Source organism: Lonchura striata, chromosome 4 (assembly GCF_050655825.1).
Source record: "Lonchura striata isolate lonStrDom1 chromosome 4, ASM5065582v1, whole genome shotgun sequence".
Classification (NCBI taxonomy): domain Eukaryota; kingdom Metazoa; phylum Chordata; class Aves; order Passeriformes; family Estrildidae; genus Lonchura; species Lonchura striata.
In genome coordinates this window covers 64,318,078-64,835,870 of record NC_140706.1, presented here as the reverse complement: position 1 = coordinate 64,835,870, position 517,793 = coordinate 64,318,078, and the positions used below count along the sequence as shown (strand labels likewise).

At 43.2% G+C, this 517,793-nt stretch overlaps 14 protein-coding genes and 1 long non-coding RNA gene across 38 annotated transcripts; 7 read left to right on the top strand and 8 right to left on the bottom strand.

Moving 5' to 3' along the window:
• The first annotated feature begins 3,045 nt into the window (after window positions 1–3,045).
• Window positions 3,046–23,351, top strand: ABCG2 (ATP binding cassette subfamily G member 2 (JR blood group)). Of its 5 annotated transcripts, none has more exons than XM_077783035.2 (16): window positions 3,046–4,442; window positions 10,342–10,554; window positions 11,894–11,953; window positions 12,443–12,557; window positions 13,294–13,446; window positions 13,891–14,048; window positions 14,413–14,564; window positions 14,993–15,097; window positions 16,087–16,334; window positions 17,952–18,034; window positions 18,883–18,972; window positions 19,589–19,713; window positions 20,619–20,773; window positions 21,655–21,744; window positions 22,454–22,551; window positions 23,028–23,351. In XM_077783035.2, the coding sequence occupies exons 1-16, from the start codon at window positions 3,892–3,894 to the stop codon at window positions 23,176–23,178; spliced, it is 2,547 nt and encodes an 848-aa protein (XP_077639161.2). In that variant the 5' UTR covers window positions 3,046–3,891; the 3' UTR covers window positions 23,179–23,351. The 5 variants fall into 5 exon arrangements, with proteins under 5 accessions (XP_077639161.2, XP_085434395.1, XP_085434397.1 ...); XM_085578269.1 differs by having other exon boundaries at window positions 3,047–4,442; window positions 16,084–16,334; XM_085578271.1 differs by having other exon boundaries at window positions 3,940–4,450.
• Window positions 23,352–30,451: 7,100 nt separating this feature from the next.
• On the bottom strand, window positions 30,452–56,916 carry PKD2 (polycystin 2, transient receptor potential cation channel). 2 transcript variants are annotated; one of them, XM_021526513.4, is made up of 15 exons: window positions 56,511–56,916; window positions 51,467–51,580; window positions 48,811–48,944; window positions 48,199–48,449; window positions 47,711–47,935; window positions 46,936–47,164; window positions 45,278–45,448; window positions 44,684–44,865; window positions 43,622–43,742; window positions 41,732–41,830; window positions 41,289–41,410; window positions 40,593–40,710; window positions 40,171–40,334; window positions 34,543–34,690; window positions 30,452–33,171 (listed from the first exon to the last, which is right to left on the bottom strand). In XM_021526513.4, exons 1-15 carry the CDS (start codon window positions 56,899–56,901, stop codon window positions 32,938–32,940), a joined length of 2,703 nt encoding a protein of 900 aa, XP_021382188.4. In that variant the 5' UTR covers window positions 56,902–56,916; the 3' UTR covers window positions 30,452–32,937. The 2 variants fall into 2 exon arrangements, with proteins under 2 accessions (XP_021382188.4, XP_085434394.1); XM_085578268.1 differs by lacking the exon at window positions 56,511–56,916 and adding an exon at window positions 54,015–56,482.
• Window positions 56,917–57,258: 342 nt separating this feature from the next.
• On the bottom strand, window positions 57,259–61,831 carry SPP1 (secreted phosphoprotein 1). The gene is made up of 7 exons (XM_085578261.1): window positions 61,661–61,831; window positions 60,330–60,396; window positions 60,180–60,230; window positions 59,194–59,298; window positions 58,998–59,042; window positions 58,482–58,739; window positions 57,259–58,020 (listed from the first exon to the last, which is right to left on the bottom strand). Exons 2-7 carry the CDS (start codon window positions 60,381–60,383, stop codon window positions 57,511–57,513), a joined length of 1,023 nt encoding a protein of 340 aa, XP_085434387.1. The 5' UTR covers window positions 60,384–60,396; window positions 61,661–61,831; the 3' UTR covers window positions 57,259–57,510.
• Window positions 61,832–92,944: 31,113 nt separating this feature from the next.
• On the bottom strand, window positions 92,945–98,017 carry MEPE (matrix extracellular phosphoglycoprotein). Of its 2 annotated transcripts, XM_085578258.1 has the most exons (6): window positions 97,956–97,977; window positions 97,668–97,755; window positions 97,179–97,250; window positions 95,561–95,614; window positions 95,328–95,420; window positions 92,945–95,227 (listed from the first exon to the last, which is right to left on the bottom strand). In XM_085578258.1, exons 2-6 carry the CDS (start codon window positions 97,671–97,673, stop codon window positions 93,293–93,295), a joined length of 2,160 nt encoding a protein of 719 aa, XP_085434384.1. In that variant the 5' UTR covers window positions 97,674–97,755; window positions 97,956–97,977; the 3' UTR covers window positions 92,945–93,292. The 2 variants fall into 2 exon arrangements, with proteins under 2 accessions (XP_085434384.1, XP_077638716.1); XM_077782590.2 differs by lacking the exon at window positions 97,668–97,755 and having other exon boundaries at window positions 97,956–98,017.
• Window positions 98,018–100,074: 2,057 nt separating this feature from the next.
• On the bottom strand, window positions 100,075–106,678 carry IBSP (integrin binding sialoprotein). 6 transcript variants are annotated; one of them, XM_021526524.4, is made up of 8 exons: window positions 106,487–106,674; window positions 105,905–105,975; window positions 103,764–103,828; window positions 103,636–103,686; window positions 103,440–103,511; window positions 103,199–103,252; window positions 101,166–101,267; window positions 100,075–100,871 (listed from the first exon to the last, which is right to left on the bottom strand). In XM_021526524.4, exons 3-8 carry the CDS (start codon window positions 103,815–103,817, stop codon window positions 100,293–100,295), a joined length of 912 nt encoding a protein of 303 aa, XP_021382199.1. In that variant the 5' UTR covers window positions 103,818–103,828; window positions 105,905–105,975; window positions 106,487–106,674; the 3' UTR covers window positions 100,075–100,292. The 6 variants fall into 6 exon arrangements, with proteins under 6 accessions (XP_021382199.1, XP_085434390.1, XP_021382200.1 ...); XM_085578264.1 differs by lacking the exon at window positions 103,636–103,686 and having other exon boundaries at window positions 106,487–106,678; XM_021526525.4 differs by lacking the exons at window positions 105,905–105,975; window positions 106,487–106,674 and adding an exon at window positions 104,897–105,070.
• A 7,206-nt stretch (window positions 106,679–113,884) lies between these two features.
• DMP1 (dentin matrix acidic phosphoprotein 1) lies at window positions 113,885–117,743 on the bottom strand. Its single transcript, XM_077782589.2, has 5 exons — window positions 117,600–117,743; window positions 116,727–116,796; window positions 116,586–116,627; window positions 115,864–116,103; window positions 113,885–115,745 (listed from the first exon to the last, which is right to left on the bottom strand). The coding sequence occupies exons 2-5, from the start codon at window positions 116,778–116,780 to the stop codon at window positions 114,519–114,521; spliced, it is 1,563 nt and encodes a 520-aa protein (XP_077638715.1). The 5' UTR covers window positions 116,781–116,796; window positions 117,600–117,743; the 3' UTR covers window positions 113,885–114,518.
• Window positions 117,744–131,244: 13,501 nt separating this feature from the next.
• On the top strand, window positions 131,245–145,675 carry SPARCL1 (SPARC like 1). Of its 3 annotated transcripts, XM_021526526.3 has the most exons (10): window positions 131,537–133,057; window positions 136,083–136,200; window positions 138,818–139,960; window positions 140,667–140,736; window positions 141,356–141,483; window positions 142,049–142,169; window positions 142,923–143,059; window positions 143,527–143,675; window positions 144,575–144,723; window positions 145,250–145,675. In XM_021526526.3, the coding sequence occupies exons 2-10, from the start codon at window positions 136,147–136,149 to the stop codon at window positions 145,276–145,278; spliced, it is 1,980 nt and encodes a 659-aa protein (XP_021382201.1). In that variant the 5' UTR covers window positions 131,537–133,057; window positions 136,083–136,146; the 3' UTR covers window positions 145,279–145,675. The 3 variants fall into 3 exon arrangements, with proteins under 3 accessions (XP_085434386.1, XP_085434385.1, XP_021382201.1); XM_085578260.1 differs by lacking the exon at window positions 145,250–145,675 and having other exon boundaries at window positions 131,245–133,057; window positions 139,049–139,960; window positions 144,575–145,179; XM_085578259.1 differs by lacking the exon at window positions 145,250–145,675 and having other exon boundaries at window positions 131,531–133,057; window positions 144,575–145,177.
• Window positions 145,676–148,070: 2,395 nt separating this feature from the next.
• Window positions 148,071–154,587, bottom strand: NUDT9 (nudix hydrolase 9). Of its 2 annotated transcripts, none has more exons than XM_021526481.4 (8): window positions 154,442–154,587; window positions 152,923–153,159; window positions 151,794–151,889; window positions 151,201–151,287; window positions 150,205–150,316; window positions 149,890–150,036; window positions 149,557–149,641; window positions 148,071–148,658 (listed from the first exon to the last, which is right to left on the bottom strand). In XM_021526481.4, the coding sequence occupies exons 1-8, from the start codon at window positions 154,528–154,530 to the stop codon at window positions 148,483–148,485; spliced, it is 1,029 nt and encodes a 342-aa protein (XP_021382156.1). In that variant the 5' UTR covers window positions 154,531–154,587; the 3' UTR covers window positions 148,071–148,482. The 2 variants fall into 2 exon arrangements, with proteins under 2 accessions (XP_021382156.1, XP_021382155.1); XM_021526480.4 differs by lacking the exon at window positions 154,442–154,587 and adding an exon at window positions 153,755–154,284.
• Window positions 154,588–154,591: 4 nt separating this feature from the next.
• Window positions 154,592–164,272, top strand: LOC110468500 (estradiol 17-beta-dehydrogenase 11). Its single transcript, XM_077783034.2, has 7 exons — window positions 154,592–154,862; window positions 156,639–156,746; window positions 157,354–157,485; window positions 158,114–158,220; window positions 162,037–162,174; window positions 162,460–162,576; window positions 163,523–164,272. The coding sequence occupies exons 1-7, from the start codon at window positions 154,653–154,655 to the stop codon at window positions 163,608–163,610; spliced, it is 900 nt and encodes a 299-aa protein (XP_077639160.1). The 5' UTR covers window positions 154,592–154,652; the 3' UTR covers window positions 163,611–164,272.
• Window positions 164,273–164,410: 138 nt separating this feature from the next.
• On the top strand, window positions 164,411–179,653 carry LOC110471073 (estradiol 17-beta-dehydrogenase 11-like). The gene is made up of 7 exons (XM_077783033.2): window positions 164,411–167,906; window positions 175,544–175,651; window positions 176,262–176,393; window positions 177,022–177,128; window positions 177,822–177,959; window positions 178,242–178,358; window positions 179,051–179,653. The coding sequence occupies exons 1-7, from the start codon at window positions 167,697–167,699 to the stop codon at window positions 179,136–179,138; spliced, it is 900 nt and encodes a 299-aa protein (XP_077639159.1). The 5' UTR covers window positions 164,411–167,696; the 3' UTR covers window positions 179,139–179,653.
• Window positions 173,188–175,537, top strand: LOC146767691 (uncharacterized). The gene is made up of 3 exons (XR_014954928.1): window positions 173,188–173,209; window positions 173,592–173,631; window positions 174,335–175,537. It is a non-coding gene; the product is annotated as an uncharacterized LOC146767691 (long non-coding RNA).
• A 5,337-nt stretch (window positions 179,654–184,990) lies between the features above and the next one.
• On the top strand, window positions 184,991–205,017 carry KLHL8 (kelch like family member 8). The gene is made up of 10 exons (XM_021526484.3): window positions 184,991–185,019; window positions 191,155–191,463; window positions 194,352–194,900; window positions 197,024–197,210; window positions 197,895–198,038; window positions 199,294–199,405; window positions 201,036–201,204; window positions 201,701–201,860; window positions 202,830–203,031; window positions 203,434–205,017. The coding sequence occupies exons 2-10, from the start codon at window positions 191,257–191,259 to the stop codon at window positions 203,555–203,557; spliced, it is 1,854 nt and encodes a 617-aa protein (XP_021382159.1). The 5' UTR covers window positions 184,991–185,019; window positions 191,155–191,256; the 3' UTR covers window positions 203,558–205,017.
• A 4,842-nt stretch (window positions 205,018–209,859) lies between these two features.
• Window positions 209,860–226,376, bottom strand: LOC146767690 (uncharacterized). 3 transcript variants are annotated; one of them, XM_085578267.1, is made up of 4 exons: window positions 225,626–226,376; window positions 217,448–217,497; window positions 213,339–213,383; window positions 209,860–211,537 (listed from the first exon to the last, which is right to left on the bottom strand). In XM_085578267.1, exons 1-4 carry the CDS (start codon window positions 225,714–225,716, stop codon window positions 211,442–211,444), a joined length of 282 nt encoding a protein of 93 aa, XP_085434393.1. In that variant the 5' UTR covers window positions 225,717–226,376; the 3' UTR covers window positions 209,860–211,441. The 3 variants fall into 3 exon arrangements, 2 of the variants coding, with proteins under 2 accessions (XP_085434393.1, XP_085434392.1); XM_085578266.1 differs by having other exon boundaries at window positions 209,860–210,985; window positions 225,626–226,245; XR_014954926.1 differs by lacking the exon at window positions 217,448–217,497 and having other exon boundaries at window positions 209,860–210,985; window positions 225,626–226,248.
• A 6,880-nt stretch (window positions 226,377–233,256) lies between these two features.
• Window positions 233,257–244,505, top strand: MGST2 (microsomal glutathione S-transferase 2). Its single transcript, XM_085579544.1, is given in 5 exon segments — window positions 233,257–239,639; window positions 240,994–241,063; window positions 242,278–242,437; window positions 244,363–244,462; window positions 244,464–244,505. Coding segments are annotated over 5 exon segments (495 nt in total). The 5' UTR covers window positions 233,257–239,516.
• Window positions 244,506–247,485: 2,980 nt separating this feature from the next.
• MAML3 (mastermind like transcriptional coactivator 3) lies at window positions 247,486–491,114 on the bottom strand. 8 transcript variants are annotated; one of them, XM_085578254.1, is made up of 6 exons: window positions 443,913–488,231; window positions 443,727–443,804; window positions 332,710–334,197; window positions 256,377–256,625; window positions 254,180–254,267; window positions 247,486–251,508 (listed from the first exon to the last, which is right to left on the bottom strand). In XM_085578254.1, the coding sequence occupies exons 3-6, from the start codon at window positions 334,000–334,002 to the stop codon at window positions 250,517–250,519; spliced, it is 2,622 nt and encodes an 873-aa protein (XP_085434380.1). In that variant the 5' UTR covers window positions 334,003–334,197; window positions 443,727–443,804; window positions 443,913–488,231; the 3' UTR covers window positions 247,486–250,516. The 8 variants fall into 8 exon arrangements, with proteins under 8 accessions (XP_085434380.1, XP_021382162.1, XP_077639156.1 ...); XM_021526487.3 differs by lacking the exons at window positions 443,727–443,804; window positions 443,913–488,231 and adding an exon at window positions 489,580–491,114; XM_077783030.2 differs by lacking the exons at window positions 443,727–443,804; window positions 443,913–488,231 and adding an exon at window positions 489,580–491,114 and having other exon boundaries at window positions 254,180–254,264.
• Between the last annotated feature and the right edge of the window lie 26,679 nt (window positions 491,115–517,793).

The window sequence follows — 517,793 nt, the reverse complement described above, 5'->3', positions numbered from 1 at the left end:
TATGCTATAGTGGAAGAGCTGGGACTTGGGGGTGCAAAGGTTTATACATTGTCTACCATGGTGACAACCAAGGAAGAGGTAAATTGGGACTGGGGTTGCTCTGGCTCAGACTGGTTTAAAGTTTATTGCTTTGAACAGAGAAAGGTGGGGTTTTGCCCAGAGAGGGTTGCAGAGGGCCTGGAGGCTTTGTCATATCTGTGCTTCTGAGCTGCTGCCTGCAGGACAGGATGAGAATTTATTCAAAAACACCTTTTCTACTTGCCTGTTTTCACCATCACAACTCCTGCTGCACTTGCCCCTGGTGTGAAGGGGTGAGGCTGTGCCATGCTGATGGTGTGTACGTGTGTGTGCACACAAATTTGGGCACAGAGAAGAAGGAGAAAGCGCCTCTGCTTTCAAAGCAAGGCTGTGAAGGATTATAGCTCTAAACCTAAATTCAGGAGGTTGGAACACATCAGTAAAATGCAGCTTGCTCTGAGCAGCAGGGAACTTTTTAGGAAATCTCCCACTCAAGTAAAATATGTGATGTTAACATCACAGTGATTTAACTGGTACTTTTCTGGGGCATAGTTTAAGTTATTCGTTATGGGAATGTTAAACTTTACAAGGGAAAGGCCCATCATGTTATTTCCAGGGTTAATGAGACAGACCAAATGACTCCTGAGAGGTTTGACCCCAAGCTGGAAATACTGCACAGTATCATGCCAGCCTGATCTGCAGCTCCAGAGCATTCCTGGTGAGCATCATGTTGATCAACATTAGATTCAATGTCTACATCCCTTCTTTGAGATTCATCACCTTGAGTCTTTCAACAGATGTGTATTCTTCTCCTTGTAATAAAATTTTATCTGGTTTTTAAACATTGCCTCTCAGTGCTGAAGCGAAAGCTCAGAGCTTCATTCAACTCCAAACTAAAAAGGGTCACAGCTCGGGACACACCTTGGCTGGGGTTGCTGCTGTGCAGATTTCACCTTTTATTTCAGTTAATGGACAGCTGGTGGTGACGTTCTGCCAGATTTAATATTTAAACAGAATATTGGAAGGACTGCTTGGAAGGACTGAATGATAAGGTGTGTTTAACATCTCAGGGTTTATGTGTTGTGAGCTGACCAAAGATCAGCTGCATGTTATGGGTGTGTTTCACATGTGCCCAAGCACAAAACAGAAGTGTGAAAAGTTGAACTCCATATTTAATCAGTTGCTAACATTAAGTAATCCTATGATACACCACAGGTTTGCCCAAAGCTAGATGAGGAAAAATTTATGAGCACCTTTTGTGCATTATAAATAAGCATGTGGGGCAGGCATGGCCTTGGAAACAGTAAGACTGAAAAGTATTTATTAGGGTAGAATTCATTACTGAGTTTTGCACTCTTGAGGGCGCATGTTTCAAGCCCTGCAGCATGACATGAACCTTGCTCCCTGTGGGAACCCTGCAGCAGCAAAGCTGATGACATGCCAAGGTGTGCATTGTCTCTCCCTAATGAAATATGTAATCTTATCTCTGAGGAATCATGTTCCTACCATGCATTTCATTCATTGCTTATTTGAATGTGAATGACTCTGTACTATCTTTATACAGGACCACTAAACATCTTAGCAGCTAACAGAGCTGATAACACAGTCCCTTTAGACTGTCTATACATGTGTCCTATACATGTGTTTCCCAGCCAGCTCCTGAAACTGAAGAAGTTGAATTCCTTTCACTCAGTGTTTCAGACTGTAATGCAAGCATCAATTGGGACTTTCCTTCAGACAGTCTGCTCCAAGCCTGAAGACAGGAACAACTATGAATCGACAACCTTAAGGATACCTGTGCCCACAATAAAAACAAACAAACAAAACAAAAACAAAAACAAAAACACCAAAAAACCCAAACCAAAACAAAACAAAACAAAAAAAAACCCCAAAAAACCAAATCATATTGGCTCTTAAAAGTAGAGCAAATATCTGTGCAAACAAAACAACCGCGGTTTTTCATCTCCTTTTGTTGTTGTTGTTGGTTGGTTGGTTTAAGCTGGAGCACCAGTCATGCTGAGAGCACCAGTCACCTCTCTGCATCCTGCGCAAATGCTCTGGTTTTTCCTAACTCATGGAAGAATATCCTGAGTTGGAAGGGACACAAGAAAGATCATAAAGTCCAACTCCTGGCCCAGCATAGAACAGTCACAAGAACCATACCATGTACCCAAGGGTATTGTCCAAGACCTTCATGAACCCTGTCAGGCTTGGAGCTGTGACCACTACCCTGGGGAGCCTGTTCCACTGCCCTACCACCCTCTGGGCGAAGAAATTTTTTTCTAATATCCAACCTAAACCTCCCCCAACACAACTCCAGGCCATTCCCAGAGGTCCTGTCACTGTCACCACAGAGAAGCGCTCAGTGTCTGCCCCTCCTCTTCCCCTCACAATGAAACTGTCACTACAATGAGGTCTCTCCTCAGTTTCCTCTTCTCTGGGCTGAGTAGACCAAGTGACCTCAGCCACTCCTCATACAGCTTCCCCTCGAGGCCCTTCACCATGCTCGTGGCCCTCCTTTGGGCACTCTCTAATGGCTCCATGTCTTTTTTATATTGTGGCACCCCAAACTGCCCCCAGCACTGGAGGTGAGGCCGCCCCAGAGCAGAGCAGAGCAGGACAATCCCCTCCCTTGCCCAGCTGGTGATGCTGTGCCTGATGCCCCCAGGACACAGTTGCCCTCCTGGCCCCCAGGGCACTGACTCAGATCCAACTTTCCATCGACCAGGACCTCCAGGGCCCTTTGTACAGTGCTGCTCTCCAGCCTCTCATTCCCCAGACTGTCTGTACACCCAGGGTTGCCCCATCCCTGGTGAAAAACACAGCACTTGTCTTTGTTTAAAGTTCATGTGGTTGGTGATCTCCCAGCCCTCCAACTTGGTTTTTCTGCAGGACCTTCAAGGGAGTCAACAGCTCATCCCAATGTAGCAACTTATTACACCTTTGAGTCCTTATTACATCAAGCTGCCTGGGGATAGGCCAGACCTGATACAACAAATTGTCTGCTGAGGTTTCTGGCCCAGGCTGCAGATACTCTCTCCCTGAACAAGCTAAGAGTATTTCTGCACCTCTTCGGTCACGTGTGCACCTTCTCAAATGCCACTGGGACTATGCAATGATTTTCACTAGCTGGTGACTTGCCTCTAAGTCTCATATAAATACAGTAGAGAGTTAATTATTATAAAATCATTGATAAAGGAAAGAACAAAGTCTCAGGAGCATGGTTCATGAACAATGATATACTTATCTCTCCCAGGTTACAGCTACATTAAAACATCCAGCCCTAGTGGTGTTTGGTCTAGGAGAGCTTTTACAGGCAGCCTTGTTGTTTAATAATTACTGATGTGTCTCGCTAGGAAAAAGAGATTATTTTAAAAATCATGAATTTAAATGGAAACCATCCATAACGTGTACTCTTCTGCGTCATCTCCCAAGGAGAAAGATTGTGACTCCATGGGCTCATGCATTTGTCAAAGCTCTGGCAGAGCCCTCACATGGGATGGTGCCAACAGAACTGAAGGAGTTCCTTCAGCATCCCCCAGAGTTTGCCCAACCTGATCTTTGGGGTTATTGGAAGCTACATCTGTCCTGGAAAGCAAAACTGCATCAGGGAGCACATAGGAGAAGTGGTCATTGATCCTGCTCCCAGTTAGCACAGCTCCTGGAAAGTTGTGGCTGATGCTGCCCAGTAACCTCAGCCGGGGATCAGCGCTCCTACTTTGTATAACAAAGGCTGCCTTGCCTTTGGTTCTTTCCACAGCATCAGTGTCGTACCCACATACTATCCTGTGAAAACCCCGCTCTGATGGGCTCGGAAAAGCTCCTGGGAACACCAGGAGAGAAGATATCACAGCCAACTGGGCTTTATCTGGCATGCCGTGCTGGGATTCATCCCACCCTGCCAGCGTTCTCTGTTCACGGCTGCAAGCCTCGGGCAGGTGGAGATGCTCTCCTTTACTCAGAGCAGCACCGCCGGCGTGGTTGGGCTGTGGCAGCTCACAAGTTGTTCAGCTAAAGCAGAAAAGGCGACAGCAGCGGCTCGTCCCGGCCCTGCCCTGCCCAGAAAAGGGAGAGGGTGGAGACTCCCCGGGACGACGGAGCGCGGGGCACCGAGCAGGGCTGAGACCCGGGGGCAGCGCTCGGTCCTGCCAGCCCGGCGAGCCGCCGGGGCCGCGCTCCTCCCGCATCCCGCATCCCGCATCCCGCACCCCGCATCCCGCACCCCGCACCCCGCACCCCGCATCCCGCATCCCGCACCCCGCACCCCGCACCCCGCATCCCGCACCCCGCACCCCGCATCCCGCACCCCGCATCCCGCATCCCGCATCCCGCATCCCGCACCCCGCATCCCGCATCCCGCATCCCGCATCCCGCACCCCGCATCCCGCATCCCGCATCCCGCAACCCGGTCCGGACCCGCTGCGGTGAGTGGGTGAGTGGGTGGGTGGGTGGGTGAGTGAGTGGGTGGGTGGGGGGCAGCGACTCAGCCCTTTCGCCCAGGCGGGTTTAGCTCGGTGTAGCCGCTTGCTCCTTGCTCCCTCCTCCGTGAGCTGCTCGCTCTGCCATCGCTGCGGTGTGATGGTCAGCGGCTGTTTTTCTCCAGCAGCCAAGGAAACCGCAGCGAAACGCTCACCTGCCTTCTCCCAGCTTTTCAAGGGATGTTATTGGGAAGGCAAGAAATCAGCGAAAATATGTTTTATAAAAGGTGGGGGCGGGGAAGCTTCAGGGCATAAATGAAAACCAGTAAAAAGGGGAACAGTGAGACCATTTTGCGGGAGATTGCTGTTCTCAGTGCTCCCTCGCGTATGTTAACAGGCGTGCAAATGCCTGCACGGACCTGGGCGCTGCCTGCTCAGCCCCCGAAACGCACAGGGCTCTTTTCATGGGAGGTAGACCACAAACCCACGGTAAATAGGCTGGCAACTAACTTACAGATTGCCTGAGTCGCATTATCCTCATTTACTCAAACGGTTTTAATTTCCTGCTCGTCTTCCTGAGAAAGAGGAATGTGTAGTGCTGGCCCCTTTGCATCCCCACAGCCATTCTCTGGTCAGTTCACATTCCTTAAATGGCTAAAGAAGAGGGGAGAAAAGGTTCTATGAATTTATATATATATATATAAATATAAATAAATAAATATAATATATTATAGATAATTTATATAATATTAATTATATAGAAATATATTATAATATCAAAATATACAATAATAATTTATATAAATATAAATATAAATATAAATATAAATATAAATATAAATATAAATGTCAATATATAATGTATAATATATAATATATAATATATAATATATAATATATTATATATTATTATATATTATATATTATAATATATAATATATTATATATTATTATATATTATATATTATATATTATATATTATATATTATATATTATATATTATATATTATATATTATATATTATATATTATATATTATATATTATATAGTATATAGTATATAGTATATAGTATATAGTATATAGTATATAGTATATAGTATATAGTATATATTATATATATTAATATAATATAATACATATAAAATATATATATTATATGCATATAATATATATACGTGTATATATATATATATATATATGTAACCTTAACAATGAAGGTTACAGTTTCTGTGAACTTATATATATATTGAAAATCCAAAATGCACATACAGTATTGTTTCAGCTTGCAGGCTTCAAAACCCACTAAAACAGGCTTTGTACCTACTAAAAATAAGAGAAATAATAGCATACTTAACTGTGGTTTCTCTGGCACTTTCAAGTATTCACAAAAAAAAGAAAAACACTGTTTTTAAAAAGGGGTTAGGGCAGCTTCCTTTAAAAAAGTTATGCTGAAAGCTGCTTCTCTCTCTAAAACTCTTCCTCCTTAAGTAACCCCAAAACCAGTCAATGCTTATTCTCTATAGAGATAAAATCTATTGAGTAACTGCCTAGATTTTCAAAAATGCACATCTGAATTTTGCTATTTGTAATTTACTACCCCTCCTATAGTATTGTTCTTTATTGTTTGTTTTTTGTTTGTTTGGTTTTTTTCCTATTTGAACTGCAAATCCTTCTGGTGCCAAAAGCTTTGCAGGAAGACTGACAGGAATAAATATTCCTTAGCTTTGTATATAGACAATGTATCTTAAATGACACAAATATGTTTACTGAAACTGTTTGAAAGACTTCACTTTGTTGTGGTTCAAGCATGTTTAATCAACTGAACTTTGTAGCACATTTTGTTGTTGTTTGATGGTTTTGTTTAGTTCCCCTGTGTGTGTGTGTGTGTGTGTAGGAAAAATGACACTTTGTACTTTACAAGTCTCAGAAGAATACTCAGGAAAATGACTGTACTGAGACCTTCATTTTGTCTGCATTGAAACATTGAGCAGAGATTTCTTAGTTGTTTTAAAGAAAGTAGTTTCATTTTGCCACTAATAAAAGGTTAAATCTCTAGACCTTTGTCTCCTGGCAAAATTTTCTGTGACTACATATCTCTGAAGAAAATGATTTTCTATTAGACCTGAGCTGAAATTATGGTGAAATCAGTGGCAATAGAAATATTTCAAAACTATTTGCCCAAACAAACAAAATATGCAAAATTTCCAGAGAATTTATAAATTTTTTATTCTGCTGATGCAAAGTGTACTATACTCAGGGCTGCTATGATGTGAATATGAAACACTTTATTGAGATTAACAAATACTGAATACAGCTGGCAGTACATATTGTTATAGAATCTTCTGCTCATTTCTGATCTAAAGTAAATATTTGTAAGCCATTGGCAATGAAACCGGAGAAACTTAATTTAAAATTTTTGTAGAAATTGATTTGATTAACATTCATCTTGGTTGTTTCTTTGTGCTGCACAAGCTCTGACTTAAAATGTTTCATGGCTGTATGTCACATTAAACTTAAATAATTATTTTTAAACAGGTAGAATCTGTAATATTTTTAAAAAATCAATTTCTGAGGAGCAATTGCAAACAGCTGACAATTAGGTTAGCTGTGAAGCAGCAGGAACCTCTGTTCCTCTGGCAAAGTTTATTGCTGGATCAGAAACGGGAAGGCTGTTTTATAAAACACCAAACTGATTATCGCACTGCAACTTCTTACACCACAGCAAAAAAGAGGCATCCAAAAAAGCGAAGCAAAGCAAATGCCTAATTTTAGCACGTGTGCATCTTTTCTGGTGTTTGCACTTCATCTTCTCCCAGCACACTGTTAGCTGAGATCCCAATGGCCACTCTCAGAGGCTTCCACGGATCACCTAGGCAGAGCCACGGCTGACCCAGCCTTGTGTTGGTGCCGGACCTGCTCTGAGGGAGAAGCAGGAATTTGGGACTTCCCCAAGCCCCTTCCCCCCAGCATGTCCAGAGCCACGTCATTCTGCAGCTCAAGAAGCTGCTGTGGTGGAGAGCTTGCAGTGCTTATGACCCTTTCAAGAAGAGAGGACCCAACTCAGATTTTACACAGCAGAAATAACCACACCAGCTCTAAGCGAATGAGCATTCTGCAATTTCTTCCTGCAATAAATTCTAGTAGCTCCGAAAGTGTGAAACGCTATTTTCAGTATTAATGTAACATTGGAAATAGATGGGATTTTTTTACTTTGATAAATGGCATGTGCCCACCAATACACTTTTTTTTTCTTTTTTCCTGAAGGGAGGAACAGAACACAGGTAAATCCACCTGCTGCATCCCACCCTCTCCCTGCAAGTGGCACAAGCACCCTGCAGCCAGGGAGGGCTGTGCCAACTTAAACCAGAGGTCCAGTGAGACCTGAATCCAGCCTCTGCTCACAGCTCCCAGTAGTTAATGCTTTCCCAAGGGACAATAGCAAAGAGTGTTGTTTTTCTCTGGAAATCTGGGTTATCAAGCCTTCCTGAACTGGAAGTTTCCTGCTGACAGCTGTATTAAATAACCATTGAGAGACTATTTGCTATGGATATATGTAATTCTTCCCATACCTGATTTAATTATATAACTTCTGCACACATTTTTGCAAGGAAGTGTACAATCTCATCCTATCTTGATTGATAGATTAAATTTGGCTATGACAGACTGTCTGTTTTTAGGAATGACACTGTGAAGACAATATGATCCTTTACTTGTGCAAACAGTTTCTGATTCTCTGGTTTTTTTTCTACCTGTCTAGTTCAGTCTGGAAAAAATAATTTCTTTAATTCCTAAAAAAAAGAGAGCATTTCAGAGATTTCAGTGCAAGTGCAGAGCTAGGTTTTTATGCTGGTCTTTGGAAAAAAAGACCAAAACCCCAACAAAATCAAACTTAAACAAAGAAAAATGTAACCATTCTATTGATCATGTCTGAGGTCAAACTCTACCTTATTTTTTTCTCATTTGCTCATAATGTTACATCTGTAATACTGAAATATTAAGGTGAGAAAAAAATGAGATCAAGCAAAATACTGATCCAAATATCTTATATGTGTAGTGATATATCAATGTCATAGTCACACTGTCTCCTGACATCTGCACTCACTTTGTGCTGCTTGTTTATCCAAGGGATTTTTTAATGCCTACATGTGGTGTTGCCCCTGTGGCTGAGTATTTGGTACCTAGCTCAGCAAATATATGCTCAGCACTTGGTGAGACTTTAAGTGACAAGTTCCTACTGCAGTTCTGAATGCACATCTACCAAAGCATCCTTTCAAAAGGAAGTGATTGACAGATTAACCCAGCAACTGCAGGAAAAATAGCCATATAAAATTGCCTGTCCTCTTCCAGGCAGGTAGATCTCCTCTGGCACCAGTGAGAGTGTATGCAGTTTATCAGTAAAAGGCCTCTATATTTTAAATGTTGCACATTTGATTGATGTTCAACTTATTCAAAATGCATTTTAGCTAAAATTAAAGATAGATCCATTGTAATTACATTTCAAACATGGTTCCTTTGCACTGGGTCAAGATTACTGGCTACTAAAACAGTAAGACCTTACATTTTTGTCAGCACAGAAGACTGCAGCTTTCTCAGAAGAGGCAATCTTGGGCTAGATTTGAGATAGCATCCCTGGGAGACAGAGGAACCAGCCTTTATGTGGAGAAAGGCCAGTTGCTGAACATTGAGCTTCCAGAGGTTTCACTGTGCTGATAAGCCACCAAGGAGCACCCAGCTGTCTGTCAAGCACCCTTAGCAAACTTAACCTAAGTTAAGGACTTGGGTTTGGGTTTTTATGTGACCATATGAGCCTGTTAGATTAAATGGCTTTTTTTTTTTTCCAAGGCTCTTTCTACTAAAGGCTTTCAAATTCATTCAGTATGTCTGAAAGCGTGTCATAATTTGCCTCCTTTCTTGCTGTAAGCAGTCTAACTATGCTGAGGTAGGGAACTGGTCACCCCAGAGCTCCCAGCTGATCATCTATGCTCTTCATTCCCATGAATTATCGCATTGCTAATATTTCCCATAGTGACATTTGAAGTAACTACACTCTGATAAGTCAACATGTTATATAGAGAGGCCAGAGCCTACCTCTCCCCCAGATGACCCTTAAGGAAGAAAAAGGGGACAAAGGTCTGTGTGCACGGGGACAGCCAGGGATGTTCCACTGTGCAGGTGGATGGCTCACAGGAAGAAGCCTGGCTCATGAAGGAGGTGAGATAACTTTAATTATTCTACAATTACCTTCTAGATTTCACATGGAAATCAAACTCAGGGAAGAGAATTACTTGGCAGCAGTGTCAGTTTCCATGTTGCTATATCCTTTGCAAAATTATTTAGGTTAATAGAACAGTTGCTGCCTGTGTCCAGGTGCTGCTGGTGAGGGGTAGTTTGTGGGGGAGAATTCTGTAGGAAAGGATTCTGGAGTTGTGCTGTGGCAGACACAGCCACTTCCAGCTGCTGAGGCAAAGCTGAGTGTGTCAGTGATGCTGATAAAACTTCTCTGGAATGTGTAAGAAAGGGCAAAAGATGGTGTTCAGCAACTGTGAGAGAGGAGTGAGAAAATGTGAGAGAAAGAACATAGAGAAGGAAGTCCAGGTGCCAGAGTAGATATTCACTTCAGAGTGCAGCTGGGTCTGTGTGGTCTCCCAAGGTCAGCCCACCCCAGCAGACCATCAGGGTGGAGGGAAATTCTTCTATTTCCCTGCATCTGGCAGACCCTTGTTAGCTTCATGTCATCTCCAGGTCTGAGCCCACAGGACCCAACCTTCCTATCCAAAAGAAACACTCCTCGATGGGCCTCTTCCAGGCCCACCATGGGCCCCGTGCCAAACACTGAGCCCCAAAAGACACAGCTTTCCTCTTCATACCTCATTGAATATTCTCTTTCTTGTGTTTCACGTCCAGGAGAAAGATGGTGGAAGACCAGCCGCACCTATGCATTCAGATGTCAGAACCCAGTACAAATGGCATTCCCAGTAGAATGCAGCCCTTGCCAGACTTGTCTGGCAGGGTAGGAAGCGTGCTCACCTTCCACAACATCTACTACCGTGTGAAGATAAAGACTGGGTTCCTGTGTTTCCAAAAAACCACCGAAAAAGAAGTTTTGAGAGATGTCAAGTACGTATTTAAACATCTCTTTAGAGTACATGTAAGTTTTGTTTCTGTCCAGAGAGTTGACTTCACTCATGTCACTGAGCCATCCAGCACAATTTGCAGACCAAGATTTAGAAAAATTATTTGTATGTGTGGTTGCTTTGTGTTTACTGACAGCTGTGCTTAATTAAGCCCAGGTCCTCAGTCCCTGGGCTGAGCCTGTACATCAGAGAGCAGACTTCCCTGGGCCCTGGGGTACAGTTCTTTTGGCTGATATCAGCGCCGGGCACAGCAGCCAGCTCTGCTTGCTCTACACTCCCTGGCAGTCCTCCCACTATGCCAGGGTGTTTAGCTGGGATACCAGCAGCCTGTCCTTCATGGTTGTCTCCTTCCCTTAGGTGGCCTTGGGAAAGGTTAATTTTTTGGGGGGTTTAACTTCAAATGTTTAACACATTAATATAAGTGAGGGTCAGGTTAACTTTGGGGAGTTGTAAAGGTTTCTGGATTTTGGCATTTTTTTTGTTGAGTTGTTTTGTGTTTTTTTTCCCCAATAGCGAGCACTACGGCAGTAAAGCAGTCATGTCACTATGGCCTTTGTTCAATAATCAGTGAATAAAACTTGCCCATTCATACTTCAGTAGTTAAACTCAGTGGCAAGGCATTGGCATGCAATATGCCATTCCAAGTCAACATGACTTTCAGCTCCCTAACTCCAATTTCTATCATATTCACCCTTTTTTTTTTTTTTCACCCTTTTGTGTAGCTCTGTCTATCATACTCTTTGCCCAGGAAATTCCCACACCTGCTAAACATGAGCTCTTAAATTTAGGCTTTATTGCTTTTCTCAAAAGCCATGTGTTGTGGTACCTCAGTTAACTTACATGGGTCATTTGTGACATTTTCTGTCTGACTTTTGAGTTTCATGGGGCTTTAATGTCAAATACAGAGAAATTATCAATTGCATTTTAAGTGCAGGCAAATCCCTAGTTTATTCTGCCCACAGGGACTATTATTTTCTCTGTTGAGAGAATACTACCTTTAGAACAGAGTATGGTTAAAGCGAGTGCTTCTCTTGCAGAGATCCATGTGGTAAAAATACATGTACAGATTTTGCTACATTTTAGTCACGTTTCTGTTCTGTCTTCATTATATGATTATTAGTTTTTCTTGAATTAGGAATAAAAAGTTAAGGTGAAGTCTGATCTTAAATATTGCTTGTGATTAGGCAGCTTAATTAATTCCAAAATTAATGGCATGCAGAAAATAGTTGTACAGATAAGTTACACTGGCCTACCAGTTGGAACAGGCAAAGAAATAACCCCACCCTAACTACATGGTAAAACTTATCCATTTTGTCTTACAGTGGCATTATGAAACCAGGACTGAATGCAATTTTGGGACCCACTGGCAGTGGTAAATCTTCGTAAGTGCCCTCTTCACCCTCCACAGAAATTATACCAAGGGGAAAATGAAATTGTACACATTTAGCAGTAATGGACTTCTCTTTCAGAGAAAAATTGAGTTTTATTTAGGACTGTGCAAGTCTCTCTGTATTCTGAGAAATAATTGAATTCCAGAAGACAACCAGATTATATGAGAAAGGTGAAATACAGTTTTAGTCCATACTTTACTGAAAGTCACTCCTTACACACCATTCTGCTAATGTGTTACCAATTTGAGGGTAAACTCAAATTATTGAAGAAATGGACATGGACCTGCATGGATCTCATTTCCTTAGAAAACCAGGACAAAAGCAACTCAGTCCGTGAAAGTTGCTGGGGGTTTTCTAGATTGCAGACATTTAAATGTGATCTGTTTTTATGCAGCTGTTCGTTCCATGAGCTGGGTTTGAGGTTCAGAGAGCTTTGCCTCCTGCATGTTCATCTGACAAAGTAACCAACTTTTCCTTTAGGCTACTGGACATTTTGGCTGCAAGGAAGGATCCCCGCGGGCTCTCTGGTGACATTTTGATCAATGGAGCTCCTCAGCCTGCCAACTTTAAATGTACCTCTGGGTACGTAGTACAGGTAAGCAATTTTTATGACAGTGGATTCTATTGTAAGAAATTACTGCTGTGTTACAAACACCTTGCCTTGATCCAAGAATCGAGGAAAACTCCCTAAAATTACTTTCAGCCTGTTACAGAAAGGTGGTCTCTCAAACCTCGTGTAAAATAAATCTCCACTTCCCACAACTGACAGATTCCCTTTGCAACAGACAAGCAGATGGTATCTAAAAAACCTCCCCTCCTTCCTCCTTTGACAAAACAAGTTGGGAACACCATCACCCTAACCCACATGGGCCCAACCTCTCTTTACCTTCCCTCTTTTCTCCCTGTTCTTACCTGCGGTGGGCTGAGGCTGCACAGGCAAACACACTGATAATGACCTGAGCTGTAGCTGCTCCTTAGGTCCCTCCAGCCCTTGAGTCTCTTCCTCAACACCTCCAAAAGCTGAATAAGGTAAGAATACATAAGGGACTGTTTTTGATACTTTGCTGTTTATGTATTTTGATATCATGCATGATGGAGGCTGTTCCTGTGTGGCTTTGCTTTATGAATTAAGGCAAATATAATTACATGAATGAAATCCAAACTCTTCTATGACATGGCCATTGAAGATGCACCTTACTGCATGTTCTGGCTGCTGCTGCTGTCCCTCTGCATGCAAGGACAGAACAAAACATAGGTTGATATAGTTCTCAGAGGAATAAATAGAAATTGCTGAGCAACCACAAAGTATCTACCCTTTTTTTTTAATGAAGGACGATGTGGTCATGGGAACCCTGACTGTAAGAGAAAATCTGCAGTTCTCGGCAGCACTCCGCTTGCCAAAGTCAGTGAAGGAACAGGAAAAAAATGAACGAGTGAATCAGATAATCAAGGAGCTGGGTTTGAGCAAAGTGGCAGATTCCAAGGTAAGGCCTGTAAACATGTTACTTAAAATGTAATAAGTGGTTTATTAATTAACCAAATTGCTCATCATGGCAGATTAAAAAAAAAAGTAAATTTCAACCAGGTGTCTCAGTAATACGATAATTAGTGACATTTCTCTATGGAGACCTGTACAGACTGTGCAGATGCTGCCATATGGTACTACATTTCAGGGAAAAGGAAAGGGAAAGACAGAGGTGAAAGGGAAAGTTAGTGGTTGGAGAAAAGGACAAGACCTCAAATAATATTAACACTAAGAACAAGGTTGTGTGTGAGATAACATCTGCTACAAAAATTTACATCTGCTTCTGAGTGTAGGGCCAAAACTCCTTACAACTCTCCCCAAATACTGCCAGGTGGGTATGATACTGTTTGTTCAACAATTTGTCTTTGGGCCAAACAAGACAAGTTTCATGTTTTTTTATTAGGTTGGTACCCAGTTCTCTCGTGGGGTGTCTGGAGGAGAGCGGAAAAGGACCAATATTGGGATGGAGCTCATCACGGATCCTGCCATCTTGTTTTTGGATGAACCAACCACGGGACTTGATGCTAGCACTGCTAATGCTGTCCTACTGCTACTGAAAAGGTGATGGCCTTCCTGTTCTCAGCACTCCACTCTGCTAGACTTCACTTGTGTTTGACTCGAACTACAGTTCAAATGACCAAACAGGAAATTCAGACATGTAATTATTTACCAGTGAGCCAAGGATGCAAATGGGGTGGGAAAAAAACTGAATTAATTCTCTCTCTCCAAAATTAGAATTCTTTTCTCACACAGACACTGTAAATGTTACCTAAATATTTTCTTTTTTTTTTTTTCCTTTCTTCTCCTTTCTCTGGCATACCAAGTTAATCAAACTTCATCAAGACTTAACTGAACTTTCAAATGCTCTTACCTAAATACTGAATCAACTTGCAAAGCTGATATCTCTGTTGCTCTTCACATTCAGGATGTCAAATCAAGGAAGGACAATCATCTTCTCCATCCATCAGCCTCGTTACTCCATATTCCGACTATTTGACAGCCTGACACTTCTGGCTGCAGGGAGACTGCTGTACCACGGCCCAGCCCAGCATGCCATTGAATACTTTCAATCCATTGGTGAGCACAACTTCCAGCAGGGACAACCTTTGGTTTGCACCAACTCAAGTGAAATGCCGATAGCTCTGGGCCAGAATTGGACATGGCATGTCCAAGCAAGTCCAGCATTTTAACAGGCTGAGCATTTCTCTGGGTGTGGTTTTGGGTGAGCTGTTCCTGGTACATCTTGATTAGAGAAAGCCTGGGCTAGGGCTGGGAAGAGCACGCTGCCAGCTGTCACCTCTCTTTGGGTGACAGTGCTGCCCGGCAGTGCCACTCATCCCTCAAGGAGGCATGGACTTTCCAAAGGCTGCCATGCCTTTGGTGCAGGCTGCTCCATGGGCAGGATATGTGGCTGTGCTTCTGACAGCCAAACACAGCCCTTGGCCAGTCACACAACCCCACCCAGGGCTCACAACACTGTCACCACAGTGTCACTGTCACCACAGGCTACCAGTGCGAGCCCTACAACAACCCTGCTGATTTTTTCCTGGATGTCATCAATGGAGACTCCACCGCCGTGGCAATGAACAAGGCTGATGAAAGTAACACAGGTATGAAACCCAGAGCTGAGTCCTTATCCTAACATGTGGGAATGGGATCTTAAGAAACTATTTTGGTAACTCTCAGCACACAGAAAGAGCTTCTTTCATCTTCAAGACAAACCAGCTGAAATCCTGCAGAAGCAGAGACGACAAACCAAGATAACTGATCCTGTTAAGGACATAATTTGATGCAGTTATGACTTGACTATTTTACTTAATGTAACAATTTCTCTGTTAGGAAATTACTGTTTGCCTTCCTCTGAGCAGGGTGAGAAGGGATAGACATAGGGTACCACTGCTCATCTGATGTTTCCCTGAAGTTGTGCTAAGGCAGAAATTGTCCCCAAACAAACAAATCAGTTCTCACCTAGTTTTTGGAGAACACTTTCTCATACTTTTCTGCTGCCACTCAGTAACAGCTTACTCTCTTTTCACAGGAGTGAAAAGACAAATGAAGTAATGAATACGCTGAGTGCCCAAACACAGTTTCACTATACATTTACCAAAGGACCAGCTATCATTTCACAAAAATGCGCTGATCAGGGTCTAGCAAATATTATAGCTGGCAGATATGACAAACATATCTGTCATTGCAAAAGCTTACACTGTACCATAGTTAAGAAAAAAAAGAGATCCAGCTGAAATTTATATATGACCAAGGTAGACACATGCAGGGTTACCTGGATCTGAAAGTCTGGGAAGTCCAGGATTATGTCATTATCTGTGAAACAGATTACTTACAGAAATCTTTGGGGCAAAGGGGATGTAAAAATCACTTTTTGATTAAAAGCCATGTTGCTGCTAAGTTGCAACTCCCTGGGCCTGGTCAGAGAGCTGAGAGGCTGCTGCCTGTGGGAGAAGTTGCACAGACAAACACAGATTTTTTTGGTCTTATTTATACCAACTCTTTTGAGCTGTCTGCTATGGGACTGAGTGCAGTAAATCACTGGAACTACATGTGCATCTTAATTCTTCTGTTTTTTTAATCTTTCCAGCAGACAGCACTGAAGAATGCTCTGAATATGATAAGACATTGGCTGAGCAATTAGCAGAAAAATACTGCAACTCTGCCTACTACCGAGAAACAAAAGTACATTTAGAGAGCATTTCTTCAGGAAATAAAAAGAAAACCAAAGGACTTTTCCGGCAAATCACATATGCCAATTCCTTCCTCCACCAGCTGAAATGGGTGTCCAGGCGCACATTTAAAAACCTGATAGGAAACCCTCAGGCTTCCATAGCTCAGGTAAGGCTATTTGTATCCATGGTTTTGTGGTATACATTGAATTTATTTGGCTCCTGGATAATTAGATAAGTCACTGGGAGGGATGGTTTTGCCTCTTGATATTTTGACTGCAGTAAGCATCTGAAGAAAGAGTGCTCAAGGTCTAGGAATCTGGGGATAGAAGGTGTCCTGAATGGTCCCAAATGTGGGACTGTTCAGTAACTAATTTTGGACTACTGAAAGACTTTGAGAGGCAAGACCTGTCCCAGCAGGGTATTCTGCTGCTCCCACCCAGGAGCACATTATGTCCCAAGTAGTTTCACTCTTGTTTGCTCAAGAACATTCTTCAGATTTGACTCTAATTGTCCATGCTTGGCCCTGTGGGGTTTGGCCTCAAATCCTCAGGAAAAAATAACAGACTGCATTTGTATACTTCGTTAAACTTCAGCACAAAATGAAGTTCTGGCAGCTGGCCTAAGTGCAAAAATATTTTTGCAGTCTCATAAAGTGTGTGCTGTTTGGTTATTTGACTGTTCATATTGGTGATGATGTCTTCTGGATAAGGTGTCATGAAGTCCACAATGGGGATCAGCACCCACCATGAAAGATAATCACTGGCTCTGTTAGTGCTGCTTTTTCTGAAGGATCAGAACCAAAAGTGTTGACTCCTTCAAAGCTGCACTAATCCTTGGGAATCCCCTAATGCATGGGCCAAACTCTGCAGCCACAGCACCACCAAAACTCCCACTGCAATTCTCACCAGTTCTGGAGAGGCCAATAGAAAAGTCAGCCTGTAGCCTGGGGTATAAATTATCTTCATCATGTTTTATATAATGAGTGAATAAATGGCTAGTGTGGAGGTAAAACAAGTCCAGAATCCCTGAGGTTAAAAGTCTTTGAGCTAGTGTGTGTGCCTGTATGTTGATACTATGGAGATCCTTAATAATTGCTTTGTAAAAGCTTGACCTTGTGACAAGAATTAGGCCCTCAAGAACCTCCTTCATAGCCCAAGGTTAATGGTCCTGACTTGTTTCTCACAATCCTTTTTATCTCCCCACCCTCATTAGAGGTGGATTTGTCCAACATTCTTTTAGAGGTCTGTGGCTCATTAAGCCTTCTTTTCATTAATCTGCTCCAAATTGGTCTTGAAATGATCCCTGCTTTCCACTGCAACTGGCTCAGGAGCTGAATTATCCCTGACTTTTGCTCCTTTCGGCAGGATCTTAGTGAGAAGGTACCAAGGATCAAGTAGTTTATGGTGTTAAGACTCATGCATTGCTCGGGCTTAAAAATGACAGAACTGCCTGATACCATTGTTTTCCTGAGATTTTTTTTTGTCACTTGCATTTAGTACTTAAAAAGTATGATGCACACACTTCAGTCTTTTAAGTGACATCATTGCGGCAGCTGTTATCTCTGTTATTTAAATAATTTTTGTAATAAAGTTACAGACTGCAAATATCAGTATCCTTGTTGTAGCATCTCATTAAAAACAATCCCACGAGTAAGATGTATGGCAGAGCCCAGTAATTACACACTGCATGAGAATAAACTAGCATCCTCATCCTGGCAGTCAGGAAAACCTTTGAAGCAATGACAATGATACTTTCCCTCCTCTTTTCTCTTTTTCCCATTTAGCTTTGTATTACATCTTTTCTGGGACTGATTGTAGGTGCCATCTACTTCGGACTTGAAGAGAACTCTGCTGGACTACAGAACAGGTCAGTCAGTCTAGGTAATGGATATTCAAAAATTTGATAAAGCTCCCTTTAAAGGAGGTTCATACCTCTTTAAAGCAAACGCTTCCCTTCACATCAATAAGGCCAAACCTGTGTGACTTGGAAGTGAGGATGTGATTTTGTTCCTCGAGCAAGGTCCCTGCAGAACTGAGACCATTAAAGTATACAGACTTGTAGGTACGTAAACCTAGGTAACTAAAGTTGTAATCTTGCAACTGTTTCTATTCACACACTTGATTTTACCAGCAGTAGGAGATTTTCAAACTATGCTGCTCTATATATCATTTTGACAGCTGTATGTACCTGACCTGACACATGAGTTTGCCACTATGAAACCTCTGGGCTCTTAATCCCATAAGACTTCACAGCATTTGTTTATAAACAGCCCAGTTTTAAACTGAATAGGAAGTGCTTTGAATTTTTGTGGAAAATGTGAAAACTACTTCTCACACTGTTTACTTGGTTCCTCTTAGTTTGCAGCAGAAAAATGCCTCACTATCTGAGAATGTTTATGGTATCAGGAAATTACATCAAGAAAAAAAACCAAACCACAGTCCCTCAAAAGAAACCTCAGTTGATTTTCTATATTTTGACTGCATCAGAGAATGTGCTATCATTGCATGCCAAAACCAAATAATGACTGTACCACATCTATGTCAGGCTTGTTACAGCCTCAGACTCGTAGCCAAGACTTCTCCCATGGATTTTGGGATGGGAAGTCAAACACTGCCAAACTTCAGTCACTGCAAGTGGATTTTTGTACTCTATTGTGGAAATGCTACATTTACATCTCATTTTAAATAACAGCTCACTGTTTTGCTATTTTGCAGAGTGGGTGCAATGTTCTTTCTGACCACCAACCAGTGTTTCAGCAGTGTCTCAGCTCTTGAACTCTTTGTTGTGGAAAAGAAGATATTTATGTAAGTAAAACATACAAAAAAATTACCAGACTGCTGTTAGACTGTGAGTTTGTCTGACATGCTGTAAATGTCATTTAAGTACAGTTAGTGCAGAATTTTCAAATTATTTCAATGATAGTGCTCATTGCAAATGTGCTCTGTTAGTCTGCCAGTGAGTTGTCTGCAAACCTCCCAAAAGGTACCTATGATTACAACTGGCTCAGAGTGTAATCTTATTGACACAGTAGGTAAAAAAACCCTTGAATAATCAGTTTTGGCATTGATTAATAAGTTTGTGACTCACTAGAGAGGGCAATAAATATCATCTAACTGGATTCTTTAAAGCTATGCGTATCATGCTGTATAAAATATGAAAATTATTCAAACTTTACACTCTATGTCTCAATGGCATGACAAATAAATTTACTAAAAATTATGTGCACAAATACCCACGTTCACTGGCGTATGAAAATGTCACCAGTTCTGTAGTGCATAGGCTTACTGGACAGCTGCATTGTAGCCTAAGTATGAAAGATTTTCTTCCAGTTTGAGCTAGAATTCATTTGTCAAGAGGTGGAAATCAAACTGGCTAAAGTGGCTAAATTTGTAATGTGCTGTACCTATCTCTGTGTTCCAGACATGAATATATCAGTGGGTACTACAGAACATCTGTATACTTCATAGCAAAGCTAATGGCTGATTTAATACCCATAAGGACTATGCCCAGCATCATCTTCACCTGCATAGTTTACTTCATGCTAGGCAAGTATGGTCTCCTGCAGTCTCATTCTGACCCCCCCAGTAAATCATGGCACGTGCATCTTATAGATGTCTATGCATACATGGATATTTATATAAGCTAAATCTTTACACTGGTATGGCATTGGCTACTGAGCTTACTTTTAGCACACCATGTTGTTTTCTACAGAAAAGACACAAAGATTAAAGCATTCATCAGAGAATCTGTGACATGTCTCATATCCACTGTCCCTAGAGGAAGTCATAACCTTTACTACATAATTTTGATTTATTCCTTTTCATCTATGGCCTTCTTGGCTTTTGATGACTTTTACAAGATGCTTTTCTGATCCTTGCAAGAACACCTAAAAGCAAAGATTTTGTTTTAAGATCTTAATACTGTGAGAATTAATACCAGTTTATTTGCTTTGGTGTGAGTTTTTACCCTAAGGAATAGGAAACAAGGCCACATCAGCAAGAGGCTCTCAAATTGTGAAACTGGAGTGAAACAGACCTTGCTACTGAATCCATAACCACCTCAAGGCTGCTAGGCTCTTTAGGAGAGCCTGGAAACTGTGAAATGCTGTACAGCTGCTGCTCATGGAAGTGCACTAGAAATTTCTCCTTTGATGGACAACTTGCAGCCACTTTGGATGTGTGAAGTACAGTACTTCTACACATTCCACTATCTTCAGTCTTACTGCAGTTTTGGGCACACTACTTATTCATCCTCTCTTCCATTGTCAAGACAGACACATAAGGGCTGTCATAAGCACCACGTCAGTCTTGGGTCTCAGTGACACAGCCTGTGCTGGCAGACAAGGTGTAATTTTTAAGCAGGACACATTAGGAAACTCAGAATAGTGTTCAGATTATGGTAGAGCTTTCAGCAGCATAATTCTGAAACCCTTCTTGTTCTGATTTTTAAGGTTTGAAACCAACAGTACAAGCCTTCTTTACCATGATGTTCACTCTTATGATGGTGTCCTACACAGCCACTTCCATGGCACTTGCCATTGCAGCAGGACAGAGCGTGGTTGCTATAGCAAACCTATTCATGACTGTTGCATTTGTTTTTATGATTGTGAGTAGCACTTTTCAATTGTCTAGTCTGGATCATGAAACCCCAGAAATGCTGAAATCCAGAAATCCTACTAGCATGGAGTTCAGCTGAATTGTGCAAAAAGTCTATTGGGGTCAACATATCCTGATTTGTCTGATTTGAGTATCCTGATGCTGTGGGGTGGAGTATTCTGATTTGTCCTTTGAAAGAACAAGAAGTGAGGGGCTGGAGGGGTGGGTGTGAGGAGGAGAATGGTTCCTCTGACTTCTTCTCTGTGGCTCTAGCAGACAGAAAACTGCCTGGAAAGTAGGAAAGCCACTTAGGGCTACATATCATTCTCTCTCCCTTAACTTTGTGGAAGGCAAATGTTAAATGGATGAGAACATGACCTGCAGCCCTCTGTTTTCTGAGACCACTAGCCCAGCTGTCCTCCTCAGCTGCAGAGCCTACCTTGGGCATATTAAACTGGGCAACACACAGCCACAGTCAGGAGACAGGCACTTTAGATGAGGCAGAGCTGAACCTACAGCCAAAATCCACACTGCCTTGGACTCGGGGCACACAGGCAAAACCTAGAGCAGTCTCACACTGAGGAGCAGCAGAGAGTTCATGTGAACCCATGTGGGACCCCTAGACAGGAAGCACGTAGGTCTACTGCACAGGGGAAAGCATTCCTTGTTACTTGTTTTGGGGGAAGGGCCTGAGGTTACGGACCAGAGCTCAATAACATATAAATCCTTCCTTTTGTTCTTCTGCTGGAAGAGTTTCTTCCTCCAGAAATGCTCTCCCATTCCTTTTTGTCTGAAAAAGCAAAGAGCTAGAGAAGGACACATGATAAAAGCATGTGAATTGTAATCTGTTTTTGTTTGTTATGGCTTTTTTTTGGTAAACATTGCCTCTAGATTTTCTCTGGGTTGCTGGTCAATCTTACAAGCATCATGTCCTGGCTCTCCTGGCTCAAATACTTCAGCATCCCTCGATATGGAATGACAGTAAGTGATCTGATTTCCTGTGTACAAACCTGGAAATGGTTTGCTAGAAAGGAATGTCTTTAATCATGATAAAGAAATCTTCACACTTGATGGCCTAATGAGCAAAAGGAAAGCTAATTAAGTAAAACAACCTCTGAGTGTTGTGCAGTATCTTGAAACAAGAATGGCTTCTCATCACCTAGCACCAGCTGCTGTTTAGAAGAGCTCATTTCTGTAATTTGGAAACACCTCATATGAGAGACACTACTACATTCACTGGACCTCAGCTGGACAGAAATGTTTCAAAGTAAAGAACAATGTTACTCCCACCCAAAAAAGTAAAAATCTTCTATTTGGCTTTTCCATCAATCAAACAAAAACTTGTCAGGCTAAAGCTTTTCTCCTTGTTTGTGAAAATTTAAGCCAGTGTGATGTTTTGCAGAGAAATTTGGGGTTTACTGTGCCTGTGCAGAAATGGTCTGGCCTGGGGGAAGTGGTAAAGCCTGTAGTGGTGCATGCTTTACCAGGTGTGTACAGACTATATACATTCCTCTCTTAAAAGAAAAAAAAAGAACTCTGCTACTCTGCTAAAAAATGGGGATTTGGCAAATAAAATAGGGATACCAGGACATTTTTAGAATGAATTTTAATTGCATTGTATCTCATCTTGTTAATGTATTACTCATTTACCTACTAATTTCTGTTGTCATTGTTTCTTTTGCTTTAAAAGGCTTTACAGATCAATGAGTTGACTGATCTGAACTTCTGTGGCAGCAGTAATAACACAGTTTTAAGCAGTGGCAGTAGCTATCGACAGACAGGCCAGATGTAAGTATTTTGGTACACTGAACTGAATCCCACCATCAGCAGCTTTAGAAGTCCTAGAACATCAGTCTGAGTATCAGAGATACTCACTAATGACCAGAGAATCTGTGAGTTTTTACATGGAAAAGCAGCCTTTGACTGGGTTTTTTCCATTCTGACTGCATGGAACATTCTGCTTGCTGTCATATTTAGTATTTATAACACTAGAAATATCTGCATTATGCTTCTTACTTTTCTTCAAACTGTATTTAGTGAGAGATGTGCACACACACACGATCGTACAGCCTCACAAAATCCATTTCAGCTTCCTACGTGAAACCGGAGCTACAAGAAAAGCAAATTTACAAATGGAAAATTAACCACTGACACATAGCTGGTGTTTGCCCGGCCTACTACACAACTTCTAGAGATCTTCCTAGGTCCTGCTGAGTGGCTTGTTAGGTGACTAAGCTTCCCGACGTGTGTGTGTTTATCTGCAGGCCGTGTACAGGAGAGGAGTATCTGAAGAGTCAAGGCATCGATGCCAGCACCTGGGGTCTGTGGCAGAACCACCTGGCTCTGGCCTGCATGACCCTGATCTTCCTCACCATTGCCTACCTCAAACTGCACTTCATGAAGAAGTTCTCCTAGAACCAGAGGGAAAGATGCAATTCCCACTGTTCAGTAGTTCACTGAACCGATTGTGGAACTGACTTGATTACTTTGAAGGGGGCATTTCTTTGTACTTTTATTACTACCCAAGTCAACAATGTGAATGCCATCCTTGTATAATAAATACTTGCTGTTAATTTACTGTGCCAAAATGTCTAGCATGGATCACTCTTCTTTGCCACAAAAACGTGTACAACTGTTCATTTCAATAGACTATTCAGTCTTTCCACATGTTCTAGCTATGATCTTGTCAAACATTATATCTAATATTTAGTTGTTTGACCTGAAATAAATAGTGGTTTCATACTTTAATTAGCACCTATCTTCACCAGAAAGCAAGTCAGTCTAAAGTCATGCTTATCAGGACACCAACAGAATTTTAGCTATTTATGTGGTCACAGGATATGTGAGACACGGACAAAATCCTTTCCTTCCCAGTGCCCTTTTCTATTTGGGAATCATTACTGCTCTAGAATGTACTTATTGATGCCATCAAGCCTTTCTTGCCTCACTCAAGTGGTAGAAGCACCGTGTTTTTAAATAAAGGTGTTCTTCCTGCAGTGCCAGTTCCCATAATCCTTATCCTGAAACTTGTATTTCCATAACTGCAATTCATCTTCACTGCCTAATCAGTGCTGCTATCATGAGTAGCTCTCAGTAATTTTTATGGTGACCAATTTCAAGTGCATGACTAAACAGGATGGTAGCGCCTTTGTAAAAGTCCATAGATTGGAGCAATCCCTTCCTGGCAGGCCAACTTTTCCCTGGCCACGTGCAGCAAAGCTAGCTCACCTCGTTTTTATCTGCAGAGTTATGCATAGTAAATGCATACAAATGCATAGAAGACAACTTGACAGCTCTTTCTGGGGTTCTTACTGCTGCTCCTGCAGTGTTTGCCCTGGCTTGCATAGGTCACAAAAAATCTTACAGGACCTTACTTCTGTAAGATTTAGAAACATGGAATATCCTGAACTGGAAAGGACCCACAAGGATCATCGAGTCCAACTCCTGGTCCTGCACAGGACATCCCCAAGAGTCACACTTGAACTCTGTTGGGCTTGGTGCTGTGACCACTTCCCTGGGGAGCTGTTCCAATGCACAAACACCCTGTGGGGTGAAGAACCTTTTCCTATTATCCAGTCTAAAACTTCCCTGACAGAGCTTCAGGCCACTCAGAGCACAAAAAATGGGCAGAGAGTGTTCTGTACCTCTAACTTAGCCCTTGTTAAGCAGAAGCAAACAGTGAGGAGATAACAGTTATGTAGTTATTCCAAAAACATTGACAGGAACTCCAAAGAAATGAAAGTAGAATTTTTGCCTTTGAAAAAAAGAAAATCGTCCCAGATTTTAAAATGTAGAAATCTACAGCCAATCAAATTGCTGGTCCTTGTAATTTCAACAAGTTATAAACATGATCAGACAGACTGTGTTCCAGTTATAAAAGTAAATAATTTCAGTATATAGCAGTGGTTTCTGAGAAAGGAAATAATCAAAGTTGAGTTACTCACAGGCTTTTGAACAGGCTTTGACCCCATGTTGCACAGATAATACTTACCACAAAACTCCTAAACTTTTCTTGCTTTCTATTACTTATTTCAGCAGCTGGTCATCTAGAAAAACATATTTAAGTAAAATAAATGTTTCTTCCAGTTCTGTCCAACACTTTACTCTGTAAACTTGTAAAATTCTATACCTCAGTTGCATGGGCAGAAATTACAGTAGTAGTAATGCCACACTTCCCTGTCACACTATAGGCTTTAAATTAAGATTTTATTTTTCTCTTTTTGTCCAGCACTGCACATTACATGTTCTAGTGAAAGGTGCCCCTGCCCATGGCAGGGTGTTGGCAATAGGCAAACTCTGAAGTCCCTTCTAACCCCAGAATTCTATTATTCTGTTATATATCTCGTTCTCCCCTTTAATTTGGGGCAGATTAGTACAACTACAACTACAATTTCTTGCACAAGCCAGGAGACACATCATTCCTACAACAACCTGAACATGTATTTTACAAGCAGTGCAAGCAGGGGGGAAAAGACAATTAAGAGAAGGGAAATGAGTCCAGAGTCCTCAAGGTTAAAAGGCTGTGAGTATGTGTGTGTGCCTGTATCTTGATACTATGGAGATCCTTAATAATTGCTTTGTAAAAGCTTGACCTTGTGACAAGAATTAGGCTCTCAAGAACCTCCTTCATAGCCCAAGGTTAATGGTCCTGACTTGTTTCTCACAATCCTTTTTATCTCCCCACCCTCATTAGAGGTGGATTTGTCCAACATTCTTTTAGGGGTCCGTGGCTCATTAAGCCTTCTTTTCATTAATCTGCTCCAAATTGGTCTTGAAATGATCCCTGCTTTCCACTGCAACTGGCTCAGGAGCTGAATTATCCCTGACTTTTGCTCCTTTCGGCAGGATCTTAGTGAGAAGGTACCAAGGATCAAGTAGTTTATGGTGTTAAGACTCATGCATTGCTCAGGCTTAAAAATGACAGAACTGCCTGATACCATTGTTTTCCTGAGATTTTTGTAATTTTCATTTAGCATTTAACAAGTGTGATGTACAGAACTTAATGATTCTGATTATATCAGTAACTCAACTGAAAATGTGTTTTCATGGATGAAAATTCCTTTTTAGTTTGCTTACACTTTGACACTAAGTGATTTAATCTGGACTCTTGGAAACTATAAAAGACTTACTTTTATTTAGGTTTTAGAGTATTCAATCTAGTTGATGTATTTCTTTACATCCTCCATCTGAACAACTTCAATTAAAATAAATCACAAGCTGAGGTTGATGCTTTCTAAAGAGTTATTAAACTCATTTAATTCAATTAGTTTGAACGGAACTTTATGATAATATTCTTAAATGATACCACTTTTAAATTTTATTGCTTTCAGTACAGAAACTAAAGTTTTGGTTTTTTTCTGTGTCAGTAACTGAAAGTAATTGCTTTTTCCTTGTAGTGAATATTCACAAAGGCAAGAACAGATAGCAAATGGGCTAGAGACATCTAATTCATTACCCAGTGGAAGTGGTCATGTCCTAGGAAGAATATTTAAAACTTACACAGGTTTGGAATGTCATAATTCAGAGGAGCCTGAAAAAGCCCTGTATTTATTTATTAAGAAGAAGAAAAAAGTAAACTGGAACCTAGTGCTAAGAGCAGCCTAAGGAGTAAACCTCTATTAATTGAGAGCTTTTAATATCCAGAAGGGCATTGACAAAACTGAAATCACTGGTATTCAGTCCTACTATTTTCTTCTTTGCACTAAAAATATTTAATAATTAATAATATCAGTTGTTGGAGCAAGTCTTCTGGAATAAAGAATTATTTCAGTGGATTGTGAAGCAGGTTAGTAAGCCTGGTGCCAGAGCAGTATGAATGGCTTTTGCTGAGGAGGCAGAAGGCTAGACAGTATGGAAAACACACATACACACAGCTGCATGATACAGGCTGCTGACTTTTCAAATGACACATGTAAAAGGCCCATGATACTGTCCTGGGGATTGTGACTTATTTTTCACAGTGTACCAAGGGTTTATAAATTGTATTTGTTCAAAAGCAAAGATTTAACAAGCGTCTGAGTGCTTGCTGACCCTCTAGCTCTCACCATGGGTCTACATGTTTTACTGATAAAGCCACTACCACTGGCTGGATGCTTTGGGCTGCATAAAAGCATCATCTTTCTTGACTTTTGTGCTGGTGGATAAAATAAGAACCTTGTAGGCTGCATACTAACCACCTGTGAGGAAAAAACCATTTGTTTCATTTGGGTTTTCCAGGAGGCATTGAGAAATGTGCTTGTAGAGTAGCACCCCACTAAAACAGAATAAATCAATACAAAGGTTCACAGTTCTGTGTTTTTCCAGTACAGAGCAAGAATTGAAAAAAAAAAACCATAAAAGACAGAAAGAATTTATGTTAGGTGGACACCGGAAGCTGTCAAACAATATTGATAATGAAAATATCCACTGAGAAGAAAGAAAGAAAACAATTAGGATAGCAACATCACAAAAAAAATTAAATTATATATGTCTATCTGTTCAGAGACTAAATAGTTATCAATTAAGAGCCAAAAAACCCAGTTTCTGTACATGTGAAAACAGATGCACAGACTCAATGGTAGGTTGGGCAGCCCAACCTACTAAAACAAGTAAACGCTGCTTCTCCAGTTTAATGTATTTTCTTCATATTTCAAGAGAAATAATCTTTGCCTCCATAAGGTTTTGGGTCATGTCTGATTCATTCTCAAGAAAGCTGCATTGCCAAAATCTTAAGTCACCCTGTGTCATGGTTTGGAATAGGAGGAAAATTTAGGGAAGTGATGCAGAAGCTTTTTGTGCAGAAGTCTGTTGAATTTCTCCAAGAGCACAGCACTGCAATTACTCCCTCACTCCCCAGTGTTATGAAATAGCCACCTGCCTTCTGATTACTTTTCCACTGTCCCAGTGGGCACAGAGGCAACTTCTGAGGATGTAATACGCTGCTCTGTAGGGCTGAGACAGGCACTGCAGGAAACATGCTGGACATTTTTTGTGGACACACACCAGCATCAGTGGAAGGTGAGTCAAATGTACCCAAATGACCCCTGTTATGGATTTGTAGTTACTTATTTTCAGTTTGCAAACTTTCTCTGAGATGCTGATAAATGCTACAAGTATTCAAACTTTTCTTTCCTGGATGAAAAATTTCAGTATTCTTTACTACAGTGCCAGGTTTTCTGAACACTGTATACAAATGATCTTCTAAAAGAGAACATCATAATTTAGAAAATTTAAGAAAAGGCGACTTCCTTTCTGATATTAATTGGTAAATACCATTTTTATAAGCATCAACTTGCTGCCTCTTGAACATTCAAGGAAGCAAGTGCTCACTTTGTGTTCAGCCATGTCTTTTTACACAAAAAGTACAAAGCAGGAGGAGAGAGTATCATCTAATAATGTAAGTAACAGCAATGCCAACAAAGACTCCTGCAGTTGCTCCCCTGGGTCTTCCACGTGACACACTTCTATTTGCTAAATAATCTGTGATTATGGTTCTTACAGACATGAACAAATTCTTTCAACCTAAGTATTTCCCTTCTTTTTTTTTAAAAAAAAAATCAGTTCTCCTGTCAGATAGACCTTTTTCGTCTTCCTGTGCCATAAAAAAAGGGAGAAGTCTCCGGAATATAAATGCTTTTCCTCTCCCAGTCCACTGCTTGCTGGGCATGAAACTACAACCAGTTAAGACAGTTAAAGCCCTTGTCAAACCTGTTTCTTCACTTAACTGTTTCAAATAACTAGCCAGGAAACACAGGTGTCCTTTATTACACAGCTGTGGCAACACATGAACACTGGGAGAAATGGAAATTTCTTTCCAGTGCTCGCCAGGTCAGCCTTTCTGCAGCACAAGGTTTCTCATGGCTGCATCTTCTGCACACAGACATCTAAAACTGAGGAGCTGGGGAACTCAGTCTGACAGCACCACCTTGGCTCCAGGAAAAGGTGATGGCAGTACGGACCTGTGCTTACCTCAGACTTTGGAATGAACTGCTAATTTCAGGTTTAGCCTGAAAGGAGCATCCTTTTCCTTTGAGTGTTTCTCAGAGTCCACAGCACATCATTCTCCATGCAACAGTGAAAAGCAGCAGCCTGAGCAGCACATACAGGCATTTTTGACAGTGCTAAGTTTTTATTTCGAAAACACCTCTACTGTGACTTCCCAGAAAACAAAGCCTTACTCTTCTCACTGCAAATTATTTTTTTCAAAACTAGAAGTCTTAAAACCTGAACAGGAGTTAAAACAAATTCTAACTCTGCAAGAGTTGAATATTGTTGATTTGTTTTTTGTGATTATGTTTTTTATGTCACCAGCAAAACTGTGGCTGATGCAAACTGTCATGATTGGTCCTTTGGCAATCTTACTGCATTTATTACTAATGACTTTTTGAGAGCCACACAAACCCAGTACACTCCCCACATCTCAAAACCCTTCTTGCTCCCTTCCTGGTAGCCCACTGCTGGTAGGCCTGCTCCAAAACACCTGAAAACCTAGCTGTAGGAAATCTGCTCTCACACTTCATCCAAATTCAGGCCTGTTGCAGAAGGCACAAGTTTGCTGCTCTTTGCTTCCTGAGATGCAGTTTCAGTCTCCCTTACAAAGCTGCCAGAATCTCCAATCCAAGGAAAACTTGTGTTTTAGCATTACTGGTGATTAGGCAGCATGTTTGTAGCAGCCCTTTGATCCAGCTGAGTGTGTGTTTAAGGCAGCAGTGTGAGGTGACACAAATAAAACACAACTCTTTTGAATTTCAGTCTGTCACCTGAACCATTAAGCTGTCACTCCACCTTTCTGTACCTATTTCGCATGATCAGTGATTAAAACCTGGAAGTCCTTGTGATAGAAGTGACAATTTCTTGCAGACCTTTAATCATAACCTTTTAATCCCTTTTCCTCAGTTATTTGACCAAGTTTTTTTCTTGTTTAGATTTACTGGAGAAGAATCTTGGACTATACAAGACACCCAAGTAATGTCTGTGGACATGGAAGAATTACTCCAAAAAGCTCTTATTCCAAATACGCATCTCAAGCTGCACTTCCTGAAGAAAACTTCCAAAATCAGCAATGTTACAGCATTCACACAGTATTAAATAAATAAATAAATAAATAAATAAATAAAGTTCCCACTTCCCATACACTTTGACTTTTATAGTGCACTGACTAAAGGCTTAATATACTTAACAAATTCATTATGTATGTATTTAATTAAAGATTGAGATGTAGTTACATTAATCATTCAATTTTCTTTAATACAGTTTCATTAATACAGCTGTCCAGAGAGAACCATGGGTTTTACATGGGAGCCTGGGCTTTCCAAGCTCTATTCAAACCCTCCAGGTGCTGCAGTATTCCCTCCTGAAACAAGAGGGGAAAAAAGGGGAATAGAGAAAAAAAATAATTATATTACCCAGCAAGTAATGAAGAGACAGTAACTGGCAGTGGGAGCTGCTACCTGAAATAGCAGAAAGCAGACTTGTGCATTTGCAGGAATACAAATCTGAAATGAAGTGTTAAGAAAGGACTGTTTGGGCAATGAAGCAGTAGGATCAGCCCAGTCCACTGGGTTCATTTACACCCTTCACTCTCTTTATTAGGTAATCTGAGAATAAAGTATGAGCTATTCATACCTTATTCATACTGTATTTTTATTAATAAAATAAAATGTAGGATTCTTCATGTTCCATTACAAACAAACCAAGTGTAGGCAGAATATTTGCTTTGTAGATTATATAAATGTTTATTAGGAAGTAAAGTGCTCAGTTTTACAGATCAATACATTCTTGATCATTGTAGAGGACTAGCATAATTAACAGCTTCCTAATAAGACCAAACACTGTACATTACTATGCAAAAAACTGTACCTTTGTAATAAGTGACAAATGATATTATAATCTAAAACTGAAAAATGCATCAATAAAATATTTGTAACATTTATCAAGTGGCAATGCACTTACTGCAAGGCCCACTGTCAATGCACATGGATACCCCATGGAAACTTACTGCACTTCAAGATGAAGTTTGTTATCAAATAACAACATGTTACAGAAATACACCCCAACAAATACAGCTATTAATGCAAACATTTTCATAATAAACATATAGTACAAATGAAAGGTGAACTGAGTGACTGAATTTACATTTTGAAAGACACATTTTAGATATGAATATAAAGACTAGGCTCTGTATATTTAAATTGCTTTGGTATAGTATTTTCTATTCTTCTTGCACAGCAGATGGTCATGAGTACAGCTGGTGTTTCTTTTTGGTCTGTTTGTTTACAGTCATAAATGCAGTTCAACACTGAAAAGCTTTCTTCAGAAAGGTTTCTGAGGTGTAAAACCTCAGAATCAAGGCAAGAGAGAGCTTAATCTGAATGCCCTCATCCTACACAAATGCCCTATCCACTGTGCTGTGCACTGTTTTCACAAGTTCCTGAGGACTCTTGTGAAAGGGTATGAATTTCTTCCCAATACAGGACCAAACAACCCACACAAGAACCAGAACCTGCTCTCCTACATAATTCTGTTCCCGAGACACAGCCACTGTGAAATTCCAGTACTGAATCTCCTCCTCTTCCAGCTTACATTAATTAGGTTTCTGTGCGTATGGTTACTCATAAAATTAAAAATGGAAAGGTGTGAATTCTATTTAGTTTCAGCAAGTTCTCTGGTTAGAGAAAAGTCATTCTGAACCACTGTACATCCAGGCAATGCCATTGCAAGAATATATGGAACATGGAAGTTTTGCCTAAGCAGCACAGAATGAAGAGATACTGTTGAAACAGAAGGCACCAACATAACACATGACACTTACACTTTGTTAAACTGGCCTTTTCCTCCTCAATATACCCTACTAATAGTAGAAATGTCATTGATTATGTAGCTTTCCATTATCATTTTCACCAGCTCTCAGTCTTTAAACACCAGACAACTGCCATCTTCAGGGAAAAAGCACAACTGACAGCCTCCCTCCTAAACCAGCATTCCACACATGGAGACATTCCTAGGCAAAACTGCAAACACTGCCTCGGTGCTCTCTATAGGAAATCAACAGAATTTCAATGTTGCATGTCCTTTCAAAAATAACGCTTCTATGACACAAAGCAGAGGGAATTAAATACTAAAAATCAGTGATTATAATACAAATACCTCCCCAAAGGAATCTTGTGTTGCACCTCAGCAGAAAAGTCTATGTAGAAATGTAGCTAATCATTATAGTTAAATGTAAATACAGACCACATAGTTGAGATGTGATTAGAACTTCACATGGCACAAGATCAGATTTTCCCAACTGTCAGAAACTTCTCTGCCCCTCTCCCTGTCACACCCAAGGAAAATTCAGTGGTTTTCAATTTTGTGTGCTTTTAAATAAAGTATTTTCTGCAAGGTATCTGTATTTATCTAAGAACCTCTGGAATGTTTATCCCAGAAACACTTAAATCATTAAAAGATAGCATTAAAAAATGGGCACTTTGCAACATAGCTGAAAATTATTGTTAGTTGGGTGTGAAGAGGCAGTTCTCAAATATTTCTTGCTAAATGCTAATTATAATGCATTCAGTTTCTACCACAGAATGATGTAATTTACAGTTGTACAAACTAAGTGCACTTTCTTTGGCTTAAAGAAATGTACCTCTCAAAAAAGGAAAAAAAAAATTAAATTAAGTAAAATACTAGTATACCAAGAATAACTAAGAAAGACAAGTAGAAACTCATATTTAACAAAAAAAAAAATCCTGTTTTATCTGTCAGCTGTTATAGTGAATAAGACAAACTGATGCCATATTGTTTTAAAATTTGCTTTTAAAAGCCTTTAAAAAATGTACTTTCCAAGAGAAAGAAGAAAATTAATAACCTCTTAGTATGCCTGCCATTAGACATTATTTTGTCTGAAGCTTGCTGCCCTCATGCAAATATTCCCAATAATATTTTTATGGAATCAGATTTCTGTCCTGGTAGATTTTGTCCTATTTGATATCCATTCAGTTTCCTGCATTTTTGTTTCCAAGGGTGACACTCTCACTGGTGGCATTACACATGGCTTACATAGGCCTCAAAATGATTTACGGAGTGAATATTTAATTTTTCCCACCAATGGAAGATGTCCTCAGGGGTCTGATCAGAACGATCCCCTCACACTGGGGAATTTGCTAGCTTAATACTGACCTGAAACATGTGGAACCACCTACAAAGCTCAAGCTACACGTGGATGTTGTTGGCCCCGCTTGGCGCTCCTGCATCAAGGCCATCAGACTGGGAAGAAGAGGGGCGGGAGTTCCTGGAGCGGGGCTGGCCGTTCAGCCCCAGGGGTGTTCCCAGCCGATGGCTCGCTTGCGAGGCCACGTCGTCCGACTCCCAGCGCTCCAGCTCCTCTCGCACCAGCCGCTCCATCTGCTCCCTGTGCGTTTCACTGCCCCGGCCCAGCCTCTCATCCTAAACACATTAAAAGACACAAGCTCAATGCCCAGCTTCCAAACCCTATACAACTGTGGGAATCCAGGGCTTCCCTCTGGCTGCCCTGGAATGCCTGGGACCCTGGCAGGGGGTCAGGAACCCCCCTGGACAGAGCCCCCAGAGACACTGTCTGTGATCTCTGGCCATGGAAAAGAGATTTCAATCCTACAGGATGAATTACAAGCTCTGAGTGTTTGATATAAGCAATAATTAAGTGTGGCACGGGCACAAAAGTAAAATTTTAGGATTCTAGATTAGGATCCAAAGGGCACAAGATGGAGGAAATTGGGTGTGTCTTGTCCTTTTTCTCCTTCTTCATGCCCTCCATGTTTCACAGTGGTGTTGGTATTTTTCTGTTGGTTTAGGCTGGGGACACACTGTCCAACGTAGGTGACAGATATTGGCACATTATTGTAAATCCAGCCCAGGGAGTTTCTGGTATTTAATGTTTGTAACATCCCACTGAGGGCAGAGCCCCACACGCTGCCCTGCAGGACAGAGCTGTGGCAGGGCAGCAGAACATGTTAGAGATAAACAGAATAAACAACCTTGAAACCAGCACAGACCAATTATGGGCTTCTTCTTTGGCAATGGGGCTGAAAGACAAAGACTTTCTACAATCTCGGAATCATCAATACCACAGATTCTGACATACAACCACAAGAAATTCATATACCACTTGAATACTTCCATAAGTCAATGAGGAAACAGCTCCCACAGCAAACTGTTTTATTTCCAGGGATGAAATGAAATGCCCAGGTTGCCACCTAGGAAAGCACAACTTGTATTCCACCTGACAGATTTTATCATCTACAGAAACAACACATTTCTCCCACTGGCCACCTCCAAAGGGCCCTCAAGGAAAGAGAGAGTGAAAGGGGAAGAAGTAGAAGTCGGGTAACCCTGGTGACAGAAGTGACCTCTCTCATCTGCTACACAGTCCCAGAAGGAACATAGGAGAATGAGACCAGATTGGGCAGGAATCAATAGACTCCAATAGACTAGTCCACAAAAAATATTGTATTACTCCAAACAGACACCAAAGAATGGAGGAGTTGCTTCAGCAACTACTGAACACCACTGCCGTCCAGATCACAGGTTTTAATGGTGACAGAGGGTTGCTGTAAGATGTGTTGTCATATCTGAATCTTGAACCATGTTCCCAAAATTTAAAGTTTCAAATTTCATGTTTTCCTAACACCTAACTGAAATCACTCACCTACTGCCAAAGCACCCACCTCCTCTTTACCACCACTCCTTCAATCCTGCCAAGCCAGTCAGTAGGAAGAAGTGCCAACAGAAAGGAAGACATGCAGGTTGTGACCAGACCACAGAGACTGAGTTTCTTACCTCTGTCACTCCATCTAACAGCTTTCCCAACACATCTCTCCTTTTTAGCTTGGCCCTCTCCATGGCTTCTAGCTTCACGATAACAGCATCGATCTTGGAGACGATACTGCCAATGGAATGCTCCATGCGATCCACCCGCCTCATGAGTCTGAGGACAAGAAGTGGGAGCTTCAGTGACCCAATCAGCACTGTTCTAGCATGACAACACACAAAGCAGACAAGGATGCGACATCACTCTTATCCAAACACGCCTCTGATTTCCCACAAACCAGTCCTACCATTCAGGAGGGACAAGGTACACCAGAGCAAGAAAGTAAAACAGGGTCAAAGCACATGGGGGAAAAAAGCACATCTTGCACTCTGCTTTCACTGCTCTTAGGGCATCATCATGAAAATTTGTTGGTTCCAGTGTCTTCGTTTCAAAAGTCAGGTGTCTGCTAAGGAAGGCAGAAGCCTCCCCTGAAATGGAAAATGTACACCCCCTCCATCCAAATTGTTATGATTTTGAAATTAAGGGGGCTCTCGGACAAAGAAATAACAAAATTCTTTATTAGGGAAGATAATAAAAATAACAATGCAGTAAGGCAAAACAACACTGATGGAGTCAGAATACGACCTGACACCCTGTGGGTCAGGGTGTTGGTAGCAGTCCAATTGAAATGGTGGCTGCAGTGCTCCTGCAGAGACAGGTGTGGTTCTGCTGGAGCAGGGATCCTGTAGAAGGGTGTAGTCTTCCTCTGAAGATCCAGTGGTGGTGTAGATGGGCCTGGTCTTCCTCTGGGAATCCAGTGGGAAAAAGGCTGTCCTGATGTCCCAAAATCTCTGATTATATCCAGTTGGGAATGCTTGGCTCCTCCCCCTGGGCGGAGCATCTCCCAGTGGGATGATGTAATTTTATCAGCCATGCAGGGACACTCCATGGCCCATTAACAGCAGATGTCTCCCCAGAGGGAGGATTGGTTTGTGGAAGAGAAAAAGAAAACTGCCCAATTAACAGAAGATAAGTGCCACACCTCAAACAGATGGGAACAGAATGCACACACTGCCTTGCAATCTAGGACATTATCCATCCTTTATTCTATTTCCATCTGCATCACAATAAAACCTTACACACAGCTCTCACTTAAGACCAGGTTTCCCTGCGGTACACAACTGGCTTCTCCATCTTTCTGCATTACCCACCAAGTGTAACCAGGTCCTTGAGCAAAAACAATCCCATGGATGGGTTTGTCTTTGTCTGAAGTGGGATTAATCCAAACAGTTTTTCCTAAAATACCTTTCATATGTACCACAGGGACTTCATCTCCATTGACTGTGTGCAAGAGTTCAGACTGGGCAGGACCAGCTTGATTGATGGACCACGCAGGCAGCTTTTGCTAAGCTCATTTCCCAATTTCTAAGTGGGAAAGCCAAGTGCTTTCAGGGTAGTCTTAAGTAGCCTGTGGCACTGTTCAACTTTCCTGGCAGCTGGTGCATGATAGGGAATATGATATATCCATTCGAGACCATGTTCTCTGGCCCAGGTGTTGATAAGGCTGTTCTTGAAATGGGTACCGTTGTCAGACTCAATTCTCTCAGGGGTGCCGTGTCTCCACAGGACTTGCTTTTCCAAGCCTAAGATGGTGTTCCGGGCAGTGGCATGAGGTACAGGGAAAGTCTCCAGCCATCCAGTGGTGGCTTCCACCATGGTCAGCACGTAGCGCTTGCCTTGGTGTGTCTGGGGCAGTGTGATGCAGTCAATCTGCCAGGCCTCCCCATACTTGTACTTGGACCACCGCCCACTATACCAGAGGGGCTTCACCTGCTTGGCCTGTTTGATGGCAGCACACGTCTCACAGTCATGGATAACCTGGGAAACACTGTCCATGGTTAGATCCACCCCTCGGTCTCGTGCCCACTTGTAGGTGGCATCTCTGCCCTGATGACCTGAGGCATCATGGACCACTGAGCCAGGAACAACTTCCCCTTATGCTGCTAAGTCTATCTTCAACACCTCTGCCTGACCTACATGCTCATTGTTTCAGTGTTCCTCATTAGCCCGACTCTTAGGGACATGGGCATCTACATGGTGGACTTTCACAGGTAGCTTCTCCACCCAAGTGGCAATGTCTTTCCACTCATCAGCAGCCCAGACTGGCTTTCCTCTACACTGCCAGCTGGCCTTTTTCCACCTTTCCAACCAACCCCACAGAGCATTGGCTACCATCCATGAATGGGTATAAAGGTAGAGCTTTGGCCACTTCTCCCTTTCAGCAATGTCCAGGGCCAGCTGAACGGCCTTGAGTTCAGCGAGTTGGCTTGATCCACCTTCTCCTTCAGTAGCTTGTGCAACCTGACTTGTGAGGCTCCATACAGCAGCTTTCCACTCCTGATTCATCCCTGCGATGCGACAGGAACCGTCAGTGAAGAGAGCACAACAGGTCTCCTCTGCTGGCAGTTGGTTGTATGGCGGAGCTTCCTCAGCCCATGTCACTTACTCTTGTTCCTCTTCATCGATGAGGCCAAATTCTTCACCTTCTGGCCAGTCTGTAATTATCTCCAAAATCCCAGGGCGATTCCGGTTTCTAGGCGCGCTGTGTGATGAGATCAATCCATTTGCTCCATGTGGTGTCAGTGGCATGGTGGGTAGTAGGAACCTTTCCTTTAAACATCCACCCCAGCACCGGTAGTCGGGGTGCCAGAAGTTGTGCTTCTGTGCCAATCACATTCAAGGTGGCTTGAACTCCTTCACAGGCAACCAAAATTTCCTTCTCTGTGGGAGTGTAGTTGGCTTCACACCCTCTGTAACTTCGGCTCCAGAATCCCAGTGGTCGGCCTCGAGTCTCCCCAGGGACTTTCTGCCAAAGGCTCCAGGACAACCCATGGTTCCCGGCTGCAGAGTAGAGCACATTCTTGACCTCTGGTCCCGTCCTGACTGGGCCAAGGGCTACAGCATAAGCGATCTCCTGCTTGATCTGGGTGAAGGCTTGTTGCTGCTCAGGGCCCCAGTGGAAATCGTTCTTTTTGTGGGTGACCAGGTAGAGAGGGCTCACAATCTGGCTGTACTTGGGAATGTGCATTCTCCAAAAATCTATGGCACCTAGGAAAGCTTGAGTTTCCTTTCTGCTGGTTGGTGGAGACATCGCCATGATTTTGTTGATCACCTCAGTGGGAATCTGACACCATCCATCTTCCCACTTTACTCCCAGGAACTGGATATCTCAGGCAGGTCCCTTGACTTTGTTCTTCTTCATGGCGAAGCCAGCTTCTAGCAGTATCTGGATGATCTTCTCTCCTTTCTCAAATACTTCCACTGCTGTGTTCCCCCACACAATGATATCATCGATGTACTGCAGGTGCTCTGGAGCCTCACCCTTTTCCAGTGCAGTCTGGATCAGTCCATGGCAGATGGTGGGGCTGTGCTTCCACCCCTGGGGCAGTTGGTTCCAGGTGTACTGCACTCCCCTCCACGTAAAGGCAAACTGAGGCCTGCATTCTGCTGCCAGGGGAATGGAGAAATATGCATTGGCAGTATCAATAGTGGTGTACCACTTCGCTGCCTTGGACTCCAGCTCGTACTGGAGTTCCAGCATATCCGGTACAACAGCACTCAGCAGTGGAGTCACTTCATTTAAGCCACGCTAGTCCACAGTCAATCTCCATTCTTTGTCAGATTTGCACACAGACCAGATGGGGCTGTTGAAGGGTGAGTGGGTTTTGCTGACCACCCCTCGGCTCTCCAGTTCAGGGATCATTCTGTGGATGCGGATCACGGCATCTTGATTCGTTCAATACTGCTGGCAGTGCACCATCATGGTGGCAATCAGCATTTGTTGCTCTTCCACCTTCAGGAGTCCAACTGCAGATGGGTTCTCTGATAGTCCAGGCAAGGTGTTCAATTGCTTAATGTTCTCTGCCTCTACAGCAGCTATGCCAAATGCCCATCTGAGTCCCTTTGTGTCCTAGTAATAGCCATTCTGGAGGAAGTCTATGCCTAGAATATACAGAGGCTCTGGGCCAGTCACAAGAGGATATTTCTTCCACTCCTTCCTAGCCAGGCTCACCTCGGCTTCCACCAGGGTCAGTTGCTGTGATCCCCCCGTCACCCTGGGAATAGAAACAGATCCCGCCCCCACATGTCCCAATGGTATCAGGGTACACTGTGCACCAGTATCAACTAAGGCGTTGTATTTTTGTGGCTCTGATGTGCCAGGCCATCGGATCCACACCGTCCAGAAATCTGGTTTTCCCATGCCTTTTTCTGGCTAGAGGCAGGGCCCCTCTAACCCCTGTTACTATTTCTTTCCTGGATATACATGGTAGAGGTACCTTCGAGGGGATCTGACAGGTCATACCCAGCAGCTCGGTCATGGGAGGTTGAGGCTACCTTCACCCTACTGGAACTCCCTCAGCTAGTGTTTCCCTCCTTGAGTCATCACACCTGTGCTGCCATGACAGAAGAAGGTGTCCCATACCCACCTTCCCATGTCTTCCCCATGGTCATGCAGGAAAAACTATAGGTCAGCCCGTGGGGTGTACCCTCTTTCTCTAGCTGGGGGACATTGGGCTCTGACTGTGGGACCTGTGACTTGCACTGGTGTGATATGGGAACTGTTTCTCCTCACCTCCTCCCTCATCTCCTCTCTTGAGTTCCTTGACCACGGCAGAGACGTGAGCCTGCATCGGGCCATTGATCATATTCTCATGTTTTCTAAGCTTGTTGGCAAACGGCCCATTGTCTCTCGGTTGGTGTCGGCACTAATCGTTGCAATGAAGGTGGTGCATTGGGATGGCCCTAGATTTGCCAGACTCCACAACATTTGCCCTGTGCACCTGTGGTGTAGATGGGCCTGGTCTTCCTCTGGGAATCCAGTGGAAAAGGCTGCCCTGGTGTCCCAAAATCTCTGATTATATCCAGTTAGGAATACTTGGTTCCTCCCCCTGGGCAAAGCATCTCCCAGTGGGATGATGTAATTTTATCAGCCATGCAGGGACACTCCATGGCCCATTAACAGCAGATGTCTCTCCAGAGGGAGGATTGGTTTGTGGAAGAGAAAAAGAAAACTGCCCAATGAACAGAAGATAACTGCCACACCTCCAACAGGTGGCAACGAGAATTGCCTTGCAATCTAGGACACCAGTTACATAATTCTTTATTCAGCTTAGTGTTGCTGTAATTAATTAATAAGGAGATCTATCACTTAGGACAAAATACAGACTTGTGAGTAACCTAATCTTAAAAACAACCGTTAAAGCTCTCACTGAACCTAAAATAAACTCAAGGATTTACTACTTAAAAAAACCAGAAAAGTATTTTCTGACATTGTTGTAACATGACCCTTTTCTCTGATTTCAATGACAAGGTTTTAAGGACAGGGGTTTTGTTGCTGTGTTCTTTTTGTTTCTTCTGATTTTCTATATTCTAACCAGCTCCCATGAGGATCTCTAAGGCACTTCCAGTTCAGATATTATTTGAAAGCTACTAAAAGGATGACTTATGCACAATAAAATCCTAACTTGCTTTTATGAATAATTTGATTAATATCAAGGAGAGAATACTATATAACCCAAAGAAGAAAACTCAAAATGAAATAAAAAACAACCAAAACCCAACATGCAGATTTGTCCCCCTCAGAAGGACAAACTTACACTTGGAACTCTTCATAGGAAACCCCACTAGAGCTGCTGCCCCTCCTCCTGGAGCTGTGTCCACTGTCTTCATCCTCATCCTCCTCAGAGTCATCCAAGCTCCGGGGGAAGCTGCGGCTGCTCAGAGGACGTGGTAGAGAGCTCCTATCCAGGTCCAGATCCTCCTTTGGGAAAACACAAGCCAGACAGAGAGAGAAGATATAAAAAACTTTTAGGTGTACATGGGGGATGGTGGTGTCAAGATCAAAGAGCTCCTTTCCTCTATCAGTTCCCCTTGTGCCTTTTTACAGCTCTGCTCAGACAGCCAGGAACCACTGCAAAAGTGAAGGGAGACAAGAGGATTTTTCTGAGGCAGGAAACCAGCACAGGGAGCAGACTGGCAGACAGTGCTGGTGGCATCCCACTCCTATTGCTGAGCTCACCCTCTCTTTCTCCAGGTCATCTCTCATCTGCTGATGTTCATGTTCTGTCAATTCCTGGTCCCCATCCTGATCATATTTGGTAAATATTGCTTCAATCTCTGCATCTGTGTGCCCCTTCCTGAAAAGGCAGTAAAAGCAGTCACTTCACTTTTCATTTTTCAGATGCTGAAACAACTCTGTGTATTAGAAAACACTTCACTTCAAACAGACTTTCATCCTCAAGACAAAGACATCCCAGCATTGTCTATAGGTTCGCAAGACTGATAAAAACCCCTCAGTCCTTACCCTTCATTAGTTAAAGCACAATCTTCTCTACATTGAACATTTCTCCTTCACAACTCCTTTCTTTATCTCCTTGATTTGTATCCTTGCCTTGGACTCCTGACTAAGCACAAACTCCTACAGTGGTCTGACAGAAACATTACCATTTCCTCAAAGGCCTTAGGTCTCTGCTTCCTCAGAGATTTCTGTGTTTTTCTCCTCAAAACACAGAAATTCATGAAGGCTGGGCCCCAGAGCTCCAAAAACCTTTCTCTGGTATGCAATGCCAACACCAACCACAATGCAGCGAAAAACACTATGGTGTGTGTCTTTATCCACATTAGTGTGCTTCTGCTAGAGGAAAATCACATAAAAAAGTTAACATCCCAAGTCCCTGGGCATACTATCCTAGGTAAGAAGTAACATCTCCCTTACCCTTTGAGATCCTGCCGGAGTTCATCAAAATTGAGTTTTCCTCCACCTTGTCTCAGACTTTCTGAAATGTCATCAACAGTAGTTTTCTTCAATTTAAGTTTGATCATGGCTTTGTTGTAGCCCTAAAAGAGAAAGTAAAACTTGTTGTTTCTCATTAAATGAGATTTCTAACAACTTTACTGATTACAGAAATCAGCTGCTGCACAATCTCATTCAGTGTGTTTAGTGTGATCATTCAAGGCAAAGTCTCAGATAACTGAAATACATTGTGATGGAAAGTTTTCACTCATTTAATTTACACTCAGCTCAGATTAATTTATTTTAACTGAGATGTGTACTCTTACTAGCTGCTGCCAGATTTACTTTGTACAGCTTATAGTATTTTACTAAATAAGTTCAGATGTGACAAATAAGATGTCAAGCAAGCAAAGCAATACATTTACCTTCCTGATAAGGTCAGACAATTCCATTTCTGCCTTCTGTTGTGCCATATCTGATTTGACTTCTGAGAAGGTATCATTGATAATTGCCAAAAACATGTTCTGTTCATAAGAGAAAACAAAAATATTGAAATTTCAAATTTCAACAAGACTGAGCCCTGCTACTCCTATGACCTTCTTGTGCAGACCTTAACATGGATATTGTTTCAAAAGGCCAGAAGAAAATGGTGATCTGTTTAAAAAGAAACTACCATCCAGAGCTTAATATTGAAATATGTATGATGCACTGCAGTATAACAAATTCTAATCAACATCACTGGTTATTAACATAACTGGAAAATTACTTTCCAGAGAGGGTTCACAGCTACACACAGCAGTGGCAATAAACCCTGCAAGGCAAAACTTACACAGGTAACAGCTGTGAATTAATCCAGGCAAAACAGCTGGCAACAAAAATTCCTGAGGAATCAAGTTAACTACACATCCTGTAATAACAAGCACAAACCAAAGGTTCTTATCTAGTTACATCTCTGCTTGCATTTCAAATTAAAGATAAAATAAAAAAGCTTAAAATTAGTCATTGGCATTTATGGCACCAAATCTGGAAAGAGCTTTCTTGTTCAGAGAAAGGAGAAAATATTTGCCTCACTAACCCTGTGTCAAGCATGTAACTTAATCAAACCATGCTGTCATCACTGAAAGGCTCCTGCTAGCCATGGAGTAAATATGACTGAATTACAAACTGCATATTCACATTCAAGAAGAGTTACTCAATTTACTGGCATGTTCAATGTAGAAAGGCAGTGCTATCCTCTGTTTCCTCATGGACTTAAAAAACATGCTTTGGACCAATCTTTCAGTGCTGTATCTTTATGCATTCATGCCCAACACCAGAAAATTAAGAGGCAACTTGACAATCCACTATTGTGTTATTTTCCTCTGCTATTTTGCCCAGCTTTAAGAGTTGGTGCTTTCTACCCATCTTCCCTAACTTAATTTCCTGGTCTCAGACCGGTCTCAAGGGACTTGCATCAACATTTTGTTCAGGCAAAATGATATTAAAAAACCCACAAATTACAGTGAGTATTTTGGATAACCTGCTCTGACTTCACCTTCTAGTGCTTTTCTGTTGTCCCTTAGAAAAAAGATATTTCTTTCCCTTGCTGGACACTAGACTGTTCCTCTGGACAAAGCAAATAAGAAACTTGCTTTATGTGACACATATGTTATTTTCCCACTGAATCCGGGTCCATCTCACCAAACACTTAAAGTCCTCACAAAACACTTTCAGCTCTCTACATCCTCACCAGTGAACATCCAAGATGAAGTATTTTCCCACAAATAAAATCTGAATGCCATTCCTCCTCATCTCAAATAGTAACAAAAAGCTGCACTAAGTACGAGGGTCACTAAATAGCACAAAAAATTATGATGATACTGCTGAAGAACCATGCTCTTGCAGCAGGCAAAGCTATGTGTGGCATGCAAGAATAAGGCTATTGTAAACACAGCCAGCCACACATTAGAGCACTTTATGAACCAAGAGACTGCATGGAACAGTACAGCTACTTTGCACCAAAAGAGACAGCCTTGCTGTGTCTGTCAACCAGGCACTATTTAGATTTTAGAACTCTAATAATAATAATAATAATAATAATAATAAACAACATCACAATGTGGAGCACTACATGAGAATAACAAAAAACATACTATGCAAATCAATTTTAAATGAGGAAAAACAGGAAAGAGTGTAGTGATCAGCCATGTAGCAGTCAGGCCCCTTCATGGACCATATACTCATCATTATCAGAAAAAGTCCCAAAAGCAGGAATCAAAGGACAAATGATGCAAAAACAGCCACTGATCCACCCCACTTAAACAAAATGTACATACCAAAAGAATGAAGAACATAAAGAACACAAATGTAGTGAAATAAATGGGTCCCAAAATTCGATTAGCTTCTTCAACCTCTGTGAAGTTGAAGTCTCCCAAAATGATGCGGAACTGAGTAAATCTTAAAAAACAAAATACATCCAGGAGTTGAAGAAAACATTACTGGAGCTGTGCAATATTTTATTCTAGCAGTGTGACTGATAGGCGGCAGAGAGATCTGCACTAACACTTTATCAGGGACTGCAAAAACAATTCATCAAGCACATCTATAGGCACAACCCAACTTGCAGTCAGGTGCCACACACATAAAACCATGAGGGTAACTTCTCCCTTTTGGTCACAGCAGGAAGCAGAGCAAACTAACAATTACTACTGTGAAGCTCTGAGACCCACTCCCATCTTCCTCACGCACATATAACCCCAACCTGAACCTTCTCCCTCTAAGCCAGAAAAACCTTGGCAATTTATGGCACCATCAGCATATTTCCAGTTCCTTCACTTCTCTGCAAGAAACTCCTTGCAACACTGCCCCAGCGTAAGGAAGCAGGGGAAATCAGTGACTGAACAACCTCTTAACTGCCTCAGTTACAATCAGGTTACATTGCACCAAATCCACCAAGGAAAAATTGATTAGCAATCTTATATTAAGTCCTCTCTCTCTCTCTCCCTCTCCTGGATTCCAGATACTTATGAATTTTGTGTTTGGCTAAAATAGACTCTGAGTCAAGCAACTCTGAACATTGTCAGGAACACAGCCTTATTATGCATCCAACATTTCAGTCAGCATTTAACTACTGAACATGGAGTCATTGTTTTGTCTAGGAATGCAAGCAACAGCTGTAAAAATCATATCACAGCCCTGCCATTTTTAGCTTACTGCTCTGATAGCAATAACAGAGAGATAAAAATGTTATAAAAATGTGTTTACTACCAGATTATATCAACAGAGGTGTGCCTGCAGCTTATCTGCTTAGATGGATGTCAGAGGATTTGCCTCTGATAAAGTAACTGATTCACCAACGCACCAAAATATTCTTTGCATTTTTTAATACCTGTACTTACATGCAATCCTGGAAAGTGCTGAAGTCATCAATTTGAGTGCCAAAGACAAGATAGGCCAACTGAGCATATGCTAAGAAAATAATAAAAAACATAATGGCAAAGCCAATTACATCCTTGACACAGCGAGACATCGTGGTGGATAACTGACTCATCGTTCTGTTGAAGTTAACAAATTTGAAAAGCTGTTAAAAGAAAAAAGAAAAGAAAAAAGCTGAAAATAGGAGGAAGACAATTTCTTAACAAAATTCCTCTCCGCTCTTTTACATGAGATGACCTACTGAACATGGCTGGAGACAAAGCAGTACCCAGTAAGAATTACTGACTTATCAATTGAGGAATAATAAAAACATTTCTTAACATGTCTGCTAACAAAACACAAGCACCAACTACATCTTCTAGACCTAAACAAGAGCTGACTACACCTATGGCAAATTACAACTTAGCTTTTCATCTGCAAGAAGTTATCACTGTTCTGACTTTCTCACATGACTGACTTTGAGAGAAACGTGAGTAAATCTCAAATAATGTGTCTAATGAAACTCAGAATACTGCTTACACTCTAATGTTAGAATAAGGATGTGTGTCTTGAATTACCTTAATCCAGACAAAAAACACAGTGACTGCAGCAATGTTGTTAAACTGCATTTGCCAATACGCCAAGGGTTCGAAATTGGGGAATGAGTTCTGATCTTCCAGCAGCTTCTTCAGGAGCATATCAACAGTTGATGTCCTATAGATGCTAATTCCTATAGCTACTACAGACAGCTGAGGATAAAAGAAACACACAAATTTACAAAAGGTAACTAGGGTTTTAAAACAACTTCTTTGAGACATTTACGTCAGATAAAGTTAAGATATGAGGAACTTCATGCATTTCGCAGTAAAACCATTATAGTCCTGGACTACAGACATATAGTCTGGGAGTAAGAAGATTTAGAAGTCATTTACTTGCCACTGTTTGTGAAGAAGAATATGACAGTGGCACCTAGCAGGATTATAGAAGTGATATTGTCACAGAGAAGAAAATGTAAGGAAGAGAATATGACAACTCTAACAGACAAAGGTGAAAAAGAACAACAGAGCAGAAAGACAGCAGTAGCCAAAAAGGTACTGAAGTTTCTCCAGAGCACAGACTAAGCAGTATTGCCCAGAACAAGTAACAGCAGAGAAGCTGCAGTTCTACCACAGAGGTTTCTTACTTTGACTTCTACAAATGTGCTGTTCATTACTGTAAGTGAACACTTCGCCACATATTGAGAGTCATAAGTACATAATCCTACATTTAAACAATGACCCTCAGGCAAGGCATAAACACAGAATTCTGACCTCTTGTGTGAACTGAATTTTACACTCACACTTGAATACTCTTCACTGACTTAACAGCAAAGCATTTTATCCCTGCCCAACCATTAAGTGTAAAAAACAGCATACAGTTCATGTAAACATCCTCCTAAGCAACCCTTCATTTACAAAGCACTGTGATACAAATATGATTTCCCTGGATTACAAATATTGGCTTCAAGACTTGAAACCTTTGATTCATCCAAGACTGAAGATACAAAACAAGTATGGGACTGGAACTGTTTCAGCATTTCTGGCTTTGTATACTTCTGGTAAGCACAGCTTGATCTGCGTCCAGAGAGAATTATATTATGCAGCTTTACATCCAAAGCTCATATTTTCTGGTGCACTAAGATTACTGATGTGCAACACTGTCCACTTAACCTAAACAGTTTCTAGCATTCTACAATTCTGAGGCACTTCTTCAACTTGGTATTAGCTGGTGAGCATTTAATACCAAGATAAATCTCCTTGGGGTTCTTTGCAAACATATTCAAATCCCAGTCCCATTCCTTGCAATGCAAACCACTCCTATAAAGCAGATGATTTTCTTACTTGAAAACCAGTGCAATAGTCTGTACCAGATATGTAGAAGGGAGGGCAAGTTTGTCACCTCCAATAAAAGCTAAGTCTATACAAACAAAAGATGAAAATGCATGATGGACAAATACTCTAATTTTGCACCAGGCTGAAAGCGCTGAAGACAGAACAACCAATTTTGTGAAACATACCAATATGGCAACACAGACTAAAATTGTCAATGTTCAGACTGAATAGCCTAATAGTCTGTAAGTATCCTTCTTAATGATGGTCCTGTACCTTAAAACCACAACAGGAACACTGAGTAATTCACGTGTCCCACAAAGTGCACTTTAGAAAGCAACTTTAGCCTGATTACAAAGGTTACTTACCACAATGATAAGGATATCAAGGCAATTCCAAACACTTCTGAAGTAGCGCAGTCTATGAATGTGAATTTCTAAGATCTCTTCCACCATATAATATAGAACAAAAAGACAGAAGGACATTTCACAGGCTGCCAGAAAAAAATCAAAAGTGGAGATGTAATGAATCAGCCGCACAGGCTGAAAGTGCCAAGATGTAACCAGGCCTCCAGTAGCTGGAAACTCTACTAGCAACCTGTATTTTAAAAGAGGCAAAGAGAAAAAGAATTTAATTTAACCAGAACTGATGAAAAGTACTACTAAAAGACACTTGGGTTTATTTGTATAATTATCTAAATAATAGAAACAAACCTACATATGATTCCAATTTTTCCCACCACACAGAAGTTGTAAACATGACCACGTTCAATTTTGACTAAAACTCAAAGCCTTTCAGGAACAGTGAGGAAACAGAGCCAGAAAGATTTGTTTTCATCTTTGCCTGTCTCATGCTGTCTAAACCAAAAGCTGATGCTTTATATCCATGTATTTATTTGGATATGCCAACTGCCCAGATAGATCTCCTGCAAACTGTACCCAAGGCATTATGGCACCAGGAAAGCCAGGACAGACTCCATGAGGAGCCTCGCTTCTTTGAAAGGGAGGCATGGCATTTCAGTTGTCTGTCCCCTTTACACAAAACATACCCTCACCTATGTCCCCAAAACAAAGTAATCACAAGAACGCCCCAAGTCTACTACCCACCCTGTGCAACTGAAAGCTGTTGTGCTTCTGTTCATACCTGATCACGCAGAACAGGTTGATGTTTGCATTGTACACAGAGAAATCAATGAAGGTTGCTCTGGTCCCTCTGTCTAGCCACAGGTTCTTCTTCAGGCTAGCAATCTGCAGAGCTGTCACTTCTCTGGTCCTTGAGAGGTCTTGGTAATAACCAGCCCCGCTGTACGTGGCAATCAAGCCCCAGTGGCTGCTGCCATTCAAATCCTTCTCATTGGTGTACGTCCAGCTAGTTCAGAAGTGAAAGAGAGCACACTGGTCTTCCCACCTTCAACTTACAATTAATAAAACAGATACCAACAAAACCTGACCAAGAAACATTTATTAGCTATTAAATATGCTTTAATTCAGGAGGTCCTTGCTACAAAGTTTTGATGTAACCTCTGAGAAAGAAGTTACAAAGGTCCTTCGACTAACACTATAAAATTAAGATAGAAAAATGAGTCACAAGTATATAAAAAATGAGCATGTGTCTACAGGAATGCTACATACGCAGTTCCATTCCGGAGTCCAAAAGGAGCAGTATCTTCATTAGCTACAGAATAGACATCATAGCAGTCTTTGATTTCCTCCCTTAAATCTTCAGGTATGGAGCAGGAACCATTTCTGACTTTCAGCTGCCGAATGCGAGGCACTCCTAGGAGCAAGTTCTCATAATAAATGAAGCTTTTGTTTTCTGCCATGGTTTTGTTGTTGTACCACATCTCCCAGTAAAGACCATCCAGCAAAGGGCCTTCTGTGAACTGGGGAGGATGGCAAAATTTCAGTTTGCATGTTGCCAGCACTGCTTTTTGTTCCACAGAAGTGCTAGAATTGCAGTTAATAATTTCTCTGACATAAGACTTTAGTATTACCTCTCCTCCAAAGACATCCCACAAACTTGCCCTACCCTGCCCCACCAACACTATTTGAGCTCTAAATGTTCAAATATTAATGGCCTACTTTGTTCCATAGCTTTGACATTGTGCACATAGATTTTCATGCACAAGCCTGACCACGTTAGGAAATTCTGAAGGTTAGGAGATTCTGAAGGTTAAATTTACAGCTCATGACAGTACCAGTGAACCACAGCAACAGAGATACAAAAACTTGGGTTTAGATTACCTTCCAGAAGTCATCCATTGTGGACAAAGTTTTGAAATCAGTTTTCTCCGTTTTTGACACAGGTGTTTCCAGGAAGAGCTGTGACATAACCCTTGTATAATAGTACATACTGGAACTCACTGTACCATAAGTCACTGCAGAAGGTTTGGCAAGGAGTGAGAGATAAAGAAATAAAGGAAAGAGAAAAAAAACACCAAACAAACCAAACAAACCAACAAACAAACCCCACCAAACCTTTATTTATTTTAAATACATCAAGTTGTATTTGTACAGATTTTGTAGCGGAACTATTAAGCTCCAAAACAAAATCCACACCAAGCAGCATTTATCTGTCAACTGTGACTAAAATAGAAAATGCAGTGAAGGTAGATTGATCAATCAATTTATAATATTCTCTTCTCCCTTCCACACCTCATTCTATTATTAATGCTTCTTCCAAAGTAAACCTCAAGGAAAATAAAGGCACAATTCAGCAGCCTGAAGAGAGGCAGACAGTGCCTTTTTAGGTGGCTTGTGCTATCCAAGGCATGCATGGAGAACTGGCAGAGATGGCACAAAGACCTCAAGACAACTATGCTCTGCTTGAGCAGATAAGGACAGTCAACCAGGATACTGGGGCACTGGGAATGACATGGATTAGGCAATGAACATCCGGTACAGATGTGCAGTGCCTTTAAGAGAAACTCCCTACAGAAAATAAATTATTGTATTACTCCTTTTCCTCACACAGGGCCAAAGATATGGCTGAGGGCTACAGAGCATTAATTATAAAATGACGTACAAAACTAAGATGGGTTGAGGAAATAGTCTCTGGCATGGGTATTTATGGGGAATAAAACAGAGAGTACAATGGAACTGATAAAAGAGCCTGAGACATGTTGTGAAACTTTTGTGATAAGATAATGTTATCAAGTGACATGATGTCATGAAGAATATGTAACCAAGGGGAAATTGTTACCAAAAATAGAACCTTATATAAGTGCCATACCAGTAAAACCATATATAAAAGCCTTATATTCTCAATAAAATTGGCTTCTGATCCAAGCTCACATATTCCCATCTTTCCATTGCTGATAGGTATTGTTACTACCTGTAAATACTTGAACCACTCTATGGCTAAAACTCAGAGAGGAGTCTGAAAGATTAGGCCTACACTGAACAATCAGTGTCAGTTTTGGTAATTGTATAAAATTTATATTTTTTTTGTTTCCCTTAACAGCCAGAGAGTAAGAATTTTTTAATTAATTAAGAAATTTTTAAGAATTAATTAAGAATTTTTAATAGAGTTCTGCTGCGCACATGGAATGTATCATGTGACTGTGCAATACCTGCATTCTCTCTAAACATATAATCTCCAAACAATAAGAGAACAAGAAATGCCCACAGCACTTAGCCTGCACTGGGAAGCATTCTCCTAGGGCATGTGAAGCCACCGACCAGACTGACCTCCAGTTATTGTTCATGTGAAAAATAAAAAGGATACTTAAAAATACTAGTAAGTTAGCAATATCTCCAGATATTTAACACACTATCTTTTTCCTTTATTCAGTTAGCAAACATATTTTTCTGTAACAAAACAAATAGTTAACAGCCTGTTAAGAGTCAAATTTCTCCTACTGAAACAAATTTCACATTAAGGCAGGCCTCTCACTGCAACACTTCTCCTGGTGCTACAGTGTGCCAGCCACAAGCACCCTTGCACTGTTTTGTTCATAAACCTGTTCTAAGCATTCTTAAATTTCTCAGGAAGGAAAAAAACCATGACATTTAATATATAAACATGTCTGCAGTACAACAGTCATGTCAATAGTATAAAATTTGGGCTTTTTAGCAATTCTGTTACGTTCCAGCAGTGCAGACTTGCTCGCAGAGACAGTTTACCAGTGTAGTTTTGCCTTTGCTTCTCCACTCTGAGATTCCCTCTCACAAAAATTTAAAACATCACTTTGTTGTATTACAACTGATCATAAATGGCAACTAAAGAGTCACCAACATTTCAGCCCTTTAGGGTAGAACTGCTCACACTAAAAATTGGAGACTTGAAAAATACTGGCTTTCTAAAGATACACTAACTTAATATATACAATTTGTTGGTTTTCTCCCTAGCAAACAAATAAAACAGATATTTTGTAACTCCACAATAAATTCTTTCTTGCATTGGAAATTGAATGCTACTATGTTCTGTGTTCTTTATGTTATGATACCTCATATGCTATCAAGACAACAAACGGCACAAACCACAGAAGTCTCCAGCTGTGATCTGTACATAACCTTGCTGATAAACTTCAAATGTTCAATTATTTGTGCTGAATGACTAACTCCTCCTCTTCATTTACCATTTCTGCTCAGTGATTTCAAAAAGTGTAGCAGAAGTATTACATTGCAATGTGGTACTACAATAAAAAAATCTCTCTAAAAACAAAGAACAAGTCTATTATCATCCTGCCTGAAGATTCTAAACTTGTTAAGGTGCAGAAAGTTGTAGTATTTTCAGTCTCAATCAACAGCCCATGCACAGAAAAAAAGATAAATATTTGATTCTAAGTATTTGCCTACCTATCTATTAATTCTTCTCCTACATTAAACAACCTTCTTTCTGGAATCACAAAAAGCAGGCAGTACACAACTGGATGTACTGGTGCTGAATAGTACTTACAGACACACAGGACCACAAGGAAAACCATGTATGTGATCAGCTCCCGTAAAATACTTTTCAAGTACTGCTCTCTGCTGGTGTTGCTCTCTTCCATGAGTCTTGTCCCCCACAGACCTTAAAAGGAAAAAGAGATACATAATGATGTGCACAGATGTCTGGTACAGATGTACAAGTGACATAGTAAGTGGTGTTGAAAGCTTAAGCTTGTTTTTCTGCAGGTTCTTCCATGGATTTTAAGTTTAGGCGAGGAGCTTCATTTGTAGACAGAATGGGGCCTGAGGCAGTATCAACTATCAATGTGATACCATAATAATTTAGGAACAGTTCAGCAGAACTCTAACAGAATCTGTGGAAGATTTGTAGAAGTGCTGTTGCTTAGAACCACAAGGTATAAAAACAGATACAAGGAGAGAGAGACATGCACAGACAGCCATCCTTCAAGAAATGGAAATGCAGTGCATTGGTATATTTTCTTTTAAACATGCAAATCATTGTTCAATGAATGAAAATGCACATTCATTATTGAGCCTTTAGGAATAGTCTTAATTTTCTACATGAAAGGAGGATACTTGAGTCAAACTTATTTTTAAAACACCTTATCATAACCTTCCCCTCTCAGATAAACAAGAGACATAGCAGAGATGTTGGTGAGCATTTCTGCATGGTTTCTTTCCCTGCACAACAAAGAGTTATCAATTAAACATCAGTAGCAGCCTAAATGAGCAACTGCTGTCCAGTCTAGCTGTCAGCTTGAACAACTACACCAGCTGAACTGCTTCTGCCTGTTCTTCATTTCATGTAATGCTTGACATTCCCAAAAGGACAGGGAGAGAAGCTATTGAACTTTGGTGATCTCTTCCAAGTGGTTAACAGAAAAACAAAAGGATCTTTTAAATGGAATCTCTAAAAGGAAAAACCACCTTGAAACAAAACACAGTTAGCAATCACCATCCTCATTTCCTATGCCTACTACAGAGCAGAAAAAAAAGATGGGAACAGCCCCTGTTGCTCGGACTGTTCCCTTCATGGAGCTTCTCTTCATTTAAACCTAAAGCAAGGCAATTTGACCTCAGTTTACGATCAGTGAAAAAGGATTTAAAACTAAAAATTCACTCCTATGGAACTGCAGTAAATTTCCATCTTTTTCAGGTGTTTTAAAAAGCCAACCTTTCAAAACATCATTTACATTCTCAGTAGATGGAAATGTAGTAACCTCAAACTCCCTAGGAAAAATCTTGGATCCATCAAACATACCACAGTAATTTGAAATGGAACAGTAACAAGGGATAGCCAAAACCCATTATAAACCTGACAATGAAGCATGAGTTCAGCCAATCTGCAACCACTGCTGTAAGGCTAAAACAATTGGCTAAGCTGCTGCAGACCTTTGTTTGCTAACAGAGATGGGAATAAAGAAGCTCTTCCTTCTACCTGCATAAATGAAAAAAAAACAAGCATAAAACATGTTAGATGTTTCTTGAAGCCTTTCAGCTATCACATTTTTAAGTTATGACATAAACCTGGAAACTGCTCTTGCAAGAACTAATAGTTTCAGCATTAACCTCTGTTCACATGGCTTAATTGGTTAAGTTAGGGCCTTCCCTAGTGTCAGCCCCCAAATAAGAGAGCTTTTTCAAAGCTGCTCTTTAAGGCCAAGTTTGAAAATGCGCAGATAAAGACTGCAACTTTACTACACTGAACGCCAAATCCTCCCCATTAGGTCATTCTTGGAGACATAAACATAAATCCAAGAACATTTACTGAGTCACTAATAATAATAACTCAATAAATTCAGCCTCTAGCACAGCACTACGTTGCACTAGCAACCTTCATAATAAAGGCAGGAAGATATTACGGAAGAGAGGAAGAAAAGGCTGGAAAAGCCAGTGAGCTAAGCTGGAGAGAAAGCCAAGTCTCAGCTGTCAGCACATTACTCACCAATAAGAAATGTGGTGAGCAGAAGCAGAAAGTTTCCAAACTCAAACTCTGTCATATTAGACTATCGTTAAGAGTCAAGTCAGCAAAGAACAGAAAGTTTCAGCAAAAGAAAAAATCCAACGAAACAGCACCAGGGATCACACAATGATTTTTGTGCTAAATGAACAATGAATTTGCCCATAAGTTAGCTTGGAGCTTTCATTAGCTGTTACATTTTTGCACTGCAAATATATTATTCCCCTTCCCCCTTATCAGAACATTGATTTAGATGTATCAAACATAGTAGAAGTAAGCAGTGCTGTATTTGACATCTGCTGCAAGCAACAAAACTGGTTTGTTTTCTTATATACATGTGCTATTCATCAACACTTTGACAGAATCTGTGTATTTTTATCAAATAAATCTGCAACTAACAGTTGCTTATACTCATTCTGTATGTAGCAGTCTGGAAGGGTATTTTGTACCTTGACGTAACAATAACTAAGAAAACCTTTCAAGAAATGCCCAACACACATCAGTGATGACACACATGAGGACATGGCAGCACTGGGTGACCAAGTACAGCTCTACAATGCAGGATTATCTTTCCAGGCTGGCTCTGGAAACACACCTTGTTTTTACCCATCAAAAGTTCTGGTAACTTCCTCCTTAACAGAGTAGAATAATCAGCCCCTCTTCTCCTCTCAGCATCTGGGATATTTTCTGAAGAGATCTGCAAAACTAGAGGAACTAAAGGCACTTCACAAACACTCATGTTAGAATCTGAACAGAATCCATATAAAGAAGAACCTCAACTACTGATAGTCTGTTCTATTCACTTAGTAACACCTGTTACCGTTTCCCCAACAGTTGCAATTACCAAAATCCCAATACTTTAAATCCTCTCTGCATTTTTCTTTCATAACTCACAGCAAGTAAAGTGCCATCTGTCATTGAACATCCTTCAATACTAAGTTGCACCTTTTTTTGCCATGGTGACACTATCACTTGCAATATCCAAAGGATTGCTCCCTCTTTTTGAATTCTGTCTAGCGAGATGGAATTCCATTAAATAAATTTATGCCAACTTTCCTGTAGTCCTTGAAATAAAACTGAATGCACCATTTCCAGTCTTCAAAGATACTCAGAGGATATCCATGAAATGTCAAAAGAACTGTGAAGTATTCTTTCTAATAGTAAACCTGCAATTATCTTTCAAGCGCCCTATAATAATGTCAGGCTTGCAATCAGCCTCTTTATACTGTGCAGCACAGGGATCACATTCTTCAGATAAGGTGTTACTTATCTGAATCTAACAGTCACAGCTTCCTGCAGCACCTCCACAGCACCGAAGTCTCACCCAGACATTTACTGTGCCCAGGAATTTATGGCAACATTCTCATCAAAGAGCCAGAAAAGGATCTGTCAACTACAGTAACTTTAGCTACAATTGCCTATAGAAGGGGGTCAGGAATCAACAGAAACTGTTTTGAGTACTAGTGCACAAATCACAAGAGAGATGGAACAGGAGCAACACCTGCCAGGTCAACACCAGGTCACTCACGTTCACCTCATGTACAAACACTGCTGTTTTTCACCACAGTTGAAAACATACACAGGAGGTTCCTTCTTGGCAACAACTAAGATGAAGGGAGCATCTGAACTATAAAAACTTAGCAAAAGTTTTTCTAAAAGGACTTAACTTTCTCCATGTGAAGCAGCTCTTTTCCTAGGCAATTACGTATCTCAGCAATGGACTAAAACAAACACACCACTGGAGACTCCAAACAGAAAAGTGCCAGTTCATGCACAACACAATCATTACTGGTAGTTTTTTCCTTGTTATTCTGGTTTCTTGTTATGAAGTGACTTGGGTCATTGAACATGGTCCCAATAAAATCTGCTAAAAAGAAAACATAGTCTATTCCATAATCTCTACAAGTCTGACTTGCATACCACTAAGATATTGCAATGTTCAAGAGGGATTTCTTCTGGTGCAATACAGCCAAGGCTAGAGAAATCATTACAGAAAACAATCTTTGAATACACATGAAAATAAGAGACGGTACAAATCTTTGCTTAAAGTCAAGTTTGTTTTGAGAGTTCCACTGATGCCATGGCAGCCAGTAACAGTACTATCTACCACTTCAGAAATCCACATTTCAGAAGAAGAATCTTTATTTTCTAAATGTGGTTTGCTTTCTCTGTAGCTTTGTAACTATAAAGATTTTGCCCAATACTTAACCCAATGCTCTGTTTAAAATCCTTGTAGTTTGAAGCTGACATCTTAAGCTTCTCTGAAAATAAAGGAGGGTTTTTCAATGTGCTCCCACAACCTTAAATCCAAAGGACTCCCCATCCTGCATTCTCTATGCTGTTGTCAAATCAAACCTGTACAAATACGGCTCAGCAGGGAGTTACTGCAGTAAGCTTTTAATGACACCTCAAATGTTCACTTGATGTGTGCCCAATTTTGCTTCCGACTCTGTCCCTGGTCACCAGCTGTGTGACAAGAGGCAGCACTTGATTGTTGTAAAGGGCAGCACCAAGGCACTGCACAATACTGCAGAAAAGAAAAAGCGATTCAAACACCCTCCCAAGCAGCCCACTCTAAGTATCCCATGCCATCCTAACCACGTCTTCTATAGAATGGGGTATTGCTGAGAAAGAAGCACAAGCACTCTGCTGTAAAGACCTCGTGCTGGTGCAGAAAGCTAAGGCTGGAAAAGACCTCTGGAGATCATCACGTCCAACCTATGAGCCAACATCACCATGTCAACTTGACCACGGCACCGAGTACCACATCTAGTCCTTCCTTAAACACCTCCAGAGACAGTGGCTCCACCACCTCCCTGGGCAGTCCATTCCAATGCCACCTTTTCTGTGAAGAAATTCCTCTTAATGCCCGACCTAAACTTCCCCTATGCGGGAGTGTCATACACGGAAAGCAGCCAGGAGTAAGACCTGGGAGGCGGAGAGGTGGGGAGAGGAAGGAGCATCATCTGCGTGTGCGGGCGGACATAACCGGGACGGGGATCGTAAGACAGCTGCGCACGCAGAGATGGGGACACAGAGACGCAGGATGGATGGGAAAGGAGCCGCGTCAGGGTGCGGGCTGCCCTCTCACCTCGCAGTCTCCGCGCCAGGCGCTTGGCCCAGGCGGCCCGGCGGGGCGCGGCTCCGTCGGGCGGCCCCGGGAGGCGGCCCGGCCCCTCGGCCCCGCCGCGCCCCGCGGGGCCGCGCCGCGCCCGCCGCCCGCCGCCCGCCGCGGGCCCCGCGCCGCTGCCCAGCGACGACGCGGCTCGGCTGCCCCACTCCACGTCCATCTCCAGCACCGGCCCCGCCGCCGCCGCCGCGTCCTCCTCGGGCTCGAAGCCCGGGTTGTCCCGGCTCCAGGCCTGCCGCGAGCAGGCGGAGAGCGGCGGCGACGGCGGGCGGGAGCCGGGCCGCGCCGCCTGCCCCAGCCGCTCCAGCTCCAGCTGCTCCCGGCCGCGCCGGCAGCCGCCGCCGCCCGCCATCGGCCCCGCCGCCGCCGCCCCTTCCCCGCCCCCGGCGGAAAGCCCGGGGTACGGAGGGAGATGTAGTCGCCTGGCTCCCGGCGGCAGCGCCGGCCGGGACCTCCTTCCCGCCCTCCTCCTCCTCCTCCCACGCCTCCCTCCCGTCTGCCGGGCAGTCCCGGACCGCCTCTGCGGGAGCGGTGCCGGGGCCGGCGCTGGGTGTTGGGAGTCCCGCTCATCCTCGGCGAAAGTGCGAGGAGGCCTCGCGAAGAGGTTGTGCTGGTTAAATTTGTGAGGAACAGCCATTTCACATCATTTTAAGAAGAAATGTTAAAGCTCCCCCCGCCCGGTCCAAGCCCCAGTGAACTGTAACGCAGGTACAGGGCTTTGAGGTTTTATTCACGTCCCGTTACACAAAACAGCGCCCGGCAGCGCGGACAGCAGTGTGCCCGAGGGGCCACGCTCGCCCGCCGTGCCCCACAGCCCCGCTAGCACAGCCCTAGGGGACCGCCTCGAACCCCAAAAGTCACCACGCAAGTACATTAACAAACAGCTCCCCAGAATTAAGCCGCTCCCCGCTTCTCTTAGGTAGGGATTGGAAAAGAAGGGAAATATTATTTTTATCTCCCTTTAAAGGGTGACTTCGTTACTTTCGATGCTGTGACGATCTTGAGAATCCTCGGCACTTTCCAGCGTTTGGCTGCTGATATCGTCAGCGAGCTCAGCTGACACGCGGTCCGGGCTCTCCCTGCTTTCCACACTCGGGTGGCTGTCCCCCCTCTCCCTGCTTTCCACACTCGGGTGGCTGTCCCCCCTCTCCCTGCTTTCCACACTCGGGTGGCTGTCCCCCCTCTCCCTGCTTTCCACACTCGGGTGGCTGTCCCTTCTGACACCAGGCTTGCTGCTGTCGCTCTGTGCCTCGCGGCTGTCGGATTTGGGCCAGCTGTCGTTGTCCAAGCTCCGGTGATGCGGCTCGCTGTCCTGCTCGCTGCCGTCCCGCCCGTGGCTCCGGTCAGACCATACCACGCTGCTGGCGGGCTTCGTCAGGGACCTACGGAAAGCAGGATTCTCCCGGGAGAGAGGGCGCTGGCTGTCTGCATCCATGTCGCTCTCGTCTTCTTCAGTGGCATCGTAGAGGAGCTGTATAAGAGAGCAGAATAAGAGCCATTGTCACTCCTGAGGAGCTACTGTGTGAAGTACTGCACTAAAGCAGGCTGCTCGGACTGCAGGGACGCTCAAAGCCTGTGTGATGAACCTCTACCTGGAGATATTCTGGTGTTTTATGGAGTTACATGAACCTTTCACATTATGAGAAACTCTCATTTGCTCCTGGCCTCAGATTTAATGTGTGAAAGTATATCGTGACAGTGCAAACTGCAGTTTTGCACAGCTTGCATAGCAGGCTGCACTGCTGCCCCGATGCATTGGCAGCCATCGAGACCCCTGATCTGTGGTATCCAGAGAAAGGAAATGCATTCCTTCACTTATGCCTACTTTCCCCATAACAGTTTTCGAAACCAACTCCCATAAAATGCCATGTCCATTTTCAAGTTCACTCCCCATTTCCAAGAACGTGTGCACCACTGGTCAGTGTTATTCACCTTTTTGGCATCTTTGTGGAATTTTATATACTTCAACAGTGCAGCTTTTGCCCTCATCCTGTAGGCCACACTGTCACCTCTGCCAGCATTGTCTCCCCGGGTGAAAGGGAAAGTGGGGAATGGTTCAGTCACTGGAATGTCTGTGGGAAAACTCGTGACAACCTCTTCAGATTCATCTGTGTCATTGGAATCATCGTCATCATCATCATCATCATCATCCACATCTTCGTGGCTCTTGCTTGACACATCAGGAAAGTGCTGGAAAACATTCATTACACATCAGGCAAATTAACACAGATGGGAGAGGTACAGACTGATACCTGTCCCATTGACCCAGGGCATAGGCACTGTTGAAGAGCTACACTGCACTGAGTTCACCTCCCCCTGTCTGGAGCTTTGTTTTATTTTGGAAGAGTTGTTACTGCAAGAACCACACTTTAGTGAGGAAAATGAGAGCTGTTCCACACTGGCTGCCTTACAGCACTCAACTGACATGCTGTCCTTCAAAATACGTACCAGCTGTTCTGGGACATCCATGCTTTCTTCTGAAGAGTAAAGGGTCTGAAATCAACACAAAGCTCAATGTTAGTACACAAAGGCACATACAGTGGAGCTGATTAGCATATTGACTATTCTTTAAGCACTTAATCATAACTTGCAAATCTTGGCATGGAAAGATGCTCTGCTTCCTCTTCCAGTTAGGTGCCTGTACCTGCTGAGATGATGCCAGGTCACTCTGTGGGTGCTGCTGACTCTCCTGAGACTGAGAATTCACGTGGTCATTGTGATATCTGTGCAAGTGTTGGCCCCTGGAGTCCTTCAAGAGAAAATAAAAGGGAGGGGTTAATCCTCAAAGGAGCAGGCAAAACTGCTGCATCCCAACCTGTGTTTTCAGGCAGATGTGGCATCTGCATACATAGTCCTCCTGTATGGGATGTGTGCTCAGCTGTCCTTTGCAGCAGGAAGAGGACTCAGTAGAAGCCATCATCCCAGATGAACATTGTACCCAAAAGATAGATAGATGTGTCTCTCTCACTGGCAGAGCCTGAGCAAGCTGGATCAGTTTCTCCAGCTTGTTTTTACTGAGTGGAATGTGGAGTTATATCTAACAATCATTGCTTCTGCTAATTTTTAGGCCCCTTCTGGAGGGTGATTTATCTCCCACCTCATGAAGACTCTAAAGTTAATGCAGTAGTTGGTTCTCAGAGCCAAGAATTGATTTTGCAAGGGTAACAGCAATAGGAAATGAATTCAAGAGCTATATAACAAAACTAAATGCAGTTTGCTTACATCACTCGAAAAAAAAAAATAGGATATTTGATTAAGATGATCCTCCAACACCAAATATTATCTGATTCACACTAATGAATATGGGTTATAGCAATTTTGCCATACTGCAGTCCCTTTTTCTTTTTAATTAACAGCTAACATATTTTTCATTAAGAAAAAAGATTTCCAGTGCTGGTCTGGAGACAGAACTAATGAAAGTCCACAGCCAAGACACATGACACAGGAAAATGTCTGTGGACCTCAGTGGCTCTCTGCTTCGAAACTGGCTCATAACAGCCAGGTGAGGGCATGTTCTGCAAGCATCCACAATCATAGAACAAGTACCAGAAAGTGTGTTTTGGAGGACAATAAACAAAAATCAAAACATATTTATCAAATAAAATTAACAGAAAGAGAAAATGAGCTTACATATTTTTCTTCTGAGCTGGCAGAAATGGCATGCTGCTTGGATGGAACCACCTTGAAGGAAGAAAAGAGAAAAAACATTTATCAGTGTTTCTCGCTGATGTGCAAAGGAAATAATGCAAGTGCAGGGGATAGTGTTTGTGATTTACTCACAGGCCATGCAGCTGTGATGCTGATAAGACATAAACACAGAACTGCCACCTTCATTGTGATATTTTACCTAGAAAATATTTTGGAACAGTAAGTCAATAAAGTAAAATACCACAAAAACGCTATGGGCTTTTCCTTTATCCTGGTATACTTCACTATGCCAAGACCAGGTCCCTGCTATGGATTCAACTTGCCCATGCTAATTTTATTTCTTCTATCCTCCATCACCACCTCCCACCCACCTTGTAATATTTTGACTTAGCAGCTCAAAAAGCTACAAGAATTTTGAAACTGAATGCTGAGAAGAGCTGAGCAGTGGTGAGAAAAACCACACTGAAAAGGTGGAATGACTCCTGTTGCCTACTGACTTGCACAGGCAAAGGAAAAGATCTGTGAAAAACTGTTACAAAAACCAGCTTTTTGTCTTCATTCACTTAACACAATTGTTTTGAAAAAGAGGCAGGTTAAGACAAACAATTTGTGTTGTCTTGTCAGCTATTTTGAAACTAGTATTTAGGGTTATTAATTTGAATTGCTGAGTAAAGTCAGTTTATATGAACATAAAGTGCTCTTACTGATAGACCTGCATTTCCCTCTCCAGAAGTTAGAACAAAATAACCTGTGTTTCCAAACAAGAGTTTAGGTGAAATGGCCACTCCCATAGCTGCTCACATTTCAGCTTTAGCAATTTAATAAATAATTTATTCCTGCTGAAATTAGGAGAGCTACAGTAAATTTCAGTGCTTACTGACAAGTTCCCAGAATAAGGAACATCCCTGCGAATTTAAACCGATTTACTGATGAACAAGAATAATTCAAAACTTTGGTAAGTCACAGCAGGAAAGAAAGCTGCTTGGGACATTTAAAATGTGTCAGTAAGGCTGGCCCTGAGACATGACACTCTAATAGGGGTATTGCAATTTCAAGTTTTACAGAGAAGTGTGTCCCATTCACTGTCCCATTCACTCAGGATTGTACAGCATGAACCATGAGCCTGCCAGGAGAAACAAGGACACTGCTAGGCAGTGATTACATGAGGAAGAAAGTTTTCTGTGTTCAAGCACAAGCTCTGAGTTTCTAGTGCATGATTCAGTGTCTGCGTTTTCAGTAACCTTCTCCCAACATCTATCAGTACACAAATTTAAAATTGTGATTATGTGTAATACCTGGCATTGCTAAAGCAACCTTGCTCCTATAAAAACACACCTTTTTCTACAGAGAAATATCAGACATCCCTGCCCAATGAAGCAGTTTTCAAAGACCTGATCAGTGTTTCCTAGGCTAAAGCTGCAGATGAATTGGCACATGTCAGGTAAAAAAGCAAAAAAATTTACCTTTTCTGGTGCTGAAGGAGCCAGCCACGACAAAAGCACTCTTAGTGATGGCAGCAGCAGCTCCAGCCAGTTGGCTCCCAGCAGCTCTGGCTTTCTCACCTTGTCCCTTGCTGCCTGACATCTCCGAGCTCTGGGAATTTAAGCTGTGTCCCAAGCACAGCCACCAATCCCCATGTGGCGGAAAAAGATGAGGTCATGAGGCTCCTGGCCACTGTCCTGCCCACATTCTCCTACACTTCCTCTTTGGCTTTGTGGCTTTTGAAATAAACAAAAACCATGCTAAGGTTAAAACATTACTTATGAGCAAGATCATTAACCAGCAAGTCTGTTGAATGCAGTGTTTGGTATCATGTAGGAGGGCTTCAGGGCATGTCTGTTCTACTTTTGTGAAAAGCCAGAGCCTTGCTTCCCAGAAATCTTTTGTACCCTGTTCTGTAGGGGGTAGGAATAGCTAATGTGTGCTGGAAGAAATAAATCTGAACATAAAATTCACTAAAGAGGTGTTAATGTGTCCACAGAACTGTAGACTTGCTCTCCAGGGCATGCATGGTATAACAGGAATTGCAAAGATGTTGCAGAATATGGCCCTTTGCATTTTTTGGTCTACCAGGGTAAAAGAAAAATAAATTATTAGTACTAGTTGTCTTGGCAGGCATTCTGCATCCAGCAACTTGTTTGTAAAGATGTACAAGAGCCAGTGGTCTAATTAAAGAAGACTGGTGCATCTTTATGAGGAATCATGAGGAATTCTTACTCCTTTTCTCTTAATTTGTATTCCTTCTGGTTCTTTTCTCTGGTGGTTTGGTCAATCTGGTCAAGCTGTCTCATGCGCCAAATCCATTTCAGAACTCTTTTCAGGGACTATGCCAGATATTTTTCAATTAAAAATAAAAATAAAAAAATAAAATAAAATAAAAGGGAAAAAAAGCACACAGCTATAGCTCCAGCATGAGGAGTACCATGAGTGGCGTTTTGGGAAACAAAGGATATAATGGAATGAAAGTTCATGTCTACTATGGAGCAGTGCATCAGTCCTGCTGATGGGTGACAGATCTGTTGTGGCCTCCCTTGGATGTCCATAGCTTTGGACTGATTCTGCATCAGCTGGGATGTGCTGGAGGACTCTCAGACACTTTTCTGTGTGGTGCTTCTTTAAAAGGACAATGAGGAGTCATTCAAACACAGGAAAACATTCCAAACAGCCCTCTTAGAAGGCAGAATGTTTATAACTGTTTCAAGGTCGTTATCCTGCTTCTCATTTGTGACACCCCACTGGTGTATCCTTAGCCAAGCAGACAAGAGAGAGCTGTCTGTAGCAGCTCCTGTTACCAGTTATCCTGTGCTTACTGACACTTCTGGGGCATGTTTAGAGACATCAGGAGTAACATTCCCACGCTTTGTCACACAGACTTAGCTGATTATATTTTTTAGCTGAGATCAGCAACAGCTGGAAGTTCAACTTAGTGTATTTAAGAGAGTGCTCTAATATCCCAGTGGGAGAAGTGGATAAAAACAGTAATAGTATATCATTACTAGTTCTGACTGTAAGGATCCACCTGAGCGAGGACCATGCTAGCTTCTATTTTTGAAGCTATATGACCATTGTCATATCCTAACTCAGGAAAGACTTTTCAACCAAAAAAGCCTCCAGCAACTAGGATTTCAGTATCAAGATCTTATGCAGATTTAGACAGATTTACCATCTCCCATTGTATCTATAGCTCAGTGCTGCTGAAAACCAGTTTGCTGAAGGCCTTGAGTGCAGATTCAGGACTCCAGCTGGAAGCGGGTGCTCTTCGGAAGTGTTGGTTTGAGCATCAGGTGGTAGCTGACACTTACTTAGTTACTAGGGTGGCTTCAAAAGGCCACTGCTGTTGACTCCAGGGAACCCCAAGCCAGGCCCTAAGGTAGCCAAACACCAGTCCTGACCATCAGCAAAAAACTACTTCCATCTGACAGAGCAAAAGCAGAGACAGAGTGAAGCCAGCGGCTCACACCACTGGATGTGGGACTGGGTGTGCTGCTCTCCTGTCCACACCCTGGATTAAATTTTAAGCCTGAAAAACCTACTTTCCCTACAAGCCATTCATCAAGAGACACAGAACTGAAAAACAACATTATGCTCAAAGATCCTCTAGAGCTGCTGTCTGGCCAAAACCAATACTTGCAATCTGCATAATGACATATTACTGTGTATCAGACCATCAGGAAAATGCACATTATGTAAACACCTGTTTCACCAAATTCAGCAGCAGTTATCAGTCGTGCTGATGGAGCCATGAGAAACACAGTCTTCCTGCAGTTTGTTACAGACATTCCTGTACAGGTCAATTATTACTGTGCCACCTCAAGGCAAATGTTTTGCAAGAACCTGGAACTCTTGTCTCCCAGCAGAGTCTCTGTGTGACCCTCAGGGAGCTATTTCTGGCAAACAACTGGTTTCCAGTGCACTGGGAAATGACAATGTTTTTGAGTATGTTGCCAAACATACTGTACAATCCACTATATGGTAGATTTAGTAAGAACTAAGGAACAACAGGGATGTTTTGCAGCAATCCAGAAGCAGGATGAGAAGAAATGGCTATTACTGTCTTCATTTAATTCAAGATTAGCTCCTACAGAGCTGTAGCAAATTTAGCACGTCTCATGCCTATCACTATGTGGTTATTCCTCCTGTAAATTATTTCATCTAGCTGAGAAATCCTTTTCCTTGGTAGGATTTATGTTTCTTTTTGTCTCAAAGACAAGGAACAAGCAGGGCAGAAAGTGGGGAACTTTCATCATCTTCACTTCCCACATTAAAATCCTTAGTTGTGGAGAGAACACTTGTCTGCTAGTGGCACAGCAGAAGCAGCCTGCTTGAATTTGTACAGGTGGGAGGGTATATGATTCTGCCTTTCAAGAGCTGTCAGGGTCTGTGCAGAGCATGATTCTGACTGTAATCTGTTGCATGTAGTTGACTATTTTCTACTTGTCTGTCCTGTCGAACAAAGCTTTTGACCACAATTCCTTCCATCCTGGGCTATGTTGGTAACGTGGTTAGGCTGTCATTTTGTGTTGTCAAGAAGCTGTATCAGTGCCTCCCTGTGCAACCTCCAACACCTACTTAAGATCCTGAGCTAGGACACCAGTGTGATGCCCAGAAATACCTCTGGCAGGCTTGGAAAATCCCAGCCTCCCTGCAGTGACCTGTAGTGATCAGGCAGCTTTCAGGGCAGCTGGCTTTTGTTGAATTTTGTTCACCAAAAAACAAATCTGGAGGAGAATATAAACAAAGACTAGATGGCAAAGACTAAGGCTCGAAGAGAGAGGCTATTTTCTTTGGCAGCATTAAGAATGCTATTAAATATTGTTTTGCAACTAGAATATCTCCATGAAAAGCAGACTTAGTAAAGAAAAGTTTCTGTAAAGACAGATGAAAAGCAAAACTTTCTTATATTGCTATCATAAAATTCCCTTTGGAAACTCGGTGTATCAACCAATATACCTCCCAAAGCCATTACATTTTCCTAATTAAACCTTCAAAAGTGAGGAAAAGCTTACATACAGCAGTGGGTAGAATTAAAACAAAGCCTTCTGCCTCTTAAATAGACAACACAGACAACAACAGTGTTTGTGTCTGGCCTCAGGAGAATATTTGGTATGCAGAAGAGATATGGGTGTCAGATCTGTTAAAGAAATTACAACAGAGGTTTGCTCCTTACGTGTGTGAACAGGGCACCATGATAACACATGCTTTGCAGTACAGCTGTATATCTTTTCCTTTGTACCACTTGGAGCAATTAAAGAAGTCACTTTCCCAGAATCAGCCCTACCAGTTCCTTGAGGAGTTGCAGAATGAGGCTCAACACTGACCTAGAGCTAGAGGAGGTGATAAATTGGGACAGACTTTCTGGGAAACAGCCCTACCATAGGCTGACAGCATCCTAGAAAGTGCCAGTGTCTGACACATCTGTCCTTATCTCCCTCTACTCAAAGAGAGCCCACTCATTTGTCTCTGGCTTCTGGGACTAGTCACTATCTGTTCCCATTTTCAAATGGCTTTTTAGGAACAGCTTTGGAAAGTGAAGAAAACAATTAATATTTGAGAAACTGCCATGCAGCTGTGTTTCACAAATCCTGGAGGTTGGCCAGCCTCAGTCAGATCCCAGCTTTCAGAGAGGCAAGTGGATGTTCCTGCAACAGCACAAATAAAGTCCAGCTGTCTAGAACTTGCTAGAATGGAGCCCCACTGATGTCCCCTCCCTCAACTTTTACAACCAATTAGAAAAATATTCCAGATTTTTTTCCCCCCATTGAAATTCATCTGTTTTAATACTAAAGATCATGTAGCAGCAGGAACTAAACCAGCCCAGAAACATTTCATTATTATCAGGTCATCAGAGTTATCAGTGTGAAGAGCTAAACACCAGCTTTTCAGTGCTGGGTTTGTGGCTGTGTTTCAGCTCTGAATTGACAAGAGAAGAAATGCATTTGTTTCAACTGGAAAGTAACAAACACAATAGTAGTCTGAAGTACTCGTAGTAACAAGAATGACCAGTGAAATAATTTATGGTGTACACTATGTTTTCTGGTGTAACTGTACAATTTCTTAATGTATGTAACCCTCAAAAAGCAATTTTTTGGGAACAGGAGGATGAGACTTTCTCATCTCAGTGGGAGCTGAGCTCAATCTGAAGCCTGAACACTGCTGCAGATATAACACTCCAGGATGAAGGAAAGCATATGAGCTGTGATATGTGTGTGCTTAAATCCCACACATGCTCATAAAACAGCAGTCATCAGATTGCCAGCTCAGGGCTCACAGTTTGAGTGCTGAGGGGAATTTGATAGTAGGAAACAGCTTTACAGAAGATTGCTTCTCAGACAAGTATTGGAAAAACTTAGTGACAAGTTGTTTCCCTCTCTCCCCCCAGCTCAGTTGCCTGTTTCTGATCCTATTGAGAAATTTTGGAAAAAATTTGTGACAAGTTTTTTCCCTTTCTCCCCTCTGCTCAGATCTGATCCTACTGCAGAATTTTCTCCTCCTACTGAGACAGGACCCTAATGGGAAAATATAAATATGCAGAATGGATATGGAAAGAACAGCATCCTCTCACTCTGCATTGTGAAACTTGGAAAGTCACAAGATGCCTGCTCTCCCAAGTGCGGGGAGTTCTGGCAGGGCACAAGAGGAAGGATTCTGCACACCGCACCGCTCCGACTGATCTGCATGAAGCTCTGCTGCTCAAACACAGAGAACCCCTTGCTGCAAGAAACAGAGTGGATCTCAGCACAGCTGGACAGAGAGAGGTAGGCAGAGAGATGATGGGCCAGCTCTTCCATATGCTGCCTCAGTTATGCACTGAGATGAGCGTGACAGAGTCCCGACTGCATCCCGGGAATTTTTATCACATAGCAGCCTTGATTTTGCATTCCACATTTACCACCTTGAGCTCATGCCATGTTTCCATACACAGCCGCACAAGGATCACAGCACGAGGAGCTGAGTCCAAAAAGGTTTGCTAGCAATCCCAGGGACCAACCTTTCACAAGACACACTTTCTGAGTGCCTCCTGCAAGAGGCCAGTGCAAAACAGATAATTTGGAGAGGTGCCAGCCATTGCACAACCCAGGATTCCACTCTGCATATCTGTGGTTATCTGTACACAAGGCATCTTTTCTGCAGAAGGTCTGGAGCAGGGGAAGCATGTGCTGTTTGCACGTTGTGAGCCTGCCAACAAACCTGACCTCAGACATAGGCTTTGCTACGTATCAGAAACCCGTCAGAAACCTGGCGTCAGCTTCTGCTGGGAGCAGTTTTCTTAACTCTCAGCCCAGGGCCACTGTGGTCTGAGGTGGGACGGGTGCAGAACTGAGTCAGTGTGAAAGCAAACATGTCCCAGGCACTGTGCCCCAGGGTGTGGGGACCCTGTGGTGGAGTGGGAGGAAAAACCCATCTGTGGGCCTGGTGAAGGGAAATTAAAGAGTTGGGGACTGGGCTCGGGGAGGAAGTTGTTTGGCCAAAAAGCTGATTTGATTTTGTGGGGGAACCAAAAATCAGCAGGCTGGGGTCAGGGCCTCTCCCATCTTGACTGAATCATGGAGATTCCCCGCAGCTTGTTCAAGCCTGGAGGTGATAAGGCTGTTTTCCCACAAAGCCTATGCAGGCAGGAGTTCTGCAGGAACCATCTTCTCCACTGCAGCAATGAGTCAGTTTGGCTCTGTCCTGGAAAGCCAGAACATCTCCTGCATGTCAGTATGTTGCTATAGGACATGAGAAAGCACAACACGAGCCACTGCTATGGTAAGGTAAAAAAGAAGAAGGTTTATTTTCTGACTCCAACTTTTATACTTTTCTAAAGGTGACAGTGGATTGGAGAGTGAATGGGCCACCTCTCCAAAGACATTGGACAAACTACTAGTACATTAACTTCCTCTACCCCTACGAAGGAATGCAAAACAATATGTTGTTTATAGAAAATGTGTGGGAAAGTTTTCTAACAGAATGTAAACTCAGAAGGCTTTAGAAAATCTTAAGAATCAGTGTAGCATCAGTACACTTCTTTTAATTAGTATTGGTGCCTCCACCTCTTGTACAACAAGCAACAAAAGTGCCAACAGAGAATATCACTCAGACCCAGCAATTTCTCCTCATGTTCTGCATACTAAATTTTTTTAAACTTGAAAGGGTTTTTAATGAAATGTGAAGTAATAACTCATACCTGACAGGTATTACTATCAGCAAATCAAAGGGGATGTTTTCTTAAACGTATAGTTTTTCAAGAAAATAGGATAAATTGATAGACTGAATAGTTCAGATACAAGTGTCTGAGACTGAATAGTTCAGATACAAGTGTCTGGGGAAAAGGTTTCTTTTTATTAAGCACAGAAGCACAAACACATTTGGCAAATCCCTGCTCTCCCTCCTTGCTTACCAGCTGTCTTTGGAAGGGAGTCTGCTATTTTGGAAATACGCAGTTGAGAGGTAATCACATCCAGATTTAGGAAATAACATTTTGCACATAACTCATACTGGCTACCTAGACAGATTGTTGGTTGAGTGTGTAGCTATAAATTTGGCAGAATAAATGGCAAACTGTGCTTGGCATATGGATGCAAAGCAGGATGCAAACTGCAGCTATACATTAACTAGAGGAAAGAGAAGCCTAAGAAACTGAGTTAAGCAGCAGGATCTGAATCAAACAATAAGAGGGGGCAGCTGACAGGGCAACTTACTCTTGAGGAGGATATGCAGCATCAGAGCTCTTTGCATTAGGAAGAACATTACCAGTCAACAAATAAAAAGCCAGCACTGCTATTTTCCTCACTGAATCTTGTTTATCACTAAGAAGTCAAATGACTTCTTCTCACCCATGGAAAATGTGAACACAGTGGATGACAGGCAATTTTGGGAAGCAACATCCGTTCTGTATGGAGAAACTTGATCTGCTGCACCCAAAATAACTGCTGTTGAAACACAGACTAGATCTCATCTCAGCAATTGATTAGGCAAAAGAGGAAGCTTGACTGCTGCCTGCAGCTGTGTTGGTCTCACCTCAGACAGCAGGGCAGCAACAGGGCAGTGACACGTGGGCTGGGCCAGGCTGGAGAACACAGATCTCAGGGTCCAGGTGGTCAGCAGATAAATCTGTGCCCTCTGCAGAGCTGAAAAGCATTTTTAATGCAGCCAATCCCTGAAGGGAGCACTATGGGAACTCTGGTACCTGTAACTTCACTGGCACCAATGCAGTCACATCCCACAGGAGTTTGCCACATCCCTGACACATCCTAGCTCTGCTCTACCCTAAGAGTGCAGGCAAGGGCATATTACACAGCTACATTATCCAGGCTCTCTAAACCCCCCCGCTGAAAAATCAACAGCAAAGGATAGTGATGGATCACAGAAACTTCCAGTGAGATTATTCCTAGTCTTCTGATTCAGGCTTAAGTAAAGACAGAAAGAGGAAGGCTTAATTTCAACAAATGTTCATGGTCATGGAGGTCTCTTTTCATCTCTTCCAGACAAAGAAGCCAGGCTGATACACTGGGAATTTGTATGTACACCTCCCAGTCTTTCAGGTCAGCAGATTCATTCATCCCACCTATTTTTTAAGTAGCTGCTCTCCTGAGAGAGAGAGCAGTGTGACAGTCCCATTGGACGTAGATTTTTACAAAAGGAAAGGCAGGACCAAGACTCAGAGCGAGGACAATAGAAGATGGGTTGTCCAGGGAATATTATCCATTACTCTCTTTTGGACAGTGCCAGCAGTGTCATTGCTGGGGTGTAACACTGCTCTTCACAGGTACGTTGCAAGGCACCCTCAGTGGCTTGCTTGGGGTCTTAAGACAGTAGGAATAATGTAGATTTTCCAACAATAATTAAAAAACATAGCATCTAAATAATAATAAATGAGAATTACCATAGCAAGATTTTTTTTTTTAAGTAGCCTTTCATTTAGCTTCATGTTTGCCATACCTGCCCTTCCCATACTGATGTTATAGCACATGACTTTGATAATTTTCAGCAAAAATAACATTAATCACTGCTCTGTGTTGCAAAGCTGCTGTATGGGCACAAGTTTTCTGTTAGAGATCAAATAGTTATCAGGTCCTGTTATTTGGTAGACTGTTAAATATATATTTTTTAAATGTAGGCCACTCTAAATCTTGATGTAAAAATAATTTTCTCATTTTCTTTATCATCTCCATGAGGTGAGGCATAGATGCCTAAGGGATACTAAAAGCTCACTCTGAACTCCAATTGTACTAGAATTTCTCTTAACACATTGATTTCCCACCTTTATCACCATGGATATCAAGGAAAAACACTGAGGCAAAATAGAAAACGAACAAGAAAATAAACCCAGCCAAGTAATTTTGTTCATTGGGTGTAGCTATTAAATATCTTTCTCCAGAAGGAAGTCTTCTCTATAGATTCCAGTGAAGAGCAGCTCTGTTTGCATATTCATAAACTACACACTGGAGGCAGGGAAAGAGAGAGGCTCTTTCTAATTGAAAATACATGGGCTAAACAGATGCTTCAAACTGAAGCCTTAGACAGCAGGGCTGCTCCCCTTTCACAAAGATAAGGCCTACTGAAAAATTAGCCTGTCTGCTTCTTCCCTGCTTAGCAATTAAAAGGGGCAAAGGCAAGCCTATGGTCTCCCTTGTTCCATGTTTGAGCAGCTGCAGGAGCTATCCAGGTGTCCAGGTCAGTACCCAGGAGATCTTTCCTGGAAAGCCAACAACTCTCCCAAGCCTGAACTGGTAACACAGACAGACTAGAAAAGTCAATTACCACAGTGTACAGATGATACAAACCAGATGATGAAGTTCTGTGGATTTTAAAATCTTAAATAGGCCATCTTTTACTCTGATCCCCTGCACACATCACACTGAAGGACAAACTTCACATACTACTGAGCTAATCAGCTTGCATTTGCCCAAATGTAGTTATTCCTCCTGCACTGGGGTTGTTCTGTTGTTAAAGCTACTCTCCATACAGTCACATTGATAAGAGTACAGCTATACCACCCAGCTGTAACTCTAAGAATTAAATTATGCACAGGCCTTTGGATTTCCCCCTTTTTTTTTGTGGCCAGAGAGGAGATTAGATTATTCAGGTCATTTACACAATTCAGCCACATATAAACACAGCAGCCTGGCTCACAATTACCAGTTCTATTCCAGCTCCTGGTATTCACAAGTTATATTCTGATTTTAACAGAGATAAGCCTGATGGCAATGCTGGTGAGGTTTAGCCAGCACCTTTATGCTCACAGCTGGGAAAGCCTCCCCAGAGCACTGGCCTCTCACCTTGCTCCAGTTTCAGATTTTACTGCCCGAGAAGTCTGTTTCATTGTATGGCAAAACTATCTGTGACTTCTAGGGAAAAAGATGCCAAAGTACCTGAACCACTGATGCAAAATGGATTAGAAACACATGGGTATTAAAAAAATACTTAGAAATTACATCATTTCTCCACACCTTTCTCAATGCAATACAATGTACTCTCATTGCTCTTTCTTCTGCAAAAGCTTTTCCCAACTTCCTGAGAACACCTTGTCATCATGCAGGGCCTGTACCCAGCAGGAGCAATTCTTGTGCAGATTTTTCAGCTCTTACTCTCCAGAAAAATCTCATCAATGGCATAGGCCCTACTCTAATAAGCAGCAAGGTGGAAACTGTGCTCTCCAATGAAAACAGCTGTTGGTTTATTTGTTTGGGTTTTTATTTCAACATAGTAATCTCCCTACAGGCGCTCTAGGAAAGCACAAGAGGAATGTTCCTTCTGCAAAATGTAATTAACATAGTTTTCTTCCTGTCGCAAAGTATAATTGCAAATATAATCCGACACATGAGAATGGGGTTATTTTGGGTTATGGTTTTGTGCAGCAAAATACTGCAACAAGTTTGGTTTGTCAAACTGAAGACGGGGCAGATGTCTCTCTCCCTTCCTGTTTAAGCCAGTGGTCTGGGAACGGCTGCCATAACCTATAATGATGGTCAGCTCACCCAAAGAAATTTGTTTCCTCCAATCTATAAATGCAGTTTTCTGAAGACTGAGCATATGCCAGAATATGCACATGCTGTTTGATCCTGTGTGACATGGCAAACCCTGGTCTGATTTCAAGTTGTGTTAAATCTTACATAAAAATGCCTCAGTTCTGACAAACCTGCTGCCTTTCAGTACCTGAAGGGAGCACACAAGAAATCTGGAGACTAACTCTACAAGGGTATAGGACAAGGGGGAATGGCTTTAAACTGACAGAGGGCAGATTTAAATTGGCTATTAGGAAGAAATTCTTTACTGTAAGGGTGGTGAAGCACTGGCATAGGTTGACCAGAGAAACTGTGGAAGCCCCATTCCTTGCAAGTGTTTAAGGCCAGGTTGGATGGGGCTCTGAGCATCCTGATCTAGTGGAATGTGTCCCTGCCCATGGCAGGAGGATTGAAAATAGATGGCCTTCAAGGTGCCTTCTAATCCAAACTGTTCTATGATGCTATATACTTTCTCGCACAGCGCTCAAACAAGGGCATGGAATTTCCTTTTAAAGTCAAAGAAATGAGCCAGACTTCCCTCTGCAAAAGCATTTGCTAAGAACCTGACTAAACACGGCATGGTCTTCACATTTCACAGGGTGTTTGCACTTGCCCTTCAGGAGGCAGAGCACCTAAACCTGTACACGGCTGAGCCCCAGGAGCTGCTGAGAGCAGTGCAGTGTGGCACAGTGGGGCTGGATGGCTGCAGCCTAGGGAAGCAGTGGTGAGCCACCTCCTGCCTGGAGGTCACTAGAACCAGATGGGCAATTCCCTGCAACGTGTCCCACACGCACAACGTATAATCCAAGACGGAAACAGAGGACTGAAATAACAAATGGTTTACTATTCCCTGCTCTCCATGCCAGGTGAATCATTAAACATAAGTGAAAAATTACATTCCATCAGCACAGAAACTCACTAGTAGAAGTAGTCATTTGCTTACTGAATTTGTTTGGATGTGGGCTTTACACAGTCATTGCTATAAATCTTTTTTGAGCCAGCGTAGCTAAAAAAAAAAAAACCATCAGCTGCTTTCTCTCTTATCTTCTTCATTCACTGCTGGAATATACAAGTGAATACTCTGTCCTTCATCCATAAGAAAAGACACTGCAGCACAAGTGGCCTGGCTAAATAAATCACTGGGGAAAAGCAGGCAACAAATTTGCTCCCTGAGGAACTGCAGACCAGTCAGTCCCACCTCAGTGCCTGGAAAGATCCTGGAGCACATCCTCCTGGAAACTATGCTAAAGCACATGGAAAATAAGGAGGGTGATTAGTGACAGCAAATATGGCTTCACTAAGGGGAAATCATGCCTGACAGATTTGGTGATGTTCCACAAGAGGATTACAGTGTTGATGGATAAAGGAAGAGTGACTGAAATCATCTACCTGGATTTGTTCAAAGCATTTGACGTTGTCCTGCACAACATCCTTGTTTCTAAACTGGAGGGGTGTGGTTTTGATGATTAGACCACTCAGTGGATAAAGAAGTGACTGGATGGCAGCATGCAAAGTTACAATCAACAGCTCATTGTCCACCCGGATACCAGTCACGAGTGGTGTCCCTCAGGGGTCATTTTGGACAGGCACTGTTTAACACTTTTGTGGCACACACAGACAATAACATTGAGTGCAGAGTCAGCAAGATTGAAGTGTTCCATCCAGCCCTGGGATCCCCAACATGAGATGGACATGGAACTTTTGGAGGGATCCAGAGGAGGTCACAAAAATAATCAGAGTACTGGAGCATCTCTGCTGTGAAGACAGGCTGAGAGAGATGGGGTTGCTCAGGATGGAGAAGACTGGACTCCAAAGAAACCTTATAGCACCTTTGAGTACCGAAAGGGGGCTGCAAGAGAGCTGGAGAAGGAGGTTTTACAAGAGGACATAAAGAACAAGAGGGAAATGGGTTTAAACTGACAGAGGGCAGGTTTAGATTAGATAGTAGGAAAAAATTGTCTACAGTAAGGGTAGTGAGACACCAGAGCGTGTCTCACTTGATCAGAGAAACTTTGAAATCCTCATCTAATTGTTCTAGACCAGACTGTGAAAGGTATCCCTGCTCCTGGCAGGGGGTTGGAACAAGATGGTCTTTAAAGTCCCTTTCCCCCCAAACCATTCTGTGATTCTGTTAGGCTTTAGGAACACATGTGACTAAGCACAAGTGGTATATACACACAGCATATACTTCTAAAATTCATTTTCTAGATATCAGAATATAGCTGATTATCTATCAGAAGGTACTCCCATCCTGCAGGGAAGGTGTTAGGAAGGAGAGTTGGAAAGATGACTAAATATTTTGATTCCCATGTAATTGCACAAAGGCCACTTCACAAACCCCGAAGACCTTCTTGAATCAAATTCCTGCTAAAATCCAGGACTCCAAAAACTGTCCTCAGTATTTCATGATGTTTTGGCCCATTCAGTCTGATGACTTGCTCTGTCACATACACAGAACATAATGAACATAATGTTCTGAATATAACATTCACAGCTATAGCTCAGCAAGGATTTCCCAGACTCCTGACCCTTCCAGTGAGCTTTTACAACCAGACTAGTCTTCTGGCTCTGTTTGTGAAACCTGTGAGAGGATTCAGCCATTAAAACCCAGGACCTTGATGGTCTGGGTGGTCCTTGTCCGGTGAAGAGGATAATGCAGGCAAGCAGGTGCAAAAGAGGGTGAGGGTACCAGGCACAGCTTGATTTTAGCATTCATCTGACACTGACAGTGGTCACTGGGACTGCCACAGGCTCACAATCACACAAAGTTCTTGTCAGGGGGTAGAGAAAGACTTCTTAAGGAAAAACAAGCAGGAAAAGGCACAGAAAATTTGTCAAGCCAATCGCTGAGAGGAGATGGTTTAAACAAAGCATTGTGTGCACTGTGTGCAAGGGTTCTGCCTCATGCACCTCCATCCACAGACTCTGTTGGCTTGTAGCTGCTTGCAGGTGCCCATCTCTCAGAACAAACATCTGCAGGCTTTGGAGAATCTGCCTGACTCTCAGAAGGAGCTGAGGTCTGAATTTCCACTTCTTGTTTCAAGCACAAGGAAATGCACATGAATTCTGAGCAATTTGAGAGTTGTGACAGACTGCTTTGTTTCAGTACCATGTAAAACTTTTAAATTAGAATTTTCCAGCAGCATTCCAGTGCTAGACTGATGATTTATGAATCATGTTTCGTCTGTCATATCAGCAAGGTGTGTCAGTCCCTGCAGCAAAGCGTATTAAAGCTCTCTGTTGCTCACTGGAATGAGAGCAGGATCCAGCCTGAGCAGTGCTCTACTTGTAAAAAAGAGGGGGTGAAACTCCACACTAGTCACTGGACAACATCTCTCCAGTGTAAGTTTTGCCTTTAGTGACAGCCTTCCCTTGCAAGACAGGACAAGCCCAAGTAAAAGTACTTCTCAGGCACACAAACATGGAATATCCAACAGTGTCGGAAGAACATAAGTGGTTAACAGTAAATGTTCTATACAAACTGAATGGAATTATATCAGCATTTTACTAGAAACTCGAAACTAATTCCTGTATGGTTTCTGCAAGAAGGGGAGGCAAACAGAGCAAGTCATGCCACATAGCTTGACAAAACCTCCTCTTTGTGCCTGGCACGCTGACACATCAGTGGCTCTTGCATCAGGCTCTGGAAATGCAAATCCTAGAGTACAGAAAGAGCAAGAAGCAACATCACCATTGCCCTTCTGATACAAGTCACACCAAGGGATTGCTTAGCAGAAGTGGAGGATCAAAGAGAAAGCAAACAAGCTAAATACCTCTTTTTTTGCCAGTTGATTTTCATCTCCTGGAGAGCACATCACAGTAGCTGTTCCAGACTGTCACCTGTACACAGTCAGCTCTCCCACACTGACTTGTTTACAGCCTTAGGGCTTTATCTGCTCTTGAAAATATTAGCTTTTTACCTGTGTCCTTACATTTCTTATATCTCTGAGCCCTGAAAAACCTTTCTGTGTTCCTCATGGCCATTGGAATTCTTCTGCAAACCCTGAGAAGCAGAACAGCTGTTTTGAAAACAATCTGACACAGCAAGTCCATGCCAAAGCCCTGCACAGCTCTTCCTCCTGAGCCCAGCAGCCTTAGGAAGGGGTCCCCTTCCTGTCCCCTCTGCAGTGCCCTGAAGCCTGATCCAGGCTGTGTACTGGTTACTTTGTCCCTGACAGCACATAGAGGGAAACCATAGGGAGAAACCAAGGCTGACACCCACTGCTACTGAGGCTTTTGTACCACAGGGCCAAAGTATTTTATTGCTGTCATTAAAAGTCAAGTGATTTAATCTCACTGGTGTCCTAATGCATACCTTATTAACTAAATCTCATTTTCTAGTTAACTATGAACTATCAGACTATTCATGCCTTTATAAACAAGCAGGACTTTCAGGGATTAAGTGTGGTGCAGAGCTTGCTGTGTCAAACCCACTAGCACCTTCCCTTCCTATCAGGTGTGCCACAGCAGCCTGCCCAGACAGCATGGCCCAGGATAGTGCCTGGCCACAGACCTCAGTCCCTGGGGCATCAGCCCTTTGATTTGCCCTCTGTGGAAGTGGATGGTGCAGCCAATGCTGGAAGAATTAAATTTTCTCCCCCACCACAAAACCCCTCTGGATGACACAGATGCCCTGCAATTTCCCTTCACATGCCTGTGTGGAGAAACACAAGTCCACAGCCCAACAAACACCTCCAGCTCCCACCTTGGGGGAGGTTTCTCTGGCTCTGAAAACCAAACTGGGTTTGAACTGCATGGAGAAGGGACACAGATTCGTTTTTCCAGTGATGATAGCAATGCTTTGCTCTTTTCTGGGATCTGGCTTTCCGTTTTAAGTGGCCCACAGCCAGGCAGCACTAAGTAAGCACTAGCAAAGGTATAGCATAATTTCTGTTAAAAACCTACTCCTGGCTCTGCAAACAGGAAGCTAAAACTTCCCTACCTTCCTCCAGCACACCTCCACAAAGCCCCTTTTGTAGGGAACACTGGTTAGGGCAGGCAGGACAGCACAGAGGCAGGGTAAAGCATACAGGGCTTACAGGGAGGGTGTGCAGGGTGGAAACAGGGCATGGAGACATCCTCCTCTGCTGGATGTTAGACCATGTGTATCACAGCATCTTACCTTAAACATTCTTTGACTTTTAAAGTGCCCCCAACAGCCCCAGCTGGTGACTAAGGGAGAAGGCACACAGGGAGGTCAGAGAAGGGCAGAGTTTCCTGACACCTCTTCATTTCCAGGAGCACTTACTCATTGCTGGGAAGTGCTGAGAGCAGCAATTGTTCCCCAGCTCTTGCACAGAAAATCCCGTCTTGCCCCCAGGCATGTGTCAGAGACTTTTTCCAGTGACCCATGAGAGCTGGGAGGCCACAGCAGATGCTGGCTCTAAATGAGATGACAAAATCATCATCATCTGATTGTGACTTACTTCAAGCAACTTAGTTTTGGGAAATTCGCTTGGAGACCAACATCCTTCCCTGCCTGTTAATGATTTACATCCAGAATAAAATCCAGAATTTCCATCCAGAAACTTTGGGTACAGGAGCTGTCTGCAAAACCTAGGGAGTTTTTCCAGGGAAACTCATCCTGAAGGGTCCCTCCTTAGCTGCAGCATGGGTGTTTCTCTGCTAAGTGGAGTCAGGACCTGTATAAAGTAACCTACAGGTCTTCAACATCAACTTTCTCACCACAGTGTGGCAGTTATTCACTTTTTTACAGGGAGTCCCCCTTTTCTTACTGTTACAGGGAGCTCTTGCACAGCAAAAACCACTCCTTTGCATTAAGTATTATTATTCAGATGCATTAATGACAAACAGGAATAAAGGCAAAAAATTTCCAGACAGCAAATGAGACTCCCAGATATGCCAAGCTACAGCAGCACTGGGTCTCTTGATGTTCCCCCACAGCCTTCCCTACAGCATCTTCATTTCACTTCTGTTCTGGCTCATTTCAAAAAGCATAAAATTAAGCTTGGAAGCATAAAAGAACCAGATACAATGAGTAGCAGACTATTACACAAAAACTGATATTCAAGGAATTTCATTAAGGGGTCCCTCGACCTAATTTGGCTGAGAATTTTGGGCAGTCAGAGCAAGGAGCTAGCATGAGTTTACTCAGGTTGGAACAGAGAAGGTGAACACTGACAGAGAGCAGAGCAGGAGAAAATGAAACACCAGGGTGGAAATACATAGTGGAAAAGGCAAGGTTGGAGAAACAACAGTGGGAAAAAAGGGTTGAGGGGGGCAATGCCAATTGGGCAGAAAAGCTAGAAGGCTGGGAGGGAGAAAGATTGGAGCACAGGTAACTAAGGAAACTGAACTGCAAAAGTGGGGAAGAAAGCAAAATAATGAAGTGAAATACACTTCATAAGGCTGAGCTGGTCTGTCAGGGGCAGAGCTTAAGCAGAGGGAAAAAGCATGGCCCCAGTTCTCCTTGTTCCCCAGCACCACACAGCCTACTGCACAAGCCTGTGGCAGTGGTCCCTGCTGGGCAGGTCTGGCAGTGTCTGTACTCCTGCATCAACTCTGCTCTCATGAGCTTGATTGCTTAATTAATAGATTATCCCCAAGAAATCAAATTTGCAAGCCCTGCCTTGAAGCTGCATAAAAATTTTTAGTGCTAACTTAAATGTTTGTGGCACAAATCCTGGTGCTCATGCAGTGCTCTGAATTTCCATAGCTTGCCTAAGGGTGCCCCTGCTATTGCTGGCATGTGCAGCCTACACTGCCATCAGGACTCCACTTAAATACATGCCAACTGCAGTATTTTATCCAATTCCTCCCAAGCTGGAGAGCAGCAGTACAGGCAAAGACAGAGGTAAAGAAATGTTGAGAAACTCTGCCTCATCACCAACCTTTTTAGTTTCTCGTTATTAACTCACCTCTTCTTTTTAACAGAGGGCCAATATTTCCTTTAGGTTTCTGCCTGTTGTTTATGTATCTAAATAACCTTCTCTGGCAGTTTTCAATATCTCTAGCCAAATTAAATTAAAGCTGAGCTTTGGCTTTTCTAGCAGCATCTCTGCAGTTTTAGTAGTAGGAAGAGATGCTCCTCATCAAACATATGGGATTATGACCTGACTAAGACAAAATGTGTTTAACATGTGATAGCTGATCCACATCACCACTTCCTGCAGCAGCATCCCCTGGTCCCTGCCAGACAGTCATTACATTTTTATTTTCTTTCTTTTCTTTTCTTTTCTTTTCTTTTCTTTTCTTTTCTTTTCTTTTCTTTTCTTTTCTTTTCTTTTCTTTTCTTTTCTTTTCTTTTCTTTTCTTTTCTTTTCTTTTCTTTTCTTTTCTTTTCTTTTCTTTTCTTTTCTTTTTTTCCTTCCCTTCCAGTAAATTACAGCTTTTTTTTTGCTTTCAGACCCGTCTGCTGCTCATGTTTTCATGCAGCCCAAGCTGCTTGTGTTTGGCTTTTCCAAGACGCTGACTGAGAAGAAGGTTAAGCAGTTTAGTGGTTGAGTGGCTGGTACAAAAACAAACCTACAGATTTCTGATCCAGAACACCAAAACAACACAGCATAAAGAAACAGCCCAGCTGGGGCCAAGTATACGTGCTATTACATTACACACCCTGCTGTTTATTTACAAAGCAAGCCACGTCGGGCTGCCATCCCTCCTTAAACATGTACTTCTCATGCCCAGAAATTGTCCTTGGATCAAGTTTCTGGTAGGAGGAGTGTGTAAAGTAGCCATGCCTGCAGGATCTGTGGCCAGCAGATCTCCAGCATATCTTGCCAGAGGTGAAATACAGGTATGAAGGATTTGTTCACAGCTGCTGTGAGATACCTGAGACAACAGGGGGGGTTTGGCACCTGTGCTGCAGGCAGAGTGGTGTTGGATTGCTCTGGGGAAGGGTTTTTCCCTCCCCAGAGACCCCTGTAGCTGTGACCATGTCAGTTTAACCCTTCCTTCCTTTCTTGACCTAATTGGCTGAGAACCAATTATCTTTTCCTGGGCAGGAGTATAGATAAGGCTCTGATCTTCCATGTTCATTCTCTTTCCCTCTTCCTCCCCTGCAATAAACATCTTGGACCACATCAGGGGTTGGAGCCTCTTTTGGAATCTTTTGCCAATGCCACTGAAATATTTCCCCCAAAGTCCTCTCGGGTCTGGGCTAGTGTAGTAACTATGGGGGGCTGTGGGGGTTGGATATTTCAGAGTGGGAACTTCACACAAAGTTTATTAAGAGAAGCCCTCTCATTAAGTCAAAAGGTGTGGAAAAACAACCCTTGCTTTTTGAAATCCTTGAAGAAGAACTTAGTCTGGGATCCAGTCTTGGACACCAGACTTTGTCAATGGTTTATGTCCAAAAGGTTATACAGGGATAATTTAGCCTTTATACAACTTTGTCCAGCAGCACAAAGGATGGCAAACCAAATATATTTATAAAAATAGAATGCATTATTAATTTAAATTGGTTGCAATAATAATAATAATAATAATTATTTTTTTCAAAAAGAGGTTAATCAGAATTATTTACAGATAGATAGCTATAACTACTAGTATAGTGCACTGGTTTTGAAGCAGTATTGAAGCAGCTATAATAAAGCAAATATACTGAAGCAATAATGTCCTTAAGCTTACAGACTTTTTAGAAGTGGCAGAGCTTCATAGAAGCTGGCAGTGCTCCTATCATCAGCTGACAATCATCAATGGGACACTGTAACCAGGGACAAAACAAGGAGCAGCTTGGGCCACAAACAACAAATACGAATGAATTCTTCTCAAAGAAAATAGTTGTCTTTGGATGTGTGCACAACCTGCTGCTCTTCCAGCCTTCAAAGCGCTGAAGTAATGACATTTTTAGCAAGATAGGATGGCTGGGTCTGTCCTAAGAAACAAAAGACTTCTCACCGCAAGCAGTGCCTGGTTCCCTTCCCCTATCAAACACATGCCATCACAAGAACTACACTTTCAAAACCTTACACCTTCAGTATTTTCCCCCAAAAATCAATTACTATAGTATGATGAAAAGAACAAGCACTTCTGACTGATCAAACCCAGGGTTTTATTTCCACCTGTTAAAAGAAATGTCTGCCTACCAGCAGAATCCAACATAGATGAACAGACTTGATTATATTTAAATACATTTAAAATTTATTTATAATTAAATTCAGAGAAAATTGACCTTTATACAACAAAAACTATATATACATAGGAAAAAAACCTCATTATACCACCTATCCCCCCAAATCTATCTAAGACTGTCTTGAAAAATGGAAGTACTTATATATAAATGGGATGGTATTGTCCTGGAGTGAGATCTGTCCTGCAGGTTGTGCAAAAGCTGGCAGTCTGAAGGGCAAAAGGGAGGCACTGACTGCAGAAGACATGGCCACACAGTGTTGACAAAATCAGTCATCCACTTTGCACGATCTGGGAGAAAGGAAATCACAACAGGAAAGAATTTGAGTTAGCTGCTTTACTGGAAGCAGGCAAATAGGACTTGGAGTATCTGCAATATGTCAGTCACTGCTGAATAATGAGGAACACGTAGGTCTGGCAGTGCCTTCTTGGCAAGGGCTTCTCCCTCTACGTACACCAACAAGAAATAACTTTTAGAGCTCCAAAGCAAGGTCTGTGCTTCAAATCAGCTGCCCACAGCATCCCACATCAGTCAGCTCGGTTGTGGAGCTCCCCTTGTTCCCCATTCCCCTCCCACAAAGCTGGAAAGATGACAGCAGGTGAATCTTTACCTGTGGGTAAAAATCCATGCAGATTGGGCACCTAATAGTACCTAGTGGCCAAGCACTAGAGAGAAAAGAACCAGAAAGAACATGCAGCTGTTTATGTCACTACACTGAGGGTCACTGGCACATAAAATGTCACATAAACTCCAGCTGCACTGAGCAGCCATGACACATTTCCTTTGGAGAACCCTGCACATCCTTAAGTCTCTCAGTTTGCTGTATGTAAATGAGTGTGGGTCTCCCAAAAGAAAGAGCATCTTGGTTTTCATTGGAAGAAGGATGCAGTCAGGCACCCTGCTCTAGGATCTGAAGTATCAGCAGCCTCCAGCATTGGGCAGTCTATGCACGTCAGCATTTATGTCCAACAGGTTATCAAAATAAGCTTTTTAACTAAAGCATTGAGCTGTCCTCTGGGAAGTATTAGTTCTAGAATGGAACAAGGCCTGACACTACAGAGTAACACTGCAGACAGCTCTGGAAAGAAGGACTTGACTCAATGTTAAGTGCTGCTTTTCAGCCTCACCTAAACAGAACAGGAAGGTGCATGCTGTAACAGAGGAGCTTGAGATCAAAGGGGAAAATTATGCCTCTTTTGTATTAAGCTCTCTCCTATCTTGCCTTCCAGTAATCCAAAGCGCACCAGTTATTAAAACCTGCACAGAATTTGTCTGGCTGCTGTCAAGCCATCAATACCAATGAAAGTATTTCCTTATCTAATGGCACTACTAGAGCCTGGCATGAAAAGAAAATGTAAAGTATTGCAAGCAGTGGCCTGTGCCTAATCACCCTCTCTTGCTATACTCCCAAACTCATCTTTAAGGCTGTGTGCAAAGCTTTCCATCCGCTTTGGGCTGCCTTCCTCTCCAAAAGTAAAAATCTTAAAATTTGATCATCATGCAGCATGGGATGTGGTCATCATTGGAAATGGGAAATAAGTAGAGCAAGTTACAAAGGTTACAAAGGTACAGGTTACAAAGATAAGCCAGGCCACAGAGGTAAGCAGTAAAAAGGTACTGCTTACAAAGGTAAGCAGTAAAACATAGTCTTGTCTGTATGAAAGACAAAAAGCAAAATTAAATGTCTGGTACATCACAAGTCATACAAACTCTGAACTTCCAGTTTCATCTTCTGATGAATCCCTTTCTTCAGATGCTGAATCAGTCACAGATACATCATTATCTATTGCTTCATCTTCCTCATCATCATTCAGTACAGAGTTGTCCAACAGCAGCTGGCTTCTTTGTTGATCCCATCCTGCAATTTAATTTCAGTAAGTTAGATCTATTATTTAATTTCTCTTCTTGGAACTATCCTTTAAATGAGTAATTATAAATGGTCTGTAATGGTTCCTATTTGAAACGGACCCTATTCAGCTGGGTTAAAATCAATCTTAAAGAAACGAGCTTCCCTAAATATTGAGGCTGAACCCTTCCACACATTGTGACTATTCTGCTACAGACCAGCACAAAACATTTGCTCTATTCACCCTATGAACAGCTAAAAATGTTACCTAAGAGAGTCTCAGTGTCATATGTTCCACAATTATACTATTTGTGAACAAATCTGCCTTATAAAGGGAAGACCTTTCACACAATTCTTGCTAACAGGGTCTGCTGTGGTCCTATGGTGTTAAGGTAACTTGAAAATTATAACACATATAGTTCAAAGGAGATATATTTTTAATGGCCTGGTAACACCCAAAGGGTAAGAACAGCTGTTTGCTTTTTAATTCTCAGAATACACATGCAACAATGATCTCTGCAACTCCTGTGTCCATGTAACAATAATCAAGCACTAATCAATTAAAATTACAGAAAATGTCACCAAATTAAAGTTCCTTCCTACATAATGTCACCAAATTAAAGTTCCTTCCTACATAAGTATTGAGCAACAACTTGTGTTGTGGGGATTTTCCACCATGTTTGATAGCAGCTATCAAACAAAGATGGGATCCATTCTTTAAGACACTGGCCAGAGGCTTTACCACTTTTCTTTGCCTTTTGCTGAATGCAGTTTCAATCCCTGCTGTTTGAGATGGTTGGAAAGGACAGAGAAAAACTAATGATTATAACAATTCCATTGTCAACTTTAAAATGTAAACTCACCTTCAATAAGCTTGCACCAGTGCATATGGGAAGAGAGAAAAAAGAAAATACAATTAGACTTTGGTGTGCAGCCCTGGCGTTACACATCACCACCAGCTCAGCCAAGCAATTATAGCAGATCAGATGAAGAATGCTAGGCTATCACTCTCTAATTTTGGTTAAGAACATTAAAAGTAGTAGCTAAATAGCTGCTGCCTTAGGAACAAATAAAGAAGTTGCTGGTACGTCTCTTCCCTCTGCTGGAACAGGATAGAAATAGAGGCATCTTTAGAACCACCTGCAAACCCTCTTCCCTCCTCTCATTTCAGTTGCCAGACTGGATGTTGGCTGGAGGTGTTTCTTCCCTCAATTTTCCCCAAGCAGGAAAATTCATATTAGATGAACTAAAGAAGAGAAGGAAAAAAACAAACAACAACAACAACAACAAAAAAACAAACAAAACAAAAAAATAAAACCAAAAAAACAATAGGGATTGAGAAGAAAGAATTCCAGTTGACTTCTCTATGGGCACCAGGAAAATAGGACTTGTATATCTGCAATCTGTCAGTAGCTGCTTGAAGAATGAGGAACCCACAGATGTGCCAGTGCCACCTTGGCAGGAGTTTCTCCTCTCAGGTTACACCATCAAGAAGTGACTTGGAGGGACAAGCTACTTGGAGCTCCAATGCAAGGGCTGTGCTTTGAACCAGCTGCCCACAGAACCTCACACTGGCCAGATGAGCTGTACAGTTCCCTCTCTGCCCCATTGCCCTCCCACAAAACAGAAATTATGGCAACACATGGATCCTTACCTCTAAGTACTCATCCATCCAGTCTGGAGAACTAAGGGTACCTGATGACCATGCACAAGAGAGAACACAGCCAGAAAGAACATGCAGCCATTAATTTCACCACACAAAAAGTGTTACTGGTATATAGTATATATATATATATATATATATACTCTGACTTAGCAACACCCCAGCCCAGCAACACAATTATTCCAAAAACTCCTATGTACTGCAAGCCTTTCAGCACATCTCAAGCAATTATGTAAGACACATTCATTAATGACCTCATGAACAGAGAAGAATTGTTTCTGCTAGATTTTGCTATGATTTTTTTACTTAGTTATAGAATATAATCTCTTCCTGTCTGGAAGAGATTATATTCTATTCTATATCTATATATTTTGTGTGTGTGTGTATATATATATATATATATATGTTATATATGTCTATATATTATATTCTATGTCTGAAGTTTTCACACAGAATTAAGCAGAACCCAGAAACTCATTCTACCCTATGTCAGAAATTAGACTTTGGAGAGACACTTTATCACTTTATCTCTCACATACCCATCACTATCTCGTGGTTCCATGTCATCATCACTTGCCAATAGCACAGCTGAACTATCTGCTGCTCTGGAAAGTGGCTGCTGCTGATTCTGTTCTATTACCCATGATTGCTAAAGCATTCTCTCCAAGTTTTGGAGCAAGAAGGTCTTTTAAATTATTCTCCCACTCTCTGCAAGTGATACTCAGAGACGCTGATGCATTCACAGGTGCATTTGTGGTTGATTGGGAGCTATAGCTAAAGTAAGTAAGTCAGATCTGTGTTTCAGCCCTGAACATTTGGATGTCAGAAGGCAGGCCCGGCAGCACAAGAGAAAACTAATTTGGCTGTGAGATGGAGAGAAGCGTGTCATTCACTACTTACCACAATACTGCCAGATCATTGATGTCTTCAGAGTCAGGAGAGTCAGCTGTGATACCTATAAATTCCTTACCAGCTGCAAAGCAGAATGTTAGAATCAATATGAGAAATCACAGAGGAATGAAATGGGCAGCCCCAGAGGAGCAGGCTGAGGTAGGATTCCTCTGTGCCCTGGGTCTCTTGTTTCCAGGAATGTGTCCAACATTTCACTTCAGCTTTGCCCTCAACAGTCCACAGAAGAGCATTCCCAGCCCTGTCCTCTACAAGAAAGAGTGGCTGAGCTCCTCACACAGTTCTGTTGGATGACAGAAGCTTGCAGGAGGCACACACCAACATAAGATTTATCTAACACAGGGGAATGTGTATCACACAGGAAAAAAAACAAACTAAAGCTGGAATCATAGCAGGTATCCTGACTTTACAGTACCATCCTGTAGAGGCTGCCTTGAGGGAGAAGGCACAGCTAATGACAAATTTTCCTTATCTGCTTCCCAGCTGGAAGATCCCAAACAGTTTGCTACCGTGTGTAGTGGCAGCTGGGGCAACTGCCAGCTGCTCAGAGCAGACATTCAGGTACTGAGCAGAACTTAGACCTTTGCTGCACAGTTCATCTCCCGCTAGTGCAAATGTATCACAGCTCAGTAACAAGCCCATGTGCTTATTGGGAGCCTTGCTGTTTACAGATGCCATAGGAGGTGCTTCCTAATATCCCACATTTCCCTTCTTCCCCACTAAAGGGCCTAGAGACTGGCAAATGCACACATTTGAGTGAACCCCAGCCCTCCAGAAGCAGATTCTGTCCTTACCAAGCTCAAAAGAAAGTGTACCACTTTCTTCCAAGTCTACTGGCTCTGGCTCTGAAGATCCACCTGTGCTAGGAGCTGTGGGAACCCCAGCCTTGCTCTGGGGGTCCCATGTGGTGGTGAAATTTCTCCTCCAACCCGTGCTTCCAAAGAAAAACTCTGCAGCCTCTTGCTGTTCAGTCTCAAGGCAGTTTATCGTTAGTTATCTAACAGATTGTCTTCTTGGGCTGCGGCTGTTTGGTCAGCGGCCTGGGCAGAGGCACACACACACCCTGACATCCTCCCTGTCTGCTGTCTTCTTCTTCTCTGCCCCCACCCAGGGCTGCTGCTATCTTTTATATGATATATTATGTATTACATGTTTATAGTTTTCCCCTAATACCTACTACCTATGTTACAAAGTGCTTTTCTACTCTAAACCAATCTGTGAGTGCCAACATCACCAAGAACATGGAGGCAAAGAAGAAGAAGGAGGAAGAACAGGATCAGCCCACTTTCCTCCATCTTAGAACTTCTGACCCCCATGTACAAAGTAAAAACCCCCCTGTACAGGTGCTAAAACCCCCCTGTACAATACTAAAAAAATTTCCCCTCTGTTTTGTAACTTTTACTATACTATCTAACCCTTTGTGCTTGTTCCACCTTCAAAGTTGGTAACTCATTCTATGGCTCAAACCCAAAATCACAGCTGTTTCCAGCTGCCTGTCAGGGTCTAAAATGCTTCTGACCAAGGCCTGGAACCTCTAAAAATGTCTGAGAGACATTTTGAGTTCCAACAAGGAGCCAGCAGCCTGCTCCATTTCTGAGCTTGATTAGAATCATCTGCTTCTCCACACTGCTTTCACTGATTCTACGAGGGAGCAAAGCCTTAGCATTTTCTGTGGGAGTAAGGGTAACATGACCCCCATTTTTGCAACATCAATGAAAGCATGAGGGCACAGATAACATTCATGCAAAGGCTGGAATATGCATCACATGATGCTATGGGTCATTCTTCCCTGAGTGCATGTCACCAAGGAAAAGGAGTCCCCCCTGATCTCTTACCAGGCTTGAAAATGAGGAGACTATTTCACAATTTTATCAGGTCATTGTTCACACTGTAAGCATTTCTAAACTACTGCTAGCACCCAGAGAGATTTAAAATCTTCTGTCTCTCAAAACACAAAGTTACAGGAAGTTTTAATAGGCTTCTGTTACCATGCATTTGCTGCAAACTCTTTAAATCCTTTCTGGAAGTGCCCCAGACATGCTTTGGCATGGAAGGGACCTTAAAAATCAGCAGGTTCCAATCTTCTGCCATGGGCAGGGACACAATCCACTGCATCGGGGTGTGCAGGACCCTGGCCAGACTGGCCTTCCTGGGAGAGACATTCCACAGCTCCTCCATATTTTTTAGTCTGTGGCTGAAAACTCTCATGAGACTGTTTTAACTTTAATTCCAAGTAAATAGAAATTAAAATTAAATTGAGAGATTTTTGAAGTTGGGTTGGATTTTTTTCTAAATTAGTGGAAGCCTAACAATTTAGATTCTTATTTAAAGTCTCTGAAGTCTTTAATTGTTCAGATGTTCAACTATTCCTCTGCTGAGCATTTCACAAGATGATTGGGAGGAGATTTGATCTGCTCCTGGAGGCAGCACCTTCCTCTTGAATCCCTGCTCTGCTATGAAAGGCAACACAGCAAGGAAAGTGAAATTAAAATTCAGTTTTTCTTCTAGTCAGCATTCAAAGGGTTTGACTGGCACTCCTAAGAGCAGCACCAAACCCATCCCAGCCCTGCTGGGATGCTCCTCAGCCTCTGGTCCCATGGCTGTTCTTGGGTGTGGGGAGGATGGTAGAAATTCATCCAGTGCTGTGGGTAGTATATGGATATTTTCAGCTCATAATCTATATGAGGAGGATCTTTTCTTAGCATAATTTCTCTGTTGATACAACAGTTGTTATCAGGTAATGGGCAAAGTGTTGAGTGTTTAAAGATAGATGGGGACAACTTTCCCATTTTTCTCAGTCCTGTGTCTGGAAATTGAAACAAAGGCTGGTTTTGGTCATCATACACTCACCCTTCATTTCTCACATTCAATGCCTGGCACAAAATACTTACTTATTCATATATTAAATATGTATTTGGAATTGATCTAGCACCTTAGCATTTTTATTTCAAGCATTAGAAAACTGCCCTTTGGACCCAGCAGTTTTGGAAAGCAGAAGTGTTTAAAATGAGATGAAGCACAAGTGGATTTACTGGCATATGAAACATCCCATGTGTTAAGGCAGGGAGTCCGTTCACTTACTCTACAGGTACAGCTGATATTGGCTGAGTGGGCTCAGCTCCACTTGTATTTTGGGGTGGAATTGGATGGCTTTTTGCAGGAATGTGTCAACAGGGATAAGGGAGGAGGGAGCACTGAGGAAAAGAAGGGTCAGCTTTCAGTAAGTCAAACATTGAAGGCTGTCAGGCTTGATCTTCCTCATCGCTGCTGGATGGCAGCAGGGGGCTGGGAGACTTCATTGTAAGGCCCAGCACTTTTTAAATTAAAGCCACTATTGAAAATATTCATCACCTGATGGGAGGGAGACAAAGCTCCTGCCCCTTCTCTGCACATTGCAGGGAAACTGAAAGGATGACATACCTATTTTATCTCCTCCCATGCAGGCCAGCTTTGAAGCAAGGTGTAAGATCTCTGAAACACCCCTGCCATTCCATTTCACGACAGAAGAAATTTGTATCTACCAACTTCCCAAACTTAAAAGATTAGTTATAGCCAACAGCCTAAGCTGAACCCAGACTGACTGGCTTGGTATATTAATCACCTGGAGGAATAGCATTGGGATTTTCACACAATGGCTAGAGTTTGCCAGGATTTTTTGGCAGGAGAGGTTTTTTCCCAGAGAACCTCAGGAAGTGAGAAACCCACAGTTCACTGGCCAGAGATTGTCAGCTCTGTACTCTCCAAAATCAGGGGTACCCTGATGATCAGAGCGAGGCCCAAAAAGCAATTTAAGAAGGGTGAATGTAGTATAGGATGTTGTTTAATGAAGTATCCAGTTGCAAGGCGATTGCACTCCAAAGAAACCTTGCAGACCAGTCCCTCTAAAGCCACCATGAGGATGCAGGGAAATAGGCAAGGATTACCAAAAGAGGCCCTAAACGGATTATAATATTGGCTAATAATATTTTTTACTTATGTCACTGAGATTTGCGTTTTACTCCATGTGTCAAAATGTGCCTTTACTTGACTATAGCAACAGTTCTGACTTCAGAGTATGTTTTCCAAAATGTTTACAGGGAAGTGCTGGTGGATGGTCTGTTAGAGACTGTTCAGAGTAAGTAAAAACATATTTGAACCCCCATGATAATAGGCAGTTCTGTGTGGCTTCTTCTGCAGAAATAAACCTCAGGTTTTTTATTGCTGGGGCTGCTTTGCACCCTCCTCAATGGCAATGAGGCAAAGGATGGAGGCTTTGGGGCATCTTCCATCATCCAAAAACCTGGATGTACCCAGGCCCCCTGCAGTTGCCCAGCCTTGGCTGCCAGCTTAGGAGCAGGAAGGCTGAGCACTGGGAAGAAGGGCTTGCTGGGGGTGTGCACAGTATTTCAGTCCCTCTCAGTCCCTGGTCTTTGTCATGGGATGAAGATGGGTCTCACTGAGTAACCACAGCAGGTGAGGTGGAAAATCATTATTGTCCTGTAGCCATGCTCTGTCCCTTTTGAGAGGTGCTTTCAACTGCTCCCTCTGGCTGTCTGCTTTTGCCCTCCTCTGAAAAACCATGGTGTTACAACTGGGAAGGCACCATTGTCTCTCTGGGCAATTCCCACTACCACCCCACAGTCAAGAAAACATCTGAGAAGGGCTATTTGTGATGGGCACCACTTGCCCCCTCCATACAGCCAGCACTGATCTCTGTAGCTGAAAACATACATTTCAAAATTCCATTTGAATGGTTCCTCAAAGTGCATCATTGGCTTTTAGATTTCTTTTTAAAAGCCTTTTAGCAGTTCTTTGCAACCTTTCTGGCCTGAAGCAGCAGTGTGTACCCATACTTGCCTGGCCACATGAACACAATTAGCATTCATAAGAGTAGGTGGGATTTTTAGGGACAATTTATTTTTTGTTCTGTACCCTCAGACAGTACATACCACTCTTCACTTGGGTTCATGCACTTACAGGGTGGGATGAATGACCTTAAATCACTTCAGCAACAGCCTCTGCTGTCCCAGAGTGAAGAAACACCTGCAGATAAATCACTGATGCCCTTGATTAAAAAAAACACAAGGAACATAATGTAAATGTGTATTTATTAAAAGGCTAAATCGAATCTTTTCTCAAAAACACACAGCTCCGCAGAGTCAAAGAGCAAAGGGCCACAGAAGAACCTCTCTCAGACCTGGTGACTACCTCTAGCTCAGCTTGCTGAGAGTGTTTGAGCATGAGGGATGGGCAGTGTCACACTGCCAACCCCCATCCTGCCAGCCCTCATCTGCTCACCCTTCACTGCAAGGAAAAACCAACTCCCTGCTTTGCTCCAATACTCTGGGAAAACCTTTTCCTAGGAAAACGTGCACATTTTATGTTCAGTGGCCTCTTGTGCTATTTGGCAGGTGAGTTTTGAAAGAGCAGGACCAGGCAGCATTGTGGTGCTGAGCAGGGGCCTCAGGGTGAGTGTACCAAAATGCTGTACTCTCCCAGATGTAGAGCCAGAGTCACAGCACAAAAATTCCAGGTGCTTTTGCAGCAACTGTGCAAGGAGGTAATGCTGGTATGCCATTTATACCTGAACTAGCCAGTTTGACACCTGACCTCGCCATTCAGGCAGAGCTCCCCAGGCCTCGGGGAAGAAGTGGGACAAGAAACCAGCATAAGGCAGAACTAGGCATCCAACAGACACAAAACCATTCCAGCAACAGGCTTTTTATTCCACTAGATGGTGCTCAGCCCTTGCTTAAGGATGTTGCTTAAACCTTTGGACAAGGGTACGGTCAGGACTGAGGATTGGAGGGGCCTGGGCGCTATGCTGCAAACTCCTTAGTTCCAACCCTGTCAGCGGTGAGACCCCAAAACCACCCTCTTCATTCTCCAGGCAATCATGCTGAGCCCTAGACCCCCAGAGCATTGCTATAGTCCATAAATCCAGGGCTGTGATGTGCTGTGCCTATTCTAGGGGTGAGTCACCCAGCCCAGACTGGCAGCAGCCCTGCAGCACCTTTTAGTCTGAGCCGGATGGGCCAGCATGGGAGGTCCATGAGCCCTTGGGGGTCTTCTGCATGCTGCCTCAAGCCTAGGAAACTGCAGGCAAATCCTTGCCACAGACTGCCTAAATCTCCATGGCCCTGCAGCAGGGACCAAGCTACACAGAGCAGCTTCCCCAGAGACACCAGGACCTAATATTCTGGTGGGGGCCACAGTGGCCACATGGAATTTTTGACTTTTTCTCCTGAAGACCATGCGCAGTAACAGATTCCCAAGAGCTGATGGTAACTGATAAACTAAATTAAATCTTTTCTCACACAGTGTCCTGGTGTTCCAGCATGAATCAACCATGTATGACCCCTAAGTACCAAGTTGCTGCACAAAACTACGGATGTTTCATCCCTGGAAGCATTCAAGGCTAGGCTGGATGGGACTTTGAGCAACCTGGTGTAAAGAGTGGCATCCCTGCCTGTGTCAGGGGAGTTGGAACTAGATGATCTTTATGATCCCTTCCAACCCAAACCATCCTGTGATTTTGTGTCCAATAACAGGATCTGCCACTTCCCTTCATGCAGGTGTGCAGAGGGCAGGGAAGCAGGCACTCTGTGGGTACTTCACTGACATTGTGGCTGCTCCTGGCTGCTCCCACATGCTCCCTGCATGGACACAGCATGTGTGGTGAGTCCCCTCAGCATGTGCTGAGGCAATACCTCTCTCCCTGAGGCTCAACACCTCTTCCGCTGTGCCATTCGCTCTGGTGCGCTGCTGAACACACCTGTTTTAGCAGTTTCTCAGACAGAAAAAACAACTTGCAATTGCATAAACAGTGATTAACTCTAAGCACCACTGAGGGCATGGCTCCAGGACGTCAAAGCCCAGCCTGGCCTGTGTGCGGGGCCCAGTGGCAGGAGTGGCGGTGGCACAGCCAGGGTGCTCCTGGAAGGACAGTGTGGCCAGGAAATGTACCATCAGGAGGGCATGATGAGGACTTCTTGCTGGGGGACGTGGAGGAAAGGATGCTCTGTGGGCTTCCCTAGCAAGCCCAGGGATGCCGGTGGCCCTGGGCAGGATCTGGCAGCATTTGGTACCCCAGGGGAGGGATGTGTGGGGCTTGTTGGCCAAATTGCAGTCCCACAAGAAATGGCAGGGCCAGGGATGTGCTAGGGCCAGAAACCCCCTTATGCCTAGGGACCAGCCCACTCCCAGCACGGTGCTTGTGGCAGTGACTGCCTGAAGTCCCATTGCAAACACCAGAGTCAGCAGATCCTCAGGTACAGAAACGCCTTTATTTCTCCAGTAGGCTGGAAGTGAAACAGCGAGGACAGAGGCTTTTTCTCAATGCTTCCTTAGTTGCTTTGCATCAGTGCACAAACACCGCTACCCTATGCCCTGTAGCATAGCTGCTGTTCCCTAGCACACCCACAGTACATTCCTGCTGCTGTGCCATGTGCAGCCTCCCCCAGATTAACAGCAGATTGCGTGAACCAGTGATTTTTTGGCTCCTGGGCTGCGAAGCACCGTGTGCCCCCAGCAACCTGCCCCTCACCCAGGCAAGAGCAGAGCCCGCAGTGGGGATGCCAAGGCAGAAAATGCGGCGTGCGGGGTGGTGCCGGCCGTGCCTCAGAGCGGCCCCTGGATCCAGCGGCCCTGCGGGTACCCCGAGGGCTGCAGCCCCGCCTGCCCGCTCTCGCTGTGGCTGCCCCGCTCCCCCTCGGAGGACTGGCTGCTGTCGGAGCTCCCGAGGCCGGGGTAGGGGCCCTGGGGGCCGCCGAGGCTGTAGAAGGCCCGCTCGCGGACGTGGAGCTCGTCGGCGCGCTTCAGCTGGTCCAGCTGCCGGCTGCGGCCCAGCACGGCCACGGTGCCCGGCGCCGCGGCGCCCAGCCTCCCGCCCGGCTGCCCGCGCCGCCGGCCGCCCCCGGCCCGCGGCGCTGCCGTCGCGCTCGCTCCGCCTCGGCCCCGCTCCCGGCCCGCTGCCGTGCTGCCCGTGTCTCGCCCTGCCTGTGGGGCAGGGCTGCCTCCTGCTTTGGCGGCATGAGACCTGCCCCCAGCATCGCCATCAGAGCCGCCAGCGCTCGTCTGGGCCCCGCTCGCTGCCCAGCCGCTGGGTTTCCCACTTGGTGCGGTGTCCACCCTGGGTGTCTTGGCGAGCCCTGCTCCCCCTGGACGGACCCTCACCCCTGCCCCTTCCGCACGGGAGGGTCTGGAGGTGGCTGTGCCTGCTTCCCCACTGCCTCCTCTGCCCAGCACAGTGCCCGTGCCTGCCCTGTGGCTGCTGGCTGTCACCGACGGCGTGGTGCGGTCCCCCTCGGTCGCGGCCGGGCGGATGCCGGCCCCCTTGGCTGGGACAGCAACAGTGGCCTCCGTGTCATCCCAGTGGTGGGGGGTCGTGGTAGCCACACGGTCTGGCTTCCCCTTGGACTTCTGTCCCTCTCCTCTCTCCTCATCGTCATCTTTCCCGTGGATTCTGGTCACTGTGGAGCTGCTAGTGTCACCACTAGTGACTGTCCAGGCGACAGGGGTTACCAGTCCTCTATCAACGCCAATGGTGGTGGCACCTTCCTCATCCTCTCCAGTGAGATGGCCGTCCCTGAGGCTGCTGGCAAGGCTGTCCCCGCGGGTTGGGGTGGCTCTGGTGGCCATTCTTTCGGGCTGCCTGTGGGCAGGGATGCTGTCATCTTCACCACTGGGTGCCGCAGTGACGTCCAGCCTGCGGAGGGGCCTGCCGCTTCCCACAGAGGGGATGCTGTCATTCTCCCTACCCACGGTGACACCAGCCTGCGTGGTTTCCTGCTCCCCCACATGGATGTTCGCCCTCCCAATGAAGATGTTAACCTCGTCATCCTTGCCTGGAGAGAACTGGGTGAAGCCATTGGCCCTGTCTGTGCTGCCCAGGCTCCCACGGGTGACGGTGACACTGCCTGAATCGGGGATGTAATCATATTCATCCACACCTGCGGCATCCACTAGGACATCCTCCATCTTCTCAGTGACAGAGGACAAAGCAATGCCTCCTGTCCCTGTACCCTGCTTAACACCCTCCTGCCCTTGGCCAGAGACAGTGGCCTCCCCGCTGCCCTCATCCCCTGCCCCTCTGGTAGTAGGGGCCCTCTCCCTCCCAGCAAACACGGCTCCCCCCCCCGGAGTCACCCTGGGGGCACCATCATCCTTATCCTCACTCCTGACACTGGACCTGTTCCCCACCACAACCTCACTGGGGCGTTCACCCTGAGAGAGAACGGGAGCACCGCCATCAACTTCCACCACGAAATCCAGATCGCCGCTGCCCTCTGAGCTGGATGGGATGGGACCCATGCCACCACCACTGCCCCGCGCTCGTGTGCCGGTGCCAGGGTGAGGACTGGGGCCATCCTTGCTGATGCCTGGGGTGCTGTGGGGTTTAGGTTTGAAGACAATCCCATACTCGACTACTTCAGTGCTGCTGTTGTCACTGTGCTTTGGGGCCGTCCCAGCCGACCCAGCCGGTGGCTCTCGTCTGGCATTATCCTCATCCAGCCGGTGGCTGGGGATGATGCTCTGGTGGCCAGCCTCTTCTTTCTGTGGAGTACACACAAGGGAGAGGTCAGGGTGATGGATTGTTGCTGGGGGCACCGCAGCCAAGCCGGGATCCAGCAGTGTCCCCTGGCCACCGCCTTACCTTTATCTGTGTCTGGTTCCTCCGCGTCGAGTATGAGTATACATATTTGAAAATGTAGAAGCCATGCTTGGCGTTGCAGCTTTTCAGAAGTATCTGGTGGGGAAGAAAATAACCAAAACCCACCATTTTCTTATTAATTACATTGGCAGAAGTTTCCCTTTCTGTATCTGGCACTGCAGTAGAATCCCATGACTACCCACTGAGGCCCCAGGAGGTGGCAGAAGGATACATACCCGGTGTTGTCCCACACAGTTCCCAGCAGCTCTCCTAGGCAGCGGCGGTGGCACCTGTGGGCAGCAAAACACAGGCAAGAGCTGAGGCATCGAATATTGCCTCAGCATACAGGCAGCTGCCACTGCCCACTGCTGACCATCCACCTTTTCCCACCTTCAGGGAAGGGTGGGAAAAGTGCATTGATAAGCCAATAAATTCCCAGGCACTACCTGGGGTGCTGACTTAAAGACAGCAGTAGTAGGAAAGGTCAAAATCCCATTTCCAGGATCCGAAAAGTATTGTGAATTTTGCTACAGCATGATTGTATTGCATGATAGCTTTCATAGGGTATTATTGATAAATAACAAATAATATTTTCCTGGAGACTGCTGCAGAGGATTTTACCACAGAGCATTTTTAATACATAGTACCACTGCTCAAAAAAGAATGCTCCAGCTTACTGCTTGGATCTGCCTGTGATGAGAGTCCGGAGCTGGTTAACTGGTGGAGTTTACAGCCAGTGTTTGCTGAGCTACTGAGCAGCGACCTCTGTGTCCTCACGGCTGGGTTTCTGTATATGCTTGCAGGCTTCCAGCTCTCCCTGATTATCCTGGCATCTTTTGGTGGGCATTGGCTAGTGCATCTCTCAGGGTTGGGGGACCTACTGCTGGTAGCTGAGCACCACAAAGCCATTTCAGGCATTCCCTACATGCCAGAGTGAGAGACAGCCCCATGGAGGGGAGTCCTCTTTGATTTCAGAAAAATTAGTCACTGAAACATCCCAAGCCCATCTGAAGGGGCAGAAACACACCCCAAAGTATTGAATATTCCCAGGTTGTTTCATTGTTTGTGAACAGTGTCAAAGCTCTGGTCACACAGCATAGCATTAATTCCCATCTGTGCCCCTATCTGAAAAGCAAATCTGTGCTGATTTATTGCCTTCCCCTGGGCTGCTCTGCTGCAGACTGGGTTGTGAGAGTTTGCTCTGTGGGGTAAAGACTCAAGAGAAGGGGGTAAAATACACATGGGAGGAGGAGCCTTCTCAGAGAAGATGGGATTTCCCTCCTCCCTATCCTGACAAAAAGCAAACCTTTTCTAGGAGCAGACTTTCACCCTAGCTATGTATTTAGTAAGCTGAGCAACAGTTATGCAGGACAAAAATGGCTCATCTTCGTTTGCCCTGGTTTTAGTTAAATTTCTCAAAATTTCACATTAGAAGAGCTGGAAAATATTGTGGGCACCCCGCTGACCACTGTTCCCCACACAGGTAAGATGAGCACCCTTCCCATACCTCCCTTCCTGTGGCTTGGCTCAGGCTGTTCACAGGCCAAAAGCACCGGGCAGATCCCAGATCCACAGAAATCCAGGAGAAGAGGTACCAGCCACCCAGACAGACACTTGTGCAATGCTCTGATTGCTAAACTGAAGGGACATGCTCAGCCCCCTCAGTGTTAATATATATATTTTTCTTCTGGGCTCGCTTCTGCTGTCCACCTTACTCCCTTCCCCAGGCACTAGAGGTGGTGTACACAACTACAGCCCATGTGTTCCCGCTGCTGAAAGCATGCCAAGATGCACAGGATAGCACATCTCATGCTTCCAGCAGTATGCTGAGAACCCAGGAAAAGCCATACTCACGGGTGTGGCGAGGGTTGTGCTGAGCAGGCACAGGCACAGACAGGCAAGGGATGCTTGCATCTTGGGCTGCTCCTGGAGGTACAAAGTGAAGCGTTGCTGCAGTTTGTCTTCCTGGGACTTGTGGTCCTCAATAATCCTGGTTAGCAGCGACCTAAAAGCCCCTGCTATCCCAAAGCTCCCACGGCAGGAGGGTTTTCCAGTGACCTCAGCTTTTCCCAGGCTTTGTGGTGGCCCTTGGCATTGTCCTGCCTCTTTGCATCCCTCACAACAAGGGCAATGCTCTCACCACATGCTTAGGGCACAGCCAGCAGCTCTGAGTGGGAGCTCTGACACTGCCTATTAAACTGCCTAACTTCCTCTGTCAAAGCAGCTTGGGTGGATATTTGCCATAAATGATCCCTCAAAGTTGCTGCAAGCAAAGCTGTTTGTAAATCTGAATTAAGAAAGCAGCAGGCTTTCACAGCACTAATAAATGGCAGCAGGCAATACCTCCATTGGCCAATAATTCTCATTTCACCCAACCACTCTTGCTTGAGCTTGCAGGTCCATCCCAGTGACTGAAGACATACCAGTGTTACTACAGGAAACACCAGAAGGAAATTCATGCACAAGGATCAGCAGTACAAAAGCAATGTAAGCTCAAGAGATGTGCACAGCCAAGGATTGGGATGTCCCCATCCCCATTGTGGCTTGCCCAGAGTGAAAGCAGGAGAAGCCCTGGCAGCAGAGTTGAAGGGCTAGGGAGAGACTGGGCAGGAAGCTAGATAAGCAGATTACCTTTTCCTGTTGGAGGCAGGTCCCAGTGGAGACTGTGGAGCCTGTGCCCACTTTGCTGAAATTTAAAGTTGGCCCCAGGTGCACAGAGCCAATCAGCTCCTGCCCAGGGACATTTGTCAGCTCTGGCAGCACTCACAGATAACCAGGGGGAGTAATTTCCAGCTAAAAATGTGTTTGTGGTAAAAGACAGCTATCAAATGTTCCACCTGGCTGGATAAACAGAAAGCATAGTTTATAAATATCTCTTCTGAAGGCAAAATTGCTCAATGATTAGTGCAGATCTTAGTGTGGCACCCATCCAGCTTGGTTATCGATAAGAGGGTGTGCAGTGGGTCTTGGCTTGCTCACTGTGACTAACATGGGAAAGCCAGCAGGGCTGCAGAAATGGAAGGGCAAGATCCAGAGCCAGGCCTGGTCCTGGCCCTTTGGCACAGAAGGGCAGTGTTGGCAAAGCTGAGAGCCACCACCATGCTGTGTCTTCTGACACTTGCTTTTTGGGTTTCAACCTCAACTCCTCTGAACTAAACCTGTGCAAGTGCAAAATAGAAGAGTGGCAAAAAAGAAAAAAAAAAATTATATTTTCTCATGCGCTGCTTGCACAGGTCTCTTTGGGCCCAGCTTCATTACGAAGAAGTGCTAAAAGGGTGTGCACGATGTACAAGCCCTCCTTCTCCCTACCTCTACTTTTGGTGGCATTGCTGGTCACCTACACCCTTGCCACGAAGGGTTTCCAGTGCTGAAGCCAGCCTGGCTCAGGCAGTCACTGTGGTGCTGATGGTGACAGCAGCTCCCATCCCACTCTCCACTCTGCCCTAACCCAAACCCTGGGAGCTGGCATGACTCCTGCATTATCACCAGAAATGCTTAAACCATCAGCATCCAGCCTCAAGCAGGAGCTTGAGGGAGTGGCAGTCGGATGCCACCCCCCAGGGAGGCCAGCCCATGTGCCTTGGTTCCTGGAGGAGAGCCTTTGACAGATGCCCGGGGGATTGACGCACATGGGACTGGGCTACGCGCCCTGTAGGAACAGGGCCCAGCCCCTGGCAGTGCCAGGGCCCTTTGTCCATGCCAGTTCCCTGACGTATCTGGGCACCCCCTGGGGATGTGGTTGATGGAACTCTTGTGTTCCATCACACCAGCCATGAGTGCATGCAGGGCTCCTCAGTGCCCCCATAGGAATTTGTCCCCAGGGGTGCCAACGTTGCAGGCAGCACCTCCTGCCTCCCCAGAAGCTGCAGCCTGGCTTTGGCATACGTAAGAAGTTTTGTACAGTGGCCAGCAACTTGCTGCTGCAGAAATAGACTAGTTCTGCAGTTGGACCTACATCAGAAGCTGAACTCAGGCTCCCTTCCTAGGAGTGCAAGAGCAGCATGGTACCTGCCATAAATTGTTCATAAGGGCCATCACTATTCCCAGATGGTGGCATCTGCCTGGAACCCAGTGGGATTTGTTCTAACCCTGACCATAATGCAGATCACCAGTTGGCCAGGGATCCTGAGGACTCTCAGCTAGGCATCCCCATCGCTGATGGAGGAGGGGAGTGGATACACCACTGTCACTGTGACAGCCCTACCTTGCTCTGGGAATGAGGACGTATGACAGGGACATTTTGGGCTGCAGTACTGGTGTTCAAGACACACATCCAAGTTGCCCAGCCTTGTACCTACATGCCTGATGGAGGGACAAAGCAAAGCCCTCATTACAAGGGTGTGCATCTACAGCTAGTGATGCACAGAAAGAGAAATTAATGGTTTTACCCTTATTAACATTACCTGGTGTGTGGTCAGGCCATGGGAGGCACATTACCAAGGAATAGAAGACATGATAAAGTTATCACTGCTCACTTATTGGAAATTCACATCAACTTTACATAAAATGTGGCTGTAACCCCACAGCAGTGTCCCTAAGAGCACCCTTTCATTTTTCAGAGGGCACTCTACAGAAGCTTTCCGTGTTAGCCTTGCTGTTCCTCCCTCCTTTCATGTGCATCTGAGCTGGAATAACAAGATTCTGCCCTAAGCATCATGGGCAACTGTAGCCCCTCAGCCCCTCAGCAAGCACTGTGCTGCTGCACTGACCCCAGAAAATTTGGCAGCAAACCTTTTGTCATCAACAAGCTCAGTTCAGTTGCTTTATTATTTCATTTCATTTCATTTTATTTCATTTCATTTCATTTCATTTCACTTTGCAAGATACCAAAAAAAAAAAAAAAAAGCCTAGGATGGAGCCAGCGTGCATGGCAAGATGCCTGGCATCCCCTCTGGCATGTGGTGGCTCCAGGGATCCTTCAAATGCACCTTCCTGAGTGGCTGGGGCTGGCAGGGCTGTCCCCCCTGCTCACTGGCTGTAGTAGTAATCCTGGCCATACACATCGTACCCGTGCCCTTTGTAGTAGCCGTACTCATCCTCATAGGCCCGGTAGCTGTCCCCACGTGCGTACTCATCCTGATCCTCGTACCCCCCCTCAGTGGTGCCCTCCTCACCCCGGCTGTGGTCCCTGGCTGTCACATCATACTCCCACAGCTCCCCAACTGTGGTGGCATCTGTGGTGGCATCTGTGGGTCCCCCATCATCTATAGTGGTCGCCTGTGTCAGACCCTCTTCGTTGGTGGTGCTTGCAATGGTGGTGGCTTCAGCTTCCTCTTCCTCCTCCTCTTCCTCTTCTTCTTCTTCTTCTTCCTCCTCTTCCCCTTCTTCCTCTTCCTCAGCTTCACCAGTGGCCTCCTCAGCCGCCACAGTGCCATTGCCATGAGGTCCAATACCCTCTGTGGTATTGGTGCTTGTGCCATTGACACCATTCTCATTCTCATCTACTTCTTCGTCCTCCTCTTCCTCTTCATTCTCATCACTGTCTTCATTTTCAGAGTCTTCCTCCTTGTTGGCAGTCCTCTGCCTGATCCTTTGGCAGCCCTCGCTCTGGCAGAGGGAAGACAGCACAGCATTACTCAGATGTCAGGAGGCTGCAGCTCCATGTGGGAAGGGGAAGGTATGGGCACAACTGAGCATCCCCCCACACATTGCACGGCAGGACTGTCTTTCTGGGGTATCCCTTCCAGCCCCAGGTTAATGCCCAGAGCTTGGTCCAGCTATCGGTATTTCCACAGCAACCCCTCAAGCAGAAACAGGGTGCAGGCCATCCCATGGGTACAAGCCAGCATGCAGTGAACAGTCCCCTCCCCATGGGTCTCCCTCTAGCTCCCCAAACCACACCTGCTGGGGGGATGTGACATCTCCTGTCAGTGCACCTTGGCAGTCCTCAGGGGCTACTCCAGCGGGGTGTCCAGCTGCCTTGGTGCCAGCATAAAATGGTTCCTACAAGAACAGGTACAGGACAGGGCAGGGGGTCAGCAGCTGGAGTGCAGCACAGGCCTCCCAGCAGCGAGAGGGGTACAGAGCATCCACACAGAGCATTTGGGCATTGCTCTGAGTTCCTTGCTTTCCCACAGGTCTTGTTCCAGGCTGAAATGTAGAAGCTGCAGCAGGGCAACTGGAGCTGTGCAATTATGTGGTGGTGGCTGGAGTTGGGTGTTTCCATTCTGGCTCCACATTTTGCTTTGCAAAGCATCTAAAGGTTTTCTTCTGAAGTTTCCTCCCCCAGTTTCCAGTAAACAAAGAAAGCCACAGGCACACTACATGTGGACACACTGCATGTCATGTGTGGACGGTCAGTGAGAGTGTGACGGCTCAAAGTCAGGCCTGAGCCCAAACCCCACCAGCAATCAGCTATTGGCAACACTTGGCTCCAGAGATCAGCAGCAGAGCCGGGGGTGCACGGCTAAAGAAAGGGTAAGAAATAACCCAAATGCAAACAGAGCCTGGAGCAGACACTGAGGAACTGGTGGGGAATTCACCCAGGGCCCAGCCTGGGAGGTGGAGCCCAGCCATGGCAGGAACACCTGAGGTCAATGTCATCGCTGCCCTGGGCAACCCCTGCTGCTCACATGCCCAGACCAAGGATGGCTACCCTGGCATTTTGGGGCACCTCAGACCTTGACATACAGGTGCACCTGCTGGCAGAGAAAATCCAGGCTGCTCTCCTCTCCAACAGGAGAGCCATCAAATTGCACAGTGCAGCCAGCTGTGCCAGTGGAAGCAATGCTTCCTATACAGCAGACTATATAATTCTTTTCCCATACCTATATACTTGATAATGCTTTTTACATACCTATAACTGACCTTGGGGCCTTTTAGCACAATTCATCTTGCTGACCACCCTGACAGTGAAGGTGCATCCCTGCATGGGAACAACCCTCCAAATGAAAAGGGCAGACCTAAAGAGCAGCTACATTACTGCATACCAGTTAATTTCTTCCTGAGAAATGAAATTCCACCTGTTGCTGCCCATCCCACTGCTCAAATTTATCCCTAGAGATTGCAGTGGTAGGGGAGAGAAACAGGTAAAAAGGGGGCAAACTGCAGGGAGGTGCCAGGGCTGGCACAGGGGCCAACCCCATGCTATATCCCAAACCCTGACAGGCCCCCAAAGCAGAGTTCCCTGGCTTTCATTAAATAACTGTTAAAAAAGAAAAAAATAAAAGACTTGATTAGGTGTGACACACAGGATTCTAAGCATACCAGATCCTTATTTCAAAGCACCTGTGTGCCTGAGACCAAATGGACTATTTTTGAGCACTTGCAGCCCAATAAGGCACAAAAGATCCTTGTTACCCCTTACATTTAATTTTGGACCTGAGTTGCTCTCACAGCTACAGAGGTGCCCAAGCTCCCAGTGATCCAGCAGACAGGACCAGCTTTACCACCTGACTGGTACAAATTTGACTTTCCCAATATAGCATCAGCTTGTGTCACTCCACAGACACACATGCAGAGCATAACTGGATTTTCCATAGGGATGTTCTCAGTGCCATAGGGGTAACAGACTCTGAAAGAGAAAGGTAACAGGAGTTCTTAACAGCACTTTTTTCCTTGTGTGAAACTCCCTGGTTCTGTTCTTTGGCCTGTCCTGCTCCTTTCTGAGCTGCTGGAAATGGAAACACAGAGAATTTGTTTCAGAGTTGTATGGTGCAACCCCTGCCCAGGAAGAAAACAGAAAGCAAAAGGAAAATATTGACCAAAAAAAAAAAAACCAAAATAAGGTCCAGAGTAGAAAATCCAGTTATATCCAGAGTGCAAGCCTGTGGGAAGTCAGTGACCACAAATGCTGATGAGCAGAGACTAGAAAACCAAAGACAGTTCCCAAATTCCCGTATTTGTTTTGCAGGCTGCTGGTTTGCCATACTCACCCCCTCTTCCTCCTCCTCCGAGCCATCCCCCTCTTCCTCAGATGAGTCACTGCCCTAAGGAGAGGAAAAACCAAGTTGGAGGCAGGTGGGTGGGTTCCCAGTGGTGTCACGAATACAGTGTTCTGTGCCCATGCCCACAGGCCATGCCAACAGGGCACAGACCATACCTCTATCTCATTTGGGCCAAAGTCTCTGCATTTGGAGGGTGCCAAAGCAGCAGCAACCCCTCGGAAGCACCCACCTGGTACCGTCGCTGCGGGGAATACACGTAGATGTATTTGTACAGGTAGTGCCGGTGCTGCCTCTTGAAAACCTGCCAGGAAAAGGAGGGGGAAATCCCATCAGTCTGGGTCTTGGGTACAGGAGTCACCAAAATGTGCTCTTCCTCCACATCAGCCCCGTGTGGGACTAGGCATGCAGGGTCGGGGAGACCCTACCGCGTTCTCTTCCGAGTCATCCAGCTTGGGTCGCAGCAGCCAGCTCTTGACCTGGGGGAAAGGGTGGGTTGGTACACGCCCCACACCAGCCCCGGCAAGGCCGGGGTCCCCCCTCGCCTGGCACTCACCGAGAAGGTGCTCGCCATCCCCACCAGGCAGACAAACACCAGGACACTCCTCATAGCTGCTGTCTCTAGGAACACCAAAACACATAGAGGGCTTGCTTTTCAGCTAGAAAGCACCAGCACCACTCCAAACCGTCCACATGGCTGTGTCCACATGTGTGAGTGGGGAGAAGAAAAGCTGACCTCCAGCCTTTCCTGCTGAGGTCACCCAACCCCTCTGTAGACCAAATTATTTCTTTCTCTTCTTTCTTTTAAAGATCTGCCTCAACTTCCATGAATATGTTTTGTTTTTTCTAGAAGCCACAAAAAGCCAGAAAAGCAAGTTTCACCATGTAGTGAACTCAAAGCTTACCTGGAGAAGTATGACTTATTCCTGTTTCCCCATTGCCCTTAAGGGAGGGGAGAAAGCCAAGCCCCACTGGAGATGCAACAGGAGCAGCTGGAGTGCTGGGAGCACTGCCCACTGCGGACACCCTTCCATAGTTCCAAGACCTGCTTGGGCTTTGCCCAGGAAGCAGTGCTCCTGGGAATTACACCACAGACAGTGTAACCTCACTGAGGAAAAACAAACAAAATGGAAATAATTGGCTTCACAGCCTGCCATTGGCAAAAATAGCAGTGGCAAGGCACCAATGCAAAGAGCTCCACACAAGCTTAGCTGGAGGGGATTTAGCTCTGGGCAGGTCTGAGCTGACACCCAAAGCACCACAGCACAGCCTGCCCTCCTGCATCAAGGAGAAAGGAGCACACCCAATCCTTCCAGCAGCACCCCAGCCTTCCCCCAGGGAACAATGCTCCCAGCATCCCCCTGAGCTCAACAGGCCCACTAACCTTCCTTTCTCCTCTGCCTGTGTACCAGCAGTGCTTGTAGGGAATTGTTATTACACTTATCTGTGCTTGAAATTTGCTTATATTTGCTTAATTCAGGCTGTAAAACAAGTGGCTACAAGTTTCTCTGATCTCACAGCAAGGCTCTGGATGCTCATCCCCTCCATCCAAGTGCTTCGTGAAGCCACAGATCCAGGAAAGGACTAAAAGCAGCACCCCAATCCTGCCAGCAAGCTGACCCTCCCATCTCCCTGCAAAAAGCAGACATCAATGCATAAGTGAGCAGGGAAAAGCAGCAGCAAGCTTACCCTGCCCCAGCACTGAGAGCTATCCACGGAGTCAGCCGGCACAGATTTCTTCCCGCTGCTGCCCTGCTGGGATATAAGGCCTGGCTTTGCTCCCCCCAGGCCAGTCACCGCCCTGTCCGGAGTGACGCCAGCTCTCCAGCATGCACCAAAAACCCTCCAAAACTTCAACGCTGGCAGATTTGGTGCACAAACATAGCGCCCCATGCCTCTGCCAAACCCAGCGAGGTTTGCGCTGCGCCGCTTAATTGAGGGTCTGGCCTCAGATGTGCGGCTGGGAGGCCAAGATGTAATAACACTTTGGGTTTTAATTAAAAAAAATATTGGGAAATCTGTTCCTGGGGAGTGTCTACCTCCCTTTTTGGGAAATTCTGTCACTGTGTTTTCAAGTAGACAAAAAGACCGACCTTGAAGGCCCAGCCCCACAGCCACTTGTGCAGAGCCGTTAGACCGAAAAAACCCAAAAAACTAACTAAATAAAAAAATTCCCTCTCCAGAATGCCTGCAAAGGCCGTGGTAAGAGAAGGTAAAGAAAAGGGGACTAGATACAGGTGTCACCAGTGCCCCTTTGAGAGCTATTTCCTCCATAGTGTTGCTACAAAATGCATGTCTGCTTTGTTTCTAATGCTCTGCCAACTACGCAGACCCACACAGGGGCCAGCCCAGTCCCCTGCTCTCAAAAATCAGGCATTGCTCAGCTGAAATCTGTGTATGTCCCCAGCAAAGCAGAATAAGGGGGGGAAATGAAAAAAGCCCATCCACATGTGCACTCAAATCACACTGGGGACCTTGGTGACAGGATACAGCAAGCGGATGCTGCCCCCTGCACCCACCTCTGCAGAGATGTCTTTTCTCCTTTACCTATATTTATAATTTCCTGCTTGGATTTCATCCACCCAGCTCTCCAGTGCACCTCTCTCCTTCTTTCCCAGATTTTTCTTGCACTCCTCAGCAAAGATCCCTAAGCTCCTGCACATCTGGGCTGTAGCAGTTCAGGGAATGACTCCTCACCGAATGCAACTTTGCTTCCTGTAGTGGCAAGGAGAGCTGCAAATCCCACTTGATGCTTTCAGAGCTCCAGCCTGAGAAGGAAGAGAAGGAAGAGAAGGGCTGAAAAATAAATCTGTAATGGTCAGCTTAGCTAGTGGTAAAACTGTGGTTATTTAAAACAGGCAAATCCACTTTGTCACAAAATACCTGAATGTTTCTTCTCAAAACTAGGGGCAAAACCAGCCTCAACTACATGCAGGGGAGCCCAGCAGGTACAGGACTACACAGGTACATGATGGGGATTTGTTAGTTGCTGAGGGAACACTATGAACATAACTTGTTTCTGGGGACAGAGAGGTCCCCCATAGCCCATCGAGGGTCCAGAACCCCTGGCAGCAGACCATGCCATATGCCCACCATGCAACCCCTGGGGGCTGCAGAGCACAGCTACCCCACAGGCTTCAAAGCCCCTTGTGTCACTGCAAAGAATCCTAATTATAAGGGAGGCCTGGAGCTGGCCATGGCTTTCAGCTGACACCTTGTGCCAGGAAAACCCACACAAAAAAAAACACCCCCCAAGAAAGAAAAAAAAAAAAAGCCAACCTCATCCTCAGTTCTGTGCCAACGCAGCAGCCTCTGATAAAGAGAGAGATCAGCATTTGTGAGGATTCCTATGTCCTTCCCAACTCCCATGGGGCTGGAGCAGCTGGAGGGGGTGCCTTGCTGGGCATTCAGGGCAGAGATAGCCCTGGCTTCCCATTCTCCCCTGCTGTCCTAAGCTGCCTGGCCTAGGAAAGCAGTGAGCATGTGCTGGCTTTGAGCTTAAAATTTCATCAGGGCTTGGGAACAGACAGTCCTGGTGGGAGGCAATTTTTAATGTAATTAAAGGGCTTCTGCTCCAGGCTGCTTAAAAAAAATATGGAAAACTGGCTATAAAAACACATATTTCACCCAAGACTCCTAAAAAGCACCAGGATAATTAACATGTGCCAAAGTGCTTTGTGCAGGCAGCACCTATGTTTAGCTCCTGGAGTGGGTGCTGCCCAGGCAGGCTGCCAGCAGCAGCAACCTCACTGGCACCATGGTGAGAGACCAGCAGGGAACTCAGCCAGCACATCCAAAACATTGTCAGTTGAAATTTACTTTTTAAAATTCCTTTAAAAATAATCACATGGCAGGCGTGGAGCATTGGTCCCTTAATGCTTTTGGAAAAACTCCGTCTCTCCAAGGTGGCAGGGCTTGGAGGAATCACCCTTTTGTCTGAAAGGAATCTGTTATTAAAAGCAATTGAAATTTCATAATTATGAAATATAATTTTATAATTATGAAATTATATCACCTTGCTGGAAACAAAACACAGAACAGCTTATCTGCCTCCAAAGGATGGAGTTTTAACCAATGTGGTCTAGTGGGGGGGTTTGCACCAGCCACTGGCCTGAGCTTTGTGCTGCAGCTTGCATCCAGCAAGGGCACCCTGTACATTTTGGGTGTACTTGCACGAGCCCCTGAGGACCTCAGGGTCAGAGTGTCCCTGTCTGGCTTAGGCTGACATGGCTCCTGAGTCCAGATTTAGTTATTATTTTTGCAGAGTGGTAAATGAGCAGAGCAGAGTGCTCCTGCCCTACCCGGGCACACTGCAGGGCTGAAGCCACACCATCCTATTTCCATGCCCTGCAGCTATTCTGAAAGGAAACCTCAGGACCAAAAATAAGTAAAGAAAACAAAACCAGAAGGGCACTTTGAGCATGATGGGAAGAGACAAAGGTGCTGCTGCAGCCAGGGAAAGGAGCACCCTGCCATGCAGCTCAGCAGCCAGGGCACCCCAAAACCCATATAGGGGTCACCTGAGGCAGAGACTGCCCTGGCTTCCAGCTCTCCCTACATACTATCAGGGACAGGAGTCTGTGTGCCACTGTCACCAGCTGGGGAGAGAAGTGATGAGCAAAAAGAGGGAGAAACAGCATAAGAATAAGGAATGGTTCTCTTTCCCCTTACCTCTCAGAGCACAAACACAAAGGCAAACCAGTATCAGCTGCACACACAGCTCATTATTCTTTTGCCAATGTCCAATTTTAGAATAAAAGTGTGAGGGGAGAATATCTAAAATGCACCTTGTATCAGTCTCCATTATCAGCACATAACCTTTATATATTTGCCCTCTGCAACTGAATGTTTTGCATTATTTTCCTTTTTGTCTGAACAGAAACCAGAAAAAGGAAATTAATTCTATTTCCTGGCAAAATGCAGGCCAGGAGTAGCTCTGTAATGTGAGCATTTTGAAACACCCTGAACTCTGGGAACCAAACCCAGCAAATCACCCAGGCCCTCACGTGTTTGAGCAATATCTGTATATTAGATCTCCTCTGTTTGGTTTTTTTTTGTTTGTTTGTTTGTTTTACTTTTTTTCAGGAACAAGAAACTCCTTATCAGCTAGAGCAAGTTACCAGGTTTGGTCCCCCCAGATGTCTCTGCCTTCATCCACATGTGAGAGCCCTCAAACACATCCTCAGGAGAAAAAGGCAAATAAACCCCCCAAAAGACCTGATTTTCAGGAGGCAAGCAGGAAGATAGCTTGTGTTCATTGCAGAAGTAGCAACCAACTGCCTGCACACCCAGCTCAGGAACTGAGCTCTCCAACAAAATTAAATCAGTGTCCTTGGACTGTGGGTCTCATATTCAGTCAAAGAAAGAAACTGAGAGTTTCTAGCCAGGCAAAAAGCCTGGAAAAGTGCTGGGAAAGAATGTAAATAATTCTTTATCTCTCTTGTTTTTCACATTGTTTATAGTTAAGTTCTATCACTGTGCGTCAAGCACTCTAAACCAATAGTATAAATTGTTTTCACTTCAGAACCAATACATTTAGTCCTTGTGAAGCTCTATATAAAAGAGCAGTATATTTTAAATAAAGCAGAGTTTTACTCTCAACAGCCTTCTAAGTCAATCTCTTCATTCCCGTCCTGCCTCGACAGCAACATTGGACCCTCAGGCATCTGGATGGTGTGGAAGCACACTTCTGAGCTGCACTGCTGATGGCTGCCTACCTACCTGCCACAGCACATATTGCTCTAGCTTGCTAAAACCCCTGAGTCTGGCATTAAAAAGTCCCCACTTGCAGCAGAGGCAGAGTGTGCTGCGGGTGTCAGCAGGAACTGCTGCTCTTGCACTGGTTATTTGCTATTGTGCACACACATCAGTTGCAGAAGAGTGATGTATGTATCCACATATCACAGAATCACAGAAGGCTTTGAATTGGAAGGGACCTTAAATCTCATCTAGTCCCAATCCCCTACCATGGGCAGGGACACCTCCCATAGACCAGGTTGTTCAAAGCTCCATCCAAACTGGCCAGAATACATAGAGAAGTAAGTGTCTTCTGCAAAAAGTACCTTAATACTCAGGAACTCATTTCTGTTTTTTAAAAGGTGGCTTTGCAAAGTTTTCACACTGTCATTAAACCCCTTTTTGCTCTGCAGGTGAAACAATATCAGGTCTAGGACAGAAAGGGCAGGTGTTGCCTCGGCCCCCCAGGTGCAGTTTCTGTCCCTGTGTTCAGTAACCTGATGCCTTCTGCTAAAATACAACAGCTCTTTGAAGCTTTGCATTTCAGGAAACAGGAAAAAACTGAACTGCAAAGCATTTGCTCACTCTGAAGCTTTAAGGTTTCCATCATGAGTTGGGGGGGATGCAGTACAGGTGGATGCTAACACACTTTACTTGTACCATCCTATGGTGCCCATCTCCTTGGGCAGTGCTGGGAGGACCAGAAAATTCCCAAGACATGGCTGAGCCAGGGATGGGGAAGTTACTTGCCATCAAAGTGCATGGCAGTAAAAGGGAGCTGGAAAAAAAATTTCCTTCAAGCATTCAAAAGGTTTGCAACATTTTGGGGTTTCACTGAGGTCAAAGGCTGTTTTCCCACGTCTGGGATATTTCTTTTGTTCAGATTGATGGCCTCAGTGATTTCGTCAGAGGTTTTTTACTCTCCATTGAAAAGGGCAGAGAAACGTAATCAAACTCTCCTGAGCCCAGTGTGTGCTTGGAGAGGACTGGTTCCCACAGCAGAATTCCATCACAGGGAGCACAGAAGAGACAATCCCATCAGACCTTGTAGGGAGCCTACAAGAAAGAGGAAGATAAGTTTCTTACAAGGGCGTGTAGTGACAAGACAAGGGGGGGATGACTTCAAACTGAGAGAGAGAAGGTTTAGATTCAATACTAGGAAGAAATTCTCTGCTGTGAGAGTGGTGGGGCACTGGAACAGGTTGCTCAGAGAAGTAGGAGGTGCTCCATCCCTGGAAGTGTTCAAGACTAGGTTGGATGGGGCTCTGAGAAACCTGGTCTAGTGTCCCTGCCCATGGAAGGGGGGTTGGCTTGAGATGGCGTTTAAGGTTCCTTCCAACCAAGACCATTCTGTGACTTTAGCATTGTTTCTTCCACAGATATTCCCATTTCACTAAAGACAAACACAGGCCAAGGAAAAGCCCTGCAGCCAGCTGTGGAACTCAGATCACCATGAGAAGCTCAGGAAATTTGTTTGCACTGTCAATAAAACCACTGCTGGATGGAGATGTAGTCTGCAAGTGCAGGGGTCTCTGTGTTTCTCCCACCAAGTCCAGGAAAATAATAGGGTTGAATAAGTACAGCTTGTATGTTGTGGCTGCCCCAAGTTCAGCTGGCACAGCCAGGCTCAGCACTGCCACCTCCCACCACTTCAGCCACACCAGCTACTTATTAAAAATAGAATTTTTTCTTCTTAGAAAGGACAAAAAAAAAAAAAAAAAAAAAGAAAAGCAACACAAGAAACCTTTATTTTAAGATTATGCAAGCTCATGCTTTCAAAAACCCAAATGGGTCCAAAAATACTTGCTTTAAAACCCAGTGCTGATTTCTGAGTAAATTGCTGCATTCAGCTCTGGAGGCCACCCCCAATGCACAAAGAATGTCACGTGGGTGGATAATAAAAGCATACATTGACGTGGGCATTTTTTATCCCTGCCTAACCCATTGGGAAAAATGAATCTGACAATTTCATCACATAATCATTCTGAAACTGAAGGCAGGAACATCTCCAGAGATGTCAGAGCCTGTGGCTGACCTTCCCAGCTGCTTGTCCTGCCAGCCCAACAGCAGAGAGCAGGAGTTTTCCCCTCCAATGTTCACAGTGCACAGACACGTGGCACAAAAATCAACTACATAAACTCCTAAAAATGCCTTTAAATCCCCCCAGAGAGCATATTTTGGTCCCACTCCCTCTGTCCATCCAAAACCTCACCCTGTGAAGTCCTACCCATCATGAAGCCCTTCCAGATATCAAGCAGGGTGGCCCTGCTCATAGAGAGTGTGGGAATCCAGGGCTTCCCTCTGGCTGCCCTGGCAGGTCTGGGACCCTGGCAGGGGTCAGGAACCCCCCTGGACAGAGACCCCAGAGACACTGTCTGTGATCTCTGGCCATGGAAAAGACTTTTCAATCTTACAGGATGAATTACAAGCTCTGAGTGTTTGATATAAGTAATAATTAAGTGTGGCACGGGTGCAAAAGTAAAATTTTAGGATTCTAGATTAGGGGTCCAAAGGGCACAAGATGGAGGAAATTGGGTGTGTCTTGTCCTTTTCCTCCTTCTTCATGCTCTCCATGTTTCACTGTGGTGTTGGCATTTTTCTGTTGGTTCAGGCTGGGGACACACTGTTCAACGTAGGTGACAGATATTGGCACATTATTGTAAATCCAGCACAGGGAGTTTCTGGTATTTAATGTTTGTAACATCCCACTGAGGGCAGAGCCCCACACGCTGCCCTGCAGGACAGAGCTGCGGCAGGGCAGCAGAACATGTTAGAGATAAACAGAATAAACAACCCTGAAACCAGCACAGACCAATTATGGCTTCTTCTTTGGCAACGGGGCAGAAAGACAGAGACTTTCTACAATCTTGGAATCATCAATACCACAGATTCCAACACAGAGAAGAACAGCATTTGATAGGGATAGTCCGATACCACCAGTGTCCCCCAAAACCTCGCAGATGTCCTTGATAGGTTCTGGGCCAATCCCAACACAAGTGGCTCCCTCCCTGCGGCCAGGCAGGAGGCTGTCCCAGAGAAAGCCATCACCCAGGAGGGATGGTCCCGTGGGAAGCTGTCCTGGCAGGACTGGCAGGCAGCAGTCAGCTCTGGCAGCGGCTCCCTGGCTTTTGGGGAGCAGCCAGCCAGCGGGAGGTAAGTTTTGGGCGTTGCTGTCCAGGACACAAGTGCAGTGGCACACGTCCCCAGGAGCACGCAGCCGGATACCCTCGGCCCTGCTTGCAAGGCACTCTTGCCTCCTGCTCACGCTAAACCCAAATCAATCCAGTTTTTCTCTCTATGCATGAAATGAGGAGGATGGGGACACATCCCCTGCCCAGCTGTGCCAGCTTGCTGTGCACCCTGGCATTCCCACAAGGATGATGATGGACACAAGGTCATGGACAAATTTGCAAGAAGTAGCTTCGCCCCACTCCTGAAAGGTCCCGATCATCCTTCTCACAGGCTGGGCTCACTGCAGAGTTGCACTCCTCTTCCTGGAGGAATTTGGAAAAAAACTGCTCCATGCCCACCCCCACCAGCTGTCCTACGGAACATCCCCTCCGATGGCCCGGAGTGTGAGCCAGCCCTGTGACACAGGCAGCACCAGAGTGTCCCTCTGTCTGAGCAGCAGCAGTGCTCCCAGTCCTGCCTGCCCTGCTACAACAAACACACCATTGCCACAGCTCCCAACCACAGCCACAGGGGTGTGACCCAGCCCTTTTGGCTGCAGCCAAACCCAAGACAGCCACTCTTGCTGGCTTTCACCCCAGTGCAGGGGCTGCACCCCAGAATTTTGGTGCCCATGAGCCTGATAGGCATCACTTCCATCACAGTATCCCCAGCTATTCACACAACTGATGTGAGGTGTCCGAAAAATAAGAGCCACGCCATAGCTGAGGTATTCACAGTGAAGTGGGAACTAGGGGGATGAAGTGTCAGGAAAGAGGCTCATTCCCAAGGCAGCAGCATAGGGAAGCCACAAGTTTCAGAGCTGATCTCATACAGAAGCAGAAAAAGGTTTACAAAGGGTGAAAATTAAAAAACATAATTTCCATTAGAACAAGGAGCTGTTGGGCTCCCAGCCTTCACAGTGGTAGAAACAGGCTACAAATTAAGTGTGGTTCTGCTATAAGTAGCAGAAAAATATTTAATTTTTTTACTGGTTCTTGAATTTGGTAATGCAGTGCTCAGCAGTGACACCTCTGAGACTTGGCACTTGGATGGAGTGTACCCACTCACCCTGGCCCCTTGGGGACTGTGCCCTGCAGAGCCAAAACTCCATGCTGGGAAACTGCACAGTGACACAACAGCCCAAGGCTTCACCTGTCAGCATCAAAACCCACATTGCACTGCTTGTCTTGCACACATGAACAAGGAAGAAGGGCCTGGGTGGCATTTAAAATAATGTGACTTTAAATAACATGTTTTTTACTTGCTAATAGGAGGGAAAAAACCAACCAAGTGTCACACAGAGTAAAACAGGCTTTACACATAGTAACACCTTTACCTTGCTCACTTGCTTCTCTACTGCAGGGAACCTGGTACCAGGGGCCACCATGGGCACACAGAGCCAATGGATCAGAAGAGTCCTCGTGCCCTGGGACACCTTTCCAACACTTCAGGAAGAGCAGCACAACCCTTGGTCACATTGCAGGAGGTGATGGCCCCAATACAGCAAAGCCTCAGGCCCAGCTCACTGGGGTAATCAGCCAGACTTTCCACCCCACTGTGGATTCACCAGGGGGCAGGTATCACCTTCGGGGCACCTGGAAATAGAGGGAGTGCGAGCACCCTCAGCTTTTGCTTTCCCCCTCCTCCCAGCATGTTGTGGCTCCCCACACAAGTATCCTGCCCTTTACTTCCCACTCCTTCTGGTCCGACCCCAAACTGCAGATCCTGGCACACCCAGGAGGAAAAAACCAGCAACACCTCAAACCACACTACAGTGGAGTTTGGTGGTTTTAATGGTGATTAAGGAAATCAACAGGGTATATTTCAGCTTTGAAATACAAGTGCAAAAAGGATACAGTATAATGTTTTCTGTACATTTCTTACAAAATAATAAAAATATTACATACATCCCATCCTGAAGTGGTACTTCACACCCTGCTGTGCCCATGCACCAGGTGTGCACACCAGCTGTAGCTTTTTCTCTTTATGTGCTGGACATGGAGTTAATGGAAAGCTCCAATTGTAGTCTGGGCAGATGTGTTTAAGGGCAGTGGTAGGTAAACACAAGAGGTGAACACAGGGACCTGCCCAGCATGCCCAGGAGTGCCAAGCCACCACTGTGCCACTGGGGCAAGTGGGCAGCATCACCCTGCTGGCATTCACAGCCCTCAGCTGCTCTCCAGCTTGATACAGAAAATACCTTTTCTTGCTGTGGTTCAGTGTTTTCCATGTGCCTGGCAACCCTTTCTCTCCCTTTGTAGCATGCCCAGGCCTAGCCCCGGCAAACCCGACTCTGTTTTAACCACAGCACCTTCTCGAGAAGAAGTCACTCAGGCTATATGGCAAATAAATTAACCCCTCCTCCCCCCACACCCTCCGTGCCGCCGAGGCCGTGGGGCACAGGTCAGTACCCATCCTGGCAGTCATTGTCATCATAGTCAGCAGCAGGTCTGTGGCGGAGGGCGCCCAGCCGCTGCTTGCGGCCCCCACTCTCCAGGCTCTGCACGGAGCTGTCATCCCCGTGGCTGCTGGACTCACGGGTGGTATCCTCCTGGGAGTGGCTCTCCATGTCATCCTCATCTTCCTGGGACTCGCTGTTGTCGCTCTCTGTGGACCTGCTGTCCTCACCTGTGTTGTCCTCTGGGCTGCTGTCATCCTCTGGGGACTCTGGGCTCTCAGCTGATGTGCTTGGCACAGAGTCATTCTCATTCTCCTCTGACTCCTCCACAGTGTCATCATCATCTTCACTGGACTTGTTCAGTTCACCCTCTTCTTCCCTGGATTCACTGTCAGGTGTGGATGGCACACTCCTGTCCTCAGCAGAATCCCAGTCCTCCTGTTGTTCCCATGTTCGACTGTTGCTGTGTTCATTCAAGGTTCTCACCACCTCCGGGGTCTCCCCTAGCTCTTCATCTGACTGCTCAGCAGTGCTCTCCCTGGACTCACTGTCCTCATCCTCCCTGGAGGGGCTATCCTCCCCATCCCCATCCCCATCCTCCCTGGAGTGGCTGGAGCTTTTTTCCTCTGACTGGCTGTCAACAGGCTCTTCTGACTGACTGTTCTCCACAGATGGGCTGTCTTCTCCAGAGTCACCATCCTCCACCTCAGGGGACCTGCTGTCACCCTCCTCCCAGTGGTGGGAGCCAGCCCCCTGGGCACTGTCCCCGCTGTTCCCCAGAGCACGGGGGCCAGCGTGGCGCATCCTGTAGCTGCTGCCTGGGCCATCGAAGACAGAGGGATCATCCCCCTGCATAGCTTCATCGTGGAAGTCGTAGCTCTCCTCCTCCTGGCTGCTGCTGCTGGCCCCTCTGTGCCTGTAAGCACGGCCAAAGCCGTAGCTCCTGTAGCGCTGGTGGTCTGCCCCGACGCTCTCGCTGCTGCTGCTGCTGCTGTCGCCATGCCCCATGCCGGCCCCACGGCCAGCATCATGCTCGTGTTCCCCTGCCCCATCAGCACCAGCCACGTAGGTGGGGCCTTCACCCCTCTCCTCTTCCCCATTGGCATCGAAGGTGTCGTCCCCGCTGTCATCCTCCTCGTCCAGGAACCCGCCGCCGTGGGAGGGAAACCTGCTGGCGCTGGTGCCGTAGTGGTCTCCATTGTCAGCATCGTCAGCGTCACGCGCATCCACCTCCTACGGAGGTGACAAACAGATGAATGCACAGCCAAGCACAGCCTTGACCAATGCCAGCTTTGGGGCCAAGAGAGCTTTCCCGGCAGAACAAAACATTCCTCTCCACTCACTCACTCACCAGGAAACCAAGGTCATTCCCATTGCGGACGCTCACGTCTTTGTGGTCCTGATTCACATGCTGAGCCTGCCCAGCTCGGCCTCCCACATCTTGGCCACTGAGCTCATCCACGGCATTCCCACCCGTCAGGTCCCTGGCAAGTGCATTTTCCCCTGCCTCTGGACTGGCAGGAGGATGTCTGCCATCTCCACCATCTAGGTGGTTGCCCAGCTTGCCAATGTAATCTTCATTTGCAGTATCCTGGAGGCAAAACATGACATGGTGCTTTTGGTTTATTAAACACCAACCACAGCACGTTTACTGCTGCTGCTGCTGCAGGACCTCATTCCCAAGCCATGCAAAAGCTCAAGTCTTTTCTATTTCTTGCACCTCAGCCCTTTAGTTATATCTGCAGATACAAAATAAAATGGTTGCCATCAACAAAAGGGCAGCCCAGAAAAGCCCAAGCTGGGCTAGTTCAGAGCACAGAAACTGCTTTTTCAGGGCCAGCATAGCAAAGGTGTCAGGTGAACTGGGAACTTTTTCAGGAAGGCAAGTCAAAACAGGGTGAAACCAGCCCAGCTTGAAAAGACTGAGCAGACAGACAAAGCTCAAAGACCCACAGAAGCAGCAGATCCCTCCCAGGTTCCTGGTCCAAGGATGCCTGCCCAGGGCTGGCTCCCCATCCCAGACTTGCTCCCTGAGGGACTGCTCCCTGTGGGACAGGGGCACCTGTGGCTTACCTCCTGCAGGGCACTGGGGTGGGTGGGTTCATGGCCAGGCACCTAAACACATCCAGGAGAAATTTGATCAGTGATCAGTGTGCCTTGGCTGAGCAAAACCAAGGGGTTTGGGGTGGGAGTGTCAGTCCAGGGGGTACTTACAGGGTAAGCATAGGCCACATCCCAGAGGAGCAGCACCAGGAATACAGCCCTCATGTCGTGGTACCTGTGCCTGCAACAAGGAATGAAATATTTGCAGGCTAGAGCAAAGCCTTTGCATGTGCCTCTGGCTAGAACTTGGCCCCACAAAGCCCTCCCAGATCCCAGTGCTCAGCTTGGCGTGTCATCAAACAAGCCAGGGATTTGTCCTTGTGCCACCTCCTGGCACCTCCTGCGCAGAAACTTCCCTTTAGTTTGGGATTTGAAATACTGAACCGTGTACTGGTGGATTTTTTTGTCTGAGTATCATGAAGGAGCAGGAAAGCTCTCCTGAGTTTCCTGCTCCCTGGACATAGTAATGTCACCACCCAGCTGAGCTCAGTGGTTGTGACAGGAGCCTGCACCTCGGATGGGCAGCACTGTGCGGCCAAGGGCAGCAGAGCTGCACCTCCCACCTGGAGTGGTCCCCACAGCCTCATAAAACCTCCCAATGTTTCAAAGTGGAGCATCCCAATGAGATAACGCCACTGAGAGCTGCATCTCCAGAGCCCTCTGGGTGGGCACCCAAACAGCACTGCTGCCTGGCAGGCAGATAAAGCAGTGGGGGCTTTCCTCCAGCTCTGCTCTGATTTTCCAAGCACTTTCTTTAAGCAGCCCAGCACCTCATCCCTATTGGAACACTTGAACATCACCCTGAATCCAAAAGATGCTGGAATGAGCACACTTCTGATTTCTTCCCTGACAAAGCAACACCTACATCCCAGATGATAAGCCTCCTGCTTTCAACCAAAACTTGTGAGAAAATCTTTCCCCCTTTTCCCAAACGTTGCCATTTTCCCTCCAGGCAACGCCAGATCAACCCAAAGAAACCTTTACCTCAAGGTGTGGTGCGAGCCTGCGTCTCCTGTGGTGCTGGGGAAGGGATGAATGGCTGCCTGTGCTGGAATGCTGCAGGCTGTGTGTCCCAGGGTTGGCAGGCAGGAATTTAACTGCTGGCCAGTGCCAGCCCCGGCCGGGGGCAGCCAATGGCACCTCCGGGCAGCGCTGCTGCGCCTGGAGCTGTCACCGGGAACCGGCCTCCCACGCTTCCCCCAGCCCCAAAAAAGCTCCTTGTGGTTGCAGGATGATGAGGCAGGAGGGCAGTTAATGACGGACTGTGCTGACCCTGTGTTTTGGCTGCTAAATTTATCCCGTTCACACACTTCCCGCCATGACACACACAAACAACTACAGCGTCACCCACGCCAAGCGTTGGACCCCATCCCAGGGATGGCATCCTCCAACCTAACCTTGCCCTGTGCCATGGGCCAGGGTGCTGAAATCCACAGGGACCATTTCCCTGCCAGGCCTCAGCCTTGTCCTGTACCTTGGGGCAGGAGGACAAAACCATCCTAGAAAGAGAGTGCTTGTCTTCTTTTCATGCCCACACAGGCGCTTGTGCCAGGAAGAAGGGAAATACTAAATGAAGGTGTATAGGGAGCATTCCACTCTCTGCACTAAGTGTAGCATTCCAGTGCTCCTTCCAGCTGCTGGACAGGGAGGGGATGCAGCCTCTGCTCTGGAAAACTCAGGCCACAATATGTGCCACTGGGACATGGACAAGGCTGTAGCTTTGCCCGCATTCACAGGAGATGCTGGCACTGTGAAATAAATGACTGAAGGAAACTTGGACAGGGTCAGGATTGAGCCAGGGCTCTGCAGGTTATCTAAATTCGCTCAGGCTGTAGAAAACAGCATCCAGATGACATGCCTCATGCTGGACAGAGCATCTTGTGAAACCAGACATGTCAGTTTGCTGCTGGGTGTAATTTCATCCTCACAATCTCCTCCTATTCCCCCCTCATTACCAGCCCACAGTCCATGTGTGTTTGTCCTGTGAGGACTGCAAGGTGCTGAATGTGATGAGTATAATTTTTCTCCTTCCTCCTGCGTCCCATGCAGGGAGGCTCCAGTGCCAATGTGGCCCCACTGCTTTCCCCACAGCTCCTTGGTCTCAACATGGTCACCTTCAAGCCACTCATTCTTGTGCCCATACCTTCAGCAGATGTTTTCCTTCTTCTTCCCATGGCACAGGTCCCCACCTGACCCCTACTGATACTGTGGGATGTATTTTCCTTTTCCTTTTGACCTGTGTCAAAATCAAAATTATACCCCTGTCCCTAGCCAGATATGAGTTCATGTTGCCAACCTTTTTTAAGCACCTCCAACAATTATCATGTTTTGTCTTTTTTTTTTTTCATAATGTCAAACCTGCATTTAACTTAGCCCCCAGTGATCTGGCGCTGCCTCATGTCTAGGTGCTGTGGTGCAAGAAAGAGATAAACACCAAGCTCTGCATGCCTGGCTCTTTTATAACACAGGTCACCCATTGCCCCACCAGCCACTACCCCAAGGTCACTTACCTCCTTTGCAATGGCCTTGAAACACCTGCAGCAGCAGCACACCCAACAGCTCTCACTGGCAGCATGACCTGACCCACAACCCTGTCATCTCCAATAGCCCTGAGTCCATCAGTGAGGCCTGTGCCCCAAATCCCTTCCAGAGATCATCCTACAGCATTAGCCAGATTGTCCAAGGAGATGTGCCTGTGTTTTTCAAGGAAAGGAAACCCCAGCTCACGTATTGCAACCTTACAATTAACCTTATAAAGAAAAATAATATTAAGGATTATTGTTGTTACATCAGAGGTGAGAAATGGATTGAGGGCGGGAGCAGCAGCTGTCTGTTGGGTGTTTTAAATGCCACTGGCCATTTCCCCAAGTCCTACCTTGTCAAGATGCTCAGTCCCTGGAAGGAAGATGAGGGAAGCCTGGCCAGGCTAAAGCTGGCACCCTCAGACTACCAGGGAGTATGTGGCCAAGTCAGCAACTAGAAGACTGGCAGGGCTGGTAAGAAGATGCAGGAATATCACTCCTGTGTTTGATAGTCTGGACTGCGTAGTGTTCATGAGGAGGAAAGAAATGAATGCAGACAGCAGGAGGGATAAGAGACTCCAAAGCCAAAAAAACTGGTACTACAGCCAGCCAGCTGGTGGAAGAACATAACAGCTGCTCTCCTCCGCTGATCTAGACAGCTCAGCATCAAAAACTAAAGAACTAGTGTTCAAAAAACTGCCGTTCCCTCTTTTTTTTTTTTCCAGTCCAGGGTATTTTAATAATATTAATGTTGCTGGTGCAGTTCTCTTCTGAGTAGACGTAAGGGTTTTGACAGCAGTATCAAAAGGAAAAGGATCAATGAATGACAGGAGCAGGAAAAACTAGAATGAGAGCAGGATCCAAGGCACATATCCTCAGCACTCAACCAAACACTCAGTACCAGCTCCTACCTTATGGTCAGATCCAAATCCAAATCCTTTTCCCCCACACTTTCTGGTGACAGTGTTATAACACAGTTTCATCTTGTTACCCAAGTAAACATGGTCTGCGATTCACAGCACTAATGTGACACATGGCCCAGGAGCTAATGATGACATTTTAAGTGTTTGAAGAGCTATACTGATATTCCAACTCCTTCTGGGAGCAAGCCTCACAGCTACAAATGCTGTGATGTTGAACTACCAGCATGTTTGTCACAGCACAGATGCATGCACAGGCTTGATTTCTTCTAATCCTCTAAAATTTGCTACTCCTTCCTGCTGGAAAAGAGCATGTCACAGGAGCCTGAGTCCAGGGGCCCTGAAATACAGACACAAACAAGGCACCTGCTAATGCTAGACCTCTGCACAAGAGCAACAGCCCTTTCCCCTGGCCTCCTGTCAACACAGAGGTAGGACCATTAACCCTATTCCATGTCCACCATGGAGTTTCCTCTACAGCCAGAGAAAAAAGGCACTTTAAATTTGTTCTGTTTCAGGCATCAAAGACTGTTTGAAGTCTCTGTGAAACTGTCGAAGGGAGGTGCTGACATTATCCTACTCTCAAGATGCACCATACCCTTCCCCAAAATCTGTGAAGGCAAGCTCACAAAATCTCTCACTTCCCATCTCCTGTGCCAGCCCCACACTCTATACATGTCTATTTATACCATTTTTCTACCATCCTACTCTGAGCAATGACCTCCAGCAAAAGCAGCACATCTCCCCGATGGTCTGTTGGGACAGAGGCTCGCAGGTGTTGTACCTGCCCTGGGCCACTTCTGCCAAAGCAAAGTGCATGGAGCAATAACTGCTACCCACATCATGCCCACTGCAGCTGGAGCTCATGGCTGGACAGGTGCTTTGTGCCATCTCTGCCAGATGTCTGTGACTGGATTGTCAGCTCCTCTAAATCTATATTCATCCATCAGCTTGGCTGAATTCACTAATTCGAGGCTGTGACTTCATCAGATGTGGATGTCTCATTTCTGCCTGGCCACTGTCGGATCCAACACACCTTCCCACACACAGGCACTGCTGCATCTGGCCACCCTCAGCCAAAATAAGGGCAGGGACAGATGCTCAGCTCTGCCTCACAGCAGGGACCCGTTTTGACGATGCTGGCACAGCTACCAGGTAGCTCCAGTGACACTGGGCTGTCAATAGCTCAGCACTGGCAGCAGTAATCACAGAGACACTAGAGGGTAATTACAGCTCCTAAGATCTCATTCAGAGAAGTATATCTTTTACAACCATTTCCTGCTCACAATTCAGCCCCCTGGGAGGTGGGAGCAGTAAGTATTTGTCAGCTGCAAGCTGGAAGTGGAACAATAGCACAGCCTTAGTATGAAAAGCTTTCTGCAGCTTTCACCCTGTGCCTGCTCCCATCCAGGTGGAATTGCAAAGATCTGGAAAGCTGCATAGTGTCAGTGGTCTCAGGAAGGAAAAGACAGCAGTGATCAGGGGCCAGCCTTGCCCCTGATCACATCAGTGAACTGCTCAGGGTGACATAGGGGCAGTCGTGCTGTGTTTGTGCAGGTCAGGTGTGTGTCTGTCTCCTGAGTCACAGCATCCTGATTTCTTGTTGGAGGGGGAAAAAACATCAGAAGGAAATGACTGGTGGAAATGATTACATGAAACAGGCACTGCAGGACTGCAAATGGGTAATGAGGAGGCCCAGGCTGCCCAGAGGGGGCAAAGAAGTCAGGACAGGCCTGGCAGCTCGAGGGATGAAGATGTCTGTATGGAGTGCCAGACCCTCTTGGGGAGTGGTCAGGAGTCCTCTGATTCCTGTACTGTCATTATGGCTCACTTGGGCTAAATTTATTGCTGCAGGAAGCACTACCACAGTCCCCTGGGAGCCTGGAAAAATTGACACCATCAGTGCAGCTCTGAGCAAGAGATCATCAGCAATTTGGCTCATACCTGCAAAGGACATTTGAATCCTTAAAATCCTAATAACTTAAAAAAAAAATAACATAAAGAAAAAAAAAGGCAAAACCCACCAAACACAAAAAAAAAAACCACCCCACCAACAAAAAGTAAAACTAACCTGAAACCCCTCACTACCAAAACCCAAGCAATGCCAAACAACCCACAAAGCCAGAGAAGTCTCAACCAATACAACTACAGAAAATAAAAGCACACCACATCACACATCTGGTGACTTTCATTTGGTTCACGATCTAACTTTTTATTAACTATTAGTATGTGAGTGCTGTACCCACATCTTTCACAACATTCCATATTATGCAAAGGTCAATACAACAAAAATCCCATAGAAGGTACTTTTACAGGAATCTACATGCTTATGATAAATTGCTTTTCAGCAAGAAAGTATTAAATCCAAGGAGATGTTTCTTGGTTTTCTGTGGTTCCTAAAATGGTCTTTAAAAACTGGGGGAGGGTTAGGCCAAACTTAAGCACTATAAGAGTGTTCTGAATATCAGACAACAAAGAAAAAACTTAAATTGCTTACTGGAAGTTGTTTTCCTGAAAACAGTATGTGAGATTGTTGGTGACAAATCTGTATAAGCACTCAGCCAGCAGCCAAAATGCTGGTGTGCACTTCCCAGGGAAGCTTTGCACAGCTGACTGCCAGCACCCGAAAATACAGCTCAAGAACATCACCATGGCACCTGACAGCAGCCACCCCAGATCCTGAGGCAGGGATCTGCATTTCTGCTCCACTTGCACAGGGACTGCAGTAGGAATTGAAGCTGATTGCTTTTAAGACCTCCATTTATGAAACCTTCCACTTCTTCCCTCAGTAATCAATTCACCCAATTCAGATACCAGTCATAAAGGCTGGATCCAGCCTTCACTCTTCCATGATGACTTTAACACTCTTCCTTGTTTGATTTATTGATAAATAAAACTTCCTAACCACTCCCCCTGGCCTCCCCAGTTGTTCTTTGTAATTTATACCAATTACCTTAAATGAGCAATTGTAAATGACAGATGAATTCTTACACAAGTCATTCACACTCTATTAAACTTCCAGTAGAATTCAATGGTACACCTCAAAGCTGCTGCATATGTGTGATTGCACATGCCAATCAATACCTTTTGACGCAGTCTAGTTCCTCTTCACTATTCCTGCTGGAATACTCTCTCATTACTGGTGTATTTTTCCTGAATGCTGAATGCACAAAAAATTATTGCACAGGAGATAAGAATCAGGAATCTTTAAAAAAAAAAAGCTTATAAGAAATGAATACTGGATAAGCATTGACCCTCATGCACAGAATTTGATTTTGCATAACCAGTCACAAGCAAAAAGATGTGAAAATATGTTTGATATGCAAGCAGGGAAGACTGATGCAAACAAATGAGAGCAAGGTGCTGTCTGGGGAAGCAGGGTCAAGAACATGTGCTGCTTGTTCCCCTACCTGCACAATCCCACAAAGCTCCCCTCCAACTTTTTTTAGTAACTTCAGGGCTTCAGTTACTGACAAAACCGTTCCTGAGGGTTTCTAGTATTCCTGACTCCTGACATGTCTGCAGATTCCGGCACTGCCTGCTCCAGTCACATACGTAACTGTGCTGTGGGAGCAGCCTGCTCTGCCCAGATGTAATTACATGGTACACTTTGTGGCTTTCTATGAGGAAGTGGCATCACCCCCTCTGTCTTCCACCAAGCTCCTCTCCAGAACCAACCCAAATGGGAATGCAGAGCCATGAAAGGACTTCCTTTGTCTGCCCAACTACACGGGATCGCAGGAGGATCCCTGGAAGCGTCACCCCAGCTTATGTGCCAGGGCATCCTTTTACCTTCAGCAGGGTCTTGGCACTCCTTATTGAAGAAATCAGGCCAGAATCACAAAAGCTGATCCCTCTCACCCATAATCCTCTCAGCACTGTGGGCTTAAGCACTTCACTACCCAGCCCATGTTCAAATCTTGCCCATGCCCACAGCCATCATCTCTTCATATGACTAATGTGCTCCAATAGGTAAGCTCAAATCTTTCCGTCTCCACCAGCTGAAAAATAACTGGAATAAAGGTTTCAGTTTGATTCACTTCCCCATTTTTTTTCCTTTCAATGAAACCAAAACCCAAAACAAAGCCAGTATGAGCTGGCTGAGCATTAATGCAAAGAGTGCACTCAAAGAGGCGTCATCAAACCCCACTCGGCTTGTAATCATTCCCAGAAAAGCCATTTCCCATTACAAACCCAGCCCTTGCTGTGTGGTACCGGGACAGCCCAACAGCCAACAGGAGGCTAATGGCCATGATTCCATCCCAGTGGTGCAGCACAGGGAAATGTCCATGATGGAGGTGTGGGATGCAGCACAGAGGGGCTGACATGTGGGAGAAAGAGTTGGGCACTGCACACCCCAGAGTGATGCACAGCTCACCAGAACTTGGGCTGAAACTTCTGCCTTTAGGGGATAACAAAGAAACTATAAAATATATAGCATTATTGATAATTTTGCATGTAGAAATATTCCAAATTATTATCCTTTCTTTTCTTTTCTGTAACAAATAGATCCTGAAATGGTGGCTGTGGAAATCTTGCTCTACACAATGTGGGGTGCTGCTGCCAGGCTGTTCTGTAATGGCTGTGGACCTCAGGAGATTAATTTCTGGGGCAAAGCAAGCAACAGCCAGGGATCTCTGCAAGGTGGTACTTCCACACAAGTGCTTTGCTTGCTCCCAGTTTGGTTCCTGCTTCCTTCTGAGCACAGGGAGACAGGCATCCATGCCCACACAGGGAGAAGGTACAGCATGCTTTTCCTTCCCACTACCTCATCCCATGGCAAAACCATAATTTGATTCCTCTCTCCTCAGCTATTTTTGGATTTTTCAGCACTGAAATTAGCATAACTCATATAGACAGGAAGTTGTTGCTACAGCACTAGAGAATGGTGCTTGGAAATGAAAACCAGTCTTTGATTAAAAGAACAAAGTCAAAAACCCTTTTAAAGGAAAATACCCCCCCCCCCAAAAAAAAAGGCCTATCAAAAGAATGCTCTATGCCTTTACTATCACTTAATTTAGGCAAAAGACAATGGGAACACTTTTGTAACTGCATTGCTTAATTTACCAGAAGTTTCAGCAATGGCAAAGAAATAAAATAAGTTCTTTAAATAAAAATAAATAACAAGAAAATTCAATAAATAGAAATTGAAGTTTTACTACGTGATGCACATCTTGAATACCAGAGTATAACGAGACATGATTATCTGGAATAATCCAGGAAGTCTTCAACCAAAAAGTTATTTGGCACTCCCACAAAAGAGGTGAGATGGATCTCTATAAAAATCCAAGGAGTTCACTGAGGATCAGACACAAACTTTAAACCAGCTTAACTGTGGGAATCCAGGGCTTCCCTCTGGCTGCCCTGGAAGGCCTGGGACCCTGGCAGGGGTCAGGAACCCCCCTGGACAGAGCCCCCAGAGACACTGTCTGTGATCTCTGGCCATGGAAAAGACTTTTCAATCTTACAGGATGAATTACAAGCTCTGAGTGTTTGATATAAGTAATAATTAAATGTGGCACGGGTGCAAAAGTAAAATTTTAGGATGCTAGATTAGTGGTCCAAAGGGCACAAGATGGAGTAAATTTGGTGTGCCTTGTCCTTTTTCTCCTTCTTCATGCCCTCCATGTTTCACTGTGGTGTTGGCATTTTTCTGTTGGTTCAGGCTGGGGACACACTGTTCAACGTAGGTGACAGATATTGGCACGTTATTGTAAATCCAGCCCAGGGAGTTTCTGGTATTTAATGTTTGTCACATCCCACTGAGGGCAGAGCCCCACACGCTGCCCTGCAGGACAGAGCTGCGGCAGGGCAGCAGAACATGTTAGAGATAAACAGAATAAACAACCTTGGAACCAGCACAGACCAATTATGGTTTCTTCTTTGGCAACAGGGCTGAAAGACAGAGAGAGACTTTCTACAATCTCAGAATCATCAATACCACAGATTCCAACATTTAACTACATCGAGCCTTCTCTAAACCCAGACCTTTGCCTAAAGAGGAAATGAGTCCATGTTAAATGCCTTCTGTGTCCCTAGTGCTGGGGAGCAGGAGATGAGGGGCACCTTATGGCAAGAGTGTTTCTCTCTCCTCTCTCCTCACTCCTCTCTTCCTGACAGAAGGTCCCAGGGTATCTTATTGCCCTCCCAGTTCACCCATCCCATTGCCCCTTTGCTCCCCTCTCCCCAGTACCAATCCAGTGTCCTGAGTGACCCCAAACAGGCATTTAGGACTGCAGTGAAAGCCACCAGCCACTCCACCACGGATATTTATCTCCCCTCAGTGCCCTGTTCCCTTCTTGTTTAGTAAATTTTGTTTTGATATAAACACCTCTTCAAATATCTTTCCCATCAGAAAACTGAAACGTGCTGGGCGTGGATTGCCTTCTAAAACTACTCTCATCAGGTCATTCACAAGTGGTATTTTTAAACCCCTGGCTGGCTGAACAACAGACATTACAGACACTACACCCACCCACCCACAGCCCCATTTTTGTCTTTCGAGAGGCTGGGAGACATCACACACACAGTGGCAGGTTTGATAGTAGCCTGAACCTTTGTGCTGGCACAAATAACACACTCTCCTCAGTATTTATTTCTATTTGAGTATTTCTATTTCTATTCTATTTGAGGAAGTTGCACAGAGGCAGTATTTCTATTTCTATTCTATTTGAGGGAGGTGCAAAGTTGAGGATGCACGAAGCAAGGGGAAGTCACCCAGAAACTGGGGACACAAGGAAGGTACAGAAACTCTTCTGTGCCCTGAAAATCCTAAAAAGCAGATTGCTGATTCATGCCCAGTTGCTGTCAGCCAAGCCAAAGTGCCCTGAGAGCTGCTGTTCCCAAGCTCCCAGGGATGAAGGAAGCTCTCTGAAATGCTGACTTGGAAGCAGGGTAAGAGAGGCCCGGGAGCAGGACAGGCACATTCAGCTGTACAAAATCACACTTGGATTTTTCTGATTCCTGAGGAAAACAGACCCAGCATTAGAGCTGAAAAAAGTCACACACTATATCGAACAGCAGCAGAACCAGGACCATGACAGGAGAGGGCTCAGACCACACCGTTCCTGAAATAACAAGGAACAGATTAATTACAGCATTTCACAGTCCTTGTCTCCTTATGGACCAACGCTTAGTGCTTGTCACAGATTCACTTAGGTTGGAAAAGACCTCAGCAATCATCAAGTCCAACCCACCACCAAACACCACCATGCCAACCAGACCATGGCACTGAGTGCCACACCCATTCTTTCCATAAACATCTCAGGTAATGGTGACTGCACCATGTCCCTGGACAGTCCAGTCCAATGTCCAATCACCCTTTCTTGTGAAGAAATTCTTCCTAATTTCCAACCTAAACCTCCCCTGGCACAGCTGGAGTCAATGTCTTCTTGTCCTGTCGCTGGTTGCTGGGGAGAAGAGGCTGACCCCCACCTGGCTATACTCTCCTTTCGGGCAGTTGTAGAGACTGATAAGGTTTTCCTTTAGCCTCCTTTTTCTCCAGGCTAAACACCCCCAGCTCCCTAAGCCACTCCTCAACAGACTGGTGGTCCAGACCCTTCATTGCCCTTCATTGCCCAGCTTCACTGCCCTTCTGTCATCACCAAAGATCACAGCACTTACTAAATAATCAGCCTTGGCAAACTCCTTTGTGTGTATTGACGTGCCTTTTACATCAGCTTCCCCATCACAAGTGGACTTGGCTTTTCCCCCTATTTATATTTGCTTCATGACTCCCAAACAGCTGCAGAGCTGCTTCATAGGGCAGTCAGGTTGGACATCCAGTGAAATGACACCCATGCATAATATAAAACTTGTTTTTCCCCTACCCTAGGATTTAAACCCATCTACACGGGCAGTTTTAAGGCAAGTGCTTAGCAGAACATCAGGAACAAGGAAGATGAGCCACAATGAGCAGTCCCTGCTGCGTTACACTTCCCCGAAAGCCTCTAGCCATACTGTGCAGCTGAAAGGATTAAGTGAAATAACAACCTGCTCTTGAGAGGCACGTGGAGGTTGTACAACTTCCACAACGTGTTTTCAGCAGAATTGCTCTTAAAATCCTCACACTGAACTTCATCCCTTTGGCTCATTATGAAAGCAAATGCACACTACACCCATAAAAATAAAGCACACCTCTGCAGCCCCAAAGAACAGAAGGCTATAGATAAGATCTTTTCAGGTGTGAGCCCTGTCTACCTCTTGCTAGCTTAAGGACTCTTCCTGCTCACTTTCATTCCTCTTTATAAGAATTTGGTCAAGAAAATAGTTTGAACAATATAGACCATTAGCTGAGTCTGTCTGGCTGAAGGGCAAAAATAGCCATCTTTCAGTCTGAGCTTTAAAATAGCTCCTCCCCAACAGGACTCAAATGTTCCCTAGCTGAGCAAGATGTTTATTTCTCTCCCTCCTTTTTAAACATATAATTTCAACCTATGCAGGCACTGTGGTCAAGCATGACACAGTCCAGAGCAGCAGCTCTCAGGAGAGAGGGATGAGAGTCTAACATCCTGAGTGCATCACAGACAAAGCTTGATACAGCAGCAGCAGCACAGGGGCAGCTGTGCTGGAGCCTCAGCCCTCTTTGGAGCTGCTTTCTGCACACCAGGAAGTAGGACTCGTTCCATACATCCAGGGAATAGGAGCTCTGCCTGGCACTTCTTGTCATCATGAAAATCACAGACAGAATTGCATCCACAACAGCATTTAATGCAGATAGAATAAGAAATAAAAAGCCACAACAGGGTTTGGGCTAACTGAGATTGCTGAAAGGTTGGAAAACTCAGTGTAATAAAGTAAAGGAATTGCAATGTGGAAGCAGGCAGAACAACTGCTGTATGGAATAAAACACTGGTAGTGGAGGGCTCCTGGATTAGAGAAAAAGATGAATTGCAACCACATAGTCTGTATTCAAGAGAACCTGATTTTAGATGCAGAACTGACCAAGTCACAGGCACAAAAAGAACGCATAGGTAGACCTTTAACTTTGTGTCTCTGTGATTTTTAAAAGATTTTAATGGTAAACCACACTTTGTGAGATTTTTTACTAAAAAGCCCTTGGGAGATAACTCGGTTTCAATATACTCCCCGGCAGTTCATATGAATTTATTATTATGCTCCAGAGATGCTTGCTAATATCAAAAGGACTCCAGGCATTGCCTTTGGAGTCAAAAAATATAGTAGAGAAGAGCAGCCTTTAGAGTCAAAAAAGCTGTACCAAAAATCTATTTTCCAGAGTATACAAAACTTCATTCCAAAGTCACCACCAGAAGCCTCCAGAAGGAAGTCAAGCTTTCTTTCTTCTGAGGAAAGAAAAAAGGAGTAATGTATTAATATTACTTACCCCAGAGATTATAACTTATATATGTCTATGTACATATCTATATATTATATTTACTATAATTACCAGTGAGTTATTTTTGGTAGATAAGTTAATTTAGAAAGAACTGCATGCAAAAATACTTGGGCAAACTTCCTGGGAAGAATTTCTACTATAAGATACCTCAAGAGCCACAACTGATATTCTCCTGCCTCCCCAAAAATAAGGCACAGAAGGCCCCCCACCTCCAGTATTCCTTTGGTGTGGCACAAATGGCACAAATGAACAGAACTGGTCAGAGGAATCAGCTCCCTCCTATCCCCAGCACTGTCTCCAAACAGTTTTTCTACCTTTCTCAAGAAAACTAAACTCCCCATGAAATGCCTCTATGGTCCACATGGACCCTATAAATTATTTCCAGTAGGAAAGGACAAGCAGCACTTGCCAACATTAGCAACAGGAGTTGCTACGGGCTGTAATCTTTTGAGAATCTAAAGAATTCATACAATTCTCTCAATGAAGACCACTTCATCAGTTCATGAAAGGCTTCAGATGCACCTTTTGTTAAGGAAGTTACAGAGATTTCCCTAAATTTCTTTGAATATTTAATTAATGGCTAAGAGGCAACCAGGGATGTGCTGAGAGCCCTCTCAACACCACCTGGGAGACTGTGACCTTGCCACCTGGAACTCCGCAGCACACACACTTCAGCACTGACTGCAAGCAGACTCAAACAGTTTCATGTCTATCTCTTGTCTGGTGGTTCATTTTGCTGGCTTTTTCCTCTGTAGTAAAAAGAGAAAACACATAGACACAGATATGTGTTTTCTATATATAGAAAACACATAGATACAGCTAGGTATTATATCATTGATAAAATAACCAGTATACCTGCACAGTTTCTTTATCTACTCTAAAATGCTTCAGTTACACCTTGCTTACACTTTTTCATTTTGGGGTAAAGAATATTTGATAGAACAGCCAAGCTTTATTTGTAAATCAGAATGAGCACTGATGTTAGAATTTGCTTTTCATTTTAAAAACCTGGAAGTTGATCCCTAGCATGTGGTCTGGAAGCCAATGGCTCAACACCACTCTCTTGTGGGCAGAGATACGAACCCTCTGGCAGGACTGAGCATGCAGAAGTGCAGATAACTTCAATAAAAACAAATGTCTTTTGAGCCTAGTTTCATCTCCCCCACAGTCAGTTAGACCCACAGATCTTTGCTGCATTTCTTTACAGGCACATTAATAAATATAAGGCAAAATCCTCTGAGCTTTTGCTCTTCCTCCTTTGTTTAAAGTGTCTGTTTATCAGTGCCACAGTGAGACAGATAAAATTTTTTACCTCCCTTACTCATCTGTCTTCTTTCTCATATGTTTAATCTTTATTGCTTGCTGCATATCCTCCTTTTCACTTAGCTCAGCAACTGCTTGCTTCCCCTCTTCCCCCTGTATTTCACCTCGATGGCACAGCACCTCTTCCTGCTGAGAGAATTCCCAATCTACCACTGAAAAGGTTTCCAAAAAGCACATTGCATGGCACGGTGGGACTGGCTGAGGACTAGAGCACGAGGACTGATGGCTCCAAGAAAAGCCCAGGCCTCCCAGTGGCATTGGAAAACAACCAGAGATCTTCTCAACTGAAGCATTTTGTCATCAAAAGCCAAGCTAGAAAATTTTGCTTAATGAAGTATTTTGTAAATATGTAAATATAATTAAGCGTTTGTAAATATGTAACTCTGATAAACAATGTATAATCCCTCAATATCCTCAAAACCAAAATGTTTCCTTGTTTCCTCCCCACTGTCCTGTAAGTCCCAAGAAAGCTGTTCAAACACAGAATCAGGCAAAGCCTACAAATCACATACAGTCTTTCAATAATAACCTTCAAACTCCTACAAATGTTTGATTCAAGTTTCTGCACAGTTCTTCAGTCTGGCACTTTTTTCTGTGAATTAAGAACTTCAAGGTGAGGTTAATAGCCATTATCAGAAAATCTTATGACAAAAGAGTTACTATTTAGCTACCATAAAATTAACATTGCTGTACTTGTCCTAATTTCTGGGTTGCCACCTGAACAGTTTTCATTTATCATATCTTGAACATTGAAAAAAATCACAGCAAGCCACTTATCTTCGATAACCCAGTAAAGCTAATCTGATGGTACAGCACAGCACAAAGAGTTTTGAATAGATTAAACCAATCATCTTTTCAGCATGCACAACAAAAGAAAAAACAAATGGGAAGTTGTGAAATATGCCCATTCCTTTCAGACACCAACTGGCTGACAGACAAGCAGAATTTCAACTCCAATAGGCATCAATTTGTTTCCAGGCAAAGAAGCAGAGATAAAAGGGAAAAGGATTTAAATAATTTCTCATGGGCTTTTGACAAAGGGTTTTTTTTTTCTGCTTGGTCTACAGAGTGAGGGCTCAGCTCTGATTTCAGGTTCTTTCATTTTTTAATTTTTTTTTATAAACTATAAACTTCACATTTTGCCACATAAATCATGGTCAATTTTTGAACATTTCTCACTATATTTTGTCTAATCAACACCCAATGTCTATTGCCTTTTTGGGTGAACAGAAGAGTAGCCAATAAAACTGTAACTTCAAAAAGAACCAATTAAAATATTATCTAAAGTGACTGAATTCCAGCATTTGCATTACAGTTCTTACCATTCACATAGTTCATTTCTTTTTGTTTCAACCTCTCTTCCGGTCATGTCAACACAATATGCAAAGTGTCCTCTTTAGGAAGAGAGGATATTGTCAGAATTGGGGAATTTGGGACTGGATCTGCTGGGATAACTGGGAGTGCTTTTGCTCTTACATTGGTGCATCCCCTCCACTATTTCTGGATAAACTCCCAGAAAGTATTCCAGTTCAGGTGGAGCATTTTATGGAATAATGAGATGACCAAAACAAAAAAAAAATTATTAACGCTTGCAGAACCAGAAGGCACAAAGCCTCTGCTGCAGAGGCTCGTGGAGGTTTCTGCTCTCCTCTCAGCTCGCTCTGTGTTGTCGCTGTGGCAGACAGGCAGCACAGCCATGGCAACAGCTTCCAAACAGCAAACTCCTCAGAGTTATGCAAGAGCCTCCAACCAATACTGGGTTTTACGTACCTAATTGAGAGTTTCTACCTTTTTGCAGGCTTACACGCACCATGTGCAGCGTACTGAAACAGCACCGGGCAGCTCAGCAGGGACTGGCATCCCCTATGTTCCATTTTCCCCCAGCCAGCAGTGTGGCTGCCCCAGCAGATCCCTTGGTTCAGCTCTTCTGGGAGCAGCTGATGCAGCAGAAACTCTTGCACCTGCTCCCTTTGGCTCCCCTCCCTGCAAAGCACTAAATATGTCTTTCCCACACAGCCACTGAGCTCCACTGGCCCAGAGCCCGTGAGCACTAAATTGTCTTTCTGATTCAATTAATCCACCAGAATTCCACCAGCCCATTGCCCCCCACCTCGTCCCATGGAAGCCTAGGATTCCGTGCTCCACCAGGACTCACAGAGTAGCATCCTCCTGCACTGACACTTGCAGCACAAGACACTTGCTGAGAGGCTCTGTTCCAGACAGCAAAACATATCTCAGGAAAAACAGCAACATCCTGCAAGGGTCAAGGATCTCCGGTACATCAGTGGCAGGCCAGGAAGGAGCACTTCTTCTACTGCTATGGTACTGTTTCTTCTTTATTCTTAATTAAAACTTTAGAATGCTTTATATCTAACCCTCTGCAACCTTTTTCTACTCACTGCGAAAGCTTTCATAGAGTGTCATCTGTTTGAAGGATAATGCATTTCAGATGTTTATGTCTAGAACAGAAAATGTCCTTTGTAAGAGAAGACAGTGTGTGGTTACTGTGTTTAGGAAGAAAACCCTTATCTTACCACTGGAATAATTATTTTGCCAGTGATCCTGCAAAACAATAAAGCATTATGGCCAACAAGAGCCAAGAAAAGCACACACCTCCTTTGGAGCTGTGCAGTGGTCCAGCTGAAACCCAACACTTCAACAGTCTCTTGAAATACCAGTTTAGGAATCAGTCCAATAGACAAGGGCAAAAAAACCAGATTCACCTTCTTTTCTCATATTGGAAAAGAAAGAGAGAGAAACACTGGCTGGTCTTGGAGGAACCTTTCAAAAATGTGTTGGTAGACCTAGTGAAAACATGTACCAAACAGGAGCTCATGAAAGAAATGTAGGATCTGGGAGAGGACAAAACCCACCAACTAATCTCAAAATAATTCTGCCTAATAAGTAAGAATCTTTCTGATCCTTGTCAAATTAAATCAAAGCAGCTCATTGTGATTTGATCTGGTCTTAAATTACAGATAGCTCTGGTAAAAAAAAAAAAAAAAAAACAAAACCAAAAAAACTCAAGATCTAACAAGATCTAAACAAGTAGAAAATAAAATGAAATGGCAGAAAGGAAACATAAGAGATTAAACAATTACAGTAAGTTAACATGAATAGTTTATTAAAAATTGTTTTAACTTGTCCTGAAATACTTTTGGTTTGGTTTTGATCTTTTTGCACTTATGCCTGGAAGGCTTTATGCAAGTCTTTATTCCAGGACTTATGCCTGATGGCTTTTGCAGCTGTAAAACTGGCAGTATCAAAGGAATCAATTCTCATTATCAGCCATTTACTGGTACAGAATGAATGAAATAGTTTTAATGCTTTATTTTTTTTTCTTATTGTGATCTCTTCTTTTACTCAGATTAGAAATCTGCCTAAAAATCTGCCTTTCAGTTTTATGTGTGTGCACACATGACCCAGCTTCTATATGTATAATGTGCTCATGCTCTCACAAGGGCTTTTGAAACATCTGGAAACAGGAATGTGCTATACCAGTTGTAATTTAAAAGTATCACACTTATACTTCCATTAAAAATTCATGTCATTGATTAGCATTTCAAGTGGCTGCTGACACTATTAGTATGGCAGCCCTGTAGCCTCCTTGCCGTGCAAACCCAGTGCCCCTAGCTAGCATTGCTTCTCATTTCTTGGTCAAAAAACTCTATTTACTCCAAGAAATGTTCCTATTCACCTTCTGGCTAAGTCTTCCTACAGATTCTCCTGTAGAGTATAATGATCTCATTTTCCCAGGGGGATGTCTCCCTGCTCATATTTTTTAAAAAAAGCTTATTGTGTAATCATTCCTTTCTGACAGCTCTATTAAACTTATGTGTTACAAAAGCTTGCTTTTAAAAATTCTCTTTTTAGGACATATTTGGAAATTAAAGCAAGAATGAAATGCCTTCTCACTTAGTGTAGAAAATATCATCTCACAATCCATCATAGAACACTCCAATCAATGTGGTCAGGCTTCCCTAATAATTGAATACTTATTCAATACCAAATATTTAATACAAGACTTATACTTCCTATGGGTTGCTGCAGGCTTGCAGTTAAAAATAAAAGAAAATACAAAAGCCCTGTCCTGCCACCTTAACTCGGATTTATTCCAACTACTTTTGATTATTTGAGCAAAGGTGGTAGAGGCAACTTTTACAGAGACAAGCCAAATTAGAAAATTGCAATTATAAAAAATACACAACACAGAGAACTTTTCATTTATAACTCTCAAACTAGTTTACCAAAACAAATATGACAAATGAGAGTTTTAAAAAAGGAAACTCAGTTAAATTATATGCCCAGGTCTGTGTTGCTCACCAGTAACAGAAAGAAATAGAAATCAAGCCTACCTAACATTCAAATCCTTCTTGTCTCAGACACTTACCAAGTCTTCAAATAGCACAATATGCAGTTTTTAGGGCTTTACATGAATTGGATTATTGCCCTGTATTTCTGACAAGTTGTGTGCATTATTCTCAGTCTGACCACACTTGCCTTGATCTGAAGTGACTGCCCATATCCAGCCCACTGAGGCATTTTGCATATGCTCATTATTGGCTTTTGTTGTATTCTGCCTTTCCCTCTGAAAACATCTTAGACAACTAACTGTGAATGCCAGAGAGAGAATGGATAATTAGTCAAGAGGTAATTTGGAGACTAACTGCAAGGGAAAATGGATTACATACTAGATATGCCCCACTAATGAGTATTTTGATCTTCATTAACGGAAAGATAATGACATTAAACGGTGTTCAACAGGGGGATCTTCCAAAAGCAGACACTTTGGGTGACAATTTCCAAGAAAACAGAGAAGCAGGACTGCATCCAAAGCAGGACTGCACCCAGTCTTCAAGCAGCCTGGGCAGTGCTTCTGAGCTTGGAGACCTGCTGAACAGAATTTCACCACTTAATTCTTCCTACCAGACACAGAGGGGAGAAGCCAAGGGACACCTCAGCTGTAGAGGTGCCACAAGCAGGCACTGCCTCAGAGCTCAATAAAAGAGGAATTTTTCACTAAGTGGTATCTCATAGTGGTGGATAAATACTTACAACTATTTGTAAGTGTTTAAATACTTAACCTATGTCCACTCACAGCTCTGCCTCTCAGTAACACCCACTGGAGTTTGTGAACACAGCCTATAGCTTAATCACTGTCCAAGAACTGAGACTAAAGTGTCCTCTAGTTGAGCTGGTCTCAAATCTGAGTTTACAGGACACTGCATAACAATTTTGTGGGTCTTCAGACTTAACAAGTTACAGCAGCCACTACATTGCTTCCATCAGTCATTTCTAGGTCATTATAACCAAATCCTAACTTGTTTTGTTTTCATGTTTGTTGCAGAAAGGAAACCTCTAAGCCCTACTACTGTACCATTAACTATTGTCCTCTACAAGATCTGGAAAACATGAAGACTGTAGCCCTCTTCATTTGTCTTGTAGGATTGGTTTTTGCTATTCCAGTAAGTCCTCGCCATGCTATTATTATCAGGCACTTAATTTCCCATTCAGAGAATATTCTATGCTTATGGATGTGCAGATAGTCATAGATTTGTCTTTTTTAGACCCATCCTGTAAACCACAAGCTCAGAACTCTCAGACAGAAAATTCCAGAAAAGGTATTCTTACTGTTCTTTAAACAAAAGGAAGTAACTTATATTATTCATCTTAAATATAAAAACACATACCTACTGGTTGGCAAATTGATTTATGTTAGAAAACTTTAGGCCCTCTCTCCTCAATAATTAGTGCCAAGTAGCTCATGCCTTGCATATTAACAATTGCAAACAGGACAAAATCTAAACCTCAAAATGGAAGTTTCACTTATTGACAAAAATACCTTAAATGAATCCCTGCATATCATAATTACCCATATTTGTACAAGAAATAAGCTCCAGTGCCAGTCAAAATTGTTTTTATCACAGCTTCAGTATAGGAGGAGGATGAAATCTTCAATTTATCACACCAGAGTCTCAAATATGCAGTCTCAGATATGTAAGGACTTTAGCCACCATATGTTTCATTTTTCATGGTGCAGAGCATTAGACACAGCTTATCCTGGCAGAGTATCCTGTGGTTGCTAGGCCACATGCCCTGATGGCAATGAGACAGAGATTTCACCAGCCCTCTTATGCCACATATGTGTACTAATGACAGAGCCCACAGTTTTGCATTCATGACTGAACCAAATAAAAATTCCTTTTTATTGCACTGTTCTGGCGAGCCTTTGTGACTCAGACACAATGGATCTTGTCTCCAAGCCACTGGGTGTTTCAGAATTACTAAACTGAGATCATGCTCTGTAGTAAGAGATTCAAAATCCCTACTCTTATGCTAAACATTTTTTTAATTTTTAATTATAAACAATATCCCACTCTGTACAGCTTTCCAGATACATTTCACATCAATCTGGATCATGCTCTGCACTACGAAAACAAAAATTAACTTTTCCTAATGAAGTATCCAGCAGAGGAAATGGTATAAAGATTAGCTTGCAGCCTACAGCTGTCTACCAGAAATAACACACGTAAGACATTTGCACCAAAACAAAACCTTGCAACAACCAATGAATCATCACTTCCAAGCGTGTGCATCATCCATCAAGGGCCAGTTCTCCCCCACAGTATCTAATCACAGATAGTGACTGAAATTTGCCCAAGTTCCTTCATGAGCACCTGAGTTCTAAAAGCTGATTTGACCCAGGGGACAAAGGTATAACAGGAAGCAGCATCTGAAAGAAGCTGTATCCAGGCACATCTCTGCAGAACGTGCACGGGACAAGGCTTCCTGTCGACACATGAGCCAAATCTTTCTCAAACTGCTGCTTCAAACACAGGTGCCCACAACAGAAAACCTTAAAGACTGTTTAGCCTTGTGTTTTCTGAATCTGTAGAACTTTGAAAAAGCTCCACAGTGAATTTCTGTTAGATTGGAGCAAACATACAATCTTCCCCTGAAAAAGTTAGAGTTGGAATTAATACAGTGAATATAGTTCCTGGTACTATTTCCATATCAGCAAGGACACTGTGCAAAAGACAAAATTGTAAAACATTGATACCACTTTGACATTAGAAAATAGGATATAGCTGATCTACAATAATCAAATTCATATTTCCAATCCTACCTTTAAAAAAGAATAAATATAAGCATTTGTGAGTAAAATGCATGTTTCCAAGCAGTTAAACTAAAGCAAAAAGCTATTCCAGCAGCTTGGATGGACCAAGTGAGAAGGACTATTCTTCCCAAATTAAATCTCCCAAAAGCTTTAAGAAATATCAGCATCAGGTGCTATACTGTTGTAAGCAATAAGCAACACTGAACATCCATACCTGTTGTTCAGAAACAAACAGCAGCAGAAAGGTAATTGCTTCAACAAGACCTGACAGTAATTTTAGTATCTGCTTTCTCCTCAAGCATTTGAGCCATTTCCACTGAAGGTACTACGTTTGCTGTTGGCTTGACAGATTAAGAAAATAAAAAGGCACTCAAATATCTATTGTTGATCTTATAATTGTCACCACACACAATAGTTCCTGATGACTTCAGCCAGGAAATAATGATATATCGGACTCAAAGTAGATTTATATATGGATTATAAAATCAATGCAGGTCACTTCTTGGGAATTACTGCCATGCCACCTATTCTCTCTTTGCCTGCTCCCCTTTTCCCAGGTCCCTTATTTTTCCCTTATCTGAGCAGAAAGTTATGTTTTGCATCCCCCTTCTCTGAGGTAAGTGATAATTACTGCAGCCTACAAATGCCTGTGGTTATGACTAAAATACTAATTAAGCATTTTGAGATTTCACAAGACACCCATATGCATCTGTCTATGAAACAGAGTTGCATAGACCTCTCCAGAAACTCCAGCAATAAAAGAAGGGACAGATAAACAGATTTTCTGAGAAAGAGAAGGCAGATAAGCTGTGAATGTCATGCTCTGGGCTAGTTTAAGAGGAGCACATACAAAGAAAACAAATTAAGCCAGTGCCATGCTTTGCAAAACAAGGCAAAAACACCACCACATCAGCTTCAATAAATCCTGAGATTTATTAATCTGTTATTTTGATTTTTTTTTTAAGAGTGAATATATTCATTCTGAAGCCTCAAAGGAAGAGAACACAGGGTATGTAGACAAGGGTGATTTGCTGCCCAGTCCCAGAAACTTAAAACCAGGCTCTGAAGACAGGGATGAGCCCCAGACCATTAGGAAACAAGGAAGAACTGGGAGTGAGCATCAAGTGAAAAACAGCCTGAAAAGCTTTGATTTCCTTGCACTGCATAATAAACTAGGTTTGGCTTCTTATAACCAGGACAGTGACTCTGGGAGCAGCAGCAGAGAACAGTCCAGCTCTGAGCACAGCCAGCTCAGGAAGCATGAGAAACATGGGAACATGGCAAACAGACACCTTCCAGGCCATGCAGAGCATCCATTGGGTGCTTTCAGCCTTCATCCTGAGCACAACATGTGGAAATATAACAAAAATGCTGTTGGCCTGCCTGAAAAAAACAGTGAAAGCGATGAAGAGGAAAGCATGGAAGAGGATGAGAAATGGGATGAAGAAACTGATTACAGAGACACAAAGCACAAAGGCCATCAGACACGTCAAGGTGACCAATACAAAAGACAGCAACATGAGAACAGCATGCAATTAGATGAACTCCTGGGAGATTCCAGACAACCAACCTGGAAAACCAAGAGACACAGCAAGAAATTTGACCTAGAGAAAGAAGAGAGGGAGAACAGAAAGAAGTCCCCAAAAGAAGAAATCCCCCCCTCTCAAAAAACCCATATTGAATATCAGGATGCCAAACAGCAAAGTCAAGAGAGAAAATACAATAATCAAGTGAACTATCAGAGTGATCGTGACACAGCGGTGAAAATACAAGACAGGGAAGACGGTAATGATGATGATGGTCACAACAGTGGTGGCATTGATGGTGAGGAATATCTCAGCAATACCTGGAAAGAAACAGCCTATGAGGAAGAGGAGAGAATCCAGAGTAACGACCAGGAGAGCACCAGTACTGAGTCTGAAGGGGAAGGAACCATGGAAGATGACACTGCAGATCACAAAGAGACTGAGGATTTCCAAATTGTCAAGATTAAAGACCTTGCTCACTCTGAACAAGATGATCATGAGCCACCTGATTCTGACAACAAGCAACAACTGAAAATGAGTAGCTCCATTCAGAACATGAATTCAATGGACAGTGAAGATAAGGTAAATGATCTTTAAAATAAAACTTGAATACTACAAAAAGGGGGAGAAGGACTAGTTCCAAATTTAAATTCCTGATGATTGAAATGACCTGTTGGAGAAAAACAGGTGACTTCTTAATATGCAGAAGTCTCACCTCCCCCTATATTCACTATTTCTCTGGTTCATGCTGTGTCATTGCACCAGAGCATTTAGGTGAATTGGACCAGAAAGGAAGTGAACACCATTCACAGAAGAGCTCCAGACCCAGCGGGGTGTGTAATGAAACACACAAATAAATAGAGATACACAGATGCAAAGCCTGAAACCCAGTCTCTGGCTTACTAGGCCAGCCTGTTCACTCATCTCTCACAAAGGCTTTAAATGCTACTACACAAAAGTGAACAGGAAAGGCAGGCACCTAGAGTCCATAGAATAATTATAAGAAATTCAGAGTCCATAGAATAATTATAAGAAATTCAGGCCTTACTGAGCTCCCATTTCTATCTCTCTCTCCACCTCCCACTCATGTTATTTTCCCAAATGACAAGAGCATGGTAATACTATCAGAGGCTTTATTCTCTTCTCTCAGATTTTGCTCTCTGCTTAAAACAGAGCAAACTGTGCCTCAGTCAGCTCTGTATTTGGACCTGAAAAAAATTAGTCCAAGTATTTTTTTTCTTCCCAAAATTTACCACAACTTTCTGCTTATGCCTCTGTGACTGTGCAGGTTAAGACTACAAACAGTTCCCATGGTGAGATGGAAAGTGTCAGCAAGAGGAATGAGGACGCTCTCCTTGGTAAGCCCCAAGCAAAGCTGTCATGTAACTCCCAACTCTCTGCAGCTGGGGAATCTGCTGGTCTGCATTTCTTTTCTGCCTTTTGCAGTACAGGATTTCACATGACTGAACTGTGCTTGTGCCTAATCCTCTGTTCCCAGAGAATCCCTTCCATACTCCCTTGGATTTAGTAATTCGTTAGTGAAAAACATTTGTAGGCAGTGCACAAATTTTTGTGTCAGTTATCCAGAAATGGGGATTACCTTGCACTGAGAGCTGGAATTCAAGTAGGAGTGGGACAAAGGCCAGTGCTTGATTCAGCAAAGACAGATGGGATATGTTTCACCAAAAGAAGCTGGAAGTGAAATCAGTCCCTACAGAACAAACAGCTTTTTCTAGGAAAAAAAAAATATTTTCCCCTCTAATTCAAGCCTGGTACTGCCAGAAGTTCCATAAAAATCCTCATTTAAAGTTTGGCTTGTTTTATTCAATACAAGCTCCAGCTTCATAACAAACTTAAAAATGCAAACTTAAAAACACATTTTAACTTCTTGATGAACACTGGGCTGTGTTTTGCTTTGGCCCTCAGTAGTATCTGACAAACACTTGGCTTTATCCCATCACCCCTCTTTCCTGCTAGGACTGCCAGACACATGTCAGAACTTCCACTGCAAAAGAGGCAAAGTCTGTCATGCAGACAAACAAGGGGAACCCCACTGCATTTGCCAAGATCCTGCTGCTTGCCCTCCCACCGAAGACTATGAGCATGTGAGTATTTCACCCAGTGTACAGGACTGGGAAAAGCCACCTAAAGTGTTCACAAGATAACATATTCCCCTGCTATTATTTAGCATGGTTCTATACCCTAAAAAGCATGCAAGTGAGTTTGAGTGATTCCAGTAATTGAATAATTAAGTATAAAGCACTCAAACTTACTAAGTGTGGTTTGAGAGCAGTATAAACCCATGTAACTACAGTAACTGACTTGCTTCACTCAGTCTCAGGGATTGTAGCTTTCCCCTACCACTAAAATTTCTGTGTATCCATTTGGTATTTTAGAGCACATGCTGTGTATACATCCAGTGAAATAATCCCACAGCATCTCAGAGGCTATAGTACAACCATAAAATCAAACTGAAGTGTTGCATAACTGGGTGTACAAGTACAGACAACTAGTCCTCATGCAGGCATACAACAGCTACTAATTCCAATACTTTTGATCACACGTACTCCCTGTGGTATTCACCACACGATGCTTTGATTACTGTAATGACTCTGAGTCACAAGGATTTTTCTCAACACAGTGGTGGGGTGATGGTTTTCCTTCCTCTAGGTTTGTGGTACAGATAACAAGACTTATGATGGCACATGTCAGCTCTTTGGCACCAAATGTCAACTGGAAGGGACAAAAACAGGACGCCAGCTGCACCTAGACTATATGGGCTCCTGCAAATGTAAGCTTGTTTTCCTTTGAAGAATTAAAGAAAGAGCCAGTAGCCTTAACCCATCTGCCAGCCCTAAATTACCCTTCTTCCTGTAACCTGCCACTTGTGCATCAATTATCTGCTAATTAAGGCCTTCAAAACCCTAAACATGTTTAAAAAGTATCTTAAACCTAGACATCTCTCCTATGCTTTCACGAATTTGTTGGTGACCGTATCTTCCCCTTGCACTGTCTTATCTGCTCCTACTGCTATAGTCTCTGAAGATTTTTGTAAATCCTTGACCAGAAAACAGCGTTTACAGAGAGTTGTTAAATGAAAATGTCCATCTCAAACCCCCATGGAAAATCAGAACCAAAAAACATCAACTGAACTTAGATGCCAAATGCAGAAGTCAGGCTCTAAAAGCCAGAACTGATTTCCAACCTCTTCAATTGCTGCATATAGTAGAAGGAAAGTGCATTCCCAGCCAGAATATTCCTTTGCTGTCAAAAACTCTACTTTCATGCAGCTGACTGATTAGACCTTCACTGCACAACTATGCTCAAAAGCTGCATAGATATAAAAAGGATGTGGCTTGCACAGCTGGTTAAGCACTAAAAAATTGTAGATTTATAATTTAACACATTCGGTGCATTCAAAATTTTATGTATTAACAGCTCCATCAATTCTAATTTTTACTGGAAGTAGATCTCAAATCTCAGAAATGCTCAAATGGGGACTTGACAGATGACTTGTTAACAAAAGCTTTTCTCTTTGGCACAGACATCCCCCCCTGTACTGATTATGAAGTGGATCAGTTTCCCCTCCGGATGCGAGACTGGCTTAAGAACATCCTTATTCAATACTATGAACGTGACCTGAACACTTCTGGGATTCTAACTGAAAAGCAAAGGAATAAGGTCAGCAATCCTTTTCAAATAAGATTATGCAGTTACATGGACTAGTCCAGAACAGCTCATACAAAATGGCATGAATTAGATGACTTCTGAGATGGCTTATTTCCCACCAAAACATGTGTTGCTTGCCTCAGGACAGAAGATGTGAAAAACTGGTTTAATCTCCTGACAAGCTGAGGCTACTGCCCCCTTTAGCTGAGTCTGACAATTAAGCCACAGGAATTCCACTTTCTTTCTAGTTACTGCCAAAGGTGACATGGACAGCAGCGAAATTGTCCTGGACTACCTAAGGCAAGCTTTTCAGCTGCATATGGTCACCAACACTAAAACACCCTAGGAGTATTTAAAATACCCTAGGGGTATTTTATTATCAAGTTTCATTTCTCCAAAACATCTTCTTGCCAGATAGTTCTCTTCAGGACAGATCTTCAACCCAAAACAAAAAATAACAATTTCTGTGTTGAGTTCAGGTAAAAACAATCTACCAGAATGACAAACGCCTTGTGGCTGGTGACCACCCGGTTGAGCTGCTCCTGCACGACTTTGAGAAAAATTACCACATGTATGTGTATCCTGTGCACTGGCAGTTTCACCAGCTTGATCATCACCCTGTTGACAGGTAAAAAAATATCTGTGTTTCAGTTCTGATTTGCTGATTAAACTCAGGCTGTTTTACATTTCTAAACACCTCAATGGATTCTCTACATACGGAACCAGTCCCTTAGCTGTTAGAAGCCAGTATCACTCCCTCTCTAACACAGAACTTTTTCCTTCATTGTTTTCCTGATCCTATATCATAGGTCAGGATCTGCTATCCTCTTGCCTTGCATGATCACTGTAAGCTCTACAGTGTCCTAATACTTACTAATGCTCCCAGCCAGGAAGAAGTCCTGTTATTCCTGAAGCTAAGAGAAACAGGCTAAAAGTACAAAGGACAGAGCCCTGGCAGCAAAAATCCATTAGTGAGGTATCCACAGTTTTCAACTAACACCACAGAGGTCTCTCAGTTTAAGGAGCAGATATAGTCACAGTTCAGAGGAAGCTTCCAGCTTCTGAGAACATAACTCAGATTTCAAGCTTTTGGTCATATCACTCAGTGATGGGATCTGTATTTCCAAGTTCAGACCTTCAATATCTCAGGACAATCACACCTACTGTTTTAGAACACAGTTAAGCACTTTGCAAGCTTGATATCCTGAGAATAACAGCAAAACTCCACAAGTGATGAGTTGTGAGCAAGTTGTTCCTTTCAATACCTGTAATTACTACAAAAGTAATATTTGTTCTAGGAAAAAAGATGTTGGCAAACAAACATGCAGCAAAAGCATTTTAGCTCATCAGATATTAGACATCTTTATCATGACCTAAGATATATTCACTACAGAAGCACCATTAAAAAATCCATTAGGGCATCTCTGATAAGCCATCATTGTTGTCTTCTAGCATTTTAGATCAGCTTTGATAATCCTGCTGATTTATTAAGGAAATGCAGCTCTCCATACCTGCCCTTTCTTTCAGATTATTGACACACTCGGAGCTCGCACCCTTGAGAGCCTCCCTTGTTCCCATGGAACACTGCATAACCCGTTTCTTCCAAGAGTGCGATGGAGACCAGGACAAACTCATTGCTCTGAAAGAATGGTGCCACTGCTTTGGGATTAAGGAAGGTAAACCTAAAAGAATAGGCAGATGGACCTGACAGAATGTTCCCACCAAGAACATTACTGAGACCTCAACAAAGGTCTGAGGCAAAGAAATTGTAAGCAGAAGCCCATGGCCACTGTGCCGAGAGGAAAACAGAACACAAATAACAAGACTGCAAAAGGTCAACAGCGTTACCAACGTAGCACAGGTTAATTCCAGAAGAGTTATGGGACAGAAGGCATTTGACCAAACAAGACTGAAGAATTGTGTTCAAAATCCTACTAACAAGTCCCTAATTTTAAGTGGAGGCTGATTCTAGTCAGAAGTCAGACACATGGAACCTTTGCTCTTCCCAAAATTTTTCAAGTTCTTCTGATGACATTTTACCAGTCATGAAGGACTAAAGCTGCAAGGAGTTATCTAAGTACATGTATACTTCTGCCAGTGACTGATCATTCATAGCATCAGTCACTTTATTGATAGTGATACAGCACAAAAATGTCTATTTCACATATAATGTTAATAATGTTTTCTTCTTCTTTGTTGCAGAGGACATAAATGAAAATCTCCTATTCTGAGCCCAGCTGAACAGACTCCCACTACTGCACTAAAACTGATGAATCCTGCTTACTTCTGTAATTAACAGCTGAACAGCTTTCAAGAAAATGGTGGAATAATGTTCACTGAATTCTTATCAAACAACCCAAGTGAAGAAAATTTCTACTTTCATTAACAGCAGAAAAATGTAACTACTTCAGAGCTAAAAAATCAGTGTTTCCCCCAACATGTATCCATGATCTTCCCTAACCAATAAATACTACTAACATAATGACTAAGCTGCTCACAAAACTCTTCAGTAGAATTATAGAATGTAGATTTTATCACTCACTGAAATGGGACCTGTTTCCTTTATTTACTGTATTGTCAATTTAACACGCTGCATAGAAGTCTCAAATAAAATAGAAGTCTATTGGATATACGGGTTTTCTCACAATTTTGTTGAAGAAAATTGCTTCTTTCATCTTTGCCCATCTTTTTCTCTCCTCAAGAGAGGCACAATTTAAGCACAAAAAAACCTCAGAACAGGATGAAATTATTCCTGAATCTCCATAAATTTGTGATTTTAAGGTAAGCACTTTACTGAAAACATTCCAGGCATATTCTGCTTTAAGGAAAAAGCCCAAAATTCTATTCCTACAAAGGATGATCAGCAAACACCTTTCACTTGAACCTCATCCCCTCTCCAAAGAAAAGAAGATGGAAGGCAGAAATGCTATTTTGGTAGCTTAAATAGTGGAAGTCCCATCTCCCTCTGCTAATTTGCTCTGAAAGCAGCACAGGCTGATAATTGTAGTCCAACACCAGGCTGATGCCCTGGGATACAAAAAAAGAGCTTATTTTCAACAAAAGAACTTACACAAACCAGAGATTACTTCCTAGCACTGCCAGTTTTTTTCCATAATTCTGACTTGTTGCTCACTTCACATTCTGCAACATTACAAAGCAGTGTGTAAGTAACTCAACCTGGATGGCATGTACAAAAGCACGTTCTCTATGCTAGTTCAATTTGGAAAAGATCCTTTCTCTGGGACTTCAAATGTCTTGGGGAAGAAAGTAATTTTGACAGCACTTTTCCAGCCTGACTGCAGCCTATTGCTTATTTGCTCTTTCTGCTTTTTGTTTAACCCACACAGAGCTGGGTGGCAGAAAGCACAGCTCTCAAACTGCAAGTACACTGCCAGCACACAGCTGGCCTCAAAAGGTAATGACTTTAACCCACAAATTCCCATTTCTTCAGGAAAAAGAATTTATGCTGTCTCTCAGTTTGCAACTTCAGTACTCTCAGTGTTATCACCTGAGCACTCCTCCAGCATTGCTGCAGTCAGAATATCTACAGTGAAAATATAAACAACAAATACTCTTTCCAAAACACATTTCCACTGCCGAGCCTGCCAATCCTCTAAGAATTAGTAGGGGTTGTTACAAAAAAACCCAGTCGTTTTTATCAGCTGAGAAGCAAAAATAACCCCAAACATCTGAAGAAGGCACGATTACTGATATTTTGTGGTTTTCTGATGCAAGACAGAATAGTAAAAACTGTATATAGAGATTGTAGATCCACATCCCCTGACTGTCATGTAGATCATGCTTTCAAAACCAACTACACTGCTGAGAGTCTACTCTGCATAGTGCATCATGTCACAGAAGAAATCTGATAGGCAGAAGAGGTGAGCAAGGATTGAAAGAAAAAATAATACCTTTTGACATTACCTTTTCCTTTGAAAGGAACATATTAATAACTCTGCAAGATTCCCACTCTGCAAGTTTTCTGCATTAAACACCCATAAAATCCTCCAGGTTTCACTAGCTAATTGTGAGGCGGGGGTAGAGGTGAAAAGGAGAAAGTCCTAAACCCATTAATTAGTTAAGGAGGATGTGGATAAAGTCTCAACAGTGCATGAGTGTGTCACAGTACCGTTACACAAGGTAATTCCACACCATGACACTTATCACCAACTTACTTCAACACATGGATCACAATTCCTGATGTCCTCAGGTCTTAACATCAACTTTCAGCTGTCACTGTCACCAACTCCTAACACCAGTACAAAATTAACAGTAATTGATTAAAAACACAGAGAGAAATACCTGCAACTGCTGTGCAGCCCCTGTTAGCAGCATAAATGCCACAGAAGGCTGCCATCAGCCTCTTTACTGCAAGTTACTCACATCACCTTCAGGGTAAGAAACCAGCACAATTTACAAGATTATACTTCAAGGCTGCTCTTTCCACTGATTCTGTTTATGATGCAGCCTCCACAACAGCTGAACTGTACCCCACAGGCCGTGGGAAGAGAAGGAATCACAAAATTCATCTCCTCAAATCAGTCATGAAGTTTCATCTTCCAATAGTTTTCTTTTGACACAGAGGCACAGTCACACATTCAGATGTGAATCCCAGCCACACTGTTGTTGCTGTTGAGGCAGGATGGGAATAGAAAAGACTCCAAGATCAAAAGGCAAAGAAAAGAAAATTATTAACAAGTAGTGTTCCTCTTTTATTACCAGGATCACTAAGGTGAAATATGATTGGTCTCAAAGTGAAAACCTTTCACACCATTGGTACACTTGGACTTAGGTCAGTGTAGCAGAACATACCTATAAACAATGTGAACAGAGAGAGAGAGAGATAATAATTGTTTACATTCCTTTCGTACTCTTTCTCAGGCTTAGCCTGGTAGAAATATCTCACCTTTTCTCTCTGACTGAACTGAGAATATCCATACACTGTAAACTAAGAAGTAATTGAATATGAAAACTAATCTCTCAAAGTAGAAAATCCCTGCAGAGTTATGTTAAATGAAATGACTCAGAAAAGAAATTTCACTTTATTATGCAGCACTTAATTTAAGCCATTATTCAGGTTATCCTACAAGTCTCTCATTCCTTAGGGATTCATATTCCTGAAAAAAAATCAATGCAAAAACAAAGAGCCTGTGAACTACCACCAGTCAGAATGCCAGTGCTGCCATGCAGATCTGCAGACATTATGAAACAGCTGCAAATAATGAAGCCAAGAAAGCAAAGCAAGAGCTCCACATTCTTCTCATTTCACACTAGCTAAGAAATCAAAAGAAGCAATCTGAAGTCTCTCAAAAAGCCTATGTTTATCACTGTCCAGCATTTCTCCCAGCTGAATTTCACACAATTTTCACTGAGGATGACAAGACATCTGTTTCAAGGCTGGAAAACATATTCTCCTCTCAGTCTGTCAGTCTCCATCACTTGTGGCACTCAGAGGCAGGATCCTCACTCCAGTGGGCTCCCCATTTCTCGGTCACCAACTTGATGAAGTAGCTGTGACTCGCATACAGCTTAAGCTTCTCACTGATGTCAACCCACTTCACCACTCCAGCATCATCACCTGCTTCCAGAGGCACGTTATCCATCGTCTCACCTGTTCACAAAATGAGAGTTAGAACATGCTATTGCATCTTTTCTTCCTGCCTTTTCCCCCTCTCACATTCTATTAGTTCTTCCACAATGCTCCTTCACAGGCAGCAACCTTCAATGGCTTCTTAGAGAAAAAACAACTAAATCTCTCACTGCTTCTGTGCTGGAAACCTTTTTCAGACTTGCACTATTTTAAGGCAAATCTGAATGGCAGAAATTGTGTTAACACCCTGTCATCATTTCTAGGATATCACCAGCAGCATGGAAAGTTACTTTAAACCATCATGACAACATGTACTTATTACCCCACATTTAGCCAATACATCTGCCTGCATTTTTGCTTGTTTCTTTAATATTTGACTGCTCCTTTTCTCACATACTATTCTACAGGACCAACTGAATTCTGAAACTTATAAAAATACTAGTTTTTAAAAGGGGATGCATAAAGGCTTCTGAATTGTTTTTTTTTCCCCCAAGTTTTCACTCTGTTTTTAAAAAGAATCTCAGGACTTCATAAACAACAAAGGAAATGCTCTTCTATTCTGTACTGGAGACAGAGGCCAAAGATACACCATCTCCACTGCTTCTGGGGTCTGATAAATCTAGGACCAGTGACATGTGAAACTTCACAACTGGCATCTACTATCCAAAATTCAGTGGAAATGTCATTGCATGAAGTCTCTGGCTTGAATACATCAGAAGCATCTAAGTAGCTTGATTTATCTGATAGGTGAAAAATGAGAGTCCAAGACAACAGATTAATGTAAGAATCTAGTCCTATATTTTACACCTGACTTTCATGCTCCCCTGATTCAATTGCCATTCTCAGCTCAACAACAGCCCCAATTTCAAATCAACATATGGAGTAAAAGGCAACTAAGAGCATGACTGGAGATATTTACCTGTTTCATCATGATAGTTCACAGCCTCTGTCTCCATCCAGGCATTATCAGTGTTACGAGGGTCATCCACATATCCTCTGTACACCTATAAGGCCCCAAACAAACCAGAACAAGCTCAGTGTCAAAACAAACAAGGTGGAATCAGTCATACTTTTTTCTTTCCCTCTGAGACATTTGCCCTTACAGAGTTTTCAAAAGTCCCTTCAATTTCCTATACCTCAAGAAGATGAACATCACAACTTATTTTCATTTCAGCTGCACTTCTTCAGGTTCCATACAACTGTGAGTTACATGCAGAGCTCAAAAGGCTACCACAAGAGACATGGAGCTCACCACGAAGTGTTCCTGGCTGAACAGCTTCTGGAGCTGCTTCTCCAATTTTGCTTTCTCCTCAGGGGATTTCTCCAGAGAGTTCAAGGCCTCCTCTTCAAATTCTCGCTTCAGGGTAGCAGTGATCTTCTCCCCTGGGTCCACCATCCCCTTAGAGGGGGGAAAACAAACAAACAAAAAATACTGTCCCTCAGATTCTACACATTTTAAATCCTAGCTCTAAGTACATTACATCCATCTGCATCACATGTGTGCCATATCTGCCTCATGGCTTCACCAGCAGGTAAATGCCAGCTGCCCCTGAAGCTTTGCCCTTACCCCTGGGATGGCCCATTCCCCACAGTCTCTCCTCTTGATGGCTACAAACTGCAAGACGTTCTTGCCAGAAACTGGATGGGCAACTTTATTGCCACTTCCATCCCTTTTCCACCTGCAGAAAATGACAAACAAGAACATGTTTTGCTGCTTCTTGACACCTGGGCCTGAGAGAGGAACAGCAAGTCACTGGAACCTGTGTGGTGACAAACAAAGCAGAGAATGAACAGTCAGGGGCGACCAACAAATGCCATCCAGCATGATCGCAACCACGGGCAGAACACTGAGGGTGTTCCTCAGCCAAAAGGGCAGAAAATGCCCATGAGGCATGTTTCTGCAGCCAGGCAGGTAGCAGCAGTTCCTCTGAAAGCTCTCCGAGCTGCACTTGTGCTAATTCATACTAAGAGGATGAGAATGTTTCTGCTGGAACAGAATGGTCACACAAGCTGCAGCAGCACCAGGACACAGCCACAAGTAGCCACCATCGCCTTCAGTGAAGAACTAAGAACTACCAATAGGCAGAGCAAAAAGCTGTCTAAACAAAAAATAAGATAAACCCAATTCCAGCATTTACTCCCAAGGAAGCAACTCAGTAGCACTGGCATCCTTCTGGAAAGGGGAAGAAGTAAAATGCATCATGATGATTTTCCACCATGGTTCTGTCTTCAGCATGGCACTTCTAACTCATGCTTCTGTTAACCACACAATCTTTTCTGAATACTTTGTGTAAAATGGTTAGCACGTACACACACATCCTGCTGGGAAAAGCACATCCAAACAAAGCATACAGTGACAAAAAGAGCATCCTAATCCCACCTCCTCCTATCATAGACTAAGTTAGTGTTTCTTACATAACAAAAGCAGAATGAGCTTACACATAGAAAATACACAGAAAAAAGGGCCATGAAATGTAACATCCTCCCCAGAGAAGCAGAAAAGAAGCAAAAGGCATGGGTTTTTTCCTTACTGCAGGGTACCTTGCAGTTACCTGTGCCTTACCTGGTTACAATAGGATCAGCAGCATGGTTTGGTCCCCAGCGCCCCAACAATCCCCTGCCGGTGAGGCCAGTCCTTCCTGCTGGATTGCTGAAATAAATGCCACAGTACATGACCCATGTAGTCCTGAACAGGTTGCAATTGGAAATTAAGCCCAGCCACACCCTCTGATCTTTGAGGACCAGCTGAAACAGAAGGGAGTTTATTTTCCGCTAAATCTCCAAACCCTTAACACATTAAATGTATTTATTTCCCCACATTCAAAACATTCCACAAAAAAAACCCCCAAAAAATCCAAACCAAAACAAAAAAAACCCCAACCAAAACAAACTCAAAAAAACCCGACAAATCAAGATTAAATAACAAAAAAAGGGAAGGACAGCAACACATATTTTGTGTTAAAGCACATAGATGCTTTAAAAGGGAGGAGACACAACACGTTTTTCTCATTCATCAACTTAAGATTCATCAAACTTGATTCCATTTTTCTCTCTTGGCTTTGTCCTAGCAGGTCCCATGTATTGGAACTGACAGACCTGTAAGAGCACTGAAACTACACCACTGAAATGAATATACAAATAAAAGCCCACACTCACCGGGGTCTCCCATTTTCGACCGCATACAAACCATTCAGACTCTTCCTCTCCACTTCTCCATCTCTCTCATTGAATTTGGGAGAAAAACCTTCATCGCTGTGTGGCAAATAAGAATTTGATAGAGACAAATTACAAAACACAAAAGCTTATATGCCAGCCATCAGACCAGCAACACTCCTTTGAGTGTGCTGATGAGCAGTTTTTACCAGAATTGGAGTTGCAGGCCCTCCCTTTTCTAAAGGAGGCCATGAAGTCCTAACCTCTTCTGATTACAGTCCCTCTGTATTTAGTTCTGCAGGCAAAAGTGCAGAACCAAAGTATTTAATATTGCATCTCTCTCAATCTTCACTTAGACAAAGTGTTTCAAAAGTATTTTGTTAAGATTAGAGGTGTAGAATCACATAATCATTTTGGTTGGAAAAGACTCTTAAAATCACCGAGTTCGCTGCAGCACTACCAAGCCCACTATTAAATCATGCCCCCACGTGCCACATCCAGGTATCTTTTAAGTACCTCCAGGGATGGTGATTCCACCAGTTCCCTAGGCAGCCTGTTCCTGACAAACTTTTTGGTGAAGAAATTTTTCCTAATATCCAATTTAAACCTCCTCTGGCACAACATGAGGCACAACATTTCCTCTTGTCCTATCCCTTATTACTCGAGACAAAAGTACTGACACCCACATTGTTACACAGTCACAAAAAAAAAAAAAATCTGTAATTAGTTCAACCTTTCATATTTCCTGAGTCAGAGCACTCCATTCAAAAACCACAATTACACTTTCTTTTTTCACATTGCATTCCAACCATGAATGAACAAACAAGTGTATCACTAAAATGTTCTTCCAAATTCTTAAGAATTAGATTTTTATTTAGCTCACAACACAGAGAAACACGTGCACAGCATCAACAGCTGTCCATTATTCCAATCTCAATCATCAGCTCAGTAAAACCAAGTATCAAAGACCTCCACAACAATCCAAACTACTCAGTTCTCTAACCACTTTCCTTAATCTTGACTTTCACACATCACTGTAGAATCACAGATCACTTTTGATCTTGGTAACTCAATTCATGATTATTTCCTACTTTCATGCTCACAGGGAAAAAGAGCCACCATATCCACTCACTTGATTTGGGGATCTGCCCAATTGGGTCCAGCCAAAACAGACTTTGCAGTGTACTCCACAGGATTATAATCTTCCCACTCAGTCAGCCAGCCCACTTTATCTTCAGGAACTTGGTAACGCTCAATGTGTGATCCTGGATACGGGGAGGTGAGAGCTTTTCTGTGGTGGAACTTCAAATTATAACTGTTGAACATGTTTACAGGATGGAGGCGGGACCAACAGCTTGCAGATAAATTACTAAAAGAAAAAAAAAATAACATCTCATTCATTATGTTTTAACATGCTCTTTAATTCCCAATCTTAAAAGTACATTACAGCAAGTGGAATAGACTCAGCTCTTTCACAGAATCAATTAGGTTGGAAAAGGCCTTTGAGATCATCACAGCCGAACTAGGAACAAGTATCGTCGTGTCACCTCGATCATGGTACCGAGCACCACGTCCCGTCTTTCCCTGAACACACGCCTGGGAATGGTGATTTCACCACCTCCCTGCCCAGTCCATTCCCACGTCTAATGAAATTAGAAGAAATTTCTCCTAATATTCAACTCATGAAACGCCTGAAGTTCACAACAAAAACCTTTAACAGAAACGTGGGGAAGGGCAAAACCGCTCCTGTACTTTGCAGCAGTTTACATCGCTTTAAGGCACAGCCCCGCTTGCCTTTCCCCCAGAGGGGCGCCCCGAGGGACGCCGCACACTCCGGCCGAGCTCCTCCTCGGCGGGCAGGGGGTGCCCGGCATTCCCGGGACCTCGGCCGAGCCATGAGCCGGCTGCTCCCGGCGGAACAGCGGTGGCAGCGACACCGGGGCCGACCCCAGCTCCCGCCGTACCTGCGGGCGGAGCGGCGCGGGGCGGCGCCCCGGGCGCTCAGCAGGACGGAGAAGGAGAGCACGACCACCGCCCGAGGCACGGCCCCGGCCGGCAGCGGCATCGGCCGCGCCGCGCCGCCAGCGATGCCGCCTTGATCCCGCTGCGGGATGCCGCGATCCCGCTGCGGGATGCCGCCTTGATCCCGCTGCGGGATGCCGCCTTGATCCCGCTGCAGGATGCCGCTATCCCGCTCCTTGCCGCCGTACAAGCCGGCCCCGCATGGGCGACGGGAGCGACGTCAAAGGCAGCGCCGGGTGCCGGCTGGGCTGGGGCGGAGCTCCGCCGCCAAGGCACCCCCGCGGTGCTGGCTCTCGGCGAAGGGTCGCTAACACGTCCGTGTTTTGGCTGCCGCTCCCACATCAGCGCTGTGTCCCCAGCATTCCCAGCCCTAGGTATCAGTGGGCAAGATCCTGGGAGAGAACACAACCAGGCCACCTGGCCCAAACCGACTACAGGATGATTCCGTGCTACATGACGTCAGCTCGGACACAAAACATAAGGAAAGGAAGGGGAGGGAGAGTATTCGTTATTTACAGTGTTTGCCTTCCGGAGCGACTGATGTGCGTGCGGAAGTCCTACTTCCCGCCGGGGAGTAGAGAATAACTTTCTCTTTTATATCTTTCACTTTAACTACTTTAATCAACTACCTTAGCCCAATGTAGGAGTCTCCATTTCCCGTGTTACCGTCCCTCCCTGTGGAGCCCGGTAAACGAACGGGCAGCGCAGCTCGGAGCATCCCCGGCCCCACCGAGCCCCGCAGCGCCCGCGGCCCCGCCCCGTGCGGGGCTGGGCGGGCTGAGGGGCGGGGGCGCTGCCGGCTCCAGAGCGCTTCGAGCGCCCGAGGAGCTCCGGGAAAACATGAACCTGTTCCTGGAGCTTCTCCTGTTCCTGGCCACGCTCCTCTACTCCTACCTGGAGGCTTTCGTGAAGCTGTTCGTGCCTGTGAGGAGAAAGTCTCTCAGCGGGGAGCTGGTGCTCATCACGGGCGCTGGCCATGGCGTCGGGAGAGCGACCGCCCTGGAGTTCGCCAAGCGCCAGAGCAGACTGGTTCTGTGGGACATCAATAAGGTAAAGGGCACGCTCACGTCCTCCCTCCGTGACCTCCGAGTCCACGGGGGATTTAGGGAGCACGGCGCACCCCCATCGCCCAGCCCCTTCCAGCCCGCTCCCATCGGCTCCCGCTTGGCTCCTCCGGCTGGGATGCTGAGCGCCAGGAGAGGGTTTGGCCCCACTTGCAGCGGAGGATGCGGGGTTCTGGTCCCACAGTCACTCGATGCTGCTCGGGAGGGAGCAGGCAGCACCCGGCAGAGCACCTGCGAGAGGGAAAGAAGTGCTCGGGAAGCTGCTGGAGGAGCTGCTGCCTGGGCTGGCAGAGGAAGCCCGCTGAGAGCAGCAGGCTGCTTGCAGAGAGGAGCAGGTCTGCCTTCACTTGTTCTCTCTGTAGCCTCAGGTGTTTTGTGTGCATTGCTGCATTCTCTGCACTCCCATCAGCAGCATCACTGTGCCGGGCTGTGTGTGAGCCTGGCTGGGCAGCTGCATGTGTAGATGGCACCTCTCTAAATGTTTACACTGGCCCAAGTGCTTTATTTCAGATGATTTGACTGGAATGCAAAAATGCCATGGCAAATGGAGGATGGGCACGTACAAACATGCAACATGACATGCTGGGTGTTGGCGCAACAGGGTTGTTGAGACGTTGTGCTTTCTGTTTCTGACACTCCTTTCAGCAAAGGAGTTCATCCGTGAAGCTGCAAAATAGAACCCAGCCCTCCACAAACAAAAATATACCAAACCTGAGACAAGTTGAATGACAGGATGGATAAAAGGGGAAGATAGTGTTGAACATTTTCAGTGTCTGATCGTGGTACCCATTATGCCTAAGACCAGACATTGGAGGGATGGGAGGAGGCATAGCACCACTCTCCCAAAGTGTACAGGGCTGCAGTGTAACAGAGGATTATTTATGTTCACTGGTTGGAATGGGGGAGTTCAGGTATAAATTTAGTAGTGAGCGAACCCTGGCTTTAGTGCTTAGATGTAGATTTCAAGAGTGGGTGTCAGCAGGAACTGAAATACAGCATCAAAGGAGGTTGTGCATTTTAGAGGATTCAGGAGTATGCTCCTCCAACCCAAGTGCCTTGACGAGGCCTCCTTCTTGGAGGCTCTCAGCATTAAACAGCAGCTGGTGTTGGGAACAGCTGCCCAGTCACCCACCCCAGAGACTGCTGAGTTGTCCCAGGCTGTTTGTGACCTAGAGCTTTTCACTGCACAGGTTCTACTAGCATGGCCTTCTGGAACCTGGGAACAGGGATACAACAAAGTGACTTCTGCTCTCAATTACGATTGATGTAATGACTTCAGGGAACTTCTGACCTGTGTGTATCAAAGGTCATTCTGAAATTAAAATCTTTCTACATTGTGAACTGTGGAGGGCACCTCTCGTCTCACACCCAGCATGCAAATACCGAAACACATAGAGCCAGTTTTCATATCTTAGAGTGTCAGCCAGGCCTGTATTTTATGAGCTGTTTACACTCTCAGTGCTGCCTGCTGTGCTGTGATAGGCACCGTGTGCCCCTTTTCTGCAGCCTTGCTCAGTCTGCCTTACCAAGTTAAACTCATTCTTGTTGCCACCTTTCTGGCTGTCACTACATGCAGATCCTAAATTTAAGTCTGAAATGCCTGCCTTCTCAGCAACCCCACCTACAGCTCTTTCCCTGGGTAGCTATGAACTGTTCTGGGGATGGGCAGTGGTTGCTCAATCCAGGGACATCTTCAGCCTCTGCTGCTTAGCTGTGGTGAGGGGACAGCTGTGCACGGTGGCTTTCTCTTTCTCTCTTCCAGCACGGCATTGAGGAGACGGCAGCAGAATGCCAGAAGCTGGGAGCCACTGTTCAAACCTTTGTGGTGGACTGCAGCAAACGGGAGGAGATCTACAGCGCTGCAGACAAGGTGGGACAGCAGGGGCAGGGCCAAAGGCTTTCCCAACCACGCTTGATTTCCAAAGAAGGCAGGAAAACTAGAGAAGGCGTGTTGCACACAAATCCTGCAAGCCCGTGGAAGCTCTCCACTCCTCGCAGCTCCCTAGACACAGAGTGCTGTAGCATTTCCAAGATCACAGCCAGTCTCATCCTATTTGGGAGGCTCCAGCATATCACATCCTCTTGTCAAGTTTGCTCTCTAGGGTTCCAGCCTCTGAAGGAACATAACACTGAGAACATATGAAATATTTTATTGTAATGGCTGTGGTCCAGCTGCCTCAAAGCAGTCTGTACCTCCATGCTCCCAGTTGTGACTACACAGTCCAAACTGTGCAATCAGTTTGTGGAACACAATAAACAACACTGGCATTAATGAATGGGGAAGAATCAGATCTAAACCAGATTCCATGGCTCTGCTGCAAAGTCCCTGCCACATCTGGAAATGTGGCATGATCTAACTCTCTCTTGAAGATGCAATGTTAAGAATTTAATTATGGTTCATCTTCCCTGCCCTTACTTCATTTTTCCCTCTCCTGAGTGACAGACACAATTTTGGGCTTTTGTTTTCTCTCCAAAAGGTGAAGAAGGATATTGGGGATGTGACTATCCTGGTGAACAATGTTGGGGTGATTACAGCTGCCGACTTTCTCTCAACTCAGGACCACCAAATAGAAAGGATGTTTGAAGTCAACATTCTGGGTCACATGTGGGTAAGGGCCACCACCATCTATAGCTACAGTTCTTTTGGGAGTGTCAGTGAGGATGCTTATTTAGAGCAACCATCATTAGCAGTGAATTAGCAAATGAACTGTTATAGCACAGGAGCACCCAAGCAGACTGTGTGCTGGGAAACTGGAATGGCCTCTTGCTGATGTGAGCTGGCTGGTGCCAGCCTCACCTGCAGCACACACAGAAGGCCTCTGTCAGAGGTGTCGTGGGGCTGACAGGGTGGGAGGGTTTCAGTACTTGTTTGTGGCAGAAGAAAAGAGAAGCCATAGACTGACAAGTGGTTTATGGTACGTACTGGGGTGAGCCCCTGCCAGCACTTCTGCTGACACCTGAAACCTTAAAAGCGGCAAAGGAAAGATGTGAAAGCCACCTCCTGTTTCTAGCCAACTGCTGAAGCCTTTGGAGAGCAGGTTGCCAGCTGCACCACTGCTCAGAGAGCAGGTGTGGCTCTGGAAATCTGAGGTGCTGTGCAGCTCATAGCTTTAGGGATAGCTTTGGCCACCTAGTGAATAACACTGAGGGTCAGTGCTGTGTGTGCCTAAGAAAATAATGTTCTTTTCCTCCTTCCTGTCCCCTGCATTTTGCCTCTTGGTTTAAATGACTTCCAAGACCACGAGAGCTTTCCTGCCAGTCATGATGAACAATAACTACGGGCACATTGTCACGGTGGCTTCAGCAGCAGGTCATTTTGTTACTCCCTTCATGGCGGTATATTGGTAAGTGATTTTGAAATCAGCTTGCTTAATTTTAAAAAAAATTAATTGCCTCTTTTCCATCAGGAAGTATTAAGTAATTAGCTCTGATGGAATTGTGAGCAATGTTTGTATGAACAAATAATCATGTAACATATCTACTAATGAAAGACTCTCCTGTTTTCTCTCCTCACCCATGCAGACTTTTGCTTAGTAAAAAGGTATCCTCTTCCCTTCTTCTTAGAATGTATTTTTTTTTATTTGTTTTAGTGTAGTCAAGTAAACCTGTACTGAGTAACTTTTGATCTTTTTACTACTGTGGCATTGACTGTAGAGTACAAAAATAGAATCATAGAATCATCAGGCTTGGAAGAGACATTGTGGCATTGACTGTAGAGTACAAAAATAGAATCATAGAATCATCAGGGTTGGAAGAGACCTTTAAAATCATCCAGTCCAACCATCCATCCAGCACTGCCAATGTAACCCCTAAACCACATCATCCAGTGTCAGATCCAAATGCCTGTTAAACACCTGCAGGATGGTAACTGCCCCACCTGCCTGAGGAACTTACTCCAGTGCCTGATCACCCTAACAGTGAAAAGATTTTTTTCTAATATCTCATCTGAATTTCCCCTGTCTCAGCTTAAGGCCATTTCCTTTATTCCTCTTACTGCAGGCATGGCCGAAGAGACTGACCCCACCTCCATCCAACCTTCTTTCAGGGAGCTGTAGACTGCCATGAGGTCCCCACTGAGCCTACTCTTCTCCTGACTAAACAAACCCAGCTCCCTCAGTCGTTCCTCATAAGAATACATGAGCCTTGTTTCCCTTCTCTGGACACACTGCAGCTCCTCAATGTCCTTTTTAAATTGAGGGGCCCAGAACTGGACACAGCACTCGAGCTGTGGCCTCACCAGTGCCCAGTCCAGGGGAACAACCACTTCTCTGTCCTGCTGGCTGATCCAGGCCAGGGTGCCATCAGACCTCTTGGCCACATAGGCACACTGGCTCAGGTTCAGCTGCTGTCAGCCAGCACTCAGGTATCCCTTTCTGTCCCAAGCCATTCCTCACCCAGCCTGTATCACTGCATAGCTTCACCTCCTTGAGCCTTCTGCAGCTGTGTCCTCAGCCCACTGATGGAGTCTGTCCAGGTGTCCAGCAGAGCCTTCCATCCCTTGAGCACATCAACTCAGTGTCTTCTGCACAATTACTGAGGTGCCCTTGATTCCTGTGTCCAGATCATCCATAAAGACATTAAACAGGACCAGCCCAAGGTGGAGCCCTGGGAACACCACTAGTGACCAGCTGCCAAATGGATTTATCTCCATTCACCACAGCACTCTGGGCCCAGCCATCCAGCTAGATTTTTACCCATTGAAGTGTCCACCTACCCAAGCTGGAAGCAGTTGGTTTTTCTAGGAGGATGCTGTGGCAGATGGTGTCAAACACTTTACTGAAGTCTAGCTAGACCCTGGATAGGCGCATGCACAGCCTTCCCCTTATCTACTAGTTGAGCTACTTTGTCATACAAGGAGATCAGGTTGGTCAAGCAGGGCCTTCCTTTCATAAATCCATGTTGGCTGGGCTGTAAGTGCGTTGTAATGGTACTCAGGATGATCTCTTCCGTAACTGTGCCCCACAGCCAAGGTTAAGATTACAGGCTGTAATTCTCTGGGTAATCCTTCCAACCCTTCTTGTAGATGGGTGTTACATTTGCTAATTGCCAGCCAGATGAAACTTGTCCAGTTAACCAGGACTACTGGTAGGTGTTTGAAAATGGTTTGACAAGTTCTTTCAACAGTTCCCTCATTACTCTGGCATGGATCCCATCAGAGGTCATAGATTTTTGAATGTCTAATTGGCACAGAAGATCACTATCCATCTCCTCCTGGATTATGGGCCCTTCCCTCAGATTTCTGTCACTAACTTCCAGTTCTGGGAGCTGAGAATCCCAAGGGACAACTGGACAATATTAAATACTGAGACAAAGAAGGTATTAAGTTCCTCTGCCTTTTCCTCATCCTCTACCACTACACTACCTTCTGCATTCAACAAATGACAGAGACATATCTCAACCCTTCTTTTGCTGTATTTATAGAAAACTTTTTTATTGTGTCTAAGGCCAAGTTCTAGTTGGGCTTTGGTCCTTCTAATCTTCTCCCTACATGACCTTGCAACATCTTTATAGTCCTCCCAAGTTATCTGACCCTTCATCTGGAGAAAATACATTGGTTTTTCCCTCAAAGTTCCAGCCTAAGTTCTCTGTTTAGCCAGCCTGGTGTTTTTCCCTGGCCACATGTCTTTCAGCCACATGGGGACAGGCTGCTCTTGTCTATTTCACAATTCCTTTTTAAAGCATATCCGGCCTTCCTGGACCCCTTTACCCTTCAGGACTGATTCTGTCAATCAGTGTCCTAAAGAAGGCCAAGGTTTGCCCACCAGAGTCCAAGGTGGAAGTTCTGGTGCTCCTCTTTACTTCACCTACTATTGAAAACGCTTGACATTTATTTCATGGTCCCTTTGCCCAAGACTGCCACCAACCACCACATCACCCACCAGTCCTCTGTATGCAAACAACAGGTCTACCAGGGCACCTCTTCCAGTAGGTTATTTTACCAGCTATGTTAGGAGGTTGTCTTCCAAACACTCCAGGAACCTCCTAGGCTAATTTCCTCTCTGCTATTTTGTATTTCCAGCAGACATTTGGCAAGTTGAAGGGCTGAAAACCATGACGCTTCTGCCAGCTGCTTGTAGAACACCTCATCTGCCTGTTTGTCCTGGCTGGGTGTCCTATAACAGCCTCCCACCATGAGGTCCTCCCTGTTGACCTCCCCCCAAACTTCTGCTGTCATGACATCGAATTACTTTTCTACTTGAAACATATCAGGAAAATCACGTTGCAGGCACCAAAAACCTGTTAGACTGTTGCCATCCTGCATCACATCCAGCCTTTTATAAAGGCAGCTACAGCTGTAGCAATCTTCTCTGGGAACACTCCTTCTTAGAACAGTCTTTTCCCAGGAAAACTCATTCTTAAGAGACTCACTCACTGTCAGCAGTATGGGAACTCTTCAGCCAGGGATTTTACTGGGATTACCCTGCCAAATCAATAAACTGATTCTGTGGTTTTCCTTTTTTGGAGTTGATTTAAACCTCAGGCCCACACCTATTTCCATGGCAGGTTATTCCTCATTTCTACTTGCGTAATGCTTCTCTATTTCAAAAGTCACACAAAACTGTTACAATATGCTTCTGTGTGGTACAATATACAGTAGTGGGTTCATTTCCTTTTATACCCTGCCAATCCTTCCTAATTTTAGAAATTCAGGCTGCATTCCTTCTAGGAATCTTCTCTCATTTGAAAGAATAGGATGTCCATTGATTGATGGGCTTCAGTTGCAATTTTCTAAGAATTTCTGATCTTTGTCTGTCTGTTTGCAACTAAAGTGCCCTTTTTTTAGATACCTGAAATGCATTGCACAATTCATCCACAAGTTTCAATATCCACCACTACACTCTGGCACAGGCAAAGTTAGAACAGTCCCTGCCCTATCTCTCAGATGGATTATATTATATGGAGGGTTTTCCCTCCACATAGCAAGGAGCAGAAAGAGGAGTAAAGGGATAGAGGGCTAGAGAGCACATAGTGAAAATAAGGGGTACAGGTTAGGAGGTAAGGTAGCACAGAGGTGCACCAGCCCTCAACCCTCCCCTAGCCCTTACCTTAAACAGCACCTGAGCAACGAAGAGGCAGATGATGGTTTAGGACATTTGCAGTGGTGGAGAGGTGGAAATAGGGTTTCTGCCTTCTCATTTGTACTTTCTCCCTTCCTGCAGCTCAAGCAAGTTTGCTGCAGTTGGATTTCATAAAGCTCTGACAGAGGAACTGTCTGCCCTGGGAAAGGATGGAATAAAAACAACGTGCCTTTGTCCGGTTTTTATAAACACTGGCTTTGTCAAAAACCCCCGTACAAGGTAACTCTCAACACTCTGCATTCCTGCATTTCCTTCTTTGCATCAAGGTACTGCATATTATCCCTAGCTTTACACCTCTGTTCCAACTGGCTGTATAACAACTGTTTGTATCATTGGCTAAAGAATATCTGCAATGTCCTTTAATTATTGCTTTAATTGTTGTTTAATTGTCCATGTAATTGTTGCATTTGACTTACCTGAGTTTGTGCATCTGTGAAGCCTCCTAGATCAGCTGGTACCACGCCCTTTTATCACTGCAGCTCTTGTGTTTGCTTTCCTGTGTAGACTTGGAAAGATTTTGGAGATTGAAGAAGTCGTAGAGGCTTTGATGGAAGGAATAGTGACCAACCAGAAAATGGTTTTTGTTCCACCACAGCTAAACATTGCTTTGCTTTCTGAAATGTAAGTACAAAGGAAAATTAAACAATGGATGTGGAAACAACAATACTACCTGAGTATACAAGGTTCAAACTTGTAACTTCTGAGTCAGCAAAAGCTCCAGAAAGAGCTGAGGACCTGCTGCTCATTAGTATTTGTTACTTTATGTCAGCAATGAGGCCACAGAGGCTGAGAACATTGCTTCAAAAGGACTGTACTGCTCTCTCTATGTAAAGCAAGATTTATCCTCTCACACAACTTAATTATCCAGTGCAGCTGCTCTGTTGAGGAGGTGTTTTTACCAGTGCTCCTGTTCCTAATCTGGAATTCACATCTGAACAACTAAGTTAGATTCTCAGTTAAATCTATAGTAACTCATGAAACACTTGGTAGATTCTTGTTTACCAAACCAAACACCAGACAGTGGGAAAAATATTTCAAATCCTTTTGCAACTCCAAGAGCTGCCTGTTGAGAGTGCAAGTCTGCAAAAGCATAGGCAAGTCAAAACTGATGCTGTCAAACCACTTAGAATAAATTTTCTTTTTTAGTCATAATTTAGGGAGATAAAGAGACAAAGCTCTTTAAAAGGAGGACTCTTAGGAGTGAAAACTGCACCTCAGTTTTAAAATCTCATCCTTTCACAGGCCTACTGTATTTCAGAGCATGAAATGTAATGCACACCTACATCTGTACAATATTGAAACTTCCTGGATCCTGCAACAATATTGCAGTTCACATACTGCCCATAGATAGCTGGCATTGGAACTGTCCTAAAAGGCCAGGAATGGACTTTAATTACTCAGAGATTGATGAGACCTATGGAAATAATGCCCAATTTAATACAGAGTCTCAGTTCATGTGTGCATGCATTCTGCTGCCAGACCAGCTCTTCCCTCACCTGCAGTGATTCTTTTTCCCATAATTTGAGTTTCTATCCCACTTTTAATTTCATGTTACTCTCTCTTTCAGGGTTTTTCCAGAACGTGCCCTGAACCTTCTGAAGAAGATGACCATTCCAAAGTTTGATGCAGTCATTGGGCAGAGAAGCACCCAGTGAAAAGCAAGAATTTATTCTCATTTCCCAGAGGCACCAGTGAAAACAGAACATGTGCTGAGCATAGTTCAGCTGGCTTGATTCAGAAAAGAGCTCAGGCAGGTGCTTCCAGACCACCATTCCCAGGCACACCTAAGGGCTTATTCCACACCTGCAGCTGGAGCACACCTGCATAACAGGGAGTGTTAGCAAAGCAGTGATGCAGCTCTAGAAGGGCTGCTTTTAATGTACATCCCATCACCTTTGTCTCATTGTGCTGAGGCAGGCAGCATGCCCACAAAGCCCGTGTTTGCCCACAGCTCCCTAGTTGACTGCAAAGGGATTACCTGACAACACGTTCATCTGGACTCATCCCTGAGCAAAAGCATCTTGCAAGAAGCAATTTATAGAGGTGGGTGGCCTATTTCATCTCACTTAATAATTTTAAGTTAAAAAAAATTTGCTCTAATGAACACTTACAGTTTTGTGTGCATTTGTAATGAGCATTATTGAACTAATTATTTGTATTATTAATTATATGTAATTATTGAAATTATTGATTATATGTGATTATTGAGATAATACAGCCTTTTTTGTAATGTAATGCCTAATTACAACATTTATCAATTATGCATTTGCACCACCAACACTCCATATTACAAATAAATACATTTTTCTAACCCAAAGGTGTCTCTCAGCAATGAAAGTGGCAACCAGGTCCAGTACCAATGGAGCTTGTGCTACAATGCTGAAAGGATCAGCCACAGTCTGCCAAACACCAGTCCAGGCTGCAGGGATGAGGCAGTCCCCAGGCACATGGGGAAGCCACGTCAGGATCAGTGAGGTACAGGGCCAGGTAGTCCAACCCACGCAGGGGCCAGGGCTTAAAGGCAGTGCCAAGGCTAGGGGTGGAGGAGAAGGCTCCAGATGAGCTTTCACACAGCTTCTCACAAGCCAGGGGCCTCCTCTGATGGCATAGGAGGTGAAATCCCTGAAGGTCTTTGGCCTGGGGTCCAAGAGAGCAGCAGCTGCTGACACACGGGTCAAAGACCCCTCCACAGCACAGAGAATCTGTGCACCCATTGTGCAACTCCCACCCGCTGCAGGCACTGCTGGCCCACAGCCATCCCAGGCAGGCCTGAACACACTGCCACCTTCAACACAGTTGGAACCTGTCCTGTTCACCTGAGCCTTACAAGTTGTTCTGTGAACCAAGATTCTTTTTCTTCAGAAAAGGGAGAGCCCTCACCACCCAGCCCCTCCTGCTCTTAGCTGGCAACAGGTAGAAGCACTATTGACAGCTTAAATAACATAGAACTGGTTTCTATTTTGCCCATGGAATATTCATGTAACAGGACACTTCCCAGCTTCAGCTCTTGTGCTTCACAGTGCGAGATTCCTGCAGCTGAGACAGGAAAGGAAAAAGGGGGTTCACAAATTCAGGACATTAAAAAAAAGGTTATAAGCCAATCAAAGAATACTTAGGCATGGTTTCCATTTAAAAACAAAGCCAAAATGTGGAGGGCTTGCATCCCTTCTTTTTGAGCTGCATATTGCTCTCTTGCTACCATGACAGTCCTGTAACATGTGAGACACTTGAAGTCACATCTCTGTGGCTTTTTGATTATGTTCATTTTCACCTATTCTTACCTCGTGAGGAGTCAAAAAGTCTAAAAATACAGATGCTTCAGAAGTTCAAAAGACCTGTCAGAGCAAGCAGCATACCAGCCAAATGTTTCTGCTTAGCACTTACTGGAACATAAGGGCTAAATCAGTACTTTACAGATTTGTAGGAACTTAACAGTTGTCTCTTTTATGACTGGCAAGTATTCTTAACTTCCCACCCAGCTTAGTCTCTCTTAGTACCCACCTTCCACATTTCTTCTGTTTCATGACTTGAGTCCTTGCTCAAAGGAGTCACAGTTCAGTGACTCCACAGAAGAAAGCTTAAAAAGACCCTGGAGAAAAGTCAACATTGAATGACTTGGCTCCTTTGGACTAGGGAAGGACTGGCTTCAGTAGGACACATCAGACAAGATGCTTGGCTTCTACTGGCACACCATTCCCACTAGCCCTGTATATCATTTTGATTCTGATGGCAGCATTAGATTGGAACAAAAATCCATCCAAGGGATGACAGTGCTCTTCTGAAGAGTCTGTTTCTTAGCACATTTGCTCCTAAGGAAGGGGAGCCTCTAGTGATTCCTGCTTTGCCGGATCTAGTCCAGAGTTTGGAATTACTGGGTAAGGCAATTTCGCAGTATTCCGTGTGAGGCTGTGGTTCTGTTCTATGTCTTCTATGGCTGCAAATCTTTGGCTTGGCATAAAGAAACATATGCAAAAGCAAGGATTTCAGCCTTCATCTCCTGAACACCAGAGACAGAATTGAGGCACCAAGCCTCCCAGGCTCCTCAGTTCTCTTTCTGGACACAACACTCAGCTGAAGCTTAGCCTAAACTCTGGTCACGCGTGGGTGCCCAGCAGGAGTCCATGTGAGTAGGTTTCATGCAGCCACCTACAGCTAAGTCCCAAATATGAAGAGTGGTACCTCACGCCCTGGCCTAAGGACTCCTTATGAGTCAGGTTAGTGACTGGCCCTATGCTTTGCCTCCTGCTGAGATGTCTCTTGGAGTTAGTGCTTCCATGTCCTCCCTGCCTCCTTTTCCTTGGCCCCAGCACTGACTGGAGCCCTGTGCCAAGAAAATTACAGCAACACTGAGCCAACTGGGGTCTGGCCCAAATGCTGATGTGTTAATTAAGCAGGGAACCAGGTTCCAAGAGAAAAGTAGTAAGCGCCTAGCTCGAAATCTTTGTGCTGGAACTGACCCAGTCTCCCACACACAAGGTGAGCTGCTAGACCACCAGGACAAAAATAATACTTGTCAAAAACTGTAATCTAAACTGGATGCAATTTTGGTCAGTTGTTAGATGTTTGGGAACCCTTCACACATCGACAAGCAGCTCAAAAATATCCTTAAATAAAATTATGAACATGATTGCGATACATCAGATTTTCTAACTGAAAAGTAAAGGAGTAAGGTCAGCAGTCCTTTCCAGGAAAGGCCATGAGTTACATTGAAAGAGCTGAAAGAAACACCTTAAAGTACTTTTCTCCTGTTTCCTATAAGCATTCCTATTCTGTTTAAGGTTCTGGATACGCCATTACATACAAGTGAGTCTGAGTTGTGTGATTTAGACTACATTAGATAATATACCAATTCATGCAATTTAATGTCATTTTTCAATGGACTTATGGGAACTAAGCAGCTGCAGCATACGATGGAGTCTGAGTATGGATAACTAAATAAAAGACATAGTTAGACAAACAGCTAGGCAAGAGTTCACCAGTGGAGTTCTGGAAGTTGAAAGGACTTGTCTCATTCAGCTTTCCTTAAGGGACCTGGAAGAGAATGGTGGGGGACAAAGCCTGCTGACCATGCATAGAGATGCAATGGAAAGAAGGACCATGAATAAAATTGCTCAAGGACCTCATGGCACTGAGCAACTCAACAGGCACAAAGCACAAAAATTTAAAAGAATTACAATACAGAGTTGAATGGACCTTCAAGATGCTCCTGTCAGTAAACTGGATGAGGAAATTTATTGTCACTTCTGTCCCTTTTCCACCTGCAGCAAATGACAAACAAGAACATGTTTTGCTGCTTCCTTGACACAAGGGCCTGAGAGAGGAACAGGAAGGCACTGCCATCTGTGTCGGGACAAACAAAGCAGAGAATGAACAGCTGGGACGACTGACAGATCAAAACCAAGGGCAGAACACAGAAGGGTTCGAACACCTCCATCGTCCGTGTTTCAAGAGGGCAGAAAACGCCCTAAACAGCCACATTTCTTTACCCACGTCCGGTACGTCCTGTTAGCTGCGGGGCGAACAGGGTTCCGCAAGGGCAGGTTGGAGCGCAGGCTGCAGCTCCTCCGCACCGTGCGCTCCCCCGGCGCCACCGCCGGGACACCGGGACACCGGGTGGGACAGCTGGGCGGAGCGGGGGCGGAGAGCGCGCACGGAGACGGCAGCGGGTCAACCAGCGACCCGCGGGTCTCCTCCGAAGGGATTGAAGTTCAGCTCGGGCCTCGAAAGAGCTCCGGGAAAACATGAATCTGTTCCTGGAGCTTCTCCTGTTCCTGGCCACGCTCCTCTACTCCTACCTGGAGGCTTTCGTGAAGCTGTTCGTGCCTGTGAGGAGAAAGTCTCTCAGCGGGGAGCTGGTGCTCATCACGGGCGCTGGCCATGGCGTCGGGAGAGCGACCGCCCTGGAGTTCGCCAAGCGCCAGAGCAGACTGGTTCTGTGGGACATCAATAAGGTAAAGGGCACGCTCACGTCCTCCCTCCGTGACCTCCGAGTCCACGGGGGATTTAGGGAGCACGGCGCACCCCCATCGCCCAGCCCCTTCCAGCCCGCTCCCATCGGCTCCCGCTTGGCTCCTCCGGCTGGGATGCTGAGCGCCAGGAGAGGCTTTGGCCCCACTTGCAGCGGAGGATGCGGGGTTCTGGTCCCACAGTCACTCGATGCTGCTCGGGAGGGAGCAGACAGCACCCGGCAGAGCACCTGCGAGAGGGAAAGAAGTGCTCGGGAAGCTGCTGGAGGAGCTGCTGCCTGGGCTGGCAGAGGAAGCCCGCTGAGAGCAGCAGGCTGCTTGCAGAGAGGAGCAGGTCTGCCTTCACTTGTTCTCTCTGTAGCCTCAGGTGTTTTGTGTGCATTGCTGCATTCTCTGCACTCCCATCAGCAGCATCACTGTGCCGGGCTGTGTGTGAGCCTGGCTGCCTGCTTGGCAGCTGCACGTGTAAAGGACCTTGGCAAGTGGAGGATGGGCATATACAAATATGCAGCATGGCATTCAGAAGGGATCAAGATAAAATGCTGAGTGTAGGTGCAACAGAGTGGGTGAAAAGCTGGGCTTTCTCCTTCTGACATGCTGGGTCAGCAAAGAAGCTAATTGTGTTATCCTGAGGCTGCAAAACAGACCCCAGCACTGGGCCCCACTGGCACGGCCTTCTGGCACCTGGGAATAAGACAACAGCAAAATAATTTCTGCCCTGCCTTAGTGAGCTGATAGAATAAGAGAGGGAAGATTCTGTTCTTTGTGTGTCAAATGCAATCCTGTAAGGAAAGTCTCTTTGCACTGTGCACAGTTGTCATGGATTGACCTTGACTGCATGCCAGGTGCCCACCAAGCTTCTCTATCATCCCCTCTTCTCAGCCAGACTGGGTAGAGGAAATAACATGGGAAATGATGACTTGTAGGATGAAATAAAGCAGTTTGCTAAAGCAAAGCTGAAAGACTGTGCACATAAAAGCAGAGAAAAAAAAAATATATTCTCTATTTCCCATCAGCAAGAGATGACTGCCCACATCCTGGGGAGTGCTTGCTCCGGAAGGCAAACATTGTAAATACCAGATGCCCCTCCTCTCCTTCCTCCTTTTCTTGGCTTTTATTTCTGATCCCTTTGGTCAGTTTTGCTTAGCTTTCCTCCTTGTGTCTCCTCCCACACTCTATTGATGGGGCAGGGAATGTTGGGAACACAGCAATGATGCTGCACCAGCACTGCTCAGCAGCAACCAAAAAACAGGTGTTATCAACCCCTTCCTAGAAAACAGTGCAAAGTACAGCCCTGTGAGGATACTATGGGGAAATGAATTCCATCTCAGCCAGACCAAATACAGTTGTGGCTCTTCTCACACCCAGCATGTGAATACAGAAATGCATAGAGCTCCCTCCACACCTCGGGATGTCAGCCAGGCCTGTGTTGTGTGAGCTCTGTTTACACTCACAGTGCTGCCTGCTGTGCTGTGATAGGCACTGCCTGCCCTCTTTCTGCTGTTACATGTGCCTTGCCAGTGTGCCTTACCAAGCCAAAATCACTCCTGTTGCCACATTCCTAAGGCTAAGAGAGTTGGGGTTGTTCAACCTGGAAAACAGATGGCTTTGGAGTGACTTAATTGCAACCTTACAGTATATGAAGGAGGCTTACAAAAATATGGAGAGAGAGTATATCCAAGAGCATGTAGTGACAGGACAGAGGGGAATGGCTTCAAACTGAAAGAGAGGATATATTGGATATTAGGATGGTGAAGTACTGAAACAGGTTGCCCAGAGAAGTTACAGATGTCTCATCCCTTGAAATGTTCAAGGCCTCTTGGAGCTTTGTCATTCTCTTGGACCTTTGGTGACTGGGAAAACCCACTCTATGATCAAGAGAAGGTCCTTCTGTTTCTGGCCCTTTTTAGGTGTTTCTTTTGCCTTAGGTGTTTGTTTCTGCTTCCACTGAAAAATGATTCCATGGAGGTGTGGCAATTTAGCTGAGATGATAAACTTTAATGGCAGGTCAGGCTGACATCGGTTGGCCTGTGTTGTGGACATTGCTGTGTGAACTTTTTCTAGAGCTTTCTGTGCCTCTGGGGTAATAGCCCTAGGAGAACTCAGGTCCTCTCCCCCTTTCAATAAATCAATAAGAGGAGCAAGGTCATTGTTGGTTGGACCCAGCCAGGGCCTTACCCAATTTAAAGACCCACACAAACTTGTGGACATCTGCAAGGGTCTTGATCCTTAGTTTGATTTCTAATTTTTGAGGAACAATGGTCCTCTTTCCAATCTCTAAGCCCAAATACTGCCAAGGTGGCATCTTTTGAATTTTCTTTTCCTGGAGCTTGAGCCCTGCAACAATCAACACATTGATCGTTAGGTCAGGTGCGTGGGTGAGTAAATCATCACTGGGGCACTCACAGGGGTATATCATCCATATAATGATACATGATGGTCTTTTCTGCGGCTGCATGCACTGTGGACAGTAAAGAAGAGACATATCACTGGCAGATGGATGGCGAGGCTTTCAGTCCTTGAGGAAGAACTTTGTAATGGTGCCTCTTCCTCGGGGCTCCCCTGTTGATAGTGGGAACCGAGAATGTGAAACGCAGTGTATTGTGAGGGTGTAGGGGAATTTGGAAAAAAACCAATCTTTTATATCAATGACAGCCAAATTCCAATTTTGGGAGAGCATCGCTGGGGATGGCATACCAGGTTGGAGAGAGCCTGCATCTTCAATGACATTACTAATTTGTCAGAGATTATGGAGGAGCTGTCATCTCTTTTTGTCAACCTTCTGGATGACAAACACTGGAGAGTTCCACAGAGACATGGTCTCCACAATGTGACCTTTTTTCAGCTGTTCTTCCACTAGCTCCTCGAGTGCCTTCAGTTTTTGTTTACTGAGCAGCCACCGTTCTACCCAGATGGTGCATCTGTCTTCCAATTCAGTTTTTGGGTAGGGCGCTTCTCAGTGACCGCTGCCCAAAAATCCTGTGGAGAGTCTGGAATGTCAATTGTGACTCCCCATTGGTACATTAGGTCTCTCCCCAACAAGGGCTCTGGATAATCTAACACAAACACGTAGATTTGCTAATTGTCTATTTGGACAACGCTTCTAGATTGTATTGCCAATTGCATGCCCCCTATACCTTGAACATGACCAGCCACATTTTGGAAGGATCAATGTGCTAGCCAGTCCTGTGCTGGGATTACTGTGCAGTCCATGCCTGTGTCTACGAGCATCTCAATGTGTTTTGACTCCCCACCCTCTCTGACATCACACCAGATTTTGGGTTTGTCCTTCCCAATAGCTTGGACCCGGGTGACTGTGGACCCTTGTTTTTTGGTACTTTCAGGTAGATTTAGCACCAGGACAGCCTGTGCTACAATTTGTCCTTTGGGAAGAAATGGGGGTGGGTGGGAACAGTGCAGCCAGAGAACAAATTGCTCAGGATCTGATGTTATAATTCCTGGAGCAATTTCGATCTCTTGTGGTGTGTGTTTGGTGTCCCCAGTGATGATATACTTACAGCAAATTTGGTGCCAAGTACCCTGCTGTTGTGGGTTCACAGAGACAAAATGCCAGTCAGTGTCTTTCAGGTGGAGTGGTTCTGTCAGCTGCAACCTGAAATTGCACATTGATAGAAGTTGCAGTTAGAATCGGTTTGCTTAAGTCACAGCAAATGTTATTTGGTGTCACGTATGGTGGTGAACCAGCAGAAGTGGTCTTTGAAGCATCTGCTTCACTTAGAGAAATTGGGATGTTACCGCATGCTTGGTCCTTTTCGCTTCCCCCATTCCCTTGGCTTGCTCTTTTTGAGCTCTTTTTGGCAGGCCAGCACTCCCCATTCAGTTTTTTTGTTGCTGTTGACTCCCTGGGAGCACTTGTAGTTCTCCATCCCTGCTATTTTTAAATTCATCATGCTTTTTCAGGGAACACTGGTTAACCCAGTGCCCAGGGTTCTTACAAAGCAGGCATGGCTTTTTGGGGTCAATCATTGCTGGTCTTCACTGCTGCCCAGTGTGCCACTGTGCTGATGGAATGGGCGCTGGGCTGGCAACGGTGACTCTCTGTGGTGGTCTTGGCAGCAGCCTTGGTCTGGTGTCCTGAGCCACACTCATCAGAGGCACTTTCCTGTTACAAACTAGAAGTATATTTTTTAGTGTAGGGGGGCGTTTCTAAAGGTAAGCTTAAAATTGCAGCTCAACACTGGTCATTCACATTTGCAAATGCCATTTCCTCTAAAACATCTTCCCTTGCATTCTCTTTGTTAACTTGGATTTCAATAGCTCAGTTAACCTTTCCACAAATTTCAAAAAAGACTCTGATGGTATCTGTTTGATCTTACTATATGGCTTGAGAGGGCTATCAGGTTGAGGGGTAAAGAAGGCTTTTTCACCTGCCTCTTTGACTCTCTCAAGGACTACCATAGGGATTACTGCAGCTTCGATTGGGGCCAGAGACCATTGGCCCTCACCGGAGAGATGCTCAATGGTAATTGGCATGCCATTGGCATCCTTTGCTGTGTTTGGATCAGCATGCAAGTCTGGGAGAGCCTCTTTCAGAGGTTGTTTCCATGCCAATTCCCATAGTTTGAATTCTGTAGAGGTTATGAGGCACGAAAAAAGCCGTTTTAAATCATGTGTGACTACTACAGTCCTGCCCAGTTCGGCATGTAAAAGGCCACGGAAGTATGGGCTCTGTGGTCCATACTGTTTGTGTGTTTTGCAGACCTCTTTCATTATTCGTGGTGCAAAAGCTTTCTGATTTGTTGTTGTGGCTGCTCCCCCTTACCCTGCATGCTGATACGTAACAGGGGCAAGTGAGAAATTGGGACCTGTATTGGGTCTGCGTTCCCTGCTCCTTATCCCTTGGATGGGAAGCATTGGGATCACTGGTGTGGCTATAGGGACAAGCAGTGGGTGTGCCCCCACGGGGGAACCCGGGGAGGGGACGGGGGCACCGTGGGAACAGGGTGCGGGGACAGGGGGCTGGCAGGGGAGGGGACACCGTGGGAACAGGGTGCGGGGACAGGGGGCTGGCAGGGGAGGGGACACCGTGGGAACAGGGTGCGGGACAGGGGGCTGGCAGGGGAGGGGACACCGTGGGAACAGAGTGCGGGACAGGGGGCTGGCAGGGGAGGGAACACCATGGGAACAGGGTGCGGGACAGGGGGCTGGCAGGGGAGGGGACAGGGGGCTGGCAGGGGAGGGAACACCATGGGAACCGGGTGCGGGACAGGGGGCTGTCAGGGGAGGGGACAGGGAGCTGGCAGGGGAGGGGACACCGTGGGAACAGGGTGCGGGACAGGGGGCTGGCAGAGGAGGGGACAGGGGGCTGGCAGGGGAGGGAACACCATGGGAACAGGGTGCGGGGACAGGGGGCTGGCAGGGGAGTGGACACCATGGGAACAGGGTGCGGGGACAGGGGGCTGGCAGGGGAGGGGACACCATGGGAACAGGGTGCGGGGACAGGGGGCTGGCAGGGGAGGGGACACCATGGGAACAGGGTGCGGGGACAGGGGGCTGGCAGGGGAGGGGACACCATGGGAACAGGGTGCGGGGACAGGGGGCTGGCAGGGGAGTGGACACCATGGGAACAGGGTGCGGGACAGGGGGCTGGCAGAGGAGGGGACAGGGGGCTGGCAGGGGAGGGGACACCTGGTGACATCACGTTGGCAGACGCCCCTGGAGGCGTAGGAGGCGGAGCTGAGAGTGGCAGGTAAGTGGGGGGAGGGAAGGTATCACGAGAATCGGGGAGGTGAGGGGAAAGGAAGGATTTTTGACATGCTGAGGGAGAAGAAGGAGACCAGGTAGGGCACGGTGCCACGTACCATCCTCCATTTTCTTGGCTCTCTGGGGACTGGGAGCCATTTTGGTGGTCACTGCTCTCCGAAAAACTAACACGTGCTCAGGGTTTCTGAGCTGGGGAGACAGGGTGGGGAGAATTCCACGCGGTCTGGCCAGGATTTTGTGGACAGTGGGACTCGGGGACTTTAAGATGCTCAGGGAACCGGTTTCCCTAGGCGTGAGCAGAGTCTGGTCTCTTTAAAATACCGAGTTTTGGGGTAGAGAGTTCAGGACTGGGGTGGGGAGAATTAGGAAGAGCAGAGGTACATTCCTTGTTATTCGGCTTTTCCTTCACTTCCCTTTGCTTGAGTAAAAAGTTCCCTTTGCTGATCACACTTGCAAACTCCAAAACACAAACGTGGCTGAAGGCTGTCACGCCCCCTCCGCCTCCTCGGGGCTGCGCAGCCTTCCCGTGCTCTAAATAGGAGCGAAAAAGAACAAGTCCCTCGCCTGTTTTTGGCTGTTTTTGAGCTTCCCACCGCCCTATGGAGCGGGGAAGCTCATCCAGCTCGGTGCGGTCGGTGTCCTGGTCCGGCAGGGTCTTCTCTTTACCTTCTCTTCACGCCTCGGGGCAGGAGGAGCTACCCTGTTCTCCCTCTCGGAAGAACTGGCTCACCAAGAAGAAGCTGCGCTTCCCAGAGGCACAGGACGTCCACGAGTCTTCTGTGGGATAAACCCCAAAGTCTCTGCTGGACAGCTATGTCCTCACAACAATGCCAGTGGACGCCAAGCTGCCTTAAAGTCTCTCCATGGTCTTGTGAGGTTCCGAGAGCTCCGGAGTGTCCCGTCGGGGCGGCAGGCTCGAACCAGCCTCCACGTCTGGGCGCCAAAATGTTGGTGTTAGCAATATTGAGAACGGGACGTGCCTTGGCTTGTCCGGGCCCTGCTGCTGGACCGAATAGCGGCAGATGTGGTGTTTCAGCCCATTGACACCTTTGGCTAGCTGGATGTCGCAGCTGGGTGCATGGGGACACGTTGAGGCGTGCCGGAGCTCGGGTGGATGGAGCTTCCTCTCGCAGAGGGTCCGATCCTCAGATTTCCCTCTGCCGGAGGAGCCTTTAGGGCGATGGTGGAGGAAAGGAGTCGGTTCTGATGGAGGGTTTTAATACAGAGTTTTTATTCTGGCCCGCAGGCCTCTGAATCCAGCCACAGCTCCACCAGAACTCTCGGACCGCATGGTTCCCCTCTCTTTTACCTGGGGAAGGGGAGGGGGGAAGGGATAGGGAGCCACCAACCAGGTCTGGGAGAGGAGGTCTCAGGGGACAAAGGACATCTGGATAGCCCAATTCCCTCCGGGGATGGAGGGCATATTTTTTTTAATCTGCCCAATTACTCTGGGATACAATACACTTCTGGAATGCCAGGAGTGATAGACAGTGCTGGCAGGGTGGGGAAAGGAGGACTGACACACCTGGGAGGACATCTTCAGGGGAGGAACCAGGGTTCCAGGGTAAACCATGAAGGCACACCATAACAAAGGCCAGATTGAATGGAGAACTGGATCTTGTGTCCTGCCCATTGCAAGGGGAGGTTGGAACTATATAGTCTTTAAGATCCATTCCAACACAAACCATTTCATGATTCTGTGACTTCCTTTCTGGTAGCCAGTCTACAAAGATCCAAAATTTTTTCAACAACCCCACCTACAGCTCTTTCCCTGGGTAGCTATGAAGTGTTCTGGGGATGGGCAGTGGTTGCTCAATCCAGGGACATCTTCAGCCTCTGCTGCTTAGCTGTGGTGAGGGGACAGCTGTGCACGGTGGCTTTCTCTTTCTCTCTTCCAGCACGGCATTGAGGAGACGGCAGCAGAATGCCAGAAGCTGGGAGCCACTGTTCAAACCTTTGTGGTGGACTGCAGCAAACGGGAGGAGATCTACAGCGCTGCAGACAAGGTGGGACAGCAGGGGCAGGGCCAAAGGCTTTCCCAACCACGCTTGATTTCCAAAGAAGGCAGGAAAACTAGAGAAGGCGTGTTGCACACAAATCCTGCAAGCCTGTGGAAGCTCTCCACTCCTCGCAGCTCCCTAGACACAGAGTGCTGTAGCATTTCCAAGATCACAGCCAGTCTCATCCTATTTGGGAGGCTCCAGCATATCACATCCTCTTGTCAAGTTTTCTCTCTAGGGTTCCAGCCTCTAAAGGAACATAACACTGAGAACATATGAAATATTTTATTGTAATGGCTGTGGTCCAGCTGCCTCAAAGCAGTCTGTACCTCCGTGCTCCCAGTTGTGACTACACAGTCCAAACTGTGCAATCAGTTTGTGGAACACAATAAACAACACTGGCATTAATGAATGGGGAAGAATCAGATCTAAACCAGATTCCATGGCTCTGCTGCAAAGTCCCTGCCACATCTGGAAATGTGGCATGATCTAACTCTCTCTTGAAGATGCAATGTTAAGAATTTAATTATGGTTCATCTTCCCTGCCCTTACTTTTTTTTTTTTCCCTCTCCTGAGTGACAGACACAATTTTGGGCTTTTGTTTTCTCTCCAAAAGGTGAAGAAGGATATTGGGGATGTGACTATCCTGGTGAACAATGCTGGTGTGATTACACCTGCTGACTTTCTCTCGACTCAGGACCACCAAATAGAAAGGATGTTTGAAGTCAACATTCTGGGTCACATGTGGGTAAGGGCCACCACCATCTATAGCTACAGTTCTTTTGGGAGTGTCAATGAGGATGCTTATTTAGAGCAACCATCGTTAGCAGTGAATTAGCAAATGAACTGTTACAGCACAGGAGCACCCAAGCAGACTGTGTGCTGGGAAACTGGAATGGCCTCTTGCTGATGTGAGCTGGCTGGTGACAGCCTCACCTGCAGCACACACAGAAGGCCTCTGTCAGAGGTGTCGTGGGGCTGACAGGGTGGGAGGGTTTCAGTACTTGTTTGTGGCAGAAGAAAAGAGAAGCCATAGATTGACAAGTGGTTTATGGTACGTACTGGGGTGAGCCCCTGCCAGCACTTCTGCTGACACCTGAAACCTTAAAAGCGGCAAAGGAAAGATGTGAAAGCCATCTCCTATTTCTAGCCAACTGCTGAAGCCTTTGGAGAGCAGGTTGCCAGCTGCACCACTGCTCAGAGAGCAGGTGTGGCTCTGGAAATCTGAGGTGCTGTGCAGCTCATAGCTTTAGGGATAACTTTGGCCACCTAGTGAATAACACTGAGGGTCAGTGCTGTGTGTGCCTAAGAAAATAATGTTCTTTTCCTCCTTCCTGTCCCCTACATTTTGCCTCTTGGTTTAAATGACTTCCAAGACCACAAGAGCTTTCCTGCCAGTCATGATGAACAATAACTACGGGCACATTGTCACGGTGGCTTCAGCAGCAGGTCATTTTGTGGTTCCCTTCATGGTAGCATATTGGTAAGTGATTTTGAAATCAGGTTGCTTAATTTAAAAAAAAAAAAAAAGCCTCTTTTCCATCAGGAAGTATCAAGTAATTAGCTCTGATGGAATTGTGAGCAATGTTTATATGAAAGAATTGCCATGTGATATGTATTTTCTTTGGAATTCATTGAAATTTAAGGCCCACACCTATTTCCGTGGCAGGTCTTTTCTTCTCTACATTTTGCTTGCATAATATCCTACTATTTCAAAGCAGACGCAGTTGATTTGAGATGCTGCTGTCTGGTACAATGAATATTCAAATGTTAATCTTCATTTCTACCCTGCAAATCCTTCCTAATTTCTGACTTTCATGATGCATTCCTTCCAGGAATCTTCTCTCATGGGAAAAATGGGATGTGCGTCGATTGACACACACTAGTTAATGTTTTCTAAGATTTCCTGATACTTTCCTCTTTTTTTTGTCTGCCTGTTCATGCCCTGCTTTCCACAATTACTCCACAAGTTTCCATATCTTATCCAGCACTACAGTCTGGCAGAGGGGAAGTTAATATAGTCCTTGTTCTGCTTCTCAGCTGGATTATAATATTTGGAGGTTTTTGCATCCTACTCTGTACTGTACGTATATGTTTTTTTTTAAGCCATTTGCAGGGGTAGAAAGGTGGAAATAGGGTTTCTGCCTTCTCATTTGTACTTTCTCCCTTCCTGCAGCTCAAGCAAGTTTGCTGCAGTTGGATTTCATAAAGCTCTGACAGAGGAGCTGTCTGCCCTGGGAAAGGATGGAATAAAAACAACGTGCCTTTGTCCGGTTTTTATAAACACTGGCTTTGTCAAAAACCCCCGCACAAGGTAACTCTCAACACTCTGCATTCCTGCATTTCCTTCTTTGCATCAAGGTACTGCATATTATCCCTAGCTTTACACCTCTGATCCAACTGGCTGTATAACAACTGTTTGTATCATTGGCTAAAGAACATCTGCAGTGTCCTTTAATTGTTGCTTTAATTGTTTAATTGTCCATGTAATTGTTGCATTTGACTTACCTGAGTTTGTGCATCTGTGAAGCCTCCTAGATCAGCTGGTACCACCCCCTTTTATCACTGCAGCTCTTGTGTTTGCTTTCCTGTGTAGACTTGGAAAGATTTTGGAGATTGAAGAAGTCGTAGAGGCTTTGATGGAAGGAATAGTGACCAACCGGAAAATGGTTTTTGTTCCAAAAAATCAGAGCATTGCTTTATTGTTTGAAAGGTGAGTAGGGCAAAAAAATGTATCAACCATAACCTGCTGACTGTACCACCCTCAAACTTGTAAAAACTGATTCAAGATTACGTTGTATTTTAGAACATATCACAAGGTAGTTAATAATGCAGTGGTTTTTTACAGTGACAACAGCAGACATCATCTTGAGATTTTGTTGAGCCCTCACACAGGCCTTTTATTGAACCACTTGCTGCAGCTGACTGGTGTCAGTGCAGAGCTTCACTGCTCTACAGGCCACCACGTTCTCTGAAACAGCAGCCGCAGCATATCCCCAGAATGAGATGAGGACCTGAGTGTTTGTTTCTCCATGTCAACACCAAAAATTCAGAGCATTGATGCTGGAAAATTGCTTTTAAAGAACTCTTGCAAAGAGTTCTTGTGTCTATGTTCAGTATGAAAACTTTCTGGATTCTGCAGCAATATTGCAGCCTAAATCATGGTTGGTACATAACTGTCCTGGAATTGTCATAAAAAGTGATGGGTGGGACTTAAAACATGTCAGAGATTGATGAAGGCTACATGTCCTTAGGAAATATTGCCCAGTTTAATACATAGTCTCAGTTCATATGTGTGCATGCATTCTGCTGCCAGACCAGCCCTTCCCTCACCTGCAGTGACTCTTTTTTCCCATAATTTAAGTTTCTATCCCACTTTTAATTTCATGTTACTCTCTCTTTCAGGGTTTTTCCAGAACGTGCCCTGAACTTTCTGAAGAAGATATCTGAGGTCAAGTTTGATGCAGTCATTGGGCAGAGAAGCACCCAGTGAAAAGCAGGAATTTATTCTCATTTCCCAGAGGCACCAGTGAAAACAGAACATGTGCTGAGCATAGTTCAGCTGGCTTGATTCAGAACAGAGCTCAGGCAGGTGCTTCCAGGCCACCATTCCCAGGCCTAGGAATGCACCTACTTCTTAATCTTTGTCCCAGGCACACCTAAGGGCTTATCCCACTCCTGCAGCTGGAACACACCTGCATAACAGGGAGTGTTAGCAAAGCAGTGATGCAGCTCTAGAAGGGCTGCTTTTAATGTACATCCCATCACCTTCGTCTCATTTTGCTGAGGCAGGAATTCCCACAAAGGTGGGTAGCCTGTTTTCACCTCAGTTTGTATTTTTGAATTATAAAATGCTCTAATGAATACCTAATTTGCCATATTTTTGTAGGAAATACCTGAAATAATATAGGTGTATATGTAATACACCTAATTACATCGATTATCAATCATGCATTTGCACCATCAATATGCCTTTATATGAATAAATGCTGTTCTTTAATGCAAGGACCACAGTGTCTCTTGGCATTGAAAGCCATAATCAGATCCTAGAGATGCATTTAAGGTCAAGGAATACACCTTTTCCTGTATCATTGCTCACACTGCTCCTCTGCACTTTCCAGACATCTTGAAAACACCTTCTCATGAAAACAGTGCAGTATTTCTCTACAAATGACTGGGTGCCTCAAGTGAAGCCCACACAGGCACCAGGGCCAAGGCTAGGGCAGGAGGTGCAAGAGAAGGCTCCAGATGAGCTTTCACAGCTCCTCATCAGAAGCCAGGGGCCTCCTCTGATGGCATAGGAGGTGAAATCCCTGAAGGTCTTTGGCCTGGGGTCCAAGAGAGCAGCAGCTGCTGACACACGGGTCAAAGACCCCTCCACAGCACAGAGAATCTGTGCACCCATTGTGCAACTCCCACCCGCTGCAGGCACTGCTGGCCCACAGCCATCCCAGGCAGGCCTGAACACACTGCCACCTTCAACACAGTTGGAACCTGTCCTGTTCACCTGAGCCTTAGAAGTTGTTCTGTGAACCAAGATTCTTTTTCTTCAGAAAAGGGAGAGCCCTCACCACCCAGCCCCTCCTGCTCTTAGCTGGCACCAGGTAAATGTTTTGCTGGCATCGGCATGAATAGTTGCTAGATGAGCTATATGGCACAAAAATAGTTTCCTTTTTGCTCACGGAACATTCTTGTAACAGGACACTCGGGGTGAGTGAAGCTCAAGTTCCCAGCTTTGGATTTTTTGCTTCATAGGGAGAGCAAAAAGAAAAGAAAGCAAAGGTTAGCAAATTTTGAAGGATTAAAAAAATCCAAAAAGTTAAAAGTCAATTAAGGAGTGTTTAGATGTGGTTAGTATTTAAAACCACGACCCTCCAACCCTCAAAGCATTTGAGAGAAGTATGCTTAGACTTGTGAAGGATAAAGGAGTACAATTTGCATACATTTTCAATAAGCTATTTTGTAAGTCTCTTTTCCCTGCCTCAGTGGCATCCCCCAAATCCGAGAAGAGTGACTTAGTGACTTTTGTCTACTCATGCTCAGCTCTTTCTGAGAGGACAGATCTGTCACAACTGAGAGCTACTTTCTCTCCTCCGTGTTGCTTGAGTTTCCAAGTCTTCTGCTTGGCATAAAAGCCAGACAAAACCCAAGGATTTCAGCCTTCATCTCCTGAACACCAGAGACAGAATTGAGGCACCAAGCTTCCCAGGCTCTTCAGTTCTCTTTCTGGACACAACACTCAGCTGAAGCTTAGCCTAAACTCTGGTCACGCGTGGGTGCCCAGCAGGAGTCCATGTGAGTAGGTTTCATGCAGCCACCTACAGCTAAGTAACAGATTTAAAAAGTGGTACCTCACGCCCTGGCCTAAGGACTCCTTATGAGTCAGGTTAGTGACTCTGGCCCTGTGCTTCGCCTCCTGCTGAGATGTCTCTAGGAGTTGGTGCTTCCATGTCCTCCCTGCCTCCTTTTCCTTGGCCCCAGCACTAACTGGAGCCCTGTGCCAGGAAACCTACAGCAACACTTAGCCATGCAATTTGGGGTCTTGCCCAAATGCTGATGCTGTTAATTAAGCAGGGAACCAGGTTCCAAGAGAAAAGTAGGAAGCGCCTACTTCTTAATCTTTGTACTGGAGTCAGCGTAGTCTCCTGCAGACATGATAAGTAACAGCTCAGTTAAAAGCACCATGATGTTGCCTGGAGGTCTGTGAACCTCCTTCCTCAGCTCCTCCAGCTGTTCTGCTTTTAAAAAGCCCTGAGGAAAACACTGAAAGAAGTGCACCCTGAACACTACTGCTCCACAGGAAGCATCTACATTGTTATCCTTATATCCTGAAAGTTTGTTAATGTTTGTTATAGTATAAGTTTGTTTGGTTTTGCTAAGGATTGACAATCAAAATAACATCTCAGTTTCTGGTACTGTTCCATAGTGCACTCTCCTTGCAACCCTAATTGTGACCAAATTGAGGGAAGGGATTCGGTACGATGGCAGAATGTCTCCAGAAGAAGGGAAAATCAGAGGTGGGAGGCAAGACTGAATTGGGAGCTACCTCCAGGAAAAACTCTTGGGGCACCAAGAAAACCCCTGTGGTTCGAGAGGTGAGGATGTCAGCTCATAGCAATGCTACTACTCATTCACTTTGGAGGAAGTGGAGGAAAAACTTGTGAGAAGCGTTACTATCCCTTGTATAGAGAAGATACAATAAGTGTATTAATCAGAGTACACACAAACATGAATCCCAAGTGTATCAATCACTCCCAGTTAACAACCTGTAAAGAAGAAAACCAAATATATTGGATAGCTAAAAATATTGCAAACCCAAGCCAGAGGATGTCAGGAGAGTGCCCTGTGACAGATGGGTATGTTTTGAACAAGGAAGTGAAACCAACTTAGAGGGAAGAGAGAGAAGTGCAATTTTTCAACAAGAAAAGAAGTGCAATGGAAAAGACAGAGAGAGAGGGACAAATACATGGTAAGAATCTTTTTATCGATAATGGTGGAAAAGCTTACAAAAGAATTTAATTTGACTGATTGTTGAATGTGCAGGGGGACACACTTACGTGAAATTTGGCCATGAGATGGTATCAGTTTAGGTCCTCTAGACATTCTAAAATGGATTGCATCAAGAAAAAGCATGGTAGTACCCCAAAGAAGGGGAGTGGAAGATAAAATCAACAATAATAGGGGAAGAGTGTTTATAAAGAAAAGGGAAAATGTATACTATAGAAGTAGGAGAATCCCCATGTAAAAGATAACTAGCAGCAAATGACACACACACCAGGTGGATCTCAGAAACCCCCATTCATATTGGTCAATAGAATAAACTGAAAGTAGATGTGTATACAGTGAAAAAGAAAAAAAATGTTTGAATGCTTAGGAGATTATATTAACCCATTCTGAGCAATCTGAATGTATGTGTGAGCAGGAGCAGCACTACGCCAAGCACCACAATGGCAGTAAAACCAAACAATGGCATCTTTGTGGGTTGAAGGCCTGATCAAACTATGATTGAAGTCAATCGGAGCCTTTTTGGTGGTTTTCAGGAGCATTGGATGAGAGACACAATACATTACAAGCATATCACTAACTCTCAAAGCCAGAAATAAGAGCACAAAGTTCCTCATTTAGACCAGCAGTCTACCCACTGATGACTTCTACCTTTTCACAGAGCTTGCTTCAATCCCCAACACTTGTCTGAGCAAGCTGGAAGGTAATATTTCCTCCCTTGGCACTTCTTAGGTGTCAGGCTTTCATTTTGAAGAGAACCAGTCTGGGGAAGTAAAGCAGCTGCCTGGCTGGACACTGTGGATATATGATGTAGAAACTCTGAGGCCAATAGGGAATATAAGTGTACACTGTGATAGAAGGGGAGGGAAAATCCACAAAACACAAGCCTGTACAGGTCACTTGGTACAATTCTAGCCTTCTGGAAACTCCACATGGAAAGTAGCATCTCTGCCACATACATTCAGGTTAGTACCTTCCAAAAGTACAGATGTACTTGAGGAAGCTTGCCTGAGATTTTTATGTTCAGAAAAAAATCCCAACAAACAAACCAGGAAAAATACATTGCCAAACAGGAATTTTCTGAGATGTATTTATGCAAAACCTAAACTGTGCTGGGTTGATCACTAGTGCCATTTTTTGATAAGCACGTCATATAATCAATTCAGCTGTTTGCCACTGAATTTTCACTGCCTCTGGCCTCTGGAATAAAAGGCACAGAGGTGTGGAATAACAACCCAAACCTGTCAGATATATTTGTGATAATAACAATGATCCCCATATTTTCATGGACAGTCTTTGTCAAACAGGCCATCTCAAATAGAAGTGTTATTTAGTTGGACATTTTTGCCTTTCAAGATTCCTAAATAGATGTGCATGTCCTCCTAAAAACAGTATATTTATACTCTGTGTGAAACTGCAAAGCTTCAGCCACTCATTCTCAGATAAATATGGATTTCTAAAACACCTTCTTGCTTTTCAGCAGAACTGTGTTGGATTCAGGAAAAAACGAAATCCTAGAATTTTTATGCACATTTGTAGAAGTGAATTTGGCATCCCGAGGGAGTCCAGATTTCAGCTCTGCAGTATGGAATTGGGAAATCTACTGGCCTCTTAAATCTGTGGGGCTGGAGGTGACTGGCATTTTTACTTGGGAAGCTGTGCTTGCTTTTGTGTAAGGAAGACTCCATACTCCCCGGAGCATCTATTTCTTTCATAAGGTCTTTCTCTGGTTCTAGCAGCCTGTGAAACTTTCTTGGCCAATTCTTTTCAAGTTCTGAAGTCAAGCTTTGACCAAACGGGACCAAGACTTACACTTATTATTCCACAGGCAGAGAAGGATACTACTAACAAAGGGACTAAATCAAATGAGGGGAAACGTGTACTGGGGAAATGTATTCCTGCACTGGAGGGGCTGTATGTATGTCTCTGTATGAGATACATACATACATACATACATACATACATATATATATATATATATATGTGTGTGTGTGTGTGTGTGTGTGTGTATATGTGTGTGTGTATATACACATATATACATATATACACATATACATATATACATATATATATATAATGATATATATACACATATATATATACAATACACACTTTGTGAAAAATGCATATTTTATGATTGGCTTTTTGCAAATATTACAATGATTATTACATGTGTAACGTTAGAAACTTATGCTGTATTAATTCTCTTAAGTAGTGTGCTAAATATAGTTTTAGGTACCAACATAATGTTAAAATAGAGACCATGTATGTGGAGCGAGGGTTTTTTTTAGGAATGAGATACTTGCTTCGAGGAACACCTAAATCTTCCAAGAGAAGAGGAATTTATGGATTTCTTATCAGAAGAAGCTAATTTCTTCAGGCCTTGCTCCACTCGAAGACGCCAGGGGATTAAAGGAAACAGTTGACATACAACAGACAGAGTTCTTGTTTTAACTAGAATTATGTGTAACCATGAAGGATGTATGAATATGCAACAAGTGTATTGGTTTAAGGGTGATTCCTTTTTTCACAAGTCGTGCTTTTCGTGGCTTAGTGTCCGAGAGCATCCGGGCGTCCGTAATTCTTTGCTCTTTATTGTCTCGTAATTGTCCTAACTCTAAACTTTATTACTCTAATTGTATTATCATTTTTACAACCATTTTATTATCATTAAACTTTTAAAAACCAAGCGAGTGCCGTTTTTTCCAGCCCGTTTCCCGCAGACCCCACGGAAGGACAGCCCCGCGCTCCCTGAGGGGCGGCAGCGCGGGAAGCGCCGCCCGCCGCGCCCCCCGGCGCATGCGCGCCGCGCGCCCCCTGGCGGGCGGCGGGGGCTCCGCCGGACCGCGGCGGCGGCGGGGGCAGCGCAGGTGAGCGGGGCGGGCACCGGGCGGGCGCGGCGCGGTTCACCCCGGCTCTCCCTCCGCACCTCCCGTTCCCCGGCCGCCGGAGGGCTCCGGCACACCCCGCGCTCTTCCCCCGCCCTCGCACCGCCATGGCGGCCCCCCGCCCTTACGTAACGCGCCTGTGCCCTCAGGTCCGGCTCGCTGTTCCCGGGAGCTCGGCCGTGGTCTCGCCCTCCTCGCAGCGCCGCCGAGGGCTCCGAGCCCCGGCACCCCGCCGAGGGCGGGACGGGCCGGAGCCGTGCCCGGCAGGGCCGCGGGGCCGGCCCGGCTCCGTGCTCGCCCGCGGTGGGAGCCGCGCAGCCCGATGGAGTGCCGGTGCGGGGGAATTGGGGCGGAATCGCTGCAAATGCTTCCCGGGGCTGGGCTGCGCTTGGGGGGCGCAGCGGCGGCGCCGTGCCCGCGCTCGGCACCGCGGGGCTGGTGCTGCCCTGGTGCGGCAGCCGTACCGTCCGAGACGGAGATACATGGGAATGAAAAATTAACTGAGCCGGGACTCCGCGCGTTTCAAGCTGCTCCGTGCGGGGACCACAGCCAAAGGTGGTGCCTTAGTCAGCTCACTACGGGCAGCTCGTAAAGGATAACGAGTAGTCACTTAGCTTAACCCAGAACAAATATTTGTGTTTAAAAAAAAACAAAACAAAACAACAAAAAAACAGCAAGAAATCGCCCATTGCTTGCTGCTGGGGAGAGCCTCAGGAGTTCTAGCTTCTTCTCCTCCCTTCTCAAATAAATAAGAATTTAGATGTCACAGCTCCCCCAGCTCTTGGAACTGCCTGCTCGGCTTTTCTTCCTCCTTTGGTAGGTTCCCTCTTCCCACCTCCACTCAAGACAATTGCTTACTGGCTACTGGGAAGTGTATCTGTGTTTCCTCCTTTGCTTTAGTCATTCCTGTATATCATACACTTGTCAACATTACAAAACTCGGAGAAACCTGGCTTTCTGTGATGTTTGCAAAGGCTTCCTCAAGGATAATCAAGAAACAAATCACACTGTGGAGAAGTACCACAACAAGTAAAATAGTTCATCAAGTGTTGTGAAAACCACAACAAACGTGTCTCATATGTCTTTGCTGGAAATAGAGGTTAAGCTGCAAAAGGTTCAGCCACCTTCAAGCAATGTGGTCTGAGGTTTTTGAGTTAGTTTGGGCTGAGTCCCCTGTAATCTGTGCAAACTCTTGTGCTGTGAAAGAAGTGTGACTGCGTTGTTGCCTGGCAAGGTTGTGCATGGGGGTGCAGTGTGCTCATAATTTCATTTATTTTTTTAATTGTTAGTGGGATGTCAGGAGCCTGGCATTCAGTTTTCTAGTTGGCTGTTTATTTGTAAAGACAAATGTAATCAGTGTGGTCACACGAAGACAGGGTCATTGAGTAATGACTGCCAGTAATTTGGTGCAAGGCAGCATAGCACCACATTAGCCAGTGCTTTAGTTCTTCCCCAGCACATTTCAACAAACAGATTTTTGTAATAATAATTTCCTACAGTGGTTGTAGCATCTTGGTTATGAAGCCTTTTGTCTTGTATTACATCTGCCGTCTCTTGATTTCAGATTTTGAAGGAGCCTTGCAGCTCTGGGACAAAAGGAAGGTGATACTGCTTTATGGTTTGAGCTGTTTGTCTTGTGAATCTCAGCTCTAAATGAGAGAATATGATGATAGTTGGCAGCTGAGGCAGAGAGTCCTGGGAGGAAGGGACTGATGTCTGCATGTGAAGCATTGTTTGACTACATTTCTGGAATGCTCTAGTGGATACCAGGCATTGATTTACATATCCAGGATAAAGGAAGCTGCCAAATGACTTAGAAATAATTTTACTCTCTGTTAATACTTCCTGGGAATGGCTGAACTAAATGCTACTGTAAAGACTATTAAACTATTGTTATTTTTAATATAGTCTATCAGAGAAGACCATAGTGCCTCTCCTTGGCAAGGGACTGTTCTGTCCTCTTGTGAATGTAGTAGGCTAGTTAAATTTTCTGCCTATGCATCAGCACTTCACTACTCTTCTATTGTACTGATTTTCAGTGGTTTTTATTTTGTGTTCCATTTCTTGGGCCTTCCCAAGTTTATGTTGTATGAATAATCCACACCTTAGTTACCCCTGTATCTGCAGAGCAAGAGTCCTGCTTTGCTGTTTTTTGACTTCTGAGTGATTTTGTTGGTTGTTCTGAAGTAAAAGTGAAGCATAAATAAATCATGGCATATGAGGGTTTTGGGGTTTTCTTATGATGCAAAATTGAACAAAATTGTCAACTTGTCATTCTATAAATCCCAGGAGACAGGTGGCCTTTCTGGTGTTTCATGGAAACTGGGTTTAAACCTCAGGAGAACTTCACTGAGCACTGAATCAAAGTGAGCTGGGAAGAAGCTGTCTCAAAACAGCATAAAGGAACAGCCAGGGAGAATTATTTCCAAAACGAAATTTCATCTATGTTTTTTATGTTCTACAAAACACCTTTTCTGTTGCATTTTTCCAAGGAAGAGCAGTGCTCATTCATGGCTTGTGTGTCTGCAGCACCTGATGGAATTTTCGTTATACAAATTTAGGAGAGATGGTGCTAGCTACACCCATTTCACTGTTGCTGAGTTATCTGTGTGACAAGTAAAACAAAACAATAATGTCACTTATTTTGCTGCAAAGAACCTTTGAAATGTTGAAAGGATTTAGCAACTGTAAGTTACTGTTGCCTAAGAAACTTTCCTATGTGTTTCTACAAAAGCGATCCTGGTGGTTTTAAACAAGCTGAACCAGTTAGTTGGGTGGTTTCTTGGCGCCGTGCTAACCTGAAGCCCCCAGCTTCCCCTGCCCAGCAGAGGCACGGTCACAGTCGGCTGCGGGGTCACTCCCCTGGATCTCGAGAGTTGGGGAGCTTGCATGGAGGAGGCAATAGAGTGTTGACTCAAGGCTGGGGAAACAATCTCAGGTTTAATCCAGGCTCCGGGGAGCTCCGAATTACAAAGTGTCGAACAGCCAAAAGTACCATCGAGGCTTTTGCAACATCTTAAATACCAGGGTGGTTACAAGGGGAAGGGAATGCCCATTGACCAATGCGGGGATTTGGGGGAGCATAAGGTGAAAGGATAGACAGATACAAAAAACCAATGGGGGAAACTTGAGGGAGGGACCCCAGGCCCTCATCTGATCCCTCGATGCCCACAGTAGAAGATTCTGGAAGAATGGGATGGGGAGCCGAGTGATGGACAAGGTACCAGGGAGGGGAGAAGGGAGTGACTAAGCATTGTCACTGGGAGAAAATGGGGTGTGGAAGGGCAAACCATTACAGAACTGTTACAGAAATATAAAAACACAATACAACAACTCCCCCCTTTTTGTTTTAAAAAGGAAGGAGGAGAAACTTAATTAACAAACAAACCAAAAGTCCATTTTTTTAAAAATTGACCTGACCTAGCCCGAGAGTCCTCATCCTTTAAAGAATCTGTAGTTTCTTCTTTGACCAGCTGCTGCAACTGGTCTATTCTTTTATGGATGTCCTCAGCTTTTGATGTTAAGTTGAGGCAGTAGAGCTCTGAAAATTCTTTGCATCTGTTTGCTTGGGGCTGAGGAACAATCCATTCGGCGCTGAGATGGAATGTGCCGAGCAGGAGCAGCAGCTGCAGGATGGGGCTGAACTTGATGTTCTTGCTGGCTGGGTCCAGGTTAACAAAATCTCAAAGGAATCTTATAAATAAAAGACATTAGGATAGGGGGAGGAGTTGGGGGATTTAAAAGGTCCAGTGCCTCTTCCTCCTCCAGCAAGCTCTGGCCACCTGTGCTGTGGTCCTGGACTTGGATATTTTGGGAACGTAAGGTTTCACCTACTTGGAGGGGACCCACTTCAAACCTGAGGGTGTGGACACACAGGTGTATCCCCTTCCCCAGGTTATAATTTCATAGGGTCCCTCCCTCTCCCAGGTTTCTGGGTTTTTTACCAAGACTGGTGGACAAGCCTTCAGGTTGGTCTGACTACTTTCTAAGAAATCCCTGGTAATAGGTGGATTCAAGTTCTCATGTGTGCAGTTTAAGAAATTGATAGTAAAAAGTGCTTTAGACAACCATACTTGAGGGGATTCTACCTTTATAGCCTGTTGCTGTTGATGAAGAACTTTTTTTAGGCTCTGGTGGGTCTTCTCCACTACAGCTTGGCCTGTCAGGGAATAGGGATGTCAGTCTTGTGCTCTATTCCCCATTGTTGCAGGAAGCTCCAGAACTCCTTGGACTTGTATGCTGGGCCGTTCTCTGTTTTGATGACTTTGGGGATGGCCTGTCACTGTTGAGGCAGGATGGGAACGAAACAACTCCAGTTCAGATGGCTAGATGATGTGAACTCCAGCTACTACTTTATTTCAAATACATCACTCTTTTACAGAGAGCATTGTGCAGACTGATTTCATTAGTCTTAAAGTAGAGACATCTCACGCCATTGGTGCGCTGTGAATGGTGCATGGTGGCAGAACATATCTGTAAACAATGTGAACAGCAAGAGAGATAGAAAATTATTTCCATTCATTTTCAACTCTCTCCCAAGCTCTAGCCTGGCAGAAACTCTCATTTCTCTCTGAATTGAGAATACCCATAATGTTCAGCATGGAGAAGGCCCGCACCAGGTGATTTTGGTGTCAGAAACCTTCTCCCCCATGTGGGCTGAAGCATAGACTGCACTGGAGAAAGTATCTACAGATACATGGACATATTTGAATTTGCCAAATGACTGGATGTGCGTCACATCCATTTGCCACACTTCACAGCTTTTCAAACCCCTTGGGTTTGCGCCTGAGCTCAGGGAAGGGAGAGCATTCTGTTGGCAGCTGGGACAGGTGGCCATGATGGCCCTGGCCTGTTCACAGTTCAGATGGAACTGGCAAACCAGGCAGGATGCATTTTGATGGAAGAGCTGGTGGCTGATCTTAGCCTGACCAAACACATCTGGGAGTGGGGCCATCTGGATGGGTGTGGCAAGGGCATCAACTCTTCAATTGCCCCCGGCGATGAACCCCAGCAGGTCGGTGTGTGACCTGACGTGCATCACATAAAATGGCTGCTCTCAGTGGGAGACTGATTTTACCAATTTTGAGAGCAGCTTGTACAGTGCAATGTTGGAGACTTCCTGCGAAATTGCATTTTCTGCTCTGGACACTACATCTGCTACATAGGCTGAATCAGTGACCAAATTAAATGGTTCAGAGAACCTCTCAAAAGCTCTGATGACTGCGGCCAACTCAGCTACTTGAGGTGATCCTTCCACCTCAGTAACATCTGCTGCCAACCGCTGAGTCTGAGGATTTCTCCAAGTCACGACTGACTTGTGGGATGTAAACACTGTCAGTGCCTTTAGAGGTGTTTTGCAGATTTTAATGACAATGTAAATTTGACATACAAATTGAAAATTTTGTGGGCCAGTCGATGAATTGAAATATGATTGGTGTAGCTGTCCAATGCAAATTGCAGAGCTTCGTTTCCCTGAAGCAGATGTTCCAACATTGCTTTCGATAAATGTGAAACCAAAGGTAGTCAGTGTAAGAGCCATCCTTTTCAGTATACTCTGGAGTACCTTCCAGCACTTAAAGGTGGCTTATGAAAGACAGGGAGAGTTACTTTTTACACAGGCAGGTGGTCATGGGACAAATGGGATCACAGTTCCATCTAAAAGAGAAGAGATTTAGATTAGATGTTAGGAAGAAGTTCTTTGCTCTGAGGGGGGTGAGACACACTGGAAAATGTTTTCCAGAGAAGCTGCAGATACCCCATCCCTGTAAGTATTCAAGGCCAGGGGGATGGGGCTTTGAGGAACCTGGTCTAATGGAAGGTTGGAACTGTATAGTCTTCTAAGTTCCTTTCCAACCCAAACAATTCTATGATTCTGTGGTACATATTTGCCTTTTCTTTTTCATGTCTTTATCAATAAGTATGGACAACAAGTTCATAAATAATGGCTTTTTTTAAAGGTACCTACATAGGATTCCCCACTGTGGGTCTCTTTTTTGGTCCCTTCACCTCTAACCTTCCCCAAGTAAGATCATAGGTAGTATTATAATGCAGTCAAAGTGTTACGTACTAGCATTACCTAATGTCTTGTTTTCTTTTTGTGTGTCTATTTTTAAACAGGAAGATGAACAGAACTGAATTTTAGGACCTAACTCCTGATGGGCTGGATTTTATCTTGGCAGGAGTTTTTGAAGATTGATGCAGTGAGATAAGCAACAGCCAATGGCTTCAGAATCCATGGTCCCTGAGCAGGCAAAACAACATCTGATAAAGGGAAAAAGGCGGCAGCAGCAGCAGCAAACTCAGCCTTCCAGCAGTGATGGGGATGAGGATGCCTTTGTGTTTGAGGCAAATGAGGCTTGGAAGGATTTTCACAGCTCTCTTCTTCACTTCTTTGAAGCTGGAGAGCTCTGTGATGTTACACTGAAGGTGATACTTGTCACATATCCCTTGCATGTATCAGTCTTAAGATTAAGCTGCAGATAAGTGTGTTGGGAGGTGGCTGTGAATATTGGCGGGGGTGTGGAAACCACAGAATACCTCTTGGATCTGAGACATCTCTAGAGGTGATAATTTTTTTTTCCTTATTTAGGAAGTTTACAGCTTAAATTTAAACACCTAAAATATTGACAGTCTGAGAGAGGAAGTACATGACTTTGAGGTCATCCAACTTGCCTTCTCAGCAAGTTCCCACAGTTGGTCATTAATTACTGTGTGATTCCAGCTACTTGTAGCCTCTTTTTTTTCAATATACTTTCATCCCAAATTTTACCTCCATGTCTATATTTTGTGTTGTTTTGCTAGATTCTTCTCATCAAACAGGATTTCTGGAACAAATCTAACTTTCAGCATTCTTCAAAGAAAGAAAGAAAAAAAACCCAGACAGTTGTGTTCTACAGCTGATCAAAGAGTAAAGAAAGAGAGAGAGGAAGCAAATTTTATTATTTTTGCATAGCATTGCTTTAAGGCATTATTTGTAACTCAGCTGTATATTACTTACATCTTGATTACAATAAATTTGTATTTAGCATGCACAGATGTTTGTGCCAGTACCTTTGAATATTAAGTATTGCTTAGCTAAACAACTTACTAGTTCAAGATTATTATTTAAGGAATGGTGATGAAGCACAGTTCCTAAACTGAGGATGAATGACAGATGCCTTTAGGAGAAGTTGTTAGCCTGCTACTTTGACTGTTAGATATGAACAGGGAAAATCCTTGATGGATTTATGTCCCTGGTGTTACCAACCCTCCTCATCCCTTTTCTTGTTGACCTCATTCTTACCTTCCTTCCTTTCTACCTACCCTTGGAAGGGGAAAAAAAAGGCAGAAAGTCGTATTTTATAAACATAGTTCAATGCATATTCCTGCTACAGAAACTTGCCTTGGAAAAAAAGCACTTTACTAGGGCTGTAGTTTAACTTTCCCTAAGTTAGGCTTGTATTAATGCTCATTTGTATTATCTGTGTGGAGCTATTTTGGTAACTTAGGAATGTTAGATGACATGACTTGGCTTCCAGTGAAGGCTAGAGCAACCTGTGGATATATATCTTATTGTATGGCTTCCTAAATGAGGGATTTTCAAGTAACTGCTATGTACTTGAATTAGAATTTTCAGGAGGGCTTGATTTTTCTTCCTGTAGTGCTCAGGCCTCACTCATTTTGTAAGAATAATCAGATCTCTACTGGACTTTCTGCTTTTGTGTAACCTTAGTTAATGAGCAATCTAGCATTGCTTTTGTCAGACCAATTATTGTTTAAACTGCTCACTCTTAAACTATGATAGTAACTGGAGGGGAACTCTAATTTCAAAATAGCAAGAACATGCTATATAACTGGTGGAAGGTCTCCCTGCCCAAGACAGGGGGTGGAATGAGATAACCTGTAAGGTCCCTTCCAACCCAAACCATTCTGTAATTTAAAATTAAGCAGATTTGGGTAACATAGTAAAGCCACTTAATTCAAAAGAAAGGTTTAATTAGGTAGTGGGATGATGGGCAGAATTAAAGTGTCTGAAGGTAAGAATGGCCTAGGAGCTTTCCCTGGTACAGCAGACCACTGGTAGCATCTTTCTCTGTCAGTACTGTAGTTAGCTGGAGTGCTGATGGTGTAACAGTGATAAGCACTGTTTGGAGCACACAGGAAGACTCCCTCTGCTCCAAAAGTTAAATTCTGGAATTTCATCTGTTCCCCTGCTGCTGTCATATGAACAGTCTTAGAAGGCTGTTAGGAGGTGGAGAGTGGCAGATGAATACCATCTGCTTTTCTCCTGGTGGTTTGCTTTTTGTTCATTTGGTAGATCTGAATTGTTCCTTCTGGGATTATCTGAAGTAATCACACTGAACAATCCATCTTTTCCTCTTTTTAAATCTGCATACTCTTTCTTGTGTGTTTGCTTTCTGTAGTCAGCTCACTACTCACCAGGTAGGTTACACTTGTGTTGATCATACTCTTTGAAAAGGTAAGAGCATTGAATCAGAGTATTGAATCAGAGCTAAAAAAACCCCAAAATATCCTTTATAATTTACTATCTTTTTATTTTCTTAAATGCACAACAGCTCTCTGTAGTGCAGAGTGACATAAAGGCTGTAAGAAAGCACTCCTGGAATACAAATAAGATGTGGATTGTTCATTTACTACTTTTAATACTTGGATTCTTTTTTAATGTAGTGGAATTCTAGAATTTTGTACCTAAAAAGCTTATTTTACATTTTCTGACCAGAATTTTGAGAAATACCTTTTCTTTATGGGGACTACACTGTCTTTTGTGGGTAAACATTCTAAAAATAGTGAAGTGATTGGTAGCTTTTAATAACCACTGAAATAGCTGTTATTCCTATGTTTTTACACGAATTTACTTCTATAAACATCAATTCTTCAACAGTAGTAAAAGTCCAGAAATCTAAATTAAGTAGCCTAAAAATGTCCCTTTCTAATTTGCCCCGCTTAAAGTCTCTGAATACATATAAAACAAGTGTCTAATAGATGTGTCTAAGATGCATCTAGAATATTTCTAAGGACATTTCATAAGGCTTTTAAAGAAAGGCAAGTTCAGTGCATCACTGCAATTGCTTACCTGTATTACAGCTTTGCTCTACTCTCATGGCCAAGCTATTGCTCAGAATTCCTTGGGATACTTGGATATAATATCAGAAGTACAGGACGAATAGGGTTAATTTGTGTGGACAAAATACATGGAGTCCAGAATTCTTATTTCAGCTTCACTGTTCCTGCTTTCACAGCCAAAACTGACGTTCTAGCAAAACATTGTTGTTTTTTTTTTTTTGTTTTTTGTTTTTTGTTCTTTTCTCTTTCAGGTTGGTTCAAAGCTAATCTCCTGCCACAAACTGGTGCTGGCTTGTGTTATCCCTTACTTCCGAGCCATGTTTCTTTCGGAAATGGCTGAAGCCAAGCAGAAGCTGATCGAGATCAGGGACTTTGATGGCGATGCCATCGAGGACCTGGTGAAGTTCGCGTACTCCTCGCGGCTCACGCTGACCGTGGATAACGTGCAGCCCCTCCTGTACGCCGCCTGCATCCTGCAGGTAGAACTGGTGGCAAAGGCCTGCTGTGAATACATGAAGCTGCACTTCCACCCCTCCAACTGCCTGGCAGTCAGGGCGTTTGCCGAGAGCCACAACCGCATCGACCTTATGGACATGGCCGATCAGTTTGCTTGTGAACATTTCACAGAAGTGATGGAGTGCGAGGACTTTGTGAGTGTGTCACCACAGCATCTCCATAAACTCCTGTCCTCCAGTGACCTGAATATTGAAAATGAAAAGCAAGTTTACAATGCTGCTATCAAGTGGCTGCTGGCCAACCCACAGCATCACACTATGTGGCTGGATGAGATCCTTGCACAGGTAGGGCAGACTGAGGCACCAAGTCCCTGTCTCATCACTGGTTTAGTTGTGTAATCAGCTCTTTGTACTTGGGTAGGTCTTGTACTTGGGTGAAAATGTTCTTAGGTTTTGGTGCCTTATCTGGTATTCAGGGTTGGGAGTTGGCAGTGGAAGCAAGTTAGAGTGCTTGAATATTGGGATGAAGTGATATTCTTCTGTTTCTGTAGAGAGAGGAGTACTCACTTTATGCATATGCCTGGGAGGTGGGAACCAGCAAAAAGCTGTATCTGTGGTTGAGCAGAAGTATTTTATACTGACACAAAACAGAATATAAATCCATTACTTCACTTGGCTTGCCACTCCTACAGCCTGATATGCTCACTGTCCTTGCTGTTATGTATTTGTACTTAAGAAAGGAGGCAAAGCTGTTGAGTTTTCTTACATGGCTAGGAAAGGAAACTAAGAGAGATGTGTTACATCAAGCTATGTCATAGTATTTGAGACAGCTGTGGGGAACATGTACTGGGAAGAATTTATGTACCATGTGCTGCAAGACATTCCTTGTGTCTTAGCAGGTAGGATTGACTGGGCAGTTTTAGTTGTCACTGAACTCCAACTTGATTATTTTGCATTTGGCTGAATTGATAATATTGGCATTATGAGAGTAAGGAGAGGTCCACTGTGGTACTGCTGTCACTGTCTTTGTGAATAATTTTTCACATTTCCTAGGAAAAGATCACAATGGTCTATTAGCTGTCTTCCAAAAACCTTCAGTTCTGTCTAGACTAGCATGAGGTTTTTGGTACAAAAACCCCTTCTTTATTATGATATACTTAAATTTACAGGAAATACAATTAAAGATTTTTTAAAAGAAATTTATATTTATTGCCCAGTTATGCTAGCAGATGGGATTAACAGTTGTATTCTGTTGATGGAAACCAGAGACTAGATTCAAGCAAAGAAAAAGTAAGCCCCTTCGTGTAAATATGGGCCAGAGCATATGGAGACATCAGTTGACTTGGACATTACTGCTAGCGGAAGACATGCCTGGGCTTCTAGACAGTGATTATCTGTGTCATATTCAGCCTTATGGGTTTCACTCTTCTGAATTTGAATTTGCATGACGTTCTAAATTTAACAGCCTGGAGTTCTTACCATGTCACTAACCTTAGGAGCCTGTCAGCAGGGCTACAGTGGTGCTTTAAAGTATCCTCAGGTAAGCTGGGCCAAAATAAAGGAAGAAGTGGGACTGAAAGCATAGAGGTGAGGAAGAGCATGTAGAGACACATGCTTGCTTCAAGACAAAGATGCTTGTCAGTGCTATAACAGCCCCATCCTGCTGCTTTGAGAGGCACTGGAGGTTCTGGACTTCTGCAGCATTGCTCTTGAACCAACTGAGAGCTGCTTGACAGTGTTGACTCCAAACCTTAAGAAGTCAGGTGGAAATTTGCTTCAGTTCCCTTCACTAACATCTGTCCCACCTTTGTCTCTGACTGTACTTTGTATTCTGCACTGTTTGTCTTAAAAAGAAGGATGAAAGCTTTGCTAAAATAAATGGCGTGAAGGATTTAGAGAAGGAAACAATTAGCTGTCAATATTTATTACTTATTTTTAAGCTTGAAGTCTGACAAGTCTGCCTTAAAGAAAGGTGTTACTGTACTAGCAATACCTTCTTTATAGACAATTCATGGTGACTAAGTGTTTCCTTTTTGACTTGCTAACCAAAGAAAATAAACCATTTTAGCACAAGCCCTCTTATACTGGCATAGCAGTGAGCTGAAGATTCATAGCCAACAGCAGACTAACCGGATAAAGCCCTGGTAAAGCCGCAGGTGCTGCCTGCATCACACTGGGCAGGTGCAGGTGCAGCATGGGCAGCAGCTTGCCTCTTTCCTCAGCACAGCCTGGGCCAAGGGACACTTCTCCACTGTGGCTGAAAATGCAAATGGTTGTAGGAAACATTATCACCAAAAAGAACTGTTCATATCGCTGTTGTCTGGAACAACTCTGAGAGCTGCTCTCCTTATTGAGGAGCATGGAGCTGCCAGCTGGCTGCAGAGCTGCTGGCTGCTGCATGTGCAGCGCTGCATGGTGGCACTCAGCAGTTCAGCCACTTTCTCCAACTGTGTTCATTTCTGTGTCAGGTACGGCTGCCTCTCTTGCCCATTTGTTTCCTTATGGGTGTTGTGGCAAAGGAAGAGATTGTCAAGCAGAATCTAAAATGTAGGGATTTGCTGGATGAAGCAAGGAACTACCACCTTCACCTGAGCAGCAGGGCAGTGCCTGACTTTGAGTACTCCATTCGCACAACACCAAGGAAGCAGACTGCTGGTAATTAAATGTGTGTCTGGTTACCCAATAGGGAGTGGTGTGGAGAAAAAGCAGCACATTGTACAGGTGTCTTGATATCAAGCAGGTATAGCTTGATATTGAAGGTTGTTCATGACTTAATACAAAATTGGGAAAGCCATTATGTACTTCTGGTATTTGGGTAATGTGCTGCAGTTTCCTAGCAGAACTTTAGCAGTCATTTTCTTTCTTTAAAGCATTAATAATTTATCCGTATTAGCTCTATCTGTATTAAAGCCAGAGCTGTTATGTATGTTATGACCAGGCAATCTGTTCAAAGCTGTACTGAAAACAGTGGACACTTATCTTTTGGTATTGAAGGTTGAGCTAACTTTTAAAGTCTTTGACTAACATACACCAAAAGTGAGTGATGAATGTTGATTGCACATCATAATTTCTCCATCATTATATTTAACAAACAATGAATTTATCTCCTTAAGCCAAATCACAAAAAGCATATTTAAAATAGGCATTGTTTTTACAAGAGTATAGATAGCTTATTGCTGTAGCAGTATGTCAAGCAAAGGCCAAAATCCAGTACTCAGTTATGAAGTGAAGTGAAATACAACTTCCCCCAAATTATGTAATTTTCAGTTTGCTCTGCTATAAAACTCTTCTTGCCCATCCTCCTGCTAGTTCTCTGGAAACCTGTTTTGTGTTCTCCAGGTGTGCTGTTCTGTGTCGGTGGCAGAGGTGGATCAGGTGACCCCTTCCGCAGCATCGAGTGTTACTCCATCAGTAAGAACAGCTGGTTCTTTGGCCCTGAAATGAACAGCCGGAGGAGGCACGTGGGTGTGATCTCTGTGGGAGGTCAGTAGCCCTATTCAAGCAACCCCAGGCAAAGGTCACTTGTTTGCTCCTTTTGCTGAGTTGGTACTTTTAGTAGCTGTTCAAGAAGTAAACTAATTGCTTAATTGTTGGCTAGTCTTCAGTTTGAAGGAGTGTTGGGTCCTAAGCCAATCTGAGACTGTGCTTATGGAATAAAACATTACTGCAAACTGACAGAGTTGTGTTGTTCAGATTTGGGAAGAGACTTTATTGAGTCCTTTCTGTACTTTAAATGGAGCTTACCAGAAAGATGAAGACATGCTTTTTAGTGGAGCCTGTTGTAATAGGACAAGAGGTAAATAAGAGAGGGTAGATTTAAACGAGGTATCAGGTAGAAGTTTTTTACAGTGAGGTTGGTGAAAACCTGGAACATGTTGCTCAGAGAGGTGGTAAATGTCCCATCTCTGGAAGTGTTCAAGGTCAGACTGGATGGTGCTATAAGCAGCCTGAAAATGAAAATGTCCCTGTTCATTGCAGAGGGTCTGGAGTAGATGACCTCTAAAGGTTCCTCCCAGCCCAACTGAACTGTGTATAGCTTCTGGCCATAAACAGGTGATTTACTTTTTTAAAATCCATTTATAAAGAAATGGCCTTACACAGCAATCACCCAGAATTTGCTAGTACTCGTACTGGCTCCCTTCCTACTTAAGTCCATCCTGGAAAGTTATTAAGACCATAACTCTTCCAAGAGCAGACCTAGCTTTATTTTTGGGTCTCCATCTTCTGGAAACAGATCTGTGCAGTCCAGAGCAGCTTAGCACAAATAATGTAGCTTTCTCTTGTACTTAGCAGCCTCTCATTGCTGCAGCAGAACAGAGATAATTTTTCTTCATAATAAACCTAGAGGGACTGGTACATGTGTCTGAACTGATTTGACCTACAGTACTTAAGTTATGGGAAGGTATTTAGTTTACATAATCTCAAACTTTGTATAAAAGTACACATTAGAATAGATTCCTGGTTGAGTACAGCATATAAAACTCTGATACTGAAAACATTTTAAAACTTTAACCTTTATTTGACCTCTTTGTTTACATAATCTCAAGCTTTGTATAAAAGTTCACATTAGAACAGATTCCTGGTTGACCACAGCATATAAAACTCTGTTACTGAAAACATTTTAAAACTTTAACCTTTACTTGACCTCTTTGTCTCCACATAGGCAAGGATATTCTATAAATGAAAACTGAAATGTTGCCAAGCAATCTCTGTTTTTAAAAGATGTCTGTGTGTTCAGGTAAAGTCTACGCAGTAGGTGGACATGATGGAAATGAACACTTAGGAAGCATGGAAGTGTTTGATCCTCTCACAAACAAGTGGATGATGAAGGCATCAATGAACACAAAGAGGTATATGTGTGCCACACTCCACATCCTAGTTTGTGGTGTACCATTTCTTGCTGATGCTGAACAACATCCTGTCTGTCCTGCTTTTTGGGGGGCTTTACAAACTATTCTGTTTCTAGGAATTTCTTTCCCCTATTTTGGAGCTTTATGCTATGAATGTATCACCCTTCGGTTCTTTTTTTTGGAGGAGCTGGCTTCTGGACCAGGGACATCTTCTACTCCAGCTATGCTTGCAGTCTGGTATCCAGGGCCTTTCTGGTGTGCCCAGTAAACAACTTGGAACTGATGAACTGGTTCTGTGGGGGTTTTGCTCTTTTTAGGAATGAGTGAGATAACTGCCAGCATAACATGAGAAGTGAAATACTTAATAGTGAAAATAAAAAAAGTGAAATACTACACCAGGAAACAAATGGCTGTCTATGTTTTTCACACAAAAGGCCAGAAGCACACAATCTGAAAGTCAGATTGCCTTTTTTTTTTGGCTTGACATTTAAGATTCTTTTAAGTTACTGGACTCACAGATCTGTAATACTTTTTTCTGCTGTTATTTAAATCAATGTCCCTAATTCTCCATTCTGTTGTGTTGTTTGTTGTTTTTCAAAGCATCACATATGAGTAGGAGTGAAATAATAAGTATAGTTTAAGTACAAAAGCTATTTGTAGCTGTGACCTAGTTAATATAGAAGACCCAGACTCCTAGAAGTGGCTTGCTCTACTTCCTTCATCCTGCTGCCACCCCAGGGCATAATCTCAGCAACAATCAGCCCTAGATTGCTGTGACATTTATTACTGAGTACCCAGGTAAATGAAAGGGCTGCTGTGCCTTGCCTGCCTCCTAGCTCCACTCCTCCCATTCATGGAGGTCTTGGAATATCTAGTGGAGAAAAATAGTGAAGTGGTGTCTGTGTTACCTGCTGAGGCAATTTAAGATAAGGCCAGGATATTGCCACAGTATTTGTTCTGTAGAAAGATTGTGCCTCCTTTGCTCCTGCCTTGGTATCTCTGAACCTTCCCTCTTTAATGAGACAAAAATGTTGTCAGTAATATGGTAATACACCTTGCTTGGTGATTAAAGCAGAAACTTAATGCTCACATTCTAGACCATACTTTCAATTTTATAATACTGATTGTAATCTAATATTGGTAAATTTATTAGAAACAAATCTGACAACCATTTTAACACTCAATTAAAAAACACCAGAATGGAAGAAACTGCAGTTAAATCTTGCTAGATTTCAGCTATTTAATATCTAGCACATGTTTGTCTTTTAATATGTATTGGTATCACCCCAAATCATTCTCAATTGGTAGCAGCCAGCTATACCAACAAAGTTAAAACCAGTAGGTTTTGGTTCATCTTTAGATTTAATAAAATAGAGAAATCATATCTAGGACGTTGTCATGTATCCAAGTATGTGAGCTGAGGACTTGGCCTTAGAGTTGACATTCAGTCAAAAGGACACAGGTGTGCAGAGAGCCAGTGACATGATTTACTCTAAATGTCACTTTTAAAATTTCCATTACTCTTTTCCCCCTAGTTTGAAACAGGTGCCATTCATGTACCATGGCACTTGCAGTGTGGCTTCCTGTGGTTAAGGACTTGCACTGAGGTGTTGCTGCTGTGGTTCCCTAGGAGAGGCATCGCCCTGGCGTCCTTGGGCGGCCCCATTTACGCCATCGGGGGCTTGGATGACAACACGTGCTTCAGCGACGTGGAGCGCTACGACATTGACTCCGATCGCTGGAGCACCGTGGCTTCCATGAACACTCCCCGCGGAGGCGTCGGCTCCGTAGCCCTGGTGGTGAGTCACTCCTGGGGAGCCCACCTGCTTTTCAAAGCCACAACACAAGGTCTGAAACAAAATGCAGCTGGTGGGTCTGAGCACTTCTAGTCATCAAATTCCTGTGCAAAGAGTGAAGATACTTACGATAATACTCATAGCAAGTTGAACTGTTTCAACATTATTTGACGTACTGGGAGGAGTATTGTTCTAATGACATGGATAGTGCTTCCTGTCTCACTCAGCTGACTGCTTTGTCATGGTTACTATGTTTAAAGGTACCAAATGCATGCTCTAATTCAATCCCCCTGTGCTCTGAAAAATAGCTGCAACACTACAAAACTGTTGCACTTCTTTCACCGGAAGAGATAGCATTTATGTTAGATAATTAAGTCAGTTGTTGGAATTCTTACGTGAAAGTGGATATACCACATTTTTATATAATTTTAACACTGCTTATGAAAAGCTGAATAAAGGCAACTACATCACAAATAATCTTTGTACAACTGTTTTCCAGAGCCATGTTTACGCCGTGGGTGGCAATGATGGTGTAGCATCTCTTTCCAGTGTGGAGAAATACGATCCCCACTTGGATAAGTGGATAGAAGTAAAAGAGATGGGTCAGCGAAGGGCTGGGAATGGTGTCAGTGAGCTCCATGGCTGCTTGTATGTTGTGGGTGAGTAGGGATGTAGCATTTTGTAGTGCTGCTGCTGCTGCTGCTGCCAAGTGCTTGCCTTTGGAAGAGGCTGTTGTTGCTAGAGGAACCGGGAACAGATAGAGCTGACCTGTACTTGGTGTTCTTGGGCAGGAGAAGAATGCAAGCACACCCAGGGCATGCTTAAATTAAGGTACGTTAGCAAGGAAATGAAAAGCAGCTCCTAAGCCACATTTTAGGAGAAAATTAATTGTTCAGGACAGTATGTCTTTATTAAAAAATCCTCTCAAGACTCATTATTCTTTTAGGAAAAGATTCTTAAGTTCACATGCTTTCAAACACAACTCCAGTTGTGTTCTGAGTGTAGACAACAGTAGCTTTTTTTGCATTTATTCCACAGCTTCTTGTCTTGTATGCTGGCTTGTATTTACCTGCTTTCCTGAGAGAGGAAGATGATGGTGTGCCACAGTGATAGTTTAAAAAGCTCTGACTTGTGTACTATTGTAAGTGCTTAAATAGGTTTTGAACAAAATGCTTCTCTGACAGTTTCCCCAGCAAGAGGAGTGGATCACTGAGTCTTATATGAAATTTTTCCCCCACTCAAATATTTGCCAATGCTGTAATTTGAGAACACTGCTAGAGTGTGTTTTGCATAAATTAAAATAAGTTTGAGACCATCCTTTTGCTGGTGTTAGGTTTCTTTCTCTTCCGGTTGGGAAGCTGTTTAATTATAAATACAATTAATTCAGAGAGAAAAATAATAAAATTAGACTCCTTGCAACTTGAGTAGAAGAAAATTTTTGCTCTGGGTGATGCTTGAGCAGTGAGAAGAGGGTAAGCTGTAAGATTAATTTTTAGGAGCTTGTAAAGTTGTGGTAAAGAGAGTGCTGGACAGGACCCCCTGAATGCTGAGAATGGTCTGATAATGCCAGTCTTGGATATCCCTGCAGCAGCAGTGCCAAAAGCTGACCCTGTGATGGTTGTTTGCAGGTGGCTTTGATGACAACTCGCCCCTGAGCTCGGTGGAGCGGTTTGACCCACGCTGTAACAAATGGGAATATGTGGCAGAGCTCACAACTCCAAGGGGTGGTGTTGGCATAGCGACACTGATGGGAAAAATTTTTGCAGTTGGAGGCCATAATGGCAATGTGTACCTGAATACAGTGGAAGCATTTGATCCCATAGTGAACAGGTAATTTCAAATGTTTTGTTTGTCCTAAGAAGACGAGGAAATCTGCCTGTATGAAAACACAGCGGCATAGAAACAGAGTGCAGGAGGAGCGTAGTTGTTGTTTCCTGGTAATAACTGAGTAATATCCATGGCTGTCAATGCAGGACTGCTGCTTATATCACAAGGGCAGTCTTGTAAATATTTAAGCACCTCCTTCTCCTCTGCTCCTCTCTATTCTTTGTTGTTGCCATTTCATGCAGTAACAATCTATATTCTTCTGCTTGTTTCAGTTTGATTTTGCACTAAATGGGGTGCATTTTTGTGCAGAGCGAAGAGCTAGGCAGTGTAATAGAATTTCAGGCACAGAAAATACTTTCAGTTTGCTCAGACAGGATGGGAACTTATTTTTCTTTTCTCCTGTAGGTGGGAACTCGTGGGCTCAGTGTCACACTGCAGGGCAGGGGCGGGTGTGGCCGTGTGCTCCTGTCTCAGCAGCCAGATCCGGGATGTGGGCCAAGGATCCAGCAACGTTGTGGATTGCATGTGAGCTCTGCCAGCTCCTCCAAATTCCAAAGGAATGCTACGAGGGAGGCACTACAGAGCTTCTAAACACTGTGTTTTGTATGGTAGGTTAAGGAATGAATCCAGTACATTTTCTTTGTGAAAATGGTATTTTCTGCAGCTGTAAAGCTTTTGGTGGCTTTCTATCAATAGTGATACAGAAAAGCCTGTGAAAACATGGAATAAAAGTGTGACTCACAGGAACAAACTTGCCCAGAACTGCAATCATCCCATTTTTGAGAAGCTGTAATTTCAAAATCATTTGAGGCAGCTGTTGCAAGGACTCAATATTGAACTGTAAATCAGGCATGTGGTAAGGAGAGCAGCAGCAGCTACTGCTGCTGAGCTTCCCCCAGCAGCCCTGCTCCATGTTCTCTGGAGGACTGGAGTGCCATTTCATTTAACTTATTTTCTGGAATGGAGTCTTAAATGTTTCCCAGTTGTACAAGAGCTTCGTAACAGAAGGTGTCTCTAGTTTTAGAAGTAACAACATCTCTGATTTACACTGAGATAACTGAGGCAGAGAAGTTCACTGCTTACCTCTCAAGGGAATGCTGGCAGCAGTGGAAATTGCAGGGATTCTGTATGAAAACTGTCTTTAAAGTACTTTCTTAAGCTTATAAACCTGTTATAAAGCTGGAAAGATTCTTGACCTGAATTTAGCCACTGGAATACTGCCATTCTCTAGTCTTCCATAAAATTTGTAGTTACTACCCCCTTTCCAAAGGAGAGTTTCTGTTGAGAGGCCCTTCCTGAAGTAACTAGTATAATTTGTCCTATTTTGAGATTATAGTGTGTGAAAATGTAGGCTTCAGCCATTTTTATAGAAAAATGAAATGGATAATAAAATTTGTGGTATTCTGTAAAACTTTTTATGTGCAACTCTAGAAGACTTGACCAAATTCAGTATCCAGAAGCAGCTCTGGTAACATTCTCAAGTTACTTGCTCTTTTAAGGGAGCAGATAAATAACCTCAAAACCTTAAATGAACCAAAGAGAGTCAGCAAGAAAGATAATTGGGAATAAATCAGTACTTCCATCAAAAATTGAGATAGCAATGTAAAAACCCTGCATACAAAGATGTCTTGTTATGCCATTACAAACCCTGAATCCCGAGTAAAGTCCTGCAGGAAAGACTGCAGATTCCTGTTCCTGCATCACCTTGAACAGACCAACAACTGACAATCCTTTGTGACCAAAGTTTCACAATTACCAGGTTGTTCCAAATGCCCAGGGAGAGCAGTAAACTTCTCTGTATTCAAGACCTGGAAGTGGCAGGACAGCAGGAGTGAGGAGGCACAGTCGTGTTTTTCTGTTAAGTTGCCATCATTTGGCTTTCCTGACTAAAATGGCTTTACACTTTGGTGCACTATTTGCACCCAGGGACAAATGGAATGGTACTGTAAATAATGAAATAGTGCAATAAAGCATTTGTACTTCAAACCATCTCATTTGTTGTATGTCTGGAACATACTGATGCTGGGAAACATTACAGCACCGAGTTTTTCTTGGTTTTTGCAGTGAATATTTCTCAGCAGGAAGCTTCTGTTAGCAGAGAATCCTGCATTGCCGCCACGGGCTTCACCACCCTGCTGAGGGGTGGAAAGGAGGGATAAAGGTTCCCTCTGGGACCAAATGGGTGTCCTGGCTAACATAAACCCTGAGTTTACTAAATGGCCCTGACTGTGTGTAGTGGTTTTGCGTGGGAGGCACTCACAGAAGTGATGTAAAGAGAAAGCTGATAGGCCTCTGTGAACACTCACGTGAAAAAATGAAACATCACAGAAAATCTCTCTTTTCTGGTCAGCAAAGAGGTAATGGGGCTGGGTTGGGTGGCCCCTGCCGCAGGCCAGACACCCTTCCAAACCAAAACCACTACACTGTGAAACCAGGTAGCCTGGCAGTGCAGGTTGCCAGCTGATGCATTTCTCCTCTTGGTGGGAAGGTGTGGCACCTGTGGGTGCAGCCTGTGGGTGACTCCTGCATGTTGACCACACTGACCACATCACCTGCCAGGCACCAAAGGGAGACATGTTCAGCAGGGAAATCAGGTTACAGCAAAAGATGTGGGATTCTCTGCCGTGTGGGAAGAGCTGGAAGTCAAATGGTACTAGCTCTGCACAGGATCCTAAAACAGGCATCTCATTTTTATTTCAGTGCATACCCCCACCCCAACACTCCTGGAGGTGTATCCATCCCTAAGGACTGGCAAAAAAACTGCAAAGCAGGTTTACAAGGAACAACTCTGTTCCCAGAACAGTGGCATCCCACATGGTTGATCTTGGATGGTATCACAGCTAAATACATTCTGTACAGAACTGGTTTTAGAATCTCTTTTGCTGGAAATGTGCTAATGAGGACAAAGTATAACAAATAAAAATACAGAATTACTGTGATGACAAACTGCAGTGACCTACCTGCACATAAAACTGTTGTGGTTTAACACCTGTCCTGGCAAGTTGACAGTGATGACAAAAGAATATCCCCCCCCACTCCATGCTGAGGGACAGAGCAGCCACACATTGGTAGGAGGCCCTACCCCCCACACCTTATTTATTTATGTTCAAAGAAGATTGTGGTCCGTTTGGTTATTCTTTCCCAGCTTCAAATACTATTTAATACTCCTCTTTCCCAACGGAATCTCATTTCTAGTAGAGTCTTTCTGGCAGCAAAACTCTTTGGATTTGACATCCTGCTAAAATACTTAGCTAAGAACAGAAAATTTTAGAAGACAAAGCACATGATATTTGCATTTTTAAAAATATAAACCAAATACATGCATGCACTTCTATCAGAAAGATTGCAATCTTCCCTCCTGTTTGAACACCAGCTGGGAAAATTATTTCAACTAGAAATGCCTGCCTGCAGAGGGGGATGCAGCCCTGTGGAATACCAGGCCTACCCTGGCAGAAACCTCCATGCATGGGAGAAGCAGCAGGAGGGAACAATGACCCCAGCTAGGAGGGATACCCTGCCTTTCTCCAGGATCTTTCAGATACAGTGGGATTTGGAGGCAGTTACTGCAGTGTCAGTGTTGGTAAACCTCATAGGGTTAACATGCTGTGCCCATACAGCAAACTAATCATGTCAGAAACAATTCATTCACCAAAACCAAGGAAACCTCACCTGTGATCTTACACAAACCACAGGCAAGAGTCTTACAGAGCAGTGGAAAGGTAATAACAGCCGGGCTGGGAGCAGATTTGGAAACCAGCACTTGGGTGAGCAGCCTCTTTCTCACTGCATTCAAGGCTGAGCAGTAGTGATGCAGACAGTCCAGCAGTTCTAAGGCTATTGAGGCACCAGATTCTATGAGAGCATTTTGCTGCCATGAACTTTTTGTGTGCAGTTACTTAAAATCAGGGTGGCTTCCTATGTTATGTGTGGGTAGCTGAATTAAACATCTGTGAATATTGTGCAAACATCTTTCTTGCTTCCTTACTCAGGACATTACTAGCAACTGTTCCAGCTGCAACAGTCATGGTTGTAGGACCTCAATTCTGTGCCCTTACCTCCACTTGGGACAACATTTTCATTGTGGAGTGTTTCCGTCTCTTCTAGGAGTTGGAAACAAGCTGCATGAAACACACATCAAGAAGCAAAAAAAAAAAAAAAAAAAAAATATCTACAAACAGCAATCACTGGGGAATGGGTTCAGGCCCCACCAACACAGGAAACTCCTGAGTAAATAGAGGTTTGTCAAAGAAAAAATGAAGGTCCTTGGAATGCAACACTGACTACTACATGGTTTCCCAACTTCAGCCCAACCTAATTGCCCCGAACCAGGATGGGAACCAGAAGCAGCACCTTGTTTGCTGTGTCTGCTGTGACAGCTCCAGGATGCTCAGCAGGATCACATTTGATGGGACTGTGGCTCCCACATCAAATGATACTGAGACTTATTTCACAAATGAGTTGTCAACAGGTGATAAAAATTCAGCCAATTAGCCCATTCAAGCTTAATTAGAACAAATGACTGGGAAAATCTTAACTCTAAATTGTTCCCACAATCAAATGGGACTTTCTATTCCTTATTTAGGTTGAAACTGTTCTTGGAACTATTTTCAGCATCACTGTAGTGCAGAGTCTTGCAAACCCAAGCACTCTGTTCCAGTTACTTCACTTAAATTTTTTTGCTGGCTGCTTTTACCACATCTGTATTTGTTTTCTAAAGTTTTGCACATTTTCTCTACTGGAACTGGTAGCAAATAATGCACAGCCAGCCAGTAGATGAAACTTGTATTTGTATGTCCTCCTTGGCTCAGTCTACAAGGCTGATGTGGCTGCCACTTTGTGGCATTTTAATGCAACTGTAAGCAGGCAACTGTGCAGCTCTGGCTGTTCCTGGGAGTGGCAGCAGGGCCAATTGTTGGAGTCCAGGACATCCCTCTGGCTGCCCTGGCTGTCTCGAGACCCTAGCAGGGGTCTTGGAAACCCTGGCATGAAGTCAAAAACACCTGTAGCTTCAATTTTAGCATGTGGAAAACTGCCAACTCTGGATGAGGAATTGCAAGTTTTAGTAGTGTGATATTTGAACTAACACAGGGTGGAAAAATAGAATTTTGGGTTTTTTAAGATAAGGGGTTCAGGGGACAAGATGGAGGTATTTGGGTGTGTCCTAGCCTTCTTGTTCTTCTTGTCCTCTGTATCTTGCTGTGATAGTGACACTTTTCTATTGGTTTAAGATAGGGATACATTGTCCAACATAGATTTTAGGTATTGGTAAACATAGTACACATCATTTTGAATATATATATATAATATATAATATATAATATATAATATATAATATATAATATATAATATATAATATATAATATATAATATAATATATAATATAATATATAATATATAATATATAATATATAATATATAATATATAATATATAATATAAAGCTGCCTAGGGCTCGAGGCCAGACTGCGATGGCTTCTGTACTAGGCAGACCACAGCAGGACAAAGAAAATATTATAGATAAGAAGAAATAAACCTTGAAAGCACAACTGGAAGCATTCCCAGACTCCTTCATTAACTGTATTTGGGCTAGGGAAGCAAAGACTCTTTTCGGATCTCTCTTGGGGTAACCCTGACCCTCAGGAACCCTGAGAGAGAGAAATCCACAGCCAATGAGAAACATTTGTCTGACAGGCAAGATGTAACATGGGCCAAGAATTGCTCAGACATTGCCTTCCCCTGCATGCATTTTCCAAGAAAGAAAGAAAATAGGACAGTGCAAATGCCAAACTGGGAGAAATTGCAAAGCCACGCACAGCTCTGTAAAAGCCATGGCCACAGGAACAGCCAGCACAGCCCTGCTGAAGTCACACAGGGCACTGCTTGGCATCAGGGTAAAAGTCACCCTCCTGCATGTCTGTGGTGCTGATTCACACACACTAGTCACTGGTTTTGAGCAGAAGGTCAGTTACTGTCCTTAATTAAAGTTTTCACCACTGACAGAAGGTCAAAGCTGGCAGACAAAATGAACAGGTAAAACAGTCATCTTGTTCATGTCCTAGAATAGCCCAAGTGAAAACAATGAGCATCTTTCCTAACTAATTGCAGGCCCCTGACCTGGCTCAAGGTTGAAATACAATGGATTTTTAAAAATTTTCTGTTCTTTCATAGAATCATAGAATGGCTTGGTTTGAAAGGGACATTAAAGATGGTTTAATTCCAATCCTCCTGCTATGGGCAGAGACAACTCCGGGGATGAGGAGTAAATAAGGTTTGATAGGTAAAATGGGGAGAGGGAACATAAACCTTCCTTCCACTCATTAGGGTAGCTTATCCCTGAAATGTACTAAGGCTTTTAATAGAGTGAACATAAAAGGCCAGTCCCTTGAAGATGCAGAAACAGTCATGATCCTGGTGGTCCTGCAGGGCCAGGAGGCAGAATGACTCCAGGCAGGAGCCCTTTCTACAGAAACTCCTTTTGGAAATGTAGGCATTTTGCTAGTATTTATTTCCTGTTCATTTTCTTGAGCTTCAAACCCACAAGCAGGTATATTACAAAGGGGGTACTAGTTCCTACATCATGAAATGATGTGGAAAAGGGAGATAATTCTTTCTTGTAACCACAATTATTTTGGGATGCCATCTTTCTCTCCAGACACGCACAGGTCTTCAGAGATGGGGAAGGTATGTGACAGCATCAGGGCTAAGGCAGACACACCATTGGATGTGAGGATGGCAGGATGCTGCTGTCACACACCAGGAAATCTTTGTGTAGACAAGGGTGTCAACACACTGGACTAGCATGTTGATAAATCAAGATTCCAGAATCTCTCACTGATATCAAGCATCCATGTTTTATTCACTGTCTTATGACCATTATCAATAATTTGCTTTCATATTGCAATACAGTGACTTGAATGGGAAGATGGAGGAATATGACTGTAAAAAGGAACCTGCTCAGCTGTGTTTGAGGCACAATGAAACTACTTGTGTAAATAAAACTTTTTGTTTAACAGTTGTTGAACTTGCTTCTAAATATCTTATATAAATAACATTGATCTAAAGCCCATCAAAGTCAACTGAAATGTGGCTGAAAAACTTGAAGAGTTTTGGGTTTTTCTTTTTTTTTCACAGAAGTGTGATTTCTCTGAAAAAATAACCCCTTGAGCTATACTGCAATAATAATTTCCAGGAAATCTTTGGGTAGAGAAGGGTGTCAACTGAACACACCAGTGCTGTGGATGCTGCCTCCACTGTTAGTATGGCAAGGGAGAAGTGGTTGAAACAGCTCATTTTTCCCTTTTGGGTTCCCCTTGACAGGTTTCTAAGTCACTGGGCCCATCCTAGGGTGTGGCTGAGAGGGAGCCTGAGTCCCCTCCCATAGGAAGGATGCCCTACTTTGGTACCAGATTCTGCTTTTGCACACTCACTGAGACCCTGCCCTCTCCCCCCCGCCCAAACATCCTTGACCCCATACCTCAAGCTGTCAGTAAAGAGCCAAATTTTTATAAACACCCAGTAAAATCTAATTTTTTTAACCCATAAACGCAACAATTTTGTCAGCATGCTATAAAACCTGAGGCCCAGGTTGCAGCCACACCCACAGGTTACGTATAAATAAATCACAATTTCTTTTTATAAACACACTCCTTTTTATAAAAACACTCCTTTTTATAAACACACTCCTTTTATTTGCAGTTGCCTACAGCCAGAAATGGTCACTTGTCTGAGAGGATGTTTCTGAAGTGAATCACACAGCACGGGTGGGTTGCAGGAATCCTCCCACCAGCTCTCCTGGGAACCAACGTTGATGTCCTGGGATCTCTCCTTTTGGTCTCCCTCCACTTTCCTGTGCTTGGCAAACAAAAGATCCTTGTTCCTGGCAGAGTTATCTGTGGCAGGCAGGTCCAGGTCCTCACGAGGTTGTCAAGGTGCCGCTTTTTAAAAGCTGATGGCTCAGGCTGCCAAGAAAAGAGAAAAGAAGGATTCAAGACTGATGCCTTTTTTGACTCTTTCTGTCCTAGCACAGCTCACCAGAGCTCAGGGACTCTTGCCTTTGGCCTTTAGCCTGTGAAGAACTGACTCTAAACTAACAGGCCACTGGCACCAACTTGTTCCTTGAGCACCATGGGTGGATATGTGCCGAATAAAAAACCATAAACCAGTCAGTGGCAAATACCTAAACCTTCATTGGAGCGAGAGGAGTTTTACAGATCAGTATTTCCAGGACAAAGCAGGCAGAATTTGGTAACAGATAAGAAGTAAAACATTGCTTCCTTCCTAAGACAGCAGCTCTGCAGTGGGCAAGGGTCTGTGGCAGCAGGCTCTCCATGGTCTCTCTGCTCAGCTCATGTGCTGGCAGGTCCAGCACCCTTGGAAGGTTGTCCTCCTCACTGTCACTGGAGCTGATCTCCCTGTCACAGGCTGAGGAGCTGTGGCAGTCCCTGGTGCTCCCTGACTCCGAGCTGCTGGCCTGTGCTGGTGCCACCCTCTTGTGCTGGCACTGGAGAGTTCTGCAAGGCCACCAGAAGACAAAATTAGGAAGCAGCAGGGAGGAAGGTCACTTACTTATTCCACTGACATGGCAGCATTCAAAACTAACATGGAACCTTGTGTTTGAGAGCAGAGGGGAGAAGGCCAGAGGAATACATTGCCATACTCAAAATACAAAGCACCAGAACAAAAAAAAAAACCTTGGAAATTATCAAACTTCCAACTCACACCCATTCAGACAAACAAACAATTCCAATAGGCTATAGAAATTTCACCTTCAGCTCAGTCTACAGCTTCCCACCTTATTAGCATATAAAGTGAGGTTTTTAGAATGTCCATGTAAAATACTATATTTCTTTGTGTATCTTTTTAAATAAAAATAAAATCATTACAGCAATTCTCAGAAAAGTTTTCCTTGGGCACAGGAGAGTACTTTCAAATGTCACCATCAGATTTACAGATTTTAGGTAGCTGTAGCTTTACTTGTCCTGCCTGGCATCAAAACCGTATCCAGGAATGATCAGATTCAGCTGGTATCCCTTAGCATTTATTTCAGTCAAAGGCATTATTAGTAGGTTGATGAGTTCAAAGTGTGACAAGATATTAAGCACCACAGATTAAAAGAAGACAAACACTTCAATCTGGTACAGGAAGACTGGGGGTTTTTCTCTTCACTTTTATTTTGTTTTGGTTTTAACACAGTCATTGTAATCATGACATGGTTTAGTGCACTTGGCATTGCTGCGTTAACGACAGCACTTGATGATCTTCAAGGCCTTTTCAAACCTAAACAATTTAGTGAGTCCATGATAAAACAATAATTTTCCTATTGGTGAAAATTCCTTGCAATTAAGTTTTCTGAGAGGAATCTGACTGATAACCCATATTTTGTGCATTCCAGATTCTTTTAAGTAACTGCCCAGCAGAGATGGGAACAGAGTCTGGTTACTTATGACATCCTTGGCTGAGAATTTGGCAGCATTTCTGAAGCTGTGCCAGCCTGCTCTGGAAAGCAAAAATGAAAAAGTTGCATTTATAAACCTCCCTTGTAACATATTTTACCCTGTGGTCTGTCAGCATCAGATTAGAGAGTCACTTTTTTCTAGGGAGGGGTTTGCCACCAAGATTGTTCATCAGTCCAGATGGGAGTTTCCTAACTAAATACTGCTTGTATTGTGTTCTGCTGAACAGCTACCCTGAGGTCTAGGTTATGATTGGTTACAGTTTCTTAAACCATTCCTAAATTCATCCCTGTTCAGCAAAGCAGAGGAAATCATGCTGCTTCATCAGTGTGAACACTTGATGGTCTCTACCACAAGTAACACACACAATTACCTGCCAGCACACAAAGAACTGCGGTTTCTTTGCATTTCTACTTACTCTGCTTCTCTGCTGAAGATCCATCAGGTTGGGATTCTTAGAATAAAAGGACAAAGTAGCTTAGCATGTAGCTAAACAGCACATCTACTGATACCAAAACTGTATTAATGGCACGTTACGGGCATGTGCATTTTTAATAAATATTTTTAAAACATTCTAAGAGCTGACAAACAGCTGAGCTGGATTTCTGCTAAACAGAAAGATCTCTTGTATTTAATCAGAAGCCCTGGCATAAAAGGACTGGGTCACCTTTGTTGCCAATGGAAGTTTGGAAGTCTCTGCTCTTGTAGGCGTCTGGAGATGTGACATGAGAGGCGTTAGTGAGCTGTTCATTTCAAGAGGGAGAGAAGCAACTCTTAAAATGTATTTTGCCCCCACTCATTTCGTTAATGTATGCAAAACACAAGCAAACACAGAGATCTTCTATTTAAGAGCACTTACCCTCAAAATTTCTTCAATCAATGGCACATCAGAGGGTTTCTTTGCCTGAAACAAGAACAAGGGAAACAGAAGGAGTTTGTTTGGGTTTTTTACTAATTGGCAGGAACTCAACAAACCTTTGCTTACCAACAGCTCTATAAATGTATTGCAGATGTATTAATAATAAAAAGAGAGTAAGGATGAAAAAAGCTCTTCTAAAGGGGAGTTAATAACAGACACTAGGCATGGAAAGAGCTGAACTCAACAATGTCAACTCCTCCTCCTTGTCATCCTCTTCCTCCTTCTCCTCCTCCTCATTCTCATTCTCTTTCTCCTCCTCCATCCTCCTCCATGATGTCTGTGTTCCCTTTAGAACCTGACAGTCAGGGAGCACTGTTTCCATTTCTGAAATACTGCTACTACTCCTACTTCGCTTTATTATTGTTATTACTATTTTTATCATCATCATCATTATCTTTATTATCAGTATTTTAGAATAAATATGTTTCTGCAGTCTGCTCCCTTTATGGAACTGCACTTTTCCAGTTGCTGTTGAAGCAGCTGAGCCTTGCCTACAGAGGCACAGGCTGCCTCTGCATGTAAGAGCTGTTCATAAAGCCTCAGTAGTGTAAAAAACAGTTAGAAATAATAGTTCCCAATACTTCTAAGCCATTTCTCAAGAGACAGGAGTATTTGTCATTCACACAAATAAAATCAGACTATTTCTTGTCCTGAAGTAAAAAAACAAACAAACAAAAAAAACCCACAAAACCACCTGGGTATAATGGAACCACAAGATGCAGTTTGATGTTTGGCATCTAACTCACAATACTGTTTATGGTCAAGGAACTCAGGCTGGCCTCCAGGCAGGCTCCTTCAGCCAAGACTGAACTTCTGCTCAGCAGAAAGATCTCTTGTAATTTGTCAGAAGCCCTGGCAAAAATAGGCAGGGTTACTCTGCCTGCAATGGAAATTTGGAAGTCTCTGTTCTAGCAGGTGACTGAAGAGGTGGCAGGAGAGGCGACAGGGGGCTGCTCATTTCCTAGAAAGAGGAGAGAAGCAGCTCTCAGGAGTTTTGCTGATGGACACAGAGGGAGTTTCACCCTTCCTAGAGTCAGAGGGATCCACCTCCCCGTGGATTTGTACTGGTTTTCCTGTGGAGATCTGGTATTGAAGAGCACCCATCTTCAATATTCTTTCAATGGACTGCACATAAATGTGCACGATGGGCTGAAACAAGAAAGAGGGAAGCACTGTGAGTCTGTTTGGGTATTTTACTCATTGATACCAAACAAGTAGGCACTCAGCAAACATTTCCTGACCAGCAGCTCTAAAAATGTCTTTCAAGTCCATTCATAATGAAATGCTAGTAAGGAATAACAGTTTAATATGAAGGGCAGTAATGGAACAGAGACCAGAGCAGAGCAAGAGTGGAAGCCACCAGTCACCTCCTGCAATGGCAGAGGCCTTCAGGCACAGGAGCTTTTCTGAAGGACTAAAGTAAAGACCACAAACTTCACACTAAACCCAGCTAATGGACGAGCTCTGCAAGTTTGCTTTGATTCTGGTGAGAATTTCTGGCACAAGGAAAGCACCTACACATGGAGCTCATGCAAGATGGAGCAGACTCTTCATGTGTTTTCAGCCAACTTCAAGGGAGACTTCTTCTTTCTGCCTAAGAACAGAAGTGCTCTTGAGTTGTCCTGAAATTCTGCTTCTTGGCTCCAGAGTTTTCAAACTGCACAGGAACACAGCTTGACTCATCCTTTTTTTGTTTGGTTGGGATTTTTTTGACAATCCTTTTTAAACACACTCCGAGGAAGATGCCACATTCCTGTTCCTTTCTGCACACTGACACTCCCTAATTGGGCCCTGCCATGAAGCCTCTCACACATCCCAGACTGTCAGTGCAGGCAATGCAAGGCTCTCTGGAAGGGTTGAGGGGTTCTTAAAGACTTGAACAAGGAGGTTGGCTTTACAAACAGCTGTGTTCAGGTGCTGGGAGGGGTGGTGAAACCTGCCACAGGACAACAAGGGATACATCTAAGCTTCATGTATGCTGTATTTTTATGACATCTCACAGTTAATTTGGAAAGATGCCTTAAAGAGACTAAGGTTCTGCTTTGGAGAAAAGAGGAAAGAGCTGTTCAGTGTCTCTGTGAAGGCAAAGTGAGTCCCTGCATGGTTATCCCCTGTGGATTAATTCGCTCTGCACTGGATCTGCTTAGCTATTCAGGCTGGAATAAGTTTCCAGTGCTGCCAGGAAAAGAAGCCATCAATAAGGAATTCCCAGCTGCAGGTGACACGTGCCTCAGACATTGACATTCCTGGCCTGGAAGAAATGGCTTTCCTAAGGGATGTCCAGGGAGGTCCCAGGAAAAATCCTGTTTGGTATGTGGCTGTTCAGTATAACTGAGGCCAAACTCTTTAATTCAAATGGAATTCAAAGCAGGAGGAAGGAACAGCAGAGTTTCTTCTGCTCTAGACATCTTCATTGTCAGGTTCCCTGCAGGGCAGGAGTGTCCTCACAGCTCTTCTTTCATCCAAAACAGGAGGGAGGGATGAGCTTTCAGCCAAAGGCCCCCTTGATCAGCCTTCCCAAGGTGCTTTCTCTGGCTAAATCTCTCTCCTCCGTGCAGTACAGCTCACTGGATGTTTCCCAAGAGCCAAGCAGCTCAGCCCTTTGCCCAATCACCTCTCCTGTGCTGAACATCCAGCACACACACCATAGATCCAGGGCTGCAGCCTCACTGCTTCTTCCTCCTCCTCCCTCTCCAGGCTTCAGAACTGGAGGACTGTATTAGCAAAGAAACTGAGACTGCGAAGAAATAAGAAAATAGGACATTGACGGGACTGAAACAAGCAGAAAATGAAAGAAGGAATTTTTTCACTTAGAGAGCCACTGTCCAAAATACCCATGAAGAGAAACCAGTCATTCAGGGGCCACAGTCCAGAGATCCCTACTGCAGAAGAGGACCATTCAGCATATTCACTCAAAGTTTCATCTCAGCTTCAAAATGGATTAATCCTGGAATGAAAACTCCAGAACGCTGAGACGATGCCAAAGGACAAGTGGGAATACTGCCAGGAATGGCACCAGAAGTCCAAGAAGGATTATTTATTGACAAAGTATAGAAAGGAAGCAGAGGGCAAGAAATGTCTGATTCTGCTGGAGAGGTCTCAAGGGGACACATGCACAGTGACAATATTTAAGGTCTCCTGTCCTGACTGCCCTTAGACAGCAGAGAGTGTGAGGCAAGGGACAGCCTCTGCTTTTGATTTGCATCCACCTCAGGTGCTGGTGCTCTTGGAAGTGCAGAGACTGAGGAGCCCCTGGTGCTCCCTGACTCTGAGCTGCTGTGCTGTGCTGGTGCCACCCTCTTGTGCTGGGACTGGAGCGTTCTGCAAGGCCACCAGGAGAAAAATTAGGAAGAAGCAGGGGGGAAGGTCACTTACTTATTCCACTGACATGGCAGCATTCAAACCTAAAACTGCACCCTGTGTTTGGGCACTGAGAGCAGAGGAGAGAAAGCCAAAGGAATATATTTCCACACTCACAAACAGCAAAGCACCAGAAAAAACCCTTTTGGGAATAATCAAATTTTCAACTCACACCCAGCCAGGCAAGAATGTAAACTGAATCTCACTGCTACAGTGTAGGATGCATTCAACTAACTAAGTTAAACCTCAAAACAACCCAACTAGCCAGTGCCTTTGTGAAAGCCCCAACCCTCAAAAAAAAAATTTCTAATAGAGGATAAGAAATTTTATAATGGCTATTTGGTTTTTTTTTTTTCATTCTTTCCCCTAATTATTGCTTCTTCATCTGTGTTCCTTGGTCCAGCAAAACACATAGGCTCTAAAGACTAAAGGTGGAGGGGAGGAGGAGAAAAGAAGGGAACAGGCGTGAAAGTACAAGTCTGGTTCGTAGGTAAACTCCAGCATGCCTGGAATATTAATTTCTAATAGGAGCTTTTCTGAAAACCCCACAAAAATGAAAACAATTTTCAACAGCAACCCGAGTAGCACCAAACCAAAGCATGTAGCTACAAGGGAAATCTTTCTCGTCTTGCCCTTATATGAAAAGCAGTTTGTTTAGTCTAGATGGTGGTTTGGGAACACAAGTGTACCTTGGAGGAGCAAGTGAAGATGATGGCTTTTCCACAACCCGTTTTGTTCACTAAAACAAAGAGGAGAGGGGGAGGCAAGGTTAGCTCAGGGAACTCAGCACAGTGCAACAAGTGAGGATGATTTAAAGGCATGTCTGCGTGCCTGGCATAGGTACCATCTAAAACTGACTTGGTTGTCAGCACCCTCAGCACTCCCACTTCTGTCTAACACTCTTAGATAATGATTTTGTTGACAATCAAGATAAAATGGGGTTTGTGCTTCCACACAGTGATGTGCTTCAAGTGTTCATGAAAAACATCATATTGGAGATCATAACTAACAAAAATGCGTGTCCCTGAAGCATTTTCCACTCATCTGCCTCCTCTGGCTCAAACATGTTACAGCTCTACAAATACAGAGCCTACTGAAAAGAATGGAAAAGAGAGGAGAGGAGTTTACTGCCACATGGACCCACTCAGAAACACTCCGAGGCACAATGGAACTGGGGAAGGGACTAGAAGTGATGTCCCAACAGTTATTAGCATCAAGAGCACAGAACCATGGGAAAAAAACCCTAGTTGTCACTCCAACCTAGACTCTGGTAGCCTCCCAAGGCATTCCTGCCCCTCCTTCCTCCAAATGAGATACTACATCTAGCCACTGAAATGAGACCTCCGTGCTTCTTGTTCCTTAGGGCAGAAATCACAACAAATGTCTTCTTATTTGGTTCTTTTATGGCCATGCAGATATCTTTGCTTATGTTCATGCTTTTTAATCCAAACAGCAGCTGACATGACATTTGCACACACATCAACAGCACACTTTCCCTGCTGTTACTAGCCTTAACAATTTTGTAGCCTGTGAATCAGTGACCTTTGCAACTAAATTCAGACCTTCAACATTTCTCATCAAAAGAGGAAAATGTCCGCAGAAGAAGAGAAAACTTTGCTGCATACTCTGTAAGACTACAGAATAGATGACCATGAGTTAGCATCACAATCATTGAAGAACAGACGCTATACTTCAGCAGAGAAAAAATTCAAAGAAGAGCTCTTTTATGCAGCAACATATCTGAGAAACAAAACAACTAGGCTCTTCCAAACTGTTTCCTGCAGTTTAGAGGTGTCCCTACCGAGTGAGAAAGCAGCACGGACTCCAAGAAGGCTGCTTTGCACCACCACAACTTCAATGCGAAAAACTCTTCTCCTTATAGACTGTTCCCACACATTCTATCTGATTGGCTAATTAGCAAAACCACTTTTCTCACAAACAATCCTTGAGAAGAAGAGAAAAACAAAGAGTAGAGAAACACCATCTGCATGTTGCTTACAATGACAAGCTATCATAGTTTCTCTACAACTCCCTAAAAGTCTCACAAGTCCCCTGTGAGAAAACTTACTCCTTTTCTCTCTCTCTGACCAGGCTATCACATCCACATAAATGTACTTGTAGGAATAGAGAAGATAACAGATGAGGTTTTGAAAGGCTATATTCTTGTTAGGCTAATTTGGATCTCATCCTGTCGATGAAAGATCAAGGAGCTCACAGTGGAGATAAGGAGACATGTCCAGATAACAAGATACAACAAAGCATTTTTAAAGATAATGAAGGATCCTGGTGGACTGGGCAGATAGGTTAAATCTGCTGCTCATTCACTTTCAGGGACTAAATTGTGGAGTGCTAAACCATATCTGCTGCTGTATAAAGTAAAAGAGATCCATCCAAATTGTATGGTTAGTGTGAACACTCTCATTCTCTCTTGTAAAACACTTCTGATATTACATAGTCGTAGTAACAAAATGAAATAAAGCCATTGTACCATCTTGGAATGGGAAAATATGTTCAATTTTTTTTTTTTTCCCCTCAGTTTTCTTCTTCTTCTTCTTTTTTTTTTTTTTTTTTTTTTTTTTTTTTTTTTTTCTCTCACAACACGTGAATAGTCATTTTGACCATTCTGGAATGCTTTCAACAGATGAACCCAGCATAGTCTTTTTATTACAGGCTTCATTACAGTTTTGTAATATACTCCACAGTCATTACAGGTTTTTTATCTCTTTCCCAGAGACAATTTTAAAGGACTACTTAACCCCTAAAAATAATAATTACTCTGGTTTCTCAAAGCTTTTTGAGAAAGTTGTTGTGGTTTGTTTGCATTTTTCTTTTTTTAATATTGCAGTATTCCTAATGGCTTCAGACCCATTACAAGTAGAAGTTCCAAATCAATCTCATTGTAAGGAGACTGTTCAAGCTAATGAACTGCCAGTCTTCATATTTGTGTTTCTAAGTCCTTTTAATTTCAAAGTTGCCTTTCCTGAATCCTCAGTTGAATTCGAAAACATTGTGTTTATAAAACAGACCCAGTTCATTTGCTTCTGCAAATTCACTTTTCAGTTTTCTGGAGACATTTGACCTGTACCTTCTTGAGGGCTTGCAGATGTGAATGACTCTGTCCTTTGATCTTTTATTTCTTTTGAATGGGCATGACCTGGTCTGCTATTGTGTACTGTACCATATCCTTTTCTAAACAGACATGTTTCAACCCTTTGAAAGCAGTAGTTGGAAGTTAGGTTGCAATCATGAGTTGGCTGTCAAAAGAATTAATTTTCTGGTTGAACCAAAATAGCAATAGACAAATTCCATCCACTCCTATGATACAGATTCTTTTGGAATGGACAGGGTCATTTGCATTAGTGGTTGTACTGCATGTGCAAGAAATATGACTTGCTTGGTTTCTAATTATGATAATAGTCCTCTTTGTATTACTACAAGAATTGAATCTATCGTCATTATTTTCCTATTATTATTGTGCTGTTTTGCATGAACCAATGAGTAAAATGCATGTATTTAGCATCCTTCTTGCAGGTAGTCCTCAATTCTGAAAATACCTCTCAGAAGCTGCATCAAACAGGAAAGCTAGACAGATGGCAGAATGCAGAAACTGCCATTTAGGATCGAGTACAAAATAAACCCCAAGAAATCCTTCATGGATGCTTCCTAAGTACAAAGGTGCCATGAATTCAAGTTGAAAAATAGTCAATGTGAAACTTGTTTGATGAATCAAAAAATGATGCTAATCAAGAGACTACAGTGCCAAGTGTGCTACAAGGCATTTTTGTAGTTAACATCATTTCCAGCTTGAAAAAATGCTATTTTTCTTGTCAATTGTTTAAGACTGCACAACAGTTTGAAAAAAACTGCTTTTCTTTCTCTATTGGTAAGAACTGTGTATCATTAGAAGAGATACTGTCAACAGGTTTTTGAAAACAATGTTATTTTCAAGGTTAATTCTATTCATAAATACTTCACATGAAAGAATTGGATCTGCTGTCATTCCTGAAGACTCTTCAAGGACAATGTCTTTGTTGCATTCTCTTTTCACTAGCATAGGAGCTCAGTCTTACCTGCATTCAAAAGCTTTTTGATGTTCCTGATGCATGGCCTAGACATCCTTGTCTCCATGACCATCATGATTTCCATATCAAGTGATGAGAATTTCTCTTCATGATTAGTGAAATTAAGTATCATAACATAGATGTAAAGTCAATTGGAACTTTTATCTCCAAACAAATCTCTTCCTTCCTAATGAAAACCAATAGCAATAGCAAACCTATGCAGTTTTTCAGGAAGGGAAATAATACACCTGCACTGTACAATTTCCGACATGGGTTTTTTCACCAGAAGAAGAAAACTACTGTATTCTTCTTCTTCTATCACCTTAGACTTACTTGATTCCAAATAGTTGTTAACCTCTGAATTTCTATTTCTAGCTAATTACTTTCACAGTGTGCTATAGCATTTGTATTTAAAAAGGCCATTTGTACATATTCAAATGGCTTACTTCTATGATATTAAGAAATGGTTGCACTTCTATTAAGAAAACATAAAGGTGCAGTAATATTTTATCTTATACCAAGTGCAAAAAAACCCCAACAATTAAAAATTATACCAGCAAATGATGGCTGTAAGAGTGTTGCAGCAGGTTTTTTCCAGAACAATGTGCAGTTCTTCCCAATTCTGTTTTTCCCTCTGATTATTTCATACAGGAATATTTTTACACAGTCTTCTAATAGTGGCATGTTACTACTGGGGTAGAGTATTGCCCTGCCAGCATTGGAATTGACTCTATTGTAGTTGTGTTCAAATTTGCTGATGGGACAAGGTTTTTTTGATGAAGACACTTTAGCAAGCAAGAGAGCCTCTTAGTCTTTAGATGCTGTGAGTCCCAGAAAAAAGATGAATGAGGTGATGACGTGCCTTGTGTTCTGAACAGAGATCAAAAACTACCTTCTGGGGTCACCCCCGTCTTTGTACAGGAAGTGCACAGAAGGGTTGGAAGCAGCACTTTTACCTTCTTTGCATTCTTTAGTAAATGTGAGACAGAACTTGCCCCAAAGTTGAAGACTCTTTTTCTGCAACTGTTAACCAGACAATAGCTCTGGGAAAACTGGCAGTGGCAGAAAGCAAGCCCTTCCTGGGAAATTGACTGAAATTGTTCAGAAGTTATTCCCATTCACTGTTGCTAAGATCCGCTGTCTAGCTGTCAGATATGGTTGGGACCATGTTGAAATAATTAGAAACAATGGACTGATGCTGCAATATTGAGTCAACATAGGTATTTTCCATAGGTGTCATGGAAAAATATTTCTATTGGTAAAAAAGAGTTGAATATAAAAAAAGAACAGCATGGTAGAAAAAATAATGACATCAATAGAATGAAAATGCCTAGAGTTCTTCTTTAGAAGTTCCATAGAGTGAATATTTTTTAAAGAAGGTTTTGAAACTTATGAAGAAGTAGGAGTACATGCCACAAGACTGGTGCACAAGTTCATCTTTCCAACTTACAAAAAACACATGATTAAAAGACAAATTTTCTTCCTTGTGGAAAAGTAACCCATTAGTAATTTTATCAAAGGTAGGATTCTATCAAGTATTCCTACAAGATAGTAGAAGTACTATGGAAAGCCTTTTGGCATGTATTTAACTCCAGGAAACTTGAGAAAGCAGAAGAGTGTCTTTCCCTGCTGCAAGCTGTACTTCCTATTTGCTACTGCTGCTTGAACATTGTCTGAAGAAAACTTGCACAAAGAAGACTATTGTACAGCAGCAACTGCAAATCTCCATTCTGGTCCAGCCAGTTTTAACTAGAAAGTATGAGACACACACTCTAGTTAAATAGTCTAGTGCATAGATGGAGTATATCATCACTAATAAAGGGGGAGTCTGGATAATGGAGCAAATGCAGATGAATTTCAGGGAAGGAAATGATTGGAGAACTAAGTGCAGTCCCTCGACTTGACAAGAAATGGCATCCAATAATCCCAACCAGAAACATATAGAACTCCATTTTGAAAAGGGTTACATTTATGGTCCTCTCTGTTCTTCCTGTATGAAGGAACAGTGTTTTGAATCAATATTCAAAATGGTATGGCTAAAAAACTTGGAGTCTTTTTTTTTTTCCCAGAAACAACTGTCTCAAAACCTCTTTAAAAGTGACCTTTTCCCTTTAGATGCCGTATTTTAAAATAGCATCTCGTCATTTGACAGGGTATTCCAAACATCATTTAGAAATTTAGACTAAAAGTAACATTCTTCCTAGTCATCTTTTTTTACAGCTCAGTGCTAACATAGGCAGCAAATAAGAGAACAGAGCACAGCTCTTTCTGGAACATCTTGAACAAATGCCATTGCTGATGTTCTAATCATTCGCTTCACCAGAATACCCAACGGTGAAGAAAAGAATGTGAAGGCATGACTAGTAGCATCATATGGCAATGTGTGATTTATCGAGTAGAATTTGTATTGCATAGATGCTACTTGGCAAACAGCAAATGAAGGGTTTTTTTCAGATCTCAGACTGATGTTACATGTCAGTAATTGAATAAAAAGATAACGAGAATGATATTTTTTGACTTGGTGAAGATGAAGCTTAATCTCAGTGAAGATGAAACTTGATTACACCCCTACCATGGACATCTGAATCTTATGAATAGACAGTGTCTGATTTAGAAAAAAAGAAACAATTATCACCGTTGAAAGAAACGTATGTCCATAAAGACTTTGCTGATGGAACATAGCCTATTCATTGGCTGAAATGAAGCAGGTAAACAGGACAGATGAAATTTTTTTTTTTGTGGATCAAACCTTTGTTTTCTAAAGTGATGCTGACAGATGGTGAACTCACCAACTTGGGTATTGCACTGTAGATAAGGGTACATAACTTGCTACACTTCCCTGAGGAATCATCATCCAAGGGGATTTTCCCCTGCATCTGGGAAAATGTGCCTCCCTTTTTCACAATCCTTTTGCAGCAGCTTTCTTAGGCCTGATCAGCTGGTATGGAGGGTGGATGATCAGCAGCAAGGTGACTGGCTGGGGTCATTTGCTTCAATGAATTTTGGCCTACCAGATCTTTTGAACATCTGTTTCAGCCCTCTTTGCCAAAGACAGTCTTTACATGGTGCTAAACAATTTCTCAGGCTGTGGATCACATGAAAAATTACTTTCTGGTGTCTCTACTGGGCCATATGCTCTTTATTCTCTCTCTCAACTTCTTCATCACCTCCCATCTGTTTCACAGGAGCTATGTTCAAGGTCCACAGGATACTTTTCACCCAATCTTGAGGCCTGCTGCAATAAGAATGATTAATAGAACACATCTGGGATGACTTTCCCAGTTTGGATCCAATGTATTGTGCAGACAAATCCAAGGAGAAGGTGTTCCCTCTATGGCCCGAAAAACCTTCACTAGTACTAGTGTTCTACATAAACCATACTTTAGTCTGAAAGAAAAGTATTTTCTGAGTCTAATTTGTATGAAGCACAGATATTTGACATGTGCAATTTTCAATAACAGATGAAGCAGGAAATGGAAAGAAGTTTTTCATTTTACCGGTTTGAATTTTAAATTCCATGCACTTCTTCAAAAAGTGTCAAGCTCAAATGCCCATCAACTTTAGGAATTTGTAAGTTATTATTAATAAAAAATGTGTTTCAAATCAAAAACATTTCAAACCTTTCCCCCAATTGTATATGCCCCGATGTATGATTTCTGACATCTATGAGATAAGACATTTTTGTATTGTGGGGGTGGTGGAACACTGAACAATTGCCCAGAGAAATTGTGGATGTCCAATCGCTGAAAGTATTCAAGGTTGGGTTGGATGGGGCTTTGAGCAGCAACAAATGAGACTCTTGATGGTAGAGAAAGAAAGTCTGAATCAAGAAGAAACTCTGATTTAAGTATAGGAGCAAGTTTTCTCTCAGCTCTTGGTGTAAATTCAAAGTTGTACAAAATTGCATTTCTCTGTGATTTGCACTACTGTAACAGAAAGGTTAATGAAAACTATGCAGAAAAGATCCCATTTTAAAAGAGATAAGAATTCCAACATCAAATACATTGGATGGGTTTCAATATGGGACACTATCTAAGAGAAAATCTCTGTATTTCAACACAGTCAAAAATAAAAAAAGCATAGATTTAACAAAGAAATATGTTTATTTGAATCCCTGGGGTTTTAGCAGTGATGTTAATACTTTTGCTTTTGTGCTTTTAGCAGTAAAACTATTTTAAAAAAATCCCAATTTTAGATTTATTTTTTAAATATTTTTTTTCATTTTAAAGTACATTAAAATATTTTTCTCCATGTAGAATTATTGGTTTAATTTCAAAACAGACAAGTGTTTGCAATATTAACCTGTTTTGCCCATTTAAGAATTGGGCCCTCCCTGCTCTCCTTCAGGGAAATGTGGCATTTAAAGTGAGAGGTAAAATCTGAGCTAAAATCTTCAAATTATGCTAAGCTAGCTGTCCTGGTTTTAAGAGACAGGTGTCTGCCAAGGAAAGCAGGAACCTTCCTGTATTGGAAAAGATGACCCCTTCCCTCCAAATTATTATAACCTTGAAATCACAGGGCTTTCAGGCAAAGATATGGGGAAAGAAATAACAGTTCTTTACTAGCATATATATGCACACACATATATGTATACATATGAAGACAGACAAACAACAACAGCAGCAACAACAAAAAGCATCCAGAACCCCGGTGGAATCTTTTCCCTCCTGTCACTCACTTTCCCCTCGGCGCCCCTGGGACCAGCAGGGGCACTGCTGGCTCCCGGTGGGGCAGAGGGGCTGCAGGCACTCTCCCTGATTGCAGAGAGAAGTTCTGGGCCAGGTCTTTTCCCCTGGAATTACCCACGCAGATGGTTGGGATCTCTCCCGGCAAGGGTGGGTGATGCAGAAGGAGTCCCGATCCAGGACAGCTCGCTGTAAGCGGTGGCCTTGCCCATAGGCGCTCAGGGGAGACTTCACAGCAGTGCTGAACCCTGGGCAGGACAAGTCCAGCACCAAAAACCACAGCCATCACTTCTCCAAGCCAGGCGAAGACTGGACCACCTCCAGCTAAGAAACTGCCAAAACCACACTGCTTCCCTGCCCCACTTCCCCAAGACAATCTGAAGGGTATTGTCTCTTAAATGACATCCATTTGCTGTTTCCATGACAACAAATGGGAAGAAAATTCCTTGAAGAAACCTAACCACCAACGCTAGCAAATGGCAAAAAAATTAAATTTTAATCAAGAAGAAACATCACAATAATGACCATAAGAAATTAAAATGGACAGATTTCCAGAATGATCTAAAATGCTTCAGTTTCCTTTTGAACATGCCTAAATCATCAATAATGCTGAAACTGTACAACTTGAAGTACATTCTGATATTCTCTGTCCACAGTCACACTGTGGTTATTTTCAGGTTATGAGTGTTTTATAACACTGCTTATTCAGTCATGCCCATGGATTGTAATGCACCCATAGCTCTATCCACCAGGGCAACTGGGCACAATTTATATGTTGATGCACTAATGTGGCCTGGGTTTCCCGGGGTCTGTCCGACCCGGGGCAGCCATAAGTGTCCTGGATAGTGCTGGGCTGATGAGCACCGTGAGAACCCCAGGCTTGGTCTGGGGTCTCGTGTGGTGGTAAAGTCTCTCCTCCAACCTGTGCTTCCAAAGAAAAACTCTGCAGCCTCTTGCTGTTCAGTCTCAAGGCAGTTTATCGTTAGTTATCTAACAGATTGTCTTCTTGGGCTGTGGCTGTTTGGTCAGCGGCCTGGGCAGAGGCACACACACACCCTGACATCCTCCCTGTCTGCTGTCTTCTTCTTCTCTGCCCCCACCCAGGGCTGCTGCTATCTTTTATATGACATATTACGTATTACATGTTTATAGTTTTCCCCCAATACCTACTACCTATATTACAAAAGTGCTTTTCTACCCTAAACCAATCTGTGAGTGGCAACATCACCAAGAACATGGAGGCAAAGAAGAAGAAGGAGGAAGAACAGGATCAGCCCACTTTCCTCCATCTTAGAACTTCTGACCCCCATGTACAAAATAAAAACCCCCCTGTACAATACTAAAAAAATTTCCCCTCTGTTTTGTAGCTACATTTACTATATTATCTAACCCTTTGTGACTCCTTGCTCCACCTTCAAAGCTGGTAACTCATTCCATGGCTCAAACTCAAAATCACAGCTGTTTCCAGCTGCCTGTCAGGGTCTAAAATGCTTCTGACCAAGGCCTGGAACCTCTAAAAATGTCTGAGGGGCATTTTGAGTTCCAACAGAGCACCACCTGTCCAGGTCCCTCAGGCAAGCTCCCAGCCATGGGCAATCTTAGCAAGCAGCTCAACTCGTGAGATGAGCTCTTTGGTGAATTCAGCTCTTTGGTGCTTTGCTTGCTAAGTGCCCCAGGCAGACACAGAGCAGGAGAGAGAAGAAGGCTGTATTTGGTTCCACAGCGGTATCTTTATTGGCAGCTCCTGTGAAGGGTCTCAGTGACAAGTCTCCTGCCAAACTGGACGGAAATGGGGTTTTATATAGGGTAGGGTCTGAATGTGGAAGAGGGGCTACTTTGGTCCAGTCATGACTTGGCATTTCTTATGTTAGACAAGTGCCCACCAGGGAGGCCTTGCAGGGCCTCTGGAAGTTAAGATAGTTAATAGGAAATGCTACTTCCCTGTCTGCATCTCCAGATTTTGTCAGGTAGGCATTCTCTCATCAATTTATTTATTTATTGCTCTATTTATTTTCTCCAGTCATTTTTCTTTTAGATTACCTGAGCAAGGTGTCCTAAAGGAACAGTACCTATCAGAGAAAATTGATCAAAAGGTGAGCCTTGGTCCTTCTCTAGGGGAACAAGGGTTGCAAATCTTTATGTGGTCTGTCACATATTTTGAAAGCAGCCAGTAAATTTGCCATTGACAGACTTTTGATCCTTTCTTGCTTGATCCTTTCTATAAGACACATTGACAAATAAAGTGTTGTCATGTCTGAAGTGTCATGGGCAAGGACTCCAATATGAAAGCACCAATAAGCAGAGGAGAGCAAGGACAGGACCACTTTACACATGTTATGGATAGCATGAAGAAGAAGCAGGCCACTGAGATCCAGACCTGTGAAATGTGTAAGACTGGTTAGGCATATGCAGAAATGGGACATTATATTTCATATTGATACAACATATAATATGCATTTTTACCATACACATCCTCTTATTCCTCAGGAAAATAGCTAATGGTTTTTACAAGAGGAGTGGCTTTTTTTTCTGTTAGAGGAGTGAGAGAGTGGAATGGAAGGAAATATGATTGCTATGTACAGGGAGAAGTGCTACACCTTCGTCTCAGAGGCCCTGGACCTCAGTGGAAAATACTTATAACTCTGTCTCTGAAGAAGATGAAAGTAGTTCTTATGCTAAGAAAGGGAACAAAAAGCAAGTCAATGCCACCTATTTCTATATTCCCTGTTTCAGAGCTGGCTAAATTAACTATATCAAGAAACATTTGCCTTGTTCAAAGAGTAATAAGGCCTTTCTGCAAATGGAATGGCTTTTACTCTAAAATCTGGTAATTTATCAGCAGTTTTCTGTACTCTGCAATATCATCTCTCTGAGTTGAGAAAGGCAAGTCAGTCAGCACAATATGTTAGCTGATTCAGACAGAGACCGAGGTGAGGACAGGGAAATTGTGCTCCCTTGTTACCTGGTTTAATTCTTGTGAGCATCCACATGAGACTTACCAGGTTATGTGTTGAACTGATACTGCTCCAATTCTGCTTCCACCAGAAAACACAGAGGGATTTGCAAAATGAATAAGACTGAAAACTACACCTGGCCAGGCTATGCTCATTCAAGGATTTCAAAACACTCTTCAAATCTCTTTTCAGAGTTTCACATAACTCCTGATTTGCAAGCTATGGAATTCAACCAGCATCCAGCATGTCCACAGCCACTGCTGTGTAGGTGGAACTGGGAAACTCTCTCAGATCTATGTCTGGCTCTGGAGCAGTCTGTGCTTAGAAAAGGGTGCAGGGTAAAAGAAACAAAAACCCATAAAGAATTTACTTTTCTCCTGTCAGGGTAGATTCAGGAAAGAAATGGCTGACAGTGGATCATTACTGCAGATCACTGGTTTGATTTCAGAGAACTCCCTCCTAAACAACCAACCTGCCTAAGCTAAGTGTGCCTGATTTGGAGCTTGTTTTCTTTCTCTGAGGAACAGCAGGTCCACAGTCTCATCTTCCTTCTCTACGGGTGCAATCTCAGAGAAATGCAAGATGCTCCTTCCTTGCAGGTATATAGTGCCTCAGAACTGAGCCTTCATTTCAGTAAAGGACTTAATTTCAAGGCCTTTCAAAGGACTTAATTCCAAAAAGCCATTTCAATAAGGCTGGTTGTGAGAGGACTAGATCTTTAAATGGATTCAGGATCACCACCTAACTGCTTTTAGGCTGAGATTTGCAGTTGTCTCTACTCAGTATGAAGATAAGTGGGTGGATGCATGCAGGCAATATGCTGATGCTGCAGAGCTGTGGTCAGAAAGCATCTTTGCATCCAATTCCTACTGTTCATAACTATACCAAGAATAACTAAATACACTGTCTAAGTAGCACAGTAACCAAATGACTCTGTGTGACAGTCACTTGCTGAACAAAATCTCAAATCTCGCTTGCCAGACAGGCATCCTGAGCTCCCAAAGCAGTAATTTCATAGAAAAAAGGAGAGGCTTCTCCTCAGGAAATTCCGAGTTCCCATGGCACACCAGTAGTTCTGGCATACCCCAGCAGAGGGCAATGGCAGATAGACATCTGAGTTTGGCACTGCAAAGCACCCCTACACTAGAAAACTAAGTTTTCCCTACCAGATCTTGTCACAAGCTCAGGAGTCACTTGGCGCTAACAAATGGAATAAATCCTATCTAGAGCTGAATCAAGGTCCAGTAGAAGACCTGGCAACATGTCATTAACCAGCAGCATGCAGGAAGCTCTCCAGATCTGCCCTGAGTGACTACAGTTTGTTAAGTAAAGAAAGGTCTTAGCAGCATTTTCACTGTAAGATCACAAAATACAGGTGGTCTGGCTTTCTTACTGTGCTGGTTTGGAGAAAATGGGTAACTGAAGCTGTGTGTCTTCTTTGATTTCTTTGATGCACCTGCAAATGCAAACCAGAAAGACTAAGCTGGAAGTGGTGAGTGTGGAGGAAGAAATGGCAAAACAGGAAAAAGCCTGGCAGCTTTATTTGTGTTCATGGAAACATTTTTATTCTGAAATCTCAGTGTTAGACCTAAAGTCCTCCTGAAGGTGACAGAAAGTTATTCAGAGTAGATTTTTTCAGGTATATGTGCATCTAAACACACGAACCACAATTTGAAGTAGTTAAGGCAGACTCGCTTACACTGGATTTTTTCACTTCTGAATGTAAAACCTTGTATGTCTCAATTTGGGGCTGAAAAATAGAAGCATTCAGAACTAGGAATCACTTTTAAAAAAGTATCAATAAAATTGTATGTCACACACACTGAAATGCAGTGACCATTAATTATGTAGGCATGTTGCAAAAGCATAAAATGATATCTGTTTTGACCCAGGAAGGCAGTGAAGAAATGTTTACAAATCCTTTCATGACAATAACCATAAATAACAAGTAAACAGCGACAGGAACAACTGCTTCAGTAATATTGCTGTCATTTGTTGTGCCTGCATCAGCAGACACTGCAAGGGAAAATCAGTGTTGGAGGAGAGAGAAATAGGTTGCCAAGCAACACGAGACCCCATCCAGGGCACCCCCTCCCCTGCTTAGGAGCAGACAAAGCTTCCTGGTACAACTGCTCTGGAAGCTGAGCTGGCATCCGTCAGGAGAAAGTGGACATGTTGTGGGGTGAGGGAGCAGGAAAGGGGAAGGGGGCAGAGCTTCCAGCTGGCAAGGTGGGGCTGCAGAGACCAAGGGAAGCAATGGTAGTTGTGCCAAGGGGGGGTTAAAGAAGCCAATCCAGAATGTGGCAGCTTCAGCAGCACTTGGATCAAACCCTGCTCTAGTGTGGAAGGGTTGAATGTGAGTGGGGCTTTCCTGGCTGGACATAGAGATGGAGGAGCGTGGTAGAAGGACTCTGGAGAGGTTTTATTATTTTTAAAGCATGTTCATGTAAATATGGCACTCACAACTTCAGCTACTTGGGTTATTTTTTTCAAGGGAGCTAACATCTAGGCCCTGTATGCTCTGCAACCTGCCTGATAGAAGCATGAGAGTACTGGACTGAACATCATGAACAAATTCTTTCCTGACTTATATACAATATTGATGGAGGTAACATAAGGCTGCAGAAGGTGCAGTTCAGGAGAGAATCCAAACCTTTGTCTACTACTGTATTTAATCCTTCTGAATCTGCTCTGCTGCTGCCATCATGCATGAGCTCATCCCCAGAGGATGGGGATGACAAATGAGGATCAGTTGTGGTAACACTGCCACAAAGCAGGGACTCTGGACAGCCAGACCTTAAACTGAACTGGATAAAATGGACTATTTATTCTTCCTCTGAAACTCCACACAAAGTACATATGAAAAGACACCAGACATGGATTACAAATGGTATTTAAGAGGCAGAAAGAAGGAACAATTGAAGGAATAAACATATTTTCTTCCTCTTTCACTTGTCTTATAGTTCTGATAAATTTAAAGCTGAGTATGATCCAGTGACACACAGGCCCGTGTTCTTTGCAATATATTGTTGAAAAGCAAAGTAAATTAATAAACTGCAGGGCCCACTACTGTTACTGCTGTAGCTAAACTGATTTTGATACACAAGCCAGTCTCATACATTGCAATGCATTGATTTACCCTATAAACATTTCCAGTGAAATATATGAGAGTTCAGGTATGTTTTCCCTTCCACCCAGAGAAGCCTCTCTGTTCTTCAGAGCCTGTCTTCTAGGAGATGTTCAAGAATAAAAGATGCTGCACTGCCACTTGTTGTGAAGACTTCCTGTTCTGAGGAGGCTGTGATCTGATTTTAAATTCCTCCCATGGGATGCCTGATAAAACCCCACGGCCCTGGGTCTGCTCTCCTCTCTCTGCTCTCAGCTCTGGGCTTTGCTCAGGCTCCCGGGCTTCTGCCCCTCTGCTCCCCCCAGCACGGGGGGAATAAAATGAACTCCCCTGCTAAACAACAGAGACTTGTCTCCTCTGTTTTTCCTGGTAGTGACCTCCCTGGATCACAATCGTCACTGTAGGCACACGCTGCTACAACTTGTGACTGATCTTCAAGAAGTTGCACCCCAGCACAGGCTGAGCATTACCCTTCACAAAGCTCTTTTCAGCTCTTCAGAGTCAAAAACTGAGCAGCTCTGGCAGTGTAATTCCATTAAAAGTGATTATTTGATCAGACTGGTTTCATGCTTAAAAGGCTTTTGGTCTTACTACCCCAGCCATCTGCTTTTTCATAACAGCAGTTCTGGTGGACAGCAGCTTCCCCTGAGGGAGGAGCCAGCCTCTTTGGCACCAAGAGGCAATAAAATACCACTCTTTTCCAAACAGGACAGACTTATGTCTGGTCAGACACCACCAGTGTCTCTGAATTACACTACATTTCACTGCTCAGAACCTCTGTTCCTGCCTCCTTTTATGTCAATCTTTGTTGGATTTTGCATGTCCATCACCATCTTGAAATTTGCATCTTCTGAATAAAGTCAGAAAAAATACAACTTTAATGTCATCTGGCCTTTAAATGTTTAGCTGTTGTGGTTTTAACTTTTCAAATGACCAGCTCTGTGAGAGTTTTACTTCACATTTATCTGTCAGTAAGGTGACAATACTTTGAACACTTCTGTGCCAGCTCCTAAAAACCACAGAGACTGTGTGGTCAGAAGTCAATCCATACTACACCAAGAACTGCAATTAAAAGGTTTAAATCATCAATTAAAAAGTTACTAAGCACAAACATCAAACTTCTGTTATTACAGTATATCTACTCTTCCAGTCTTTAGAAAGAACAATATTAACACCAAAGAAAGCAATATTTGGCAAGGTAAAATAACCTCTTTAAAGCCTTTTTTACATTAGCCCTTAAAGTTAGCAAGTTTGATAAAAGGCAATGAAATATCTCACTTTAACATCAGCTGTAGGAAGTCAAAATGAACATTATACTGGTTTTGTTCCATCAGTCTTATGGGATCATAAAGGCTAATGAACTTAAGCTTTCTGTTTATTAGGTGATGAAAAAATGTCCTTTGAGAGAACATTACGGCTAGTCTTAAAACCAGGCTACAAGGTATAGGAAGTGTGTTCCAGGCAGTAGGATGAGGGGAGGTATTCCTTTCTCTCTTTGTCAGTTGTTTTATCCTTTGAACCAGCCTCAGCTGTTCCTTTCTGTGGGCTGACTGCTTGTGTCTGTCGTGCTGCCCATCAGAGCCTATGTCATGCACGTCCAGCAAAACCTGTAAATCAAGAGTAGGGACAGCACAAAGCTCTGCTCCTCCCTCGCGTGTCCCACACCAGCTCTTCTGAGGGGCACTGCTGGTGATGGACACAGACCCTTTACAAAACCACAACAAAAAGGCTTCGCTCCCAAAGAGGCTGCAACTGAAATCTAAAGATAAAGGAACAGCTGAATCCACAGAGGCAAGAAAGGCTGGTTTTGTTCTTTCCACGCTTTCAAACAGGCAAGAAGTAGGCAGGGCTGAACAAAACCTGGCCATAATTTTGCACTCTTATTTTGACAAGCTAGTCTGTTTTATTTCCGGGGCAGGCCTGTGTTGCAATGCTGAAAAGCACTCCAAGTCTCCCACCTGTTTTACCTTACTGCTCAGTGAAGGTCTCTCCCATACACACATCCCGCTGGCATACAGAAACTGCTGGGAACATGGCTGGTGATCCAATTTTGCTCGCAGCTGGCAGCCTTCTCTCTTCTTTCTGCCTTCCAGCAGTGTAAGAAAGAGCCCTGGGCTGCATGGCTGGGGTTTAGGGAGGTTTCCACTGGTTCTGAAGGATGGGAATTATTTTATGATAAATTGGTTGCTCTGCAACTTTAATTTCTGAGAAGTCCTAAAATTTTTCTCACCAGAGCATAGTTTACTCTCTCTGCAGTCTGAGAGGGGGTTGCCTCAGTGGGACAGATTACTTTTCCCTCTCAGATAATTTAATTTGTTTTAAATTCTCTTTTGTTTGTTGACTTCTTGGAACAATACTATTATCAGAGCTTCTGACTAGCTGTAAAGGTACCCCAAAGCCATGTTGTGTCTTGATTTTAATCTTATTTAGGCACCTACACAACTGAAAACCTAAAAAATGACAGTAAATCTGTGAAATCAAATACACCAGTACTGGACTGAAAGTGGTGTAAAAAAATGTTTCCAGTAACAAAGTCAAGTACTCAGTATCTGAAATGAATTAAGAAAGCAAATCATTACATCAGGCAACAAAACTATTGGATATTACATCCTATGTTCTCATCATTACATTTCTTTAAGAGGTAGATTAATTTATTTTATGCTCTGCTGATATGCCTCTGTGAATCAAGGAATAGGCTGCCCAGGGAAGTGGTGGGATCACCATCCCAGGAAGTGTTCAAAAGGCATGTGGATGTGGCTCTTGGGAATATGGCTTAGTGGTGATCATGGCAGTGCTGGGTTAAGGGCTGTGCTCAAGGATCTTGGAGGTCTTTTCCTAACTTAATGGTTCTATTCTATTATTAGAAGGGGGAAGTCTGAGAAGCTCTTTTTCTGCGCATCAGTCTAAAACTACAGGATCATTTTTAATGCTTGACATTATTTTCTTTGAAACATGTTGACTCATATAGTTGTTTTTACACCAGGGAACAAGACATACTTTGAAGGCATTTGTACTGTACTAGCATGAGATTTAGAGCAAGTTAAAAATAATTACTTTGCCTTTTTTCTGGAATACCACTGCCACCTTATCTAGCAACCCATTGATGTGGCTTGATTATTTGTTTATTTGTTCTCAAAGCCTCAGCTACTGAAACAACATTTGCACCCAGCAGAAAGAAAAAGTTTGAGAATGTGATCCTTCCAGTTAAAAAAAGCCCAAAACAACACAACAGAAGACTAATAAAAAGCACTGAAAATTTACATCCTCTTTTTCTGTCATCAGATAATCTCCAATATACCCCGTGATCTTGATGTTTCTATCTGGTGGTAATGCTTATCATCAGTTTCTGAGAAAGTTCAGCTTGTCTGCCTTGATTTTTAACCTGAAAGAGTGAAGGGTTAAAAACAACCAACCAAAAATGCAGACATTATTTGGAAAAGTATCTTGAAAACTCAAGGGGTTCTACAGATACTGACACTGTAAGGAGAGGTGATTAATATGTTCTTCCTTACGATGGATAATTTGTATTAGTTAATCTTAGTTAAAAATCACAGAAAGGATTATATAACCTGGAGTTGCATTTACACTGGCAATCTGACTTCAAGCCCAAAGAGAAACTTCTGGAAGAATCTGACCAGCTGACCTGATTTAAACTACCACAACTTTCCATCATGGTAACCCAACACAGATCAGTTCATAGATTAGATAGGAGTTTGGATGAATGTTGTGAAACCAGAACTGCAAGCAGGTGTTATAACCACTTCATGTAAAGGGAGCAGCCCAACCTGTGACCTTTTCCTGGGAACTAAACACAACAGGCAGAGCACTCAGTGCTCTCTTTGCTCTTCTGTTTATTCTTCTGAGCCTCCAGTCCTAGCTTAGAAAGGTACTAATGGGCAATACCACCTCCCTGGAGCAGTGATGGAAGTCAAGCTTTACTTAGCAGCCATTGGAAATACAAGATGAAGTGTCTCAGAACCAGGAATTATTCAAAGAATCAGGTCAGGTGAAGATTAAGTTGTGCAAGAAATTCTCCAGGGTAGAAAGAAGGAACTGAAACAATGCAGGAACTGTTTTCCAGTCATGAATCTAGTTTTAAACAGTTGAGATTTGCTTGAGAGGTTAGTGTTTTATAGACTGATGGGAAAAAAAAGAGAACACCATGAAAGAGCAGAATTAATCCCAATCATTGATACAGGAAAGAGAGGGACACAGGAGTCCCACTACTCATCTAATCTGAAGGATGTCTTTGACCTAGCCACCTTAAAATGATTTTTTAGTAATTCCAGGACCTAGGAAGACATTATTAAAAAGTAATTGCTTTGGTTGAATTGATTGGTTTTTTACAGGTTGTTAGGCCAGGCCATGCAAATTAATATGCAGTATCATACACTGTGATACAGGCAACAGCTTTTCTACAGGCTTTTTAAACATATAAAATTTGTGAGAGTAATGTTCTTTGAAAGCCTCCTTTGTCCCATGTTTTCAGAGTAAAGGTATTGGCTCAGTAACCAAAAATGCCACCTGAAGATGAAAGCAAGAAAAAGCATACAAAGGCAAGTCAAGCATGCTTTGTAACTACCTCAGTCATATTTAACTTAGCCTGTTAGAATTGAACATCTTGATACAAGGGGAAGAAAAGCTATGTAAACCTTTATTTACTCCTGCTGCACTGCTTTCTTGTTAAACCATCAGGACAAAATGTAAATTTGGAGTTACACTGCTACTTCCCATTCACCGGGGGGAACTAAAAGGCAAGTCCTATGCAGGTAAAAAAACCCTGGTGATTATTCCTCTCCTGAGCAGTTTTCATTGAACCTGGTTGGTGTCTGTCTTGTTCTGCTCACCAGGCTCACCTGTGGATGACCATGTGGAAAACCAGAGTCTCCCATGTCCCTCAAACCAGAGCCTTGCTGCTGGAGCAGTAGCCAGGGCAAATGGCATTACAGCTGAGGCCTTGGTGATTTGCTTTGATTAATTGTATGGAACAAACAAAGATGATTTGGCCCTGCAGTGTCTTAATCTTCTTATTTCCCTCAATTAGTTTATTTTGTCCAGTATCTATACAATGCTTTTTTAAAAATAAAACTGCTTTGGATGAAGTAAGCTGCCTTGGCTTGCCTTAGTTCCTCAGTAGAAAAACCTGGTCCCAGACTGTATGTATGACTTGAATGGCTCTGTGCTGTCAGAAAATGAGGATCACATTGCTGGCTAAAGGTGCCATTGCACAAAACATTACAGCTCACCTACCACTTTGACCGATCACAAACCTGTGGGAAAGCAGGAGGACTTTCTGGATATAACTACAAAGGGTCCTGTATATGGGTCTTACAGAGAGATAGCTGAGCTGCCCTGAGGTTAGGAGGTCACTTGAACATTGCTCATGGTTATTTATATAGGGAGAAGACAGATGGGAAAATGCTTTGTGGAGTGTGTTGATTTGGCACAACCTGTTTTTTGTTAGCAGGGGAAGGCCACAGAAGTGGCTTCTGTGAGAAGCTGCTGGAAGCTTCCATCATGGCCAACAGAGCCAATGGCTCAGAAGATGGACATGCTGCTGGCCCAGCCAGAGAAGTTGGTAACACCTTTGTGAGGACATATTTGGGAAGAAAATCAAAACATCACAAGTGCAGTTTTTTTCCAGGGGTGGCAAAGCGCCGTTGCTGGGCCCATCCAAGCCTCTCCTGCCCGGCCGCCCCTGCCTGCGCCACGGCGGCAGCGGAAACGAGATCAGCAACTCCCCGACGTGGAACCTGGCTGAGATCAACCTCTCACTGCTTTGGGATCCTGCAGGAATCTTGGAATTGGTGCAACTTGTTGGCAGTGGTACCTACAAGCAGCAGTTTTTCTTCTAGTCAGAGTAGAGGAGGAAGTAAGGACATGAGAGGGAAAACAACATTGTGGCACCAAGGTCAATGGAAAAGAGAGGGAGGAGATGCTCCAAGAGTTGGGGTCAAGATTCCTCTGTGAGTAGTGAGGACTATGGTGGAACAAACTGTCCCTCTGTAATGCATGAAGTCCATGGGGGATGCAGAGATCCACTCACAGCCTGTGGGAAAAGTGCTCACACCAGCGCAGGTGGATGCCAGAGAAAGCTGTGATCCAGTGGAGACCCAATGGAGAGAGGGCCCCTGCTTCCAGAGACGGAGAGAGAGAGAGCCCTTGCTTCCAAACTAGAGCAGCCTATCCTTAAAGGACTGCTTCGTGTAGACAGTTTTGGGAAGACTGTTTGCCTGTGGAGGGGGACCCCTCAGTACAGGAGAGAAAAAACTCCTCTCCCTGAGCAAATCGAAGATTTTGAGTGACAAACTGACCAAAGCCCCCATGCCTATCTCCCTGTGCTGTTGGTAAGAAGGAATGAGGGGCCATGAGGAAAAAGCTTGTTTAAGGTTTATTTTACTTCTCATTATCTTTCTCTGACTCTGTTAGCAATAAATTTACTTTATACCTTTAAATTTGAAGCTGTTTTGCCCTTAGAGTGTTTTTCTCCCAGTCCTTATCTCAACTCATGAACCCTTTATTAATTTATTTTTTCCCCCTCTCCTTCACCCAAGTATATCAGAAGAGGGTGAGCAAATGACTCTCGTGGGTGCCTGGCATTTGGCCAGTGTCAAACCACAACACTGGGGTAAAGGCAAACAAGGTCACAAGCCACAAGGCTACGATATCAGAGATGCACAGGGCAGCACCACTATTATTTCTGGCTTTATTTTAGTGCCACTGATGTCTCAAGAGAAGACAAAAGGTATTTCCCAGGTTCCCCTGTTATACAAGTGCTTTTAGTGGGCTCAGGTGGGTGCCTGGTTTCTGGATCCAGGTAGATTAGTATAAGGTAGGCAGTGACCTTCTCATACAGGGTGGCTATGACATAGCCAGGAAAATAATAATATTAACTCCAGGTAATAATAATATTAACTCCAGGTATCCAGGGAACTTAAAAGGCAAACAGGGTGTTTCCCAATAGCTCTGCTGCATACAGCAAATTGCTATGTATTTCCTTTTGTCCCTGTGATAGCCTCTGTTCAGCTTTCAGAGGAAGACTTCTGCAATGAGGGCATCAGTAAAATGAGGTATTCACATACATGTGACATGTGTTCTTATAATGCTGGTCAGAAGTGTAGAGAGAATGTGCGATTGGTTTAGGAGTTTTGGTAGGTGGTTTGATATTTAGTCACTGTACAGTAAATAATCACTTCTTTTCATGGCACTACCTCTGTTCTAAAAAGTGCTTTTTACAAGACAGGAAAGTACTATCAGCTCCAGACAGCAGAGGAAAAATAGCATAGGCCTTCTGCTTGATAGCTCTCAGAGGTCTCCAGCAGATCAGGTGGAGAGCAAGGAACATACTACAGCCTCCTCAATTGCAACTCTCTCTGCTCTTCCCAAAAGACTGAATTTTGAGAGTCCAAGACAGATGGAAAAATGAAGCACTACAAGTTATAGTTAAACAACTTAGAAAAGGCAGCTGTCAGATTTTTGTTTCCAATGCTCCCCAATACTTCCAAGCCTCATAGCTCTTAATGCCACTAAACAGAAATGACCATATACCAGTCAAAGCAGTAGGGCAGTGACCCAGATGAGCACAAGGATATATAAGCCATAGATAGTGCAGCAAATGCAAATGCAAATGCAAATGCAAATGCAAATGCAAAAAAAAAAAAAAAAAAAAAAGTAGAATATATTTCTGAACAATTTTTCCCCTTCCCCATGAATCACAGAAAATGCTGAGTTGAAGGGATCCACAAGGATCAATCATCATGTCCAACTCAAATGTCACTCTTGAAGATAAAATCTAAATTTCTGTAAAGAAAAACTAGTTTGTCTAATAGTGGTCTTTCTCTGGAAAAAGCTGAAGAACAATGACCTCCATTTAAAAAATTAAGTTAAAAAATTATGTGTAAGAGATACAACTGAACCAAAGGAAATGTGTAATGTGTGAGCCCTTATTTTGGCTTGCAGGTCATTTTGCTTGGCTGGTGGGAAAATTAAGAATGAAGCACAAGGTCATGCCCCTGGCTGTCACTGGAGTTCTAGAATTTGACAGAACATTTCATGCACACTAAATCTAGAGATCATTAAGATGGTGGCAGAGAACAACAATTCAATCCAGAAGAGAAGCAAAACCTTTCTCTTAAAAAGTCAACATTTCTTTTCATCTTTTACTAAAAAAACAACCAAGGAAGCAACCGACCAAAACAACCAGATGGCTTTTCAAACGGATCAGCTATTATTTTAATAATAATGGGGTAAGTTCAGCTAATTTCAAAGTTGTTGCTCGAATTCTGATTAACCAGGCACTCAGGTTACCCAAACTTAAGTGGGGTCTGAGATCCAATGGATTGTAACCTAAGGAATTCAGGTATTCTGGATCTAGCAAGCTGTGCTGTCAGTTCTTAGGCTGTGGATAACACCACAGATGAAGATGAGCAAAGAAAACCTGTGTCTGCAGTGGATAATGGTGGAATATCCTATATAAGAAGACAATTTTCCTAAAGAGCTTCAGTTTTTAGAGGGCTTCTCTTTCAGCCTGGGGCTCGTCGTCCGGCCAATCCCAGTTGCTGGCTGGGCTGAATGCAGAAGAGGGGCTACTGTGGTCCAGTCATCATGGTTAAACATTTCTTATTTTAGGCAAAGTGACCACCAGAGAGGCGTTGCAGGGCCTCTGGCTGCTACAGGCTTCAGTGATTAACTAATGACCCTGTGCAAAATTAGTTATATTTATTTCAAACAATCTCATCTGCTGTAACTGTAGTTGTAGTGGATAATAATAATGAGACATACTATGCATTAGACAACTTGTTAGATAACGTGATTCATTAGACACAGAAGTTTGCCTAATTCCTTATAAAGAAATTAATTCAGAACCACTGAGGAAAGATACACGAACAATATATTGGTGTGAAAACTGATGTCCACAAATGAAGGTGTTATGGTCCTTGCCATAGGAAAATCTACAATTTGATGTCTGTGGCTTCATAAAGGCAGCTGGCCTCAGAAGATTAATCCAAATTCCTCTGCCAGTCCCAGAAATGCTGACACACAAAACTTGCATACCAACAAGTGTGGAGATAAGTGATTAACATCACATCAATGAACTGGAATTCCTGCCTATCTCTGCTGCACAGCCACTTGATTGAGGATTGTTTGTCCTATTTCTTTCCATGTAGTTAGGATCCAGATCTTTGCCTAAGTTTAAATGCCAGGAAAATATTTTAAACAACTTGTATCAGAGATTTCAAAAATGAGAAATTTTAAGTCTACCTAATGCTGGCATGACTGTACTCCCACTGGATATGACAGCATTATCTTTAGTGGCAACAAAACAAGGCCAAAGATGACTCTTTTTGAAAATCCCACCTATAGTTCTTTTCCTTTCCAGACTAACATTCTTTCAAATTTATTCTGCAGGCAGAATTGTGTGGAGTTTTACCCAATATTCCTTGCTGGCCTCTGGACTGCAGGATGTTTTTCAATCAAGGTAAATACTTTCTGCTTTTATCTTGGACTGACAAGTTTACAGAACTTTTTAAAATGTTGGGATTACCAGGAAGTAATTGACTGTAGACATCTTTTCCCCTGCTTGTAATTAACACAGCCTTCCTAGAAGAATGCTCAGTGACACTAAAATCCCCATGGCACTTCATAGGGATGAAGAGCTCTTCTTTCTCTCTCCAAACCAAGGAGTTCTCATGGAGCAGAACTTGTGACAGTTATTACCAACCCTTTCCCAGCTAATGTTTTGGAAGCATGAAGTCTGTGGGCTGCGGAAAGGATAACCAGCCCATGTCCATCATTCCTCTCCTTCCTAAACAACTTCTTCATTTTTTCTCTGCTCCAAACCAGTAATTTTTTTGTTTGCAGCTTTCTTCCAGTCCCATCTCCACTGTAAATCCACTGTAAATCCAAAGAAGCACCACTTAAGTCAACAAATTTGATATGAAATAATATGTGCTCATAGACAGACACTTGAATCAGGGAGGATCACAGTTGCTAGCCAGCAACACAGGTGCTGTCACATGTAAGAAATGAAGGATTATGATAAATTTCCCTTGAAGTAATGTTTCAGCTATGTCCCACAGGTATGTTTACAGGAGTTAATCCAGCACACAGTGAAAGCTGTCCTCTGTAATACACACACAGAGTTTAAAACCACAAAACCAACAAGCAGTGCTTAGTCCTGGATAATACAACTGACCTCCATACTCTGCTATCAATCAAGTGGAGGTGACTTTATACTCTTCCCTCAGGAAGGTCAGAAAGCTAACTTCACTACAGCTTCCTCCCATGTCCTTGGATAAAAGCTGCTATATAAATGCAAAGCAGGTTATTAACAACATAAATAGGATTCTCTTCCCAAAACAAACACTCCTCCTTAGCACAAACTGCCATAATAATACAAAATGACAGAGCTGGATCAAGCCACAGTGATTCAACCCACTATCCTGTTTCTGGGATAATCACCAAACTGGGGAGGAATAGGATTCCTGTCAGTTCCTGAGATGTCCATTTGAAGGAACAGCAGCTTTTGGATATTTTTGGGCAGTCCTACATCCACCCCTATCTGTAAAACCATATGAAGAGCCTCTTGCAGTGACTCTGTAAGAATACATGTAACTCTTTTGAATGATTCTTTCCCAAGATAACTTCCCAAGTTATGGGTAGCTGTAAAAATTCCCAAAGCAGTATAACTAGAAAACATAACTAGAGAGGTTAACTGTCTGCAATCCTCATTTTTTAGTTTTCTGGCTTTCCCCCCCACCATATTAATCTTTTCTTTCTTAGAGAAAGGTATGTTGTACATGTTTGCCTGCTACAAGTACTTCCATGGTTATGTCCAGCCCGTGGGAGGAAGGTAAGAAGTTACCAAATGGATGCAGGTTAACAGCTCCAGGCTGTGATCTGAAGCTGGGCTGAGAGCCAAGGACTGGCAGTCAAAACTGATTATAATTTAATGCAACATGTGTAAAGTGTCAGCAATGGGTCAGGAAAGCCTCAGGGAAGAGGGCTGGGTGTTACAGAAGGCCAGGAGAGAGAAGAGTTTTGATGCTTGTTCTGGGTGTAATTTACAATGACATTCATAGAGATCTGGAAACAGAAGCACAGCTTTGCATATCAGGATTGCTTTAGGGTGGGAAGCTGCTCATGCAAGGTTTGCACCATGCCTGCCTGTCTGCTAGCTGCATTTTCACTCTGTTTGTCACGTTAAGACCTTTTCTCTAGCCACACAAGTTGCACTAAAGGAAGCAAACAAATGTGGCTTTGTAGGCTGATGAAGCTTCACCAAGCAGGTAAGAAAAGTGGGCTCCAGGTAAACATACATTAATGAATGTTGAGTGCACAGCATCTCCTGATATGAATTCTGCTTTGACAAACATTGGCAGTATGCCCTCCACTATAAACATTGAAATACATGGTTTGTTCCATTTCACTGAAGGCACTGCACTGTCTTCTGTGTCCTGATCTAAGGCGCTCTTCTACCATCTATCATCAGTCATAAGAAGAAAACAGTGCAATACATGCTTATCATAAAATTAAAAGACTTGCAATGTCTTCTAGAGGAAGATACAAAACTATCAGACTATTTTGTAGTGACTAATGCTGCTGCAGCAGCAGCAGAAAGACTGTCCCTACAGGGCTGTTTTCCATGGCTTGTGTACTGATGCTCCCATTTTCCTTCATTACAGCTCCACCAATCCTTTATGTTCTTTGGAAGAGCTGCTGCTGGGGAGGAGGGGGAAGCTTTTTTCCAGAGCAAATATGTGGAGATAGTTTCATATCTCCAAGTAAGAGATGCAATAATTCAAACAGTGCAATGAATACCAGCTAGAAGACTTGCAACTCCTAAGGAAGTTGGAGAACAGAAACATGTAAACAAACAAACAAGCAGAGAATAATGGACTATTCTTTAATCAACAAGTTAAAAAGTCCTTTGTTCAAGAAATCTTTGCCATGCTTTACTTCAGTACTCTTAAAACAGTTTCAGCCTCTCAAGGAAATTATACAATATAATAATTATTCATTATTAGACAGAGTCACACTTTGGTGAAATTTATTTTAAATCAAACAGAGGTTGTTAAAAGCCAACCTGGCAGTGCTGGGAAATGATCTTGCTCCAAGGCCTGCTAATTATAAACATGGTATGCATCCTTAAAGAAGAGCTAAGTTAAAGACTCATGCTCTCCTGAAACTGAGAAAATACTTCACCATTTTCATCTAGACATGGCATGCCTAGAAGGGCTACTTATATCAAGTCTTTAGGCACCTAAATCTTAGGTGAGATTCTCAGGCTCTTCCTTTCTGGTCCAGAAATTCTTCTCCAAGCCACAGTGATCACCAGTAGCAGATCTCCCAGCTCAGCAGAGGGTACCTGCCCAATGGATGCGGATGTAAGAGATATGCATATCTCTCCCTCAGTTCCTTAAGGCTTCTTTCTCACACTCAAACACCTGGAGTTGCAATTAGGTGCTCAAGATTTTCTATGGTTTTACCAACAAGTCTTTATGTCACAGGATGGGGTAGCCTCATCCTGGAGCCAGTTCTTAACTTCCACATGAAAATTCAGAAACACTGGGGAAAGTTTTCCCTTAGAGAGAGTGTTAGGAATCTCTTGTCTCTTGAAAAAGTCATGCACAGGAATGGTTTATTACTAAAACCCCCCAAGGCAGTGTTCCAGCCAGGGTCCTTTCTGATTCCACAGACTTCAACTGTTTTGGACTATAACATAACATACCATGGACAGCTTGTAACAGCTCATAATGTTCTGCATTTTTCTTTGAGGTTAACAGGGTTTTATTTGAGTGTGATAATTCTGATTTGCTTGATAATCCTGGGTGCAGCTGGTGCAGCTGGGATTGTCAACAGCTTTCTGGATGAATACCTTGGACTCCAACATAATGGAGAAAGTCCATAAATTGATTTGAAGGTGTTTTTTAAAAAATAAATAAATAACATGACTGAACCCCCAAAAGATGATAAGCTACATGTGAATTTAAACATCAGAGCTCTTTTCTAACAGCCCATTGAAATGTAAAATGCATGTTTTTTCCTGAGTTGTTTACACTTGCTCCTTTCCCTACAATCTTGGGAAAGTTAGTAAGACAGAATGTCATGTCACATCTACATTTTTAATTAAACGTTCTCTTTCCCCGTATACTATTGCAACCCCACAAATACCATAAAACTAAACCCATTAATTTACTACGCAATTCAGTTGCAACTGGCACTGCAAGCATCAGCCCATCTTACCCATTGTCCTTCAGTCTTGCCAATGCTTCTGTATCTTCCTGCACTGCTCTTAATTTCCCCCAGCTCTGCCTTCTGCTTTGTGCAAATGTAAAGACACTTCCATGCAATATGCTGCTGCAAGACCCCCATTTTCCAAGTATACCCAATCCCACTGTTGTATAAGAATATATGGAAACCCTGCTTCAGAAAAATGTTTAAAGCTTCACTTGGTCCTAAGTGTCTACAAAGGACTTTAGGATTTTATATTTTGGAATATGCTTACAGCTCAACAGATGCTCAAACATTCTTGTGGAAGTGGGGCCCTCCATGGGCCTGTCCCAGTCTTCACAGGAAACCTCCTGAAGACAAGCTGTGCCCAAAACACGACACTTGCAAAGGCGAGAGCCAGCACAGACAAAAAGGAGACACAGATGCTGGTGTTACAATTGGATGCACTGCATTGTTTCCCACCGAGGCACAGATGGCTGGGGTGTGAGAAAGACTAGACAAACATTGCTGGATTCCCAGGGAATGACCACAGTGAAAAGTAGACTGACTTTAAAAGCAGTTTTCTGCCAGAAGAAGGGAAAACACGTGGCTTACCACTGTGAGCTCAAAGTATGCCAGTGACCAATTTAAACTATCTAGAAGAACAGAGATTGAAGGCCATGCCTGTTTTGACAGCTCCTGATAATTCAAATTATTTAGGCAATGCTGAATATACTAATGAGAGAGCCAGCAGGAAGAAATTTACCTTGTCATGCCTCTGTAGACATGATTTGGCCAAAAATTATGCACATTTATAGTGGTGTTCAGTCAAATCTATATAATGAACATGTTTATTGTCTCTCCATAGTGTAGGGAGGTTGATAACCAGACCACAAGATAATTGTGACATGGATTAGATTCATAATAACCCTTCATATTAAAAAGGTGGACACATATTGACACATGGCAGTGGGGCTGGAATGAGATAAACTTTAAGGTTCCTTCCAACCAAAGTCATCCTGTGATTTTATTAAGTTAGCTCATGATAAAAAGCCATAATCTAGTGCCTGCAGGTAGCAAAGGCTGAAATGGTATTGAAAACCGTAAGATGAAACACGTACAAAGATGCAAGACCTGAGTCCAACAATGCTTGTTGAGGGGAAAAGGACAGATCATGTTGGTGAACAGGCTGGAGCTGACACAGCTGCAAAAGGCTGGCTCTCCATCACCTACCTTCATGGAGAAAGTACATCAGGGCCACATTTAACAACCACAGAAATAATCAGAAATGCATCCACTAATTTTCCTTCCATGGGCTGAAATATGGAAAATCTACCTACCTACCTGCCAGTGATGTCTTCAGCCAGTCACAGTGTTGGAGGTTAGGATTTATCCTTTTATTTTTTCTTTGTCTCAGGGAATTTTCTCACATTTGTTACCTATAATTTGTAATGACACTTAAGAGACAAAAGATGTGGCTAGGAGGAGGAGGGAGAAAGGTGCAGTTTGCTAGTGTGGTTGTGGTGCCAGGCTAATGCTGCAGGAAGGATTCGCTGCCAGTGAATGTGTATGTGTGTGTGTGTACACATACATATGTATATTCTATAAATAAGTGTTATTCCTTTTCCCATATCTTTCCCTGAAAGTCCCATAATTTCAAAGCTATAATAATTTGGAGGGTAGGAGATCATATTTTCCATTCCAAGGGAGGTTTCTGCCTTTCTTGCAGACACCTTTCTTTCAAACCTAGACCCAGAGGCAGCAAGAAACACTGCTGCCAGAACCAAAATCAAGACAAAGGTCAGACTATGCAACAGACTTGAAATACAGACAATCGGAGGGCCAAAGGCCATCTACTGATTCAAATAGGTCTTTCTTTGCCTCTGAAATGATTCCAAGCTTACCCGTTGTAGTGCTTTGATGTGTTACCTTCTCTTCACATCACTTCTCTTCACCTCCTCTCCCCTCCTCTCTCCTCCCACATGCATAGACAGGCCATACATGTTCAACATATCTATGTGCAAGATCCTAAAGGCTTCTGACAACACAATTCTCACACTGTTGTAGCAGTGTGTCTTTATCCTTCTCCAGTTTTCCTGTTTTCTCCAACTTCTATGTCCAGCTACGCATTTCCCTTCTTACCCCCCTACCTTGTCTCCATCTTATCTCCTCCCCTGGAAGCATCTCCCCACTCCTTATTTTTGCTCCCAGCCCAGAATAAACACAAAAGGTTGGATCTGCCACCTCTAACAGACCCAATTAAGGACCAGCTTCCCTGTAGCATCTGCCTGAGCACAGGCCTCTCCTCAGAGCGCAGGGAGCTTTGGTAGCCCGCCTTGCTGGAGAAAGGGGCACCATGGCAGAAGGTGGTGGAGCATGTCCCATCGAGCAGCTCATTACAGCAGCCTGGGCTCTGCTGCACAGAGACAGCTGCTGGGGCTGCCTGGGATGCTGGGATTCACTGGCTGCCAAACCTGCTGGAGCAAGTGGGGCATCCTGGGATGGGCCATGCCCCGTCTGTTACTGCTGAGGTCTAACACTTTTAACTCCACCAGGTGCTTCGTTGCTGCCATACGGAAAATCCAGGGCTGATTCAGGCCTGCTTTCATGCAGCTTCCCTCCCCTCCATGGAAGATTGCTCACTGAGGCGCAAAAGTGGGGCAAGACATGATCCATATACACCAGGTATATGACTCATATAACCATCTTTTATTTGTTTGGTTGGTTTTTTGTTTTGTTTTGTTTGTTCTTGTTTTGTTTCTTTTTCTTTAAAAGCAACATCAGGTATTCTTCTATGTTTTCAGACTCTGTACAGGTCTTAAAAGGAAATAAGCAATGCTTAATGTACAAAGTAAAACCAGAAAACTAGAAAAATTGGAATAAAATGGAGCAAGTTGCTGTCAGGGATACAGTACAAATTAGTAATTAGATGTCATCTGAAGTGCAATATCACTGCAGTAAGGATGAGTCAAGGAAAGAAATAAAAATACTCTATTTTAAACAAACAGTATATATATATATATATATATATATATATTTATATGTATATATTTTACAGGCAGTAGACCCAGTGATATCTGTAGAATTGTAAAAACATATTTACAAATGACTTTTTTAAAAACATTACATATACATCAGCACCATAGTAAGAAAGAAAACAAAAACCCCAATCAACCCAAATCTAATAAAATCTGTTCTCTAGTACTTGATCCCAGTATGGAGTATTTGGAGGAAGCTTTACAAAGATAACAGAGACTCGTCTTGACCACCATTTATCATCAAGGCCCGTGTTTCCCTGATGCACACCGGTTTGCATTGGCTGCTGTGTGGTGGATGTGTGTTTCTAAATTCCCCTTTCCCACCTCTGTGTTGAGAGGTGAGCCCTGATCGCTCTCACCCGAGGCATGGGTGCTGTGCTGTCCCCAGCACCGTCCCCTGCCCAGCAGGGTGGCTGCCCCCACCCTGTCACAGCTCTGTCACACATGTGTGTGCCCCATGCTCACACTGACACACATGGAGGCACAGCACCCCGGTCCCTTCCGGGTACTTCTCCCAGTGTTTGCCTATCCCTTCCATTCTGACCAAGAGATGCTGACCCACAGGATGAACCAAAAACTTTGGGTGGTCCTCCCTTTCACTGAATTAGGGTCCAACTTGGCTCCTACTCATTCTCATCATCCTCAGCAGGAGCTGGAATTGGCCCTTGTGCTGTATTTTAAAAAGGGGTCAGCTAAAAGAGATGCAATTAAAGCCATTTTTAAAAAATGTAGCAGTCAGGGCAGGTTGGATTGATGGCTCACCTTTAGCACATTAAAAATGCAGCTTGTCCAGCTGCACTGCAGCATTTAGAACAGGTAATCCCCCCCACTAAGCAAGCCCAGCAAGGGAAATTGCCCAAAAGGGAGCCTCAATGGTGCACTGAGATGGTTACAAACTCATTTGCTCTTCCTCTTTAGTGTGATGCATGTCTGTGCTCCACGGGGAAAGACAGGACATGAAACTGCCAAGTGCCAAGGCTCTCAGCCTCCATGGAATCCAGGGGCATGTCTGGGCCCAGGGAGAACTGCACAAAAGGAGGTGATCAGGAGTTAGGGAATTGGGACTGGCACTAGAACACTGCTGCAGAGCACGACTTGTGGCTCTCAGAGGCCAGTGCTAGGTCAGAGGGTGCTAAAGCTCTGGACTGTGGGTCATGTTAATATTTTTTATACGCACAACTATATAACCTGATAAGCAGCTCTCAGCTGAAAACACTGATAAGAGGTAATAGGTTCCAGAAAACAGCCTCCAACTACAATTTGGGAACCCTGCTGTATACACTCAGAATGCCTGGTGCCTTCAGTGTTGTGTGAGATCTATCACAGCTTCATCACACGGCTGCTCAGCGCTGGTCCAAAAAGTGGAGATAGTGATACATCCCTATTATCTAAAACCTTATTTGGGCAGATTCCATGTTTGTAATATCAATTATTTTATCCACTTAGGCATGTTCTTTATGGTAGTCCTTCACTGACTCCTGTTCTTCAAATACTGCAGTGAATTTTATTCCAGCAATCCAGAGAGATTAGACCAAACATCTGTTTAAAACTGAACATATCACATCGAGATCCCAGACATCCTGGGGTAATACCACATAGCAAACCTGGGCTTTTCAAGAGGGGAGGAGAAAGTCTTCCTGTGTGCCAAACCCTCACTGTATGTTTTCTCATGCCTGTTTTCTCCTCCTTTGCCTGGCAGCTTTGTGGCTTGCCTGAAAAAAAAGTTCAGCCAGCTCAGCTTGCTTTGCACTGAAGGAACAGGAGGGGAAGGGAATGAACTGAGAACACCCTGGGGAGGAAGGAAAGGGAGGGACCAGCTGAGGAGCTCTGCTAATGTCTCTTGGTACCTCTCAGCCCTTCAACACCCCATGCAGCTGGGCCGTGCCAAGTGCTCTGACTTGCGAAGCACTATTTCAAGTCTCAAGGGAACTAAGCAGTTTATTAAGTTAACCCACCACTAGGCTGCCTCCAGCAGCAGTCACATAATCAATCTGCCTTCACAACACTGCTAAATTTATGTTCTTCTGCACTTGTAGTTGGGGTTTATCACTCTGCAGTGAAAACAGTGACCTCTCTGTGATTGTTTAAGTTTGTCATGTGAGTGTTGTGCATTCCCTTAGGACAGCCCCATTGGCCTGGCTATGGCTCTCCGAGACCTGCTTGCCCCTGGATGTCGGGTTAAGCCCATTTCTGACCAGGACCTGTGCAATCGCTCCTGAATATCTGTAGGCTTTGCTCCCAGCTCTTCCATCTGCTTCCCTGAAAGCTGCAATGTGCACAGTCATATGAGGTGGGAGATAGAGAAACCACCCCTCACCACTGTGCAATGAAGCCTTGCTTTAAGTGGGGGGAGAATGAATCTTCCCAGCCAGATGCATCAGCTGGCTTTTCCAGTTTCTCCATTCTGCCTCACACATGCACACACTGAGTGGGTGCTGCCACGCAACAGAGATTGCTTGGTGACAGTTTTGGGATGCTGATGTTTTCATCGTCCCCTGAATCTTCCGAAGTTGGCTACAGATCAGCTCGGTTTGCACAACTGAAAATAAAAGAAAACAAAATAACCCCAAACCAACACAAACAAAAACCAACAATCCAGGGATGAGGAAAACATCTGACTCCCTCTTTGCTTGTTCAAATGTAACAAAACATAACCAAAGCTCCAGACTATACGATCCCATTCACTGGGGGTTTCCAAACAACTCATCGAGTTCTTGAATCCACTCATCCCCTGGTCCGCTCTTAATAATGGAGTCCACAAGGTCTGTGCCCTCTGCTAAACTGGAGAATGACCCCCCTGCTCCTCCATTACTGTAGTTGTAAGATATGTCCTGAGTGGGATTCCTCTCATAGGCCTGACCTTGGCTGCTCTGAGCAAAGGTACCACCTGGCATTTGCTGCGTTGGGGGCTGATTGAAGCCTGACATGGCAGGGACCCCTTGGCTTATTCCTGGCATCACCATCGGTCTGGCCTGGCCGGCTGCCTGTTGCCCAGGGAGTGGTTGCAGCAGCTGTCTCCCCAGTGCTGGGTTCACGGCTCTCACTGTCCCGCTTGTGTCCACAACTGTCTGATTGAGCCCCTGTGGGAAGTGCTGCTTGGACAGCCGTGGCTGCCCAGATGGCATCGCGTATGTGGTGCCGTTGTTGAAGGGCCCCATTTCACCACTAGTCCTTCCAGGTATGCCTTGCAAGCCTCGCTGCTGCCAGTTTTGTGTTCCTTGAGGGACAGTCCCCATCAGGTTTTGAAGTCGTGGCGCTTGTGGCCTTGGCAACACCTGGCCCACAGGTCCTTTCATTTGCTGCTGATGCTGGGGAAGAGCAGAGTTTACCAGCATGTTCTGACCAAAATTGCCAACCATTCCCACTGCTTGTCCAGAGGCAGGCTGCCTTGTTCCCTGGCCCGTGCTTTGTGCCATGTTCATGCCACTTTGGTTTGGGTGCTGCAACATTTGGCTGATCCCTGTGCTCATGCTGTACATTCCTGGCTGGCTGGATGAGGCGTTGCTGTAAGGAGTCATTCCCATATCAGCCTGGCCCGCAGCGGTGAGCAGCGTGCTCGAGGTCTGGGAGGGACCCATGGCCATCATGCTCGCATTCTGGGCCATCATTCGGGATGTTCTCATGCTCTGGAGCACTACCTGGTTTCTCAGAGCTACTATATCCTGGGGTGAACCTGCACCAAAAAGGGAGGAAAGTAAGAAAAAGCCCACGACCCTGTAAATCTTAATTAACACACTTTTCCCTAAGAGAGAATCTGTAAGAGCATCCTCAGCAGCACTTATCTTCTTCAGCTACACCTAATTCAGCTTCTAGCAAGCAAATAGAAAAACTTCCACTGGTCTTCATTAGCAGCAAAGCAGCTGAACTTCAGTTTATCATTTGAAGCTCTCCTTTAAATATCTCCATTGTCTTTCAAAAGTAAGCCTTGAAAATGGAAATGTCAGTCTCAGAAGGCCAATCAATTCTTTTAATAGCTCAGGAGGCATTAATGAATGGATTTTCTATAGCATTGCTACTGAATAATTCTATAGAAAGAAAAAAAATCAAGTTTTTGTGGACATTTAAAGCAGGGAGAGTGTATTAGTGAATCAATACTATAAGCACATTTTACTTCACCTTAGGCCAGTGATAGGAACCTAGAAAATCCTAGCCTTGTTAAATTGCACACTGTGACAGGTAACTTAACCGTGCTTGTGTCTTACTTTCAGGGGTGGGGGGAGCTATTGATTTCTGGGAAGCCATTATGTTTCTATATTTGCTATCTTTAAATAAAGACATTTACCTGGGGCTCAGATTATGCCATGGGTTCATTGTGGATTTGAGTCACTACCAAATGCAACAGTCAGATTTGAGTCACTAACTAAATAGTCAAACTATTCAGATTTGAGTCACTGACTAAATACAACATGGCAGGTGAAGCCCAGAGTGTACGAGGCACACAGTTGCTCCAGGCTCAAATGCTATTAAATGTCAGGTGTAAATATAAAATCATTGCTTAAGAGTTCAGAGCTGTACAACAGAATCTGAATGTTCTTAAGTCAGCCCCTACTTGTTGTCCCTCAGCGGCAGACAACATCCCTGAACACCCATGGGGAGTGGAGACACTGGTCCCTGTTATTGACGTTGGCTTGGTTTCCATGAGAAACAGGTGGATAAAGGAAGCAACATTTCTGTCCATGTAATTCTATTACAGAGGATGGCTACAACTTCATTTTCTGCAGCACACAAGCTTCTGGTGGGTGCTCTTAGCTCCAGCACACTGCTAAATTAAACATTTTGTAGCATGAAGTGAGACCACTGGAACAGGCCACATATAGTGGTAGCTTTTACTTTATTCATGCTATCAGACTGCTTTCTTAATGATTGGCACTGGGGTTCCCTTGATTTTTCTTAAGATCAGCTCTTTTCATGATTAGAAAGTCTTTTTATGATGACTCCGGTAAGTGCTTAAGATACAGATAATTTTAAAATCTTAATGCATCTTCAGCTATTTTTTAATTGAAAATGGCAGTTGAAAAGCTCCAAAGGAGTCGCTAACAGCAAGTGGTTCACTTTTGTTAAAGTGGTTAAGTGGTACTACTTTTGTTAACTCCTGTACATGGCGTAAGTGACAGGAGATCAGACAAGGAGTAGTTAAAAGAGAGATGCAGCAGATTTCAAGGTTTTAGGCCACCTTCTGGTCTCATTTACACATAACCTACTGCACTGGATTACATGACTGAAAAGGAAAAAATGGTGAACTACTTAAATTAGTTCATTTATGCAAATGAATTCCTTGCTCTGTTAGATTAGCCTAAACTCTTCTCCCATTATTTTAAATAATACATACAAAAGTAGTGTTTCAAAGAAGCATGAATGCAGAGAATGTGTGTGCATCTCAGTGGATGGCTGTGCACACACACTTCTTGATTTTGGAAATGAATTATTGGGGGAAAAATTAATTTCATACAGAACTTGCGGTGCCAAAGAAAAAAATGAGGAGGTGATTAGAAAAAGCCACCCTGATATATGCCAGCAGATGTGCCTGCCTGTTCACATCCTGGGAACCAGAATGGCAATGTGAAATGTCCAGAACTGACTCCCTTGTTTTCTGTTGCATCTACATGATATTATAATGAATATACAGCATAAGTGTGTCTATATAGAAATCATGGTTAATGAAGACATTCAGCTGATGCTTTTCACTTAAAAAGCTCAGAATTAACTTCTTTTCCTAAGTGAAAATGAGTGCACTTACAGTCTTCAGTTACCTGAGAGCATATCAAAATAATACTTGTACTTTATTTGAGGTAATTGAAAAAAATCTCTATTTACATCTCAGATAGTTTACTGTGTTTCCCACACTTGACATTTAGCAGTCCCTTTTCCAGGTAAAGGTGACTCCTGTTTTTAATTCTCTGCTTTATCGAATGAGATAAAAGTGGGATATGAAAGAGGGGCAAAACCAAGATACAGTCAGAAATGCTAGCAGGAAAAAAAACTCATAAGAGTATAGGTAACAGGATAAATCCATGAATGAGTCCATGACATCTGGATGTCAAAGAGGCAAAATAAATGTTAAAAAAAAAAAAAAAAAGAAAAAGGGGAAAAAAAAAGGGGATAAAAGAAAAAAAAAAGAAAAAGCAAGCAGTGTTCACTGAAGAGAGCAGTAAGGAAAATATAAACTTAACTGAATATGAAACTTGGACATTACTCTTTGGTAAAATATGTGGTGTGTGCAACAGGCTGTATTCCTCTTCTGCTGCACTGCTTAAAACCTAGTAATCACAAACTGCACAAGCTTTCATACATTTGCTACCTTTAGGGCATTGACTCCAAAACAGGAAAAACAATTTGACTTTTACCTTGGAATTGATTGACCTGTTGCATGGGATATGGGCTCCGCTGTTGATGCAGATGCTGCCGAGGCAAATGTGACTGCTGCTGCATCTGCTGAAAATGAAGGACAGAAAGAAAGCAGAAGAGAAAGAGATTATTAATTAATTAATGGGCTGGTGGCAAAACTGCAGAACTTGCAGTGGTTTTTATCTGGTGAGGTGTTCTGAAGAGACAGGCAGAGTCATCTGGAGAGTCCTCCTCAGAGCACTTGAGCTACTCAGCACTCAGACTCTTTTTGGCTCAAAAAGGAACATGCGTTGAGGCCAACATCATTGCTCCTTACTTACATCCATTTCATCCTGACCTCTACATCATGAGCTTAACTGTCTTCAGGCAGAAAGGAGAGGGAGGGATGTGAACTAACTTTGCTCACCTAGGTCTAAGGGCAACTGTAGCCACACACACACACTTTTGCTCCCTCAGTCCTTCCAAGGTCCAGAGGTTTGTGTTCATGGTGCCTGCATTTATAACACTCAGCTGCAAGGATTACTGCATCCTGACCCAAGCACTGCAGCCTTGGAACATTCCTGAGCCAAACCAGAAATGGATTACTAAGGCACATTTCCTCTTGTGCTTCAGTGAACGATATTTGAGGAGTGGTGACTGCAAAATGCTCCCTTGATCCAGACCATGTTGATCCTCTGTGGTTGTTTTCTACCAATACTTGTGAATATTTTAAAACAGAATCAAAGGCTGATTATAAAAATAGAGTTTTCAGATGCTATGGTTTACTCAACTAGGGGCTGAAAGGGCATGTCTGGGAGCATCACCTGCAGCTGTACAAACACCGTGTCCAAAATCTATGATGTGTAACAAAGGTATGAGAATGGCAGAGATAGGAAAGAGGAAGTACTAATCCCTGCATTCATAAGGATGTGTTACTATCAAAAAGAAAGAGGGACTCTTATTAGGCACAAACTACCCCAAAGCTAAGAGCCTGAGGACTGTGACTTTACCGTTTTTCATCTCTGGAAAGTGTGTCAGCACACTTGACAGCCTCAGCTTGGTGGCCTTTTAACACTTTTAGGATTGCCTTCAGCATCCAAGTCACTTACTGGCTCTTGGCTTTATGCATGTGAATTGGCCCAATCCATGGGATGCATTATTGCATCCTCATTCTCACACACCTGTTCACGCTTGAATCAGTTCAGGCATCTTTAGCCTAAATATTCCTGTGAGCATCCTTCCTGTTCACTGAGAGTAAATTTTTCTGTTTCTCAGGAGCAATAAGAGAAAGGGGGGATGCAATTTGTATTTTTGTGGTTACATAGCATGCATGTGTTCTAACACAAATTAAAGTGGATGGTTTTAAGCTGTCTTTCCTTAGCAAGAGAGGAGAAGCCAAGCTTAAATCAACTGCTGACCTACCAGAGCGTTATCTAAGTAACATTAGGGGGCTGCAACTTTAAACTTGGGTATGATCTTGTAGAAACTCAACAGTGTGACTTTCCACTGGCTTTTTCTTAGGCTGTTTTAAAACTACACCTGAATTAAGCACACACCACTGTTCAGACTGCATAATTTAACATCCATATTGCAAAGCCCAGGAGTTCAGGAACCCAGGTTATAGCTCCAATGCAGCTCTTCCACATTGCCACTGCCAGAGGTTATTTTACTGTTTTCCCACTTCAGTCTCTGGCTCTCCCCTTGCTGCTGTCTCTCCCTTGTATAACCTAATTGCTCCTACTGGCACTCAATAAACTGGACTAAGGAATTGGTCTGGGTAAATAGTAACATTTTTCTTTGCTAAGTCTTCTTTTAACTCACGTCCATTCTTTGTCCCAGATCACTGTGCAGCTCTGCACAGATTTTGCCAATGCAAGACCACAATTAGAGCTAGGGGAGAGGACCTGTGACTATAACTGCAGCCGAGTCTGTGTCTGCTGGACTAAATGCCCCATTAGATGCCAGGTTAAGAGCTAACTTTTCCAGTGCCTAAAATCCAACATGACTATCAAGCGCACCATTGGAAAAGCAAGTAATATTTGCCAAGCTAATGGTAGAACGATACAGTTGCCTCTTCTTTGACAACCACTGCTGAAATACCATGACAGGACTGACAGAGAGTTCTGTAAGAACTACAAAAAAAGGAATCTAAAGGAAGCACTGTCTGTAGTGCTCATGCTCATCCCAGCCTGTGCTGGAGACAGATGGATACCGTACCTGCTCCGCCAAGATCTGCTGCTGCTGCTGCTGCTGCTGCCTCTGCTCTCGGAGAAACTGCTGTTTCTGCTGCTCCATCACATGGAGCTGCGCTCTCTGCTCCATCAGCATCTGCTTCATGATGGCTGCCTGGGGCTGGCTACCAAGGAAGTGTCCCCCGGAGCTGGAGCCTGTGGCTATGCTGCTGGAGCCTGCCGGGACAGAAGGCTGCATGGGCCCTGTGGTCCGTGACAATCCCACCTGGTGCTCCTGTGCAAAGAGAGAGGGAATGCCTTGTTACTGGGTATTCCACAGGCAAGGGAAGTCGCAGCTCACCAAGCAGAGGAGGCACAGAGTCTGTGGTTGAAGCCTGGAGCTTGGAGAAAGACCAAGCCATGGACTGCTCCCCACAGGGAACAGGTGCCTCTTTTCTTCTGGAATTCAAAGCCCCTCAGGTAAAGCAGGAGCACTTTATAATTAATTGTTAGTGAAATAATGAAGTTGTGAGCTAAGTTTTTTCATGCTTCAAAGTAATGTTTTTCTAAGCTTTATCTCCGTCCTCAAGGAGATAAATATATTTTCCTTTCTGTTTTCCTCTCTTCATAGCAGCAATTTAACGTAGCCCCCTGGATTGAAGAGCCAAGGTGTTAGGTGCACACAACAAACAGCGGGAGCTGACAGCACTAATTCTTCTCCAGAACCTCAGGATTTAACTCCATTGCGTGTTTATTCAACATTATTTCCATCCTGCAGCACTGAGCCAGTGTGCGTGGCTGGAAGGAATCAGGGCAAGCGCCTTCCCTGCACACACCCCTCTCTCAGTGTTCTGAATCCAATTTGCTGCCTGTTAGTGCCGGGACAAGCACGGAGGAAAGGCGGGGAGGGCAATCCCACCGGGAGGGCAATCCCACCGGGATGGCAATCCCACACATGAGGGCAATCCCACCGGGATGGCAATCCCACACACAGGGCAATCCCACACATGAGGGCAATCCCACCGGGATGGCAATCCCACACACAGGGCAATCCCACCGGGATGGCAATCCCACACATGAGGGCAATCCCACCGGGATGGCAATCCCACACACAGGGCAATCCCACCGGGATGGCAATCCCACACACAGGGCAATCCCACACACATGGCAATCCCACACACATGGCAATCCCACACACAGGGCAATCCCACCGGGATGGCAATCCCACACACAGGGCAATCCCACACACAGGGCAATCCCACACACATGGCAATCCCACACACAGGGCAATCCCACCGGGATGGCAATCCCACACACATGGCAATCCCACACACAGGGCAATCCCGCGGCGCGCCCCGGCGGCGGGGCGGGACGCGGGCCGGGCTGAGCGCGGCGCTGCCGGCAGGCGGCGCTGCCCGCCCGGGCCCTGCCCAGCGCAGCCGCCTCCCCCGGCAGCGCTCCCGGGACGCGCCCGCGGTCCCCGAGCCGGCACCGCCCAGCCCGGGATGGCCCGAGGCCACGGCAAACGGGACTCACGACGCTGCCAGCACTCCCTAGGGCCCGCTTCGGCACCCCGCCGCCTTTGATGCCGTGTTTGAAAACCAGCGGCTGCGTGCCGGGTCCCTATCTCGGGTGTTAAGTGCTCGTAGAACCTCTAACCGATGAACAGAGGCGCCAACTTGATGGAAAGGACCTGTATCACTTTAGCATCCTTTGTTCAAAACCTGCCAGGGTGAGTTTCAGATTCGCCCGCCTCAATTTGAGTTTGAGTTTATGTCAGTCACTGTGTGATCTTGCAGCACCCACCCCAGTCAGGGAAAGGGTTAAGTTCAATGCTGGAGTGCAGCTTGGGAAATGAGGGTCAGCCTTTCTGCATGAAGGTCGGCTTTTCAAGGACCCTCCGGTGGAAAAAACAAATGCAATTTGTCCACATCTCTACTTTCCGCAGATACTCCCTGAAGGGCTCTGCTGAAAGCTGAAAGGCAGCTATCCAATATTTAGGTTCTTTCCCCTTTTAACATCTATATTGGTTTGAAAGTTCGCTCCCTGATCCTCTTTCTGCTTCTCCCCCAGGCCCATCACCCACTGCGCTTTGTACTTTACGACCTGGTCAAGCACGGTCCCTGCAGCATCCTAAGGGCCAGGGCAGCAGTGGCTGGATCTCTCCCAAGCTGGGGTCAAAGAATCACTAAGGATCCCTCAGCTGCTCCTGCACTGAACCCTTCACCCACCCCTCTCTCTGAGCTCCTGCTTACTTTGCTTTGGGGGGACACACATATTTATTGGTTGTCTTCAGGAGAGCTGATGGTAAAAGCCTTTTTCTACCACCCCCTGGCCCTCCCCCGGCTTCTGATGAAGTCATCAAGCAACCAATTGCATAACTGATGCACAGGACTATCCTGTGTTATACTGGGATAACAGCCAACTGCTTCCATTTATAGACAAAAGCAAGGAAGGCCATGCTGCCAGATAATGGAGCCTTTGCTGCAGCCACTCCAAGATGAAGAAAAAGGAGGGGAAAAAACCCAGGAGCTGAAGGGCATGCAGTGACATCCCTTGGAGCTTCCTCTGCGAGCTTCAGTGCACAGCTGCCTTTGGGGCTGCAGCCCAAATCCTCACTGAATTGCCTTTAAAAAAAAAAAATCTTCCTACAGAACTCCTGTCCTGTCCTCATGCACATATGGGTATAGCTGAGGGACACGGTACCCCATGCAGAAAGCACTCCATTTTCTGATGAATTATGTTATAAATTAATTCTGGAGTTTTAAAAGGAAGAAAGTTTTGAAAGGAGCCCCACCAGCTGACGTGAGCCCAGTGAACTGTGCAGCAGCTGAAGGAAATACAAAAATTAGCACACAGGTGTCACTTCCAGTGTTGCATGTTTACTCATTTCAAGGTACATCGTGAAAACTTCCTGTTTCTGTTAAAGTCAGGCCTTCTTCATTTAGACCACCCTCCTGCCTAGAACATTTCTTCTCCTTTCCTTTTGTTTCATGGCAAAAGCTCTTCCCAGCTGATGATGAAAGGCCCTTCTGAGATCACTGGGAGCAGCCCTGGGTTGTGTGTCCTGAAAATAAGAGCACAGCCCAGGCAAAAAGTGTCTGCTCCCTAGCACCTGGGAGCAGAGTTCTTTCTCCAGAGCTTTAGCTCTGCAGCCTGGCACTGCTGCAGTTGACCTCCGAGGGCAGTGTGTGGAGGTGACACCTGGCTATGGGCCATGAGGCAGGGAACTGGGGATGGAGGAAGCAACACTGGACTCTACACGGCTGCCTCTTACAAGCCATGGCAGCCCCAGACCCAGATGCAGTCTCACCCCAGGAGCTGAACACCAAATCAAGCAACTCAGGCTAAGTGCAGCACTTTCACTGTTACAGAGCTTAAAAACCAAACTAAATGCAAGCTTCACTGACAACCCTCTTTGCTCCTGCTCTACCTGACTGTTCTCTCACCCTCCTATTGCACCCTGAGTCTTTCTGCCCCTAGACTTCCTGCTCCTCCTCCTCCTCATTCCTTGCTATCCCTTTCTCCTTCCTACATCCTCTGCCCAGCCTCTGCATTTTCCTTTCTCCACCAACTGGCACTGCTGTCTCTTGCTTCACTCTCCAGACACCCCCATCAGTACCCAGCCTGTAGCTGCATCTCACCCATGTTGTTGTCCCCAGTGGCCCAATGCACACAGCTTGGCTCACCCTCTGACTCCCAGGGATCCGCAGAAGCAAGGGGACTGCCCAGCTCTTTCCCCCAGGCCCCTGTGCCCATGTGTACACGTGTGTACGGGGGTGCTCTGTGGGCAAGTAGTCCCTGAAGAGAGTGACAAGGTGCCCTGGAAGGGGAAACAGATTGTGTTCTCAGGTTGTGATATCTGGGAAAATGGTACAATGGGATTTCTCGTTTTTCACTCTGGTTCTTTTCAACACCACCCAAAGCCACTGTGTGATGCTCTCATGCTGCAAACAGCTCTCTCCTGCTTACAGTGGCTCGAGCAGAGTCACAGGCATTCCAGTCAGGAACAGTGGTGCTGCAGCTCTGCTGCAGGGTCCTCACCGAGGGACAGGTGAAGCCAAGAGCTGGTTACATAAAGGGAGGATGGTGCCAAGGCCCCTCAGCTGTGACAAAGAGCAAGTTCAAGCACAGGCTGGCCCTACCTCAGCCTCCCGGGAGCCCTTCTGCCCCTGCAGCCTCAGCTGTCCATTTTTAAGGCAGCCCAGGACAGAATTAAGAGCTCAGCCCCTATGAACAAAAGCAGGTATTGCAGGAGCCAAAGAGCTGCCTGTTCACAGAGCCAAAAAGCAGCCACTGTTTATAAATGGTCAGCAGAACACACCTGGACAGGTTTGTAGGTTTGGACAGGTACAGGGCACCATGTAAGATGAACTTATACTGGGATCTGACTGCTTACTTAATGCCTCTGTGGGAGTTGCCTCCTGTGGATAATCTAATTCTTAGTTAAGCAACAGGAAGATAAATCCTGTGTCCTCCCAGTGTATTTCCAGGGCTCTACTGGAGTGATGGAATACTCTCCAGGAGCTCAGAGTAACACATGTGATATGTACAGTTATGCACAGTAAAGGGATAACAAAGGGGAGTGGAAACAAGATTTTCCTCTTTGTCTCAGATCTTACGTGCCTCTTCCTTATCATGCAGTGATTTATTCCTTCCACATGTCATTCAATCCCCCAACTGCAGCTAAAAGCAGTCACAATTTCCTTTCAGAACAAGCAGAACAACCACCAGCTGAAGCCCCAGGCACCAGACAGGGACACCCAAGCCTGCCTCTATATATATTTGGAGGAGCCAACTCTGCTCCTGCTGAAGGCCAGGGGGCAAAGTGGCACCTCAGGGAAAAGGGGGCTGTTCCAGACAACTACTGGCAGAAATCAACAGAGGATGGGTATTCCATGTCTGGGAGCAAAGCATAGCCCAACAAGCTGTGAGAAATACCAACTGGAAAGCACAGTTGTGGATGTGTAAAACAGACAAACATAATTTTTTGTGCCGTTCATGTGAGCGAATGGATATTGAATATAGAAAGCAAATAGAAGCCAGGAGGTAGCTTACCCTGCACACTGCATCAGAAAAATGACACCAGAAAAATGTATACAATCAGACATCTACATTTTAGAGTCAGAGCAGAAAGAGTAGACAAAAAAATGATTTGTGGCAGAAAATGCCTGCCAGCGAGTAACTTAAAGAGCTCAATCCATTTAGCTTACCACAAAAAGAACAGAGAGATGCTTTGACCATGGTGGATAAAAATACCTTCATGAGGAAAGAAATTCCTTAAAGAGCTCTTTTATCCAGCAAAGAAGGCAAAACCAGATACAAGGACTGAAAGCTGAAGACAGATTTAAATCAGAAAGAAGAATCCCATTTTTACCCTCCAATTCTATTACCCATCAGAAATGGCAGATCTCCACAACGGGATGTCTTCAAGGATGTATGCCTTTCTGGATAAACACAACACTAGTGCAATGGAATGGGTGTGATGTGCAAGGTGATGTACAGTGCTGATGAACAGAGCTGTCTGCCCTCACCTCTGCACAGCCCTGAGCTGCTGCTGGGGACACAGGCACTGCCTGCGTGTCTGTGTGTGTGTGTGGCTGTCTGTTAAGAAGGGGGAATCTCCAACCTATTACTGGGATCAAAAATATTACTCCATTTCCATACACTAGGGTCACAGTAAAACATCATCTCTACCCAGTGTTTTCAGAGCAGCCTGAAAGCACATTCCTATACTCCCTCAGAAATATTTCTATTTAATTCCTTGTAATGTTGTGACTTACTGTGTCTTGCAGGGATCTTAATCCTCTCTCTAAGTCAGACTGCCCACAGCAAAGCCACCTTTCTCAGAATGGTACCATCTGACAGACTGAGGGAATTACAAATCCAGTAATTTCAGACTTATGGGGGTGGTTTTTTCCTCAGAAAAAAACAGTGTATAGGATGAAGGGATGGAATATGCTGGTTCAAAACTGCAGCTCCAGCAGCAGGCTCAGCAGAGCAGATTGCTTCACCTATTTCCTCTGTCATCCAGCCTCAGGGAGGGGCTGCAAACCTCTCCTTTCCCCCCAGGTCCCCGGTTGCCATGGTCTTTCATACAGTATCTGAGCAAACAAGATCCCTCTGATGTTTGACACCAGACCTCTCCATGCAGCCAATTTGTTTTCTTTTCACCTCTCTTCACCTGTATCTCTCCTCCCTGTGTTTTCCATACAGTTTATTCTGCCAACAGGACAAACAGGAGCGGTTAGATTTTGGTGTATTTTTGTTTTCTTCTAAGAATTTTCCAATGTCTCCCTTTTTGGTGATGAAGTAGGTAACAAAGGGCTCTAAAAGGGACAACTGTTTTTCTAATACTGTTGAAGAGCTAAAGGTCAGCAGGAGTTCTTCTCAAAGCATGTAAGGAGAAGGGGCTTTGCTGGCACTTCCCCACACACCCACTTCTGCTCCAGCCCAGGGCTTCCACTCCACAAACCCTGAGCACATCTCATGGAATTCAGGAATGATGGATTCAGAAATGTAGCATTTCAAAAGAATGCCACTGAATTTCAACCAGCTTAATAAAACCAGACTCATTTCCTATTTTACAAATAGCAGCTCTGGTGATCTCTCCCTTCTCTCAAGAAAGAAACCTTTGCAGGGGAAATCACTCCTGCTTTCAGTTTAGATTACCCCCAGTTTCACCAGCATACCATAAGACTGTGGTATAGAGTATAAGGATATAATAGTTGTGTTTGTGCACTGAGAAGTATTCATTTATCTCAAATAACTATTATCCTTGTACTTACAAGTTTAATTGGTATTATTATTTTGGGGAGAAAAAAAAAAAGTGGATCAGCCTCAATTCAAACCAAAATGCCCTCTTTACATCCATATCTAAAAAAAAAAAAAAAAAAAAAAAAAAAAAAAAAAAGGAGAAATAACCACTGGCCTCTAGGCAAAGCTGGTGGCAGGGAGGGAAGGAGGACAAGGATTTGAAGAAACACTGAAGTGCCCAACCTTATATTCTAGGTGTATTGTGAAGGCTGTAATTACTCCACTCAAAGACTGCTGCGTGAAGCTGTGCCATCATGGCATTCCACAGTGTGTCCTACCACTCAGAATGCAAGAGGGAACCTTCAGCGACCAAAAGGCAGGAGGAAGGAGTTGAAAAGCTGGCCCATGCCAAAGCTTTTCCATGCCACATCCCTGATGCCTTCTCCCACAGCTCCCTTGGAAGCTGAGGGCTTCCATGGATACAAACCAGGCCCTCAAGAGGAGCTGTGACTTGCCATTTCAGTGCCAGCTTGGTTCAGTCTTGGTAGATTTCCTGGGACTTTAGAAACTGGTCCTGGAGAAAAACAAAGTGACAGCTGAGCTCATGGAAGCCACTGGACCCTGAAGCTGGTGCCTGATAGAAATTTTCCTGCTGCAGGTTTCAGCTCTAATCAATGCCTCCTTCAAGCCCATCCTGGAGCAGGAGGGAGGAAAGCTTATGTGAAGCATAAGGATAATCACAGCTAGAGAGCTCCTGCAAGGAGGGAGAGAAGAAAAATGGAAGATGAAAGCAAGCAAATGGTTTAAACAAACACTCACACAGGGCCAATGAAAAGGGGGAAAGAGGGAAAATGGCACAATAAAAATAAATTATGTAAGAAAAAGAAAAGCTTCTAAGCACACGCAGGGAAAAATACAGGGCTTGGAAAAAGCAGAAGTGTAAGAAAGAGATGCTCTAATGGAGCTCTATAGAAGTTAACACTCTACATTATCAGGCAGCCCCTTTCCTTCTAATGGCCTGAGCCTGTACCACATTATCACCTTGGACCCCATGGAGCTCACTGGTTGTTGAGGTATTTTGAAGAGCCTGGCTGTAGCTCATGCTTAGCAGAAGCTGCCTGAGGTCTCCTGTGGATGACTGCAGAAATTTATTTTTTACTGTAGCTGTGTTTTTTTTTTAACTTCCTCTTGGTTGTTTTGTTTGAGCATAAACAAAAGGTGTCTTTTCACACTTAAAGGTGTTTTTCAGGTCATTTTCTCTGTGCTGTGATAAATCTTTCATTTTTAGAAATTCCAACTTGGCATTTGTGTTGCTCCTCAGTAAGCAGTGTGTAATTTGCCAAGCCTGAAAGAATCCTGGCTGAGAAATAAACACAGTGGGCCATATGCTCTCTTTCCTATATGCAGAAGGCACCTTACCTCAGAAACTGGGAAGAAGCTGCAATCACCCCCATGGTGTTGCTTCTGCCGAGGCAAAAAAAAATATCCACAAAAAAATGTATGGCAAAGGCTTTCCAAAGTAGCCCTCTTCCTGCATGGCTCCAGGGACCTGTCTTGCACTGTGCCCAATTCTGTGACTGGCCTCTGGCCTGGCAGGAGTGTGGGGAGGGCTCAGGGAGCGTGTCCCTCCTGCTTGCAGTACAGCTGCACTGCCTTCCTGGGTATTTCCCAGCTTCATTCTCTTCTCCCTCACTCACACCGTGCCCTAGGAGAGAGAGATCACACACCAGCAGGGCTAGGTGAAGTGAGGACTTCCTTCTGCTCTGTGCCCATACACAGAGGGACAGTGTACCTTGGATACAGAGTCACTCAGATCCCTGCTGGACTTCAGCAGATTATCAGTGGGACTGATAAAGGTATTGGTGCTTATGAAGAATGTTCATCTGTACCTATTCATGCATAAATTCCATGATCTTCCTCTGCCTGACAGTGACTTCAAAGAGCTGGAGTAACTCCCTTGCCTTGTTTGCATGTGCTTGTCTGTGCAGCCCCTCTGGAGGTGGGAATTCCATCTCAAATCAAGAGCCAAATATTTCCATAAGGTAGCTGGCAGGCCCAAGGGAAGTGGTCCAGTTGCCTGGGAAAGCAACAGGATCTTTGCTGTGGTTTCACGTAACTAGCTGATGATAAATTGAGCTGGTTGGGATGGCACAACCAGGAGAAGGATTTCATCAGCTAGTTCTTATAACATCCTTGAATCCAAGCAATCCAGACCACCTAGTTTCAGCACTTGAAACTCTTGATTTTTCCTCCCTTTTGGATGTTGTATTTGTGTTTCCATTAGCCACCTGACCATTACTTTGACACAGTCATCTTCCTCTTACTGAAAACTGAGATAAGGCATTCTGATTTGGGCTATGCCTAGCTTGTCTTTAACCTCAACACGTCCCATTGTGTATGACTCCCTCTATTTATATGACTAAGGAAAAACTCACAATTGAATTGATTTCCTTTGCAAGGCCTAACTCAGCTTAAGTTTTAGAAGAACTGACTTTATCCGTAGAATTCCAGGTCTCTAATGCATAGCTTGCTTTGCTGATCAAGCCCTTATTAATGCTGTCTGAGGCTTTCTAGATAGCCTTGATACCTCTTAAGCCTTACATTTCCTCCTTTTTTTTTTTTCCCCTCCCTCCACAACTCTAACTCCTATGTTGCCATCTTCCTAATGCCTACTTATCTTTGCCAGCTTAACTAGCCCTCCCAGTGCAACCCCAGCTGTCTTTTTGCAGCCTTGGACTCACTTCCGAAGCCCTGCCTTCACTGGAGACAGGTCTTTGCACAGGATTGTGTTGATCTCTCCCATGAGAGCCTTGAAGCAAAACATGATCTTCCTCTACCCTCACTTCCCATCCTGCCCAGCTCTCTGCTCCTGGCCACAGAGGAGGTGGCCTCATCAGTGATCCCCAGCCCTTATTCTTGTCCTGGCAACCTCACTGGGTCCTCTCTTCTCATCTCTCTTGCCCCCATCTGCCTTCTCCTTTTTTATATCTCACTCTCCTCTTGCTCTTTCCTCTTGCTCTTTCACAAGCAAGCTCTCGTGCTTGCTCTTTGCAGCACAAACATGCTTTATCTTCATACTTAAAAAAATAATCCAAACAACCTTTGACTCCTAGTGACTCTCCAGCTCTCACTCTATCTCTTTTCACTGTCAGCTCTAAGTTTATTGAGTCTGCTGATGATGATTTATATGATTTAGACTGAATTTAGGCTCTATCTCCAACAGATTCTTTTTCAAACAGGCTTTCACATCTCTTCTGTCACAGAACCAGAATCAGAGAGTTTCTGATTTTCTTTGTCTGGCTGCAGCTCTGCACTATGCCAGGCTCTCTGTCATAGCCAGTCAGCTCCTTCTGGAAATCTGGTCCTCCTTTCCCAGTGCTCCTACTTGACTCCAACACCTTCCTCTGCTTGCTCAGGGTTACTCAGACTAGTTCATCACTGCTCACCCTCCCACCTGCTGCTGTTGTTTGGCTCTGTGTCCTCCTTGCTTGTCTCCTTTCCTTCTCCCTTGGGTCTCAGAGTGAGTTCTCCCTCTGTACACATCCAGGAACCTCCTCTGCTCCAGTGACCTGCCTCTCTGTCCCTGGCCACTTCCCGTCTGTTCTGACTGAATTCATGCCTTGCCTCTGGGATTATCTTGTGGATATCTGTCAGCTCAAGCTCAAAGCAGGCTCTCATCTTACTCCCTAGGCCTGCTGTCCTTCCTGTTCCTTCAGTCCCCATGGCCTGGCTGTCACTCAGCCCATGCCTGGTTGTTACCTGTGCTGCCATGCTCTGTGCAGTCCCACAGCCAGGCTCCCGCTGCCTCACACCCTGACACCTGCAATCTTACCCTGCTTGTAGACTGCCCAAGTTCTGCTGTCCTGCTCTTTTTTTTTTTTTTTTTTTTTTGCCAGTTATCCTGCCTTTGCCATCTCTCTCCTTGTGGCCCTCTCTCCGATTCCCTTTACTCTGGATTTCCACACCCTTCCTTCCTCTCAAATTCAGCTGCAGCATATGCCACCTCACACATCATCTCTCTTTCACTGCTGAGACTTTCTGTCACCCCATCACAACCCACTCTTTTCCACATGTTACATTTTAGCTGTAAGTGCCTTCATGCTTTCCTCCGTGCTGGATCTCATTCTTGGGAGGAGACTCTCCAAATCACACAAATCTGACCCTGAACTGTGTCCCAGTACAGTTATATTTGTAGAAGTTTCTGTCTCCACGATGTCCAGAAGTCTTCTGTTTCCTTGTGCTCCCTGGTATGTTTGTCTCCCTGCATTATCTCTTATCTTACTTTTAGGTTAGAAGTATTTGTGGGGAAGGAAACATATTTACATCCTGCATCTGAAGAGAGCCCAGAACAATGAGACTCCTAAACTGGGACTACGGCTCAGAAGTGCAAGAAATAGTGTAGCAAATCCAACTTCAATCTGCATAGAGCTAAATACACTGTTTTATATTCTGTAGGTGCGAAAACACCATTATTTCACTGTGCCCTTGCTTCACTACATCTTCTCTTAAAGAACATAATATAAGGATGAGCTATCATGTGCTGAAAAAATCAGGAAATGTTAAGTTACAGTTCCCATGGCAATTGCAACTCAGCCCCCTCCAGTGCTGTACAAAGGTTATCACCATGTACAATAAGAGGGGATGCTGAACACATGCAAAGTGACCAAATTACTGTTGTGGCAGATAACCAGAGCTTTGAACTTCTGCGCAGGCAAAATCTTAGGCATTTACTGGGCTTTTAGCATTTAAGTCTGGAAATGTGAAGTCAAATACGTTATAAATAAGTCAGAATTATGTTGTATAGCAAGTAGCTGGTGCTGGCTTGGAGTCCTCCTTGAATAGATACAGCTAATGGCAATAAGAAATATTTTCATTATTTTATGAGCTCTGGTAGCTGTCAACTGAGAGAGGGATCTGCCGATCAGAGAAATCTGGGGAGACATCAGTGTGTCAGAACAAGTGAAAAGACTTGACACAGAAGGCACATTTTTGTTGAGCAATTTGCATTAGCACTTCTGGACAAATTCTACATTTCACATGCAATTCACAAACCAACAGCAGCATTGCTAATTGGTGCAGTTGCCAGTCAACTCTGGTGCCTTGTTTGAGCTATCACTAACGGGAATGAAGACTACAGTCTTTCTTTAGAAAAAAAAAAATGCAGCAATTATTTTCCAGACTTTGAGTTGCGTTCCCCCTGCCCCCACTTTCATCCTTGTAATTTCATTATCTCAGTAACTTAAAAAGGACACGGAATAGAAAAATGCAAATCTCAGAAAAGTCCTGCTGGAGTTATTAATTAAAAACACCACTGTTTGCAAAGAATGATGCCCTTCATTAATACCACCTGCCATCACTGTGAATTTGACCATGTCTCAGGGTCCCAATGCAAAGCTGTTTGTGTATCTGAAAAAAAAACCCAGTATGTGGCAGAGCACTGGTGACTCAAATCCCAGTCACCAAACCAAGGCCAGGCTCTGCAAAAATCTAAAATGCTGATGGAATGACAGAATCTCTCTGCTCCCTCTTAGGTGATACTAGAAGTTATTTAACTGAAAACAGGGCAGATCCTATCCATCATTCTTTATCCTTTGTAAAGTTGAGTCTCCTGAGAAAAGGAAAAAGCATCCATAATGCAGCTATTACCACTGCTCAGAATGCTCAGGCAGCTGCGGCTCAGCTAAGGAAGGTTTGGCTAAATCATTTTTGTAAGTTAGATGGCTATTTTTAGGGAACATTTCCTTTAGGTTCCGACAGTGCAAAATCCAAAGGAGCTAATGACATTGGCAGATGCCTAGGTTGTCGGTGACCTCCTCTAGCTGAGCATTCACATTTCCTTACTCCATTTTTTTCATAATGTATAGTGAAAAAGGGAACAACCTACAATTAAAGATCTTCCAAAGCAGCTTTGATACCTTTTCTATTCAAATGCTCAAAGAAAAACCAATGTGCAATAGCAAAAAAAAAAAAAAAAAAATTGGAACAGCACGAGAAAAACTATACAGATGTACCTAGAGCTAAATAAATCTAAGTCTGAAGAACTTGGTGCTAATGGCGTATTTTGGTTGCTCCTCTATGCATGAGTAAGTGTCTGTGATGCACTTGCATTCTGACCCTGATCTTTCTGCAGCTGCAAGAATCCCATTTTCTTTCTTGCTTTCCTTGAAATCTTCTTGGCCCCACCCTAAGGGTCCAGCCTGACTGATGTAGAAGTCACTAGCAAAAGCCACATCTTGTCCACATCTCCCAGCTGTGCTCTCCTCAGAAGGAATAAGAAAAGCAACAGTACAGCCAGGAACTCCCAATCCTGATCACGAGAGGCCTGTCCTGGACACTGATGTTGTTTTATTTTCTACAGTGAGGTACAAAGCAGGTTGTTGGGCAAACTCCTGTAGTACAACTTTCTGGTTTACGTACCTCTACTTGGGCTTCCTTCTGCTAACACCCTGGGTTACTGCTGGCACAGTAGTCACTTTTCCCTGCAACGAAATCCTGATTTGGAGGCCAAATTATTTTGAGTCTGACTGCACAGTCTTCTTGGCAATCAGTGCTATGCACACCCCTTGCTCCCCAGGCTGAATCAGTGGGTATTTGAGGAAACAAGGGCTGGGAGCTCTGTGTGTGCCCTGTCCCAAGGGTCTTTCTCTGAGCATCCCACCAGTGTTCACTTGGTGAACCATGGAAAAAGGGAGGCTCTGAAATCCCCAGTGATATGGGTTGCCTCCTTCCTTCCAGCTACTTCATCCTTTGTCTGCATTCAAAAGACTTTGCCCAGAGAGCTGATACCTCAAATCTTTCACAAAGCAAAGCCAGCAGTGGCTTTGTGAAACCACAGTCTGTACCTCCCAATGATAGAGCAGGGCTCCAATTTAGCAACACATGGTGTGGCTATAAAAACTGCCAAAGATAGCTTTAGACTTCTTAATACCTTATTTCTGATATGTGGAGGGACTGGGGAGTTTGCAGCTTCCCACCTGCTTAAATATAATTCACTGCTAAATATCAAACAGATGCATTCAGCCCTTTGTAGACATATCATTACCTTATGTGTGTTCATGTAACACACATCTGTAGCATATTGGCAGTACACCTAGTTGATGTGTGGGAGACTCCTAGGTTCAAAGTCTCCAATGTTTCTTTTGTTCTCTAATGAATCCTTCTTTTGTTTAGCTCCACATTTCCTTAGGTCGTAGCTGTTACTCTGTCATTAGCATCTGAAATTTTTTTCCTCCAAAACTACCTACAACACTGCAATAGACTGGGTACCTAGTAGGAAACACCTAAATGAATCACAATTCTTACTTCAGACAGGTTTAACAGGTCTGGGTCACTTTTAGCAGCACTGTTGCTTCATTAGCAAACTTGTTAACCAAATACTCCCCCTAACACCATGTGAGGTGAGATTCCTGTGCTATATTCTAGCTGGTAAGCTGAGTTAATAATGTTTCAAATAAAAGATGCAGCCATCATTATGAGGAGTGTCACAATTTTTGTGAGTATCTGAAGACTCTCATCTGTTTCTTAGTGTCCAAAACTCAAAGCACTCAGGCATCTCTTCGGTAGCCCCTGAATATGTTGATCTGTATCCTTTGGGTGCAAACATTTTGCATCCAAAGGATTTTAGGATTTCAACCTAATTACCCCACACCTGATTTTCCAGATATTATCTATGAAAACACACATGTAAGACCGAGATATGTCTGGCACACAGAATGGCATCTGTGGTATCCATCAGAATCACCATCCATCGTGGTGCTGGCATCTTTCTGGGCTTCACCAAAAGCCACCCACAAGTTCTGGGAAACAAGTAGCTGAAGATGCTACTAAGGATTTTCTACCACAGATAGGCACAAAGACAGAAAGTCTGCCCACTTGGCTGTAAATTAAATGCGGTGGGAATTTTGCTTTTAGAAAAATGCCAAGTTTATATCCACTGAGTTACTGTGCTGACTCAGTGGGCTGACTCCAGGTCTTTCCAAAGTTGCCAGGCCTCTTCTCCAAGACATCCTAGGGACTGCCAGAGATGGCCAATGCTCAGGGTGGGATCTGGGGCATTTCCTCTGTGAGAAATTCAGCAGTCAGGCAGGAAGGCCACACCACTGGCAGAAGTGTTGGGACTCTGCAGTGCTGTGCTGCTGCTACATGTCATGGACATCTCTGGCCCATCAAGCACAGTGCTCACACCTCCTTGTCCTGCAGCCAGAATCCCTGTGCACCCTCGTAAGGCAGTTCAGCTGTACAAAAAGGATTCTTAGCATGATGACACATGTTTAACTTTGCCAGACATCTCCAAACTGTAACAGTCGTCAGACTTCAGTGTTCAGCTTGTCACTGCAAAAACATCAGCTCTTTAACAAGCACAACACATCAGCAATGTGCATTGTTGCCCTATACTCATCAACTAGAAGTATTATTTTTATTTAACTGTAAGTGGCATGTTTTATTTGCTGGCTTTCTTCCAAATTATTCTGTTACTCTTAGCTGAGTAGTGTGTGTTTTCACTGCTTACAATGAAACATTTCTCTCTTTAAGAGATACAAACACACCATTGCCTGAAAAAGGCATGGTGGTAATGCTCAGGAAGAAAACCCCAAGCTAGGTAAACCTCATTCTTCCTCTCCCTGACATTTCAGAAACAATCCTGCAGCAAAATCCAGCTGCTTTGGCTAGCCACTAAAATCAGCAAAGATGCAAGCCAAGGCAGAGCCACAAACCTTCAAAAACTGCTGGGGGAAGCAGCACAGGAAGCTCGTGGAGTGGCCCTGTCTTCCTACTGTTTGTCCTCACAGCAGACTGTGAGCCTCTGTCCTGTAGCTCTCCACGGTGACTGTAAATGCAGTGACAGCCATAGCTGTCACCTGGAAGCACCCTTCCTTTGGAAAACCAAACAGCTCCACACTCACACAGAGAGAAAAAGCCAAATGCATATGCAGAGGAGGAAAGCTGCTGCATCTTCAGTAGGTGCTGGGCATGCAGGAGGAAATTGCTGAAGACTTATAATGGCAAAATCAAGGTGCACAACCTGAAGGACTAATTAGCTTTATTTCATTCCCTCAAAATATTTCCTTATGATTTAAATTGTGTGGCAGCAGTTTGGCAGTTTGGTGATTGTATGTGAAACAAACCAGTGTTGTGTGTCTCGTTCCCAAGTTTTTACTGTTATTATCCCTCACTAAACTTGGACTGCTTCAAAATTTACTTTCTCAACTTTCTTAAAGGCCGTGGCCTTATACAAGTGAAAACCTACAACATTGTTTTGCAACCAAAGTCTGCCTGGAGGATGAAAACCTTCCTCTGCAATGGTCACACAGCATTTTCTAGAGGTCTATGAACAAGATAAACACAGAGAAGTTCGAAGATTGGTTAAATACCAAAATAAACTTAATTGCTTAATGAATTGAACTAGACCTCACCTCCTCCAGAATGACTCAACCTGTTCAGCACTGGAAAAGGCTGGTGTTGACACTGCCCCTCTTTGTCTGGCTGCCTATCAGCTCAGGAAAGTATATTTAGCTCTAGTGCTCTTGCAGGATTGTATCTCGCAGCTCCACAGGAAATCTCTGGAGTCAGAGCTAAAGATATCACTGCACACTTGGAAATTCATGGCCAGCTGTAAAAGTGGGGCTTCTGTGGTGGTCAGAATGCTCAACAGCCTCCTTTCAAATGAGCGAGGAGGCTGAATAAAACACTTCACTGTGCTGGGTTCACGGCAGGCAGGGTGCACCCATGGAACCCAAAATAGCAACAGCTATCTCTTGCTGGGATAAGGCTGAATTGATATATCCTGTTCCCAGTCCCATGCTCATGAGTAGATGTGAAGGGGAGAAGTCTGAGGAGAGAGAACTGCAGACTAGTGCTGAACAAACATACAGAGATTTTTTCTTCCTCTTCTGAAGCTTTCAGAAATTTTAAGAGTTGTCAGATCCATTTCAAGAGAGAGAAACCATAAAAGAGAACACACATCTAACAGAGGCTTTCTTTTCCATAAAGAGTATCTACACATGGGTTGTGGAAACAATTCTAGGGCAAGTGAACAGACTGAGAATCCCATCAAATTCTTGTCCCTGGTGTTTTTAAATGGCATTTTGCTCAATGCTCTCATGGTTCCTGAGCAACATCTCCAGCACTGGGCAAGCACAGGGCACCTTGGCCACAATCTCACCTATTGCCTCAGTCTTGGAGAAGGATCAGGCCCCTTCACTTCATCACAGTTAAAGCATGAATATGACACAGAACCTTACCCTACTGTGATAATGAAAAAGCAGGATGCAAAACCAGCTCCTGTTTTCTGTTAATAAGTGCTTTCTTACTCTATCTTATAATTTTTTTTCTCAAGTGATGGCTAGCTGACTGTTTCCATTTAATCTCAGCTTTGGGAATGCTCTGTACTGTCCAAGTAATTCCAGTCAGCCAGAGCACACCTCTCTTTGCTCAGTGGCAGGACAGCTCCGTGTGCTTATGAAGCAAGTAAATGTAAACAACTTGTCCCTCCTTGATGACTTCCTTGGGATCCAGAGCATTCTGTCAATAGCAATGTAAGGAAGTACTATGGCCTTAGGGTCCTGCATGCTGTTGATGTGGGAAAAGAAAAGGAACTTTTATTTCAGATTATTTCAGAATCTTATTTAGATCAACCTATTTTCTTTCAGGCAAAAAGACTAGGGTGCCACCTTGCCTACAGCTAACTGGTCTCCCAAGAACAGATAAATTTCAGACAGGTCATTAGCTGGTGGAAAGGGGGCAGGTAGATGTATGCAGCTTTAGGAAGTGTGCAGGATACGTTCATATTGACCCTATACAGGAGAAGCTGTAAGACTGTTTTTTGGCAGCCTGATATATTCAGAATGCAGATTTTGGACAAATCACTACTGTGCCTGATGCCTTAGCATCTCCACCCCTATGGAACAGCTACAGTTCCTCTGATTCCAACAAACTGCCCCAACCCCAGCAAAGCAACAGGATCCAGGGAGCAACAGTGCCAGTATGCTTTAATTACACTCTCAGATAAAATATTTTCCCCAAATTAAAGCTCAGAATTGTATTTCTTGTCTGCATGCACCTAAACAAATCAACTGAAAAAAAAGCCTTCCTCAAGACTCAAGAAAGAAAATAAATTTCTCTATCCTATGTGATTTCTATTTCCTTTGAACAATGTCACTAAAAACATAGGTTAAGGACAAGGCTGGAGAAGGACAACAGGATTCTTGGCTAAAATTGAGGGATTTTCTGTGGCCCAGGCAGTTCCAGCTTCCATGGATTCTGAGACAAACATCTCCTTATATCTGCCAGGGTGAGATGCAGCAGAGCCCCATGAATTCATTGTGGTTGTAGGGAGCTGACAGCAAACTGCTCCCCCTCTGTCAGGTGTCACTTGAGTGCTGCACACTACCAGGCACACACCTGGCCCCTCCTTATGGGCACCTCTGCCATGCCACAGCAAAGCTCAGTCGCTGTCAGAAGATTTAAGGGAGAATGTGGAGATGAGGGCCAAGGCTGGCCATGGCTGCTGCTCTGGGATGCTTTTGGCAGCACTGATGGCTGTGGTGGTGTCTTGGGCTGTGCTACACCACCAGTACTCACTCACTGCTATGTCCACTGGAAGGTAGGTTTAGTGAACAGGAGACCTCCCCCCAAGCAGGGAGTAACCCCAGAGATTACCCACGAGTGGAAGAACTGAGGAAAGTATGGAGCCCTTCTACACCAAGGCTCTGGTCCAGCTGCCAGAGCATGTTCCAGGGTACGAGGCTGCTCAGCAGCTTGCTCTCCTGGGATGGCTCTTCAGCATGGTGACAGCTCTGCAGAGCAATGCACCATGCTCCCAAAAAGTTGCCATGCCAAGTCATGACCTGAGTGGCAGACAATGGGAGTCGAGCTACGGTGCCCCGACTGTGCACCACATACTTAGACTGCAAAACCACTGCTACTACACCTCCTATGATACAATTTGCTTTAAGCTAGAAAGGCTCTCCTTGCATAATCCCAGCATTTCAGACCTGTACTGCCAGCAGTGCTCTCTAAGGGCAGTGTTCAGAGAAGTGTCACGTACCAACGACAGAATCACAGAAGGCAGTGATGGAGATCAGCTAACCCATCTCTCAGCCATGAGGACTTTTTAGTCCAACACACTGGAATTACTGTAATGAGAGATCTTGATGCACATCAATGCTCCTTAACAAACAATAAAAAGCCTGGGAAGAGGAGGTGATCAAGAAGTTTAGTATATATGCCCATTAGCAGACAGATCCTTCTAGAGATGGCATGGAGAAAGCTCTTGTTAAAAGCCAATTGGATGAGTGACATTTAAAAAAAAAAAGGGATACATATGTCACTTTTCCACAGCTTTCCCCTGGCTCAGTTCAGACAATTATGGCATAAGTACCAGGGTTAACTTGAAGCCTTTCACTGTGTCAGAGTATAAGACAGAGAGGGATACTGTCAACTTCTTTGAATATAGAAATCTCATTTGCAGGAAAGGAAGGCCTCCCCTGCCAGCTCTTTCACACCTGAAAGAAGAAAGCCAAAGTCACTACAAAGAAAAAAATGTGGTGGGTGTTTTTTCCCAAGTAGCCTTTACCTGTGGTCTTTCATTCACATGGCTGCTGGGAGAGGAGCCTCCTTAGAGGCTCTCTGGAGTAAAACTGCCTTGCAATTTCACTAAAGGGGAATGTTGTCTTTCCTACAAACCTCCTCCTGATGAGATTCATCAGAAGTTTTCTAAGCTAGTTTCTGTCAGAGCCACCAACATGGCACAAGCCTGCTGGGTCCCAGCCCAAGGAGGGGGTGACACGCCAGTGGGTACAGGCTGCACTGGCAGTGAAACCAAATCCCTGCATGTGCAGCAAGGTGCTACTTGACCACCCTCCCTGGATGCACTCCCTGAAGCTGCCACTTGGCACTGAGATGAAATCTGGGAGCTTCACTTTAATCAGAGATGCTTACTCAGACATCAGATGCCTCTGAGTTTCACTCAGCTCCAAAGTGCTGCTTAGGCTTGGCAAACACGTCCCAGTGGGAAGGTGGGAGGATAGGTAAGAAAGTGATCTGCAAGCTTCCACAGCCTGGGAGTGAGATGCCCTATTTACAGTACTGAGGGGGATAAGTAAGTGGTCAGGCTTCTAATGACTTGTGCCATACAATCAACATCAAGCTGTAAATACCACTGGAAGATGCATCTCCCTGGAATCACTCCTTCTGCAGGAAACTCGCAGAATGACTGGTTTCTGGAGTGCTGCAAATCTCCATGCTGGAGCTCTCAAAATCAGGAGCTCATCTTGCCTTTCTCCACCAGAGAGTTAAGGACAGAAAGTACACCTGCAGCTGGTTCTGCTCCAGATGTGAAATTTTGCATCCATGGAGTACAGAAACTTCCTTAAAAAAATACAAGAGCTGTAGTGAGACATTCAATCATCTGACTCCAGGAATCCAGGTCTTGGGACAAAAAACAACAGACAAAATCCCACAGTGTAACAACATTACCACTTATACATGGCCAGGTTCCAAAAAGAATAAACAGAAGAGACACCATTTTCACTGAATAAGTCGGGGAAGGCAGAAACTTAAAGCAAACTCATTTAGAAATTGATTAAATTTATTTCTAGAGTTGTCAGTGTAAAAAAATACTATGATGGCATTTAGTTATGGTTAGAATAGGAAAATAGGTTTTGCTTCTTGCTTAATACCCATTTCTTAAGACTCTTCCCCCCAGAGTTTAAGTGGCTATCTGGAGCACTGCAAACAAAGAAATACAAGATGCACCAGCCCTTTTCTTGCCTATGAGATCCTGAATGTATTTTACAGAGGGGATAATATTTTCAGTGTGTTGTGACACATGTGCAGAGTGTTACTGCTTCTTCCACATGTCTCATTGCTTTCAGAGCAAAATTTGTTCTGGATGCTTGCAGGGAGACCATGCCAAAATCAATGGATATGCTTGTACACTTTCAAATACCAGGTTTTGGCTTCCTGGAGCAAAAGTTTTTGTTGCTGTTTTGTTTTCAGCAAAGACCTCTTTCCAAATGCACAGGGAACCAGCCTTCTGCAAAACAACAAATTATGAGTGTTTCCTCAACCACACACACGCTCTGTGGAAACTTAAGAAGATTCATTTGGGAAAGCAGGGATGGACTGCACCAAGGTCTGGAAGGAAGTGTTTATATATTTTTCTTATTTTTCTAATTGTTAAATGATCTGCCTCTTCTTCAGGCCATGTTATGCATTGCATAGCTTTAGCTTTAATTGCTGTCCACATACATCTCTGCTTGTGAGGTTCATATGACTACCTCACTTCATGAAGCATATCCCAGATTTCACATCATAGGAGATGTGGCAGGAAGCAGTAATTGTTCATGAAGAAATAACACTTGTAAGGAATTTTACTATGGTGCCCACTTTTGATGCAAAGAAAGAGAAGGGACAGCTGGCTGAGGGAAGGGAAAAGAACAAATTTTTACTTTCTGGGGCAACAAAGCCACAGTAACTTCTTTTCAAATCTTCTACATGATGTTTCTTTATCCTGACTGCTCTCCATCCATTCTCAACAGCTCCCTGTTTTAGTGTATAGCCCATCCTTGCTCTCTTCTACTTTTCAATATTAGTCTGCAGCAGCATGTAAAGTGCTCCAAGATTCTCAGCCTTGACATGTCTGTTATTCAACAGAAACATCTGTTTTCAGGGGGTTTACAGGCAGGCACACACATAGCCCTCTCCTTCCCACCAGCGTATTTTCTACTCACCCAAATAAAACTTGTATTGTACAAACCAGTCCCAACAAAAGTCAACAACTTTAGACTGCTCTTGTGGTTTGACACTGGCTAAGTGCCACACACTCACGAGAGTTGTCTGCTTACCCTCTCTGGCTACAGTTGGGCAGAAGAGAGGGAAAAAAAGGAATTAACATATGGTTAATGAATTTAGATAAGGATTGGGAGAAAAACACTCTAAGGGCAAAATAGGTTTAAATTTAAAGGTATAAAGTAAATTTATTATTAATAAAGTCAGAGGAGGATGATGAGAAGGAAAATAAGTTCTTAAATCAACTTTTTCTTCACAGCCTCTCCCTCCTTCCCACTGACATAGAGGAGGGAGACAGGGTGTGGGAGTTTTGGTCAGTTTGTCACTCGAGTTCTTCTGTTTGCTCAGGGAGAGGAGTCTTTCTTCTGCTATGCTGTGAGGTCCCTCCCATGGGCAAACTGTCTTCCTAAAACTGTTGTGGCATGGGTCACTCATCCGTGGGGTGCAGGATAGGCTGCTCTAGTTTGGAAGCAAGGGCTCTCTCTCTGTCTCTGGAAGCAGGGGCCCTCTCTCCATTGGGTCTCCACTGGATCACAGCTTTCTCTGGCATCCACCTGCGCTGGTGTGAGCACTTTTCCCACAGGCTGTGAGTGGATCTCTGCATCCCCCATGGACTTCATGCATTACAGAGGGACAGTTTGTTCCACCATAATCCTCACTACTCACAGAGGAATCTTGGCTCCAACTCTTGGAGCACCATCCTTTTTCCCACTGACCTTGGTGCTGCCATGTTTTCTCTTACACGCTGCTGACGCCTCTGCTCCCGCCGGTGCCGGGAAGGAAAAGCCACCACCAGCCCTGCCCGTCTGCCCTGGCACGGCTGGGCAGGGGCGGCCGGGCAGGAGAGGTTTGGATGGGCAGTGCCAAGGTGGCGGCTGCAGCACATCGCCGCACGCTGCTCCCAGATGGCCCCGGTGGCGGCACTTTGCCACCTCTGGGAAAAAACTGCACTTGTGATGTTTTGATTTTCTTCTTAAATATGTCATCACAGAGGTGTTGTCAACCTCTCTTGACTGGGCCAGCAGCATGTCCATCTTCAGAGCCATCAGAGAGTGGCTCTGTAGGCCATTGTGGAAGCTTCCAGCAGCTTCTCACAGAAACTACATCTGTGCCCCGCCACCTCTCCTGCTACCAAACCCAGGCTGTGCCAAACTAACACAATCACAGAGATCGCAACCAGAGTGAAAATAATAAATGAGCCAGTAACACCCCACTATTGCTGTCACTAGAAAGTCTTCACTTTCACCAAAAATGCCTCTCAGAGAATCTTTACCTACATCATTTCAACACTGTGGAAACTGCTTAAGTAGGCTTCTGATGCTTAGCATTTTTATGTCTTCTATACCAACAGCTAACACTTTTTTCTGTAGAAAATGGGGTTTCCCAGATAAGGCCATTTCAGAATTTGGGTTGCTGGGAGGAGCTGGACAGTTCAAAGTCCTGTTGCAGTACTAGGCTCATTGGAAGCAATCATCTTGCTCATAACTCATGTTTGTAAACATCCTTAATCCCTGGGTACAGCATTAAGCCTTTCAATAAGTACCCATGTCAGAAGACAGAACTGTGCTTGTGTTCAGGTCCAGGTTACTGAAAGTTTCAGCACCCAGTCTGGTTAGGAAAAAAAGCCCACCAGCATCTGTTTACAGATCCACATACCCACCAGCTGGATTTTATTGTCATCCACAGTGGGATCTTCCATCTATAAAGCCTTTGAAATATGAATCTGAAACTTTATGCTGGAGGATAAAATTCAAAATAATTTGTTACACAGTGTCATGCTCTTGAGTTTATTTCAACTATTTTTCCTTAACTGTGCTAAAATAATGAAGAATAAATACTGGTGGCAGCAGCAGCAAGAGCAGATGAAACATCCAAACCAAATCCAAGCTATGAAAGGAAACAAGTAATAAACTTTCTCTCCTTCTCTTTTACTTTGTTTTCCCATTTTTTCCCCCAAGGATTCCACTGTCATTGTTGTGCACTTATCTTTTGCTTTCCCTGCTCCTTTCTTCCAAGGGTTGTGAAGGGACTGTAAGAGGTCAGAAGATTTCACATCAGTTCTCCACTTATTTTAGGTACTGACTACTCCTGGAATATGTAATTAAATCCTAACAACTGGGTAAGAAGAAGATGTCCTTACCAAACTTTGCTCTGAAATACTAAATTTGTGAAATACTAAATCTATGACTTCCACACAAGATGCAGGAAGTGTCCTGTGGGATCTCTGTGCCAGGCTGGTTTTTGGATCTTCATTCCTTAAAACAGCCACAGTAACAATTCATGAGTTCTATAAATTGACCTGGTCAGTGTAATGTTTACTATGTAAATGTAATGATTTTGTTAATGTTAATGTTTCATTAAAGGATACCAAGAATGAAACAAGGAGTCCTGACAAGCCATCCATGAATGATCATGGGTCTGCTGAGAGACAAAACGTGCCTATTAGCACTGCAGGTCTGACCATCTGCCTCTACCCAGATAACAAATGGTTTGGGAAGGGCTCCACACAAATTAGGGGGGAATAAGAACAAAAACAGAGAAAGTTCAGAGAGGGACTCTATGAAAAATAAAAGCATTTGCTGAGGAAGGACCACTGAGAAGGATATCTGCTGGGATGTCCTGAAAAATCTACTGGAGGTATCATCTGCTGAGCAGGCAGCATGGGCCGTGTGCATGGGCACCACTGATTTAAAATATATTTAATCACAGGGACTGTTCCTACTGTTAATAAAGAAAACATAGTTTGCCTCTGGCCATGTGCTCCTATGAGGAAGCCAAACAGATTTGTCCAAACTCAGTGTAGCTGAATACAAGCTAGTACTTACAGCCTAAGCCCAGTGTAGGACTAGGAAGTTGTCAGACATGAGACTGGGGAAAGGTAACAGCTTGATGCTCAAGCCTTGAAAGGCAGACTTGAGAGCATCCAGGAAGGAAACAGGTGTTCCTACTTCTGTCACTGTTGCAAGTCTTGTTTGATATTTGGAAGCTTCAGAGTGTTAACTTTCATTACTGTCTTCCTCTTAATAAATGTACAAGAATTAGTGTGAAGGACCTGGAGGAAGGGAGACCCAGTTGTCATTTGGGGCACATCAGGAGGCCAGAGCCCTGCCTTAGCCATTGTGTGTGGCTTTCTTTGTACATTAGTGTCTTAGGTTACAATGTAGGATGGAACAAAAAATCAAACCAAACCAAACCAAAACTCAAAAAACCAAAACAACAACAAAAAACAAACCCCAAAAAATTCCCCAAAACCAACAAACAAACAAACAAAAAGGTATTCTGTCACCATCTCCATAAGCTGTTAAAACCAGGTGGGACAGTGTTCTTTAGCTCTTCCATGACTCATCCCTGATAACTCCAGGGGATTTCTTCTGCTAATGGGCCATCAAGTCTCACTGCATGACTCTTAAAATTACACCATCCCATTGTGAGATGCTCTACTCAGGGGGAGGAACCAAGCATTCCTACCTGAATATAATCTGAGGGTTTGCAACACCACAAGTAGCCTTATGTAGTGGTTTCCCAAAGGACAAGAGCTACATCACCACCACTTGACATTCAGAGGAAAACTACACCCTTCCACAAGATCGCTGCTTCAACAGAACCACATCTGTCACTTCTTGAGGGTTGCAGCCACCATTTAATTGGACTGCTACCAACACCCCGAGCAACAGGGTGTCAGGTGACTCTGTCAGGTTAAGTCAGTGAGGTTTTTTGTATTTATTTTCATTTTCCTATTAAATTGTAGTTCTGAGTTGGACTCTCCTACTGATTTTCTTTCAATTAGGTACAATTAGGAAGGCTGACAAGAGCAGCTTTACTGGTGAGTTGTATTTTTTTTACCATGACAGTAGTTTGGATTCAAGTTACCCTTTGAAGATGACAAATACAGACAATGAAAATACAAGTTCTGCTGCCCCTTGCTCTCTCACAAGTGATTTTACCTATAGACATATAGACACATTTAAAAATTAGGCAAGAAAATTGTCCTGTATTTGAATTTTATAATCATCAGGCTAGGGGACTTGTGCAAGGGCATTTTGTTTATCAGAACTAGATTCTTGACAGAAAAATGCTATAGCTGATTGATTTCTTTAAACAAAAAAGAAAACTAAGCAAAAGAAAAAAGTAACATGCCTGTTCAGCAGAAATTATAGAGGCAGTCCTTCAGAGCAGGCAGCAAGAGACCTGGCAGTTTTCTCTGGCTGTGTAGCTCAGTGTGACTAACATGACCAAATGTCAACACGTGCTCCCTAAACCCTCAACCAGCCTAATCTAGCAGGGACTGTCCTTGGCAATGAGGAGTTCCTTAAATCAAGGATCCGAGCATCAGTGTGATGGATGCGCTGCTCCAAGCGATGTGGAGCATGGCCACGCTGGCTGAGCTGACAAACAGCCACCTAGGGCTGATGAGACCTGCCTGCTCCTCTCTGGCACGGCTGCAGTGCTCTACCCAGGGCTCACAGCACAGAAATGTGCTGCAGAGCCCAAGCCTGCCTGAAGTGAAGGGCTGTAAGAGCCACTTTGCTTCTTCATTTGCAGTCAGGCTCTGCTTTCCCCTGCTGAACACCTATGTCCCTGCCTCCCAGCTCTCCATGGTGGGACAGCCAAAATTGACAGGTTGCTCTGCAAACAGCACGGAGGGGAGCAGCTCTCAGCTGCCACTTGCTGCAACTGCCAGGGAGTGTTTGTTGGGGTGGCTGGTGGCAGACCTCTGCAGAACTGGGAGTGAACGTGCCTTTCATGCCTTTGTGTACAACTGAAGTGCGGGACAATGAGAATGGAAACATTTTTCCTGTTCTTGACATCCAACTGCCTCCTGGAGGATACAGTCTCCACCAGACAGATGGCTAATTTCTTTACCCTAACCTCCTCCTCCAGCACTCCAGTGTTAGTATGATGTTCTGCCCTGGAGTGAAGCCCTAATTGCTGTCAAACGTTCAGAGACAAAAGCGGTTGTCTATATATCATTCATGCAAGTGTTGTTACCAGGGTGTGAATTAAACAGCAGAAGCCACTTGTCAATTGACTCCAACCTGAGCCATTTTGCTCAAAACCTGGCTAGCGTTTTAAAGGATCAAGGCTGACAATTTTTATTTCAGTGCAGGCAGGGACTGTGTGCACCAGAAGATGCCATATCATTCACTGAAGGACCCTCAGCTGCTCTGCCTTCATTAGGCTTACAAAGGACATGGGGTGCTCTTTCCCCTGATCATTCAGAAATCCTCCCATGGAAGAAAAATGTTCATTTTCCTTTGTCCTCACCAACTAAACCCAAGGGGCTGTTCAGCATGAAATGCACACCGAGCACAAAGCCAAGACATAGAGCTCCTCATTTATCTCGCTCACATATAAGACATATTTTTGGGAGCAACGAAGTTCTTGTTTCCCAAAGATACAGCTACCATTGAACAGACAGGTAATACTAATGGCCAGACAGTGACAGTCAGCTATTGGGAGGCTGATTAGATGCACATTTATTGTCTAATTATGTTGTGTGACAGCACAGGCTGCTGAACACCATTTTAACATGCAGAGTAACACCTCAGGAGGCTCTTCATTATGCATTCAGTGGGCTATTTTCAGACTAAACAGCATGTCAGTGTCTGTGTTTATCCTTTTCCACCTGGGCAGAGGAAACAGTTCAATGTTCCTCCAGGGAATTAATACATATTATAACCCACACGTTCATTTTCCTCAACAGACAGAAATATTACATGTTGGCCAGACATATTACATGTTTCCAGAAAATACTGAGGTCCCGACAAAGAGGGATTGCTGAGGGAAAAATTGAGTTTGAGCAGAGATCCTGAATTTAAAGGAAGCCAAATTCCCCAGGATCAGCATGCAACCCTGCCTGCTTTCCCCCCACACTGAAGTACACATGCACAAGTGGAACATGCACATGCAGAGCCTCTTGTGCAACAGCTTCTGACAGCACTGTGAGAGGGCAATGCTTTTCCTGGGTCTGAAGGTGGTGGTGGGAGTCCTGCGAGCCAAACCACATCAGTGTCTGCCCTGGAATGCTGCTGGGTTGAGAAGGCAGCATCTGCAATGGGGCTCATGGGGACCTTCCCCCTCTCCCTGTCTCTTTCTCACCATGATTTACTTCCACTTGCTGAGAATACTTCACCTCATACCCTTTAACAGATTCTGCCGGTGGCTTCCTGGGAATGGATTCATTCCCATGCCTGTAATTCCACAGCAGTGACTGAAAAATGAACAAATCAGTATTCTTCATCTTCTTTTTCTTCCCTTAACCCACACAGCTTTGATAAAAAATGGTACCTGCAAGAGGCTACTCTCCCTAAACCTTGGATAACATCTGGTAGTTTGCCCAGATATAGCAAGACCAACAAAGAGCAATAAAAATGCTACAGGATGCCCACGTATTTTTGGCTTATAGAGGGAACGAAGACAGGGAGACAGGGTGAGGGAAGGGTGGTGGGCAGTCAAAGCCTTATGGCAAGAGAGTGGTACTGAGGGCAGGTCTTCTTGGAGAGCCCACAGCCTGGCACAGATCGGGAGGTGCAAAGAGGAACCTGAGCCCTGAAGGCAAGACCCAAGTCTCAGTCCACCATGTTAGGCTCCCAGCAGAGATTCAAGCCAAGATGCTGACTCTGCCATTTATTTATTCCCAGATTTTTAAGGGGCTGCTCTATAATACTTACCAAATTTGGCACAGTCTGGGCTCAAAGCAGCTTGAGATCCAAACAGAGACACTGCTAATTATATACCTCTAATTAAACACAGAGACATGGTGGGTGGTTCTTGAAGTCTTCACCCTGAGGTGAAGACCACTGAAGCTCAGAGTCTCTTGGGGAAAGCTCCATAGCCCCCTCATGCCTTCACATTCCTCCTGAGGTATTGGTGCCCACCCACTGTCCAGGATAGGATACTAGGTTGGGATGCCAGCTCCATGAGCTCAGGCTGGTCACTTGTCAGGTGTTTAATCTTGTCATTCCCCAACTCCCCTGCCCCCCCTGCTCCCCCACTCCATTTTCAGGACATGGGAGGGCAGCAAAGGAGGAAGCAACATGTATTCTGTAAGCAGCTCTGACATGGGAGATTGCAAGGTCAGCCGTCCCTCCTCTCCACCAGTAAAACCTAAACCCAACTTGAAATGAAAGAGTGTTTATTAAAATTGACATTTCTATGGTGTCTGCCCAGCTGATTAGAAGTAACAGCTGTGAAGCCAGCAGTGAAGAGGCCTGATATCCCAGAAGCTTCAAAACCACTTTATATCCTGCTTTATTACTGATTTAACAGCCACATGAAAAGATTTAGAGTCAAGTTTCTGCAGACTGAGAAGAGTGCACAGCTCCCCATAAGCACCTGCAACACCTCTCTGGGGCTGGGACACCAGGAATGCTCATGTGAGGAGGTCTGCTGGGACCTGCAGAAGGTGGAGGTGAATCCCAGCTGCTCCAGGTTGGGCAGTGGAGGATGGAGGTGCTGCTGGTAGCACCTCAGAGGCAGGTATGCTCCTCCTCAAAGTGATGGCAAAGCACATTTGGGAAGGTTTTCCGTGGCAGAGGAATATTGAATTCATTATGCTTCAGGGAAAAACTTAGAGGTTAAAATGAAATGGCAGCAGGTGCATCTAATAAGATTACAAGATTCCCCTGGGATGCACTGGGAGAACAGTTTCACTGTGTATTTCAAACAAAGCTATACTGTTGAAATCAACAGCTATACTATTGAAATCAAACAAAGCTATACTGTTGCAATCAATCAGCTGCAAAAGGTGAGCTAATTGAGAATTTGGTTCCTAATTATTCAGGTATAAGGCATAACACAGCCAGAGATGTATTCAAATAAAATCTGCTTGATCCAAGTTAGGAAGAACAAAGTGGATGTACCTCCTGAGTACAAATGTATGAGACCTGAGTATGGAGATACAGGTGGAAAGTACGCCTTGCAGAGATTTTTGTACTGTCATTAAAAAGACATTACAGTGAACAGAGAATGAGCTATATCATGTTAAAATACCATTTAGATTCTGAGGCTCTCTGCACAGCCTCAGAGGAGGGGCTAGATATGCCAGCATATCACCCTGAACTAACCAAGCAGTTTCTGTAGCTTACAGAAAGCCTTATGGAATGAACTGAAATAAACCTTAGACCTTATTTTACTATATCTGTAAAAAAATTAGAACAAACTGCCATGTTGCATCTAAGCAGAACCTATACAGACAGATGTGCTCAGATGTGCTTATAAGGCAGAACTGACAGCCTGAATGGAGGAGATGCTCTGAAGGTCCTATACAACCCTCAAATAGATCTCTCAATTTCTATTTGTGCCAATCAATCTGGCTTTCCAAGTGTCAGCTGGTAACACATCTGTCAGCATCCAAGTGCTGCAGTTACAGGGTAAGCTGTATTCACAGCTGGAAACTTAGCTTAGTGATTGCTTACACTTAAGTAAAAGATAAACCTGGACTATGCATTTCACACAGTAGATGTTAAAAACATGACTGGGGTTTGCATAAATGTCAGTACAATATTTCTCTCTGACCCCAGGCACATACGAAGTTGCCTGTGGTAATGTTTTCCCTCAGTTCCACCTTCTGTGCTGTCCAGGAAAAAAAAAAGGAGAGCTCCCACTGCAACACAGGGACTCACCTGCACAGCTTATAGATCCAAAAGGAGATAGCTTTAACTGTAAAAAATCCTATCCTATTCTCTGTGGGAAGCTACCAGATTTGGCCTGAGAACATACACTTGCTTACCTTTCTATCACTACATTGACTTGCATGCTGATAACTGCTATTAATATCAACACAAGGTGTCCGAGTACCCCTGGGATCCTACCAGCCCTGATGGGCCTGTAGGGGTCAGGTTTAGAGAGCATCTCTCAATGCTCCACCTGACGAGAGAGCAGTGAGGTAGACATTTTAGCTGGCTAATGAGAAACGTGTTCCTCAAGCCAGCTCCAGTGGAATCATGTGCAAACCAGAGCTCCAGTAAAATCTACAGGAAGATACAAAAATTATTTTAAAATTCAGCAAGTAAGGAAACAACTTTACCTTGACTCAGAAGCACTTCAAGGGGTCACAATCCATCAGTTAACAGGAATGATCACACATTTAACTGTAAAAGAGATGCAGACTTTTCTACACTTTCAGTGAAGGTTTCCTAGAGCTTTATTCACAAAGAAGTACTGTTTAGCTCTCTGGGTGGTAACTTCAGCAGCCTGGGTCTCATGGGGGAATCTAGCCCAGTTTTCTGGACAGCCATCCTACGAAGCAGCATCCCTGCATTTAGCAGGGTAACAAATGAAACACCTAGCAGCTGGCCCTGGGATAGCTTCTGGAACTGCTAGTGAAGACAGAAACAGGCTCTCTCTCCAGGCCATCCTCCTTTTCCCTCTGACTGGGAACTCCCGTAGTGCCTCATCCTCTGTCTCTACCACAGTGAGACTGGAACCACTCTCACCATCAGCCAGAGCTGGTGAGAGATGCCAGTGACTAAATGTAGCTCTCAGTGAAGCCATCCAGATGCTGGAGCAGGGAGCAGCATAGTTCACTTCCCTCTCCCATGCCAGCCCGCAGGATCATTGAGCCCGTCTGCAAGGGTGGGATGGTGACAGTCCCCTAGTGACACAAGTGTGTCCTAAGTGACACAAGGGCTTCATCACCTCTGTCCTAAGGGCTCCAGAGCAGGAAATCAGCCCTTCCCCATCACACCACATGGGAACTGCCAGTTTTTCCATGCAGTCAGCAGCTTCCTTAGAACTGCAACCCACCATGAAACAGAATGTGGGTGCTGATATTTTAACACCATTTTATGATTTCTAACAGCTTCACCTCAAAGGCAAGGTGCTTTTTAATTCTGGTTCACTTTTAAACAGCAGGAAATGTAGTTTAATACATTTTACAGAAGTGGTAAGAACAGAAAAGGAAAAATGTAAGCAATTGGGAGAATAAATGGAACAGGAAACAATGTTGTACCTGCAAGACAGCGCGTACTTTTCATGCAGAACTGATTATTATGAACCAGAGGGTTTAAGAAAGCAAGAAGTTTGTACTAGAGGAATAGTAGGATGCCACTGCTGACATTACTTCACTCTTTGCTCTTTACCTCTTTGTGTCCCAGTTTTCCTAAAAGAGAAATCAACTGCTTCCCTTCTGATAATTAGGAGGATAACCCCATCACTAACTGGTGCTGTTGGCACATCTTCTGGTGATGACAGAGGGGGACTGGGCCAGGAGGGCTCCCCAAGCTTGGCCCAGCGTGTGCGGGAAGCAGGCTAAAATCCCTGCACTCTCCTGCAGCATGCAAGCTCGCTCACCTTCCATCTGTCACTTAGCTCTCCAGCACTGATAGATGAGGCTGGGGCTGTGTCCATCCACTACACCCCCCCACCTGTGTGGCAGGGAGAGCTTCATTGCTGGAAAAGCCTCTCCTGCACGGCTGCAGTCCATTAAGGCAAACTGCAGTCTGTGCCAGTTCACCTTAATGTGCTGGGCTGTGAGCTATGGCTGTTCAGGAGCTGATTCAAAAATGATTAAGTGGCTCTTGCTCCAAGGGCAGCTACTTTGGGATCAGGGATGGATGACAGCCGGGCACAGTAACTTCCTTCACTGCTGCACATTAACTCACACATGTTTCCAGGCCAAGGCCCTCAGAAGGAGGGAGGGTGACTGAGGGACTTAGCACAGTCTGGTTCAATACAGATCCTGTCAGGTACGTACATGTGTGTAGCACACGCGTGTGTAAGGCCATGTGCCATACCTTTGCAGTTGCTCTCCCACACACCTTAACTCATTTCCACCCACAAACAATTTTCCCACCCATAAACTATTTTTTTTCTCTCTGTTGCAAGAGCCTGTATGTTTTTAAAGAGAGAGAGGAGAGACTTCCATGCCTGAATGGCATGGAAGTGGCAACCCAAAAAACGAGGGATGCTACTGGTTCTAAAGGCCATTCCACAAATGCTCTCGGCATTTGTGGAACCTGGGAGTGAGTAGCAGGGGAGAGGACAGTGAACACACATTTGTCCCCTCTTCTCAGCCCAGCGACTGTACTGTAAACAGCACGAGCAACTTGTCTGGGAGACTGACTCCAGCTGCCAGTCAGCCATACTGGCTGCCCTCCTTTGTTCCTCAGTCTTTCTCTTAGGGCCTGCTCAGAGAGAGTGCAGCATGTGCTCAGCAGCTGGGCTCCATGCCCACAAAAAAGGAAGGGAATGAGATGTCTGACACACCGGCAGAGCTGCTTGTTTGTGGCAAGGAAAAGAGGCCAAGTCAGCTCTGGCTCTGCACCAGGAATGGCAGTGGGCTTCCCCTGTGGAGATCTGCAGAATGAGTGGGTGCCGCAGAACCGATTGGTGCAGGTTGTATTTCAAAGCTAAACTGCTGAACAGCAATACTCCCCTGCAAGACAGCAGGCAGGGCTCACGCAGAGAACCAGCAGCACACTTAGGAGATGCTGAAAGCCACCATGTTGCTGCTCCCACAGCAGTGGCTCTTGTGCCACCAAGCAACTCTTCTGCCCAGCTCACATATCCCTCTCATAACCCAGAGGCTGCTCCAGGTAGGTTCCAAGAGGTGGTGGGCTCAGGGGAGAGGAGTCTGGTCCAGCATGGCCCAGTGGCAGAACAGGAATACAAGCCAGACCTCCCACTCTGGTCCTGATACAAGCAGGCTCCCACTCTGGTCCTCATGCCCATCACCTTTAGCTCCCTTGTTCATATGTGCTGACTATATTTTATATATAACTTACATTTTTATTCTTAGATGCAGCTATGCCACCAAAACTACTCAGACCACTGGTGTTTGACAAATCCTTAAGTAAAGCTCATTTTGAAGCAGCAGTTGCAGATTTATACTAAATATGATAACGACGACACCCTGCTGCTTCCACCCTGAAAGCAAAGGATTGAATTGAGCAATGCCCTTTTTGTGGAGTTTGTGGCTGGTAGCCACTCCTGAAGTGCTGCTTCAGATCCCTGTTATTTTATTACCCCATCTTTACCAGTTCCCAGGGAAAGTGCAATCACAGCTTTGTGGCTTCCTGGAGCAGCTGTCCCCCTGCACTGCTGCAGCCAAAAAAGCTGACACCAGAGCCTGGCACTCTGCTTTTTATTGCCGTTCTACTCCTAATTGGAGCAACAAGGAGCATGCAGAGTCATGTACCAACCCAAGGAGATATTAGCTAATTGAAACTGTGCCCCACTGTACTAAATGCTAGTCACTTAAATCAATCTCTTCCTTCTTCCTCTCACCTCCATCTCATTCTCTCCACCTTCCCTGCGCCTTCATCCTTCCCTCCCCCTCTCCTTGTCAGCCCCTCCTTCCCCAAATCCTCCCCCACCGTCTGACTTCTAATCCCTCTAGGGCAATTAAAAGCGGGACCAACAACAAAGGGAAGGCAACAGGAAACCCTATTATTCATCCTCTGCAGCACATTGTCCCCTCGGGTTTGCAGGAGCCACCCCTGCTGCAGGTAGGCGGCCCCAGGCCCTGGGCAGGAGCCCCACAAGGACACACCTGGGTGCTGTGCAGTGGCTGTGGGTGCCTTCCCCACTCCCTGCACCTAAGAGGCACTCGTCTTTCTCAGAGCAATTACCACAAATGATTTATGTGGCCAGTCAAGAGGGCCTGCCAGGGTTCTTATTTCATCTCCGAGAAAAGGAACTCTGCTGGAATTTTATCAGGGAGCTTGGATTAAATTGACAGCTGCCTTTTGTTTTGTTTTTAAAGACCTTCCCTTCAGAGCACAGCATTCTGCCTGGATTGGGGGGGGGGGGTGGGGGGGGGGGGGTGGAGGGGGGGGGGTGGGAGGGGGAAGGAAATCCAACACCATGCAAGGGTACAAGCTCCTCCTTTAAGAGAAAAATCCATTTGCTTCACTCCATATATATTTTAAGCGAGGCCATTTTAAAGGAGCTGACATCTGCAAAGTGATCCCCACTCCCACTGACTTGAAGCGGCATTTCACTTCACTTCACTGAAGCCACGAAGGCAACAGCTTTTCCTCCCCGGTGCAAGTGTCACTTAGGCTGACAGAGGGAAACGATGGAGCCCTCATCTCAACTCAGACGCTGCCAGCCCTGCCGCACACAAAGCATCCTGCATCCCGATCCACGTCCAGGCGTACGAATCCGCCGAGGCACGGGGAGAGATGCGCGCAGGCAGCCGGGGACAGGCACGTATTGCACTCAGGAGCACAGGGAGGCAGATCCTGGCACGTTTCAGAGAGCCCATGCAGGCAGACACGCTGGGACACACTGAAGCAGGCAGGCACACGGCGCTGGAGCACCGCGCACATGCAGGAGGCACGCCAGCAGGCATGCAGCTACACGCAAATCATCCAAAAGTGTGCCCGAAAAGGCACACGCACAGGCAGAAGGCATAGAGAGACACACAGACAGAGCTGATTACAACTTCAGGCACTGCCAACAACAAGAGGTATTAACAAATATTTAACCAAGTCAGCTGCCTCTTGCCTTCCTTTGCTTTAGTGGCTGGTTCTTACACACCCTTTGAACAGATTTGAAAGCATTTGTTCTCTAGATAACACGATTTAGGCTTTGCATATATATTTGGGAGGCAAAGTCAAACACAAAGACATAAAATTATTGAAGATGCCAGCAGAGATTACAGCATCAATGGTAAGAGGTCTAAATATACATTTATTGCCTTAAAAACAATTCTGGGTTTGATACAAAGCAGCAGTCTTTCTCTGTACTGCAGGGTGGTATAGAGGAAGAAGAGAGTATGTTAATTCTGTATTAATGAAATTAATAGGATTACAAAATAGAGATGAGCAGTCCAATAACAATGCTAAAAAGGTGCAGAAAGAGGATGCAGGCTGGTAAGGTTCACACAAAGGAGAGGCATGTCTCATGGCAAAGGACTCTGTCAACCTGAAATCCAGGCATTTCACTGACACAAGCTACAGTATTTTCAATAAATTTACCTACCCAGATGCCTGCTCTCACTTCTGTTTTTTTTCTATTGATGTTTTCATACTTTCAGATGATTCTCTGCCTGCCATCACTTTGCAGAAGAGCTAAATAAGCATCTGGGGGGATGGAAAAAGCTTGGACACCAATGACAAACCTGCGTTGCTCAGTGCACCAAGACATTTGATAGGGGAAAGATAAAAACAGTGGTTTGCCTCATACTTTTTCCTCTCGGCATTTTAGATTTTACCAACATCAGTAGCAACCCTAACAGATTTCAGAAGAAGAAACATTTGAAATCCAGCTGGCATCCTTTAAAAACCTTTAAGCTACACGTGGTTTTTGCTACTCCGTCCACAGAAACAGCATTCAAAAGATGCTATTTCATTTATTACAAAATGGCCACATTTTCTTACTCCTTCCTGCCTCCCATCACTATTTCTTCTCTAAGTGGGCATGTTTACAGAGACTTGAGAACTTCCAGCTCCTATCCCTCAGGAAAATGATCTTGCTATAGGCTATAGCTGGCAGGAATGCTCTGCTCTCCTCAAGGCAGGGGAGAATGCTTTGGTGTTCAAAGACCAAGCTGGCAGCATCTTCACCCCCAATCTCTTAAAAAGCTTGCATCAAGACCAGTCACTTTTCCCTGCCTCTGGTCACATCACTTGGATAAAAGAGGAGAGCTGAGTACTCTGTTAAACAAAGAGGGTTATGTTAATTTTATGCTAATTAGGTGTATCAATGCAGCCCTGCTATAGAATTACTTCCCTCTGCCCAGGCCTTCTTCAGCTGCAGAAAGGATGACAGGGGGAGCTGACAAGGCACAGTAAGGATGAATGCAATGCAGAGTCCAGCTGCACTCATAAAAAGAAAAAAACTGTTACTTTTAGTGGGTTTACTCTCTTTGTGGCTCCATTCCCTTCCAGTGCAACCCCTGGCAAGGCTGCCAAGCTCTCAGCCCCAGAAATAGCGTGTCAAGTAGCAGAAAAACCAGAGGGGAGGGGGAGATGCAGATAAAAATAGAGAGAAATGTTGATTGCATTGTTACTGCTTCAATTAAGCTCAGACACTTCAGCCTGATGAGTCAACAGCAATGACAAGAGGGCACAGACAACAAGAGCAACTGCAGTGCAAACCAGTTTATCAGTGCAACTAATGTGGAAAGCACTGAACTCCCAAACCAGTCACTGTGACAGAGAAAGGAGGAAGTGCTCTAACATTGCCCTTCCTGCACCAGTGTGACAACAGCAGCAGGAGCCACAGAAAGGCAGTGAGTAGATAATGGCTGGGCAGGAGAGCTGATGGCTTGGACCAGAGCAGCCCTCCTCAGCCCAGCATGCAGCACTGTAAGTGAGGCAGTATAAGTGGGGCTCTGGAGGCCAACTTGGCTTGTTCCAGTGTAGTCATTGTCTTCTCCAGGGGCTTAAATCACACTTGTGATTCTTTGTGTGTTTCAGCAGTGGCGGCAGAGACAGGGAAGTAACAGATGGGTATTATTACAGGGACCAAGGCACAGACCCTTCTCCATCACCCAATGTGATGCACATTTTCTTTAAGAGAACAGACTGCCTTGCATCCCTGCTATGAGTGAGGGTGATCCAATTTCCTCCCCATACCACTTCTGCTGTTGGGAGCTGACAGAGCAGGAATTCTGGTCAGGGCAGCAGTGCAAAAACAACATATGCTGAGTGAGAGGGAGGACCAGTAGCACTACAGAATGGGAGGTTGGGTGGGAGCAGCCACCAAGCTGTCGGTCCCTTCCTGAGTGTCAGAAGACAGTCATGGGGCTGAGGCAGGAGGCAGCAGGGTAGAAGGCAGGCAAAAACTCTCAAATAAGCTTTTCTTGGGGTTGTCTGTGGTGTCTGTGTCACCCACTATGTAAAGTCATCTCTGAAAAGAAAGGAAGGGATGTAGTTGGTCTTAACTTCAAACAGTCTGTCTCTCAGCCTTGCCACACCAATCCCTGGGAAATGTTCACCTCTCCCTGTGAAGTAGTTTACAACACATATAACATCAGCATTTATTGCACCATCTGCCAGCACTCCTCTTTTTACCAGCCCCATCAAAGGAATGCTGAGGAAGTCATGTATGGAACCACTTATGACCAGCAGCAGCGCCATAAAACTCTGCACTGCAGCCTGGACTGCCTGGGTTATCCCACCATGTCCCAGTTCAGGCATTCATTCCATTCTTGTCCTGTCAGTACAAAGTAATGTTCTAACACTTAGAGGTTTTGCTAACCCAGTGTCCCATCTCTGCCAGTAGCCAGCCACAAATTCTTAGGAAAAGAGTAAAAGGAACAAGGATGGATGCACAGTAAAACTGGCCCCTGGGATCCCTCAGAACATCCAGCAATTAGGATTAAGAACATCCTGTGCTGGTGACTCTATAGATATAACACCCTTTTTCTTACCTGCAAAGCTCTCCTTGGTGCATTTAAACAATTCCTTTTACATACAATCTCTGCAGCAGTATGCAGCACTGAATTCTGCATATTGTTATGTCGATGTGCAGAAAAACAAACAAAACAAACCCAAAACATTCTTCTGCTTTAAGCCTACTACCCACTTCTGTGCTGCTGAAATGCTCCAGAGACACTACATTATCATGCTCTTTTTCCTTGACAGTGGGGAAATTTCACATTTGGGGCACTTCCCTGGGTGCCCAACTGTCTCCTGAAGTTCCACCCATGTCTCCCTTATGGAGCAGCTTTTCAAGTGATTCCCACCTGTTTCTCACTGACTAGCCAGACACTGATTGTGGCAGGGATATACAATTTGAAGACAATGCTGTGCCTAGGTTAAAAAAGTCCCTTTTGAACCTAGAGGCCCATCAATCTGCATGGTTTGGGCATAGTGTGCCTGGTGGTATTTGAGAAAGAAAAGGTGCCAAGCCTCTGCCTCCTTTGTCCAGGAGAGGAGGAGCCCAGTTAACATGGGGTTCACTGGGGTGGCATTTGGCAAGAGGCTGGAAACAGGCTCTCTGGCATAGCCTAGCACAGCCTGTCACTCCACTACCAGTCCTACCAAAACTCACAGAGAATACAGTGTACACATAAAAAAAATTACAGAGAATACAGAGACTAACACCAGAGTTTGCCGGGCTGGGCTAACATCACTGCAGGAGAAAGGAAATGCCATGGTGAGCAAGGGTGCTCACCATGGGAATAATAAGTGCACCTGGGGATTGCTGTTTACCTTCCCAACTGGGGCGGTATCCAGGTGCTGAAAGGAAAAGAAGTACATGTGGACATACTTAATAGCACCTGAGGTGAAAACCTGCACACCCCACTGCACAGGGAAAATACAGTTATCTGCTCCGAGACATGGATCAGTCAGGGAGGAAAGGGGCTGGCACAGGATTAGAGAGAGCAACATTTGAAATCCTCAGATCCTGTGTTTGCACACAGGCGGGGCCAGATCCAAGGTTCACAGTCTTGCTGGTAACTATTCATCAAAATATTTGCATTGCCAATTTGGACAACATTTGTTAAAAATCTATGTTCAGTTCACAAGGCTTGCACCAAACTGTCCAAATAAATGACCGAATAATCTATTTTCTTGATGTTATCTCCCAGTATTTAGGATTACTTCATGCCAGACACACCACTGAAGGAAGGAGGGTTAGCATGGGGGAGGAGGGGAGAGGGGGCTGCTTGGGGAAGAGCCCAGCCAATATTCATCCTGTTTCGTTCCCCTGTGAGATCCCTTCCACCACACTACTGAGCACAACACAATTAGTGAAAAGGGCCCATTTTTCCTCCAGGAGCCAAGGTCCCAAAAAAGGTACAGCTTCAACATCATTAGCAGTTCATCTTCTTAAACCTCCGGGCAGCCCCTAGGCAGATCCCCTCATGCAAACCCCCCACCCCTCCCCCTTTTTGGTGTCTGCTTATCAAACTAATGAAGCACATCTACACTGGAAGGTCTTGAGGTAGAAGACAGCAGCTTAACCATGATTCAGTACATGTCCTTTCCCCTCCTCCTCTTTATCAAATAAAGCAAGCAGAATTTCCTACACTTAAATAGAAGGGAGGAGGAAGGAAGGAGGGTAAGGGGAGGGAGACATTTGTCTAATAATTCCCAGCAGAAGGAGATGTCCGTTTACTTTCTTTGACTAAGCACTTGCATATTAAAAAGGCTCAGTTCCTTAGTGGACAGGATTTATCAGTGCCACATTTTCTACTTAATAGGCCAGAGCTGGCAATGCCTGCTCCAGGTAACTGGAGAAAGAAACAACTTCATGTGACCTTCCCCTTGCCTCTCTCTGAGTCTCCTCTGTACAGGGGAGCCAGGAGAGAGAGCTGAGAGCCGAGGGCCATGGGTGGGCATGAAGGGATGCTTCGTGTGCCTTAGTACTAAAACAAGAAGACCACTGCAAAAACAGTGAAAGCACAATAAGGCTCCATTAGCTTTTTTCCATTCAGTGATATCCGGAAAGGCAATTTCCAGCTTTAGATAAAAACGCATAAACATCTTTCATCATGTCACTGACCTAAATATAGATGATTACTTCAAGGCAAGAGAAATAATAAAAAAAGAAACAAAAAGAAAAAGAAAAAAGGAAAGAAAGCCCTATTCTTATACCTGCAAAAGCTGTGAAGCTCTACAAGCAGACTGCAGTAAAGAGGAGCAATAGATAACCAGTCAGATGTAAAGAGACAGAGAAAGGAATACATCTTCTTGAATGATTGTCCTGATGGAGCATTATCCTGAGCCCAGCTTTCACATGCCCTGTGACACAGGCTTTTTCCATGTCCTCCTGGGCACCTGGCTGTCTCCTAGCCTGCCTCCTCCTGGCACCCAGAGCCTTTCCCTGCAGCACTGTCCAGCAAGCAGGACCTTTGCTTTGCTCAAAGCCTCTGGAGTTCAGATTCACATCAATCCCACCTTAGCCAGCCATTACACTGCCCTAAAGGGTCAGGCCATGTTTTTTAAAGGTACATAAAGTTGTCCTTGGACCTAGGGACATACTTTGAAACATGTAAAATCTACACAGGAACCAAAATAGTGTCAGACTCCAGTAACACTTGAGCATGACCCTAGGAATGCTTGATTGTGTTTCCTCCAGGGTCACCCTCACATCACAGTACGGTTTCATTGCTCTTGTGAAGGATAACTGGTTTTGCTCTCAGTACCTGAGCTGGTTTGCAGCAGCAATCCCCAAAACCATAGTGCCAGGGACCCACCATTAACAAGCTACAGGGTCCCTGCTAGAGGGTTCCAGTAACACACACCCTGGAAGCACAGGGGTTTGCAGGAAAGCTCTTTCCACTAACACAACCCAACATTAAACATCACTGACAAGCCATGATTCTCCATATTTAATGCATGTCCTACCATTCAGAACCACAGAATCCCATTTTATGATCCTCACTGGTATGTGCTGGGGACAGAATTGGGTACTTAATTGCTCCCTGCCTCAGTTTACCCCTTCCATAAATGGTACATTGTCAGAGTATATAGAAAAACTATCATCTTAGGATGCTGTGTAAACTGTCATAGGTAATTGCAAAGCTCTGAGCAACTTGTAGTGGAAGGTGTCCCTGCCCATGGCAGGAGTATTGGAATGAGATGATCTTTAAGGTTACTTCCAAAGCAAAGCATTCTGTGATTCTGTGGTAGCTGTCATCACAGTTTCAACTCAGTCTTCCTTCTGCTGGGTTCGGGGGGAACTTTGCCAAGAGAAAGGGCTTTGGAAGCATGAAAGCTATTGTTTACAGAGTAAAAAAAAAAGTAATCCTTGTCAAATAAACTGTATACTATTTTTAAAGAGTTCAGTAGGGATAATTCATTGTCATAAGCACTTGCTGCTGTACAGTCTCTTCCGAAGTATTGTGCAATTGTCAATGATCAGGGATTGACAAACAACTTTTGAGTTTAAGCTGCCAGAAACTGCCTATGTTTAGACCCAAACTCCCTCTTTCTCCCTAACAAGACCATCCTGCATTTACAGCAATAGGCTTGGTTCTGCTAAGACAAGGCAAAGGAAAACTCATCCAATCTATTGTACCTGCTTTGCAATTTTACTGTATTGAAAAGACATAACAAACTTCAAGTTTTGTCTCTTGAAAGGCAGGGACCAGATGAAACCAGCCACAAATACCTGCAAGTATCAACTTCATTGCAGACCAACCATACAGAGTACAATGTTGACTGAAACCCAAGGAACCCACAGGACCATTTTTATTAAGCAAGTTTGAAAAATCACAACCAATTACCATTTGTTTCTCTTCCGATAACGAGGGTTAAGATTAATAATGTGGGTTTCCATTAATGCAGGTAAGATGAGTGTCGAAAGGGAAAACAAAGTCAAACACAAAGGAAGGAGCTGGAAGCAGATAGCTCAGGGATCCTTGGTAGACATGAGTTTTGCAGAGAGCCATCACCAACAGAACTCCATGGAAGGTTCCTGCCAATGGGAATGGCTCTGCCATAGAGAGACACCTGCATGCTCCAGTCCACTGGCAGATTTTTGGGTCAATTGGGTTCAGTGAGGTCACGGGCCTGGGCTACACCTGTGTGCCTTGCTCTCTTCACTAATTGCTAAGGTAGAAATAAGCCCTGGCCAGGAACAGCAGCACAACAAAACTGTGTCACAACTCCGTATTTCTTGTCTCATAAAATACCTACTACTTAAACCGTCAGAAGAAGCTAAAAGCTACACTCTCAATGCCATAGCATAATTTACTTTATTATTTTTTTTCCTGTGGAAATGCACACTCTTGCACTAAAGGCTACTTCTCATGTCTCATTATGTGGTCTTTGACTCAAAGGAATCTGCACTACAGTGTTTGTAAGATTTGCTGCTGGTCTGATAAGTCTCAGAAGACTTCTCTAGCACTATCAATCCTGTGCACACAGCCAGAGCACCTGAAAGACTACTGGAAAAGCTCTGGTGCCCTCCGTGATGGACACTTGCAGGGCTGGCAAGTTCTGTGTTTCCTGACTTTCAGGCCAGCATGGGGATTGCTCAGTGCATGTGTACACACAAGTGAAAAGAGCTTTGTGGTAGGGTAGAGAAACCCACTGCATGATGATTTGCTTTCAAGAGAAGGCACTAACTGGGTTATTATTTCTCTCTTGTGTTTCATTATGGTTATTCTGAGATGTACTCATGAAGCTGCAGCCCAATCCCAAATTTTTGTGTCCTTTAAAATTTTTAATCAACCACTCCATGGGTTGAAGATGACAGCAGGCCAATGTATAATCCACTAATCAGCAGAGGACTATTTTGGGTTATGATACTGCTCCCTAGTTCCCACACATCCAGTGTATTAACACACATCACTTTGCTATGTTTGCCTCTTTATCATTTTAGCTCGAGGTAAAAACTTAGTCCTACCTACACAAAAGACCTGCTTTTTGCCATCATCATTGAATGTATCTCACCCCTATTAACACTCAGAGGATGTGCAATCTGAAGTTAAGCTTGCTGGGTGAAAGCTGGGGGAACTAATGGGAAGCTTCTCATCCAAACTGCCCTGGGGAAACAATGCATCTCTTCAGCAAATTTGTGTGAAAACAAACTATAACTGCATGCAAGCACACACACACAGAGGCAGAAGGACTACCTGCATGATTTGACTATGAGTGCTCTGACACACAAACAACGACAATATCCAGAAGCATCAAAGCCACAATCATGTGTTTTCTCTAAATCTCCTTCCTGTTTGTGTCACCATTAGGTTTCAGACTGGTGCCTGGTCATGGTGTTTAGCTCTTCCATGGTTTGGCTGAGCTGTAAGTGGAGCCAAATTCAGCACTGGAGGCCAAGAGCCAGCCTGGCCCTGTGGGTCTCTTTGCCCCCTGCCTTGGTGTGGAGCACTGGCAGGAAATCCTCAGCAGCAGCAGCAGCTAAAGCAGCACAACTGGAGACCTGCTGGCGCTAAGATGCACAGGGTTCAGGAGCTAAAGGAATGGAAAACCTGCGTAGATGTAGCCTGAAAGTACGTACCAATAATATTAAGGGAGAAAATTCTTTGAATTGTAGAATCATAGAATGGTTTTGAGTTAGAAGAGACCTTAAATTTATCCTCTCGTTCCAGCCCTCCATGTACAGGGACACCTTTCGCTAAGATTAAATTAAATGTATCCATTTTCTGTACTTGACCAAGACAAGCATGCTCTAGAAAACAAGCAGGTTCTGGTTTTGCCCCTTTTAAGTTTGTACTGGTGGCTGGATTGCAGTTCCTATCTAAGTCAGATGGGCACCTTTCTGAGAGTGGCTTTGTTTGTTGTCAGCTTGTGTGCATTTTCACATTGTAACCAGTCCAACAGTCTATCTCTTATGTAAAATATAAATACTAATTTGAGGGCTCAGGGAGAACAGCTATTTTAGTTTCAGTTAAAGAAAGAAGAAAAAAAGGAAGGAGGAGGCTGGGCATCATAACAGTAATTTATGATTTTACTGGTGTATTATCATCGGGTAATAAGAGCAACTTGAAACTGCCAATTATCTCATAAGAGGGGTATCACCTTTTCTATTTTGAATGACTCCATTGATAAATGTAGGTTCTGCTTGCTAACAATCCATCACATAATCAGCGGCCTTACAACAGGAGGGACCACATAAGAAAGAGAGACAAACAAACCTGCAAACACACAAACACTTGATGTGAGCCGAGCCCTTGGCTTGGCAGCAGAGCAAGGGGAGGGTGTGAGTGGGCTGGGAGGAATTGCCTGCAGCAGTCGGCAGGTCACACACACAGAGTGTGCAACAGCAAACTCGGTTTACAAAGAGACATCTGTTCCATTACTTCGATGCATTGTGGCTAATTACATCCTGGCCCATCTGTGAAATGACAGCCACTTATTCTCCAGTGAACCATAAAATCTGTACATGTTCGGTGTGGACAGTGGGGAGTAAGAGGAGTGCAGGAGAGAGGGGGGAGGATGGAGCGGGGAGAACAGGAGAATGGCACCAAGGCAAAGCACCAAGAAAAAAACATCTCTCTCATTCCCATCTGGTGTCAGCCAGGAAAGGAGGAACTCTCTGCAAGAAAGGCTCTAACAAAGCACTGCCATTTTGATGCAGAGCTGCAAACTTGCTCTAACTCAAAGCTCCTCAGTCCCCATTTTTGCATGTGTAGGAGAGTGAGATATGCTAGCAGTGGAAATTATTCCAGACCTCCATCCCTGTACTTTACATGAGGATTTCTACAGTGTTTCTTCCATCACTGCTTATATCATCTCTACCTTAGGGTCACACAGCTTTGTTAGAGGCTATTCTCCGGTACATAAATCTGTGTTTAGGCTCAGAGGAATTAAAGCCAAGGACTTATCTGACACCATCTCCAGATTTTTAGAAAAATGAATTAAACTGTGAAGAAATTACTCTCACCTCAACTTTTCTGTATGTAACAAAAGAACATTGCATTCAGGCACGACTGCAAGCCCCCAAGTTATGTAAGACAAGGCACATTTTATTTCCATACCTAGAGTATCCCAAAGTACAGCATTCAGCACCACACCAGCTAAAAAGGGTTAAATCCTGATCCTGGCAAGTCTGTCAGGAAACCTGCAAACTTTTCAGTAATTTTGTGTCAAATACCAGCCAAGGGCTGCAAAGATTTGACAGCAAGTTTTGTTAGGGGAACGGTGGCTTGGCTTGAGGCCACCGCAGACCTCTTAGAGCAGCAGCTTCACCAGGAGCTATCAACAATTGGTGACTTCTGATCCCACATCCAGCCACAATCCTGCTGCACAAACTTCTGCAAAATCCCTGTTTTGGTGGCTCTGGTGAGCAGGGGTCTGGGGTGGTGGAAGTAGCCAAACTCTTAGGAGGCAATTAAAAAGTGGCTGTGGGGTTAAGAGGGGGGCACAGACTAGAAACAGAGCTGCTCAGTGCTGGCTTGGTAACTGGGGAACTGCTTTTGTTCCAGGATTTCTGGCATAGGAGCATCACTTTCTCAATAATCACTCTGTGTGGGTTTGGGCAGAATTTGCTCAGTGTGATGAACTGCTCATTCCCAAAATATCAACAAAACTAAGTGTACAAGGAAGGAGGGAAAGGAGGATTGCTCATATCATCTACAAGCCATAGCTGTGGAAATCAGATGAAGTCTAAAACCAGTAATGCAAAAGCCAAACTAAAGAAAGCTAGGATGCTTTGGGATGGGATTTCTTGCATTTGGCCATGGGCTAAAGGAAGATATTAATCCATCTGAATCCCTGACTGAACCATATCCTGCAGGTGTTACAGCTACTCAAGACAGTCAGGTCTAGAGAGGAAGAAAAATACAATTAATCTCGGTTCACTTACATTATACACAAATGGATGAAAAAAAAAGGGAAGGACTATAGGAGGCTGGCTTGTGTTCACAGCCTAAAGCAAATCCACCTGAGGCTGAAACATCAGGATAAACAGTGTGAATTTGGTGGTTTTGCTGCAGCTTTAAAACTGGTCTCAGTAGCTGTTGACAAACCAATATAATAGGGATGAAAATGGATGAGGACCTAGTGTTGGGAGCAAAAGTAACTGGAAAATTTAATGATTTTTTCATTAAAATGTTCACCACTTCCTCCAACCTTTGGTCTGCATTTTGTTGATTCTCCTTTAAACATTCTTTTCTGATGAAGGCTTCAACACTTCTTGAGGCCAGAATGCACATTGAAAGTTACCTTGCTTATGACACACACAGGTCACAGACCCAGGCAATGAAGAAGCTCGAAGCTTGTTGTGGTCAAGCAGGGATCTACAACTCAGCCTTTTAGGGAGCCCTGTGGTCCAGCTGGGGGCCTTCTGCTGGGACATGAGGATGCTGGAAGAGTGGTGTCTCTAGGGCAATCTACCTGTCCTGTGTGAAAGCAGCAGCAGCAGCACCTGAGCTCTGTGTAGTGTTTTTGTATTGGGCAGGGTGGTGGTCAGGATTTTGCAGTTTCTCCACAGATAGATGCAGAAACCCCTACACCCTTGAGCTTAGTGGTTGGCATCTACCATAGTTTGTGAATATTAAAAGTAAAGCACAGCTCTTCTGAAGCACCTGCTTTGACTGACAAATTTGAAGTGGCTCAGTCTTACTGTACTTGACAAAACCTGCAAAACTATCGAAAGGCAACTCAGTGCTGTCAATCTAATTTATAATGGATGATACATCCATTTTACCAATTTCACAACACAACAGGCAATCGGAGAAGACAAACCAAGGGGAAGGAGAGGGCTGACTGAGCTGAATTTAATCTTGCAGTGTGTTCTACTGCTGGAACAGCTGGTGCTTAGTCTATGGATAAATAAAGGATTTAATTTTCCATGGACATCAGGCTGCCTTTCTTCACCAGCGCTAAACTCAGTCCCACAAAAGAAAAGATTAACAGAAAAAGAAGCTCACAGTGTGAAACCCTACAAAGAGCTTACAGGAAGGATTTCTAGCAAATTAATATCGCTATCAACCATATAGTTCCAGAAGCTCACAAGATTTTGCTGTAAACTGGTTTAGTTGGCTCACATATTAGGTGTAGGATCCAGCAACCTCAGTTGCACAGAGGGACCTCCTTTCACACTGCCTTAACAATGCACTTGGTCTCAGCCAAGGTTTTGTTGATGTATTGACCTGTCACTTCTGATCATTCATCTGGAAGTGATGGGCAGCACAGCATCTTAGCCTGCTCTCGGACCTGAAGCCTTAATGTTTTACAGCAGGTTACCACAAGCACAACTTAATGAGCATCAAGAAAACGTATCAGGTGTGGATCCTGATCATTCTGGCCTGGAAAGATTAAAGGAGATATCCCCTCTACTCTATTTTCTTTTTCCCTTACCTTTGACATTGGCTATGGACACCCAAGGTGAGTTTCTCCTCTCTTCTCCAGCAAAAGCTATGACAACAGGAGAAGAGAAAATGGGTGACATCACAGGAGTCACAAGTAAAAAAAAAAGCAATGGCAGAAGGCAAAGTTTTTAATCATTCCATTTAAAATGCTGGTTCCCCCTGAGTTTGTGTGGTATGAATTCTTCCTCATATCTATTTCAATAAGAACTGAAAATTTTGTAAAAAAGGACATCTGTTCTGTAAATGTAAAACTTCCAGCTTTTCAATAAAGATGAAAAAAATGTCTTTGAGGCTTTCAGAAGTTTCTCTGTCAGAAAGCAGAGATATCCTTGAGGCCCATACAGCAAAGTGAAAGCTACCTGCTCTCTTTCAGAATCCACCCCTTCTCCCCCAACTGTTGCCTGTTGTGAAATTCTTTTCAAGTCATCTTCTCCACCTGTAAAACAAAGGTGACCAGCTGCAGTGTTTCAAAGATGGATCTATGCTTCCTCTTTACCCTCTGAAGGGTAGATCCTTTTAAGGCAAGGGAGGTATGACTTTGCAAAAGCTGAAAACATTCCCAACCAGCAGCTGGAAGAATAAAGTGCTAAATTCCTCCCTTGAGAACTCTGCCAATTCACAGAGAGATGCCACCTTTCTGAGCCTTCCTGGTTATAAACACCCCCCACACTTCCTGAGTTGCTGATGCTTATCTCTAAGGTAGGGCAGATGCATGCACTGATTTTTCTTATGGAAGAAGACAGCAAACCAACTGCTAGTTATTCCCCCATTACCTAGTTACAGTCCTGCTATCAAGGTGGCTAGAAAGCAATGCATGAAGAAACCAGCTGAAAATAACTAAACATTCATTTTGCCTTAGTAGAAAAAACTGGAGGGGCAAATTTGTCTCTACATTTGAAGGCTTACACAAGCAACATTTGAACTGGCTTTAAAATATTAGTTGCTAACCTCTTATCCTTATGCTGGCAGAAAGCTGGTTAGCTTGGGCCTTTGAAAGTTCAGTATAAAAGGGACAGAGGGAAAGAAAACTTTGGGAATATGTATTAATTAACAAGTCATCAGAGGAAGGGTTTTTGGTAAATGAATGCCATGTTTTCTATGGAAAACAAAACCTGGAAGAGGCACTGAGAATATCTGTGCACGTACACAAAATATACAACAGGACTGCTATGTGCATCACTGCTTGGAACCCTGCAGTCAAATGCTGGGTGTTCTGTTCACAAATGCTACCTTGTAAGTAAATCTGGATTGGAGCTGCTTCTGTAAATGTAGAGCAAGGCAAATTACACGTACTTTACAGCTGCACACGAAAAGCACAAGTTCCAGATGCTTCAGAAAAGCCATCCCAGGGAACAAATGAAACGCAGGCACAAGCCCTAGTGGCAAAACCACTTCACATGTGAGCTTGCATGAGAAGGGAAGAGGGAAGGAGAGGGGCTATGTTTTGGCAGAGGACAGGCTCAGCTTTCCTTTTCGTAAGTACACATAAACCCAAACTTCAAATAAAACACCTGTCTTGCAGAGCTGACTTGTGCTTGCAACCACATGGCATGAAGTGATGCCACATACTCAGATTTATTTGCCCAGCAGCAAGGGTGCCAAGTGGTTTAACAGGAAGAGCTTAGCCATTTGGAAAGCAAATCCTTAGAAAGCATAATTTCAAGGAATACAGAGCATTTAATGTTGTTCAAATAAACCTACAGTGGCTGTGGTAGCTTGGAGGAAAAGGCTGTGTTTAATTCTGATGTGCACACTGGGAAGTGATAGCACAGCTGGGCTGCCCAGGACATCTGAAGAAGAGCTCTGCCTCTCAGTCCTTGGCCACTGAGCTTGGAGTTTCAGCTTCCAGAGTATAACTAACACCCAGTTACTGGAATGGCCACTGGCATAGTAAAAATCACAAGTCAAAGTCCCTCTGTGACTCTGGTTTACAGTAGCTGCAAGTGCTGATTCCTGGAGATGGAGGAATATGTTGCTGGATCTTGAGCGCAGGGGGCTGCTGAGGACACGGATCCCAGGACAGTGGCCCTGGCCCTCCTGACCAGTCACAATTAGCAGTGTTTGCTAGTGAGAGACCCAAGTCATTAGCTGGCATGGAAAGTTCATCATCTGTCCACTCTTTTGAAAGGGATGGTCCCTACAGGAGACAGGTTGGTGTCTGGGGTCACTCAGGAGAGAATGGTGTCCTGTGAATAAAACGTCCATATCCCAGGTTTCTGAATCTCTACAAACACAAACACTCAGAAAGTATATACATTAAAAAATTATTCTGAATAAAAATGCCTCCCCCTGAGCCCCAGCTTTCCAATACCATCTTCCTGGTTAACCTTTCCCTGCCCAGACTGTCCTGTCTCTGTTTTGTTGTTTCCATGTGTCCTAGAGTGACTTTATGATGCTCATATCCCCATTCATCTGTCTAGCCCAGAAATAAGTTTTGCATTCTTAAGGCTGGTTCTGAGAGTGAAGGGAGGGAGAGAAGGAGCACGCAGTTTGTTTCGGGAAGCTGCACTCACTCCTCCACAATCCCTCTCCTGGACTGTGTTGCCTGCAGACGGACAGACAGCAGGACAGAGCTCTCCTTTGCTTTTAGTTAGTTTTTAGCTGGGACAGACAAGTTCCCTGGATTGTGGTTTTTCTTTTTCTTGGAACTGTTCAAACCTGCTCTGGATTGATAACAAACTGGGTGAGCTGAGCTACAGCCCACCAAGGGCACTTGCTGAGTTTGTTATTTCTTCAGAGCAGCAAGAGGTTCTATTGTTTAATATTGTTCATTTTTTTTTGTGCTGGTGAATGCTTTGCCTGTTAGATAAGCAGGGGTTTTGCACCTTTCTCTAAGAAAGTATTTTCCTGAACTGGTTGGGGAGGGACCATTTGAATCTGCTTTTTAGAGGAACCCCTTCGGAGGTTCTCTCCCAAATTTGCCCTAAACCAGGACACCATTGTTGAAATAAATATGGAGATAACTCTGAGCAAGACAGCCAAGACAGCCAGATTAAAATAAATTCATCACTCACAGGCTCCCGAGGGAAGAAAACCGTGCATTTCTTTCTAAATGATTATTTCTGAAGCACTGAAGGAATGGCTATATCACTAATGAGGCCAGTGCTCCATGACTGCTGATTATAAATGACCTAAAAAGAGACAAGGGGATGGTGTATGTATGTACAGGGGGATGGGAAAAAGGATGAATTGTTCTTCCTTAGAGTGTGGAATTGACTCCCTGGGCTTCTCAAAAGTCTGAGAGCATTTGTAGCTCACCACAAAGGCAGGCCTGGCATATTTACAGCTGCACAAGGAAGTTTGGAGTGCAGTGCTGGGCTATTCTAACAAGTAGATACATAATTCCTCTCCTCCCATGATAGGTCACCATCTACTCACTGTAATAATAATTAAAGAGGAAAATGAGGTCTCTCAGTCCCCCACGGGTCTAAATTATAGGGCCTGCAGGTTGATGCAGGCAGACTTGAGGCTAAAGCAAGGAATAAGATTGACTTATGTCTTCTCTCACTCACTAATTCCCATGGAAACAAGAAACTCTTGACAAATGATTCAAATATACTTGCAAAAATCTTACTCATATGTTTGGTTGGCTACCTTCCCCCATGCTTTCAGGCTGAATGATTACAGGTGCATTACACATGCAGCAATCCCCGCGCAGCTGATGGTGGGACAGAAGAGGATGCCTGTATGTAAAGGAGGGCTGGATGCCAGCCACAAGCAGGAAAATTAGTAATGTGAATTCAGAGAACAATATCACAGTTTGGCTATGAAAATCTGCAGCTTTCAGATTCCTAGCAGTATTATTTATATCACATGATAGGTAGAAGTGGGAGCATTTAGAAGTAAAGGATATCTAAGGACCAGCCCCAATATAAACTGTGACTTGAGGGTACTGAGAAGATGGGGATTACTTATTTATCTAATGGCTTGGTTTGTGTACAGAAATTACTCAGGACATTTTAGAAAGCAGAGATCTGAAAATGAGCTTCTGCAGAAGCTCAGACAAAGGAGCCTTGACAAATATTAAATAGATTCTAGTCACATGCCACTGCCAGAGGTTTCCTAGTTCTTGGTGAAGACTGTCCCTTTTTTGCAGCAGCATCATCCTCTTGCCTGACCTGAAAGAATTTGGGAGACACAGCTTTGTTTCCACCAAAACTGATCCAACCTGTGTGTGGATTTAGGGTAGCAAATGGGAACAGTCTCAGTGCAGAAGCTCAGATCAGGGCCCCTAGAATTACCTATAGTCTCCATTTCAGCTGACTCAGGCAGCTCATCACCAATACTTGCTGCAGTCTCAGTGGGGAACTCCAGAAGGTTTTCCCCCCATCTTGGGAGACACTCTTTCCCTGGAGCTTAGGATCACTCACTGATCTCCTCACAGGTACCCATCTTTACAAAGATAGAAAGCCTGCATAGACTTAGCATAGCTACTAAATATAGGGGTGGAGGCAGGGAAGAAAAGTTTAACTAAGTTTTCTTCTTTCACACAGGTCTTTTGTCACCCTTTATAGCTAATAACCCCTCTGTAAAATTTATAAGCCAATTACAGAACAGGGAAATAATTCACTAATAGCCTATATAAGATGGTTTAGAAATCTTGTAGAAAAAAAATCCAATATATATATATATTAAATGCCACAAGTTTGAGAAGCAAACGCTGTAGGTGACACTCTTTTTAAGACTTTTCAGTTCAGGAGTCCTAAATCTTTGCAAGATCTGTTTGAGCCTAGCCACTACCCTTTGCTTTCCTCAGAAGCATCACTGCTGGAAGCTGGGGCCACCAGCCAGCTGCACACAGCCTGTGCTGCAGACTGTTTCCTTTTCATCTCTCAAGGCTTGCAGACAGAGTTACCTTCCCTATCCTTGTGTAAGTCAACCTACAGATAAATGAAGTACCTCATTTGCTTTTCCAAAAGCCACTATTTCACCACAGAAAGTAAATCTGACAAGCAAGTAAAGATCATCCACCAGGCTACACTGTCTGTCTCGCTCTTGCTTGGAGCAGAGAGCACAAAGAAATCAGGCCAGATGCTGTATCACTATCATTTTGGAAGTTCTCTAATGAATCTGAGCCCAGGTTGGTGCTTTAAAAGACTGCAGTGGTTTGTCAGCATAAACAGCCAAAACTAGTGTCACGTCAAGTTTTAACAAGGCCACTTCTGTTTTTACAAGCATCATGCACTTAGCAGATAAAAATTAGCATCCTATCCAAGCCACCACAAGTCACCCTTATCACTGTCAAGGAGAAGCAATGTCCCTGCATGATTGCTGGCACTCGGGGCCACTGATAGCAAGTCAATTCCTTACAAGCTGTCCCTTAGAATGATGAAGGGACTAATAACCACCACACAGGGGGTTTTATCTTTTCTTTTTCCTCTTCTTGGTCCACTGGACACAGACCTCCTAATAGCTTTCTGGGGCTCCTTAAAATCAACACAACTAATTACCCTGCACAATGATACCGTGGCTTACAGACAACTAATTACATCATGGAGGGCTTTCTTAGCATGTACATTTCTTTGCAGAGGGCCATGTCTAACATGAAGCAAATTAATTCAGCCTTTATGCTATCAGCTGGTACAAAAATGACACTGAATACACAGCAGATCCAGATCCCACCACTCTAGCAGGCAGGCTCTCCCAGGAGGCTGAAGAACAGCACATGGAGTGCCCATATTCCAGAACGTGTATAGCTGCGTGGCTGCAAGCCTCCCGCACAGTGACTGTGGTGCCATGGCACAGACTGGGACTGTTGTGTAAATAAAACTCTGCTTTTCTTCACTCACATTTGCTATATGTTGAAAAGACAATCACCACTTGCTATGCCTTATGCCCTGACTACACGCTTTGCTGGAGGAATAATGGAAATCCTAGGCCAAAAAAAAAAAAGCACAGAACTGAACAGATGGGCAACATGAATGAAAAGATACATTGGGAAACTGTTCAACCAGTAAGAGATGAAGAAAAAGAGAAGTTAAGTGACTCACTGTATGTTATGTGGACAGCTGTGTTAGAGGCTGGAAGCAAACTTAGGATTTCCTGACACCCACTCCCTGCTTAGACAGGGATAGCACCAAACCAAAACAATTTTTTTAAAAATAGACTTTGCAGACAGATATCTAACTAACAATACAGGTTAATATCAAATTATTCAAAGTGAATGTGACTGAATGTCTTTTTGTGCTCCTGGAAACCTAAAAAGACTTTGTTCTTTAAAGTGAGATACTGGGTGAGAGAGTTTTTAAGGTGTGCAGTCCCCTTCCTTCCCACTCCCTGCATAAACAGCAAATGAAAACATTGGATTTGCATGCATTTCTGGATAGCCATATCGTACAAAGCAGTAACTCCTTATTTTCAGGAACAATATCCTGAAAGGTTGAAGCAAGGACACCTCTCAAAACCACACTCATAATGATCCTTAGCATTAACAAGTTATATGCATAAAAAGCAGCATATATCTAAGTAGGTTAGAGTGGGAGATGAAGTGATATAAGAGGGCAGAATACCTTATTCACAGCTATTAGCTGACTGGTGAAAATACCTGAGTAGAAATGTATGTTCAATTTCACACGTATTCAACTCTCGGACATGTATCATGACCACCTACATCTCTATGAAGAACACAGTCCTTAATTTGCTGTTTGAGGCATTTGAGTCAATAGTCTTCATAAGAAAATTACAGCCTTTACAAAAGGGCTTAAAAAATCTCATGAAAGATGTTTCCTGCAATTCTCTAAGGCTCTACCTTTCCCTTCACACAAGAGGATGACTTTTACAGGGAGCAAACTGAATAACTAATCACAAGCTTGCTGTAGAACTGTAGCAGAAACAGGAGACAGAGAGATTTTTCAGGGACCAGACTGACCTTGATGAGCAACTCCAGATAAATGCTACAGTCCTTGGTCTCCCACTATGATTTTCAGAGGTGGGTCACTTCAGTTATATCCCTCCCTGTAGCCACAGACAGCTCTGGCAGGAATGACACACTCTCAGAGGGCCTCCCTTTACAAAAAGAAACCATTAGAAGATGACAGGACAGGCACAGAGAATTCTGACATGAAAGTCAGGAAAAAAAAAAAAGGGCATGAATGAGACAAAGAACAAGGCTGCACTGTGTCCTGGGTTCTTCAGCATCCCCTGTAGCATGATGCCATGATGGGATCTCCTGCTGTAGGCCAGTGGAACAGCAGAAGACTTTAGGTAGCAAGTGGCCAAACCAACCTGTTGAGAACTGTGCAATGTTAGGCACAAGGAGGTCTTCACTACAGTTATCATTACCCACCTTCATTTTGTACTGCCCAAGTCTGATAACTCAAGTGACAACAAAAGAAGAATGGGTTTTGGACAAGTCGATTAAAGGACAGAAAAACATGCCAATCCTGAAATAGAGCTTCTGCTCAGAACCATCTTCTTTTCCTCTAAGCCTCTGATTTTCAGAACCATTTAAAGGAAACTTTATGTACCTCCACAGCAGCAATATCCATGACCTAGTTAGTGACTCCCAAAGGAAATGCTGAAGTTTCTTATATCATTTTTGTTACTCTTATGCTAGGAAGATTAAAAGACCATCACAGAACAACTCTGAACTTTTAAAAACCAGGAAGCAAATCCCCAAAATCATAGAATATCCTGAGTTGGAAGGGATCCACAAGGCTCATAGAGTCCAACTCCTGGCCCTGCACAGGATATCCTAGGACTCATACCCTGTGCTTGAGAGCACTGTCCAAACACTCCTTGAACTCTGTCAGGCTTGCTGCTGTGACCACTGCCCTGGGGAGTCTGTTCCAGGCTCAACCACCCTTCAGGTGAAAAACTTTCTTGAGATACTGAACCTCCCTGACTCAGCCTCAGGCCATTCTCTCAGGTATTTTCTCTGGTCACCAGAGAGAAGAGATCAGACCTAATTATTTCTTCTCAGTATCATCTTTTGCCTTTTTCTCCTTTGCCCATTTTTTCAGGTGCCAGATTCAAGCTTTCCTTTCCGAGAAGATGCCTTTTCTAAAACACAAAAATGAAGTTGCAGGATCTGAGACCTTCCAAAGAAGACACCAAATAAAACTCCATGTTAAAATGTAAGCTGGAGAACATGGATTGTCTTCTGAAAGCATGGTTCTCACTCATCAACCCTTCTGAGACACTGGAATAGGCAAAAGTCACATGGGAATTCTGGTCTCTTCAAATGAAATCCCACTGCCTGAGTCCTCAAGGCCAATGGCTGCACATAGAAAAAAGGGGAGAAAAACCAATTTCACTCAGTCTGACACCATACTCCTGCTCTACTCACCCTGTGTTAACCTACCCATTGAGGTTACTGGGCTAGAAAAGCATGTAACACGTTGGGTTTTAGCTATTTTAAGTGAATATAGGGTTCACATGGGCATTTTTCCTTCAAATAATGAAGTTGTAGAGGGCACAGCAAGACACATTTTGTTCTGTGAAAGCAGTCTGTAAAGTGGAACAGAAAACCTTTGCTTTCTGATATTACAGATAGAGGCATGAAAAGAGAACAGGCTCCTGGTGCCTCCACACATGCAGGTGCCCCTGAGTGAGTGCAGAGATCCATGCTCTGATCACAAGACAGCACTGAAGGATGTCAAAACTGCCAAAGAACCCCATGCCTGCAGGCAAGCAGTGATTTCCCTCTGCCTTTAAGGCTCATATCTTCAAATTTATGGCCTAAACGAGAGTCCAAAAACGGGCAACGCACTAAAACTTTCTTCCAGAAAAGGGAAAGCATCTGTTCCAAAAGCTTAACTGTGTCTGAACCACAGGTCACCTCCTGTGTGCAGCTGCACAGGGAAACCAAATTCCCCAGAGGATGCAGTTCCATATGGGTGATTGGCACATGTGGTGCCTGAAATTTTGGCATTTGTTCCACATTTTAACTCCTCAAGGTTTAATACTTTAGGATTCATACTTCAGAAGCCATGATTCTTGGGGGAAACATACAATTTACAGAGTGGCTCTTCACCTGTCCTTTCTCGTCTGGATTTTCATACAGGATTTTAATTATTTTCCTTCCTTCCCTCCCCCTCCCTCCCCCCCCTCTCCCCCCACCCCCCAGCTGCTTTAAGTTGATACAGGAGAAAGTAGAGGTCACAGGAAGAGTGAAGACATATAATCTACTTTTCATTTTGTCCATTAATCATGCACAATATCAGCCAGCCATTTAACAAGGTGGAACTCTAAAGTGATCACTCTCTAGAGTGATGGAGGAAAATTCACTCTAATTCCCATTGCTGCTCCACACTCCTGTTTGTGCTGCACAAAACCGCCTCTCCTTCTTACAGAGAAAAATGGATCTACATGTCCCAAAAAATGTAAGCTGTCCTGGAAGTCTTCTCAAGAGCTTTTTACTATATTGAAAAGTGTCAAGTTGAAGACGCTTCATTTGTGGGTGGCTGGATTTTGTGAAGGTGTGGCTCAAAGCAAATCAAATAAGAAGCTTTCTATTTTAGTACATTTTGATATGAAACTGTAAGTATTGTTACACATTATTCTAGCTCACGAATCAGAAAGCCTAGAAGCAGTTCTGTGTCTGCACCCCTTATATACTCTCTGCTATTTGCCAGACTCCCAGCTAGTCATGACAAATCTCCTGAAGTGAGACAATTCTGGAAATTACAGAGGTGTGCACTAATCATATGTAAGGTCAAGAAGACTGGATGTACAGGGCCTTGCACGTCCACAGCTGAGGCAGAAAAAGGCACCTTCTTTCTCTGCTGGAGTTTGGTGAGTACTGCAACATTTGCCATCTTGCAAGATGATGTCTCAGCCCCTCTCTTTATCTCACTTTTGTTTAATCCTTTGGCAAAGTATCTGTAGTGTGCAGAGGGGAAGAAATCCCTCTCTGGTTTAAGAATAGTCCTTAGCAGCTGTGCTGGGAGTGAGGACTAAAGAGCCCAAGGAGAATTGCAGCAAGGCACACTTCTCAGTGATTGTCTATCTGCTCAACAGGAGGGACCTGGCCTCCTCTCTATGTCCGTGGATGAACTCTGGACATCTCTGTTACTCCATAGTCAAGGAAGCTTCTGTATTTCACAATGTTTCTATGCCAGCTGTGAATGCCCCAGCCTCCTTCCACTCACTGTGATTTTGTCGGAGAAAGAGAGCAAAGGCTTATCCTGATCTTTAAGGTAAGAGACCCAAGGACACTCATACCTCCCTTGGAGAGGGAAAGATGGGTTTTCCATACCAAAAAGGCAATAAACCTGAGAAGTGTTATCTCCCTCAGAGGCCACTAAAGGGTATCATTCAACAGAAAGTAAGAATCAGAACTACATTCCTTCACCATTTCAAGGTTTCAAAGAAACAGTGGGATGCTAAAGGAAGACGAGTGCAGGTACACAGAAGTAGGATAAGATTTGAGTATGTCAAAGACTGAGTTGCTGACTATTTTGGTGTGACCCTGAGCAGTTCAGCTCTGCAATGGAAAAGGCATTTGCCAAGACAGCATTGCCACTCTGGAGTCTTCTGCTCTACTCTGATGACAGAGGTGCTCATTGGCTCTAGGGAAAAAAACTGTGTCCTGCAATTGGCTGTCCATCTTTCTCCAAAAAATTACAAACTTTGTTTCTAGGAGGTTTCTCTAGTAAGATCACTGTCTCAAATAAAGAGCTGGTGATTCCTAAGCCAAATCATTATGTCCCCAGAACTACAGGGATTTCCCAAAATGTCAGTGCTGTATCATTCCTGACATCTATGGAGAGGTGACATGGGGACCAAAAGCCCTTGTAGGGCAACTCTGATAGAAAAAGGGTGACAAAGAGGGAAAATGAAAGATTTATTACATTTTGTTTCCCAGTTCTGAAGGACTAACAGCCAATGCCTGTGAAACCAGGAATATGGGAAGGGTAGCAGGGGTTATATTTATCTGTCAGTGTTTCTAATAAAATTTACCAACTGTGGAAGATGCTTGGGCATTCTTTGCTAGTCAAACCAAAATTATAAAGACACAGAGACATTTTTAAAAGAAGAAATGAGAATTAAAGACTCAATGACATAACTGCACTCAGTTTCTGTGGAATTCGGGAGCATCACCACCTTTTTGAAAACTTCCCTTTGCATGTGAAGAACACAGTTGGGTGAACCGAAATACTGCACCTGCTGTCAAGAGTATGGAACAAGAACAAACAGACTGGCTCAGTTCTTATGATTTTACTAACTTAAATTTTAGTACTCCAAAATAGAATTACCATGAAGTTCAGTAGCCATTATGTGTAACAATTAAAGGAATTTTCACACCATTTTTGAGCAAGCCCTCTGTATTACAAGCAACCTTATTAGTTGCTGAGCCAAACTATATTTCACAAGGCAAAAACCCAATCAGGCCACATTTGCCAAGTAAATATTACGTAGTGTTTCCTTTTCAGGTGCTTGATCTGAGAGTAGCAGCACCGAGTTGAAATTTTGTCTGCTTGGTTTGATTTTTTCTATGTGTGTATGTTTTCAGTTTTTCCTGGAATTATATATTGCTAGCAACCCCTGGATGCACAACCCTGCCTCTCCTAATAGACCTTTCTACTCTGACAGGGCCACTCAACAGCATGAAATAATCCCCTTCAATTTATGAAAGAAGTTCCCAGTCTCTGAGTTTTAAACTATTAGTGATCCATCACTTGCAACAAAACCCAGTATGGATACTCTCTGAACAGCCTGGATTTTAAATATTCACTATTGGAGGTGGCTGTTTGCCTGTGTGTGCAGGAATGACTAACGGTGCTCTGGCTTCCAGGGACACCACCTAAAACAAGAGGGGATTGCATAAGTGGACTATTTTCTGGTTTAAGTATTTAAATTAGTTTCCTCTTTTCCCCTACCATGCATTGTTCTAAGCAAGAGGATATAACTGCTTGCAGGAGGGAAACCAGAAGCAGATGATGTGACAGAAAAGCAGAGACAGATATGCACAGAGGCCAATCAATTCTTTTTTAAATTGCACCACCGTTTAAATGCAAAATGCAAAGAGAAATGACATTAGACAGCCAAGTTTGCTTCTAAAGTAATGAATAAACCCAAAAATCTTTCAGAACTATTGTATAAAAAAAATCTGACATGTGCCTTTTAAAAAAATAAAGCAGTTCAACTTTGGAGTGACTGAAATACAACTTTGTCATAACCTTAATTTTGTACTTGGATCCAGATGCTATGACAGAAAATATTTGATAGCAAATAGAAAAAAAATACAACGGGTCCCCATTCCTGAACAATAATGATGCAAAACATGTGCACAGAATTTAAAGACAATATCAACAAATACTTTAAATCCTTGTCTATCTTTTGCCAGGATATCTTCTTCCAAAATAAGCCTGAAAGCACTTTTTCACTTTTAAATCATGTGTTGCCTTTAGACATTTTAGATTTGTGTTTTTCTCCTGTACCCAAATACTTCATTTGAGGGAAAGCAAAAGTAAACATTAAAAAAAAAAAAACAAAAACAAAAACAAAAACAAAAACAAAAACAAAAAAACAAGAAAGAAAAAGAAAAAAGAATGAGTGTGATGATCACCTTTTTGTTGATACTGGGAACATATGGCCATTTTAAAATTCAAGCCTAACTGAATGCTGCTAAGGCATCCAAAACTGCACTAAAAAATTATGGTCCTACCCTATTAATTTCTGTTTTCCAAGGATTGCTGCAGATATCATATATTGGAAGACATGACCTACTTCCTGTATTTTCAGAGAATACAAATATGGAAGATCTCATTGCTAAATATATTTTAAAACCAGAAGAAAGAGAGGGGAGTCACAAGAAGTAGGGCAGAGAGGTGGGCTTGAGTGAGGTAGAGGGAGTTTGCCAGAGAACACAAAACATTCCTTGTTTTCCCTACTGATCATGACTGTTTTTTTAACAAGGGCACAGGGTTTATGTAAATGCCAAGCCACTGGCAAATAAAATAATGGCATCATGTGTACCCCCCTCTCTTCTCTGGAAGAAGAATATGCCTTTGCACAGTGCTTGGCCACCTGGAGCTGCCCCCAGACTCTGCTGGCCAGGGGCTGCCTGTGCTGGGACTCAAGGAAACCACGGGTGCACTCCAAGCCTTTGGATTCATTTCTGTCATTAAAGGATATCAAATTTCTGTGTGCAGAGGTGGCTCTTGTACAAACCTGAGGCTTAGTTTGCTGTAGGTTACCTCCTGGGGCCCCCATGTGAAAAAGACTCCAAAACACCCCTTGGGTACCAACTGCTGCTGCCTCTGCTCCAGTACTCTGCTCTGAACATCAGCACTTACTCCCCAGTTTAAAAGCCCCAAAGCTCTGAAGCAGTGTATGACTGTTTCTGCAGTAATAGATATGAACTTCTCAGAACTAATTATCAGAGGGAGTATATACCTTCTCCACAAATCCATCTAAACACTGACGCTTTACTAAATACACTCTGTTACCTGGTCAAACTACATGGTCTGATTTTCCAGCACAGGATGAGGTAGGATTTTGCTGCTACCAAAGCTGAAAGCCCCAAATGCGACATGACTAAGAACTGAATTGCCCTGTTTCCAGAGCTAAGGCAGGCTCCACATGCTAATTCTCTGCTAAGCCAAAGCATGGGGCTTTGATTTCCTAACCTCAGACTGTTATCTGGCTCTGGTGTAGGATTACTATTAGCTCTGTACATCTGTCCTTACAGTAGGGTCACTGTCACACCATATGTCACTTGAACAACCTTTATTCTTTCTAGATATTTGTCTTTTTTAAAATCAGTGTTCATCTGGGAGAGCCTGGATTCCCTTGGCCTTCAAAATCTGCTTTGCATTGCTAATGCATGAAGCTGTAGAAAACTTGCATTAGTGAGACAGAGAAAGACACAGAGAGAGATACTAAAAACCTGCTAAGACAAAAATGTTTTCAGGTTGCTCTTCTCTTCAATACTAACAAAACAAAACCCCAACCACTCAAACAAAACATCAGAGAAGGTTTATTCAATTTCCATTTACCAAATTAATGACCACATTTTTTTTTTCTAATGTGCTTCTGCATAAGTTCATTATCCAATGAATATTCCTGACTTGCAGCAGTGTAACAAGAAAGAGTCTGACCTAGAAAGAGCAGGTCAGGCTCCATATAGAAGCTATCACAGGGTGGCAAGTCACAGTTGCAGTACATGCAAGGTATGCCAATCTTTTGATACAGGAGGAAAAAACTCCTGCAAAATTAATGGATAATTAATTCTCCCTCTCCCCTTTCTAGTACTGTAGTAAGAGAAAGGGTCATCAGCCTCTAGATTGCCATTCTCTCAGAGGAATAACACAAGAAAGAAATTAGGGGATCTGAATGGAGAAATTAAATGGGTCTTCTAATGACACGCCTTCTGGGACATTATGAGGATTTTATACTTCTATAGGACCTTTCCTCCTGAAGGAACTCAAGCACCTTTCTAAATGGCATACTGATCTCACATGAAGGCTGCACCCAGTGAAAGGGAGCAGAGAAAGTGATGTCTATGCAGGTGGTCGTATGACACAGGAACACCTACAGGAAATGCAGCTCTCTGCCCCAGGTGTTCTATAAGCCTGGACCTGACCACGTAACACAGACCTGTGCAAGGCAGTGTAGGGGAAAAGATTACCAAAACACAGGGAAATCAGTAGGAAAGAGAAAAGACATCCATACCTTGCTTCAGAAGGAAAGACATCAAGCCAAACCACATCTATAAGAAGCAAATGGAAACACTCGAGAGCCACTCGGAAACAAATGCAAGAGCTGAAGAATTGTACTGAAGCTGCAAGGGAGATCCAGGGCACATTCCTGTTGCAGAGGAAGACAACAGGGCTTTTTCTACTAGCTTAAAATGAGCAAGTCACAGCAGAGTTCATACTCAAGAAGACGCTGAAGAACCTGTCTCCCACTGAAAACCACAAAGGTTCCCTGCCTCACTTCTGTGCCACATCTTCGACTGCTTTTCCAATGAAAGGTTCACCGTGGAACGCAGACAAAAGAGCAGCATTAGCTACCTCCCTCCCAGGGTTCCCAGTGGATTAAAGGTACTCCTGCAGCCCAGGCTCAAACTGGTCGGATCAAAAGTGCCATTGGAGAGCTCATGCAAAGAGCTTTCAAACAAATCCTACACTCAGACGCAAAGATACATCAAGTATAATCTGTTATTGCTCTGCTGAGAAGAAATCCTTACTTAAGCCTCAATTTTTAAAAATTAGTCTAAAAAGCTCATCTTCCTGTGCCTCTTGTACTTCCCTATCTCCTTGCAGTCTGGGACATCCAGGTGTGACTGTGATCTTCCCCATGATAGGATGGTAAGATACAAATGACAGAGGAAGAGACTACAGGTTGACCTCGTTGTCAGATAAAATCCATTATGTGTGATTAAAACTTAACAAAATGCAGTCACATTAAAAATTACTATCATGAAGTGCACCATGATTTACTGACTAAATGAATGAGAAATTTATCTGAATAAGATAGTCCTAGCCCTCCTGCACTGGCAATGCATGATAAATTGCTGATTGTGAGAAGATCATTGCTTGCTGTTGGATGACTTACACACATTGATTTTTCCTAACAACACTAATTATCATAATAGCATCTCCACATATATTACATAAAGTTTCCTCTAGCAAGCAAAAATTATTTCAGGTCTTCAGGTCCCAAACTGTAAAGAATAAAGATGGAAAGGAAGGATTTACAAACTACTTCCTTACCTTTTATAATGCAGATCAAAGGTCCAACCCACTGGATTTTACTTAATCTTGAAGAGATGGGAACAAGATTCAAGAAAGCACAGGCATTGTGCAATGAAGCTGTGATCACAGTGGGTTGTTTTTTGCAAAGTTGTGATCTAATTTTGTGAGGCCAAAAAAAGTCTTTGAGAAAGAAGAATGCAATTCCAAAGAACAAGAGGGAATAAACCCCCCACCATTTCTCCATTTTCATTAAGATGCACAGGGGCAGACTGTGCAGCTCTTATGTAAGTGTGCTCCCATTGACTAAGGTTGTGTAGGTGAGATATATCTCACTAAGTTGAAAAGGAAAAGCACAGTCTATTAATAAGAAATTAAAAGTGGTGGAATATCTAAGGAAAATGGAGGAGAGAGAAAGAGAGACCACATATTGTATTCTCAATTAACTGAAAATCAATCATAACAACCCACATTCTCTTCTTTGAGAAATCTAAGAGGTGAAAAAAGACCACCTTGAAAAAAAAAAATAATGCCCTGCCATTCAGTGTCATCTCCCGTACATGCATTTCAGACTTATCCATAAGGATTTTCCAAGTCCATGCTTTTCACAGAGGAATGTGCCTATTTACTGACATTAATGCTTTGAGTTTTTTGACCCAGTACACTGTACTTAAAGCAGAGAGCCCGGGCAGAAGCAGACACAGCTGCTGCCTTTGGTGAAAGAGCAGTGCCAGAGTACACCCAGGAGAGCTCCCAGTCTGTGCTGGCCACTCCACAGCTGCTGTATGCCATAGGAAGCACAAAGCTGGGAGCTCTGCCTAAGTCACAGCCCTGCCATGCCCACTCTACTCTGACCTGTGCTGCCCAGAAGCCAGAGCCCTCTCTGGCACAATGCCTGCCAAGTAGCTGGGAAGCAGAGCAGGCAAGCTCCAGACCGGCGAGTGGATAATAAGGCATAAGGGTTCTGTTGCTCTTTATTCACCCTTCCCAGGCCAGCTGCAGTGGGAAACAATGCAGGATTGCTGCAACAATGCTGCATTGCTGTGCATGGTTTGAGCATTGGAGCTTTTACTGAAAGCAGAAAGTTCTTTCCTCAGGCTGCTTTCTCTTGAAGGGCTGCACTGGTGTCTGTGGTTTTCCCTCTCCCTGACCCCCAGTCATTGCCAAGCTGAGGCCTTTTCCAGTGGTCCATTAGCACAAAAGTCCCAGGCTTTCAGTACATCTGAAACATTGTCCATCTCCAGCCAAAGTAGGTTTCTGCAAGTGTGCCTGCAGGTGACACCCATGTCCCTTTCAGCACTTGGAAAACAGCCCACCCCTTATGTAACCTGAGTAGAGGAAATTTTTTTAGTGGTTTTTTGTTGTTGTTTTGTTTGTTTGTTTGTTTGTTTTTGGTAGCAGTTTTCACTCCTATCTGCACCTTGGGAAGGACTGGGGATGCAATCTCCCATGCTGTTTGCAAGCCAGTGCAGGAATGGCTGAGTGCAAAGGGAAATTTCTAGAGCAGCACAGCTGGTGACTTCTCTTGTGCCACAGTGAGAAATCTCTGACATCTCCCACTGACACCCAGAGCTTCAGCCACTTCAGACACACAAGCTTTTTGGTACACAGAGTTTCCCCATTGTGTTGTCTTTTACCTGGGGGATGTGAGCAGATGCTTGGGGAAATACAGAAATGATTCTCCTTGATCCTGGACTAGCAACCCCCATGGAGACAGATGAATAAAGTGAATACATCTTCGCTGACCACATACGCTAAATTTTACTGTACAATCATGTGCATTGTATAGTTTCTGATACGCATAGTAACTGTTCCAGAAATGCCTGCAAAGGCTTTAAATATTTCTGTTCTGTGAGAACATTGAAGTTGTCTTCAAGTAATGGGACCAGTTTCACATGATATGAAGGGTTTAAAAGTTACTCTCTCAAAAAGATAACTTAAAATTGCTCTTCCATCTGTAAGACTGCAAGGGTTTGTAACCCTAATCTACTGCATTCTCCTGCCATAGACAAATCCTCCAGGTGCACATGCCCCTGGCCACTTAACAATAGAAAATTCCCACATATTTAGTTTTGTTTTAGCCATCTGTGATAAAGGGCACACTGCAAATAACCTTGATCCAGTGTAGCTGTTCCAGAGTCTGGAACACAGAAATTCTGGTTGAGATGGATTAGCAGTCAGACTGCAGGTGTAGAGGCCAAATTTATCTCATGGATAGTGCTACTACATTAGTGAGATTATAGCTGAGGTTCTTCAGTTCTTCACCTATTCCATGACTGGTTAAAAAAACATTTAACATGACAACAAATATTTCATACTATTTCCATCTGCCAGAGGTGTACAGACACAGAAAGCCACAGTGTGTGCAGTAATTTCCTGTGCACTGTGACAATACCAAAAAAAGGTCCTGTGCTATTAAATGGGTAAGGAGGGGAAGCAGAAAGATAAAAGCTGCATGAGGGGAAACAGGAGGCAAACTTAAGCAGGGAACTTAGACAGAGAAAAAGAAAAATGGCTTATGGAGTAAAGGGAGAGAGAAAAGAAGCAGACAAATAATACAGGACAGATTAAAAGAAAAAAAAAACAACAGAAAAAAACATCCTCCCCAACCTGCTGGATTCAGAGGGGAAGGAATATACAGTAGAAAAATAATTCCCTGGAAAGTGCATGTTGGGCAGTCTCAGAAATCTTGCTTTCTCTAGGCAATACCATATACAAAAATGAATTTAAAATTCAGATTCTTTTGGGGATGTTTACTCTTCAAGGAATGTCACAAAATAAGAAGTCACCTTAGGACAGACCTTACGCTCTCTTGGTAGACACTTTCAAAATTTTTTTCTTTCTCTTTTATAAAGACATTGACTTTTCCCCAGTTTCTCCAAACAGCATATGCAAACAAAAGCCTTCTTACAGGTTTACCTGTTTTTCAAACCAGATTTTGACCAGAAGCGAGAGATCTGACAGAACATATTCTACAGAAGAGTGCTAGCATGAGCCAAAGACAAAGGTTCTGGAGTGAGTAATCAGCTTTAATACTGCCCAAGTGTGAAACAGAAGTGAAAAGGAGACAGAGGAAACATGATTTTGTGACAGTACTGCTAAACTTTGGCTTGCTTTCCTAGGAGATGCTTGATCCTCTCTAGGCAGCTCCTCTCCTACTGCAGAGGAAGAGCTGCTAACAAGCTCCTACAGGGTGTAAATGAGGAAGCACCTGTTTGGGAGATGTGTTGCCACAGAATGGGTGGTTTTGTCCCAATGTGTAAGATATGCTTGCAGGCTAATGCATACAAAATGTTCCTCTCACACATGAAAAAGGGGCTGAGTGTGAGTGGGAGGACTCCAGAATGCAACAAGAGAACAAAGAACATAGGGACCAACAGATCCGTCCTCTCCTTATTAACAGATTCTGTTGTCGCAGACAGCACTAAGCTGGTGAACATTAACATAAAGAGGGCAAGCTTCCTATTGCCCATGAGGAATGAAATCTTTGCTGAGAGAGCAGAAGCCACATTCTTTAGCAAATTAGATGCATCAGCTGGGATTTGGCAGAACCTCCTGAGCCAAGGACTCCAAATCTGCACTTAACCACTTACTTGGACAGCCTTTCAAGAGATATTAACTGTTCCTACTATGGACACACACACACATTGCAACATTAGGAAATCTTTCTGGAGGGAACACACAAACCAATAACATAATGCTTCTAGGTAGCATAAGGCTTGAATATTTAGAAATGTTTTGGAAAGCATCAGAAATAGGATCCACATAGATAAAATGAAAGACAAAATAAGAAGTCAGAAGTGAGAGGTACACCTTGCTGCTGTTCTGGAACATCCTAGCCATCCAGGGAGTACAGACTGACCATCAGAGAGCACTCCTTCACACAGACACAGGTTAGGTAGATGTTGAACTCAGAGCTTTGAATGGATTCTGACACTGGTCCTGGTATCACTGCTCTGGGATCAGGTGGCCAAGCCCTCTGCTGAGGCACAACCAGGCTGTAAGTCATATTGCTTTAGAGAAGGGATAAAAAAACTCCTGGTAATATGTGTCCAAAAAGCTATACTAGCCACAAAGGAGTATGTAAACACAAGTTTTAAAAGGGCTGTTGGGTTCCACATGTAACTCCAGAAAATACAGTGACATTCAGAACACTTCTGAGCTACAGTCATGAAGTGCAGTAAAGAAATGTGAGCAAAAATGAGCCTCTAAAGATGGGACTATTACTTTTCCTTTGAAAATATGAGCATTAATTGGTCCTAAGTTCCTAGCTGGAACATTAGTCAGCACTTTATGATGTTCTCCTCAAGCAAAAGAGATGGGATATATTCATCCTCCTGGGACAAACAAACTTTCAGTGCCATCAAAATGTTCTTGGTGGGGCAGGAGGATGGAGGGAGGACATTTAAGGAACACAGGGATTACAACAGAGTAGGGGATTTTCTCTTTCTGGCAGTGCTTAGTCTCCCAGACTTATCTCTGTGTCTTTCTTCCTCCTCTGCCATTCTTGCACCTTGTGGAGCAGCACAGATAATTGTTGACACTCCAATTGTGGAATTTCTGTTTTTCAGACCTCTTCACAGTGCTACCCAAAATGAAGCTGCTGTTACTGTTTAATCTTTAATTGGCTGCAAGACCTCTGAGGTGGGCACTGCCTCTTCTGACAGGTGGCTCTGACACCCTCCACAAAGCCTCACCAGAGTAGAAATACCTCGATTTTCTTCCCTCACAACATTGAGGGTTTTTTTGACAGCTTGATCAGGTGCACAGGACTGCCTGAAGGAGCAGCTGGGAAAGGATTGCCATGTATTCCCCCATTCACAAAGGAGCCCATTTCCCTTACACTGGTAACTGGTGATGGGTACATGGGGAGAGGAAGCTGCAGTTTGCCCTGTTCCCTAGGCTGGCTCTTCATGTCACCAGCCCTTCTGACCTGCCCTCCACAAAAGCCAGTGCCATTCCCAGCTGGCCTGCAAACAGAAAAGATGAGGTGATACAGGAGACAGCATAGGAGGAGCCCATGCTGACTTTTCATAATTTTCTCCCCAAGCAGAGAAGTCACCTACACATAAAAAAAAAAAAAAAAAAAAAAAAAAAATTGAAGAAAAATAAAGAGAAAAACAAGATGGAGGTTGCTTTCAAGCTAACCACAATCTAGTTCACAGTAGTATTTTGAATTTGAGGATACCCTATAACCTTTATCCTTATTGATTGATTATTTGGTAAGTTTTCTTTGCTGCAAGCTCCTTAACAGAGAGAAATCAGAGCAGAGGGAGGACGCAGAGAAAGAAATGGAGGTCCCTGGCAGAGCAGGCTAGGTGATCACTGTGGAGCAGAAACTGCATGAAACCCACTTAACTGAGTTAAGCAGCAAAGACATTCCATCCTTCATGCAGTAAAGAGAGCACAGGGGAGGATACTGCTTGTGTAAGAATAACTCCCATTGCAAGAATATTTCTATATGTACAATTAAACTCTTCTTGAAATACTACTGAAAAAACTGATTTTCAAGTTTGCTTGGAATTAAATCTCAGCTTGTATGTGCCCCTATAATGGAGGGAGATGGAAAAAGAGATGGAAAGAGTTAAGTTTTAATCCAGTCTCTTGTTCCCTTTACAAAGGGTGGGAAAGAAAATGACACTATGCTTAAATTGAAAAATAAACTCCCAGACTACCCAGAAAAGGCTTTCCTAGCAAAGGCGTTTGCTAACAATTTGTTTCCTACAGAACACAATAGTCAAAAGGCAATTTTAAATCTAATGTCGGCAGAGATACATGAAATGACACTGAGGCTTGGAAATGCTGCTGAGGGTGGAAATGCAGCCTGAAAGGAGAGAGTTTGTTTCATCTCTTTTAATCAGTACAGAGAACAGTAAGGGCCCCAAATCTCAATAATCTAAAGTTCATTGTTACACGCCTGATGAAGGCTAATCACTAATTATGCATTTATATTCAGATCTTTAGAAATTATAAGGACAGCCCCACCCACCCCCCTTTAAATGGTTACTCTGTGGATATAAGATAGGTCTGAGTGTGTTCAGATCCAAAACAGTGCCAGAGAAAATGGGTGGGCAACTTGGACAACTTCAAAGCCTTCCCTTGGGCTTTCCAGCAAAGCCTATTCTCTTCCAAAATGAATTGCAAGACTTGCCTGGCTCCCACTACCAGCAAGGGAAAATTGACCACCAGTCTCATTGGCTAGTATGAGACCTGGAAGATTGGGCAGAGAAGGGAGATGCTCCCTGTCCCTCTGAAAAAGAGCTGAAGTAGAGAAATCTACCTGGCTCTGGATATGTACTGTTAAATCTGGCCAGGACCTGCTGCTGATTTTATCACTGCTGCAAAGTACAAGGCCCCGTAATTCCACTGCACTCACAGCCTTCTTGCTTGTGACAGATGAAGGAAATTTGGTACACATTGAGGAATTACTTCACCTGTGTATTCAGTATGGACCATAACTTGAAAACAATGTCATTTCGTTTCATGATGTGTATTTTCTAAAAGGACTATGTGACACCACAGAAATACAAACACAACCAAAGGGGAGCTTCCAAGAAAGAAGTCTGGAGTTGCACCAGAACCTTGGGTAAAAGAACAGGTTGGATTGAAATGGGGGCACGGAAAATTCCTAGTATTACATTATCTTATCATTATAAGATTCATAATTTCAGATGTTTTCCCTTCACTTTAATATTCTGAAGCCAAAAGTGGAATGAAGAATCAAATCTTTACTCTAAAAAGCAAACTCCTGTCCCAAATGGATACAGAATAGCTAGAAGTCAAGAATCCTAGGAGTTCAGAAAACAGGAAGATAACTACTACCTTATCCCCAGTATGTATTAATTTTATAAGCTCATGATTTTAAAGGAATTTTAGAATTCCTGAATATTTTCAACTAGCAGTGTTGTGAGGCTTGACTTTTGTTTTAGGCTTTCAGACTTCTATATTTATGAATTTAAACACAGGAATATACATTCCTGTAAAATTAAGGTCTGATTAATGTTTCTGAGATATTGATAAGCAAATTGGCAAACCTAGGATTTGTAGAAAGGAAATTAATAAATACAGGGGCAATAAGAATTCTAAGTGTCTACACTCCAGGAAAAGGTAAAGCTAAGGACACATATGGAGTTACAAAATTTACACAAGGACAAATCTAAAACTCAAATATTATCTAAGTGCAACTATGATTCAATCTACATCATGGCTGGGTATTGCAAGATCCCAGACTGGAGAAAAAGGAATCAGAGTAAATCAAACCAAAATGCTCAGACAAGTGCTCTGTGAGTTCTGGCAACCAGTAGTGAGGTACCAAAGGCTAAATAGACAAAGTACTCTCAAGGATAGGAACCTTACTCTTCGTCTTTGGAATAAGCCTTTTCTCAAAGCAAAAATGGAAACTAACAAAATCTAACTTATGACCTGAACTCACTGTCTACATGGCGGTTTATTGGTTTGCAATAAACACAGAGAATTACAAAGGCACGTGGACAATAAGAAGTTTGTTATGGCTGGTATTGCTGGAAGCAGGTAGAATGGGTCACGAGATTGGAAAGCTAAAACTGATGATGCTAACTTGCACTTTCAGGAAAAAATGGCACAAAAACCCACCAGGAAAGGGTAGCACTCCATGCAACCATGCAAAAATATGCTGCTACTGGCTATAGACATTTCAAGGCTACAGTGCTTCACAACTGCAGTTGTAATGAATAAAACTGAAAGACTTGATTGGCACACATTAAATCATTAAACTATTGGACCTTGCTAAATAACAGGACAAACTGTTCTTTACATAGAAATCTAGATCATGTTGGAAGGAAAAATGTAAAGAAAAGAAGTAAAATAGAGGACATTTAACATACATTTTACTTTGTGGAGTCAGTAATACCAAATAACTACTTCTAAAAATAACATAGGACATTTTCTTTACAGATATGAATAATACACACTATAAGTCTTCAAGAAACTTGACAAGAAGAAAATCACACAACAATGTATTTTTTTAACTCTTAAACAAATGGAGAAGTTTCTATAAATCAAAGAGTTACCACTACAATTGTGTTTTATAAAGTGGAAGAGACCAGTTATTCTGACACACTCTCTAGCAAAGCAGTGGAACAACTGCTTTCAGCTCTCTACCAGCAATAAATTGGAGGATTTAACAGTGAATACTGGTCAGCATGGTTTCAAGACAGTAGGTTTCACCAAAGATTTTCATAGAATCATAGGGCTATTTAGTCTGGAAAAGACCTCTAAGATCACTGAGTTCAGCCTTTAACCCAACACTGCTAAGTCCACCACTAAACCACTGCCCTTAGGGCCACACATGTGCATGTCTTCTAAATACCTCCAAGGGTGGTGAATCAACCACTTGCCTGGGCAGTCTGATCCCACTTCCTTAAAACAGGATGAGTGCTTTAGTTGGGACATGGGAGAAATGCTCTTATACTTTGATTTTGCAAGGTCTAGGCTGGCGAAAAAACTTGAAGAAAAAACATTGCCAAATGAAATGAACAAAGTTTGTGTTACATTAATAAGAACACACCCACAGGTCACAAAATGAGGAATCACCAACAAAATTGGTTTTGAGGATTATGCCATGGAGATCTCATTCAAATGCTATCCAGTGTTTGCTTCTAGTGATTTATGCTAACATGGCCTTCTTTACAACACAACGGGCAGATGACAGCAGGCATGGTAAGAAGGCTAGGCTATGTTCCCAAATTGCCTGGTAAGATGGTCAGAATCCATCTGAGCATGTTTTGTTAACCCATCTGTCCTTACAAGTCTACCGGAGACTGATTTCCAGGGAACACATTTGGACTTCTGTAAAAGGCAGAAGCATCTAAACTCCAAGTCAAAGCTTTTGTGGAAAGCAATGTCTACAAGTCAAACACAGCACAGACAGGCATTCATTACAGCTCTATAGGCTGCTCAGCAAGTGATCTTCTCTATTTCCTTCATTATTTCCATTCCAACCTATCTCCCCTAAAATCTGGTAAGACAGTTGTTTTTCTGTCACACTTCCATGTAGTGAATACAAATCTTTCTTCTTTACTTCCAGGTAGGCTTTTGAAAAAAGCCAAATTCCAGAACATCAACTATCTCTGTGTCTCACTAGCTCAAAGATAACCTTCAAAAAAGTGTAAAATCTCTTTTACCATTTCGAAGAAAAACACACCCTTTCACTTCTAAAAAACAATGATGATTATGTTTTGGAAATGTTCTCAGGACACAGGTCTCCCTTTACCTTTGGCATGCAAAACCAGACTGAGCAGATGATGCATCTTGAATGTATAAGATTAAAACAAAGGACAGATAATTAAATATAAAGATATGCTTGCAGGATGGTGTCATTTCTCTCCTTCATTCACATCCCTACAATTTTAAACAAAATAACTAGTGGTTTCACTAGGAAATAATTGCAGCATTCTCACAGTCCCTTGCAGGCAAATAGCTGCAGTCTAGTTTTACTTTTCTTACACCCACAGAAAATTCTATTTTGTTTTGGCCTCTCATTACTTTCCCTCACACACTTGGCTCTGAATATCAAATTTTGCCCCAGCTATTCAGCAGCTCTTCCTTTGGGTTGCTTTTTTTCCTTACCATTATGCATTCATACAGAACAGCTGGAACCAAGAAAAAGCACAATTAATTATTCCTAAATTTCCCAAAGAAAATGTTTTTACTTTTCCTCAGTTTGAAATTTTGGGTTGAGGAACAAGAGAAAAATTGCCTCCCATAAAACCTTGCATACATCTCAAAAACTTAATGGAACATTTTAGCTTAAACAACAGTGTATTTGAGAAAGAGGTGGTTCGGGTTTTCTTCCTTTTATTTCTAAAATCATATAAAAAGTCTAAACAAAGCCACTGTTCCATATTGGTGGGGAACTGATGTCTGTTATTATGACATGAGAACCAGAAGAGAAGAGGACCTCTACCCCTCAAATACCAAGAAAGTTACCAGCCCTGTGAAAATCTACTTGCTGGATTAGCCTATGAACCCCAGCTATGCAAGAATGGAAGAACCACACAGAAAAACCAAGAGCAAAAAAGGGCAACACCTGCCACACAGTCACAAACTAACAATTTGGTTTAGGGCAGATCAGGGTACATGGAGCAAGGTAGAGAGCAGGGAATTCTAAGTGTGACTCTGACCAAGTGGAGAACAGTCAGGGATGAACTAATATTAGTAGGAAAGAGTCTCGATAAATTAGACAAGTCAGGATCCACCATGACTTTTGCTAGATATAGGTGGGTCAGGATCTGCCTATGGTTTTAACACAGTTTCAGAAAACAATCCCATCAAAATTACCTTCAGTCCACCACTGGAAAAATCCCTGACTCAAAAACCCGAACCAGTATATGCTTTGAGTAAAAACACCCCAACCAGTGCTCCTGTGAAGAAAAACAAGGTATAAAACAAGATATAGGACTTAATGGTTCAGGGCACACGGGTTGTTCAGCAAGAGTGTGTGGAGGGCTACAGTGCCAGTATCGGTCTTGAACCTCCACAACAAAACAAAGCACTAATACATCTGACAAGAAGAGTCTCAATACCCACAGTGCAAAGATCCTTTAGAGAAGTCCTACTTCTGTTGGATACTAGTTCTGCTAGCTAGGCTGCTGATTTAGCACTCTGCCTGACCAACCACTCACACAAATATTGAGAGGAAAGGCTTCATCTCTTTACAAGACTAGGCAGTGATGCTCAGCATGCCCAGGACACTGCCCAAAGCACTGACACATTAATCAGAGCCATGGACAGCTGACCTCCACAGAGCATTTGCAAAGCCCCAGCTGGACTGAAAACAATGGTGTACTTCACTAAAATACACCGGACAACTGAAGCAATGTGTTCATATAAGAATGCTGCTTATTGCAACAGAAGTACCTCAGGTACAAATGGGTATTAATTAGCATCCATACACATGCACAGAATTAAGCCATACCCAAATTTTACAGCAGCACACAGAAAACAAGCCAAGGCACTTATGTACATGTCAGATGATCTCTAATCAGCTTTTGGTTCTTGAATATGACTTTGTAAGAGTAACTTGACAGAAGTATATGGTCACTGCTACCTATTAGATGCAACAGGTATATTATTTTCTTCCTTAAATATAATTTGTTAAATAATTGTGATTATTTAACACAAACATACACTTTTACAAATCTCTGTCAAACCTCAAAACTACAATGAAAGTAAAAACTATAAACTGACAGAAAGATAAATTCACTTTACATTCAGAAATTTATTTCAAACTGAAGAGTGCAATATTCTTATTTTTCATCTGTGACTATCAGCATGTAGTAAATTGTAGAATCAGATAATCTGCATCAGTCTGTGTTTAACTTAACAATATCAACATTTTTACCACTTTTGCAAAAACAGTAAGTTCCATCACACACATCTCACAATAATAAGCTCATTTTCCACAGGAAAATGCTTTTCAGGGAAGCAGGAGACGAGGAAGGAAGAAATACATTACAGTTAAAAACCTATTACTTCAACTTTTCATATCAAAATAAATCCCTTCAGTGTAGGCAAGTGAGTTCCACAAGTAGTAAAGGGACCTTTTGATGTCTACACAAAAGCAAGAAGTCCCTCATCCTGGATGGATCAATAAATGTGAATTGCACATAATATGTAATAAAGTATGACTCTGCCTTAAGTTTCTTCTTTGTACGTCACAGAAATGACTTAATATCTGGACGTGTTTATGGAAGAATGTCTAATTCTATCCAAATACCTAGTTTTCCCTACATTAAAAAAAAAAAAAAAAGAAAAGAGGAACTGAATGAGATTATATATATGAAATCTATGAAACCTTGGCTACCCATTCATATTGTGGAATTGCAGAGAGATACTAACATTAATTTCTTGATTATGAAACGGAAGAGATGGCATTAACTCTTTCACACAGGCAGTTCATCCTCTCAGCTGTCTGATGGGTCTTTGAATTCAGCAGATTTAACAAAAGCAAAAGAAAGAAATGACAAACCATTAGGCAGCATGACCAAGCATCCTCTGCCTCTTAGTTACAAACTGATAAATCTGTAGCTACAATTACAGTCTGAGTTCTATGTCATTATTGCAGTATTTCTCTAGATAAACCTTCCTCAAAAGAAGAGGCTTTAGATCACCTATGTCTAATAAAATAGCCAAGCAGAAATAATATAAAAATATGAACCTTTGTGCTGTCACCATACATCCTGAACCAAAACCAGGAGGCAGATAAACATTTCTTTTTGTTTTGCAATTAATTTTAAATAATATGTGATGTGCTCTGACCTGATGAAGCTCTTCTTTCTCCTCATTGATTGATCTCCAAACTCCATAAGCTTGAAGGAATGACAAAATTTGTCATTCCTGTATTTCTACACACATTACAGTTAAACCATGCTCAGAATGAAGCATTCCTTGTAGGTGGTGTGGAAACAGCTAATTTGGTGAAAAGCTATTATGCTAAAATTATCAACCAACAATTCTGTTCGTGTATTATACACTATTAGTGTATATCAGACTTCTTTATGTGTTTTGATGGCACATATCTTCTGTGAAGGCATCACTTACTTTGGGAATTGATTATTAACCTCAATCCATTTTTAAACTCTCCATACAACATTTAAAAAATTTGTTCTTGAACCTTTCCATGACACCAGCGGGGAGATCTTTACAGGGGCTGCACAACTAAGAACACCCTGACCCAGGAGGTGAAAGGGCATTGATGTAACCACTATTCCAACTGGTTATTAACTCAGGACAAAATATTCTCCAAGCCTGGCAACTGCTGCACCAGAGCTTAGCATGAATACATGTGAGACAGTGATGCCAGTGATGCTAAGCCAACATGGCTTGAACCTCTTTCTGAAAGACAAAATACTTGGGGTTGCTAAAGACTGCATGAAAGTCCCAGAATAAACCGTCTTATCTCACCATCATAGTCCAAACACCACTTAAAGCATCCCATTGTTCATACTTTTTGCAGTGAAAGCCAAAGGCAATTGGCACCCAAAAAGCCAAAAATGTTGTTTAAATCTGGCTTGATCTCTACCCAAAGAAGAAGGGACCAACTGCTCCATCATTTTGTTACAATGCTAACTAGACTCTGGAAATTAAGCCATGCAGTGGTTTGGGATCCACAACCACCAATTCTTGCATTATGAAAGAAAAGCAAATAAATCCTCCAAAGAAGAGTGACTTCTGACTCAAAATTTCCCAGAATGACCATTAAGCACTCATCAGAAGAGGCACAGAGAAAGAGCAGTGAATTAAGACCATATTTAAAGTGTAATGCAACATAATTTCAGTTTTTTCTTAAAACAATCAGGTTCCAATACCACCATCTGCAATGACATTCCATGCTTTGCAGGAGAAGGAAGGGGTGAATGGAGGAGACTGGACAAAGAGGTGTTGGCCTCTGTATTGGTTGATACAAGAGGACTATTGTACAAAGCCTTTGTATCGGCCTCCTGTCTCCCACATGTTGTGCACTCACCACTTACCTGACCGAGGGCAGGGAGTGCTGTATATGCCATGGGCTGATTCATCATTCCTTTCTGCTTCATGATGAGCATGCGTTTCTGCTCCTCGCTCAGGTGCGCCACTTGAGCTGGCATCTGCGTCTGCTGGGACTGCTGCTGCTGCTGGATGTATGGCATCATGGTGTTCTTCCCGGGATTTGCCATTGCTGGGGTCATCATCTGATTCAGCTCAGTATTGAAATGGGTCAGAGGTTTAGTGTTGCCATAAGAAAGCATATTGGGCTGCTTGCCCAAGGAGTTTGTGACCAAATTATTTGGCTGTTGACTGATCATGTTCACGTGATTTTGAGGGAGGTAGTTATTAACTGTGGTCTTCTGGGAGTTGTTTGCCATAGGAGGCACTATAGGGTTTTGGTTGTTAAAGGCTTGAGAATACATCATCGGACTATTTGGTTTGTCTGCGCTGAAGGGTCCTCCGTAGGGACTAGATGGGGGCCCCCCCGGTGACCAGCTTGATGGCTGATTTGGATGCTGTTGCTGCTTCTGCTGCATGAGCTTGGCTCTCTGCTGCTGCTGGGCTGCCATCTGCTTGAGCTGCTCAGCTGGGGACAGGTCAGCACTAGGCAGGGTCACCGGCCCAGGCCCTGATCCTGCCACGGCTGATGCTGGGTTCATCAGGAAGCCATTTCCAGAGCGCACTTGTGTCTGTCCGGGAGTGTGGCTCTGGCTGGGAGTCTGAGGGGACTGGACAACACAGTTTGCTGGTGACCCAGCAGGGACTGGGGGCAGCGGTGCACTGGATGCAGAAGCAATGCTGGAGCCTGAGGAGATGTTGGAAAATGGAGGACCAGAAGAAGATGGTCTGACCTGGGGAGACCCTAATGGGACATGAGCAAATGGGGAATGGGATGGATCACTTTTTACGCTCGCACTCTCCTGAGTCTCTGTGGAAGGCCTGGGAAATTCAGGCTCCTTCTTCTCTTCGAAGTCTTCATTGAACAAATCCTGTATATCATCTTCTGGGACGGTGTTTGCCAGCTCATCTATGAGCTCCTGCCACTCCTGATCATTTAGGTTAATGTCTGAGAAGAGCTTGTTCTGATTTGAAAGAGATGTTTCAGAAGTGTCTATGCAGTTGGAGTCATCCAGAGGCTCTTGCTTTAGTTCCTTGTTGTGTAGGATGTTAAAACTATCATCCAGCTCATTGCAGCCATTAACAGGGAGCTTTATCTCAGAAAGCCCACCATTTTCACCCAAGTCTTCTAGACCACTCCTGTGAGTTCTACTGTTCTGCAGGAGCAGAGGAGCTTTCATGTCAAGCTGCTGAAGAGGAGAAACAGCAGGCAAAGGCAAATTAATGGGCAAGCTGTTGATTGCCTCAATGCCTGGCACATCCTTGCGTGCCCGCTTGCTGGTCGGAGAAAAGTTTCCATCACAAACTCCATTCTGCTGCTCTCCATTCAGAGGTGAACGTGCGCCTTCCAACTTCCTTTTGACTGTCTCTTGAAGCTTAAAGAAAACAAGAGGAAAGAAAAAAATCAACCATTTGCAGATGCAAAATAAGTGCTCACGGGCACTATGACAAGATACTCCTCATCAAGCCAGTTTTAAAACTTATTAGGAAGTTTCTCTGATTTCATTCTTATGCCTTAATCAAATTGAAAACACAGTCTAAAAGCCCCAAACAACCAAACACTTCCCCCTGTCCCAAAGCAAACCTTCCCTTGATTAGGAAAGCAGAACTGTAAAATATGTCTGTGCTTTCCAAGCTGAGTCTGTGCTAACTTCCAAGAAATTTAGGGAGCAAGTTGACTAGTTCAATATTTTAGTGCCTAATACAGGGATGAGATTTAAACAGTGTGCCTAACACAGTGAGAAGACTTAAAATGGAACAAAAAAAAGAGAACGAAAAAAGATTCCTTTTTTAGGAATCACTAAAATTTACTAATCACTCTGACTTTTTTTTTTGTTGCAAGTTTCTAGAAACTTCTTCAAAAAATAACTGCAATATAATTGATTGACTACTTATATTGAAATGTGTTGTTGACAAAAAAAATTACATAGTTTCATTTGATTAGCCCTATGTTCTTGGCTAACACATTGAGAATCACTTTTAAGGGAGAAAAAGAAAATCCACCCTAGAAACTAGAAGGCGCTTTGCATAACATTAACTCAATCAAATAATTGAAAAAAGGAAACCAGCTATGTGCTAAGAGCTAACATAAACCATAAATGGCTAACAGAAATAAAAGCAAATCTACAGAAAAGCAAAAATGTTTTAGAATTTTATAAGAAATTTATAAAAGAAATTTTATAAAAAATAATGTATTAACATCAGCTTTAAGTCAGGTTATAGAAGCATAGCAAAGAACTGTAGCAAGCAGCAGTCCTCCCCACTCACACCCAAGTGGAGTCCTTTACTTATGTAGGAGGCTAATAAAAGCATCTCTCTTCAGCTAAGGCCAGAAACAATAGTGGGGAGGGGAGGAAGTAAAGAGGTCACAGCTCTAGCAAACGCCTTCAGGACACACTTGCATCCTTGATACTAGAACAATGGAAGACAAAATGCTGAAAGATTTTATCAGTCTTTAAAGTATTCTTACTGGTAGGAAAGTCCCAGATATGCAACTCCCACCCCTTCCCTAACCTAGAGGTCCTCAACCTTCTTTCTTCTCATAATCCAGATCCCATTTATTTCCCCCATCCCAGAAGGCTGGTTCCCTTTTCATCCCATGTGTAGGACAGGCAAGCAAATCTGTATTTTGTTCTGGGAAGGCTGTGCCCTCCTCCTGCCCCTCAGGCCAGCCTGGCCTCTTTCAGCACACAATGCAGAGGGATGTAGCCAGCACAGGTATTGCTGCAGCACAGCTGAGCATGCACGGGACTCCAAGCTACTGCAAGGCTGCTCTTCTGCAGAGAAACAAGCAGAAAGGCAAGGCTATGAGTCTAAGCAGACCATCAACTCCTTGATTTGCACTGGAGCAGAACAGCTTTTTAATGTGGGAAAATAATTAAAATGTGAATAAGAATCCCGGGTCACTGTTAGCATAAGTGACGGAGACTTTGCTGCCTGTTCCACCTTGCACCAAGCCAGTGTGTGCCAAGCCTCCCACAGGCAGAAATTCCTCCACCTTCTGGCTTCTGTGCCACATAGACCAGCTGCTCTGTAACCACAGCCCCTACCCCATGGCTGGTCTCCTTCTCTGGTGTTTGGTCTTAAAACCCTGAATTTGGAGAGTTGTGGATGTTAGTCTTGGAGATGAGAAAGTTCTGGGCAGACCTCTAGAGCATCTTCCAGTACCCAAAGGGCCCACAAGAGAGCCGGAGAAGGACTTTCTACAAGTGATAGGACAAGGGGTAATGGATTTAAACTGACAGAGGGTGGGTTTAGATTAGATATTAGCAAGAAATTCTTCCCTGTGGGGATGGTGAGGCGTGGGCACAGGTTGCCCAGAGAAGCTATGTCCCAACCCTGGAAGAGTTCAAGGCCACGCCGGATGAGCTGGATGAGACTCCGAGCAACCTGGTCTGGTGGAAGCTGCCCCTGCCCATGGCAAGGGGGTTGGAATTAGATTGTTTTTAAGGTCTCTTCCAACCCTTCTTAAATTCTGTGAATTTATGCCTATGCAGCTCTGTAGCAGCTGTCCATACCCTGAGTCTCTCCCTTCCCCAGTTTCTGGAGATGAGGGAACAGGTACGGCCAGTGGTTTGCACCAAGAAGTTCCTCTCCCTGTGTTGCAGACTGTGATGGGGAATTAGCCTGCAGTAATCTGAGTGTCAAGATGGCTGTGGGCATGTTTTGGGCCTTGCTATCAAGTCCTTGTCACTCCATTCCCACTCCTCTCCCAAATGCAACAGCTCTTGCCCCCATGAGCTCCACAGATGTAGGTGGAAATGTACACTGTGCCAGTCTCTCTAGATTAAAGCCTGGCACAGTTAAGTTTAGCAACCACAGTCTGCAGGAACCCACCAGGCTGCAGAGCACAGAACCCTGCAGGAGAGAATCACCTTCTGTCCACACCTTCGCATCTTTCTGTGCCACAGCAGCAGAGCTCTGCTAGCAAGAGGTGCTTGCCCAGAGGGGGGAATTGCCTCAATCTGTGCCAGTTAGCAGCCATGTGGAAAGGAAGCCCAGGACTGCTGTGAAGGATCCAAATCAGATCCCACAAGGGGACTTATGGTATGGCTCTCACCTTGGCTGCCTCCCTCCCCTACAACTCATGTTAAGCTGAACATCAGTGTGTGGCCTTACAGCTCCTTGCTGCTTTTTAAGTTCTGTATCTGCCTTGCTGCAGAATCCTACAGCTGACTTGGTTCCACTGATCTTTATATAACCCTGGATCAGACTCTGGAGACAGGAAAGGATGGTACAGATAGGATATTTGCTTCACAAGTACAACAGCACAGCTCCGGGGCAAGAAAAGAAAGAGCATAATCCGGCCTCAAGTGCAGGTGGTCAGCTGATATAATAGGTTAAAATAGCATATTTAAATATTGCCCCTAATGGGCCACTCACACAATTTACAGCTAAAATCACTCATTTCAACTCCTAAGCCATCACACTGCAAAGTCGCTATTGCCACATCAGAAAAACATTCCCCAAACAGCAAGTGACTCAAGACCAAGCTCAATGGGAGTGTACAGGCAAAACCAGGATTTGAAGAAATGTTCAAAATGTGTCATGGCCCTTTACCCCAAGTTCATATTGACCAAATGCTGGGCTAAAATAAGAACAGGACCTGGTGGTGGTCTTCCCATCATGAAGTAAAGTTCCTATAAGAAAAAGATGGGAAAAAAGTTTGTCTTAATAACAAGGCAGGGACTAGTGAGAGTGATTATCTCCTGAGGAATACAAATTAACTGATTCCATATGTTTTGCAAGTTTGAATGAATACTTTATTAAAATATTGCTAAGAGTAATATGCTTTTACATGGTTTCACACTTTCAGGTTTTAAAACATTTACCATTTTATCCTAAATCTATAATCTTATTTGTATATGAATGCTTACCAAAAGAATCCAAACTATCTAGTGGCAAATAACCAGCCCTAAAAATATCAGTTCCTGAAGTTTCATCATGTACTGGAACTTTGATGTCCCTCCTGTACAAACAGACAGTGACTTCAGTGAAAGTAAAAGCAAGCCCAGTATATAAATATTCATAATCATGTTTAATATGAATTATAACAAAAAGCAGCTTGACATGAAAACTACTTTCTATGAAATATGAAATGTACAGAAGTTGTGCCTCATTGCAAAAATAAATTAAATTAAACTTATTCTAATTTTGCACTTCCACATTGTCCTCCTCCAGAGACTTTAGGATCTGGGGGGTTAACGGGCACTAATATTTTTATTTTCTTTGTTTGTTCATGAAAAAAACTGTAGGTAGACAGAGACTTAACACAAAAGGTTTGTTTGAAGGCAACATGCTGGGTACAACCTTTGCAGGTGGGGAAGCCCCTTGATTCCAGCATTTTGGGGGAGCTGGGAGCCATTACAATAAATGCATCTCCTTTTTTGAGGTACAACACAGAAATACTCTTATCAAATGACTTTAACGAAAACTTTCCTTTTCATATCTTGATTTCATTCCCAATCACCATATTAACTCTTGAATGGCTTGGATACCCTACACTGAGCATACCCTGGCAAACAGTTTACCACAAGCAGGATTCCACAATGTCTTAGACTAAAATCCCAGTACTGCTTCTTCCCTCTATAAACACTATCCCTGAAGTACAATAGTACCTTTTAAAGTCCCCTCCCTCTCCTTCTCAGTACAAGTACACAGTTTGTGCATGGTTTACGCCGTGTGTTATGAAGATATTAGCAGGAGTTGAAAGATTTATGTCTAGGAACAGAAGATTGTTGATGCATAGAAGAAAAATTAAAGGAAATATTGAAATAAATCAAAGGAAAATATTGAAATAAAACAACCCCCTTTCAGCTTCATAAGCTTTTAGCTTTATTCACAAAAAATATTTGGCTGATGAATCTCCATTTCACTGCAGTTTTCTACCCCAAAGCACAAGAGGGTGAAGTAGGACTCTTGATTCTTTATATGCCTTTGAAAAAACTCCAGTTGAAGAATGAGAAAAGGTCAGATTTTGGCAGGTTGACTTTTTGAATGACTTTCAATTGGAGGCGAGGCAGGGGGACACAGCCTGTGCACGCGAACACAAACCAACCCAAATGGTCTAATCCAACCCATCCTGAAATCCTCGGCAGAGCTGCTCGGACATGCCGTGACAGACCCAACAGATAAACCAGGGTGTGTGGAGGCTGTCGGCTGGGTTTTCATCTGTGAGGAGAAGCTGCTCCGCTTCATCTCGCCAGCAGCAATTCATTTTTCAAAAGAAACCAGACAGAGGTACTGTTGTTATAGCAACAGCCGAGGCAGCCCATCCTCCACCCTGGCGCTGCCTTTGGCGGGCGGCTGTTCCAGTCGCGCGCGAGCAGGGACTGAGGCTGTGGCAGCAGAATATCCTCTCATTGCTCCTTTAAAAAAAAAAAAAAACAAAAAAAAAAAACCAACACAAAAACCAGAGGGGAGCCAAGAGGCTAAATTCTCTCTATGTCAGTAGAAGCTGTTCACAGGGTCTAACACAGGTCCACTTCTCCTCTGTGAGCCCCCCGGAAAAGGAGGCTGATGTCACTTTTGCAGATGTTTCTGTGTACCAGCTACACGGAGCCACTGATTTTCCTCTCCCTAGGGCAGCTCCAGCCACTTCAATACAAGACAAGGGCAACAATTCTGAGAGGTTTTGTCCACTTGGCTGCCCAACTCTGCTGGAATGTGCCCTGCTCTGGAGCTATCTTTTCTCCCTGTGGGAAAGCAGAGAAACTAGCCAAAGCCCGAAGTCCATCTTACTCAGAGGATATTCATGTTTACAAAAAACAAGGGTTATTATCTTCTCCATGTGCTCTTCTGTGACTCATTCTGTTAAAAATTGATCTTTTCAGTTCTTCATGTGGTATCAGTCTGGCCCATCAGCCATCATGACCTTCAGCTCCTTTCCATGAAAAGAATTCAAGTCTTGGGCCTTCCTCTAGGGTTTCTATTCTCCCTGCCACCAGTGAGTCTGTTCCTGAATTTGCCCCCTCGTTCTTCTCCCTTCTTCTCCTAGAGCTTCTATAGAAAGATCTTGATACTTCTTACCTCCAACAGGGAGTACTGACCATGAGCTCTGCCAAACACCACCCCAATTCAGCAGTCTCCAGCCTGCACCCTAAAGACTGAGTAAAGTTTGCTACTTAATTTCTTGTTCTGCACTTAAATCCTATCAACAATTCAGGAAGTGTCCCAGAGGTGGCTATGAAGTGACACTAAGCAAGTGGATTTGACATGACAGCATCGAAGATCAGTAAGGTATAATCAGCATTGCCATTTGCATGCCAGAATTTCAGCTTCAACATTTGAAAGGATTTTTTGCATGCACCTCCTTGCTGTATCACCTCTGACGCTGCCATTAAAAAGTCAATGTTGCCAGAAGTGCCAGTGCCTGAGGTACAGCCACACCTCATCACCAGTGTTTTAAGTCCACCAGCTCCATAGGAGCTTCCCAATGACACTTGCAGTGTCCTGCAGAGGTGGATCCTTTCAGAAACCTCTGCTGGAGCTGAACTCAGATAAGCAGCCAAGCAACACGAAGGTCAGCACTTCCCACAAATGAAAGTATTTCATGCAGCCAACCACTCCCCTACTGTCTTAATTTCTTCATGCTGATGAAAGCATGGCACTGATGCCTGCTAACTCACTGGATGAAACCTGATGTAGCAACTTGATTTTGGAGCACAATGGCTAATTTAAAGCACATGCTGTGTTTCTCCATGCTAGGCCTGACTGCCCAGCTCTTATTGGCCAGGGCAATGTTTTAAATATACAGGAAATTCACATATATTGTGAAATCTATCTGAAGTTGGTAAAATCTCATCCTGCCAACCTTGTCTGTTCAACTCTGAAGGCTCATAGAGTAACCTCTGCCTCAGGAAGGGGCTCCCTGCAAAGGACTGCTGGGATCTGTCATCACCCTTGTTTTTGCCGTCAGTCACCAGAAGAACAAAATACCTCCCAGCAATAGTAAAATGATGATCAAGACACTGGGTAAAACTACAAGAGTTAGCAGAGAGGAAAACAATCCACTTGCTCACATTTTGGCTGATCAGACAGGAAGGGTTACTCCCTGAAGAGTGATACTAGAGTCATGGCGACTCTTGGATGCAAAGCTGGCAGCACAGCCTGTCAGGTTCCCAGCCACCAGCAGGAGCTGGATCACATTGGGAGATCAAGCAGAGAACAGGGAAGAAGGGTAACAAAAAAAAAGGCACTGCATGAGAGCAAAATAGCAACAGCACTGGAGAAGTCAAACCAGGCAAATGCTGTGACTCCACCTGCCCTCAGTCAGCCAGGTAAGCATGCTGGTGTGTGCTAAAGCAGCTTGAAAAAAGCTGAGTGCAAAGACATTGCCCAGCAAGTTTAACTGACCTTTAGGGCACAAACTATTCATGGATGGAATGTTGCTATCACTGTCAAAGAGCCTTCCTGCCCAAGTGTATGGTCTACATGGTTTACTCCTCTTCAGATCTATTTAACTGAATCCCACTTTGGCCCAATGGGGCAAACACTGGCAAAGCAGTCACCTCATTGCAGTGCCAGCACTGCTCCATTTGTGCAAAAGTCTTAGGAAGGTGCTAAGAGACTACAAGCTGAACTACTGAGCTGGCAGTGCCTACTCTTGCCTCTCACACCCAGCAGCCAAGATCTGCTCTCTCTGAAATTGTCCTTGCAGATGGCATGAGCTGCATCTTCAGGGTGTGTTATGAGAATTTAGTCAGGCAGCCTCCAATCAACTTGTCTGGGAGTTGTTCTGATAAGTCTTCAACCTTTCCAATCTGCTTTGTATCTGGACAGAAGAGAGGATAATGATAAAAAGCAGACACTGGAGATTATTAAAGCTATGCCTCCTAAATAACTACAAATCAGGTAAGAAAAGAAATGCAGGAACCTCTTGTGTTTTAAACTAAGAAGAACCAAAACAACACACCTAGTGCTGTTGCACATGTGCCATAGCTAGTCAGCAGCTCTTTAAACTGTGTATGTGACATTAGGAATGGTTTCCTGGGAAAAATCTTGTCCCAGTTCATCCTTGGATAAGCACAAGTCGTAGAAGGCTAGTGAAGTATGCTGATGGCATCCTGCCTGCCTCACAAAGAGCTATGTGGGACATGAAAGCATTCCTGTCCTCTGCAAAGGAGGAGCAGCTCTGTGACACAGCCTCTGCTTTCCTTGTCATTAAGGCACCAGTAGCATGTGAGCTCTGTTCCTGACTTCAGAACTGACAGACTAAAACCTTGTCTAACTGATGTAAGGGGAAAAGCCCTTCCTATGCTCAGGGCAAGCAAATTACCTTCCAGCTGCTTGCAAAATACTGCCATGGCACAATCTACATACATAATATATTACTCCGGACTATTCTCAGAGAAACTCCAAAGAATGAGCCAGAAGAGATGGTGAAGGCATGACAGTAATCCCCTGATGACACCATAGATTTCCATGGACCATGAGATTCTATTGGATCTCTTTTACTACCGAAGCCTGTCTAGTGCATGATCTCTAGAAGACAGATAATAAACTGACAGAAGGCTGAAATCAGAAATGACACAGTTGTCTTCCATTCACATCACTGGTGTTATTTCCCAACACACATCACCTCATGGCAACAAAGCTACTTATTCCATAGGTACATGAAGCAGCACCTTCCAGTTCCTCAAATCAGTGTGGGCTAAGTAATTCCAGGGATTCTTCCACATGACTAAGTTCAAGTTCGTGCTTTCTGAAGCAGAGTGTTTCATACAATTGGAAAAGGAAGGAAACGAGAGCCACACAGTCTATACACTGTGCCTGTTCAAGCCCACACATTTTAGTCATCCTCTTCAGGTAACATCATAAATGAAGTTTCCACTTGAAAATAATTTAAATATCAAATTAACAGATTTCCACAACTAAGACATTAAAAGAAAAACCTTGTGAATCAGTCACACTGTGCTGCAAACAAAATGGTAAATTTAGCCTCGTTTTTCCCATCTGTTCCCTGAATAGGCAGCTTGGCCGAGGACATAGGTCAGCTGAAGACTTCTCTGAAAGGACAAATACCTTTAAAGGAGCACAGGTTATCTAAGTATAGATTGAACAATTAATGATACAGTAAGAATTGCAAAGGAGACCCAAGCATGGGGAAAGGAGAGGGAAATTAATGCTTTGCATGGTAATTAATTCTCATATCTTTTCTACATTTTAATTGTTTGCATAGTAATGAGATGTGTCTTTTGGGGAAAGGAAAAAAAATCCAACATGAGACAGATGAGTTTGGAAATAAATTTGTGCTGAGCTACTGACCATGAAAAAAAATCAAATAACTGAAAATCCCAAAATAGAAAATATGTCAGAGACAGCTTTTTTCTTCAGTCAAACAATTTCCTGATCAGCACAATCAGCTTGATCCATCTCTAGGAAAGAAGAGCAATGCAGGAACTGGTTGTTCATCTTGACTTCGCATATCTCTTTAAAAAGAACACAGGAAGCAGGAGTTCTGAAAGACTCCTGGACAAAACCCATGGCTCAATCCTGAGAGGTGCTGAATCCCTTGGGTCACAGAACCACAGAAAGGTCTGGTCTGGAAGGGACCTTGAAGACCATCCTGTTCCAAGACCCCTGCCACGAGCAGGGGTAAGACCTCAGACCATGTTGTTTAGGACCCCATCCAGCCTGACCTTGAACACACTCAGGGTGAATCCCATTAAGTGCACTAGCAATTAGGAGTGCATTGATAAGGTAATTTCTTCTGCATCCAAATTTCTTCAGATATAGACACTATGTCTAATGGAATAACTCCTATTTGCATTCATATTTTGATTTCAATACAAGTTACAGCAAATACTGAGGAAAAAAAAAAAAAAAAAAAGGCAGGATCACCAACGTTCTCTGAAGACTCAAGGAATCAAAGGACTGTATAGGATGTTCCAGACATATTCTGAATTATTCTGAGCACAGTTTGGGAGCTATTCGCCATGGGCTAAAGGGCTGACAGCAGTGAATAGCAGATTTGTCCTAAATATGGCCAAGTAATCCATACAAACTTCATCTCTTTGTGGCCTCAGTACCTTCACATCAAGCTGACCTCAGGTGTCACAAAGGTGTCACAGCAAAACTAATGGAAAAGCACTCTGGTCTCCCAGCTCCCAGCAATTACCAGAGTCACAGACACACAAGACTGGATATGCTGTGTGGTGTGAACTGCAAATGTACCATTTAAGTCTACTGATGAAGTGTAAAGAGAAAGATTTTAAGCAAATGAAGGCCCTGATTCAGCACAATATTTAACACATGGTTCACCTTGAGTGTACCAAGCAACCAAAAGTACAAAGAATGGTTTATGCAATAAATGACAAGATCAGACCAAGACCTTTGCTCAGGTCTTACCTTCTCTATTTCATCCACAGCAGCTGTCTCCATCCCAGGATAAACCTCCTCCTCTCTCCCATCCTACTCTGAATATACATACAGTATAGTGCTGGATTCATGGCAGCAATGGCATGAAGATTCCCAAATCCCACAGGTGTGTAAGGCTTTGAGATCTCTCCACACAAACCAAAAAGGATTACCAGGAGAAAGGTGGGCAGTGTTCTGCCAAACAGGTTACATTCCCAGTTAGCTGTGGCCATGCACCACATTACAACCAGGAACTATTATCTATTTGTGTATTTTGAAAACAGCCCTCCAAGGGAAGGAGTTGCAACCCATATTGCTACAGATGTCTGTACATTCCCAGTATACACAACACAGGTTTTTTTCTTATTTTTTCCTTTGGCTGTCAGAAAAAAATCTGTGGTTTTTACACACAAGTGCACACATGCACATGTAGTCACTGCCCACTCACATGGGTTTTAATCTCAGCAATCTATGCATACTAAGCATATATTAGCAGCTAACTAAAATTAAATTTAGACTTCAAGTCCCATTCACCACTGAAAGTTTGTGCCCTTAACAGTGCTAAAGAAGTGCAAGAAAATAAAGCACTTGTTGTTGTAGGTAAAGACCAAGTCACAGAAAACACTACAGTTCTTTCCTAAACCCCTTGAAGGTCTGAAGCACTAGACATTATTGTTTACTGTTAGATAAGCCATGATAGAAATGCATTATAAGCCAGTGTGAGTTCATACCATGGACTTCCACTAATCTTATTTTTCTTTTTAAAGGACTTCCCCTTCCCTCCTTTTTCTCCTGTTGTAGGAATGATAAGCCACCTAGTACTCAGTGCTCTTAATTTGTTAGTTCTGAAGACACAGTACCCTTGGTCTACTACCAGAATTATGTGGAATTTGTGTGTCAGCCCTTCTACCTCCCCCCATAATTTATTACTTAAATGTTGTCATTCAGATGCAAACACACATTAAATCTCTAAATTTCACTTAAGAAAACAGAGCAGGGAGTTGCCTAAAGCTGTATATTAAGTCAGTGGCAGGGTTAGAATTGGACTCAAATCTCTCAAATCCTGTCCCCAGCCAGTGGAAATACAAAATACCCTATATCTTGTCAGATCAATGTGTTTTTATTCTCCTTTTTTTCTTATTCAAGAAAAACAAGGGGTGTTTATGGGGAACTATGAACAGGACATGGAGTCTGGGATTCCTTGCAGGCACCGTAAGAAAGGTGCAGGCAAAACCAGGTCAAGTCAGTCCAGTCTTAAGAATACAATTCATACCCCCTATACCATGCCAAGATGGGATGAGATAAATCATGCTCCAGAAAGATATTTTTTTTTTTTTTTTTTTTTTTCCCTGACCTTAAAGGGAGCATTGATAAGTAGTGGAAAAAGACACATCCACAGTCAGACGCCTCCATCTGGACCCTCCCCAAGCCACTGCTATTTGCCCAGTCACAATTAGGGTGCTAATTACATGCTACTGCTGTTGACATCTGTGTTTAATAAAGATTTCTGTCTGTGTGGGTTGGGTCTCTCCCCCTGTTTCATTTCCAGAGGCTTCAGTTTTGTTCCACTAAACTCTAAGAAAATAAGCTTGAAATCTTCGTAGCTTGGACTATGATAATGATTCTACATTTACTCTTTGCAACTTTCTTGCTTTGCCAAGGGAAAGAAGGTTGTGCAGCTCCAGGTTCTTGCTTAGTAACCAACTTACATGTTCAATCACTTCTGGGTTATTGAGGAGAGGCAAGGAGAAGGTTAGAGCTAGCAGGAAGAGCTTCAGTTTAAATCCCAGATAAACAGTAAGTAGTGTTACAAGCATGATGTTCTAACCAAAGTCTGTAGAGACGGGGGAAAATAGTATTTATAATTAGACACACAGGGAATCATAGAATAACTCTGGGGTAAGCATGCACTTCCTCCTTTAATGACAGCTATAATAACCTTAGTAACAACTGTAACAATGAACAAACATGCTAAAGAAATTGTATAAAATCACATAGACATTGAACACATAGGATTGTGTGCAAATCTTCTGTATGATAAAAGTTTCACAGAGTACAAAATTTGTTTTTAAAGGAAATTACATTGGAAGCAGCTTGAGGTTTTTCCTGGGGCTATTTCCAAAGCTCCTTTATTTTTCCTCCTTTCTTCTAAGCTTTTCAAAACAGTCAAATGAAAATAAAAGCCTGGCAATTAGCATATTTCAGAATTACAGTAAGGGCCCAGCTTTAAAAGGCACAGCTGCCTGAGACTGACTTTTTTTCAATGCCAGGTGGATGATATTGAGGCCAAGAACAACTTTGAATAGTGTGAGCCCTGATGGCTGTAGGATTTGCAGGAGACTGTGATTTCATTGTATCTGGGGACATAAGTCATTACTGTTTTCTTTGTTTCTTGTTTTTTTTCCCTCAAAACTCAAAAGCTTTCTGATATTGCCAAACTCCAAATTCAGACCTGCAATAATCATATTAAAAACATTCAACACTGTAAACATAGAGGATTTTCCTGACTCATCAGTAAAGTAGTGGCAGCCTTCTCCTCTCCCTGCTAATGAGAAAGGACTGCAGTGCCTGAACTAAAGCAGGTATTTTTCCCATTGAGCATTCCCAATGTCTGTCTACAGCAGCATAACCTACTGAACAAAGTTTTCTCTAGAAGGCATGGAAATGCTACCAACACAGAACTGGGCCCCAGGTAAAAGGCTCCCTAAGGAGCTGCAGGGGAACACAACAGGGCAAAGCACCCTGGTTGGGAGTGCTGTCTGCCCAGGTAGCTCACTGGATTCAGATTCACAAGGATTCAGCCTAAAGCACAGAACTGCAGAGATTCTCCTCTTGGTCCCTGCCCAGCAGCAGGGCTGCAGACAGCCTGTGTGCTCTGGCATTCCAGCTTCTCCTAGTAAAGCTGCACATGCAGGAGTCCCCCGTGGGGATAAAGCTGCTCTTGTGCTGCTGCCTAAGAGCTTTTTCCCTCTCCTATTCCAGTTCAGGTCTCACAGCCTCACAGCGTGAGCCTTCTGCAGCCTCAAGTTTTGTGGCTGCAGGAGGCAAGGCAGCTTTAGGACATGAGCCTTCCTTGTGACAGCTACAGGGTCTCTGCTCGCCTGCTGCATGCTCACATTCTGCAAACAGCTTCTCCCCACCTTCCCAGCTGCTTTCTCCCCAGCTCTGCTGGTGTTTACGGTCTTGGATGAAGCCACGAGGAAAACTGACCTCATTAGCAGTTTCCTCAAAAGGTGAATTGAAGCAGGGCATTCATCTCCTCCAGCAATTTTCATACTCATGAAGAGCATGAAAGGAGACAAAGCCTAGGGTTGCTGCAGGAATTCCATCTGCTGCCACGAGAGGAATTTGCGTAACATGCCCCCCATATGTAGTGCAAACAAGAAGCTTCTGCTACAGCTGTTTTCTTGGCTTTCCTCATTTCACCCCACTATTCAGGAACAAGAAGAAACCTTCTTCACATATACAGGGGGCTGCAAAAGCAAACTGTGTACAGATGGGCTCAGCAAGAGGCTCTTAGACCTGGGATAGCTGGAAGAATTGCCAGGGAAGGCTGACTGTGTGCCTGCTCTCTTTATTACACTCTACTTGCTCACTGAGAGGACACTGGACTAAATGTCTCTTTGAGATGACCCAGAACAACTCTTTCTATACCCAGTGTTTGCAGAAGAAATGCTACTTAAAAGATCTTTACTGAAATAAACAGAACCCTCCCTCTACAAGATTTTCAATGTTCTGTTATGAGGCGTTTTGATGACAATATATGATTTTACAAAGAAGCAGCTATACAATGCAATGTGGTAGGAACTCATTTCCAGTAGCTCCTAAATAAAGACAAACTGCTACAAAAGAACAACCTTAATCCTTTGCTTTACTGCTTTTTGAACATGGACTGAACGCCAGATTGTGGTCACCAGATCAGAAGATAACCAATTGACCATACTTTCGTCTCCTCTCCTGTTCATTCCCCACCTCCACCCAAAATTTGCAGTTCCAACACAACCAGAACCTACCTATCTGATTTTAGATTTTGAAAGACTGTTATTACAGTTTGGAAGAAGGAAGGACTGTGATAACTACCATACTAAACATGAGGAAGCATAAGTAAGCAATTTCAGCTGTTAGGAACTCAACATCCTTTCTAAAGAAAACTCCTCTCACTAATATTCAGTCCACACAATGTAATTAAAAGCTATTATTTCATATATGCAGAGTATCTATTTCAACATGGAAAGTGAAAGCCACAGACGACCGAGAGCCTTGAGGCCAAAATCTTCAATGCGCTGAGGCCCCTGCAACAAATTATGATGTCCTGTTGAAAAATTAGGTTTTGCTAGAGAACAGACCAGTCACATCATAGATAAAAAGTCACAGAACTGATAAAAGTCACTTAAGGAAATGTGAATTGTCATGATATTGAAAATGCATTTTCCCTGCCTTGTATGTATAATGGGATCCTCTCCAAAAATGAAATCTAATAGAATTTAATTAAACAATAAGCTCCTTAGATTTTTAAAAATATAGAAGAATAAAATTATGGAGATCCTAGAAAAGCAAAGAGACTCTTTTTTCTTTTTCCTAGGTTTCCTTACTTTTCACATATGATGCTGTGACTCAAATTAACTCCACATAAATTCTGAATATGAAAAGAACATCAAATTAAATTTTTAATAGGGAAGGAAAGAAAAAAATCAACCTTGTTGGCAGAACTTGATCTCCATTTCTCAGAATGATTAGTTTGGCCACTGGAGGGCTCCAATATTGTTCCATAAAAGAAAGAAAGTTTACTAGGAAGGATAAACACATAACAAATAGCCTGGGCAATAAAGTTCAAACAAAATATGCAGTCTGAACCAAGTTCTATGGGTTTGCAAGCATTTTGTAAGAGTCAGGACTAATTTAACTGTTGTTTTGCTCTTGTAGCTGAAAAGGATTTGAAGAAGAATGATTTTCCTACAGTTTGGCTATAAACATCTCCTCCAATACGCCACCTACTACAATGGTTTTTGTGTGTTGTGTGCAATCTCAGAATGAGTAGATGTCTGCAGGAAAGCAAAAGCCATAGGTCTTCCTAGGATGTGCTAGTGAAACACTTCTTTATGAAAGCCCAGTGCTGCAGGGTACAAAAGAAGCACATTCTCTGTCCCTCTCATGACTCCAGTCTTCCCAATGAAAGTTTAGGGGATAAATCAGGCAACTCGGCAACTGGGAGCACAGCGGGAGGTGCCACTACATGAAGTCTTTGATGGTTCTTCTTTGGATAAGCCATTGCTGAGAGCTGCCTTTTATTTTTTAAGAGGATTTGTATGTTCAGGTACAGAAAGTTAAGGAATAACTGGCTCTAAAACTAATGGGTCTTTTCCCAGTAACAGGGCAGTCAAGATCTTAATCAGAAAAATGTTATGTGGTCCTGCAGAAGCAAGTACAGGCACTGATGTCAGTTGATAAGCTAATGACTGCAGCTCATCAGTTGATAAGGTAATGACTGCAGTGCCCCAGTTAAGGATAAAACAAAAGCTATTTCAGTATAGGAGCATGAGAAAAAGTATTTTGGACATCATTCTACCCATAAACTTATGGGAGGGAAAAAAAAGTCTGAGTACCCTCTGGACTCCCTAATCCTTTCAGTTGGGGGTGGGGAGAAATAATCCTGGCCTGAGACGTTGAATGTTGGAGGTTTCACACTGAGCCAAACTTTACAATTGACTTAAGCAATGCTGAAAATAAAGCAGGTTTATTGGAAATACTAAAAGATGCTAGTGGGTGCTATGATAAGCCCAAGTGAGCACTGGTCTTGTTTGATGAAGTGCACTGTATTGGGCTGATGCACAAAATATCATAGTTTGCTGGCACGCACTATTTTTTTCTGCTTCTTCAGTGTAAAGGAAAAAAAAGAAAGAAAGAAAAAAAAAAGCTTGCTTAAAATATCCCTGCTGCTCTCCTGTAGCCCCTTCCTCCAGCACATCACACATTAATGCCAATCTTCTGGGAGACTGCAATTTGAACATAATGAGATAGTAATGAGCTTTGCACATGTCCCCAGTTCCAAGTGCTCCCCCCTCCCCAGCTCATTTCTCACAAACCTACCGAGATGTTTTGCTTGTTTTCCTGACACTGCAATTGTGACTCCCCCATCCTGCTCCCCCCTCCCAGCAAACCCCTGCTGCACCCTTCCCCTTAGGCTGCCAGCTCTAAAGAGCACCAAATGGGCTGGCACCGTCTTGTTTCCTGGACTAATGGATGCTTGTTTAAACACTGGAGCTGTTTGCATTGCTGCGGCTCACTGCATGTTAAACACAGTCCTCTGAAACCCTATGCCAATCCAATAAAGGTATCAGCAGTTCAGCGTGGGGAGGCAATTACTACAAAGTCCCAAGTGTGCCTTCTAAGCTCAAGGAAGGAAAATGTGATTGAACAACTAAAAGCAAAATCTGATTTTGGTTCAGCATCACTCGGAAGACATGAGGTTTCACAGTAGCCAGGCCTGTGGAGGGCAGGAGGAAGTCAATGGGTGAGCTGGGAAAGAGCAACTGCACATTGTTAAGAGGGCCTAGTTGTGCTCTCTTTCCTCCCTGCTCCTACCTTTTTTTTTTTTTTTTTTTTAAATTTTAAATTATATGCTGCCAATTTTGTTTCATCCTTCATTGATTCTTGAAACAATCCTTCCCCCGGTAAAGGTCCTTTCCTCTGTACAAAGTCATTGTCATATCAAAGTGGAAGTGTTACACAGGAGCAACTATGACAGAAAGCTGATGGTAACCAAAAAAAGATCTGTGCTTCATTGAGAGATGAAAAAAAATCCTAATCTCAGACTAATGATAGTCAATATTTCAGTGGACCTGCTCTTTACCTGGTTGAGGGCAGAAAGTCAAGAGAAAAAGAAGATGCATTTCAGTTCATTTAATACACAGAAAGCTGCTTTAAAGTGTTCTACTTCCTTTACTTTTAAGTGAAAGATAAGGAGAGGAGGTAGCAAGGGAATGCTTTCCTTTTATATTTTATATTTTTTGCTTTAATTTTAAACAGACTCTGTAAGATGACGTCACTCTGACAGCGGCTTTGCAAATGATATGGAAAGTTTTCCAAGCTTTTTTTTGTGGCCACAGCTACCCTCAGAAACCTAGGAAAAGGGGATTTGCCACAGCAGATGAGGCCAGCAAGCCAGAAAGCTTGGCATCCTGCCCCAGCTGTGTTCCACAGCTCCAAGGTTGTGGGGGGGCTAAAACTTTCCTCTCCCTTCCATGCTGCAGGGAAGGGACTGTGTGTAGAGCTGGGAATCAGGAGAAAAATCTTCGAGGGGGAACCTGTCCTCAGAGCTGAGTCCCCAGCACTGTGGGCCAGGTTTGCCCTGGAGAAGGGCAGGACCAGCAGAACACAACTGGCACCAGCCCATGCCCACAGCTCCTGAGCAATGCCCCGCCAGGGCTGGCATCTGCCTAATGGGCTTAAGGATCAGGCTGGCCCTTCAAAGCAAACTTCTCACAGGTCAAAAATCCAGTGTGATGCTAAGAAGTGCAGGCTGAAAGGCAGAGGGTTGTGCCAATTAGCTAATTACTGAAGGATGAATATCATCTGACTGCCATCACTCCCACTGGCAGGGAGATGCTGCCATTCTCCACACTGCAGCAAGGACAGGGGGAAAAAAGCAGTCTAGCTTTGGAAAGGGCTATCTGCAGGGGAGACTACTTCTTTATTTATTTTCTTACAATTTAGGAAAACAACTTTTGGGGGCAGGATGGAGTTAATCCCAAAATCTCACCTTTCCTGCTCAAGAATTAGTCTCAGAGCTGCAAACCCCCTGCAGATTCCAAACTCAGGGCAAGCAACAGGATACCACAGGCAGCTAGTTAGAGAGTGACTGCCTGATGGGTGTTTTGACAGGAATGAGGAGCTTTAAACCAAGAAGGTAAAAGTGTTGGGAAACATTTGGTTTGTTTTGTTTATTTGAAAAAAAAAAAAGAAAGAAAGAAAAAAGTGCACAGTAATTTTCTTATTTTCGGTTTTACATCAAAACACAAACAAACAGCACTTGTTTTTGCTGGTATTCTTGCCAGAGCTGGGGCAGGGGAGAGAATGAGCTGGAGACATAATGTCTAGGTAAAGGGGGAATCCTTCCATACACTGCTCTTCAGTTAGGGCTTGGAATTTAGAGATATAATTTCCATACCTTAGAACAGAGATTGTTACTAAGAAGGCAGGGCAAAGAGCATCATTGTGCAGGGTGGATCAATGCAGCAGCCAGAGCCCAACCAATACCAAAACAAAAACCAGGCTGTCTTGAAAGCATCACACCCAGACATTCCCAAGAGGTTATTGTCAAATTATATGTAACTCCTTCTCTCTTGAAGCTGAGAATACAGTTTATGTGAGGGCTTGAGAAACCCACTCACCTACTCTCCAGTGGTAAGTGGAATGATTTCCTGATGAGACTGGGGAAGGATGTGGCTCTTAAAATCACCAACTGCTGTAGAATCTAGCCTTTAACTTGAACAACACAGCAAGAACAAAAAAAACCCTGCCCATGTGATTGCATAAATAACATCTAAAACATGACCATTGATGTGCTTGTGTTTCTGAGTCTGCAGACAGGCTTCTGCTCTTCCCAAGAAGCTGCACCGTGAAATCAATAAGACTCATTAAGAATAATCAGTACCCTATGGGCAGCAGCAAAACTGCCAAGAATCCTGCCAGTTTTGTCCTTCTGCTGTTACTGGGAAGCTCTGATTGACAAGAAAGGTAGATTTCCCACTTGATTACAATTCAGCAGTGAGAGGAAGTCCTACAGGAAGGTCTAGCCACAGCATCCCACAAGGAATATCAGTATTTGCTCCAGAGAAGGGCTTTGCAAGCTGACAATCACCTCCACATGTGTGTCATCCCACTGAAACGCAGGATGAGGCTGTTTGCTGTCTCCTTTTGCATCCTGGTATGCTGCTTATTCCTTGAACTCCTCAACTCCTCAACAAGATTTCCTGCCTCCTGACACCCCACTGTGCTGGTGAGTTGATAATCTTCAGCTTCCCAGCTTTGAGATGCACAGGGAGCTATACCATGAAAGACAGAGCAGGCTGTTAAATAGCACAAGGTGTGCTAGAGGTTCATTTTATTCTCTTAACTCTAGCACTGCAACTAGAGGATCTGCCACCCACTGTCTTCCATGAACCACTGAAGAGATATCTTGGGACTCAAGAAAGGGACTCGGTGGTCCCTTCACCTTGTTCAAGGTCTGCTTCTCCCCAGTTTCCATCTCATTCCAGTGATTTCCTGTTTTTGCTTGTTCCCTTCAGCCTAGAACCTCCTTGGGCACTGAGCTGGCCTTAGAGCACAGAATACATGCTCTCTGACATACACTGGCACAAGTGACAAAATAGATGTGTAGACAGGGTCACTGAAGATGAATCCCCAAGGAGATTTTAATTTCAGAATGAAATTATTACCAATTTTTAGAGATTCACTTACTTGAAGGCATACATTTACATACTTGTTACTTGTTTAAAACATATTTCACTATTTGATTTGAAATGGTACTTCTGAAGAGTCTGACTGGTTTCCTTCTTTGAGATATGACTCCAGGAAACGCACAAAGAATACAATCAAGTTTAAAGTAACAAGAACTTCCTCCTTCCCATCCCCTTTTAATAAAATGCACATAAATATATGACAGCATAGTCATATATTTACAGATTAAGTTGATCATTCCTCAGAATAAAATAGCTTTTTCCAGGAACCTGGAACCTAGGTTTACACAATGGAGATAGTTTCCTATTAATTAATACTGTGGAAGAAAAGTGTAATAAATTGCTTTACATCCAATGTCTGTAATCTGTTTAGATAAAAAAAAAAACCAAACAACCCAGAACATTCTTATAATTCACACTTTCAAGAGAAATAAATGTAAGGATTGACAGACACTACATTTGTCAGGAGAAAAACCTAGGGGAAAGAAAAAATCCTCTGAATGCTCCTCAACCATAGTATCATCTCATCAGAAGATGAACAGGGTGACACAGAGGTAAAGGAAATTGAGAAGATTCCATTTCCTGCTTCATTTCCTGCAGGGAAAATCTGCAGGTAGGTTTCACCATTACAAATCCAAACCACTACAGGTGGACTAAATGCTTTGCTTGCAGTCCCAGGCCTCCATGGGAAGCACTCAGTTACAAGCGAGAGTGGGTGAGCTCCTGGAAAGGCAAGAGAAAGTGGAGGTGTGAAGAATAAGGAATGGGGGTTGTCACTTCCAATCTTGGTTCCTAAGTCCTGAGCAGGGGAAGTACAAGCTCCACTACAGAAGATACACTATTGGCCTGGGAAGTGGAATTTCAGGTTGTTAGTTACAGAAACAAGAGAGAGAAAAAAACCCAAAAACCCGAAACACCAGAAGCAACCACCTACATTTTCATTTCCAGGGCAGTTCAAATAGCAAGTGTGTCTCAGCTACACATACAGAGGAGCCAGGTTTTGAAAAATACCAAGTATCATATTTCTGAACATGAGACTTTTGCACCTACCTTTGAACAGGTACCCCAAAACCGAAATACATTTCTGGAAATATTTTTTATTTCTGCCAGTTTACATCAATAGTCACTGGCTTGAAATCAGCAACATGAGACTGGCATTCACTGTCACTACCACATAGCAGTGCACAAAAATGGCAAGTCATCAGCTGTACTTCACTTAAGGTACCAAATGAGAATGTTATGATATGCCCAAGAATTAATAAACTTACATCAGGAACTGCTGACTACATGTGATTTTGGTTGGGCTCTTTAAGAAGATTGAAGAATGGAGGCCAATTAGATGCTATTTTCACTTTGCAGAACACCCCGAGAGTGGCCATGGGGCAGAATTTAGAAAGCACACTAGGGATTAATGGGCCTTGTGGTACTGACAGACAAAGGAAGCTGGTTTGGTTTCAAACAGCAGAAGATATCTCCACTTTTCGTCATTAGCTGTGTCTCACATTGGAACTTTTGATGTTGTAGCTCAACCAGCTCCTCAGATTCCTGCAACTCATAGTACAGCATCTAAAACAAACTGAAAACAGTGGCAGGTTCCCCTTAAAATCCCTCACTGAAATAATTTCTAAAGTGGATTCTGGTACTTCCCCAAATAAAGTCTGTGACAGAGCCAAAGTGTTTCACTTGCAGTGATGTTGAGGACTGGGCATGGCCAGCCTTTGCCATAACGACTGGATTTGGTAGTTTCTCTTGGTGCCCATGTCAGCAGGACAAATCAATTATCATTTTCAGTATGTTTCTGGTGTTTTGAGCACTGCCAGCAGATTGAAAGGATAATGCAAAAAATCCTTTTTTGCATAAAAAGGATTGCAGCTGATCAGGGCACCAGGCCTTTTTCTACCAACTAAATGGAACAACTGACCTCTTTGGCCTGAGACACCAGATTTCTAGATCCTACAATGGAGATTTAAGGTCATCCAGTAACAATACTTTCTCTTTTCTCTACGGCATATTTAGATAATCAGAGAAATGACTATTAGCGGTAACAATAAAGCAAATAAATCAATAAATCAAAATAATTCAATTCCAGTAACTGGCAAGGGTAACTTAGGGATCAAAATTCAGATATCAATATAAAACTCAGATTTGAAAGTAATTTTTCAGAGACCGTGCAATTCATAGACAATTTATAGTGATGCCTACAGGAAAGCTCACCCAGCTGTGGGACAGGTATCCAATCCCCTCCAAGTCAGTCCAGCTCCACAGTGACCCACAGAACTCCAGCTTACACTTCTTTGGATGTGCTGTGAGAGTGCTCTTATATAGATAACACCATTGCACACTTTTCCTAGAACAGCTTCCCTCCTCCCTCTGAGCTCACAGGGATGTGTGCTGATGTGGATGCATGGCGATGTATGAGAAAGATCACTACACATTTCAGCTCTTGGTTAATTATCTAGCTTGCATATGTTCCACTGTACTTCTGCCTTCCATCTGCTCCACCCAAGGAAATCCTTTAGAAAGCTTTGAGAACAGGGGAAAAAAAAATCCAGGCAAATATAATGTTTCTCTTGGTACTTCTGTATTAGTGGCCAGCCTGATAGTTCTGCCTATGGAAGTGACAAGATTTGCATTGTTTGGCCTTCATTTCCCTTCAGAAGAAAGCACAGAGACTATCATTGACAGTGTTGTACAGACAGAAAGAAACCATATAAATATGTACAAAGCTTTCCCTGGATGTTCTTCCAGTAAAAATTCAGGGATTATTCTATTGCAATTTGAACAAGTGATCACTCCAAACCAGAGTTTCCAGAATTTAAATAGTCTTGTAATTAATATAATTCTGGATATGATCCACTCTTCACATAAATCCCCTACCTGAGTAACAGCTGCAAATCAGAACCACAACAGACATCATGGGCATGCCAAGTGAGCAGCCTTTTGGGCTGCCTGATTTTGGCAGCTAATACCTGCAGAAGCTTCTGTCTTCCTGCTCCTTGCTGGGCAGAATGACCTCATGACAGGAACCTGGCAGATTTTGCAAGTAACACATGGTGTTGAAGACTCAGCTCCACTAGGAACCAGGTCCCTTGTGTCAGCTGCAACCCAGCTCTGAATGCCACAAAGTTAGGGAATACTTGAGTTGCACTTTTCCCCCTTCAACCCTGCCTCATTTGATTACTTTGTCTTCCAGGACTTTATCTTCATTCCAGCTTACAAAGCATCTCCTGCTGGTGGACTGACAAAAAGAGAGCCAGTAACAAAGCAGCCTAATATTGTCCTAGTCAGAAAATTCTCCTCAGAAAAATAAGTGACAGGAGGGAAACACCATGGAGTACAAAGGCTGTGCTGATGTTAGCTCTGCATCTCCAGCTCCTATTGATATTTACTCCTGAAATGTGTTGCCACTTAGTCAGTAACAACAGGAACATCAGCCAGCACTGATTTTAAGAAAGTAGATAAAGGAAAATGTTTTTTTTTTCTTCTTTCTCTCATTTAGCTCCCATGGCCAGCCCCTACCTGGACCATGTGTCTGGGGCTCTGCCAAGAGGCTGTGCCCTGGCTCAGGGCAGGGAATACCCTGCATGTCTGTCCTGACATTTGCTGGGCCTTTGCCCAGCTATTAGTGGCTTACCCCATCACATACTATTATATGCTCCATGATGTTTACAGGCTGGACAGCTAAATATTTGCCTGATCTAATTTTTCTTTGAGTAAATCAAACTTTGGGTCTGATAAATTTGCTCAGTAACAGGTGACTTTTGACCCTTTGGGCCTTTCTTCTTTCCGAGGTCCATGATGGGTGTGTTGTGAAACCAGAGCCTGGCTGTCACTGAGTTAGGGTCTGGGAGAGAAGATGATAGAGAGCATAATTGTCATAATTGCCATAATTGTCATCTCAGATGGAAACCTTTCCACTCCAAACTGAAGTTTCCAGCACTACCATTTGTAGGAGGAAGAAGGCACACAGCAACATTCTCTCCAGTGCTTCCCTACTTTGCCTTTCCACCCATCTACGCTTCTCAGGGGAACTGGAGAACAGAAGGTCTCAAGGTGTCTATTTTCCTCTTGGCCATTCCTGCTAGACCAAGCCCTGAGGTGCCAGAAGTAATCTTGCAATGAACTAGCAACACATTTAAGAGATAATGAACAACATGGATACAGCTCTCCTTAAAGGAGCATACTGGTACCTTGACTAGGAGTAAGGAGATAAAAAAAATAAATCACAGCAGCCTCACTTAAAACTACATCTGATGCAGAGTTGTTGCAGGACCTTTAAAGAGAAGAGATGGGATTAAGAGAGACCAACAGGAGGTAAAAACATTCTGTATATGAAGCCCTTTGCCTAGTCTGCTTCAGTAAGTCAGTATTTCTCAGGAAAAAACAGACAAATTCATAAAGTGCCTTCATGGAAACAGAACATCCTATAGCAAAGAAACTCTACTTTATTAATGTCCTAATGACCTGGAGAAGGTATTAGTCAAAACATTTATTCTATGAAGCTACATGAAATCAACTATTTCAATCCCTTCTTCTCCAAAAGCTTTGGTCTCTGTGAAAGAGCTTGTCTCTACACATTCCACAGAAAGACAGGACAACCAGTCTCCTTTTTTCTTGACAAATATTCTGATAATCCTTACTAGTTTATTATTTTTATCCATAACAATCAGATTGTTATGCAATTCCTAACTGCAGCAAGAATTGTATAAAGACTAATGCCTAGATCTCACTGACAAAGGATTTTAACATCATAGATTATCTTTGAAGAAACATAAGCACAACAGAGTTGTTCTAGGCAAAATATTCACTCTACTTTCCCAGATGATGCTTTGAATAGATAAGTGAAGAACTGGAATGTCAAAATATGACACATAATTAATAAATTCGTATCAACAAATTCTTTTCTTCACAGTGCAAAGTACTGCTTGAGCCAAGAGTCCCACATCACAGGGAAAGCAGGGACAAGTGAGGTTTATTTGTTCAACTTGCAGATAGCAGCTCTACTCAGGCGAGTTTCTAGAAACTGAAGGACCTTCAGTATTTCAAAAAGTGAGGAAACTTTTCATCCTTTCTATAGGAGATGAGCACCCTTCTAACAGGAGGGCAGCCACGATACCCTCAAAACCAAGAAACAGTGCACAGGCAAAATACCACCTCCTGATCCTGAATTATGTAACCCGTGCCCAGCCTTTGGGATTGTTTATTATTGTAGCAGTAATTTTCTAGTAAGGTGCTGGAATGCCTTTGAGAATGTCTTTGGCTTTGGCTAAATTAAAAATGTTTTCAATTATTATTATTTCCAACTAGAGTCTCTCTCTTTTGGGATTTTGCAAATGGCACCTGTATGCATTTTCTGCTCATCGGGTAACCAATCTCAGTAGAATCCTTACACCATGTGAGAGTCCATGGGAACTGAAAATAGTTTACCCTAGATAGATGAATTTATATCATTACGTTATAAAAGCTTCTGCAGAAAGAATACTTTCTAGCAGGTGTCAAGCTTCTGTACTGTGTAATCTATCATCAAATCTCAAAGACATCTGGCCAATTATTTTATTTTCCTTTTAAAAACCAAGGAAGGGAAACAAAAGCAAATTCAACATTTACATTACTATTTGTGGAACTGAAAACAATATTTTTTCCAGCAGGTTATGTCTTATTTACTTTTTGTGTAACATGTTGACAAATTAAATATTTTCTAGAAAGATTCTCTGCTACCATTTAAAAATGGAGGTTTTTCCACTTTATGACAGCTTTAATCAATGTTGAAATTATTTTTAAGAAAGGTGGGCAGATGCTGCTCACTTTGAATTATTTCGTTTCTTTGGGGAATATTTTCCTAGGCACAGCCTGAATTTGGACTTTCAAATTCCTTTGTTTGATAAGACAGGTCAGCATACTTTGGCCCCCCAAAATCTGATTAGTGCAAAACACCAAAAGCATCTCCTGCAGTACAGTGGTAACAGCAGCAATGAAGATTTCATGGAGTAACTCTAATGGGAACTCAGTTCTGGACCGCGTTTGAGAACTTTCTGAAAGGTGCCAATGTAATTTAGGCTGTAATCCTTATCCTCAGCAACAGGCAGGACTATGCAAATTGTGCTGTCCACAATTTGGACATAGTATCTCTCAACATAGCACTGTTTGGGGAGAAGTCAAGTTTTTTATGCTGCTTAAACTAAAACTTTCCTGCCACAAGTTACCTTGCATGCACACACAGCTCAAGGAGAAAGGTAACTCCTCTGAATGAGGGAAAGAGTCCTTAAGGAAAATCAAACACAGACCACCCAGTCCCCATTTCCCCTGAATCTTCTTTGTTTTCTATTTTCTAAACATTTTTCTCTTAGCCTTAAGATCCTTTGCTGTTCATGTCCAACCCTTACCCCAAAAGTTCTTGGTCGCCATCACAGCACGCAACACTACTCCCTGCAGCAGAGCACGCTGGCCTCTGCAAAATGCATCCCAATTCCATGATAAGGACAATAGACTCCTCAGAGCTTGGCAATTTTTGTAAGCAAATAGCAGCTACCTCTTAAGACGGGGAGGCTAAATAATGTGCACCTTTTCATTGTTTCTGGATGTAAAACTTGCTAAATTCACCCGTTTTGCAATCCTCTAGCAGCTCCCTATTCGTAAGCAGCAAATAGGGATCCTTAAAAAATATGAGCAGATAATTTGCAGTGTAATAAAAAAGTGAACTACAAGTTGCAGGAAGGGGGGAAAAGTAAAAAGGAAGGAAAAAAAAGCAACAGCAATGAGCGACAACTTCCTCTTGACATTAATTTCAGCTGGTAAGAGTTCCATACTGGGAACCACACAGATACTATCACTGGTTTTGTCAGAGAATCCTTCTCAAATTTCACCTAACCCATTTAAACTCCTGCTGCTGTTGCAAAAGCATCATAAAAATAGCAGCAAAACTGTGCTTTCTGAAGCAAGCAGTGCAGAAAAATCTCCTTCACAAAAGCAAAGCTTGCAGCGTGCTGTAATTAAGGCCCCATCCCGACAGCGGGAGCATGGAGTTTCATTCCAAATATAGCAGAAGGCTCTCTGATGTACAACCCCCCTTCTAATGCAAGATTTACAAAATCAGTCAGTATATGCCAGCCTCCTCCTAAGAATTCTTTAAGAAATATCTGGGGTTCCAGTGCAGGGAGCTTTAGAGCAGTAGTCTTCGGTGTCAGTAATTTTTGTTGGTTTATTCCTTGCCTACACAGTGCTCAGGGTAGGGCATCCCCTACTCACAGGCAGGAGAAGCAGCCTCTGCCAGACCTGTTGGCTCAAGCAGGTGGCAGCACACACACAACACAAAGACAAATCCCCCAAACCCTTGACTTTTCCCCTAATATTGATCTCTATCCAGCTTCCAGCAACTGCTTCTCATGGCATTTTACCTTGAGCTGGGAAGGCAGTAAGGACTCCGTCAGCTTTGGATTGTCTTTTCTTTAGTTCAGTGTAAAGCAGAGATTTAAGCCAGCTTGGACTAGCTCATACTAAAATGCAGCATGGCTAACAGGCGTGAATGAGATTCCACCAAATGTAAACTGAGTTTGGAAACCATCTTCTTAATTAGATATTCCTGATGTCAGGAAAATAATCCATGATGTCAGAAGTTTATGTCCAAAAAGGAGACAGTGGAGTCATGCAAATCTATTTGAATAAAAGGAGAGGCCACAGGGCATCACCCTGGGGTCTCTCAAATTGATAGAGGATGCAGACTCTTTTTTATCCTAATTTCCCAGCTGCATTTCCCTCTCTCTTTCCCTATTGGTTGAGGTACTTGAGAGGTACAGACTTCCCGAATTGCCTAATACAGACACCCCCCTTCCAATGTGCATTCTCTCCTGCCCCCCTTCTTTTTCTGTCTCCGCTCTTTTTCTCCAAGTCCAGGAATTTAGCATGGCCTTGGGTGAGCAATGGTCTGTGTCAATTAGTGGGATTCCTATGGAATTTATGGTTACTCTTATTGCTTTTTTCAAATATCTGTATCTGGATTTATTACCTGCAGGCCCACAGTTTGTTCATAAAGACACCTCTCTCATTCCTTTCACTAATATAGATCAGCTCTCAATCCTAACTGCATCATTGGATGGCAGAATAATTCATAATTTCCACAAAGAAGCTGTCTTTTAACTCTGAAGAAATGGAACTCTAGCCTGTGTTTTGTCTGTGTTTCTGGTCCAGCCTGCAGGTCTTCCCATCTGCATCCTGTAGCATTTCTGGAGCAAAGGAAAAAGGAAGGAAGCTCTGGGGTAACCCTCCGTGGCACTGCCCATGTTGCTGGAACTTCTTGTGCGTGGGTAAGCAGCTCTGGGTGAGAGCCTCTGAAGAGGTGGACACAGCTCTGAGGTTTGACAACACCAGACAGGATCATTGTTCCCAAGAAGGTGTGTGCTATGACTGCTTTGGACAGCTGTAATGCAGCTGGGTAAATTATAAAAACAGTAATATGCTCCTAGCAAAAATCCATTTTTGATAGAGTCCAGCCTGCTCCTCCCTGAACTCTGTAAGCTGAGTCCAGCTGCTGGCAACGTGCAGCTCAAAGCTGGGCTGTGGGCTTTGTGGCCAGTTCTGTGGACCTGTGCAGCACCCAAGCAAGCTTAGCAGAAGAAGAATTCATCACCTCAGCTCCACCCCTGATGGCTGACTATGCTAAAACTACAGGAGAGCTGCAGGAACATGGGGATACCCTGGACATACTACCAAATAGTGGGATGTGCTCAGGTACTTACAAGAGAAGCATGTTTCCCCAGTCTATGCTGCCCTGGATGAGCCCAAGGATATACCTTTTTCTGCCCTCCCTTTCCAAGCATTTAATCTGTGCAAAATTCAGACCTGCTGCAGTGTACAGCATTTAATACTGATCTGCACACGACATCATTCACCTTCCTGAGGGTGGGCACAACAGAGACAGTGCAGAGCATCAGACCCTGGGACATCCCAGGCTGTCTTGTGGATGAATGGCTAAATTTCCTGACATAAAATCCAGGATCCTGCATGTCTCTGGCTGCTCTTCTTGGAAGTCTTAACATTTCTGCTGTTCTGTGCAGCCCCATGCAGGATGAACTTCTCTTCTACTGCATATACCAAAAGTCACATGGAAAAGTGAGCACTGTCACAGTCTGTATCCATGTCCTTTATAAAGTGCATTTAGTAAGAGGCTACAGGCTGTGTGTGGAAGCTGTGAACATTTAACAGTGAGTAAATCCACTGTTTACCCAAGGCTGTTTTCCTTGTGGCTGTTTCTTTTTTTCAGTAACATGCATGCATGCCCTTGGTGTTTACTGTCAGCAATTTTCAATATGCTGACATGGCTGAAAGTGACCACAAAGCCAAAGCAAACAGGCAAAGAGGATAAGCCCAAGTAGAACTGTCAGGAGGCACAGACTTCAACTTTGCAATCCTGCAGCAGGATTAAGGACCAAGGTAATCCAGCCCTTATGGAAAAGAATTGGATCCCTGTGCCACAATGTCCATAACCTGTGTGAGGGAGGAAGGAGCACAGCAGCACAGATGACACCACCTCCCTGTCCCCTGAGGCTGTGTCTGGAGAATCAAGAGCTGTCCCAAGCAGGCTCTGACATCCCAGCACACAGGACCAATTCAGAGCCAGGATTTTATAGCTACTCTGCTGCAAACTCCTTGCAGACCCCAGCAGGGATTTAAGAGCTGTCCTGAGAGCAGAGCCATGATTTCTCCTTACTGGAGGCCAGATCTGAGTTTCCTCAAAGTGACATTCAGCCTTTTTCCTGGGCTGTGGCACACCCACCACCTTCTGCTGACAGATACAGCTTCAGGTGAAACAATATAAACAAATTCCACCATGGAATTAGGAGAGAAAGGGAGGCCTTTAAAAAATACCTGGCACCTGATAAAATAGCTGCCCACAGCAAATACATACAGCACCCTGATACAAGTGCTTGAGGGTTAGAAACAAGCTTCTGTTCATTCATTTTTTTAAAAAACCACATATTTTCCAAGGCCAGTAATTGTATTAAACTTTTCAGGATTAGATTTTTCCACCCTCACAGCAGTTTTCAGTCCAAGATATCAAAAAGATAGACATAACAATGATTAACATTGTCCATTTTCCTTTGTCCCAGTCCCAGGACTGGCAGATTTGGAGCAACATCTGTGCACATATGTACCAGAGGAGCAAATAATTATTTTTATTAATGTCCTCCATAATTATGGAGAATATAATTATTTATGTAGTGTCTACTAAAATACGCAATCTTTTACTTTTTGAGGAACATCTGCATCAATGGCAAAGAGAAGGAAAAATGAGAAATGCTGGGTTCATGGAGACTTCCCAACATTACTTCAGGCATTAGTCCAGTAAAGTATAGTGAATAAAGCCCACTTTGTAGTGGACAGGGATAAGTGAGCTCTCCAGAGAGTTACTCAGATCCTCTAACTTAGATGCTGCTCCAGAAATGCCTCTGGCACCCATGAAAACAACCAGGATCTACCTGGTTTTGACTGATCAGCACAGCAGTTGTATTCTTTACTGCTCTGTTGCTCAGTCTCTTTCTTATCCCTTCCTAAACTGCAGTAAAAACATTCCTCCAAACTGAAGCCAGCAGGGCAACACAATTACAATAAGACTCGCAAAATATAATCATTTGCATATCCGTGACTGACACAGAAGATCATTAATTAGGCATTCTGAGTATATGTATATATGTATAAATTAGCATCTCTTCATCATTTAGACTGTAATAGGTTTTTTTTATATCTGAATATTAACTATGTAGGAAAATTACTAAGTTTTCCACGGAAGGGCATTCAACAAGAAATTTCATCAGCAAAAATAAAATGAGAATTACAAAAATAATCAAAATAGTGGAGTGAACACTGAAGAATCTGCTTGGTAGTGCCTGTTTCCTGCTCTGTTCCACCTTATTTGTCGCAAGCTCTCTGCTACCTCTCACTACCCAAGCACATGCATCCCCAACAATTCTCTATGGTAGGAGCATTTCAGCAGTACTATTTTTGAATGAATTTAAAATACAATGTAAAAACCTTCAGGATTTCATACATCTGCTATCCACAATCCCTGCACCTCATTAAGATTAAAGAGGACACAGACTGAGAGGAGAGCTTCTGACTTCACCACTAGCTAGCCGAGCTCCCAAAGACACGCATCTTGCACCAGTGCAGACTAATTCTTACTGAGGAGAATAATTAGAAGGAAACAGGACTTTTAAATTTTTTAAAAAGCTGGATGTAACCTCTTTGCAGGGAGTAAAAGACACTTCAAAGACTGCACTTTCACAAGTGAAAGAAATCTGGTGACTTTGGAAGTATGAGATGACAGCTTGAAAAATTACCAAAGCTTACAGCTCTTGAACAGAAATAAACAAGGCAGGAATGTTGGTAGCATTTATAGGCAAGACAGAAACTAATGAAGATATAACTGCCAATAATAATATTAAAAAATTTTGCTCAGAGCTACAAAATGCACAAATGGTAGACAAAAAAAAAAAAAAAAGATAACAAGGGGGTATCAGATAGTAAAAGCAGAAGCAGCTGCTTTTCTGTGCTGCTTTACCCTTTCCAAGCATCTGACCTGTACCTTTAAGAACACTGATGTTTACAGTCAACCAGTGAAATGGAAAACCAATCAAGAAATGAAAAATGAACAGAAACAGCATCCTCCAAAGAGCAGATATTTATCTAGCAGAAAATGAAGATGAACTTCATAACATGGAAGTTCTTACTGGGTTGCCTATAAGGGATCATATTAGTAAACACAGAAAATGGAAAGCACACTAGCAAAAGAACAAAGTGCGAAACCTCTGTTTTCTGTTGTTATTTTTCCGCTTCCAAAGTAGGGCTCACTGACTGTTCCTTGTCCATCACAGTGGTGGCTCTTATGTATAATGATTAGGCAGCAGCTATCCCAGCATCTTCTGCATTGGTAGAGATGGAAAATCCATTATCACATTATGTAATTTAGTTCTGTGTGATATCATTGAGAACAGTGCAACTGTGTGACTGATACTTCAGTCATTTAAGCTGGACAACGAAAATGAGTATCTGGGAAAGAAAAAAAGAAAAGAAAAAAAAATAAATTTAAAGACTATCTGATTTTTTTAATGCAGGTTTCTTTGTGATTAAGGTTTCCTGAATTCAGCTAAATTTAGATTCAAGGATAGCAAGCATGAAGCATGTAGTCTCACAAGCCCTCCTCATTCCTCCTACTCTTTAACTTCATCACTGTGCAAACCCAATGACCTTGCTCAGCATCTCTGCTCTACCCTATTACTACTATGATACCACCTTTAAAATATCCATATATAGAACCCATTACAAAACTGTAAACTCACTGAAGCACATACACATGCATATCCAAAGGAAGAAAAACTGGTGGCAGCATTTAGTGGTCTAGGTTTTGTCTCTTCAACATAAAAAGGAAAAAAAAATGTAGGAAGGAAATTCTGGTTTAATTTTTTGCCTTTCTGCAAATGTAAATCTGTCTGTCATACATCATCTCTGCATTTTGGGGTATTTTTAGCTCTCAAGCTTCAGGTCTAATCTAGACAGTTGTGGAGCACTGACAGTTCCCACTAAACACACACAAGAAGGACTCCAGCTTCTCAAGAATTAAGCAAGGGATGGGTACAACTTCCTAAAGGTGCACGCCAGCTTTTTAGTGTATGCCTGCTGAGCATGATCCCTAAGATTACATGGCTTATGAAGGCAGGGAGAAGACAGGTCACAGCTAGGTCTTGGGGTCAAACAAAGCTGCACTGAGTGGTATGTGGATGAAGGTCATAGAGCATCATAGATAAGATAACAACATATAGACAAGGAAAGATCATTTATCCTGATGTGAAGACATCAATTTTAAGCATCAAAACTGAGAAGATCATTTACGTGAGACTTCTCCGTGCCAAGAAAATCCACCCACCAATCCAGACTAATACCTACCAGGCAACAAGCCATAGGAACCACACAAATAAACCAGAAAGTTCAACTATGTAGCAAAATGAAAACTGATGAGGTAAACAGGCATAACTTGGACCATGTAGGTCTTTTCAAATGTCAGAATTAAATATGAACAGAATAGGTAAGGGTAGTCTACAGCATACAGTGCTCAAAGTTGATTCAGAAAAGTGGGAAGTTCCTGTTTCAGCCTTTAATGAATGAGCAAAGGCAAGTCCAGCTCCTAGCCTTGCAGATTTTATCACAAGGACCTGTTCTTCTGTGCTTAAGAAGCTAATGATCTGGTTGAATGGGCCTGAATCCCTGAAGGAAGGATTCTTCAAAGACAGAGCAAAAATCTTTGAGGCTTTGACAAAAATAAAGCACCTTCTGACAGTTTGGGACAAAACCATCTCTGAAAGCTGAACATAATTAAGGCATTTATTTCAAACTCTTGTATCTTCCACTGGCTATAGGAAAGGGACTGATTTCTTGAAAAAGACTGTTCTGGCAAGAGGAGGAGTGTCAAAAGGGTAAAAAAGCTCTATCAACATTTACATGGAAGAAATGCATGACTTATAGTGTGTCAGACCATAGCTTTTCTTTTTTTTTCTTTTTTTTTTTTGCTTTTCTTTTTGGACATGATTCTTTTGGTTGTCCTGTCCAAGGCTAGGAGTTAAGACTTGATCCTTGTAGGTCCCTTCCAATTCAGGATATTGTACAATCCTATGATTTTCTTCAGGGACTATTAAACCATTCTCGCTGCAGCAAGCCTCCTTCAAGAGCTTGGGACAGACTCTACTCCAGGCCAAAGGAGTTGTCTCAATGGCCCAGCACAACGCAGACCTTATTCACAGTAGAAAGCCTATAGTGCATGAACTCTTTTGGGAGACATCATCCTGAGAAAGAAAACAGACTGAAAGAAAATAAAAGGGAACCATCTACAAGGGTCCAGTAGCATCAGAGGGGAAGGTTACTCAAAGTCTGAAAAAAAGAAGAAACAACTCAAGCCTGTTTGCTTGTTGTCTCTTGCCAAGTACCCTTTTATGAGCCTCAAAAACCTGAATTTACCAGAATCCTGCTCTAGCTAAAGCAACACTAGTTATACAACTTGATCTTAATTGAAATATTTGGTGCCTGCTGATATGTTCAAACAAATTCACCAGATCTTGATTATGCACTGGCAATTAAAGCCATTAAGTCAGTAGACAGACAGCAGGTTATTTCATTGCTATTTGACAAAGCCAGCCAACATTCTTTCCCCTGTCTATGTGACAGCACTGTAATTAGCAGTAATCAAATACTATTTGTGTGAGGTGTTATGAGTCTGCTTCCTTAGCTAGCAAGATACCTCTGCCAACTGCAGAACACAGAAACCCACCTCTGGTCAGACCATGCACAAGATAGAATAAGGGGAAGAAAACAATGAAACAAGATGAACAATGGATGATTGCTTATTTCAGGATGAAGGAGTTCTTGAAAGCAAAATTAAAAATTAAGAACTCTTTTTTTATTTCTGCCAGCTATATATTAAAAAAAAAGTTAAGCTAAATTACAAAACCATCATCAAGGAATATTGCAAAATACAATAATAATTAAAATTATATCTAGCATTTATGTATTCCCTGCTTGAGGAATGCATGCAACTTCTATTAGATTAATGGGTGTTCTACTCATGCATCAAGCAGAGACTAAAGCCTAATAGTGCATTACATTTTCAAAGTGCTGTACAAACATTAACTAATTAATCCTCATAACCACCCTGCATAGTAGGTAAGCGATACATGAAGTGTATGTCTGAGGAAGCCCAAGAGCAAGACAGCACCACTCTGTGCTCTTCAACACAGACCAGAAATTAATCACATTTACTGCACCGAATTCAGATGCATTCTACAAGAGCAAGAGAGGGAGACATGGTGAGCCAAGTTCACTGAAGCCAGCAAGAAAAGAAGTAAATTACAGCAGCTTCCCTCCTCCCTGGCTCTGGTGGGCCACCCTTGACATGCACAAAGTATTAATGCCCACTGCTTCCCATTTGAATTTCTGCTGAGGGGAGAGAGCTCTTGAACACTGGCAAGAGAAAGGAAAAGATCCATAGGAGCCTCATCGCTGCAGACTTCTCCTCTGTCAGAACCACTGCCTTTGATATCTTGATCTTCCCCACTTTCTGCTACTATTCTTCCTGGCAGGCTTTCTGCCTTCAAAACCTTTAGCTAAGTCTGTATATCAAAGTTGCAACAGGACCCCAGGAGGAGAAGCTCAGCCCACAATTTGGGTATTCCAATTACAACGCCTGCATGATTTCTCTTTAAATAGGAATCCAGCAGTGAACATACTTCATCTTTCCCTGGTGAAGAGACACTGCATTCTGAACACCCATTCTCAACAGGCCATAGGCAGGTGTAACTTCACATGCAGAAAACTGCTTTAATGCCATGTAAAAAAGTCCCAGGACATATGCTCAAAGAGCATTTTATAAATATAACAAGACTACACAGCAGTACATTGTGAGAGAAGGGGGGATGCACTTGAGGACACAGTTTAGCAATGAACACAGCAGTGCTGTATTAATAATTAGAGTCAATGATCTTAGAGATCTTTTCAAACCTTGCTGATTCAATGACAAATGTTAAATCAGTAGGGATAAAGGAAAAGCAGACCAGGTAAGTACTGAAAGCATTACACTGCACCATTCTCATCACTATTCTGCTTTCCAAAACACACTCAGCCCAGTACATACCATAGTGAAATGGTGCAGCAGCAGGTGCTCTGGCAAACTAGCACAAAGACATTAACCATGTTCAAGTTTTCTCCAAAGTCTTGGAAGCTCAGTGTCAGAGTTGAGGCCATGGATGCAATCCATGGGTCTCTGACAAGATGATCTTCTCCATGGAGAGAGGCCAAGATCAACCTTCCTTTCTGCACACATGACCCTGATCCCAGCAGCAGTCATGGGCAGTTTTCCATGGTTGAGCTTGCCTGCAAAGTGACATGTGCCATTTACAGGCAGAGAGCAGATAGGTGCTCAGGCAGAAGCATGAGGAGGAACAAAAGCTCACATTCAAGAAAGATGCTCTAAAAACCATGCTTTATCACCCTTTGGTGTCATATCAAACACATGAACAGGCAGTATGAAATATGAGAAATTTTCTTTAAAAGTGATCAGAGTTTTGTTTAAAAGTCATTCAAATAAATTATAATTCATATGCCAAATCTTCAGCTAGAGGTGGTGCTCAAAACTGGTTCACCCTGACTGCCTTAGCATGCAGGGTTTGAGGGTTGGATGGCAATGGGAACTGTGGATGGCTCAGATGGTGTGTTTGGTCTTTAAAGATAGAAACACATTTGAAACAGATAGAGATAAAGATAGAAACACATTTGTTTGCATTTGCCACAGGCTACCTAGAAAGTTTACAGACACATATCTTAAATACATATGTATTTGCATCACTTCACCATATCAATAAAGTTTCAATAAGACCATGTGTAAATCTGCTTAGAAAATGAACTTTCATGTGCCCAAGAGCTTCCTATGCAATAAATGTACCACGGCACAGGGAAGAAACAGTAGTGACAACAGTGAAGCTCCAGATGCTTGGGATGGAAAACAGCCATGAATTTTGGCTTGAACAACTGAAAATTGAATTGAATTTTCTGGGTAGCAATTTCTGTTTGTAAAAATCAGGTTAAGACTTTCCAAATTTGTGTTCTCAACTGCAGAGAGCTGAACTCAATGTGGATTACAGTTGGCTTTCTCTTTATTTAATGTGATTCAGAATCCTCTGTGGAAGCAAACTCAGCATTTTCCCCAGATGTGTGCCGCAGCACTGGCCAGTTTTACCTGAGGTGATAGACCAATGCCCCTCCTAACACAAGGCAAGCACAAGTCTGCAGGAGGTACACACACATTACCTTTGTTCTGCATTGGAACTAAGAACTTGTGTATAATTTTTAGCTGGTTTTCTTTCAAGGAGGAAAAGATTTTCCCGAAAACTTGTCTTGGGGAGGCATCCACCTGTAAGCATAGGGAACAGAAGGGCAGCCTCCTAACCTTTATTACAAGCTCAAAAGCCTGCTGTGAGCTCTGCCCTTACAGCTCTCACTTTTAGGGATAAGTGTTTGCCAGCAGCTTACTCCACCCTCCCCACCCCAGCCAGGCCAGGGGATCCACCTTCCCTTTCCTGAGTAAATGGAAGCCCTGAAACAATCCCTGCACACAACTCCTGCAATGCCAACTTCACACTGCCCTGTCTTGGCTAAATGAAGACAACTAAAGGAAATTTCTTGCACACCTTCCCTAAACCTGTTGTTAGATATGGAGAGAGAGAGAGAACAGCACAGAGAAATGAGCCTGTGAGAAACTGGTCTCATTTCAAAGCCTTCCCTCTCGGCTAGCAAATACTCAGCAAATATTGTGACCATTTAATTTCTATCCTCTCTCTTCCCCTCAGTCAATAACTATATAATTTCCACAGATGTTGAGGAAATAGTCTCTGATCAGCTGAAATTCAGTGTAGACAAATGCAAGGTAATGCACATGAAGAGCTGTGGTTTCCTCATACCTGCTGATGGATGTTACCTTAACTGCAACTGCCCTGGAAAATTCTTCAGCATTGCTGTAGGCAGCTGAATGAAAACACCTGCTCTACACAGAAGGACAAAGAAGTGGCAAAGAAGTGGCAAAGAAACAAAACAAGAGGATGGGAGAATGTGTTAATACAAGGAAATTTAAAACAAAAAGTAAAGGGATAAGTAAAACTTTCATGAACACTCCCCACTCAAATACTTCCTGCCTCATTTCAAAAAGGATTCATGTTATTACAGGCATGGAGAAGTTTCCATCTGAGGAAGGATTTTAGAGATTATAACTATCAGTTTAAAGAGAACTCACTCAGGACTGGCATGATAAAAACTATGTCCAATAGTACATGCTTTAAGGAAGGTCTAGCTCCCTTTTTCTTATTATTTTCCTAAACAGAAATAAATGAAGACCCTGACATTTAATGAAAATGCATCTAAAGTGCAGTATGATTAAAAATAATGTTCAGTGTCTTGTTGAGACATAGTCTTAAAGATTTGAAAAAATATATGTTTATAGATAGGGAGATTTATAATTTTGCTACAAGTTTACATAGGTTATCTACCCTTCTGCATGAGTCAAAGGTGAACTAAGATAACCAAGGAGAGGAAGAAATTCCTCCTTGAAGGTGTGTTGATTTCGCACAGCCTGGTTTTTGCTAGTGGAGAAACGCCCCAAAGGTGCTGCTAGAAGGTTCTGCCACATCCAACAGAGCCAATCTCTGATGCCTCTGAAGATGGACATGGCACAATTAGAGGTTGTCTGTGATGACATATTTAAGAAGAAAATCAAAACATCACAAGTGCAGTTTTTTCCCAGAGGTGGCAAAGTGCCGCCACCGGGGCCATCTGGGAGCAGCGTGCGGCGATGCGCTGCAGCCGCCACCTTGGCACTGCCCATCCAAGCCTCTCCTGCCCAGCCGCCCCTGCCCAGCCGTGCCAGGGCAGACGGGCAGGGCTGGTGGTGGCTTTTCCTTCCCAGCACCGGTGGGAGCAGAGGTGTCAAACAGTGTGTAAGAGAAAACATGGCAGCACCAAGGTCAGTGGGAAAAAGGATGGTGCTCCAAGCATTGTAGTGAGGATTATGGTGGAACAAACTGTCCCTCTGTAATGCATGAAGTCCATGGGGGATGCAGAGATCCACTCGCAGCCTGTGGGAAAAGTGTTCACACCAGCGCAGGTGGATGCCAGAGAAAGCTGTGATCCAGTGGAGACCCAATGGAGAGAGGGCCCCTGCTTCCAGAGACGGAGAGAGAGCCCTTGCTTCCAAACTAGAGGTGCCTATTCTTAGAGGACTGCACCCTATGGACAAGCCACCCACGCCACAACAGTTTTGGGAAGACAGTTTGCCCATGGGAGAGACTCATGGAATCACAGAGAAAAGACTCTTTCCCCTGAGTGAACAAAAAAAGATCTCAAGTGACAAACTGACCAAAACACCATGCTCTGTCTCCCTGCATTGTTGGTAGGAGGGAGGGAAGGGTTGCGGGGGAGAAAGGGTGTTTTAAAGGCTTGTTTCACTTCTCATTGTCCTCTTCTGACTCTGTTAATAATAAATTTGCCTTATACCTTTAAATTTTAACCTGTTTTGCTCTCAGAGTATTTTCTCCCAGTCCTCATGTCAACTCATGAACCCTTTTTTCCCTCTCCTTTGCCCAGCTGACAGCAAGAGAGGGTGAACAAACAGCTTTTGTGGGTGTGTGGTGCTTGGTCAGTGTCAAACCACGACAGAAGGCCTCACTATAGCATCTCTTGGGACTTCCAAAGCGCCTATGCAAACTGAGAATCCAGTTTCTTCTGAAATCCATGGCAATGACATGCTGAGATCCCACAATGTTGTTGACCACCCCCTCATTTCCCCCCAAACACAAACCCACATCCTAAAACATTTAAAGCTATGCCTATATAGGGTCAGAGACAAGCAGCAACAGAGCCTGGGAAACCAGACAGCTCTGTAAGTAGGAGAGTCCAGCTCAGCATGGGCCCTGTGGATGGTCAGTGGAGGACAGGAGGGACGAGTCTGCCTCAAGCCACTGTACAGAACAAACTCTGTTGGATCACCTCAGCAAATCCTGTGCCGGGGCTCTGCCCACTACTGGAGTGGCTGGAAAGCCAGGGGCCCCAGTCCAACTCCAAGGACAACCCTCTTCTTTGGTATGTCACACAGCTTCTGTTTGGGATGAATGTGACACATCCACATCTCCAGGTTCACAAGCAACATGACAGGCTTCCTGTTCAAAGCCAAGATGGAGTAGCATCAGATATGACTCTGATCGGTTTTCAAAAAGGCCTAATTCTGCTCTCTCTTGAACTTTTCACTAATGCAAATGATTTAACTCCAGCTATATGCTAATACCACTAAGAATACGATTCAGAAATCACAGAAGGCTATTTTCAGGATTTTGTTTTATTTCATGAAAGACCCTTAACTCCCCTAGTCTTTCAAAGTAAGCCAAAACATTCAGATGTAGCTGGTACAAACTGCGTCATACAAGACACAGACATAAAGAGTAGAACAAGTGCTATAATTTAACATTCAAGCAGTCACTGCACAGCCCCTATGTATTGTTGCAAATGAACAAAAGTTTAGAATTGACTACTCTTTCCAGAGGAAAGGACAGCCCTGTGCCTCCCCAACACGTCCCCCCTGCCCACCCCCTCCCCGGGTGTCTTGTTTTGTTTTCCAAATTGCTTAAACCGGTCTCATGGTTTGTGCAATTACAATAAGAATGCATAAATGGAGCTGCTTGGCCTAGGGAATTTCTGCTACCACAAAGAAATCCAAACCACTGATACTTGCTTGTTTGTTTGCTTTCAATGCTACTGATGGCTTCCCGTCACAAATCTTTTCTATCTTTTGCCCAATTACTCATGTACAGAGTTCCCCAGCTCCCCTCTGAGCTCCACTTCAGCACTTTCAGGTCTGAGCTGACCACAGGAACACATGCAGGACAGTCTCTTTCTGCAAAGTCAGTGACCCTTCCCCATCAGTCAAGGCTGATCCTGCCAAACTGAGCACTTTGCAGGCCAGCCCTTCTAGCTAGTCATCCAAAACCTTCCCTTCATTTCAAAAAGGATTCCAGAAAGATGGAAGTCTAAGTTCAAATCTCTGAGGAAAGAAGCCAATTCACCCTCCCAGTGGACAGAAAGCAGGTTAGCAGACTTGGGCTCCCTGGTTGCAGTGCCTGGGCATGTACAAGGGAAGGAAACTCATCTCCTGTCCCTTTGTGTGACATTTGCCTCATCAGGAGTGCCAAGCTACCCAGAACACAGCCCTCCCTGTGCACACTGAGGGCATTCCAGGAACATGCAGGAGCAATGGACACAGTCCACAGGGGGTCAAAAAGAATTTGCACAGGCTGTTTGAGAAGGAGAGGTGATGTTGCCAGCCAGTATATACTAAATTCTCCTTGAAGCCCAAGACTTGTGTTGTGGGGACTGAGACTTCTATTAGTCTGGGCAGAGGTGGTGGCAAGAAGCACATGAGCCACTCTTCTACTGTGACAATATTGTGTCCTATGTGACTGCAGTCACTGCATTTTTCTTCCCCTTGCACTGGGAGTGAGAGCAGTCCATGTTGTTCACTGCTCTCCAGGATTTACAAGCAGAAAATTCCAAGCACTCTTTCGCTCTCCCTGCCTCCTTCCCTCCCCCCCTCCCTTGCATTTGCACACACAGAGCAGATATTCCCTCCTCCTTTCCATTTATCCCGGGTGCCTGCAAGGAGCTGGGGAGCACATCTGCACTGCAAGCCACACCTGCTCATCACACCAGGCTCTGCTCCGACTCACGGCAAAGAAAGTTTCAGTTCAAGGGGTGGGAAGAGAAGAGATGGAAAATATCTGACAAAATAATGGGCTTAACATCAGCTGTACTGTGTAAATCATCGTCTTGCAGGTGTCTTTTTATACTCACACCATCCTAAAGTCATAAACCAAAGCACAAACAAGACACCTCCCCCAGCATGAGTTACATTAAAGTAATACAACTCCCAAGGCAGCCTTAGCATCAGTCCATTCCTGTCCTAACACAGAGTTGCAAAATTTTACTCATCCACTCAAGGCAAGTCATATTTTGATTGACAAGTGAAATAAGTAGATTTTTCATTATGTGTCCCACTAAAAGGCTGACAAATAAATCTTCCTACAATTATCATCCATAGTAGTTTTGCTGCTCAGTGTCAGGAATATTTAACAGGTATTTAAATTCATTTGTTGGTGCTCATACAGAATTGCCTTTTTGCACACCAATGAAAGTCCAAGTTTTTATCTCAGCTGTACTTCATCTACTGATATGTCTTATTTGGGAAGAGCAAGCTTATTTCAAAGGCATGTAATGGGACAGTATCAGTCAAACCAGCAATATTTCTTAGAACACCCTGCATTCATCTGCTTTTCTGCTGGAAATAAAAAAAAGAAAAAAAAAAAGAAAAAGAAAAAGGACAACTATCAAACACAAACAAGAGATTGTGTTCTCACTTTTCTATCTCCAGTATGCTTTTGGAATTCATGAAGATCTCTGTACAACACTGTTCACAAGAAACTTTAAAAGGCAAGCCCACAATTTACATAAATTACTTTTTTGTTTCCAGCAAAATATGTCCTAATGACTGAAATTCTTTCTTGGTCATGCTGTAGAACAAAAATATTTCTGAAAGGTTCTTCAGCTTTCTGTGCCTTCTTGTTTATAGACAGATAAAACTCTTTCACCAGTAAATTACCACTTCAGATACTGTGACTTTCCTCTGCTCCCAGTTATGCACCTTAATATCAGCTTAACTGAGGTGTAGTCAGACTCCAAAGGCCTACATACTTTTAGAATCTAAACTGCAGGTTTTTTCACTTAAAAATAAAAATCTATCTATTCAATTTGATTCTCTAGGATTCTCTTGTCCTGCCATCCAAATACATATTTTGCTACTTAAAACAGAATTAGTAAAAATAAAAATCTGCTCCAGGGGTTAACTACCATCCAAAGATTATGTTTTTATCCAGCTCCTTCAGAGAATAGAGTATAAAGAGGATTTAAGCACAAAACAAGCATAGTCTCTCTGTTGCTAGTGGCAAGGAAAAGAAAACACAGACAGCAAATGTACTGCCTAAAATACAGTGTGGAATAGGTTCCCTCTAACCAGATCTGTGCACTCACACAAAGGCATCTGCCAGCAGAGCTAGCACAGGCACCAGCCAAAGGCTATTTTAAAAGCGCAGCTTATGGAGCATTTCCTCAAACCAAGCTGAAAACCCTGGAAAGGACTCTCTGGCTGGCACACCTTCAAGTATACCCTGGCTCTAGCAGCAGGGCTCAGTGTGACATCCCAGCCTGAGGAGATGTGCCAGCATCATTCCATGGCCACCCTTTTGGCTGGACACAACCCTGCTGGGTGCCCTGCTGCCACCTTCCACTTCAGTGCTGCCTGGCCACCAGGAAGCCACTCCACACCCTGGCTTTATCCTCAGCCAGTTCCCTTGGCCAGCCTGCATGGCCAAATTTAACCTGCTTTCACTGCGTGCTTGGAAAAGGAGAAATTTGTTTAAAAGAAGACAGGATTCTGCTGCCTCCATTTCGAGAGCATAGAATCAGACTGAACTTCAGAAAAACTCCCCCGGGACTGCTCAGACTAGGGAAAACATGCTGTTTCCAGTGAACTGCCTACATTCAATTGATTATCACACTTTACTGCCAATATAGAAGCATTTAGTCCCTCTCACACAATACCAGCAGGCCAAGTAAATGTTACAAACTAAAACATGGTTGCACACTTTGCTTTACTAGGCAGTCTTAAATGAGCCCGAGACAAAAGAAGCTCTATTTTGTTACTAGAATTGAGCAGAGAGTTATTTTAGGGGTGTATAATGTCTTTAATGTCACCATTTATTGCTCATTTACATGTATTGTGTAAACATCCAACCTCTTACCTGGGTGCAAAGATACAAATTTCAGTGCCTAACTGCAGGCATGTGAAAAGCATGTTAAAAATGTCCTTCCCTTTCTTGTTCGATTGGCTCTTGGGTTAAAAGAAGGTGGTGGCTGAAAGAATTGATTAATTATATTAATCTGAGCTACATGCCAAGATGCTCTGCAAAATTCTGCATTGCTTTAACTCCTTACAGTTTTAAATGTAACTACTTTGGACAAAGTAAATCAATATCCTTTCTGCCTGTATTAAGATGTTTTGTTCTTGGAAGGTCCCTGGTTTATATCACAGTCTCATGGCTGAGACTGAGCCTGATGGGGCTACAACCACTAAGGACTTACATTTTTTGGGTGTTCGTAGTCCCTAAATTGCAAGGCAATTTTCACGCAAATACTTTAAATTGAAAGAGCATAGGTTTAGATGAGACGTTAGGAAGAAATTCTTTGCTGTGAAGGTGATGAGGCACTGGAACAGTTTGCGCAGAGAAGTTGTGCATGCCCCATCCTTAGAAGTGTTCAAGGCCAGGCTGGATGAGGCTTTGAGCAACTCGGTCTAGTGGGAAGTGTTCCTGCCTGTGACAGAAGTTTTGGAAAGAGATGGTCTCTCTGGATTAGCCCCTGCTAATCCAAACCATTCCATGGTTCTGTGAATGACAGGGCCCTGGGACTTCACCCCTTCCAGTACTACCTGGCAGAAGAAGAAGCTGGCTGAGCAGATAAATGACTAATGACCTGCATCTCTCCTCCCTTTCCCTCCTGCAGCCTGTAATGCTGGCTGCACTGCTCCCTTTTAGGCAATGTTCACACATTCAAACCACGGCAAGAAATAAAAACCCTGAGTGTTTACAAAGGTGCTTCCTGCATGAGTATGCTCTGTCTCTCACACCTCTGTTCTTGTGAAGATCACAGCTGCAATATAAAATAGCTGCAATATAAAATATATGATTTTTAACTGTTCAGGGATTATTCTGCCAGGGCTGGCTGCAAATAAATTAAAGGAGGGGTTGAAAGAGTGAAGAAAAGCCTTCTCTTCCTTAGAGCTTGCAGCTGAAGCAAAAGAAAGACTGTTCCTTCTTCCCCCCATTCCCAACATATGCATTCCTGTCTCTACAATTCCTAGGATGTGATGTTCATCAGTAATGAAGATCACACACTGTCAGGGACTGAAATGTTTCATGCCTTAAACACGGTTATGAAGGTGTTTTGCCCATTACAGCAAAAACTACATAAAGAAGCTACAACCACAGAAACCCACCCCTCCTTAAAGATTCCTGACTGGAAGTTTGGACTGTGAGTTAAGCTGCCTGGATAAGATAAAGGCAACAGACACTATTGTTCGATCATCTCAGGTCTAGGGAGAAACAAACATGGCAGAGGGAAAGGAATGCATCCCCAAGAAAGCCAACCACAGCAGAGAATCATCCCTGGCTGGGTTTGGGGTGGAGGAGACCACAGCCCACAGAGGTCAGGTTTGCACAGGTAACCCCACCCCCTCCAACCCCTCTCTCCTCCCCGCAACCAAGGGCGGGGGGAGGAGGTCTCAGATATGTGGCATAAACCTCTGGTTAGAGGCAGTGAACACCCATCCTCCCTTACACAAACCAGCCCAGCTGTGAAACCCCCAGTCCCACAGGCCACATGCATGGGAGGCTGAGGGGGTGTCCTAATCTATCAAAGAACACCAAAACTCTCCCCAGACTCATTGGTGAGGCCTTGCACCACTGCACATGATGCAAAGTGATGCAAAAGATCCAGAGTCTACTGCAAGAGACTCTTAAATTGCTAATTGCTTTCCTCTCCTACACACCCCCCCAGCAAGGTACCTGGAAATTCCCACCTGGCTTGAGCATGTATTAATCCATTCTATGCTTCTCAGAAGACCTTCACCACCAAGAACACCAGCTGGAGAATCATCAGGATGCCAGTGGGATCCATGGAATAGTCATATTTTCTTTATTCTGTCTCTGTCGCTCTCTTTTTGTTCCCCCACATCTTTTCTTTTTCTTTCTCTTCCTTCTTCTCTCTTTCCTATTTTCTATTAAACAAAACACATGCTACTGACTTTGGCATATGGTCTCTTTTGTACCTTAATTTGGGCACAAGCATTTCTAACAACTTAAAAAAACAGACTGTAACACGCATGTCTTCATAGCAAGCACCAGCCCAGGAACTGATGTGGATTTAAGTGATGTACATCCACAGAAGCCTTTTGACTGATGAGCCTTTTTCTCCTAAAAAACTTCAGCCAGTGAGGAACCCAGCAGTGCTGAAACTGTCTTCAAATTGTCATGCTCCTCCTGCAAACCCTAAAGCTGAGGCTATGGAAGAGTTTGGAGCATCCAGTCCTATCCAAAGGAACCTATACTGCAATTAAATTATATGCCAACCAATGAGCTGGTGCTAGGGCTCTGAACCCCAGTGAACCCTCACCCTCCACTTGGGTACCTCAGGGGAAACCTCAGGACAAGCATAAACACCTATGCACCCATGTGTCAACATACTAGGCCTGTTTCTCAGATTCCCTGGCTCTCCACTTCCTTGTCCCATGACAGCAGTAATGCTCATGGACCTGCACAATGGACTGCACCACAGTGCTCCCTGATTTGAACTCACTGTCCCCCAAAACAGGAAAGTTTTCAGCTGAACTGCTCCCGAGTCTGATCTTGTGAATGACAAACAGTGGGAATAGAAAGTGAGGGGCAGGAGATGTGTAGAGGTGTCTGTCTCACTTCCCCAAAGCCTCATGCTGGATATAATCAACTGGAACAACTTTGACCTTAATGTACTCTTTGCCCCAGTACTTAAAGCATTAAACACAACAAATTTCTACCATTAGAGTTATTAAGAAACCACACTGCTCAATGCAAAAAGAAGAACCTCATCCTCATTGGTCACACTGAGTTGGGTTCTATGGTATTATTTAAAGATAAATTACACAAACCATCAGCTCAGCTCTGTGTCATATTACAAAACTGAGTTCCTGAAATTGCATTTGATCATCGTTTTGTTGTTTGTTTTTTTTTTTTTTTCTTAAAGGCAGCAGGCATCTGCAGAGCCTCCCTGAGTGCACTGAACTATTTACAAGTGCCTCACCAGCCAAGGACAGTTTCTTCTCTTGCCCTCCTTCCACAAGTAGTCTCACTGGTATAAGTGGAATTATTTGTTCAACTGCAGAGAATGCTCTTTGAAAACATATGCGTCCTTCAGTGTCAAAAAAGCCCAAAACTACAATGTATGACCTGAAGAGCTGGTAGGAAATTCTCTCCTTACAAGGATGTGGTGCATGACAGAAACAGGGAGATTTGGCGTGAAGATGTCTGCCTATGATTTGAAAGGCATTTTCCAAGACTAACACTATACCAATTCTTGTGTGGATCAGGATCATTCCTGATTGAAGTTCCAGTTCAAGAGCCTTTACATTTCAAGTTCTTTCTTATTCAGGACAGCAAATTTACTACATGGTTAAACAAACATGTGCACAGAGGCAGAGGACTGAGCAGGTTATAGCCAGAGACTTACTACCTCATCTCATCTTTAAGAAATGACCTTGATCAAGGTCAAAAATCTTGGAAACACAGAGAAAAAACACACTGTCAATGCCACTGTGGTGCCAGTTCTGTGAATAAAGGACTCCAGTGTTCAGTGCTGTCATTTCTGTAGCAGTTATGAATGCAGAAAAACTGAACTTATAAATAAAAAGCCCAAAGATGCCATAAGAATCCTCAAGTCACCTAACATTTCAAACAATTAATTACTACCTTAACTTTAAAGGCTGTAATTGACTACTGGTTATTTAAAATTTATCTTCAAGCTCTGCTTTTTAAAAAATGGTTTTTCCTGTGAAAAATCAATAATTCTATCCGAATCAAACACATATTAAGAGACCTTGCCATCTTCCACTGCAGTGCATTAGCAGAGATCCAGGTTGGCTTCCTCCCCCTTTTCTGCTCATTACCATCAGTTTTGAGAACTGATTAGCTGTGGTTGTTATTCATTAGTCACATCTCCAAAATCTGAATTATAAACATCCCTGTGAGGTCTTATCCTAATCAACCTATTTTGAGTCTTGCAATTAATACTAACACCAGAAAAATAATTGAACAGTGTACATTTAAAGACACCGCCCCCCTTCCCACAAAAATCCAGGCTTAGATATGCATGAAAAGGAAGACTAAAATGAGACCTACAGACTGTCATTGCTGCTGTAAATCCTTCTTCCATGTTCACTGCAGCCAGTTCAGCTGGTTCATACAGGTGACATGACGGGTACACAGTAAAAACGAGGCAGCCATCAGTGATTTTGCTGATGGGGTCAGAGGTTACCCAGCTGATGGATCTCAGGAGGACAAGAACATGCAGGCACTACAGATTAAGTGACTGCCATTGGCCGTGTGCTTCCTCTGAACACTCAGCTATGGATGGTAATCAGTTACTTGGGGCTGCTAATGACACTGATCAAATAAATGCACTTAGCACTCGGCAGCTTGAGGGTTACCACCCTGACACCACACGGACTAGAGGGGAGAAGAGGCTGGTACCAGAAAAATCCTCCAAGTCAACCAGCAAACCAGCTTGTTCCTTCTTTGCCTGCCTAAAATGATAAAACAAATATTTGCTTAGGAGTAAATGTATCCTTTCCCATAAATCAATACAACTTGGGAATGCCATGGCGATCCGTAGGGCCAGCAGCTCATGGGGAGGGACCCCACACTGCTTCAAGAACGATCTGTCACAGGAAGCCAAGTGCATTACCACTGTACATATTGGCTCCCAGAGGTCTGTGGAACAGGTCGCCTCTCTCCTGATATTATTTCCCAGGTTTGACCTATGATCCAGGGTGATTTGGCTTCCTCATCATTATCATCAGCTCAAGATGTTGATCTCTGTCCAACTTTTACAGCTAGGGAAAGTAAAGATTTTGCCACAGGTTTCAGAGGAGTGTAAGACTGGAGCAAACATTTCTTAGTTTGTCTCAGGCATCCTAAACCACAACTCCTTTTAAGGATTAGGACAGGGGTGAAGATTTGGTGTTTGCATTTTGATTTCTAGATAACTAAGACCTTGTTCTACTGCTTTAACTGTAGGGGTTATTTATTCCCTATTCCTATACAGAAAAAGGATTACTTACACAGACATATAATGCCATGTTAGGAATAACTAAAATTATACCCTTAATTTTAGGGGACTACACCGTCCCTTTAAGGGGCTAAACCGAAAGTAATGCTCTGACAGAGTAAATCAGTTCTTTAATTTGCAATAAAAGCAGTAAGTTAAACCAGACATCATGTCCTGGATGGTCTTTTGCTCTCAGAACTGGAATTCTGGGCATCTGAAACCCAATCTACATCCCTTGGGAATCAGCCTTCCTTCTGTTTTAGGGCAGACAGTCCCACAGCTACACTGAGTGACTGTATGGATCTGTTAGCAAAATAAAACACACTGAAAAATGTCTTTATAAGTGCAATGTATTTAATCACCACAAGAAAAATAAATTTTGAAGAAATTATCAAACAGAACCATCTGAGGAGAATTTGTAGCAGCTAGTTCTGCAGATGATTCTGTACTCCCCAGGAACCCTTTCCCTGAATGCATAAAATTAACTGCACAAAATGTCTTACTTTTCAAATAATTATAAACCAGCAAATTAATACAGTGCAGATCTGTACCACTGAGTTGTTTTTGCAAACTGGGTGCCAAGATTCCTCCTCATCTGTTCTGGGGCTACCTCATCAGTGAGCAGCAGCCTGGGACATAAGGCATTGTATTCCAAACCTGCTTGAATAGTGGGGGGGAGTTTCAACAGGCAGAATGCAAGAACTATTGGGATTTTTAGCTAAAATTTGCTCATTGTGCATAGAATGAAAAGAAGAATCCTCACCACAATGCACAGTGAGGTGAGCTCTTAAGAAAGAAGCCTGTACTAAGAGCCCTGCTTAAGTAGTAATCATTCATTACCAAAAAACCAAAGTATGCCAGCAACGACAGTTAATCCCTTCTTTCTCTCCCTTCTTCCTGCAGAAAGTTGTGAAGGAAGCCTTTACAACTGCCAGTTGTAAAAAGCTCAGTTCTAGGGCTCAAGATACCCCAGAAGGAGTATCCTTTTTTCCATAAGGGAAAAAGCTTCTCCTATCTCCAAATGTTCCAGTCTTCTGGTAAGTGCTGCTTGAGGCCAACAAGTTCAAGACATAAAGCCAGTCTACTGGGGAAAATCAAACTTGGTCTGCACAAAATGACCCTTGTGCAGCAGCAGGTTCAGCACAGGGTATCTACAATCCAAACAATCACATCCCTCCCTCCCCACTACTGCCTACAATAATGACTAGGCTGACTGCCTACAAGCAAACTGGGGCTTGCCTTAGAAATCACAGGCAAAAGGGAGATTTTCTTGCTGCCCTCAAGGAATGGGAAAGTGTAGTCAGTCACTTCGTGGACCACATAGTGCTAGATAGAAGGGCAAGACATTAATTTCAACACAGGAAATTGCAATTACATATCAGCATAAAGGTTTCCAGTGTGAATACAGCCAAAGACTGGTGCAGGCTCCCCAGAGAAGTCTCCATCCCCGGTGATACTCAAAGCCCAACTGAATATAACCCTCAACAAACTGAAGCAGCTGGCACAGCTGTAAACAGTGGCTGGGCTGGTTGACCTTCAAGAGCTGCAGCTACTTGATCCTTATTCCACAACACAAGTTTTAAGGAAAGAACCTACCTAGCTCTGGTGATTTCTTCTTGGTTTTAGCTGTGGAATGCAGCAGGATAGCACAGCAGTGGATGGTGAGAACAGAGAACCAAGCACTCTCATTACTTCAATTAATTATTTCAAGTGAGGATAATGAAGGCACAAGGGTATCTTTTTTTTTCTGCTCTATGTGAGCTGCACAGGTGTGGATACCTTTAGTTGTTACAATGGATCCTGCTATGTGGTTGGGGTTTACAGGAACTCCCAAAACAAGCATGAGTTTGTGCCAGCTTGAAGGATGTTAGGTGCTTTTTACTAACATAGAATGCACCCACTCCAACATATGCTGTCACACACATTCAAGGAAAACAAAAACCAAAAAACAACACCAAACAAACAACAACTCTGTTCTCAACTAAAGTATATTGAAGGGCAAAAATCAGGGAAAGAACTCCTATCCTTAAGAGAAGACATGAAACCAATGAGGAATGATTTCCCAGTGAGCCTGTTGGCCACAAAATTCTGAGAACACACCACAGAGGCAGGTACTTTAATGCAACTTGCTAATGCCGTGCATTAAGTGATTCTTGCTCTTACTGCCTGCTCCATCTCAGGGGTCCTTTGAGCCAATTACTAGTAACCTGCTATTGCATGCCATTAAACAATTCAACTAAAAAAATACAATAAACTAATCCTGTCCTGTAACAGACTCAGTCTACTCATTCTCCTTGCTACTTCACATACCCAGGAAATAAACAATATGAGAAACATCAGCATTTTCTCTACAGTATTAAGTACAAAGATGCATATGTCAGTGCCTGATGGTATGCCACACATATTATCTTTAATAAACTGGTATTTTGAGCAAACATTAGAAATAATTCCTATCATTTTAAGTCCTCCAGAATATTCAGTTTACCAGGTCATTGCGATTCTCTCTTCCCTCATTCATCTGGATGCTCAAATGCAACTCTCAAAAAGGTGCCTCTCTTATCTTTCCCCAGGACTAGAAAACTAGTTTTGCATATTAAATCATTATTTGTTTCCATGGATGTCTCTGAGTTCCTCTGACAGCTTTATCTCACTGATGAAGATAAACCTTTTTCCAAAAGCTACTGCCAGACTGCCCTCACTCCCAGACATTACAGGATGTAGTTGGCAGAATCTGTCCAATATTACTCACATGGTCTGAGAAATCTGAAAGTCACAATTCATAGTTTTGAAAACACAGTTGATACACAGCAGCTTAGCATAGGTCCACTTCACCACCAGCACACAATCCTTTCCTGCCTTTATCTTTCTCCTGGTCACCATGGGAATTATTAATTTGAAAAACAAATTAGAAAGTAGCAGTGATATGACTTCAGTATTTCTGAAAATGAGATTGCTTTTCTTCTTCAGATTCTGCCACTACTCATGTCTAGAAACTTTCTGAAGCATAAAAGAAAAGAAAACTAAAGTATGTTAATTATTTAAAGTTTAACCAGAATCTTGTAATGGTTTGGAGCTTCTATAGAGACTGCTTATGCTGGCATCAAAGTCTGACTCTGGAAACCAAACCCTGTGTGTAGGCTCATGTACACACACACAATGCAGCATAGATAAGCCTTGCTACCACACTTTATCTTCGTGGGTGAGAAGATCAAGTGGCTGTGGCATTTGAAAATTATCCAGGGTATCCTTTCTAGCAAAGATAAATACAATGCTGATATCAAACCTGCGCTGTTGTGAACTGCACACTGACTGACACTTGTGTGTTCTCATAAGACACTGCCTAAATAACTCTTTTTTAAATAATTAAGCAAAATTATTCAAAATGCCTTCTCTTAGGCTTTTGAAAGCAGTAGAAGTTTTCACGTGCACACTTGTGAGCTGGTGTTTGCAGTGTGCCTGCAGTTTTAGCATTACTGGGCAGCACTTTTGAACTGAAGATAAAACCTTCCTCCATTTAAAATTTATAGCCTTTGCTGAGGTTCATCTCAAATGTAGCACCATGTCACCTGCAGGGATGTACACCCATACATAGCCTCTAATTTCCAACAAACATAAACATCAAAGCAATCAAAACCAGAAACTGAGAAGCTATTTCTCTTCTTGCATTGCCAGGAGTGTTTTTTGAAGCATGTTTCAGATCAGGCCAGCATTCCTGAAACACAAATGACCTGCTCAGGCTGGTCTATAGGTGCTCCAAGACTCAGGAGCCCCACAGCAGCTACAGCACACACTAGGGTATTCCTGTGCTTCATGGATGTTTGTAGGTGGTCAGAACTGTCAGCTCATCTAGCATCATCTGCATGTGTCATTTTCCAGATGGAACCAGCCAGGATCCAAGCCACTTCTAGGCTCAGTGCCTCTGAAGTGTTGCCCAAGTCACAGGTTGACTGGGTGCTTCATCTACCTCACTGCAGCCAGTGTAGCTGAGAGAGAGCAGGGCACACATATATCCCTGTCTGCATTTCCCAAAGGATCTGCCAGTGAGAGATATTAAGCTGTCCTTGCAAACAACCAATTACTGATACCCCAAGACCTCCGTCTGCAGAAGTTTACTTGGCATGGCTGCAGCTTTAGAGGCATTTTTCAATAGGCCATTTTGGGATGCAGACAGATCTTTAGAAGGTCCTGTAATTTCAATAATGAAATTAAAACCATAATTTAGCAGTTGTGGGACTGAAGGAAAAGAGACATGGGCCTAAGTAATGCCTGCTCACATTATTTTCTTTATGACATCTCTCAATCTACTAAGTAAAAATCACACAATTCTTCATGCTCAAGAATGCAAATCACAAACCCAGCTTCTTGATAAGGCAGCAAGCATAAAACTGGGATTCTTAAAGGGATATATATATAGCTAAATAGAAAACATTACTTGTTCTAGAAAAATTACCTGAATGGACTGATTTAGTCCATGAATCTAGTGTTTGCTATGCTTAGTGGATTTGGACTGGTGTATTTAAACCAGCTAGAATCCATAGAAATATTTTCAACAAAAATAATAAAAATTAAGAAGCTATTTAAATATTAGGCAGAACATTCTGGTCCCAGACAACACCAGGATTCTTTTCAGAGATTTGGGAATATACACTGGTTAGGACCTAATTTTCACTGAAAAGAGAAAAAGAGAAAGGGAAGAAGGCCCTTCTTGCCTTATGTGATTCTGAAAAACTTTCCCTTGAATCACACACAAATTCAGTAGAGGCCAAATCTGCATGGGGTTTATATGGAGGGTAAATTCTATTTTTGCCGAAGGCCTGAGAAACAAGGACTCATAGGAAATCAGAATATATCTGGCCCCAGCCCAGCTTTGCCATCAACGATAATTTAAATGTTAATTCAAAGAGTCAAAGTTCTTCATTAAGAAGTCAAACTTCTTAATTTCTAAATTCCAACTAATATGAATTTTAACTACTGATTTATAATCCCATGTGTCCATTCAATGAACAGGAGTGAAGAATGAAAACCAGATCTGCATCAAAGCCTTGCATAGAAAGAAAGCTGGAAATGACTGCTGTACAATCACAAATTATATTACTAATGTGGTCTGCCAATTTTACTTGAGTCCCATAGCTGAGGCTTAATCACATCTTTGACACAGCTAAATTGCTAGGATACAACAGGACCTGTAGCTAATAGCATTACTTCAAACAAACAAACAAACAAACAAACAAACTCATGTGTTCTTAATGTGATTATAAAGAACTCCCATATATTTTACATGACCTGCATCTGCTCAACCTGTTCTGAGGCAACATCACAAGTAAAGACATAGCCTGTTTTGTGTCTTTATGGTGGGAAGGGATCAGACAGTGCATGCAATAGGCACTTTCTGCTGCTCTCAAATGCTCTCTTGGTTTCCACTGGTATTTAACACAACAGCAACAGAGAGCAGGATGATTTTGTTTTTATTTTTAAAAAGGGAAAAACAAGATACTCTAGATAGCACAATCATAGCCAGCAGTGAGGACATGGAGCAGATAAAAAGAAGTAGACTTAAGCACCGTGCCTAGCTTCCAAACTGGTAGCACAATAACTCCCAACCCCAAACTTCATCACTCAGTGCTGGAAAACTGCATCCCAGCATGGCCAGGGTCAGGGAGGTACCAGCTGTCTGGCATCTCCTCTGGCACCATCATATCCACAATCTACCCCTTGTTTGTGAACTCCCTAACCTTTTTCTGTTAAAACCACTCATCCTTAGGAAATACAGAACACTTAACTAAGTTATCTGAAGCAAACTGATTTTTAACTGAAGTAAGGGCTCCTGAGCTCAGTGCAGTCAGTTCTATCAGCCCTTGGGAGCTGATCAGGTAAAGGAGCATTGCCAGGAGCATCCCAAGGAGATTTAAGTGTCTCCAGGGAGTGCAGCAAACAGGAACAAACAAAAAAGGGCACGACAAGTCAGAAAGGTAGGGCTCAGAATTTAGAGTCAGTCATCACCTATCAGTCTGGAAGAGGACTAACCATGGTTTCAATTCAAAAGCTACTATCATGGTGACTCAGGCACCTCACATATCAGCATGCAGCTGTCCAGGTCTCCGGCTGCAGTGAATGTCTGATCTTGTCACCAATGCCAGAGGGCAGCAGAGGCAACATCTGTTGGAGGTGTGAACAGGGGAATGATCTGCTCAGCCTGGTGGCACAGCTGAAGGAAGTAGTGGAGAGTTCAAAGAGTATCAGGGAGTACAAGAGGGGTAGCTCACTGAACTCTAGCTGGCGTGCCCTGGTGAACAACCTCTAGGAACAGGGTGTCAAGCTGCAGGAGACAGGCAAAAGACTCCAAGAGATCATGGGGACTGAGAGGGAATTGGTCAGCTGGTTCCAAGCCCCTCGGGGAACCACAGGAAAATTCATATCCCGGCAGACATAGAGGGGAGGTAGGGTAATAACACGGGAGGTTGGGAAGTGATGGGGGAAAAAAGCCTACAACAACAAAAGGAAGAGAAAAGGAACTAACAAAAGGAAAGGACTTCCTTCACAGTCAGACATTCCCACACAGCTGGACATGCCCACTCAGTACCACTTCATAGATCTGCAGGCTAACAAGGCATCACCCACACACTGAAAGAACAGCCAGAGCTAAGCAGAACAGCCCAACCAAATACAGAAATTAACAACGAGTTTAACCATGAAAAGGCAGTGGGTGACAGTAGCAAGTGATTAACAGGTCCAGAGGTTCTAGCCTCAGGTCAGCCTGAGCTATGCTAAATGGAAGTGTGCTGCCTCCTAGGAGCCTGGATTAGAGACGTTACTGGCCCATCTGACAAAGAAATAAAAACCACTCTGGGTCAGAAACTTGCTGCACTGGTGAAGGGGCTTTAAACTAGATTTGTCAGGGCATCAATCCTTCCCAATCTTGCCAGTCAGATGCTAAAACCTGTAATGGATGCCTGGAACAGTGCAAAGGGATTCCAGACGCTCTGATGTCCTGAGTTACAGAAGGAGAGTGTTAATGTGGGGTGGAACCAAACTGTGTATCCTAGTCCCCTCTGCTTGCCATCTCTGTTAACAATGGTCACTTGCAGTAGCTGCCCAGTGCACACCTGACACCTCAGGCTACAAACTGGGTGTTAAATGAAATAAAGAAGCTACAAACCCTGTGAGGTGGGGTCTTTACAAATGACTCAACCATGATAACACCCTCAGGGAAACACCAGACCAGTTACAGCCATCCCAAGGGTGACATGTCTGCTAATGGGCCATAATGGCTACAAGGCTCCAGTGTAAGGGCCAGCTGCAACTTAGACCATCAAGGACTCCCAAAAGGACCCTATGACTCACAGAATTAAATCACTCCACTGTCACTCCCTACCCCAGGGAAGGTACTGAGCATTCCCACATATAACTGGGAACTTGGGACACCACCACCATCACCATTCAATGAATTGAGAGGAGGACCAGACTTCCACAGGACCACTGCTTTTGAGAAGACTGCAACCATCACTTCAACAAGACTGCAAACACTGTTTAATGAGACTGTGACCACCTGAGTGCCAGGTTGTACTCTGTGGGTTTAAGCCAGTTTTCTGTGTATCACTGCGTTTATCGTAATATTTTTATTAAATTGTAACTCTGACCTGAAATCTCTTGCAAGGTAATTGTGTGGAGTTCATTTAAGCCACTGGTTTACTTTCAAACCAGTATATCCAGCCACCAAGTTGGCTTTACCCAGGCCCTGGCTCAGATGCCTGTACACAAACCCACATGGTATGGGGAACAAATGAGAGGAACTAGAGATGTGCACACCCTGCCTGGGTATGATATCATTGGTATCACAGAGACATGGTGGGATGGCTCCTATGACTGCAGCACTGGAAGGTTCTAGGTTTTCTAGGAAAGACAGGCTAGGGAGAAGAGGAGAGGATATAGCCCTTATGTCAATGATCAGCTGGAAAGTATGGAACTCTGCGTGGGGAAGAATGAGGAGCCAGCCAAGTGCTTATGGGTCAAGACTTTTTCTCTTATGACAACCTTGCCTGCACCACTAAGCCTATGCAACACACCTGAAGATGCAAGCACTGTTTGAACCATTTTCTAGATGGGTACCATTTTCTAGATGAAGTCTCACTTCACCTTATCAACTTCTGAGCAGCACTCAGAGTAGGTGTCACACACTCCTTTTCTTACCACCCACCCTGCAGAACCATGCTAGACACTGAGGATGAGCACCTGGCACTAAGGACATCAAATGAGCACCACAACTACCTAAGGTGGGACCGGGGTTTTTCCCCAAGCTGGATCAGTTTCTTTCTTTCTTAAATTAGGGCTTGTACTAAAAGACCTATGTCAAACTAGTATGTTGGTTGCATCCATTACAGTGACATTCTTAATTTCAGATGATACTTCATTTCTATTTCTGAATTTTAATTAAAAATACTTTACTAAAGGGAGTCTATCATTGTAAGCCCTTCTCTTCATTATTAATCAGAGAGACATCAGACTTCACATGTATGTCAAAAAGAGCTCATTTCAATGCATTTCAGACAACACAGGTATTTCACAATGGGTTTATGGTTGTGTTCTTTTCTTTATTAACCATAGCACATAAAGTAAATGCACAAAGACAGCTCTCAAAAAGAAAAATCACAGAATGCTTTTGGGGGAAAAAATATCCACACAACTGCTGTTCTCTAATGTGTTACTAAAGACACCATCATCTCTCATCCCTCCAGAAGTGCCCTTAATTAAATAAGAATCTATTAAAAATACAGTGTCCCTCTGTGTAAACTCCCACCCACACCCTTCTCTTTCAATTTTAAAAGTGATCTATTTTGCCTTCTCCCTGTCTAGAAGCTCATTAGAAACAGCCCCTTCTGCACATATGGACCACATAACAGAGATTTGGAGCAAGACCGACAGAAGGAAGGGAGAGAAAGAATTTAGAAAGTGAATTAAAATAGTAGACCTGCAAGCCAAGAAAGCCACTGCAGACAAAGAACACCTTGTACTCACAAGGGAACAGTGAAGGTTGAGACATGAATGCTGGTACCATGGGATTGAAACAGAAGCTGTTGCTTAATTTTGCAACAGAGATGCAGTGCTGCTCTAACTAAATTCAATTATCAACCATAACCAAGGCGAATCAGACAGGTCTATCACTTCTCTTTCTCTGGGTGGCAGGAGGTCCCCATTAAACATACCTTAAATTTCAAATGGAGGCACCGAGTATGGGCAGCACTGTCACACACACAGTCACTACCTGCTAAGTGCTGGGTAACACCCATAGGATCATTCCCTGCTCCTCTCCTTCCTCAGTCCCCAATACTTTACCCACCTCATCTGTTGTCTGAAAAGTCCAAGCTGGTTAATCCAAAAAGAACAATAACCTGTTCCTTCTCTGAGAGCTAAAGAGGTAACAAAATCAACAACCCGCTGGCAGCCTATTTTTCTGTCCATTTTCTAATTACAGAGCTTTACTTGAGGAAGTAACTCCTAACCATTCACCTCAAAAATTACTTCTGCATTTTGCAAGAATTGTTCCCCACTTATGTCAGATACCCCAAGGAGCAACAGGGCGTTTGTTAATGGCAAGCTACTCCAGCACAAAGTTCCCTTTGAGCTTTAGTCCATGGTGGCACAAATGACAAAGTAGAGTAGAAGAGAGCTGGAGGGACTTTTTACAACGGCATGCAAGGGGCAAGTGGGAATGGCTTTACACTGACAGAGGGCAGGTTGACATTAGCTATCAGAAGAAATAATATTTGAGGATCATGAGGAACTGGAACAGGTTGCTCAGAGCAGCTGTGGATGCCCCATCCAGCCTGGACTTGAACACCCAGCAACATGCTCAGAGGCGTCTCTCCTGGCTTTGGCAAGGGGGTTGAAACAAGGGATCACTATGATTCCTTCCAACCCAAACCACTCTGATTCTGTAATATTTCTTCAATGCCTTTGACCCAGAAGGGATCAGAAGGGAAAAGAGATCACATGTGCCCTGGAGTGGAGACGAATTGAAAATCCAGTAAAATATTACCTTCGGGGATGGACACAAATTCAAAACGCAGTAAATCTGTCTGCCTTAGTGAGAGGAGGGGATGAGAATTCATATTTAACCTTCATCCATTGCTTAAAATATCTGCACAGAACAATCTGAATTCCAGGCTTAACCAGAACCTTTTAAACAACTCTCCAGATACACCTGCCTAACAGGTGGCTTTACTCTCCAGATAGATTCCACTTGTCCTGCACTGATTCCTGAACATAAACCTGCACCTCCTGATATCTGAGCTGTAATATTATATGAGTCACAGGCTTTTTTCAATTTTTCCTTTTTTAAATACACAGTTGTTTCTGCAATGGATTCTTAAGTAACAGCTTAAAACCCAGCTTTTTTAATACAGCTGCCCAGCCCAGTTGCCTGCCAGTCCCTTCAGGGCTGTGGTTGGGAACATCCTCTTGTCTGTCTCTTTGAAGACTGTGCTAGAAGGGACTAAGAGAGGGGTTCCAAATTGAAGTCCATATCTAAGGGTGACTTCAGTGTTTTTTATTTTGGAATTTTTTACTTGATTTACTCCTTCAAATATGAGGGATCTATCCTTCACCTAAATTAAGATGAAATTTGCTCCAACACAAATTTTCATTATCAGACATTCCTGTCCAAGACCAGTGCTTTCAGATGATGCAGTGTTTCATTCAGGGAGACTCCTAGGAATTTCTTTGCCTATGTATGTAGAAAAAAAGGGATGAAGCCTGACAAAATGTTTTACTGACCTGAAAAAAAAAGTATATCCAGAAAATATTTTTTTCTTCTCCGAAAATAAAGAATGGTTCACCTTATCATGTTTTCTTAGTTACAGAGTCACTTCCTTGCTGAATTTTCCCTGTCTTGTGAGAGTTTTGCTCTTTATGATTGCAAGGCTCACACTTGTGAGAGAGGACAGGCAGCAAAAGCTCAAAACAAGATGCAGGAACCCAGGAGCAGTCACCAGATGCAGTCACACCAAGGAGCAACCTTGTTTAAATTTGTAATAATGCCAACATATTAAGCAGAACTGTGACAAGAATAACAGACTTGAAGCAGTCAATGAGGTAGCTAGAGTTTTAATATATTCTTTGCCTATCTGGAAAGTGGAAGTGTGAGATTATTTACATGATTCCAGCATGTAAAACTGAGACAGGAGCTTGGAAATCATATGTGTTATGTCACTGGACTACTCCTGGAAAACCACATGGAAAGACATAGCTTAGTATTTTAAAATTTAACTAGTCAGCATTTGGTTTGTAATGTCTTTTCCTGGAAAGCACTTAAAAAATGACAGGAAATAAAAAAAAATAACCATCTCAGGGAATCGTAGGAAGCAACCCCGAATTTTGCATTTAGAGCTATGGGATCTAAGGCTACAGAATACTTCACATTTTGCCACACACAGTTTTAAATTGAAGGCTATACACCAAAAGCTCACTTTCAGCCTTTCTGCCTCAGACAGGCTAGGCTTAAACCACAGCACTGCCGGCAGTTTCAGTTCACAAACACCTTGGCAGGCTGTGTGCCCAAGAGCCCAGCTCAGCTGGGTGCCTGAGGGAAGGGACTGCCCTGCTCCTACTGCAGTAGCACTCCAGGTCCCCTCCCTATCGCCTGTCCCTGACCCCATCTCCCCCCCATGGGGAGCCCCTGGCACTCAGCTGTATCAAATAATCAGCACCATCAAATAATATCTCGCCTTGACATCTGACAATGCTTTTATCTGGATCTGGGAAATGATGCCATTTCTCATTTCTCCACTTCTTCATCTTGACCCACACCGACTGCTCTCTGTTCTGGGCTCAAATGGAACTATGAGAAGCAAACATATTTGTGACTGACTAACGCAGCCTTATGCCTAATAGCTACAAAGCAAGTCTCCTTGTGAAAGAAATACTGCACAATCAGAAGCTCTGTCAGTAAAGCAAAATATTTTGTTTAGTCCTTTGTAATGAGAAAGAACAAAGAAAAGGAAAGAAAAAGAGTCAGAAAGTATAAAATTATTAAAAGCCAACTAGTATGTACAATTTTAGTAATGCCCACAAGATAAATACAATTTTATTTCATCAGCAGCTTAAAATAAAGGAGACACTGTTTCCAATGCAGATTTTTACCACTATCTTCAAAAGGAAGGAAATAAAAAGAAGAGAAGAAACAAAAACAAAAAAAAAGTCTTTAAAGACAAGTTTTGCCCTTTGACATGCAGATCTGTTACTGCACTGATGGAATTTCTTTCGGGAATATGCTGAGCTGGAAGGGACCCATCAGGGTCATAGACTCCAACTCCTGGCTCTGCACAGGACACCCCAAGAATCACACCTGGTGCTTGAGAGCACTGCACAAACACTTCTTGAACTCTGTAAGGCTTGGTGCTGTGACCTCCTTCCAGGGGAGCCAGTTTAACCTGCTCAGCCACTCTCTGGGTGAAGAACATCCAACCTAAACCTCCCCTGACACAGCTTCAGGCCACTTCCTTGGGTCCTGTCCCTGCTGGAGAGAAGGGATCAGTGCCTGCCCTGCCGCTTCCCTTCCTGATGAAGTCATAACTGCAGTGAGGTCTCCCCTCAGTCTCCTCCAGGCTGAGCAGACCAAGTGACCCCAGCCACTCCTCATACAACTTCCCCTCGAGGCCCTTCACCATGCTCGTGGCCCTCCTTTGGGTACTCTCTAATGGCTCCATGTCTTTTTTATAGTGTGGCACCCCAAACTGCCCCCAGCACTGGAGGTGAGGCCGCCCCAGAGCAGAGCAGAGCAGGACAATCCCCTCCCTTGCCCAGCTGGTGATGCTGTGCCTGATGCCCCCAGGACACAGTTGCCCTCCTGGCTGCCAGGGCACTGACTCAGATCCAACTTTCCATCAACCAGGACCTCCAGGGCCCTTTGTACAGTGCTGCTCTCCAGCCTCTTATTCCCCAGACTGTCTGTACACCCAGGGCTGCCCCAACCCAGGTGCAAAATCTGGCCCTTCACTTGTTGAACTTTCTACAAGTGGTGACTGCTCATCTCTCTAATTAGGTCTGGGTACAAATGGCATCAGGACATTCACATCTCGATGAATGCTTCAAGTATTCAAGCAGGAGATGCTGCTAAGATCCATACTCTCTGTTATGGATAGGAACCTTGTCTTTCCTATGAAGAAAGGCATGTAACAGTTGTTTGAGTAATTACAATCCAATTACTGTCCCAGGACAGACCTGCTCCTTTGCAGGAATACATCTGTATATTTGCATATATTCAGACTGAAGATAACAAAAATCATCTTGCCCAGATACAGAGCAATCCTGCTTCCAACCTACCTGGTTTGTCAATGAACCTAAGCAGTGACATTGCCCCAAGATATCCAAGGGTACACTGTGGATACTGCTTGGAGGTGCAGGTCAAGAAAAATACAGTGACAGCAGAGGGGCTACGCAGCCTTCCACTCAAGGCCAAAGAAGAACACTTAAGTACTGTTTGGGTGTGCACTAAGGTAAATATTAATGTGCAAGACAGTCAGTGGAAACTTTACTATTTATATTACTTGTTTCTATGTGATAGTGAAGTTAAAGTGACAGAAATAAAACATTATTTCTCTTGGTATGTTCTACTTAAATTGCAGAAATAAATATTTTTAAGAATAGTGTTGTCAAATCTCAAGTACAGGTTCATCCCTCCATATTGTACATGATGCTAACTTGTTATTTTCCATTTCATCATGAGCTTTCATAAATAAACGGAGAGCTACCTCTCTCTTGGCCTGGGTATTTTCAGAATTTGTTTCCATAAGAATTCCTGTTCCTCTAGTCTTCCCACACAAGAAATTGCTTTATTTCTGCTGAAAGCAAACTAACTTCATGTACCTGCCCTAGGATCTGTTCAGTAGCTATAAGGATTTAACTTTCTTGCATTTCACAACTTTAAACAAAATGTAAAGAATGTTTCTCACATACTTACAGAACACAACTCTCTTGCAAATCACCTTTCAAATAAACTCCCGTCCTTCTTCCAGAAGAGTAGTAATGATAGACTGAAAATACAAATTTCTCATTTCCTAATCAAAAGAGAATGAAACCAACTGATTTTAAACCAAGTCTGAGAAAGGACTCAAGCAAAAACAGAAAAAAATGATGTGCAAGGGCTGTGATTACCTAACATGATTTCCTTTTCAAAATTCTCCATTGCTGTGAGTCACAAATGTCTTTGATAGCAGTTTGCTGATGATCTCCCATATGCTGGTTGTCCCAAAAATGCACGCAGCTTGTCCAGCAAAGTGCTAAACCTCAGCATTTTGCAACCACCCCCCCCAGTTTATTTAGCAATTAAACTTGAAAAAAAAAAAAAAAAAAAGCTGCTGTTTGCTCAAAAATATTTATAATCATTTCAGCTATTTCTGAGTATGAATACAAGAACAGAATGCCCTGGCACAGACAGTAGATAAAAGCAATGGGCAGCTCTGTTTCGTGGTTGTTACATGAATTGCTGACAAATGAGATGCTGTTTGGTAACTAAATATATAAAAGATTGATATGGGCCTTTACTTCTGTTTCCTGATTTAACTTTTCTTTCAGAACATCACTGCTTTGGCTTGCACACTTTGTCTTCCAATAAATCACAACACGCACTTGCAAACACAGAGGGAGTCACCAGCTTTTTCCCAGGCACTGAAATGGTGATTGAAAAATCATCCTAAACTGCAGGTCTGAACCTGAGGAGTAACACACAGGCTGGAGAAAGAAGACAGTTAAGGGTGAGAAAGGGAGCTGTTTCATGGAGCACAGAGAGATTTATCGTCTATTTAATTACCTTTTTGTGGTTTGCACTGGCAGAAGAGACTTTAACTGAAACTATTACAGGTTTGGAGCATGCAGGAGTCCCTAAACATGCACTTGTCCAGGCAGTGACACGAACTCAAATCACATCTCAGGGACCAACTGGTTTGTGAAGTTTTCCATGAGATGCTGCCTGCTTATGGCACAAGGGTACAGAGCAGCACAGATGTGAAGCTGGCAGCGCTGCAGAGCCGCTCAGCTCTGGATACCTCTGCTTCAGCAACAGAAGACAAAAATAGATGCAAGTTTTACAACTTGCAAACCCAGCTCCTCATTTTTTTTTCCTCCAAACCTCTTCCTACACCTTTAGATCTTTCTGAGATGTTTACTCATCTCCCCCACCCCCAAGACCTTGCCTGCAGCATAGCAGTAATATGAATTTGCCTGGCAACCTGACATAAATATCCGACCAACCAGCAAACAAAGACTGGCATGCTCTTAGCTGCAATGTTTCTGTGCACAGCCTTACAACAAATCAGAGCTGGCCACCAGGCAAGGAATCAACCCACTTTCTTTAGCTCAGTTTATAATCTAGTTTGTGGGAAGAGGTGAGCATTCACCTTCTTTTATTTTACTTCTATATAATGTTCAGAACTCAGCTCTAGACATGTCTCTCTTCCCAGCAAATACAAAGCCCTGTATCTTCCCTACCCCTAAACTGGTTAGATAAATAACTCTACTGGGGTGAGGTGAGATAAAAGCACAAGGAAAGGTGAGGTGTGAGTAAGGGGAGATGCACTGGAAAACACATGGAAATGAGATGTTTGACTGACTCAGCCTGAAATTCCGTGGGTGACCAGCACCCAGCTCTCTTCACTGAAACCCATTGCAAGATCTGAGCTGCGCCTGATGCTGAGGGCATCCCCCCAAATAATGGCACTGGATGAGATAATTCCAGAATCAGCACACCACAAAAGGGATTTGGTATGGGGCAGGAATCTGCATAAAATATCACAATCCTCTTCAATATTTTGACTAATGACAGTCTTCATGGAGCTGTGAGTTGGCCGGGGGAAGAGAGCACTACCTGCCCTGAGCTCCTCCTTGTCTCTCAGTTAGGAGCTGGTGGCTTTTCACATCAACTCCAGCAGATAATGGGAGCTACACCCTGTGCAGAGAGTGATGCTGCACCCAAGCACTGCATCTTTATCCTTCCCTTCTCTGGGGACATGCAATACACAATGAGTGTTTCAGAGATCAGTGGGTCCTCTGCACCCCAAACCAACAACCTTCAAGATAAGTACATAACAAGAAATTCCCATCTCATTTCATAAAACTTACCAATGTGGAACAAATAAATGAGACTCATACCCTCTATCATCTACAGCAGAGTTGACAAGAAGGTAAGATGGTGTGGTATTAATAGTTCCATCATAACTGAACCGTAACATTCCATCCTGCCCCACAAAACAGATTATTTGAGACTGGAACACAAAACACAGGACCAAGTCAAGTCAAAAACAAAGTTTCACTTCATCCAGACTTGCCCCTCAAATGCACCAGCTTGCACAAAGTTGGAGTCACTGCAGAGCACATGGAAGTCCCTCTCACTGCTTCTGCCCTTTAGATGTGTTATAAAGAGCTCAAATAAGTGATCCTCTGTAACAGAAGTAGATGAGGAAGGCTGACATGTGTTGTGCTTTGACACATCATAGAAGTATTTTTTACCCTTTAAGAGAAGGTGCTGCAATGCACAAATATCAGAACCTAGTTTATGGGATGGAGGTCAACTTGACTGGCAACAGGCCTTGTGAAAAATGCCAGTAGGCTGTTCCACATGCACTGTTCTGCAAAGTGCATGGCTCTCTGGCTGGAGAGAGAGATGAATACAAAGCCTTAACTTCCACTGTGCTGTTGTTGCCCCAGTCCCCTTGCTAACTAAATGCTTAGCAAGAGTGCACATCAAAAGAGTAAGGTCAAGTGAGAGCCAGACAAGTTAAAGGTAAAAATATTTCTTGCAACTGCTATTGCAGACTTGGAAATTTAGAGCACAAATAGAGCTTTGCTCTTCCCTCACTACTCAGCTCTGACTCCCAGGGTCGAGTCCTTCCTTTTGCGCCTGGTGCCACCTAACACTCGTCTGGCTGGCTGCTCCTGATCATTGCTACAGCACATACTGCAGGAGGTTTAACACACAAAACCCTCATTACTTCTTAAACTACCTGACAATGCACCTCTTGGGCAAGGCTCTCAGGCACTTAGCTTTGTTTACCTGAAAAAAATGAGAGCAACTTGTTGGCTACATCAAACGCCTTCAAGTTTTGTATTTCCCCACAAGAAAGAGTGGGAGTAGAGTCAGGCTTCAAAAGAGTTGACAAAGCTTCTGCAGAGCAGAGGTAGGCAATAGCAGAGATTCACCCAGCACTCCCATTTCTAGAGACAGAAGAATGCAAATAGACAACAACTTTTGTGGTAAACCATTTTCCTCTGCCCTCAAGAACTTCATTTTACACAAGATGGTTTTATACACAATATGACTTCTACTACTCAAGAAGGCTTACACTGAATATTCAGAAGAATCATTCAGTGTACCAACTGACATTTGGATTCTTATTTTCATAACCCAAGAAATATAAACATTCTTTCCAGTTTTCATTTTGCTTTCTAAAACAAAAGCTTGCATTGAGAGAGATCCTGGAAGACTTAGGAAAGAGGTTGGTAACACAGAATAGCCCTGAAGTATAAAAAGGGTAGATTTATTTATTCTTTAAAGAAAAAGAGAGGAAAAGCTAATCCAAACAAATCATATGCATTCTGTCTTTTTTGGTCAGGTATGGGGAAATCACATCAAACACCCAAATGATACATCATGTCTTTGGAAACTAGTTTGTCTGATTAAGCTCATTTTATAGATTCACTGGATAATCTAAAGAAATGAATGCTTCAGGCAGTTACCCAACAATAATAATTGCCAAGACACCCATCATTAAAATCAGGTTGCAAAACTAGATAAAAGCAATGCCTGTTTTGATCAGACCCCACATCAATGTAATGCTCATAATCAGCCTGTACAGTCATGCACTGTGCCCAAATTATCACTGTCCTGAACTGAGTGACCACTCTGCCCTGAGCATGGGCACCGTGATGTAAACAAGATGTAACATTTCAGCTGAGGATCGAAATGGCAACACACAACAGACAAAAAGTGACTGAAACCAACAAGTCTGACCTCTATACAACTATTTCAAAATGTGCTTTAAAATGTTTAAATAAAACTAAATTCATTAACACCATGACAAAGAGAATCACATGTATTTCATTCTACTAATTGTACTAAACCTCTCATTCTACAGTCAAAATTTCTTACTCCAGATACCTCAAAAACAGATTGCTGTTCAAACTATTGAACAAGTTCATACTATGGCACGTACCACTCAGTATTACCTCAGTTACTACTGCAAGGATATCTATCTTTTTAGTGCACATGCTTGATCTTTTCCCCCAGAGAAAAACAGAAGTGGAACATTTAAAGCATATGCATGAAACACAACATTTTTGAAGTGGCATCAGTGACAGTATCAGCAGTGCTGGCAGCATGTTAGCATTTGGCTAATTGAGCCATTCAGGTTAATGAGCTTGACAGTTATGAGGATCAACTGGGAAATTTTTTTTTTTAAGACCATAAGCACTGAGAGCTTGCTCATCCAAGTTTCCAGAAGAATCCTATTTGTATCAAAGAGGAATAAAGACACAAATCAGGGAGTGAAAAGAGCCCCTCCCACAGCCCCACATACCTCCCAAGAAAACAGGACTGTCCTAGACACCCCCTATTTGAGATGCCAAACTGGAATGCCAAAACAAGCCCCTTACTGACAGCAAATTGTGCAGACTCTCCAACTCCTTCCTTCCAGCAGAATAATTAACAATGCTGGCAAGTACATTATCATAAACTTCAGTGTTAACACCCCCACTGCAAAGAACAAAGACGGTTCACATCCATCCCAAGCTCCTGCTGCAAACTGGGTGCTGATTCTGACAAGTTGCTCTGTGCCAATTTAGATTCCTTTCACATTTGGAAGATTATGTTCTTAACCACAAGTTACAGAATACTTTTTAAATGATGCTGGAAATCACAGAAAACAGTGCTCTGAAAACCTACAAGCCACCCTGGATCACCTCCTGGGTGCTCTGTTGATTTAGCTGCCTTTGAGCAGAACTCAAATAGTTTGTAACAGTCACGTTGTATGCATGCTTTATCTCAAAGGGTCCTAAAGTTCTGCTAGACTGAGACTGGATCTGGCATGCTTATTATCAGTTAGCCTTTCCCTGGATAGGCCTACAGGTTGGAAGAAGCCAGGTATCTGTAAAAGTAGGTGCTAGACACTTCCATCAAGAGGCTTTTTCCCACTTCAGATACACAGTAAGCAGCTGACAGCAAACAGCAACATTTCAGCACTGGACAAAACTTCAGCCTTGGCCAATGTAGAGTGGCTGATAGCCACTCTGCACTGGAGGGAGGCCACTGGGAGAACGAGGTGGTGACACCTATGTTGGCTGCCCAGCTGGATCCTGCTCATCTTGTTATCATCACTCATTAGTAAAGTCCACAACTTGAAAAATCAAGTAAGGTCCCAAGTTGTTTTGAAGGCTTATTTCAACACAAAAGCAACAAGACTACTTTGCTACTCATGTCTGGTGGCTGCACAGCTTTCATTTGGATACAGCTTCGTGGATACAATCCAGCCCCAGGGAATTCTGAGATTAATACAATACACTCAGTGAGATGTTTCAGGCGCTACTGCAGGTGCTGTGAGCTGTTACAGCTCTAAAAAGATAGGCAAATGGATTCTCTGGTATTTCTGATCCATGATGCCATGATCAGACTGCAGGTTACTACACTTTGGTTTTAGTTATCGACCCCAAGTGGACTGAGTGCCATCTTAACCCAAGCATTATCCTTTTGCATGCATCAAATTTCTAGTCCATGAAAATGGAGGTTTAAAACAGAGGAATAACTTCTATAAAATGACCTTGGGGATGGGACTCTATTAAGAATTTTTCTTTTTCTTGTCTGCCCCATAGCCAGGAAAATGTCTTTGGTAGTGAGGTTGGCACTTGATTTCTTTTAGAGGTGGTTAGGCAAGAAATAAGGAACAGTTGCTTTGTATTTTTTAACAGATTCTAATGAGCAACACTGGACTTCTAACAGAAAACTAACAGCACCAGAGAGGTATATCTTTCAATGTGCTCAAAAAAGTAATTTAAAAAAACCGCAATCCCAGGTGTTTCACTACAGATACTTTGTGGCTGTCAATTTATTCAGCAGAATTCTCTTTGAAACAGATGTCACAAACTCTCCAAGTGTGACAACCAAAGGTAACATTTCTAGGAGGCAAGTGATGTCCAAGTGCAGCAACCTTATCCATGAGGTAACAAAACAAAGAATATGATCATGCACTGGGAAAATGAAAGACCCATAAAGAAACAACTGCAGTGTAAAAATAAACCAAGCAAGATTTCAATCAAATCAAGCCAGACCATCCCTTACCTCTTCTGCCCCTTCCAAATATCTCTGGTTGCTAGCACCTCGGATGACCTGTGGCACAGGGGGTTCCCACTTTATCCAATATTTATACACAGCCTCTCTGCAGAGCAACCCTCAAGAACTGAGAAACATAGTGTTGCTGCATATTTTACAAAAAAAAAAAAAAAAAAAAGTCCCTCTCACAGAGAGCAAACCTGCTTTTCACCTGACCTTTGTCAGCTGAGGATGCTGCACTACCTTTGGATATAAGTAGTAACAATGGACATGAACTGCCTTGTTTACTCAATGTTAAGTATTAATAAGTCCTGTGCTATCTCAACCATGGCCACTCTGCACTAGGCAAGATTTCCCAGCATAAGCAGCTTTATACAAACACCAGCCCAACCTCTGTCAAGGAGTCAAGGACAGTGCATCCCAGGTACAAAAGGAGTTAAAGGTATTTCTATGTTGTTCAGAAGAATCATATGGGAAAATAAAGGGTGGGGGAAAATATAAATCCATATTTGTAGGAAACAGCCATTTATCAGTCACAGAATGCTTATTTTCATCTTCAAGAAATATAGATTTCACCTTTGGAGGTGACTTCTGGGTTTCTCTCACAAATAAATAACTACTACTCAGCAGACAAAGAAACAATCATCCCCAGTCTGTGGGGATTCATCTTTTCAGTTTCTTAGACACAGTGGAAATTTTGTTATCTGCTGCCATGGAGAGGGAAAGCTAGCAGAAGTTTTATTGCAGCACATTCTCAGGATTCTAAACATACCATATCACATACGGTAATGAGTTTTATTTTAACTGCTTTTGGGGATTGCTTTAGTGGACACTGAAATTGAATAATCAGCTCTGCTCACTGAATGAAAGAAAAACTATAACAGGATACATAAAAGGTGTCTCATTATTTACAGAGGGCCTCTCACATAACCCAGACAGGAGGGATGTGGTAGCCATCATGTAAGTATTCTTCTCCTTGTCTGTTTAAAAACAACTAAAAAAAAAAACCCAAAAAACTCAAAAAAAACCCCAAACAAACAAACAAAAAAAAAAAAAAAAAAAAGAAGACCCAACAAAAAAAACCCCACACCTAAATCCCACAATATCATGGACCCATCATGTGAATGTATATATCCTTCACCAGAGTGATACAAAAGTGTCATGGTTAGAAGCTGGCTAGTCACACACCAGCACTAAGGGAGCTTCCCACCCTGCAACATTACAATCTCCTTATTGGTAGCCATCTGCCTCTCAAGTTTACATTTTAAATTTCCTCCTATTTTAAATGCTCTACTCTACCCTGCCTTCCCACCTATAACCCCTCTTTGACAACTTTGGTATGGAGAATTGATGCATTGGGAAAATGATTGCACTCCCTCTGAAGCAAGGAGAAAGGGGTGTTCCTCACATCCTGGGTAAAACAAGTCCTACTTTCCACATTTACTGTAGTAAGGTAAGTGCATCTGTACTTGGATTTCAAATGCTGACCTGTGTCCCAACTTTATTTGTTCTACCTCACATAAATGAGTTATCCATTAAGAAAACCTATAGTGACCTCTCTTCCCTAAACTCCTTTTTGCCCCTTCATTCTAAAGGCAATTTGGCTTCAATCAGACTTTCAGTGGAAATTTTCATTTCCATTTCCTTCCGTGAGAGCAAAAAGATGCACAAAGATGCCTGATCCTCATGTGTCCACACAGTTACTAAGAAATAAGCCTGCAGTGAAACCAATCCAAAAAAAGGTTCACAGAAAACAACTCAAATCCTATTGACTCTAAGTTTTTCTTTGCAATATTGCAATTAAGAAGAAAATATATTTTAGAACAACTCTTTTCATACATCATAGGATCCACTACACATGAAACACTGCTTTTACTGACTGCCCCAAGCCTGCCTCATTCTCTATGTTGGTTCATGTTCAATATTTCACTAAGAGACCTCTAAGCTAATGCCTGATATTGGCAGCTCCAAGAGGTTACCAGTTTTGCAGTTCAAAGCAAAGAATCCAAGACACTGCCATATTTGGCTGGAAACATTCCCCACCAATGACAAGGAGGAGCAAAAGTCACACTAACAAATTATTTCAACACCAATAAATGGAAATGCACTGGTATCATGCTGCATGTACTTTGTCCCTACTTTTGAAGATTTTTCATCCTCCTTACAGACATAATGCAGGAAGCCACTGCCCCACAAAGCTTGTACCTCAAACCACTTCACTACAAATGTTCCTTCCCAGACATTATGAGCTTGTTCGGCTCTATTCTCTCCTTCAGTTTAATGTTTGGATGCTGCTTCCATTCGTTCAGATAAAATAAAAAGCACATAACAACAATTCACAGCTACCCTGCCCATGTACAGGAACACAAATGAAAGATGAAAGTGGGGAGAAGATTTTGTAAGATAAAAGACCACTAAGTGACAACACTCCTCCAACAGAATTTGCTGAGAGCAAAGAAACTCTTTTTTGGGCAGAAGTCCCCAGAATTTTTTTAAGAATGTTTTGCAGTATCAGTACTGCGTAGAATACTGTACAGTATTAATTGGTTATGAATACCTGGCTTGTAGTCATTGGCTGACAGATGTTAGAAGAGCTTCCTTAGTAGATCATAAAGGACGTGAAAAAAGACACCAGCTACCCTTAAAACACCAGGAAAACCCTATCAAAATCTTCAGATGTTACAGGTCCAGACAACCTTTTAGGTAATGCTGGGGACAACTCCCAAAGCAGTCTTTTCTACTAGTTCCCCAGCCTGTATAATGCCTTCTTCCTTCAGCTGGTCTCACACTCCTTCAGTATTTATTTACCATTACGTTGCATGTGCAAAGAACTTGGAGTTTCCAAAAGTCTGGGGAGAGCTGAGTGGCAGAACTTGCACAAGGGAAGTCATCTGTCTGAAGAAGATCTTTTGCAGAGTACAGCACTGCTGTACCCACAGTTTCTCACTCCCAGCTCCTCCTCCATCCCTGGACTTCATTAGCATTTCAGTGTACACGATGCGATTACATTTTGATTATTTTGATTTCTCGTCTCTTGCGCCATTTATCACCACTGTCTCCCATCTCTCACTATCCAGATTTGCTGCACTAATTTTGCTAATGCATGACACATTGCACTGCCTCCCCCAGCCCTTTCTCTCTCCCTCCACAGTCTTCACTCCCTCCTGCTGGCTCACTAGCAGTGAGGAGCCCCTCAGCCAGCTGCACTTCCACCCACCTGCCTTACCCAGCCTGCTGCAGCTCGGTGCTCTTTGTGTACACCTGCCCAGACAGCAACAGGGACAGGGCTCCCAGGGCACAAGGCCATAAAAGTGTGGCAAAGCATGCCCCCAGGAATGCTCTTGGTCAGCAGCAGGAAAGGGAAATTAGGTTAAAAAAAAAATTCTTCAGAAGCAAAAACATGTAGGAAAAAACCTAGAGAGAATGATAGAACTGCTTATTATTACATTAGCAAACCTAAACTATTTATAAGCACTACATCTATCACTTCAATAACATGTTTCTAAATGAGGCTGAAGCAAAATATCCATAATTATTACTGAAATGCCATTTTTACATCAGCCCAACAGTTGTGCACGTTCCTCACAAAATGCAATAAGCAAACCATCAATTTATTCTTTTCATGTAAATTAGAGATAAATTAATCTAAATACCTCTTTTGCAATAGATTTGATTTTTAACCCAGAATTTCTACTTCCTTTGAACAGCATATGTTGCACAAAGCAACCTTTTCCCTTCTATCTCCTCTTTTAAGGAGCTTTTCCCCACCCTATTCTGTTTAATCTATAGATGCTTAGAGGAAGAAGTGACATCAAAAAGGCTTGTTTAACTTGCTTGATAAGACTATGTTATTCCTTACTCCTCTTCCCCCATTTCTTCCATTTGTCCTCTTGTGAAGCTCTTTCTTACAGCTCCTAATGCTATCTGTTCCACTCTCCTCTCTTCTGTCTCTTTTCCTCTTGCTTCCTTATCTGTGAGGAACCCTGGAGGTGATGTCTGCAGCCCAGGGATAGGTGTCCTTCACTTGGAGAGAGCAGGAGCTGCCCAGCCCCTGCCCTCACAGCCCCAAAACCGGTCATGCTGCACATTTGGGGGCTCACCCCAAGTCAGCATACGGTCTGGGGACCACTATATTGTGGTCTTTTGCCCTTTTGTTTCCCCACCTGTGCATCCCTTGTGCTCAGGGATTTGTTACCCTGGTCATTCTCTCTCTCTCTCATTCATTCCTCTCTCTTGCTAGTGCAACCAGCTTCATTTCCAGGCTTCTGTTCCTTGCTCATGACTGCTGGAAACACTGTTCCACTCCCATAAAAGCAAGGAGATTTACAAACCACAAACTTTGTCTTTAGACAAAGGAAATGGAGGCATCAGGTGGGTGAAGGAGAGGCTGTGGTTGCTGTTTACTCAGCCTTCAGTGAAGCCTTTGACACTGTTTCCCACAGCATTCTCCTGGAGAAATGGGCTGCTTAGGGCAGTGCACTCTTCACTGGGTTGAAAACAGCTGGGTGACAAACCCAAAGAGTGATGGTGAATGGAGATAAATCCAGCAGGAGGCCAGTTACTAGTGGGGGTTCCTCAAGGCTCAGTTTTTGGGCCAGTTTAATATCTATATAAATTATCTAGACAAAGAGATCAAGTGCACCCTCAGTCATTTTGCAGATACCACCAAGTTGGGTGGGAATGCTGATCTGCAGGAGGGCAGGAAGGCTCTGCAGAGGGATCCGCAGGCTGGATCAATGGGACAAGGCCAATGGTGTGAGGTTCAACAAGGCCAAGTGCCGGCTCCTGCTCTTGGGCTGCAACAACCCCAGGCAGCAACACAGGGTGGGGCAGAGTGGCTGGAGAACTGCCCAGCAGAAAAGGACCTGGGAGTGCTGGCCAACAGCAGCTGAACATGAGCCAGCTGTGCCCAGGTGGCCAAGAAGGCCAGTGGCATCCTGGCCTGGATCAGCAATAGTGTGGCCAGCAGGAGCAGGGCAGTGATTGTCCCCCTGTATTCAGCACCAGTGAAGCTGCACCCCAAGTCCTGTGTCCACTTCTCAGCCCCTCAGTTCAGGAAGGACACTGAGGTGCTGCAGCATGCCCAGAGAAGGGCAATGGAGCTGGAGAAGAATCTCGAGCACAAGTCCAGTAAGGAGTGGCTGAGGGAGCTGTGGATGTTTAGTCTGGAGAAACAGGATCAGGGGAGACCTTGTCACTCTCTACAACTCCCTTAAATTAGGTGGTGGCCATGTAGGGGTTGGTTTCTGCTCCCAATTAATGAGCAAATAGGACAAGAGGAAACAGCCTCAGGTCATTCCAGGGGGGGGTTAGATTGGATATTAGGGAACATTTCTTACTGAAAGGGTGGTCAGGCACTAGAACAGACTGCTCAGGGAACTGGTGGAGTGACCATCCCTGGATGCGTGTAAAATATGTGTAGACGTAGTGCTTGGGGACACGGTTTAGTGCTGGGCTTGGCAGTGGCTGGGTAAATGTTGAACTCAATGATCTTAGAGGTCTTTTCCTACCTTAATAATTCTTTGATTCTTGAAGAGGTGAGATATATTTTCCATGATCAAGCAGCCCTCACCGAGAAGGCCTGAGCACAAATCCTTTAGAGGTGCTGATTTACTACTGTGTATTTTAGTTTGCAAGAGAGGTAATGGTAGTCTGCATACTCACTTTCACCATATATAATTTCCCTTCCTGTGCAGGGAAAGATTTAAGCCACATGCAAAGTAAAATCCTTTCTAGGACAAACTTTTACTTTTTTTTCAAATTAAGTTGTTCCAACAACACAAGTTGTTTGGAATGGTTGGGCAGAAGCCCCCAGAGATACTCCCTGCTGTCACTTATTATTTTTATCAGTCTCCACACAAGGAACAGCAATAAATCCTTTTATCAGATGACTGGTGACTTTTTACCAAAAAAAAAAAAAAAAAAAAAAAACTAATTCTAAAAATTTTGGTTGCAGCACAAGCCCTGTTTTTCTTTCTGCCTTCATCCCATGGCATTCTATTTTGAAGATCTACCTGTGCTTTTTGTCCTGTTGTCAACATCATGCTCAAAATCTCGACTCCGACCTGACTTTCAGGACCTTGTCTGGATTCTAAGGTTTGTTCCACTGTAACTACAGCCACTTTCAATACCTCCCCTTTGTATCCACCTGGTGTTGCAAATGCTGCTTTGACTCTGTTGAGGTACCAGGCTATATTGTAGGAGGGGTGCCTGTCCTACAACTCCATCCTCATTTTAAATTTTCTTACTGCCATTTCTGTCTAGACAATTCTTGGAGGTAAGGATATTTTTCTTTTTTTTTTCTTTTCTCTCAGGGAGTTTTCTCCCATTTGTTGCCTAAGAGATGATAATGACAATATTTAAGAGACAAAAGATGTGGCTGGTAGGAGGAGGAAGGGGAAGGGTGCAGTTTGCTACCACCTCTTAGCTGAGGGGCTTTCTCTTTGGAAGTGCAGATCGATATTTTGGCTGGGGGGTGAGAGGCTGGGCTTGGCCTCACTCTCTCACTCTCTCTCAGGATCGGAGGGGAGAGGGTCACGGTCTTAGCACCAGGCTGCTGCCGCAGGAAGGATTCACTGCCACCATGGAGTTCTGTCCTTCACTGCTTCTCATCACCGTGGAGGAGCCTTTGCTCGGAAGAGCGGCCGCTGAACTGGGACCTTTCCAACACCCAACCTCACTGGGAAGGCCCCTCACCATCTGCTTGGATGCCTCCGGGGAAAACCCGGAACCCTGACCCTCGATCCCCGCCGGGGAGAGCTGCGCTTTATCCCGACATCCCACGGCCGCTCCACCTCCGCCGCTCCTGGCACGGCTGCGGAGTTTTCACTGCGCTTTGTTCGCAGCCCGGGCGAGCTCTTCCCTGCTGCTCCCGCCTGCTGCTCCGAGGTCCTTGCTGCAGCCCACGCCGCACCGGGAGCGTTCCGTGCCGTGGGTTGGCACAGGAAAGCCGCTCCTCTCCTCTCCTCTGTCCCTGCCCCACAGCCGCTCCTCTCCTCTCTCCCTGCCCCCCGAGCCGCCATGGCCGTGCGGAGAGGCGGCCACGCCGCGCCGCAGCGCCCCCTGCAGCCGCGGGGAGACACCGCACCGCCCTGCCCGGCCAGGAGCCAGCAGCGCCCCTGCTGGCCGTGCCTGGAACTGCACCCGGGGAAAGGGCCCGGCAGCGCAGAGAGGCTGCGCTGGGTTTGTGCTGCTGCGCCCACGGGGCTGCGTCTCTGCCTGCTTTTATAAATCTGTTCTAGTAAATAACTTTTCCCATATCTTTCCCTGAAAGGCCCATAATTTCAAAGTTATAATAACTGGGAGGCAAAAGGGTCAAATTTTCCATTCCAAGGGACATTCCCGCCTTCCTTGGAAAACATCTGTCTTTCAAACCAAGACATCAATAAAACATCACTTTTTCAACTAATAACAGCACATTTCCTTGGTGTCTTATGACTGTAAAAATCTTTGCAAGTTCAGTTACCTTGCCACCCTTTCCTCGCATTTGAAGCCTTGCTAATACTCTGCTTTTTTGATTATAGTCTTCTTCACTCTCTTGCCTACAAAGAAACATATAGAAGCACAGAAAAATTTGGATCAGAAGGGATTGTCTCATTCCAATCCCCCTGCCAGGGGCAGGGAGACCTTCCCCTAGACCAGGTTGCTGAAAGCCCCATCCAATCTGGCCTTGCCTAAAAATCAAAACACAGTATTATTAAAATGATGAAGAAGGCAAAATAAGCATGCCCTGTGTTTACACAGGTTTTATTTACATATTCCATCACTCATATTTTTTGTAATTCAGATGGCCAGCTTTCTGGGAAAGACAACTTGTCATCAGGGGTAATCTGGGGAATGTGATGCCAATCTTCAATTAAGTTTCCCAAAACAGAGCCTAGGACCCAGACATAGCTCTGTTTTCACAGTATTCAGGTGCTAGCATACAATCACTTTAACACATCGTAACTACATGTAGGTACAAGTAAGGCAGGAGTCCGAATTTATTTTCTGCTAGATGAACCCTACAAGTCTGTTTATTTTGTGACTGTAGGATATTTGCTGCTGACATGAGAAGGCAGAAGGAACAAATGTCCAAAAGTGGGACTTCCACTACTGACAGCTGTGCAGATTGCTACTAGATGAAAGAGAACTGAAACCAAGGAACTTGTCTTGTAGTTAAGAATGATGTTGTGAATTTGTGCTAGAGAAGACGACAACAAGTCTGACTGAAAATGTGAAGAGTGGATAATCTAATTATTACATAAATATTCTGAAAGACGTAATTATTTAAGTCATTTTCAGTGCCAGTATGTTCTAGCTCTCTGCATGTCCACTTCTCCTGCGTCTTTTTTTCACTTGATTTGACTAAATATTTTCTCATTCTGGTATCATTGAAGATGCAAGCTGTGCATCCCAAGGATGGACATATTCACATTGTACTAGAAACATTCAGTATATGGCACAGGTGCCAAGAGCACAGAACCACAGTACACAGCACTGGCAGGTCCTACAGACATTCCGTTTATGTGACTATATTAAAAAAAAACAGTCATCACCATACTCATTTTAAAATGAAAGCCACATCCAGTGCAATCTAGACATAGTGAAATTAATGAATCAGAGCCCGAATGTCTCAAAGAGGACATCATTACCTGTTTCATTAATTACAATTTTTAAATTAACACTGACAAAAAATACACATAGCTAACAATTACAAGATGCACACAAAGTGAAAAATATATTCACATCAATGCAAGCAGAGATTGTGCAGTGAAAAGTAACTCAAACTCAGTTGCTTTATCTGAAGGGAGCAACATCATCCTGACATTTGGGCAGTTGTCACTTTGAGATTTCTCAAAAGACTTAAGCCAAGAAATCTTGAATAATTTTTCACATGCTCCATAATTCTATCTACAAACAAGGGCTGCATATGTTAGAATTCAGGTAGGGTGTACAGAGACTTACAATCAAATTTTTTAAATACAATTCTGGTTTTTTAAGAAAAAAAAGTTGGGATGGATCACCCAGAACAATGAGAAACAGATGTTCTTTCCAAATAAAACCCCACTTCAAGCTGATTATGGCCATCATGTGGAAAATCACACATTTTTAGCAGGTGAAAGACGCAAATGTATGCGTTTTTGTTGACTGCAATTTTAGCCTTGGCCCAAACTGTCCTTTTCCTTACCCAGGAGTGCACTTATTGCATCCTGGGTTGCATATCTCAATAAAATACAATTTTTAAGAGACAGCACATTTCTTTACCTTTAGGGAATGCCTGGGAAGACTTTTCATTAAAATGCTAATAAAACCAATAAAGTTTAACACCAAATTCCCCCCACTTGAGCTTGACAGCACATGCTTTGGTCTAATTCTGATCAGAATAGTGTCTATTTTATCATTAAAGTTTTATTCTGATGTATTTATTATTGAGGAGCCTATGCATTATATTCAAGAATGAACTGAAAAGAACTTTGAAGCATGAAACAAAGCCCATCTATGCAAGGGAGTGAAATGCTTTAGGAATTAAGAGATGAGGCCTGTTGCATTTTTAAGTGGTTTGTCACCACAATATACCAGTACTTTGTTGTTCTTGGAGGTACTCCCAGCACTTACCCCTTTGGTCCACTTTATTTGCAGTATTCATTAAACAACAAAGCATTAGCATGCACCCTTAGCATGCACATTCATGATTTCCTAGACCAGCTCTCGATTAATCTACATAGTAATGCAAGAGGACAATTCAGTAACACAAACAAGCCCTTGTGTCATACTAAGATACATGTTCTCTGGCTTTTCCCAGTGTGTAGGAGGGTGCAGATTCTCTACAGAGCTACTGCTACCCAAAAAACAGAGCCAGAACACGTTCAGCCTCTGTCATATTTGTCAGTCAATAAGAAGCAAGGATTAAAGAAATGCTTAACTCAAAACCTGTCTTTTTCAAATTAGATGTAGATCAGCAGTGCCCAGTGCTTCTTTTACTTCACTACTGCAGCAGCTCAAAGATATAATCTGTGGACCAGCCATGCAGAGCTAAAGAACATGATGTGATTTAAAGACAATTCAATGCTCCAATGCATTTTCCCTCAGCTCCACTCATTCTTTAGGAGCATTGGCTTATACCCTCTCAATAACAAAACACCTGGAGAAGCTCCAATCCATCCACTTGCATGCACACAGTCCCATGATTTTCTCATGGAAATCCTCTCTCCTTTTCCTCTGGTCTTCTTCCTTTATCCATTTGGATTACAACCTCCCAGGGACAGAGCCCAAACTCTCGACCTGTGCAGTCCCCTCTAGTAAGGAGGCAGAATATACAGTAAAGAACAAAAAAGGAATATACCACACACACACTTTTCATTTTGCATAGGAAAAGGAATCTCCATTCTCCTGTGACACCTGCCCTTATTTGAGAAATTTCTTTTCTTCTGGTTCTCATTATGATTTTAATGAAGCAAGGAAAGCTTATTTAAAATAATTCTGCTACAAATGATCTGACTTAAAGAAAAAAAAAAAAGAGAATGCATTACTAAAAGTGAGATTCCTAGCCAACTCTCTAAGAGCATGTTCTTCCAGAATCCATGGGGAGGACAGTATCAGGGAGGCAGATCTCTGCTTCCAGGAGAATACCAAAGAGGAGCTGACAGGGGCACCTTGCTTCTGCTATGCTGGAGGAAGAGGAAGGCAGCTCTGCATGGTGACACCCCAAAGAGTGAAAGGCTGGTGCTGGAGAGGATGGAATAAGGAGAAGAGAGTAACTAACCCCACATGGCTTCTACTGCCAGCCCCACACAGGGTCTCTGGCCTTCCTGCCATCTCCTGTCCTGGTCACTGATTCTTATCAGTTCTCATGCTCTCCTCTGCCTTCTTCATCAAAAAGCAATTGCATGGCACATCTCTCCTTTCGTTTATTAGTCCAGCCACTAACAGAAGGATTCACAGACAAAGAGCAGTAGCACCACAGGCTCTGGGTGCTGAGGTATATGGACTGGCCACATGACAGACAGGCTATGCTCCAGAGCCCATGATAGCTTCCCAGGCTGAGAGAGAACAAATTTTGGCTTTTCCACTGATGCTGGAAAAACAGAGCATGTTCCCAAAGCACTGAAAGCTAGGCCTGCAAGAGAAGTGTACACCTGCTCTCCCTTACTTCAGAAAATTACCTTTGCATTTCAAACAAAGATCTCAAAAATTAAATTGTTAAATACAATGAAAAGAACCAAATAACTTCCCATCTCAGTTACTGCACAAACATTCCTTCGAATTTCTTAGAGCTATGTGAAAGGAAAATAAGCACAAAAATAATTTGAATAACGCCTGCGTCTAGGGGTTACTATGTAAATAGCACATACTCCAGCACTTTTGAATCACAAAGTTCATTCAGGTAAAAAGTCTCCAGAACAGTGTTAACACCTCAGGATGACTCTATTTGTTTTTAGCCTTCCACAAGCACTCAAGGTCAAAACACTGACACCATAAGCCAAAATCAACCCAGGGGCTGCCTGGTTTACAGAAGCTTCAAGGTATTCTGAACTGTGCTTTTACCAAAGAACCCAAATCCCTTTAATAGCTTAACAAAATCTCAGCTTGTGGAGGCCTGTGACCCTACTGGGGAGAGGGAAATGGTGATCCTCTGGAGAGATGCACCTTAGGCTCCAGGCATTCCTCACAGCTCAGGGTGAGGAAAGAAGTTTCCCCTGTGGTGCTCTGCAGGACTATGTTAATTTGACCCAGTTCTGGCCTTCCCTACTCCTTTTACCCTTATATGTTCATGTCCTAGCGAGTTCTCCACTCCCTGTAATCCCACTGTGTGTAACTCTGCCCATCCACCCTGGCATTCCCTACTGGTCCCTTCCCTGTGTACCGCCCAAGCCCTCAGCCCACTGGATCTCTGGTGGTCTCCTCCACCCCCTCTTTCCCTGTGTTCATACCCTGGACCCTCTTTTGTCTTTGGCCCCTGGACCTCTTCAGCATGGCCTGAAATAAAGCACGTTGGATCTCCACGCCCGGACCCTCACGTGTCTTTACTGCCGAGCTGCTGCGTGTGCATGTGTGTGCCTGTCTGTCTGTCTGTGTGTCTGTGCTGCTGCTCTCCTGGCTCCTATCCCTTGGCACAAGACACTCTTGGGGAACACTGCGTCCACCAGCGCCGCAGACCGCAACATCAGCTGGCACTGACTAGACATAATCTTACAAGGGTCTTTTGTCTCTGCCTGAAATTTTCGGGTATATAGCACTCTTTGCTGTGATAATTGGTTTGGCTGTCCATTCCATCCATCAGGTGATAGAAAATATCCATCAGACTAAATGCAGTGTGAGAGAATTCTCTTTAGCCAATTAGTGGGTAATGAGAACATTAGCCACAGGATCTTCTGCAGAGGGCACCTTAGCAATTGCAGTGAAGCCCACAAAGATGACAGTTCTATCTGTATGATTAATAGCGAGTGTATGACACTATATGAATTCTACACAGTTGTGTAAAATTAGGGAGGAATGATCCACTTTATGCTGTTAAATATTTTAAGAACCACAGATGATTTTATATTAGATTCTAATACATACACTTATTTTGTATCTTGAAATTCTCTCCTTAACCAAGGATAGTTTTTAAAGCATTTGGAGTTCTCCAAACAAGAGGAAGTATATAAATTCTAGCAATCACGAACAGCAGAATTATAAGATTCTCCCTTGTACAGTGTAGTTTTGAATATCAGGAAGGCAAAACTAAGTCAGCCTGTTTCTCCACATTAACCTCAAGTATATTTTTCTGACTCTACAGAAAGTAGCTTAACTTCCAGCCTGGCAGGTCAGAAACAACCACCTGTGTAACATGAAAAGCAAGGGAAAATCAGTATTTGTTGTTACTCGTAAGATTTTTAGTACAGAGTGTGTTTTCTGTATGAACACGTGCACATGTTCAAAGGTACACCCAGACCTCAATGGGCTCACGCCCCAAAGTCCCTCAATGGCAACATAAAGCAAAGGGATAACTCCATACCCACAGCTGAGCTGTGCACCAGTGAGGGGGGATTTGAGGATCACCACACCCAGAACTGTGCCACCAGCCACAAGCACTCGTGAGCTGTCCCTAAAACACTGTGAGGGCACTGCCACCTGCCAGCAACCTGAACTGACCTACCGAACCATCTGATAGGGAGGCTGAAACCCCACATCTCTACTACTGGACAGTGCAGCACAAAGAGAAAAAACTATACTGGCACGTGAATAGATTCAGTTACACCAGTGAGCAATCTTTAAATGGGTACGCTGCAAGGCTGTAGTCCAGATTAGCCTAATTGGATTTAATTGCCAAAAGAAATAAACAATTTGGGTTTACTGTTGTGCCAGAAGGGTGCTTGTAAGAGAAGTCTATAATGGTGCAGCTACTGATACATCAATTTATTTATGCTGCAAGACTGCCTAACACAGACAAAGCCTGAGTGAGATGTGTGGGGGCAGAAAAAGAGGGGAAAGGCAGAGGAGATTAGTGAATGGTGCAGTTAAGGGAAGTGACAGAGCAATCAATAATCTCCAGGTTCAGAGGATAAATTGAACTGACAAAAGTCAGCCTTAGTTTGCATACAGAAATTTAATTTGTATAAATCCTCTGTGGAGAAGGAAGGAATAACATAACAACTAGGATAATTTGAACATATTTTTCTTCTTTAACTGCTCTTCCAAAGTGTCATTTCTTCCTCAGTCCAGGCCTTCCTCTTACTGGAGCTTTGTTAAGCTTGAAACACATGGCAAATTTCAGATGGAACATATTAAAAAGTGCTTAGATACCTTGGCAATAAGCACACTGGAACACCACTCAATGCAACAGTTGAGATAGACAAATGGATTTGCATGCAGTGAATTTTGTACAAGAGAATTTTAAAAATCTGCGGAAGGTGACAGGTTCCAGGTGCCCGCCCTGCAGCAGCTCATGCAGCACCATCCAGGCAGGGGCAGCAAGGACCACAGCAGGAACAGCCAGAGGAGGAACAGTGCTGCAAACAGACCAGCTGAACTCAGCTGCACAAGGGAAAGTGACCCCTTATGGAACAGGACTCTTCCAGCCTTGACTACAGGCACAGGTACCTGTTACACCCTTCACAATCTGCTGAGACTTTGCATGAAGGAGGAAAGATGATTCTGAGAGCAGAGACACAAATGAGACTTCATAGTGAGTTGTTTCGTTTTCTTGAAACTTATGGATCAGAATATTTTTTTATCCAGAAAAATTCTATGCTTTTATGCATTTTTTTTTCTTAATGTAAGGACAGTTAATCTAGTAATAATGCAAAGGGAGTTCAAAACCGAAAATTACATTCAATTGATTGCAGATTGACAATGTGTCATCTGTTAATTAAAAGTGACAACTGTAACATTATATTTCATTGTACAATGCAAAATTATTGACTGTGGCAAGCTGTTCCAAGTTCTATCACTCTTTTACAGTTGTCAGCTGGGCCAAGGAGGAAAGCACAGGATTAACTCTACAAAGCACTAAACAAGATTGCCACATACAGCTGGGCTCTGTTGGCTTGAATGGTATTGTGACTGTGCTCAGTGGCACAGTGGCAGCTGTGACATGTCATAGCAAGTGACATGAGTGACTTACATGGTACCTGACTATAAAAGCAGAGCAAACTTTTGTTTCAAGGAATGACCAGTGAAGCACTGCTGACCCTATGTTAAAATATTGCTTCACTTGGATTCATTCCAATTTCAGGCTGTTCTTCCCTAGCAACAGAACCATCTTTGTCTCCAAATCCTTGCCTGGGCATTGACATCTTCCCCAAACCCCACCCTGCCCTCAGTTCTCCACGACAGGAGGAGACACAGCAGCAGAGCCACTGGAGCAGCACAGGGAAAGCGCAGCTCTCCTTCAGTGCAAACTGTGATTTATTGCATTCCCTGCAATATCTGGGTTACATTGTACAGCCTCATATACTGTGGACTTCACTGCTCATCATCTTCTGGTGGCAACTAGAGTAGACAGACATCTGTGCTGATGCTTTTAGATTATCAGAGGAAATCCTTCACTGCTACTGCTCAGAGGCATGAATAAAGTGTTAACAACCATGTGGCTTAAGTGGATCAATTGTCATTTATGAGTAATTTTTTTCTAAAAAATCTGATTTCTTTAATGGAGTATTTGAGTTTCACAAATTTACCCAGCTCATCAGGTCCAACCACCAGTTCTGAGAGGCATTTCATCCCATCAGCTACGGTCTCTCCATGGATAACTTTTATCTGCCCACCATTTGCCTTGAGGTTTGCAGTTGGGAAGACCTGGTAGTTGTGACATGCAAACAATAATATTAGACATGCTGCTCTCATTTATACATAGAAAGAAGGTTATGTCTTTTCCTTCCAGATCCAGAGCTAACTGGATCACTCACACTGCTGCTCAGAGGCAAGGTGTGTGCTATATGCCTCATGTAAACCAGCAGACTCAATCCAGCCATAGGGCAAACATAAGTACTTTTTGTCACTGGCACTGATGGTTTACAGATAAAATTCATTCACTTCTTTGCTGTGCCTAAAAAACTGAGCTCAAGATGCAAACATCTTTAAACAGGAAAAATTTAGTATTACAAAACAACCTACACTAGATTCCTCCTGAACATTAAGCTGTCAAATGCATGCTTTATCTTACCACTTGAATCGCAAAAATCCTGTGCTGCATTTGTGACCGGGGAGCCCAAATAAACTTATTTTTAACAAAATATGACTATAAAATGGCCAATTCCTATAGCTACTGACCATGTGCCTGTGTGCTTACTGGGACTATAGCCATCACACAAGTGTCTGCAGTGTTCTGAGCAACTCCCTCTTCCCAGAAACTCCTGAAGGAGAGCAGGGAAACAATAGCTGTAAGGTGATAATTGTGTCATGACTAGTGACAGGAAGGCTGAAGCAATGCTCAGTGTTTCTCTAGTAAAGATAAGCCTTACAATATATTGCAGTGTTAGTGATTAGTAGAAGATTAACAGCTGCAAAGAGCACAGAAAAATAACTTCATAGTGTTAACTCATTTCCTAATCACAGCTTGGAGCTCACAGCACAAGGAAAAACATGTTTGCCTCTGTGTGTGTATAAATACAAAGAAGCATAATATTCTATTTCTTTCACCAGGTATTTCTGCATGTATCACCAGAACACGAGTGGCTATTAGGAATTATCTTCACCATCCTGTATTCTCCCTCTGCCCTCCCCACCTCCCTGTGAAAGGGGGATGGGAGGAGAGCAAAGAAAAGATGGCATCGTTAGATTCCCTTTCTTCAGCTTTTAGCAGCCTTCAGAAGGTCAGGATGCTATTGGCTCTGCTCTGTGTGTGAGCTGGAGCTGTTCACTTAGCAACAGAAAGCAGAGGCAGCAGACAGCAAAACTATCTGGCAACGTGTGTGTGCACCCGTGAGAGAGAGGAGGAGAGTGCTGGAAAGGATGGCTTAGAGGATGCTCCCTGCCCCTGCTTGCAGAGCTTTGCTCTGCACCAATGCTGTCTCCTCCAGGGGTGGCAGTCACAGGTGCTGGTGTCCTGCATCCCACTGAAAGCAGCTTGAGAGCTCAGCATATTGCATTTTTAATATAGGAGCTTAATTAGAGCCTACAAACAGCAGCAACAACAGACAATCTCAATAAAGTCTGCATTTAGTGCAAGTTACAAAGCACGGGTTCTTGTGCCTGAAACAATACAGATGCAAAATGTGATGTGTTAGAAGAAAAAAGATGGGGAAGGACAAAAGCCAGAGATAAGATTATGCAGGAAAAACAAATGAGTTTACCTTCATCTACTTTTTCTACCACTATTTAGTAGCAAAAAACCCAAGACTTAACCAACTGCAGTAAGACACTGTCTGTACCATTATTCAACCTCCAGAAGCATGAGCTTGTATCTCAGCTTCTTCTGAATAACAATTTCTTACAGAGCAGGGAAAGGAATAGCAGAGGAAGGTGCTGAGACAGAAAAAATATGTATTTTGCAGATCTTAGTTCTTTTATGAAGCACAGGAGTCTTGTGCTGAGAGATTACTGATTGTTTCAAGCTGCTGTTCAGAACAACATAAGAGATTTAATGCAGATCATTCCACAGGAAACACAGAGCCTGCAACCCTCCCATGCAGCTGGCATCAAATATTTTCCTTTCTGCCACTGTTAAATAAGAGGTCTGAGCACCCACCAGGGAAAGCCTCCTTTTTCTCATATGCAAGGTATGTCTCCCTCCTCTCCACCCATCCCCAAATGAAGTAATTGTAGAGCAAATGTCACTGACCCTAATCTTTCTCCCAACTGCTTTGCATTTCTGTAGATCTAAATTTTTAATTTTAAAACTAAATGTAAGTCCTTCTACATGTGAGTGTATCACTGCTAGTCTTTCCAACTTTGAAGACATAATCTTGCAAATCAGGCCTACTGAAATGCAGCACTGAAAAGGTCTAAACAGATCAGCTCAAAAAAAAAAAAAAAAAAACCCAACCAGGACCTTCTTTCTACTCAGAATGAGGAGCTTAAAAGCAACCAAGGGTGTTGTTTTATCCTTTTCACCTCTTTTGTGTGACAATTCTATAACATTTTCCTTATATTCAACAATACAATGGATATGTAATAAAGGAAAGGAAATGGTACTTCCCTAGATTCAATATATCCAAAACATAAATGTAATTGTTAAAAAGGAACCTGTATTTTTGAAGGAACAGCAACAGCATGAGTTGCAGGCCTAGTTCTCCTATTACTTCCTCAATACAAGGACTTCACCTTACCAACAAAAATCTATAGATTACAGGAACTGAGCAGAGATGTAAAAAATTGACTATTCAGAGTAGTCCACTGGTACTATGAGAAACAGTCTGGTGTAAAGAAAAAGAAAATAAAAATAAATAAATAAATAAATAAAAAACAAGGCAGGGGAAAAAACAAGCCTAAGATGTTTACCTGGCTGAGCATGGCCGAAGAGACTGCAAGTGCCTAAGAGAAGGAAGGCCCTGGTGCAGTCACCTTTCCTGGGCTTCAGACAAGCTCTTACCATGTCTGCCATGTCCCCTGGTGACTTCCCCCGGGCTTTGCCTGGCTTGCCCTCTGCAGAACTGCTCTGGCAATGCCTGAATGGGTGGCACGAAGGACAGAGGTACCCAGCTCCATGGAAGCAGCAATTTGAGGATGCAGAAAGTCTACCTGGGAGTTAGTGGACTTTTTAGAAGGTGCCTTCCCACACTTTTGGCAGGGAGGTTATTTGAGGCATTTGAATTCACAGTGTTCTGGTTTGAAAGCAAAACCAGTGACACTCCAAGTCAGAAATACAATTTATTGGTAAAAGGGTAAAGAGACAAAATACATGCAATAATACAAAAGGAAAGCCACTGACAAGTCAGAATACAACCTGACACCCCTTTGGCCAGCGTGTTGGTAGCAGTCCAAATTGGAGTGGCTGCAATCCTCTTGGAGTGGCAGATGTGGTTTCTGTTTGTGCAGTGGTCCTGTGGAAAAGGTGTAGTTGCTCTAGTGGAAAACCCCAGCTGTGTCCTCTTGGGAACCTGTGGGAAGGCTGCCTCTCTGTCTAAAAATCCTGGGATATATCTAGGTGGGAATGCTTAGCTCCTCCCCCCTGGGTCGAGCATCACACCACGATGTCATTCTGAGTCACGGGTGGGTCCTTGACCATCTGTTAAACAGAAAATGGCTCCTGGAGGGAGTTATCTCTGAGCCATGTGGCAAGACATTGATGGGCCCATTAACAGGAGATAAAGAAAACTGCCCAGAGGCAACTGTGACACAGATGGCAATAGAAAACATCTTGCCTCTCAATCTGGGACACACAGGCACCTCCTACAAGTGCTTAAAGAACTTACTGAAAATGTAAACTTGGCTATTAGGGAGCTTTGAGGATTCCCACTGGGATATATTCCTAACTTTAAATGAAATTCATGGTCATTGTTATTATCTCACGGATGTTATATCTGTTTGCAATATCAATACAGTACACTGAAATGAAAGCCCAGACCAAATAATATATTTTGGCTTATGACAACCCATTTTCATGTGTCTGCACATTGCATTTTAAGTGGAGAATAAAATAAAAAGACCTGTGATACCAGGGCTCTGAGCTCAGTGGCACTGACACCCTCCACCTGTGAGTAAACTCTGAGGCCTTTTTTCCTCTTCTCTCATCTCTTTGCAGCACCAAGGAGTTGAAAGTAACATTTTTGTCCGAGACCCAGTGCCCACCTCATGTGGAGCACTGAAGTCCTGGGGGCTGTCAGCCAACAGCAACAGCCCCACAGAGACAAGGAATTCAGTTCTGCTCTGAAGGCATCATCTCCTGCTCATTGCTGAACTCTGAGCTAAGCAAGAGTTGGAAGCCAAGACAGATAAGCATCTCTCAAGGCAGCCTGTTCTGTGCTTGCAGGAAGTGTGATACTGAATATGCAGAATCATGGAATAGTTTGGGTTGAAATGAACCTTAAAGATCACCTTGCTCCTCTTGCCTAGAATTGAAAGAAACTTTCCAAACAATATTAGAGGCGATTACAAAGAACAGTTCTTTCATGAAAGCTTTCAGGTGCACAAAATATAGATATGTACACCCATGGTATCTGATTATCAAAATTTTTAGAAGTTTAATTAATTCGTATATCTAGCATGAACATGCAATAGGGGAATGATTGTCTTAGTGACCCACCCTTGGGCCTGCCCCTTGGAGTCTCTTCAGGAGGTTCTTTGCCCTATTTCTTGTTATGTCTTCCAAGTGCTGGTGCAAAATAATATGTCCCTATTAGAAATTCTTTTCCTGAAAATAAGACTAAATAGAATTTCAAGAGTGTGACATAATGTGTGAGAAAGGGTTAGCCACTGTCCTAAACTGTGAGAAAGGGTAAGAAAATGCTGGAAACTATACAACTGTATATTACAAATCTACAAAGCTACAATTATATGAAAAAGCTAAAAATCGTTAGGCATCACTCCAACTCTTTGCCATGAGCCAGGACACCTTCTACTTTTCACAGGTTACTCAAAGACCCACAATCTCCACCTTACATATACACAGTTTAAAAGCTCTCCCTTGAGGGACTGATTTGCATGCCCACCTCTGAATTGGTATGATCTGAGGAAGAACAATGCCTGTTAACAGCCCATCTTTTAATTTGTACCTCAAGTTACTGGAATAACCAGGGAGAAAGAGAATAATTAGGCAATTTTTTTAAAACACCACAAACATCACATTTCCTTTATGCTTCAGCAATTTCACTGTAGGAAACAAATCAATACTCTTCTCTGTGGAGTTAAAGATTCTCATTTGGTAAGGGAAAATAGGGAATTTACCTTAAGGAAAACAATACATAATTCTTTAGAAGAAAAAAAAAAAAGTACCCCAAACCTTCTTTGTGTCTAGTTTCTGTTTTGTTAAAAAAAACTAAGCACACTTAGAGGGAAGAGTTTTTCTGTATAGACAGGATTTTCAAAAACACACTTGCTCCTTCCAACACATTGAAGGAAAAGCAGGAAAAAATGCTGAGAACAAGAAAAAGCCTAAAGCAGAAAAACATTTTGGAAATTGTCTGGATCTCTCTCTCAACACCCAGCTACCTAATGGAGGAACGGTTCATTACAACAGAATAAAACAATAACCAAAGAACACGTCCTCACTCTACGCATGTGATTGAGTTTTGGCTGTGTTTTGGGAGGGGTTTTTTGGGGTGGGGGTATCACTCTTCACCCAATCTCTAGTCCCATTCGTGCCCCTACCATGTTGAAAATACAATTGCTGTGACAAACACAAACTCTAAGCCCCCACCTTACCATGCCACTCATTTTAGCATAACTGGTTTTTTAGCCCAAATGCAAAAGTTTACATATAAAAGTTTCTTTACTGGAATCCTAGTAGCCAAAGGAGTTCCCCACTGCTTCTAAAATGGGGGTTTAGTTATGTTTTATATCCTCTTTAGGCAACAGCTTGTTATTAAAATGTCCATTCTGGTTGAGAGAACAGAAATTAAGGCAAGAACAGAACGATGGTGTTTTGCTGACAGGTAAACACCAATAATGCAAAACCCCATGATGTGACCTTGCTAACTGTGCACCCTATACACTGCCTCAGTAAACATGACTTGGCACTAAACCATTGCCTCTTGGTTTTTGTAGTGGATTCTCTTCTTCATGTGGGAGGCCCTTCCTCTGCCTCATTTTATCAGAGCAACTTTAAGACATTTCAGTGGGGTCACAACCCTTCTTTACCAGAGGAGGCACCAGACCCTACTCAGCCCAAAACATTTTACTGTTTGACCAATTCTCACAGCAAATTTACAGTGTGTCCAGGACAGTGAATGTAGAAGGATACATACTCCCTTTCCTTCTACAAATGAGACCTGAGGCAGCTCACATAACTGCTCAATCACATAGTATATAAATATCAGCATGACAATGAAAAGCTCAAGTGGTCAACTCCTGGCCTTAAATTTTTTCTGACTGCATCACTAATTGTGTCTTTAAGAAGGTCTTACAAAATTACAATAAAAATGCATTTCTAAACAATCCATTGCCCATTTGGTAATGCTGCTGCTTTATGTTACTTGCATCACTGGTAACAGAATGCCAGCTTGCTGTTGGTGTCAGGTAGTTCCACCAAAAAACAGGCTTCTTTTACAAAACTTCAGTGGAATGATAGCTCTTATCATGGAAGGAGAATTTCACAAGGCAGAAGAATAATGGTGAAATACTCTGTGAGTGGCAGAATGAAATCCAGTTCCACAGGCAGTCAGGAAGGCAGCACTGGTGGGTGGTTATCAAGACAGTTTCATCAGACAGGCCATGCAAAGCTTTATAAATCAGCATGAAGTGTTTACAACTGACACACCACTGAACACAGAACACTAAAGACTTCTCCTGTTCTGAAAAGCTGGTTTTTGGCAGCAGCCTTCCTGCAGCTTTTAGATTTTGCTTACAAGAGTTAAAGGGTGGAGGCAGATAGAATCAAATAACCCATTCTCAAACTCAAGAAAGCATGAATTGAAATCCATCTCCATGACAGAGAAATTATCTGTCACTGATAATATTCCTCAGATAATAAAAGTCAGGATGTGAAACAGCCCAAGTACTTCAGGGGAACCAAAACAATAAATCAGGGTGCTAGACAAATGTGACATCCTCTGCTATCTGACAGACAATTCTGTCTACCTGAGGCTGGACTCTACTCCTGAGGCTGGAGTCCTACACCCTGGTGAGAAACCAAGCAGGGAGGACTGGCCAGAGATGAAGGTACTCCAGGCAGCCCTGGGATTCTGACCACCCACAGCAGTAGGACAGAGGATGAAAGGAGTGCCCCTCAAATCAACCTTACATGGAGCAAAACAACACCCACAAATGACAGCCAAAAGACTTAAGTCTTACAAGGAGATGAGCAAGGTGTCTTCCTGCAAGCTCAAAATGTGATTCTAGTGACAACTGCAACAATCCAATTGTCAGCCTGTTAAGCTTGGAAAGGAAAGAATTTACTAGGGCACCAAAACAGCATTTACAATTACACATTTCACTAGTCTAAGTCTAGAATTACTGAGCAGCAATTGAAACTGGAAAAATCTAAAGCATTGATCAATGGGAAAGCATCCAGGAACAGCCATATTCTCCACTACAAAAAATTACCTGAATGTTAATCACCACACCACAAAACCCTATCATAGTCACTGAAAAGGAAAACTTCCTCTCTGCCATTTATTATCAAGTGGAGATAACACAAAGACATAGACAAGAAACCCACACAGACTAGGGATACAAGAACTAGAGATGGGCTCAAACACCTTGTGTATATATCACTAGCTGAAAACTACCCCAAGTATCAATAGGACTAGATGCTACTTTCCAACAGAAATACAATGAAGGAAAAGGAACAACTATCCAGATAACATTTATATATTCATTTTAGCAACACAGGCAAAACCTTCCATTATTAATAAATCCCCAAGGAAAAATTTGCAAACTATTTTTTCACCTAAAATTCAAAAACTATTCCTCTTCAAACAATAAAGCAGGTTTTGCACACCCTTTGAAATATTTTCCTAGGGGGGAAAAAGAAGAGAGAGAGATATTGCAGAGAGAGATGAGACACAGTTCTCATTGTAATAAACTGATTCTTGGAAAGTCTGACCCACCAGAGAAGTTAATTAGCAGCCAGGCTAATAATTCTCTTTAGCAATGCAAGTACAGCTGTTAACTCTTTCTGTAAAACAGGGATAAAACACTGAGATAAAGGATAACTGCAGTGTGGATTTTCTACATGATGTTCCAACAGCTCAACAGTTTCTTCTTAAGTCTGACATGTCCTTCTGCAACCAGCTGGTGATGTAATGTAAAATTTAAGATGTCATCTACATGAAAAGAAATCAAAATGAAGAATACAACAATTATGCAGGAAATTCCATAAGATAGAAGACATGCAAAAATGTTTGAAATCACAAATATAAGAAATTCCCTGGTATAGCAAATCCATAATACAGTTTGGAAGTAAAACACAACAGATATTCACCTTAATGTGCTAATCATATGACACCAAGTAACAGAGACATTGGAGTGGTAAATCAAGGATAAAACCATGAGAATTTCAAAAGAAAATCTGAAATGGGACTGAGCGGGTTATAAATGGTCAAAATTAAAAGAATTGTTGTGAACTGAGCACCAGATGGAGCAATTTAAGAGATATAAGAGGAGCATCATACCTAAGCAGCAGAAATTTATGAGCAGACATCACTGGGAGTATATTTTAGGTCTTATAAACCAGCTTTTCATCATTTAAAAAGCATTGTAGATTTCACAGTGACCTGAAACATTCTCAGGGCCAGAGTGAGCTTATGATGCTTTACATCTCTGAGGATAATGGTGTACGATGCTGATGAAGCCAGAGCAGTTTCTGCCAGCCAAGGCCATGCTCTAGTGACTTTGAAGGAGCTCTGTTGAGTCTAGGCCACTTGAGGGGCTTCTTCCCCTCTCCATTCTCCTCACTTTTGGACCCTGGAACTTCCCTGGACACTACAGCTCATTGTCCAACAGGAGGCCATCCACTGGAAGAAGAAAGTCAGCAGACTCCTCTTTTCAACACTCAAACTCATCTCCACCCCACCCTGCCTGGGTGGGTCCACTTCAGGGTCCCAACATTGTCCAGTGAAATTAACACAGGCTTTTGGCAAGAAAAATTATTACCATTAGACTTGAAAAAAAACAACTTGTAAAACACACCAACAAAAGCAGCAGCAACACAATGACATTAATGACTGCATGGTGGAACCATTTGTTTAGTGTCTGCTTTAGACCTTGGCATTTAGTGAAACCTCAGTGACAATAATCCAAACACATTCCACCCAGTGATTTTGTGTTTCATTAGCAAACCTTTTAATTTTAAATCCTTTTAGAGCTACATGTCCTTTCTAGTACTATTTTGCTAGCAAAGAGCATCTTGTCTGAATTGCTGGATCAAATCTAGAAAAAATGCATAACAACCCAAAGCCATCACCATCTGGCAACTGTTCAACATCCTATATGGACACTAGCCTGTGTCCAGCAATGGGTGAACAGGTGTCCATATAATAGCAGCCATCACAGTTGTCACTGGTTTGTAATCCCATTTCCAGACTTGACACTCAGGCAGAATACTAAAAGCCTGTCACCCTTCAGCTGATCCTTCCCGGCATGCTTGGGAGGAACCCCCTCTCCCCTGCTCTTCTACCTTACATTGTTGAGTGGCTGCTGGTGAATTCTGTGCTGGATTTCATTCACTAATACCTCCATTCTTTGTCACTTGAAAAGAACAAGCAAACAGCATTAACAAAAAGATATGCCCTTGGAAATCCAGCGCTGTACAAATACACAGGGACTAAGACTGCTCTCTTTGCCATTCAGGCTCTAGAAACACTAGTACTCCCCACAAAATGTGACTCCTTCACTTAAGCAGAAGTGGAACCAGCTATTATTCATGCCCAGTCGAAAAAGCATTTGCTACCTTTAACATAAGGGAAAACAAAAATAATAAGACTCCTTCCCTAAGTTCAGTTAGTATCTAAAAAAATTAAAATTTTCATTTAAAATGGCCAACCCAGCCGTAAAATCTTACTAAAAGATTCCTGCAAGAACCTAAAAAGCATATGGTCAACCACATTTGACTATCAACAGATGATAAATCACTCAAAAAAAAAAAAATTTTAAATGGAAGATACACAGAATAAGGCAGGCTGTGTCTGACTAGTGTCTGTGAGTTCATAGACAAGTAGCCAAGTTTATAAGCACAACAAATTAGCAGGACTTGGATGAGCCACAGGAAGTAATTGTGCATTACTAGATCGTAGCAAATACAAGGTAAAGGCTCATTAACTTACAACTTTCTATGGAGCTACAAACTACCACTTGTTACTATTTCCTAAGGGCTCACACAGTCATTGAACTCTCCAGCTGAGGCCAGGAAGCTTTTAAAGCCATGGACTTCCCTCAGGCACAGGACCCCTAAGCCGAGTGCTAATAACTATTCATGTTCACAGGCAAAATGGTGGAACAAACTGTCTCCCTGTAATGCATGAAGTCCATGGGGGATGCAGAGATCCACTCGCAGCCTGTGGGAAAAGTGCTCACACCAGCGCAGGTGGATGCCAGAGAAAGCTGTGATCCAGTGGAGACCCAATGGAGAGAGGGCCCCCTGCTTCCAGAGACAGAGAGAGAGCCCTTGCTTCCAAACTAGAGCAGCCTATCCTTGGAGGATGGGGGCCCATGGATGAGTGACACACACCACAGCAGTTCTGGGGAAACTGTTTGCTTGTGGGAGGGACCCCATGGCACAGCAAAGACTCTTCTCTCTGTGTGAACAGAAGATCTCATGTAATGAACTGACCAAAACTCCATGCCCTGTCTCCCTGTGCTGTCAGTGCGGAAGAGGGAGCAGCTGAGGGGTCGAGGGGGAAAGGTGTTTTAGAGGCTTATTTTACTTCTCATTATCCTCCTCTGACTCCGTTGATAATAAGTTTACACTTTTAAATTTGAACTCATTTTTCCCTTAGAGTGTTTTTCTCCCAATCCTTGTCTCAACTCATGAACCCTTTGTTAATTTTTTCCCCCTCTCCTTTGCCCAGCTACAGCAGAAGAGAGTGAGCGATGACTTTTGTGGGTGCATGGTGTCTGGCCAGTAGGAAACCGTGACAATGTTCTACACCAATTTCACAGGGGTGGCTATCCAGTTTCTAGCTGGTTTCATTTGTTTCCTTAATAGCCTGCAGGGAACAAAAGCAAGGGAGAAACTACAGTCCAAAACCCCTGTATTGAGATCTTTATAGCCAGCAAAATGAGCCACAGGTACTACAGTCTTCTATTGGCTTACACCATTATCCTGCTTCTCAATTAGGAATTTAGGAACATCCTCAGCAAGGGGCCAAAGAGCCTCCTCGAAGCAAAGGATGGGCATCCTAAATTCCTGCTCTTTTTGACAAGTGATCTATACTATCTGGGCATTTCCCAGTTCCTATGCCAGTAACTTTCCTTGTTCTATATAAACTTGACCAACATTTCCATGCCCTCAAAAGCAAAGCCATGCTAAGCAATGATCAAAACAAAACTTTCTACTTAATAAAATAAATGGAGCTTGCCAGGAGGATAAAATATAATTACTTTCCAAACACCAAGCGGAAACCAGCATCAGAAATCCTTTGGCAAGGTCGAGAAAATGAGATTCTTAAAGTGAACCTGAAATGACCAAACTTAGCAATTGCACATTTCTGTTTGGGTTTTTCTGTTTGACCTGTTGCCTTATAACAGAATTATTCCTTTTGCATCATGAAAGTTAATTACACCAACTGAAGAAATAGAGTAGAGAATCAAGACTGGTTTTTTAGACAGCTTATGCATGTCTACCTATGTTAATATCTGTCTGTATGCACACATACCCATGAAGATACACTCTACACTGAGATAAAACATGAACAGAACAATGAGACTTTTATCATCTTTAATACAGTTCTGTTATATATAACCTTTCAGCTTAAATAGAAGCTTAAACTTGAATCTCTCACATGCATACAGTTATATACTTATTTATAGATACAGCAATAGAGAGGCTGCTTAGAAAAGTAGAACATCTTTGGAAAAAGTGGGTGGTGATAATGCAAAACAGAATCTGCTTTTCAACTTTACTGGTATCTCTGGTCTATGAAAACTAAACTTGAATCCCCTTTTTCAGCCCAGTGGATTTCTTTGAATCATGTGTCATAATCCTGTCTGTAGGAATTTTTACCTGCCCTATTCCCTCAATCATCCTTTAGGAGTTTGGCTACATTCTGGCCATCAGAAAATTCAGAAGGAATGGAAATGGGCTCCTTCATGCTTTGCATTCTTATACAACAAAAAGCAGGCAGTCCTGGAGGTGAAGAAAGGTTCTGAGTCACCTTGCCCCACACTGAGTGAAGATCTCTGAACTCTGACTGCTGGAAATAGTGGGACACCGTCTCAGAGCACAGGGTGCCTTACAAAACACAGAACCACCCAGCCTCCCATACCTTTTAATATTTGTGGATTAAATTTTTTTGTTTTGTTTCATAATCCAGGGGACAGGAACAAGTTCACTACTGGGAAAGTCCATCACTTAAATTCATTAATCATCAAAAGAAAATCAAATGCTTGAGAACAGGTCATATAATGCTGGGCTGACCCCAGGAATACTGTGTTGTGTGGACAAGCACAGCAGTATCAAAGAACAGGACATGGTCTGTTTGCAGTACAGGTATACTTGACTAGAACTGTGTAAAGTTTGATGGCAAACACACTGCAGCTTGGGGCTTATTCAGCTACATCTTCCTGACTGTTTTCCTCTAGCCTTCCATCTGTAAGGGTCTTTGGAGAGAATTCATGTGTTCTGCATTACGAGCTTTATCAAAGAGTAATTTGAGATGTTTGCTGTGCATAGTTACATAGTTTCTTAATAGCTAGTAACACATCACAAATAGTGATTTTAATATCACTAACCACGCCATGGGTACTTTACATGTTATATTCCTATATGTATCTGCACAGACTATTTAAAGACTATTTTCATGTACCCTCAGCCCTCTCTTGCTCCTCTTGGCTCACAGTAACTGCAAGACAAATAAAACTGCATCTGTCTCCTCGCAGGGAAGGTGACAGGAAATGGGAAACAATGACAAGCCCAGGCCTGACTCTCAGCTTGCTAACCACTGCAAACTGCAAAGTTGCCTTCCACAGCACTTGGCACAAGGCCTGCCACTTTCTCCAGCAGCCCCAGAACTTCACCCCTGCACAGGATTTCTTTGGCTTTATTGAGCCACTTATATCATAACCAGCCATGCTAGTTTTTAAACAACAACTTTAAAATACTGCAGGCTAATTTCAATATTTGACACTACGTTAGAAAAGTTCAGCAAATGTTACGAGCATGGAACAAGCCTCCTGTGCCTGCCTTGTGTAGGCAGAGACTTTATAAAAACAGCATATACTTGGACAGGCTGTGCAAACTGTTCGGCTGCTAAAAAATTTTGCTGACCTCTTCTTTAAGTTAGCTTCAGACTTACAGGGAGATTTATAAAACTCCTCTGCCTCTAATGTGTTCGGTTTATAATCAAGTAACTCGTTGATGGTGCAGCCAAGTCAGTCAGGCATGAAATGCTCTCTGTAGATAAGGCAGACAAAACTGCTGTATTCACTCCCATTGCTTGACCTTAGTGGGGCTGTTGGGATTTTGCATGTTAAGACAGGCAGGGAGAGCACATGAAGAATGGGGTTAAAACTAAGTCAGCCTTTCTGTTCTCTCTCAATGATTTTTGATCGATTCCAACCTCTGCTATTGTCAGCTCAGCACAGATCCCATCCACTGTGAAGTTTGCTATTCTCTGCCCTTTGCATTATAGCCACTGCCAAGGACTTTGCAGTGCTAGAACCACCTGACTGTTGTGTTCAGACAAGAGACCCAGCGTGAATGCCCATGAGCCTACCAGGGAAAGGGCAGTGTGGTGCCCTGGAGGAATACACTTAGGCTGCAGGCATTCCCCACAGCTTAGGGGGAGGACAAAAACTTCTCCCATGGTGATCTGCAGCACTATGTTAATTTATCCAGGTTTTGTCCTCCCCATTGGCCCCTTGGCCTTCCCTACCCCATTTACCCTTACATGTTCAAGTTCTAGTAAGTTCTCCCTTCCCCATTACCCTATTGGTGTGTAAACCTGCCCATCCACCCTGGCAATTCCATACTGGTTCCTGTCCTTTGTACTGCCCCTAAGCCCTCAGACCATTGTATCCCTGATGGCCTCCTCCACCCCCTCTTTCCTTGTATTTATACCCTGGACCCTCTTTTGTCTTTGTCTTTGGCCCCTGGACACCTTCAGCGTGGCCTGAAATAAAGCACGTTGGAACTCCATGTCTTCACTACCAAAGCTGCTCTGTGTCTGTGTGTCTGTGTGTCTGTGTGTCTGTGTGTCTGTGTGTCTGTGTGTCTCTGTGTCTCTGTGTGTGTGCGTGCTGGTGCTCTCCTGGCTCCTACCCACTGGCACAAGATGATCTTGGGGAAGGTTGCATCCACCACTGCAGCCCGCAAGAACCCAGCAGTGCTGCTCCACTAACACAGCAATGAAAATAGGAGCAAAGGCTCGGCTGTGTCATTGAAATGAATAATTATGACTTGCTGGGTGTGCAATGAAAAGATCTACCAAAACAGAGGGACTCAACTATGGTTTCACCTTGGGAGCAGCTGTACTGCAGTCTGGAAACCTTGCATGTTTTACTGATGCTCTGATGGGCTCATCTGTGTGGCCTTGCACAAACACAGAAGAAGGAAGAGATCCTTAAACATAAAAACGGCAAAATAAAAGCTGGGTTTCAACACAGCTGTGAGGGTGGTAAGGCACTTGAAGAGGTTGCCTGGAGAAGCTGTAGATGACCCATCCCTGAAACTATTCAAGGCCAGGTTGGACGGGGCTTTGAGCAGCTGGTTTAGTGCGAGGGGTCCCTGCCATGGGCAGGGAAATCTTTAAAGGTTCCTGTCAATCCAAACCATTCCATGATCCTCCGGAAAAAGAGGGAGGCTACAAAGAAACACACTGTGGCACAGCACACAGACCAGCAACTGCAATGTTTCACCTACAGTGGCAGAGTGGCAGCGTGACATATGTTATCATGACTGTGGTGATAAAAATATACCTAGAGGATATATATGTTACATCATGCTGTCTGAAATCTCTGCAGGCCCAGTAACTAATTTTTTTTTTTGCATTTCTCATTAGGGTAGTGCAAATCCATTAACTTTGCTTGGACCGACAAGGGTCAGAATTTAACCCTTTATTTCTGAACTGGCTTTTTTCCCCTAGTGCTGATAGAAGTCGCAAGATTATCCCCCACAGGATACCAACAGCCAGATAAACACATAGAGGAACCTGTTATTAGTGACCCAGCTCTTCATTCCTCCCAACTGTATGGGAACTAAAATAGTTAGGCCTTTGTTTTGTATGTTAAAAAAAAAAATAAGTTGATTTTCATTCACACCTCTGCCATTTCCCTGGATACATCACCTACATTACACTTCTGCTTTCTCTCCCTGCCCTATGCACTGGTGCTATGTCTGCATGAACTCCCTCCAATCCACTAAACAAAAATGGAATCAAAACAAAGCAAAACTGAAATGGAAGCAGCAAAATGCTTTCCAGGCATCCCCAGGTGTTTCACTAATAAAATAAGCACCTTGCCTTCAGTTTTTCTATTTCAGCTTCATTTGACTAAGCATCCCTATTAGGATACAATCCAAAGTGCTTAAATGCCTATTTAAATACAGATCATTTAAACACTTTTCTGAATTAAACCCTTTAACTGTCAGATCTTCAGAACAGAAAGAATGCTTTAATTTTGGCTTACAGACAATTGAAAAACCAGATAGAAGAATGCTCTTGATGGCTGCATTGGTGGCTTGCTGACAACATACACAAAACCAGAAATATCTTCTCACTTCCTCTTAACTTTGTGCATTGGATCTTAAAGAAGCAGACAACAGAAAACACTTAACAAATCTCATCAGACAGACCACTAGGCACGTGCTCAGAGAAAATCCATGGAGCTGCCATTTCTGGGAGAGAATTACAATCATTCAATGTCAAAGTTTTCATTTGTACAACAGGAAAAGTGTTGCTCAATTCATCTTAAGAGACATTAATATGATTTGTTGCTTATCCAGTGCTTTGAGAGAAAGGGTCCTTTTTACTCCAATATTAAAATAACCACTATCTCTTTTTTAACTCCTAGTCTGAAAACCTCTTACTGTGGGTGGACCACTTCATCCTGACAATAGCTGAATGCAACTTCCACCAGTGTCTGTGAGAAGCACTCCTACAGAAGGCAAAGGGGACACCACAAAACAACCAGGCATGATCCAGAAGGGTTTCATGGACCCTGCAGTGCTTGCAAGCCTCCCTGCTTTAAGAGGTGCTGTGCCCAGCTCAGCATTTTCAGAGTTAGGAGTTGCATTTTCCCTCCCTTTCCCTTCAATCATTTAATTAAATCTTTTGTGAAACAATAACAAACAACAACACACCTCCCACACTCTCATGTTCCATTTCCATGGCAGAAAGCACAGCAACCTTTTGCTCAGGCAGCCTCCTCCCTCCCAGCTGTGCACCAAGTGAACTGAAATCCATGCATGTGACAAGGCCACAGGGAATATGTGAGTATCATACAGTCCTGAGCACACACAGGACTCTGATCGTGCCAGCATGTTTTGTGTAATTTTAATGACACTCAGACTCCCCCTCCCCCCCGCCTCCCCAAAGCTTCACGTAGGAGGCAGAGTTATATAATAGAATTTCTGTTTCTGCAGCATTTGCCCCATACCAACACAGAAATGCAGGCCTTATTATTCTTCCCAACTGGCAGGCACTGAATTACAAGTGTTTTAACCCTCTTTGCACTAAACCCTCAGATTGATTTCTGACTCACAACAGCAGGAGAAACAGCCACCGATCATTTCTGCTCTCTCCACTTGTGAGGCTGATTCTTGGCCTTTGAGATAATTTTTATCAGCTCATAAACACTTGCTTGTTAAGGATGAAATTTATTTCCTGGGGAAACTTCTAATCACCATGCTTGAGTTGCATCCAGGACTAAAGTGCTTCAGCCTTAGGACACAACTACTTGACCTGGTTTTACATTGTGGCTGCATTGAGAAAGATGGAGTTCATGCTGCAAAAGGGCAAAGGTACAGCCGAGGGGTGCATTGGGCTGCTCTGCCAATCACGGGGTCTCTGTAAAGCCAAGACTGCAGGAATGTGATGAATGCTGAAAGGGGAACCAAGGGCAACCACCTTTGATATCTTGACCATGTGCTGGCAGGGCATATCTCCCCTTGCAGCAAGGAGCTGAGTTTCTAGTCACTATTTCTGAATACAAGGCCACCAATTTGCTTTTCAGGACCCTGCTTTCTGTTACTCAGGTGTGCAGGCATTTTGGAAAAGCTGTTAAGCCAAATGAGGACTGAAATCTCACCAAGAGACAAGTGGCCAACACAACTTACTGGCGTCTCTTCCACCAAATCAAGGAATGGTCTGTCTATTGTGGAAGAGTCATCCACACCCAGACAGCAAGACAATGATCACCCAGAAGAAGAAGGCCTCTTGCGCTCCCAGAATTACAGTTTTCCAGCCAAAGCATTAAAGACACTAAAAGGAAGGGTTCTGAAGCAAATGCTGTTAAGCTTACATGGGAGTGTTTCTGAACAGGAAAGCATTTAGTTTTAATCAGTAACCCCTCTTGGGGTACCAGAGCTCCCACGGGTGATTTGGAAAGGGATCAGGTACTTAGGAACATGCACAATACTGGCACAGTCCCAGATAATATTGTGTCTTGACGTGTCCCTCACCGTGCCACAGAGCAGAGCCTTCTGCAGACTCCATAATGATGTCCTGGAGCCCCAACTCTTAGTAGATGGCCACCTGAGCTACATCACATCTGACATACCTACTTCCAAACCTCCTTCCTACAGGCTGGAGACTCCCAGAGCCTTCCCTCCACCGTCCTTGTTGTGGCAATTCTGCCAGGTCAGTGAGCAAGGGGCATGGGGTTTGGTCCCTCAGTGAGATACTTCTGCAGAGAAAATGAGCCACCAACAGAAGCATGCCCAGGAACAGAATGGGAATTCTGCAGGCTTCAGAACAGCATTAAACCCTAGCCTTGAGCATCTGTGTATCATTGCCACAATTATAATTCTCAGCAGCTTTCTCACCAGAGAACACAGCTGTCACCACTTTAACTGCATTTGTTCATCAACACTGACTGACCTTCATTCATAATCTCACTGAGCAAGTATTTCCAGCTACCTGTCTGTGGATGCCTTGAAACACCCAGCAGCCTAATTCTGGGATACAGATACCTCTCGAGCCATTTATTCACATGGGGCTGTGAACACAATACATAATCTTTCCAATAATCTGCACTGAGTAAGGCCTGCTGAGTCACTATCTTTATTTTTCTGTAGGCATAAATTTTCACAGCCCACCCTGAGTGCAGTGTAAGCAGTTCCACAGCAGTGCAGACCAAAAGAATGATCTTAACATGAAGGAATGAGGGGTTCTTTATCATCATGACCTGGCTGCCTAAAAACAAGGAGGAATTGAAGATAAAACCATCTTCCCCCAGCCCTGCCCCACCCACACTGACTGATCTGGTCATCGTAGCTGCCTCCAGCAGCTGTCCTGGTTAGGAGGCATAACCAGGGGCATGATCCCTTGTTGGTTAGTCATGTCCCAGGCCATTTGTGCTGCTAGTTAATGGAGCTGTCATCTGCTTATCCTGGATCATGTGCTATAAATACACCTTTTGCTTTTGTCAGCAACCTAAGCTAACAAAGTTTTCCACAGTACGGAACTCCAAAGAAATTCTGCATTTATAAATAAAGTTATAGGTGGAGTTGTAAAATCTTCTGCTCACCTCTGATGATTTGAGGTGAGATTTTTTTTTTTTTGAGATTTAAACATCTAAAATGTTTTATTTGGGAAAGGCAACATTTTTAAAATCATGAAGATTAATTCTGCCCTTTCTCATTCCACAGCTTCCCTTATAAACACACATTTAAATAACAGGTGCTGGGGTTTTTTCCTCCCCGAGTCATGCCACAAGAGACAGTGTGAAACTGAGGAACAGACTGCAGAAGAAATGATGATCTGACCTTTGCCTGTAAAACGACTTGTGAGGCATGGGGGGAGTTCAAGAAGGTTTTTCCTCCTGTGAAGCATCAGGCAGCCACAGGAATGTACCTCTAGGAACAGGCTGGCTAGATAAACTGGATAGAACAAGTTCAGAGCAGTGCTGCAGCTTGCTCTGACACCACATCAAGAGGTGAGAGGGAGAGGAAGGGAGAATTTCAGGTACAGAGGCAAGCAGATGATGTGGGGCTGCTGCACTGCACACTCCCCATCAGCAAGACAGTGATGGGGCTTGCAAAGGAAGGGGCACAGTTGCAGAGAGCAGTGCCACAATTTGTTTTGGTAGCTGCTGTGTCTCAAATCTGTGTGCTGAAGTGCTGTTTTTTAGTTGCCAAGACTTGGCTGTGGTCATGAAAGAGCTTGGGTAGGGCTGGGATCAGGCTGAGACATGAAGCTGTGTCCCTCAACAAGCAGGGCTGGGATAGCAACATTTCCACTTTCTAATGATAAGTTTTATGAACTCTGGGTAACAGCAAGATCACTGTGTGGGTGGATTTATGTTGAAATTAACTTATGTTTAATCACATACAGCACATAGCTGGTTTTCTGTCTGCTTTAACAGGGTCTGTTTCCTCCACGGATGGTACTTGCCTGGACTTGAATAATAATTCAGCTTAAGGTAGGATGAGAAACTGAAGCACAACTGTTTGATTCTGAAGAGCTGCAACTGTGGGTATCCCCCCCCTGTGGAACAAGAACATCTTGATCCCATTTGGTTTAGCTTAGCTAAAAGCATGACAGCATAAGTCACATTTCTGAGTGGTCCCCAAAACCATCAATTGGCTAAATACTTATTAACAGATGTAATTTCTGTCATGTACAGTTAGTTAATGAACTCAGATTTTTTTTTTTTTTTTCAATTTGAAGCTGTATTTAAAAAATATTTTGCTACTCTAACATTTTACTGTGGCAGTTCAGATTTACTTTGGGGTTTTGTTTGGTTGGTTTTGTGTTGTTTTGGGGTTTTTTTGGTGGGTTTTTTGGAGGTTTTTTTTTGTTTTGGTTTGGTTTGGTTTTTTGGGTTTTTTTTTTAATTGTTGTTGATTTTACATGTGTGTGTGGGTTGTTTTGAAGAACTTGTGAGTGCAATTTAACCTGCTAAGGGGATTCAGTTGCTGTTGAGTTTGGCCAGGGCTGGGACCATCGTGCAAGGACAGCCACTGACATCCACAGCTCTCTCCTGGGATGTCAAAGCTCAGCACTCACTGGCCAGGCCAGACTGAGCCTATGCACTGCCAATAAGCAGCTTTCTGTGCACAGAGCTCATTCTAGAGCACCAGCTTTACACTGTCACAATTTCCACAGAGACAACATGGTTAAAAAACAGAGCAAGTGCACTGTGACTCAAATCCAGCAATTCTTAGATGGAGCCCAGTGGAATGGTTTTTCCTCTCAGTCATGCTAGAAAGACTCTGGAGCATCCCTGTACAACAGGCCCCTCCAGATATGGACTTACACTGGTACTAGTAACTTTCAACTTGATCCAGATATTTGAAACACCCTCCAGGAAGATACATTTATATTCATTCTACAGATCCCATGGACAATACAACCTGATGCACCAAGAATCTAAATGACATGTCCAAACATATAAAAGCCAGTAGAGAGAAGGTAAGGAATACTGAGTCTCTTACAGAAGAGAGGAAGCATAATCTGAACTTTCTATACTGTCGTGCTTTTTTATATGGGATATGCATAGAAAAGACAAACAAACACTGTATATTTTTATTATCTTAGTTCTTCCTATGCTGAAAGCAAATCTAGTAGTTAGAATATTTTTTCTTTCAATTTACAAATGTTTAAGACCTGATAAAATAGTATGTATCTGTAGTTGTAAGCCATACATAGATTTTTCTTTTAAAAGGAGGCTAAGTTTTCCATTGTAAACATATTTGTGTGCAAATACTTTTATCCTTCCGTAGTTAATCTACAGAAAAGAAGAAAGAAACACATGTAATAAACACAACTGTAATCAGCATAAAATAAAGGAAGACAAATAAAAGTGCCTTAGAAATACTGTTGGTAACAGTGTGCTCTTACAGATTTTTTCATGTTTTTCTTGCAGGTTAGATTATAATTGTTATCTCAGTATATTCAGAAAGCCTGGACCAAACTCTTCCTCAGTATAATTCCACTTGGACTGATCAGGATGAATTTAGCCTAGTGCTTCAAAATCACAGTTGGTTTCTTTCTCAGATAAAGCAGAATATATATTGTGAAACTGGGGAATAAGACAGAGCATAACTGAGGAACTCAAAAAGTAAAGCATCTCATCTTTCTGACTTTATTCAGCAAAACTCCAACATAGTTGTACCTCAAGGTAGTGAGCTTTTTCCCTTTTTAAGACCCATGCTGTATGCTTCTTTTTTTTCTGTTTAACACTTGCTATTCTTACAATTAAGATTTACACGCTCTCTAAGGGAAACATATTAGAGAAGAAAAATTTCTGGCTGTTTGACACAGTGAAGTTGTTGATTCACAGCTTTTGTAACTGCAGACACACTGCACAGAGATATCCAGCCACAATGTAGTGACACTACAGAACACAAATTGGCTGGCAACCTTGGGCAGGTGCTTTCTCCACAGCAGCTTTTACTATTTATTATGACTATTTATTTTTCCAAATACCGTTCACAAGTTTTCATGTCAACTGTGTCCTCTCTAAAGACTGTGGTTTTCACCTTGTTTATCTTCTCTTTTTGTCTTATTTATTTAACATCCTCTGGCTTCACTCTTTCTATAGTCATAGAATTTAGGTCAGAAAAAGTCTTTAAATTGGAGTTTACTAATTTACCAGAACTGCAAAAATTAAAAAAGCCTATAATTATTAGAAATATATTTGCAGTTGTGTGAAGATAACCTACTCACAGGAATGTGTTTAAAAGGAAAAAAAATCAAAATAATCAAAAGCAAAACAAAAAAAAAAATCCCCAAACCACTCATTAAATATTTTACGTACTTCAAAAGAATTGTTGAATTAGGAATAGAAAAGTGCCCCACGCCCTTTATTTTTTAAATTCTGCCTGATGTAAAACCAGATAATGAAAAAACTTATAATATGATAGTTATCAGGTTTTTAAGAAGTTATGGTGAAATAAACATCTCTTCCGAAAACTTCTTTTCCCCAAGAAATTTCTTTTCAATGCAATGTAACATTTTCCCCTTCTGCTGTGAAAATACACCCATTCAAACTCACACATCAAAAATTCTCAGCATGGGAATCACAGTGAAAACAGAGCCCAGGAGGTGAGCTGTGACACAGAGGGGACAACAGAGAAAAGGACTTGGGACAATAACTGCTACAAGGCAAACAGGTAAGTCCTTGCTCTGAGGCCACGTTTGCTCACTTGGGCTGAAGTGGATAAATCCACACATCTGCACAAACTTCTGCTAGTGCTATGACAGACCCACATCTCCACAAACTTCTGCTAGCGTTATGACAGACAGCAGGGCAGAGAGGAACCAGCTCTGCCTTAGTGCACATCCCCACCCTGGGAGGGCAAAGCCTCAGCAGGAAAGGGATTAACACCATAATGCTTCTGGCTTGGTGGAAGTACACACCAAATTCTGGCAGATCAGATTTCACCACTGCTCTAGTAAACAGGGCATGAATTTGCCATTTCACCTACTCAGAAGCCTACACCACAGCAATATATTCTGCAGTCCCAGAGGTGGGCACCATGTGCCCTTCCCACCTTAATGAGCAGAACATATCCTGAGCATAAAAGGACCTTCTGGAATGGGGCTGAAGCTTGCTTAAACTATCACTCCTTCGATCAGATTTACATTTCCCACACTAACCTTCCCCTAGCTTACTGCCACGTGTCTTTCTGGAAAAAGGGAAGTTTGGCTTTGAGGAGCTGCTCTAAAAAAAATCTTAAGGGGTAGTAAAGTCACAGGAGAAGCCATTGCAACAAAGGGCTCGACTGAAGTGACCGCTCCCACAGGAAAACAAAATAGCCTGAGAGTATCTGTCCAATGAGGTTTGCTGCGTGAGCATAAGGAGCAGGCTGGGAAGCTGCAGAACATAAAGAATTCCTGCTGTGTTTCCCCCAGTGTGTCTCCTTTAAATTCAAGAGTGCGCATGAAAACAGTTCCTGAATGCATTTAGCTTTTCACATCTGGAGGCATGGCTTCAGTCGTGCATTAGCCCAAATGTTTCCATTCTTTCACTAAAGAAAAAAGTGTATCCAGAGACATGCAGGTATCCAGGGGAACCCCAAAATTAAAGGGAAAAGAAATCATGTTCACTTCCAAACTGACAAAAACTGACTACAGGTTTTCAGCATCTTGCATGTTTTCTTGAGGACTACTCGCAAGCTGTAAAAATCCTCTAGTTTTTGAAAATCCTTAACTCTTTTGAACATGAGAATGTACAACACAGAAGTATGGATTAGTATTTAGGAGATGTAAAGCCATGCTTAGGGCACAAAACCCATTAACTCACAGGTACCAAAAAGAGAAGCTCTCACATTCTCTTTCCACCTACTGTCTCTCACTACTCCCAGCCACAAAGATTACTCTGTGCTGCCCTGATCCTTGTCATATCTGCCAATTTACCATTTTAATATGTTAAAAGGGTACAAAGCATAGGGGAAGGGCAGCAGGAAGGCTACATCTATTTCCAGTGGTTTAGGAGTCTTAATAAACAAAAATAATCTCCTGAGACAGGCTAACAATTGACAAAACAGTGAGGAAGTAGACACCAGAAGCTGAAAATTGTGGGTAAGAAAAGTCACACACAGAAAAGTATTTCTTCTCTTTCCACATTTTGCAGCAAGCTATCTCTTAGCCTTTTGGAAAAGGTTTGAGGCCAATAGGAAAAAAGTTGCTTGCTATGCAACTGCAGAAAACTGGATAATTATGGGTGCAGACCAAAACTAAGAATGGGCTCAACCAGGGATTAAAACAAGTTAATAGACTGTAGATTCCTTTTGCTGTTCCTTAGAATTGTTTCTAAACATGAAGGTCTTTGGCTGAGGAATTTCCTTGGCCACTGATTAGCAGAAACAGGAAGGCTTAAAGGCAAGATATAAGGAGGACTGCTCTCTGCCCTCTTGGCATCTGCTAATACCTGCTACCAAAAATCAGAAGGTTAAACACAATTTGGCACAAAACCATCCCAGAAGACATTGCTTTTAACTGGTTCTGGCCCAACCAGTAAGGCCAGGCCTGCATTAGCCAGTTTGTTTTGTTTCCAGAACATGGCTATTTTCCAAGCATGGATCAGAGCTGGACCTAACCCCCTGCTGACCTCTTCATGCAAAGTTGACTATTTCACCATTGAGCTTCTTGAAGAAGCTTTCACATGACTATGTCACAAACACTTGAATGTATTGTCAAATATTTATTATATGACTGGGTTTGTGTTATCTTTGGGCACCATCGAAGTCCTTGCACTCCAGGAGAGGTTTCCTCACACTGAGGGCTCAGCTGAACTAAGCACTTTGAAAACTCCTCTTGGAAGGTTTCCCAGTTCATCTGTGTACACTTGATTGACCAAAACAAATGCTGTATCTCTTTTAAGGGTTGGTGATCAAGCTGCTTAGCCTCTCTCCCGGACCATTAGTACTGTCGTCATTCCATGCAGCAGCACGACCCCCGAGGTGCTCTGCTCTTAATATTTTCCTACTATGACAAACCAGCCTTTTCCCCTGGTATAAATTTGCAATTTCTCTGCTTCCTATTTAAGACAGTTATTAAGCTGGCAGTGTGACTGTAACACTCACCCCTTGATTACCAGCTTTCCCTAACAGCCTCCTCTGAAAAACTTCAACAAAAGCCTTTTAGGAGTGTAAATAAGTGACAGTATATCTAACATTTCTCCCATTGTGCGCTACTTAACTTTTTGAAATGATTCTAATGCATTTGAGGAAGTTTACACTTAGAGAAAGTTATGCTGGTTTGCACCTCAGGTACTTTATAATGACATCTATAATGACTTTCTCAACAATTTTCTTAGGCACTTAAATGAGGGTCATGAGTTTATAATTCCCTGGATCACCCTTATAATCTCTCCCACGTCAATAAAAAGAGCACCGGCAATCTTCCAGATGCTTATTACAGCTGTAACAATAAATTAAATCACATTTATTTTGGGATTGTTTTTTCCTAAGAGGTAATTCAGCTAATACTAAAGAAATGACTGCTGACTTAATAGATTATTGTAGTTCAAATATTAGAATATTAATATTCTCTATATTTACATATACATGTCAATCAATCTCAAACTGCTTTAACAACAAAGCCACTATCTTTACCTCCATTTTGAAGACCAGGAAAATGAAGCACAGACAAGGGCATTACAGGGCCAAATTACAAGCAGAGTCCAAGTCTCATATTTTGTAACACTGCCTGCTAAATCATGAGATTCAATGAGGGCTTCTTAAGTATAAAAGTATCTCTACTCCTGCCAACTCTTTACCAAAAGATAAAGTTAAGCTCACCAGGTATTCCAGTGTAAAAAAGTATTTTATATTCTAATTTTCTCTTCTTAATTGTCCCTTGAGCCTCCAGAGCTATTCAGGTTCATCAGCTCTCTAGTGGATTTCTAATATAATTCTGGAAGAAAATTACTCATTTTTATACATACATACATACATACATACATACATACATACATATATTTGTCCCCTTAACTTCCTCTCATTCATCTTGGTCTCTAGCTTTCCTACAAAAACATACGCCTCACTACTTGCATGACTCATACTGAGCTTATTTTCCTCTCACCAACTATTGTTCCACATTAATATTTGTCTCTTCTCATTTAAGCATTTTTCCCTTTCCTTATACTCCTTTCTCTCTCATTACACAATAAAAATAAGCATCATCATTCTGTTTTGATTCTTTTATCCATATAAGCATCTAATCACATTCAGTAGCACCAAGCTGATGCATTCAGAGATAACCTGCAGTCATCAGTTCCATGCAGTAAACAATTAGGTTCTTAATTTTTTCTCAGGAGCAGATCCTCAAAAAAATGGGCTAAAATAGAGGTGTTCAGTGTAGCCAAAGACTAGGAGTGGAATCAGTCTTCTGTGTATTAAGTCAAAGGAGTACTCCACCTTGTTTCAGGCTCTTTTTAATTAGCTTCCTCAGTCTTCTTTTCTAATGACAACCTGATGATTCTTTCATTCTTCTTTCTGAAAAAAAACACATTCTTGATGCTAAGTATCACATTAACATTAATAACTTCTGCATATGTAGTGTCTGTTACCTAAAATAATCCCAAGGAGCTTTGGAAACCCTACCCAGTCTCGTTGACTGAAGCAACTCATCCATCAACAGGAGAAGGATATGCAGCAGCTGCTCATCAACACATGGAAACATGGAGCACAACAGGACAATGTTGCAGATTGACAATGCAGTGAGAAGTCATCTGGAATTGGGTTAGACATTACTGTTAACATCCTTTTTCTAGGAAAAGTGTAATGAGATAACTTCTAATAACATTTTTCAAATTCTTGAGTAAACACTGCATCCAAAATATACCAGATGAAATTTCAGCTCTTGCTTCAGTATTTGTGTACTGAAACAGGGAAGGGAAGCACAACTTGAAAGCTCCCATGGTGTGGCAGAAATGAGAGCTACCTCTACAGCTAACTTCATGGTCTTCCTTGGAAAAGTTTCCAAGCAGCAATATAGAATCATGGAATCATGACGGTTGGAAAAAACCTTTTAGATAATTGAGTTTAGTCATCAAACCAGCACCCTCACCATATTCACCATTAAACCATGCCCTTAAGTATCATGTCTAAACTTTATTTAAGACTTCCAGAGATTGTGATTCCATCACCTCCCTGGACAGCCTGTTCCAATGCTTTGCAACCCTTTCTGTGAATAAATTTTTCCTATATTCAACCTAAGCCTCTCCTGGCACAACTTGAGGCCATTTCCCCATATCCTTTCATTTGTTACTTGGGAGAAGAAGCCACCCCCCACCTGGCTACAGTCACCTTTCAGGGAGTTGTAAAGCATGAAAAGGTCTTCCCTGAGCCACCTTTTCTCCAGACCAAACACCCCTGCACCTCAGCTGCTCTTCACAGGACTTGTGTTCCAGACGTCTCTCCAGCTCCATTGCCGTTCTCTGGACACCTCCCAGCACCTGAATGTCTTTCTTGCAGTGAGGTACCCAGAACTGAACATAGCACTCAAGCTGTGGCCTCACCAGTGCAAAGGGACAATCATGGCCTTGGTGCTGCTGGCCACTCTATTGCTGATCCAGACCAGGATGCCATCGGCCTTCTTGGCCACCTGGGCACAGCTGGGATCGTGTTAGCCAGCAGCATGAAACGAGCATCCCCAGAGATACATTTCAGTGGGCCCTATCCAACAGGATGCAGACCTGACATGGTCCTGTGGCCAATGCACAGGATCCCAGAGCATGCACTCACTCATGAGCACATTTTGGCTTTCTTGGGACAGCTGACCAAATTATTCGTCCCATGGACCGTTGTGCGTCTTATAGCCAATCCTGGCTTGTAACCACCACCCCATTTTAAGGTTGGCAGACACCAGATTCAGTATTCCTAAACATCAGGCTGCAAACCATAGATTCAAAAGCTACCGTGAGAGCACTGCCACATACACGAGTCAGCAGATAGCTCAGAGCTCGACCAGCTCTCCTAATATAAGTCACCTCTACTTATGTGTCAGACCACTAGGGTGTGTAAATAATGCTAAAGTTTTTTGAAGGCTGCAGATCAGCCCTAGATCAGGAGCATGCAAGAGCAGTTCTATTCTACTCCATCCTGTACCTTTCTTAAAAGCAGACATTTCATGTAAGCTATCTTTTCCCTTTATTCTTCATCATGCAGCTAACAATAGCTGGGCATAGAATCAAGGCATTTAAGCTGTAGGTACCTCAGTGTCACACTTTGTAGGAGTCATGCTTTTCAGTAAAATAACCATCTTTCCCTTCACTCTAAAATTAGTCATATTAGTGTCTCCCACCAAACAATGACCTGCCCAGTCTAGTAACTTAAAAGATGAGAGAACATTTCACAGTACAGTGCAACCACATTCTTTTATGAGGATAACTACTGGAAGACATAAAACAAGCTGCTGAAAGCGACCAGATATATTTATTCCTAGAAAGAAAGCAGCCTTCCTGTTGAATATTTTATAAAACTAAAAACAACCCCATTTCAAAACACTGTTTGTCCTTAGCCACTCCTACAAGCTATGTCCTCTATAATTTACAACATGTTTACATTAGTGGGTAGATGGAGCCATTACTGCCCTTCTGGCTGATTTTCCCAGGTCTTTAAATTCTTCTTGAGCTGCTGCACTTGCTATCACTGCTTTGATCCAGAGACTGACAGCACACTACTTACTGCTGCAGCTTTACAATGCATCCTGGAATTTTTATCCCTGCCATTTCTCTACTTTATAGGCCTTCAAGCTGAAACACTCTGCAAAGGAGCTCCTGGAATCTTTTATGCAATGCATTACCTTTCCATGGGTGATAGCAACATGTGTTTTCTCTGGAGTTTGTTATCTGTCAATATTACAATATTCACTGCCCACACTGTGCCTCAGATATGCCGGGACAGTCTGTCCTGTCATAGCATCAAGATCTGACTCTGTGGACTCTCTTCTTCTCAGTCTTTAAAACCTAAAAGAAGGAAGTTTTTGTTGCCACTTATAAATGTTATTGAATTAACTACTTTCACCTATTCATACTGCAAGTCAGGGTAGAAACACAACAAGAAAGCCCAGTCAGAGTCTTCCAAACTGTGGCTAGTGTTGAATATCAAGCTGTAAAAAATAATTTTTAAATTAAGGATTAATTATGTATAGACTGAAAAATAACTATTCAGTATAATAAATGTGTATATTATCTACCCATTGAAGTTACTGCTACCAGTGTTTTTCTTAAGATGTGAAGGAAGTGCGTCATCCCCTAAACTGGTCAGGGTGAAATGTACATTTTTAATTTGTAAGCTTATCGGGAATACTAAATCCTATTTCTAACTCGCAGCTAATACTACATCTAGCTTGTATTTCTTCTCTCCTTGCAGCTTCTACTTTAAAAAACAAGGCAGCTAATCAATCTTAGGAGACGACATGACAAATGAGACACATTTCAATAGGATTTAACAATAAACAGCCACCTCAACAAAGAGAAGCCTTCCCCCGCCTCCCCACTAAAGCAGCATCAGACAAGAAACTAAGTGAGACATGTTAACAGAGAAGCATTCCAATTAACGTGTTACATCTCCTCTAAAGCACAGACCAAAGGCTACTGCTGCTGGGGATGCTGGGGGATGCAGAACAATAATTGTCACTTAAGCACTTCCCTCCCTGCAGCCCGGAGCCCTTCCAGCCGGGTTTATCTCTCCCCAATTACTGCTGTCATTTGTACTTCAACGTGTGCCATCAGGAGCCAGGGCACAGGCACCAGCCATGGAGACACACAGCAAAGTCAAGCCATTCTTCAGGCCCACTGATGCTACACCATGTCCTTGGGGACACCATGTCCAGGACCCACCGCCCCAGTCGTGACACCACGCTGTGCTCCAAGGGGCACTCAGGGAAGCACCATGGCCAGGGATGGGAAAGACATCCCAAGCCCAGCTGAGAGCCTGCAAGAGGCCACAGAGGAGCTTTCCAGGAGGAGGAAAGACACATGCTGGATACCAATGCTACACGTTTTGTTTCTGGTGCATCTCCTGATATTCCGTCATCCCCGGTTGCATTTTCTAATCCAAATCCACTTATACTTCAAAGCAGCACAGCAGGCAGAGTTGGTGTACTTTAGTATGACTATCCTTTAGTTCTTCACACAGAATGGTAAGGTTGGAGGGGACCATTGGAGGTCTAGTCCAAACTCCTTGCTTGAGCAGGCTCCCCGAAAGTTCATGAATTTGGGATTGTGTCCAAATGAATTTTGAGTATCTCCTGGGAAGGAGACTCTGTAATCTCTCTGGCAGCCTGTTCCAGTGCTTGGTCACATGCACAGTAAAGAACTTCTTCCTCATGTTCAGGTGGAACTTTCTGTTCCACTTGCAGCCTGCTGTCTCTCATCCTATTGCCCTGCACCACCAAGAAGAGCCTGGTCCATCCTCTGGACACACCCTCTTCAGATATTTATAGACATTGGTAAGATTCCCTCTCAGTCTTCTCCAGGTTAAACTGGCCCAGTTCTCTCAGCCTTTCCTCCAGAAGAGGAATGCTCCATTCCTCCTCCACAGGAATGCTGTGAAGGAATCATCTTCACAGCCCTTCAGGAGCCCCATTTCTCTGTTACTAAGGACCCAAAAAGTGGGCACAGTACTCCATGAGAGGTCTCAGCAGGGTGTGAGTACAGAGCACCAGTCTTTGTACTCTTGTAGCAGCTACACACAGAAGCTGCACCTTGGGGCTGATGATGCTGGGTGTTTATACCTGTGCACTTGAGCAAGTTGAAGATACTGGATTGGTCAAGGACCAACATGGATAAAAGGGAGTCTCAGCTTCTCAGCTGGGGAATGGTCGCGATACATATTGGTGGTGTGCCATTATCTGTCTGCAAGAGCTGCAAGGGGATGCAAGAGGGCCTAGGATGATTGTGGGAAAGCTGGAATTCCAGAGGACAATGGCTACTCCGTGGAGGTAAGATGAAAACACAGCACCTACAGCTGCTCATTTACTGCTTTGCTTCCTAAACTGTGCAACTAAGACAATAAAACATAAAAGTTCATCATTACTTAATGGATTCCCTTCATTGAAGGTTGAAACCTGCCTATTTGCTAAATATCACAACAAAAATTTACCACCAGTTTTAGAGGTCTATCAGCTCTTTAAACAATCCATTTACTTAATAGTATTTGGAGCTCAGGGATCACTCTTCCTTGCTGACAGAAAAGTCTGTGGTGCCTTCATTTGTCAGCCTGCTCTGTGGCATCTCATCACCACACAAGGTGCAGCAGAGACCTCTGAGAGGGAAGAACCACTTCAGCTAGATCTAATTCAACACGGCCTCTGCCACTGAAAATTGTATTTCTTCTGATATCTGCAGTCAAAAAGAATCAGGGGTGCAAAACCATCAGTTTTATTTACTGACAAGATGCATTTCCATAGGTTTTAACATGAAAGAATGAATTTTAAAAAATTCTGTGGGCAACTCGGACTGTTTGCCCACTGCACAAATGCAGTGGGATACAAACAGCCAGGAAGTGTGGAACAAATGCTACCTCCACTTAAGAGTGTGGTAGGAAAAGGCTGTTTGTCACTGATGAGCTGCAGTCAGAGGCTGTGAATTATCCTTAGCATGTCTGAGAAGCATTTTTGCTCCATGCTAACCAAGGAAAACCTGAGATCAAGTCAAACCAAAACAAAACACACTGCTTGCTTTTTCTTCTTAACTAGCCACCAGAAAAGTGATGGAAGACTAGGATTTGCTGTGACATCTAGATTGCCACTTCAAGTTTAAAAAAGCACCTGCATGTAAAGCTTACACAGAGCTTATTTTCCCCTGCCATCAAGACCTCTCTCATTGGGGAAAATAATAAAGACTGTTTAAACAAATAAGCTAAAGCAGCTTCTAAAAAGTAGCCAGAGACTAGACTATGGTTAATCAAAGGCCAACAGAATAGTAAGTCGCCCCTTTTTTTTGTTTCTTTTTAACTGGGCTTTTTTTGTCCGACTGTGTATTTGAAACCCTCTGTATTAATAAGCTGATCAGTTACTGGCTCTCTATCTGCTAATTTGAGCCAAAAAAACTGCTCATTTCTCTTTTGTCTCCAAGCCAAAAGAATTTTACATGGGAAATAAGTCTTGTCCCTTTTCCTGCACTGAGTCACAACACAGTGCTAATTTGAAAACCTTCTCTTTATCACCAGGAACAAAAATGCTAATCCAGACAGCAAAGAAGTGTTTGAAGCAGGGTCTCCAGAACAAAAACTCCCACCACTACAGTACACACAGCTACTGACTCGGGCATTCTGCTTCTGAACACCACCATGGCACAGACAGGGCTATTCTTCTGTTTCAGTTCATACTGGCTTGACTGACCTCACGTTGTCTTGTAATTCTGTACTATTTATGGGTTTTTTCCTACTACAAAATATAACAGCTTTTTTGTTACTTGGCTTACCAATCTGGTTCTCCCAAACTCAAAATCTGCATTTATAAAGTAGGTTTTTTTTCTGCACTTTTAAAAGTGGAATGGTGATCCAGGCATTGAATATGTTAGGTGGAAAAGAAGTTCCATAGAGGGAATTTCTTCAAACAAGTTGAATGACAGCTGGGGAGGAATGGTCTGCTGGAATCACCTGGGATGACTTCACTCACTGCTATTGCTTCTTCAAGTGACACAGGAAGTACAGTAGCTAAAGACTGAGGGTGGCTCCTTAGTGTTGTGACCAAGGAGAGAGGACTTCCCTAATGCCCCACCTCGAGTTTATTCTGTTAACCCCACCTTTAGCAACTGGTGGGGCCAGCTGTCTTCAAAGGATCTTGGCTATGGAGGGCTCAGCTTCCCATCAGCAGAGCACCTGAATTAGTGCATATTTATGGAAGCCTTTGTCACATTTTATAGAGCTTTGACTAAAACCTGCTGCTGCTCCTCATTTTGGTGTCCCTATCATACAAACTGAAGGATGTACATGCTCCCATCCTGTACAAAGATGTTGCCTCCTTAAGAACACACAGTATCTACACTTAGTGTACCAGCAGATATGAAGCACTCTCCACATGTGATATTCTAGAAGGATGTCTCAGTTTGAGACAAGTTAGGAGGAAATGTCCTGAAATTAACATCTCCTCTAAAGAAGGCAGGTTTCAGTACTGCCCCACCAATACAAAAAGAATTTCTCAGAGGAAAGTGAAAAAAACACGTTTATTTAACAAGTAGAGTGCATGCAGGGTACAGGAAAGAATTAAAAAAAACCCCCAAAACTCTGTTAATATTTGAACCTTCTCTCTGTGGAGAAAGCTGGTGAATTTTTGGGTCTTGCTGGGCTCCTCCTGAGGTCCAGAGCCAGGATGTGGCATCCCAGGCCCTCCCTGCCGGGCTGCAGCATGGGGCTCCTCGTGATGCTCTGGTGTTTGGGCTGGAGCAAAGCTGAACAGTTCCAGAAGAAGCAGCCACAGTCCTGGGAAAAACTTCTTGCCTCAGCTAACAAAAAAGAAGCTAGCTAAAAGCGAGGAATTTAACTTTCCCTCTCTCTGCTGAGAAAGACGCAGGAGAGAGGGCAGAAGAGTATCTGTGTGAACACAGACCACTGAAAGTATTTGCCTGGCTTCCCCCGCTTCACCTGGGCCTAGCTTAAAGTACAGAATCCATTTCTGGGCATAAAGCAGACCACGGAGGAATAAAGTATCATAACATCACCCCAGGACAAAGCATTTTAGATCTTCTCTAACCCATTATTTTAGTGATCATCACCACCATCTTCACATGCCCAATACCCTTTCATACTGAATTCTTAGAGGATTATGCTATTTCAACACCAGAGAGAATCAACAAGAGACAGGCTGACTGATTAAGTTGAGACTGTACACTGGGTGCTTCCAGTTGTGATAAACTAGGACCTTTGGCTGAGTGGCAGTAATTATTTAAAGTGTTAAAGTACAAATGCAAGAAAAACTGCACTGAAATCCTGGCCCACTTTGAAACTGGATGCACAGTACACCAGCTTCTTTTCTGCCTGCCCCACATCCCCAAGCAAAAGCAATGAGTCAAACAGTATGAAAAAAACAGCTCTAAGATTAATAGTGCATACAGTCATCCAGAGGTTCTCAATAAGGAAAGCACAGGCAGAACTGCAACAAATAGCTACATTTGTTTTTTAACCCACAGAGGACAGAAAAACTTCTTTTTTGGGACTGAGATTTAGTGTTTCATCAGAGGGAGAGCTCTCTTGTGCATGCATGTGCATATATCATCCGAAACAGTCGAGAGCGTATCAATTTCAGGTTCTCTCCTAATGGTCAGTCAGTTTAATTAACAGCAATCTTTAATTGCTACAGCAGGCAGAAGTAACCTGGCTATAATTTACATCTTGACAACATGCCATCAGTCAGATTTCTAGAGGCAGACAGCACTCACTGGTCTTAGAACTTAAATGAAGTTTGGTTGCTTGGCTTTGGAATCAGGATTGGTGATCTCTTTTGCCCTCTTTCTTCCTTTCTTTCTCTCCTTTTCATCTGATCCCTTAATCCAAAACTGCTGTGTTTTTATATCTGCTGTATGTTTATACAGTAGGGCAGGGATTAATGAATCCATTTCCATGCCAAGAGTGTAATTTACTAATAAAACTGTGAGTTTTTGTGGATCCTCTGGATTTTGTTCTTCCTTTACACCATGAGCATTTATGAATCTTGTGTCCTCGCTTCCCTTTAAGTCTGTGACATCACATTTTTGGTGTCACACGCAGGATGCTGTGGTTGAAAGAATTTGTTTGGGATACCATCACTCTACCCCTGAGTTCTGGCCAGGGCAGGCTGGGAAGTGATCTATTCATTGTTAGCAGCCAGGAGGGACCCAAGCAGCTGCAAGCTAAGACTGTTCTAGAAATGTCAGTGCTTGACTGCTCTCTGATTCTGGAAAAGTTGAGAGAATATAATGCCTTCCCCAATTCCCCTGGGCACAGAATAGGCTAATGAAATTGGTATCATCCTGACACGGTGGTTAAACGCATAAAAGTGGTGTTAAGAGAGCAAAAGGTAAAAAAAGAGGAAAGGTAAAGCAATTTATGTGCTGTTTTGGGAACAGCTTTTACTGCTGCCCAAAATGAAAGGTATACCAATGAATGAGTAAAGAGGAAAAAAATGACTGGATGTCTGCAGGATTTGGTGAAAAGATTGCAAGACCAGTTAAATGAGAAGAGAGAAAGCAAGCTTTGGGAGAAAATGTTGCATTTTTACTGAGTGTGAGCAACTAGGAGGGTTCAGGCAGAGCTTTGGGATGTAGATAGGAGAATATTATAGGAGGAATTGCAGGATTTAGAATTTGGACCATTTGTAGAAACACCATCTCGTAATACTGATTTTTTTTTTTTTTGTAAACAATGGAGAAGTTGGAAGACAGCACACAGGTCTATTTTTCTGACAAAGCAAGATATAATGCTTGCCTTGTTATCTGATGATGAGGAAGTAACATTAGGACCCCTCATTAAAACAAACCACAGACAATGGTCAGGGTCAGCAAACTGCTACCCAAATAGTGCTGTATACAGCAACTGAGATATCAGAGTTCCAGAAAAAATATAGCAGACTTGCATAGTATGGAAATGTATGGGCTGATCCTGACAACACTGAACAGGGAAAAGATAATTCTTTATCTTCAAGTCTCCCTGAGCCTACTAGACCCCACCTCAGGGTAGAGAGGAAAAAAAAATCACACAAAAAATTACCCTTCCCCCTCCCTCTTCCATTTTATTTGATTCAGGTGGCTAATTTGCCAAGAGCATTATGGCCACAAGCCAGATGAGATGGAAATCTGGCAAGTGGAATCCTATTGCATGCAGAGTGACTGCCCATAGATTCAGATTCCAGGAGGTTCTTGTCAACAAATAATAACATATCTAATAGTAACTCAAATGCAGAGAGCATCCGATTTGTGGAGGCAACTTGAACCACAGGAGACCCTCCCAAAAGGTGGGGGAAGCAACAGCAGTACAGCAACCACTTCATGAAGCAGCAGGTGAGATCCCACCTGAGCAACGTCAAGGCCAAACCAGCCCTGACAGACCAAAGAGATCTTTACAGTTCAACTCAACTACATTTAAAGAAACAGATATTCTGAGTGAAGAAAAAGAATTTTGTCATCAGCTTGATCCATTAAACAACTTGAGCCACACATTTCTCAGCTGTGGGGCCAATTTACTATGATATTTATAAAGGAAGGAGATAAAGTAATTTACCCACTGAAATTCAAAAGGCAACCTGGGATAATGCAACCAAATTTGAAAGGGAATTCCACTCTTGGTGGTAACTAATTCATTTCACTTACAACTCCACAAAGAGTAAAGCCAACACTTTTGTTTTAACAATATGCAGTGCTTTGTACATACTACACACCCAATCATTGTGTCAAGATTAAATCCCAACAGAGCTGTACTCTATTCCCTGGAGCAGAGAGTAAAGGCCCAATGGAATGGATATGTCTGCAAAATAAGCCCTTGAGATTTTATTCTTGTAGACAACCCTGTTGTAGATACAAGTAATCATTCACATTTGTGTCTGTAACTGTGTTGAAATTATAGGATCTGATTTTAGATATCGAGCTTCTGTTACATCTTATCAACTGTTAAGATTTAACACTGATTTAAGACCTACACCCTACCCCTGTTGGAATAAATCTCAGCTTGATAAAGCTGTTACTGAAGCAAGAACAAGAAAATGGACAAAAGACTGATTACTGCTTCTCATGATGTTAAAGAAATCCAGGTGATGGAATGGGTGAAAAAGGATGGGAAACAACATTGGTGGGACATGTTATATGGATGGTTGCCAACAGCAACAGGAGTTTTTAACCAGGTGTTGCATCCTGTGATTGTTCTTTTAATATTAACTTTTCTGCCTTTCCTTTTGATAATTGCATTTTACATCAAGCTGCAAAGGATTATAGAGAGATTACCCCCAGAGAGTTGAGACAGAGGGGGGAAAAGGGGCAAATGAATTCTATCAACTTTCTCATCTTTTCCCTTATCAAAGAATGGTTCTCCAAGTCCATACTGATGCTTGTGCTGCAGGATGGAGTAGAATCCCAGAAGAGAAGGGGCTAATGTGTATGTCTCAAATACCAGCAGCTGGATGGTTGCAGAGCTAACCAAGGATTGTTGGTAATGACACACCATGAAAAAGAACAAGATGAGGCTGGATAACAGGCCCATGCAGAGGTAGGGCAGCACTTTTCCAGGATACACATCCTTGTTCTAGTTCCTGGACATAAGCACAACACGGTACTGCGCAAGTGCAAGAATGAGGTTGAGAAAAGGACATTGAGTGTATGTCAGGGACTGAAATGGTTCATGCCTTAAACATTGTTATGAAGTTTTGCCCATTATAGCAAAAACTGTATCAAAAAGCTACAACCACAGAAGCCTTCCTGAAGAGCTTTGGACTGTGATTTAAGCTGCCTAGACAAGATAAAGAGGACACTATTGTTTAATCATCTTAAGTCTAGGGAGAAATAAACAAACCTGAAGGATAGGAATGCATCCACAAGAGAGCCAAACACAGCAGAGATTCTTCCCTGGCTACATTTGGGGTGAGAGGCCACAACCCACAGAGACCAGGCTTACTCCCCCCTGAAATGAGGAGGGGAGGATGTTTCAGGTGTAACCTCTGGTCAGAGACAGTGAACACTGTCCCACATGAAAATGCAAGATGTATTCTATTTGCCATCTGTATGGAAGCTGTCTTCTGTTTTCCTTACAAAAAGCTGTTTTCCGTATCTCTTCCACAACCAGTTCTCTTCTGGGGAGACATCTGCTGATAATGGACTATTGAATGTCACAGTGTGACTGATAAGAACTAGAACATCCCATTGTGAGATGCTGCACCCAGAGGGAGGAGCCAAGCAATCCTAACTGGATATAATCTTGAGTTTCTGGAACACCAGCACAGCTTTTTCTGAACTGGATTTCCCAGAGGAGGAGCTGCCTCTTTCACTGGATCTTCAGAGGAAGACTACACCCATTTCTACAGGATCACTGCTCCAACAGAACCACAACTGACACTCCAGGAGGACTGCAGCCATAATTCCCAATTAGACTGCTGCCAACACCCTGACCAACAGGGCGTGAGGTCGTATTCTGTCTCTGTCACTGTTGTTTTGCTTTACCGCATTGTTTATTTTATCTTTTTATTTTCTTCCCTAATAAAGAACTGTTATTCCTGCTCCCATCTTTTTGCCTGAGAGCCCCCTTAATTTCAAATTTATAACAATTCGGAGGGAGGGGGATCTACATTTTTTCCATTTCAGGGGAGGCTCCTGCCTTCTTTAGCAGACACCTGTCTTTCCAAACCAAGACAAACACCCATCCTCCCTTACACAAATCAGCCCATCTGTGAAACCTCCAATCCCATGGCCACATCCATGGGACACTCACGTGAGAGGCAGCTGAGGGGGTGCATTAATCCATCAATAACCCCCCTAAAGTGCTCCCCTAAGTCCTTAAAGGCACAGGACTGACTACAGGTGATGCAACAAACCCAGAATCTGTTTTAAGGGACAACAGCAAACTCCCCCCGCCAGGAAGGTGCCTTGATTTTCCTACCTGTCCTGAGCAGATATTAACCCATCAGATTCTATACCTTTTGGGGGGACCATTACCTCCAAGAAGCCCAGCTGAAAAGGATCAATGCAACATCATCATGATCCATGGATGGTGACATTTTCCTTATTCTATGTCACTCTCTTTCTGACCCCCCCACCTCTTTCTCCTATTTCTTTCTCTTCCTTTTACTCTCCTTTTTATCTCTCACCCTCTTATACCTACTTTTAACTATTGTCACTGGCATATGGTCTTGTTTGCACCTTAATTTGGGCAGAAGCATTTCTAAGAACTTTAATAACTGGATTGTGACAGTAGGGGGTGGGGCGGGGAGGGGTCAAGACCACCCAAGACCCCAAAGCCATTCATTTCCAGGAAGGACTAGAGGAATGGACTGCACATGGCAACCAATTTGCATAAAAAGGGATCCCCATCAAGCCTGGACAGGTTCTGGTCCCTCACTGCAGAGGTGTTCAGTTCAAGCAGTACTTACTACATAGAGTAGATGACACACTTATTCTACTTCAATACTTAATGAATACTAATAAATGAATGAGAGATGCCTCCAAATCCCATAAGCAACGAAGTACACCGTACACTGTAAACTCTAATAAAAGAAAATTAAGGATGTAAAGTCACACCATGGGAAAGGATGAAAAAGGAAAATTTTTGCCAGCTCATAAAATACTTGACTACCAAATCTGTGAAGTACTAATAGCACCAAGTATACCTTTTAAAAGCATCTGTTTCTCCCAAATGTACAGTTCATCAGAGAATGCTCCTGCTTCTCATAATCTATTTCCCTTTCCAAAAGGTACTCAGGAGAATTATTTTTTCCTAGCAAACAGAAGTCCATAAGAACTTCCAAATCAACCATATATGCTACCCCAACTTGCTTTTATTACAGAAGAACAATTCCAGCACTGATATACTAATATGTTTCATTCAGTAATTTTCAAACTTGCATGTCTGAAGGTTTGCTTCCAGAAGTTCCCAGAAGTGTACTTTAGCACTTAAAAGAAGTTATTTGGATGGAAAAAGTATTCTCCACTTTAGAAGTGGGGAGAGGCAACCAAGTGCAGCATTCTTTTCTCCTGCCTTGACAAACAGGCATCATAACTACACCCATCCTTAATGCACTCCAAAGGGGTTGTGTTAGGCTCTGGACTGATGATTTTACTGCCTCACAGACTACATTCACTTCTCCAGGAAGCTACTTCTCTTCACATTCAAGGTTCTTCATAGCCTCTCTTTGTCTCTTCCAAATCACACTTAGACTTCCACCACTGATCAGCCCATGGCAGACACTGACCCCTCAGTACTAGTTAAACTGTCAAACAAATTTCTTCATGCTCCCCATGAACTCTCATAACAGCCCAATTCCTCCAGTGTTGGGATGGAGAATCTCCTGAGAGACCATTGCTATCATGTTAGCTAATATCCAGTCATTTTGCTTTCTGCCCACTGTCCATTTGGGATCTGTTCTTATACCTGGAACACAACTGTCTTTCAGTATAGCACCTGACAAAAGAGAGCTGTGGGCTTTGGCTGAGCTCTTGATACTCTGGTATACAAGAAAGTTAAGAGAATCAGCAACAGGAAAACTGCAGGAAGGTTTAATAGATTTGACCACTTACAAGACTAACCCATAGGAGCACATACCAGGCCATTTACATGTGCTAACCACCATGAAAAATTGTTGCACAAAAGCTTCATAAATTGCCATTATCATCATCACCTCCTCTGCTCCTTGGGCAGAGGCTTTGCTACCTATCTTTTCTTTAGCAACAGGATGGGAGGACACAGTCTTAAGCTGCACCAAGGGAGGTTTAGGTTGGATGTTAGAAAGAATTTACTCACAGAAAGGGTGAACATTGCAACGCACTGCCCAGGGAGGTGGTGGAATCACTGTCCCTGGAGGTGTTTGAGGAAGGACTGGATCTGGCAGTCAGCGCCATGGTCTGGTTGACAGGGTGGTGTTAGGTCATAGGTTGGACTTGATGATCTCAGAGGTCTTTTCCAATCTAACTGATTCTGTGATTCTTCCATTACTGCTAGAAGGAATAAAAAAAAAATCCTCTGCTACTGGAGTTCTTTATCCTGGCCCCTGAGGGCAGGCATGTTTTCTTCTTCAGCATATTTATTATTGTCTCTGCTGTGCACGGGCATTTCCAGGCAGACAGAAAGGAAGAGCTGCTCTCACTAGCACATGGTAATCTAAGGGCATGTGGAGTACCCATCAAGCTGGCATGATAGTCATGGCCTGATACAGCCCAAGTTTTGAGATGTGCTTTCAAAGAGAGTTGAAACTCTGAGACACAGAATGTCTGTCAGTCCTGAGAATGGACTACGTGACTACTCCATCTTCACTGCAATTTTTCACCGGTCTTAAAGTCACAATTAATCATCACAGCTACAGCTTCTTGACTACATGTGAAAAGTTCTGGCTTTTTTCTGTCTGGTCCAGGACATATGTTGATCAGCTAAATGATGTTCATGTACAAGCACAAGCTCTGGCCCCCTTTGTTTTGTGCCACAGCTGAACTCAAACTGAGAGCGTGTCAGTGTTGGCATCAGTGGCAGAACAAAAGAGACAAAGGCTGACACAGGAGAGGGAGACTGTTAGGTTCCTAAAGAGCAGCAATATTAGAAAAGAAAAAAAAATTTAATAAAAATCAAACTCTAGGAAAGGGCACACCTGGACCAGAAGCAATTTTTAAAGGAGGAACCTCTGCCCATCTGCCATGTGTGGAGAGCTCACCATTCATAAACTCAGCCTTTCCTTACAATTTTGTGGAAGAGAGCATGGATTTGGTGAGCAGAGGGATCTAGAGGGCTATTTCCTATGCCACTACAGCTGAAGCAATATCTTATCTCTTTGCTTGCACTGCCTTATCTCTTTGTAAACAAGCTAAACTAGGCTGGGCTAAGTGTGCAGGAAAGTACACTAACCATGAGTGGACTTAAGGCTCTTGGCACTAGACACAGCCACTTGGTTTAAGTGGCACGTGTCTCAGTATCAAGGCTCATGCTAAGCAGTTGCAAATGGATATGGCAGGCACGCTCGCTCTGCACTGAGCTTAATGCAGGAAATTGTGTGAGCTCCAGTACTGTAACACAGGAAATCTGAGAGCTAAAAATGCACCCTGGAGAATTAAATCTCTGCTCTGCATCCCCGTCTGCAACTCAGGAGTGCTCCGAGTGGCCTTTGTGTATCCTCACCTCCAAACACACCCCGATCTGCACTTATTCCCAGTCCTGCCTAACATGCGAGGGACATTTCCAGGGAGACAAAAGGCTGTATGTCCATCCCAAGCAGCTCACAAACTAAGGGTATGCAGAGGGGACGGACGTGCCACTTCAGTCTCTCCCTCTGCACAGCTTCAGAGCCCAAACTTCCTTCTACTTACCCCATTAAAAGAAGCACATTGCTGCAGTTATTTGTTAGTGCAGCAAGGGACAGCACTGAAGCTGTGCAAGTGACTCTTGCAGATGTCATTGTTCTTAGACACAGGATTTCATTACACAAAGCCTGCCCACTGAGAGATATGTTGGGAAGGGGAGGACAGGAAGGAGGGGGAGAGAGGAAAGGGGGGAGCCTTTTACCAGAGAGGGGAAAAGCAACTCTCCGAGATCCAAACGAAATGATTCTTGATTCACAGGGAGGCACGAAACGCAGCTCACACCCAAACAGAGCCACTTCTCTGGGGCAGACAAGCATCCTGAGGATTGCTGGCTTTGGCGTTCCAGCAGGAAGCTCCCCCGCCCCGCTGTGCAGCGCTGGATTCTTGGGGCGCGCTGCAGCAGCTGCACGGAGAAACACGGGGCATGCAGCACCTTCCAGCTCGCACAACAAATAATGCTGCTCGAATTCAAAGGGCTGGCAGCCAACGAGATATTACGAAAGCACATTTCCTGCGCCTTAGCAGCACAGTACAAAACTCACGATATGCCGCCATATGGCTTCTGCCGTATTATTTTTGTTAATAATGTAAAACAACGTGCACCGTGGTAGCTGCAACAACCACAGTGTCGCTACAGCCTGTTTGTGCCAGGATTAAAGTGGTTTTTTATTAATTATTTAGGTAGAGCATTGTATTTTAAAAACACTGAGGATGGAATAACATTATACTTATTTAGTTCTTTTTCATCTAGAGTATGATTAAACTGTTCAAAAGTACAAAAGTCCCATTTTTTTCAGCAAAACTGGGAAAACATCACTTACCCAAAAAAAAAACAGTAAGCATTATTTCAGCAACCTAGTAAAAGTACCTGTTAAAAGGCATGGGTTTATAGCAAGCAATAGCTGAGCAACTACTCTGAGCTGTAAAAATGAGACAGAACCAGAGAGCTCTGTCCTGCTGTGATGAGCTGCAAACTTAATCAGGATCCATACTGGCTTGAAATATGTAATCTGTATTGTCCATTTCCCTCCTCCTCTTTGTGTGCGTACAGATGGTCAAAACCTTACAGCTAACCCTGAGCAATGGATAATGAGGTAATAACACTTTGCAGCCTCCAGCCTCTGTGGTTACTTCCAAATTAACATCCAAACTGCATCATGCAATTCCCAACACCAGATACAAGAGTCTAGTTCACCAGTCAGAGTGACTTGTTAGGCAGGAAATGGTTAGAGCAGCTACATTTCTGTACCTATTTTTGCTCTTTAAAATTGTTTATGGCTACTGTAACATCAAACCTCCTCTGTGTTCCAGCTTCAAGAGAAATAGAACAACAAAAAACACTGAAAAAAAAAACCCAGCCCCCTCCTACCCAGGCTTGTCCTGAATACTAATGCTAAAACTATTACAAAATGCTAATTTGGTACCAGCAACCTGTGATTAAAAAAACAATGAAGCACCTCAAGCACATGAATTAAGGCATCATCTTAAACACGTTTTTTTCATCTTAAGCTAGAAAACCCTTATATATACACATCTGGGCCTCTTCTGGCTCTTGATGATCTCAAAGCTGTATTAAAGATGCAAATCTTTATGTAAGCTAGTCTAATGCATTGGGGGTCTGAATGAAAGCTAGAGACACCACAGTACTTTTAAAGGCAACCACAAATGAAACCAAAATCTCAGCTAAGATTATTTTCTGTCAGCAAACACTCCCTGAAGGCAATTCTTATGGATTACTGGGGTGCCTATGGAGTTACTTGAGTACCATTACCTAACACTGGGTATTTGGTATAGAACATGCTTTCATACTTAACATACTCATGCAGTCAGTGGTAAGGATGCACTTTCACAACACTTCTGAGGCAAGAGTCACAAAGTTTTAGCAATTAATTATAATAATCTAATAAGAATCAATAATAATTAATCTTTACAGTTTTTATTTCCTCTCCAGTTACATGCATAGGAGAGGCTGATTTCCTTCTCCCTGCCGCACTGTTCACCAACAGCAAACCTTGAAATGGAAACCTCAATGCTCAGCTTCATGTGTTCTAACCATCTGACACTGCCCTCACTACTGTACCAAACTTTTTTACTCTCATCTTGCATTTGTGAGTAGTATCTAACTTACCTAATGCCTTTCATGAATAGAGTGAAAAAAAAGGCAAATCTCCCAAAATTCTTGCAAACATACTGACCATTTAAGAGAAGGAAGAACAGATTGTTTGGCCAGGACTAACCATTAAACTGCAGGACCTTTCCCACTCCATCCTTCACTTTTTGTCTAAAATACTGAAATGTTTAGAACAGGGATAAAGATCTAACCTTGATCAAAGCTTGGTCAAAAAATAGCAAAAAAACCCAGAGACAAAAAGCAGAACAAATCCAGAAACTCCTCCACTCTCAGCCAGATCAAAACTACCCTTTACACAATGTATCTTTACCAGACACATTGTGTAAACTTGTTGATTTTGCTAATTCATATAAATATTCAATAATTCCCTACATCAATAGTATCCTTGACAGATCCATAAATAAGCATTTGACTCTGGTTAAATGCTTCATAGGGAACTTTGATGAAAAGTTGCTCCTACTAGCAATAAAAACATTTGTGTCATCTACAAACCCCAAAATACATAAAACCAAAACATGAAATACTGTGTTCTGCAGTGCAGAGAAGCTGAATAGCAGGTTAAAAAGCACTAAACTAAAAAATAACTGCATTTATTTAATTTTTTTCTATTTAAAATTTTAGCCACATCAAATTGATTATATCCTTCAACTGATAAAACACATTGTTTGGCTGATGACTGTCAATTCACAATTGTATGCATTTAATAATTATCAAGGTGCAATTGAAACTTGCAAGAGGTAAGCAAGTCTACCATAGGCTCTCCCAGAAGCAGAAAAAGTACTGCAGGAAACAAATACTTCATATTTGGCAAGAATAGAAGTTAATTTTTGCACTATCACTTTCACTATTTTCTTTGCAAAGAGTTTACTTCCATTATAGAGGGAAGGTAGTTCAATAGCTAGTACAAGACAAGGGGGACATGCCAAAATGACACAGATTAATTTTAGTGTCAGAAATTACTGTAAATCTCAGTGGTTTGAAACCCTGGTCCCCTCAGCTGGAAAGGGGAGGGGATGAGGGTCACAATCTCTCTGAAATGTCAGAGAATGTGGGCCTCAAACCCATGAGAGAGAACAGCTCTGGAAAAGAAATTATAGCAAATCTAACAAACATTTTCTATAAGATGTCTTGACTTTGAGGTGCTATTTCACAATTTAAGTTTTTTTAACATCTCTAAATCTGGACAACTTTCTGTTAGCAACTATGAGGTATAGTAGTGAATCATGTTTTCCTCTGCTATTGCTGGGTTCTAGAGCCTGCTCCAGCTCCCACCTAGAAGTATTTGCCATTCTTCCCATTTCTTTTCCAGCTCAGCCTAACACCACCATCATTTTGGCTTTGAGAAAGCAGCAAAGATATAACAATGATGATGTATATTTGTATATATTTTCCCCCCTTAAAGCTGACTTTGCCCATATGAAGGCATAAACAATCTACAGAAGCATCCCTGAGCCATCCACAGCTTTCACAAAAAGCCGCCTTTAAAGCGATCCAGTTCTCTTCCACCTGATCCTATAAACACTGCTGGCAATTTTTCCCCCCATGCCTCTAACATATTTTCACTTAGCACCAGTTTGATGTATAAGATCTGACAGCCAGGCAGTTATAGGCCACCTGCATCACTGTCACCATGACAACAGTGAAAGACAATCCATGATCCCATGCCCTGGTCACACGTTTCAATACAGCTTATCTGTCCAAAGCCACTGAGTCTAATGGAAGAGAGTAATTACAATCTTCCACTCATTGTCAAAATTCTCACCATATAATGCTCTTCAAAATTATTTTATTCCTCTCTCATGGCTGCTTTGCAAAAAATAAAAAATAAAAAAGGAAAAAAAAAAAAGGAAAACAAACCCCAAAAGAAACCTTAAGTGGGTTTGGAAGGGAGAGAAAGAGTGAAAAGCTAGTCTGCGCCTGATAGAAAAATGCAGCAGTGTGAGCAAACTGGCTCTTCACAGTGCTGAAGGACTAATCAGAAGCAGGGGAATGTACCAACCACTAAGAGGGATAAATGAAAATTTCTATTCGTAGAGCATCACTTAAGATCCTTTTGGTTTTGCACTGGAGGTGAAGAGAGGATATTAGCTGCCCTCTTTTCCCCTCCCCTTCCTGGAAAACTTCTTTCTATCAAAATGAACAAGGACTGTGCAGCAGCAGCAGCCTCAGCAAGCAGCATGGCTCTTCACTGTGTCACTAAAGAGAGAGGGAACTCTGTATCTGAGACAGCAGAGCAGCAGCTCCTCCTCTCCACCCTCTATAACAGACCATCTCTTAATTTTTCATTTTTAAAGCAGAACTGTAGGGCTTTTTTTAAAGCAGGAACTGCTTCAGAATTTTACCCTTTCTCATCACTGTCCCTAAAGGATCACTGCATTTCCTCTATCTCTGGCAGAAAATGCCAAAGTGTTATTCCTTTGTCTATGGCCGTAGCCATAATTAGGATGGAGATCAGGGTAACATGATACTCAGTCTGCACCTGTAAAACAGGGACATGACTTCCCTGCCTTGTAGGGAACTGAGAGGACAGAGGCAATCCAGCCATAACACAGAGCAGCAGAACTTCTTTTGAAGTGTGACAAAGATTGGACAGTGAGTACCTGTAGTAGGTACAAATACAATACCTTCTGGCACAGAATTTGGTGCTGGAGGATTAGGTCACATCAATAACAAATGAAAAGCTTTGCTTTCTGCTTCACACTCCTTGTCCCTATCCTTCCTTCTTCTCCAAGCACCTTCATGCAAATCAGTCATCACGTTGAAGTTCCAATTTATTAGGAATAAATACCTCTTGAATTAGTGAAATGTGATAAATCAGGAACAGACAAAAAGATACAGTAATTTATTAAAATGTCTCATCCACCCATGTCCAAACCATAATAGTAAATAAAACGTCAGATGACTGCCCATTTTAGAGACATATTTTTAGTTGAATGCTTTCAGCCAGAGCATTGGCACCAGGAAATGAAAGCTTCATTCACAGCACTTGACTTGCATTTGCCATACAGGGTTACCCTGGCTCAGCTGACACAGTAACCCCACTGTAGCTCTGGCCCCAGAGTCCCGACTCTCAACTCCCAAACCACAAGGTAAATAAAAAGTCAGTCTTTTTTGGTCTGTACTTACAGGAACACAAACAGGGCTGAGGACCCTCAGTCCTGATGTAGTTCAAGCAGGCATTTAAAATAACCTTCAGCATTCATGGCAGAAGCACTTTGAGAGAAGCAATGCTGTGATTTAATGACCCCCTTTTAACATGTGGGTCAAATAAAATCTTACAACCAACAAAGGAAATAGTATCTTTAATAGCAGCATCTTAGGTGTCTCCCAGTACAAACCCAGTGCCCGCACCACGGAACCAGCTGGAGTGTGGCTGCACACCATGGACGGCCAAGGCTGCCCAAGGGGCACAGGGAGGTGTTTGGAGGGGGAGCAGACAAGGCGTGCCATGGGCTCTGCAGATTCCACAGAGCACAGCTGGAAAATCTCTACTGATGACAAGTAGGCAAAGCTCTGCTTTCACCTGATGTTTTCAAGGGAGGGGATGGATTTTTTCAGCTGGGGTAAAGCAGGCACCCCAGCAGATCTGTGTGGCTTTACACCAGTCAGGCAAGTGGTGCAGGGCTCCCACCCGCAGAGTGCCCCCAACTCCTTCCTGCCTTTGGCACTGGTTCAGCACCATCGCAAAGGGAAGGGTGCCACCTACAGCACTGTGCACAGCGCTTCCTCCAGCACCATGGCTCGCCTTGGATGTCTCCCAGTGAAGAAATAATCAAGGCCAGCCCCCTTAAATGGAGGCTTGACAACTCTTCCATGGCAGAGATGGAAGATGATGACATCCTCAAACTGGTTTCTTATTTTAGGAATACAGAAGTAGAGTGTCAGATAGATTCCTCGCCTTCATTTTTTCGGTGTCTTACTGTCACAGTGTGAGTATTTCCTCTTCTACTACATCTGCATGTTAATACTATCAAAACCACTGCACTAACTTCTATCTTATTTTTTAAGATATCTTAAGAGTGTCAAACATTATTTACTTCAGAACTTCTTCCGAGAAGATTTGGTTCCTGTTCCCTCACAGTTATGCATTTAATTCCTTTCCCTCTCCTTTCTATGGGAAAGATCAAGTCAAATAACATATTTTCAGTCTTGTACTAGCTACATCTTTTGGAGTTCCTCTATGTGCAACACTCAACCTCTGGAAAGGAATTAGAGTTGAGGTGCCTCTTCCTGTTTTTAATCTTACTAAACTACTAATAATTCATACAGGGATGCAAAACCAATAGACAGAGTCTGCAAACCAATCCTCACTTTTATGGAAGAGTGGTGGCTCTATTTGTCAATGCTAATCTGAGATAAACGTCCCTATGCAGAATACATGACACACACACACAGTGTCCAGAAGATAGACAAAGAAGCTGAGTAAGTCTGACAGAGCCCACCTGCCACTGCTGATGGAACAGTCAGAAAATGAACAGGTATCCATAGCCACTGCAAGAACTAAAAGCAGAATCCTGTAAACGAGAATAACAGTTTAGCTAAATATGAGGATTAGTTTCTCCTCTTTTCTCTTTGCTCTGGTTTTTATTATGCAAGAATCTTTAATTATTACAAATTTGCCATGAAAAGCAGAGCATTGAAACTTCACCAAGTCAGGTAATAGGAAAAATTAGAATTAATTAATAACCCTTTAACAGACTGTTGCATTCATATCTGCTTGGGGTGACTTCAGAAATGACCCCAGGGAGCCGAAGGCCACAACAGCTTCACTGAACTTGATGTGGTCAGAAGGCATCTTGTCTAGCAAATCCTGGATAGCATGAGGTGAAATGTGCCAGTAAGTGCCTTTCCATGTCCAGGGGCCTGTGCCTGGGGCCAGGCACAAAGCAGCCATAGGGAATAGCCACCACCACCACCACAGAGGATCTTTGTCAGCACTGCATACAACTAGTCCGGAGTGAAAAATTTTTCTGGAAACAGGCCAGAGAAATGTCACAGGTCTACCTTTGCACTATTCCAGCCAATTTTGGTGTTCTGTGTCTCTGGTGCAGTTCAGCTACCAGAGGAACAGCAGCAGGGAAGCTCCTTCACCAGCATCCCTGTGTTCCACATATCCACATCCAAGCACTGGGCTTCTCCGTGGTGATGGCATCTTTCTCCCCAAGCCTCCCTCACATCTTCAGCTGCTGCAAGGACGTCATTCCTTGTCACGAGTGGCACAGGGTCATGGGGAACGGGGCAGAAGGACACACTGCTTTTGCTGGGATCTCGTGCCTGCCCAGGATCACTGAAGACTTCACACTGCGGCTTCCTGGCAACAAGGCAGCTGGGAAAGGCCAGCTGGAGCAGCGAGTCTGGTGGCCTGAAAGCAGAAACCCAGTGCAAAACTATGAAGTTACAAATCCAAGTGCCCTATATCAGAACTCTGCTGTTCTGAGGCATTTGGTCTGTTAATATTCTTACTCCTGTGACTTAGAGCCATCAAAGACCTCGAACCTACGTGGAAACCACTACAACCCAAACAGTCTTCAGCATTCAGGAGGGCAAAATCCTACAACTCACATGAGTCAGAAAGTCTGAGATACAGCCTCATCTATCTGAATTTATATATACATATATATATATATATATATAAATATAATATTTATAGCCATTTGTAGATAAATAAAGACTACTGGAAGCCAAAATGTAATGAGCATAATAGGCAGCAGAAAAAACCCCCAGACAGAAATGTGAATCACACCTTGAAGTGAGAGGAAGCATCAAACACCAAACAGTGACCAGAGGGATGTGTACCTATGCATCCCATGCTTCCACATCTATCCTCCCATAGTAGAGGTGTCTTCTGCAGGCTAGTGCTGAAGAGGAGAGGTGTAATAGTCCATACCTGCTCTGTCACCTGAGGTGTTTTAAGACAGACACACCAGATACAGATGTCCCTGCACATATAGGACTTCCATTCAGTGACTGCTTCCATATTTATGAACGAGCACATTCACAAACAACAAGTCATATGTTCAGCTGGACACTTCAGACACCTCCAGCTTCAATGTCACTGTGCATGTGTTAGTATCTAACTGCATTTTTGTTCTAGTATTTTATTTATTTATACTCTCAGGCTTAATTTATTCACATTTAATTTTCATACAGATACAGTAGACACAGAATCCTGTCTGATAGGCTTTGCAACCTCCCAAAGACATGCTTAACTTGTGTTGTCTAAGACCTAGTGCTTAGGACATTATCTCCCCTATGTTTAAACTCTTGTCTTGCAGGTTCTTTGAGTTTCAAAATCTCACCTAAAGTCTAAGGATGGTGAAGACTTGCCAGTTGGATGCAATATGAAGAATGGAACTAATCTCACCAATACCTTCCTAGTTTCCTCCACAACAAGCAAATGCTTTTCACAGTACTGACCTCCTACTGTAATACAGCTCCACAGATAGATACAGACACAGGAGTGAAATCCCCTTTCACTTCTTTGTCAAAAGTGTAAGGATGGTTTGTTGATGGAAAGAAGTGTATTCATCTAACTAGTCATTTGTAGAACTAGTATTTGTACATAGTCTGGTAAGCATCCAACCCACGTAACTTTGAATCAGTGTTCAGTCTTTCCTCAGGAATAAACACAAGAAATCCCCTACTAGATCTTCCCCTTCCTGAAAGGCAAACTGCCACAAACAAGCCACAGCATTCCTCCCTCCATATCAGTCCCGTATCTCCCTACAGCAGATACAGACTAATCCTAAAGAATATGTGCAGCACGTTTACTTTTCTGTGATATAACAATTAAGAGATTTTCCAGATGAAAACAGAAAATATGTCATGAATGAAAACTGCCATATATCAACAAGTAAACTAGAATTAGTTGCAAAGAAAGTCAGAAATCAATCAACCACTTCTCCTAAGTGAAGCCTGACTAAAGGGAAACATCTACAACGTGAGCCTGGATGCCTTTGCTAATGAGTAATGAGAGGTGTTAAATTACAGGCTGCCACAGGTACTTCCCCTGAAAAAACCCAGCTTTTAGGGAAAGTGAGGACTTGCACAACAAGCAACTAACTGTGGAGAAGCCATGAGATCCCTTTTGGTAAATCCAAACTCATCTTGAAATGTGCACTGTAGTTTTAGTGAGCCACAACTGGTAAAACTACGACCATACCAGTTGGACACTACTGACATCACTGCCATTTCCACCACCTTTTCTCTTCATCATGCCCTTTTAATGGTTTTCATATTTCTCATTAACATTTATTATATTAAACCCTACACCCACCACCTACAGGTGTGCATACTGAATCTAATCTCTGTCTGGAACACATTGTACTTATCCATTCTGACAGTGCAGTCCTCAGACCAGATTATCTGCCTGCCAGAATCTACAAAAATGTTACATTTAAGTGAGGTTTCAAGCTGCAGAAAAAGTGTTTTCTAGAAAACAGTGCAATAATTTCTCACCAAAAGGAAAGGTGGGGGCAAGGGTAGCGTCTTCACTACTGTTTCTTAGTTATACTAATTAAGGAAAAATAAATATTAGAGTAGAGATTATTTACTCCAGCATAACTGAGGGCCTGGTCTGAATTTCACATTTTTATTCCTACAATATAACCAGATAGCTAATTTTTCAAGACTTCATTACATACAGAACTTTAGTGCCAAGCATGTCTGCAAAGAAGTGATATAGGTGTATCTGCCTACAATCTAACACAGACATAACTGGGAAAAGCAGATCAAGCCACATAAATGTTTCTGCATTAATTCCATGTAATTGCTTTCCCGTTTTTCCCACAGACCAATTTTTGAAAATCTATTTTTAGTCTATCAGAATTTTATCTTTTTCCATGGTCAGAAAGGTAAGGTTGGTCACAGTCAAGATTTGCTTATGTTTTCCTAATCATTGAATCTGTGGGGGAAGGAAAGTATGCAAATATATTTTATTACCCTGCACTCAGGATCTAACTCTAAAGAGCAAAAGAGAAGAGAGTTGTCCCTTACATGTATATTTAAAAATTAAGAAAAGATCATGATATTCAAGCAATCTCCAGCTAAGCAATTTCCAGTATGGTCAACCAGGTTACAGTTGACAAACCACACTTAAATTATTCCCAAGATACAAAGGCTGTCATTTTCTACAACATTTACTGGATCTGCGAGATCTCTATGGACTGCTGAATTGGCAACAGTATAAATTGTATTTTCAATAGGTAAACACAGATTTACATCATTAGCATTTTTGGCAAAACTACATGACATTTTATATATATATACACAGAGATTTACACTAACTGCTCATGTCAGTTGCTTGTACTAATGACAACCTCAAAATTTGTTTTTGGACTTTGCCCATCTCCATAATGAAGGAAACTTACTTACAAAGCCACAGTGAACCATGCTGCCTATTCCCTCTGATCAATGGTGCATCCCAGGTGTGCCAGGTACTTCCCAAACACAGGCACACCTTCTTGTTCTAATGAATTACCAGGACAGGTTAAAACTTCCCGCCCTCCCCTTCGCTTTCTACTGTAGCAAGATCTGTACAACCAGGAAAGTAGAACATCTGCCAAACAAGTTCTGTCTTTTAATCCCCACTTAAATCCATTTCCTCAAGGAATTTCACTGTCCAGTACACTCATATTTCCCACTCCTATTCTTCTAAGGATAAAGAGGTATCGAGATCAGGTCTCCAGCAAATCCAGCACAAACTTAAAACTCACTGGTGATGGAACCGTGTCCCAGTCTGCACTGATTTTATTGCAATCTATGCACTAAATAATGCTGAGGAGGAGAGTATATAAAAACAGTCATTCCAATCAGCCAGGCTAACAAAATACAGCTTGGAACTTGAACTCACATCTACTACTACTTCAAACTTTTTGGCTTACATTTGATTCCTTCCCTTTGAAGAACCTTAAGACAAGCCATTTAAAAATTCGGACACTGAAACTGAGACACTGGAGATGATATCAGCATTCCAGAACCTTCAATCTCATCTCCTAATTAAATGTGCTGTGAAATGCGGTGCATTACTCTTCAATTTAAACACAAATATATCTTTTGTCACAATGTCTGTTCACTGGTTTCCAACAGGGAGAGGGGGTGGTGGTGTGCTCTTCAAAACCTTGCACCACTGCAATTTTGCACTTCTACTTTGCACCTGTATCAACAGACCCCTAGTTCACTACTAAATTTCTCTAAAACTTCTGTGTTTTACTTGAACACATTGTCCTTCCTCATTGCTTTTGACACTAAAATGACAAATGATTCCAAAATGCCAGTTGATATGTCAAAAAATAAAACCTTCCCATTACAATACATCGTAAATCATAACTAAGTAAATGAAAGTAATCAATTTACCCCAGTAAGCAGAACAGTGCATTTATGAGATCTGCTTGCTCTGAAGACACCTTCACCCCCCCGGCAGCTGAGCACAGATGAAGCCATCTGATCTGGAGACTGCAGCTGAAAAAGTACCATTTCCTCCTGTGATTTCAAATTAAAGGAAAAGAGACAGGGAGGGCCAGAGTCCTTAGTTAAGAAAGAGAAAAAAAAACAAACTCATCAAGATTTCACTGGATTTTAGCCCAGTAAAAAATAAACAGAACTGAAAATGGTAAAAATAAAAGAAATTAAGTGTATATAAACAAGTTCCATTTTGATACAAAATATTTACTGGTCACAAACATTTGTAGAAATTACACATTTGTGCTGCATTGTCATCTCAATTACACTACTAAATTACTCAACCCCTTCCTTATTCTGATATGTGTTAAAAAAACACACACAAAGAAATATGTCTGAACTGATGAGCACAGCAAAGGAAGTGCAGATAGTCATCACTCAAACCATGTAAGCAACTTAAAACTGGAGGATGGGATAAGTGTAGTGCTAAATGGCAAAAAGACTCAATCCCAGCACATTCCCACTTCATTTGAAGGCAGAATGTCTGATGTAAATCAAAGCAATTTAAATTGCTGAATTTAAACAGGATTTAAATTATCAAGCAGGAAATCCTGATATGAATAAATCAGTTTGGGAGCATGGTTGGATTTGTGCTAATTTTTCTAAGGAAGGGTCAATTCTTACTGATTGTTGACTATGAAAATGTGTTACTTGACAACTCCCTATGTCCTTTGCATGAACACACAAACCACTCTGCATAAACATAGCAAAACACTGTTCTTCAAATAATTTTTTAAATACCGTCAGTGCACCTGTTATGTAAGAAGGAAAGTTATCAAGCTGGAGTTTTGCTGTATTTACAAATATTTAAAGACTAGTAGATACCTTGGCTTTCACCCTATGGGAAGCAGAAATCTCCTCCAGCTGTCTTCACACTCAGCTTTCAGCCTTAAACCAACTAATTGAATCTAGTACACTGATGAAGACCCCATGTCAGTATCAGCACAGAAGGCTTCTATTGCCTTGATCAGAATTTTAAGACCACTTTGTTCCAGAATATTTCCTAAATGTCAACATTTCCTGGTTCAATTTCCTTCAAAATTTCAGTATAAATATGGTGCTCAGATGTTTAAGTAGCTGGATTATTTTAACAGGTGACAGCAAGTTTAGGCATAGGCTATGCTATTTTCACATCCAATTTGCGTTTTGAAAATTAATTTTAACTTTACTAATAGAGCTCATAAATCTGAATTAAGAACTAGGAAAAATTCAGTGTTTCAGGTGGGGAGAGTGTGTATGTGTGTGTATGTGTGTGTGTGTGTGTGTGTGTGTGTGTGTGTGTGTGTGCCTATTAAAAAAAAAAATCAAATCACACTCCAAACAAGGACCTCAGCAGAGAAACAGAAATAAACACCTATGACAAACGACTCATGAAAGAATAACTGTAGCTGACATATTAAAAAAAAAAAAAAATCGCCCTCATCCGTCAGTTTAACCTGGTTAATTCTGAATTATCTTTTTGGAACACAGACTGCAAGTAACCAGAGGACAATAGCATAAGTTTGGATGGGGCTTTGAGCAGCTTGGTCTGGTGGAAAGTTTCCCTGTCAGTGGCAAGGGGGCTGGAAGTAAATGATCTTTAAAATCCCTTCCGACCCATTCTGTGACTCCATAACCACCTCAAAAGCTGGAAGAGAAAGAGTTCTTTATGGACCTGAGAAAAAGGAGCATTAGGATATGATATTCTAAATATCTATGGCTTGTTTCAAAATTTCTTGTCTTACTGTTCTAATGCCATTGAAGTAGGTGAGTTAAAAATGAAAAACCAGATGAAGTGCACGTGAGGGGTAGGATACTGCTACCAGTGATTTTTTTACTTTGACAGGAACCATGCAATGGGAAATTTGAAACAAGCCCTTCAGACTGCTCTCTAGTGATCAACTTAATTGATTGGCTTAATTTTAGGCTCCCCGTATCCTCCTTCAGCTTGCAAAAAGCAGCATCACTCCTGTTTGCGGAAAACAAAAGGCAGCAGATTTTTCCGTTTGCCAACTAATCTGTTTTACTAAGTATGGTAGCAGTTCTTGAGAAATACACCAAGAACTGCTACTTTTACCAGGATAATCCACCTTGGGTTTCTTCCTTCTGTTTAAGTGAATTCTTCCATTGCAGCCTTGTCAGCTTTCTGGGGCAGAAGCTGAACAATCAGGGCAGTCAGGAATATATCCATATAGAAGTGCACAAAGCTACAGTGAATCTGTGAGTGTTCCTCACACATCAGTCTGTGCCAAAAATAGGAAAAACTAAAGCAGAAATACCATTTTTTTAAAGCTCTTGTCAAATCTCTTTCCCGCTGCACAAAATGAGCAACACTGACTGAACAATGTGCAATGGGAAAAAAAAATTGCACAAAAATATCACATTAAAAAAAAAATCAGGTGAGAGGTGGAATATGAAAGAGACACACATTTTTTACAGTACCCTTTAAAAAGTATTTCCTCCCCTACCTCAAAACCATTCATCTAACAGCTGTGATTTAGCCCCAGAAGGACACCAGTGCTTTGGCCATTGCTGACCAGCACATCACAGGATGAACAAGGATGAGCATCTCCTGCCTCCTGAGCCTCCTTGCAGCCCTACACAGCCTGGACAGCTGACTATTTTTATGTCCAGGATAGCATGTGAGCTTAAAGCTTATTACCAAGGGTTTCCCCCTGCACACAGGAGTAATGCCAAGGATTTTTTTTTTATTTTTTAATTGTGGGAATGGGCTCTGCATACTGTCCAACTTATAACACCTTACATTTCATGAGAGATTTAAGTGACTTACATGCTTCCCTTAACTTGTATTTTCAAGAGTAGACTTTATTTCAGCATTTGTAATTGTTTTGCTTAATTCTTTAAAGTACCTAATGTACTTGCTCATATGAATGTATTAAACTAGTATGTGCTTTTAATATTAAATACAAAAGAAATAATCTTTTGATGCTTCTGTTTATCCTCCAAAAAAAAATCCCAAAACCCTGAAATCACACATGTGAAAGGATCAGCCTAGAGCTCAGCACATGCTGATCAGGGACCAGGAGATTCTGCCTCTCTGCAATAATTTTCTCTAGCTTGACCAGCAAACACAGGAGCTTGGATGGATCCAACAGGACACCAGGGAACAAGTCAGCAGTATGGCCTTTATTCCTGTAAAGGAATTCCTTTATTCCTTGTGATGCTGTGGCATAAGGGGGCAGATTAATGCCCTTTTCCCAGTGCTTCCTCATTTCCTGGACTAACACACACAGGTGTAACTACTCCAAAAATACAGAGCTAGCATCACCTCGAGAATAGGCACTGAAATAAAAATGAATTTTACTTTACTTTTGCCCATCACGGTCTCCTGGCTGTGTGGAATTAGCCCTTCCAAACTACTGGCTATTTGCTACTAAAATTAAAGATGCATGCTTTTTTTTTTTTTTTTTCCTTTGGTTGTGCTGAGGAAAACCTGCAGCATTTGCTACTGCAGAATATATTTCTAACATCACACTACATGAAAATAGTATCACATGCCACTACTGGTAAAGATCATGCCACTTCTCCATTCCCACACATCCAGCTCAATGAGATGACCAGATTACAATTAAGTTTTCTTAAAAGCAGCAGTCTACACCTGACAGAAGCTTCAGCCAGAAGGAATAAAGTCAACACTACACAATTTTTAAACATGACCTGGTTCTGAAACTTCATCTCCTTTATTTGACTGAGCCATTATTGAGATAAATCCATATGCAGTAATAGTGGGGCACTGAACTAAAGCAGCCAGTACAAACCCATTGCAAAAACAGAGTTTTGTTGTGAGCTTTTACTCACACACACCTCCCTTGGAGGAATTAAACTAACTTAACTGTGCCAGGATGAAAGGCTTTTGCAGAAAAATTATTTTGGAGGAAATGAAGCATTTTTCCAATCACATAATTTTCTTGAAGTGTCAGAACCCTCCAATTCTTCAAACTTCCACCTTACAAACGGAAATTAAAAGTATGCTCCCAGTTGTCAAAACACACATTTACCATAAATAAATCCATTACTCACGGTAAGGTTATCTCTGTATTAATTATACTGTCTTATGAGCAATTTCAGCATGAGGCCACTGAACTGCAAAGGCTTTCTTGTGTAGCTCTGCCCTGGCACTTAAAAAACTAATGCAACATCCTCTGCTACAAAGAGTGATAGAGCAACAGAACATACTTATCATTACAGAGAACTTGTGAAAGTACCTTTTCTTATAAAAACAAACCCTCTGTGGGCATCACCTATGCTAAACAAAACCAATCATACAGAGACTGCACTTAAATATACACACATATATGAAATGTAGTACAGGTTTACTGTGAGGAATTTATGCACTTTCATATCAGTTATACAAAATAACACTCATAAACAGTAAAAATTCAGAAGATTTCTGTCTCTTCCCCTAGAAGGACTGACCACAGAAAGCCCCTACCACAGAAAGAACAATGAAAGGGAAAAGCAAAAAATGGGGGAAAAGGGGGGGGGGGGGGAGGGGAGAAAGAAAGGGGAGAGAAGAAGAAAAGAGGGAGGAAGAAAGGGGAAAGAAGAGGGGAAGCAAGGAGGGGGGGGAAGAAAGAAAAATAGAAACAAGAAGAAAGAAACAAGGACAAAAAGTGGGGGAAATAAAAAAGACAAAAAGCAAAAGGAAAAAAAAGAAAATATAAAAACAAAAAAGAAAAAAAACCCTGTTTTTTATCTTCTTCCTTTCAGTCATGAGCCCAGCCAACACACTTCAACAATCATTTGAATCTAATACTTCCTTAAACTTACAAAAATATCTTGCACTTGACATGTAGCTCTTAAGGTCTGTATTAGTTTTTAATAGCTTACAGTTTGTGGATCCTTAGCTTTCAGGGAGGGAGGTTTTTTTCATGGCAGAGATGCAGAGGACTTCCAGAAATTTTCTATACACAAATTGTTTTTCTTAACTGTAAGAAATTACAGCTCTGGTTTTCTAAATTCTCCAGGTTTAGAAATAAAACTTACATAATAGGGAGTATTGGAAAACAGGGCCAGGAAGTGCTGACATGTGACAGAAAAAAATAATAAAATCATCCACATATATGGCTGAAATGTAAGTAATAAGTTGGGGATTTCTGTCATATCTTTTTTTTCCCACATCTTGCCAAAACTCAGTTTCTTACAGAAATTACGGTAGTTCTTTATGCAAGTATTGGGTTCTGTCTGTCAGCAATAACTTTCAAGATATACCCCCAAATTTGTTCAGATTTTACTGGTAAGGTTTCACTTCTGTCACCACGGGCATCTTTCAATTTGTCTCTTTTATTACATGTTCTGTGTCTCAAAGACGAACTAAATTGAAGTTATAGGACACCTTTTATATCTCATTATAGAAACAATCTCTTTACAAGTCGACAAAGAATAAGAGATTGACTCATATTGATATGTACAGAACAACTAAAGCAACAGAAGCAACACAAAACCACAGCTGCCAATAATGAGAGAAGCAAAAAAGAATACTATTTCTTAATATTACAAAATAATATGAGACCTTCCACTCAGTTCTACAGTCCAAGGGCAAAGGAAAGCGTCTCTCTCGTGGTACAGCCTACATACTAAGTGTCAAACAGGATGGGTTTTCCCATGCCCTCCCAGCAATAAGTGTCCATATCATTCCTCAAGGCTAAAGTCAAATTATCCAAACTGAGCTCAGATACTTCTTGGACAGATAAAAATACATGCTGAAAATACATAGTCGGCTACATGTGTCCTTCTGCCACCCTCCAGACCAAAGAAGGCAACTTTGTGACACAAAGACCCTTACTGGAATGCCAGTATCACAAATGATTACTTATTGAGGAATGCTGACATCTCAGTATTATGACTGAAACAGGAAATACAGCATATAAAACTTTGTTCTGTCAACTCCCCAAACAATTTAAGTCTGCAAAAGGCAGATTTTTGGATCATACAAATCATATTACAAAACACTGTGAAGAGTTTTTGATTCTTGTGGAAAACCCCAACTCTTTTGACAAAGACAGTAATGACCTATATAGGTCTGATGAAAAACAGCACTGATTTTCAAGCTCACCTGTTTAAGGATATGCAAATCACCCCAAATATCTGAAGCACCAACTTCACACACCAAGACACGGAGAGGATTGCTTGGACAACAAGAGGACAAGACTATAACTGTGGCTTATTAAACTGTAAATCTTCCAAAAATCCTCACAGCATTTTGACCTCAGGGACAGAAGTTTACTCCTTCCCTTCCCAAAATATGAGACAGTACCACCCAAGGGAAAGGCAATCTCTCACAGCTGTTGAGTGTGCCTGCACACGCTGCTGGGCAGTTCCCTCTATCCGTCAGAAAACAGGATCACAGTCAGCCACTAAAACCCTGTGCCTAAAACACCTAAAATATTTTCCACTTGTTCCACTGGTTTGAGAAACACACACTGCCTTCTACCTGCCACAACAATCACTTCTAAAAACTGATTTATATTAGCAGTGGACATATGCATAGAGGAGAGTGGGGCGAAAGTGCATTGAAATGCAGCTTGTTTTAGCAAAACAAAGCTAATCCATCAGGAGGAAAAAAACCCCGCACCACTTACTAAACCAACTTTAGAAATGTGCAAATAGGATTTGGACAGAAAGGATTTAAAATACACATACGTGTCCATGACTAATGTGTAAGAAGCTACCCAGAAAATGGTTTTCATTTGAACTACTGGTGACTTCCAGGGAATATGCAACAGGTAACTAAGAAGAGCAAGTTTGCTGTCCAGAGGCTTACATTTGCTGAATGATTGCCATACATATTCATTAGCCATGTCATGGAAAGTGTTTGGAATTCCTGAAATCTGAACAAAACAAAGGTCACCAGCCAGTTAACAGCAGTGCAGAAAATCAGCCAGCATAACACACTGTAATGTTTTGATGGACATAAGACCTGGAAAAGCAAGCCAAAGCAACTAATTTATCACCTGGTATTTGCAGCTGACCATGGGTATGGCCCTGTTAAGTGCCCCAACACCAAACTCTGGCTGATCGAGGTGGCAAAAGCTGTTACAATCCCCTGTGCTCTCACTGACTTTGTGAAGCCCAAGTACATGGGCAGGAGCAAAGTTTTGCTCTTCTGACTGGTTCAACACCTTGCTATATATTTCTATATAAGTCAAACACCCTGCTATATATTTCTGTCCTTCCATTACAGCTGATGTCTTCTTAGCTCCACTGTGTGCAGCCCAGTCTGGGGTCCATCCATCTTCTGTCCCACACTTCTTTCCTGTCCTCCCATCTGCTTCCTCAGGTGTCTGCATTTCTGAAGCACCACCTTCTTGCTTCTCCTTCCAAACCACAAAACCAGCCAACCAAAACCCATCAAAGAAAATAAAAAAAAACCCACTTCACAAAACCCCCAACCAACCAACCAAACCAAGGTCAAAAGACAAGAAATATATCCTATAAGATTAACTCTTGCAAAAAATGTGTATTATAAAATTGAAAAAAATATGGACAATATAATTGTTAAAAATATGCCTGATATCACATTAATAGATGCTTTATACAACTGTAGGCATTTTGTTTCTTCCCTTTACAATAGGAAAGACATTTCATCCTCAGCTTAAATACTAAATTTTGAATCATGTAAGAACTGTCTATATGTAAACAAAAAGCATCTCTGAAAATCATGAAATATTTTATGAGTCTGTTTGTGCTACATTTCTCACAGAGCCTGGTGTATATGACTCAATCATTGCTTTTCACTTATTGGCCTCAGTTATCTTTCTACATTTACAAATGTCTAAGTTTACAGATGAAGAGCATAGAAAATCTTCTTTAAAAAAAGAGAAAAGTCACATTGTAGAAGTAGAAAAAAAAAATCACGCCGTGAAGTACTTTGATCAAAATTTGTTAAATATTCTGCTGTTGTTTGAGACAAGCAGATTTATTTGCTCCTGCCATTAAATTTAGGGACAAGCTAGCTAGTCCAAACCTGCTGCCATAAACCCTTCACTTGACTTTATGACGTATCTTCTCCATGCATTCACTACCTACAAGAGATAAGCCACAGATTTGGGAAGCAAATTATTTTCAAACCAGAAACAATGTCTTCTCCACTAGTATCCACTAGTGAAACTTAATATAGGGAACACAAGGCACTAATATTCCAATATTGCTAATACTAATACTACCTATTGTGCTAACAGTTTGGATTCTAGCAAATGTACTAATTCTAACATAAAACATCTGAGAAGGCAGGTCAGAAACATAAACAAAAAATCCTAAACAGAAAAAAACCCACTGAACTTTTTAAACACTAACTTACACAATTATCATCATATTGCCCAGATTTGGATTCAGATAGAAGGAAAATAAAACTACATGTAAGTGTCTGTCTTGGACACAGGCCTTTGCCTCAGTGTTACCTCAAGTTAGTTCCGTATACAAGTCAAGACATCACAAGGGTGATAACTTTTTATGTGGGCCTTTCATAATTACTTAACCTAGTTATTGTTCTACATGGAATTAAAATGACCACAACACACTGAGCAGCCAAAAAAAATGTAATCATCATACTGCAAAGATCAAGCAAAACCATGTTTTTTCTTCTTTTAGCAAGAGACCAAGTTTATAAATTTTCAGAAGGAAATTAGCAAACAAAAAAAAAAAAAATGAATACAAGCTCCCCCCTCTTTTTTTTCCTTAAAGGAAGGATAGTTATCACCTACCTGATACAAGCCTATGCTATGGCCAGCTGATGTCTTCTTTGGGCTAGATTGGGAAGATACTTTCTTCATCATCCTTTACACTTTGGATCATCACCTCACCCTTAAGGGTAACTATAGCAGCATTCCTAAAAACACTCCCAGTAATGTTCTGCCTGATGGTCCATAAACTGTATTAGTATTTCACTCCCAAATTACCTCCAGCAATGCACCACAACTACCAGGCTTTCAACTGGCGGGCTGGAAAGGACCCTTAAGATCATCAGAGTCCAACCATTAACCCAGCATGGCCAAGCCCATCACCAAACCAGGTCCTTAAGTGCCACATCTACATTTCTTAAATATCTCAAGGGATGTCAACTCCAACACTCCCCTGGGCAGCATGATCCAATGCCTGAACATCCTTTCAACAAGGAAGCTTTTCCTAATATCTAGAACTGGTTTGTCCATGGAAATGCATAGCTGTATCTCCACACATGAATCCTGGAAGTAAAACTGCTGTCTTTGCAGAGCTGTAAAGGACAGCAGATGCAAAATCACAGGAGATATTTTGAATTGTTGAACAACTTGATTACTGAAGTTTAAAGTAACTGCGTGGAACCTGCTGCCTGCCCTTTCCTCTAGTCCATCTTCCCCAGTACGGCAGCGTGTACCTTCACCTTACACCTAAAAAAACCCACTGCTTTCCTCCTAGACAGATAATTTTCCTCCTACATTGGTACCACAGGCAGACTGTACAGGTGTAGGACTGCAGCCCTGAGATCACCCTGTTTCATAGCAGCAAAACATTAATTTTTTTCAGCTGCTTCATCTAATTAGCCCCAAGGCAGTACCATGTGAAGACACCATTAAGTGGAAAAGAAGTCCATGACTAACTTCCCAGAAACCCTGCCTAGCTGTAAGTAAATGGATACTATATCACAATTATAGGTAAAGTTTTCAAAAATAATCAAAATTAATTTTGGTCTTTCTATTCTACATTCACAATTCTTCATCCCCCCACCCCCCCCCCACCCACTGCTGACATTTTCCACAGCAAAAGTGTTACTGAGAAGGGCAGTAAACCTTACTATGACCATAAAGTGGTTTTGTTTTGTTGTAAATGAAATGGAGGAGAGTTATAATAAGTGGGATTTTTTTTGTTTTTGTTTTATAGAATGTAAAATACATATTAAAATGGGTTAGAAAGAACAAGCTCCAGCAAAATCCTATGGAGTGAAAGAAATGTAAAGTAAAATTCTCTCAGGTAAATTTTCAAAATTGCAGCAATCCAGTCTTTAAAACTTTCAGTTTAGAAACTACCTGGCATAAATTAGGGGGAAAATAGAAAGAAAAAAAAAAAAAAGAGAGACACCACTGCAACCTCAGCATCATATCTCCACTTTTACTGGAAGGCAAAGACTGCAAGCTCAGTCCAGAAATGTGCAATAATAGAAGGACCTACAGCTTATTTGAAACCACTGCTTCATATCCAGCCGTGGATTACATAGCAGAACACTTCAGTCAATTTCAAACAATGTGAACCCCGTTCAGTTACAGAAATCTACAGTCTTCTGCATGAGTCCACTAAAGCCTTCAAAGCCACATTACCTGCTTTGATGACAACTAAAAATATGTAGCAACAGTGCCTGCCAAAAGCATTGTTAAAAATGGGTTATTGGCTGTCAGTAGCAGTTTTCCCTCTGCTGCCTCAGTTATGCACTGGAATGCAATCCAGAGAAATCAGAACAACAGCCACCAGCTCTGAAGACAAAAAAGAACAGCAGCACAGACCACAGCTGAAATGGAACAATCCACTTAACACTCCAAAGGCAACTAGTGTGAGGTAAGACAGTCAGATCTAAAGTTATTTTTGCAGATGCTAGAGAGTCTGAATTACAATATTCTGCATAAACAGAAGCAACAATTTCTTTTTTGGCAAAGTGCTGATCTGTCCTCCTTAATGCAAGGAATTATCTTAAGTGATTTAAAAACTCCTGTACTTTCCAGAATTCTTCTACAATCTCATCTGCCGTAGCCACTTCCCTTCCTCCTTTAGATGAAACACAATGCAGAAGTGCCAAAACATCACAGAAGATTAGATATGAGCTATAGGAAAGAGGATGAAAATACAGCAAATGGGTATGTATCAGTGATTCTAAAACTTGTTGGTCTATCACATCCCCTTTCACGATGAAAACTTATCATAAACATTTTCATTTTGCCTTGGAGTACAGTTAGAAACCAGTGTGTAAGTACAGGTACTGGTTTACACAAACACACATACATAGGCATGTTGGCTTCTTGGTTGTGATGCTACCTGGGGTCAGAGTAAGGTTAAAAACCAATTCTCTGCTCTTTTCCAAGGTACACAATATCCAAGGACTTTCTGAACTGGCCCTTTCTTTTCGCAAGCATCATAAAGATGATGAAGAAAAACTACATGTTCACTGCAGCACTGAACAATTGTTCCTCTGAATTTGAAGAGCAAAGGAAAATGAAGATGATTTGTTCCATTAAACCTGGAGCGTTACTGTATGGCACACAGTAAAAGTAATGTAGGGAGGAGACAGAAAAGTGAAGACAGGAGGGGGGCAGAGGCACAGCTCCACCTTACATCAGTGAAAGCACAACTCCACCAAGCTTCAGTAATGAGAGCTGAGAACTTAAAGGACACTACAGAGACCTGTATGAAAACCTTACAGAAAGTGATAAAAAAAAAGGAAAAAAACATCCTTGACCTGTTGATCTTTCTGTTTATTCCCTTAGTTATTCTGAAAGTCATAAATTCAAACCTCTTTCCTGCTCTCTGTGCTGTGGTTGTGAAGAACTGACAGCAAGCAAACGACAATAGATCATCTGTGCTACCAACAGCACTGCAGCGTTAGCTTTAGCACTTCCACAAACTTCTAAAAATGCAAAGTTCCTATGGGTGGACACACTTCTCTCAGGTCAACTGAAGATTGAATTGTTCTTATTGCCTCACTAATTTTAATGGTGTGTGGAGGCAAACAAAATCAGTCTGAAAGAGGGAAGTCTTGAAAGAAGGCAGCTCTTCCTGTAAGCACAGAATTTCAGCAGCTGCAATCTTATTAACTACTGCAAGTTTAAAAAGACATTTTCTCCTAAGCCCTATGGAACTGAATTTCAAGTATTCAGAAGGCAAATAGAAGCAGTTTGTAGGAGTTTTGAGCTACAAATATCAAGAAACTAAAAGAAGTAAAGAGAGAAGCAAAAGGGCAAAGTTACATGACTTTGTGCTTCACCAGCTTAGACAAATTAGAAAAATATATATTTCAGATTGTTATGGCTCCCAAATTCCCACTGAATGTACAAGCATGCTGCTTATCTGAACAGCCTGTGAGATCCCAGCCTGCAAAACTGATCACAGGTTCCTAACTCCAGTCAGAGATTGTGCCTCACATTTCAATTCACAAAACACACTTGAAGGATTCCAGTCGGCACTCACTGGCTGTCAGGCCTGTTCTTAAACCTCTGCTAATTCAAGCATATCTCTCACATGAATTATACATATTGGAGTAATATGCAACCAACTGTCTTATACATGCAAGTGTTTAAATAAAAATGAACCCTGGCTCCTTTGCTACCTACAGCCGCCCCTGTTTCAGTGGCTGCGCCCAGGAGCAGAATTGTGTACTGACACCAGGTGAAGTTCAGTGTATGCCACCAGGTAAGCACGTGTGAACTCAGAGGTCCCAGATGTTTATCCTGGGATAAGGGTTGAGTTTCACAAGAGGATTAAGATGTTGTAAGACCGTGCTACCCACGGGAGGGACAGTCAAACAAACGATGGATCTGATGCAGCTAAAAAGGAAGCCAGGAGAGAAGGAAGAAGCGTGTCTGCCCTCCCTCCTTCCCTGCTCAGTGAAGCCGCTGGACGTGCGGCTGCACAAGGCAGCACCGCCCTGTTATAAATGAGAATTTATTCAGCCAGATTAAAAATAAAAATAATTTTATTAGCCGTCAAATTCTATCTAGCCAGCCACAAGGAAAGAACAGAGCCGAGCCCGGGGTGAGCCCTGGGTGTGCAACAAGGAGTCAGCCTCAGCAGAGGTTTTCCCCTATGCCCACACACCTCCATCCTGGCCCAAGCTGTTTTTATAGGGAAAATTCCACCTGAGGCCAAGATTTCAGCCAGCAGTCTTTTCTTCCTTTCAGAGTCCATAGGTTAATAAGATTTTCTTTTTTTGGTGATGAGGAGAAATAATTCAATGTCCGGAGGAGTAGGTGAATTCTTGATGAGAGTTTATGGGAAGGCTGCATTCACATGGATCTGTCTGAGGATTTCCATGATATCCATCTCGGGCCATTCATGTGATGATCAGCACCGATGATCAACACCTGGAGCCCAGACATGGCCCATCTCCTGGCCGAGCCACATCCTTTTACTTATAAATCAGTTTCCAATATATAGCCAGTCCCACCTACAAGGCGGGGGGGAACTAATACAACGGGCATAATCTAACAAGTATTTAATATTACATATTTCATACAAGGGATGGCGCAAATTATATTTACTATATATAACAGCCCTGAGCAAAAGCAGAGAACACAGCTCCCGAGGAGACTTCCTCACTGATGGCAGCTCAGGTTACACCGCTGAAGTCATTTGTGAAGCCTTAAACTTTAGGTCAAGTTACTGTAAATTGAGGTTAATCTAAATGCGACCAATTGTCCTAACACAATCACGTGTTAATATTTTTGGCGCTGCGTTAGGAGAGGAGATTTTGATGTGTTCCAGACAAAGCTGTTCTTCCTGAACTTAACAATGCCTAGAATTTCACTGCAGGACTTTTCAACACTTTCTGCTTGGTCAACTACCCCTGGACACCTTACGTCAAAATACAACTTGCCCAGCTCAAGCTACGGCTCGTAATAACCCAAGCCACTGTCTTTGAAAAGGGCACACTTTCCATCAGAGCACGAAAGGTCATCAGAGGCTAGCAGTGCTTGAAGTGAAGAGTCTCTTCATTCCTCTCAGTCTGCTAAACTGAAACCTGTTGCTCTGACTAGCTGCAAAAGGAGGTCAGCACAAAAACTCCTCGTCCTAAAGGACAGTAATCACACGGGCGCATCAAGGAGAAAACAAATGGGAGAGGCCTGAGGAGTAAGAAAGACACAGAGATCCACCCTTATAGGAAAAGGAAAATAAAAAGGGTTATGCAAGGACTCTTTCTATGATGCTTACGAAAGAGAAGGAGCATTGCTGGCCTGGGATTTAATTTGGTATCATGCCTGTTGTGTATTTACTACTGATTTCACCCCTGTGTGAGCAAGATCAGACATAGCTTATTAACTGAAGAGATGCTTAATTCTACTTAGTCATCAGGCATAAAATAAAAATAAAATCTAAAAAATTATCTTCTTTTTTCATCTTTGCAATGCCAGAGAAATACACTTTTCCTATAGTGTGAGTGATGAACTCCTAAGTACTTGTTAAGTAAGTTGAATAGCAATATTAGACAATAAAGAACAGAAGAAATGTGCTCAGGTTTGTGAACATACGCACAAGTGCATATTAAATACAGCAGGTGTAAGCTTTAACAAACTCCTCACAAGCCTGACAATATTCTGTGGCACTCAGTTCCATCACTGGCATTATCCATGAATCACTAAGACAAATGAAGGTGCTCCACTTTTCACTCTGGATACCTTTTTCAACAAAAAGAAGAGACTCGGGTGGAGGAAGGAACTACTTTTCTGTGGTGGGATATCTACCAAAAAGGATATAACCAGATTCCTTTAATTCTGGACGTGTCATTCTGTCGCTACACAGAGAAAGCTGAAAGGAGTGGCCTGCTTATTTTCCTTCCCTCAGGTAGAAGTGCAGTGTGATCATTAACTTCTGGAAGGCAGTGCCTTAGCCCAGAATAGGTAAAGTGCAGAACTGGGAAATGCCATATGTTTCTAGCAGTGTTTTCATTGACTTTAACTAATTCTGAATTGGCATGGTATACTTCGGCAGGGGAACAGAAAACATGATCTAATAGGTTACTGACTTCTGTCGCTAGTTTCTCTGGTCTAAATAACATTTTAGGTTTAGGTATTTAAAACAATATCTTAAGAACTGGGTTTAGGGTTAGAAACGGAGAGTAAGACAGCGGCTATCAAATCCATAACTATGCTAAATTTTAAAAAACAAGTCTTGAAGAGCCTTAAAGTAGGAAAAAGTAGCTCCATCCCCTTTTACAGTTTACAAGAGAACTCAAATGCAAATAAATGTGTACTAGAAGACCAGTGTGATATTTACACATGTAACTGGACAAAGAATGCATGGTAAGAACAACAGTCACAGGCATAACAAAAAGAGGTTATGTGATTTGCAGTTATTATTATATATTTGCCTATTATATACAAAATATATATTATTTATTCTGTGTATAATGTACGTGTATACACACACCTACAACCTCTGAACCTCACACAATAACATGGATGCAGAGCCAAGAAGACTCTTGCACTAAAAGAAGGAAACAAGAAAGCAGAATAGCTCACAAAGAACCAAAGAACTGATATAATGTGTTGATATTTCCTGGAACTGATCCAAAGATGAGCAGCAGAGTTTTGGATGAATTGCAAATTTTCCCAATACTTCCTCTGAAAGCCAGGATGGTACAGCATTTTAATAATCCAACTCAAAATCACAGAAAATAACTTTGCTTTTTGCCAGGTTGAACTAGGGAAGGGGGAAAGGTCCACAAAGACATTTATAAATTATTTTAATTTCTGTGCACACTCCAATCTATGCCTGTGTATGAGCAAACTAGTTTTGTAACCCACTGCTCTCCTCAACAGAAGAGGTTGAAGTAGAAATCCAGGTATTTCAAAATTCAGCAAGTGAAAACTTTCTCGGCAACGAGATGCAGAATCAGGGCAGATCAGCAACTCACGAAATACAGCCAAACCTATTCTCCCACACCCCATTTTGAAAAAAGGCTTCCATTGAAAACCTCTTTTCAGTTGACACAGAATCCCAAACAGTGGAAACTGCACAGTGCCTTCCATGAACTCTGGGAGGAAGGATGCAAATTGCGGGGGTGGTAACAAGGATCATTCTAACAAACTGCATTGCTTGTACTCCATCCAGTGAAAAAAAATCAGAGCGCATGTCTTTAAATAACTGTCTTCTAAAGATGTTTTTGGGCTTTTTACCCAGCTTGCTGAAGGGCACTCAGCATGTGTCAGTACCAGCTCCTGGGAGGGTTTGTTGGGTGACTCGCTGCCTGGATTAAGCACATCTCCCCTCCCTTCTCAGCATCTTTCGCAGCTTCTTTTCCAAATCATGCCGTTTAATAATATGACTGAAAAATCTAATAATGATTTTTGTGTAAAAAGAAGAGTAAAGCAGTAGCAGATCTATGACTGTTCCACTGTAAAACTCTCCACTGGAGTTTACCAGAGAACAAAGAAAGGGAGAAAACCCCTAAATGTACTTAACTTTTTCCTCATTAAAAAAAAAAAAAAAAAATTAAGTTGAATTGCTTTGCTAAATAAAAATTATGATGCACATAAACAGTTAAGCTTACCACATTGTTACGATTGCTAGAAATTTGGAAGTTTGGGAGTTTGCATTTGATTTTACTGCAAAAAGCATAAATGTCTCAGAGAAAATACTTTTCAACTGCTTTAAAAAGAGTAATTGCTTGGATTCTATGTACTGCTTTCATGTTCCCATGGATGCTCCCCAAAGTGGATGTTCCCCAAAGTTCTTAGACATTAGTTAAAAAATCATAATTAACACTTTACAAGTGAAACAAAGCAGATGATGTGTCTAGATTTTTTGGCAAGATTTGTGTAATTTTTTTTAATGGAAATGGGCTTTTTTTTTTGTAGTAGGGCAGTAGAATTTATATTTTTAAGATTAAAAGCATAGGGCACATTGAGTATATTTAAATAACATGAAGATCATAGCACAGGCATCGAGTTACAACGAATTTCATAGCAAACTACCTCTTAATTAGGCTACTCTTAGCTCTTCAAATGTCCCAACCAGAATCTAGCAAGAGTGAGAGCCGAAACTGCACTTCCTCCCTTTATTTTTTCGTTTCTACAACTTTCACATTATAGTTCTGGCTTTCTGTCCCGCATTTTCACGTGAAGACCAATTACCTGCTTATCTAAAATTCCTGACTTTAACGCTTCAGCACCGGGGTTTGGGAAAAAGGGAAAAAGGACAACCCACCACTAGCCCAGGCCCCAAAGCACCCGAACTGCTCTGGAGCTGGATGGGCGCACAGCGCATCATAACGCTGCCCCGGAGATAAGTCATTCTGAGAATGTCTCCCGTGTCCTGCATCTTGTGGGAAAGACGTGAGGTATGAAAAGGGATCTGAGGACAGCTGGGCTGACGAAAAGACAGTCCCTGCTCGTGGGGTTTAGGGGGTGACTCTGCTGCTGCCCTGGGAGTAGGAGTAAGCCGAGGCAAAGTACTGTGGTGCAGCTGCGTTTAAAAGCCTCGGTCCTCAAGAAAGGCGCCGCAGGAAGAGAGAAACGCGCTTATGCCCCGCTGGTAACATCAGGAAAGCAACAAGATGTCACTGAGGTCGTTCTACTTCCTGTTTGCGAGGCGCACACGCAGCCGCTCCGCCGCCCCCGCCGCTTTGTCGGGCGGCAGCCGCGCTCCGCCCGGCCCCGCTCCCCCCGCATCCCCGCCTCCCGGCCGGCCTCGCCGGGAGATGCGCCGGGCTGCCGGCAGCGGTGCTCCCGAGCCCGGGAGGCGGGGGCTGCACTCGGCGCTGAGCTTTTGTTTGCCGCTGGCGAAGCGATCCCCACCTCCAGCCACCGCAGCGTGAGGAAGCGGGGCTGGGGGCAGGCGAAGCGCCTGCACCAGCGGGAAGGGTGCTGCCCCCCGCCTGTCTCCGGGGAAGAGCTGCCCGGCACCGAATCCGCACCCGCGGCCGGGCTGGGCAGGCTCGGAGAAGCACAAGGCTCCCTCCTCTCACGTACCGGGGGGGCGAGAGGGAGGACCGCCACCCCGCCGCTTTGTCACTGAGACCTCCCCCGGAGGCCGGCAGTAGCTGCCGCCCTGCTGGACCCTCCCGCACGGCCGCGCCTCCCCGCGCAGTGGAGGAAGGCAAGAGGGAGGGACGTGCGAGGCTTGTAAACCACACGCTGCCATCGCACCTCCCCTCCTCCCCGCTGCTCTCCCCCGTCCATTGTGCGCCCGGCAGACAGCGAGGACCCAGCTGCCCCGTGCCCGCCCCCGAGCTCCGGGCACCGGGATACGTCAGGACACACACGCGTGTCCCCTGCGGCACAGCCGCCCGTCTGCCCTCGTCGGCCGGGACGAACACCATCAGCTCCCCCCTCCAGAACCACTGGCGGCCGCGACCGGCTATAAATAAGGCTCTGCCGGAGCGCAGGGCCCGGCTCTCCCCACACCTCTTATTATTCATCATCGATGCAGCCTGGGAGTGGGAAACTCCGCTTCCTACTTGCCGCTACGCTTCTACCGGCTCAGCCCCCGCCCCCTTCCCCCCCCCCCCACCCCCCTCCGCTCCGCGCTAAGCCCCTTAAATCCCAAGAAAACTTTGGGAAGCGATTCAGCTCGCGTGGGGGAGTCGGGCTGCTGCACGTCGGGGCAGCCCAAGCGAGAAACCTGCCCAACTTTTCCTCCAGTCGCTAGCCCAGCCTGCGGAGTCATCTTCCACCTTCCTCCGCGGCGGGATTTAAAGGCGTCCAGCCCCCCGCACGGAGAAGCCGTGGCGAAACACGCACGCACGCACACACACAAAACACTCCCCCGGCTCTCGGCAGCCGCGGCACACGCCTGGCGCCGCTCCTTCCTTCCCCCTTACCCAGAGCAGTTCTACCCTTCCGAAGGGGACGGGGAAAAAAAAATTGTCCGCTCCCTCCACCCCAGCCCGTGAGAAGTTGAGAAGCGTCCCGCCAGAGACCCTGCCGAAGTTGAGTCGAGCCCCGTTCCCCCTCCAGCTAGGGGGCCGACCTCCAGCTCATCCCGGCGAGCGACGCGGAGTGGACGGCCACCCCTGCGCCCCCGGCCCGCATCCCCTTACCATGATCAGCGTGTGGTTCCTCTGCTCCGCCGTGGCGGGCTCAGCATCTTGCTGCTGTTTGCTCTGGTGCTGCTGTTTGCTGCTGCTGCCGCCGGTGCCCGATTTCTTGGCCCTCTGCTCCAGGGTCCGCTGGTAGAGGCTCACCGTGTCCCTGCGCTCCAGCTCCAGCTGCTCCGCCTGGGCTTGCTGGTACCTGCTCTCGCAGTTGACATGGTGCCGCCGGCAGCCCTCGATGCGCTGCCTCAGCCGCTCCACCACCGTGCTGTGCTTGGGAATGCCGCCACTACCGGCGTTATTGTTACCGGGAGCGGCGGCAGGAGGGCCGTGGGGAGTGCTGTTAACCCCGATACCGGCCCCGCTGAGGCTGCTCTTCAGGTTATTGTTGATGCAAATACTGCTGCCGTTCGCGGCGGCAGCGGGGGCTGCAAAATCCCCCATCCTCGTCCCCGTGCACACTATTTTGGAAGAACTTTTTATCCTACGCTTCACACATACAGTCTCCTCTGGGGTCCTGATGGGATACTTTTTAGAGGACCGGGGAGGGGGGGGGAAGGGGCACCATCATATATCAGGAAAACAGCGATCCCAAGCAAATGTTTCTCTTTTCCCCCAGCCAATCCCTCTCGAGAAGCTCCAAAACATTAAAAAGAGAGAGGGAAGGGGGGAGGGAAATAGAGAAGGTGCTAAAAGGTTATCGCCAGCAACACAACCAACAAACACACACACACACACACACACACACACAAAAAAAAAAAAAAAAAAAAAAAAAAAAAAAAAAAAGGCACAACAAACTAAGCAGCAGCAGTTCGGGTTAGCAAACTCCAGGAGATATCAGACCAGTTCCTTTCCTCCTCTTTCTTTTTTATAATCCATTATTTCAAAACAGATTCCATGAGATTTCCGGAGATTTTGCCAGAAGCCTTCTCTCCCCATGGATAAGGAGAAACACGCACCCCTCCACATGCACACACATACACACCCGTTCACACGCACGTTCGCACACACACATCCAAGCACCGGCACACGCTGGGTACACACGGCACACTCACTCGCACTCCGCGGCATCAAAAGACAGGCAAAGCCGCTTGCTTATTGTATTTTCCTTCTAGAAAAAAGTTTTGGTGTTTATGCCCCACCGCGTTCGCAAAGTACTTTGGCTGCTCAGTTGCATTTCAACAGGAACCTAAATAGCAAATCCTCGGGCTGGGGGAAGTAAACACATGAACAATCCGGACCGAGCTGGAGAGGAAAAAAAAAAAAAAGAAAAAAAGAAAAAAAAAAAAAAGTAGCGCTCTGAAGTCTCTGCCAAACGCTGAGTTGATACAGCCTAGCGCTTTGCTCTGTCGTGCTGGCTGCGGCTCCTCCTGCCACCATCACAATGATCAAATGCTCTCCTCCTCCACCTCCTCCTCCTCCATGCCAGCGGAGTGATATCAGGACAGGAGCGCTCAGTAAACACCGCAGCGGCGGCGGCGGCGGCGGCGGCTCCTGCGGGCCGTGAGGCAGGCCCGGGGACAAGGTGCAAAACCCGGCACGGACGGCGCCCGCAGGAGCGGGCACGGCGCCTCCCGCCCGCGGCCAGCGCCGCCCGGCACCTGCCGGCCCCGCGGCCTCCCCGCGCGGCGGGGCCGGGCGGCGCTCCCGGCCGCGCCCGGGCCGGGGCCGTGCCCGCGCTCGGGGCCGCGCCGGGGTCCGGCCGCAGCGGCGTGTGCCGCCCTCCCCTCGCTGTCAACTGTTGCATAATGAACGGGAGCGCAGCGCGGAGCCCTGCGCCGCCCCGGCACGGGGCTGAACTTTCTGTGTGGAACGGCGCGAGAAACATGACACGTTGGGCAGCCAACGGTGGCTGCCTCCCTCAGGGCGCGGGTGATTGATGGATCAAGAATAACATCCCGGGAAGCTAGTTTTAAACCGTTTTGCAGACAAAGCTATTGCGCCCACAATTGTCGTTGAATTTTATTTTCTATCTAGCCCTGCGAGAAATGCATTTTCAAGTTTTTAGTACATCTATATAGAACAGAATTATCTCAGAGAGACCCCCGTGTTCTCTAACATGCAGCTGATGTAACGAAAAGTGGGAACTCATGCATTAGTAATGTAATCTGATTTAAACCATCTTCATTTTTGCCATTGCAGATTAGCACAGGATACTATTTCTAAGATACAGTAGCAAAGAGCAGTCTTTGTCTTATTTAAGTGCTCAGCAGTAAGAAACTTGGCGTTGATTTCATGCCTATTGCCACAATTCATGACTGTATTGAGATGGTACATAATAGTGGACAAATAAAAATAGCAATTAGCACCTTCCCTACGTTGGGATTAACAAACACATCTTCCCCCCAGAAAAGAAAACTTTTTTCTGTAGTATCAGTTTGAGAGCCACGGTGAATTTAAGGTTCTTCATGATCATTGATTTCTACGTTATCACAGAACCAGCACGGGGAAATTACAGCCCTGCTCAGAAGCAGTGTAAGAACGTGGGGAAACTGCAATCCTGAGTCAATTACAAAGATTTGTGCCTCTCTTAATTTGGAGACGGGGAATGTGTTGTGATTTCTCCAGCAACTATTGAATTGAATAGTTAAGATTCAATATGAGAATAGAAAGAGGAGGAAAAAAGAAGGGGCAGGAGGAATGGAGGAATAATAATAATAATAATAATAATAATAATAATAATAATAATAATAATAATAATAATAATAATAATAATAATAATAATAATAATAATAATAATGTTGTTATTATTTATTTTTTTTTTTTTAGTTGAAATGGAAAATGTTATCAGGGCAGGGAGGGAGAGGGCTGTGAAGTTCCATTAACTTAGAGCGAGTACTTTTTTGATTCCTCAGCAGTGCCCCCTGCAGCCCGGCTCCACAGAGCGCTCGAGTCCAAAAAATAAGCTTTTATTACACACACAGGGTCAGAAATACATGTAAAAGCAGTGATCTTCTTACTGACTGCTTTTTCGGTGCATTTTATAGAAGTTGTCTTCTTTTAATACGACTGCAATTAGTAGCATTTTTCAATCTCTGTGAAGTCACACAAATACACCTTAACTTCCAGTGTATTACTTTAGCAGTTGTCAACATGGTAATTTTGAAGTGAAAGTTGTATTTCTATAGAATTTAATTTCAGCCTATTAAAAATGTAAGGTTTTTTTTTAATCTCTTGTCAACGTACCTTGGTTCTGCCAGGCTGCACAGCCCAAGGGTAATGATTTAAGTAAAAGAAATTTTGGAGTAACCAGTGTTTAGTATTAGAAATTTTGCAAACAAATGAATCACCAATTTTGTGGGAATAAAATCCAAAACAACCAAAGAAAGGAAGAAAGAAATAAAACACAAAACTCCCCCAAGAAAACCCCTCCATCTGAATACATGCAAAACCCATTTGATTCTGACTAAAAGATTTTTTTTTAACTGGCTGAGGTTAAAGCAAAGGGGAGGAAATATATATCTATTTCCCTACTTATTTTAACAGCACAGTGATGATTTTTGCATTATTCAACAGTACAATCTCTTATAAGGCACTCCCTCCTATATCTAAAGACAATCAACAGAATCAGAATTTTCATTTCATAAAAACATAGCCATTGTCCTCTGTTATTTTACAGCTGTCATCCAGCACCTAAGAGCTAACTAAAATTTTTCTTCTGACCAGAGGTTTTTCTTTTAAAGCCAAGTATTGAGTGGCAATTGTAAACTAGCATAATAGAGATAAGATTTCACAGTTCATTTTTGCATAGTTTATTTTAAGGAACTTACATAAACAATTACCAGCTTCTAAAAAGCTAAAGTAAAATGAGCTATTTAGTCAACTATTTAAATCAAATTTTTGAGAAGAACAACAGTTCTACTAAGCATCTGAGTCTGAAAAAAATAAAAACAGGAAACAAATTCCTTGTATTATAGCCTGAGCAATGCAAGAAATAAAGATACCTCAATTTTGTTCTAACTACTGATTATTGTTATGAAAGCAGATGTTCTTCACAACCTTGACCAAACAACTCTGTTCTGTTGTCAGAAACAATCACAGACTCATTCATGATTGTGTGTGCTCTTACTTTTGTGACCATGGACTTAGAAACAAACACCTCTTCAGTAGAAATTCACTTTGCACGCAGAAATGTGTTTATTTGCTCTATGACATTTTTTTCCTGTTTGCGCATCAGCTTTGGAATACCATCTTCACGACTGGAATCTGAAAAGGATCAGATCTATCAGAGTTCTAAATGATCTAAGATGAATTTGCTGATGGCAGCAGATGAACAATAATGCCTACCGATATCAGCTGACAGGACACTAATTACCAGTTACAGGAGATGATTGCTTGGTGAGAGATCTATTTAGTGAGCTACGATTTGGAAAAATTATAAAACAGGCCTGATCTGTGAAAAGATACACAGTATGAAAATACAGCATACGTTCTCAAGATGATTATCATGACAGAGATCTGTCTAATTAGGAAGGAACTATTTTAATGCTTAGATATGAAAGAGCCCAGCTGGGAGAGGAATTTAGAGGAAGACACAGAAACATGACTGTTAAGCTGACAGCAAGTGCAGTCTAAGCATGTTCCAATGACAGCTTCTAAAAAAAATTTCATCTCAGCATTTAATCAATAGTGGTTTCAGAACAAGCACAGCCTTGCAGATAATCTAGCTAGTCATATTAGTGGGAGGGGCTCCATAAAAATATGCCAATAAAATATGCCTTTGCAGGCAACATACCACTTTTCTTTGGTCAACTAAGCTAGACAGTTATTCAGTCGATGGGCAACATGAAAAATACCACAGTGAGGACAAATGGGAGCAAGTTTCAAACCAAGTTTCAAGTTTCAAACCATCCTGGGAAAGACATTTACCTTCAGAGTAGCCACCTTGGGTAGAAACCTTTCTGCAAGCTCCTACAATAACTAAATGGAAATAGACATCTGCTGGGAGGCAAACCTAGAGCAACCACACAATGTGTTCACTGAGTAACTTTGAACTTCTTGGGTCTGCAAGGAGCAGCTTTCTTACATATTGAAAAGGGTTTCAGAGGATTTCTGCTGAAGGTTCTCTTGGACACAGTGCTACCTAACAGCAAATCAAATGTGCTTCCATTACTACTACAAGCTACTGAAATGCATGTTGTCTAATGCATCCATGGCCAAAAAAAGGATAATAATAATGTAATTTGGAGAATAGTTAAAGCAAAGCTGTATATTGAGTGTCACTGAAAACTAAAAACCCCACAACCTCCATTAATGAATGTGTCCGTGAAATCCAACTACAGCATGGCAAAAATTCTCATGACAGTTGGGGTGGGCACAAGCTACGGCTGTTAGAACATCCAAAACTGTAGGGATTCTTCAAGGGATCGTCTGAGTCTGGAGCAAAAAAAAAAAGATGCTCTAAACAGTTAAGGAAAAAGTCATCAAATCTTCAGAGGAACATAAGAACAAAACAATAAAGAGAGGAAGGGGAAGCAACAAAGAAAATCAGAAAGCGAGTTCAAATTGCAAAAGGCAGAGATGAGGAGGCACTGCAGGAAATGGAATGATCACTCCGTGTAAATACGAACAAAACCAAAACACCCTCAAGACACATTTTCCAGCTTGTACATGACAATTTGTAGAAGATGGGAAATCCAAATCAGAATTTCTACAAAATCTTTCCAGTTGTGACCAACACTGAAAGCCCCAGTTCAGCAGTTATTATAACAGGACAGGCAAATGGATTGAGACACACACACACTTAAGTACTCTGCTGAATGAGGGATGGAAAAATATGGGGAAGGAATGCAAAGTGTGGACTTGTTCTCTACTGTTCTGATTACAGATATGCCACAATAAGAACACAAAGAAGAAAAGTAAATGCCATGAATGGGCATTGTTGTCCACACACTATCCTGTCAGATTAGTGTAATTGCCATACATCTTAGTTTATGAAGAAGTCAGAGAATTAATTCTGATATGCCAAAGTTATGTCCTTCTGTGAATTTGAAGATGTAGTTTTGATGCTAACAGCTGTGGGAGATATCCATGGAGACAGCTAGGAGAGAGCTTGAAGGGGGAAAGTCATCACTCAGGCATAGGCCCCATCTCAGCTTTTGATCTGTCACATTGACCTCAAGAGAATCACTGGGGGAGGCAAGGGAGTGGAGAGGATACAATGAGAAGAAGACACTAGGAAAAAGCTCAGAGAGATGATTCTGCAGAATTCTTGAAGCTTTCACTAGAAATATACATTAAGGAACTTAAATTTCTTTACTCATTCTTAAACTGAGTAGCCCACTGCTTCTCAGTAATGACTGCCTCATTTCAAATGAATAGGCTGAATTCACAGGGCAACAAACAAAAAATCCCCTACCACTGAAAGCAATTGCCCAGCTTTGGTAATGAGGAAGCAGTCAGGGGATTTTTTTTTTTTTCTCCAAGGCAATTCCTGTATAGATAGCAGCCATTTGTAAGAATTCCAGTGTGAATGTGATCACTTGAATTTTTTGAGCCAGATGATAGACTGAAGCTACTGAAAACTATCATTCTTCCTCCTCCATATGGGAAACTGAAAATTGTTCTTCAATTCTTGACATAACCAATCAAGTTCAATATTCAAATAGGAATATTTTTACAAATTCTTAAATTACAGTGAACTAGGAATAAAGGGTAATCTTCCGTAGTGGTAATTTTCTGTACATTCCGTCTTCAAAAAAAAAGAAATACAATATTTTGCTCCTTGGGCCAACGTGCTGACTGACAACAGCGTTGTTACATTGAAACTGCTAGACAACCTAAAAATGAACCTTTATATCACATACATTTGCAGACCTGTATTGAAATTACATCATTGAGGTTGTAGCCTTGCAATGAGTTTAAAACCACCAAAATCAAAGCACTTGTGCAATCTTTGCACAATCCACAGCATGATGAAGTCTTCAAATACATTGTTACGCACTGTTTTTCCACAGGATGTTTATTTCATGCTGTACAGTGAGTAACATATTTAACACTGTTTTTTTTCCCTTTTAGTTCCTCATATTACCTCATGGGTTTTTATTAATTTAAACCCTGTTCATAGACATTAACTTCCTAAGAATGGCTACCACTCCTGCTTCACTGTTTCACTTGTACCAACAAACTGATTTTTGCAATTCATGGCAGGTGAGAAGACAATGCTCTTACATTGGAGAGTGGAGACTGAGAATGAGCAAATTAAGCTTAAGAGGTTTTGCTGAAATGCCCCAATTGAACTGATTTTTTATAAAGGCTTACACAACTCAGAGCACACTATGTTTTATAAGAGCAGATCATATCAACTGTAGTTGAATATGTAGGTGCTCAGCATTTCTGCCAGGCAGAACCCTGTTCTCAAATCTCAAAACCTGGAGAATGGGGAATGCAATTTATGATCATCTGCAAGAAGCAGAGTTGGCTTGAACTGAGTAGCATCATGTAAGAAAGCTAAAGCATTTAATCTCAAACACATACAGTTCAGTGAATTACAGGCAAAACCAGAATTAGACCTTACAGGAAAGAAAATACTAAATGCTGGTCTTCAGTAATATTTTAAAATAAATTTTTTTGTTCCATTTTTAAAGGTAGACACACCTTTCAAATAGGTTTTCTGCAGTTAAGTCAAAACATTCTGTGTTTAGAAAGCACTTCTCAGGGAAAGTTTACCTGAAGTCAGAAAATGCTAAAGAGATAATAGATTAGAATAACAAGAAAAACTGTAAAAGGCTATAAAATAATCCCTGACCACACTCGGTCGTGTTAACCAAAACTAAAAAACAAGTAACTATTAGCTGCATTAAAAACCAAGCCTGTGTTCAGGCTATTTCCAGATTCATGGAAGTTACTGGACAGAATTCTTCAGAAGTCTAGGACGCCTCCAATCTTAGCTCAGGCTTGCAGCTAAGGATTTGCAGCAAACAACAGCTGATTAGATTCCAGTTAGACAGGGAAAGAAATCCTTCTCATAGTATGAACAGTGAGACTTACATAGATTACTTATGAGGCCATTGAGTCTCCATCATTGAAAGCTTTAGGAACTGGGTAAGACAAATTTGTCACTAAGGACACCAGTGGAATTGATTTTGCCATGGAACAAAGTGGTGGATTAGGTTCTTAAAGTTCCTTCTGGTCCTAAATTCTCATTACATTACATTTACTTAGGGAGCTTGAAAGCCATAAATATATTTAAGCTGTTAACAACTTCATGTTTTTAATTCTGACTTCAGTGCACAATGAGAAGGTTATAGATGAATTTACTGGTTAAGACCACAGGTCCATCTAGCACAGTGCTCTGTCTCCCACAGTAGCCATGGGGGTGGACACTCAGGAAAAAACAGAAGAGTATAAGGAGTCCCAGCCTTCAATAATTTTCAAATCAGATTATGGGATTTCTCTAGTTAGTGGACTCTACAGCATCTCTTCCAGAGTTTTTTCTAGTCTCTCCTTGCCCCTTTACAAATTCCTTGACCCAGAAAGTCATTTGAGGAGTACCACCACAGGTCCACATAGACTGTCTGAAGAACTAGTTCCCCTGGTTTGTTTTGAATGAAGATCTTAACTATCTTCCAATATCCTTCAAGGCTTGTATTAGAAGAGCCAGGGAAAAGTCAATCTCACTCTACTTTTCTCCAGACTTCTCACTTCTGCAAACCCCTTCTTACCTTCCCACTCTGTCATGTGATTTTCCAAATAAGATTTTTGGATATTCAATGGATGGGTTCCTTGTGTGTTGTAATGGCAATCACAATATACCTCTGACCATCCTTGGTCATCTCCAAATGATTTCAGTTCTGGAGTATCCTGTCCTAGAGAAATGGACCAGAAGCCTGGATTTTTACAGTAGCATGTGGACTTGAACAAAACAAACCTTTCTGGTCTGTTCTCTATTTACTTTTTAATCATTCCTAACTTTTTTTTTTTCCCTTGAATTTCTACTGCTAAGTGATATTTTCATGGAACTGTCTATCATAATGCAAAGGTCTTGTTCCTGAAGACCTTTGGCTCAGCTTAGAAATGACCCAAGATGTGAAGATATGACTATTCTTCCCCAAATGTACCACTCTACTGTTGATCTTTCTGTAGGCTATGCAATCTTCCTCATCCAAACTGCCTTGCATAACCTCCTATAGCCAGCAAAGTCTTGTCACCTTGCTGATAACCTCCCTTCTTCAGGACATTTAAGAATATACAGAATAGTATGGAATTCTGCCTGTACAAGAACTGACCGTTTTCTTCCATCCAGTGATGGTCTAACTTATGTTCTCATCTTTTAAATCATATTCTCATCCATGTCATCATCTTCCTTCTTATGCCAGTGACAGTTCTGTGTTGCTTGATTTTCCTAAAATGCCTTAATTAAAAAGTTCTGTCAGATGTCTTTCAAAAACCTGAGTTGACTGTATCATTCAGATGCTCCTCATTTATAGATCTCTGACCCCTTTAGAAGAACTCAGAGCTTTATTAACTCTCACTGTTAAGATCATATTATTCAGGTAGATACTATTTCTCTCTCTTACAATGTCTAGTTGTTCTCCTGGAAACAGATGTCAGTTTTAAGTTGCTGGATACCCTTGAACCTTTCTTAATGCTATCACGTTTGACACCTGATTTTCACGTACAAGGAATAGTGAAGAGACATGTGACATGCTGCTTTTAGTAGATTTTTCATCCCTGAGTTTTCTTAGAATTCATGGGTAAATCCTTCAGATCCTGGAGATTCATCTGCATTCACCTGTCTTTTTTACCATAACCCCTCCCAGATAGTTCAGTTTTAGAGGCAGTCTCTGCCAAGTTCCCTGAACACCCCAAAAGGACTCTGGAAGGATAATTTCCCTGATTTATCCATGTTGGGTTTCTGTGGCCATGTTTTGGTAGAAGGGGAGGGCTGGAAGGGTGGCTTCTGTGACAAGTTGCCAGAAACTTCCCCTGTGTCTGATGGAGTCAATGCCAGGCAGCTTCAAGATGGACCCAGCACTGGCCAAGACTGAGCTCATCAGTGATAGTGGGAATGCCTATGGAGTCATTTATGTAGGAAGGGGAAACCACAAACCCTGCACAAGTGCAGCCACAGAGAGGAGCGAAAATATGTGAGAGAAACAACTCTGCAGACATCAAGATCTGTGCAGAAGGACAGGGAGGAGTTTTTGCCCATGATGGTGATGGGTGAGTGATCTCCCCCTGTCCTTAACTCATGAGCCTTTTGTTACATTTTTTTCTCCCCTGTCCAGGTGAGGACTGAGCTAGAGCAGCCTTGGTGGGCACCTGGCATCCCTTCATGGTCATCACACCCATCTTCCACAGTGAACAAAGGTATAAATTGTTCAGCTTCTCTCCAGTGACTTTTACACCCCCCGAGAGTTCAGTTTATACTCTTGTCATTTTCAGATCCAATGACAATATTTTTTCCTTCCTGATAGATTGAAAAAAGCATATTGACCAATTTCTGATTCTCAGGATGTAGGTCTCAGACTCACAATAGTGACAACAGTATATATCAGTGTTTATGATACTTTGTTTTTTTTTTTTTTTTTCATTTGCATATGTCTTTAGCTTTTGCAAGTACACCTTCTTTATTTTTCTTTGCTGTTTGGCCATGACTGCTTATTTCTACTTCAGGCGTGTTCAGTAAATAGTGTGCATTGGCATTTTGCTGCCTATGGGGTCTCCTTCTGTAGTCTTCATCTTGCCATTATGGATTTAATTGTCTTGTGTGGAATTCTTTGTCTGTTCTTGGTAAACTTTCTCATTTTCACATAGTTCCCCATGGTGAAAGGAACACAACAGTAGTGGGCATTTAGACCTCTATTAATCCCCAAAGATATGGAATCCAAGGGTGTTAGGTTATTCGTAAAGAGCAGTCTTAATGTTCAGCAAGATATATATGTATATATGCATATATATGCTTATGTATGTGTGTATGTATTCATTATATGCAATTGTGCAAATTATATATGTAGGGCTGGTAAACTGACAAACAACTGCAAAAGGACTTCTGATTTTCCTGTATGTAGCCAGACATAATTGAGGATGCATTTGTATCTGTTCTGATTCCCGAGTTTGCTTGAAATAGACACAGATAATAATTATCATTTATCAGCATGTGGTTCTCAGACCTTTCTGAGTGTCATCATTCATCTTTGGAGAGCAATGCCACAGAAAAGAGAAGTGGCAAAAGAGAGTATCTGTGATTCTTCATTTCACTCTGCTACCTATACTGGTATCTCCTTTATTTATCAGGATCCCAGACTTTGTAAAACTACTGGGGGCATTGCTTTCTAACTGCTATTATAATTACAGTTGATTTTATGTAGTAAACATACCCAGGTAAGGTTTTTACACCCTTCTTTCCAGTCCCTCTTCCACTTGTTTATAACAAATATTTGTGTTGTACCAATGTAACATAGAATGATTTTCATGTAACAGATATTTCAAGGTGACTTGTTTGTTTTTCAAGCATGTTTAGTATTTGATAGCTCATCAAGGTGTTCTGATTGAATAAAGTGATACAGACACAACAACATGGGCCTTTGAGCTCACTGATGTTCCCATGACCCATGTGGGACATGTTCTAGAGAAATCCAGCACTACCTACTAAAACCACTGAAGCACTGTCTTTGCAGAAGTACATAGTCCATAAACATTACCCTATAAAACAATAAATAAATAATATTTTTTAACTTTTCCAGGGTATAGCATCAATACTTATATGTATAGATTTGTTTTTTGCTTAATTCTTTTCATGTGAGATGTACAGTCATTCATTTTCCACTTCACCTGTCTGACTCTCATTTCTCCTATTAATCTAAGTAATTCATCCAGCTTTTTAGCAATATTTTGATACCAAGGCAAGTTCTGTGTGACGTATCATCTCAAGCTGGAATATTCAGCAGCTACTCCCTTAACCCCATTTTATCAATTTTGTCCCAAGTGCAGCTATGCACACTGCCAGCTAAGAGAAAAAGAAAATCTTTCTTTGGGGGGGTTTCCTTGGTATTTAATGGCATACTACTTCAATTTCTATGTCAGTGTCTCAGTGTCACACCACTGGGTGGATGTACAGATTAGGGAGCTTCATGTGCATAAGTGCATCTTATGATCCACCAAAACAAACCAAGTTGCATATTGTATTTATGAAAGCATCTAACTTTGTGCAGTTAGTTAGGAAAAAAAAAAAAAAACAAAACCAAGAAAAGACCTCAAAATTATAGAATGTCATTCCATAAAGTGCAAAGAGATGAGTTAATTATTACTCACCTGTAAATGTCATTTTGTTAATAAATGAAGAGTCCAGTAGAATGCATATATTTTACACATCATAATTTTATAGCAGTGACTCTAACAAGCCAAAAATTGGATATAAGGTTTTTCCATTTTTCTCTCTTATGACTCAGAGAGCTGTCACCTCTCCCACATTTGCCTGGTACAGTAATTACATTGGACTTTCACCTCCAGGACATAGTAACAGTAGAAGTTTCGTACTCTACCAATATTTAAAATTCCCTCACAGTCCTTGCTAATGTACTGATTCTTTGCTGTGCTGAATCAGCACAGAACTGAAAGCAAATCTCTCCTGTCTTAATCACTGACAGAAAGCAGTGCCTTCACAAGGGCAGAGTCAACAAAAAAAACAGGATTAGAGTAGACTGAGAGTAGTTGTATCAACACCAATAGCATTATTTTAGAATTATCTAAAATTGATAACCTTTCATTTCTGGAGCATGAGGTTCAATTCTGCATTTAGCCATGCATGAAAATGAGTTCAGCAATCTTGGGTTAGCCTCCACAGAATCATTCACGTGATTTCCCATGACTGGCAGATTTTACTGTAGAGAAAGATTGAAAATGAATCAGAAAATAAAAGGGAGGTTTTGTCAGGTTGAAAAATCAAACATCAGTAAATCAGAATGTCAGAATCCCAAAACAGCAAATTCAGATCTGAAGTTTGCAAAGGTCAGCAGCCCTGCCCCACCTGTTGCCACAGGTGAATTCCAGGGTGCTGCTTGGAATGGAAAAGTAATCAGTCTGTTCCCATGACAGTGAAGAAGACTGCAAGTTCTTCTTTTTCATGAGGGACTTCAACCTGAACAATAAAAAATGCTATTGAAAACCTAAAAATACACATGAAAGAGAAAAAATTAGAAAAGGATGAAAACAAGAGTGAGAGAAAAGTGAAGAATGACAACCCCTCTTCTGTCAACCCTGTTCTCAGTTGTTTTGGCTGCCTAACAGGAACCTCCCATACAAAATTAATGAACTATCAGTAAGGGCAATGGAGGGTCTTTTGACTTTGTACATACTCTGTTATTAGTTTTTCTCCTTATGTATAATTCTTATTTTCTTTGACAAATACTAAACTTTGTATAGCTAGAATTCTTTGAAAGTAACCACACAATGATGCACTGTCATTTCAAGGTTTAAATGGAACTGACAAGGTGATATCTTTCATCTGGTGACACAAATCAAGACACATGACAGATGCAGAAGGTTTTCATATACACTTTCAAGAAGGAACTGCATCCTCACATTTGTTTAAACAACATCTGCCTTAAACAGATATGGATTCTAACTCGGAGCCCTGTGCATTACTGTGGTGTAAATACTGTAAAACATACCTATACTTTTCAGTCACCGCTTTGTCTAAAAATTAAGAGCCAAAGTGAAAAAAACATAGAGAAACACAAGAGATTGACTGGCTTAATAGAAATACAAGCTGTAACATTTTTGTATGATTTAACTGATTTACTTTAATTAAAAGAGTAAAAGACAGACAGGGATGTCCAAAGCACCCATCACCTCTTCAGATTGTATTTAACACTCTCAGTCATACTGTTATATGGGCAATTCTCCAAATAAAACTCTAGAAAATCTAGAACAAGGAAACTGCTGTTGTTTTCATCCAAATACTTGGATAGAACTGAAAAAAACCCAAATGGGAAAACCTGTCAGTTTCAGAGCATAAGTCTACCTGTTGTTTACCAAATTTACAGTACAACAACCTTCCTCCTTGCACAATCTCTTATAATTTTTCAGTTGTAGAAAATTTTTACTTACTGTTTTCCTTCTTCTTGGGCTTGTCCAGGACTTCAGTGTCAAGCTGGTGTTACTGTATTTTTTCCCCTCTGGATTCTTGGACAAACTTCTTGATCTTCTCTTGGGAAGATACAGTGTCACTACCACCAGGAAGTAAATGCCCTGTCTTTCAGTTCACATCTCACTTTCTCAATACCATTTCAGGAAATACAATTTTACAAAAAAAAAAGAAAAATTAAACAAATAAGAATAGCAGTGTCGCTATAGGACACGTGAAAGCACGATGCAAGCCGCCTGCTATTTGCAAGGTAAAGAAGAAGGTTTATTCTCTGACTCCAACTTTTATACTTTCCCAAAGGTGACAGTGGATTGGAGAGTGAATTGGCCACCTCTCCAAAGACATTGGACAAACCAGTAGTACATCAAGTTTCTCCACCCCCATAAAAGAATGCAAAACAATATATTATTTATAGAAATTGTGTGGGAAAGTTCTCCAACAGAATGTGTAAACTCAGAAGGCTTTAGAAAATCTTAAGAATCAGGGTGACATAGCAGCAAACCTATTTTAACCATCCTTTGACTAAATACACAAGGCACGTTAGAACCTAATCCATAATAGTCTTATTTAAAAATGGGTGGCTGAAAGATGCTGCAGGATTTATAAGAAGAAACAGATTGTCTTGGAGGCTGATGCCAAATAAGTCATTGCTTGAGTTATCACTCTTCAGTCAAAATGTACACGAAGAAACTACGTAAGTCATTTAGACAGCAACCACCATGGAATTAGGCTGGCCTCTCATGTCAGTGATGAAACAGCCAAATTCTCTGACAGTGGTGAGTTATTCCTTCTATCACTGGCGGAACTGCCTAAAGAAGCATCAAGGCTACAGGTGTGGAAAATATGAGGCCTCTGCGAATTTCAGTGCTAAAAATACCAAGTGTTTTACTTTAATCTTTATCATTTATGTTTGGAAAAAAAAAGAACTCCACAATGCCATCTATAGTTAGGCAACAGTGGGATTAATTTAAGCTCAGTATTTAATTCCTGTAAGGAAGCTTTCTTCCAGACCATGATCTTTGCCATTCCCACCTTTGTCTGCCTACAGTCTCTCTCATAGCTAAAGATATATCTTTCAGCCCTGACAAAGCCAGTATAAAGTACTGGGTGTTTTATTACAAGTTATAATTCAGTCACTTTGGAGGTAATTTTCTTTCTCCAGTAATGAATTAGTGGAGGAAGTTGGTAATATTTTGTTGCACTTTAATATTTCTAGAGAGGTCACATACTGTGAGAGAAGAGGTGTTTAGAAATATTTCGCTACCTGACCTGATTGCCTTTAAAATACCTAAAGAAAGTGAAGGTATATTCATTCTTTTGTGTAATTTAAAATATTTGTGTTAAAAACCTAGCATGATCTCAAGAAAAGCAAGTTTTGTGGGCGTGATTTCAATTTGAGCAGAGCTTCAGTTAATAATGTAGCACACATAAACCCTCTTTTAAAAGTTCATAATATTAAACTGAAGACAGAATTGCTCAAGAACTTTGTTATTTTTTCTCCCTATTAAATCAGTATTACAGACTTCCAGTAGATGTCTTTAACAGACATTGTTACTAAAAGAAGTATTGTATAAAATAAGGTCAGACCATTTAATCAGTATTACCTTCACCCACCATTAAGAGCAGAACTCTTGTATCATTAAATTATTTCATTAATGCCTAATGCAAAGAAACAATAACTCATCTCCCTATAAACCCTATAAACCTCTGTCAGCATCCATATTCTTCCTATATTTAAAAAACTGAGACTGCTTCCATTTAGTCTCCATTTGTACAGGTTCAAAAGCTGTTCTTAAGAACGTGTTCTACTAGAAATTTTAGTCCATGAGCACCTTAATTTTAAGCTGGGAAAAAATCCATCTGCTTTTTAGGCTCTTAGGTGCCAAAGAGGTTTTGTAGTGTCAGGTGTTTTTCTGAGCAATGTATCAGCTCATAAATGTACCTTTGAATGTTTAACTGGGAAATGTTATAAAATATAATAATTTTTTCAAGGCAAAAGTCCCACCAAAGGTGATGTCGCTGGGTCAAACAACCTATAATACTACATGACTGAGATAAGTACCTAAGTCACAATTATGCTCCTGCCATAAAATAAGCTGTGCTGCTCTGATGTGAAGGTGCAGTTTTCGGTCTCCAACAACTAGGTTATTTATTCACCTAAGTAAACACAGGTTTATGAGCTACGGATCCCTATTTGCCTCCCATCTGTGCAGGTAACCCGATGATATTTGAAGTGCAAGAGTTTTCCTAGGTCTTGACTGAATCTTGTTTTTATGTTGGTATCAGCCGTTTTCCTCTATAGCCTGATTTTCACAGAAACCTAATGCCTAGTAAGATGGGAATAGCAACAAGTTCTTGGTTTGGGTAGCCAAGGATCCAGGATCCAAGAAAACCTTAAGAAACATCTGGAGACACAATGGACTTTGGAGTCGGGAAAGCTGTGAAGTTACTATTTTAATATATGTAAAAAATATGTATATTTAGAGTGGGTAAATTAGACTTTAATTTACATAATTACACTATGAGGTACATAATACTCTTTCTTACGTACTTGTAGTATGAAGTGAAATAAAGAAGCGTGGCAGAATAGTTAGGCACTAGTTTGGTCCCCATCACAGACCTCTAAATTCTCAACTCATTACTACATGTTTCTCAATAAGAAACCTTTAAGGCTTTCAAACAGGAAAGTTCACCTAAGAAGCCTGTACAAAGCATCCCAGTTTTAATATCCTCTACTATACTCTGGTAGTAAAGCAGCCATAACAACCTAGAGTTATCCCCCAGACTCAAGCTTCGCTGTACTTGCCTAGGAATATGTAGGATCCACACTCAGAACAGACATTGCTTGAAAGAATTGCTGATATGATTAGGCAACCCGTAATTAATCAACACTGTGTGATGTAAGATAACTCACCTGGATGGTGAGTTAGAAGCCCATTTTTCACATCTTGGAAACAGAGTGAAAGAAAAAAATCTCAAACATATGCAAGTCACAGTCCTGCCGTACCCCTAAATATAATCTTGCACAGCAGGTAGCCTTGCCTGCCATTTCTTTATGCACTTTTGGCTGCTTCAGCTGTTAAAAACATAAATCACAGTTGCCTGGAGAGGCCAAAATTTAGAAGGATGCCACCACAGACCAGGGAGTTGGTGAATGACTCTAACATCTGAGAATAGCTCTGAGTAAGCTGCTGCTTTTCTATCATGAGTGGGATAAGATTTTCCCCCTCTAGGTACACACATTTCATAGGAATCTATTCTGTTGCTATTTAGGATTCTCTGGCCAATTCCATTACAAATGTTCTGACCCTTATAACAAGAGCTTTTGTTACAATGTGCACTGCCAGACAAAATTTGCCTCATTCTGGGTTTCATTGCAAAACCAGCACTATGAGCCACCTTCACTGAAACTTTTGCAATTCTTTTTACAAACTTGAGGTGATGCAAAAACCATAGATAGCTTAAGGTCTAGTATCAGCAAAAAAAAAAAAAAAAAAAAAAAATCTCAAATACAAATTGATTTGGTTGTTTAAAAATCAAAAAATGACAAACCCTCTGTATTCAAAGAAGAATCAGCACTGAGTGGAGGGTTAAATCCAATGATAGAAAGCAAAGCAAATGATTGTGTGAACCCCAGCAAGAACCAAAATAGCAGCATTTTGCACTGCTCTATTTATAACTCCATAATTTTAAATGGTAAGACCAAAAATAGTCATTGCAATATGTTAGCTCAATGTAATTTTTCTTTCCAAAAGAGATAAATTAGCCTAATTTTTTTTTTTTTAGTAGAGCATATTAAAATAAATAACAAATATTTTTCCAGAGAGCTTCAGAGGGGTCTTTTTGTCTCTGAAATTTTAATCCTTTGCAGCAAGAGTTCCTGGAATCTGAATGTGGTCTTTCCTTCATCTGATTTCATTTAGGCTCTACATCTATCAAAGGACTTTCAGAAATACGTAATGATTTAACAAGGCAGCTCGTTTAAGTGGGGGATAATTAGGCTTTCTCGCTCCCCTTCACTCTGTGCCACCGTTTTTTACTCTCTCCATCTCCATTGGACCCTTAAAAGCAGTGGATCTGCAGCCAAGCATTGCGCACTCCCCGCACCACCTTCCTCTGAAGCTGCAGTGTGTAATTCCAACCAGCTGCTAAGGCTGCTGAGAGCAGGGCAAGCACTACCTCCCTGCCCAGAACCAAGACCAGCTCTGGGAGCCCCCAGGATTTGGGAACCCACAGGCTTTGCTACATGGACACCTACCAGGACGTTCCCACTCTATGGTAGTAGATGTTAAGGAGAGAGCAACGTTCCAGTCTAGCCTTCAGAGATATTGCAAGGACTGGGTATTTCAGCCTCCCTCTCCCTTTTCTCCTTCCCCTAAATCCATCTGTTTAAAGGGAAGAAAGCCTTCCCTAGATCCAGCTGCTGCTCTGAGCGACCCACTGCTGAGCTGCTCCCTCCTGCACACATCCCATAGCGCCGTGCCGGGGACTTGTGCATTCCACAGGGACAGACACTGGAGATTAAGATCCCGTTGGAATGGTATGTGCTGGCTCCTGTGAACTTCACCAGCACTGAAGGATTTTTATTTTCTAAAAAGCAAAACCTAGCTGCCAATCATCAAAGTTCATGATAAACCTAAATGGTGTCCTGGTGTCCTGAGGCGTGTGAGCCTCAGGGACAAAAGCAACGTGTTGAAATAGCAGGGGAGGCTGTGTAGGCACAGACACACACCTGGACTGGCTACTTCTTTGTTCTGCCTCTTCAATTAGATTTCTGATAACCCCTGAAACTTAATTCCTTATTAGTATTCCTGAAGATGAATGCAAATTTCCATTTGTCTACCTTCAAGGATGGACACCAAAATTCTAATCTTGACCTGTTGGAAGGAGCAAGCTCATCTGACTTCTGCATTTTAAGCAATTTGTGATTCCCAGTGACTTAACTGTACGATTTGCTAAAGGAAATTTCTTAGGCTTCTAACTATGAATAGACTTAAATGAACAAAAGTGTTTAGGGTCTCCTACACCTTATGATGTTAGTTACAAAGCTGTAACAATAGAGTATGCAAACTCAGAGGATGCTGTCATGCAATTACCACTGTTAGTGACAGATATTGATGTGGTGTGTTTTGTTTCAGAGTTCAGGTTTGCCCCCTATTCTCCCGAATCTTCTCCCCTCCCCAGTTGCCAATCTTCCCAAACCCTTCCTTAACCTCCTCCCTTCCAAGTTGTAGAACCTCCCTATCCCTACCCCTTTGTCCAGAACATTCCTTATCAATCCTCTTTGTCCCAACCCCTTCTTCCAGAGTGTTCCCTGTCTATTTTGTGATAATTGTTCCCCTCCCCTGTTCTCCCTGATAGGTTTATAAAATGTTAATCCCACCTGTGACCCCTCCCCAGCCTTACCCTCATTGGTTAATGTTCCTACACCCCACCTCCTGAGTTACTGTATAAAAACTTCTGTTCACCTCCCCTGTACTCCCTTCCTCAGCTTGGTCTTTGGTTTTGCATTTGTCCCTCCAATAAACTCATCCAGCCTTTACCCCAAAGACCCCACTATCTGTCATTATCTGTCCCCATGCCAGACCAGCAGTTACTGGGAATTGCAGAGCTCGCAGGGGAACGGCCACACAGTACACACTGCAACAAGATACGTCCTTTTCCAACTGAATCACAGCATAATTGAGGTTGGGAGATATTTCTAGAGATTGTCTGCTCCAAGTCCCCTGCTCCAAGCCACCAGCTCAGAGGTGTGCTGAGTTTTGTGACAGTTTTTTGTGATAGTTTTTGACTATCGCCAAAGATGGAGACTCCACAACCTTTCTGGGTAACCTGTGCCACTGCTTGGTAATTAGAAACAATTTTTTATTTATATCTGTACATCTTTGAAAAATAATAACTATAATGACAGCATTTTTACAATTTTCCTTCAGAAAAAACCTGCAATTTCAGGCATGTTAACCATGAAAAAGTTACTCTCAAGAAAATGGACGTCAGGTGGAAGTGCAACAAATAGTGCAAAAATCCTTAGCCTACAGACCAAAGTAGAAGTGGTATAAGACTGTAAAGACACAGGCTAGTCATGGATAGCTGTTCTGATTAGAGGACAAAGCATTAGGAAAGAACAAGCATGTTAGAGATGTGAATTCTTAAGAGTAACTGGAATTACTTAGAATGCTTCAAGGTAATAAATCTTCAACAAAAGTACTATACTTAAGAAAGGAGAAATTTAGGTCAAATTGCAGGAAAAGATTCTTAATGGTAAGGTACAGAAAGTTGTGGAGTATTTTCCTGAAGGAAGAGGCATGGCATATCCCTGAGGTCTTTTAAAACTACACTGGAAAAAGCATTGAAGTGGTTGGTACACAATAATCCTACACCAGGAAGGAGAAAGGCTAGATGACATAACTGGGCTTTTCCATCTCTACTTTCTGTGATTCAGTGGTAATTCCACTGCCCAGTTCCAGTTTCAAATACAAAAATCCAACATCAACTGTAAGCACCCCCTGCTAAAAGCAAATATTATAGAAGAACTTATCCCTTCACTCCAGCACAGAATGCAGCGCTCTTCAGAAATCAAAATAGATCCCATGTTTTAACTTAGATTTTTTTTACTATGCCTACATTATGATGAACACGTAAAAACTGTGACCACTCATTGTGTTTATACTTAGAGAAGGGTTCAGATGTGTTCAACCTGGGTACTCACATTGAAATTCCCAAATTTTGAATGGAAATTATAGAGATACTGTTTAATTGAGGTGGATTCTATAGTTACAATGTTGCTCAGCATGAGGAAGAGGGATAGATCTGAAATTCTGTGAACTTTCAAAGGCAGGCTTGCACCTTTCTTACTTTCTGTCTTTTTTTTTTTTTTAAGTTGTTGCTGGAGGAATAAAGGCAGGGGGGTGGGGGGGAAGCCAGTATATTTTACACAGAGTCGCCTGAAAATCTTACTCTTGTCACTTAAAATAACCACTATGTGGTCTTGATGTCAGGTTTGGAAAGAGATGCAGCTACCTGCATTCCAAAATCAACAAAGGCCCATGCTGTTCTTGGAAAGCCCTTGTTCTATCCCAGTTAATCACAGGTGATTAGCAAAGATTGGGCCAGCAGTCCTGCTAAATTTCATGGAATACATGAATTATATCCACAGAACTAAAAGCAAGTAAGCATTGGATGATAAAAAATATGCACAGAGCGTCTTGGCAGTACTATTTCATTTTGTATGAGGTGTGTGTTTTTGAAGAGATTTGTCCTGATAGTTTCATCCTAGCTTGTTCAATCCATGGAGCTGTTTGAAGCTGGATTAATTTCAACTGCAGATAAACCAAAAGATGTGTTTCAGCCATTACTGGACATTCAGTTCACTGCACCAGACCACAGCCAGCACAAAGTGAATATCCTGAAAAGCACATAGCATGGTCATCCAGCACCAGCAAGATTCACTGTACAGATCCACTCCCACTCATCCCACTGCTGCCTAACACAGATACAACAGCCCTACTGCTTCTGACAGCCCTCTTCCAAAAAACTGACGGTCTAACAAGACTGGTTAGGAAATTAATGGAGAACCTGAAGCAACACCGCGGACGTTACAAGTCTGGCTCATCAGCGACTCCTTGATTCTGATCTCCTTCCCGGCTCGAACCTTTTTGATCATTTGAGCCCTTGCACCAAGTGAAGTGTAAATCCTTCAGCACACCACTCACAGCACGGATCAGGAGCACTGATCCAGCCGTTCCCCTCCGATCACCAGCAGCCCCTTCCCAGGTCCGCTCCCGCTCCCGCGGGCCGGGCCGGGCGCGGAGCCGCCGCCGCCCCGGGCCCGGCGGGAGCCGCTGCACCGGCGCCACCTGGGGGCCGGCGGCGGCACCGCGCCCGGCCCGGCCCGCGGGAGCGGCTTCCCAGAGGGAATGCCCGGCTCCGACGGGCGGGGAGAGCGGCTGCGGCAACGCCCCCGAAACGGATTCAGCAAGGATTCGGGAATTCAGCAACATTAGCTTTCACTTGAGTAAAACGCCATATAGAATGTTTTGACGGGAACAAGGGAAAACTATAAAGATAAATGGAAAATAAAATACAACACCTGTTTTTCACCTGCCAGATGCCACAGATAATTATTTTCTCTTTTTCTGCAGTCATCCCAGCCCAGGAAAATAGCAAACATGCAATGCTGCCAAAGATGTTCCTGTCGCTGACAGTATTCAAGACACAGAAGGAGATCAAAATGCCTTGGCTTCTAGGGCCAAGTAACAAGGGACAGGTAGATGCCTCTTCTTTGCACAGGTATCTACACAGATGCTGGTGAGGTGGGACGGGTATGAAATTAGTCCATTCAGAAGGCGAGAGTAAAACTCTGATTTGTTTCAAAATGCATCACTCTTTATACAGAGCTTCGTCCAGACCAATTCCATTGGTCCTGAAGTGAAAACAACTCACCGCATTGGTGCAGAGTGCATGACGCACAGTGGTAAAACTTAACTATAAACAATGTGAACAAGAGAGATAAAGAACCCTATTTACATTCTTTTCAGCACTTTCTCAGGCTTCTGCCTGGTTAGAAACTTTCCATTTCTCTCTTTGAATGGATCTGAGACTGACACTACACCACGGAGAATGTTCTCCTTTGAGAACAAGTGAATGCAGTTCAACCAGATCCAATATTTCACCACCCTTAGATGGTAACAAACATCCCAGAAGGACCCACATGATGTAGGCAAGAAAAAAATTGCATTTGAAGAATGTATAGAAGTAGATATTTCATGGTGATGGCTGCAGCAATGATGGCTTGGGTGGCCTCTGTGCTTTATGCTCCTGTTAGCTCTATCTATCCAGTCTAGAAAGGATAAAGACAGCCTGATTCTAAAATTGCAAACCAAATGTCTTGTGACAACTGCAAGGTGGGCACACAGAGGCCATGCTGGGACTGGAGTGATAGGAAAGTCTTTCCACAGAAAAACAGGTCTCCAACTCAGGACAAGAAATGTGAATCAACAAAGTCACTCTTGGGGGGAAAAGGCTATCGTATTTGGTGTGCAACAGGAAACTGCTCTGTGGGACAAGTGAAGTAATCCTTCTGCTGCATTCATCACTAATAAGGCATCAGCCTTGAGTGCAGCACCTTGGTTTGGGCACGTGTCAAGTATGTTGTTAACTGGAAAGAGCAGCAGGGAGCAAAGAGAGTGATCAGAGGGTTAGAAAATACAGCCTACAATGAAAGATCAAAAGAACTGCAACTGTTTTATCTCCAGATGGGAATACTGAGGAGGAGTAGGTCCACAAAACAGAGGAGTAATTTTTTTCTGGCTGCCCATTGTGAACAAGAATTAATAGATTTAAATTGCAGCAAACTTTTCTAGTGATAAGCACAGGGACACATGGAAACACATTGCCTGGAGAGGTTGTGATGTATTTGTCACTAGAGAACAAATTAAAGAAACATATTTTGAGACTGATATTATAAAAAAATCAGAACTCTTACTGAGGATTACAAAAAATATATATTTTTAAAATTATTTTATGAGAGGAAAAGACCTTTTTGACTTGAAACACAATAAGAATTAAAGAAGGGGAACAATATTTCCTTTTTTTAAGCTAACCCATGGAATGAATTGGAAAACCACAAGTATTATTGTATCTCAGCCCCCTGTCAATGAAATGGAGGTAGCAATACACAATTTATGATACTGCAAGCCTGTAATGCATTATTGCAACTTTGTGGCTGCTGGGAAAGGACGTGATATAAAAATGTAAAAGATCTCCAGCCACCCTCAGTTTTTTCACACTTGCGCTGCTTTAAATGCAGAAATTTGTTTTCCTTTCTTCTCTAAGAGTACACTGGGATCTTTCCAACTGAAGTACACCTCTTCCCAAAGAGGAACAAACCAGAGCTCATGTGGTTTAATAGAACATTTGAGAAATGCCTCCAGATTAAAGACCCACAAACCCTAACCATTAAATTTCATACTACTATAAGTTTCTTTTATTGTGCAAATTGCATCAGAAGAAATTTCTAATTCAGGAACAGTGATTCTTTCCCCTGACTTAGGCACATTAGAACATCTACTGAACAAAATCTACTTCCCCAAAACAAGTAGTAAACATGTACAGCCAACACTAACAGTGACTGCTTAAAAGGCCTTTCAAACCAAAGCAGAGCTGAAGTACCTCATTATTACTTCCTCTCCAAAATGCAACAATGGGACTGGATTCACTAGAACTTTAAAATATTCTTTGTTGTTAATAAAGCTTATATTTAAAGAAAAACAATTCAGGTTAATATGGCATAGTGTATAATCCAAACAGATAACTGCAGATCCACTAAAAACATTGATCCCAAGATAAACCATTTTTAGCAGCCTTGATTAGAAAATTCTTTCTAATCATCACAAATGCTTTCTTTTTGCAGATTTCTGCTATGATATCCCAAGTAAACCCTGCCTCTTCTTGCCATATTCGTGTCCTGCTCTCCTGTCAGCTTGGCAGCCATTTCTCCAGGAAACCACTACAGACTTCCAGAACCCAATTTCCTACCAGCACTGTGGCTACAACAGCGTAGTGGCAGTGTTCAGGATGGAAACTCTGCATGAGGAAAGCAATAGTGACAGGAGATGGAAATACAGCTGTGGCACACATCAATGCAAGGCCTGTCAAAAAACATTGGGAAGTTCTCCTTGATCTTCAGCAGAAACTTAATCCTCACTCCTGTTGTTTGCTCCATAAAACAGCATTTTCATGTCCAGATCTGACATCCATTTTTCCTGAGCATCTGTATAAATGTATCACTTACTAAAGTGACTGGGATTATTTATATACACTGTGTTCCTCATGTGTGCACCTATATTTAAATATTAAAGAACACAATCCTGGAAAAGTAATTGGAAAAGTAATTTCCTTTTTGCATACCAGCTGCTGAGATGATTAACTCACTACTTATACAGTACTTTTTAAGTTCTCCAGCTCTCCAGAGACCTCTTACATTTGGCATTATTTGTAGAAGTGCAAAATACCTAATTCCCTTCTAGCTTTACTTAAAAGTTGCAATCAACTTATTTTAAGAAAATATATTATTCTTACAAAGACAACATATCAAAGCTGCTGCTGTGTTCCACTGCTTCTTTTTTTTTTTTTTTTTTTCCCTGCACTGCTTTTAAACTGATTACTTGTCCTTTATTACAACTCTAGATGGGGCCCTTAGGGACATGGCTTAGTGGTGAACCTGGCAGTGCTGGGTTAATTACTGGACTTGATGATCTTAGAGCACCAACCAAAATGATCCTATGGAGACAAGTATAACAAAGTACATTTTAAAGTATATTTAAATTATTTTAATAACTATAGTTCAACATAGGAGTTGTTTTATTTTGCTTTATAGCGATATATTTAAAGATGAAGGTCAAAATTTTGGCAAAGATGTGACCAGCAATCAAATGCTTCTAGCACATAGGATGTCAAGGAAAGTCAGACAAGTTTACCCTCACTTAGTTTATCAAAAAGCCTTCTCTGCAAGATGCATCATGTGGCTTTTCTATTAAAAAAAATCACCATGATAAGCAGAAATTGAGAGAGATGAGCAAATATATTATTAGTGGAGCTGCTCAATAGTTAGTGCTATACATTATTTTTAATCTTTGCTTTCTGCAACTCTCTAAGATTTCAAGAGGAAGCAGTGTCACTGACATCTGTACTTGGGGAAATGTTTCAACTTTCTTCAAGACCTTTCAGTGGGAAAATTTGTGAGTGTCAAGAATCAGTTCTCATTTAGGTAATACAGTTTATTGAATCAGCTACAGAAGGGTCAAGAGTAAGGCATGAACCACTGCAGTTCTGAAAAAAGACCTCATTTGGGGATGGAGTCAATCTAAAAACTGGAATAGGGAAGGAAGCAGACGAATTCTCCTGACAATTCGCATAGGAATATGAACCAAGGAGGAAGCTCAAGATGATGAAGAAGGAGCTGATTCATTGAGGTACCACAGTAAAGGAAGTTAACCTGCAAACCAGGGGGCAGTTGAGTTTAGGTGTTATGAGATACCTGAATACTAGGAGAGCTAATCTGATGTACGAGGACCAAGAAGTGACAGAAGAAAAGGGAAGAACCAAAATTTTACAAAATGTCTAAATAAAGGAGATGGAATTAAAAAGAGGCCAAAGTCTGAGTGACTGTCACTGTAACCTGTAGTTTCCATATACAGACTTCTGTTTTATTGCACAGACTTGTTTCTATTTAACACCATGCTTGCTAGACACTGAGACAGATCATTAGGGAAAAAAAAAAAAAACCAAACAAACAGAATACAATGATATTCAAATTGTACATCACAAAGCAAAATACAAAAAGGACAGAATGTAATAGGTTAAATATAAGATGTTAATTATGACAACCCACAATATTAAATACTTGACTTTACAATCACAATAATGTTATTACAAATTAGTTGTGTGTGGACAGAGTATAGACAGAAACATAAATTGTTCTCATAAATGAGTGTATATAGAAACACTATGAGCAATATATTATTTAAAAATCTTTAAACAATAAATTAAGTCGTCTTAGATCTTTATATTTTATTATGGAAAATACTTTTATTTTGGAGAATGGAATGTTTGATTTTTTAATGCTATTTAATGAATACTCACCATTCTCAAAGCAGAAAATTATTCCAAAGCAACAGATTGTTTTGTCAGCTACACATATTATAGCGAGTAGACCCTGATTGAAACAGGTTCTTAATCTGCATTAAATTGAAAAGCTCTCAGTAAATATCATGCAAAAGACAGGGCTATTGATACCAGAGTATGAAACAGAGGTTCATATCCTAGCCTATTGTCCCATACTTGTTCACAAGAGAAGGTACTTGGTCCAATCAGTGAAAGAGGAAGATGACTAGAAGCACAAGAATGTGATGACACAAGCACACTTCAAAGCATTTCAAGTGAGACAGTGGGTTTTCAGTCAGGATACAAACGTATCAACCTTGATTCAACTGGATTCCTCCTCTAAAAATGCTCTCTGTGTTTATGATGCTACCAACATTCAGATCCATTGAAATTAAATGTGCCTGGCTCTCAGCAGCCACGGGATGGAGGTTCCCCAGATTGACAGACAGAGGTAAGACAAGGGAACATGGGAGGTGGATTGACATGTAGATTGACATACATTTTGGTGGGGAAAACTGTGGTAAACAAGCCAGGACTGAGCCATTACAAACTTATAACAAGGAATATCAAAACATACTACAGAAGAACAAACTACAGTTAAACACAACTGATGGAAGCTGCAGGACACCTAAGGAACTGACAGAAGCCATTTTACCAATAGACCAATATGTCATAATTCAAGAATAACAACATTTACTTGCTATAATTTCAATGGTGGTATAAGAGACACTACTTATAGCAAAATATGAAAAGTTTATATTCAAATTTGGGTACACTTTTTTTGATGGAATTTGATTGAACAGCTACAGAGGAGCTATTGAACAGTCCATCCAGACAGAACTCTTTGTAGGTCAGGAACTTCCTTGAGCTAAAGGCAGAGATTAAATAGGTCTCAGTCTTTTGTGCTTTGAAAATGCGTCCACTAACCTTGCTGTCACTTTCTGAAAAATGCAGCATGATAATGCAAAATAAATTGTGCATAGTTTCATGCCAAATTTCAGGATTAGCTGTGATGCAGAACAGATGAATTTTTAAAGCAGGATTAGATAAATTACTTAATTAAGCAAATTCAGATTCCTTAGGAAAGATACTGGGGTTAAAAGAGAGTGAAGAATTTCGCAGTAGCAGAAATATACATGCAGAGTGTCAAGTCAGTACTAGAATTAGCAGAGAAGGTGAAAAAGCAAGGTTTTTTCTCTCTCAGAAAAATCCATCCAGATTTAGGAAATTATGATTAATTTTAGCAAATGATAGAAATGTCAATAACTTCAGATAGAAAACAGATTTTAAAAATTACAAAAGCCACTCTTTCCCTTCGGAGAAGCTAAAGGCATCTTATAGCAGTAAATAAAACTGCTATATGGCCTGCCACCCATCCCATGACATATTAGATATTTTAAACGTGACAAGGGAAATTTTAGGATGCACGATTATATAATGTCTGTGCAAAACCAGATGAGAACTGTAG

What these genes read in the sequence shown, in the direction of transcription:
- LOC146767690 (XM_085578266.1), bottom strand. Translation starts at nt 225,716, where the DNA reads ATGGGCAAGGCCACCGCTTACAGCGAGCTGTCCTGGATCGGGACTCCT. An exon ending in GAGAGATCCCAACCATCTGC is followed by an intron (nt 217,498 to 225,625) that starts GTGGGTAATTCC and finishes TCTTTGTTTTAG; the next exon opens with TGAACAAAACGGGTTGTGGA. An exon ending in TGATTGAAGAAATTTTGAGG is followed by an intron (nt 210,986 to 213,338) that starts GTAAGTGCTCTT and finishes TTTTCTTGGCAG; the next exon opens with CCTGAGCCATCAGCTTTTAA.
- MAML3 (XM_021526487.3), bottom strand. Translation starts at nt 490,017, where the DNA reads ATGGGGGATTTTGCAGCCCCCGCTGCCGCCGCGAACGGCAGCAGTATT. An exon ending in CACTCCCTGCCCTCGGTCAG is followed by an intron (nt 256,626 to 332,709) that starts GTAAGTGGTGAG and finishes CTCTTTGCACAG; the next exon opens with GAGCACCAGGTGGGATTGTC. An exon ending in ACAGGTCAATCAATTCCAAG is followed by an intron (nt 251,509 to 254,179) that starts GTAAAAGTCAAA and finishes TTTTTGGTGCAG; the next exon opens with GTTCACCCCAGGATATAGTA.
- LOC110471073 (XM_077783033.2), top strand. Translation starts at nt 167,697, where the DNA reads ATGAATCTGTTCCTGGAGCTTCTCCTGTTCCTGGCCACGCTCCTCTAC. An exon ending in CCCTTCATGGTAGCATATTG is followed by an intron (nt 177,129 to 177,821) that starts GTAAGTGATTTT and finishes CCCTTCCTGCAG; the next exon opens with CTCAAGCAAGTTTGCTGCAG. An exon ending in ATTGCTTTATTGTTTGAAAG is followed by an intron (nt 178,359 to 179,050) that starts GTGAGTAGGGCA and finishes TCTCTCTTTCAG; the next exon opens with GGTTTTTCCAGAACGTGCCC.
- IBSP (XM_021526524.4), bottom strand. Translation starts at nt 103,817, where the DNA reads ATGAGGAGTGTCCTGGTGTTTGTCTGCCTGGTGGGGATGGCGAGCACC. An exon ending in ATGACTCGGAAGAGAACGCG is followed by an intron (nt 103,512 to 103,635) that starts GTAGGGTCTCCC and finishes TTTTCCTGGCAG; the next exon opens with GTTTTCAAGAGGCAGCACCG. An exon ending in ATGTCACATCCCCCCAGCAG is followed by an intron (nt 100,872 to 101,165) that starts GTGTGGTTTGGG and finishes TCCCTCTGCCAG; the next exon opens with AGCGAGGGCTGCCAAAGGAT.
- LOC110468500 (XM_077783034.2), top strand. Translation starts at nt 154,653, where the DNA reads ATGAACCTGTTCCTGGAGCTTCTCCTGTTCCTGGCCACGCTCCTCTAC. An exon ending in CCCTTCATGGCGGTATATTG is followed by an intron (nt 158,221 to 162,036) that starts GTAAGTGATTTT and finishes CCCTTCCTGCAG; the next exon opens with CTCAAGCAAGTTTGCTGCAG. An exon ending in ATTGCTTTGCTTTCTGAAAT is followed by an intron (nt 162,577 to 163,522) that starts GTAAGTACAAAG and finishes TCTCTCTTTCAG; the next exon opens with GGTTTTTCCAGAACGTGCCC.
- PKD2 (XM_021526513.4), bottom strand. Translation starts at nt 56,901, where the DNA reads ATGGCGGGCGGCGGCGGCTGCCGGCGCGGCCGGGAGCAGCTGGAGCTG. An exon ending in TGTTTTTTGTCTGGATTAAG is followed by an intron (nt 44,866 to 45,277) that starts GTAATTCAAGAC and finishes TTCTTTTAACAG; the next exon opens with CTTTTCAAATTTGTTAACTT. An exon ending in CTCCGGCAGGATCTCAAAGG is followed by an intron (nt 40,711 to 41,288) that starts GTAAGGGAGATG and finishes CTGCCTTTTCAG; the next exon opens with GAAGGGGCACACAGATGCAG.
- SPP1 (XM_085578261.1), bottom strand. Translation starts at nt 60,383, where the DNA reads ATGAAGGTGGCAGTTCTGTGTTTATGTCTTATCAGCATCACAGCTGCA. An exon ending in TGGATGTCCCAGAACAGCTG is followed by an intron (nt 58,740 to 58,997) that starts GTACGTATTTTG and finishes AATGTTTTCCAG; the next exon opens with CACTTTCCTGATGTGTCAAG. An exon ending in TCCACAAAGATGCCAAAAAG is followed by an intron (nt 58,021 to 58,481) that starts GTGAATAACACT and finishes TCTCTTATACAG; the next exon opens with CTCCTCTACGATGCCACTGA.
- KLHL8 (XM_021526484.3), top strand. Translation starts at nt 191,257, where the DNA reads ATGGCTTCAGAATCCATGGTCCCTGAGCAGGCAAAACAACATCTGATA. An exon ending in GGGTGTGATCTCTGTGGGAG is followed by an intron (nt 198,039 to 199,293) that starts GTCAGTAGCCCT and finishes CTGTGTGTTCAG; the next exon opens with GTAAAGTCTACGCAGTAGGT. An exon ending in TTTGATCCCATAGTGAACAG is followed by an intron (nt 203,032 to 203,433) that starts GTAATTTCAAAT and finishes TTTCTCCTGTAG; the next exon opens with GTGGGAACTCGTGGGCTCAG.
- ABCG2 (XM_085578269.1), top strand. Translation starts at nt 3,892, where the DNA reads ATGCCGTGCTGGGATTCATCCCACCCTGCCAGCGTTCTCTGTTCACGG. An exon ending in CTCAGGCTTCCATAGCTCAG is followed by an intron (nt 16,335 to 17,951) that starts GTAAGGCTATTT and finishes TTTCCCATTTAG; the next exon opens with CTTTGTATTACATCTTTTCT. An exon ending in GTGGAAAAGAAGATATTTAT is followed by an intron (nt 18,973 to 19,588) that starts GTAAGTAAAACA and finishes TCTGTGTTCCAG; the next exon opens with ACATGAATATATCAGTGGGT.
- MEPE (XM_085578258.1), bottom strand. An exon ending in GCACAACCCTCGCCACACCC is followed by an intron (nt 95,615 to 97,178) that starts GTGAGTATGGCT and finishes TGCTGCCCACAG; the next exon opens with GTGCCACCGCCGCTGCCTAG. An exon ending in GGAACCAGACACAGATAAAG is followed by an intron (nt 95,228 to 95,327) that starts GTAAGGCGGTGG and finishes TGTACTCCACAG; the next exon opens with AAAGAAGAGGCTGGCCACCA.
- DMP1 (XM_077782589.2), bottom strand. Translation starts at nt 116,780, where the DNA reads ATGAGGGCTGTATTCCTGGTGCTGCTCCTCTGGGATGTGGCCTATGCT. An exon ending in ACCCCAGTGCCCTGCAGGAG is followed by an intron (nt 116,104 to 116,585) that starts GTAAGCCACAGG and finishes TTTTGCCTCCAG; the next exon opens with GATACTGCAAATGAAGATTA. An exon ending in GGAATGACCTTGGTTTCCTG is followed by an intron (nt 115,746 to 115,863) that starts GTGAGTGAGTGA and finishes TCACCTCCGTAG; the next exon opens with GAGGTGGATGCGCGTGACGC.
- NUDT9 (XM_021526480.4), bottom strand. Translation starts at nt 153,855, where the DNA reads ATGCCGCTGCCGGCCGGGGCCGTGCCTCGGGCGGTGGTCGTGCTCTCC. An exon ending in TGGGCAGATCCCCAAATCAA is followed by an intron (nt 151,890 to 152,922) that starts GTGAGTGGATAT and finishes TTTGCCACACAG; the next exon opens with CGATGAAGGTTTTTCTCCCA. An exon ending in GTCGAAAATGGGAGACCCCG is followed by an intron (nt 151,288 to 151,793) that starts GTGAGTGTGGGC and finishes CATTTATTTCAG; the next exon opens with CAATCCAGCAGGAAGGACTG.
- SPARCL1 (XM_085578259.1), top strand. Translation starts at nt 136,147, where the DNA reads ATGAAGACTGTAGCCCTCTTCATTTGTCTTGTAGGATTGGTTTTTGCT. An exon ending in CCACCGAAGACTATGAGCAT is followed by an intron (nt 141,484 to 142,048) that starts GTGAGTATTTCA and finishes TCCTTCCTCTAG; the next exon opens with GTTTGTGGTACAGATAACAA. An exon ending in CTATATGGGCTCCTGCAAAT is followed by an intron (nt 142,170 to 142,922) that starts GTAAGCTTGTTT and finishes TCTTTGGCACAG; the next exon opens with ACATCCCCCCCTGTACTGAT.